General features: G+C 33.1%; 14 protein-coding genes, 1 long non-coding RNA gene, 2 other non-coding genes and 1 pseudogene across 38 annotated transcripts; 8 read left to right on the top strand and 10 right to left on the bottom strand.

The window, feature by feature from the left end:
- The first annotated feature begins 9,594 nt into the window (after positions 1-9,594).
- Positions 9,595-371,565, top strand: dnc (phosphodiesterase dunce). 15 transcript variants are annotated; one of them, XM_070109874.1, is made up of 15 exons: positions 63,542-63,580; positions 74,505-74,765; positions 75,853-76,107; positions 145,424-146,844; positions 298,771-298,947; positions 321,109-321,147; positions 346,746-346,850; positions 348,842-349,025; positions 351,363-351,456; positions 359,638-359,954; positions 360,031-360,295; positions 361,053-361,167; positions 361,569-361,731; positions 362,675-363,043; positions 363,361-371,565. In XM_070109874.1, the coding sequence occupies exons 4-15, from the start codon at positions 145,757-145,759 to the stop codon at positions 363,514-363,516; spliced, it is 3,072 nt and encodes a 1,023-aa protein (XP_069965975.1). In that variant the 5' UTR covers positions 63,542-63,580; positions 74,505-74,765; positions 75,853-76,107; positions 145,424-145,756; the 3' UTR covers positions 363,517-371,565. The 15 variants fall into 15 exon arrangements, 14 of the variants coding, with proteins under 14 accessions (XP_069965968.1, XP_069965969.1, XP_069965970.1 ...); XM_070109875.1 differs by having other exon boundaries at positions 348,848-349,025; XM_070109876.1 differs by lacking the exon at positions 321,109-321,147.
- LOC138855666 (dentin sialophosphoprotein-like) lies at positions 15,265-16,265 on the bottom strand. Its single transcript, XM_070109830.1, has 2 exons — positions 15,694-16,265; positions 15,265-15,612 (listed from the first exon to the last, which is right to left on the bottom strand). The coding sequence occupies exons 1-2, from the start codon at positions 16,208-16,210 to the stop codon at positions 15,302-15,304; spliced, it is 828 nt and encodes a 275-aa protein (XP_069965931.1). The 5' UTR covers positions 16,211-16,265; the 3' UTR covers positions 15,265-15,301.
- Positions 18,331-19,333, bottom strand: LOC106625165 (glycine, alanine and asparagine-rich protein). Its single transcript, XM_036366299.2, has 3 exons — positions 19,008-19,333; positions 18,871-18,936; positions 18,331-18,793 (listed from the first exon to the last, which is right to left on the bottom strand). The coding sequence occupies exons 1-3, from the start codon at positions 19,279-19,281 to the stop codon at positions 18,435-18,437; spliced, it is 699 nt and encodes a 232-aa protein (XP_036222192.1). The 5' UTR covers positions 19,282-19,333; the 3' UTR covers positions 18,331-18,434.
- LOC118681483 (dentin sialophosphoprotein) lies at positions 22,338-23,859 on the bottom strand. The gene has a single exon (XM_036366300.2). It carries the CDS (start codon positions 23,684-23,686, stop codon positions 22,673-22,675), a length of 1,014 nt encoding a protein of 337 aa, XP_036222193.2. The 5' UTR covers positions 23,687-23,859; the 3' UTR covers positions 22,338-22,672.
- Positions 199,036-203,843, top strand: LOC138857385 (uncharacterized). Its single transcript, XR_011396451.1, has 2 exons — positions 199,036-200,358; positions 202,556-203,843. It is a non-coding gene; the product is annotated as an uncharacterized lncRNA (long non-coding RNA).
- Positions 275,330-276,981, bottom strand: LOC106618723 (katanin p60 ATPase-containing subunit A-like 2). The gene has a single exon (XM_014236580.3). The coding sequence runs from the start codon at positions 276,828-276,830 to the stop codon at positions 275,406-275,408; it is 1,425 nt and encodes a 474-aa protein (XP_014092055.2). The 5' UTR covers positions 276,831-276,981; the 3' UTR covers positions 275,330-275,405.
- TRNAA-AGC (transfer RNA alanine (anticodon AGC)) lies at positions 305,469-305,541 on the bottom strand. Its single transcript has one exon. It is a non-coding gene; the product is annotated as a tRNA-Ala (tRNA).
- TRNAP-UGG (transfer RNA proline (anticodon UGG)) lies at positions 305,939-306,010 on the top strand. Its single transcript has one exon. It is a non-coding gene; the product is annotated as a tRNA-Pro (tRNA).
- Positions 371,566-373,645: 2,080 nt separating the features above from the next.
- On the bottom strand, positions 373,646-423,392 carry LOC106618712 (uncharacterized). Of its 5 annotated transcripts, XM_070109633.1 has the most exons (8): positions 422,794-423,134; positions 392,688-392,784; positions 388,564-388,677; positions 377,336-377,501; positions 376,806-377,256; positions 376,292-376,751; positions 375,826-376,225; positions 373,646-375,758 (listed from the first exon to the last, which is right to left on the bottom strand). In XM_070109633.1, exons 3-8 carry the CDS (start codon positions 388,628-388,630, stop codon positions 374,450-374,452), a joined length of 2,853 nt encoding a protein of 950 aa, XP_069965734.1. In that variant the 5' UTR covers positions 388,631-388,677; positions 392,688-392,784; positions 422,794-423,134; the 3' UTR covers positions 373,646-374,449. The 5 variants fall into 5 exon arrangements, with proteins under 5 accessions (XP_069965734.1, XP_014092039.1, XP_069965735.1 ...); XM_014236564.3 differs by lacking the exons at positions 392,688-392,784; positions 422,794-423,134 and adding an exon at positions 423,212-423,392; XM_070109634.1 differs by lacking the exons at positions 392,688-392,784; positions 422,794-423,134 and adding an exon at positions 392,404-392,667.
- A 1,293-nt stretch (positions 423,393-424,685) lies between these two features.
- On the top strand, positions 424,686-427,747 carry Nse4 (Non-SMC element 4). The gene is made up of 5 exons (XM_014236573.3): positions 424,686-424,906; positions 426,588-426,820; positions 426,888-427,055; positions 427,122-427,454; positions 427,519-427,747. Exons 1-5 carry the CDS (start codon positions 424,816-424,818, stop codon positions 427,582-427,584), a joined length of 891 nt encoding a protein of 296 aa, XP_014092048.1. The 5' UTR covers positions 424,686-424,815; the 3' UTR covers positions 427,585-427,747.
- Positions 427,748-428,142: 395 nt separating this feature from the next.
- Vps4 (vacuolar protein sorting 4) lies at positions 428,143-430,474 on the bottom strand. Its single transcript, XM_014236570.3, has 7 exons — positions 430,293-430,474; positions 429,709-429,857; positions 429,516-429,651; positions 428,734-429,453; positions 428,585-428,669; positions 428,377-428,520; positions 428,143-428,312 (listed from the first exon to the last, which is right to left on the bottom strand). The coding sequence occupies exons 2-7, from the start codon at positions 429,842-429,844 to the stop codon at positions 428,211-428,213; spliced, it is 1,323 nt and encodes a 440-aa protein (XP_014092045.1). The 5' UTR covers positions 429,845-429,857; positions 430,293-430,474; the 3' UTR covers positions 428,143-428,210.
- Positions 430,475-430,866: 392 nt separating this feature from the next.
- LOC106618720 (mitochondrial fission process protein 1) lies at positions 430,867-432,007 on the top strand. The gene is made up of 4 exons (XM_014236574.3): positions 430,867-431,075; positions 431,144-431,215; positions 431,358-431,583; positions 431,651-432,007. The coding sequence occupies exons 2-4, from the start codon at positions 431,167-431,169 to the stop codon at positions 431,817-431,819; spliced, it is 444 nt and encodes a 147-aa protein (XP_014092049.1). The 5' UTR covers positions 430,867-431,075; positions 431,144-431,166; the 3' UTR covers positions 431,820-432,007.
- Positions 432,008-432,616: 609 nt separating this feature from the next.
- Positions 432,617-435,496, top strand: LOC106618717 (cytosol aminopeptidase). Its single transcript, XM_014236569.3, has 8 exons — positions 432,617-432,912; positions 433,013-433,128; positions 433,229-433,364; positions 433,738-434,243; positions 434,383-434,602; positions 434,672-434,921; positions 434,986-435,059; positions 435,133-435,496. Exons 1-8 carry the CDS (start codon positions 432,799-432,801, stop codon positions 435,298-435,300), a joined length of 1,584 nt encoding a protein of 527 aa, XP_014092044.1. The 5' UTR covers positions 432,617-432,798; the 3' UTR covers positions 435,301-435,496.
- Positions 435,497-435,557: 61 nt separating this feature from the next.
- LOC106618725 (glutathione synthetase) lies at positions 435,558-444,273 on the bottom strand. 4 transcript variants are annotated; one of them, XM_014236585.3, is made up of 11 exons: positions 444,061-444,272; positions 443,743-443,885; positions 443,499-443,664; positions 442,995-443,207; positions 441,594-441,766; positions 438,340-438,382; positions 438,150-438,275; positions 437,961-438,073; positions 437,049-437,262; positions 436,814-436,984; positions 435,558-436,137 (listed from the first exon to the last, which is right to left on the bottom strand). In XM_014236585.3, the coding sequence occupies exons 3-11, from the start codon at positions 443,646-443,648 to the stop codon at positions 435,859-435,861; spliced, it is 1,482 nt and encodes a 493-aa protein (XP_014092060.2). In that variant the 5' UTR covers positions 443,649-443,664; positions 443,743-443,885; positions 444,061-444,272; the 3' UTR covers positions 435,558-435,858. The 4 variants fall into 4 exon arrangements, with proteins under 4 accessions (XP_014092060.2, XP_014092058.2, XP_014092061.2 ...); XM_014236583.3 differs by having other exon boundaries at positions 443,743-443,929; XM_014236586.3 differs by lacking the exon at positions 441,594-441,766 and adding an exon at positions 439,012-439,145 and having other exon boundaries at positions 443,743-443,929; positions 444,061-444,270.
- A 4,221-nt stretch (positions 444,274-448,494) lies between these two features.
- On the bottom strand, positions 448,495-455,187 carry Vap33 (VAMP-associated protein 33kDa). Its single transcript, XM_014236582.3, has 7 exons — positions 454,648-455,187; positions 449,724-449,876; positions 449,552-449,658; positions 449,342-449,441; positions 449,190-449,269; positions 449,021-449,125; positions 448,495-448,875 (listed from the first exon to the last, which is right to left on the bottom strand). Exons 1-7 carry the CDS (start codon positions 454,700-454,702, stop codon positions 448,723-448,725), a joined length of 753 nt encoding a protein of 250 aa, XP_014092057.1. The 5' UTR covers positions 454,703-455,187; the 3' UTR covers positions 448,495-448,722.
- A 1,117-nt stretch (positions 455,188-456,304) lies between these two features.
- Glos (Gaulos) lies at positions 456,305-460,176 on the bottom strand. The gene is made up of 4 exons (XM_014236587.3): positions 459,928-460,176; positions 457,855-459,867; positions 457,110-457,276; positions 456,305-457,044 (listed from the first exon to the last, which is right to left on the bottom strand). Exons 1-4 carry the CDS (start codon positions 460,067-460,069, stop codon positions 456,586-456,588), a joined length of 2,781 nt encoding a protein of 926 aa, XP_014092062.1. The 5' UTR covers positions 460,070-460,176; the 3' UTR covers positions 456,305-456,585.
- Positions 460,177-460,500: 324 nt separating this feature from the next.
- LOC106618714 (N-acetylneuraminate (7)9-O-acetyltransferase) lies at positions 460,501-464,164 on the top strand. Its single transcript, XM_014236565.3, has 4 exons — positions 460,501-460,839; positions 460,922-461,018; positions 461,170-461,928; positions 461,988-464,164. Exons 1-4 carry the CDS (start codon positions 460,668-460,670, stop codon positions 463,447-463,449), a joined length of 2,490 nt encoding a protein of 829 aa, XP_014092040.2. The 5' UTR covers positions 460,501-460,667; the 3' UTR covers positions 463,450-464,164.
- A 37,017-nt stretch (positions 464,165-501,181) lies between these two features.
- On the top strand, positions 501,182-502,538 carry LOC106618716 (odorant receptor 7a-like; annotated as a pseudogene).
- Positions 502,539-576,716: the final 74,178 nt, after the last annotated feature.

Genomic DNA, 576,716 nt, shown 5'->3' on the forward strand with positions numbered 1-576,716 from the left:
GCAATCGTTTTGGGAAAATATTTACATAATTCACTATATCTTATATGAAATAAGGGGCAATTTCACTATAAACGTGTCACTCTCTTTGACGACCACATTTCATAACGTATTTACATCTTTACTAATATACTTATATATTTTATACGTTTCGATACAACCTTTTTTGTGCTTAACCACTATGACAGCAATCACGAAACAAGCATTTATAGTTGATGGTGACGCCGAGAGGATTCTCTGTGTCAGCAGCCAATTGTTGATTGCGCCTCGAGTTGACAGCAGTCGCGTGGGGAGCAGCACAACAACATAAAGATAACACATTTAGACACAGTGTTGAACAGCTGAACTGTTTATAGCACTGTATATGAGCATTTGACTAACGTGTGACGGCAAATTGTCACCAGTGACAGCTGTCAAAGATGTGCATAGTTAGCAATTGAATGAACGCATGCAGCTTTGCATACATACAAACATATACGTGTATCGCCGCATATATTAGTGTGTGTACTCATATGGGATAGTATGCAACTTTTTACTATTGCGTGCTCTACTTTTAGGTGCAGCAAGTAAATTAGATTTACGTGAATATGCCATAAATTATATTATGGTAATATGCGTAATAAATCGAAATTCTGCCAAGAAGGTGCTAACGATTTCCGCAGAAAACTGCACAAAACATACCTTAAGGCGGGCAACACGTGTTTAGCCGGAAGTGCTATGAATTTGGTAAATCGGGCCTAGAAGCGTGCTAGCTGCATAAATGTAAATTGCGAAAATAATTTTCGTTTCAAAACATACAATTTTTCATCTTGATTGTTGTCGAAAAATCTTACATTTTTGAGAATAGTAATGTTATATGCTTCAGTATTCTGCCCTACTTTCCGTGTTAATTTTAGAGGCGAAAGTTTAAGGTAGTGTAAAAAAATACTTTCCCAGATTCTATGTCACTAATTTTTTTTTATCTACTAAAGTTGTTCAACATTTTTAATTTTCCAATGCACATTCTTGTTTCAATTAATATTTTCAGTGAGATAAAATTTTGGTTGATATACGGGTATATTTTGTTGTTAAATGGAAACGTATTTCCTTTGGCGTCATAAAATTATGTTTCAAGGAAGTTTTTGACATTGTAAAATCTAAGTTCAGGAGTTTTATGCTAACACTGATATTCTCAGATTTTCAGCATGTAAGAATGGCTTTCATTGATGTAGACGCTATAACTTTGCAAAGATCTTAAGTTCATTATGAAGTTTGGTAAAGAAGTCCCTCCAAAAGACGGCTTCCAAAAGAGCTTTTGCCGGAGATGATGGGAGAGAGATGAGATACTTCTTTCTCCGGTCCAATTCTTATATAACTTGTGTTTATAATACACGCACTAGGAAGATGAAGTTTTAATATTGTACTTGTATAAAACGTTGTCCGAAAATATCATTTGGGTCATCAGTGATATTTTAGATAAATTAATTACTTTATACGAAGAAGTATAGCTAGTATAGAGAGAAAAAGATAAAGGCATAGAAAGAGAGTGGTATAAATAAGTAAGACAGATAGAGAGTGATATAAATAGTGAGAGAAATGTATAGAGATAGAAGAAGAGAGATAGAGATACAGAAGACAAATTACAAGAGACTTTGAGAATTATACTTGTATTATCTTTATACTTACACATAAGTTTATCAAAGGTATATAACTGTGTGTAAACTCTATTTCGGATTACAGATTCCCACTATTCATAAATCCGGCTTACATATTCATTCGCTTTTAGCTATATCTACTAATAAAGCTCAATCAGCTTAAAACGTGTTAATCTGACGGAATGCGCGGCTGAAATTAAGCCACTAATTTATTGTCTATGTAAACAAGAAGCCCTTATTAGCTGGATTGCAATAACAACTCGATCCGGTCGACGACAGGTAAACAAGCGGAAGTACACACATATATATCTATATATATATATATACAACTGCATATACTTATATGTGCTTTTAGGCATATATAATACAAATATATATAATTGTTTTACATATACTTGTACACATGTGCGTTTGTAATGTAATTATGAACTAATTTTGTGGCAGCTTGCCTTATTTGGTCGGTTTAGCCTTGGTTGCTGGCAAATTTCATGCTACATTGAAATGTCATTAATGTATAATTCAGTAGCTGCTTATTAGCTTAATGACTGTGCATCGCAGTCAAAGGTTCTGTTGTCGTTTTCTTTTTACTGTTTGATGCTGTTGCGCCTGAAATTATGTTTGTATTTCTCGCTGTCAAATTACAAAATACACCAAATATTGCGAAATTATTGTACTCTGTATTTTGATTTGTCTAAACTCTAATGTATTGGTGGATGACTGGGCGCGAGATTTTAAATTTGGGGAATTGTAGGTTCAAATTCGTAGAAAAATTTTGAAATTTCCAATATGTTAGGTAAAGTAAAAAGTTCGTTCGGTTTTTTATTGATTTTTCAAAAGATGATAACTTTGTCTGCATTTGTCTGATTTAAGTCAAATATGTGCCGTTTTGTTCATAAACTTGTTGCCAACGAATTGCCAACTTCATTATACCCCTCTCGTAGAAGGCTGCGTCCCTATTGGCAAAAAACTCGGAGAGCCAATTTTCACAGGCCTCTCTTGAGGCTAACTTCTCATCATTTAGCGCGTTCGCCATGGACAGGAAAAGATGGTAATCACTTGGTGCCAGGTCCGGACTATAAGGTGGGTGCATTAGGACCTCCCATCCGAGCTCCCGGAGCTTCTGGCGCGTCACCAAAAACGTGTGTGACCTGGCGTTGTCCTGATGGAACACAATTCGGCCTCTGTTGATCAAAGATGGCCTCTTTTGGATGAGTGCTGCCTTCAAGCGGTCCAATTGTTGGCAGTAGAGAGGCGAATTGAGCGTTTGCTTGCCAATCCCACCAAATACACAGCAAAACCTTCCTGGCCGTCAATCCGGTCTTGGCCACCGTCTTTGACCACGACCGTTTGCGCTAAATGTTGTCGTAAGTGACCCATTTTTCATCGCCAGTCACAATCCGCTTCAGAAACGGGTCGATTTTGTTGCGATTCAGCAGCGATTCGATTCGGTACATCATGTTTTTTTTGCGTTAGTTCGTGTGGCACCCAAACATCGAGCTTCTTTTTGAATCCAAGGTTATGCAAATGGTTCCAAACGGTTTTCTGGCTTATCTTTAGTTCCTCAGCAATTAAATAAGTGCTCACGTGACGGTCTGTTTCCACTATTTCCATGATTTGATCGCAATTTTCGACGACCGTGGGGCATCTTTGACATCGAAATTACCGGAACGGAACCTAGCAAACCACTTTTGTGCTAGACGTTCGTTTACAGTATCGGGCCCATAAACTAAATTAATTTTTTCAGTCGCTTTGGCTGCTTTTTCGCCTTGGCCTTGATCAATCAATCGAAAAACTGTCAAAGACAAACTTTTAGCGCGAATAAACACGTTTTCAGTGCCGTATAGTATGACATGATGCGACTCCTAACACTAATACTATGGACAATAACGCCATCTCTTAGATAAAAATCGAACGAACTTTTTACTTTACCTAATATTTATAACGTTAAGCTATGTCTAGGTACTTAAAAACTACACATTAAAATTTTTTAAGAAAAAAAATATATTTTTTCTGACCCAACGTTGAATACTAATGTATGGAGTATCTATGTTGAGCTTTGGACACTATACCTCGAGAAGCTGCGGTCCTGAAAACTACCCTAGCTTTTCTCCATGATTATTCTCTTCATAGCTTCACGTCTAGATCTAGTAATGAGTCCTCATAGTTATTTGTCCACTCCCCGCAACTCTTGGGAATTATACCTGGCGAGGCAGGCTTTTGTTGGTCTTTTCAAAGCTGCTATTAAAGTTCTGCAAGGATTATCGCTTTGTCCTGCGCATCAACTTTTTGTATTTCTTTAGGAGACTTTATACTACTTCCAACATTCCTCGTTTTATGTTAGCCTGGCAGAGTTGAAAAATTCCTGTATTCTGCATCGGCAGGACCCGAGCTCTTTGTTCCACCAAAGAGGCTTCATTTTGTGCTTAAGTCGCCCCTTAAAAGCTCTTCATGTGAGTTAGACCTGCAAGGTCTAAGTGTCTAGCCTAATAGTATCTGCCCGTAGAGATCCCAATTTGTATTTTTGGTGATTTCTTCTAACCTCGCGTCTGAGCTTTCCTTTAGATCTAATGGAGAAGTAGGTGTACCTATGGTCAGAGAATGATGGTGTGCTTAAAATTCTCCAGTTCTCTACCATTGATATAAAGCGTTATGTAATTAATGTTTTCATCCGTCTTAAGACCTTACAACCAAAGTCCAAAAAATAAGCGAGATGCATATGTGTGTGTATCTAAGGGAAGTTAAAAAAGTAATGTTTATAAAGTGGTTGATACAAAAAAATGAATACCCCCACATGATCTTCCGATTTCGTCTTACAGAACACTGGGAATTAAACTCATGTGGTTAGGTTTTTAAGACAAGTTTGCTAAAAGCTTTAATACTAGCTTTTCATTGTCTTGATTTTCTCACAAAAAGATTGGAAAAATTTCTCCTCCAGAAAAAATTAATATTTGCTTGCATCGGTGCAGTAGTTTTGAAGTTATGGATGGTTCTCACTTTGAAAATGTGAGTTGTGGGGTTGTGTACTTTAAAACCTTACCTCCACATTAAGGTAGTATTTAGCTTAATCACTCCAATCGATCTGTTTCGTAGGAACCGAAGTGGATCTCAGTGTAATTGGCGAAGCTAAATGAAACCCTTTCTATAAGACATGATAGGTTAACTTAGGCAGCTGAAGCCAAGTATCTGTCCAATTGTTCAATCTAATTGTTCTACTGCCAATTCGCACTCACTTTTACCTAACCTTATCTAACCTACAAAAACCCAACTTGACCAAACGAAACAAATCAAATTCATCTTCACCAACACTAACCTGAATGAATCGTTCATCGTTACTCAATCGCATAATCTACATTTAATGAATTATTTAACAAGAAATTAGCAAATTTGAATGTATTATAACGCCATTTTTCAAGTAATTTTAAGCTGAAATTTAATTCACCATTGTAAGTCTCTAACTTGCAAAATGCGTACCTGCAAAAAGTAATAATATTTTCAAACATACTGTCGCACCCCGCCGAACTGAACTAAGCTGACGTTTGTACCTCAGATTTCACAGAATTTTGCTGAAAACATCAGAAAATTTCAAAGCAGAAGGGAAGAGAAAAATATTAAAATAAATTAGCTGTCTGCCATGAGCAACAATAACCAGACTTTAAGCAGAATTAATAATTTTCACAAATTATCAAGGGGAAAGGCTCTGTGCGATAATAACCGACATTTCAAGATATATATTTATTTTATAATTTTATATATGAGTCATAGTGTATATTTATTTATGCGTCGTAGTACCCAAAAGCCAAGCTGTCAGTTTCGCAGGTACGTGACGACCACTCCTCCGCTCTAACTCACTCTCTGGCTCGCTCTCCTGTGATTATTGTTGGTTATGCACACCAATGAAGTATTGTATTTTTGGCAATTACCATGCGATAAGTAAATTAGTGAGCTTTTTGGTGAAATTCACAGCTTCATGCCCTCGGCCACCATTTTCCAAAATCCAAAACATAATTTTCTTCAAAAAATATTTGTTGGTTGTTGTGCAAAATATTTTCCAGAAATCTACGTTGTACAATATTAAAGCAGGCCTGTTAATGTGCATATATTTAACTTGTTATTTTTGTTGCTGAATTGCGCTCATAATTTGTAGTAAACAATTTTGGCAAAGAGTCAAAATGAACTGCCAACTAGCCTAGGTTGAGCGCGCACCTACTACCAGTGCTACCAGCAGCATCTAATTTTGCTAATTTTCTATATTTATGAAGTTGTTGTTGCTATTAAAAATACTCGCTATTTGTTGTTGACGCTCCTGACACTCCTGAAGTCCACTGCTTGTCTGCTCAAGTTTGTCAGGTCGCTTGAGTTTCTCCTCTGCCCTTCCTCGCAACAAGTTGTTTGCTTGGGTTGCCCCAATTGCGGGTTTATTGTTTGTTTGGCTTTTTAAATGACACACTTTTGTTGGTGTTGCTATTTCGGTGGTGTCTTTTTGATTTTGTGTACACGCCGTTAATTACTGTTGAAGTCTTTTCAGCGCTTTAAGGGCGGTAGCTTTGCCCAAAAATGCGCAATGTAGGCTGTGTGGAATTTTCGGGTATATTTTCAATTCGTTTGCTCGACATTTACCGGTAACTGTCGGAGCCTAGCAATTATCGAGTTCTATAGTGTCAATGAGAGGTTTTTCTTTTCGTTTGTTTAGATATTTTCTTTTAATTGCACTTGTAAATTATTTAAATAGAAAGCAAGTATATATTTAATTAGCCGAAAATGACCGTTGAAACCCTTAATTGCTACAAGATACTTACAATAATAAGATGAAATTCATTGTCGCTAATTTAAAAAAAAAACCAGTATTTATAGGTAATTTTAGTTTTTTTTTAACCCTGAACAGGGCATAATTAGTTTGCCATTAAGTTTGTAACACCTAGAAGGAAACGTCGGCGACTCAATAAACTATATGTAGTTACAAATGATTAGCCTGACGAGCTGAGAATCTACTTTCTCAGTTTTTGAGATATTGATTTGAAAATTTTCACACGTCCTTTTCCCCCAAGAAACGTCTCATTTGTCGGAACATCCGATCGGATCACTTCAACATATAACTACCATACAAACTGACTGGTATCTTCAAGAAATATTGGCCGAACACATTGTTCAGATCGGATCTCCGTAGAGTATATTAGCCATTCGTACTAATGACTATAGATCTTTTTATACTCTTTTATGATGTTAAAAATGCACCTGCGAAGGGTATTACTGCTAACATATCGTATTTTTTTATTGCTAATATAAAATTCTCATGTCAAAATATCTTTTTTTTTAAGTTGGCTGGCGGTTTCTTCTTTGAAATCTCTATACGTACGTTACCATAATACATTGCCTTGAAATGCAAAACACAACCCTTTAGACGACTCAAAGCTGCTGTTTTATTTCGCTTATTATCTTGTAGTAGCTTACAGCTACAGGTTTTTAAAAAGCAGATATTTTGACGTTAGTATTTTCAATTGAAAATTAGGGTTCTTTAAATTAGTTCTCCTTTCATTTTTATTATATTCTCTTCCTTTTCCAATTTTTGCTTGTTTGAATTTAATGTTGAGGCATTTGCTTCTGAAAATGTCAACACATGCCTATAGCTCTTAGGGTAGCTAAATTATATACCATACAAAAAAACAGATTGCCTTCTCTTCCCTACTTTTTTGGAAACCAAACTACTTCAATCTTCAGCTCGCTTTGTTTAAATTTTTATCTCTGATCAAAAAAAAAAAAATATATGCTATACAAAGTTTTTGAATTTTAATCACCGAGTATGTAGATATCTAATTAAAGTGTTATAACCTCATTTAATTTTGATTATCTTTATTTTGTACCAGTCTTTCTATTTTGCTAGTAGTTTTATGTCAGCTTCTTGCACGATTGGTCGCCTGCCAATTTTTTCTAAGAGAATGATCTTTAGTCACATATTGGTTGATCTTTTCGCTGTCCTCGCTGAGTCATCTTAATTACTAGATTTGCTCTATGTGACCTGTTTTCTTCTTCTAATGAAAATTAAACACATTGGTCAAATGAAGTTGTAATAGGAAACTTACTGCATATCTTGATTGCTGAGCCTTAAACAACTGAATAGAAATTCTCTGTATAGTGTTGATTCTTTCACCATAATCGGTAGTCGGGATCCAGCTAATTGAAATATAAGCTGTCTTCATTTCTCCAATACTCCATAAGAAAAGATCTCTAAAATAACTTAGCAACAATAATTTTTATTTGAATGTTTTTTTTTTTAAATTTAAAATACAACAATAACTTATTTCCTATTTAATTTATTCGTTACTTCAGATCTTTGTCAATTCATCTTCAAAATAGTCCTGTGCTTGCAGCACTGTAAAAGAATCCGGATAGTCTTCTGGCTTCGCAGAATACGTCATCTCACAAAGTATAGTGAATAATATAAGTATGAAGCAACACAAGAGTTTCAAGAACATTTTTTCCGCGCTCAACTTTTGGATTATTATTTTACAACAGCTTGATGATAACTAATTTTCAAGCGCCTTTATGTCTTCAAATTAGGTTTTGTATAAAAATGTGTTCTTGAAAAGTGTATATAAGTGTATAACTATGTATATGAATACTTATATATATATATATACTTACTAATACCAATGTATAAATGTATATATATATGCATATATCTATGTACTTATATATAAGTATGTATTTACTATTTATAGAATAAATTCATTGTTTTGGAGCTTGATTAAACAGCTGAAACTTATATTTATTTAGTTCATTTAGACAAATGCTGATTCTAACTTAAATTCTCTTTTTAACAATGTGAACCTGGTATTTTTAAGCTAAGGTTAGTTTTGTTTATTTCCATGTTGACTTTTTATTTCATTCGAGAGAGATTTTTCCTACGGCAATCCACATGTCTACACCAGATATCCATTTTAGAGTTCCTTATAGGCAACTAGTTACAGAAACATTCTTTCATGCCCATACAATTACTACTAGGAAGATGAACTATATGCTTATCTTTCTAGTAAGAGATTTAAAGAAGCATACATTTTTCTCACAAAATTTGGTTGATTTCCTTTTAAAACAGGCCTTCTTCACAGCACAGAATAATAGTAGGCGGAAATCGCATATATCTCAGTTCTTTAAGTTCTGCTAGCATGCCTATGTCCTACAGTGCGCCTTTATTGCGCTTTTCCATCCTTTATGTTCTCCTGTTTTGACCGCTCCTTAAACTCGCGTTAATTAAGATTAATCAGATGGGTCAAAAACTTTCGTTCAGTATAGGAAAGGATACTTCTAAAATCTTCCAAGCAAGAATCACCGTTTATAAATATTTGGAACATTTATCGCGTGGACCAGTATTCATCTCGATATTTTTTTAAATCCTGTGTTGAGATTACGAAGAACTCAACGACGTTAAGTGATTAAGTCGGGCTGCCACTACGCGGCTAAGTTTATTAATCATTTCCCACATATTGGAAAATATTATAGTGGGTTTTTATATCCATATATGTAGCATATAAATGTTATATTTCAAAAATATATTGGTTTGGAACTTCGCTCTTTGTAAAAGAATTAGGGCTTGGCAAGTAAAAAAATGTTGACTAAATGGTTTTTAGTATACAATTATATGAACAATAAATTTTAGAAACCTTTACGTCTATTTCAAATCTATATAAATATAAAGTATAAATTTATATAGTTTCTTAAGTCAAATTTGAACTTACGTATAAAATGTGTTTTCTCTCTCTCTCTTTTTAGATGAACTAAATACTCGCTTGGAATAATACAAAAAATGCACCACACACTTAAATGAAAACATCGTTAAAAGATCTAAAATTGTATAAGGGGAAAAATAAAATTAAACTGACAAATAATAAAAGCTCACATTTATTGCACAGCAACAACAATGCAACAATATTGAAGTACTTTAAAAGCAGTTGGTTGTTGTTGAAGAGAATTGCAAAGAGCAACTGCTTATAATGCGTTTATCTAAAATAACCTATCATATAGGTTTCAAAAATGGTGCACATAAATTCGAACAACAACAACAGCAACAGCTCGAGCATACAGCAAAACTTCAAGCGACGGCTGGTGGCAAGGTTTGGTTTGACTCCGAGAGCTTTAAACTTGAGATAGATTGTTTAAAAATATGTTAAAAGATATTGAATCTTTAAGATAGTAAGGTTACAGTTTTGAAAGTAGTAGATTTGTTTTGGGGGCCAATCCATGTTAACTACTTACTTAAGTCTCCTGGTACAGTTTTGCTAAATTAGAGCTTGGAAGAAATTTTAAACAATGTTACTCTACCAGTTTTTATAAACTTAAATATAATTTCAATCGATAATATATCTGTGACGTGCATGACCGATCGCCAACTTTAATTTGTGATGTGCACCTTAAAATTATCTGCCTAAAGGCAGGACCAACAAAATTTGAGTCAATTTTGGATTACTTGTGAATTTTATTATACGGTTTTAATGGATTTAGTCAGACGAGGTGTTTAGCTCAGTCTCTTGACTACCTCAGAAGAAGTATCTAGCGAAATCCAGCAATAAGAACAGCTTTACATCAATTCGAAAGGTTTTGAAAAAAGTAATACTGTAACTTTCCGCTCCCAAAACAGTCGGAACTACATAACTAGAAAGGCTGAATAACTGTCAATCCGTAAGCATTATTCAAATACAAATGAAGCCAATAACAATGATTTTCATAATTCCCAAAACTCAAATCCTCTTCACACTTCCTCGTCTTCTGTTTTCAACTTAGTCATGGGACGCGGTGTAAGAGTCCAGTATAGTGAGAAGATTAGTTCTGAAAGATATCTACTTTTAAGGTATTGGTTTCTTTGTACGACATATAAGCGGATTCAGGGTCAATGGTGGTTGACTACTTTGAGTTACCTATTTAGTTAGGTCTGAAAGTTGACGACTTTGATCCTTTTGTGAGATGAATCATTTATTAATTTTGGTCGATTTCGTTCATGGTTGTATATTTACCCCAATATATAACTTTACCTGTTTCGAAATGCTAAGAATCCAGTTCTTTCATAGCTCCGTTATCCAATTTTTAGGACTCCAAGACGCAGGCTAAAAGTCATCATGTTCAAGATATCTCAGAAAAATCGTTCCCATTACTATTTTAAAGCCTAAAATTGAGGTTAGGTAAAGTTACATTGACGAGAACATTCGATGATCAGTGCTGATACTTTCTCTAGACTTCAACTAAAATATTTTAGTTAATAAATAATGGGTATGTAAGAACAAGCATCTAATGTCTTCTCTCCCACCTTCCGCAGCGCTTCAGCGGCAGCCATAGCAACAACAGCAATAGCAATTGTGGAAGCGCACGCGGCAGTGGCAGTGGCAGCGTCAGCGGTGTTAGCGGTGGCGTCGCCACCAACAATCGTAACAGCATTGGCAACGGCAGCTGTGTGTCGACGTCGACAACCTCAGCAGCAACAACAGCAGCGGCAGCGGGAACTGGCAAGCGACGCAAATCAAAGCCGACAAAGTGCTTTAGTAGCACAGTGTTTCGCTGTTGTATACCTTGTCGCGGGGGCGGCTCAGCAGCCCCCGCTACAAGTCCGCCCCATTCACCCGCTACGCCCGCGGATGATGTGAATAACGGCACTAGCATAACCGCAGCAACCCAGAAGAAGTACGCTAAAGCAGCATATGAAAAGAAACGTGATAGCGGCAACATTCATGCACCTTATGCCGAACTAGATGCAGATGTAGACGTTGACGTCGATGTTGAAGCAGCCGCAGTAGCAGCGAACGGCAAAAAACATTCGCTAGCCGACACAATTGCCACCTCGGCAACCACACCCATATCTTTGAAAACTATTATAAACGACAGTGATGAACTCGAACCGCCGACTTTAAGTGTAGCCGACCTTGCAGCCGCCACACTTGCGACCGGTATCGTAGCGCGTAAAGCCGAACCGGAAACACTGAGTGACGCTAGTGTCTCACCGACCGCTGCTATACAGCAGCCGCCATTTTTGAGTGCGCCTATTAACGCCATTCAGGGCTTGAATGCCATCGGCAGCGCCGCACTAAGCATCAGCGTACAACAAATTTCACCAACTAAAACGTCTAGCAACGTGACGACAGTGACGCCCTTTACCACTGTTATTGGGCAAACAAGTAACGCAGCCACACTGCAACAGCAACAGCAAACTCAACAACAACAACAGCAGGTACAACCACCACCGCCACCCGCCGCGCAATCAGCGCCACGCGTCTCGCAATCACAAACCTCGCCACTACCGCACATCAAAGAGGAGGAAGAATCCGAGCATATCGGCAACCGGCATCAGTACTCACCGCCCGTCGACGCCGAGCAACCTGTTGGCGGCGCCTTAACTACGGTTAGTGACAGCAGCGAAAGTACAAACGCACCCCAATCCACAAATACTTCACTCTCAGCGCCGACAAGCGGCCATCAAGAATTAGTCACACCAAGCGCTTCAACTCCTTCGCCACGCATAAAACTCAAGTTTCGCAAGCAGCACAAATCCGCTTGGTCTCGTTCGGTACTCACGCCCAGTAGCGCCACCAGCAGCGTTGCTGGTGTGGGCGGTAGTAGCGGAGGAGGCGTCGGCGGCAGCGGCGGCGGCGGTAGTAGCGGTGGTGGAGTTGCTGGTGGCGGCAGTGGCAGTGGCGGCGCTACCTCCAACGAAACACTCGCTTCGAACGGCAGCAACACCAACACAGCGACCAGCGTCAGCAGCGGCGGTTTACATCGCATCTCATTGTCTTCGGTGCCACACGCGTCTAGCTCTGCACAGCTTCTACCAGCTACCAAGATGCAGGCCGAACAGGGCTCTATTGGCGATTTGCAGAAATACCACAGCAGATATTTGAAGAATCGACGGCATACACTAGCGAATGTTCGGTGAGTACCATAAGCAAGCTTAATTTATACACCTATATTTAATACTTTGAAATATATTTGAAAGAATATTTGCTAAATTTTTTCAAATCTCACATTTATTCCTTTACTTATCTCTACGGTAAATATAAATGTTGTACGCCACTCGCATTTGCAAATTCTTTAATGCAACGTTTTAACATGCAACAGAGATAAACGCTTGTAAAAACGGTTTAATCGAAGCCACCGACGTTCGTTATTGCTATGTGACATTCGTGGCACGTGATCGCCATACGAATTGTTCAAATACACTCAGTTTACGATGAGTGGCGGGTGTTGTCACTTGAATTGACTACAAATTGAGTATTCCTTGTCATCCTGACGACATTAACATGACCAGTATATGTTGAACGACAAAAATAATAACAAGAAAGAAAGGGCCAAGTTCGGGTGAAACCGAACAATTGATACTCTTGCTACTTGTAAAGCTAAAAGACGGGAAAATACTTTCAACTTCATATTAAAGAATTCAGCATTCATTATTCGACGAAATCGTCAATGAATTACAATCAAATTTGTATTTTATTAAGTCATATTATAGGTCACTTAGTTTTATTATTATATTTAACTTCGCGTCAGCTAAAATTGTATTAAAATCATCTTCAAATTAGATATATCTGACATAAACTTAACCGAAGAGACTAAATATAATACAATGAGTTGAAGTGCATCAGAAGGCCGGAATTGAAGATTTTAAGGCTATGAACCATTTTCGGTGCTAGAACATTAATATAATACGGTTTGTTAGAATAACGGAAATTATTATATGTAGTACAATAAAATTTCACATATTTTGGGCATTACAGTAAAGTACCTATATCCAATACTATATGTTCAGTTAACTTTACTAAGATATCTCACGCAATGACCGATATTTTCTGTAAAAAGTCAGTAGTAGGCTCTGTAGTCCATATATCCGGCAACTGGGGGCTTGAATAGTTATGGTGCGATTTTGACAGCTTTTGGACTTGAGATGACATACCTTAAAGACAATATTTCTGCAAAGTTGTATCCCGATATATTAATTGGTTCTTGAGTTGTATATTGGTAAGTGAAAATATGAGATGGAATTTTAGGTTGTGTTTTATGGGAAGTAGGCTTGGTTGTAGTCCGATTTCGCCTATTTTCGCACTGAAACATCAAGATAAAATTACATACCAAAATTGGTCGATATCGGTCGAGTAGGTACTGAGATATGGATTTTCACAGAAATGTGGGGGTGTCACACCCATGGTCGAATTTGGACACCGGCTCCTATAAAGCTGTAGCCACATGTTGCAAGAGTATAACAAAATTACCCGAAGGTTTGATAAATTTGATAAACAGAATATATAAAAGAAAAATACATTCTTCAAACTTCGGTTGTACCGTTTTCACAGCGTAACATATGTAGGAATGTCAAAATAATCCTTGGTAAAGTCGGTGCGGAGATATTGTGATTTCACCAAAATGTCGGCGGATCCACGCGCATCTTCCAATTTTGTCCGGTTCCTATAAAGCTCTCTTGTGCCATCCTAGGTATAAAATTGAATGGCTCTACCGCATTTAGTTATGGAATTATCGCACTTTTAGTAGTTTTTAAGAAAACCGTTATAGAGGGAGGGGAGCTGGTTATCATCCGATTTCACCTATTTTTAGGCTGTTGAAAGGGGTGTCAAAATGATTTGTCCTGTGCAAAGTTTGTTAGATATATACTTTAAAAATATTAGGTGGCGGGTCCACACCCACGTTGAAAAATTTTCGAACCACAGGCGGCACTCGTTTTTGCGATCCGGGGTATCAAATATAAATTTTGTATCTTAATTTACGGTGTTATAGCAGTTTATGGGTTTTCGATTAATGGCGTTTTATGGGCGTGGCAGTATTCTGATTACGCCCATCTTCGAATTTGACCATTTTAGGCCAAGAAACACGTGTGTCTAGTTTTATTACGATATCTCAGTTTTTATTCAAGTAACAGCTTGCATGGAAAAACGAACGGAAGTAACCCGGATTTCAATTCGTTACGTCACCCTGATCATTTATACTCATATATATATAACCTTATATCTACTGCGATTATTTTTAAGTGATACAAAACAACCGTTAAGTGTACAAAACTATTATACTCTTTAGCAACATGTTGCAAGAGTATAAAAATATTGAAATAGAAGGGGCGTAAACAGTTTGAGTATTTAACCAAATAAACAGCAGAATTTTTTTTAACATAGTTGTAGACGGGGAGTTTAAAACTCTGCCGGTTAAACTTTAAAATATTTGGTAGTTCTGCTTTTTTATCGGGGATATATTTTATTATTCTCTTTTGCATTGCTCCTGGAGCTCAGTTGTCTTTGTCTAGTCAAACTAGTACCAGATCATCCTTATTGTTCTGAGGTCACGGATTTTTACTTATATTTCTCTTACTGAGTGTCTTATCCAAGCATCTCTCTTATCCGAAAACCGAGTAATTAATTTGTATAAGTTTTTAAACAGTTTTAAGTCTAAGTATTCTTGTTTTATTCTTGAAAATTTATCTTAACCTTTTGAAACAGATTTCATGATTTCTCAATTCTAAGGTCTACTCCATTTGAAAGATCCAGAGCTGAAAGTATATTATCGAAATGAACTTGATATTAATGTAATCTATCAGCTAATTGTGAACTATTTGACATCCTTATGGATCAATGTCGAAAGAAAAATAGAAGTGTTTTTAATTTTTAAGTTAAGTTTATTTAATTATTTATCACCACTTAACCTCTTCTTGCTGGTCGTTTCCTGGCTGCTGCTGGCCTTCGAGCCACCGCTGCTCTCTTGGTTGTTGCTGGTCTCCTGGCTGTAGCGGGTCTCTTGGTTGTTGTTCGCGCAGCTGGTCTTTTAGGTGCTACAGTTGTTCTAGCTGATAATCCATCTGCATGCTTTCTGGTTGTGCCATTTACATTACGTCTTCTACGTGCATTTTGAGCAGCACGTCTTCTTCTTCGAGCATTTGCGATTCTTCTTTTACGGACACTTGGGGAAACAGTAACGCGTCTGCGCCTTCTAACAACTGCTCCAGGTTTACCTTTAAATTGATGAAATTAAATATTTATTTAGCTTTTAGTACCCTTCCTAAGTTGAAGAAGATTGGTATCCCTTAACTTACCTGTGCTGGGTTCTTCCGCACTTCCGCTGTATGCACTGCTGTCATAATCAGACGAGTAGTCTAAGGCAGATTCATCCTCGGTGGTATCGCCTTCAGCTGGAGAGTCTGTCGAATCATCGTAGACGTAATCATCATCATATTCCTCGCTATAATCACCATCATCACTTTCTGCTGGACTGGGTGTGCATGTAGTGCTGCCACTACCGACCACGGCTTCGTCTTTAGCTACGGGAGCTTGTGTGGGATTATCACTTAATGCTTCAGTGGCATCTGCAGCATCATCAGTTTCGGTGGATTCATCATCATCAGCATATGTTGGATCGTCTGCACTCCCACCTGGAAGATTCGAAGAGTTTTCGTCGTCGTAATACTCATCGCTATATTCGGCCGAGTCATATTCATCATCGCCTGATGGAGCTGCTGTGGTTGCAGCCGTATCGGTCGCTAGGACGCTGGTGCTGGCCAACGCGGCAAACACAAAAGCGACTAGAAGTAAAAACTGTATCCTCAGCGCCATTTTTACAGATCTTTTACGCTCGAGCTGCAAGTTTTAACTGCTTTTTTAACAGCGGCGCAAGTTGGTTATTATATACCAAAATTTTTAAAATAACAAGCTTTGTATATTTCTGGATAAAACTACACACAATGCAAACTCAAAGAAAGTTGTTCGAAATACACTGCTTTTCATAGTTTTTAACTTCCTAAAGTAAACACTAAAAACTATTATTTTTTGTAGTCAGTTTCTAAACAAGCCAACGGGTTGGAATGATTTCTTAGTTTTGTGACGTACTTCGCCCTGCTCTTTTCATCTTCATCCTTAACCAGTAGGATGCTACGATTTATATGTATGTTAACGTTACGAACAGCCTGTTACTACCCTTAGAATTTTTGACGGTAACCTCTGTATTGTCTCAATATTTGTTGCATAGGTTATACCCTACAGTTGAATACCATACATTGAAATCGATTTAAAAATTGCATTTTAGATTAGTACTTTGTAATCGAGTTTTAGCCCAGAGTTCTTATGTAAAGGCCAATTTAAGCTAACTGCTTTTAATTACACTTGTAGTATTTTGGCATCTACTTGTCTTTTCCAGGTGCATAGCAATATTCCTTGAATTCAAATGCTATCCTAATTTCATTAGTAATTCCGTTAACTTGTTCTACAGTACCATGTTTTTCACGAAACCAAAATTGGTGTTCTGGTATCACTGTGTTACGCTGGAGAAAAGGAGATATCTTTGATAACAAAATTCCGTCGAATAACTTAGAAAACAGGGTACAGAACAATATATGCAAGCATAAAATTAACAATACTATGAGCTTGTACGATGGAAACAAGTTTTTAAAAGAGAAATAATTATTCTTCTACTTTTCTGAATAATATTTTTATCCCAAAATTGATTTTAGCGTAGCCAGTACGGAGTTTGAAATATACCTATTGAGCTATATATCTCTCTGAGCTCTAGCCTACAGTAAAGTTTAAAATGTACTTCTATACTTAACAAAATGTGATATATATTAGTATCTGTAATTCAAGGAGGTGAGAAAATCAGCTAAGTTTTATCATTGTGAGCTTCTGAGTTCAATCAGTCTGCTAGATAGTCCTGGAGCCATTTTAGTAAAGTTCTTTTATGTAGCTGACATTCGTCCAAGTATGTTTTGCATGGGGAATTTAAACATGTGAGTTTTCCAATATAGTAATTATTAGGGATAATTTGTTGTTATATTATATAATAATGATGACATCAGAAAAGCTCACTTGGCGACGATGTTTCATTCAATTAACAAAAATGAATAGATTGAAGGTACATATATTAGAAGATAGGGCAGAAAAGTTTATTAACATGAATAATTAAAGAGTAGTATTGAGTCATTCGTGAATAGTGTACTACAGATACTAATAAATTACTATACCGTTTCTTAAGGACGTGGCCGTATTGCCAAAATTAGTGTTTTTTTAGTTTTGGCATGGTTCTGAAAAAAGCATAAAAAATATTCGGAATCTGTAAATTGTTACTGATTCATAAAACATATGGCTTAAATATGTGCAGTTTGAATTTGTTTTTTCGATTTTTACAGTATTTTGAGTAAAGTTATAACTGAATTCAAGGTTCTGAACCTGAAATATATTTCCTAGAAGTCTACTACTTGAGCGCAAAGGTAGACGACCCCTTAATGACTTGAAATTATTTAACTGTTTCAGCAAATAACCGGTCATATTAATATTTTAAAAATGTAGATGACATCAACCAAGTGTTTGTGGTGCGTATTCTTACCTTATCATGACCGTAAGAGTGCCGCTTTTAAAAAATACCGAAAAAGTAGTATACAACTTAGATATGTATACATTAAAGCTTTATTATAAACTTTCTTGGTGAAAAAACGATTTGGCATGGATTCCAAAATGAAGCTAGCCTCGCAAGGTCTTTGTGTGTTTGTTTCCTTTTGGCGGAGATCAATATCTTCCATGATAACAGATTATCTATAAAATGGCGAGTACGACTGATGTTGACTGAACCTTTGCGAAAACGACACTCGTTGTAGATCCAGTGATAACCCAAGCCCGGAATTCGTCCATATTATTGAAACCTAGCTAAATCTTTTTTCTGATGGTCAATATGTAAAAATTTGCAATTATTTTCAATTAATTTTTATTTTTATACAACAAAGTTTTTTAGCGCGCATGGTTGGTTTTTAATAAAATTTTAAAAAGAGGGCTAATTTAAAACTTTCACGACTTAACCTCTCCTATTAGCAGCCCGCCTTCTATTACCTGCTGCCGCTCGTCTTCGAGCTGCTGCTGGTCTCCTGGCTATTCTGCCGGCTGCTGCTTGTCTTCTAGCTACTGCTGGTCTCCTGGCAGTTCCGCCGGCCGCTGCTCTCCTAGCTGGTGTCCTGCCTGCAGCTCGTCTGGCTCTGGCATTTCTTCTGGCTCTGGCATTTCTTCTGGCCCTGGTATTTCTTCTGGCTCTGGCATTTCTTCTGGCTGCGGCAGCTCTCCTTCTCCTTGGAGCATTAGGGTTTAATCTTCTACGTCTATTGGCGGCGGCTCTTGTGGTACGGCGCCGTCTAACAGGTGTTCCACTGGCAGCTTGTCCTTTATTTTAGGCGAATTACGGATATATTTAGTTTCGGCTCATTTAAATTGAATAAGATTTGTATCTCTTAACTAACCTGCGGACTCTTCAGAATCTGCACTGCTGTCAACATCGGATGAATAGTCCTCAGTAGATTCATTCACTGTGTTCAGAGTATCGTTATTAATGTTGGTATGAAACATACAAGCCTTTTTAACAATATCTGGATCTTACCTGGAGATTCAGGGGCATCTGCAGCATCTGCAACATCATCAGTTTCGGTGGATTCATCATCATCAGCATATGTTGGATCGTCTGCACTCCCATCTGGAAGATCCGAAGAGTTTTCGTCATCATAATACTCATCGCTATACTCGGCCGAGTCATATTCATCATCGCCTGATGGAGCTGCTGCAGTTGCAGCCGTATCGGCAGCATTGACCCTGGTGCTGGCCAAAGCGGCAAACACAAAGGCGGCTAGGAGTAAAAATTTTATATTTAGTGCCATTTGTACAGAACCTTTACGCTCGAGATACAAGTTTAAACTGTTCTTTAGCAGCGGCGCAAGTTAGTTGTTATATAATATGGTTTTCAAATGAACAAAGTTTGAAAATATTTTTCGATTACTGCAAAATATGCTTACAAAAGACGGTTCTGCAAATGTTGTTTTTAAGACTTGTCAAAATCGAAAGTAAACAGTAAAAAATATTAGTTTTTATACCCAAAGCATAACATTTACAATTGGTGTATATTTTTTCGACTCTAGGATTGCTTAGAAAACGTCGTAAGTAGATACAGTATAAGCTTCCATAAAATGCGCTCACAGCTTGAACTAGGTGCTACCCCGACGCCAATACTATCAGTTTTTATGCTGAGTTACAGATTTCTAGTTGCCGGAACCTTATTGGGGATAGAAATATTTAGAACGGAATTTACTTTTTTCTTTAACAAAAAAAACTTCCTCCATTTTCCAGCTTCAAAAATAGTTAAGGCAAGTGATAGTGACAGTTTGAGCTTGACAATAATCTGGGATTGCACGAACTTTACAGGAGATGAATAATAATTATTTAAATTTTCTTCCTCAATAAAACCTTCTTTTCGAAAACTTAAGTTGGTTTCAGCGACTAGGAAGTACATGGGCACCTTTAGTAAGTAATATAAACTTAAATATTTATCAACTCTCTAGAAATAGTTACATCATCAATGTGATCATCCAAAGACATGGGGACCTTTGTCTTCAGCATTTTGGCTTCACCGTTGTTAAATAGCTTATCTACTTCCTTTGAGAATGCTGATAGTGGCCAGGGATTATATGTATGTAATATTTGTTATGGGTTCAGAATGTACTTATTGAGCTATATGATATCTATGATCTCTATGTCATCTACAGTAGAGTTCTAAATGTACTTCTATCCTTGACAAAATGTGATGCGTTATTAGCTATAATTGAGGACAAGGTTGATAAAAGCAGATAAGTTTTATCAGTGTGTGCTTTTTAGCTCAATAATTCGGATCCTGATTTTGTTCTATGTCTCAATTTAATATTAATAAATATATGAAGTCGATAACTTTGTGCTTAAACATGCTGTGGTTTTAAAATCTTATCTTAAAGAAGCTAGCATTGCATCCCATGTTTGTCTAATTTCATTTTACAGGGTTTTTTTCTTTATTTTAGCACAACAAATAATTACACAGCTGTGGAGTTTTATTCGTTTTGGGGATTTTGGCTAATCAAATATACCTGCTTCCTATTATTTTTATACTCTCGCAACATGTTGCACAGAGTATATTAGTTTTGTTCACCTAACGGTTGTTTGTATCACCTAAAACTAATCGAGATAGATATGGAGTTATATATTCATATATAAATGATCAGAGTGACGAAACGAATTGAAATCCGAGTAACTGCCTGTCCATCCGTCCGTCTGTCCGTGCAAGCGATAACTGAGTAAGCTTGAGATATCTTAATAAAACTTGGTACATGTATTTCTTGGCACCCAAGGGGGATTGATATGCTGCAGATGGGCGTAATCGGACCACTGCCACGCCCACAAAACGCCATTTAACGGAAATCTATAAAGTATTATAACTAAGCAATAAATTAAGATACAAAATTGTAATTTGGTGCAAGGGATCGCACTGGTCAGGGGCATTTGTAGGCGTGGCCCCGCCCTCTAAATGGTTAAATGTACATATCATCCAAATCACTGAAGCTAACTCAACCAAACTTGCTGAGAAGAAGTCTTTTTAGCACTTCTTTATGCACTGTGAATATGTTAAATGTGCGATAACTCACTCAATAAGAAGAAACATTAAATTTCACAGCCAAGATGACTGGGGTTGGCTTTATGGAAGCCGGCGTTAAAAATTGGACAATGGATGTGGCACCGTCCACTCTAATTCTTCACCTTATAGTATAACAACAAAATGTTGTTAAAATCGGTATGGCTTTTCAAGGACCCCGACACCAAATATGTGGATACCAGTGCGTATGGCTGACATTTTGCCGAAAATATGGGTCAATCTGTGAGATATATTACTGAATTGAATAAAAATGGGTAAAATGAGGTCAATACTTCTTTAAGATCTAATATCTTATATACATTTTTTTAAACTTTCGGTTGACTTTATACTGCATGTATCCATCAATATGATAGAAATTTATTTTTATTTGCAATCCAAATACATATATATATATATATATTAGTTAAAAAATAACATTATTTATATATATATAGATATAGTGATAACGTCAAAATACCCGTAGTTCACTTGGCAACCACGTGTCTTCCAAGCAAATATATCGGATAAATTCGAAGCTATGTGTGAAGATGGGCCGAAAAGATTATTACCATGAGTAATTTAAGATCACTTGAGTTATTCGTCACTACTGTACTATATATACTATGATAAGTAATTGACTATATTGTTGATAAAGTAAATCTCAAGAATATATTCATGATATCAGCCAGGTATTTGAGTAGGGTACTAGGAGAAATCATTGGCAAGACTATAAGATTGACACTTTTTAAAAATCCAGTAAAAATAGTATATGACTGCGATACGGTATATTTAATATTAAAAGTATGCCGAAATCTTACAATAGATATAAATCTAAGCATTAATATACACTTTCTTGCAAAAAAAAATTCGTTGGTAAATATTCGAAGCTTAACCTTGTTTCGGCAGCGGTCTAGTGCAATCAGATGGGTTCGTATGTCTGTAGCTAAAGAGATATCTACGTTCGACTGGTTCCATGTGGTGGGGTTAAAAGTCTCACGTTATAAAAACTTGTCTATATAATGGAGAAGTATAATGGAAGTCTCTTCACTTTTTTTTTGACCGCCTTGCTTCTGCGAGGCTATGGTTAAAACACCATGGCTCTTAAGATATTGTCTGTCTGATTAATATACCTTTTGGAAAACGAGTTCAGGTAACCCTTTCTACAAGTATATAGGAAGTGCATTGAACCTTGACTCAATATTTGAAAAGTATAGCTTCTGATATAATCCTAATTATTTTTGAAGTTTTCATGTTCCTTATCAATATAAACGATTTCCTAAATATTTTTAATGAAATTGCTTTTATTTATAATATATTTTTATAATATTGTGAGTTCATTAGCCCGTCTGGCATTCTGTGATAGGCAATTTTAAAGCTATTCAGATTATTATAAAAGTAAATATTTATGTTGTTTGTATTATTACTCTTTTATTATTCTGATTAGCTTAAATTGGTTGCACGTTTGTTGAAATATTTTTCAATAACTAGTTAAGTGCTGGATACTAATATTATATTTCCAGCTTCGTTTAATTTGTGGCGTGTTCATTTTTTATCGCTGCTGTTACTTCGTCATCATTATCCTCACTATTATCTTGATGCTCGGCATCATCTGATAATTAATCGCTCGAGTCATTTTCTTTGCTTGAGTCATTATCTTCGTTTGAGTCCTTTTCATCGCTTGAGTCGTTTTCTTCGCTTGAGTTATTTTCATCGCTAGAATCATTTTCTTCGCTTGAGTCATTATCTTCGTTTGAGTCTTTTTCATCGCTTGAGTCATTATCTTTGTTTGAGTCATTTTCATCGCTTGAGTCGTTTTCTTTGCTTGAGTTATTTTTTTCACTTGAGTTATTTTCATCGCTAGAATCATTTTCTTCGCTTGAGTCATCATCTTCGTTTGAGTCATTTTCATCGCTTGAGTCGTTTTCTTTGCTTGAGTTATTTTTTTCACTTGAGTTATTTTCATCGCTAGAATCATTTTCTTCGCTTGAGTCATTATCTTCGTTTGAGTCATTTTCATCGCTTGAGTCGTTTTCTTCGCTTGAGTTATTTTCTTCACTTGAGTCATTTTCATTGCTAGAATCATTTTCTTCGCTTGAGTCATTATCTTCGTTTGAGTCATTTTCATCGCTTGAGTCGTTTTCATCGTTTGAGTCATTTTTCTCGTTCTCGCTATCATTCTCCTCATTATCGCCATTATCACCATTATCACCATTATTACCATTATCACCTACATTTGCACTATATCCTTTGTCGTTATCGACTGCATTATCTCCACTTCCTTCAAATTTATCTTTATCTAGCTCGTAAATTTCATGAATGTCGTTGCTAGCCAGATGTGAGCTGTGTTGATTGTCACGTTCATTTCTTCTATATATGTCACCTTTATAGTGGTCCAAATCACCGTTATACTCGAGACCTGCATCTTGTTCACTTGGTTTGTTTTCATTCAAAATGAGCTCCAAAATTTCCGGAAGAGTCAATTCTCCAAAAATACTGATCGTATCGACAGATTCTTTGGAAACTGGAAGTTCTTCTAAGAATTCCACATTACCACTTCCGTTATCCAAGGCAGCCGCCTGCGTGAACGAGATTGCCAAGAAGGCGTTCACAAGAAATATAAAGATTTTCATTATTTTTGTGCTTCTTGTAATATTATTAATTTGCTATTTTATAAAATGTAACGTCAGTAAATGATGAAGCTGTTTAGAAAATCGTTTCTTTTATATTTCTGGGTAAGAGATATTTCCATCGATATGGAACCTTGTAAAACAGACTGTAACTCAGCACTAATATATGTTAGCATTGACATTGAAATTAATAGTTTTTATATTCTTTAAGTTCGTTTGCTCAGCTGAAAGGAAGAGCTATTTTGTTAATTTCAATGTAACTTGAAGGTCAAGCTACTCTCAACAGAACGGCTCCAACATTTGTTATACCCACGTAACATGTTTCATCTCTTTTGCTCGTTATTATTTACCAAATTATCTCACACAAGCACTGTCTCTTTCATACAAATATATCTGTGTAATAAAAATCATGACAGTTTATTCATTTCATTATCGGTAGAAAATTAATTTTATTTTTTTTATTTTTTAAATTAGACATTAAAACTAATCTGTCATTATAACAACTGCCGACTTATGACCTAACATCAAAATCGTGTCTGATGCTTTAGTTTATCCTCTTGGGTACATTCGTGTGAAACTGAAACTCACGGAAGTCTGTAGTTTATTTCTAGTAGTTTCGATCGCCCTCATGCGATCAACCCACATCCATAGAAACTCAAGGATCATGAAATAAAGCTCGAAGAAAGCTCGCATCGGTAAGGCCCAACCTCATGAGACACTTTGTAAACTCCTCGAGCATTCCTCGGCGTACAAAAAAAAAGAGTTAGGCTCTCAATATTTTAGTAACTGCAGTCCTTAATTATATGATTTGATATTATTATTGTACTAATTAATCTTTTGGAAGAGTTAGTCTTTTTCAATCCCCACAACAGCATTTGATGTGGTTATAATAGATATTTGAAAGCGGAAGACGCCAACTTAAATATTTTTCGTTTCTTTTTCTTCAGCTTTATTTAGTGGATAAATAAATTTCAACAACACGACATTCTTTTTCCAGCACATGTGTTCAAACAATTCGATATATTATACCATGTATACAACGAACAGTGGTGTGAAGAAAACTAGCACAGCTTAATAGCTCAGTGCACATGGGTTTATTACTGTTTATGTATTCTACAAGTATTTTGTTTAACTGTAATATTCAGCTTAGGAGTCGATTGAGACTGTAAAAATAAATTCTTTGAATGGGTAACCCCTGCCGAAACATATATGGTAATAATTATTTATAAGGGTTTGTTTTTGCATTTTTGGCGAAAAATTACTATCAGAAAATAGAGATTTTATAAAACATAAAGCCCATCAAATTTAAAAACATATGTGTTGCTATTTTGACGTAAGAATATACGTTTGAAAATTAGGTTGCCTACTCTAAATTAAGTCAAAATAAGATGAAAGAATAATTATGTAAATCAAAAAAATTACACTGAGTTTGGGTCATAAAAGAGTAAGTTTATTCAACTTTAAGAAGAGAGAATTTTTTTCGTAAAATATAAAAATGGAAAATAAAAACTTGATTATTTGAATTTTTTACATAAATTTTGGGGTTAGTTGAAAAAGTTGAAGATCTTTTTTTTTACCTGTAACCATTGAACTTTTTGCTATAAGACTTGTAATCTTGCCGGAAATCGAGACGAGGTTTTAATCGAAAAACTGGAAAAAAGTAAAATTTTGTTTTAAGTTTTCTTGTAAAAAATTATGCAAAATGAAAATTACGTTCGATGAAGTGTGAGCTACTGAGTTATTGGAAAGATTCGACGTCGGTTTGAAAAAAAAGAGCAGATCGGCAGGATTTCTGTCATGATGGTAGCATAAATCAAGCTATGTTTTTAACATTTCTATAATAAAAGCTCTTTTCGGTTAAAATGTATTTAAAGTAAGGTTAATAAAGAGTGTGAATTGAACTCCTTTATTGACCTCTAGTTGCTTATTCTATACACACTTCTGTAGAGATCTGTATGTGAATACGTAAACACAGCGCACTTATATAACTCAGAGTGCATTTGAAACAATATGTCTTAACAACAAAAATATTTTCAAGAAATACGTTTCTTTGTTTTTTATTTACCTAAAAAATATTTAATTTTTATTTGAAAAAAAAAGTTAAGTAAACATCTTCTTAAGCTTCGAACACATTTGATATTTCTAATAAAGTACCGTTTTATGTTGAATTGAAGATTAGTGTTGAAAAAACTATCCTTAGCCTTGTAAACATTTCTAGTCGTATCAGTTTTCATAATGCGGCACTTGTCTCTCATAACCTTCACGTTCATTTCAATGACACTGACGCACAGTTATACACATGCCCGAACAAATAATAAAAGTGTAGAAGAAAGTGTTGCGCAGTCGAGCGAAGCAAAAAGCGCCGAATACGACGGAGGTGGTTACGAAGGCGAAGTGGGCGACAATGATGAAATTATGAGTCAACGGAAAGCCACAGAAGGGTGCTATGTAGAAGATCTTCAAGATAGAGAATACGGAGGTGAAATACTCGATCATCGAGAAGATGTCGAAGTAAATTTGTAAATACTCATAAAAAGATTGTGATACAAGTATAGTTATAGAAATATAAATAAAACGAGCAAGGAAAGGCTAAGTTCGGGTGTAAGCGAACATTTTATACTTTCGCAAGTTGCAAGAATTAAAAGCTCTGCAAATTCCTTCAAGTACTGGCAAAACTTTATATTTATTAAACAAGTAAGGAAGGGCTAAGTTCGGATGCAACCGAACATTTTATTCTCTTGCAACTTTCAAAAGTCAACGCCCGGAATATCCTTCAGGTGCTGGCAAAACTTAATCTTACAAAATGTTGCGAAAAAAATAAAAATAAATTTTTTGATAAATTGCAATAAAATTTGGTGAATATACCATTTATGTTGAAGCTTACAAATTTATACTTAGTTTTATTGGTATATTCTAGTTCAGTCCAGCTGAAACGATATTAAAAACATCTTCAAATGAAATATACATTTTGACCAACCTGAACGATTTAAATACAGGTAGAAATACGAAAATCATTTTATGGGGTATATTGGGGCCGAATACATTTTGTTTTGAAGCAATTTTATATATTAGGTGTAGCCGATTGGGTTCGGCTAAAAAACTTGTTTGACAGTTTTGTGATTGGTTGATTCAGTTTTGTTTGAGATGGACACTAGCAAAGAGAAAATAGCTATAGTTTACAGTTTTTCTTCGATAAGGGCAAAAACGCAAGCCAGGCGGCTGAGAATGTGAATAGCGTTTATGGTCCTGATACTGTAACAGCCAATCATGCGCAATTTTGGTTTCGTCGATTCCGTTCCGGTAATTTCGATGTCAAAGAAGCACCACGCACTGGAAGAATTATCGAAAAAATCGATAAAATAATAAAAATCGCCAAACCGTTTGAAACCATTATTCAAATGAATACGAAAAAAAAAATAATTAAAGCATTAAATTTCATGCAAAAATAATGGATTTTTTTTACCAACACCTAATTTAAATACAAGTAGTACTCACTGACCGACATATTCAGCATAAAACTTGTTAGAATAGAGAAAATCATAATAAGTAGTATATGGTAGTTGAGGGTAGTATTGACCCGATTTTATAAATTTTTCACTGCATACCACTGTTTCATTACGGTACCTTACATACCATCACCAATTATAGGGAGTAAAGTCATCCGGATGTTCGAAAATCTCGATATTAGTTATATGAGTTATATATTAGAATCTGCTATCCTTTGTCGAATTCCAGTAAAAATTTCATGACATTTTATTTATTGGAAGTGAAGTTTTTGCGTTTTAAGTCATCGGTGCGAAAATGAGCTTCGAACAAAGAGCCAACATTAAATTTTGTTTTAAAATTGGTAACACTTTTACCGAAACGTTTCAATTGATGAAACAAGTTTATGGCGATGATTGCCTATCCCGTAGCAGAGTGCACGAGTGGTTTAAACGTTTTCAAAGTGGTCGTGAGGACATAAATGATTATGATTCCAAGGGTATTGTCCACAAAGAATTTGTTCCACCCGGCCAAAACGTTAATGCGGTATTCTACCTTGGATTTTTGAAGCGTTTGGTGCGCCGTATTCGACGTGTTCGGCCCGAATATCGTGAAGATGGAAGTTGGCGTTTGTTGAACAATAATGCGCCGTCTCATCGATCGACGCTTGTGGCCAATTATTTGACCAAAAATCACATTTTAACAATCAACCACCCCCCGTATTCACCTGATATGGCACCGTGCGACTTCTACCTTTTCGGAAAAATGCATTTGCCAATGAAAGGAAAGCGTTATGCAGACTTGGAGGCCATTCAAAAGGCTTGCACCGGCATACTGGCGGCCATACCGGGCAACGAGCTAAAACACTCGTTCGACATGCTTTTGGACCGTGCAAAAAGCTGTATTAAAGCAGAAGGAGACTATTTCGAATAAAATTAATTTATTTTGCACCTTGTATATCCAATACTTTTACTGACTTTTCTCAACAATAGGTTCTAGGCTCTACATATTCGGAACCTAAAGATTTGACCAGAATTAAAACACAAAACTACTGCATCAATTGTTTTATGATTTAAATAGTATATTTATATATAGTTTAACAATACATGATACAATTTTAGAAGAAACAAAATTTAATATTTTTCAAGTTACATGTGGTCTCTGACTAAGATAAATGCGGCATTTTTAAAGAAAAATCTGAAGTTTACCCGAAATTTAGGTTTTTTTTTGGTCTGCCGGAATTCGATTTTCGACGAGATCAGAGGAACTTGTAGGTCAATGTATGGATAACTATATATAGAACACGCAGAGAAGATAATGTAGGGATCGCATCATTTGTCCCCGAGTTATTACACACGCGAATTTGAGATATGTAGTTCTGAGAACGATATGGTTTCTTCTTACAGTTGTAATGATGCGCATTTACTATCTCACATAATGTTCAATATTTAAATAATAAATAGCTTCAATATATAATATGTAGACATCACAAGCTGTTCGACGGATTGAGAAATCTATACTTCAAAACCTTGCCTAAAAAGTCTCTTACAGTTCATAAGGCTTGTCTGGCTTTAGCAATATGAACGAAAAACGATGTATGTATTGTATATGCACCCAAGAAAATATTTTGAAATTATAATATATAACTAAACTCATAACAATACTTGAAGTGTTCGGCTCGTGGTAGTACTCAATACAGGATAGTACACAGAAATTAATGGTACTACTGGTTTTAACTGACTACACAATCGCTACATTATTTATACATATGTAGGAGTATATCAAAAGCGGCGTATTTTAACAGTTCTGCCCACATTCTTTTCCAAATAGCAAAAGGCAATAGCGGAGTCATTTTATAAATAACTGTTTTATTAATTTTTAACCTGATATCAACCATAACCGTATTGGACGGCACCCAACAAAAGATATCTTCCTCGGCGAAACTGAACTTATATGTGGTAATTGAACTCTGCGAATTTGGTACTCTAATTAAGCGTGGAAAAGGATCTATAACAAGTCGAGAATTTCTCCCGAAACAGATTACTATAGACCATAATTTTTTTCTCGAAATATGCAGAGACGTCTTTCTATAGCAGTAATTTTTCATAGAAAAGTGGTCAGGGATGCTGTCGCTGTAAAACTCTTACCTGTATAACTTTAATGGTTAAAACTCAGATTATTTCCGATACATAGACGTTTTATTAAAATTTTTCCAGAGAAGTACATTTCTAAGAAACTAAGAAAGAAGAATAGGGCGCAATAAAAAAATAAATGCCCGATACTCTTACAACTTTCGAAGCATATATATAATTTGGAGCTTTAAAGCTTCATTAAGAATGCAAAAGCTCCGCTTAATGGTACAAATTTGCTCAACGCTTTAACCGAATTTACGTCTGGCCTTGACCTCCAAGCTGAAACGAATTTGCAACGATGGTAAACAGTGGAAAAGTAAATAATCTTTACAAAAATCGAAAAAAATAGGCACCTTATTTACAAAATTTTTTATTTCGATAAAAATGCAAATTGGAATTGCTGTAGCTGTTGTCTAAATAATTCATATCAATCGACCATTGCTTATAAAAATGCAGTCTGCAGCTCCTGGCTTTGCTAATTGCTTCACCGAAGTGCCAACGCTCGGTCTCAGAATATTATCGCCTTGTGCAAAAAAACAAAAATCCAACTCTTTCCGATGCGTGTACAACTTTTATCGATTTTAATAGTCCTTGCACTGGGCTTGGTCCAAGGCTATGAACCTTATACGACAACCGTTAGGAGCGATGTACAACAACCAAAATCCTCACCATTCTCCTTTGTAATATTGATGTTGCGTCGCATCTTCTATACGGAATATCAAAGCATAACTTATAATAATGGTTCAACCGAGAGATCTGCACAGGGTAAGCATGAAGAAATCATTTTAAATCAATGCCAAGTACACATACTTACTACTTTTGAATGATAGTGAGTGTCATGGGTGTGCTGTCAACTCCATCACCTGTAACGGTTGCAAATAGCAAGGAGAGTCGTGTGGACTCGAGCGCAGGAGAAAGTGGCGGGACTCTCGACAACCCAGGCTTACTTCCGATTAAGAAGTGGAAATCTCCGAAAAAATATGCTGGTGATTTTAAGAAAGACATGTCTGTGAAAGCTCAAGTCAACCCCAAAAGAAAGTAAATGCGGATCATATATAATTTTCCTTCCTTTGATTATACATATTTTTATAATGACAATTACCTTTTTTTGCCAATTTTTTATAATTTCCCTTTTATTCAAAAATATATACTGGGTTGAGGTTAACATTAAAAAAGAACCGTTTATCGGAATATTATAATTGTTTGCATTTGGTTTTCGATCTAGGTAACTTCCTCCTTTTGAATTGAAATAATTTCAATGACCTATTACTTTCATAAAAGCTCATTGAATACTTATAATTATGTAGTTTTTGAATAAACCTATTTTTTGGATCCTTATTGTTTAAGGTATAGGTACTTCTTGTTTTTGTAATAATATGAAAAATTCCTCAATTAGTTTTAGTGAAGGCTGTCGAGTTGATAGCGACATAAAATTCTACGTTCGGTCTGATCCCTGGAACTGTCGTGGGAATGGACATAGCAATTGGTTTTGTATATTGGTCGTCATTGTTTTAGCTGGAAAGTTTACATGTTCTTCAGAAAATAATTCGCTTTGAGTTCTATTACTTTGTCTTATTATTTTTTATGCTGCTCCAAAAATTTTCTCTGAACTCAATATAATATCTAAGAGGTAAAGCTTTTGCTCTCCTGAGTCTTCAGATTTCGATTTTCGCTAGCCCTATTTAGTACATGATTAGTTCAGTTTGTCTACATATCATTCTCCAATATTTTTGCTCTGTTTATACCTGATTAGAATTCTTGTTCCATATACTTGTATGTTTTTTGCCCACCACACCCACTTAGTCGTGAAAGGCGCAACGCTTTTTCTTATAAGCAAATAACCTCGGTGAACAACTGTAAAGTACATCGGGAATGTACAAAAACAAAGTATTGGTTTTGTCATACACAATAATTCATTGAAAAACATGACGGAAAGTACCGTAAAGCTGTTGACAGTAGGGGCTAATTAAAATTTATAGTTTTGTGGGTGGATGAAGTGCCAAAACAACAACAAAACACCACATGGCACCCGCTGATGCTATAATTACGCCAGTTTTTATTGCAAATTATAATAACATGGGCACTCGTACCCCTGCCATGACATAAATTCACATTTGGTCGCTTAATGATGGCCGCGTCTTATTAGCGAATACCTGCACTTGTTGCACGAAAACCGCAAGGGCGGGTGCTGACACTTTATTTTGGCACCAGAAATATTTTCGCTAAATTATACGATACATAAATTAGCAAATAAATTTTTATTTACGGTCGATTTATATGTGTTTGAAATGTCAAGTATATGTGCAAAATCGCCTTGTCGGGTTTTCTTATGTTCGAAATTAAGTGGTATTCAAAATTTATAATAATATTGCACTAAACATTGGGTAATAAAAATTATATTTTAGTAAATGTAAAAACCCATAAGCTCTAAAAAAGGATTGGTTACTACATTCATAATACAATATTCTTCAGTTTATATAGCCATATCATCAAGTATGACCTGGACTGTTGAAAGCAACATTTTGCATTACTTGCATTTTCAGCTTTATTAATAATGAATGCCCTTTTCACTTATTCTACCGCTTCATCTGACTCATAACGCATTGTTCGTAGTTATTAGAGTTTCTGTGAGGAGAAGACTTTGACTACTTTACTGTACTTTTTTTGTTCGTAGTCAAAAGGACATTTCACACCTAAAAAATCTAACAAAATGCATTGTATGGATCTGGAAAAGATATGGGAGCCATTTTTCTTTATTAAACATTCTTTAAAGTTATCTTTAGCCGAAATGAATACGCTATTTGGTTTCTAATCGAAAAAAAAAAGATTTTCCATTTCTATTCCTGCGGCGTCGTCCCGTTAAACCACACAGGTTACTTCATTATTTGTATTGGATAACTAGATCCCAAACGTTTGACATGTTAAGGAAATGTGGTAATAATGGTGTATCTCTTTTTGGACTAACGTTATACAGATGAACTAATGTTAAGGAATGCGAGAAAACATCTCTCGCAATATCATAAAGATGCTATAGTAGAAAGAAAATCCTGCATTGTATCCCTTTGTAAAGAGATCTCATAAAATAGCCAACGATAGAATTTTCCATAAGAAGAGAGATGATTTTAAGTAAGAAAGTAAAACCATTTTATAATGTGTAAGGGCGGTGAAATATCATGACACTTCTCCACTCGAAATTTTGGAACAGAAACTATAGCGATTATAGCAGCAGATATTTCGCTAATACCACAGTGTCGGAATCTTATTGGTCGACCTAGGAAAGATACAAAAAAGAAACAAGTAAGGGAGAACAAAGTTCGGGTGCAATTGAAGATTTTATACTCTTGGAACTTTCAAGGATCAAAGCATAAAAAGTATATACATATACAAATATAATGTATAAAAAAAGTGGAGCACTGGCTGCCAGGGCCTACGGCGCAGTTTTGCGAAATGGGTTTATTATAATATGGAGTTTGTCACGTGCACAATTTAATTATTTTGATTTATGTATATTTTTTAATAAGATTTTCTTTCTTAAGTCCAGTTTCTTGAACGATTGGTTATTATTTCGATGATTGTAAGTAAATCTCTTGTATGACGTTTATTAGTGTATGAATATTTATACAAGATTTATTTGATGTAAGATATTTCATGATGTTTAATCTGGCAACCAGGGTTTTTCTTATGCTAATACATTGTTTTCTAAATGTAAATCTTTTATCAAAAATAATTCCTAATATTTTGAGATTATTTACAATTTCGATAGGTGTTGTTTCTATAGAGTGGGACGCGCCATGTTTAAAAATATGTTATTTACAATTTTTGTATCTTTGATTTGAGTGAAAATTATAGCATCGTCTGCATAAAGCGAAAGGCTTATCATTTTATGTTTTAGTATTATATTTGATATTTGTTCAAATTCTATGATAAATAATACTACTTAAAATGGTGATCCTTGTGGAACACTATTGTATACAAGTAGGTAGTATTAATTGTAACAGAGAGACGGACTTGCCTAAATCGACTTAGCTCACCACGCTGATCATTTACTAATACGTTTTTATAAGGTCTCCGACATTTCTTTCTGGATGTTACAAACTTCTTGGCAAACCTACGTACTATACTGTTCATCGTATAAAAATTACAATAAATGCAAGAATCTGAATTAAAAAATCTCTATATTAGTCGTTCAGTAGTTAGTATTAGCCATTTAGTACTATGGAAACTGTTATTACAATGGTACTTATGTACCTCTAAAGTTTGATCTTCATAAACTCGAAAGAACATAATCAATAAAGTCTGACTTGATTATGTTGTTTTTTGATATTCTAAAGTTAAATATTAATGCCCGAAAAAATTTATTAACAAGAGGAAATGCTTACCACAATTAGTATTTACTATCTTCAAATTCGTTCAAAATTATAATTTCTCATTGGTTATATTAATAATTTGTAAATGTTGAACTCATATCGCTTATGTAGAAATATTATCATTATATGTTTCTAAGTTTCTTCACATTAGCCCTTCATGTAGTCAATTGCAGTACAGCTCATTAAAAGGTGCGTTCCAAACTAAACAGTACAAAAGTGGCGCCATCTATATGTCGACTAGTGCGTTAGAATTTCATGACATTTCATGTATTGGAAGTGAAGTTCTTGCATTTTAAGTGTCAGTATGTTCTTGTCATTGGTGCGAAAATGAGCTTCGAACAAAGAGCCAACATTAAATTTTGTTTTAAAATAAAGTCAAAAGTGAAGACAATGCTGATTTTTTTTTATGATTCCAAGGGTATTGTCCGTATTCGACGTGTTCGGCCCGAATATCGTGAAGATGGAAGTTGGCGTTTGTTGAACGATAAGTGCAAAAAGCTGTATTAAAGCAGAAGGAGACTATTTTGAATAAAATTAATTGATTTTGTCGACAAAACCATATGTTCTGTTTTTTTTTTTTTAAAGTACTGTTTACTTTGGAACGTAACTATGTCTCTATTCTGAAACTCGAGAACGCCTCAATGGCGTTAATTACATATTCCCATCTCACATATAATATGCGTGTGTAAATAAGGATATCTATACCAGCACATATTTTACTATGCTAGCGCCAGATATGTCTGCAAAACCCAATTTCAGCCAGGTAAATGGCTTATAGCTGCAGGCCGAGCTATTATGTTGTGGGCCTGACATAATTGACGTTAAATGTGGACGATTCAATGCATACCTTCGGGTATTAGAGTCTTAATCTATTTCATGGAATTTATGCTTGCTGAGATATGTAAATGTACATATTACATAACTAATTATTTGTTCATGAAATTTCGCCAGCTAACTATAGGTGTGTTTAAAATATATATGTATGTATATGTGGGAAGCTTAAATTCTATGTGTATTTGAATATAATTGGAAGTTGCTCATCGGAGTGCTATTTATGCACAGAAAGGTATTTGCTTGAAGCATTTATTTCTCTGTAGGGAATTTATTAATTTTCGCTCTTTCAGTTGCTCACACGGCTCAGGGGATCTAAGCGTGTTTACTGAAGTTTGAAAAAAAAATTCTTTCATCACTTCCGTCCCTGCGTTAAAATTGGTTTTGCTACCGATCATTAATGAGGAGGCCTCAACATCCTGCTAATCCGGCTTTTGCCGTTGTTACTTAAATTGTAAAAATTAGTTCTAGTCTGAATAGAAATTCATATTTGAGAGAGAATCAGAATAAGAATGAGAGAGTGATAAAAATAGAAGGAGTGGTAGAGAGAGCGGGAGAGAAATATAAATATCGAAGCCGAAAAAGACAGGTGTTGATGTAGATAGAGAGAGAGAGGGAGATTGGGATACTGGTCCAATGATAGAGGAAGAGAGATTATTCTTAGATGTTCGTAGATTATCCAACTCAATATCTGTATCAAAATATGAAAATAACTTTTCTATCCATATCTTTTGTTCGAGCTGTTGTCTTTTCCCTTAGGGCATCTCTTTAATGCAGCTTTCTCTTTATTTTAATGTATTTGTAATTGACGGGTATAGAACCTAGCTATTAAACTATTTGTATGAATCTTTGAGTAAAGCCCTTGTTTTGTAACCCTACAGTTAAAGTAGAAATCTGACCATTATGTTTCCTATATAAATCTGAACTTGATAACATTAAATTTGCTTAAATTTTTTTTTGTATTGGTTACTGAGATTGACATCAACTTTGCCGAAGTTGGCTGATATATATATGCTTCATTTTGTTGTTCTTGTTTTTTTGTTGTTGCTACTTCCACTTTGTTTAGTATTTGTGGCGTAATTAACTTCATCATTGTTATTGTACTTGACAGCATCCTTAATATGCTGGACATAGCTTTGATGCTGTGTATTCTGCCCTACAGTCTTCTTATAATCTCTGCACGTAATTCCCTGATTATCACTTTTCTTTCAGTATATCATCCTATATTTCCCTTTTTCCTTCTCCTTTCATTTCACACCATTTTTTTCCTACTAAAATGGGAAAACGTAATTTCCTTCGAAATTTATGTCAGTATCAAATACAGGGTTTGTACGAAGTATTGCATCTATAATTACAATCACTTGCAAGAACATACACTAGAATATTAGAAAGAGATTCTTTTGAAATTTCAATAAGATTTCTTGCATATTGACCGAAAGATTTCGGTACAAAGTCAACCGGAAGTTCGTTTATATGTACACTCGATTATTTTTGTGTCATACAAACAACCGTTAGGTGAACAAAATTAATATACTCTGTAGCAACATGTTGCGAGAGTATAAAAGAGGTTAAACAGTTTGAGGAAATAATTAAAATATTATCATATTTAGCAATATATAATACAAGTATTCGAGCAGCACATCGACGAGTTTACAAGCTTCGAAAACGCTCTATTCACCAGAAACCTTTTATAAGAACCTTGAACCAGTTCCGAACCAAACCATAATTAAATCTATAAATCATGTTTTTCTTCCACTTAGAAAACTATAAAATAAATCAAAACAGAAATGGTAAATTTATAGTGAAAATAATTCGATTGTACTATATATACTTTGAAAATATGATTTCCCTTTATCGAGGAAAGCATTTATACTTACCACTTGCAATAAGTATCCAAATACTCTCTTAGATCGAAAGCAAGACTCGCTTGTTGCTTTTCCATGTAAGTTTTTGCAAGAGATGCCCAATGATATGACGCAGAGAAATGGTGAATCGCTGAAAGAAATGACAAATTTATAACTTTATACATCATATACTAATATATTGAGAAGTCATTTCGGTTACATTGCAAATAGTCTACACTTCAAAAATCCACGTATTGAACTTTATGCACATATATTTTTATATATTATAATATGCAAAAGTTATTACGTTATACATAGCATATATATGACCCATATGCTCTTGAACATGAATTTCTCCACATAGAGTTGCCAAACATGTTGCAAAGTCAAAGTGAGCGACAGTTTCCCTCGCAATCAAAAAGAAAAGTAATAGAATTGCAGACCAAAACGTGTCATTTGCGGTACAAAAACTTTTCTCAGACAAGTAAATATGTAAGTCAATGTCCTTTGGAAGCGAGGGGTAAAGGTAGTAAAGCCAAAATTAGTTAGAAAATAGGCGACATTTGGCGCTGCAGAAGATTAAAATGGCAAGAAAAAATTCCAACAACAAAATACATATGTTTTCTTATACAATGCATGTATCTACATACATATATAATATAAGTATATATACTAGAGTATACACAAATTCGTTTATTAACTTTTCTGCAAATAAATGTGGACCCTGACTGCGATGCCTTTGGGGTTGACTACCGGAAATGTAGCAGAAGGTTGACCACACAATGGAACAATTGCACACTCTCGCCCTTACTCACATACCGTTATATGGCATATGTGCATATGTGTGTTTCCTGCATACTTGTATTTCTATAGCTGACAAAAACCAAAGCTTTTTCGTATTTCACTAACCACATGCTAGTCGCTCCCCTGGGACCTGCTGTTATGTGTGCTTAGGCATAGAAAAGCGGCTAACAAGCTAGAAGAAAATTATTATTACTTAATGTGCATTACAATGGAGCAAATAGCCACTTAACGGCAGAGTGAAGGAGGAAATTGTCGAGGCAGAAAGACATATGTATATAGATATATATGTATAGTATATCTTTATGTATTTCAGTGTCATATTTACAACAGTAAATAGCAAAAAGTAATATATAATAGTTAAAGCAGCTTATTGCCGTAGCTCGCATATTTAATAACATTTACAAATATAGGGCAATTAGTAATTCATTTAGCAAGTCCTTTGGGCTTGAAGGAGAATCAGAGTCATCATTTTCCGTCTACAATCAATTGCCTAACTACTATAGTATTTCTTTAAGCGCAAAATATCTTAGTATTAACTTATATCTTCAAAATCAGTACCTTGGTTAGAATAATAATAGTACAAATCTCTGGATAAAATATTGCAAGATGAAAGCGGTCAATTAATAAGTCATATCGCTAGTCTCTACAGAGATATATTTTACGGTAAACATTCTGGAAATTTGCCTTTTTATACAAAAATATTTCTTAAGAATCAGGAAGTCAGATATTCAAAACATTAAATTATACTTGTAATATTTATTTCCAAATCTCCTCAAATATATATAGAGATCTTATTTACAAGTGCATTGTAGACAAATGCGGTATCGGTCTTTTTAATGTTAAAAGCTCCACTCCTTACATCTATTTAACTATAATAGGCTTCTTAAATATTGAAAGCATCTTCAGCAAATTGGTAATTAATTAAATTATTTTTAAAAATGTAATAAATAAAAACGTTAACTTCGCTTGTAACAAAACTAGAATACACTTCACAAATAAATAAGTTTGTATGGCAGCTATATGCTACTACTATAGTCCCATATATAAAATTTCTTCAGATGTTGTAGCTTGGCCTTGAACAATAATTCATGTTAAATTTTGTTAAGATATATCTTCAAATAAAAAGGTTTTTCATACAAGGTCTTGATTTTGATTGCTATGACAATTATACGCTATAGTATGTTAGTCCGATAGCGGCCGTTTCTACAAATAAGTGGTTTCTTGGGGAGAAAAGGACGTGGAAAAAATTTCAGATCGATATCTTAAAAACTGGCCGATAGCTTTAGACTAGGTCGCGAATATACAGACGGACATAGCTAAATGAACTCAGCTCGTTACGCTGACTTCCAGAACATTTAGAGATTTAAAGCATACAACAAGCGCAATCCTAAATAAAATCTTGTCTCTCTTGCTTTGGTTCAAGCACATAGATATACGGTGTATACGTAAACGTAACGAGAGATCTGATGTGATATTTAAAGTAGCTATATCTCCACATGAGCACATATCTGTAGCTATGGAGATTAGGTAGAATTATTCCTCTACTCTTCTGATATCCTTATTTTTAGTGCAAAACCTGTAATTTAAGGGGGTGTTTGCAAAAAAAAGAAAATTATTTTGGGAAATAACGGATACCCTAATGTCACCTTTACGCAGGTTGAACTAGAATTCACCAGATTTAGCAACCACGGCTTCTTTGTTGATACTCAATGTTTAACGGTTTTACAAAGTAAGCCAATTCTAGAGCCATATATGTATAGGTCTTCGGAAGTACTAATGTGTAACCTTTTTTTGTTTATATTAAACAATGTGCATGTTTATAATACACTCTATAAGTGAAGAAATATCTCAAAACTCAGACTTGTGAAAAACGTTGTAGAATATTGCCAACTTTATGTATTTTATATTCTGTATTTTATTCTCAAAAAATCTAAAGTGAGACCAAATAATTTTTTTCAAACTATTCGTATATTAGACTTGGTATTGTAGATGTGAAAGAGTTCGGTCACTAAGGCTTGTGAATACTTCAAGAAATTAATAAAGTTACAACGTTCTAACCAATTGTGAGCTCTGTAACACTTGGCTTGGTACACCGTTTAGATATAGTGCTATCACATATGAAATTTTCTGTTATACGGCCTCCAATATATGTATTTATGGATATTTATTCTTTTCAATAATTACATAATAGTCTCAAAATAATATAATTTTGACAGTTTAGATTTTAATATAAGAAAATATATTTCAAGACTCTCTCCATTTCCAAAAGCTTTACTTGCTGAATCCTTTGTAATAGACACGAGTGTAAAATTGCAGACCTAACTCTTTTGCAATGACACTGTTATATTATTAAGTAACCCTTCTCAATGTGAGTGACAGACGGCTGCAGCAGAACATATGAATTTAATATGGTGCTTGGCGTTGTTGTGCGTCTTTAACTCAGCTTTATTGTGTTGTTGTAATTGGCCCAAATATGCCGATATTACATTACATATAAATTCACTTAGCAGCTAGTTTTATATTTTATAGTAAATGGATATTTAAGTAATTGAAAAATAATCTGGTCAAGTAGCCTCTTGGAATAGCGGACCAATTGGAAATAGAATAATGGAAACAAAGTGAGGTCAAGTCCTTGACGGATTTGAAAAAATTTGCGCAGTTACACTGCCTCCGGTGAACATAGGTTATATTATAATTTCAAAAAAATTTGAGATCCTTACTGCAACGCCTATATGTAACCCAAGGTGTAATAATGTACTACGACTTTGCAGAACCTGCAATTATCTACAAAAGGTATCGTGACAGCATATGTATAAATGTTATAGTTATGTCGCAATAAATGTTTTATTATTATTTAGAAAAAAATTATTAAAATGACGCCTCTTTAAAACTCTTTGTTTGTACCTTAGTTCGTAGTCCTTATCAAAATTAAATTATTAGTATTCAGTAATGATTTAATAGCTTTATATAACTTTTTGAATTATTCGTTTCGGTCATTTCAATCGGAAAATATCACGAGTGTAAAAAGGTAAGTGAGAGTTGATGTCCATGTCGCGTGGTGTCAATGTCATAAAATAAAGTGCAGCGCGGCTCACTCGCCCAGTTGGCTCCCTATGAAGCGGTCATGTGCGGAATTGAATATAAGTATGTTAATATTACATCTCATCGCTTATATGTATGAGGTCCTCTTCCCCCATGTGTAATGGTGAATGGAGTGATCTGCTAGTATTACATACTTTCACAGGTGGAGAGTTCAATTGTCTTGTCACATTTGCTTATGTAAATATTTTTTTGCAACTCATCGTTTTGGCGTCCATAGTATTTCGTACAATACTTCAAGAATCGCATTATCATCTACTTTCATCCATTGTGCAGGATGTCTCAAAATACAAGATTTAAATTTGCCGTCATTTATGTGGCAAAGTGTTGACAACGATAAGAAAAAACAAGTCGACAGTTGACAGCTTAGACTTAGTAAAAATGGGGCGAAAAAAAACATGTCTTCATTATTGAATACTATTTCAAAAATAATGAAAAAATTAAATTTAAATTTCAAAATAGTAATATGAAATATGGAATTTGCTCCTAGATCGTTTGACTTAACACCGTTAGATTTCTTTTTATGGGTTTATTTAATCAAAGGTCTATAGGAATAAGCCCACAACCACACGTGCTTTAAATGAGGAGATTCAATATTGCATCAATAAAATTCAGCCACACTTATGCAGAAGTGCGTATTTGTATGCAAAGCTGTGGAGGCCATTTGACTGATGTGCTATTCCATAAATAACCCAATACTTACGACCTTTATAATTCTATAAAAGAATTACAATCTTAAGACTGAAAATTATGCTTCCTATTTAATTTCAATATTTATTTAAATACTGGCCTATAAAGTGATACCTATACATAAAAAGAGGAATTCGCTGCTGCTGGGTATACTTACTATTGTGACACACTTCGGATTTAAAAACGATATTGTTACCGATGCTTATGATTTTTTGCATCTGAATAAAGTGAATTTAATGCTTATCAGGTTCAACGAAATTTGACTCGGACTGACAAAAAAAGTTGTCACATATTTAAATACAAATTTCTATCGTCTTCAAAATAAGCTCCTGAGTTAATACAAACAAGCTTTGGCTGGGATGACTTTCAGTGCCTTTAGCCAATTTGGTTTTTTAGTTATCGGCTCATTTTTGAAGCGTCAGTCGCTACATAGTTTGTTGAACAGTTATGACGTAATATTCTTAAACCAACGTTTCGTCGTTAGAAGTGATGTGTTTGATTGATGTAGGGTCCTCAGCTTCGTCTTCAGTCATCTCCTTTCGTGCTCTAGGCTAAGTTAGGTTAAAAGGTCGATTCTAACAGGAATATCACTTGGACAGTTATAGACGGTTCGTTGTGGTACCTGGAACTCCTATAAAATTTATCACAAAGATCCTCATAAGTAGAAGAAGCGCGTACAGCCGCTCACAATTTTGTCAAGACGGCCAAGTTCAGTTTCGGCTAAGTCTTCTGGTTTGCGGAAGGTATGACTGCCGAGATGTTGCAACCCCAATCTTGCAAAAGCTGAATAGGGGAGAATAAAGTGCATTGATGTTTCCACCTCACTTTTTTCCATACAACTTTGTCAGTTTGCGTTCGTTTGAATTTTTAGCCTTACAGCATGAATGCCTGTTGGATAATGTTCAGTAAAAGCTTCTACGATTGCGGCAAGATGACCAAGAACCCAAACATGTCTGATAATGAAATAACTTCATGCTGTATCTAGTGAGGTTAGACACTGCTTGACTTACAAGCAAGCTCAACGCTGCTCAACTGCTGTTGAAGTGAATACTAACTTCCCTGAAAGAAGCTGCGCTTCAGAACAGTAAGTCTTTTGGGACCTCTACTCGACGTCGATTTCATATTCAAAATAATAACAAAATATATATGTGTTGAGTGGATCCATAAGATATGTTGATATTTTCTGCTATCTTTATGTACTGTTACTATCTCTAAACTGTAAAGATGACTTGAATGAGGCGAGTTTTCGATGACTTTACGACCTTCTCTGAATGCTTTGTGCAACTCGAATACTTGTGTTCGTTGTAAAGTAGACTTCCCAAAACATTTCTACAAACAAACAGCTGCCAAACACACATTGAGTGACACCGGAAGATCAAACTTCACCCAAACCTAAAAAAAGGTTGTATCAACATAAGAAACTTTTTTTATCAAATCGGTTTCCGCGCGCAGTATAAATATACCAATCCGTGTCAAATTTGATCAGATGATACTTCCATTGGACAAATTACATGCCTTTATGCTTGAAAAAATTGTACTTGGACCAAAAAAAACCAAAAGTGGTTTAAGCCTCTTAGTTCGAATGAAATCCTACGGAAGTTCGGGCTTCGTCGGGTACTTCGACTTCATGTGAGCAATACTATTGCGGCTGCCGTTTTCAAGATATACATAATACATACGTCTATGATCAGCTTATAGTGTATGTATAAATAAATTTACTAACAAACAAAATATAAATTTATGGCAGTAAAACCTGTGGGCTTTCACAAAACATTTAGCGAGAAGGGATTGAGTGGTCTGAAATTGTTATTTAAATTCTCTTTGCTTCTATAAATACTTTATTTATGTCTATTTCGATTCGTTTATTATAAACGAAGTATTTTCCCACTCCTTTGCCATCTCAACGATACTGCTCGAACACTCTTCGTTATCAGCTGCTTCAGGCCGGAAATTTTGTGGGCATAGAATAAGAAGCAATATGATAAGTTGCATATGCACAAATTCATAAATTAATAAACGTGTGTGCGTGCTTGTTTGAGCTTGTGCTTAAATAGTGTTCCTTGACCACTGGCTCTGAGCTATTTTGCGCTCAAAGGACATATTTTTAGTTGCATGTGGCAAAGTTTGTTTGGTTTTACAATTACTTAACATACACATAGATGCCTTAACACATAATTATATATATATAACTACCTACTTGTTTAGGTTTTACACGCCTACAGGTACACATATTATCTATTTCAATAGATATATATAAATATGTGGGCACATGATAGCCACGTGCGACTCTGTGTAGTCTTGTTCTAGTTTTTGTGCTGCCACTCTCAAGTGTATTTTACTCAAATTGGCTGCTTGAGGCTCTTTGGCTCTGCAGTTCTGTTGCTGCGGTTGTGCCTTTAGGATCTTTTCACAGCAAATATTTTTAAAAAATGTGTGAATAACTGTTTCTGCATTGAAATATTTACATGTCTGCGCTTGTATTTGTTGTTGTAGCATATACCATATAATTTAGAGTTTATTGGAATTTTCGCTTTTTATATTTCGGTTTTTTTTTAGCAGGGTGGGCAGATGGCTGAGAGAGCGAAGTTTTGAGTGAAGCCAAGAAGTTGTTGGTGGGCCTCTGTGTATTGAGTTTAAATTTTTTACCGTGGTCTTTCATTTACTCGACCAGGCTAAAAATTTATACGCTTCTGAAAACTTTGATTTTTAACGCATTATTCTTATTATATAATTAAAAATAATGGAATCTTTTACTAGATTTATTTTAATTGAAATTTGCATAACTTAATATGATATGTTTTATTAGTTATTTTCCGGTAAAAAATACCTTTCTATACTCCCCCAGGGAGTATGATAAATTTCTTCACTTACAGGTTGTTTATAACGCCTAAACGTAATCGAGTTAGATATAGAGGTTTGCATGTATAAATGATCAGGATAATAAAACGATATGAAGTCCGAGTGACTACACTGTTCGTTTGTCTGTCGGCGCAAAACTTGAGATATATCGTTGAAACTTAGTACATATGTTGCGTGTCACCAGAGGTAGATTTGTAGAGTTGGTGAGAAGAAGTCTTTCCAGCATTTTTCAACCACTATGAAAATAGGTGAAATCAGATGATAACTACGCCCAGTTCCCATATAACGGTTGGATTGAAATTTACTAAAAGTGCGATAACTTAATACATAAATGCCTCAGAGACGTTTAATTTTTTTTTGTACAGGTGATATGGAAAGGCTCTATTGGAGCGTAACAATATTTTGACTTTCTTATCGAGCTATAACCACGCCTATTTCGCATATATCACAATTTAAAATTCCATAAGATTCTTCCACTTTATAGTATATAAATCAAGAGCCAATAACGTTATCGAAATAAAACTTTGCACATAAAGTGAATTTTTGGCATACGTTCTTAAATACAAAAAATGTCGAAATCGGAAAATAACTTTTGAAGTCCACTGATACCGAATATGATAATTAATCCTTAATGAAAATGGCTGAATTTATACCGAACAATTCGGTCAATCAGTGAGGTACTCTAATAAAAAACAGAGGGCATATATTTCTGGAAATAATATTTCGGTGCAATCCGCCCCATATCTCCCATATACCTAACAAAAAATTTTCAAACTTTCAGTTGACTTTATATGTTATATCCCGGTCAATATGTGAGATATCTTAACGAAATTAAGAGAGCGTCTCTAATAAAAATCTCTCGTGCCTAAAAGGGATAAGCTTGGAAGAATAACCCTAGCCCCCATATACCTTTTATACGAATTTAAAACTTCCGGTTAAATTTATAGCGTATAATATAATATATGCCAAAAAGTAAGATGTGTTACCAAAATAAGTGAACGTATAAAACTAGATATACGAGGCTTGCGCAAAGGAAAAGGTGAATTTCAAACTTTTTTGAAAAGTTCTTATTTATTCCCCTTCAAAGTAATCCCTTTTGGATATAATGCACTTGTGCCAACGCTTTTTCAAATACTCGAAGCACTTCTAAAATGCGCTTTTCTGTATGGCCATCAGCTTTTTCTTCGATTCTGACTGACCTCATCAATTGAGGCAAAACGCTTTCCTTTCATTGGTTTTTCAGTTTTGGAAATAGGAGAAAGTCGCAGGGAGCCAAATTTTTGAGTTTGAGCCAACCCGGATCCCTATTGACGTCATTCAACAACTCCCGAGCGATACTAATGCGACATTGCTTTTGCTCAAAATTTAGCAATTTCGGAACAAACATTCGGGAAAATTTAATGGCATGAGCCGATTGATATGCCAATATCCTCTGCAACTTCCCTAATAGTGATTCAACGATTTTCAAGAATTATTGCTTGTTTCAAGCTTGTTGACGTGCTCACACCTCCAGAATGCGTCATCAACATCTTCTCGGCCTTCTGTAAAGAGCTTGTACCACTTATTAACACTTTTTTGAGATAAAGTGGACTCACCGAAGGGCACAGTCTATTTATTCTAATTTTTGGCGCAAAATTTAATACATATTCTTTGATCCATTTCTTTCAAAAGCCAAAAATCGCTCAGCGCACAAAACCGTGACTAACCTTTTCTGTTTACAAAAATAAACTACTAATCGAAATCGGCTCCTAATGCAAGCTCATGATAAACATATAACACCAAAACAAAATATCGATAATCGAATGTACACAGCTCGCGAAAAATCAAAATTCACCTTTTCCTTTGAACACACCTCGTATTACAGTTAAATTCAGAAAATTTGTTTGCAATATTTTAAGGAAATTAAAATTTTTTAAAGTATTGTAGTTGAGTGTTAAATATGAATCGAATTGGTTAAAGCCTTGGCCTAAACTTTATATCATTAATAAAATTATTTTCGATTATTTGGTTAACTTTTTTTCATATACCCAATATATTAAATTTAGCCGCTTTGGTTGAGCTTATATCACATACATATAACTCATTTGAGTTAATTATCTTGATTTTAAAATAAATATTTTCCGCCCAATATTCCGATATATTACATTCAAACAAAAAATGTTAAATTCATATTTATTTTAGTATTAATACAAAAATATCTGATATATGACATACAAAAATTTTCAAGCGACAGCTAGCGGAAAGTTTATTAGGTGGTATGGTGAAAACTCATTTTATATTGGGGCTAAGATTCAAAAAGCTTTACAACTTTTCTCAGAATCTCCACACAGTGAAAATGGTGGCGTTTTGTGGAATTATGATATTTTATATGTAACGGAATTTGCATGTGTGAGCTTTTGTGGCTTTGTTTGATGCTATCGACCTACAGGTGGCGCAGTGAGCACAATAAAGCTTGCAATATGAACCAAAATGAGACAAAATACAATATTTACCGTAAGCAGAGAATGTTGATAAATAATTTATAATATATTATATCAAATTTTTATAGAAATAATTTACTAACATTCTCTGCTATAAGTCACTGTAAATTTTAAACATGAATGAAAAAGATGTAATTAAAATGTTTGGCTGAAGTAGTAACAAAGGGGAACCAACCTTTCCACCCTATTATTTATACTACGTATGCATGCATTATTAGCTTTCTCGAATAAAGTTCAGAAGCTCTGATAACAATTTTGCCAAAAATGTTGCGAGGAAGTGCGAGATAAATATTACAACTGCTTAATCTTCAGTACACTGGTTTGGAGGATTTAAGGATCTATTATCACATAATCGTTAAGTTTCGTATGTTGTTCTAAAGACGAAAAAAATAGGTATCTACTATATTGTGGCTCATTTCTATATCATCTATGGTCTATCTTACCATTCTCTAATATTGTTATATTATAGCAATGGGTATCGCTCTCTAATTCGCAGTTTTTGTGTTGAGATCGGACAACTATAGCATATAGCCGTCATACAAGCTGACCGAACAAATTTAAATTTTTTTTGGAAACTATAGAACTATAGAGTATATAGAATTGATTGCTTATTTTGTTTGCTTTTTTTTTGCATTTTATTTTCTATGCAATCAGCGCCCATTTTTCCATTTATATTACATTACAATAATCATTTTCAATTACTTCATATACTTACATGTATCTTCATTTTTTTCTTTATTTTGCATTAATTTTGTGTTGTTGACATTGTAACACTTCTGACACTTGTTCACTTTATTTTTGCCTTTTTGTGAAATTATTTTGACATTTGACTTTGTTAATGTAAAAAAAAGTCTACATTTTTGGCCAACTGCCAAGCATGTGTACCTTTGTGGACAGGCAAGTGTGTTACATTTGTCATATGCAAGTGTGCAGCAAAGCAGAGAGCTGGTTTGGCTATAGAAATTCTATTGTAAAGCGTATGTAAATTGTGCCTCACAAGAGCCAAATTGGTTTTTAATAGATATTTATATGCATATTTCAAAATAAGAGTGTTAGAAAGATCTCGATTTTCGAGTAATATAATAATTGCAATTATGTCAAAATTATATTGAATATATATAAACTTAAGAATTTTGTAACCATCACAAAAAACTCAAAACTTGCCTATACTATGTAGTATGTAGGGCACAAATTAATCAAATTACTTCAATAATGTAAAGTTTGTAAGGAGAATTTATTAAAACAGAAATTATAATTTAGCAATGGTAAACATTTTTTTTGAACACTTCCTGATTTGGCAAAACAATAATAAAGAGAATCACTGCTTTTGCATTTTCCTCGTAATGAAATCGAATGAAAAGTTAAATTTTTTGTAGATTTTATATTGACTATTCGTCGTCCCCTAAATAGCTGTAAAAACTCTTACATGAACAAAGCTTGGCGAAGTATTTTTACATTTTGTAACTTCGCATTTTGAGCACTTACAGGAAGCTTATAAAATGCACTCTCATTAATTTTGCGAGATGTTTGTTAACTGAACTATAGTTTTTTTCCAGAAACTTTTGCTCATTCAAAAGAAATATTTTTCTTCGTTCTGTTTACCATACTGTTACAATTTTTTACCACCTGAATTTTATTGATAATGAGGCGCTTTGTATAGTTTGGCTCAAATTAAATGAAATAATCGTTGACCACTTTTCAGTTTTTAGAGAGCCCTCTTTATGGCTTCAAACCTGCCATATTTGATAAATTCATCTGTGGTAATAATAAACGAAAGAAATATAATTTAGATTATGACTTCACGTGAGTCTACTTTTAGCGTGAGAAATCTCTTAAAAATGTTAATGCTTATTAGTGGTAATTATATAAATCTATCCAACGGTATCTCTGCTCTATGTGCTTTAATTTACTGTGATCTTTGCTTTTATTTGATTTCTATATTGACTGCCTGACTTGCCACGACAAATTCGAAGCATTTCAAGCAAATAGTACTTTTCCAACAGTTTGCAGTGCTGAATAATACAAATAAAACCATATTGGTATCAGAAGTCCATAACCATTTATAAAATTTCGAGGCATAACGCATTTTTTCGCACTCTTGGTATTCTTTTGAAAACATTTTCAATACTTGAGCCTTTTGACTCTATATATACATCTTTTAAATGTATTTACTTCGAATAAAATAATTTTAAATATTTCATATTTCTCTTTTTTCAGGTAAGTGCCAAAACTGTAAATTTTATAAATAATAATTTTGTGCCTCGACGACAAGACTTTGGATGACAAAAAGTAAGTAAGCAAATGGCAAAATCATAAACTAATCGCGAAAGTTGTTATGTCCAAAACGATTTTGCAAAAAAATTTTATTTTTTTTTTGGATAAACTTAAACTTTGTACTGAGTAGTGATATGCACCAACCCAATGCGATGAATTGCAACTTTAGCCTCTGTAAATATTTGCTATTCTTTACACAAGTCAGTGAGTGTTTATTCTGTGTCTGCGACAGAAAAAGTTCATTAATCCTTTCTACTAATTCTTAATATCAAAATTTCATTTTATTGCTTTTTGGTCAAACTTCAGAAATTTTATTGATAATTAGTTGATATGAGCGTTGTAAATATATAACACGTTTAATAAAAAAGTTATAAAAAATTATAGTTCTATCAGTTTTAATTCACACGGGCAGGGTTGATATGGCGTTTGAGTAACATTATTAAATAATAATAACCCAACGATTACCCTCCTCCCGCCCAACCGACGCGAGGGGCGCAATCCGTATACATGCGGAATTAGTTGAGTCAGAAACGGCAAGAGAGTTTTCAAAGTGTTGAGATCTAAAACTGCTCAGCTACAGAAACAAAAATTTGCAATAGCCAAGATTTATAATAACGAAATAATAAATTGTTACATTTTCATTTATTAAGAAAAAACAATAAAGTTTTTTTAATTTTAAAAAGTGAGTCAGATAAGTCAAATGTGCTGGAATGAGAATTATAATCATGACATATACGGCGGAATGGTTCGTTTAGTTCGAAATTTGATATACACTATTTTAACCGTAAAGGTCTAAACGCCTCGAAAAGCGAACCGGGATATTAAATTTAGTTTCAGACAGGATAAAAGAACTGCAAGCTGTTCCATTCAAAATTTTTCTAAGAATATTATGCCAAGCATTTCCCTACGACTAGAAAGTGTAGGCAGATTTATAAGTTTTAAACGACTAGTGTATGGAGGTAGACTTACCCTAGAATCCCATCGGAAATGCCCTAAGGCGAAAAGTAAAAATTGTTTTTGAACAGACATTAATTGAGATTCAATAGCAAATTATTTCTATCGCACATTGACATGACGTATGAGTAACTTTCAATCAAAGGTATCATGTTTTGTTTAAAAGGTTTAGGGGGCCCTTGCAAGCCAGGCAAAACGTGTTTTTGCTCATTTTTTTAAGATACTTTTTATTTAATAGATATATACCTATGTAAAACCTAAGCATATTAGTAGATTTTAATGTTCTTTTATAGTCGGCTATTCATTTGAAAAATTTTAGATATCTTTGCTCCCGTAGCCCATCTTCAGGAGAACCTCTGGAAAAATGTGTCTGGCGGTGAAAAAGATTTTCTGCTTAAAATAATCTCTAATTAAAAGAAAAAAATATTGTACCAATCAATGACAGAAAACTATTACCTGATAAATATATCAAAAAAGGTTGTGCGAATATTTCAAGACCATTGGGCCAGCCGTTGATTATTTTTCTTACCGTAAGCGTTTCGTGTTTTCAGGCTACTTTTGCTTAAAAACAGAAACGAACATATTGAAAAATTATAATAAAAAATAACTATATACTCTCTTAATATAACATAAAATTACTCTTTTTAATCATATAATTCACCTAAATTTTCTACTTACATCTTTCATTTTGCTTTAATATATTTATTTTGCTACCATTCTTATCCACAATATTTTCCTAGTCAATAACCAACTATTTCAATGTCAATTTTATACCTATACCTTATACCTGTGTGCCATATTTTTGCTCAATCAGCTGCATGCCCCGTAGCTTTGTTTATTATTTCACTTTTGTTGTTTTTCACTTATATTTTTTAATTTTCAACTTCTGTTTATATTTCCTGCTTTGTCCATCTACGTATTTGTATTTACCTTTCTGCTTCTACTACACTTAACAGCCAGCGGTTAGCCGGCAAAGCATATTATTAATATTATTACTGCGGAAAGTAGAGTACCTGCGTGTGCCAGCCAAGCAAATACTCTTCAAATTGTTGTTTCTCCGATCGCTAGCTTTAATTTCTACTTCTTCTATATTTTTCTTTCATACCTTTTTAGTTTGTTTCGCTTGCCCACAGACTCGGAGCTCGTTGTCGGTGACAGAGATTGTTTCAATTGCATTCACTATGGGAAATATTAATTTAACATACATATATATGTGCATACCAAATGTGTATATATTATATAATAATGTACTCGGTGCTGTTTTTAAAAAAAAAACGCCGCCGTAAAATGTTCTATTTGTAATTGTGTGGCGTTTTGCCACATCAAACCAAATTTTTTGCGTCATTTGCAGATTCAAAAAAAGCGTAAAACTCAACAGATTTGACTTGAGGCGTACCACCTTTTGTGTTCACTGAAAAAACTGAATTTTAGTTTGTTTGAAAGTTTCTCACCCTCCGAAGTCAATGTTGCGTATACGCCATGGGCATGTTCAACGGTAATTTTTCCACTATAAATGATAGACCAAGTGAAATATGTGTGAAATTGTTGAATTTAAGTTCTTTCACTACTTAAGTCGTTTGGAAAGAGACTAGCTTTGGCACACTTTATACCCAAAACTTTAACTAAAATATTCTGAGCACAGTTTCTTTATCTTTTGCGATGTTATTTTCATAACAGAGGTGGATGGATGACTCGCAGTTGGCAAGTTTTCCATGAATCATTTCGTCAAGAAAGTTTAAATTTATTACTTTATTTAAAAAAAGCATAATTTCTGGCATTCAGAAATAGTAGTGATTGCAATTAAGTGCTAATTTATTTAATGGCATAGTCAACGAACCTTACCTTATTATAATTCTTAAGAAAATTATTAAAAGTATATAAGAGGATTTAAATATAAACCACATAATCTTCTATCAAATGACATTAAAGACGAGTTTTTAGTGATAGTGATATCCCACATGACCTTCGGCAGATCTGAGAAATTTTCCTAACCGATGGTAATTATTTCAAATCGATGTCGATATGTGACAAGAGTTTTTGTTTTCGTTTCTTTTTACATACCTAAAGCTTAAAGTTTCTGTTGGAATATTTAGCTTAAAAGACCATGATCTCTAAGGCAATAGAAATGACGGAAAGAAAAAAAAAGACGGTGAAAAAAAAAGATACTGTTAGACAAGGCCAATTGAAATAATTACTGGAAGAATACAACATTTAAATATTTGAACGTATAATTAAGCTACCTAAGAAAAATGTTAGGTGAGGTAAGAGCAAAGGGCACAAGCCATTGCAGACTTAGGTGTATTTTGTTCCTAATGAGCATAAAGTCGAGGCTGGACTCATACCCAATAATAGCATATACCCACTCACATATCTCAGATCAGCACTACAAATAACAACACTTACAGACAACTTAATCTAGGAACTCGGCGCAATATAAAAAACATAATAAAATTTATTCAAAAATACTCCTACACTTACTTTAAGGAAAAAGTCGTAAAAATAACAAAAACAAAGTCGAAATTAGGACGCAGCAAATGTGAGCTGTTCGCGTGTGAGCTTTATCAAAAAATTACAGATTTATACACTGACTGTGATAAGTAAAAACATTGCCATAATATTTTGGACAGATAAAATTTTGGAAAAAAAGCGAAAACATACAACAACAAAGACAAAAAGCAGAAATAATATTATTTGTGACAGGTGCTCAGACACAGATTCCATCCCACAGCAAATGATATTGTTAGGACGCTTATTGAGCGCAGACGCATCACAGTAAATACAAGCGCAAACACGTGCATACGTTTGATGCGTGTGCGGATACGCTTAGGTGTAAGTATGTAGAACCATATGTAAGAATTTATCAAAGAGCATGTGTGTAGAGATTACTTGAAACACATGTATATCGGCAGCTACAAGTGCCACTGGAATTGCACACCCACATAGACATATATATACGCACACAGGCAAACATATGAATGTTTAACATACCATAGATTGCCGCCAGCAGCACGTTTGGCTTTCGTCATTATGTTAAAAGCCTGCCATATATCTGGTGCTATTTTCGTTTTTTTAATATTTTTTTCACTCTAAATTGTTGCTCTTTACACGTATCGCTCATGTAATGGCAAAATAACACATTGTTTTGAAGGAAAAAAATATATAAAATAAACTTGACAGCAAAAATGCCTGCGCATTTTCTATGAATGCTTTGAATAAATGTGCGCACTGCAAAATTTTATAAAATATTTCTTTTTTGTTTCTGATTCAGTGCGAAGGAGCTTTTCTGAGAAAAAATTTAGTTGAGGTGAGAACAAATATGGAAGGACACACTAATACGCAAGCGGAAGAAGTGAAGTGAAATTTTATTAGCTGCCATTTTGCATAGAGAAAGCTGTGAAATTAGTAAAATGAAAGAGATGTGAACGGAGCGTGATTGTGGAAATATTCTGCACATTAAATGTAGGAAAGAAGAGTTAAAGTATAAGGCGGAAGAATATCTATTTGCCTTCTTTAGAAACTCAAAGCAGATTTTTTTTATAACTGATGTTAGTTATTTTTGACACAAATATATTTTATTGGTGTCTCAGAAAAAAATATTTACCAAGTACGATGTATTTAAGATATAGATAGATTCAGACACCAAAATGCTGCTATACGTGCAACTTACGTGTCACCTATGTAGTTATGTTAAGTCTGTAGTGGTTTGCAAAATTTGATTTAGAATAAACAAAAAATAATTTAAAGGTTGTCAGAAATGTTTAGTAAAATAAGGGAACGAGAAAACACTAAAATATAAATAGCAAACTGAAGTGGTTCAAGAAACATACAAATATTTTTTATTGATAGTTACCTGCTGTATCAATATTTCAAATCAATAAACTAATCAAATTAACGTAAAACTCAAATTTTCGTGTTAAACTTAAGAGTATTCTATAGGCTTACAGTTGAAAATATATCACAGCAAAGCTGCCACCTGTTTAATATACATGATACAAAAAATAGGGGCTAAAGAAGTCTTACAATTCGCAACATTTTCGTAAATTGGTGTTTATTGTATCACGACAAGACAACAATCAAAAGAGCTTCAACAAATCTCATGTTCAAAGAGCGGTTGCCACCTGCAAAAAAAATTAATTGAATGAAATGTTATATGATATACGTATACATAGATAAATAGTAAATATATAATAAACAATAATCCTTTGATATACTATTTTTTTATAAATGGCAACCCTATTTTTTAATATTGGTTAATTTGTCAGTTATATATCGTCTAATATCACTAAACACTGATTTTTTGTAGCTACATATTTAGCTCTAATTTAAGGCAAATGGGCAACCATGATAGTCATTACTGTAGTTGTCGTTCGATTTTTGTATCCTTAACACATATTTTAAGTTTGCCACGATGGTTGTAACTCCCAAAATGAAACGTCAATGAGCCTATAAAATATATTCCTTAATGATCAGCGTGACGAGCTATCGATTTAGCCATATCCGTTTGTCTGTCCGTCAGTCCGTCGGTCTGTCTGTTTATATGCTCAAAGTTCTTGAAAGAAATCATTTCAAAGGGTTATATAATATATAGTGCATCCGCAGTTAACGTTTTGTTTCTTGTTTTAAATTTTATTTGGTGATGCAATACTATAGAAACACGAATCATATTAGATATATACTTCTCTAATTCAACTAAGCCTAAGCATACCTGCAAAATCCTATTACCGAAATTTCAGATTAAAAGATTTTGCTTTTTGCCTTTTACTTCAATTTCAATTTAAATTTCGTTCGCACATTTTTATTTTTCTGATTTGCCTAACCCACATTAACACTTCCGCCAGCATGATGATGCATAACTGGCCAAACTAAAACACACACATGCCCACAAGTGGTAACACGACAAGAGAAATGACGACTTGTCAGGCAGGTATCATAAAATGTGCGCCGTTACACCATGTTTAGCGAGTCAACGAGCGTGTTTTCAGACACTTACCAACACAAACTCGAACATACAAAGACACGTATGTATACGTACTCACTCATAAACGCAGACAAACCGTTAAGTGAGTGATTGAGAGCTGCAAAGTGATGCATCGATTTCACACTTGACCAGTCACAATGTTTCTTTCGGCCTCTCTTCTGCATACCAATTCCGATATATACAAGTATACACCATTATGTGTAAATAATATTGTATACTCGTATATGCATGTATGTAGTGTGCGCTTTCAGATTACGTGACTAAAGGTAAAGTCACTTATAGTGGCCATTAAGCTGCACTGGGAATGGCAAGAGGACGCAATTGTGTGGACTAGGCAATGTAAACTCAATTTTTGCGGAGCATGCAAAGTTTCTTTCTTCTTCTTTATCATCTACCTTGCTTAGGGGTCAACTACGTCTTGCTGATAGTACTCTGTTTCGATACGGAAAGCCAATGGCGGTGGGAATAGCAAATTAAGCTTACTTTGCTCGCTATAAAGTGTATTAAATTCGGGTTGCTATAAATCAAGAAGGCCCATTAGAATGCGTGGAATTCCTTCACAGACCCTCGGCATTGAGGTTTTAATGCTATATTGATTTTGTTTATTGGCTTTTTGCATGCGTTGCTTTTAGCTAATATTGGATATTGCGGTGCGCCGTGTGATATGTGTAACTTCATTAAAGATTAAATTAATTTGATTTAGTTACGGCTTAGATGCCATTTCGAAGTCATATTAGAACTATAATGAAAAATAATTATTCATGTTTTGCTAAGTAATTGAAAATAACAACTTTTTATGCGATTTAAAAAAAAATTAAAAAATATACTAAAAATAATATTAGTTACATCAAACTAGCAGTTCACGAAAGGCTTACGTTTTTCTGAAGCCATTTTAAATATCACAAAGAAGGAAAAAGAGTAGTTTGTCATTTTCAGAAAGTCTCATAATGAGTATATATTTTTATTAATTATAAAACATTTTTCAAATGGAGTTATATTTAAGGGCTACATAAGGATTTTTTTAAATCTAGATATTGCTTGTATTCCAGCATCTGTATGTTGAAATAAATATGTTCCTATTCAAAATATTTCCCTAATAATTTTAATATTTCTATTTCCTAAAATATATAAAACCAAAAAGTTTTTCAGCCCGAAAGCAACTTAGCATAGTAGATATGGTCGCACTTGCTAGATTAGATTTGTTAAGGGTTAAGAATTTCAATACTTTCTTCCTAAGTAGCTGCTTATTTGTCTTACGAAATTTTGCATGAATTACTGTCCAATAAAACGCTACAACATTTGTAGAAATTTTGTAGATCGGACTACTATATTATATAGCTGCGATACAAACTGAACAATCAATATCAAATTCTTGCATGCAAACTTCTTTATTTGTGAAGGGTGTTGTAGCTTCGGTACAACCGATGTTAACATGTTTTTTTGTACAGTTAAAAAAAATAAATACATCTATAAATAAGTCAGACTATCCGCCTTACTAGGTTGTTTTATTGGAAAATGCTATGATTCATCCAAAAGTCATTTTGTACGAATATTTTACGAAAATGCTTCCTATATTGTATTACACATAAAAATAGGAATACTTTCAAACTAGAAAATCACTTTGCGTAAGTAAATAAAAGCACTTTGGAGCATATTTTTTGACAGTTTTCAAAATAACTAAACCACAGAATAGCGCCATCACTTAAATGCACTAATAAACACGCTGAAACTGATACCCATCAACCTTCGCCTATATTGAATCATCAAGTAAGCAGTCGCGTACATACCTATATTTACAGATGTGCGTATGCGAGCGTATATTAGGGTATCCGTCATTTCCCAAGCAAATTTATTTTTGCAGACATCTTCTGAAATTCCAGTTGCTCATACGACATGGTTTACTGTATGAATGCTCAGCACTTTTGATGTATAACTTTGGCTACTTATGACGTTTATAGCAATGTTTTTAATGGAAACAAATTAAACTGACCTTTTTTGTTAAGCGAGAAATTTTGAAATATAATATTATTTTTACAAAGTTGTTGTTTTACTTCCTTAATGCAAAATATCAAAAAATTCAATGTGCCATGTTTCAACTGCCATGGGAAAATAAATATAATTTAGGTGCTGTTAAAATTTTTTTTAGAGCGAAAACTGAACTTTTATGGTGCGTCTATAAACTAAACATTAGCTTGAGAAATAACGGTCAGCCTAATATATATATAATATATAATATAATATGTACAAGTATATATAAATAGACCAGAGCATATGCGTTGCTTCAGTTTTACGCTTGCTCGAATGTCACTTTGCACAGATGTGCTCTGTTAAGTGAAAATATTTGTAAATAAACAACTGTTTGTATGTATTTCTGTATGTACACATGCCAATATGTCAAATTAATGCACTTGAAAAATATTTATTTTCGCGAAAAAGCCAAAAAATATTCACCTTAATTCGATTATCGCGCGCCGAGCGACTTTGATGGGCAGCAGGTGTGTGTTGTATTTGCAACAAAAAGACAAAATCTCAGCGACAGTTGGAGAAGTAGAAAAATATATTTTTAGTAAATAAATACAAAATATATAAATCTCATGTAGTCATTCCCAGCGTGCTCACCGCTCGAAAATGCAATGCCAGCGGGACAACAGCTAAGTTTCGGCGCATTTATGTAAGTGCAGCAACACTTCCGCTGCTCGCCGTCCCACCTTCACCTGCAGTAGAAATTAAATTGTGTTTATGAATTTTTCATATATGATAATTCCCACGCTCATTTCATGCGCTTGAACAGAGTACAGATGCAACTTCAGCTTCCGGTGCTTTGTATTGCAACTATTTCGCCGCTATTGTTGTTGAAGTTGTTGCATTTTTTATTTTTTCAGTTGTGCTGCTGCTCTTGGCATGCGCTGCGCATTTACGAATTTTTAAGTGCCACTAAAATTGCAACTCACTCAACAACATGCTGGAACACAACAATAAAAGCACGCACAGCCATACATAGCCGGACACACACACTCAAATGCATGCGAATTTCGTACGCCCTTACATAACTTTGAGGGCAGCAACAACAAAGTTTTTTAATGTCTGCTGCCCGAAAGCGAAGCTTTGCTGTGTGTCATGTGGCCATTTTAAGCTTAGCACACGCACACAGGCATACATATATGAGCACACACACAAAAACACTTGCAGTTTTGCTTTTACACACACTTCTTGAGGCTGAAGTGGCCGAAAGTGCTGTTGCTGCGCATAAGTTTTTATTGCAGAAACATAACGACTTTGTAGTTTGCTCCGAAAATGCCAAAGCATACACACATGTGTGCATATAAATATATATTGAGATATAAATACGCTGCTCACGTGCTTTTGTGCATGCGTCTCTGAGCTTGCTCTTGCATTTGTTTGATTTTATATAAGCACACTGGCTAAGGCATGCATGATTGCAGCCATTCCGTTTTTGCTGTTTCACTTGTAGTTGCATGAATATATTCGCAAATACAAACAAACATATACATATATATATATATATATATATAGGTATATACATACAAATGTACAAAAACGATGACCCAGCAGTTGTATGTTTATGAAGTAGCCGCCGCAGCAGCAGTGTTTAGCTGTCGAGTTCGTGTCAGTGCATGGCGTATATCCGTTTCCGGTGAACATTACTAGGAAGCTTATGTGGAAGGCATATATTTGTTTGTTTTTTTATCTTTTGAAACAAACAACAAACTGTTTTGTAATATTGATGGTGTCTATGCAAGATTACAAAGTAGTTTAGTTGAAATGTGGTTGGGAAGGCAAAATTGTTCTTTTGAGTTACGAAATATAGAAAATAGAAATTTTATCAACTAATTTTATAAAAACTAATAAAGATAAAATTGTACGTAAAAAAAAATAGTAAACTAAAAAAAAAAATGTGGAAAACGGTTGGCCTCAAGGGCCATCCCTGCAACTTCCCTCTAATTTCATACGCTAACGTTCAAATTTCGCTTTTTTCACTGCTTTTGAGCTCTTCGAAATTTTTCGTTTTCGATATCTAGCAAGTAAATCAACCGATTTCGACCCGGTTTGCGGCATACGATGTGTTTCTTCAAGGTTTAGAACTGATTAGTTTTTGGTGTCGATCGGTCAAGTCGTTTGGAAAAAATTTATTATATACGATTTATTTTTGAGATTTCTCGAAATCTACTGGTCCGATTGGGTCCAAACTTACACGAAATTCAAGTGCAATGAAACCCTTTGGAATGCCGTTTAGTTTATTCAAATCGGTTGAGCAGTTTAATAGTTATAAGAGGGTCACATACATCCACACACACACACATACATACAGACATACGGACATCATCGTAGAAATGTTCGGGGAAGCTTCCTCGACCCTCAGAACGTCGAGATCTGTTGAGAACTCGATTTTTGCAAAATGGGGTGAAACCAATATCTTCCCGATTTTTAGAAAATTTTCCATTTTCTTAGCGGGAAGTTAAAAATATTTTTTAAAGTATAGTGTTATGTTAACCATCCAATGTGATCCAAGTAGAGCTACTCTTTTCAAAAGCTTTTTTCTGACAGAAAACGCGTGAGTCGTGTCAAGCTGTCATGTTATTTTTGTTCAGTACATCTATTGTTTGGCATTTTATCATGAAAAGACTGAGTCCTGAACAACGTTTACAAATTGTTCAACTTTATTATGAAAATTCACGTTCTGTAAAGAATCAACTTATGGTCAACATAATCGGCCTACTGAGCGTACTATTCGCAACACCATAACCCATTTCGAGATCCAGCACCCGTTCCCATGACAGTCGGGTCAAAGCATCCGGAACGAACCCGGACTTTTATTTGGCCAGAACTGTCAACTTGGCACCATTCCTCGAAATTACTTCAGGAATGTTTTCTGCCGCTAAAAATACAACAACAACATACCCAGCATTAATTATTGGATAATATTCGACCGAATAGACAACGTCCAGCAAGCAGTGATGAAAATATAGCGGCCGTAGCTGGGAGTGTACACGAAGAAAATTGAAAGCGTACAAAATACAGCTTTTGCAAGAACAGAAGCCGCTCGACCTCCTCGAACGACATCGCTTCGTTCTGTGGGCTCTGGAAAGAATCAAAAAAATCCGACGTTTTCGAGCCAAATTTTGTTCAGCTATGGTGCTCATTTCCGGCTCAATGGCCATATAAACAAGCAAACCTGAAGAGATTCAAGAGCTGCCATTTCATGCAGAAAAAAAAGGTTTGGTGTAGTTTGTGGGCCGGTTGAATCATCGGTCCATATTTCTTCAAAAATGATGCTGTTGAAAACGTAACAGTTAATAGTGACCGTTATCGCGCCATGTTAACCGACTATTTGATGCCTGAAATTGAAGCTAGTGATCTCGGCGACATTTGGTTTCAACAAGACGGTGCTACTCCCCACACATCGCATCAATCAATGGATTTATTGAGAGAACACTTCGGTGAGCAGATAATTTCACGCTTAGGACCAGTTGATTTGCCACCAAAAATCATGTGGGGAATACGTAAAGCCTAAAGTCTAATCGGTCAATCCACACTTGATTCGCGCGTGCGATTCGCCAGTTACCAGTCAAAATGCTCGAACGAGTCATCGAAAATTGGACTCAATGGATTTACCATCTGAGACGTAGCCGCGGCCAACATTTGAAAGAGATAATATTCAAAAAATAAATGCCGAAGAATGTTCTTTCGATTAATAATAAACATTCCCCATTAAATTTGAACTTTCTGTGTTTTTTTCTTTAAAAAAGTCTTTACAGAACCTATAATTATCTACAAATGATATCGCGACAGCATATGTCAAACTGTTACTCCCAATAAGTATTTTTTTATTTAGAAATCATTAATTAAATAGACGCCCCTTTAAAAGCTCTTGGTGTCCTTAGTCTCTTTTAGTCCTTATCAAAATTAATTAGTTAATATTCAATAATGATTCAATAGCCTTATACAACTTTTTGAATTACTCGATTCGGTCATCTCATTCGAAAAATATCACGAGTGTAAAAAAGTAGGTGTGAGAATAAAGTCGCGTGGTGTCAATGTCATGAAATAAAGTGCAGCGGTCGTATGTGTAATTGAATACAAATAATATTAAGTTCGATGTTCACATGTCATTGTCTCCATGTGGGATGGCAATTGTAGTGATCCGATAGTCGTAATTATAATAGACGAGGGTAGAAAATTTCTGAAAGCAAATTCATATTTCATCATAATTTCAGAAATAAACATATTAGGTTGAAACTTATTAGAAACGGAAGATAAAATAACAAGAATGAAAGCAGAAATAATTTACTGAGGTCGGGAAGAGTCGTGGTTGAATTTTTGATATCGATATTAATACTATGTCGAAGATTTCCTACCGCATATGTAACTTGGAAATTAAGATTGTTTGTGGCGAAGTAGGATTAGATCAGTGCTCCAATCAGATAAAAATATATTGTATAACCGTATATATTTAATCGAACGATATCACATACTTGAAAAAAAATTTCTGTTATAAAATGTTATTTATACTATATATATCGACTTTATGAATTAATGTGATAAATTAAGCATACTTATGTTATTATAAATATTTAGAGTAATATAATGGTTCGATTTTGATTCAACCATTTCTCAGTGCATCATTAATTTACAATATTTTCACTTTCACCTAAAAAAATAATGATATTTTCTACCACAACCGAGACCAAACGCACAATTAATTATCCAACACAATAAATTTCTTATCATGCTACTACTACTTTTCAACTTATAACATTGCTTTCACCATCTACCAGCTTTTCCAGCTAGTAACCAATTCTCACCTTCAACACCCGCACCCTCGCTCTCTCAACATCTTCAATTTCGGTTACATTGTTGCCGCAGCTTGCAGTTGCGGTTCTTTTGCTGCTGGCAAAAACACCGAGAACAGCAACATCATCGGCAGCCCCAAATAAAAAGCAAATATGTAAACACGCAGACGAAAAACTGTGCAATTGAAAATGAGAATGAAAAGGAAAAGAAAAAGCAAACGAGAGCTTTTTTGGCCATGTGCTTCGGCAATTGTTGGCCCAGTTGCTGCTTCACTGCTGCTTGGTCTGTTGTTTTTGTTGAAGCTGTGGCTGTGCTCGGCACTTGATTGTTTGCTCGGTTGTTTTAGTTGTTGTTGTTGTGCTTGGATATGTTCTTCCTCTTTAAATGCGCTGTAATGTGTGGCGAGCACAATTTTGTCGCAGCCAACACGTTCGACATCGAACTGTCGACAGCTGTGCGGAAGAGCTTTTGCCGCAATCAGCTGTCTCGACGCCGTAGAAAGAGAGAGTGCTTGTATTTATATGAGAGTTGGTGTTGTGATTGACTTCATATTATTTTGGAGTTAATATGCCTGTTAATGATTATTTATGTGTATATTTTAAGTGGTGAAATAAGTAAATTTGAAATACATATATAAAAGACTTAAATAAACATGTTCTCAAAATTATTTTGAGTTCACTGCTATGGTGAAGATGTAATAGAATTATAAGGCTACTTCTTTAAGGTTAAATTTTGAGATCTTAATCGAATGTAACACACATAAGTTATATGTGTAAATGAGCATGACCAGCTGAGTCGACTAAGTCCGCCTGCCTGTGTACGATTAATTCGACAGTCTTTGAGATATCGATCTGAAATTTTGCACACGCCCTTTTCTCACCAAGAAGCTGTTCATTTATCAGAACCATGATATCGCACCATTATAAAATACAATTGCCATATGAACTGACCGATCAAACTCAAGTACTTGTATGGAAAACTTTTTTATTCGGCAAAATATTTTCACGAAATTTCGCAAAAGTTATTCAAAGCAGCGCTTTAAGCACCAAACGTATTGTGTAGATCAGGCAAATATAGCAACTGACCGATCAAAATGGACAAATGGTCAATATGACCGAGAATTACCGAGAAACTAGTTAAGTTACTTGGATTATTATTGGTTACATGTGATATTCATTCAGAATGGAGCTATAACTACTTTTGAGAGTTTGTCTGGCCTTAAGTACTTCCGGTGCTGCCACCAATGGGAAGCATAAGAAAATTCTTGTATATTTACGATGCCAAATGGAAACGGTATACCAGTAGCTACCTCTGCCTCTTTTTCTCCGTCTCTTAGTCTCTGGAAGCTTGTTCTGTATACTGGTCGGCTATTCAAAAATTAAAGCTATTATTTACAAATCTTTCGAACAATTCTTCTTCCTGCCATGGCAAAAACGGTATATTAGAGATTTTTTGAGTCAACCGGATTAGTGTGTGACAAATATGTTCCGTTTCAGTTGCAGTATTTAAAGTTATGCAAGGATTCTTATTGGTGGTACAAAAAAAAACTGTAGAGCTTGTTCTCAACATGCGGATGGCGCAAGAGCTTATATCACATTGCTCGACAAAATTGAGAGTTAAATTTTATTTACTCGAAGTGCTCGCCGTTTTCTTCTACAGCTTAAGTCCTATCATAAGAAACCTGATTCTGGGAATTTTCTCCTCTTAAGTAATAGTAAATCTATGAATATGGATGAATATTTTACATATATATTTTCTTATCGACGAATTTATCTTTTTTCGTGTTTTAATTCACGATGTATGTACATAAATATTTTATAATACTCTCATTCTTAGCATATCTCAAACATGAGAATATATTCTACCGATTAAACAGATTCGAGTTATTTTAGAAGCCTTCTCTATATATAATAACAATAAGAAATCTTTATAAACTTCGATTGCAACTTCTCTTACCCTTTTATGTAAAACTGAATGCAAATTAAAATTTCAGCGCTCCACTGTCTAACAGTATTTTACAACAGCGCTTCTCGTTTAATTTTATACTTTCAATTTCCGAGTCTGACTTACATACGGATACACATATACTAGTATTTTCACTTAGCTGATTTTCTGCCAACGCAACTCGACTAAGCGTCGGCAGCGCCAACTCGTGCGGTCGAACTTGTATGAAGCGCAAGCTCCAACAAATTACTTGGGGATTGCCGTCCGCGTGGTCTGCTGCTTGTGCTTTTCACTTTAGTTCTATACCAGCAACCGATAACGAAGGTAAACGCCGAGCGCGAGTGTGTGAGTGTTACTTCGTTGTTATGAGAAATTTTTGGCAAGAATTGCAAAAAATTAAAAGATATATTTGTTTTTCTCAAAAAAAAAAAAATAGTAAAAAAATATATAAAAGTCGTTTGAAATTATTATTTTTTCTGTATTTCAACATTTGAAGCACGTGTGTGTAGCTGTACGCTAACGAAGTGTGCAAAGTGGCAACAATTTGGAAACCGCGCAATTTTGCCCTCCGGTTTTGTTGTAGCACCCTAGCACAGCAACAACAACATATGCATCATTTCAGTGTACTTTCTGCTATGCAACAGCCGTTGAATTCTTAGCCAGCGCAGTTGCAGGCAGCACCAATAGCAGTCAAGTGAACACATACACACGCACACATGTAGACGCGTATGTTAACGGGTCAGTGGGTGGTTAAAGTGTACCTTGTGATTTTTTTTTTGGATTTGGCATACGAGTTTTAAAACAACTCTGCTGCTTTGTGAATATGTGTGTATTGGTGCATGAATTCGAATTCACCGTTAACGTAACTACACGCGAATTGCTATTTGCAATCAAATGTTAAAATGCTCTGTGAATGATTGTTGCATTTATTGCTGCATTTTTTTCATTAAAATGAGAAAAATTTAAAGAATTAAAAATAAAATAAAAAGCAAAATAAAATAAAGCAACATTACATAATGTAACATAGCATACGTTACGCTATATGAAACGTAACATAAAAATTAAATTAAATATATTAAAATAAGCAAAATTAAATAAAATAACACAACATAACGTAATATGACTTAATATAACGTAACATAACTTAACATAGCATCAAATAAAAAATTTAAAAATTTCCGATTTCCCATCTCTGTACATATGTTATGTATATGTACTCGTGTGTGTATTAATTCTGGACATACATATATATTTTTTACATATGCAAATAACTGGATGAATTCGCAGAAAAATCAAACATATATACATACACCCAACCAATATATGTGCATAATTAAAACTGCGTAAAGTACAAGAAATAATGAGAAAATGGTGAAATCAGAAAAGCAACGGGGCAACAACACTGCTGCAGCGGAAATTTTTTACCTGTATATATGCATATGTATGTGTATATGGCAACAAATTACACTGGTGTGTGTAAAACTGTGTGTGTTTTTCAGTATTCTCTCATTGCAACTTGGTAATTATTTTAATTTTGTTCGTAACTTATTTGCTAAAAAGCAGTCTATTGGCTTTGGCAAGCTGTTCAAATATCAATATTCTAAATAAAAAAAAATACACTAATTTGCTAAACGAACTGCAAATATGTATGTATGTAAAGAATAATGTCGGCATCGCAATTAGCTAAATATAAGTTTTTTTAATTAAATATATTAAGTATGTATCATATAATATTTTTTTTTTCGAATTTCATATAGGTGGCAACTCTAATAACTTTTTTTTTTTTTTAACTATAAATGGCGCAATTTCGGCTTATACTGCTTTCGAAGTACTTATTATTGCATAATTAAAAATTGAAATCTTTTTTGCAAAACTAAAACCGTTATTTCTTTATTAATGAATAGTTTTATAAAATTGTTTAATATTTTCTTTAAGAATATGTTGTTGCTTCGATTGAATTTGCCAAGTGACTTTCGTTAAAAAATTGCTGATATCCAACAATATTTTTGGACAAAAGTAATAAATAGGGTTGCCATAAAATAATTTTTAAAAATCGCATTACAAATGATTTTATATAATTTACTTCTTCCTTTTATATAAGTAACAATGAAATTTTAATTGGTTTGGTTTGTAAAAATGGCTGATAAAATCTCCTTTTGCGAAATAGTCGTTTATGATGATGATGAAAAATTATTAAATTAAAAAAGTTAAAGAGGTTGGCAACCCTATTGGAATTAAATATTTCTAATAAAGTAAAATTATGAACCCTTATTTGACAATATTACTTTAAAATATAGATAAATAATTTTTTACATAAATTTATAATTTCCTAATAGTCGGTAACACTATTTCAAAGTTTTCTTTAATAATACAATAGCAGAATACAATTTTAAAGCAAATGTAATATAATTTTCTAGACAATTTTTCTAATATTTTGCAGTTCTATTTAAAAAGCTTGAATAAAATATTGACAGAATATACTTTTTGAGGAAATTATGTTATAACATATATTTCCAAACAATATTTTTGATGATCCCGTGTACAAATTTTTTAAAGTACTGTGTCCATAAGTTAATAAAAATTAAAAAAAATACAGAAAACTATTTTTTATATTAATTTATAGATTTATTTCACACGTAAATGACAACTTTAAAAAGCCGTATTGGAAATTAAATGTTTTTGTTTATAACATATTATACATAAATTCCAATTTCTATACTTAAAAAATAGTACTTTTTGTAGTTCTGCTTTCTATTTTTTCCAATAAATGCCTCAGTACTAATATATCTAGGAGCATGTTTGTCGCCTAAAGGTGTCTTATAACAGCGAAACAACTCTACACAGCCTCACCTACATATATTTGCATGTAACTGCGATATTTTATTTGCACGTGTACATACATATATATTTATATATCTATACACATCTGTATGTGTGCGTTTGCTCCAACGTCAGCTGCCCATTTATAGCCCATTTAATGGGCATGCCTCAACACCTTACAGGAAGTAGTAGTGCACAAAAACATGCTAATAAAAATAAAATAAATTTCTTCAAATATGCAAATCTATTCGCGCTTTTAATTGCTTTTTTTGCCTTTTCAAGTCACATTTTTCGTAAAGCCGCTAAGCATATTCATCCGCATAGTATTTTTCATAAACGAGCGTTTCATTCGCTTTGTTGTTTTCTTAGCTTCGCAGCTAATTTTATTACAGTAAATGACTACGCGTTGAGCTGGTGAGGGCGGAATCTCGCTTTGAGCGCCAAAACAGTAATTGTTGCGTGGGTGTGCGATATTTTATTGTTTGCATAGCTATTTATGTTTTATTTGTTTAGTTTTTTCTTATAACCAGCTAATAAAGCATTACAGGTTGAAAATAGTATACTAGTAAGGGGAAAAAATATATTGCCAGATATGGCATATCGCGTTAATTGGTTTTTACTAAGTTAAGGTAAGTCTGCTGAAATATTTAGAAAATTTAAATGTCTTTCTTAAACTTAGGTGACCTAATAACATTTACTATATTTTACGCAAGCAGTTTCCTTTGCTTGAAAAGCTTTTCATGGGCGCAGACGGTGTCAAGGGACTAAGAACCAAAAACATGCGAAAGTATTATATAGCTATAAAAATATATTTTTATTTATAAAAATACTTAATGAATTTCTTCTTTTTGCAAAAGTAAAAGACTTGAACTTTACTTGCACAGCAGTAAAAAGGAAAATTATTTATTCTAAAAAGCAAAAAAAAATGTTTTATTATATTTTCATTTATTTTTTTTTGTAAAATTTTGCAAAGCTTTTTCATTTGCTCATCAACAAAACAAATAATATGGCATAAAGTGGTTCAAAAGTTAACGGTACTTACAAATATATTAAATTTCAAGCATTCAACACTTAAAATAACAGCAATTGCCAATAGCGACAACCGAGACAATACTTGTTGTTACATTACTAATTTACAAAATTAATTATGTACTAACAAAACGCTTGAAGTATTTACTAAGGCTAGGCACACAGTGCAGTGAAAAATAGAGTAGCAGTGAGATAGCAGAAAGAAAAAGTTTTTTTCTTTTACGTTTCTAAAATCACTACAGGAACTGGAAAAATAAAAATTTACAAATTTTGTCTTTTAAATATACATATGTATAATCACTATCAAAAAAAAAAAAAAATTAAATAAAAATTATAAAGAAATTTTTTAAAAATTTAAAAAATTCTTTTGATTTCTTTTTTCTAATTTTTTTATTATTATTATTCTTTTCTTTCTAAATCAATTTCTAATAACTTTTTTTTTTCGAATAACAAAAAATTCTAACTAGATATAATTTGTTTGGACTTTAAAAGATATGTACAATTAAAATAAAAAAAATTTGTAAATTATTATTTTGTTCACTTTTTATAAATATGTTTTTTTTTGTATCCGAATAATGAAAAAGTCTCAGCAAAATCTAATTACATATTAATTTTTTAAAAAGATATGTACATTAATTTTTTTATTTAATCAAAAATTAAAAATAAAAATATTATTTGGTTTTAATTTTATAATTAATTTTTTATATCCAAATCAAATTTTTTTTGAATTTTTATTTCTAAATCAATTTTTTATAAATATATATATTTTGTAAATCCGAATCACAAGAAAATCTGATTAAATATAAATTTTTCGGGCTTAAAAATATATGTACAATCGCTTTAAAATAAAAGAATATAAAAAATATTATGTTTTTAAGTTTTTAATTAATTTTTTGTATCTGAATCAATTTCTTTTAATTTTTTATATATTACTTTTATTTCTAAATAATTTCCTTAACCTTTTTGTTGTAACCTAATAAGGAAAAACTTTCAGCAAAATATAATTCAATTATTCGTTCTTAACTCTGCGTTATTAACGCAGCCTTATGCTGGAAATCACATTAAGATAATATTTGGTTAGCTAACAGCCTCAGTTAATTGTCAGTGCAATACTTGAATGACTTCAAAGAGAGCAGAAATATGTAGAAGTAAAAACAAACTAAATAGTTAAATAAATATAAAAACAAACAAGACATAACTTTAAAATCTGCTGCTCGTTCGCTTATCGCCATAACGCACAGAAATAAAAACAAAAGTTTCAGAAATGGCCTTGCATTATTTGAATAAGTTTTAGCAGTGCAAAAAAGTAACTAAATAGTAACAAATAAAAATGAAACTAAATTAAAAGTGACACATATATTTGGCTTAATTTCATGAATTTATAAGCCACAAATTTTATAACTCGCAAGCATGGCGACTCTCCACTTTTGGCTGATTAAAGTAAAATCATAAAGATTTCCATTCATTAATTGCGGTCTAACTAATTAAGCATATGCTTACACATTATTTAATGCAGATACATATATATGAGCGTATATATATGGTATTATAACACATAGTTATTTGCATTTTCATTAAAATACATAAGCAGTTATATTTTACCCTTGCCGACTTTGTTGGCTTTATCTTCCAGCCACCACTTTTTGATAAAGTTCCGATAGTTTTTATCGCTACACACTCTTTGCTGCTTATCTCTTTGGCTACACGACTTACTAAGTTTTATTGCAATATTTATTGTTTATTTATTTTGGCAGTAGTACTTTTATCTGCTACAAGTTATTTTGCATTTTACTCACTTAATTAAATAAAATATAATCCTAATTGTCTACGAAAATAATAATGAAAGAATTTCACTGTGCTATAACCTACCTTTCAAATACTTCATCTAAATTTCTCTACTGCTCTAGCGGCCTGAAATACTCACCAACATTGTCTAACCACTTCAACAAATTTTTTCAATAATAAGAATTAGCTAAACTTTTTGATTAGACAAACCAATAAATTGTCCGGTTTTTCAACACTACAAAACTATGGTGTGATCCAAATCGACTACAGCGCCACTTATCGTTACTGTGTGTTACTCTTAGTCTTATCTGTAAAACAAATTTCGAATATAAAGCAGAATCATAGCATGAAACAGGTTTTTAATTGCACCTTGTAGATCGGTTTTAAATTTCACAGGAATCCTACCAATTTTCATAACGCTATCTTGAAATTTAGCGCGAAAGATATTGAATACTATATGCTAGAATAATTATATGCATACTTGTATAAAGTTACTAATGCGCTGTTAGTTTCAAATATACAAGCATGAGAGATCCTTTATTTCTTGAAAGCTAATTCGAATGTCAACAAGGTCGATTTAGTACAAAAAAAAAAAAAAAATACGAAAAAATACATACATACACCTACTTGTAGTTCTATATACTATGTATGTTATATATGGCAACTTTCATGTATTTATCATGTATGCCTTTTTTCGAAGAAATTTCGGGAATTGCACCTCTTCACTAACAAATGAATGCTTAAGCATTTTTCTATAAAATAATAACTTGGATGTGATTGACTTTCACGTTCCTGGTTGCTATGCCGACTCAGATAGTTATTTCGTACTCATCACCGCAAAATTAATTTTCTACAGAACTTTTTATCTTTTGATACATTTTGCAGATAAAATATTTTATAATATCTGAGTGTTGTAAGTTGGTATATTGAAGAAAAATGTTCAGAGTTGATTCTAATATTATAAATAAGAAGTTAAAGAATTGGGAAGTTCATCCTCTTCAAAAAATCTATTCTAACATGATAACTTCTTTATTCCCCAACTAAACGGTCGGAATCAAGTTCTTGTATGAAATTTTTTTTTAATTGGTACGATATCTACACAAAATTTGCCATAGATTATTATTCAAAGCAACGGTACAATCTCCGAAGAAACTGTTCAGATCGTACCAGTATAGCATATAGCTACCATACAAACTGACTTATCTTATAGATTCATTATATCGAAATCAAGTTACTGTATGGAACATTTCGTATTTGTGAAGGGTATTATGTCTCCGGTGCAACCGAAAATAACGTTTTTCTTGTTCTATGTTTTGTTACATTTACTTGTTCGATTCGCCAATCTCAAATATTTGACGAACTGAAGAGAAACGAAGAAGGATTTGTATGCTTTATTCTAGTTGAAAAAATAAAAACTAAGCGCAAGAACGAATAATTTCATAATATTATAATTTCCTATAGTACTAAGGTGGCTTCCACAAAGCAGCTGTTAAGAATATGCAACACATTGGAGGTCATTCTCGCGGAGGTAAACAAAACAACAAAATATAATATTTTATACTATTACCTAAATGGCACGAAATTCATTTTATTTTTGATTTTTTTAATATTTCATTTATTTCTAAAATATTTAAAACTAAAAATTTTCTTGTGGTTTTTCTTGAGTGTTTGAAGCCACTTATTTTCCATATTTTAGAAATTAATTAGCAGTTCTTGTGAAAGCTTCTTTATGGCGTTCCTTTATTGAAATCTTTTGTTTATATGTAACATACGAGTATGTGTGTTTATGCTTTCGTATTTTTCTGACATTTCAATTAATTTGCCGACATTTCATCAGCTATTTTTTGAACAAATATCTTACTTGTGAGACACACATAATAATGTGTATGATTTTAATTAAATTGCTGTCGCGACTTTTGCTATGCACCGGCTTACTATGTAATGTAGCAAATAAATTCGAAATTATATGGTACTAGAAATTTAAATACCTAGAATATATTCACAGTCTGCCAGTAATTTTAATGCCACACCTACACACGAAAACGCTGCAAGAATACGTATACGAGTACCTGTGTGTGAGGATAGAAATTTTTTCGCATAAAATTCTCGCATATTTTTATTATAATGCAGAGGTTTATTTTTATTTCTAACTTAAATGTCGCAATCATGCTATAAAAATTTGCAATAATCACAGCAACAGACACATTTAAACGTACCAACATGTGGCGATTCTGGGTTTTTGCACACTCACTGGCTCATTTGCTCACTCACTCGTTCACTCACTCACTCATCCGCTTGTGCGGCCGTCTATAGTTCATTTGCTTAGTCGGTTCATTAATTTTTCATCATTTCTCAGATGCGTGTCGTCATTTTGAAAAAGCCACTCACACACACCCTTATGTATACGACTGTGGCTATATAAAAATCGTGTGGCGGCATCGTCATTGCGTTTGCCAAAATATGGATTAGTTGTACGAAGGTGTAGTAGCAATAAAAACATGTATTTTCATGTATTTTTCATTTTATTCTGTTGTCATTTTTTATATTTTATATTGTTAGCCGTATTCTAGCTTTGTTATTATAGCTGTTGCTAACTCTCACATTCTTTAGACATTTTAAGTAAGCTTTGGTCAGCATTTGGACCAAATAAATTTCTCTGTGATATTACTACCTAAGTAGCCATAAGTATATATTATATAATAAAAATATATGCACTGATAAATGTGAATCTTAGAGGAGATGGATTTCTACAGTCCATTTTTTAGCTAAAATGTCTGTCAAAAGTGGCCTGATTTGACCGTTAGCTGACGCCTGTTTCGCATATTTAATTTTTATATGTCGAAAATAATAATAATAATTTCTAAAGATTCATTAACATTAAATGGAACCCATTTAATAGATTTTGTGGACACAATTTCTCAAAGCACTTTCAATGAAATTTGACGAAAAGTTTTTACTCTCTATCACTTTGAGCGTATTTTTGAAGTGTCATGAAAGAGATAAGATAAGAAGTGGTATCTAAGGGGTATCTAAAAAGTCACAGTCTTCAGTTCTCCTTCTTCTCTTCAAGACTTTTCTTGTCACATTATAATTGTGAACAGCAAACTCAAACTTTAAACAGCTATAATAATTCTTTAAACTCCTTTCTTTAAAGAATACCAAATTCTGCGATTACACTCTATTTTTTTCCTACATTCATTCTGTTGTCTTATGTTGTATCATACTCACATCTGTGTTCACAAAGACATCTCAATTAATAAAAATGGAGCACTTTAATGCTTAATTGCCTTAAAATAGATTTAATCATCCCAATTTCAAAAATTGATTAATTGAGAGTTGATGGCCGATTTTTGGTCAGCAAATGAAATGTATAAATGAAGGAAAGTTAAAATAAATATATATTGTTATTGAAATGTGTTTCAAAATTAAATTATAACATAATTAATATTCCCATAATTATAACATAATTAAATTGTAATTAATTGTCTAAATATTCCCATAATATGGTAAGGCATCAGAGTTCATAAAGATAAAACATTTTGAAAGCTAAAGGCTAATTGCTAAAGTACGAATTCTGGCTAATTACTTAATTTACTCTTTGATTGCGTTAGTTAATTGCCTAGTTTGGCTATAGTTTATGTCCGAAGATTCGAAGTGAAGATCGCAAGGCACAAGCAAAAACATAAACGGTTAATTTAGTGCATCAGTTTTATCCTTGAGCTTTTGTGCATATATTAGGAACACATAGATCTTAAATAATGGGCGTGAATTACCAGATACAAGTTGATTAATTGATATGATAAGCTTAATTTTCCTCAATAAAAAAGATCTGGTGTAGAATCTGCGCTCTGAAGACAAGCGAAGAGTTATTCCAATTATCTAGTTATTTGTATAAATTTTGGTGAATATTTTAGCCCTCAGGTGGCCTCACAACTTCAAAAAGTAGGTGGAAAGTGATTATGTTGTACTGTTCTCCAGTCCCTGATTCGATATAGGGCACCATTATTTCGAGTTTTTACGAGCTAAGTATCAAGCCTAAGGTGATGTTGGTGATATTTTCTACAAATAATTCTGAAAATATTAACCCTCGAACGACCTCTAATATTTCGTTGTTTCAAACACATAAAGTAAAAAGAATAGGATTAAATTTTTGAGTTAAAACAAATTAAAAATATATATAATATGATTTCTTTACGAAATTTGTTACATATTATTATACAATGCAAACGGTACAATTTTCATCTGATCATACCAACCACAGTTATTGTTTTATCTTACTTTATTACCACTTATTCTTAGAGTGTTCGTCGTAATAAAGCTTTCTAGATAATGTTAAAAGTTCATAAGATGCTAGTTGGCTCTATAATCTACATAGGAATGTTTTCGGGATCGAAAACTTTGCACAAAAATACTTTAAAATAAGCAAATAATATTTGAAAAATTGATAAACAGAAAATTTAAGTATACTTTTATTTAATATAAACAGCGAAAAATCAAAAATATTTATTAAATTTAATTAAGTAATTTTTAAAAAGTTGAATATCGATCCCAAATATTTCGTTTTAAGGACTTTGCCAGAAAATGTACTTAATATAATATTATTATTATTATTAGATTTTTTTCAAGTTCAGTGTGCCAGATTATCGAAAATTATTTAACATAATTTTCTCTTAAAATGCATTATGCTATATACATATAATATTAGTTGAGATACAAAAATGCATTTTAAATTTCATTAAAAAATTTTACTGGATTCAGAATTAAAATTTCCAACAATTTCAGTAATTATGAATTGCTTCTTGTTTTGCAAAACGAAGCGACATATTTCATCTCACTTTTAATTATTTCCTGTTAGCAGGAAGATTTTACAACTTTTCAACAGCCAAATAATACAAATTCACCGGAAGAAACACACACACATACTTAAACGAAAGCGAAATGGACAATAATGTGTATGTGTATATCCGTTTTTACTGTTGTTTCACTCCAATTTTGCTCCTGAAATTTTTTCCTTCCGCGTGGCTGCTTTACATCGCACTCAAATTCAGTTACTTGCACACACACACGCACGCGAGTGTATTTGCGCACACATACATATGTGTGTCTGTGTGTATTTTATTATTCCACTATACGCTTTGTTGTTATGAACTCAAGCGGCAACAATTTTTTACGCTTGCATAGATCGAAGTCCTCACTGAGCCACACTCATACACCAACGGTCCCTGCGTTCCAGCCCTACGTATTGCCTTTGCTTAATCATTCGTCATAACTTATTTATTGGCCAAGCAAGCAAAAACAAAAACAAACAAACTCACGAGTCAGAGTGAAGAAATGTTGAAAAAATATGGTAAAATTGCGAGCAAAGAATTAATTGAAAATATTCAAAAAGCGCAGCGCAGCTGTGTTGCCTGTGTACATGTATATGTATTGTACATAGTCCATATGTAATGAGTACAATATTTGCTCACTCATTGTATTTACAGATATTTGTGTGTGGATGTGCGGCGTGTAAAAACCTGGTGACAGCTAAGTAAATAAATAATAAACAGTTATTACAATGAGTTGAGCAAATAATTTCAGAAAGTGTTTTAGGTGCGTTTGTATGTGTGTTGTTATTTACCTTAATTTATTTTAGCTCCGAAAGCTGTAACCTTGGCCGAAAAGTTGACAGTGCATATCTTGTGCTTTTCTTGAGTGAATATTAAATTAATATATGCGACAGTTAAAGAATTGGAAAGTGTTCCAAATTCACCTACAACAGCAAAAAATTGTGATTACAATAAAAATAATATGAAAGCAGTGTAAAGCGACAACAATCCTATTGAAAGCAGCAACGAAAATCAGGTTTAATGAAATACTTGTATTTACACAGAAGTGTTGATTTAAAAGCAAGTAGGTAAGTAAAATGTAAAAAAAAACGGAAAATGTGTGATAAAGTGCGAAATTTTTTTTAAAGAAATCTTGATAATAGAAAAAAATGCTGGAATGAATTTTAGAAAATATTGAATACTAAAGTGAAAAATGTGATATAAAAATATATTCTTTAATAAAAATAAAAACGGATAAATTTATAAATCACTTAAAAAAAAGAAGGTTTAAAAGCAGTAAAATGTTAAAATAAAAACTAAAATTAAGAAACATTTTTAAATTGAAATGAATAGGAAAAATGTTGAAAATATTAAAATAATAAACAAAAATAATTAAAATAAAAAGTCTACAATAATTATCAATATTGAGTTTTTAAAGACAAAGTGGTTTGGAAATAACTCAAAAGGAAAAAAATTTAAAAACCTCGAAATTTAAAAATAATATATAATAATAAACAAAATATAAATTCTTAAATGATTTCAATATTGTGCTTTTAAATAGCAAGAAAAAAACTTAATTACGCTAACCAAAATTTGGATTTTACCAAATTATTGTGTATAAAATCTTTAATAAATTTATAAAAACAATGCATAAAATATAAATACACATATAATAAGTGACGCTGTCAACAATAAATAATAAATTAGCAGAAAAAAAAAATTCAATAAAAAGTAAAAGCCGAAAAAGTGCCAATAAAAAATAAATATCAAAAACCATTATTGGTTATAAAAAGGATAAAAATGTACTGAAAATTAAAATAAAAAAACTTCAAATGTAAGGAATGCATATAAGTGAAGTTGATGATTAAAAATATCCAAAAAAAACTATTATTAAAAAATAAGTACCAAAAATTATGTAATAAAATTCAAAATAATTGTATCACAAAACCAAAAAAAAAATAAATAAATATGAACTATTTATGCGTGAAATAAGTGACTAGTTAAGTTATATATATACATATGTTGCTGTTGAAATGAAATTTCAGTATTGCTTAAAAAATTAAAACAAAAAATTATTAAAAATAGAAGAAATTTTCAAAATTATACAAAAAGAAAATTAATTTTAATAAATAGTAGTAAAAATTGCAATAATATTAATGCTTGAAATCTCTACAGTGCTCACAGTGCAATTTATTTAGTTCCTAATGCTACTTTAGAAGTGAAAATTAAAAAAACGTAAATTATATAAATTAAAAAGTGATTTTATCAAGATTTTATGTACTGCTAATATCATAAGTGTAAGAAGCAGCAGAAACAGCTACACCAAAGGCAAAAAGCGACTTTGTATACCGACAGTCGGCAAACCTGAGCCTACCTGTATTTTTGTAATGGTTACAAATGTAATTAAGATATAAACAGAGCGTTGCAAAGGTAAGTAAGAAATGTTCTAAAAAATTTTCAACTTTTTTACAAAATTTTAAAAAATTTATTACGAAAACGCTACGAGAAGTCTTTTGCCGCTGCTTGCAGAAAGGAATATTAAATATTGAAAATTACTGAACAAGAATTCAAGTAGAAGGCTTGTTTGCAATTTTTTAAGGTGTACATAAATGTTTAAACAACTGGAAAGCAAACTTAAAAAAAATTATTTAACTCAATCAAATCTGTCAACAGAAATATCATTACACATATATAAATTATATTCTTCATCTGAAGAGACCATCTAATTTCGGGGAGTTCCACTTAAAATTTTAACCAATTGGAAAGCAATTTTTGGCTTTCTGTATAATAATTTTAGTAGTAAATTTTCCATTAGCATCCTCAATTCCCATCCCTATACATTATGGCACGAAATTTACGATAGACATTTAGACAGTCCATTGCATGCGCTGACAGCACGTAGCGTGAGTGCTTTAAACAAGAGATATGCACACAATAAGCATATGTACGTACATATCGTCGCGAATTTTTGCTTGAAAATTAAACGAATTACCTAAGCAATTTGAGTCACTCATACGCCAGCGCGTACCTCACTTGGCACATTTTCAAATTCGGTGCTCGCTAGTGCTGGTGTATCACTGGGAGTGTGCATATGTGCGCATTTCACTATAATTGAACGCGGCCATTAATATTTTATGCGGAAATTTCAGAGGATGGAATTCATACATACACAGGTGCAAACATATAAAATATATTTAATGAAAAGCAATTAATGCTTTAAATAAATAATGCATATTTCTCGTCATAAATGTGAATTTTGTTCCAATAGTCTATATATTTAACAATATTTTTGCAGTTTAATGGTTATATTCAGTCGAGATTTTATCCAAATCTTCAAAAAAAAGTTATAAAGTGAAAAACTAGCATACTTTTAGGAGCTTTGTTTGATTTACGTATTACAGGTATTTTATAACACAATTTTTTCTAAGAACATCAATTACAGCACACTAATTTATATTTAATTATATAGTATTTATTTGAAAAGAGGTAATTGTGGTATTTTTTCCAAAAAGAAAGCAAGATATGGATACCTATTGTTGCAGTTAGGTACGCAAGAATGCAATTAAAAACATTTTCTATTTACACTCCAAACTACGCATTAAAAATTGGACTGATATGAGATATTTAGCTCATTTATATTTTTATATTGAATTTTTCTTTTTCAAAATTTTCGTGACAGTTGAACAGAAGGCAATAATAGATTAGTTTTGGCTTCTAGGGTTAAAAAAATAAGCCAAATGAATTTCTAACAAGTCCAACAACTAAATGTTGAGAAACGGAATGAAAGTTCAAATTATAATTACTATTTAACTTACTGTGAAACCTGCATTTAGGCGACTGAAACACTTTTTTTGCTTTGTAATTACTCCTGGGTAAAGATTGATATCATTTTATTTAGGATGAAATTGTCGTGAATTACTCGCACAACTTAAACAATTTTCCACCACAGGTTGTTTGTGGTAGCTTTTTTTACATATATTGACTCACTAATTATGTCCGTTTGTTTATACGCGAACTAGTTCCAAAATTCTTTGATATGGATCTGAAAGTTTACACCCATTTTTTCTTACATCAAGAAGCTTCGTATTTGTCCGAACCCCGATGTCGGATAACTATAACATGAAGCTGCCATACAAACTGAATAATCGGAATCAAGTGCTTGTACAAAAGAGTTTTGTATTTAACAAGATATCTTCACGAAGTTTGGCAGAGATTGTTTTCTAGAGCAACGATGCAATCTCCAAAAAAAAATGTCTGATAAGATCACTATATCATATAGCTGCTATACAAACTTGCCGATCAATACCAAGTTAAAGATATTTAATAGCCTTCTATGCTACAAGGAATGCACTTGCGAAGATTATTTTAGTTTCGGTGCAGTAGAATAAACATATTTTCTGTTTTGTTATTATATTTTTTGATTGTGTTAAATATTTTTTTTAAGATTTTTCTAAATTTTCGTTCAAGTTTAAATATCTCTACAAGAGCTTAAACGAATTCTTTTACATTTAAAAATTAATTCATATCAAATTATATTTATTTTGGACTTATAATATTATTATATTACATTATATGTATCCCACCTTTCTTAATTAAAGCCTTCTGGTTTCAAATTTTCATTTGACTTTTAAACACGCAAATTTAAAGCCAATTTAAAGTCAACTTTCTCCATGGAAAGCTTCAGCCTTTTAGCCAGCTCCGTTGCCCACACCACATTGAAGATTAGTTCGAGAGACTTGTTGGCTTGGGTAGATGAATTATTGCCACTTCAGCGAACACAATGATTCGTTTGACTAAACCGATCGATATTTCACATAATACACCTAGTAACACATACACATGAGCTATAATAGGCTGTGACTGGCAGACGGCTGATTTAAACAGCTACAGAATGTGGAACAAAATCTTTTATTGAGTAAAAAATGTTAACAGCCTGTGGCAAATGAAGAAATTTTAGTCCGAAGCTTGAAAAATGTAAATTAATGGTTATACTGGTTAATATTTATATATTTAGTTAACGAGCGTGCGTTTTAATTAGGACTTAATATAAGCAGCAAAACTTTTCTGAGCAAGATGGGTAAACTTTGTTTTAATGAAAATGTGTTGAAGAATTTTTCGAGCTTTTAAATGCGACTGGTGTCTTTTATGCTGGTGTTGCTTGTCAAATTAGTTGCCTTAATAATACCCGTGTATTTTTCACTTCAAAAATATCCAGTATATGCACTGATACATCGACAACACCCGGAGAGCAGGGGCATTTAATTTGTCGTCCCGAAAGCATCACTCGTTAACACGCGGCAAATTGATATTTAAAACTTTTATTGCTGTATGGTTGTCGTTTTTTTTGCCACTGCTGCACACGCCCACTCTACCGCTTCAGTCATGCGGAAAGTGAAGTTCACCTGCAGATGCTTTTGCGTTCGGCAAGTTGAAGCAATTAAGTGCGCAACACAAAAGCTCATTGCAAACGCTCGATGTCTGATATGTTTACTATCATTCGCGTTGTTTTTGCTTTGCTTTTGTTGCTGTTGCTAGTGCGAGTAATATGAGTTCGAACTTGCAAGCTGTCACTGACACTGACACGATGCTTCCTGTTGGTTGCCCACAAGTGCTTGTTGTTGTTGTTGCTTTTTGTTTTTGGTGTGCACATCTTGCTTTTGTCGTTATATTGTTCTTTCGGGATATGTTGTCCTGTTGTCCTCTCGTTGTTAAACTTTGCATTCAATAAGTCAGTTGACAAGCAACATTTTCAAATTGTGATGCCACGGGCTGAGCTGACCTGCTTAAACTATGTGCTTTTGTTGTTGTTGCTGTGAAAATTCAGTGTAGTCTTAACATGAAAGTCATATTGGCGTACTTAACGAAAGCAAAGCAGAAGTTGCTGTCCTGTCTTTTACTGTGTACTATTTTTCATTTAATTGGCAACCTTTTTGCAAAAATTTTTTAATTTTATTTTTCCTAACTTGTCAACTCTTAAACCATTGTCAAATGTTTTTATCAATATATGTATATGTTTAAAAAAATTTATAAAACTTAATTTATTTTAAAAATGCTATGGCAGTCCTTATCAGAGTTTATAATAAGCAAGGCTTAGACTTTTTAGACTTATTAGTTATATTAGACTTATTAATGCTATAGATACTAGCTTTTGGTATATAATCTTATTATAGTATATTAATATTTCTCATCAACTGTAGCCTTTTGTATATAACATACATATGTAAGCTCTTACGATTAAGTAGATTCCGCGGATTGCGGTAGTATTATTAGAGCTATTTTCCCGATATTCTTTGAAGCTGGAATTAAATGCGGCGGGGATATTTGCATTCTATAAATATAAATATTTGGAATTAGTAATAGGTACACCAAGTCTGTTTGTGTATCAAATATGGTCCAATTTCTTTTATAGTTTTTCAATGCTTCGCGTAAAACTTAAAAGTAGTTTAATAGAATTGTTGATATTCCTTCCCTGCTTGATCTCTCTGTCTGGTGAGATTAAAAGCTTAGTTTTATTCATTTCAGGCCCCTTCATCAGTAGTTTTTCTAAGGACGCTTGGGTGTGTCAAGACTCTCACCTAAACCGTTACTTGGAGTTTATTACAGGTGAAATGACAAACAACACAGCATTTTTAGTTAAGACTATTATATCAAAAAGTCAAAAAAAATTGAACTAACCCTTACATGTGTCAAATAATATTAACACAGAGAGATCAGACATAATTTCGAATATTTTCTTTTAACTGAAATTTGGTTACATAAACACAATTTGTTGACAAAATTAAAGAAAAATTTTCACTAACTAATTTTTATAACTTTTTAAATTATATTTTATTTATTATTTTAAATTTAAATTATAATAATTTTTTAAAATAAACTAAAAAATAAAATTTTAAAATTTTTTTTAATGTTTAAGTCTTTTTGATTTTATTTATATCAATTTAACGCGTTCCGAGAAAATAAAAATTAAAATTTTCAAATTCTTGTATACTTTTTATGAATTTTATGCATATTCAGAGTTCATTTTATTTTAAAAAAGTGTTAATTAAAATATTAACTAAAACATTCAAATTCTTAATTTTTTTTTAAATTTTAAAATTACTTCAATTCTATTGTAGTTTTAAACACTTTTTACGCTTTTTGATTTTAATTTATTAACGAAAAAAATAAACAAAAAAGATAGGTAAAAAATTATATTATAAACTTTGTATTTCGAAGTTTTTCAACTTTATTTTTTATAATTGTATTAATTTGGTAATAGTTTTTTAAATCATGTTTTAAAATTTCATAACAAAATTAAAGAAAATTTTACGTATCTAATCTAAACTCTAATATTAATGCCGAGTTTATCTTAACATTTAAAATTTTTAGCTAAAAAAATATGAGAAAGAAATAAACTTAACAATTTATATTGTTTAAAAATCTTTAATTTTTAATTGCATTTTGATATGCTCTACCAATTGGTGTTAAGAGGTTTTAATACGGTTAATATTTATTGAGACTTAACGAGTTTTTTTACAAAGTTTAATATCTTATTTTGTTAAAAAATTTGTTCTTTTTCATATTAATTTTTAAGCCGAAGAATCGAGTGTAGCGTCTATCTTTTCAATTAAGCAAGAACTTACTGAAACCTGAACTTAACTTCTCGTTAATTATTTTATGTATATTTCCTTCAAATACTTACTCGTACAAACATCTAATACATACATTGCGATTTCTTGCAAGAGACCTCATATATTTGATTAAACTGCTTGCCTTGCACATTACGGCAATTATTTGTTGTATTCATTTGAATTATCTGTAATTAGTAGTTGCATTAGAAGACTTCAGCATTATTAATTAATTCACTAGATCCATCCATTAATGAAATATTGTACCTCAACGCTTATACAGAAAGCACAAAATAACAAAAGATCACTAATAATTATAAAACAGTTAGTGGTAAATACGTACGACAGCACACTCCTCTCCAAATACACTTGTACCATACTTGTATATACGAGGCAGTGATATAGATTTTTCTATAATAGACATAATACCCATATGTGTGTGTCATTCCTTCGAATGCATCTACAAACAAAACTATTGTTATATAATATTCAATTTATATCATAATACTCTTCTTTATGATAAAATATTGATTATTAATACCAACGCAACGGCAGTACCACTACTATTGCAACTAACAGTGTATCGCCACCTAGTGACCAACTGTTTTGCAACACTCCTACTCGGCTCTTCATTGCTCTTTTGTTGGAATTCTACTCGCTGCTCGCAGCATTCTCTATGCAAATATTTGCTGCTTTGTTGTTAGCGCTTCATTTGGGGCATAACGGTATTACGCTGGTATTTCTATTGACAAGTCTGATTATGATTTACAAACGGTAGTCCCGTCAGCGCTATACATGTATGTATATATATGTGTGTGTGTGTTGGTGTGTATTCACTGTAGTGCTAGGCAGTCTCTGGCTTTCAACTTGGACTTGACATGTTGTACAGCGGATTTTGTGGTTTACTGCCGTTAGTGCTGAGCAATGTTGTGGCATTTATGTACATTATTGTATTTATATGTTTTTGTATTATGTACACACTATCTATAGTATATTTAAAACAAAGCTCTCTTCCTGAAAGTTGTGCACTTAGCTTGTCAAAGCTGGAAAGATTTACATGCGGTATTATATAAAGTTACTAACAAGTGATTTTTTTTAAGCAAAATATGCTTAAGCCTCAGTTATTAGTGCTTGTCATAACTTGTTTATTATTGATTTTCGTAATACGGTTCGTACCAATTTTTTTAATTTGATGGTAAGTTTTTGCCAAATATCCTTCCCATAATATTTTTATAAAAACTGTTTAGTAAAATTTTATTTGCTACAAGTTTTTCGCGAAACTCACAGTGTGAATGCCTCTTAAAAATTTTTGTATACCATAGAAAGTGTAGTAAAAACTAACCTTAAAGTTAAAATAACCCCGATGCAGCTCTATAAAATTATAGAAGGTTTAGTAAACTGAAATCCATTTTTTTCTTTAGCATTAAATTGAAGGTTTTATTTAACAGAGTTAGAATAACCTGATTAAGGTCAAATATGCACCGCTTTATTTGATAACTCTTTGTCATTTCAAGGTAATTTCATAATGCCACTCTCTTAGAAACCCTCGTCTATATTGGCGAAAAACTGGAACACTTGGTGCCAGGTCTGGACTATAAGGTGAATACGTAAAATCTCCCAACCAAGCTACTGTAGCTTCTGGCGAGTGACTATTGATGGGTGTGGGCCGACTTTGTTGAAATGGAAAACAATTCCTCCCATATTATACAAAACTGGCTGCTTCTGACCGATTGCTTCCTTTTTACGGTCCAATTGTTGGTAGTGCAGGTTCAAGATAAAAATTTGGCCCTAGGGGAGTAACTCATAAAGATGATTCCCTGCCAATCCTTGCTAATACGCAGTTCTGTTTTGCTTAATTTAGCCGGCTCACGGCGATTCGACTACAACCATTTTCAGTTGACGTTGTCAATAGATGACCAATTTTGCATCACCTTTGACTATCTGCCTCAAAAATGGATCGGTTTCGTTGCGAATTCGATCCATGTTTTTTTTGACGTTATCAAAAGGTTTTTTGTGCAATGTTTGACTCCTAGGTGATCGAAACAAGGCTTATATGGCGGTCGGACTTGACGATTTCATTGTTTTATCGATGTTTTTGACAGTTGGGTTTCCAGAGCGTGGTGCATCTTGAACACCAAAGTTACCGGAACGGATTCAACGAAACCAAAATTGTCCGTGAATGGCTGTCACAATATCGTAGCTATGAAAACTATTCATATTTTCAGCGAATATAAACAACTTTTAAATATTAATATAGTAGGTGTCTTCAACAACGAAATTTTGCGGTTGTATATCGTATATGTGTTTACCTCATCATTCTAAATTGCTTACCATTCTGCCTCTATTTGAGTGTGATTGTCCCTAATCATAAAATAGTGTAGTTTTATATCAAACTGTATGTAATAATTAATTTTCGGTCCCTAGTTATACTTTCATTCTCAGTTTTATTTCACTTCCGGTACTTCGATATTGAAAAAACTTAAATTTGTTTCTTTTTATTCTTAGTAATTATTATTTTTATGATATTTTTAATTTGCAACTGTTGTAGACATTGAGGCCTGAGAAGATCGGCTAAGAATATTGGTTATGTATCTTAAGTAATGATTCCATGAGAATTAAGTGTTACTTAGCCTTAAATTTCAGATCCTAAAAAAAAAGATTTTCAAAGCTGATTATCAAAGACTTGCCGCTTTTTATTGAACTTCCTAACTGCCCAAAGCAAACTGTTGTTAAGTTTTTATGCGCTGAGCAGGGCATATTTAATTTGCCATGAAGTTTGTAACACCTAGAAGGAAATGTCGGAGACCCTGAGCTGAGTTAATTTAGACATTTCAGTCCGTCTGTCTGTCTGTTTATATCTCAGTTTTTGAGATATTATTTAGAAATTTTGCGTACGTCTTTTTCTCCTCAACGGGCTGCTCATTTGTCGGAACCACTTTGTCGATATCGAACCACTATAGCATATAGTTGTTGTACAAATTGAGCAATCGGAATCATGTGCTTGTATGGTAAACTTTTCCACTTGACGAGATATCTTCGCGAAATTCGGCATGAGTTATCCTCTAAAGAAACGCTACAATATTTGAAGAAAGTATTCATATAATAAGAAATGTTTTGTATATATAAGGGGTTTTATAGACTTGGTGCAATCGAAAATTACATTTATCTTGTTGATCGAAAGTTGTACATACAAATTTTTGATTTCATAACCGTACTACTACAAAATTCCGTTAAACTTTTAAAAATTCAAGGAGTAAATTATATTTTGTACAAGTATGCATTCGAAGTCTTTGTTCTAATTATTAATCCGGCCAATAAATATACCCTCCATTATTTTTTTAGGCAAAGCAACAGTTTATATTTCATTTGAATGCTGAACTCATTCATAAATATCAAAAGGAAATTACTTTGAACTCCTAAGAGCATATTTTATGTTATTTCGCCGTTCAAAGTTTGCAGAAAGCTCGCAATCAATTTTAGTTAAAGGCATTTCTGCATCTCTGTAGCAATGGCCAGAGGCTAGAACGCTCCTCACATGCCAAAAACACACATATTTTTGTATATATGTATATATATACCTGGACTATTATTCACAAATTGTGTTATTTGAGAACTTCAACGCCGCTGGCACAAGCAATACATTTGCGAAAATACCAACGAACACACACATCCACACAGATACACAAACACTGCATAGAGAGCATTTCAGATAAGTTCGGGGCCCAGCACCATGTTATGCAATCCCAAAGGCTTTAGGCAAGGGATTGAATACAACAGCAACAAGCGAGCACATGCTTTTTAAATACGATTTGTGGGTGGTGGGGGTGTGTCTACAGGGAAAATGTAGACTACCTGCCTTACATTTAGCGGATTAAAAATTTTGCACACAAATCTGCAGCGTTGCCAAGCTGCCGTATTCGTTTAATGCCATTCTTCATAAATGTAATAAATCTTGGCGAAATTTCGGTATGCTCGAATCTCCAGTTTTGAGGACTTGTCTTGATTTGCTTTTACCCATGAGGGAGTTAAGGGTTAAGTTATATAATTATAATAGGTTATTACTTGAAACTTTTTTGTGTGAATTTGTCTTCCATGATACAAAAAATATTATTATTGGATTTTATAGTAAATGTAATTCGAACCTGATGGCTGTAGAACACCAACCATGTACTTAATGTACTCACCTTTCATCCGCTGCCACTTTGGGTAGTATATAAATGGAGTGAGAGAGAAAGCAAAAGAGAGGTAAAATTTAAATGCAACTTATTTTAAGTATTTTTTATTTCCGAACTAGTTATCAATTTTCATACCACAAATTCTAATTTCAACTAAAAGCAATTGAACGCCGAGTTTCAGTTGGGTTTCAGAAATTGAAACGCTTGTAGAACTTTGTAGTGAACTTTGAAGTAGTGAAAGCTCCATGAAAGTTCACTGACAATATTTGAGTGTTGAAAATTATTGAATGGTTATGTGCATACGTATGTATATGCTACAATATTTAGGTCATATATTCTGTTATATACCATCTACCTCGGACTGATAAAAAAAGCTACATTTTCACGTATTTTAATACAAATATTTATTATCGCTTTCTAAATTGGCTCCTCAGTCAATACAAGCATATAACGGTCAATCCATACACTTGTTATAAGCCTTGGCTGGTACAACCCTCAATACCTTCGTTGTCAAGCATCCCTTTTGTGACTTCTACTCGACGTTGAGGTTTACAAAAGATTCGGGTATTTTGATTAGAGTTTGTCATTAACACGCTTGAAACTCAAAATATTTAACAAAAAAATTTACCAAAGAGATTTTGAGATCCTCTGCTGTCTCTGTGATGGCAATAGAACGATTTTCAAGCACTGTTTGTTTAACTTTCAAGTACTGTTATAAGCCTTGGCTGGTAAAACCCTCAATACCTTCGTTGTCAAGCATCCCTTTTGTGACTTCTACTCGACGTTAGGTTTACAAAAGATTCGGGTGTTTTGATTAGAGTTTGTCATTAACACGCTTGAAACTCAAAATATTTAACAAAAAAATTTACCAAAGAGATTTTGAGATCCTCTGCTGTCTCTGTGATGGCAATAGAACGATTTTCAAGCACTGTTTGTTTAACTTTCAAGTACTGTTTATTTAACGATATTATCGTCATTAACAGAGGTGAATCCACGATTCGCTTGACGCAAGTTTTCGATGAATTCACGACCTTCATCGAATGCTTTGTTTCAGTCGTATACTTGGAAACACAAAATTTCAAGTCAACTCGGTGTGGAATTATTTTCCATGGTAAAAATCGCCAGAAAAACTTTTCGCGTTGGCGAAACACACCCTACCTAATTGACATATGGAAATCAAACTTCAAACGAACATAAATCGAGGTTCTATCAATCTTTGGAAAATATGTTAATCGATTCGGTTTGTGCGCGCAGTTTATATGGACCAGTCCGAGGAAAGTTGCGTTCTTGAGTGTATATCATAGATATATCAAATTATAAACTAAAATTGTATAGCCATAATTATTTCATTTAAATTGTTATCAATGAAATTATTATTTTTGTTATTTAAAAAAGTCATTTTACGCTGCTCACTTCACCTTCTCAATATTTATTTTTATTCTCATTTATAAACAAACACATATATTATATAGTATAGTAGCTAAATAAGGAATAATATCATATTAGCTAATTCAATTAGACTGTCATTATATTAGGTCATTACTTATTTATGCATTAAAATTTGTTTAGCACTTCAGGCGCGTGTCATGCAAAAGCATGCTCTGACGTTTCAAGCATGCCAAATGGTTATTATCATGTCAATATTATCAATATCATTAGTTGTTTTTTCTTAATGACGGGTTTTTCACCCTCATTGGTGGCAGTGAACTTTTTGATTTCGGCTAAAAGCGCTGAAACACCACTCCCAAAAAATTAAGACCATTTATATGCCTATATTAAATGCATTCAATATATTTTTATTTATTTTAGACCCATTCCAAATAACAGATGTGTGCGTGGTTGTAATTTATATCATTATTGTAGTTCTTCTTATAATTTAAAAATGTAATTTAGATTATAAGCCATTCGAACTCTCTTTGAACAGCGGAAATTTGCTTCAAGTCCATCAACAGCAGCCATATAATCTCTTATTCTCTGTTTGATGATCAAGATCGATATTATAATATTTTATGCAACGTTGTTGTTGTATCATAAAACAATCCATAATAGTTTTGGAGAACGCTAACATGGATTGCGCCGAACCTATAATATCCTTCACAAATGCAAAAGATTTCTTATAAGGACTGTGATCGGTCTGTTCGTATGAACAATTTCTTCGGAGAATGCAGTGTGATTAAAAGTCCCTGGTGATCACTATATCCAAAATAGGCAGTGCGATCAGATACGATTATTTATAGTTACTTTCTATTGAGGCCAGAATCAAAAAGTGCTTGCAACAATTTTAAAATATTCGTTCCGAGCACTAAAAGCTTGCTCTCACTTCCAAAAGTGCCTAGTTACTAAATCTTTTTGAAAAGAGTGGTTGTTTTTCTCAACTAGAATAGACAAATATTTTCTTCAGTAGAAAATGTATAAAAATATCATTAAAGTATTGTTCAATTCATCTCTTTCTCAGTATCTTCCTTTTGACGAAACCAAAAGAAACTGACCAACTAATTCACATTCAATCATAGTACATATTTGTATATGTGAATATGCACGCATGTTCTCCTTACCATGTGCTTTTTTGAGCAGCTGATAAATGAAAGGTGATATCAATTTTATGGTCAATAGCGCTGACTAATAATTGCTCAATAAAAATCACAATATGCTATGCCGTCTTAAGGTAAACGTGCAAGTGATAAAGCATTAATATATACATGGGTACATACATACATATGTACGTCTATGAAATAATAATAATAATAATAATTTAGCATTTTATTATCATGCTATAGAAACTTGATAATAAGAAGAAACACGCAAATGCCTATAAATAAAAGCGCATAGTAATATGAACGTAAGCACCTATCTCCACATATAAAATGAGCTCTAAACTGTGGTATATACTCTTGTACATGTAGGCATGCTGGAGTATAAAGAAAAAACATTTATTAGCGCTGCAAGCACTGCCAACGGCACAACAGGGCGCATACGTTACATTGAGTGGATCTAATCAATCAAGCTAAACAAAATGTGCGCGTGCTCCATGTTGGCAAGTGTAAAAACATCGGGGTGAAACGAATACACAAATAATACAAGTATTAAAATAGACAAATAACATAATAACAACAACAATATTAACGAACCAATTCATTGTTAAATGGAAGAGAAATGGGGCATTAATTGTAACTAGGGGAGCCAGCAGGTGTTCACAGGCAGAGCAATTGAGTGCGCTCCTTTGCCTTTATATGGTATAGTTTATGTACACATTCATGGCACCTACTGTAAGTTACATAATAAAATGTGTTAAGTCAAAATTTTTGATTTTTGAAGTTTTGCTAAATATTTATCAATTCAAATGTTTTTATATGCTGCTGCCGTTCTAGTACAAATAATTTACAATAAATAGGATTGAATTAACATATAAATTGTTATATGGTGCAGGAGATCGCATTAGTGAGGGGCACTTGTGAGCTCAACATTGCTTTAAGTGGGCGTGGCCCCGCCCTCTTAATGCCTAAATGTAAATATCTTCGAAATTACTGATGCTATATCAACGAAACTAGTTGAGAAGACGTTTGTTTAGCATTTCTTTATACACTATGAAAATGGAGAAAATCATATCAACCCACATAACGGTTATGTTGAAAATTACTAATAGTGCGGCAAGGTACTAAATAAAAAAGCCACAAAATTTAATTTCACAGGATTACAAATCAAACATCAATAAATTTATTAAAATAAAACTGTGTGATCTACAATAGAATTGAAATTCGGGGGGAGTATTTTTGTGATAATAATTATATCAATTTTTGGGTAGTATACTTATTATAATTTTTATATAAAAATTCCCATTTTGTCTATAAAAGTTAGATGAATATATATATATATATATGCATATTTTTGGCATATTTTTCAGTTTAACTCCAACAAGCTTTATATGTTATGCTTCTGTTCACATTAACATTTAATGTATTGTACATATATGGCAACGCTGTTTTTACTTGTAGTCTTATTATAAATTTTAAATATTTTTTTAAATTAAACTTGCAAATTTTTAATTAAAAATTTTTATTTTGTTACAAAAAGTTTGTATTACAGTTTTTGACTATTTCGACGTATCAAAAGTTTTCGCCGTGTTGATTTTATCAGCAACTTGTATCACAGCTAGTTGAAAGCCCAAAAACAACAACGTTAACTGCCAATAAATACCGGTAATACCGTTAAGCGTACAAATGACAGGTGATTAGGGCATATTGCCGGTTGCGTCTTCAGTGGCTTGATTGATTTGTTACGATTTGAAGTGGTGATGGCACTGATAGTAACACACATACACATACATATATACTTGTGCTTACAAGCAACTTGTCATGTATGAATATCAATCAATTGAATGCTTATCGCATTAGTTGAAATACATTTGGAATTATCTAATTTGTGGGATATTATTATGTGGTAGAATTGTGCAAAGGTTGTTCCACTTTTCATAATATATCATAAATTCATATATTTTCTTTCTCAAATGCTGTAAGTATACAAAAAATCCAATATTTATTTCAAATGTTTTCTAGAAAGCTTGAGTAGCACAAATATTAAGGGAAAACGTTGATTTTGCAATTGCATAATAGCAGCTAAAGATCGTGACTTCGCCTTAATTGGTGCGAGTGTATACTACTATTATTATGGGAATAGACTATTTACTTGTTTATCCATATATACCTACCTATGTAGTATATATTTACACATATATTTTTTTCGCATTTCATCTTTAATTACTTTTTTAACGTTTCGAAACTTTTCTTACATTTGAAACAATTTTATTTCTATTCTACTTTTGTCTGCGGACTCATTTTCATTTAAATATTTAGAGTATAATGTTTTTTCTATTCTTCATTCAAATGAGAATGCAGTTGTAGCTGCTGTATAAAGGCTTTTCGAACAACCGATTCTCATAAAGCACACGTATACCTAATCCCCAATTTATTACTAACTTAATATTTAATAACAAATATAGTTTCTTTACAATTTTTACCCACTTATGAAAATTCAAGAATATTATTTAAAATACAAATTTTAATTAAGGTGACAACGCCAAAATGTCACTTGACAGACCTTCGTTAAGTAGCGTTTATTTCCTGACATAATATATATTTTTTTAATTTCAGTTAACCTCCTATTAAAAATTTAATAATCGGGGCAACGCTGCACTTGCTTAATTCGAAACTAAGCTTCTAAAAAATGTAAATAAAATCATTCGCAAATGTATTTAAAAATAGGTGCCAGTACCGAAAACCAATATTTCTTGTAAAAAAGTATTCTTTCGGTTAAAGGAACTAACTTGAGTTCACTTTGATATTGCTTTGTACAAACTTTTCTAGATGCTTTGATGTCGTTTCAGAAAAGTACAAAATTCCCAGACTCATTGTATGATTAGTTAATTAAGAGATGGTTCTATGCTTGCGATTATGGCTTCATCATATCTTTTTCCTACGCTAATTTTAATTTCGGATCATCATATATAACTCGATATGATATATATATATATATTAATTCTCTATATGGTTGGATACTTCTATATATTAATTTTATATATGGTTGCATACTTCTCTATATTTTTCAACAAACGGAATTTTAAGTTTTATTTAAGGTAAATAATAACATTTTCCTGAAGAGATTTAAATGGTTAGTTTCAATCGTCTGTTTCATAAATTGTAGAAAGATAATTAATAGTTCACGCTATTTATTTTAATTATATCAGGTATTTGGGTTTATTCTATTAAGCTGATTAATTTCCTTTAATTACTCTTTTGGCGAGATTTGTTAGCAACACACATTGCCGCAGATTGGCGTCCGACTCTTTAAATACGTTAGTCATGTGATCAGCAAGTTGATTGTGGCGAACACTTTATAGTGGCAGATTTGTGAAATTGCTTGCTTAAGTCTGGAGATAATTTATGGTATCTAGTAAATTTCACTCGGCACTTTGTTGTTAGGTTGGGGGACGTAAATTGCTATACAAATAATTAAAATATTTTCTAGCGGTCAAATCTGTTTTCTAACTGCTTAAATTCAGTTGTGTGTTTACGATAAAATCGAGAAGTGTGTATTTTTCGCATTTTAGGCCTTAATGAATAAAATTAAATGAGTTTAGCCTAATTTTTTTACTGATTATTTTACAATATTTCAAACGGAAACATGGAAGTTTGAAATAACAAATAACATTCATGTGTATATATATCTTCATATATATGTCTGACTTTAAGTTAGTAAGTTTCGATAAAACTATGGTCCTAGTTTTTTCTGAACAAGGTTTACGTAAAGATCTCCCCATATTGCCCAATTCTGATCATGTTGTAGGAGTAGATAAATCAAAATGGCAGCAGAAAAACAAAATAATAAGAAATATATGTAGTAGGTAAGGGCTTATGTTCTTATATTAAATACAATATGTAAGAATGAGTCGTATCGACTCTGAAACGACTGAACTGATTTTTTCGAAAATCTAAGCTTTATGAAAAATTATCTGACGCGAGAGTCGACGAATAATAATAACTACAGAATCCGCTAGATGGCGCCAGATAATTTTTTATATTTTTATATTCGAGCACAAGCGTATAACCTACAGTAACTGCTATCCAAATAATTTTTATAGATAGAAATACAGAGAGTAGTTTTCCATATATGCAGTGGAGCGACTTACCTAGAGATCAAATATACGGTAAAATCTTTCAATACTCCAGTTCAGTTCTCTTCGTTGCCGATGGATACAATATCTGTTTATCATCTCTTTCTCTCCTTCTTCTCTTGCTTAAATACACTATGAATAGAACTTTCTTCTCGCTGACTACCGTTGCTGGCATCAAACATAAATTTGGAAGTCATAGACCGAAGTAGTGCTTCCTATACACTCTGCATATGAGTCTTTCTATACTTCTGAGTTTTGCAGTTTTCAAATCTATGTTGTTATAACGAGTATTATATAAATATTCAATTTCCTTGACATTTTTTCACAAACCAGCGGCTTTAAATATAGTAAGCAACTCTTCCGGTGACGTTATTTTGTGAGTTTCGCTTCCAAAGTTAGTTTCCGTACGAACGCTAAGAATTATTCAGCTCAACGTTGGCAAGCAATTATCCATTTCCGGTTGTTTAATTAATAAGTTACATTGAGCACCTCGCTCTGGCATGCTTTGCTGTCTTTCATAAATTGCTTTTCAGCCATTTTTCAGCATCCGCTAAGCGCGCTCCAAAACACACGCCGCTCCTGCTCTCCTTAAACTAACTACGGCCCTGCCAAGTTAATGAAAGCAAGCAATAAAGTTGTTATATCCCTAATGATGAGCAAACTATCGGCAGCTCATTGTGAGAACTGTGAGAAATTGAGAGGCGAACTCATTGAATTATTTAAACAGTTCTAGCGCGAATCGCATTGAGCATTTAAATCAGTGCTAAAATGTAAGTAATTGATTCTTGCTTTTTGGCCTAGAACTAGAAGTTACGAATTTCATGAAAAAGTTATAAAAACATATCAATTTTTCATTGCGTCAAATACTTTTTAGAAAGTATATATTAAATAGCAGCTCTTGCAGCTGTGACAGAAATATTCTACTATATTTCCTTATAATTTAATAACTGCACTTGGCGCTTTAGTTTAGATCTCCAGCTGCTTTATTCATAAAAACACTCATATGACTTTCCAACAGTTTTCAATTGCTTTAAAAATCACTTTCATGCACTTTTCCTTTCATATTTTACCTATTCGATTTCATATGCCAATATTTCACAATTTCTATGAAAAACGAATATGCTTTACTCTGTGCCACCGCTGTGCTTCCATAGCGATTGCACAAAAACGTCACAAATGACAAAAAAAATCTGGAATTTCAAAGTTTTTGTTAAAGGTGAGCGCAAAATGAAAAACGAGAGGATAACGGTTAAGCGACAAAAATAGAAAAACTGAACTTAATGAAAAGGAAAACTTTCAAAATCCTAGCTGTAAATGTTCGAAAAACTCTGCTTTTTATTCTTTTATTTTCCGTTATCGGGTTTCTGGAAATCAACTGTTGTTGGTGTGGATTTACAGATTTGTACATTGCGCTTACGATTGATTTTGCTTTAATTTTTGTCTTACGTATGTTGAGCGAACTTCTCTCGAATCTTTGTGTTTAAAAGTCAAAGAAATTTTGTGATAATACCAATATGGACGAATAGAGTCATATATACGAAGAAGGAAAGTTAGTCAAGCAGGAAAAGCATAAAAGAAGATATCCTATGCTCTACTGGCTTGAAGACAACAGCTCATATTCATACCAAAATACTAATACTTCCAAATTTTGAGTTAAGAATTTTGTGGGAAAAAATTTTATATGAAGATATTTTTTAAAAAGAATGCAGTTCTAGAATTACTAAATTAAATTTTAGTTATGCAATATTCAGTCCAATAACCCAAATCTGATCAAAAACCTATGGGTTTTCTCATTGAAGTTGGTCGAGGAATTAGCGATTGGTGATCATTTCTGAATAACAAGCCGTCACGACTTTTTGTCTTTATAATAACGGATTTTTTTATGCTTGTGGTTTTCAATCAAACAATATCTTTTTTGGAGTTTGCCTTTTTGACTGATTTATACTCAGATTGATTTGCCATTTTAAAGTGAACAGACTGAGTAGCGAAGAAGACCCGAATGAGTCCTTCCGCCATCGGCAGTCGTTCAGTGCAAGAATTGAAACTGAACGACTATCAAACACGTCCAACCTTCGGTGAATGGACCGAAAACGAGATGACCACCGATTTCGATTTTCACATGAAAATTTTGTTCAGCGATGAAGCTCCATTTTGGTTGAATGGGTACGTTAATGATAATCGACAAGCCATTGTTGAAACGCCTTAAAAAATTCTCAAAAAGTCACTGTGGTTCCAAAAAGACGAACTTACATGACATGCAGCCAACGAAGCATTCAATTTATTGAAAGAAACTTTTGTTGAGCGCATTATCTCGCGTCGTGAGTCTGTGGCGTGGCCTCTAAGATAGTGCCATTTAACACCGTTGGACTATTTTTTGAGTGGTAATATGAAGTAGCTTGTCTACGAACAAAAGAAAGATAGACATACAGGGACCACTTACAAGAGATTCTGAGAATCATACATATTTCCAGACTTACACATAACTTTACATATAGAATCATAAATATTATTTTCGTCAATAGGTTGACTCTTCCGCCACTTTGTGGATATTTTTAACAAACCTACTCCTTAAATTCTTATCAGCTTACACTTTAAATATTAGTTAAATAACACTTTTAACAAGAAAAAACGTTAAGTTAGGTTACAGCGAAGCTAAAATATAGTTAACAAATATAAAAGATTCTCTACAAGAACTTGTTTATTATCAGTCAGTTAGTATGATAGCTACAAGCTATAGTGATCCGATCTGAATGATAGGAACGTGAGGAATATTTTAGAGAGACGGACAGACAGACGGATATGGCTAAATCGACTTAGCTCGTTATGCTGTTTATTCATTTGTGTATTTTTTAGGATATCCGACGTTTGATTGTGGATGTAACAAACTTTGTGGCAAATTTAATATACTCTTTTGAAGCTATAAAAATGATAATTATTTAATTTGGCGTCGTTTAGCGGATTTGAACTTCACAGAAACATCCTAAAGTTTCTATAAAGCTGTCTTGAAAGTTCCACAAGCGAGCACAGAGATTTTTGTTTGGTGGCTGCATTCAACTGATACACTATATCGAAAAATTTAATTCCATTATATATATTAATTATGGATAATTTTCTTAGAAGTAATCATTGAAAATTTCTCTCAAAATAAAATTATGTTAAAATAAATTGCTGAATTAAAAATCAAGAAAATTCATTAAGGTGTATTTGTTTATAAAACCATTTTAATGTGTATTTTAAATTATATTAATATAATCTGCTTAAGCGCCACTTTCAACCCGCCACCACAACATGGTAACACTAAAAATGCACATAACCGTTAAGTGAATAAACCGCTAAGTGAATTTGTGGAAAAATATATTTGGTGCTGTTTTGTTTTGGTTTTTAATTATTTTTAATCGTTTGCCAAAAACACTTGAGCTAATAAAGCACCAATGATAATAGCCACATATATTATTTTGAAAGCATATGCTTATGTGTGGGTGTGGTGGTAGATTTATTTACGTTTTTTATGTACATACACTTTGCTTAGAAATTCGCAACATTCTTTAAAGTTTTCATGAATGTTTTAAATTAATTATGATGCTGGTAAGGTAAATAGAGTTAATTAAGCTTTTCGTACTTTTTTCAAAACTTGCAATATGAGTTAATAAAAAGTATAAAAAACTAGTATGTACATATGTCAACGTTAATGTACATATTAAGATAATTGAAGAATTCCGACCAAATTTTTTAATAGTAGACATTTATATCGAAAAGTAACTGTAAAAGTACTGAAGTCACAAGTTTCAAAATTTGAGATTTTAAATTAGAGACAATTTTTGTGACTTGAGATGATTTTGTAATTTAGTACGTGACAGTCACAAAAATCTCCCAATTGAAAACAAACAGATCTATTGTGGTGATACATTTCGTTATTAAGAGATGTACAAATATATGTATATAAAATCAGAATCAAAACTAAATATCGATAACCAATATTAAGTTTTAGGTATTTAATTTGCCACTGAAATAATTCCACTCAACGGCAAAAATAAATTAAAATAGGTATATATGTATAAATTGTACAAAGTCTTCCGCTGAAAATGTAGATGGCGCTGAGGTTGAAATATAACGATTTGACTTTTATTGGAAACAAATCATGTAAATAATCTTTGACCGAGTTGCAATGTAATCAGGGTATATCCTGAAATTGTTTAAATACATAGATAGTTACAATTATATGTAGATAAGATTTGTGTAGGATGTATGTATACTGTTGAAGATGTAGAAGCGAATGCTGTCAATCTCAAATACAACAGAGTGGCGTTTAAACACCGTGAAAAATTAATGCCACAATATGCATTTTTCATCGATTGGGCTTTAAAGGTAGGTAAATACTCACTAATCAACTTGTCCCACTTGTAACAGGTTCTCCTCGCCTAATCACTCAGTACATAAACTTACCACACTTGAACCCACCACTCTCCGGAAATCGAAATATAATAGGAAATTTGTGCAAACTCGTTAAAAGTTTTATTAAATCTGAAATGCCTATCGTATTCAACATTGATCAATGGAAATTATTTTGCGTAACAAATGATCCTTAGCTCAAATAAATATCATGGGTAATTTCCTTATTAAAATAAAGGCTTACTTTTCATAAAATTTAAATTAATATAATATAATATTTATGTAACATTTTTACACCTTAAACAAAACAGTATATACATACAATATAATATACAAAAAACTAATATTCGAATACTAATACAGGAAGTAAATAAAAAGAAATATTTTCAATAATTAAGAAAATATCAAAATCAGTCAATAGTGATTTATATGCAAGCTACGCATCACTTGCAGATATGTAAACTTTTCTAAAATCATTGCGAAAAAAACGGAAACTGAAAATATTAAAATAGTTTCTGGCTGCTCCACCGCCCTTTTGTACTTGCTGATAGAGGAACGTCTGGCATGCGTATGCACACATTATAAACAACAACAATAATAAATCACATTTTGCAGGCCATCATCAGTGTCTCATTGGCAAAGCGCCAACTTTTGTTACGCACAAACACACACGATCAAATTGCTGATCGCCAGCTAAATGTGACCGCACTAAAAGCAAACAACAATAATATTTACACACTTGTACTACCATGTAGCGATAACAACAACACATTACCCATTATATGTTGTTATTGTGGTTTTTACTGCTGCCTTGACTGGCTACTCGTTGGCGTTTTTAATGATGCACGTTCTAGTGAAAACTTTAATGATGACAAACGCTCAGAGCAACCCAGCCAGACAGCCTTAGCGCAACAGTGGCAGCCGAGAGTTTTGTGGCCACAGCCATGACAGCGGCGCAGAGGCTGAAAATGTGCTTGTGGCTGCCACATTGACGGTCGCAAGTGCTCGGCGCTTTGTGCTGCCCATATTGCCTCAGACGTTGGCGGTTTTACGCTCTTCTGGTTTGAAGTGCCCGAATTCTTATTTTTTTATTTTTGGGATTTTTCGCTTCTCTCGCCGAAGACAACACATTTTTCACATATTTCCTGGCAACCATTGGCTTTTACAAATTTTTTTTCTCATTTTCTCGCTCTTTGAATGTGTTTCGTCTGGTTCTGCAGTACTTTTCTTCTGTGGCAGAAGGTTAATTTTTTTTTATTTGCTTCCTCCTTAAATGGGTTTTCATTGTCATTGTCTCTTTTATAGCAATTAACATTTCTGTGAAGTGTGAGAGTGCGAATTTGGTGTTAACGAGTATTTCGAATTCCTAGTGAGTTGTTGGTCACTCTGAGGGTGTTATTTGCCAGAGAGTTACTTTTATACCAAATGATGAAATTCTACTTTAAAATGTGGTAATGACACACATTTGACCACATTTTAAAGTAGAATTTCATCATTTGGTATAAAAGTAACTCTCTGGCAAATAAAAGACAGTCAAAACTATGTACATTTTCTTCATCTTGGCTTTTCTCGAACTCAACTAGCGTTTTACAATTTTTTCCTTTTGATGCAATTTTCCAAATTACTTACTAACTTACCAAAAGTTTTAGGTTCTTCAAACCTGCGTACGTACCACTAATATGCGAAAGAAGTTAGAGAAGTGGTTAGTTGATCAAAAATCCATTTAGGTAAGAGTAATTTTTCCGGTGATACTTCGCAAACACTGAACCACAACCACAAATTTTTTTTTCAACTTTTTCCTATATTTAAAGCATTACTTCCATTCATCTGTTTCAATAAATTAGCGATCCCAGCTCGCTGCTATTAGCTGCCCTTGGTCTCATAACAAAGCTATCGTAAAAGAAACGAAGCCTAGCAAAATTATTTACCGAATTATATTAACTTGCGAATTTGAAAAAATCGATTGACATATATATAGAATGTATTTACATTTGAGAATATTCTCCAAAAATTTTAAGATTATTCGCAAATAGTTCAGAAGATATAAACGTTTCTAAAACTTTGTAAACGTTTTTCCCGGAAGGCCGTAGTCAGAGTCCATGAGGAATATTTCTCCAATGTAGCTAAACCGTTAGACTTCAAACATTCACATTACCTTCTTAGATATATTTATTTGTTAGGTAACGATCGAAGGAATAGGATTTTTTATACTAGCTTCGATTTTTAATCCACTTTGAAATGTAAGTTTTTTCACAAAAAAGAACTCGAAAACTCAAATCAAGCAATGATTCACAATTTTTACTGGCCCTTCCATCATTAACTGTATTTTTTTAGTTTTCGGATTTGAGCCACGTTTAATCAAAAAAATCTTTGTTACCGCCAGACGACTTTTTTCGGAGAACCTCCTTACCTTAAACGAATATTTTGCTTTTCATGTAATCCTCTGGTATATTTAACAATCCAACGAGTATTCAATTGCCAAACATAGATCCTAAATATATACGAGTAAATCTCATGCATCCACGAGATGGCTTAAATGTTTCGGATGACCCAGATGACCACCCATCATGCCTCCATTATCCTCCACTAGGAGTTACAATGAAGTGTGGCAAAAAAAACTTTGCCAGGAACACATGCATATCACACTTTGGCGGCCAATGGCGAAAGGCCTTTTTCATTATGTAGACACTTCATTCATTGTAATATATTAGGCTTTGGCAATTTTGTGGTGTACATTAGTGCTCAAAAGAATAGACCTACCGAGTGTAATTTTACTAGTATTAAAACACATGGACTTTTCCATTCCATAGACAGTCGGTAGGACGAAGTAGCAATTACTTCATTAAATTAGTTATTCCAATTATTCTTATTTATATAATCACAAGCTTATTCTATAGTTTATGAAACAACCGTTTTGTGTGTAATATACACGATACTCTACATTGCGAAAGGTAAAAGCTCCTTTTTTATTATTTCTTTAATTTTAAGCAAATTTTTTAGTTTTCTTTTAAAAAAATTTAATTCATTGAAGTTCAACTGGTACCGTTATTCGTCTTACCACTCCTCAATTTAAAATGATTGAAAGTCGCATTATTTAATTTTCCATGCAATTTCTACTTCCCCTTTCAAAAGCAACAATATTAGCTGAGCTATTTCCATTACGTTATTTTGGAAAAAAAAAAACCCAGCTAAGCATAGTGAAAATACAAAAATATGAGAGAACTGCGAAGACAAGTCACAGCTGACACTTAAACTGACGTTAAAAACATTTAACGCTTATAGAGTAAAGATAATAGTTAAAACAAGATAAAAGTTAATTTCGGCTGGACCGAAGCTATAATACCCTTTACAGATGCATTTATTATAGCATAAAAGGGTATAACAAGATCTTAATCTTGATTTTATTCGAATTGCAGCATTTAGCTATAGTGGTCCGATCTGAACAATTCTTTCGTAGCTTGTAGCGCAACCACGTATTATAACCTATGTCAAATTTCATGAAAAAAGTTTGTGTAACAGCTAAATCCCATAGTGGTCAATTATCTAAATTCTTGGCGCGTAAAGGACATATGCAAAATTTCAGATTGATATTTCAAAAATAGAGAAACTAGATCAAGTTTGTGCAGACATACATATTTAAATTGACACAGCTCGTAACGCTGATCATTTATGTATTGTATATGATTCATAGCAGGGGTGCTCACGCTAAAGCTCACTTGGCCTTGTTTGGCTTCCGATAGCAGCAAATGGATCCGTTTGACTTCGTAAAACATCGTTTACAACAAACACAGCATTTAAAAAAATCGCAAACTGATCACAACAAACTGGCTGACTCGCGCTGGCGCTATTTAGCTCGCAGTAGCTCACTCGAGACAAACTGTGTCGTCGTTCAAACACTGCTAGCTGAAACTGGCTCAATTCATTACCGAACATTTTTTGGAAAATTATATTGTTGTAATTTTATTGATTGTTGTTATCTTGTGGCTTCGGATTTAAATTTTTTGGTCACCCCTGATTTTTAGGGTCTGTGATTTAATATACTATCTTCAGGACATAAATATCTTAGCTATAATAATAGTAATAACAAGTAAGGAAGGGCTAAGTTCGGGTGTAACCGAACATTTTATACTGTCGCAAAGTCAAATAGTATACTCGTTTGAGATTTCTTTGTGGATTAACTGATATTTTCGGTAGAAGGTCAACTATAGCCACTGGGGTCCACATATTTAGTACATAGGGGCTTAAACAGTTTTGGTTCGATTTTTTGGTCACAAGGTGGCATACTTTAATCGCATTATTCACGGAGAGTTTTATCCCGATACAGTCATTGTTGCCTGATTTGCATAGTGGAAAGTGAAAGAATCAGATGGAATTTAAAATGATGTTATATGGGAAGTAGGTGTGGTTCTAGTACCGTTATATGGGGAGTGGGCGGAGTTGCCACCCGATTTCAACTATTTTCACACCGTCAATAGAAGTACTAAAAACATTTGCTTCTAGTGAATTTTGTTATTATAGCATTAGCGGTTTTGGAAATATGCACATTAAACCTATTAGAGGCGGGGCCACGCCCACTTTAAAAAAAAAAGTTTTAACTGCAGATGCCCCTCCCTAATGTGATCCTGTGTACCAAATAACAGTCGTATATCTTATTGCGCAGCTTAGTTATGGCAATTTATTTGTTTTTGATTAATGGCGTTTTGTGGGCGTGGCAGTGGTCCGATTACGCCCATCTGCAATACCATCTCACGGTACCAAAAAACATGTCTACCAAGTTTCATAAAGATATCTCAATTTTTATTCAAGTTAGAGCTTGCACGGACGGACGGACAGACAGTCACCCGGATTTCAACTCGTCTCTTCATCCTGATCATTTATATATATATATATAAGGTCAAATATCTCCCTTCCGCTTTTTTGCTCTTCATTCAATGCTTTATAAAAAGTGTTACAGTGATCGGATTTAGTTAAAATATGCGCCGTTTTGTTCGATGATCTGTTTCCATCTAGACGGCAACTTCATAATACCTTCCTCGTAGAAGCCCCCCTCCTTATTTGCGAAGAATTCGGACAGCCACTTTTCACAAGCCTCTTTTGAGTTCAACTTCACACCACCAAGGGTATTCGCCATGGACAGGAACAGGTGGTAATCACTTGGCGCTACGTCCGGGCTATATGGTGGATGCGATAAAATCTCCCATCCGAGCTCCCGTAGCTTCTGACGAGTCATCAACGAAGTGTGTGGTCTGGCGTTGTCCTGGTGGAACACTACACCCTTCCTGTTGGCCAATTCTGGACGCTTCTGCTCGATCGCCTGCTTCAAGCGGTCCAGTTGTTCGCAGTAGATGGTAGAATTAAGCGTCTGGCCATATGGGAGCAGCTCATAGTGGATGATTCCCTTCCAATCCCACCAAACACACAGCAAACCCTTCCTGGCCGTCAATCCCGGCTTGGTATTGTCGTATGTGATCCATTTTTCGTCGCCAGTCACCATTCGCTTCAAGAATGGGACGAGTTCGTTCCGTTTCAGCAGCATATCGCAGGCGTTGATTCGGTCCAGAAGGTTTTTTTGCGTCAAATTATGCGGCACCCAAACATCAAACTTTTTTTTGTATCTAGCCTTCTGCAGATGGTTCAAAATGGTTTGGTGACTAACTCCCATCTCCTGGGCGATGTCACGAGATGCCATATGCCGGTCTTACTCGATGTATTCCATGATTTGATCGGTATTTGTCGTCACAGGTCTTCCGCCGGCTGGCTTATCCATGGTGTCGTTTTCACCGGCTCTGAATCGTCGAAACCATTCCTCCGCGGTTCGAAGTGATAGAGTACCATCCCCCAAAACACCATTAATCTCACGGAACGTTTCTCTAGCGGATTTGCCTTTAACGAAGGAAAACTTTAAAATAGCGCGAATTTCGGCGTTAGTGAACTCCATGTTTACACGTCTATAACTGTTGAACGCAATATCCAAACTAATCATGCATAGCGTTGTTTTGTAGGTTATGTCAAGACCTTTCAAATTATGTATAGTGTTGCCAGATACGAGCTCTGTAGCGCTTTGTACATAGCCGCGAAATTCAAAAGACAAAAAAGCGGAAGGGAGATATTTGACAACCTTATATAACCCTATATCTAACTCGATTAGTTTTAGGTGACACAAACAACCGTTAGGTGAACAAAACTATTATACTCTGTAGCAACAGGTTGCGAGAGTATAAAAATTGCAGCAACAACCATAAGAAGTAATAATTTAACACTGCTAATTATCACGTGATTAATTTAACCCGCTGCACACATAAAACGCGTAGAATGCCTACTTTCCGCAACTGTTCAAATTCCCACCAATAAATAATAGCATCTCGGCAATTCCGATTTATTGCCAACCCACAAAGTGCTTAATTTATTCCGAAAACTTTGTATAAATAACCCGAGTATCATTGCGATCCTTCCGGTGCTGCCACCGCGCTCCACTTTAATTGCAGCTCATCGCTCACACAACTATATATTTCCGCCTGAAAGCTGTTTTAATGCAATAAAGTGCATTGCAGCGTCTTAACCATTTGCATATTTACCATCCTTAATGCCTGCCACCTTTTTATGGACTCGGGAGCAAATCTGCATAACTTTCGCGTAATCGCATTTATTTTTCTTCGCCAACTCGAGCACTCTGAGTCGCTCTCCAATTCCACTCTCTCTTTGTAGTTTGCAAGTATTGCGAATAGTTGTTGTTGCCAGCAGTGGTTCTGAGTTTTATCACTCACATCTAGCCTTAAGCGTAATCCGGCCAAATTCGCGGCGGTGGCGACGTCCGTAACATTGTGGTTGGTCGTTCCGTTTTATTGGCTTTTAGAAGTAAATCGCATCTGCATAATAAGCTTTTGGAGTACATTGTGAAAAATATTTGAGAAGTGCGCTACTTACAAGTTTTTTCTGTGTGGGCTTATGTAATTTGAGATAGAGCAATCGTTGCAAGGCAGGAAAGTAATTTGTTCGGTGGTTTCCTTTCCTCTAAACATCTTCAAACAGCAGAGAAGTACGAATCAAGTGTGGGCTGCAGTCAATTATATTGCTAATTTGTTACGCGCTACGATTTGAAAGTGCATCTTACTTCTAATGAATTTATATAAGAATATTTCTTAAGTCTATATTGCTCTTCAAAATGTCTGTCGGTTATAGAAGAGATTTTCTAATGAAGAAGTGGAGGGCATAACTAACAATAATTCGATTGTGAGCTCAACTGGGGCATGATCTTGAATTGTAAAAATCTTTTGCTTACGGTTTCTCGAAATACTTTTTATACATTGAGGTATACTCCTAGATAATAGGCGTAAGATAAGCAGCATTTTTTTATACCACGAAATCTTTCCTTAATCGATAGCATATGTTTGCGCTTAAGATGTGCTTGCAACACAAAAACTTATGTATTTTTTTGCTTTCCAAAACAGATATTTGCTAAATATGATGTGTTGAAATTGTTGATCAAAGGACTAGTTTAGTTGGTACCAGTACCTATTGGACAAATAATTCCAAACTCGTTTTCGCTCTTTTGTGGTTTTAAAAACCATCTTCATACCTCAATTTTAACCTTTCATAAACTCATCATATGATTCTTTTTTCGAACAATAACATGTATGTAATTTCTTCGGTATTATAAATCTTGTTTTCTTAGTCATCTGGTTTTCAAGAAGAAATAAAGCGCTTATAGTTTAATTTTATGGCCAAAAAATTAGATTTACTATAAAGAAAAGGGATTGCCTTTATGTTTTAAAAATGATTTCGAGCAAGTGACCGCTGCAGCTAGCTCGAAAAAATTCCAGCCGAGAGCCCTAATTTATGACTACCTTTTATAGCAATTGGGGCCGTATGTCAGCAATAACGAGCCGAATATTCTCTTCAAAGGCGTTAATTGTCTCGGGATTCACTTCATTATAATACAAAAAGTTTTCTTCAATAAATCATGTAGCGCCGTCTTGTTGGAACTACAGGTCGTCGCACCATCATGCTCCAATTAGGCACGAAAAAGTCATTACTCATGGCTCTGTAGCGTTCTCCATTGACTGTAACATTATGGCCAGCTTCAGTTTTGAAGGCCTATGGACCCATGATTTCCTCTGCCCATACAGTACACCAAACAGTGACTTTTTGAGGATGTAACGGCATCTCAGCAATGGCTTGTGGATTATCATCATTCCAAATGCGACAATTTTGTTTATTAATGTAGCCATTCAAACATAAGTGAGCTACATCCCTGAAGACAACTTTCTAGTGAAAATCAAGATCGATGTCCACCTGGTTTTGGGCCTATTCACGCGACGCGCTTGATAGTCGTTGCGCTTCTATTCGTGCAGGGTGTTTCGTGCGAACTGAACCATGATTTGGTAAACATTATTTTGTCCGAAGTTATAATTTTTCTCGAGATTAGTTATTTAATTCAAGGCACAAGAGCAAGCATGCTCTGCGCTAAGTAGTCAATAGCCAAATTAATCGGGCTCTATTTATTATACGTTTATTAGATTTGTCGGCGTTGTCAGAATTAAGGCTGGAAAATTTAAAATTAAGTTAATTCGTAAAAATAAAGACGCGTCATTGGAAACAAACGGTTAAGATAGCTAAAAATTTAGTAGTTATGTATTTATATATTCGAGTACAAGTGTTAAATCCATTTTGAATAAGCTGAACTTAGTATTATATACAATGTTTCTCCTTTTATTTTTTAAAAGTATGTATTTTAGTGTGGCTCAGAAGAATCGTATATTATATTTTCTTCGCTCTAAACTCCGAAAAATTATTTCTAGTATGAGCTCGCTTTTCAGTTTCAAATTTTTTTCTTATTAATGGAAAGATCAGATAAAAAATTCATGTCCCAGTATCAGAGCTGCAAATAATGAATTAAAAATAATTGAATTTTAGTATTTGAAAAAGAAGCTCGTTTTTTATATCTGTATGAAATAAATTTCTCTATTAAAATGATCTTTTACGTTAGTTATCGTTAAACCCACATTTTATTTCTCAGATGTCTACCAGACAACTTTTTAGACTATAAAGTGAAAAAAGTTAAAATTTTTTTTTTACCCGCCCTAATGTATTTATACAATATAATAAAAATGCACATGAATAAAAAGGTAATGCCTTTCAAACTCATAGAATTTATTAGAGACATTAACTATAAATAGCAGAAAATGCGTATATTTATGTACATATGTATATATATATAAAGCAATAAATCATTAATTCAAACTCCTTGCCAATTGGCAGCAGTTGTACGCGGGTTTAGTTTTTTCAAATGTCCCCAAATATACCATGGCAAACTTAACTATTTATTTCAATTATAGGAAACATATATATAAATCATTATAACACGCAATCCATTATAGCAATAAATATAGCGCAAATATGGCATATATTTCGATACCAAAAGAGGAAATGCTGCAAATAAATGTCTCTTGTACATTTTGTAAAAAAAATTCACCAAAACTTTAAGCACGCACACATGCTTTCTTGCTGTTTTATACTTTAATGCTATTTAATGCTTTATATGCTTTCCTAGACCAAACGCTGCTAACAATAACAGCAGGAATAAGGGCTGGGAACTGTAGGTACTCAACTCAGCCACTTGCGTTACTTTGAACACTCTCACCACTTCAATATTCCTCAACTCTGCTTAAATGCGTGCTTATTTCTATTGGCATATTTATGCGTTCCGTGTATGCCCATTTATTAAGATTAAATCTACTCAAGTTGACATTTTGGTCGAGCTTAAGTGGTGAAACCCGAAAACATTATTTAGGTCAGCAATAGCAAAGTGGAGCCTAAGTGTCGGAGTGCCCTAACCGCAGGCGAATACATATTATAAATTGAAGGAGAGAGCAAAATGGCAGAAAGAATTAGTTTACAGTTAACTACTCAGTATTGACGAGATTTTGACAGGCTGCTGTATATACCAGCAAATTCGGTATATATATACCCAATGACATAATATGCAAAATCGGGTTGAAAGCGATTTAAGTGTTAATATTTTTTTATTAAAGATAAAAGTTTTCCCTTTCAGTAGTTTCCAACTTTTTTCATATTTTCACTTCTTTTCATTTGGTGCTTTTCTTCAACCACTTTGCTTGCAGTCACTTTCTCCCAATATTAGTTTTAGCCAATTTTCGCCAAAAACTTTTTAACCATTGCAAATTAGCTTCTCTTCGACTGCTTTAGGCCACATTCGTTACTTCGTTTTGCTATTACGAAACACTTTCTTCCATCAGCGAAGCAGCAAACGTGCATTTTTTGGTATCTTTTTTTGGTATCAGCTGTTTCTGGTCGCGCACGTGCCTATAAATTAGCATGAAACTTTGAGCACGCTCGTCCTCATACACCACTGACGCTCTTCCAATAATATAAGAAATGATAATAAGTGTTTGTGCTGTCAAATTTATATATTTGAGGAGAAAAATTAAAATTTATGTTCCTTTAATGGCTCCGGCGCTTGGCATGTGTGTGCAACACAAAAATGTATGCATAATTTTATTTAACAATCTATATATTTGCTTAAAATTCATGCTCAAATTTTTATTTCTCTCAAAATTTTTATTTGAAGCGTTTTTGGCCATGCACTGCGTATACGTAATCTTCGTGCTGAAGTCAGCACATTCTCACAAATATATGTATATGGTATACATAAATGTTTATATATGATATACTCAGTTAATTACACACGTACTCACATTGCAATGATTGTTCACCAAATGTTGAATAAAAAAAAAATGTATAAAAAAAACCTAGCTTTTGCATAACCTCATTGGTGCTGCCATTTCCCTGCGGTTTTGTACACAATTTTTTCCTTTCATATTTCATTTTTCAGTTCGCGCTTCTTTCTTGTTTTGTTATTGTTATTATTTGTTCAGTTTTATGCGTTTCATATCATTTATTTATGCGTTAAGTCTGTTATTTGTTCGCCATTTCTGATTTCTTTCGCATTGTCATGGCATTTAAATTGTTGGCGGATCGCATTAATTTCATACATTTTGTCTGTTTTCCAGCATTTGATGTATTGCTGTCTGTGTTGCTGATAGTTCGCTCAGGTCTCCAGAGTTGCGTAATGGTTTTCATGCTTTTTGTGTCGTAAGCGCAGCCCTGATTTGTTATTCTGTATTAATATACGCTACAGTCTTTGGCATTAGGGTGTATGTGTGCATGTTTGCACATAAAATCAAAATATGTAGAATTCTTTTTATACTAACAGCAAAATGTGAAACTTTTTTTATGTCATGCTATAAACATAAGCTGCTTATGTCTCAAATTTAGAATGTTTCATTAGAGTTAAATAATGCTGCGTGTAATCCTTCTTTAATTTTAGAAAATTTGCGACAATCGACTGATTAATTATTCACATAGCCTTAACTTTTGCCTCTATTGAAGATACGAGCTGAAACAAATTGTCCATGAACTTTTGCTCTTCAATCGATTATTTATAATATTTATTAAATATTATATATTTCACCTTTAGGTGGACAGCATTATGACTTCCTTGAGGAGGCACTTGTTTTAATATATGAATAAAAATCCGTATGTACTTTTATAATCCGAAATGCATTTAGAAAAATTTTGGATTCCCTTGATTCCATAGCCGATCTACAAGAGGAGCTTCGAAAAAATATGTCTGGCGGTGAGGAAGACTTTTTGCCGAAAGCCACACAAAAAAGCCATACCATAGATGAGTAATGATTGAAGGGTTAGCCAAAATTCTTGTTTTATACAAAATGGTGGCTTCACAGCAACTGTCATACTTTATGATAAACAAAATTAAGCTACCATTACTTAACAAATAAATACGGAGAAATTTTCTTTACCGACTCTGACTCAGCGTTTCGAGAAAAACGCGTTTATCTTTTTGGAAACGGATAGCAATAATTTAAAAAATTCTTACAAATAAGCGCATATCTCCTAAACTATTTGCCAGATCCACTCAAATTTTCGGTTAATATTCTCAAATATATATATATTATAAATACATATTGTATATGCAAAATTTGTTTTTTTTTTCATTCACAAGTAGATGTAACCCCTTAAGTGTATCAAAGAACAAGCTCTTATCACTTGAGCTTTGGTGTTGTAGGCTTAAGAGCATTAAGTAAGTATATGTCCAAAAATCTCGCATTTATGCAGATTGGGTTTTTGTTCTTGTAGTGACAGAAAACATGCGCCAAATAATCTTCTGAAATACCGTCAGCATCATTCCGGGTCTTGGAAAGGGTAGGTGGTTATTGTTGTAGCGGCATGAAAATTCCCCTTAAATGGATGCCCCAATGAAGTTGGTATAATCACTTGAGTTCATACATTTGATAGGATGACCTTGGAGAGATTGCGCTCAACAAAAATTAATCGATATTAATACTCTAAGGTTATTGTATACGCGTATATTCTGACTTTTGCTCATAAACCTAAGTGCCTATTTATAGTGTCCGCCTTGAGTTAGCACCAATTGGTTAAATTATTTTTATTCGAAATATAATTAAATGTGAGGGTTATCTATCTTTATATTCCTTTGCCGCTTTTACTTTAAGAACTATCAGATTTCTAATCAAAATCCATCAATTTGCCGCTATTAATTAGTAATTACACCATTCAAAATCTCATTTGCAACAACAGATGGCTTCAAAGTGTGCTTAAAGGGCAAACATCTGCCCAATCGAAGATTAAATAGTATTATATTGAGTTCGTCAAGTACATAAGTATACTCGTAAGTTATTTTTAGCAGCACTTATATGTGCGTCCTTTTATACAAAAACAAATAAGTGCGCTTTCCCTGCTGCTGTTCTGCCACCTCCATAACAGCCGTAGTCGTTTAATTGTTCTGCTGCTAAGCTTATCTCTTAATCGATGGGGCATACTTATGACAGCGTGATTAATTGTGCAATTACCCCTGAGTATTTTACTGCTACTACTTATGTTTGTACACATGCGGATCCCTTTTCTCAGAGAATGAATGAGCAGGGATTTGCCACTGCAGCGTTGTTGACGTTCCCATGGTAGTAGTATTAGCAACGCCAGAACGGAAGTAAAGCTAAATCAAAAGTCAATATCAGATTATATGCTTAGGAGGCTTTGAGCGTCCTTAAAAATACAATTGAACAGCTGTGCTAAGAACAAAATGGTTGATATTTATATGCGAACTCAAGCCGATATATATTAAAGAATGTATTGAAAATCTCGGCGCATTTCTGGCATGAAAAAGCAAAAAGCTATTCATGAAAACCAGTAATCCTGCATTTTAGCTTACAGGTTCTTTATTTATTATTCATGCCATGAATAGAAGGAAAACGTTGAGACAGCACGTAGTAATTGTGTTAGCACCAGCTATATTCTGCATATGTCTATTTAGTATTTATTTCGTTGAACGAAATACACAACCACAATTTTACATTTTTTAAACTGAAATTCGAGGAAATTAAAAATAAAAATTCAATATTTTGTCATAGTTGTTAACAAAGATTTTCGTTAGCAAATAAACTTTATAAATTATTTGAGTGAAATATACTTGATCATATCAATGTCACAGTAATGGGTGTGCGACTTCGCTGGAATGTGGTTAATGTCTCCGATGTAATTACTGATTTGTGTGACAGATTTATCAATTTTAAGGCACTTACTTAAATAAAATAGGTGAGGTTACACAAATATATAAAGGTTGGAATAAGCCAGATTTTTTTTCATCCATATTCTACTTTTTATGCAATTTCCTGGTAAATGATTTTGAAAAATATCTACACATTTTAATTTTTTGCTGAAATATTTTATATTAAAGTTTTTTATTTATTTTATTCATTTTACATATAATAAAATTATTTTTATGGTAATAAAAATTCCATTCAAAAAGGAGTTTTTACTGTTGTCCACATTTTATGAGAATTGTATAATTTTCGAGATTTTCGAGGTTTTTATATATATATTATTTAAATAAAAAAAAACATAAACTTTAGAAATGAGAAGGTGGAACTTTTCGACTTTTCGCATTACTTACGGAAGCTTTTTTCACTAAGAAATTGTTGTTTTAAAGTTTTTAAATATCATGTGGACAATCTAATGTAATAATGCTTTTAACTTGGCAGCCTCAAATAGATGACTTATGCAGTTTATATTTTCGAAAGAGATGGCACCTCAGCTCCAAAACTTTTTCAGCCAAAATCTTCCCATTTTACCTATAAGCATTTCTTTCCTCAACTTTTATTGAACATATTTAAGTTTTTCGAAGTAGGTGGAAAATCTAATAAAAACTGGTTCACTCTAATCTTTTTCAAGTTCTTTCAATTTGGCGCGCACACAAACTTAAGTGCTTGGAGTGAAATAGTTATCTTAATATTTAATTTTAATTCTCTTTGAATAAGCTCGCAACTCTGTTTTGAACATTTTTTTTAAGTGCTCAAAAACTTATTTTCAAACACGACATTTCTTACATATATTTTTATTTTATATGTATATTGAAGTAAAATTTTACTTTGAAACAGGTGGCAACGCTTTCAAAAATTGTGAAACTTTACAAAAACACCTCACTGACTTCAGCATAGCTATCGTAAAAATCTCAATCGAATTGGTTCCAATCGGTGAAATGTGCATACACACACATATTTTTTTTTTATGTACATATGTATCCACCTATAAATGTCTGCATTATGGCACACTGAACTAATAACAGCTAAGCATACGATTTTGTAAACATACCAACACTATAGATCATTAATACCACCAAACAAGTGCCAGGAATGTTTTTCGTGATGTGCGAAAAAAAAATAGCAAAACAAAGCGCTTCTGTACATACAAATGTGCAGGTGTTTGTGCCAATATATGGCGTTGTCTGTAATTATATTTGTTACTGTACCAGCTTTCTCGAATAACTTATATGATTTCGGTGTGGGCGTGTGTGTGTGTGTGTGTGTGTCCTATCATATATTATGCTCGTTTATTGAATTGCTTTCGGTTGTGAATTTGTTGCTGTGTTGCAAATGAATTTATAGCTGCATGCATTAAAATAATTACAGTAATGTTTACGCATTATGCTCTCATTGTTTTACCAAATACATATTGTATATTAATCAAAGTGAATTGCGAAAAAGTGCTGCGGGGAAATTTATGGTAATCGGAAGGAACATTTATAAGCGAACGAAATATTTTAGGTATTCAAGTGTTAACAATTCATATTACAAATAAATAATATTATTAGTAATAGTAGTAATACGTAATATTTTATTAAATATTATTAAAATTATTTAAATACTTGTTATGACCAAAAACCAGCAGAGCTAAAACGGAGATATCTCTCGTCAAATTTATTGGTATTTTTTCCTCGGCAATATTAAGGCTCGAATACAGTATATAGTATGTACTTACATATTTTTAATATATTAAAAATTTATTTTAAAAACAATTTTTCCGCTATTAAAGTAACTTTTCGTTCACCACAGAATATTTTTAATTCCTGTTTTTTTTCCTACTAGGATACTAAAAGTTTGCCTCTAAATTTGTCTACAGTTGACTGACAACATATTGTAGCATACTTTTAATACTAATTAATGTATACTTTTTTTACAAGTTGATTTATTGATACAATGTTTTTATTTAAGAAGTTTAATTTTATTTCATATTTTTAAAGCAAAATGGTTTTTTTCCCAGATCTGCTGATAAATAAATACAACGGGACGAATTTGTAAAGGTTATTCTCGAGTTTTTTTCAGTTTTTTCATTAAAGCTTATGTTTCACAAGAACAGAAAACAACTTATATCAAAACTAGTTGCTATATAAATATTTTGCATACCCTGAACAGAGTATATTAAGTTTGTTACGAAGTTTGTATAACCCCAAAGGAAGTCGGACACCTTATAAAATAAAAAGATTTTGTATTTTCAATGATATAATTATTTGTATATAATTATAACTATTTAGGGGAAAAAAGCTAAAAAGGGACCAAAATTGCTTACGCGAATTTCATAAGATGTCGCATACGAATATTCAAAGTAGCTAAGTTTTGGCATAAGTAATCTAAGTATTAAATTTTAGCTTTTAGTATATTTCTCATTGAATAAAAATTCATTATTTTTTATCATTTTGGACTTTTTCTTATACTTTCTTTCTCGATTGCATTTGTACAAATTCTACTAATTGTATATACTTCTTTTACTTAAAAATGCAAAATTTCTTAATTCTTATTATTCTGAATGCATGAGAGCAATATCAGTAAATTCCGTCAACTTATTATCCAAATGTAAAAAAAAAATTATTTTGCTACAACAGCCTAAAACTGTTTCTTGCAATCGCAACTAAACTAACTTTTTTCGCAATTTAAACAAGTCCCATTAATGTAATGTATATTTTCTATAATATTATAGGAAATAAAAAATAACAATTTTGCCCTTACCGCCTACAACTCTGCTAATATATTTTATATTATATATATTATATATTATATATTTTTTGCTAAGCACAGTTCCCTTTTTTTATAAATTTGAACTTATTCAATAAATTTAAAAATTTTTTCTATTAAAAATATAAAAAAAAAGATTTTAAAATCATTGCCTAAAACTATGCTTTTTTATTATTTTTTATTTGTTTTGCATATATTTAACAGCGAGCTCTTTCGAACCGCCCATGGCATAGTTTTTATTGTATCAATTACTTTATAATTCAGAATTTTTTCTTTCCAGCTTTGTACTGTTACACCGATTAATAATTGCTTGTCACGTTACATTGCATGCAACTATGAGTACTGCGATGTACTTGCTTCGCGGCAGCTGTTGCTTATAAATGCAACAACTGTTTGCTCTTTTGTTTACTTTTTTATCGTGAAAACACAAACCCGTTATAAACGTTTACTGCGCTGCTCAAATTACAGGCATTGCCGCTTGCAGCAATTTGAGAAAAACTAACGTAGTGCAACAACAAAAACAAATGTATTTGTTTTGCCTGCAGCTGTTTAAGTCTTTGCTCGTTTGTTTGCAGTTTGCTTCTACTTTTAATTTGTATAGAAAAACTGTTGCCATACACCAGTATTTTTTCCAATTATTTCAACATTAAAAGGGTTGACGACAGCGCCGGATAATTTATTTATTTTATTTATGTGCATATGTATATGCCCCAAGCCTGTTGCCGTCTCATAGTTGCGGAATTAAGCTTTTTATTGAGAAACATTTTGATATACGCTTTATTCCTATAAATTAGCGTTTGATAAATCATTTCAGATTTTAAATTTTAGTTTTACTTTTTCTCGCAACAGTGGATTGACTTTTCAAAGGCTTAACCCTCCATTTATTCTCAATTATTAATGTCATGGAGAGATACCTTTGAAATTTTATCTTCGCTGTGTTAGTGTATTTAGTTTGTATACTTTTTCCATGAAATTGAAATTTATGCATTGATTTGTGATTTTTTAAATTAACTGTCCTTGTTTAACTTTAATATTAAAAAAGTGTCCTGAAAAAATTCCAAAAAGATTTTAAAGCAATTTTTCATTCTCTAGATATAAGAATTGTGCTGAAAATTAAAAAAAAGGCTCATAACAACAAGTATTAAGATATATACTCGGCTTAAGGACCAATACACTTCTAAGCTCAACAAAATGTCTTCTCCAAACATTTTATGATGAGCGTATCTTTTAGATCTCATTACGTACAATATATTTCAAAAAAGATCAGTTTCAAAGGATGCAAAATGCATATCTTAAATGAAAGAAAGCCCAGGTATCACAATTAAAACACCTAATTAAGTTATTCCTTTCCAATCATTAATGACATGCTAGGTAGGCACACCTGCGGCCACGCGGCCCGCCGTTTGGCTTTTTTCGTTCTTTCAGAAAAAAATTATTTTTTTTAAGTTTTTGGTAAGCACAAGTTAATTTACTTATTTTATTATCAAATTATAATTAAAGTCCTTAATTTTTTTTTGTTTAATGAATAAAACACAGAAAAATGTTTATTTGCTTATACAAAAATGTTCGATTTTATTGTTTTTAAATTAATACCGCGACTAACTTTGTATTTTACTTAAAAAAAATTCAAGAAAACGATCAAAGAAAAAAGTTAGTTAAAGTTAAATTTTTCATCGCGTGTCAGTCTCTTATATTTCGATCCATTTCCATTCTGAAGAAAAAAAATAAAGTTAGGGAGAGACAAATGAGAAGTCTCGTTGGCCAGTAGGTGTCATTCTTATTCAAATCGAATAACATGACCATATTTTAAACAAGATTTCCAAAACGTGACTCTACAACTCATTCGGTTAGAAATTATTAAACCCACGTAGAATATGGTACACAGCCTGTATATTTTTCTGTCGAACCTGTTTCGAACAAGATAATGGAAGAATAAAGCGAAAATTGTTTGTACTTTTTGTACAGTAAAAAAACAAACAAAAAATACCTTTAGTTACTGCGACGGCGCTAAAAAAAAGGTTGTCCACTGCTGCAGTGATTCCGGCCTTTTTCGTGGATGAATCCTAAAACAACATCTCTAAACGAAGTTGTTTGTACATTGACCAATGGTCGCAAAAAATATTAAATATTGACAAAATGACCGCGTTAGAAAAAAATTTGAATTTTACTTAATATTTTTGGTAGTAGTATTTGGCCTGCAAAATTCGATTTTGGCTCAGATTAAAAAACTGGTAGATTATATGAAGACTATGTAGAAAATATGAGGTCATGTAATCACTCAACTAAATTCGAAAAATTCTGCTTAGCAAAAGAAACAAACGCTTTCAAAGATAAAAACTGATGAAGCTGATTGAAATAAGGCTGTTACTCAAACACTATTTGAGATATCGATTTAAAATGTTAGTATGTTATTTCTAAATCTCTAAATTCCTAAATCGATTCTTTAAAAAATTTACAATAGGTGTGAACGGCAAAAACATTAATCATAAATTGATTGAAAATCGTCTTGCTTCCAAATAAATGCAAGCGCTCAGCTACCTTGGTCAACAGGTTTGACTGTAAGTCATTATTACCTGTCCCTGAAATTATTCGCTGAAGCAGCGATCTATCGAAAATTGGTTGTATTTCATAAGCAGAAAATGCAGATCAATACCTCTAGTATTGTCTTTGACTTAACGATCGAATTTGATAGTTATTGCTCATATTTATCTTTAGTACTATTAAAGTCGGTAATAAAGATAAAATGCAAATTCAAAATATTAATAGCCCAATACTTATCAACATATAAAGCATTCCCACAAGCATATTTGCTTTCCAATTACCTTTTTTGCTTCCAATAGCTGTTGACTTAGCTGCGGAGTATTGACACCTACTGACTCACATATTTATAATTCTCTTTTTAAATGCAATGAATTCTTTTTGTATTTTTATTTCCAATTTAATTTACGTTTCCATTACGCTGCCTTTGCTTATTTGAATATCGATTTTATTTTTATTTTCTTCATTAACTCAACGCCTTCGTTGACGCAATATATACATGAGCGATATAGTATATATGTATAACATAGACGTTAAACATTTAAGACTCACTTTATTTGCCGTGCAAATCCTTTCTTTATCTTCATTTCGGTGTTATTGCATTTTATGGCCGCATTTTTTTTTTTGCAATGCGAACATTGTCTTTTATATTTGAATAATTTGCGTCATTATTTGCCTCCTAAAGCTCAATTTTTTTTGCGTCACCAGATAACGGTCGCTTGTAAATGAATTTTTAAAATGTAGTTATTTATTTATTTAATTACTTTTATTGACAAAGTATATGGCCCATAAATAATTCATTTTGTCGTGCTGATTATTTGCGCCAGTTTTTACTTAGCAATTAGTGTGTTCTTTCTAGTTTTCTGAGTCACTTTTACTATACAGCAGATCTGTGTCGCATTTTAAACGCTTTAAGCGGAATCAGCTAATTGATGTCCATAAATGTCAACATTATGTGTTTTTAATGTCTTAAATTAACGGAAACACTTCTGTTATAGACTTAAGGTCACGTAGTTAACACTGTTCAAATATAGAAAGTTCCGCTGATTGATTTCTCTTTCGACATAACAATATGTCTTAATTAGTAATTAAGGTAGATTTCGCAATTTAAGTATTAATTGTCTCTTAATTTACCAAACAATTTACTATCTGCTAATTAATATTTAAATAAGAAAAAAGTGAGGTAGTATCTCTTTTATAATATGAAATGGAAAAAGGTACATGAAATAGCTGTCGGTAAAGTATAGTAAGTATTAAAATGATCCACAAAGTTACTCTGAGCAAAATTGATTTATAAATAATTAAATCAATAACATATTTGACAGAAAACAGTTAGGTCACAGAGATGTATACATATATATATATATATATATGTATATATTCCCAGCGTTAATTTGGCTGAATACTTAGATCAATATTAAAAGCTGACAAGCTTTTTGTTTTGCTGAGGTAACCATCTATAAATTAATTCTGTTGGTTAAGGTGCACAACTAGTTTGACAGATCAAAAAACAGATTTTAGAGAATTAAAAGAACAAAATCAATAAACTATTGTATTAATTGTTTTAAATTTAGCAATTTTATACATATAAGGATTCCCTGTAAAATTGTTGAAGAAAAAACTTAATAGTTTTCGAGTTGGATGCGATCTCCGAAGGGGCCAAAAATGTAAGGTCCATTGCTGCAGCGATCCTGGCCTACTTTGTGAATGAAACCTAGAAAAACTCTCCACTAAAATATATTTGGCATACAATGACCTTTAGGTAAAACGGCAATTAAATAAAAAAATTAATTTTACTTTGGCGAAATTTGATTTTTCATCAGCTCAAAGAGCTGGTACTTCATTTAAATGATCGTATCTTTTGTTTCCTAGTAATCACCCAAGCAAATTTGCGAAATGTGTTAATGTTGACTGAACTGAGCATCTACACCTTAGAAGGCTGTAACTCAAAAACTACTTGAGATACCGATTATTTTATTATGTTTTTTAAATATATAACCTATCGAAATATAAAAATCGTGTTTTTTTCAAATTTCACATTAGGTGTGTCCAGTAATAAAGTCCAATATTCACAAACTGAAATCTGTAAGTGGACCTAATTAATGCACTTGCCCTCAATACTTTCAAATACTGTATGATATGTTAACTTATCTGAACGAATATATGTAATAAGCGAGCAATGGCGGGGTCTCAAATACTTCTTCATTATCACTTCGAATTCTACAACGATATGAAAAAGCCAAATGTAATATGCTAGATAGTATAGGGCCGACAGGATGTAGTAACTAGAAGCCTGCATACTCCGAACACTGACCTCGTTTTTTATATTGAATTATTATATAAAGGGAATTTTTTATACAACAGGCGTTATTTCAATACTTATCGTTTTCTAAATTTTAAAATAATTGTTTAACCCATAAAGCAAAAGGAATTTTTAAACTTTTAATTTTCATAAAATGGCACGTGGTGTAGACTCGATTCCATTTCTTCATTTCATATGAACATATTAAAAAATTAAAAAATCTATAGAACCTTTCTCTTTAGGCGAAATATATTGTATCCATTAAATCATAGCATTATCCATTTTAATCCCTTTAAAATTGCCTTCGGTGAAATGCCCAAAAAATTAAATTTCATCCTGCTTATCAAAAAAAAAAAAAACAAATAGCACGTCAAGGCAATTTTTAAATGGAAATTATGTAAAAAAGGACGTTTACTTGAGCAAATAAAAAAACAGTAGCGAACGAATCCTTAAAGTAGGCACAACAGTATTTAAAAAATTGGAGGCAAGCAGAATACAAATAGGCAATTAAGTGATAAAGCAATTGAATATAAACATAAAAAGGAAGGCAAAAAGAAGATATTTTAAAATGCAACGTGTTTTTGTAAGGCATAAAAAGACTCATTAAACATTTGACAACATTATAAAACTGTGATTGGTGAAGTCAACGTCATCTATCAATTGCTGCTTGAGTAATTCTATTAAATTTTATTTAAAAAAGATATTAAGAAATATAGTTTGAGCTCCAAGAAGCACATACTAAATGTTCGTACTTGTATATACTTAACTTTTAAAGCTTAAAAGAAAAAAAATGTACGTAGCGCTCTAAATTATATTGCCGTTAAGCAATCGCTGTTGAAAATTCAACACTCTCAAACGACAGCATATGGCACAAAGTAAACTATTAACCGTTATTCTCTCTAAGCTGATTGAGGATTACTGTAAATTTTTATAGTTGTCATTGTTGACAAAGGCGTATAAACTTTTACATTATTGCAACATACAACGTTAAATTGTTGACCCGTCGTGCATTCGAATCCCCAAAGCTCAACTGAAAACTCTCTTTTGTTGTGACATATACAGCGTTCAAAGGAACTGCGAACACAGAAGGGGCGCATGATGTGCGTAGAAAGAGGGTTAATTTTACGGAATCTAAGGGAAGACTACATTTTCTAATGAAAAAGAAAGAATTCGTGCAGATAGTGGAAAGTTAAAAGAAAATTGGGAAACATATTCAGAAAAAATATTTCTAAACAGTTATGACAGTAGTGGAGCGACACAAATATTGTTTTCATGGCGTAACTATTGCATATTCTTGAGTATATGACTTTTAAAATTACCACCGTACTTGCATATTTCTTCGTCCATCGCCCGTTAGTACCTGTTAAATTAGCCTGAGCAGATGAGGATTGAGATTAAACGGCCTTTTGTATTTTGAACACATTGAGAATGTTTAATGAACGAATTACTTTGGAAACCAGCTAATATTTTACTAAAATATATTTTTATAAGCTATAGTACTTCTATAAATTGACTACAATTTAGTATTTCAGACAATGTTCAGGTAGGCATGAGAGAGACGATGAAACACCTCCTTTGCTTATGTCCGAAATTATCTAGAACTCGGCTTAGATATTTTGGAGCTTTGCAGTTAAAAGATCTCCACGACTTTTATTTCAGCTGGTATTAAGAAATAACCTCCATATGGCATTACAAAGAACATGTATAACCTACCCTAACTTAACTTAGAATTTATAACTCAACTATAAATAACAACCCAGGAATTTCTTAATTTTATCATTTCACCAGCCTTCGCTTTACTATTGCTGATATAATATTAGAGTGCTCTGGGAGTTTACTAAGTTCGAATTAGCAGAAAATAGGTATTGCAGAAAGCTTGACCGATTTAAACAATATACAAGGGCAAAGTCGCTAGACTGAAAATTCATTTCATTTTACTGTTATAAATATCGGATGTTAGGTTCGTTCAACCTTTTATCGGCACAAAGATAAAAAAATTGGGTTTGGGAATCTAAATGAACGGGTAAATATTATCTCTTGAGTCCTCATTAAGCTCAATAAAAAATATTATCATATATATACATTACTTGTAAATACATATAATATATTCACAAGTTTTAAGACGCATTCATCCCAAGTCGTAGTGGGTTCATATCGAAGATATAAAGACGAAAATTTTTGTTGTAATTTCGTTAAGAGTGAGATAAAAATAAGAAGGTTGAAATTTCAACAAAATGGCTGGACTGGATTTGTAACCGTTCAAGAATTATTATCACTGCAGCATGTTCACGAACTTTTTGAGTTAAGCTTTTATTTGGCAACAACAACAACAACTAGATGTTTTATGCTACCGTGATATTCATAGCTTGCACATGATTTTGTTGAAAGTTTTACATTCACAATATATATTCAATTAATTGTTTGTCTTAGCTGAAAAAGTTGATCAGTATTGACTTCAAGGGTTTAGTGTCACTTCTACATCACTCTCTTATTAAATAAAGCACATGGGAAGCGTTATAAAGCTACCTTTGAAATCAACGAAGGTCATTAATTTTACCAACATGAAAATACAAATCACAGTTAGAAATGCAATAACTTCAAAGTCACCTTTCTGCATAATGTTCTACTCTCGCATATGTGTGTGTATATATTTGTAAGCTCCTGCATTCTCTAGTTTGTTCTTGCGTGTATATAGGAAGCTTGTTTGTGTTTGCGAATAATCTATGATCCCCAGGAAGGCATTAAAAAATTTCAAAGCAAAAACACTACAAATGAAATTGATATAACAAAACACACAAATGGCAGTGTAGTTGTTCGACATGTGTGAGAGATGTGGAGAAAAGTTGTCATTTTCTTTGAGTTGATGTTGAAGTACGTGAGATGCACTGCATTTAATTCCACTTAATTTGCAGCGAGATAACTCCACCATAAAAAATATTGGATATTGGAAATGAAAATAAAAACAGTCAGTAAGATGTAAAAGAAGATCGTTTAAGGGAGTTTAAGCGTTGACGGATCAAGACATAACATCAATTTTTCATAGCACTTCTCCAAAATTCTATCCAAGTTCCAAACTGTCCATTGTGGATTGAAGTGTATATTATATTGTGTTTATAATATATTTTTAATTCTTATCCTTGAACGAGATGTGGCCTCCAACAAAATTCACCCGATAATTTATAACTAACTGTGACGATCATAAGATCATTGTTTGCATCACGATTCCTATGTGAGGTCTTATCGCTCAAAAAGCAGCTTTAAAAGACTGTTTCCCATCTCAAAAGATATAAATAGGAAAGTTACAACAAAGCTATCAAAGCAATTCGCACGAAATTCTCTCCAACATTTTTTATTTTATTTTGTTGTTGTACCGGCATAAAACACTTCCTAAATAGTATTTGCGAGTTTCAAGCTCTTTAAAGTCCAGTTAAAAGTCCAGTAAAGGTGTATGTACTCTACAAATTAGTCTAAGCCACTTTTAAGGGTTTATATTTGGGCTTAGAAATTTCAAATTTATATTCAAATATATTCAAATTGTAACTTATTAGAGATTCAACGATATTACAGTGCGTACAATTTAAATGAAACATTTAAAACTCCTGAAAGCAATACCCTGTAGGAAAGTTTAACCGCAAAGTTCGCTCATAATTAATAAATTGATACTGCTGAGAAAGGATAAATTCTTTAAAAGTAGCATTTCTATGTAACATATTTCTAATATTTAATAATAATTACCCATACTTGCTACATAAAGTTAAAATTTAATCTATTACATGAACTTAAAATATTCCTTACGGGAGTCCAACTAAATTTTACAAGGCCTGTCATTGCATGCTGTGTCTTTGTGGTGTTATTTGTGTTTATAATAATATTTCGAAATTAACGCAATCACAATATTCAATCCACGATACACACATCTAAATGTTATTGTAATATATGAAGCATTAAGGGCTGCTGTGCACACCGGGTATGCGTGTGACAACACATGAATGTTGTGACCCAGAATGTTTGCTTAACTTTTACAAACTTGAAAAATTTTCCGAGATCATAAAACAGCGTCTTATAACTTTAGGAAGAAAACAATTTTTTTCGAATGAAAGTTTGGTTTCTCCAGGGAAAAACTTTATTAATTGGCAAAATAATGTCTCGAGATTCAAAAAGCCTAACTTATCTTAACGACGAGCTGCTCATAAAAAGCTTTCAATGAGAAAACACTGCGAAAATCAAACATATAGAATATATTCGAATGAAAGTTTAGTCATGAGGCTTATCGAAGCGGAAGAGTTTGTTTCTGTTTCTTTTTATTGTTTTGTTCAACTCGTTACCAAGGCTTCTAAAAATATTCAGTTGAGACCACTTTCACCTTATAATAGCAACTGATATAAAACCTAAAAATAAAAGCAAAGAAAGGCCGTCGAGTTCTTCTCGACGATTAAACCAATCAAACCTTTTCTTGCGTAGAATCGCCTAGAAAACTTGAGCGTTTGAATTATTTGATTTCGCAAATACACTCTCGAAGTAAGGTTTTACTTGTATAACTTTAAAAATTGCTCCAGAAAAATTGAATATCTTGATTGAATTTAGGTGACGTCAGAATTCTCCAAATTAAAAACAACAAAATCCATCACCTTTTACGCACAAACATACATAAAGCAATATATGAAAGACTTTTTGTCGGCAGATCCCTTTAAGGGCTGCTATAAATCTAAATGGGTGATATTTTCTTGCACCAACACCGAAAAATGAGTCGCTTAAATTAGAAAACGCATGCGGACAGACAACATAAGCTCGTTCATTTTTCAGCAAGCCCAGTAAAAATTTGCGGTTGGGAGCCTAGTGTTAAGCAGCAAGAACCTTATATGTAAAAAATGTTTAAGCAAATTTAAGTAGTCGCAGCTTATTAGCTTTTTCTTTCATACGACAAACAAAATTAAAAATAAAATTGCGAGCATCGAATGCTATTTATTTTTTAAAAACTGTAACTCAGTCCACTAATTCAGTCTCGTTTTAAAAGAAGGCTGTGAATAGAAAGTAAGTTTTGTATTCAAAAACATAGATCGAAATTTTTTACTTACTTCTTTATTATAAATGACTTCCGAAACATTGAATTTATTTTTATTAATAACTTTTTGAACTAAATCAAGTTTCAACTTTGATTATATCGCTCTATATATAACTCTTGACTTGTACTTTTTTATCAAATGCAAAATGCATTTGTACTTTACTTGCTTCCTCCATTTTCTTGTATTTCATGTTAATCTATCTGCACGTAATTATCTTCTGAAACTTTAAAAGTTTTGTTAACTAGTAATCATCAAAGCCCTGTTAATTATCCCTAGATTTCTTTCACACAATCTGTTTGACAATAAATATAATATTATATGGATCCCCTCGATACTGGTTAAATTCGAAATCTCTAGAGAGATTTTATTGCCGGTGTAAAATTTTCAAATTGCAAAGTATGGTGTGCAATAAAGGTGTTCGTTTTTGTTGTTTTTTAATATGTAAGGTTCGCTGTTAGCATAGTTGAACTAAAAACAAAAAAGACTGCTATAAAATTTAAATTTTGAAAAAAAATCTAACTGCGTTCGTTCTCGGTTGAATGAAGATGTTTTTTAAATGATATCAGCCAAAATATACCAAAAAGAATAATCGATTCTTTGAAATAGTTTTTATGTTTCGAAGCATTTGCGATAATGTAATAATTGCTGGCATGCGATTTTTATAATATAATATCAAATTTTATTATATCTCTTCATAAGTTATTTTAAATCAGTCGTAAATTTTGCTTTCAATTCAACAAGCTGCGTTTAAGCAATTTAAACACGAACAATGAAAGTATGTCAAAATGAAATTTCATTTCACACCTTATGCTGTCATACCGAAGAAAAGTGACAGCGAACGCGTAAGTGCGCAAATGTCTGAAAAACTTTAATTTTACATTTTCCAACACTACTTTGCACTTCTCCCCCTTTTGCTGCATTTACGGCACTTTCTTTTACTTAAATATGCTAATCTTATTAAATCAAACCGCCCACGCTGACATTAATGTGCTAAAGTAACAAGCGAAGCAAAAGCAGGGAAAAATTAAAATTGAAAAAGGAATAAAAAATAAATTTAAAAAAAAGAAGTGCGAAAAAGTTTGAAAGGCAGCTGCGCGTCTTTACACAGAATAAGGAAGCAAAATGCTAGATAACGTGTGTGGAGAGATAAGTACGTAATGCGCGGAAAAACCTTAACTGAAATGCTAATAGAAAAAAGTGACGAAACAGAAGGCGCAAAGCATGAAGAAGAGATTGCTGGAATGCCAGAAAAATCGTTTGAATGAAATTTTATAGCCAAACGAGTGATAGGGAATGCTTATAGGGCAAAAAGTCAGAAATTAAAAGAAAATAGAAAGTGATAAAGGGAAATCAAAAAAACTTTGAATTTGCAAATATCAAAATACTTCCCTTTGTATCTGTCGCATGTTTACTTAAGCGCTCATCAGCTCGTCAGCACTTTGCGTGCGGACGCGCAACCAAGCCGGATGTCAACAAACTCTTTCGACGGAAGTAAACAATCAATAATGGCGGCACTTTAACTACGAAAGTAAACTTAAGCGTGCACAAAGGCAATGACTTGTGCATACACGCACACAGACATATACAGTACAATGTAGACAATACTTATATTTGTATTGTGGTGAAGTCAAAGAAATTACTTTACTTCTTTACGAAATTTCTAATGCGAAACGCACACACACAGACTGAATTGTGTATATACATTTGTGTGTGTGTGTTCGCTTGGAAAGCGCATAGTCGCCTGCTGCTTTAAGTAACTATTATATTATATTTACAAGCAAATAAAGGCAAATAAAAATTGTCGCAGCACTCGCAACTGACATGACCGAGGACAGCTAAGAGTTCTCATTTGACGGTTGACAGTCGTCGACAAGTCTAGTCAGTCGACATAAGTCGTTGACGTACACTTTCACTGCGAGTACTTTTACTATCTTTCGCTACTTTGTTGTGGTAGTATTCCCAACTGTATAGACATACACATATGCATATGTGTATTTTTGAATATGCTTTGATTTGTAAGTTCAAGATTACGAGAAGAATAGGCTATTAGTGAAGCAGAACGATACTTTTAGGTAATATATCACTCGATGACATTGCCATTAAGGCAAAATGAAATAAATCATGAATAAGAACTTACAAGGATGAAAGCAGGGAAAATACCTTCAGGTGTTGGCAAAACTTCATATCAAAATGTGTTGCGAAGGAATTTAACATTCATTGTTTGACGAAATCGTGAATGCATAACAATCAAATTTGGTATTTTGATAAGTTATATTATCGGTTATAGACTCAATTAGCATTATTGCTCTATTTTACTTCGCGTCAGCGAAAATTATATTAAAATTATCCTCAAGTGAGATGTATCTAACATAAACTTGACCGAAGAAGCTAAATTTAATATATTGAAAAAAGCAAAAATGCAAAACGCCAACCAGAAGATCGCAATTGATGATATTAGGGATAAATGATTAAGACTAAGGTCTAGACCAACTCAAATCATGCTCAGCGCTAAACCATTAATATAATAAGGTTTGTTAGGATAACAGAAAGCGTAATATAATTTCAAATATTTTCGGCATTAAACTAAAGTATATTCAATATTATACGTTCAGTTAATTTTGATAAGATTTCCTACATATTGACCGATATATAAGGTATAAGGCCAACCGAAAGTTTGAACTTTTTTGTTTTGTATATGGAAGGTAGGTGTAGTATTGACCCAAGTTCATCTATTTGTAGCATTACTACATATTTCTGATGGCAAAAATGCTCTGTGAGTCACATACCATTATTAGTAAAGTCAACCGAATGTTTGATAATCTTGATATTAGTTGTATGGGAGCTAGCGCAAGTTTTTATCTGATTTTATCTACTTTCGGCACAATGATATACCATTATTAGAGAAACACGCTCTCTCATTTTCTCATATATTAAACATGTAGGCGGTGCCACGCCCATCGTCCAATTTTGACAACTGATCCAATAGAGCTCTCTCGTGCCATCCTGAATGTAAAATTTAATGTCCGGTACAAATTAGGCGTAATTATTACGAAGTTACAGCTTGCATAGATAGACAGACGGACGGCAGACGGACAGACAAACATCCGAATTTCAACTTATCTCGTCATACTGACCATTTCTATATACATAACCCTGTATCTATGTGGATTAGTTTTAGATGATACAAACAAGTGTTGTGAACAATTTATTATACTTTGTAGCAAGATCTTACAAAATTATAAAAAGTGCATTAAAAGTATTATGATACAGATGCACTGCTTTCTACCTTGTTAATTATTTACATATATCTCAATTATTGATTTTGGTTGCGTAAGCGAGCAAAAACACATTAATAAGAATTTTATTGGGAAAAGATTAATAATGGGGTATAATGATGACCTTGTAATTAATGTAACTGAAACAGAGCCGCTTTAAAATATCAATATAAATTATATCGAATATATTAAATACACCTTGTACACTTTGTATATTATATATATATTCCACTCACGTCTCCAATTAAGGGATATTTATCTGTATAATCTACTTCGATCCGTCTCAAAACCGTTTGATCTCATATCTTATAACAATCATTTTCAATTATAGACTAAAGCCAAATATACATATGTCTTATTCTTTAAATATTCTCCCGTGTTGTGTTTATATGCATATAATGTCTTCGTTCCACAGTGAGTCCAAGTGGCCATCAACGATTGTTGCACACAGTATTTCTTTAATTCTCTTATTTTTCTCAATGCTCCCACTTTCGTTTGTGTTTTTCTGCTGAAGTCTCTTGCTGTGCGACCAATTAATTCAATTCAATACAATTCAATTCGTATGGCAAAAGTCACAAAGAAATTTGCTAACGACCGCAAATGTTAACATCGATTCGGTTGCTATATTATTATGTCACACATAAGCGGCTTTGCTATTTGTAAGGTTTATTTGCCATGTTTTTACATGCATGTTTATATGTATGTATAACTGTATGTTTAAATGTGTGGAAGCTACTATTGGTTAACAGCTACTGTTAAAAAATAGCAGCACACGTGCAAGCTGAATAGGGTGATCCATTTCGAGACTCCATACATTTTTAAAGAAAAAAAACAGAAAATTCAAATTTAATGGGGAATGTTTACTATCATTCGAAAGAATATTTTTTGCATTTATTTTTTGAAGGTTGTCTTTTTCAAATGTAGGCTGCGGCTACGTCTCAGATGGTCCAATCGTTGAGTCCAATTTTCGATGACGTGTTTGAATATTTCGACTGATAACTGGCAAATGACACGCGTGATGTTTTGCTCTAAGGCAATCGAAGCGGGATTGTTCGCGTGGACTTTATACTTTACATATCCACACAGGAAAAAGTCTAACGATGTGATATTACTCGATTTTGGTGGCAAATCGACCGGCACTTAACGTGAAATTATCTGCTCACCGAAGTGTTCTCTCAATAAATCCATTGATTGATGCGATGTGTGGGAAGTGGCGCCGTTTTGTTGAAACCAAATGTCGCCGAGTTTACGAGCTTCAATTTCAGGCTACAAATAGTCTGTTGTCCTGGCGCAATAACGGTCGCCATTGACGGTAACGTTCTCATCGGCATCATTTTTGAAGAAATACGTTCCATACGTCAGTCCGAGTAGCTGCGAACGGCGCCGAAGCGACTTTTCACGGTCTTCGTGTACACTCTCAGCTACGGCCGCTATATTTTGTTCACTGCGTGCTGGGCGTGGTCTATTCGGTCGAATATTATCCAATAATGAATGCTGGGTCTCAAGATGGGTGATAGTGTTGCGAATAGTACGCTCAGTGGGCCAATTATATTGACCATAAGTTGAACGAAGTGAGCGGAACACATTCTTTACAGAACGTGAATTTTCGTAATAAAGTTGAAGATTTGTAAACGTTGCTCAGGCGTAAGTCTTTTCATAATAAAATGCCAAAAAATACTGAACAAAAGTGATATGTCAGCATGACACGACTCATGTGTGATCTGTCAAAAAAAGGCCATTGAAAAAAGTACCTGTATCACCCTTTATTGTATTTTTGTTATTTCGTTAATTAATTTTTTTTAGTGTTTTGTTCTAAAATAATATAAACAAGTTCTATGTTTTCAATTGAATATACTATACATAACATCTGCTTTTTTGATATTTTGCATTAAAGAACACACCAGTGACAGCCTGAAAAAACGTCGACTTTTGGAAATTAAAAAAAAAACTACTGTATCGCTTATTCTGAAAGTTTGAGGGTATATTTGTTCATATTTCAAAAATACGCTGCGGCAATTTCGAAATTAAATAATAATTTAAATAATTTAAGTTATACGAGATTTGCAACGGCGTTGAAAAAAGTACCTCCACTGCTGCAGTGATTCCGGCCTTCTCAGTGGATGAAACCTTGGAATAAAAAATTGTCGTTAAACTAGAAGATATTCTTCGAACAAATCGACCAATGCAATATCCAAAATTGACAAACTGGCTGCGTTTTAAAAAAAGTTAAATTTTACTACAAATTTTGGTCGTTTTTGGCCTGCCAAAATTCGATTTTGACAAAAAAAAAGCCGATATGTGATTGTATGGTGAATTATAAACACTACTACTTTAGCAAATTCATGCGGTTTTGAATAAAACGCCTTTAAAGATAAATTGCTGGAGCTGATTGAACTGGACGGCTACCCTTTAAGTGGCTGTAACTCAAAACCTGAAATTTCCGGAAACGTCCGCAACAAAAAACAAAAGTAATTCGATAAATAACGGACAGTCTCATGTATATATGCTTACATATTTATATACTTGTAGTATGTATATACTTATATTTATATGGCATCAGATCGCTTCTATGTTCGAATTGATTGTGTGTTCCCTTTTTTATACATATATATTAGGGTGGAGCGATTTATTTTTTTTTTTTGGCTTAGCCTGGGGGTAGATTTAAAAAAAAAAATTATTTTAACAGCTAGAGGCGGCACATTTAGTTTTAAAGTAAATTTCGAGTTTTTGGAAAAAAAAAAACAAATTTTTGTAATTATTTTTGGACAAAAATAAAAAATAATTTGACGGTTTTTGACTCAAAATTTATTTTAACGATTAAGGAAAGCATGTGGTCATTTAAGACTTTATTTTAAAACTCCAATAATGACCACAAAAAAATTGTTTAAGTTGATAAATTAGAATTGGCCAGAAAGAGGACTCTCCACAGCTTCTAGAACACTTATAAAAAAAAAAATTTACCAAATAAAAATTTTAACTCGAAAATTAACTTTAAAACTTAATGGGCCGGGCCGCCTCTATATGGTAAACAAAAAATTTTTTTTTTTTTATTAAGCTACAGATCCCAGGTTAAGCAAAAAAATATTTTTTTTTTCGCTCCACCTTAATATACAAGTATATAGATATTCAGGGAGCATAAATAAATTAATATGTACATTTTTATTTCTTTAGTTGTAGGCATTTTTGATTTCCGCTTTATTAATTCAATTATTGCATTATACTCACATCAGATGCTTGTTTTCCTTCTGCTTCGAATTGCTTTAACAGCTCAATTTGACTTGCAAAAACATAATTATATAAAAACTATATCATTTGATGTGCGTTCACTGCTGGTATGGATACCTATAGATCTACTTGGATATAGATTGTTTAAAAAATATCATATGAATAGACACATAGCAAAAGTAGATGCCATATATACATATGTGTATTAAAGTAATTCATACTTTTCTTTGTGTTTTTTCTTTCAGCTACTATTGATGTTTTTGTATTTGTATAGCAAAGCGATAATTTTTGTAAAGCTATTTCAATAAGATACTCGCAAACAGAAATCTTTCCAACAAACCCACAATTTCATGATGAGCTGATGTCTATCCTTCAAATATATATTATATACTGTTTTTCGTATATTCGATAGGGGACAAAGAGATTTATATAACATAAGTATAGACTAACAATTATGTTGAAAGTATGTTTAAGATACTTTGAAAGCATTTCTCTGAAATTCTTTTATAATGGCGCTCATCACAGAAATCTGCCTAATCTGTTCTCAATTTGTATAGAATTTGATGTTAAGCCTTAAAAATGGAACCATTTTGCTGTAAAGTTGCTCTTTCTGGAGTAAACTACTTTTTAAGGGTGTATAAAATAAGACATTTCTCAAATCAACGAAACTGCTGAAACACCAAGTAAGGCAGAAACCGGGTTTTTACAGCATATCATGTAAATATAACCGCAAAATAGCCTTACTGCTAATTGTGTAAATATTTTTATATATTTTTTAAGTTAGAAACTTGCTTCTGTTATCGGTTTCTATTTAAACATTAGTGGGTTGACACAATATGCATATAATCAAATGAATAGCTTGAAGTATTGTATATGTCTACCAGGACAAGCTTATTCACATTATCAATTCTAAATTCATTTTGAGAAAGATATTTATTTTATTGAGCAGATCAATTCTTGTTAGTTAAAATAAAATTACCAATTGAATAATATCTTGGTCTTCGCCACCTGGATGGTTTAATTTGACAGTACATTGAACTGTTGTTTTAAGCGAGTATTCCAAACCACAAAACTCTTTTAATCTTTGTGGTACGAGTAGTTATACTTTTTTTTAGTATGAATATCAGAAGTTGTCGCCACACTCATTTACCGTTAATTACATAGCAGGGTCACAAGAATCGAGAAAGGTATTAGATGGGTGGAGTGGTGGTAAGTGTCATATGTGGACTCGTCGTATGCTAGAACTTTTTTTAACTGTAAACAGACATACAGTAACTAATGCTCCATTAACGTTTTAGTATTTGAGGTTATATTGGATTATTCTAGAGTATTTGTTTAAAACTTAACCTCCAACTACTGGGATTATTTCACTAATCATTCCAAGTGTTATTTGTGGTATTAGCTGCTCACACCCTGCTTGGGGGAAATAGTATCTATATTCAATTATATAAGAGTACAGAGAAAACAATTTTGAGATAATCTGGTCGTTATAAGAGGCTCTACGCAAAGGTATGTTTATTTTACAGAGCTTATTGATGAGAGTTTGATATTTGCTTTCCATTTCGGACCAACTAGAATAGGTCTTTCATGGTTTGGAATCGGTTAAACATTGTCAAAACTTTTAGTTTGATAGGAAATGCTATGGTAGAGGAAAGTTTCTAAATTGAACTATATTTTTGTATGTAATACTTGAAGGGTTTAATGCATCGACTGAGAGAGAATCTTTACTTGGTCGATCTTTTCACCGACTAAAGTTTCAGCTTACTGACAACTGCAAAATAACAAATACTTATGCATTTAAACTTGTATGATATATAGAATATATTTATTTATTTTTGTATTCATCTACATACATTTTTCTCTATTTGTTATTCGCCCACATTCACCAGGCATTACAACGCTCACCTACAATGTGAAAACTTTATGCGCTTGATGGCTTCCCACCCAATTGCCACGCCACTACTGCACAAATGTTGACACTGACAGCAAAAATGCCGCAGTAACGAACCAAATAAACTTCACTTACAAAAAAATAGGAAAAAGCAAATGAAAAAGCGCCAAAGTTGCATAATTTAATTGCGTTGAGAAGTGTAGTATGAATGTATGAATTTCCAACCGTTGTGGTGATGCTCTCAAATTATTCCACATTTTTTTATTTATTTTTGTATATATCATGAACTTGGCTGCGGATGCTAGTCATTGCTATGAAGATGTAATGTAAATAGTAATATATAATATAATGTATATGCAGAGGTGAGCTATAAATAAGGGATTATAAAAAATGAGCTATTATAGTTGGGTTCATCAAAATTCATCTAACAGAAATATGTTTAATTATATTAAACATCTTATGTCTCGGATAATGCCATTAAAGATCACGAATCCAAAGAATTTCTCTCTTTAAAGCCAGAAACCATTGTTGACCAGAGAAGAAGACAGAAAATATAAATAAATAAAAAATTCTATAAAGGGAAAATTTTTAAATTCAAATTTAAAATATATCATTTCTAGTTACTCTTTTGTATCACAAACAGTAAAAGCAATTAGTTTAAAGCTAAAGCTTGAGTTAACAATCAATACGTCAGGGTCCAGACCACTAGAAATTTCTATGACACCAACGCTGAACTTCCTACAATCTAACGTTATGTTTATAGCACGCCATTGCCACTAATTGCAGAACTGTATGCCACATCATCGCAATTCCCACCAAGCTATATTGAAGTCGGCCAATTAAACCACTCACATTGTCAAAGCATGCAACTGACCCTTGGTTTATGGAGCGAACCGCTGTCAGTCAGCTGGTTATGCAATTAAATGAAAGCTAAATAGTCTTTTGTGTGTTGTTGTTATTCAAAGCCCACCCTACGCTCTGCGTGAGCTCACGCACACCCAAGGCTTTCAAAAGCTCATCCAATCGTTTGCCTTTTCCGCAGGGCGTATGATTGATGTGCAAATGCCACGTTTGTTTTAATGGCTTTAAAGTAAATTGTGCTACAAACAAACACAACAACAACGCGTTTAAACAAAATCATTGCAGAAGCCAACGCCGCTTGTGATTAAATATTTCCGTGAGTATCGCATTGCATACATTTAGGTGGACAGCCGTCAATGGCTCTTAGGAAGACCGTGTAGGCATTGTTTAATTACAAACAGATAATTGTGTTCAGCGTAATTATTGCTAAATACATAATGTAGAAATGCCAAAGGGTGATATTAATATTTAAATAACGTAAACGCAAGCCACATTCGGAGGATTATTGGGAAAGGGAGATTATTGCTGATTTGGTGCGATATATTTATATACTTCCCGGAAATATGTTTCTATTACATAGGTCAAAAATCCCGTTCCTTCCAGGTTTGGCAACACTAATATGATCAGGTCGACACTTTAAATTATTCGTTTCGAAAACTTTGTCTTTAGAAAATTTAATAATATAATTAAGCATTTTATGCTAGTGGTGAAAACGAGATTTTTAAAAAATGAGCACACAAGACAATGAAACGAATTCGACAGCTATTGTAAAACTTTAAGATAGACGAGGACTCAGCAGTAATATTAATGATAATATATGCTGCAACTATTAAAGGAATTGTTGTTTGGATATTGCCCATATTTTAATATTTTGTCAGTAATGGACATCTGGTCCAACATAGCATAACCCAAACATTTTTTAATAAAATTCTATAAAGCTTCATTGAGATTGAGAAAAATCTTTATAAGGAGCAGAATATAGTTCATTATATATCAGTATGCAATATTTGAAATTATAAAAAAAAACACAATAAAACAAAACAGAGTTTGAAGTAAACTTCCTGTGTTGATAGCCTTGCCTGGATATAAATTCAGATCCTCTCCCAATAAAGATACCAATATTAAGCCATTAAATAACGTATATGTAGCTTGTCTTCACTTCTCTTAAGCGAAGAAAACTTTTGAAAAACGATTTTAAAGGTAAAAGTACGTCACATTTTTTAAAATCTAAAACAATAAACACAATTTTGAGATCGTCCTATCTACTAACTATTTCAGTCTTGTACATATAGCATATCTTAGTTAATATTTATTATTCCCGGCTCTTTGCTATCTGATGTTATTTTCGAAAGGTTAAATTTTAAAAAAATTAGGTTTTTAAAAATATAACAAAAATTTAGTATCATGACCAAGCTTTAATATTAGTTTAGTCTATTGTACGCTTCTTGCTGCATATTTTAAGAAAAATTAATATTTATGAGTTAGATATAAGTAAGTAAACTGGAGGCACTCAATATGAATATTATTTAGTCTTTAGTACATACACATATATATTAATCAAACAGCAAAAATATTTTGTAGGCATTTAAAGGGCTGGAAATATGAATAAATTAAATTTCAGTAGAAAAGAAATAAAATTCCATGCCAGTACAAATATGTAAAATAAAACTCTTAGCAAGCGAATACTGAAAATCCATTTTATTCCCCGCATAACTGCGCCTGAATGTAAGTAAAGTGCAAATGGTAAAAGTTTGGAGAGTTAAAGCAAATAAAATGGAAAGTAAGTGAAAATGCTGAGTAAATTTAGTCGACGAAGAGGAAATAAATAAATCATTGCGTGGCTTTTGAATGGCAGCAGTCTCTGCAGAAAAAGCTCGTAAGTCAAACATAGCGAAACGTTAGCCTAGTTTTCGGCGCTTACCGTGATTCTTAAAGTTAGCTAAGTAAAGTAAAGTTCTCGAAGAATAGCTTTTATTAACTTTGTAAATCCGTAAACGAATCAGTTACGAAAGAGGAAAGACACTTTTATTTTACTACCGACTTGTTGGCATGCGAGTACTATTAAGTTCTGGCAGTTAAATCTATAATGGATCACAGAAATAACATTAAACAAGCGTAATGTGCTCGTTACTTAATACATTGTTAGTGTCCCTTACGCCACCAAACAGGTGCCACCCTTTAAAAAAATAACTTCAAAATGCCGTCGGCAATATGCGCAGCCAACCCTTTGTACGAACATAAAAACACACACGCGCACACACATGCACAAGCAAACAAATTAAATTTGCTCGCGGTTATGCAAGAGCACAAACAGTAACAAAAACAAAAACACAACTTGTACAATGTCTAAAGGAAATCGTACAACAAGTATGAAAGAACACAAACAGCAACAAAAACAAAAACACAACTTGCACAATGTCTAAAGGAAATCGTACAACAAGTTGGCGAACCTGTTGACAAACACAAATTGCATCACTTATTTCCCAACCATAACAACAATGTGAGTAAATCCAGTACAAACGCACACGGATCAAAGCGGTGGAAATCGATAAATTGCTGCGTAAGAAAAAGCGAAGTTCACAATGAAATACAGTAGGCCGTCCAAGCTTAAAGTAAAAGTTTAAATAATAATTAAACTCTTAGCTGAATGTAGATACTTATACTATTTATAGATTAATGCTGGTAATGGACCAATTTTGCAATATATCTTATTCTTTGAAATCTTCGAATAACATTTAGACTTTTTAATAGCGAGCACTTCCCCTTATTTAAACTTTAATAGACCAGAGCTGTAGCCTTTGAAAACGGTAAAAAAAAGTGGAAAATAACACTAATTTAGTTGGATGGACACCATTGCAAAAGGAACAATACAACTTAATGGAAACATTATCATTTAAGGCGATTTAAGGTCGGGAAGTGGAAAGTAGTGGACTAGTTCAGTTTTTAGGTAAAAAAAAGTTATATAATTTTCCGGAAAAACTAGAAAGTTGATGGCAAAGTTGTAGGTAATATGAAGGTCTACAACTTTTGTGTCAACACTTTTTTCACATAACCTCAAAATGTATGTGTAAAACTCGAATATCTAATTTGGTGTTTTATTTTTAGATTAAACAAACAAAAAAAGAAGCTTACCTTAACGAAATTTGGGTAAACTACCTTTTTATGTTTTTATGTCCCAAACATACCGTAATTTTTTTTGATTTAAAATATTTAGTTTTCTCTTTATTATAAGTTAATATCGGAAAAAACCAAATTTTCAATTGAGAATTCTAATGTAAAAACAACCATTTATTTTTTTTTATTGAAGTTGGTAGGCTTTCTTTACGTTGACATCTTTACAGGAACATAATTGAGTTTTAGTATATTAAGACGTTTTGCGAGTCAACAATTCATTTTTCGTCATCAAGAGGTGGCATTTTGTTTCATTAAAAGTTTGAAAGTGTTTTTCAAAGACCACCATATCACAAAAAATTGATGTAAAGCCAAAAGTCGACTTACTTCAGGTAGTGCGAGTTTCAAGAATCACTGCCGCCTGTACAGATACTCAAGAAAACGATGATTCCGGAGATTGGTTGGTTTACTTGCCCTTTGGTTACTGAAATAAATAAATAAAATTTTTGTTTATTTTTATTTAGTTTCATCAGAAAATTAAGTATTTTTTAAGGCTTTAGTCTGGTCTAATCTCTAAAAACTGGATTTTGACTTCTTCATACTTGTACATAAAGACAATAAAAATATAATATTTCAATTAGCATCACTGCAATTCGCCTAAATTACATCAAAAATATCTGCTCCATCATATGGACCAGTAGGTTTAACACAAGTACATCACCATCACGTGGTGGTTTCAATTTTAAACCCCGTACAAAACCAAATCTAAAATGATCAAAAAAGCATTTAACGGTTGTCTTCCGAAGGCATTTTCAAACTGCTTGCAATCATCACTTATACTATCCCAATAAGGTTTCAATATAAAGACTTAAACAAAAAGAAGCGAGTTTGAGTTTATTTATTTACGTTGAGAAAAGAGAAAACAATAAAAAGGCACGCGCAATTAGTGGTGTGTGACTTAATCGGAGCACAAACGATAAGAATTCTAACGGCTTTAGAATTAACGCTTGCGACAGCGTCAACAATACTACTGTTACATAATCTCGTGCCATGCAAAGCACAAATAAAGAACAAAAGATTCAAAGGTGAAATTAATGGGGCTTTGTAATTGCGGGTGAATATTTAAATACCGTTTGGGGCACCATTGCGTTACTGAAGGTAATGCAGGGCAAGGATGTAGTAATATGCCCTTTTTCCTTACTTTCATCGCTACTCACACATATTTATATTTGACGGTTTTTTGCTTATTATCTTTATTTGATCTTTGGCCACCCCACTTGCCCCTTGATGGAAACAGCTGTACGAAAAATAATGGATTGCTCAATTTGTAAGCAAATATTCAAATAATTGCAACAACTTTTTATGTTTTTATGTAAAATATATACTATTTTCACTCCTTTACTTCTATTAAAGCAATTTTTTCTTGTTTCTTTGTTTTTGTTTTAAATCGGTTTTACAATTCATTAAGTTACGCAACTTCGTTTCTATTTTATTCAGTTTCATTGGAGGCTTCGAAATTCTTACGGAAGCCTGCCATTTATTTGCTCGTTAAATTTCAAATACAAACATTCAAAGTTGGATGGAAATTACACCTGTATGAATTATTGTTGCTGTAATTGCGCTTTTTTCAATTTTATAAATGTAGCTGTGCTGGACTGAAGGCAAACCAGCTGATTGGGTGAAATGACGATGTCCAAATATATCAAGATGAAGGATCGAGTTGATGCAGCGCGCTGTCTTATTGAATGTCCAATCGAATGTGAGGTATTGATGTGGCGCAGTGTACAATCGAATGTGTTGAATCCGCTGAGAGAACTAACCTTTGTGTTAGCTGGTGGTGTGGGGTGTCATCGCATGTTTGGTGGTATATTATGTGTATGAGTAGTCCTACGGTGTGCCAGCCTGTTGGGTTGGCTTAACTCATTTAAATTCCAAGTGCTGCAATTTTTCGTTGTAAAATTATTTTAAAATTTTTCTTTTGTGTATGAAAAATGTGTAAGTGTAGTTGATATGTTGTAGCTATACTTAAAAATAAAGTCCGCAAAATGTTTTTTTAAAAGCATTCGTAACTCTCATATCTTTTATATATAAGTATATAAAGATTAACGAACAAGAAGCCATTATAATACTAATAAGAATTTGATGCAAAAAATGTCTACACAATAATTACAAAAGTCTCTGCGTCGAGTTCACACAAATGAATATTACAGCAATCAAAGATTGTCACACAATTTCCTCACAGCCCACTACCCAAACTGGTGTCCGCTATGCAGCGAATTCGCTTCCAACCTCATTTCGTTTTCGGGAAAATAAAGTAAACAAAAGCATACGACAAAATATTATTATAAATTTCCCGATTTCTAAATAACAAACACAATTTCAAAAACTCTAAGCCACACACAGACACAGTCATATCATATCCTGCTGAAGTGCCACAATAATCTGTGTACTGAGTGGTCGGCATTAGAACGAAGTGAAAACAAACAACAAATGGAAGTAAAGATAATTCCAGAAAACAAATGAGCGTGTGTGAAAGCGTGGTAGGAAGTGCACACTAAGTTGGACTAAGCTACAAAAAATTGAGATAACAAAAGAAATGAAGTAGCTATGGTAAAGTGTATGTAAGTAGGGAATAGAGGAAATAATAATTTCTGCACAAACTTTATTCATTATTCGGAGTAAATATCTTTTATTATTAGCTGGCTAATGGCTTTCGGTTAAACACTGCTGAAAAAAATTATTGTTTCTTTTCATTAGAATTTCATGTTTTGCTAGAAAATACTCGAATGTGATAATATTTCATTATTTGGAGTGCTTTATGAAAATAATTTTGTCTTATTTGCAATATATGGTACATAGAAATAACTAATATGGATATGTAGCAAATCCAGCTAATGATTGTTTGTATGTTTCCTCAAAATCATGTTCTTGTATAAAAACTAAAATTTTACGACAGAATTTTGATATAATATTCTTAACTGGAAAGTTACTTAATTTAGTAAAAATTTTCATTGAAATGAAAATTGTGGACATATTTGAATTTCGTTGCATACAACTACAGTTTAATTGGGTTGATATGTTTCGATATTTTGTTTGCAAATTGTGCATTTAAATACTTGATATTCATTATTATAATAAAAATATTTTTAAAAAAATATGTAAATAAGCATTCTCAATTGTTTTGCCTACCACTAGGCGCACTGCGGTTTTTAGCTAGTAATGCCCTGACTTTCAAACAAAATGTTATTACTTTTATTTTTTCCAGCAATATATCTACATACTTTGAATATTAAACTTTCTGTCACTAACTAAAATTATGTAAAGAACTTTTCACAAGTTTTATTCACAAAAATTGTTTCAGAAATTTTAGAATTTCAAAGAACTTAATAGAATGTCTCGTTGGATTGAAATTTATTGATATTTTGTTTGGTAAATTGAGCAAGTGAGCACTTTATATTCATTTTAAAAATGCCTATATAAATACATATGTAAAATAAGTCACAAGCTCATTGCCTAGAACTAGGCGCACCTACTTCTACCACCTACTCAGGGCACCAAAGCGCACAAAACTTTAAAGAAAAACAAAAAATAAATAAAAAATGATATGTTCATAATTATTTCGTTAATGTTAACTTAACTAATAGACAAACAATTCAAATTAACGCACTAATGCGTAGTTTGCTACGTACTTTAATGAATGAACTTAATGACTATGATGTGCAATACCATAAAACATTATTATATTTTGCTAAAACCTTAAATCTACAAGTTAATATCAAAAATACAAAATAAAAAATATGGCAACAAATTCAAGGTAGCACTCAAGGGCAAATGCGACCGCACTTGACGAAACTCTGGCTACACGTGGGAGTTGACGAACCAACAAATTTGCTGACACTGGCCAGTTTTCGCAAACACACATTTTGAAATTTGTTTTGCTTTGTCTGCTTGAATTCCTGTAGCGTAGCAGAGTGCCCAGATTATCATTAAAAATTTAGCAGGGTCATTTACTGTAAATGGTTGTATACATTATTTAATGTGTTCTATTGCTCATATATATTGTATATTTAGACATATGTATTATACTAAATATATAAATGTCTACGAAAAAATATAACCTCGAAAAAGCACTTGAAGTTTTTAATAACTTTTTGAGTGTTTTTACTTTTTAAATAAATGTAATTATTTTTGAGTATGAATTTTTGTATAGCATACATTTGGGAGTCCATCGTTAGTTCTGTATATTGTTTGTTACTCTGTTTGCTTTTTAGTTAATTCTAGTTATTTCACGTTGTCAATTTTCATTTTTTATTTATTTATTATATTTTTACCGAATTTTATATTGGTTTACCTTTGACTAGACCTGGGATTAGTGCCAGAGGATGGTTAACAAAATTTGTATATTCTTAATTGCATAGTTGATATTAGAATGAATGAAAATTCCTTAGAAGTGTCGTAAACTGTGAAATTATCAAGTGGAAGCATGCAAGGTTATAATAAAGAATTTACTTGATTATTTGCTAAAAATATGCTAACTTTGATATACTGACGTGAATAATAGCCAAATTGTGTTTGTTCTTATTTACCCTAATTATATATAGTGAATAGAATAAATTTTAGAAAAGAAGCAATTATATGATATGTCCTACCCGAATCGGTTATATGAGAACTAGAAGTCATAGTTCTGCTACTTCATCGCTTCCAAAAGTAATACTATGTAATCCAAATGTGGCGGTTGGAAAAGAAGATAATGTCGAAAAATCGGAAGATGTCATCAGTAATTTTTCCTTTAAACGTTACCTTTTATAGTTCATCCCAAGTTAGTCTAAACGTTTTAGATCTTGATTTCTAATAAAACTTACTAATCAGTATTTTCGATATTTTCTTGATACTTCGATATTTTCTTTTCAAAATTATCTTGATGTACTACAAAAATGTCAATTAGAGTCTTCTAAGGCATAAAATTCAATTAGAGTCTTCTCAGACATAAGAGACCATTAGAAAATACCTATGCTGCTAGGTCGATTCAATATACCTACTTGATCGTTTCAATTTTATATTCCCCTACCCTGGACATAATCATTTTTAAACTACTTACTAGCACCGAAATCTCTATTTGGTTATCTAGAAATACAAAAGAGACGAAATCTACTCCGTCACAACTTTGCATTGACAATGAAATATCTCTTTTGGCTTTACCTACAATTGACGCAGTTAATAAGTAAATGCATTGTACTACTCACGTTGTTTGTCACGTCAGCAAATGTAGCGCTTTTGAATTATTTCCGCCTTTTTGTTTCTTTTAACAATTATGCAGTCTCTCTCTCCCTGGCTTTCTGGTATTCCACAATTCACTGCGTTCTAAGCTCCAGCTACGTGCCTAATACAAGTTCTCAGCTACTGAATGCACTAATGTGTTGTTGTTTTTGTTGTATTGTTGCCACACCGGTTACGTGGGAAGCTGCATTGCTGTTACGTGTCGCATGTGCAACCATGCCAATGAATTTTGGTCGGAAATAGTCCAATGACTGCGGAGAGAGTTTGTGTAGGTTTACTTTTAGTTGTGAATACATTTATAATCGGCGTAAAATCATAGGCCGAGGTGCTAACTACCAAGCCAGTTATCTCGGTCATGTGTTCAGTGGATCGTGATCAAATATATTTCAGTAAGATACCTTGTATATGGTAACCGAAAATACTAAGCTTATATTACTGCCGACCAAAAAGTTGTATGAACTTAAACAAACCAAAATGTTGAAAAACGGTCTTCAAATGGTTTAAAAAAACTTTGAGTTACCACGAGGTACTTTCTTCATTATCGTGATCTAAACAAGAGAGATCTCTGCAAATTTGCTGGATTGAAAGTGGTTCTGGTAACAATAGAACTAGCAAACTTTGACAATCATTGTATACCTATATGTAGATTATTCTGATGTACCTATTACGTTCAATTTCGGGAGAATATTGTCTGTTTTCTCGGCACCCATAGTTGTATTCTATTATCTCTCGTCATTTTCCAGTTATCTGTTGTACAGATCAAAACAAAGCTAAAATTCAAGACTGGAAGAAATGAGCGTGGTTGAGCTCCAAGAAGGGATTTCAAAAGTACAGTTACTTAATAGGTAGTCTCCATTTTCATTAGCGATTTTGTTTTGCAGTGGCAATCTGCTCAGTTGACAACTTTGGATGCCTGTATGGAACCACAAACAACCGTTATGTAAATAAAAACAACCGTCATGTAAATAAAAACTAACATAACTACAATCTGTTGCGAGAGGATAAAAAAATCATTGTATTGCATATGAAATTGAATTTTGAGTTTAGGACACGTAATCTCACAACTATTGAAATACAATTTTGTTTTACACATTGGCTTGCATATCCAATAGGTAAATTCGATGTTGTCGGGTGTTATGGCAATCTTGTGAGAACAAAACAATATCATTGAGACGTGTTTGAGCATATCAAGCAGACAACACTGTAAAAGTAAACAAGACGGATGTTTGAATCGCATTCAAAATGACATGACTCAAGTCTGCGTCGCAAAGCAGACAGTGAATGCAACACATTGACAATTACAAACTCAACTTTCTAGAAGCAAGCACGTAATGCAAATAAACTATTTTCTGCAACCTGCAACTTGCTGAATTCCAAAAAGCCACATTGTAGCTCAGAAGAGTGTCAGAAATATAATTGGAAGCTACGTACTATTTTAAGATATTTCAGAAATGACAATACTTTAATAAAAGCCATAAAAAATTACTGTCGGAAAAGGCTGAAAATAATTGTTTTCAAGCTAAACCTTGAAAATTTATTTATAATATTTCCTATAGCCTCCCACTCAATCTTAATAATATGCGAATTTTTCCGTTTTTGTGATCCAAATCACCGGCTACCAATCTTAATTCAATACAACTCTGCGCTTTGACAGCTGTCAGAGTCATTGTGTGCCACAAAACCGCACAGGCTATCGTTAACGGTGAACGACAGCCGACAACCGACAGCAGCCCTCCAGTAACCACTAAACTTAACGAAATTTGTTTAAAAGCCAATCAAGCGTATAGCAACGAGAACATGGTAAGAAGAGAGTGCGGCAAAAGCGTGAAAATGGACAACCGACATTGCGGAATGGTTGGACAGTTTTAGCCCGCCGCAGAGAGTCCATACTTAAATATACTTTAGTTGTACGTTGAAAATAACAAGCATGAAATCGATTTATTTATTTATTTATGTAATTATAGGCACTCTTACTGCTCATTGATTTCATTAGTTATTTTTAAATGAAGAGGAAAATATGTCGGAAATCATTTTTGTCATCGCATACATGGATGGCTACAATAGATTTCGCAGAGAAAAATATTTATTTTTTTACAACGATGAAGTAAATTTAACAAGCAGCGAAAGTTATTAGAAGGAAGAAAAATTTAAAAAGCTCACAAGTTATTGAAGTGAATTACTATTAAATAATATAACAACAAAAAACGTTAACAAGAACTTTGAACGGTCAGTTGGTATGGCAGCTACAATATATGCTAAAGTGATCCAATCTGAATAACTTCTTCGGCAATGGCCCCATTGGCTTAGGCAATAATCCATGCCAAATTTCTTAAAGATATCTCGTCAAATGAAAAAGCTTCTCATACAAGCACTTTATTCCGATCGGTCAGTTTGCACGACAGCTTATATTATTTATATGCTATAATGGTCCGACATGGGCCGTTCCAACAAATGATCAGCTTCTTGATGAGTAAAGACGAATGCAAAATTTCAGAGGAGGTGAAATTTCAGGAACTAGTTCGTATGTATATATACAGACAGACGGACAGGGCTAAATCGATTTAGCTCGTCACGCTGATCATTTATATATACTTTATATGGCATGTGACGTTTTCCTCTGGGCGTTACAAACATCGTGGCAAACATAAAATACCCCCTGCTCAGGGTATAAAAACACGCAAACTAAAATACAAGCACAGAATGCACAGAACATATAAACTTATTATGTTAAGTTTTGTTGTGTTGTGTTGTATTATGTTATGTCATTTTATGTTATGTAATGTTGTGTTATGTTATGTTATATTATGTTATTGTATTTCGTGTTATATTATGTTATGTTATGTTATATTATGTTATGTTATGTTATGTTATATTATGTTATGGTATGTTATGTTATGTTATGTTATGTTATATTTTGTTATGTTATGCTATTTTATGTTATGTTATATTATATTATGCTATTTTATGTTAAGTCATGTTATGTTATGTTTATGTTACGATATTAAGTTTATGTTATGATATTTTCTAGCTAAATAATTTATTCGCCTAACTATCACACGCTTGCTTACAAATATATAAATATCTTCATTATTGACAGTGAATTTTATACAAAAGTTTTACTGTGGTTCAAGGGGGTCCATGAAACATCCTTTAATTTCAAATATATTCGATGAGATTTCTGCGCCGTGGAACACCATGGACGATGAGTCAAGTTTACAATCACTACATAGTTTCTTTAATTACTGAGTAAGGCTAGGCATTAGGAACATTTTTGGTCCTCTAGAGAACAAGAAGGGCTAATAATACGTCTTCTCATAACTCACATCGATATTTTACGAAGCAACAACACAAACATAATTTTCTCCATTTTTCACCCTTTACTCTCCGAAATCTTCTACGGTATACTAACCGTTATAAACCACATTCGCACAATTTTGTCATCAATTGCAATTGGGCAACAACACCAACACCAACTACAATAACATATGCATTTCATTAGAACGCTAGAGTTGTGCGAGGTGTAAGCAAATGCAGATTGCATGCAATTATTTCTATGTGCTGCAAATGTGTATGTGTGTGTATGTCTATATGTATGTGGTGGGAGTTAATGATTTGCACTTGTATACGTCTTCTTCTCGTCAGCTGTCACATCGCATTGATAATTGCAATGAAATATCGAAAATGTTGATGCGTTGGGCAATTGCAATTCTCAACAGTCAATCAAAAGGGTGTGCTTTATGTGTGTGTGTGTGTTTGTACATTATTAACCGCCATGCCTTGGTAACCTGTAGGTGCATATGTAAGTGACTTGGCTTCTACAAAATGTCATTTCATCAGAAATATTTCTTGATTTTATACACCCCAGCAATCATAGTTACGCACATTTGCATGTGTGTGTGTAACGAAGCTATGCCATAAAATTACATACTTGTATGTATTAAAACCAATGCATTCGCCAAGATTTTGAACTAAGCTTTATACATACAAGTACTTAGGTATGTCATTATTCCAATAATGCAAAATTACATACACGAAGCAATAATAACTTACGAAATTTGCATTTTTATTGTGAAGACAATTTTTCATTATTTTTTTTAAATGTAATTAAGTGGGAATTTATATATAAAGCGAGTTTACAAACCAACAACACTGAGTTACGGAAATTCGTGTATTTGTTTTATCATCTGATCTGATCGTTCAGTTTGTATAATAACTATAAGTTAAAGTGATCCGATTTAAACAATTCAGCGCAAATTGTCTCGAATAATAACCTATGCCACGTTCCATGAAGATATCTCATCAAATAAAAGAGCTTTCCATGAAAAGACTTGAGTTTGATCGGTCAGTTTGTATGACATCTATATGCTATAGTTGACCGGTATCGGTGATTCCGACAAATGAACAACTTCTTGTTTAGAAAATGGCGTGCGCAAAATTTCAGACCAATATCTCCAAAACTGAGAGACTTGTTTGGACGAGCCTGGCTAAAACGACTCAGCTTAAAACGCTTATAATTTATATGCTTTATAGTGTCTCCGACGTATCCTTTTAGGTGTTACAAAACATCGTGGCAAACTTAGTATTCCCTGTTCAATTGTTTTTTAGTAATAAAAAAAAATTTGTCATTCTCGCAAGTTTGTGTATTCCTGAAGTCGCATTTGGTGACATACAAACATACTTCCATGTGTATATATGTAAATACAGAGCGCTATAATGCGACATTTTAACTTAACAAAAGTTTATGCATTGAATGGGATTGCATAGTGAGTGTCGACATGTGCAATGTGTCCATTTATATCGACAAATCCACTTACAAGTATGTATGTTTGTGATTAATGAGAATAATAAAAGCAGTTCTATGAAAAACTGTTAGAAACAAGCAGCGGCAAAAACTTCTCGAGCGTCCAATTTCTGAAACCATAATACAATACTAAAAATATATTAAAACTTACTTTTCAGATCCACACAAAGTGTAAAATTTATAAACAAAATATATATAGCCCCAAAATAACTGAAACACTCAATTTAAAACGCTCAACAATTGAAGCCAACAACCTAAAGTTAAACGCTTTAAATACAACTCAACAACAACACATGCATTGGCATTTGCGCCACGAGCGTGAGAACCTTAACCATCGTCTACGTCGACCACAACACCTTCATTACGGCAATTACTTCGTCCAACGACTAAAGATCGCCTGCTGTTAGGGACAACAAAGACCAAAAACCGCAAGCACACACAGTCTGAGAGACAGCAACTCACCTCTGCACTAAGCCAAGCAAGCACCAAAAATGTCACAGGACGGCAAAGTTTCACCACCGCAATACATCGTGACCACGCCGAGTGAGGTGGACGCCGAAGAAGTGCGTTCCGAGCATGATTTAGAGTGCACCGATGGAGCTGCAACTGGCGATCAATCAGCAACAACACAGCAGCGAATCTTCAGTCAAATGGCTACACAAATGGCCAGTCGCTCGTTCTCTATCGCCACCAGTTCGTCCACCATAAAGACCGGCAGCAATTCATTGGATGGCGCCAGCAGCACTGCGCTCGGTTCTTCCGTCTCCACGCAACAGCAGCAGCAAGTCAACTCACAGGTGGTACACTCACAAAAGACCATCACGACCAGTACACGCAGTCAGAGTCTGCAATCGGCCGCGGTAGTTAGCGGCGATCACTCGCTACTCAGTCAGTTGGGTGGCAGCATTGGTGGACTGGGCGCTGGCAGCACAGCCATCACACAGTTGGGAGGACAGTTGAAGGCACAATCGAGCACTTCAATTGTAAGCAGTGAACAACGCAGTTACATACAGAAGATGGCTTCGACCACGTCATCCTCATCGACAAAGACGAATTTCAAGAGTTTCCTACAACAACCCGACACCACAGGTCATCCGATTAGTTCGAGCAGTGGCAACTTCCTCACAGCCCATCAAAAGCATGTGCGTCAATTTGTACGCTCCACCTCGGCACATTCGGAGGCCACAGCACATCCGATTAGCGGCTCATTTGGCGGTCAACGTCCTGATAAATGTATACGCAGCGCTTCAACGCAAATTGAAGAGACCGGCACAGCCGACTTGACATCTGAGGGAGGCATAACACAGCTATCCACCAACAAGCTGGGCCTGCAACAATCGTCATCGATTTTAATCTCCAAGTCGGCAGAGACCATCGAAATGAAAACATCATCGCAATCGGCTGGCATACGCACCCAGCTGACATTGTCCGGTGGGCTATTGGCGCCACCGAACCGCAAAATTACCATTTTAAGTCCCATACACGCGCCAGCCGGCCTACATGAGTTGCTGAAGCGTTCGGGTCGATCGCCATTGTCGCCGCGCATCAGTTTTCCCGGCAGTGAGGCGGACCTTTTTGGGTAAGTGAATCGCGTAATAGTAACAGAAGCGTTGGGGGCGCTGCAAATATGGCGAATTTTATATTATTTTTTTTTAATAAAAGTCTACATATAAATAAATATTTTATGTTATTAATGCAAATTTGGTGTGGCGGAAAACACCGTTCGTCCACGTTGAAATTAATGCATAAGTAAATTTTATTCATTGATTACTCATACGCCACGGTGGGCATATAAATGAGAAAATACTAAATGTTGCATTGCTCGCCGCACTCAATTATTGTCGTTTATACGTAGACATTGTGGCAAAGTTTTACACTGTAATAATGCAAATGCAATCAGCTATACACTTAAACCCATCTTGCAGTGCCACATGCAACTGTGTGAATATATGCATACCTGTTTGTCGGTTTAATGCATAAAATTTAAATTTATCGTTTGTGGTTAGGCTGTTTAAGCCTACTGGTTTTTAGCTAATTGCAATTAGTTTTGGTATTTGATTTTCAGTTTTGTATTGAAATTTCAATTACCGTGATTTATGTCCACTTTTAAATGCACCCGCGCTTCTCAACCAAAAATTCGAATATTTTATTTAATCCTAATACGAAAGCATTAAATACAATAACATAAATAGTGGGCTACTGAGAGTTATTTAATACTGCTAAAACTTTTTTAAGGAGCAAAACTATCACATCCTCTTTGTCTCGATTTCTAGCCTTGTGATCGTTTCAAAGATAAATGACTAGAATTTCCCATTAAGCTATTTAAACCAAAATTGCTGGAAGAAAGTTCTTCTACTGTGTGAAAATGGGTAAACTCAGATGATAACTTGAAAACTCAGAGGATATATTGAAAACTAATAAAATTAGGTTTTACTGTAGTCCCAGACTGCAATAATACTACTTTTCCCATCCGTTTTTTTTTTCTGAGTCAATGTAAAGCTAATCTGTAGAAGGAACTTAGGTCAGCATGATTTTATAAAAGTTACTGCGAGAATTGGAAAAGGTACGGACCAATATCACTCAGCTTTGGTACCATATTTCATTATGCTTCAAGTTTAATTGTTTTTGGGTGTGATACGAAATATGTGATATGACTGATTTATATTGTACAATGCCATCTAAGGGACAGACATTTTATATGATATAAACATAACTGATTCTTACCCGGTTTCTATTGATCTCTTCACAGGGTAGTCATGCCCCTTGTTATATCCTGTCTGTACGCTAAAGTGTATAGATAAATGATCAGCGTGACGAGCTGAGTCGATTTAGCCATGCTCATCTGTCTGTCTGTATGTCCATCTGTATATACCCGAACTTGTCCCTCCGTTTTTGAGAAATCAATCAAACACACGTCTTTTTCTCTTCAAATAACTGCCCATTTCTCGGAGCTGCCGATATCGGACAACTACAGTATATAACTGCCATCCAAACTGAATGATTAAACATAAGGCCATGTATGGAATTTTTTTTATTTGACAAGGTTTCTTTACGAAATTCATCTTGGATTTTTATCAACAGCATTGCTACAATCTCCAAATATATTGTTTAGATCGGTCTACTATAGCATATAGTTGCATTGACTATAACCAACTAACCGATCAGTATCAATATTAAGAACTTTTATGCTATAAATAATGGACTTATAAGGGTATTATAGATATAAACGCTTTTTCTTGTTTTTTTTTTGGTATTGAAATTATTATTATTAGAAAACTCAATTTTCTAATTTAGATTCTAATCAAAACTGAATATTATAGGTGAAAATAAAAATTTCGAGTGTCGAATTTTTATAGCTTAAATGAAAATAATTAAAATGCTTTTCAGCGATCATACCACTGCTCATTTGAATTTTATCCTGAAGGTTGTATATAAAATTCTTCAATTTGCAACATTGGTGGTAGTAGGAGGTCGGCCCAATATAACGCATCCAAACATACCAAAATTTATGCATTTATGCTTAACTGCTAAAGGGATCTACTTCTCTAGCCAAGGGGAATACAACGAAAAGTATGCGTCGCTATATGTTCATCTGCGTTTGTTTGTGGGCAAATTTTGCATGCTTGTTTGCATTCTGCAGCACGCAGTCGCATACTCAATTTGGACCACATTGTTCGTTGCCTTTTCATTTCCGGCAAAATTCGCAAATAACTTGCGATACACCATCAGTACTCCTCTAGCCTCCTTTTTTGATGTCCTACCCTACCGCTACTAACTCGGTGCATACATAAGTAAAGTGGTAACAACTCTGTAGTATAGCTGCAAAATAAATTATTCCGTTAGTTGCAACCAGTACTGATTGCACTCGCTTCCTAGTAGGTGTACAAACGACCGCTCAACCAGCCAACCAACTAGTACACCAAAAACACCAACTGGTGTCTAACCATAAATGGCTAAACACATTAGCCGCATTCACGTTTTTGCCGTCGCATTGTTTACATGTGATCAAGCATGCACGTCACTGCGCGAACACACACACAGATACACACATACATTCATGCGTGTGAATTGGTATTTTTCGTCGCATTTGCTGCCTAATTGCTGTTGCAAATTTGATTTCCCCCATCCGCCGTAACATTGCGTCCACTTCGGTGTGAAGGCCAACACATTCGGAATTCGGAAATTACGAGCTCTTCATACGCATTCCGTTGCCACATTTCGGCGTGCTCGTAGATTTTCGCGGAAATAGAGCAAATTAGTCGCGTAATATTTACGTGCCACCGCAATGTTGCACGGCACAATTTTTTTTTTTGTGTTGTTAATAATTTAAGAGTAGTTAATATACGCCCATTACTGTCGGACGTTATTTCGTATTTGTATTAGTGAGTGCCGAAAACTACCAAAAGGTGTAATTAGAGGAAGATTGAATTTCTGAGTTTAGAATTGCAGATATAAAAGTATGTATGTTTCGACAAATATGAGCTTGTTTTAAATGAAATGGGTTAAATTAATAACTCACATAAGCCTGTAGGCAATAAGTTTTAGTAAGGTTAGGTTAGTTCTGATGGTCGATCCTTGCGGCAGATGGCACGAAGGATGCCACTTGAATAGCTAAAACTGTCGGTTCTTTGTAATGCCAGAAAACGTTCTAATTATAGATCAGCAAGACATGAAATATTTATATCTAGCGAAAACTGGACAATGTTAAGAAAATTACCTAGACGTTTCCATCTTTGAAAATTAGCATCCAAAACGGTTTTCATACTCATCGGTCTGTATGACAGTGTCCAACCGGAACTGCCACAATTGCGATGAATAAAATCTTGCTAAGAGCAGATAATTCAATAATAATAAACAAATAATTCATTCTCATAATCTCGCAAGTTTTCAACCAAACGTTTTTCCATCTCGCCTTTGATCCATAGATCCAGCGGCAGAACACAACGGAATAAGGAATACTGACTTGTTGTTAATTTGAAGGAATTTTTAGATTTCTTTAGCCTAGCGAATTGATCGGCTCTGCAATTTCTTGCAGGCAGCAGCAATGGCCAGGCACCCAAACAAGTCTAACAGCGGGCAGAAGATTATATTGCAAATGAAGTTTGGCTGGCTTTGAGTACACATGTTAAGGTTAAACTAGTCTGAAGCCTGAGGAAAACAAAAGTTATAATGTGTTACTTTTTTTTATATAAATAGAACATCTTATCTCTAGTTTACTCCTTTCAAAGTCAGATTTGCTGCCAAAATTCACGGCTGACATTACCTTTAGTTTAGAATACTCAAATAAGACCAAAATTAGATAATATATTGTGGGAGTTAGGAAAAAGGTATCGATTTTCTCTCTTTCAGGCTTCATTAAACAAATATTTGAGTGTATCAATAAATTTTGTATTGACATGGTGATACAAAGAAACAGCTACGTGGACAATTTTCACCATCTCTTCTTTCAAGAGATCTTTTAAGGGTGATGGTAATTCTGGGAAATCTACGGCTCGAATGTGTTTAGGATCCTAAAGTGAATTTTTAGCCAAAAAAAAATTTTTTGTTTTTGTATTGAAACCTAACTTCATATGAAGCACCAATCTTCCAAAAATGAATTAGTCACATTTAATAACCCAAATGTAATGAACTTACTCGCTTACTAGACGTGTTTCGAAAACCTAAAGTCCGTATAATTTTCAGCTAGTTGTGTCCTTTACACCGAAACAAAGTACCGAAATAGTGAGTATTAAAAACTGCCTAGACGTTTGATGTAAAAAAAGTGGTTGCATTGGTTGACCAACTAGGTACCAAGATTTTTCCTCTGACTCCTTTCCTTTAAGCTTTTTCAAAAGAAATTGCACATCACTAAGTGTTGAACTGGCGAGCTTAAGACAAACTTTTTTGCTGAAATTAACGTTCTACTGATACTCTAAAAAGTGATTTAAAAATCCTTTAGCTAAATTCATTGTGACCAATCTTTGATTAATCTCTTTTAGGGGTAAATGCAAGTTTAAATAAAACTATCGAAAATATAATTTATCTCAGCATATTTTACACTAGTCCTCGTGTCTTCTAAATAGACATAGGTATTAATTTTAATTTGTCCTATCTATACACATATGCTTTACATAAAAAATTAAGTCACGGCGATGCACAAAATTAAATTTCATCCGAATTTATTATTGTTATTATAAAATATACCACCACATACCATATTTTGTACTAATTAGATACATATTCCTTTATTTACAGGTAAGTTTGCGAACATAACTTTTCAACAATAATACCACTCAGCCAGCGTATTACCAAAATACTTGGGATTCTCTCGGGTGACAGTAGCAAGTACCTTCATTTATCATATTTGTTGTAGCTACTAGCTATGCACATAATCAGAGCTCAGCAAACTCAACCACAACAAGAGCGTGATGTCAGTTACCACTAGCCGAGCTGTTGGCATGCGTTGTCAACTCTTTATGCTGATGGTAGCTAAGCTAAGTGCACATATGTGATATACCTACTTATACATATGAGAGTTTGTCTCTATGCAACTATGGTTATAATTTTTAATTTACATATATTTTTTTCATTGGTGACTATTTTGCATCTGATATTTCTCAACTTCATGAGACATCCAGTTAGTTTTTAAAACGCGATAACCATTACAAAAAACACTAAATGACTTTTCCTCTTCATTTAAAACTACCTTACATACCTTAGAAATTGATACAAACTAAATGGTTGTATTCATTTCGCAAATCTTGGAAGGAACTTTCATAAACTAGTTAAACTAGCATACTCGTAGTTATACCACATTAATGAGTTATTAACATACTCTCTCGTATAATATCGTTCAATGAATAACTGTGTAATTATTTGCATATGTAATTTTTTAATATGAAAGCTCAAAGATGGTGGGTGAAGAAGTAACGGAACTTCTAGCTTTAAAAGTTAGATTTATATTAAGTAACCTACTTCTTAAATCTTCGGAACTGATTTCCGTAATTTACCTGAGAAAAAACCGTAAAAATTTTCTTCACAATCTATCAAACCTTTCCCAGAACACAAACCACACGTGTTTCAAAACATTTATGAGTTTCTGCATTTATTTCGCTTGACGTGTTAATCCTTTAGACCACGCCTGTAAGTTTGTGATGGGCATAAATAAAATACGCATGAGAATTCATACACAATTTTAAGATTTGTAAAACAGGAAAAGAAAACAAATGATTCAACAACGGCAATTTCATCCTCCACTGAAAGCTCAACTACATATACATCTAAACAAACGCACATATAAAATTATACACGTGCCTGATAAGGATTTTGGGTAACCTTTTTCGATGATTTGTGTTGCTGCCTTTTCGGTTATTTGCCATATTTCATAAAAAATCCGAGTGCGCTACTTTGGTTAGCTTAAATAACAAACCGGGTCGCATTTCCTTGTATCAGGGTGTGACATTTATAATGCTCTAAGGTTTTACTATTATTAATGTGTTAACGAGCAATATATTTCCTTCAAAATTTCATGAACATATATTTTATTGTCAACCATTATTTGATATGTTAAGCCCTTACTGAGTTGCGAGGTAGTGAGTGAAATTTTGTTTGATAAGAGCGAAAGTATTGAAACTAACAGCCACATTGCGCTTGCGACCAAGGAAGGATAGGCCAGATATTTATGATACCATCAGAATCGACATTACCGATAAAATAATAAAACAAATAGAAACGTTGTTTTTTGCTGAACCGCAGATATAATATCATTAACAAACAAAAACTTGTCCTTACAAAAACTTAATATTGCACCGATGTCTTCAATAACAATCCATCTGAAATTTGATAAGTATATCTTGTCAAATAAAAAATTGTTCCTAGCAAGCACGTGATTCTGTTCGTTTAGTTTGTATGGCAGCAAAATGCTATAGTGGTCCGATCACAACAATTTATTTTTTTCCTTTCTTCCTTCCTTTCTTCCCATTAAATTATATTCCATACACTCAGCGTGATGAGCTGTATAAATGATCAACGTGATGAAATATGTCGATTTAGCTGTGTCCGTCCGTATGTCCGTAGGCCTCTCTGTATGTGTGCGAACTAAATCCTCAGTTTTTAAGATGTCGATCCAAAATTTTGCCAAGTCCTTTTTACACCAAAACGCTGCTCATATGTCTGAACGGAAGGTATCGGACCCTAGCGATTATGAAGTTCTGCTTTAAAATATCTCAAATTCAAAAACCAAAACAAAAAATTAAATCTATAGATAAACACTGGTAGTTATCGAAGGACTAGTCAAATTTTTGACAAAACATTTTTTAAAACAGCGCTTTTTGTGAAAAAATGAAAACTGCCCCAGAGTGACTTTAAAAATCGAAACGAAGGTGTAATTTAAAGAGATCCCTTGAGTTTATTTCATAAAATAATTATAAAATTAGCCTGTGAATTTTTCTATTTTAAGATTAATTCCTCAAGTAATTTAAATATACCTAATAGCATTTGTAGTTAAACTAAATTTCAGTATTCATAATGTATTGTTATATTTAATCAGTATATTAAATAATGCGTTTTCAGTGCTCTCAAGCTTCAACTGCTCGAAAAAGGTCTTCACTTTAAATATTGCATAATATTAAATATTTATTTTTAATTACAAACACAATAAAAAACGTATGCCAATTAGAAACTAATTTCTGTGACTTTTTACCCACAATGCAACGCAACATAATTAACTGCATTTCTACAACCCTTATTAGTGAGTTTAACAACTTTGCAACGCCCAACTATAAAATACGCCACAAAATGCATTGCATTCTATTAAACCCGCATGCAGCGACACACATTCACGCTGAGTCTCGAAGGTATCTGCAATATTTAGCTGGCTGCCGCAAGGATACATACGTGCTCGCATATAGATATACCTATATACATATAGTGTTACCCTTTACACATTCAGCTATGCCTGTGTGTATGTTTTCTAGTCGCAATGTTGCCAGCGCTGCATCGTTGCTCGTACAGTACTCACAGCCTCAGATGGAGAGACACAAAGCTGGCACAAGTAATCAATAGCCAAGACCTCAGGTGTATGTAAAACTCTACCTCCAACCTTTTGCTACCTTGATTGCGTGCACATTGCCTTAATTAAGTTGCAACGCTGGTGGCAAAACAATACATCAGCCAAAGGCAAACTATAAACTCAGTAATGAACACTTATTCAGGCGTTGCAATTCACCGGCAGGAGAATATCTATTACACTCACATATACTTGTATACCTAGATTTGTAAGCGATGCTTGCCGTGCAACCAGCAACCTTAGAGCAAAATTGTTAAGATTGTCACGTAAGGCTTGCAAAATTCACTCATATTATCATAATTATCTCACATTTTACAATTACCTGACAATTAAATACTTCACTTGACTATTATTTTGTTGTCATCGTTTGTAGTGAAAGTGATAATAAAGTCTTGGAAAGAGAGTATGATATATATAGGTATATGACAAAATACTTTAGGTTAGAAGTTCGCACATTGTGTAACATAACATAAACGTAATTTTCGAAAAGTTAAATAGTACATGCACAATTTCTTATTTATATTATGCTATATAGAAGGAGAATAATATAAATATGTATATATATAAGATCCAAATGAAAGGAGGTATTTTACTTAAGTCATGACCCCTCCTATTTTCAGATGAAATTATAAATCAGCCTTGACTCTCACTTGGCTGATTTATATCAAGTTTGGTATATAAAACTCTAAAAATATAGCTCTAATATGTTTAAAAATGCAAGTAAAAGTTTGTCTCTTCTCCATATAAGGCAATTTTAAGGAAAAGAGAACCTCTTCTACCTTTCTATAAATCCGATCTAACGACTTAGCTTCGAGATTGTTTATGTAACTATAGTCCAAGATATATTAACGAAATTTATTAGTATTTTTCCACAGTCAGCAATATGTGAACTCGGTACTCTCTGATTCCTTTCTTTGTACCATATATACTATAAATATGGCGATCCTTCTCTGTGGGTATCGTAAAGAGAAAGCCATCTCTTAGTTAAAAAATTAAAAGCCAGGTAATCATTATATTTCTCAATGATAGTACTGTCATTTTCGTTGTAATAATATCTTCCGGATTGAATAAAGAAAACTGTGAAATTTTCTCTATCACCACATATATTATTCTGATATCACTATAAGTCATTAAGGATGTTCTTTTGAGCTTTTGAGTTATTACATTATTCACAATACATTAATCTGTTAACCCTCACCTAGGAAATGGTCTAACGGTATGTCGATGCGGGAGTAACACTAGTACCAAACTTGGAACTCAAGAGTTCGAATTTGACATACGACGTGCGATATGGCACCTCATATTCTATAAATATATGCTATCTATGCCTTTCTTTTGGCTCTTTGAGGTCAATTGTGGTGTGTAATGATTTTTATACACTGAATATAGTATATGAAGATTGCCATTAAGTTTGTAACACCCAGAAGGAAACGTCGGAGACCCTATAAAATATCGTCGATTTAGCCATGTACATCTATCCGTCTGTCTGTATATATGCAAACTAGTCCTTTAGTTTTGGAGATATCGATCTGAAAAATTTAGCAAACGTCGTTTTCTCTCCAAAGAGCTGCTCATTTTTTGGAACCGTCGATATCGGACCACTATAGAAACTGGACAATCAGTATCAGGTGATTGTATGGAAAACTTTTTCGTTCGATGAGATAGCTTCAAGAACTTTTGGCATGCATTTTCTATGTTCTAAGACAAGAGTGTAATTTTCAAAGCAAATTTGCAAACCAAGTCATTATAGCATATAGCTGTCTTACAAATTGAACGATCGGAATCAAGTTTTTCTAAAGAACCTTTTGTATTTGTGAAGGGTTTTATAGCTTCGATGCAACCGAAATTAACTTTTTTTCTTTTTTCAATGCTCAGATTTTGTTCTAAATAAATTAAAGAAAGAAAAGCTTGGAGGCTTGGAGATCAGTCTTTTGGTTTTGAGGTTTTCTAGTAAATAAGTAAGAAATATGTCCAAACCCTGATCTTCAATATCAGTTGTTACTTAGTTTCTGAAAAATAATAAAGGTAAAGACGTGTTGGTAGTTATCATGAAAAATTCAAGAAAGTTGCCAATGAATTTAGAAATTCATTTTATGAAAAGGAATATTTTTTTTTTGAACGCCAAGATCATCCTTTTGACGTTAAAAAACTTTCTCTTGAATATAAAAACTTTCAAATTTCACTTCTCAATTTCGCTTTTCAATTTAGCTGACAACTCATACAGGTTGAAGGATATTATATTTTATACATTATTTCTCTAGTAGAAATAATTTCAGGAAGATGCATCTTAATGTTGTGGAAGTCTCAATGAACTTTCAACATCAAATTGTAAACTTTAGTTTCCCATTGTAAAAACTTCTTCGCAATGAACTTTCCGCGGATGTTGTTGTTACGTGCTAGTTGCTCGCGAATTTAATTAGCCTGTTTAATTTGTATACGCATAATGGGTGTTTTTAGAGGCTTAGAATTTCATAGGAGCATAATCAAGCATTTGTCAAAATCATTTAAGTGTTGAACATTTACGATCGATCTACTTTGACAAGTTACTAAGAAAACGCCAAAAATGATATAATCTCCCTTAACTTTAATACACTTGTTCCAATGGTCCTATAATAATTTTATGCCATCCCTATAATAACGTTCCCTAAGCTCTGCAAAATACCCGTCTGCGGATGTAATAGCTTCATCATTAGACGAAAAACGCTTTTCACGAAGGAATTGTTTCAGGTTTCTGAAGAGGTAATAGTCGCTAGAAGCCAAATCTGGTGAATACGCTGGCTGCTCAAGCAATCAAGCAATTCGTACTTCAATTCGTTGAATTTTTTCATTGTTAAACACCTTTGAGAGCGAGCGTCTTGTCTTAAGGAAAAATAATTTCTTTTGTGCTGCAAACCAGGTATTTTCACATGAATTTTTTCATCTAGCTGGTCCAAAAGGATGGAATAATATTCAGAATTGATTTTTTTTACCTTTCTGCAGATAATCAATCTACAAAATTCCATTTGCATCCCAAAAAACTGATGTCATAACCTTTTTTGCTGATCGTTGTGACTTCACCCGCTTTGGAGCTGATCAACCAGAGTCAGTCCACTGTAAACGTTCTTGTTTCAATTTAGGGTCATGGTGGTAGATCCAAGTCTCACCCATAATTATAAAAGATGCAAGAAATCGGTTTTATTCTGCTTAAAACGCTCCAAATTATGCTGAGAAATTTGTTTTCGATCCAGTTTTTGTTGAATTGTTAACGTGTGCGGCACTAACTTTCCGAACAGCTTTTTTTATATGTAATTCTCCATTTAAATCTGAAGTACTCGTTCGTCTTAGATGCCTAACGTATTAGCAATTTCACGTTTAGTTACCTTGGACTTTCATTAACAAGATTATGAACTTGCTCAATGATTTCTGGTGTGGTTTTGGCTTTCGGTCGTACTTCGTTTGGAACGTTTTCAAGCCTAGTACGACCAGGCTTAAATTCAACTTTATTTTTTGAAGGTGAGGATCTCTTGTTCACTTTTAACAATTGTTCATAAATTTTCTTTGCTTTTAAACCTTGCAAAACAAAGAATTTAAACACTGCGCGATATATTCATTTTTTCCATATTTAAATCTGTCAACTTCAAATGGCTGGTAAACAAAGATTTAATTGACAGAACGACTTGTAAATTTGCATGTGTTCTAACAACAGATGCATCAGCTTGAGAAGTAGTGAACTAGTAGTGCAATTTCTTGGTGAGCACTACTCACTTTTCAACCAACCTGTATATTCTAATGAATTGCAACGAACGAGGCCTTCACCAAATCTTTTTGGAGTAGTTTTCCCACACGAGTATGTGCCTACTTTGTAGTATAGTACCTTTGACTAATCTGGCAACCGCATTTTGATGTATGAAATATGCACGTGTGTGTTTCAAAGTTTCTAAACAAATGCCGTTTCGTGTACGAACCACAAAAACTAATTTCAGCTGACAACTTAGTACTCAGCTAGACTAACTGAAATGCAACACTGACAGGTTTTCAATACACGTGCCCTTAGAGTGAATGAATAAAGTGAAATATATATAATATTTTTACAAGGATGCAAGTGAAGATAACTTCTTAGAGGTCTTCATTAACGCCCCTTAAATTCTAAATAACTAGGACTATGGATATAAATATATTTTTTTCTGCGAACTGAGGTAAACCGAACTATATTTTTAACTCAACAGAGTGCTTAAATAGCCCGTTTTTGCTTTAAGTTTTTGTAACATTTCGCATACATAATCATCTGTGAAAAAAAACACAAATATCACCCGATCATTTTTAATTTCTCATTCTTTATTTACCATTCTTATTGACATATTACTTTTGTGCTGATCAAAACGAATGAACAGCGTTAACACCTTTTCTTCCAGTGTCACTAATAGCTCATCAGTCTCGTTATCTCCACTCCATTTCCTTTTTCAGAAAAAAAGTTCAATAAGTTTTTTTCTTTTCATGCAATTCGAAGATATTATTGGTTCACCCGAAGAAAATATAGCTCTTTTTTTGTCAGTATGCTCTTTTGAGTGATACAACTCCCCCTGTATTTTTCTTGTAGCAAGTTTAACTATAAAGACTGATTGATCTACGAAAAATTAAAAGTAAGTACCAAAAATTTCGATATTTCTCTTATTTGGAAAATTCTACAATGATATGAAGAACTAACTTAAAAAACCGCAAAAATTGCTCACGTATATCCATGTTACGTATACGTCCTGTCACAATATGTAAATTAGAGCACCACTTTAAAATTGCCTCATTTCGTTTTTCGAAGTTGTATCTAGTGTGTGAATTCACATATAAAATAAAATAATTTTTATTTTGTAATCCCGAAAATGTTAATTAAAAATAACTTTAAAATTTCTATTTCCAGATGCTGAATTGAAATATAAAATTAAATATTCAATCCCAAATACCGAATTGTACAAAAAAGTTAACCCCAAGTTTATAATTCTTAAATAAAAAAAAATGTTTTTGAATTTACAATACAAGTATGTCGCGCTGGTGTTTTCCCGCTCTACCATTTTGAACTAGATCTTGCCATCATCTTCAATACTCTAGAGCCGTGGTCGGCAAACTCCCACATTTAGAAGATATTTCCAATCCTGGTTGTGTCCTAGTATTTCTGAATAGCATTATTTATCTGCAACAGAAAAAAAAACTATTTGTAAATTTTAGAAGTTTGAAAAAATAAATTCCATTAAAAAGCACTAATTTAGCCCACTAAACAAATGTAACGTATACGCTAAGTGGGCACAAAGCAGTACTTGCACTTAATATTACTTTATTTGAGTGCCTTCTCAGCTTTCTCAAGTACTCGTATGTGGGTGCTTATAACATAAGCTTCACTATTTGTTACCTTCTCGGAATTCACCAGCAATTTCCCATTCGTCAATCTATTAAATACATGTTCAACCATTTCGTAAGGAAATGTTCATGATTTTTGTGTAATTCTACGTAACCAGGCAACAAAAAAAAACCGTTATAAACAATTATATGAGCTTTTCGAGTCAAATTTTTTCTTTTTTTGCTGTGCTAAATCATCGCCTACCTGCAGAAGCAAATGAAAGGAGATTGGAGCAAACCAGCTAGTCGGCCTGTCGTAGCGTGTGTTTTATTTCTTTTTTTTATACTCTTTTCTTTTTTGCTTGTCTTCATTTGTTATTATTATTATTCTTTTTTTTTTTTTTGCAATTCTTTTTTTCCTTTGCCTCACCTTTCAACCGGTCTTGTTTACATACTTAAATCGTGGCGCACGTGGTTTCATTACATTCATTGTTAAGTTGACACCAGCTGATGTGCCTTTATATTATGCTATAAGCAGGGCAGCAAGCAAAACAAAACGTGGATTCAGCAGGCGGCGCAAAAATCTGTTACCGCAAACAACATATTGCAGATAAAGCAGCTGTAGCATACTTGGGCTCTGCTTCATGCCTTGTTTTCATTATTTTACGTTTTTATGCTTATGTAGAGGCATATATGTATGTATGTGATAACTATACCCACAATTTAGCACGTTTTCGTCAAAACTTGCACACCGCAGTAGCACTCACATATGGTATATAAGCTACTGCTGTCACCCTTACTACAGCTACTGCTGTGTGTAATGTGGCTTATGGCAACTTAGCCGCTCTTTATAAAGTGGCGTGTGTGCGCATTTTGTGTTGTCTGCAAATAAAAAAAAATCACTTTCATTGTGTCATTATTTAAGCAAACTAAGTGCGTCTATGTTGGCTGAGTTATTCTTGGTATTTTTTTTTTGTTTTGCTTCATGACTTTTATTTTTTTTTCTGACGCACTTTGGTGCCGTAAATTTTTACCGCCGTTTTCACTTAACCACTCAAATAATTGATTATTAACCCACATTTATTGCGCTTAATTTCGATTTTTAGTATGTGTATGGGAGTATTAATGAAGTTGATATGACAGTATGGGCATCCATGGCGTATACGCAACTTAATGTGATTGATGATTATTGAGCTGTTAGTTGTTTTATCTTTCATGTTTAACATGCTTAATTAATTACTCGTGTTATTGTATATTCGGAAGTTAACTTAATTATGTATATAAATATACAAAATATATGTATATCTGAATGTACTAATTTTGTTCAGTTTCTATATCATAATCCGGTTCGGGTCTTCACTTGCTGCAATTTATGTCTTCAATTATTTCTGTCTCTTGCTGGAGTTTGGCAGCATCGTAGTTCCAGCGCTTCAGCGTCCTGGTCCACACCATCAATTCATCTAAGTTTTGCTCTGCCTCCGCTTCTCATCTGCCCAGGAGAATTTGCTTAGGAGGATAGCTTTTGTCGGCGCGAAAAATATGACCAGCCTACCGAAACCTGTTTAATTTAATTGTTGTTATAATATTGGGGTGCTTATACAAAGTCTGTAGCTCGTGGTTATACCGCTTCCTTCATTAGCCATCATCACAAATAGCTAGAAGAAGTCTACGCAAAACCTTTCGTTCAAAGACTTTTAGCTTGTTTTCTTCAGCTTTGCATAACGTCCAGGTTTCGCCAGCATATGTTAGTATAGGAGTAATCAGTATGCGGTATATTGAAATTTTCACCGATCTATCGAGGTTGCGACGCTTTAAATATTCTTTGCTAATATTTACTCCTAAGTACTTAAACTCATCAAATATCTCAAAGGTTTGCTCGCCAACGCTGAAGTTTTGTCCAATACCGTTGTGCACTGATTTCGCTACAGTTTTGCAGGTAACTTGACTGGTTTTTCCATTTGAATTACTTCCGCTAAGAAGTTGGTCGAAATGTTCTACCCACCTGTTCAGGATTGCTTGTATTTCAGTTAGCAGATTAGACTATGTATTCTTGCGTATCTTGTTTATCGTATTGGTTTGGGTCAAAGTCCGCTCGATCGCTGTTTACGCTTTTGTAAAAGAATAGTGTTTCGACAAACATTTTGGTGCTTCTCTCTTTTTTGTCTATGAATGCGTTTCTCAAACCTTCTTAGTTTTTTGTATAGGTAGACGATATTGTTTTTTGATTTGTAGTTTCGTCAGCTGCATCTTGCCTAGTACCTTACCTAGAATGATGTTTCCCGAGTAATCTTTATTTGAATATCCCACATTTGCATCAGATTTCCGCACTCATCCAAGTCTTTCAGTTTTTTGTTTAATTGCGTCTGGAAGTTTGGATCCTTTATCTTGTAATTATTTATTCTTTCCTTCACTTCTTGTTAACTTTTCCTTAAAAGGGAAGTTCGGGCACGTACTTTCGTGCCCACGGGAAAGTGGTCAGAATCAATGTTGACTTCACGAAAGGTTCTCACGTTCATAAGTGACGGCGTCGATCGATTAGCAGACGATCTATTTGATTTTTCATATCACCGTCCGATATCCATGTCAATTTGTGTATATTTTTTCTGTCGAGCATATTCCTATTATAAGGTCCTTCGAGACGGCAAAGTTTCTTACTTAGAATCAAGCATCATCCTCTTATAGCAAAGTCATATCATCTTATCACAGGTCACACGTTTTTTATTTGAAATGATCCGAAAATTCAATGTTGCGTATACGCAGTAGTTAACCACATTTGAAAGAAATGGCAATATGATGATCGATGGATTATTTCGAAACCTAGTCAAAAAAATGTAAACTATACAAAAATTATTCGTACACATAAAATACCTAAAAAATCGGAAACTATTTTAATATTTTTTTTTGCATATCGTTAATACTCTAGAGATACTTGTGTGATTAATGGTTGCGGTAACTAAAGTGTGAAGGTAAAATTTAAAAAAAATATTTTTTGAATATATTTTTTATTTTATAACAGCTCAATTAAATTTTTGTAGGATGCATTTAAGGAAGTTATTTCAATAAATTTAGCAGTTTGTAACTTTTATCAAGAGTATATTTTTTTCAAGTACTCTTTAAATCTCTGTAGTATTGTTCAGCGACTTCTAATATATCATTTATTTTAAGAATTTAACTTTGAAAAATTTAAACATATGACATATGAGGTTAATATTCAAGTTAAAGTTAAACGTTTATCATTTTAAATTTATTGAACTACATTTTTTACCATATACCATACCCGCTTCAAAATATATTAACTGAATACAAATTTTCGAAGCACTTACAGTAAGGTACCGAATGTTTAGTATTTCGTTTGTCTTGTAATTTTATTATTGTGAATCACAAGTCCTAAGCAGATGGCAACGCTCCACAATAATTTGTTATAAATTATAAGCTCTTTAAATTGGTAGAGCTTTTTTACTCTATACTTTTTGCATAAAATTATACAACAAGGGGCAACGCTTTAAAAAAAATTATCCAAATTTTGTTTTTCGTCTTTTTTTCAATATACATTACATAAGAACTTCAAAAATTCTCAAATTATTTAAACAAAATTTTACTATACTGGTGAACAGATGGTAACCATCTGTAAAGATTTTTTTATAACTATAACTATATTCCCTAAACTGCTGGTGTTTCTTTCTCTGTATACATATATACTCTATGCAAAAATTCTGTTGTAAAATATTGCATACAAGTTTCCAACAGATGGCAACATTTTGAACAAATCTTCTACTAAAATACCGAAAATTAAACTTTTGCGCAGTCGTAAAATAAATTAAATAGTCACTATATCCACATTAGCGACAGCAGCAACGACATTGGCATTCTATTCAACCGTTAGCTGCGTATATACATACGTACAACTGGGACTGGTTGTCAACAAAATCTTGCGATACAAACGCCGATCAGATTAGTGTTTAATTACGCAAAGTACACAAGGATTCATTTCGCGCCTGCATGTCAATACAGCACAACAAACACGTCAAAAACAAGTCACCACTTACAATAGCAACATACACAGCAATCGAACGTGCGCTTAACAAACAAAGAGGAGCAGAAATTGTAACATGCAGCAAGTCCCTAAAGGTCACATGTCGACAAATAAAGGAGTATGTTGCTGTAAATTTCAATTCACGAATATACAGACATACATAAATACATATATTTGTTTATACATGCACTTTGTTGTCATTGTCTCCGTTCGCTGTTATCGTTACTCATTACAAAATCCGCTTTACTATTTGCTTTCGCCGTTGTCTTCATTGCTCTTCCTATTCATGAAGCTTGGAATCCATACTCTTGAAATAATTTTAATATAATAATTAATTCACACAAGCTGTGCGCTCACTGTCCCAACAACAAAGCTGAGCAGACAATATTGTGTAAACAAATGATTTATGTTATGTAAACAACAAAGCGCGCGAAGGAGTCACGATAGAGTGAGGTCGTGCCGGCTTACATTGTTGTTATTTGTATTTTACATACATACATATGTAATATTGGGAAAGCTATGGCAAATGAAAAACCATAGTAAATTTGTAGTTAAGCAATAATAAAATATGATTTATTTGTATTACAATTTTATTACTTTCGTAATATCGCTATTTGAATAAATTTCTTTGTTTTCCAGAAATTTAATTTTCATGATAGTTATGAGTGGCAACATGCCACCAGATGGCGCTTTAACTTACCGACATAAGATATAGTAAATATTTTTGTTTTATCAAAGATTTGCATTTCAATAGCAAACAAGAAAACTTTAACTTCGGTTTCACCGAGGATATAAAAAAGTTTTCCATGTACGAACTTAAGTTTGATCGTTTTAAAATGGCTGGTCACGTCATTTATATACATACATACACTAGACAGAAAAAGTCTGCGTACAAGGTAATAACAAAAATAAATCGTTGGAAAAAATAATGTTATTCCCTTTTTTTAAAAACCATTTTATTTTATGTTCATTAAATGTAATTTTATGAAAAAAAAGTGATTAAATTTGGGACAATAACATATAAAAAAGCGAAACATGCCGACGAAGACAAAATCCATTAAAGTCTGCGTACAGGGTACATAAGTCGAGCAAAGATATTCTTCCATGGAATCCTTCTTAAAATTTAATAGAAAGTCGGTTACCCTCAACGTTCTAAAACTTCCGAGGTTTTGGCATGAAATAGACAAGCTTAGAGGGTTGTGTCGAAGGGATGTGTGCCCATTCCTCGTTCAGCACATCCTCGAGCATATCTTTTAAGATAATTGTGCGCTGGCGGATTTTAAGTTCCAGTGAATCCCATAGCTGCGTTTTAGGATTCAAATCTGATAATTCTTGTGATGTTTGAATCTGCTTGGGAACATTGTACCAAAACGAGTAACCAAAGTTTAACTATGTCTATGCCGTATACATCGGGTCGTTATTATGTAGAATAGCAGTCACTTTCAAGACACAATTCTTCCGCTCTTTGTTCCAAATGTATTTTTAAGATATTAAAGTATGCATATTAAACCATGGTGGACTCTATACTAGCAATGCAAACCCATATCATTACTTCTTCACCACCGTGCTTTACAGTATTCATCAAGATTTTCTTATCGACTGCCTCTCTTTTTCGCCATAAAATCTTTCGACCTTTGATTCCATAGGCCCAAAACTTGTTTTCATCGGACAAAATAATCATCTATTAAAAATCCCGGTGTAAACAAGCTCTTTCGCGAAAACTTTATGCACTTGCTTATTGACTGGGGATATGAATGACTTTCTTAAAGTTTTCTTAAGATCTTGAGCGAATTTGACTACAATAAGTAGGGGGTTTTTCTTCACATGGTTAATTAATTTTAATAACAAACTGAATTAAACAAAAATTATTTCAAATTACTACTTTTACGAAAAGAAGTAAAGCTATAACTTTCCTATACTTTTACACTTGGCTTTTACATGAAGAAATCCCATTTTACTACTTCTACGCAGATTTTTTTCTGCGCTGTGAAATGACAATTTTGTGTAAATTTATCGATACATATGTGGTATCAGATTTTCATTGTTTTATATTCTATGGGATTATGCAACATATTGGATAAGATATTTTTTAAGAAAAGAAATAAGACATAAGCGTGTAGGCAGACTTTTTCTGCCGAGTGTATATACTTTATAGGGTCTCCAGCATATCTTAATGTGACAACTTAATATTCCCTATAACTTTTGACCACAAGAAGGAAAATAGTTATATCCACCATATACAAGTATATTACATACATATTGATATTACGAGACAGAAAGAGGGAGACAGCTTCCTAAAGCTAATTGTAATCATACTACATTTAATGACATATTATTGTTAATAATCCTTGCAAACAGCTAATAAAAGCCCTCCATCAAAATTTTTATTAGTATAATATTGCGTAGGAGATGTCTCTTGTTTTATTAGCTAATCAGTTTCTTGTACTATTCAGGACCCTACTATCGCTTTATAGCGATCTACAAATACTTCGCAGAGTTGAGTGCTTTTGAGCGACGAGTGGTGGACTTTGACTCTGTATAAAGCCCCAACCGAAAGTTTATATTTGTATAATTTTCAATTTTATATAAACAAGTTGACGAAAAATTAATTTTTTTTAAGCCATTGCATAGTTTCTTTGCTGACAAAATATTAGATACTGCATAAAAAATAAATAAATAATTATAATTACATAAGTTGATAATAAATGTTATGCAACAATTTTACCGCGGCAGTCCCTGCGTGCCACAAGTTCTTTTGGGTTTTTTTTGCTAAAAATGTGCAAAATGTGTCTAAAACAGTACAGTTTATACATTTGATTTACGTAACTCACTTTCGAAAACTAAAAAAAAAACTATATTATTTTCTCTTAATTATTATAATCATAAAAAATATATTCAGCATAGTTGTGAAAGGTGTTTTTAAGGGAAGATCATATTGCTATTCTGAAGATCATATTGCTATTGCGACTACCTTTTATAAAGACCATATTTTTGATATTAGTTTACAAAATTTGTGCCTCATAGCCATCCTCCTCTGTACAATAAAGCATTGAGTAGCGGATTCCAACGGGCTAATCCCAGCTAATCTATCAATACAGACCATTTATCTGACGTATCACCATACAAATTAAGTTCAAATTACTCGGATGGACAGGCAAATTTTTTAATGTGATTCGCTAATCAATATGTCGTTGGAATAAAGTTATGGCTTCTGGCAATGTGTTCCTTTTACGGGCGGTGCAACCGTTAAGCGATTAGATAATTGGTATTCATGTATGGAAACAAAAAGTGTCATTGTCCTCTAGTGGTAGTGCTAATCTAGAGACGATAATCCTTCATCAGTTTTAGAAAAAAATGTTGGACCAATAATTTCTTCAGGAAGTATTTCTGAATAAATCTGGACTGATCTGATATATGAGTTTCCAAAATAAAAATAAGAAAGCACAATTATTAAATACTCGTACGCTTATTGCCTTAACAAATTGCAGTGTAAAAATCACATTCACTGGGACTTTTAATTTAAAATATATTATATATGAAGATATGGTTAAACTAATCTATAACCAAAGAAAATAATTCCAGACATAAAAGAATTCTCACCATAAATTAAATTTAAATAGCATTTTGTCTACAGCGCCAACTGTCGATTTTTTCGTTCAAATCAATTTTACTATTAAATTTAGCAGATATCATTATAAGACAATCAATTATAGTTTATTTAGCCCCAATTATAAGTTCGTAATACAATTCTCCAGTGTTTCGTTGCAGGCATGGTACCACATTAATTTTCTAGGACGATTTTATCTTCGATGTGTCACTCATTTATTATTAGTAATCTATAGAACGCTTTCATATTTTAAAATACTAACAAGTAAATATGCAGCTACAAATTAATGAAATCTGCTGCCCAACAGACTAGCGACTCAGTGAAATAATTATTGCAACCTAATAAACATGAAAGCGTAAAACTTATGAATGTCAAGTGATTGCTGCAGAAGGAAAGCGACGCTGAATGCAATCACGACTCGTGCAAACGCCCATTTACTCGCAAATTTACAGTGAACGAAAGGAAATGAAGAAATAATGCATAAATAACCCCACAAGCAGAGCGGTGGGTGCATAAACTGAAAATGCGGAATAAGCTTCAACTGTAAATCCACTGCAGGTGCTGCCATTCAATGCGCAGGCGGGCGACGGTGATTGGCATTATGATTGGTTGTAACGGGCGAACGCTTCGATGAATAGTGGGAAGACACTCTACTGTTGTTGGCGTCACGCTACGGTTGAATAGCTGTCAAGCTCGCTTCGGAGAGTGATCATAAAAATCACCTTAACGTGAAAGTTGGAAAAGAATTTCACTTATGCCTGCATTCATTCTGATTTGCCTTGTCGTGGGTGCTGCAAGTTGCGCTTTAGAGAACGAAATTGTAGTAAACTGGCTATGCAGCACCATTTCGAAAACAGAAAGGCAGAAGTTAAAGTTTTTATAAGGGTTACAGAATGCTAAATGTTGACATGTGTTGTGTTGCTAAGGATACTTAAAAACTGATCAAAAACAAGTTGAATGCCTCCAAATACTAATTGAACTTTTTCACCCGGGCTTAATAGACTTAAAGCATCTCGAAAAACTTTGTTCACATTCCTGATTAAATATTTTTGTAAGATTGCAAAACAAAGTTTTAAAAATATTTAAAAATATAAATTGTTTTCCCTGCATAGTTGTAGAAGGTTTCTTGTGAAAAGTTCGAGAATATAGTGCAGTAAGTAATCAACAAAGACGAAACTATGTCAATGACTCCATACTTTATTTGGGGTAAATTATGTTAAGGCTTCGCTAATTAGGTCTATCTCTACAAGTTACTGTTTCGCTTAGTACGTAAAGCGTCCTCCGATAAATGTAGTTACAAAATACGTTCGAATAAAGAATCTAATGCCTTTAGTTCAGCTTGACTACATTTAACTGTTTTCCTGCTCAGGCAGCAACAGGTAGCAAGTATATATATATACCCGCTCGATGAAATAAAATTACAAATGCAGACTATTTCTCTACATATGTATGTGTATTATGTTCCTTATTGCCAACACATAAACGTGGATATAAAAGAGAAAGCAAGCGGTTTAACGAACGGATTCTCGGAAATATTTCCACATGCATTTTATTATAGTATGGTGAGTATGTTATTCTTTTCGTATAAAGCTTGCAATAAGCAGATGCATTAAATCAAAGCAAAATAGTAAAATAAGTTTAAATAGATATGGGAGATTTTTTATGCTTTACAGAGATTCATTGGTATAACAAAGTCGTTTAAAGTGATGGGAATAGATTTTTCACTAAAGTTCAATGGAAAATTAATTGAATTGAAAGCTGCTAAAATAATTATAAGTTTTAGAATACCTAATCATAATATGCTATTAATATCTGAAAACATATCCTCGGTTCTTTATTTCTTTTTCTCGTTTCTTAACTCCCATCGTAGTTATAAATATAGTTGTGCCTCTCGCCCATACTTAGGTCTTGGAACTCATTTAGTAGTTTAATTTTCTCGATTCGATACTTGAAGTTACTAGCATATATTTAGTGTGTTTAAACCACCACTTTTAGATTTAGGTTTCTATCCGAAAATTCAAGCTCAAATTTACTTAAAATGACGGCTTCTCTTGTACAGTACAGCCAAGAAATCTGTGGTTCGCTGTTTTCATAAGGATCAATGATTGTCCGTTATTTACACTCACTAAATGTTAGCTAAGTTTTATTAGTTCAGCAACTTTCTTATCTTACACCTTCGTACTCTACTTTCCTTCAAGCACAATAAAGAAAAGCTTTGGGCTGTCGAGAATGCGGTTGACATCTTTCAGTAGAGGTTAACACTAAACTAATATTGCTTTCACTTTAAAACCCCACCGATCTTCTAATATAATATAAAAACTTAAATTCTTGCATTATATTAAAGGTTTTGTTTCGCATAATTAAAATGATTCGTGTTAGATCAAATATGCACTGTTTCGTTCGACAACTTTTTGCAGTTATGAAGCCAATTTCAAATTACTACTCTCATAGAAATTCTCGTGCCTACTGGCAAAAAAATGGTACAGTAGATTTGCAAAAGCTTTGAAGCGAAGTAGTTGGCTATTACAGTGTTCGGATCTTAAACACTAATCAGCTTTTCAGCTGTCTGGCTTGCGTTATCGCCTTTTTTGCAGATAAACTGAAAATATGGCGTACTCCCATTCCTGGTATTTTGACGTGTGCTCAAACAATACTGAGCCAAGCAATTACAAAACTATTTGAAAGGTTTTATAATACCAAATCTTATTTTCTAGCGCCACATAACCACATCCGTTCCGTAGAACATCAAGTCAATAAAAAAATTGTTTGAAGAACTATGATCATAAATCCACTAGGTTTATTATTAGATGAAACAGGTTTATTAGGTACAGTTTGCAGGTCAAGCAGTTCGGAAGCTGAACCGAATTTGTAGGGTATATTAATTGGGGGTTACAAACTCTTCTTTCATTCTCTTAGTAGTATTTCATTATTGATATGATTTAAAGTTATAGAGCACCGTATCTGATAGTAAACCTGTACTGATATACAGATATATTTCATTTAAATATCGACAGTAGTGAAAACATAATCCACCTGTTACCCAGTGTGTAATGGTTACACTATTTCCGTTTCCTTTTATGTAAATAGAGCACGAGTATAAGAAATTAAATAGAAAGCTTTTAATATTTCAAGCATGTACTATAAACTACTGAAAACATTCAATATAAACTAGAAGCAAGCTCCTAAATACTGAAAGCTTTCAAAAGCTCACATCGACAATGAAAATTTAATGTAAGCCAAGAATGTCTGACTTTTGCATGTTAGTTAGTTAACAGTATGAATAGCAACAGCAATGTAAAACCATTTTCTTACAGCATTATGTAAAAAAGCTTAAAAGGTATTTAATATCACATTGAATCACTTCTGATAATTTTATTTGCTAAACTTGCAAACCAGTAATCAACAAATAAAAATATAAAAGTCAAAAATAAATAATTTTAATACACTGAAAACAATTAAAAGCTCTCAACTTGTTCATTAAAATCTTACGAAATTTGTTTTTTGTGCTTATAATGTTATGTTATTGCATATATTAATTGAATTATAATAGTCATTCTGGACAGCTATATCGCATATACCATAAAATGTTAATAAATATTCCCAAAAATAAATATTGAAATCCAAGAACTTTCACTGTCAGTTTTAGAGGCAGTGAAAAATTAACTTAGTTATTATAACACACATCATATATTCTACTGAGAAAGCAAATTATTCTTTACTTTCTTCAACTTTCTTCTCTTAAATGTATTCGCCCTGCAGAAGCTTTTTATAACACAATTTGAAATCAAAGCTTTTATAGCTTTCTGCACTCAGCCATATTTTAGTTAGCGGTTAGCAAGTAAACCAACAGCATTTCTCTCTTTCACTGTGCATATAAAATTAGAGATGTAAGTTGTTACCAATACATACTTAAATCATTGAGAAATCCAACAGATTGGCAACATCGCTGCAAAAGCATGCAAAAGTTTATTGTAATGCTTTCTATCAACTCTTTTAATAAGTTGAAAAATCGTTGGGATTGGTTGCTTGTGTGAGTATTTTTACCTCCTGATTAACGCTGAAGTCGAAATAATTGTAGAGATCTTTTCTTGGCCTGATGACCTTTACATATATGAAAACGTATTCATCATCTGATTTAACTCAAATTTGAATGTTATTTTGGTAATTTTTTTTTTTTTTTTGGAAAATATGAAAATCCAAAAATGAGTTATTCAGAACCTCTTTTTTGAAATTTAAATATGCAATCGGGTTTTAAAACATATTCTTTTGGTTTCTTTTCAGTGAAATATATAGGTTTTGTAAATAATTTTACTCCCAAAAAGTATTAAAATTTGTATTCTCTTAAGATCATCAATGATTTTCTCTTCATGCCGTTTAACTAGACGCTTCTCTTGTAATCGAGAATCACCCAAAAGAAAATTAAATCGGTCCAAGACCAACGAAAATACCGATTAGTTCTATATGCCACATGTTTTATGCGATGAATTCAACAAATTTTTGTAGAATATTGTATATTGAATATTGTATATATATACTAATCACATGATATGTAAATTAGGGTTTGTTTATTATTAAGATTTTCGGGACAACAAAAATTAAAACTTAATTCATATCTTAATTCAATTACTTTAATTATTAGGAATTTTTTTATTTTTTTTTATATTATTTTTCTGATATATTTTCCAAAATCTAACTTATTATAATTAAAAGTGGAGATAATTCTTAAATTAAAATACAAACATGCACATAACTAAAATCTCCTACCTAACCTTGTTTAGACCTATACATTCTCTCCTCAAGGAAACCTATGTCCGCCAGCGTATCCCCCCGCGACGTCTGCCAGCTGTGGGACTCTTTGTCATTCACTCAACATTTTACAGACGTCATCACTTGCTTTTCACCGCCACTTAAAGTGACTGTAGTGTGCCACAAACACGCTTTTGCCGCTTTGTAAAAAAAGATAGCAACAACACACAGAACAAAATGGATATACAAATATAAATACAAAGCAAATTCAAAGGAAAGTGGGACATGATTGAAATGTCATATATATAAAGATATATTATATATACCTAAACACATACATTCACACAAATACATATACATACAAATCACTGATAAACGAAACGAAATGATAATGGAAGAAATTATGATGATTGTTATTAAATATGAAAGCGTGGCGGGAATGTGACGAAACTGTATGTATGTATGCATGTAACGGTTTGCCACAGTTGGTACATGACGAATGGTTGCGAGGGCGTGCGATGCTACACACACAGTGGGAGAGTAAATGATTGTCGCAGATGAATCTTAACCGACAAATTCACCAATTGCCGTATGTATGTATGTATGTGTATGTGTGTATGTGCGCCGCACGTCTGCCTGCCTTTATGCGAAGATAAAACGCTCTTACGTAGTTCTATTGATGATGAACTGATGCTGATGAGTACAATGAAATGACGCATTAAATTGCAAAATTACACTTCGGCTCGCTGTGCGTTGGACTGATTTGCTATTAAATTATTTATGGTAGCTCTAAGAGCGTATTAAATTCATTTTACAAACTTGAAAATGATTTATAGATATGAGTCTGTCATATTGGTGTACAAACCTTAATTCTGAGCAAATATTTTGAAGAGTTTAAACGAAAAATTTACTATTTCTTAGTACTTAAAACCGATTTATGAGTCCATTTTCCAAGTTGATAACATAACACTGGGGCTATCTCCTCAGGCAAGAGAAACCATAAAAATACACTTGAAGTCTAGTCAGTTTATTAGAAATATCGAAGGTATTCAAAATACTCTAGCCTATAATGTTCTTATTTACGAGTTATCCATTAGTAAACTGTGCCTCTCATTGGCAAATAAGATAAAAAAGTGCGTGTATGAGCAGCACAAAGATTTATGTACATATACTGTTATCAATATTGGAAATTGATACAAAATTACATTTTTAAATTTTTTTGATTGGCAATTTTAATGGTTTGTGTAGTTTAGCTTCCCTAAGAAAAAAAAAACACGACACATGAACACAAGAATGTGGTTCAATAATTATTTAGCAAAAAATAAACGAATATTTTGGAAAAATGGCAATTTAATTCTCAACATAGTTTACGTTTAGCTCGACTTGACCCAGCCCTAGTTAGAGAATAGAAGTACTCAAAGTAGGCCTCTGTGGCGGCTATAAGCTCTTTAAATTTCTGCCTGACGAGAAATTTTTTTAAGTCTTGAAACCAAAATAAGTCGTACAGAGTAAAATCTGGATCATACAATGAGCGGGGCAAGAGTTTGTAGCCTAATTCCACTAATTAGGTGACTGCAGGGCTGTGATTCGGTACGTTATTATGATGGAAGAGCATGTTTTCGCAGTTTCTCTGCAACTCAGGAGGGTATCAGCTAAATAATGTGACATAGTAGAGCTTTGTGTCCTAGTAGTCGCAATAGATCACACTTTTTTCCATTAAACTGTGGCTTTCTCGGCTGCGAGTTAAGTCTTCGCCTTCTTCGGACCAAGTACGCCGGTAAAGCCTACTGCTTCAACTGTTTCTTGGACTCTAGTGTACATAAATGGATCTATGTTTTATTGGCGGTCACGAAACGATGCAACCACTTGTGCTTCAATAGCGTCACATACTGCTGGGAAGTGACTAAATGTCTTACTTGAGCCCGCAGCTGTCTTTTTCTACCAACTCATTCATTATCAGATTTAATGTTGACATGGCTTTCTACATCAAAATCAGCGTCAATATCGACGATTTTTTTTTTGTTCAGCAACTACTCACTTGACATCTGAAGACAGGAGAGACTCAACGAGGGCAGATCCGGAAACTAGAGAGGATGTGAAAGGCTTTCCAAACCCAATTCGAAGCAATTAATCCATAATTTCCAATGAGTTGTCTTGCTATGAATCAACGCCTCGAATTTAGCAAAGTTCTTGTGGTTGGTTGCTTTGCTTGTTGCAGAGCCCAAGTAGTATCCCTCAAGCGAGTTTTTTTAATCAGCAACATTTTTTATGAGTACGTGTATTTATTTGAATCCCCTAGATGGCGCTGAAGTCTAAATAATTATAGAGATCTTATTTCTGGTCTGCTATATACATGAAAGAGGTATTCACCATTTACTTTTATTCACCTTTAAGTTATTTCACCTGTATTCGAACAACCAGCAGTTTAATAGATGACGCTGGCATCAAAACCGACCTTGTTAAATAAAATCTACCATAAGGAAAATATCTTAAAATTATAAATAGTGAAATTTGTAAAATTTTTGCGTCTTTGTTGATAACTATATTAGATGTAAAGCAATAAATTGTACTGTAGAACCACTTTATCGTTAATTTATACATGCAAACCCATTTCTAAACTACCAAAAATAAACTTATTTTCACTTCATCTACAACATCTGATAGCTCTCATTAAATATTTAATACACATATTTAGCTTAATTATATTTAAGTATTACTAACTTTTTCTTCAATTTTCCTCTCTCTTTCCAGGTAAGTTTCTGATAACCTTCAAATGTAATAATTACCAGTTGTTAATTATGCGGAGCCGCAGGCATCTACTTTTCCTTATTGTAATTATGTGTATTTGCAGTCATGGTTCAGGTAACGAATTTTGCCGCTGCCAATTGCAGTACATTAAACTTTAGTTCAATTATAAGTGCAGATTTCTGTTTACTCCAATGTGAATATGTAAACTTGTGTATTAAATGGACAAGAGAATTTATTTCCGCTTAACTTTAATACAGCCACGCTGATGGCGCCAGTGGTAAATATAAATTTCGTGTCAATCATGAATTTAATAAAGTTTTTAAACTCAATTAAAATGTCATGTAAGTTTTATTTAAGCCTAAAAGTCTATATCGCAGCACTACTCACATGTTACGTATACGCAGTGGAGTGGCTTAAATGATACAGAAGTTAATTTGTGTATATTCAAATTTTATTTTTATACAAAACCAATTATGGGTCAATAAGTATTTATATGTAAATTTTTAACAACTTACTAATTTATATGAAAGTCGAGCTACCATTTAATTATTTTATTTTTTCATGGTGTTACAATTATATCAAATTAAATATATTTTTTTTATACCTGCATATGCGCATTTACCAGCTTGAATTGTGGTTGCTGGAGAACAAAAAAGTTATTTATTTTTATTTTTATATGTTGTTTATATTCAAAACCGGCAGCTGATGTCCTGACAGTTCGCCTTTAATTTTTAATTAACACTTTGAGGCTCATTTTTGCGGACGGCGCATTAAATTTAAATAAAATTTCCATTTAATTATTAATAATTAAATAATGTATGTGTGATAACCAAAAAAACGAATTTTATTTATTTAATGTTCATACTTATATGCTGGAGTACACTGCGCATATGTAACATTCAAATAAAAAGAGATAGATAGGTTGTAGATGTGGGTGATTTGATATTACTTTTGATAGCATGGAGGTATAATCATTGTACCAATTCATTAATACAAAACTAATGCAACAATTTTAACATTCTAAAAAAATAATTTACCCATAGTTTGTTAACTAAGTCAGTTCTCTTATAGATTATATTCAAATAGCTTTGATTTTTAGTATAGTAGTAGGCTAAATTGTATACTACGAAATAGAATTGAATTTAATTAAAACTAAATTTCATTACACAACCCATTAAGATACATGTGTACACATCGCTTTCCGTTCTACTTGTAAGCTGATCCTTAATGGGTGATTTTTAAGAGTAAGCAATATTGTATGAATAAATAAAATCTTAATATAGACATGACCTTGCAGTCATATAAAATATTTTTCACATACTATTTTCCAAATTTTTTGTTAAAAAAAAACATATAACAGTGAAGCCAGAACAACAGTAAAGTGATTTTAGAGCGTCAATCCCTTATTCAAAAGCTGCCGTGTTAAGAAATCCTTTTCTTTCCGGTAATTTTCTGCTAGTAGAAGATTATTTTTTGTCGGATACTTTAATTACAGTAAGCAAATAGTATCAGGTTTATTTCTCTATACGAAATTCGTTGCTTTTTTGTAAAAAAAAATATTATTTAAATACAAATGTAAACAGAGAAAAATAGCTACCTGCATTTTTTTTTTCATTTTCTACTACAATGGAAATCCTTCAAAAAGTTTCATAATCTGTAATCCCATGCAAAGTCAGGGAACCAAATTATATGTATGTGATTATTGTAGGTATATTATCTTGTGACTTCCAGAAAGCAACACTGGGTAGGTAAGTAAATTTATTCAACCCCTAACCGCACCCAAACTTTGAATAATGAACTTAGGGAACTTTGAACCTTAAGCAAGCACACGCTTGAAAAAATAACGGCGTTCTTCTAAACAAACCTTTATAAGGCTAGTAATGTTCACATTATATCAAGAGTTCACATAACTAATCAGTGTTGATGCCTTTGATATATAGTCGACACTACAGCAACTTATCGAACGCGTAACTACAACACTTCAAGACAACGGTGACAATCACAAAATGTTCACACATTTTGCAAGACTTTTTTGTTGTAGCTCTCCCACGCGCTTTTCTGACGATTATATGCACACATCTAACAGCAGTTGTTGTAGCGCTTGCTGTTGTAATTGTTGTCTACAAAATGACATTAATCGCCAGCTAACTCATACATCTGTCTGCCCGCTGACCTGCAAAGCTAAGCGATGACCCACGCGCCCACACACAGACGCGGCCGTCTGCCGTTTGTCACATTAGCGCTTAAGTAGTGAGAGAGTATAAGTATATGTAGTGCTGTAGTTTTTGTAGTTGTTGTAGGTAGGAAGGAGTGGCAAACCTCTTTATCGCCACAGCTCAACGCATTCCTTTGCGCCACCAGCGCATTTTTCATAATAAAACTAAATACAAATCATTGATGCTTTTCACAAAGCCACATTCATTCAGCTTACGCTCGGCGTTTCCACTTACTTTTTCCATCATTTATTTTTGCTGTTTATCTTTCTATCTCTTCTCTCTTCTTCCTCTTCTTACTCGTCTTACTCTTGTGTGTCTTTGTTGCCCTCATGCGTGCTTTTGTGAATATAAAAGCTGAGACACAGACAGCTATATACATTTTTGCGTGTCTTTAATGCCTGCCCATTTGCGTTTGCGGATAATTGTGTATAAGTGCGATTGTGTGTGGACGCCATGTGACACCAACAACAAGCATACATACGTTGGCAACGCATAGATTCAGTCAGAAAACTATAATAACTACAATTGGAATGCCTTGCGTTGGCAAATGCTTTTCGGAATGCCAGTGAATGTCCCCATTTTATGATAGCAGGCTCCACAAGGGCTATGCATGTACATATAGACATGTGAGTGTTTATGTGAATAAAGGGTGTTTCCATAAGAGCGAGTTAAGTGTGATGAAAACTAATTATTTTAGGATGAAGAATCAGTATGATCTAGCATATCGCTCTAGATCCAGCAATGGTTGAAAAAAAGCAGAGAGTTTCCTTAATTTGAGTTATGAGTAAATCTCATATCCGCGTTATATCGAATTGCTTGATTTGTTTTTTGACTAATTATCGTCATCTCTCCCAAAGTCAGCCTTAACCTCAAATAGTTCAAATGGAATACCTACCTGTGTAGCAATAATACCTGTTGAACCTAACCTCAACACCCAAGTTAGGCCAAAATGAATAAATTTTCATTATCTCTAAACACTTTCCATATGCTCATTTATAGCTCGCTCGCAGTTTTTTACATACATACCTAAGCCCCATATGTAAGGTTTTAGGCAAGACTCATATAAAATATACTTCACGTTGCCCCTAATTCTTCCTGAATAAAGGAAAAGAAATGTTACAAAGTTGTCAAAGAAATCATCTGAACGAGATATATGCTTGCATTAATAGGCTCTGAGAGTTTTCTGCTTGACAAAAAGACATTAAAACAATGTTTAGTTTGTCGTTCATATCGACTTTTGGTCACAAAATATTTATAACTACTGCAGACTATTTCAAAATAAATTCCAAATTGCAACACCCTTTATATAAGTTTTTGTATACGATGAGCTTATATTTAAAGTTCTGTGGTTATTTCACACTTCTCTTACTTTTAATGGTGCTGATAGCAGTCGGTAATAAATTATATAATTTAAACACTTCATATAAATAAATTTTTATTAAAAATTATGGAATCATGTTAATTTATACTAAATAGTAGATATAAAATATCTAAAATTTTAATGGAAATCTCAGGCAAAGATAAAGGCGTAATATAACTACGTGGGGTCGTTAAAATGTTCAAACCTCTGATACAACACCTAATATTTCGCTAATTTAGTTATAATATTTTTTTTTTAGTTTTAGTTTTAATGTCTTCAGAATTATTACTATGACTACATTTTAATGCCGCAATGCAAAACATTACCTTACTATTTATAACTAAAACAGCCAAGATAACAGTCATTGGATAACTATAAATTCAAAGTGAACGGTTACGTCGACACGATTTAAGTCGAAATCTTCATCCAAATCAATACTTAATCGCTTTTAGCTTTTATCTCAGTTTAAGGAATCCCAATTTTAGATTTCTGCTTAAGACTTAGAGGGCTCTGTCCGTTTTGTTGCTCTGAAAATTTATTTAATTGAATGTAATCTAATAAAAATCTTTTCGTATTTAAAAAGTGAGGCAAAATTTTTTATATTTCCTATGTTAGGCACAGACTTAGATTTCTTAATTTGATTACTTTTGATTAAACTAGTGAATAAGCAATAGTTACACAAAAAAAAAAACTTTTCGCGCTTAACTACTGAAACATCAACCTAATTGATTTGAAACAAAATGGCGTTTCATTGAAAAATTACCAAAATATTCGAATCCTTTTAAAATATCGAAAAAAACTGCATACTCACAGAATACATGTCTCGATTACTTAAACTCTCTTAACAAACTGCGCATTTCACATTACGTTAAAATTTAAGCCCATCCAATTTCACTGCATAATCCCCACCAGCGACCAGCTACTTTTGCAACCTGTTCACATTTGTCCAGTTCAATTTACTGTTCTCAACCCATTTATGTAAAGGAGTGCTTTCAAAGAAGTTCATAACTCCTTTCGCCCACAAACTTTTAACACTTTAATAGTCTTTTGCTGGTGAGCCTGCTCTACGGCCCGCCAATGCGCTGAAGAGCTAGAGCTGTCTGCCCACAGAAGCTGAGCACCCGCTCAACCCATCAGTGCACAATGTCGCGAACGTGGAAGGTCTCCGAAAATGCATGCGTATGTGTGAAGGAATGTTGATGAAAATGAATTCCAAGTAAAACAAAAGCGGATCAACTTAAATGAAAACAAAGACACACGCACACGTGTGCATATAGTCGTTGGAGCCTGTATAAGAAGACAAAAACCCGGACCGTAGACCGATGAACATTTCACAGCCGAAAGACAAGAATGTTGAAGTAGCCAAAAGACAAATAAAATAAAAGTAAAAAATAAATAGAAAAAATAAAGTGAAAGCAAGACAGCAGCTGAATTGACATAAAACTACTGGCGAAGGCGGAAAAGACAATGCGACCGACGCACACAGCGTGGAAAGTTACCTGTGTGTGGGTGTGTAACAAAGGTCATAAGCACGGAATGGGTGTCAATCTCTCGAGTGCAATAACAAATCCATTATTGTTTTCTGACTTGACAAAAGTTGCTATTTAAAGGGTGTAGGGTGTACAGTCGGGTGGCGTAGGTTCGTAAATTTTAATGTACCAAAAGGGCGTACTGCTGACAATGGCTGGGAGTGGCTGAATTATAAAAAAATACCCATCGCTGGTATATATAAATTCATTCATGTATTTATTTGCCCATAATATGAATTTTATTTGCAAGGCGATGAATTTTCAGGCGCAGCGTGCGATTTAAATATATATAGATGGCTTCAATTCAACAGTCCGTTTGTTGAAACTCTTTTGTCGTTTTTTGTTGTATTTGAAAATAACGGCAATTGATAGATAATAAAAGTGCTGCAGGCATTTTCCGTTTCACATTAAGAATTTACAGACAATTAATTTGAGGGTTAATTAGAATAAAATTCTTGTTTGTTGCTGTTAAAAACAGCTAACCATAACCATTCTAATATTTTTTTGGCAAATAAATTTGTTTTGCAATTTTGAATTTACTTAAAATGAAGAAATTGTTGAAGGTGTTGTTCCTCCCAAAATACTAAAAGAGAATGATATTTTCAAAAATTAAAACAACTGTATTTATAAACTTCTTTTTATTAATATTTCACCTAAAAACATTTCTTTTTTCGACTGTTGTGTTAACTCTTAAGGTTAAGGTTATGTATGTACTTTATATCTCATGAACTTATAACCATTATTTCAGCCCCATCCTAATTATCCCTGAAATTAAGGGATTATATCCACTTGTGTATTTCAAAAAACCAATTTTAGGTTTTGCGTGTATATCGGATGTACATATATATGCAAAAAGTTGATCCGGCAATAAGTTTCGGAGATATGAGCATGTGTTTAAGAATTTTTCAACTGAGTGTAGTTCACAAATCTTAAAACGTTTTCTTCTCGAGACGCTGTTTTCAGTGCAGAAACGGCTAAACCGAATGATTTGAAATTTTCACACGATCGTTTTAGATATACCTATGTCTGCATTTTTGAGGTAATGGTTGAAGCAATAAGATTTTTGATAATAATTTCGACTTTCTACACCACTCTGAAGTGTATATAAAAAGCTTTTGGAAAGCCACCGTTAAGTCAAAAAACGAAATTTTGACTACTTCTTCTATGATTTTCAAACTAGTAGTAATGACAATTTTTTCGTTTGGATTTGAATTAATTTTAAGCAGAAAAATCTTCCTGACCAACAGATATCTTTTCTTTGAGCCCCTCCTGTAGATCGGCTACGATATCTACAGAATCCAAAGATATTCAAAATGAATCATCGATTTTTCAAGTACATTAATTTCTGTCAATGTACATTTATTTTATTTATTTATTGAAAAAAAGTTACACTTCTAAAAAAAATTCCCAAAAATTTTATTTTTCTGACTTACAAGTTCCGCAGATAAATTATATTCAGCGATCAGGAAAATATAGTAAGAGATTTTATACACCAAAAAAGGGCTACCTAAAAATATATCATAAATAAATTTATGTTTTTGTTTTAACTAAAACTTACTCACTTATAATCGAGTGCTAATCACACACTCAACGCCGTGACAGGTATTCACGGATATATTATATATATATCCAGACGATATTGAAATGTATACAAAAAGCGATTATTTAGAACCGAGATGTGCTTGTAAAACAGTTTCGTTTTACACAGTTTTGGATGTAGTTTAAAGAACACAGATCTGATGTAAACCTAGAAGCCGTATAGACAATAGTCAAACAGAGTCCATAAAAAATCCAGTATCACCCAACTATCTAGTTAACAAAGATTTCAGAGAAAATAATTATCACTTAAAATGGTGGATGTTAAAGGAAGCGAATTGTGATATAAAATTGTTTTCTGGTATGAGATTACTGCCAAATTGAATATAATCTCAAATTCACTAAAGTTTGTAATATTGCTAAAATCAAATTTAGTGATTAATTATTTGCAGGAAATTGAAAATGACTATGGGCAAAAGATCACACAGGAAAGTTGGCGGTGTATATAACTTGACAAAGGAGAGAACAGTACACCGATTTATGTCAGGCACAAGATTTAAATATTTAAAAAAAATTCGTTTGATAGCAACTCTATTCCAAACCATGTTAATAGTTAAGTCTTGAGCAGTTCTATGTTCGGCACGAATTTTTAAATTTTAAATTAATTTTGTTCGACGTGGCAACGCTGTGTCCCATGTGAAAACTTTCTCAACTCTATGCTTGGCGAAAGAACTTTTTGTTTTTTTTTTTGGATTTTTTATAATTGTTTTTAAATGTTTTTCACGATATGTGGCAACTCTATTTCAAAATATGTTCAAAACATTCATGTACCTTGACCTTACTAATTCCTTGCTAATAAATTTCAAAATCAAAGAGAAATATAACAAATTAAATCCCTCACATACCCATAAACATATTCTTATTAAATAATCCAGCATAGCTCCCTTAAGTAGACTTTATATGCAATATGTATACTTTTTTTACTAATAGTAGTTGGTAAGGTCTTCAATGACCTTATTTTCCAGCAAACAATTATATTCAAACACAAATTCCCGCGACGCCTATTTTTTCACTCCACTTGAAATTTTTACTTCTTCTTTTTTCTGTCATTTATTTATCATTGACATTTTGTTAATTCGAAATAGTCTACGGTCAGCAACGCTGGACCCATCTACCTTATTGTCATTGGCCGTCGAGTGCGTACTAATTTATATAAGTACATGCAAATAATATGTATGCTTTTCAGAAGTTTTTTGCTTGTTTTGTCTTTACATTTTATCCATAAATTTTCTTGTAACGTTGCGCCCCAAAAAATAAGAACAAGCAGCGAGCGTCAAACAACGCCATTAAACTTAAATGCGGTCTAATGTTCGTCCCACCGCTGGTTTAAGCCGTCCCTTGGCGACGTTTTATGTTTGCGTAAACACAGCTTTCTCCGTAAGACAAGCGTGTGCGCCTAAATGTAGGCAACCACATGTGTAGTAAACATGTATGCAGAGACAGAAATGGGAATGTAGTTGACTATATGTATGTTTCTTTGGGTATATGTATGTGTGAGTCTACACATCTTGAAAACATACAATTTTCAAATGAAATTTCCTTTTGTCAAACACTTCAATTTCTATGCTTTGTTCACTTTTCCCACACACACACTTCCATACAATTTGCCTACAGTTTATTCACACGCTTCCTCCAGCCGTTTGCATATATACATATGTGTTGTATATCTATTTTGAACGCTCGCTGCCAAAGTTGGCTTGTTGTTGCTAACCTTTCAAGCGCAATTTCCGTACTTTGGCCTTTCCTTGCACCGACACCGTTAAGCCTTCACAACTGGCATAGCCAGCGCGCAACGCTTTACGCTCCACACGCCTCACCTTGATAAGCAGCAGCAGCGTAAGTACGCAACTCATTGCCAACATTCTCGTCATCAGTACACTCACACTACCGCGAGCTTTGTAGCGTCGTTTTATATATGCGTGTGTTTGTGTGTTTCTGCAACTCTTGCACACACACACTTGTGCGCTCGCTCTCTTTTCATTCTACTTCCTCACACCACTTTTTGTAGCTCATTTTATGTTAGCCACCTGCGTGTGTGTGCGGTCGACATCCGTCGTTGGTTCCCAGCTCGTGTCCTGTTGACAGTCAGCTGCTACTGTTGAGCGGTTACTGCACTTCCGCCTCTGTTAACTCTCACACTGGCGTTCTCTTTGAACTTTCAGCTGTACATATAGTATATATTTACTCTGCTCTATTGTGTTCGTTCACTACCTCTACTCGTTAATCATGGCGCTTCGAAGCGTATAAATGTATTAGCGTGCTGGCTGAGCATTGAGCAGATTAATAAAATTGCACGTACGCACTTGCACACACATATGTACTCGCATATCTGTATTTATTTTATTAAGATTGGTCTAGGTCATTATGCTGACATTTAAGATTATTAAATATACACATGTATAATTGTACACGTACATTTACGCAATGAAAACAAATAATTGTAATTAAAAAATAACTCTACTTTACTTAAGTTTAATTGGTCATATGTATATGTAAGTGGCAACACTGTTTCAAAATAAATTTAAGTTACCTCATCCTTGTTTCGTGTGACAACAATAATGGCCTTTTAAAACAAAGTAAAAAATTTATTTTTAGATATATGGCAACTCTATCGCAATACTTTCATGGTCTGATTATTTTGTATAGACATATGTTTAGCAGTTATCTTAAAGATTTGTTTTATTTGGCTTACTAATAACATATTTCGTACTAAAATTAAAAAAAGTTGACAACCCTATTTTTTAACTAAAAATTAAATCTCTAAAGAAATTGTTTAGATCAGACCACTTTAATATATAGCTGCCATACAAAGTGACAGTTCAAAATCAAGTTCTTTTATGGAATCTTTTGTATTTGAGAAGCGTAATTTAGCCTCTGTGTAACGGAACTTGACGTTTTGTACTGTTTTATTATTGATAAAATTATTAAGTTTATATCTACACTATATACAGTTATAATGGTTAGATTCTTGGTAAAGATTCTCCTTCAATTTGTTATCTGTGTCTTGATATTTTTTGCAAATATACCAAACATTAATTTTAGGCATTTATTTGGTAATCTTTACTAATGGTAGCTAATCACTATTTACATTTTATATTATAAATAAGGTGGTAACGACGTATAACTTTACTGATAATGGTAATTATCTGTTAATAATATTCCATATCCTTAATCAAGTGGCAACAACAAAATCTTTATAGTAGACAAAAATCTCTTTACATAATAGTATTTGTATAAATCTTGTTTCAATAGGCTTCCATGAACTACTAAATTTTTGCTGAATTTTAGTTACTAATTACAGTACCAGTGGCAACCGCATTTTATAATAATTTATAATATATATAAACAAAAGTTTTACTTGGATCAAAAATAGTGACTATGTACTTTCCATTTTTATCGAACACTTATATATTATATATCAGTCCAGACTATCCCAAGCAGAGTATGTCCCATATATACCCTACGTTTTTAAATCCCTTAAATACTTCTCGTAAGAATATTTTGGTTTAGGCTTGAGGAAAGATACCAACAATGCACTTATTGTCTCCTCAGTAGTAAAATTTCTACAATTTCATCGGTTGGAAAACAGTAAAAGTGCTAAATCAAGTAAAGACGGTATATTTTTCGCAATTCTAGATGTTGTTTTACGCTGATTAGACGAAAGTTTAAACTAATACTGATAAAATATTTTGTTTATCACGAAACCAAACTATTGTACTTTTTGCGGCCATGACTTCTCAAAGCCCTCTCGTATGTATGATTGTGCTTTGCTTTCATCCTTATACCCATAATTCGTTGGCAGTTATGATCCTTTTGAGAAAATCGCTAAAATTATTAATGTCTCTGTAAAGCGATGCTAGTGAGATAATTGCTCTGACTAATATTAAGTATTTTGCGAAGAAACTTCGTACTCAACGACTAACCAGCATCATTTCCATCATTAGTTGCTAACCGACTGTTGTAGCACAAATTTTCAAATGTTCGTAAAATATTTAAATTTTTATTTATCAAATGAGATTTTGCTTAATTAGTTTTAATCAAGTTTTCAATTCTAACAACATAACTCTATATTCAGTCAAACCGTATTCGGGCTGTTTACCAATTTGATTAATATTCCATTGTACTAATATTTGGAATATGCGTTGGAAAGCTATTATTCTTGTGCGCCTTGTAATTCTGAATGACGAATATCTATGACGCGAAGGGTTTGGTATTTGTTGGTAACAGAGGGTGTGTGCTATATTATAAGCTGCCAGATGAAACCATTAATGCTGAACGCTACCGTCAAGAATACATCAATTTAAAGCGAGTGATTGCTGAAAAACGCTCGGAATTTGCGACTAGACACATGGAAATGATTGTCCATCATGACTATGCTCGGTGCCATGTTGCAAGATTTGAAATTAGCGGCTGAGAAGACTTGCTTCGTCCGGCTTATAGCCCCCACCTTGCCCCTTCTGACTATCATTTATTCAAGTCGGTGAAGAATGCTCTCACTGGAATTCGGTTCACCTCAGAACATGGTAGCAAAAATTGGCTTGATCCATTCTTGACCGGCAAAGCCGTCATTCTTTTGGTGCACAAATTTACAGAAATATGGTAAAATTTTATGGTTTCCGATCAGAAAAATCTTAATAATACAATTGCACATGCTTTTTGTAAATAAACGTTAAAATTTTGAATATATATACTATAACCACACTTATTTCAAATAGACGCAATGGAACAATAACCGTTCCTACTTTCTATATAACACAATTTTAAATTTCAATATACTTTTTCGCTTTACAATAGAACCAATAAAGATATCAGAATAAGAAATTTTACCTTTGAGATATGACAACTCTTATCAGAAAATTGTCAGGATCGGACCTTAACTTTTCAAGCTTCCAAATGTTAAATACGAAGACCTGAGTACCTATGGTTGACATGATAACGAGAATGTCGACAAATCTTTGAGGCATTTTAATAAAATTCAGAGGGCATATTTTTTGATCATAATAGTTCTAGAAATAAAATTTCCGGTTGGCTTTTGTATATACATATATATATGTATACCGCATATATCGCTCAATATCTTAAAACTTAATGATTAATGAATAATTCTGGTTATGCGTTAGCATGTCTTGTACCGTAAAAGGCCTTATTACCCCAGCCACCCTCCAAATAGAACGCGCTCCACTTTCCCAACCATATACTTATAAACACAATTTCGCTACGAGTATAATAAAATCACAGTTCAATCCATTCAAGTGAACTGTGTGTCCGAGTAATTGAATTCCTGCCACAAGCAATTTCGCAAATAATTCATAAAACCTAACCCACCTGCACGTTTACAAATGACAAATGATTACCTGCCACACAATACGGCAACTAAAGTGTTTAGTCGAACACGGCCAACAACGAGTACGTTTCAATTTCAATGCAACGCCAAACGCAAGGAAGATAATTTACGGTTACTTTAAAAATAGTTTTACGCCCAGTGTGGCATGCAACAAGCCGTCAGGGCCCACCAGCCTAGCCTTTTGGCTTTAACTGCACATCGCATTACACTTACTTCGGTGTGTGTGGCTGAAGTACCGGCAGGCGGTGCCCATATAAGTGGCACAATAAAATAAAAATAGTACAACAATGCAACATTGCAACCATGGCTGACGTGTCGCACCAAATGCACGGCAGTGATTTGCCCATGGTAACGGTAATATGCTGTGCGGCTATTATTTGTATGCACACGCGTCACTAGTGGTCACAACAACAACACCAACGTGCAATCAATATGGCTGCATCTGTTATTTGTATGTGTGTGTGTGTGTAAAATAGTGCCGTTGCCATTAGAAGTGACGAAGATTGCAAGCTGCCACACAACAACAACTCACCGACCATATAGCACCACCACCCTGCCTACCCACAAATACAGGCGCATAGTTCTAACTGCTTCTGTTTTACTGCTAAATTAAATTATTATTCCGCTGACACTTTGTTGCCTTGTCGTTATCACTTAATGTGCGCCAGCTGCAGCACATATCCGCAATGCATGTGTATATAGTTTAATGGCTGTGGTTGTATGTGTGCTAGTGCATTTGATATTCTAGTAAATACATAGTAAATTCGTCGTTCACAGCTCGTTTGTAATCGTCACATTGGTGGCAGTTCTCCGACTATTGAGAATGTTATTGCTTGCCGCCTGTGGTTGTTTTTGTTATTATCCCATTTTACAGGCTCATTGCATGTTGTCGCTCTAAGTGCTGCTCGAACACACACATGCATTTATGCATGGATTTATTGTAGTACATCCTGTAGGAAAAACTTCTAAGAGAGTTCTAGCGAATTTGGAACTAGACGCGTAACTAATTTCCGTATTTTGGTGAATAATCAACAGGAAATATTTTTGGTTTAGTTTTAGTGAATTTGATACTAGTAGCTTAACTAGTTCCTCTTTTCTTTGTGAATAAACAACAAAACGCAAATCATTACAAAAAAAAAAAATAAAAGTTCAGCGTCACCCTCCATCTTCATTATTTAATGGCCTGGATTCGCAGTGCAGCGAGCATTCTCATATCCAAAAATAATATATAGTTCCCTAAATAGCAATGTTCATCCTCCATCATCTACTTAATAGTGTGATACAAACTTCGAGGTACCAAATTCAATTTTTACTCCTAAAATATAACCAAAACTATAAGCAAAACAAGAAAAAAAACTTAACTTTGGCTGCACCGAAGCTGTAATACCTTTTATAATTGTATATGTACAAGTAAATCTGAAAACGTTACCGGTCAAGAGATATTTTATGGAGATTTTTATCTTGATGTTGACCGTTCCGTTTAAACGGCAAGTATACATATATGCTGTAGGGAATCATTTTTTCGGAGATTGTAGCGTTGCCCTTGAAAATAATCTATGCTGAATTACGGGAAAATCATATATCAAATATTTTTTTCCATATAAGTACTTGATTTTGATCTTTCAGTTTGTATGGAAACTGCTTCTTACAGTGGCCGATATCTGAAATTCCGAAAAATGAGAAATTTCAGATCGATATCTCAAAAATTGAGGTTATTGTTCACGCATACACAGGCGGACAGACAGATGGGCCTCAGCTCGTCACGCTGACCATTTAAGTAAATATACTTGTATATACTTTATAGGGTCTCCTTCTTGGTGTTAGAAGCTCTTCTTGGTGTTAGAAAACTATACATTCAGCGTATAATTACAAGATAGCCGGGAAGTTGGAAGAAGCCCTTAACGCCCTAGACCATAACTTCGGTTGATTTTTGACGTTAATAATCATCCATTTTTTCTACTTTTACTAAACAACTTAGACACTACATTTCTGCTTAAAAAAACTATATTTCCTACAGGGTATATGTATTCAAGTGCGCAATAAAATATGTGTCTATGACAACATGTGTGATATTATCTACACATACACATATTTAGATGTATGTATTTTTATAGAAATTTGTCGAAGCATGCAATTTTCTAACTGTTAGTCGCACCTGCTGCACTTTAAACTGTTTGCTGCAATTCACACTACCTATATATGAAATAATGGGATTAGATAGACTGTTTGTTTGTGTTTGATAACTTTTTAATGGTCTAAGACTCAGCATAAATTTAAGCAATTGGAAAATTAAATAATTTATAATCACTTCAAATGTATTAAAGAAGGCGATTAAAGAGTTAACAGGCACATTGAAGGGAAATAGAAATGCCACTATCTACTCACTATTTTTTCATGTCGAGTTGGTTAGCTTTTTAAGAATGGTTTTCCTTCGTTTAGACTATCGACTAAAGAAGAATCACAGAATATTTGCGCTAAACAGACGTATTACTTAATATAACCAAATTTTCTGTGAAAATTCTATTTTTAAACTTATTACTCAACAAAATTGCCAACGCTTAAAGTGTTCCTCCAACTTTTCGATACAATTTTGGTGGTATAACTCCTCAAAGTTGGCTTCAATACCTTCCATTGCCTCTTTATGTTGTTTAATTTCTTTTAGGCAGGTATTCTCTTGAGGTCTGAGAACAATAAAGGGTCACTTGGGTCAGATCCATTTGAAGCCCTATTAGTTTAATTTCTGATTTATAACTCCATCATGGCATTGCATTAAAAAACTCCGTATTTCAATATGCTAAGCTACGTATACCTATATATATATGTATATTCTCCCAGAGTTCAAAGGTGCAACACAGGGCTTACTATACCCGTATACCTATAATAGTAAAACACTCGCAAAGTTCGCTGGAAAGCTCGTTAGCTTTTCCTCTCCATGGCTCTCCTAATGTTATGAGAATCGTAGAGACCTCTTTCTCTTTCTTACTATTTCTCTCGAAGTAATTTGGTTTCTAAATGTCTAACTCAACTCAATATTCCTTAATAATTATTTATCTTAAATTAATCTTTAGGTTGACACAGGAGTTGTAGTATGAGTTATTGCAAATGCAAAGTCAAAGTTCCGAATAAAAGAAGGATTCATTGTATGTTACAAGAAATACTACATCTTGTTCTCGTTCAGTCAAGTTTCAAACCAAGTTCTCGTTCTGATGAGTAAAAGTTAGGCTAGATTAGGTTGGATTAGTGTTTATAAAGTTGTTTCATTAAGCGGTTATATCCACTTGTAAATTTCAAAATATCGATATACATCGAATATATATGTATTTGATAATATTCTCCGAAAAAAGTTGCAAAAAAAATTCCGAGATTTAAAAGTATTTGTAAAAATATTTTAACTTAGTGTTATCGGCTCCCAAAACTTCGAACGTGTTTTTCTCGTAACGCCGTTTTCAGAGTCGATGAGAAAAATATTTCCGAAATAGCTGGACCGATCGACCTGAAATTTTTACATAACCTTCTTAGATATAATATATCTGTCCGGTAATAATCTGAAGAATACTTTTTTTCATAAAAGTCTACTTTGTTTAAAAGCCGCCATTTAGTCAAAAATCAAAATCTAATCCTACCTATACCTATCTTATCTAGAATAATAATTGTTTATGTGTTGGAGGCGAATTAGTTCATAGTAAATAGTATTAAATGAACATGTACTTAAAAATACATATACCAATATATGTACTTCTTGCACCCCTGCAAACTATTCTTGTACTTTGTTTCTTATTATCAATCATACATTGTTGTCACATTCAAATAAAGTCAGGCGTTATTACATCCTCGGAACTTTAGTTTTTCTTACCGCCAGACCCCTTGTTTTAGATCTACCTCTGAAGAAAGAAGTAAAATTCATATATAGAAAAAATAAAATAGGCAGTGGGACCAGAAACCCACCTTGAAGATCTAAGTTTTCTCGAAGAGTATTGTCTGACTATTCATATGACGACAGACTAATATAAAAAATGGTTAGAAAACGTTCTCGAACCATATGTTCACAATATTTTCCCTAGAAAAGATTCAATTTTTTAATAATTTCTTTGTATGTACATCTTTTACATGAGCGATATCTGGAGATATTGCCCTCCAATGAAAATACTCTGCAGAAGCCACATATTATTATGTTATGAGCGATGCATCCATCTATCAGAGCTAAAGTCAACTTCAGTTTTGATACTGTAGCAGGCTAAAGTCCTATCTATCCAGAATAAACCCTGACTTATGACAATAACCACCACCGTTTCATCTAACCCACTCACCTTATATCGCTATATTAAACTCGATACCCTACCGAATAAACCGTTAAGTGATCTTGGTAACAACAACTAAGGCTTTAAATGCTCTATCCTTTTGATACAACAGGCTAAGAACGACACATTTCTTGTGTCTACCACTGAATAGTATCGACGACAGCGATCTAAGTTGAAACTACTAAAACAACTGCAACAAAAAAACCTGTAAAATCAGTGCGAGCCACATTGCGGCATGACCTTGCTTCCAAGAGAGTTCTTAACTAAAATCAAGGAAACGGAGGGTTGACCACATTTTACCACCCGACTTTCAATTTCAACTTCACACACACACACGCATTTAAAAGCGAATACCAAAACTATTTATGTACTTTTCTACACAGAAAGTCGAAATTTGTTTGTCTATATGTGTGAGGAGCTGGGTCCCAAGGCGTGCAAAGTGTCTAAAAATAAATGTTGTATGTTTAAAACTTTTACATTAACAAAAACAACAAACAATTGATTGCGTGAGCGAGTGCAAAATTCCAAAGGTTAAAATTGCAGACGTAAAAATAACTGGAGAACAACTAAAAAGCAACAACAGCAAAAACAATAGCAGTGCGAATGGCGCAATGCTAAATGAAGTTATGACGTCTGTTTCTTGGTGGCCACATAAAAGTGAAAGTGCGCCACATGCAACAAAGTGTTGCTAAGCATAAAACAACAGTCTCTGTGCGTGGCATTGTGGGCCGCTGCTTATTGTTATTGTTGTTGCTTAGTTGCATGCAACTATGAACCGCATTTCGCTGTGCTAATGACGACAAACGTTTGCAATTTCCCTTCGCTTTTTTATACTCTTACAACATGTTGCTACAGAGTATTATAATTGTTTTTACCTAACGGTTGTGTGCATCAGCTTAAAATAAGCAAGATAGATATGGATTTATACAATATATACATAAATGATCAGGTTGACGAGACGAGTTGAAATCCGAGTCAGTCTGTCCGTCCGTTTGTGCAAGTCATAACTTGAATAATAATGAAGATATCTTAACGAAACGTGGTACACTTGTTCCTTTCGCACGCGATGGGCGTAATCGAACTACTGCCACGCCTACAAAACTCCTTAAATCGAAAACATATAAAGAGCCATAACTAAGCAATAAATTAAGATATTAACCTGTAATTCAGTACAGGGAATTTCAGTAGCACGGAACAACGAACGATATATACATATATCCAAAATGCGCTAAGTCTATGGTAATCAAATTCGCTAACGACAAGTCCTATAAGAACTCCTACCGACAATGAGAAAACTTATGAATTCGAAATATAACCCCGTTCTCTCCCCATATAACGGTTTTCCTAAAAACTACTAAAAGCGCGATAAATCAATAACTAAATGCGCCAGAGGCATTAAATTTTGCACCTAAGATGATGTAGAGGAGCCAATGTCAAATTAAGACAATGGGCGTAACACCGCCCACATTCAGATCAAAACCCATATCTCGTGTCCTACTAGACTGATTTCAACCAAATTCAGCAGGTCATATTATCCTGACTTTTCTGCATTACACTGCATGGGCTAAAGCGAACAAAAACCACGCCTACTTTCCATATAACACAATTTTAAATTCCATCTGATTCTTTCACTTGCACAAATAGTGACTGTAAGTGTCCACGTTATGACCCGAAATCGTCGAAATCGGGCTACAACTGTTCAAGCCCCCAACTACCGAATATGTGGACCCCAGTTCCTATGCGAACGTTTTATCGAAAATGTATAGTTTATATGTATATAAAATACATTTCAATTCGGAAAAAGTCTTTTCCGGGTAATATTATGCTTGTATGTCAAAAATAGCATATCTATTTTACCGGATCAATATTTCCTTTAGTCCCCATATACATAACATAAAGATTTTCGAACTTCCGGCTAACTTTGATCCGCAAATATCGCCCAATATATGAGTTATCTTAATGAAATTGAGTGAGCGTGTCTTTCTAATAATGATGCATCTATGTACCTAAAACGGATAAAATTGAAAACTTGCCCAAACTCCTATGTAACTGGCATTCAGCATTGGGAAACATCCGGCTGACTTTACTACTTATATATTGGCGATGGTAAGTGAGGAACCTTAATGAAACGCAGAGAGCATCTCTTTCTCTTAATAATATGTCATAAAGCTAAAAGTAGATAAAATCAAGTCAATACTACCCCTATCTCCAAAATACGTAATACGTGACGCAAGTGGCAATAGTATCAAATTTTCGGTTACACCCGAATTTAGCGCTTCCTTATTTCTTTTTTTTCGGTTTCGATTCCATTGTTGTTTTTATTACTTGCTGCTTGTTTTTTTGTTTCGGTTTCGATATTGTTGTTGTGTTTGTTGTTTCGCTGCCATTTTCTGCTTTTGTTGCTTGTTTTGCGCGATAAAGTTTCATTAGTTTGAATTTTAAATACACCGTCAAGTGTATGTTTTGCTTAAATACCCGTTCGCTATGCATACTCCTCCCTTCGCCTGCTCGCCCGTACGCATTGCATTGTTGCGCTCGCGGCGTTGGCGCAATGCTGTATTAATTTTAATTGGCGTAACAGAATTTATGAAGGCAAAACATGCTATATTTTACGTCCACAATATACATATGTTTGCTGTAAAAATTTTTTTTAACTAAACCGGCTTTTTAATGCTGTTGTGGGCAGACTGAGTTGTCTTCGCTGAAAATAAAAAAATTCTTCAACAGGCATAGGAATGCATTCCAATGCGAATGTATTCTCTTCAAATTATAAAACTTGTTTTAATATCATATTATACCTTTCCTATAAATTATCCATTTTCATCCATGGCGCCCAAACATATACTAAAAATAACGTTTCTGAGGCAAATATATTTAGCGCCCAAAGGTATACTATAAAAAACATTTCTGAGGCAAATACCATATATGTGCACGTAAATATTGGACAATCCAGCTTAAAAAATAAAAGTGAAGTATTTTTAGGTACTGTGTACCTGTATAATTGAAAGTAGGTTTCTTAAAAATAGTCTAAAATTACATCACTTCCACGTTTTTCAATATTGTAGGACACAAGTTCAGGTGTTCCTTTTCAAAATTCAAGTGTAAAATGTTCAGTTTGACATATTTTGTCTCTAAAAATTGAAGTATGGTAGAGGTACCTACACATTTTTAGATGAAAACAATTATCTCACATATATTTCAACTATTCTTAATCAGTTTTGGTACTTGATGTTCATTTTCGCAGTTTTTTAAATTAGGCAAACTTGAAATACAACTACGTCCACATTAAATATAATGCCATTCGAATACCATCAACTTATTTGACCTTTAAATAGATATATTAAGTGGGAATATTGTTCTAAAACTATGCCTATACTTTCTCGATGATAATCGATTTCGTCACTCCGGAAACTTTTAACTCATATAAAGTGTCTGTGCTCGAAATAAAAAAATTCTGTTTTTGGTACGACATATATTTTTTTATTCAATATAATCTCCCTTAACTACAATAAACTTATTCCAATGATCCTCTAATCATTTTATGCTATCCCTATAATGATTTTCCGCAAGCTCTGCAAAATATCCGTCTGCGGCTGTAATAACTTCTTCATTAGACGAAAAACGCTTTTCACGAAGGAATTGTTTCAGGTTTCTGAAGAGGTAATAGTCACTAGAAGCCAAATCTGGTGACTACGGTGGATGGTCAAGCAATTCGTAATTTAATTCCGTGAATTTTGTCATTGTTAAAAGACCTTTGTGAGCAGGTGCATTCTCTTGATGAAAAATTATTAATTGTGCTACAAACCAGGTCTTTTCTTACGAATTTTTTCATCCAGCTGATCCAAAAGGCTGCAATAATATTCAGAGTTGATTGTCTTACCTTTCTGCAGATAATCAATCAACAAAATTCCATTTGCATCCCAAAAAAATGATGTCATAACCTTTTTTGCTAGTTCGTTGTGACTTCACCTGCTTTGGAGCTGAGCAACCAGCTTCAGTCCGCTGCAAACGTTCTTGTTTCAATATAGAATCATGGAAAACGACGCAAGAAATTTATTCTGCTTAAAACGCTTCAAATTATGTTGAGAAATTTGGTTTCGATTCAGTTTTTGTTGAATTGAAAGGAGGACTTCTTATAAACTTCTAACACTTGTTCCTAAATTTCCTTTGCTTTTAAACCTTTTAAAATAAAGAACTGCGTGAAATTCAATTTTTTCCTTATTAAAAAAAAAATTGCACACTTTAACTTCAAATGGCTTGTAAACCAAGAATTAATTGACAGAATGACTTGTAACTTTGCATGTGCTGCTACGCCAGATGTACCAACTTGAGAAAAACAATTTGGAGCTTGTAGTGCTTTTTCTTTGTTTTTAATAATATATAATTTATAATATATTACACAGGTCAACCAAAAAAAATTTTTTTTGCGCATGAGTTTTCTAATATATTCTGGTTATATAAGCAAATGTATATAGGAAAAGCCGATTACAGATCGCAAAACTTGGCTTTTTCAGCAATTAGAGTGATTAAACCATTGGTTGATTTTTGCACCCATACAAGGCTCTTAATCATAAATCCGAAACTTCAAAATATTGGAAGATTTTGTTTCCAAAGCTTTCAGAGGGAAAAATAGAAGCTGGAATCTTTGTAGAAATGTCGCAAAAAAAATTAGAGATAAATTGTGATACTTGCCCGAAGTTGCTTAGCTATGTGGAAAGAAAGCCTGTAACACTTCTAGGGCAGTAGCGCAATAGGGCTAACAATTATGAGGAGCTAATCACTGACATTATTACGAATTTCTCCATTATAGGACGTGGAATGTCTCTAAAGATGCACAAGTTACATTCTCATTTAGATCAATTTTAAGACATGAGAGATTATTCGGAAGAACATGAAGAACGCTTTCATCAAGATATAATTGAATTTGAAAGACGTTCCCAAGCTCGGTATATTAAAATCACGATTGGGGACTTTATTTGGGTAAATTAAAAGAAACTTCTACGAAACATAACAGGAAAAATAAAATCGTTTAATTTTAAACATTTGGAGTCTATTTTAAAATGAAAACTAAATCGTTGATGATAAATAATCTATATGTAAATTGTTTGTGTATTTTTATTGAGTTGAATTGTTCCTTTTTTTATACGTAAAAGCAAGCTGTAGACCGATGTTATTTATTATTTTTAATGACTCCCACTAAAATCGATATCGAATCTCTACAACTTTTACATAAAATTCAAAAATTCGGACAAATGAACGAAAAGTTAACTCACATATTTTTACTTCTTTCTTTAAGGGGTAAATCAGTAGATAAGACCATTTGCAAATCGCTTTTCTTCTGACAGAGTCTTACCGACTAATCATGTATCTTTTCTTAATGACCATAATATTGAAGCAAATGTATCTAGCCCAGTTATAATATAATTAAGCAAAATCAGTTTGGCTTTAAATCTTTTTGTAAAAAGTTGCAGCTACGAACTATGCTCTCTGGAGAATACACCTGAGAGCATGCTTTCCAAGTGCCTAAACAGACCTTTTTTAGATGTTTAAAAGTGATCATCGGACTTCCTTTTATTCAAGGGGTATTAGGATAAATTACGGATATATCTGAGATACTACCTATGTAAAAGAAATTGTTTAGATTTTATTTCCTCTAATTTCTCGATGACCTAAAGCAATAATAGTGTTCATCACCATAGGATTATTTTCGATTTCTATAGGGTAAGTATTACGGATATAAAAACTCCTAATTTTATGAAATGTATGGTAAAATACTGAGTTAATAAATCTTTGTATTTTTCATTCAGTTTTTTATGGTTTTAAATATCAGTGATAATTTTTTTGATAATTTTTAATACCCAAAGCCTAAAGAGATTAACCTTTGATTTGTGGAAAACTGGACTATAAATTCTAAAAGATTGTTATTACGGATAAGTTTCACTTTTTATTGAAATTTATTTCCTGGTAAGGTCTTTAGAAATAATATATTATTATAATATAAATTGAAGAAAACATACCCAGAAGCAACTTGAGCATTAATACAATATTCGTAATATACCGTTATTTTCTTCCTTCAAACAGAACTTATAGATTTTCGAATGAGAGCAAAAACAAACGATAATAGTTGTACAATACAAGCCGAAATAATAAAAAATCATAATTAATTCAAATAACTTCAGAAAAATCTTCTATTAGAAAAATCCATGAAAAATTTAAAAATCTATAAAATTTTGTATTTGAAGTTTAAGTAAACTATATCCTTATGTTTTTAATCTCAAATTTTTCCAAAATTCTTTTTGTTTTTAATAATTTCGTATTTCTCCACACTTTATTTCCCCATGCATATCATATCTATAAAAAGCATTGTCGGAGTTCTCCCCCTAAACTTCCCCATCATGTTTTACTTACTTCTCTTCACACCCAAACAGCTTTCCTGGGCACAATATATCGCTAGAAAATTCAATATTTCACTGTAAATAAGCCAAGCGTAGCGGATGCAACTGTGCAAGCAAACTCTCAAAACAATGCACGAGCGTGTATTATTTAACCCGTAAACGCTTCGCCGTACACGTAAAAAATAAATTGAATAAACACTCGTGAACAATTGCATTTGGTAGAAGGGGAGATATAATCATACGAGTATAAATAATTCGATAAGAAATGCATATGGAAGCGTTCAACAGTTGATAAAAAATGGAGTAGAATATATTAGAGAGAAAAGAAAAGAGAAATTAGCTTAAATGATTCATAAACTATTTTGGAATAAAGATGTGTGTATGAGTGTTGCCAGCTTTTTATTTATTTTCAAAAATTATATAATAAGGAGTGCACAAAATTAAAAATAAATTAAAATGTTTATTTACCACTCTTTAAATAACGGTTATGTTAAAAACTACCACAAGGTATAAAACTGAATAAATAAAAGCTTCTGAGACTTTAAATTTTTGACCGGAGATGGTACAGAAGGGCTTCGTAAGAGCTGGAATCTGAATTGGATTGGATCACCTTTAGGTGAAACCTATATCTCGGAAACTACTGAACTAATTTTAACCAAATTTGTTACATGCTATTATTTTAGCATTCATATGTCGGAGTGAACGAAATCGGACAATAATCACGCCTGCATCCGCTTTACCGCTACATATTTTAACAGCTGATATAGCAACGCTTGTTTGTAAAAAATTTTTCTGAATTTTTTGGAATCAATTTTGTTTGGTGCTCTTTCGAAGATGGAATTGTTGGTCGATGAAAAACGTCGAATAACAACTCGAGAGAGCGTCTATCTTTATTACATTATCTTCTTATGCCTAAAATGGATGAAATCGGGCCAGTACTACCCCTAGCCCCAATATACTTAATATACGACTTTCAAACTATCGGTTAATTTGTAGCTTACATATCGGTCAATAGTGTTTTTCAGGCGTTGAAGCTTGCTTATTGCTTTCTCAAAATAAAAATATTCAAACAATGTTTCACAAATTTTTCCTCATGTGGCAGCATAACAAATTGTTAAGAGTGTAAATAAAAGAGTATCAAAATTATTAAAGATAATCTGTTGCAAAACGACTAAAAGCTTACAGGCGAGAGAGAGAGAAAAAATGAGAGCACACATGAGAACAAAACAAGCAATAGAAATTTTTCTTAACTGGCGCTAATATTAGGTGGAAAACTGTCTAGAGTAGGGAGCAGAGCGACTATCTTGTGTGGGTGGACACCACCAAGCAGATGTAGAGCTAAACAGTTAATGTTCCAGTAACAGCAAGAGCAACACAAGCCCCACTAACGAGTTGCATTGACTCCAACACGCTCCGTTAATGTTAACTCACTCGCAATGTTATGTTACGAACGGGTGGGTGTCTGTTAAAATGCAGCTGCTGCTGCTACACTTTATAATTTCAGCTATTATTCTTTTTATTACTTTGTTATTGTATTTATTAGTGTGCTGTGCATATGATGAAGCTGCTGCTGCTCCGACTACTGCTGTTCATTGTTCGCCAGATGTTTATCAGCTGCGAAATGAGCGAACTCCAGCAGCAGCAGCAGCAGCGCTAGCTGTGACAAAAATAAACGCATTCAAAAATATATTTATATAGCAGTCTGTATACAAACAGACAATCGGTTGTATTCGCTTTTTTAACACACGATTGTCATGTGTCAGTGCACGACGACGCCGAGTGAGTGCGTGTTTGTCATTTCGTGCTGTAAATATAGGGTGCTTTTGAATGAGGGTTGTTAGCACCGGCAGTTTGTTGTTTGGGTGCGCTGCAGAGTGAGAGGTGTGGCGGCTGGTTGTTTGGTAGTTAGCAGGCCAGCATACACTCTTTCGTCAAAATTTGCGCCACTTAAAGCTTTTGTTTTGCTGCTGCTCCCACTTTGGCTGCTGTTCAAATAGGCATTGGGGCCTCCAACGACCGACCGACCAACTCCACTATGCTCTGCTACTCAGCACAGTCGCAGCTGTTTTTGTTTTTCTGTTTCTATTACTGCTTCTGCCTCTTCTCCTTCGTAGTCCCCAATGCGCTCCACAACTCGCTGTAGTGGCTGCTGTCGCTGTCGGCGTCGCCACCGCTGCTGCTGCTGCTGCATACTGCCTACTTATTTAGTCGCTACTACTATTTTTGCTCGCAGCATAGTACACACAGCGTACTTTCGCCATTTGGCCAATTCTGCCGATTCAGTACGATTTCATTCAGACGCTGGCACAGTCGTCGGTCAGACAGTCGAATCAGTGGTGTGTGTATATGTAGCAGACTGTGCTGCTAGTGTTTTATTATCTCCACACTTAGCTGGTGTGTAGTACGGCGGTTAAGCAGCAGTTAATTTATAGGCGCTACTAAGATGCGTTTGTTAAATAGCTGGCTCGTAGCTAGCTGTAAAAGCTAAACTCGAAACCGGGCGAGCGTGTCTAAGTTGTCGCTGAGCGCGTCAGCTGTGTGTGTGTGTTTTGTTTAAATTTTATATATTTACTCAAACACAACTAACTGCTCGCTTGCGACGACATCCCATTTGTTGTTGACTAATTTTTTTGTTGTGCGCTGCTTGGAAGTCTTTTTTTTTTTTGTTGGCGAGCGTAGCGCAGCGTCCGCAAAGAAGCTGTGCACGCCAAAATCGGCCGGAGCAGTTGTAGCAGACGCTGTGTGAGCGTTCGTACGCGCGCGCTTGTGTAGAGCCGAATAATAAATAAAAGATAAAATCAGCAGCCGTGTTATTAAAACGAAGTGAAAATTTTTCAAGTTGTAGAGAATTGTGAAAATTCTGCGTGTAAAGTAAGTGAAAATCTCCAAAGAGAGTGCGTGGCGGAAAATGTGAAATCAATATAGTAAATATCTTAAAAAAAGTGTTTATAGTTTGCTGCAATAAATTTGAAGAAATCGTAAACTATATCGTCGTAGTTTGCTTCCCTATGCTCGCCGTCTGGACTTGGTCCCCCGTGTGTGTTGTGACAACGCTCAGTCAGACTGTGTGTGCTTTCATAGATTTCCTCCACGCACATGTATACATAGAGATCCATAAACGTTAGTGCGTGTATTTATATCTTTATATTTACATATGTAAATATACATATAGAATTTATACATAAATAATGTGTGCATTTAATTTTGTGATGCGCTGCCAAAAGTTAATTTTATAGCGGTGCTGTGAATATATACCTATATAAAATACTGAAATAGATATATAAATTAGTGGGTGTGTTTCAAAAATAAAGTTCATCAACAAAGTTCCATAAGTACAAATACACACTTTTATAACGGTGTTTCTTTCCTAATATGTTGCCCAACAATATGGCAATTTCGTATTTTTTCAGCTGCTCATTTATGGAAGTTAATAAATTTTAAAATACATATTTTTCTAAACTTTAATTCCAATTACAAAATAATGCGTGAGTCTACAAATACATATACTTAAATACAAATGCATAATTTATATAACTTTTTTTAATAAAGCGATGTATTATAAAAATAATAAGAAAAAACACCAGATAAAAATGCGACGAATACACAATCTGTTTAATCCCGATTGGATCTAACCTATGTGATAACCACTAAACTCGTTGTTACAATAAAACACTAAACGTCGATTGGAAATTAAATAATATTCATTGGTCCGCTTTCAAGAAAGTAGTTCTTATAAAATTTAAACACTCATAATGCTTAGTAAAACCAAAAACTGAAAAAAAATATTCCAGAGTTTGTTAACTCCATAATTTATTAATGTAAACCATTGGCTTCTACTTCCAAAAGAGCGTTTCTGTGCCAGAAATATCATAAATTACGCTTTATTGATGGTGATATTTTTAAGATATTTGTTAAAGAATACACTGGTGGTGCTCAATTTGGTGTAAGCTACACTTGAGCGGTAATTATTTCTACATCATATGAGTTTGGTTTATATTCAATCTCAAATGCTCCAAAAAATCATTTGACTCAGGGTTTAAATTTGCCTCTAAATTTACGTTATGAAAAATGAACTTTTTCTCCCCAAGAGGTGCTTGTTCAAGTAAATATAAGTCAAGTGAGCCAAAACTTCTCTGCCGCTATTTTTCAAATAGTTTTTACCGGTCGTTGCAGCATGAGGCCGAGTCTTGGGTCTAGGCGCAAATTTTGAGCGTTTTTGGCAATTGCTTGCTTCAATTTGATGAATTGTTGTCGGTAGCGTACCCCATTAATGGTTTCTCCCGGTTTTGGTAGCTCATAATATAACTCGCCCCTCGAACCCCAACAAATTTAGAACTTGTCTTGTGTTTGACAACAATCTTCATCGAGTAATGCTTCCAGTTCCTCATCTTTTTTGGCCTCTCAGGACGTTCTTCGTCTTCCAAGCCAATATCACCGCTTTGGCACGTTCGCTCAGCTACAGCATGTTCACCACAAACTTCCACCAAAAATTATGACTTTATATTAAAGTAATGAAAACCACCGCAAAAACATTTTTTCAAAAAGGTCGAATTATTTGAGTGAAAAAATTATGATTGTTTGCGCTTCAAATAAATAACATATACCTAAAAATCTTCTGAAAAATACGCACAAAGACAGTAGCTTTCAAACTCTTGTTTGGAATATTGGAACAGTCGAATAATAATTAAGTTACGCCATATCTTGGCAAACCGCACGAATATAATTATGGCCTTTCGCCCTAAAAACAGCAAATGCTTCTAAAATCGATTTTTGTTTATTATTTTATCTTATTGCTGATAATGCTTAGATTGATTTTAATTATTAAGAATCAAATAAAAATTATTTTTTGATAATTTAATTAATTTGCTTAAAAAAATTAGTTCATTTTTAAATTTAAGTAAAAAATTAAATAATTTTCAATTGAAAGCTATTATAAACTAAATTATTTAGTTTTGTAAATCAGATATTGGAACTTACTGTACATGTTTCTTCCCAATATTCCAATATAGTTCTATAGTGTTCGATTTCTTAAAGTATTTCCATCTTAAATAGTTTTATTTAATATTAGGCGTATTTCCATTCAATGTCAAAGAGTAGATAAATTCTCTGTCGACATTTGTATCACCGCACCCTTACAGCTTAAAGCATTCTTCGCAAAACAAAAAGTAGAAAAAATACATATATAAATAAAGAAATAAACTAAAACAAAAACAAATTGCAACAAAACAGCCGCTGGCGACAGTTTCTCATCACGTAGACACGAGCATGGAAATTATGTAAAGCAGCATGCCGAATTGTATACAAATAAGTCAGAGCGTGTGCACTCGTGAATAGTGATAGAGCATACAGAAAGAAGCAGCTGGTAGTGTTGAAAAAAAAACTTTAAATAAAAATAAAGGAATAAGTTAAAAATAAGAAGAATTTTTTTTTAATAAGAAGCGATAAGCGGCTGAAATTAGAACTCACGAGGAAATATGTAGCAAATAATCAACAAAATTACAACAATGCAAATTTAGTGTGATAAAAAATCGAGAAAACAATGAAGTCGCTAATCAAAAAAATATTGACCAAAAGTAAAGAAAAAAATTTTATATTTATTTATATTTTTTTTAACAAAATACAACTGTTATATTTTTAGTGCTGCGATACACTGGAGAACATGTGCAATATAAGTATTTGAAATAAAATTAATGTGAAAAAAGTGTAGAGGAATAAACAATTAGAAAGTATGTGAGTGCAAAATCTTCACAAAGTGTTCACGGTGAAGGCAGGGAAATGCTGAAAAAAAGCAATACAAAATCTAAAGCAATCAACAAAAAGCAAGCAAAATATCTCTGAAAAGTGCAGAAAATAAAAAAAATAAATGTCAAAGAAGTAAAAATTTGAGAAAGCAGCAAGTTCGCAACCGGAAAACTGCATACAAAGCAAAAGTGTGCAAATGTGCTGTGAAATAAAAGAGGAAGTAGAAAAGGTGAAAATTCCATGCTTGTAACAAATATTGAAAATTTTTTAAAAATTAAACTAAAACGAGCAAAGTTAAATATTTAATTATGGAAAATTAAATCAAAATAATTTATGGAAAAGAATGGTTGTTGTTGTAGTATACAAAAGGCATCTTAATTGATGGCAAACTAAGCATTAAACTCTTGGATCTGACTCACTAAAGTTTACTATCGAGAATTCAAAAATGTTCACGGCAATTATTTCTAAAGAAGTTATGACGATAAGAAAAAATAAGCAACAGCAATTAAATCTTAGCAACTGAAGTAATAATTGAGGTTTATTATGAGTGCTGGGCGGCGGTTATAAAAGCGCACTAAAAATATGGGTTTGAAAAAAATAAAAAAAAAATAGAAGAGTTACCAAAAAGAAATTGGTAACTAAACGGAACGTTACGGAATTCAAGAAAAATTTAAAAGTATCAAATTTAATTCAAGTGCTGCAGTGAAGGAAAAAAAACGACGCAAAATATATATTTTTAAGATGCAACAAAAAATAAAAAAGCATAATACAAAATCTTAAAAACAAAAGCATAAAATATGATACAGCTCAACTAATATTTAACAATAATAACGATAATAGCCGTCAAAGTCAGACAGAAGCAGAACTAATTAAATTTAAGCATGCCGCGGGCAGCAACTACAACAACAACATATTAACAACAATAACACAAATTATCATCCGCATTGCAAAGAAAAAATCTGCGATAACTACAACAACAACAATAACCTGACCACATCGTTAATCAGAACATTTGCAACAACAACAACTAGAAATCATTAACACATAGACAGCAGCAACTTCGAAAATTCCCAACAACAACGATACGTTCGCCAGCAGCACCATCACCACTATAGCAACAAAAAAATCAACAATAACAACACACATTCCCACCAACACAACAACAACAAGCACACCAATTTCAACAGACATTGCAATTGCTGCAGCCAGCCCACCACACACGCCAACCACAACCGCAACAACAACAACAGCACATCAAACACAACCGCTGCTGAAGGCGACCAGTAAAGTGAAACAGAAAGTGCGCAAAAAGAAGCAAATCACCTTTAATTCAGAACCAGTGACAGCAACAGCAGCGCCGCGCCACGGCCACGCCCACGCTGTACTAGCTACGACGGAGGCTGCCCCACAACAAAAGACTGAACGATTTACAAAATCACAAACAGCGTGCATCGGCGCACCGGCAGTCACGACGGTCGCACCGACACGTGCGCTGGCGGGACGTGCGGAGCGCAAAGGTGCGACCGCGACGCAGGTGAGGTCGGCAAGAGCGCAGCCGCCGGCGGCTGCCATTGCCAGTCACACAGTTACAACAACCACCACCACCACAACAACAACAACAAGCAAGACTGCTACAAACACACAGTTACAGGCGCAACGGTATCCGCCGCCAGCGCTATCCGCGCACACAGCACAACAACAAGCCCAACAACAACAGCAGCAGCAACAAACCTACCACATACCAACCATCCCGAGCTTTAAGCCAGCGGTGAAACGTTTAAGTAGCGGTAGCATTGGCAGCATTGGCGCCACCATCAGCGCCGCCAGCGGTATCAAGGCGACACGCGCGCGCTTAGCACATTTTCTGAAAATCCAATCGCCCAGTGCACGTAAAGCACGCGCACGACGAAAATCGTCTACGCCCTCGGCGAGTTCGCTGATTGTAGTTGACATTGCTGGTGCTGCGGCTGGTGGTCGCGTTGGTTTGATCGAGAGTGGTGACGGCAAAGCGGCGGCTGGTGTGCCCATTACAACAGCGCCGACCAGTGGATTTGGTGCTGTGCCGGCAACTTTAGATGTAGGTGCTGGTGGTGAGGCTGGAGACGCGGGTGCTACAGTAGGTGTTGACGCAGCAGCAGGTGCGGACGGGGCAACAGCGCCGACAACGTGGTGTGGTGGTGTTAATTTTTTGGTGTATATGGTGTGCTCATTTTGTTGTTGTTGCTATAATTTTCGCAATTCACCAACAAGGTAGGTTAATATATTAATACTTGATGTATTTATCTGCTATAAGTTCTATTGGTATAGTGCTCAAAAAGAATTATAGAGCCTTTTACAATTTAATAGAACTCATTTTTACGTCAGGCATGAGATCTTGAGTTTTCTTGACCACAGTTTATTAATTTTTATTGTTCGCCCCTAAAGAGTTGAAACCAATCTAAAGCCTCCAAGAAGGCCTCATTTTGACTATCTAAATTTTTTCCCTCAGACTATTCTAAATGTATATGTATTTGAGTGTATAAAAAATTATATTATCTTCGGAATAACGTTTAGCAATTGTACTAGCGGAAACCAAATAGCAGACAAGATCTTAATCCATATAAGGCATGCCATTAAAGTACGTACACTTTATGCTTTACGTATATTTTTCGAAAAAGTTTTAAACTTTTATCTCAAAATTAGAAGTAAAATCGTACTAAATTTACTAGACAATACTGCGGTGAATATATGTATAGCTAAAATGTCTCGTGGATACGTGCGATAGTATTCAAATACCTTCGACACTCTATCTGAAAACTGCAGTTTCGTGATAAAGGCATTAAAAGATGGACGTTCTCAAGCTGACTGATCCCAGTGCTTTGACATTAAAGCTTATTCGACAAAATTTTACTCATATTCGACAAAATTTTACTCACTAGTGACGTCACTTTCACTTATTATGTCTATGTATGTAAATGTATCGAATAATGACTACCCTGCGATGATCAGTTGCTTCCTATCTTCCATTCCACTTCATATACAAATACTTTATTGACCTTGATTCTGTATAAAATAGAAATGAAATATCGAAATTCAAATTTTATATTTGATCATTTTCTTTTATAATACAATTTATCCATTAGATCTAACAGAAACATATTTTCTCGACGATGTCTCGCTTCTACTTAAAATCGACCCATGGGTCGATTACTTTAAAGAATGGACTTGATTGTTTTAGAAAATAATTTTGATATACTATTATTTGTTTTGCATATCGAATGTGCTTGATCCAAAAAACTGTTTCGAATATATGAACATATTTGTAAAAATGTTGATAGAAGAACTTAGTGTATTCGGCTGCCAAAAGCTTTAAACGCTTTTCTCTCGAGACGCTGTTTTCATAGAAAATTTTTACGGATTGACATGAAACTTTCTTACAATCTTCTCTGATATATGTATATATGTCAGATAATGATCAAAGAACTAAGATTTATTACAATAATTTCGACCTTTTACACCACTCTGAATTGTAAATTTTTTCATTAAACTAAATTTTTGGGGAGTCACCATTTTGTCAAAAATCTACATTTTCGTCTATATTAATATTAATATATTTGCTTTTTGGATTTGAGATAATTCTAAGCAGAAACATCCTCCTCAAGGTCAGACACTTTTTATAAAGGCCCTCATGGCTACTATATTTATTTACTAAATAAATTCGAAAAAAAATGTTTTTTGTTACTTGCAAGTGAATATAACCCCTTAGACCCTAAGAGAGAAACTAAAATGGTCATCTGTCGAAATCTACAGCTGAAATATTGAAACTTAATAATAAGCCTTTGTTTTAAGCTTTTGGACATTTACATCTCTCTTAATGGTCTTGCAACAAAAAGTATTAATTTAGAATATAACTTGACTCGTAGTACTTTATACGAACCTTTTATATAAAACTACTACCCTCCCATCTTTTAAATTTTCATTGAAACCCACCGGAAATATCCTTTCACCACAACCTTCCTCTAGCCTCTCTAAAATATACACCTTTATAGATTTCTTAAATAAAGCAACTTCATTTGTTTACAAGCAATTATTGCCTGTATTTAAAATGTGTGGTTACTATTTTAGCTACTCAATGGCTTTAAGACTGCATAAATACTTTTTGATGTTACTACGTTTTAATGCAAATGAAATTACTACTTTTCTCGAGTCTATTTAGCTTTCATATGCACATACATACATACATACCATACAAATATAGCTTTGGGCCTTAGATTCCATACGCACGCACTGCCTCTCTCTCTTTTGCTCACCAGAACCCCCGTTTTCACTGTCCTTTTGTTCTAATGCAAATGATTGGCACTCTCTCTGTAAATCTCGCTCTCACACAGTTTCAGGCGCAGATCTTTTCACAAATTCGCCGGCGGAACATTGACGGGGGTCGGTGTGTCATAGGCGAAACGTGACGAGTGCATTGTACTTGTTCACCTTTTTGCCATGTACTTCATTACTTTTCTCTGCATCAACTGTTAAATGTGTTTTGCTCTATTAACTAAGAAAAATGCATAAAAAATGCAAAAAGTATTACTTTTATGGGCACAAAACACAAAAAACCATTGCCTTTCAAAGTGACTAAATTGTATAATAAGCACGGGGTGAATGTACGGTTTTAACGAGGGCTGTAAAAAGCGCGAAATTAAGTGAAAACTTTTTTTTGCCTGAGTTTGGGAAACTAAATTAAAACTTCATTATTTTCATAGTTACCACTCCGTTTACTATGAGTTGACAATCTACAATATGCTTCTGTATATTGGAGTCTGGATCTGAAAGTTATATTCAAAAGGGTTCCAAATATGGATTGCGCGTTATAAATTGGGTTAGGCTAAACTGTTTTGAGATCGCCATCGCACACTCACCAAAATATAGTTAGAACTAATGGTCATCTCACAAAGAATGCTTCCCTAAAGAAACCACTTTTCTTTGCTAGTCTATAACGCCATATACCTAAAAGTGGAACTCATACAAATTCATTATATTAAAAATGTAAGGCTCAAAAGTGCTCTCGGTCTTCAGGCATGTCTTTTTCGTTTGCTGGGAAGAATGAAAATATATAATATTTATGAAACACTGATTTAGTCTAGTATCTTTCGAAATGAAATGCCATCTACTTCCCGAATCCGGTTACATATCAGATTATAATCTTGGTGTTTATTCAACAGTCGTTAAAATAACGGCTTCCGATTTTAACCATCTAGTCACATTTGAAAATCGCAATCGAAGCATTATTTTATTAAGGAGGTCTTCATAGGGCTGCAGTTTGAGAGAATTTTGCTTAATAGTAAAAATGTCATATTTGCATACATTTTCATCAGTTATACTATAAGTGATGGGTCTATGACTATATACTGGCAATATGTGGATTCCATCTCAAAATAAAGGCCGCGAAAAATCAATCAAGCCATATGGTGATACCCTGTTCTGATTTGAACCGCTGTTTTCATGATGAAAATTAATTTCTATCTTCAATTCGATGAGTTGTTGTCGGTAGCGTTTCCTATTAATTGTTTCACGCGGGTTTAGAAGCTCATAATACAACACACCCTTCTAATCCCGCCAAATACGGGGCATTACCTGGGTGTCATGGATATTCGGCTTGCCTTTGATTTAACTGTTTGACCAGATTTCACATATTACTTTTTGCATTTAGGATTCTTGTAATGGATTCATTTTTAATCACCAGTTACAATCCGATACAAACATGATTTCTGATGTAGCGTTCAAGCATCATTTCTGACATGAAAAATCGGCTTTCAACATATCTTGACTTCGGTTCATATGTCACTAAATTTCCTTGCTTTTAATGTACCCGGTTGCTTTTATATATTTTGAAATTGCTGCTTGAGTGATTTCCAAAGATTATGCCAGCTCTTCTTGCACTCTTCCAAGCCAAAATTACCACTTTTAAATCATGTAAACCATTTCTTAGACTTTCTCTCTGCTAGAGCATGTTCACCGTAAACTTCCACTAAAATATGATATTTTATAAACAAACAACACTTTTGCAGGATCAGTTTAAAACACTTGAGGGGAAAAAATGTTGTTGCTTCACTTCAAATAAATAACATACACTGAAAAAGACACAGTGGCTTACAATCGCTTGTTCGGAATAGATTATATATTATATATTCGAAACACTTATAACAATGACCAAACAAGAAAAAACGTTAACTACCCCTCACAAATAAACAAGTTTTCCATACAAAAAATGGATTTTGATCGTTTAGTTTTCATGACCGCTATATGCTATAGTTGTCCGACATCGGCGGTTCCGACAAGCAGCTCTTTAGAGAGAAAAGGACGTGCACGAAATCTTAAATTGACATCTCGAAAACTGAGGCACTAGTACGCGTATATACAGACAGACGGACATGGCTAAATCGACCCAGCTCGTCATGCTGATAATTTATATAAATATGAACTATATGTTTCCTTCTGGGTGTTACAAACTTAGCAAACTAATATACCCTGTTCAGGTTAAATAAAAACCTGTCTGTCATACATAAAACTATCTATATATTATTTATTTAAAAACCCAAATCTGTAAATCAAAACTAATCATTTAGTATATCTCATCTAGTCCAGTATAAAACCTAGTAGGCAATAAGTATACGTACTTGTATTGAAGCAATTTCCCAATAAAAGCCATCAAATGCTTAATGAATGTGTAAATCAATTAAATTTCACTGTTTGCATAATAAATAATAAGATTAATGATTTATTATGCGCATTTATTTAAGTAAATATCGATAATTGCAAAAATTACATAAAATCACAGTCAATAAAAGTTAATGCAAAGAAATTTTAGATAAATAAAAATGAAGGTTAGCCTAGTTGGGAGTTATTATTTTTTTTAATAAAGTTAATATTATGCTGGAGAATTTTGTTGAATATATTGAAAGTATAAATTAAACAAAAAGGAATATTATGTAAGCTCTTGGAGTGCGATAGAGTAAATAAAATTATATAAAATAATATCACGTACCAGATATGTTAATTGTATTTATGGCAAGTATGCTTTGTTTATCTTGCCGCACCACATATTTAGTGGCTACTAAGCACCTAAAGTCCTCAAAAATCCGCCTGTACACTAACTAATAGCCTAGCAGCTTACCAAACGTAAACTATTTAAAATTAATACCCGCAAACTTCGAGTAAATATCATAAAAACTGCTTGTACATGTAGATATATACATGGTGTATACGTTTACTTATGGCACGCAGTGTTGGTGTGTTACTTAATACCTCGCGTAATGCGCTAACAAATTTATAATTGTAAGCTATTAATCATTGATAGACTAGGCGCAACAGTGGTACGCCTTCTAATCACACACTTGTACACACACGCACACAACATGCACACCACTAGAACACTTAGTAATGCTCTCCACCTGGACTATTACTTACCAAACTTGTTCTAACTATGGCGTCGAAATGCACCCAAAGCAACCAAATCGGCGGCAACACGAACCATTATTTAGCTGGTGCCAGCTACCGAAACGTGTTGGCAGGCATTGTTGTTGATATGCATATAAGTATATATGTTATATAGCAGAAGACCGCGTGAAAAAGTAGCAATAAATAAAAAATAAAAGTAAAAAAGAGCATAAAAGAAGCCGCCAAAAATAAAGTGAAAGCCCACGGGTCTTCAGTAAATTAAAGACAAAAGGGTTAAAAACAACGTGGAAAGAAATCCAATATGAACCACCGAGATAAGCGATAAGCACACGCTGCACACACGCGCATATACCAGTGTTCGTTCTGTGCGCTCAAACTCATACGCGCTATCATTGCGTGCTAGTTCTCTTTTCTATGCGCTCAAACAAATATATAGCATTTCTCCTCCAAAGTACGCTACTGGTATATGTAACCACAAAATCTCACCAAAACAATTGTCAAATGATTTGTCTTTTGGCCCTCGTGGTTAGTTGTTGGCGTGCGCTCTCGCGCCCGTTCATATGCTCGCACAAACCTTTTTGTTAGAGCGCGCTAAGTATGTGCTTCTCAGTCATGCAGAGTTTGTGATGCTCAAATTTTACAGAGCACTCACCACAAGTATTTTACAGATTTTGAGTCGCCACCCATTTACCCACCACCCTCAGTGATGTTTTTTATTAATTTGAAGAAATTAGTTTTGATTTAAAATTGTAAACACCTTTAATAAAGTGGCATCGCCGAGAATAATGAGAATAATGAATATACATATGTATATTAATAAGTACTCATAGTTATATAAAGCTAGTATTAAAATGTTATTTTACTAAAAATTACACGTGTTTTGACATTTACGCAACTTAAAGTGACATCTGAGCCGACTGTCAAATTTCCAGAAAAGTAAACAAACAAAAAGTACGCGCTCCAATATCTCATTTGACAATTCACTTTTGCAGAGCAATATTCACAACTGCATAGCCTTTAGGTTGGCGCACCTGACACGACACTCTCAACAACCCTAACCAATATGCGGCTCTTCCGGCGTCTGCACAACATTATAGCGTCTTGATCGACGTTACATGCACATAATCCGACATTATAAACATAATAATTTGACAGTTACCGAGATTTGTCTTCTTTGTTTATCTGTCAAAGCTTTAGCAAAGCATATGTGCGCTCTGACATGCGCTACGCACACGCGCTCATTTGACAAATTGCGGCTCTCACGAAAATAATTTGACTTTTCAATCTGCTCCAAATTCAGTTGGCGCCGGTTGTTTGCGCTCCGCTCGAAAACACGAACTGTGATTTATGCGCCCAACTACTGCGAACTAGCACTTGCTTGTGCCTCAACAATGTCTAATGAGTGCTTTATTTGTTTGCTGATTAGTATTATTTTGTTTTTGGCGGGTAGTGCGTAGCACTAGCTTGCTCTCTCTCTGGCGCGCGCTCAATTTTTTGGTTTATTGCTGTGGGGTGCTCGCTATCGTCACCTTGCGGTGGGTGCTCGTCACTTTGCTATGTCTGAGCGCCATACACATTTTATTGGCGTGCTCGTTAAATGCTCTCTACACACCTCTGCCTTGTACGCACCCTCTAGAGTCCAGACGCAGCAGCCACCCAGCCAACCTGCCACCGGCCTTGCCATCGTCGCGTAAGCAGCAAACGTCGTCAGCAAAACTGCCGCTCGGCAATTTTTGTGTTTCTTGTTATTTTTGTTGACATTGTTGATGTTCTAAAATCGTCAGGCCACTTCATTCGGCTGCTCTTTGCTGCTTTTGTTTTATTTCATCTCGTTGACGGTGTGACTACAGCGCAGTGGCGCATTAATGCTCCAAAACAGCCTGTACTAATACTCTCGCACTCTCTTCAAGCACATGCTCAACGCAGATTTGCTAGCTCGCGCTCTGCTCACAGCATATTCATTTTCATGATTTCTTGTTTAACCTTCCACATATTTTCTTTCGCCTCCTACCGCTGCAGCGTCGATACTCTCACCTCTCTGCCGCTGCTGCTGCTGTACACGGGTGTTTTTGTGTGTATTTGCGTGGCTTTGTGTACAATTTTGTGCAGTTTTTCTCACCAGCAACGACATCGTCTTCATCGGTTTTCATAACTTCGTGCGGTTCGTGATTTTCAACGTCTCGAGTTCTCGATGTCGCCGCGACTACAGCAATGAGACATATACATTTTTTTCAGCCATTTAACATTTTAAGCAAAGTATTTAGTGTTTTTTAAATAATAAGTACACACGTTACTTGCAAATCAAAAAATATATACGCGTACATAATTCAAGTAGACGGTGGTGAAAAGTGTCGTTGATACGCGTGCGTGTGCCTTTGGACGGACCAATCGAGAAAATAGCAAAACGCTGTGCAGCTGAAAGGTGGAAAAAAATATTTATTGAAAAAAATTAAAATGCTCGAATGCGAAATCTGTCATTTCCATTGAGTGAGGCGGTCAGTGCGGTGCAGTGACGGGTCGTATGTATTACACATTGGTGCACAGTGAGTAGGTCACAGTAACGCACAGCTAATCAGGCAGGCAAAAAAAAACAAAAAATTGTGTCACTGCTTGAAGAAAAGTGTGACAGCGTGCAAAAAAGAAACGAATATAGCTTAAAAAGAAATTACATAGTTTAAACGTCACTAGCTCAGCAGCTGTGGCGTGATGCTACTCGCTCACTAAATGGCAGTGGCGGTAAATTATCAATAGCTATAAAAAAGAATTCTTAAAATAATAAAAAAGACACCTCAATCGCGTCGAAAACAATAGCAGTGACCGCGCGCCGTGCAAGCAGCAGACGCTGGTGCGGGGAGGACAGCAAAAAGTGAAGAAAAAACGCAAATCAAAAGGCGCATAAGGTAAAGCAACAGTGCAGTCAGTATCAGTGCAACTGTGCTCGCACATATTTACATTACTCGTGTGTGTGTTCGCGTGTGTTTAACTGTGCACGAGCACATCACAACAGTTGCAGCTTTATTTAAGTGAATTAAAAGTGAGAAAGAAAAATAACAATAATCAGAACATATATAGCAACAACAAAAAGAAACACAGAGGCAATTAATGCTCTATCGCTGAGACATTTTGGACTATCAGTGAGACAGGCTGGCGCTATTGCAGTGCGCCGGCCAAGCAGTTAACTGCAACAACGCTTGGAAATCGAGTTGTGAAAATAATTACAAGAAAAGTTATTAAAAAGTGAAAAGTGTTGTGTGACGGCACTGCAGTTTGGACAGTGACGTATTTCATTCATGCACATTTGTACATACATGTGTATGCACGCCCATGTGCTTTCGTGCGCATTTGCGACTTATGCGGAGGTATGCTATTAATTATTATGCAAATATTGCAAGCAGCTAATAAAAAACGATTAAAAACAATTTTGGTAAACATATGCTTGTGTACATATATGTATGTACACAAGCCTATGTACATAGTATACACAAGTGTTCGCTTTTATAAAAGTTTATACGCTGCTTTATTTCACTTTTTTTTTTTGGTAGTATATAGTGTTGTAGAGCATTTTGCAAGCCACGCGAATTTAATAAACGCGTATCGAGATGAAAGTCAAGGTCAACCGAGCTACTAACTAAATTACAGCCAACTTACCTACATGCATATATACATGTACGTACATTTGTTAGTCAATTGCAGCCCACTTTTCAATAAAACAAGGCAGACAGGTGTAGCGTAGGGTGCTAAATAATATAATAATAATAATAATCAGAAGAAATTAATTATAAGCAGTAATGTATATAAAAAAAACTTTTTTTAATAATAGTTCAGCTGTTATAATTAAAAACAAAATTATAATTGTTATTTTGAAAAAACAAAACACAAATGAATAAATAAAAATAATTATATTCGGAAGAAATTAATTAAAAGCACACATTTTTTTTTTAAACAATATATACATAATTAAAAAAATGTATATATTAAAACCATTTAATAAATAAAAATACAGATTTATTAAAAAAATAATAATTATTATTATTATTAAAAAAATATATTTACATTCAATGTAAATGAAAAACACGATATTGCTAATTTATGCAATTAAGATTAAATTGAATAACTAAATAAAAATTTCAATTATATTAATATTTTACAATTTTTTATTTAACTTTTATTTGCAAAAAAAAAAAAATAGAATTAATACTTTAAATATTTCTATAAAATAAATAAATAAATTTTTAAACTACAAAATAAAAAAAAAATAATATATTTATATTATCTTATTACATTTTTCCCTGTTACCCAGAAATCATGCGCCAATGTACCTTTTGATTTGCCAAAAATTTTAATTATTTTTCTGCTGTCCACCATGTTAGCCACACCCACATATTATTATTAATTAAAACAATCGTACACATATGCATTAACTCGTATATACATATGTACATATAATAAATTATGCCACCTGCACGAGGCACACAAAAAGAGAGTCTAAGAAAAACATTTTGAACAACAATAAAAAATTACATAAAACGAATGTTGTCTTGTACCGTACTGTGATTTCTTGTTATTATACTTATCCGTACCTTTTCTAGCATAAATTAATTGCTTTGTGAAACATGGTATTTTAACCGTCTGCAGAATTTCAATTAATTACACCCGGTCACAAAATACAGATGTTGAATTAGAGCTGTAGTCGTAGCAATTGAGTGCTACAAAAAGTTTATTTTATTTGAAATTCACGTAAAATCATATACCATTTTTTTAAGCGCTTAAACAATTATATTGAAATAAATAATTTTTTTGTTATATTTTTTACAAAAGTTTAAATAAAATTTAATGTGCGGAAAAATCTGAAATTAGATTAAAAAAAATTATTATTAAATTATATAAAATTACATTCTGTTATTTATATTCCTTTGCCTCCGTAAACTAAAAATGTCTGTAAATTCTATTTAAAATTAATTTTTACCTTTGTATTCCTAAACCTCTAAATTACTAAACAAATTTTGATCACACCTTACTATTACGAATATAACCTTAAATATTGCTGTTATCATTCAAAAAAGACGGTATTCGTTACAAATCGTTTGACTCTTCTATTGTATAATAATTTTTCTTATTTTTGTGCAAAAATGTTTCCACAAATTGATTTTATTCTATACAATTTTAATACTTAAAGTACCGACGCCACTTTGGCGAGTGAGATTTCATTGATGCATATATTACCATCCCAAATTGAAATATTCCGAATATATGTAAAGTTTGCTACGGTATTTTGTTAAATAGTGTACGAAGTGTAATATTTTGCAGCCATCAATTGCTTTCTCGACACACATACACACCACATACCTCGTTGTAATTTATGTATGTATTTATTTATTCTAAGAATGGCATAGTTGAAATAATTCTCTGTCTGCAAAAACACTCAGCCACTATTTTCGCACAAAACACCCACCATACGCCAGCAATTCTGCAATTACACAAGTCTATACTTTCGGTTTGCAAATGCGGCCCGTTAGAAAATTTGGTATGTGCAGCGTGTTTGTAGTATTCACTTCAATAACCAAGCAAATTACTTCTGATTTATACGCAACTTTCGAAATTTGATGTTCGCATCTGGAATTTTATATTTCAAGAGAATTGTTGAAATACCAAAATTTGCCGAAATTGTGTACCTCACTGGCAGCCAATAAAACAGGGTATTTTACGATTGTAAATGGTGAACAGCATGAGTTTTCTGAGTATTGAATTTCCTGCTTCGGTTTATTGCATTCGATTTGTAAATTCCTGCACCAATTCAAACATTGAAAACTTACGAAACGAATTTATACAGAGTTGCCACGTATGGAAAGTAATTTACTTGCAGTTTCCTTATTTCATCAAGAGCAATATATTTTGATAATACACTAGTATTTATAAATAAAATATTTCAGTTATGAAATTAATTATGAAAGTGAAGAGTTGCCACGTATGCAAAAAATTAAACAGAAGTTTCGTTCTCTAAAAAAAATAGTATTTTTTAATAAAATATAACCTTGTCTTTTAAAAAAATATAAAAGCATTAAAAAAATAGTATAAAAGTTTTTAAAGAGATTTGCCATACGTGGAATATATAAACACTAGATCCGTTAATTTTTCAAAAGCAGTATTTTCAAATAAAGTATAACAGTACTTAGACTAAAATATACCAGTATTTTTGAAAAAGGATGAAAAAAATTATAAAAAGAATGTAAATAGAGTTGCCATCTACAGAAAAATTAACAACAGTTTCCTTTTTTTATAAAAAACAAATATTTTCAATAAAATATACCAGCATTTTTAAAAAAATTTCACAGAAAAAAATACAATTACGAAAATAATTTAAAAAACATTGCCGCTCTTTTAAAGTTAACACCAGTTTCCTCTTTTGATTAAAAACAATAATTTTATAAAAAGAACAACAGTATTTTTGAATAAAATTAACGATTACGATTAACAAAATTTTTCATTATTATTATTATTTTTTTTAAATTAACAGTTTTTTCGAGTTCAACCCTTCAAACATAATACACGTTTACCTCAGTCTTTCAATTAATTTTTAATTCGGCTCTTTTCCTAAAACTTCCTTGCTTTTAAATCACTCCACACCGCTAAGAGGTTTTCTCCAAAAAATGTAATATCAATTAATTAGCAGAATTGAGGTTTTCCATTACAAATCAAAGGGAATATCTGAACGAATTCCGAAATTCAAATAAATGTTTGCTTTGAAGTGTACGCTGAGTCTGTGAGTGAGCACGCTGCCTACACGTCACAATGCCAACAACAATGGCAGTGCTGACAAGAAATAACATTAAATTAGACGAGCAATAGCAGTAGCTACAACAACAATGCTATCTGTCATCAACAAAGCAATCTTCAATCAAAATAGCAATAACAAAAGCAACAAAATTAAATGTCAACCACAATTGAAAGCAAAACGAAAAAAAAGTAATAACAAACAACAACAAGATTTTGACGACAACGCGCCACAAGAGCGATAGAGAAAAACATTAGTCAACTGGCAATAAGTAAGCGCGCACGCACAAAGTGTCATACACATGCACAGGCGGACGAAACATTTTGGTTTGCAAATAAGACTGCTGCTAGTAAAGCAAGTATCACAAATATAGAAATTTACAAATCCAAATAAATCTATGCTGCTCCATACAAATTACCTAGTTCAACTATCGGCCAAACGAAAATTGTCGTCTGCCTTTGCGATAAGCGCCGAACGCACTTGATTGCAAATATTGCTCTCCCATCCATACTGTTGCTAGGTTGTTACGAGTGAACTTACTTGAATGGAAAATAATTGACTGATTTTAGTTGCAAACAAGTTGGCGTGTTTGGCAATCTGAATTTTCAGCAAAAACAAATAACAAAAAAATGGAAAACAGTGAATTTAAAAGTGGTTGCATTATTGTTAAAGCTTTGAATTTGTTGGACTGAAAAGTATTGTGGCGCTCAAATCAAAACCAATACTCATTTTCTGGCTAGTTGAGGTTTGCTAAGGAAATCTAATTATACAAATTTTTTTAACACATTAGGGTTGTTCTAAGCAGTTATTAAAGGTCGTAAAGAAATTTAATTTTCTCTCAATAAATTCATTAATGCAAAAGCGAATCGTGTTTTTTCCGCATTAGGGATATCCAAAATTATTTAAGTTTCTTAAAGAAAATGTGTTTTTGAAATTTGCCAAATTGTTTTGAATAATCTGTAGGAGTTTTGAAATTTTAGTATTAGTGACTAACAAAATTGTTTAATAATTTTTTTTTTAATTTTTTATATTAATTTTAAATATTAATTAAATATCAGCGATTTACGCCAATCTACATTTGTACGATTTATCTTTTGTGAATTTTTTTAATTTTCTGATATCAGCTGAAACTCAGGAATAATTTATAGTAAAACTGATAATATTTGGTAAAATTATTAATAAAGATCAAAGAAATACTTTAACTTCGACTGTATCGAAGCTAGAATATCCGTAACATATAAAAAAATTAACAAAAGAGAACTTGAATCTGGACTGCCATTTTGTACAACAGCCAAATTTCTTGTAGATATCTCGTCAACTAAAAAAGTTTTCCATACACGAACTTGATTTTTATTGTTTAGTCTGTATGGCAGCTATATGAAATAGTGATCCGATATCGGCGTTTTCGACAAATGAACAGATTCTTGTATAAAATTTCAGATCGATATCTCGAACACTGATAAACTACTTGAAGTTCGGGTATACACAGACCGACGCACAGACGGACATGGCTAAATCGTTTTAGTTCTTCATACACACTTCGAAACAAACTATATTAAGTTGGTTCAGAATATAAATATAGAAAATTTTACCACATTCGTATTATCTTTTTAAGATATTCAAACTCATCTTGACTTAAAAACTGACGTAATTTTTTTCTATGTATTACTTTGCCTTTAAAATCAAAAATAGGATCAAACATTTTTTCAATTTAACTTTGACCACTGATGCATTTCCTAGTAGGGCTAAATTCATTACCACTACTCGTTGAGACGAAGAGTTCAACAACGACGGCTGACGCAGTTATCAACACAAACACACATATATATAGACAAGTAGCAAATATGATGGCGGGTGTGGAGTGGGTGGTAATGTGTACGCGACAAGTTGGGCACAAAATACAGCCAAGTTAAAGGCTTTGGCAAGCGATAAAGCATCAAACCAGCACACACACAAACTCACACAACCAGGCGACACAATCTGTACACTCATATATTCGCTATTTGCTTATTTAGCTGATTTGTTACGACGAGTGCGCTTTGTCGTTGAATGAACACAAAAATGATTTTCAAATATTTTTAACCATAATTTGCTGTGACAACAACTCTCAGAAGGGTACTCAGCTGTACGCTTATATTGACGTTGTCTAGCATGTTGAGCTTGTCGCCAAGCAACGCGTAAAAATTAAGAAAATTTCCCAAATTTCATTGTGCTCACAAATCCAATAAAAGTTTGCTAAATAATTTTTCTTGCTGATGAATGCTCTCAAGGTGTGGTATGGCTCATACTAACACATTAAGTGGGCAAATAAGACAATTTTTAAATACTACACAGAAAATTTGCCGAGACCGCGACGAGTGCGCGCATAAGCTTGGCTGCTATTGCGAGCAAGTAAAGCAAAATAAGAAAGAAATCGGTATTGAAATAAAACAGAAATAATTTTTTATATTTTTTTTTGGTATTTTTTTAATTTTTTGTATATATTTATTTTTTTCAATCACCGAAGAGTCTCCTAGTGCGCCCTGCTAAGCTGATTAATTGCGTTTTGAGGTTACGCTCAAACTTCAAAGTTTTCACGTGTGTGTGTTTAGGCGTGGACCCACACGCTGCATGCTCACATGCCGCTTTTGCACCTCAATCTCATCAACTGTCTGCAGCAGCTCCATTTTGCTATTTTTCTATGCGACGAGCTTAGCAATCTTAATATGTGTGTGCACCTGTCTGTGTATGGGGTTTATGCGCTTTCTTCCCACACACACACCTTTAATTCTTACAATTTTAACTTTTTCTACTATTTTCGTTAAAGTTAGTTTTGGTCAAATTTTTTCTTTTCTATTTTGCCTTTTTTATTTCTGTTTTCTTTTTGCAAATGCAAAAAGTTTTGCTTAATAGGAAACTCTTTTCTTTTACTCTAGTTGTCGCTACGCCTTTGATTTGGCATTACTCTGCCTTGGATGGGGACAGTGGGTCCAACAAACATTTCAGGGCCACTCATTCGGTACACATTATAACCTTTTTGTATGCTTTTTTCTCTTTGCTTTCAACCGCTTTCGTTTGACCTCGTCTCCCGCTGCCGAAATGTCGTAAATCGTTTTGTTTATCTTTATCTTCAGCTTGCTCTCGTTTTCTCGGTAATGTAATACCTATTTTACTCATTTCATGTGCCCTGTAAATGAAAATGATTTAGTTTTTCAATTTCTATGAAGCAGTTGTTAGGGAGAAAGCGCCTCGACTGCATCAGGTAAGGGATAATGTTAGTAGAGGATGTGCGATGTATGTAGGAAATTAATTAGATTTATATATTCTTGTAATCTGAAAATTAATTTTGACGGTTATGTATGTATGTATATTCAATTTTCTAAAGTAAATTTCAGTAATTCATCAAAATTGCCCTTTTTGTAATACTTTTGCAGGAAAAGTACCATACTCTAAGCTAAACAGATTTCTTATATCGACCTTTTGGAGCAAACAACCGAACAGGAGCACTTACACATTTAATGTACTCGTGTAGTTACGACGCTTACAGCTGTATTCAGTTAGGACTACTTCGTTTTTTTTATGGACTCGTCGACATTTTCATTTTTCAAAAGGACACTGTTTGAAATTTGTTTAGAAAATTTACTGGCTTGTGCGCCTAAAAGATGCACACTTTTAAATACCATCGTATTATATAAAGAATAGAAGCTTAACAACTACTCATTAATACTTGCATACTTTTGGCCACAATTTACAAATGCAAAGTCGAGATAATATTATTTTTATTTACGGCTTTTTTTTAAGAAACCATTATTATAAAAAAATTTTGAAAGTAAAATTAAAATTTAAAATTTAAATTAAAATCTTTCTTCTATAATAAAATAAAAATAGTGAAATAGACTATATTGATTTTAATATTGCTTCTGGTTTACTTTTGAAAAAACAAAATAAATTAGTTTTCGAAAATTTTTAACTATTTTTTACTTTCCAAATTTCTTTTTCTGTTTCAACTTAAGTAGACGACTATTTAAATAGTATATTTTATTATTACCAAACGAATTGACGTCGCTCCTTCGCCATAGCTTAACCAACCTCTGGGAGCGGTAAGAACTTGCAAGGCCATTATTAATAAAATATCCTTACTTTTTAATCTCAAAACTTTCATTAGCCTACAGTTTAATCTACTTTTTTGAAAATATACGGTGCTTGAAATATATTCTCCATGTAAATGCATACCTTTTATCAAACTAGCTCAGTTGAAAGCCTTTTGTCATTTTATTTTACACAGATTTCAAATAGCCTCTCTCGAAATCGTTGAATCCCAGCTAATATTATTCACAGATATAATAAATTACTACACAACCACACTCACAAATCTGCTGCATTTTAATATTACCTCTCTATAAAAAAAAAGTATTGAAATGCTTAACTAATATGCCAATGTCCTTTAAATTCCCATCACTATAACTTTAGAGCTTCCATCCTACCATCACTCTTTTATTGACGTTGAATGCGTGCCGCTTAAGCTGCTTAAAAGCTTAAGTCCAACATTTTGTTATGCTCTCATAATTTCTGCTCAAATATGATACGAGTTTATCATGAAAATAAAAATTCAACACTTTTCAAAGGGAAACGTTCATAAATACTGGCAGGTGTACGAATGTGGTTTGAGAGCGACTTTCCATTAAATTTGTAATTTAATGCTTCTGCCATTTATTGGGCTCATTAGGGATTATAATGTTTTATGTGAAGAAAATTGAGAAGTGGAAGCAAAAGTAGTGAGAAAAGATTTTCGTTTTTATGAATCGATTCTTCGAATATAGTATTACTTTTTTTGTTCCTTTGTTGACGGTTTTTCATTTTTTTCCTCCAATTTTATAGTTAGTTAGTTCACTTGTTTTTGAGAATGGATTTTACAAACTTACAAGTTACATTTGAGATTGCTTTAATATCTCAATTCAACTGAAAATTTGATATAATATGACCTACACGCTGGCGTGAGTTATAATTGAAAGCTATCACTTTAAGCTTAATGTCTGTAGCAACTTTCATTCTAGGGAAAGAAAGATGGTTTGAAAGATTTCACAAGCCGGAAAAATTGCTTTCAATATACTCGTATACATTTACACAGAGAAACTCGATAAAGATCAGCAGATAGTTTTTTCGCTTTAACGTTTACCGATTCATTTAAGGATGTTGCAGCAGTTCAGAAGATTGAGCTTTTATAGAGCGAAAAAGAATATATTGCAGATGAGATGAATTGCAAATATATTCACAAATATATATTACTATAGTCTCCTATAATATATTCAGCAAGAGGAGAGTAGAAAAGAACTTTTTTTTTTCGAGATTAGCGAATATCCAATTTAATTATATACAAGGGAAACAATACAAAACCCGTATCCAAAGCGAAGTATCGTTGATTTTAAATGGAATTGGTGTTTCACTGAGGTATTTCAATACCTCTTACTCTCTGTTTCTCCTTAATATTACACTTTTAGTCATTGTCTTGATGTTAGATAAGCTTTTCAAACAGTTTTCAGAACAAATTAGAGGGTTAGCGTTTCAAATACGACACTTTAAAGTTTCTAGTGTGTGGAGTTTCTTTAGGACGCATCAATCACTGTGAATGCCTGGGAGCCTAAAGTGTTGAAATTATTTTAAAAAACTTTAGTACTGAGCGAAACTTGGAATTCAGGCTAAAGGTGTGCACATGTTTCTGACATTTGAAGCCGTTTTGTTACATACTATCTCGGAGCTCTAGTATGCGGCTCTCTCCTAACAGTTAGCTAAATAATTTACTATCAGAAACTTATCGCTTTACAATTTATTAAATATTTTGACAATTTACAGCTGGTTTCACAGTTAACTGTCATGTGTCATGTTTTTCACTTCCAACAACAATAACTATCCAACTTCTACTTTGAGTACACAAATGATAAGCAATTTCCCAGAAATTTATCGCCATTATTTTAAATATAAATTTGAGATCAAATTAATATTTTTTTCAACTCATATGAATTTGTGTGCGTGCAAGTGACAAGTGTTTTAAATACATATTTATATATATGTATATATATTTTTACATACATTAATAATAAAATAAATTAAATACTCGGCATGTTTATAATCTGAAATTACTTATGTGTAAATGCAATTTATTTACAAATGGCAATTATTTTATGAAATTTGTGATTATTGTTTGGAGCGTCAATAAAGCAATTTCGCAGCAGACTTGTCATTGCAGTGCGCCGACACTAGCCGAGTACTAAAGAACCAATCAAACGCCGACAGTCCTTGATATTATGTAAAAACTGAAGCACTCATATTTAAGCTACCATAATTACATATCAAAATTTGTTAAATATTTACATGGCATGTATTTGTATCCATACAAGTAGGATCATAAATTTGTATATATTTTTCAAGCATACATATACTCTCAGTATAGGCTTCAGCTTGAAATTGAATTTAAATATTATTTAAAAAGGGTTATGTAATATACGAGTATACACATGTATGCTCACATAATATATATATGCATATGTATACATTGACGTATATAATTTGTTATCAAACGTCAGTTTGTGACGTTTCTAAAGTTATTTTAAGATTGTTTTTATCAACATTACTTTTCTATCGTTAGATAAATTATACTTGTATATTTCTAACCGATATCACCGATATTTCATGTACAATAAAAACAAGGGAAAACGTTAACTTCGGCTGTATCTATGCTATAATATCCATCAATTGCACCGTTTCCCTTGGACAATAACCCATGCCAAATTTCGTGTAGATGTCTCCTCAAATGAAAAAGTTTTTCCTACAAGCACTTGACTCCGCTCGATTACTTTGTATGGCAGCTATGTGCTATAGCGATCCGATATCGGTGGTTCCGACAAATAAGCAGCTTTTTGGGGAGAAAATGGCATGAGCAAAATTTCAGATCAATATCTCAGTAACTGTGAGACTAATTCGCGTATATACAGAGAGATTTACAGACGGACTTGACTAAATCAACTCAGCTCGTCATGCTAATAATTTATATATGTACATATATGCATAAATGAAAAACGTAATGGCAACTGTCAAACAGACAGCATTTGTAATCGATGGCGAGGTAAATGTGAGGGAGTTCCGCTAAGTGAGAATTCTTCAGACTGTTGACGCGATAAATTAAAATCTGCACAAATTTCTGTCAAACTTTAAGGGTTGCCAACTTCCTACAAAATTTAATAAAATTACTTAACTGATTTTTAGTGCCAATTATAATTTTTTTTTACTTTTGACAACCCACACATTGATTCAATTATTTTTTATTCCGTCAATTACACACCCTTCACCATTAGACTCTATATTTGATACTAAACATTTTTATAATCTCGCAACCTGTTGCTACAGAGTATAATAGTTTTGTTCACCTAACGGTTGTTTGTATCACCTAAACCTAATCGAGTGAGATATAGGGTTATGTATACATAAATGATCAGGACGAAGAGACGAGTTGAAATCCGGGTGACTGTCTGTCCGTCCGTCCGTCCGTGCAAGCTCTAACTTGAGTAAAACTGGAGATATCTTTATGAAACTTGGTAGACATGTTTCTTGGTACCGTGAGACGGTTGGTATTGCAGATGTTCGTAATCAGACCACTGCCACGCCCACAAAACGCCATTGATCAAAAACAAATAAATTGCCATAACTAAGCTCCGCAATAAGATACAAGACTGTTATTTGGTACACAGGATCAGATTAGGGAAGGGCATCTGCAGTTGAAATTTTCTTTTTCGTGGTCCCGCCCCTAATAGATTTAATGTGCATATCTCCTAAACCGCTAATGCTATAATAACAAAATTCACTGGAAGCAAATGTTTTTAGAATCTCTACCTACAGTGTGAAAATAGTTGAAACCGGGTGGCAACTCCGCCCACTCCCCATATAACGGTACTGTTAAAAACTACTAAAAGCGCGATAAATCAAGCGCTAAATACGCCAGATACATTAAATTTTATCTCTGGGATGGTATTAGATGACTTTATAGGAACCGCGTTCAAAATTAGGCAGTGGGCGTGGCACAGCCCACTTTTAGGTGAAAACCCATATCTTGAGATCTGCTTAGCCGATTTCAACCAAATTCGGTGCATAACGTTCTTCTCATGTTTCTATGTCATAGTACGAAAATGGGCGAAATCGGACTACAACCACGCTTACTTCGCATGGAACACCATTTTAAATTCCATCTGATTCTTTCAGTTTCCACTATGCAACTCAGTCAACAATGACTGTATCGGGAAAAAACTTTGCGTGAATAATGCGATTAAAGTATGCCACCTTGTGACCGAAAATTGTCTAAATCGAACCAAAACTGTTTAAGCCCCTAAGTACTAAATATGTGGACCCCAGTGCCTATAGTTGACCTTCTACCGAAAATATCAGTCAATCCACGAAGAAATCTCAAACGAGTATACCATTTGACTTTGCGAGAGTATAAAATGTTCGATTACATCCGAACTTAGCCCTTCCTTACTTGTTTGATGTTGCTTTAGTTTTTGCAATATAAAATATTTCCGAAAAAAAACTTTCCTTAAAAACTTTTTCAGTTTGATACTCATCCATGCTATACGAAAAAAAAATCTTAAGCAACTGGCATCTCTTCCCAAAAATATTTTTAATTTTAAACCTTTTTCGATCATTTAGTTTGAGTCGTGTATTATAAAAATTCGTTCGCTTAAACGTTTTAAGTTTATAGTGTTTTTTGCTCGTTTTAACAGTTAGTTTATTTTCCTTAATTTATTTAAAATAGAAATTAAATGTTTAATTGTCGAATAAGTGACAACTCTCTGTATTTTTATTTTTTTTTTTTACATCCGTTCATTTATGACTTAGCAGTTCAGACAAATATTGAAAATAGTTCAGTTTTAAATTTTGAACCAGGTGGTATTCCTCCAATTTGATATTTACTTTACATCATCATTTACATTTTACATCGGTGTCGAACCATCCAAACAATTATTAAAAATAGTTCAGTGTTCGCTATGGTGGCACTCTGCATATTTACCTATATATGTGTGTGTAACCGAAATATAAATATATTCACACAGTTTACTTATATTTTCCTCCATTTATCCCACTTCACTATCAACATGTTTGCAACAACTACAATAACAACGGTAATTAAAATGCAGTGCAAGCATTGGACCAGCGCCACATGTCACGCTATTGAACACTAACACATACATATCTATATACATACGTACACATGTAACACTGATGACAGTGGCTTTGGTTTTGTTGTTGTTGTTATTGTCAATAGCGCTCATTTGTGTTTATTAACGGCACTGTTGCATGTTCCATTTTGTTGTTGTTGTTTTGTGTTTATTCCTTCCTTCCCTCGCTTTCTCCGCGCTACTAGCTGCAGCGCAGTGATTACGCTTGTACTGGACACAGGCGCGCAACAACAACAACCATAACACTAACAACAACAACAACGGTTGGTAACGACGACGACAATTGTCGTGCGCTGTAAACATTTGCCAAAGACATTTAATTGCATATTGTGAGCGCAATAAGCGTGGCACGAGTCTTCTTCCACCACTTTTACTGTTGCACGCTGGTCTTTTATTGCTTGCTGCGGCTGCGGCTGTGGCAGCGACGGCGAGGGTTGCAGCGCCATTACGTGCTGATAACGCAGCGCTCATTGTTGCGTTGATAATTGCATAAATATGCTGAGCATTTTTATTGGAACGTTCATCAAAGTGTAATAATGCAATAAATGCGAAATGAAGTTGCAACTGTTGCATGTAGAAATTAAGTTGTAAATATTACATTAGCTAGAGCAGAATCGCATATGTACATACATATGTGAAATGTCTGTACATGATTTCGTACATACATATGTAAGTGTATAAATGGAGATTATTATTTGAATGGTTATATCCACTTGCAAGTCAGACAACCTTTTTTTTTGTGAGCTTTTTCCTGAGAAAACATTTTATTTAATAAATAAATAACAAGAAAAAACGTTAACTTCGGTTGCCCCGAAGCTATAATACCCTTCGCAAATACAAAGGCTCCTTACAAGAACTTGATTCCGATCGTCCAATTTGTATGGCAGCTATATGCTATAGTGATCCGATATCGGCCGTTCCGAAAAATGAGCAGCTTCTTTGTATATATACAGACAGACGAACAGACAGACAGACGGACTTGGCCAAATCGACACAGCTCGTCATGCTGATCATTTATGTATATATTATGGGGTCCCCGACGTTTGTTTCTGGGTGTTACAATCTTCGTGGCAAATTTAATATACCCTGTTCATATAAATATAATATTATTACTGTAGATGAGTATAAATAACAATCCGAGGGACTAGTCAAAAAAAAGTTATTTTTGTGAAAAAATTTGCCCTTCAGATTGGCTTAAAAAATCGAAATTATTATCAAAAATCGTATTCCTTAATCACCTGCTAATTATATCTAAGAAAGTCATAAAAAGATTTCATAAAGACACGAAAACACACTTTTAAAGTTACGCAATTATAGCAGTCTCAATACAAAATATTAGTCACCTGAAAATGTTCGAAAAGTGAGTTTAGTTGTTTTACCAATTTAAGGTCAAGCTTCAATTAAAGGCTACTTTTCCTTAAGTCTACAAACAAATCGAATTACTTATTAATTTACATTCATTTGACCGTCCTTAATTTTCCAGTCTCATGCACTAATCCTAATTTAAGGTTTTTAACTCAGTGCCTTGCCGAAACTTCCTATCTTCTCAATATCTTTCAAGTTTGTACGCAAAGCAAACACACACAGAGCGCACAACACCTGCCATTCACACGCCTCCGAGTGTCTGCCGTTAATTGTTGTTGCAATTTGAAAGGATTTCAAGCAACTACCGCAGCCACAACACGCCCATCAATGCTTACAATTGCAACGCCTTCGGCCATCGTTACCGCTATGTTTATACAACGAAACAAACAGCGAGTAAAATGTGGCCGGCCATGCGCTGCCCAACCGCCGTGATTGAAGTGGGCCGAGATGAGGGGCGTTGCCAACGGAGGTGCTTACCCGCATACACAAATTGTTGCACGATGCGCGTCTGTTGCTTACTGCTTGATGGCGATACTGATGGTGGCGCTGGTGTTGGTGGTGGTTGTGCGCACGATTGGCAGTTAATATACGGATGTGTCTAGGACATGTTGCGTACGAATACACGATGGCTCAGTTAAACTCGTGGCAACAGCGGGACTGACGTATGCTGCCATGTCTCACGCGTCGTCGGGCCGGTGAAGGCGAGTTTACCATGTAAATGTGTGTGTGTGTGTGTAGTTGTATGTAGGTGAAGGCGAGCAGTCAGGTGCCGGGCACACAATCTAAAGAGTTTCATGTATAAATGAAAATAAATTAAGATTTCGGTCAGCCAGCCTCGTAGCGTGACGATCGCTGGTCATGTGTGTGTGTGATTTTGAGTGTATGTCTACGGCAATAGCAAAAGCTGGCAGCATGGCATTTAGTGTGGCCCTTACTGTTTTGGATATTGTCATGACAGCTACTGGATAATGAAAGTTCACGTTACTATCTCGCTGCTAGTTTACTGCGCTTGATCGCATGTGGAGCTGCGTATATTGCACACCACTTATCATTGTTGACCTTTCGCTGCCAGCGAGTTGAAGTTAATGGCTGCGCTGTGGTGACGGAGCAAGGTGAATCCGAAGGCTAGTGAAAAGTCGCAATGATTTCTTGCTTTTTTTCGTTTCAAGGTTATGAATAGGCTATTCAAAATGTAAGCACTTTCTTCTTGAATAATTTGCCTGTTGTTTATTTCAAAAGATATTTCACTTAGGGCCACACTCAAACTAAATTAACATATAAATATCAAAAACTATACTATCGCAGAATTGGCAGGCGTGACCACCATGCATTATAGGCTTAAAGCACGAAATATTTGTCCAATGCTTGATTGTCCAGCCTCCGACATATTTTAAAAAAAAACCTTAGAAACTTAATGAAGAATCATTCTTCTAAACTAACCGCACTGTGTGTCTGCTAAGTTAAAAGCAATAAAGTTCACAATAAAGAAAATTGGGCCTGTTACAAGAATTTATAATTTAGGTGAGCTTTCTCGTCTATAGACCTGCATTTCGGGTATATTTTAGCGCTCGATAATAAGTAATGACTTTTTATTTATTAATTTTTCAAGATTTTGCAAAAAAATTTCGAAGAAAAAATTTAATTTCACAAAACTACTACATTGTTGAAGAACTAAAGGAAAAGGGGTTTTCCATCTTTTCACAATTTCCACCTTCTGATCATCTGGAAACAAATTCGAGAAAAAACGTTAACCTTGGTTGCACCGAAGCTGTAATACCTTTCACAAATAGAAAAGATTCTTTAAACAACTTGATTTTGATCGGTTAGTTTAAAGTCAGCTAGCTGCTACAGTGTTCAGATCTGAACAATGCTTCGTTTCCACCACTGCTTCAGAAAATAACCCATGCCAATTTTCCAGAAGATATCTCGTGAAATTAAAAAGTTTTCCTTACATGGACTTGCTTCCGATCGTTTACTTTGTACTTTACGCTATCGCATGATATTTGTCGGAATTGTTGCGTAGAACTGCTTGAAGAAATTTAAATATATCTGGAGATGCTCTACTCCATATTAGTTAACTTGAGTTTCGCTCTCAAAATTGCAATATGGTTCATATATTGCTTCAATGAATAGCTTTTCGATAGTCAACCGAGTTTGCTGAAGTTTTTTTTATGGCAAAACGATCGTATGTGGCATGATTTGTGTAGCATAATGCAGCCCTAGTTTGAAACGAACTGTTAATCTGGGTGTAGTCTTCATCTAATGCGAAAATAAACCGCATACACGCATTTTTTAGGCTTTCTCTTAAACAAAATTGGCTTCAACTTCTGCATCTTGTAGTGATCTAAGGCATTTTTCGTGCAAAAACTTCAACATATAACACACTAAACTGCAAAATTCTTTTTTTTATTGTTATAATTCTTTAACGATTAGCAATTTTATTTTCCAATGCTAACCTACTAACTCTAAATTAATTGTTTTCAAAAATGTTTACCCAAAAATTTTGTCATAAGCTTTCCACGCCTATCTGCATTAAGCAGTCAAAAGCATAATTAATTATTAATAGATTTGAACTTAAGCTAAACATTTCACATTTAAAAATAAATTGCTGCAGCGCCAGCGATGGCTTAATAAAATATCATTATAATTATTTGTTTATACTACCATGTACATATATGTTACATATGTGTCTGCATTGTTATGTTATTATATACACCCTGTAGTAAATTTAACTGGCAACAAACTGCTTTACAACTATTGTAGTATGCAGCGTAAGCAGAACTAGTCAGCGAATTCATTTTTCTTCTTGAACGAAATATGCACTTTTGTCACAATGTCAGATTTCTCCCAAAAATAAACCAGTTTGGTACTAGTTCAAAATAGATTCCAAAGCGACTAGTTCAATGTATGTTCTCAGGTGCAATTATTGTTCGGATATGATATATATGATGACATATGACTATACACGTAGATGTATGTATGTATATATGTACATATCTTTGATTCGCGGCATCCCAAACGCCGCTGCACGAAGCGTAAATTTACTGATAATTGATTTACTTTGACTCCCACAACAACAACACCAACAAAATTTTATTGTTTGTTTACTTTTTTGGTATAACGCAACAATTTCATTAGCAAACTAAAATTCATTGAAATGTAAACGCTCAAAGTAAACGATTAGCAAATGCGACGAGTAGCAGCACTCATACGCCACCGTGCACCGCCGATATCAATGAATGAAATAATGGAGGAAGGGAGGGAGATGAGTGCCAGCAAGTTAATTAGGCATTGCAACACATATTTACGCATAAACATTTATTTCAAGTGCACATACAAGTGGGTGTAAATTTAGAAAAACTACCGATAAATGTATTTATATACTATATACCTATGTGCATACACAAGTATAGTTTTCACATATTTGTGTATAAGCGCGAAAAATAATTACTTCTTATCAATTTTTCAATACCGCACATTAATTAGCAGCTACTGTAGCACTTCAAAAGAGCAACAAAAACAACATGAAAATGTTGCTTGCTGCAGACTCACTATAAAAACGTGAGAAACACGTTGCTCAACGAAATATTTGTGCACACGTGACAAACACGGCTACTCTGCTTTTATTCTTTCTTTGCTTAGCTTGGAAAGTTTTCGTGAATAACCCAACAAAAGTGCCTGACGCCATGCAATGCGATAAAAGTGCTGCCTTTATTTGGTCGTTTTGTTGTTGTCAAAGCCATTTTTATTACCTCGTCAAGTAAATATTATTATGCTTATGTCACAAATCGAAAAGATAGCATTAATAAATTTGGCATAATAATAATAACAGACATGTAAAGTGTGGAAATACTGCGCAGCTAAAATAAATTTATCATTGTAATATTAATTTGCCTTTATCAGTTGCCACTCGATTATTTGTGCAACTGTTTTATCAAAATTTTATCAGCACACGAAACATGCAAATAATGTAATGAATATCACTTCGAAGGCTTACACACGCATATATGTATGTATATACATACATACTCGCACATATATTTATATATGGTTATTGACTGACAGTTGCGGAATGATTGGGATATAAATATTTTTAGGGCACACTTGAGTACTTGAGTTCAGGTGGTTGGGGTTTTATCAGTATCATTGATTACATAAATTTCATTTCAGCATAACACGGGACGACTGTCAGGTAGCTGGATAAGAACTAACGGTAATTTTTTTCAAGGTCGAGCTGATTATAAAATAAATTTGTGGCACAGAAATTATTGAACAATTTTAGGTAAAGTAACAAATGTACACATTATGGAAAGAAACTGCTAATGCAATGGCAATTATTTAATTTATGTTAGCTCTCTTTTTTTTACGCTTGGAAATTAGCGAATCGAACAGACAACTGGTATGAATTGCTACCTGTAAGCAAATAGAGATGGAATAATAAATGGTGATGCCACTTCTTCAGCACTGAATTTAACTGTATAGCATTGTTATTGCTTCAATGTATATATATTTGACAGCAGAGCTGAACTCTCAAAGTTAGCGAGCCAAATATTAACAAATGAAGACGACTATTTCTTTGCTAGTGCTCTGGAATACAGAAAAACATTCTATTATTAAAATTATCATGGTGAAAATTTTTTTCTTCGTGTCAAGTTTAAAATTCAGGGCTTTTTTTTTAGCAATTGTTTGCTTCAATTTGATAAGTTGTTGTCTCCATTAATTGTTTTACCCGTTTGAGCTGCGCTTTTCTGATCGCGCCCAATACAGAGCATTACCTTGGAGTCATAGATATTCGCCGCTGATTTAGTTGGTTTCACTGGCTTTCACATATGATTTCTTGTATTTAAGGTTGTATCAGTCATAATCTGCTGCAAAAACGGCTTCTATTTCTAACGCTCGAACATCATTTCTGACATACAAAATCCTTTTTCAATGTCTCTTGGTTTCAATTTACCATACTTGTATATGTATGCCACCTAATTTCCTTGCTTTTGAATGTACTTGGCTGTGTTTTGACATTTTGAGCTGGCTGCTTCAAAGATTATTCGCGCTCTTCTTGTGTTGTTTATGTCAAGTCTGGTTTTCTGTTTCATTTATTGTCAAAATATCCTTAATCCTTTCATTTCTAATTTTAAAAAGGTCAAAGGTACGGATAGATCGATCAATTCAAAACAACTGAGTCCTTAAAAAAAAACATTTTAAAGGAAATTATCCGTCTAGGCCATATATTGAACTTTTCGAAGGTTTCGAAGATGGAAATGCGTGTATTTTTCAACCTTCCAGAAATTATGCAATACTCTATGGACATACTTACTTTTGAGAAATGCTTTATAGTTAAAACAAGGCTCGGGGCAAATTTTGTGAGCCAGTTCGTGTATCGGAGTATTTGAATTTTCAGTACCCTGAAGTGGCTGGACCATTAGGGGGGCGTCCAGTCCACTTCTTCATTCGCTTATTGAAGTCTTCCAAAGTAAACTTAATAATATTCCAATTTCCTAATACTGAATTATTTCCTCAGTTAATTTTGACTATGGAATAATGGTGAACTAATTTTAAGTGCTGGAATTTAGTGAGCAAGAAAGAAGTATGCATAGGTACAGAAGATATAAAAGTATACATTGATGCATACATAGAAGATATCAACAACCGTTTCTTACACTAATTATAAGCCAAAAGATGTGAAGTAAATCTCGTGCACTCACTCAAAATTTCTTTCACTATATGTTGTCAGTCTTAAAATTCGATGTTATATTTAACATTTGTTATGACAAATGAAGAATTCTGCAAAAGAAAATTACCAAAGTTGCCACCTGGTATATCTTAATAACACACCAGGTCGTTTTTTTTTACAATGTATTGTATAATAGGTACATTTATTACCAGCACTATCTAAACCAAGTCAGCTTAGTACATAGTATAAGTAGACTACAACAGCGATTAATAAGAGGCTAATAAAAATTAAACACAAATTATTCACTCATTAGGCATGAATAAGCCCCTGAGCCGGGTGAGAGCAAGCGCTCGCTGCATTCAAGCGCAGCAATAAAAATGTGTCTTGGAAGCTATAAAAAGCGGGTAATAAATAAAACTTTGCTTGTGATATCGTCAAGCTCAGCTACTATGTATTTAATTCTTACGTGCAAGTGTACGCTGCGAGTGCTATTTTTATTATCTGCATATATACGTACATGCAAGTAGTTGCATGAATATTTGCAAGTTGACGCAGCAATTGCTCAACTTCCGCGATTTCCTTTTGATTACAGTAGTTAGCGTTCGCTATTATTACCATTATTGCCATTGCTTTTGTTACTGCTATTGTTTTTGTTATTCGTGGAGGCACTCGTGAGCGCGTGCTATTGTTGCTGACGTTAATTTCACTGTTGCCGCTTGTATCCAGTCCGCTATTTTAACGCCAGTGTTTGTATATGTGTGCCATTAATCGAGTGTACATATGCAGTTGTCATAACAGTTTCTTCTTTATTGTATACTTTTCTTGCTGCTACCGCTATGACGTCATTATTGGCGTGCAAAAAATACTTATAAACTCGATTATAATGGCTGTGCGGTATTGCTGAGCAGTTTTTAATCGTCACGGAATGTTGTCACACATATACACACACACGTAATTACGCAAACAACCACATGATTTTCATTTTAGTAAAAACGCATAATGTGAGTTGAAGTGGCAAAAGGCAAATAATTATGAATGTAAGAAGATATAGTCACAAACCAATGTAATACTTAAACAGTTACTTACAGTTACTAACAGTTACGTTTGTAGTTACCATTATTAAATCAGTTTATCGGTCACCAAATACATATTTTTAATTTTTTCTCATTTTACTTCTTGGTGGTAAAATGTGACACACAATTCTGCTTTCTTACGAATAAGCTCTTCGCCTAGATCCACAATGATCGCATATTCTCTCTACAAAAATAATTTCAATTATCTCTATAAATGTCTAGTTTTTGTTCGGCCTTATTACAACTCATTTAAAGTCCACAATTTTTATATATATTTTTTTTCTTCTATAATAAGTCGGCTTATCTATCGTCCCTCGTTTTCTCCCAAATGAGCTCTTCTCCTAGTTTTACAATGGATTTGGTACTTTTCGAAGATCTTATATTTTTCCTACAAATATAAAGGTATCTAATTTCGTTTTCTTGTCTGAGCCCATTGCAGTTCATTTAAACTCCATCATTGTTTTCTTTCTTAGTAGTATACCATCTAAAGGCGATTTTATCTATCGACTCAAATCTCTTGCACTCAATTACTACTTCGTGTTCGAATTATAAATATTCCAAAGGGAATACATCACGTTCTATTTCTTCACTGCAGCTGTATTTTGTCACTGCATTTTCGTACATATTCGTAATAGGGGTGGTGATAATTTGCAATTCGATACCCCAAATTAACCTCAAAAGTTATTTAAAGTTCAGAATGACAGACGCTGGACGCACTTTTGACCTTTTAGTTGTCGATACTTCGATCTTCGAACTTTCCGATATCGATCATGAGCGATGTCTTCAATCCCTTCCTTAATATTTTTAGTCAACTACTTCGATCAACCTCATTTTAGGCTAATCCAAAGTAATTTTGTGAATTTTTATTTCCTGGACCTCCATTTTGCTCAAAAAACTAACACAAAATGTATCTATTCAAATCTAGTGACTTCCTCTCTTAGGAACGATCAAGCTAGAATACCCTTCACATATACAAGAAATTCCTTATGGCAGCTATATGCTAAAGTAGTCCGATCTAAACAAATGTTTGGATATTGTACTATTACCTTGAACCAAAATCCATGCCAAATTTCATGAACATATTTCCAGTAATAAAAAAGTTCTCCATAAAAGCACTAAATAAAACGAAAATATTTTAATCCTGATCAATATTTAAAATGTGCTCCTTCTGAAGCGATACATATATGCCACCACGGCCGAAATTGTGGGCCAACAATTTTCGGAAACTTTCTGGTTTTAATGTATATTATAGGGGCTCTTACGTTTCCTTTTATGTGTAATCTGGAGTTTAAAAGTCTATAGCAGCCAAATTTAACTCAGGTAATTAATATTTCACCTATAAAAGAAAGAAGAATGTGGACTAAAAAGGGTCATATTCGAGCAAATAAAAGAATTAGCTGAGAAACATTTCATTCATGTACAGCAAGGTATTTGAGAATAGTTTCTTCATACTAAAATGCTTTAAATTATTATTGAAAAAGCCATCAAAGTATGCAAAAATTTTAAATTAAAAAAGTTCTATGAAAAATCAAGAGAAAATGTCTGCTCTTTAAATAAACTCTATCGCTTGTAATTAGAAAATAGAATACATTACTTTAATCCACTTAATATACAAACATACATACATGCATTTAAGTAGACATTCACGTTGTAAATTCAAATTTTAAGTACAAGTTGTAATAAATAGGAGAAGGCATAACCACCCATGGCGTTCTGAAGTGTTGCTGTGTGTGTGCAGATGCTTAAGGCAATTTATATTTATAAGCAGTGACACGGTGGGTGGTTAAATGAATGACGACAATTGTGGCATTCATGGCATAAACTCACATATTTAATAATAGCAGCATATAATACACACACACATACATATATATACAGATAGTCTAAGTTGATAACGAAGACAAGAAATTATTTTCTAAAAAAAGTACTAATTCCACATACATATGTATATGTACGTACATATGTAGGTATGTTGATACACATGTGCGTCTATTGAAAAAGTGTTCGTGTCATTGATTTCGCTTGGCCCACTCTTCGTTTGTTTCCGTTTAGGAGCGCAAGTTCAATTTATCACATACTTAATGCTATTTTCGTGCGCCTCAGAATATGCTCATAATACAATTTATTTCCACTTTGACGTCTATACGGTACTTCGTGTGTGCATACATACAATACCTTTTCAGGTGAATAGCAATACTACATTAAAATCTGTCTCATTAAATATTCGGGTAGCACAAATAGCATTTTTAATAACGGTAATGTTCTTCTTATACACCTACACATCTATTTGTGTAAATACACACATACATACGTACAAATATACATATCTATACGAGTATGTTGCTATCGTCGATGAGTCGTCAGGCAATTTTAAATGAAATTAAAATTTAAAATGTTTTTAACAACTTGCTTCCGCTCATCACAACCACCAACACACACAAATACATATACTCCTACACCATGACACTTTTGAATTTCGAAAAATTTCACAGCCCTGTCGCTATTTGAACGTTTCAGCACAGTTTGATAACACAATTTTCAGCGTGACAAAAATCGTGTTCTACCATATTGAACTGGCAACTAATTAAAAATATAATTCTAGGTCAGCAAATTTTTGTTAGAACGTATATAATTTTTATTTTGATGTAAAATATTTTTTATATCAGATATAATTTCTAATTCAATTTCAAGCCATTTATGAAAAAATACTTTAAAATTTTTTCAAACGTTAAAACAAACTTATATATATTATTTTGGAATTTTAACGAAATTGTGCGAAATGTTACCGACGTTATAAATAATTTCTTGTTAGTGGCAACACCGCTTAAACATATTATCTTGTGTAGGAAATTTACTACTCGTAAAACTTGTTTATTATACAAAGCAAGTTCGTTAATGAATTAAAAATATAAAAAAGGTGGCAGCTCTATCATAAACATTTCTTTATTTCTGCTCTAACTATTATTTTCAGACATTACTTTTCGTAAAAGCTTATTCATTACACGTAATAAGTTCTTTATGACTTTAAAATTTTGAAAGGTGGCAACTCTATCAAACATTTTTTTAATTATGCTCTAATTGTTATAATCAGCCAATACTGTTCGTACAAATTTTTTCATTGTAAATATTAAGTTCTTTATTCACTTTAAAATATTAAATGGTGGCAACTCTATCACAAAAAATTGTTAATTTCTGCTCTAATTAGCATTTCAAGCTAATTTGATTGATTAACTTTTCGATATTTGAATTTCTCAATATGTGACAACCCTATTAATATGCTAGTTTATAAGTAAATAGTAATTTCTCTTTCTTTTATTTGAAATAGTTTTTAATAATTTACTGCAAATTTTTTATATGAAGTTTCACCTCAATATTTACTATTCCGAGCTATTTCTTTAATGTAGCTCAAATATTTACAATGCGAAGGCAAACAGTTAAAAAGCATAGTAAATTTATCTACTACTTACACACTTATACTAGTTGATTTACATAACTATGTATCTAAGGTATATATTTCAGTGTATAAAAAAGTATAAATTTATGAAGAGCACTGAGCAATTAATAATAAGACCCTCTATTCGCCTATATTGTGCTGTTTAAATATACTCAAATGACACACTTTTATGACCATAAATTATGACAAAAGCTAAAGTTAAACAATAACAACAACAACAACACTGTACTTTGCTGCTCTAATAGCCTATCACTTGACAAGTACTCCGCCTGCAGTGGCCCAAGTAGCTGCGCCACTGACGAGAGCTAATAAATAATCGGGAGGCAAAGTGCGGTGTGAAAACAGTAAAGTGTAGAAAGTAAACAATTTTTATCAGCTGTAGTGGCCGAATAGCACAACAAAAACGCCAAACAAGCGAGAATATGTGGAGCAATGAGAAAAAATTATGATTGTAACAAGAAAGCGGGGGCAATGTGTTTGTCTGTGGTTGTGTAATGTGTGATCGAGCAGTCGACTCGCCGCCACGCCATAAATAAGGCATCACACAAAGACACACACAGTTCAGGCAATCATTGAATCCATGCGCACAAAGGGGGAGTGGAATAAAAAATTAATTGAAGCACGCAACACAAAGCCATAATAATAATAATAATACTTTTTCATTTACACAATCACACACTGACACAGAAATACGTTTAAATGGGGATTACACGGGTGCAATGACAGAGAAAAATTTATTTAAAAATGCCAAACGGTTAAGCAGAAAAACAGTTGCGTTTTTTTTTAAAGCTTGGCTTACTTACATATCTTTTGTACAATATGATTATATGTATGTATGTATGTATGCATGTATCTATTGTACATATATATTTGTTTTTTCGTTTTAATGATATTGCGCGCAACGAAATGGTGCAAAGCATAATCATAGAGACATCCAATTAACGTTGTAAAATAGATGAAAGCAGATTTTCGTGATGACAAGCGCTCCTACATATATACCATATACACATGTACGTATACGTACATGAAATAACCTGTCTTTAAAAATTTCACAAAGTAACTTAAGTCGACGTAATCATTTTATTTTCTGAAGCTGTAAATAGAACTATTCTTGTACTATTTTAAACCAATTAATCAAATTCTGTCACCAAAGAAAGCTTATTTTGTCAATTTTTATATTCTCGCAACATATTGCTACAGAGTACAATAGTTTTGTTAATTCTGATTTTGTGATTAAAAATTAAAATCCAACTTTTAATTCTGTTTCCTCAAGTTTTAAATTTTTAATCCAATATTTTTAAATTAGAATATTCGCAACTCTGTTGCAAATAATGATAATATACAAATAAAAACAATTGAATTGAATTGAATTGCAAATAAAATTTAATTTTTTTATAATATTTTTGTTTTTGTTTAAGATATTTTGAATAAATTTTAGCTTAGTTAGTTAAATGGTTTTAAGCCCTCACCCTCAAATATAATATTAAATTTTTTTTTCACATTTCAATATCTTTTAATCTCTAATTAGACGAGTTGTTCATCTAAAACTATTATTTTGCAAACTACTTGCGTAATGTTAATGTTCGATAACTCTGAATTACGTGAATATATTTCGATAATAAATCCTAAAAACTCTGGAACTCTGACCCATTATGGTGCGCACCGAAGAAAATCCGAATGTGTCCGTCATCCATTGCGCGCAACAATTGGAGCTGTGCCCTCTTACTTTATGGAAGATTTTGTGGAAGCATCTTGATTTGCGGACTTACAAAATCCAGGTCGTGCAAGAATTGAAGCCGAACGACCATTAATCGCGTTGCACGATCGGTAAATGGGGCCAAAATGAGATGACAGAACCCGATTTTCATAAGAAAATTTTATTATGCGATTAAGCTTACTTTTGGATGAACGGGTACGTTATTAAACAAAATTGTCTCATTTGAAGTGATGATAATCCACAAGCCATTGCTGAGACGCCGTTACATCCTCAAAAAGTCGCTGTTTGGTGTGGTCTTTAGGCTTCTTCAGAAATGAATGTAAAAATCAGTGCTGAACACTGTAGAGCCACTAGTAATGTTTATTTCTTGCTTGAGGCTTGATTTGGAGGACCATTGGTTCCAACAAGCTGGCGCTATCTGCCATACAACCAACCAAACCATCAATTTACCGTAAAACTTATTTAAATATCTCTCGCTTAAGTACCAACCCCGCTTAAATAACCAATATTTTTGGGCTTAGTACTCTCTTGAAAGACGTAAACGAGCTCTTTAAGTACCCAACCCACCTAAGTACCTCAAAGAGCTGTATGAAGGAAACTCTTGGCAAGCGCATTATTCGCGTGAGCCTGTGGCGTGGTTTCCAGATCGACCTCTCTGCTGGAATTTATTCGAGCCAGCGTTTACTTACCCGAAATCATTTTTAAAACATAATGGCAAACCCGTGTCTTTATAATGAAGCTAAATTCTTGGTCATAACATTAAATTATATGCTAGTTCGGAGTTGACAATACCCATTTCTTTGAGGATTGTTTGTCGGAGGTTCGAAGCTAATAACATTTTGCTGCATACCATTCCCAGTTAGCACGAAACGACATGGTAAGGGTCACACTCACATGTATTTCTAATGAGCAGTGAGTTTTCTAAACGTCAGTGTTTAAAAAATTTCTTAGCGATCTAGTTGATTTTCTAGCTAACTAAACTTCCGTAAAAAATGTACAAACAAATACAAACATATAAGTATGTACACCTTTATAATTGATATCTGAAATAATTTTTCTACCAACAGACATATTTATTTCTAAGCTGATTTTAAATAAATTCTACCCAATTTTGCGACCAATTATTTTTCTTCAAATTTATTTGTATGCCAGAAAGTATATTAGACCAAAACATCAATAATTTTTACAATATTTCTATTTTCCATTGTAATGCAGAAAACCCAAATATATAAATATTATGCTATCCAATTAAAATCCTTTCAAAGTGAAGCACAAATATTTTTGGCCACCTTTGTTTGTAACTTTTCGAAATTTATTACACTCAAGTTAGCAACAGCCTTCAATGGTGAGCTTAAAAATAAACTCAGTTCACGTCATAAACAGTGACAAAGGTAGCACTGGTCAGCCATAACCTACTTGTATTGATGTTGGTTGGCCAAATAGTCAAACAGCCAACTCGTGCACACACACATATGCACATACAAACATAGCTCTTAAAGCTCAAATGGCGACGGCGCCCAACCCTTTCATATCCTGGCTCGCTACTTGCTTTTGCACCAATTCGAAACTTTCCCTTGGTTGAAAACTTTGCTCGCCTTTAAATTCTTGCCGCGCTAACAAATATTTATGCAAATTACTGACATTTTCACGATGCACGTTGCGAACATAAAAACTCACGAACACATACCATTACACGGCATATAGCGAGCGAGTGACACTCGAAAGCGTAGCAATAAAGTTGCGACCAAATTAGGTGGGTTCGTCCCCGCGGAAAATGGCTGAATGGTCAAAGGCAACGCATGAAGGAGGGGGAAGGCAGAGGGAAATTGCTTTCGCTTTGTATGAAAATGTAAAGAATTCAATGACGTCATTGAAGCCAGTGACGGCGCGAACGTCAATAGCAGGCGAATAGCGCTGCTTACGCACACACAGAACGCCGTATACGCGCATTTACATATATAATGGAGTATTTACATAAGTAAGTGTATGAAAATCAAATTAATTTTCTAATTTTACAAAAGTCAATGATGGCGTAGACAAAATTAAAGCAAAATAACAAGCAATACATACATACTATGTATTCAATGTATGTGTGTGCACGCTCTCCTTCACCTATACACGAACACTTAGCGTATTTGTGGCATGGCAAAATAGAATTGATGTGAAAATAAAGAAGCTAAAATAAAATTAAGCGCATTAACGCATATTTATAAAGGCGGCAAGCAGAAATGTACACGAACTGAATGCAAACACACTTGCACACACACACACACATATATATATATATATACTCACTTACAAGTATTGCCTTATTTAAACAAAGGCGACAAACAAACTCATGAATAATCGTGTGTATATAAGTTCACAGAGGTAGAGCACACAAAGGGCAGACAGTCATGAGTTCAAGTGGTGAAGGAAATTAGAAAGCAGGGCACACACACACACACACACCAAAATACACTCAAGGCGTTATCTGTGTGTCTTTCCCGCTGCTGACGTGCTAAAGTAGAAATTACTTTTATTTATAACAAGCACTGCACGCTCATACATACATACATACCTAATTGTTGGACTATGTTTAAGCGCCCAAAAGGCTACAACGCTCTTCAACTGCTTAACGTACATTCATTTGCAACAAATGAAGTTTTACCAAACACACATTCAACGTCTGGGCGTCATGTTGCGCCGTAACAGTTCGTGCGAAATGTGAAAAAGCAAAATTAAGTGTAAAGGGTTGCACTCGAGTGTTGCGCAAAGAGCGTAAAGGCAGTTAGCTTTTAACAGATAGCACTGCAGCAGCGTTTATTGCATTGTTGTGCATTGACTCAAGGATGCTATTTTTACCTAGTGCGCTCCGCTGAGACAGTTGCCGCTGCAGCGCCACATATTACGTTTATTTAACACATTGTGCACTGTTATGCAACATTGCATTTACATATTTATGTATGTGAGCTGTGTGTGTGTACAAGTTGTTTTACTCGTAAAGTCTTTTTTTTTTAATTTTCTCAAAGTTAAAGCAGATTAAAATACTGAAGCAAAATAATATTTAATTATAAGAAAAGCATTGGAATATGCGAAGAAAACTTAATACTGACGTTGTGGTATCCAATTAGCGTTGCTTTAAATTTTTATACTTATTTCTGAACCTTTGAAAGTACTCTTATTTTCACAAATATTGTAAAATTATGACTTTTTAAATAAAAAAATGAATTTAATTTAAATCAGATGACAACACTACTGTGAATACCGTTCAATTTGATAGTATCAAAAACAATTTTTTTTTAGATTGTAAGCAAGTGCCAACACTATGAAATACTATAGTTGTAGATTTAGTTCCTTAATGAATTGTAAATTTTGAAAAAATATTTTTCATAGTTTAAATCAAGTGGCAACACTATGAAAAAGCAATTCTGTAGTAATACTTACTTAAAGGGTAGCCATGTGTTTATTTTTTGATTTTTAGACTATACTAAACTGGATAAAAAATAATTAATTATATGGCATACAAATTTTTAGTTCTCTATTCATATTCGGTGGCATTTTCCAACTTTATTTTTCGAAATATGTTCTTAATTGGAATCATATGGCAACACCTATATTTGATATTGCTAGTACAACCTTTGATATCGGATTTCTTTCCAATTATAATTGAAAATTTTCAACAAAAAAATGCATTGACACCACTTGGCAATTCTATCAAATAAAAATATAACACTTTCTTAAACAGCCACAATGTATGTTTTTTTTTTTACTTCTAAATTAATAACAATAAATACACTTCTTTATTTTACATAAATAACTTTTTTGAAAAGTATGAAGGGCGGCAGTATCATTTGTATAAATTTAAGGTTCAAGCAATAAAAAAATTTAGTATTATGATTATATTCATATTTGGAGGACTTTTCCATTTAGTTTATAAATTCTATATTTAGTTGCTTAAGTGACAACTCCAAAAAACAATTTCGTATGATCGTAGTAAACAGGATTATTTTCCTTACCTTCTTCTACTAATTCCGAAAAGTTATTTTTCTTCTTCTCTTTCTTTGAATGAGTGCAGAGTAATCAATGTAAGGAAGCAATGTTAATTGCAACAATGTTCTATGGCGTTTAAAAAACATTTGACTTGACTACCTGTAGGTTCAGAGTTCATCTTTGTCAGACTTATTTTTATGCTCATTTATATATATGGTCAAGTAAAGTGTTCCTTCGGTTTTTTATTGATTTTTCAAAAGATGATAACTTTGTGTACATTTGTCCGATTTAAGTCAAACATGCGCCGTTTTGTTCGTAAACTTGTTGCTAACGAGATGCCAACTTCACCCTCTCATAGAAGGTTGCGTCCCTACTGGAGAGCCAATTTTCACAGGCCTCTCTTAAGGCCAACTTCTCACCATTAAGCGCGTCCGCCATGGAGAGGAAAAGATGGTAATCACTTGGAGCCAGGCCCGGACTATAAGGTGGATGCATTAGGACCTCCCATCCAAGCTCCCGGAGCTTCTGGCGCGTCACCAAAGACGTGTGTGGCCTGGCGTTGTCTTGATGGAACACAATTCATTTCAGTATGACATGATACGACACGTAATACTAGGACTATGTACTATTTTACTTGACCTTATATTTCAGTTGAACTTCACTGTGGGCTCTGTGAACAAACGCGTCAGTTGTGCAGACTACAAAAATATCATAATAATATAACTGTGGATTATTCTCAATACCAGTATTCTAGCAAACAAATATAAACCCTACAACTAGGAGTCTCTTAAAAATATTCCCTTTCAAAATATATGTGAATGTATCACGAACTAACAACGAATGTTGACAGCTAGTGTGATCCATAACAAAAAACACCCAAAAAAAAAATTTGTCTTCGTGTTGCTTGCAACTGCACTATTTCAATTCTGACGCGCATAAACAGTTGCAAATCCTTGTCCCACAAACATTTCCGCTCAAGCACTGCCAACTTTCTTTACTAACTGTATCTTCGTGTACGTATATAAACATACAATTACATATGTCTGCTAGGGTCCAATGTAGTACACATATGGATGTAAGCAGCCAACAAATGCTTTTAAGCCGTTTCTTTTGGTATTTTTCGTCTTCTTATACATACAGCCACATATATCTACACACATACCTATTAATTTGGACGCCTGAAAGCAAAATCTCGCTGTTTCCACTTGAGTCGCCTAAAGGTATGCTATGTATTTCTTTCTCGCTTTTAGCTTCGTTACTTACACTTCATTACAGTCACACTGCAGTACATAGATATTTTTGTGTCTGCGTGTGTGTGTGGTTGTTTATACGTAGTTTCACTTTCCGCTCGCATTCGCCTTGCAATTCGTCAACAATTCCATTAAGTATACGACATGGCGTACAGGCATTTACCCATTTGCATAACAATTCTTGCAATTCTTTTGGAGCACAACGATGTCTCACTTAACCACGGGGGGTGCTTTCCACATTCTTTCCACCAATAATGTTATGTATGTATTATTTAAATATATGTGCGCTTGTAAGTGTGTGTAATGGGCGCTTAAGTAAAGCATGGTCACTTGGCTTTACTTGGTAGACCATGTTTTTTGCGCCACTTAAATAAAATTATACGTATGTATATGTGTTTCTTTCTTTAATGTTCTACATTTATTTATATGTTCATTCGCTCTTTTTGTTTTTGGTTCTTAACTTAGCAAGTGTCATTATAACGCTTTTGGAGGTCCTTGCGAATGTTCGACCGTGAATGATGATGACGTATTGCGTCGTTGAGCGTCGGTTAAATGTCGCGTTGATGACAAAACATGCTTAACTCACTTATACATACATACACACATACATATGGCAGTGGTTGTAAAAATGGAAAAGAGTATTACATGTGTGTGTCTGTGTGTGTTTCATATTCATGAGTATTCTTGTGTAAGCCACCACCATTTATGTAAATATTTAACACTCCCTCTAAAGCCCTAAAGTACTAGAACACCAAAGCAACTTACTTGCTTATTGTCCGCGTTTTGCGCCTAATGTTTGCTGGCTTTAGGCTGCCTTAAAGCGTTTTACGAGAGTGCGGGGGAAGCATATACCTTGGCAATTCTACACTTTCTCTGCTGAAAATAGAAATCAGGTAAATTTGTGCAGTACTCAGTCGAATCCATGTTGCCCAACTTTTCTTCTTATCTGTTTTTTGAAGTAAAAATTTTTAAGTTTTTTTTTAATTAAAATTTTTGATGTGATTTGTTATATTGTATCTTGAAATATTTTTTACTTTTTTTCCAATCTTTTCCCCTGTCAGTGTCAGTGCAAAAAATATTACTAAATATCTAAAATATAGAGTCAAACACCTTCAAAAATTTTGCTAAAATCAAGCTTCCGAATGTTGTTAAACTTTGACTAGAAAATAAATCTTATTTTATGTTTTAAATTGTGCCGCCTTTAAAACCAAAAATTAATATTTTACTGAATGTTCCTAATCCCAGTTATAACTAGACATAAGGTTTTTATGAATATTAGAAAATCTGTCCAAAAATGTGCATTTGACCATATTTTAATGCTTAAAAATCTGCAAAAAATCAAAGAAAAAACCAAAAAAGCATGTGTCTTAAAATCGCGTAATGTTTTGAGAATAACCAAAAAATTTACATTTTTCGAATATATTTTATAATTTTGTTAGAGTCAAACCAAAATTTAAAAATACCACATTTTTAGAAAAACGCAATAAAAGCTGACTGAGCGACGTGAACCTGTAAAGGTTTTTATGTATTTAGTTTTATATATGTTTTTCAAACTGATGAAAATAAGATGAATGTTTCTGAAATAAAAAAGTATAACAGCTTTTAAATTATAGATATAATGAAAATAAGATGAATGTTTCTGAAATAAAAAAGTATAACAGCTTTTAAATTATAGATATTATATTATATAATATGTAAGATTTTTTTTTAACGAAATGTACACATATGAATTTCATAAATATGTGTATAATTTTATAAAAAGTGGTAACCCTACTTTTAAAATGTTTTTTATGAAAGCTCTAATAATATGATTTTAAAATATATGCCACCACAAATTCTTATTAAATATTTCTATTACTGTCAGAATTAAGCACAATACTGTTAAATATACAAAACTGCTCTATGTGAATATACCTTGAAATAATTTTCATAATTTTTTAAAGTAGAGTACTTGTGTCATATAATAATGTGAGAACAACTCAATTGGTAATTGACTACATTCAATTATCATACATATTTATGTCTATACACTAATATGTGCACAATACGCATACATACCTACATACTTATATTCATCAACGTGTGGTAATCAGCAAAGTACATCGCATACATGTGCAATGCTAAGCTTTATTAATGATAATTCGCTAATTAACGCCTATGCTAATCCACTTGAGTGTCAGGGCAATCAGCCGATACACACACGCACAAACATAAGCCATAAACACATAAAAACGTACGTGAATGTGTTAATCAGATGAAGAGAGGCATATAAATGCCTGAAGGCAGCTGTGTTAAAGGTGAAAAGCGGCAGATCAAGCCTTGCGCCTAATAAAGCGCCATTACGGCGAACGCAGCTGTCCCGGCAATGCATGAAGTGCGTTTAACATGATATTCAAAGGTTTTAGCCGCCACAACAATGGCTTGCGTACAAAAGCAGGTTGCCAACAATGAGCATACAAACATAGATATGAAGCTTTGCGTATGCAAAAGACCAGCTAGCGCTTCATCATCAAGACGCTTATTAAAACGTTGAATACATAAATAATTTAATTTCACTTACTCACAACACACATACGCACAGGCACACTTTGAGACATACTAAACAGTATTAACGGCTTGACAGCGCTCACCTATTGCCACCTGATTTATTAGTGCTTGCGTTTATGTAGTGTTTGCGCGCCTAATAGTATGCCTCACCACTGGCATTCGCATCATTATCATTAATAGCATTACGACCGTTATGTTGCATTATCATCAACGCTGCTGTTGGGCTTTTCTGCTAACCGCTAACAGTCAATGGTCGATTGCTTGTTAAACTTTGAATTAATTATTCAGTTGCAGGACGTATAACGGTGGATTAGTGCGGCTTCGCGCTCTCACGTCCGCATTGTAAATGACTGTCACTGAGCGACAGTCTACAATAACAATAGCAATGCAGCTTGGCCACAACACATTGTAGAGGGCGGCTAACCCCGTAAATAATCGCCAATGAAGTCTTGAGCTGAAAATCATGTGGAAATGTGTGTGTAAATGTTTTGGAGTGTAAATGCTTTCATTTCTTGTACTCTCCTTCCTCTGTTCCATCTCAAAACGCGAAATGTATTTATGCTTTGTACTAATTTTACAAATTCGACGAAATATAAAAATAGTTAGCGTGTAAAAATTTGGCTAGACAACAAAACCCATGCTTTCTAATTATTTGTGCTTCTTTTCTCAATCGAGTTCTGCTTTTAGTAGCAATAAAAGTCGAAAATTTTGAATTTGTTTTAATGGCAACCCTGTTAAAAAATTTTTGCAACTATAAAAAAATATTCCAATTCCGAAAATAATGAAAGTAGTTTATGAACATAACTTTTATTATTATGATATTGAAAGGTGGCAGGTAACAAAGAGAACAAAATATTTGGATACCACTTTTTTTACTCATGCCGAAATGTAGGCAACGTTTGCTTTGTCATTTTTTTTGGTAAATTTGTAGTAGTTAATAACTTAAAACGAGTTATTCCAGTAGATTGTAGAGATGAGGCTTCTTTATAGACAACATTTGTTAAAAGTTTTCCGAGTCATCCATAATATGCACTTACAGATATTTCTAGGCTTTGCTGAGCTTACCTATATAAAAGATATATACATACATTAAGCTATTCCATAAATTAAATTTATTTTTACAATCTCGAAAATGTAAGCATCGTCGTGAGTATGACTTCCAGCCGTAGAGTGAGTTTCGTTGAATATTCATATTCGCACTCTTATTTTTTGCTCCACGCCGCAAACTATGCTACGCGCTAGCATGCCATTTCACTTCCACACCAACTAAATTATTCAAAAAAATACTTGGCAAATAGCTTTCCATTTAAAGACGAATGCCAGCCAGCCTGAGCTGCAACGTACAGTTTTGATACGCTGTAAATTTCAATTTCCGACTTTCGTAGCATACTTTTAGGCAAACTAATTCAATATTCCGCACAGACGCCCAACCCAGAGAACAGAGCGAATAATAAAGAAACCAAATAAGACGCGTAGTCGTGTGCGCAGATCGAAACTCAATAACGCAGGAATTCATAGTGTAATTGCGAGGCACAATCACTTGCAGAAGAATGAGAAAAATATAAATTGAAAAGTCAGGAATTTTTGCGAGAAATTTGTGAATTTCTACCACACCCGCTATTTTCGGGTTGTGGGATGCCCAGTTTGTGCAAAATTTACAAGCAACTCACTTTTATTTTTTATTTTTTCATTTTTAGTCTGTGTAATTTCTTGTCTGTCTGTCTGCGTGTTGAAGCGTTCTTCTTTCATATTTTCCATTTTTTTCTGTGTTCGGCTTAAATTACAAAGTTCAATTTAATGAAGCCATCAGCTGAAAGTGTGTAGGGTGGCAACGTTGTGCCCGAATAGAATTGCCAATGTCGATGAAAAGATGAAAGTTATAAAATTCTTGCAATAATTTGATTTATTTTTCCATACTTTGCTTTTATACGTCACGCCGCTCGGCCTTATGCAAACTAGCGCGGTAAGAGCAAATAAAATTTGTATAAAGAAAATTGATATTTTATGTACATACGTCTACGAAATTTACAAACAAATTGATTTTGCGCACGAGTTTCATGTTGCACAGTAGTGCGGAAAAATATTCGTACAATTTTTCTTTCCTTTTTTGAATGTTGGGTCTACGATTAAAATAAATTGAAGCATGGAAATACATGCTTACACATGTACCTTCATATTTAGACATGATAATTACGACAATTCGACGCAAATCAGTTCAAATATTTTTCCATATTTATGACTTTGCAGACGACATGCTATACTCGTTTTGTACGATGTGCGTGTACAAATTGTTGTATGCTTCGTATTCTGCATCGAGTATTATTGACAATGAAATTACTCAGACAAATATTATTTAATTGAGTGACTGCTTACTCAGGCAAAATGCTTTTGTTCACCATGCCAGGTGTAAGATTTACTTATTTAGCTCAAACGCTCAAAGCGTTGTTTATGGCAACTGCAAATTTAATTTTGTTACATCAATTATTTTACTGACTTTAACAATTGTATGCCAATTACATTTAAATAAGTTGGTATAATTTTTAATCAAGTTTAATTATGTTTTCAATAGCTAAATGAGAAGCAAACTTTGTTTACTTGTGCCTAACAATTATAATTTATTATAAATATTAGGTTTGTGTAATTCAAAATTACAATACATTTTATTTTTAACTTAAACAAAATTTAATTTAATTAGCGTCCCTTACCTCAAAACTTAATTTATATGTTTATAGCTGGCAACAACAATTTTTATATCAAAATGACACATATAAATATATTTTTTTAATAATTTAAAGTATTTAAACCCAATTTCATAATGCAAGTTTTTATATATATAAAAGATTTAGTTATAGCTGAACATAAAACCAGAAAAACCGCTAACTTCGGCTGGACCGAACCTATAAGACGCTTCACAATGCAGATCTTTTGCATACAAGTCTATAGATAGATTTTATCGTGAATTTGATAGGTTAGTTTGAGTTGCAGCTATATTTTTATAGTGGTTCGATTTGAACAATTTATATGGAGATTATAGCGTTGTCTTGGATAATAATATATGCGGAATTTCGTGAAGATATATTTTCAAATAAAAAAGTTTTCCTTACAAGAACTTGATTTTGACCTTGATTTCTTGGCACAATTTATCCTGTTTAGGATAGAAAATTGTCGATATTAACTAACGTGCTAGCCTGTATTGCAAACTACTAAAATATGTTTGCAAATATACTAATTTAAAAAAAAAAAAAATTTTAAATGTTGGCAGTTTTTTCATTTTCAAATTCTTTGAAATTGTTTTAAGCAGTTTTTGAAGTAAAGGACGGATTGTGATCAGCACTATCGCTCTACTGTATTTTCTACCTTCCCTCTCTTTCTTTCTTTGTCCACACCTCCTCTATCTCTATCTCTTCCTCTCCCTCCCTTCTTCCTCGCCCTTCTTTCTCTTCCACCCCCACTAATTTGATCTAAGTACCTCTCTCTTTCTGTCTCTTGCGAAATTTATCAAATTTGTTTTGGCATTAATGTAACCAAATTTTGTATTTTAAGTGGTAGCATAAGCCCACCATCATTGTATAGGATCTGCTCCAATTAAAATTCCCCATTTGAGTGAGTCTTCAGTTATAGAGTTTCGTAGTTGTTTTTATCAATTCTAGTAATTCAAAGTACAGTTCTATCAAGAAATCTACCCATATAACAAAAGGTGCCAAAAATATGTCTGGCTGTCTCAAGTTATGTCTTCAAATTTTAAGTTAACAAAATGAGACTTTCTCTGAACGATCCATAAATTTCCAAGACTATGTGATCGGCGTGGTGATACAATGTACAGCAAGAAAAAAATTCGAGCTGAGTTCCAAAAAACTACTTGGAAAAATGTTTTAAGACTAAAAAACAATATACGTACCGGACATGAGGTAGAAAGTGCACAATATATGTACAACTTTAAGCTCCGCTGCCTACATTTACTCTTGTTAGCCTTAGATGTATGAAAGCTGTGGAGAGTTCTGAAATTCGCTTAGGTTCTCTGGAACACAGAATTGCTTCAGCACTCACACCAAGCCATTTATGCCACATTACAATATATTATTGTCGGCAAAGTGCAATTACTGCAAGTATGCTCAAAAGTGAATTTGTGTCAAAGTAATGCAACTTTGTGCAATTTTCAATGAGAACTTTACACATCGAAGAAGAAAACGTGCTAAAAAAGTCGTAAAAAGTCAGTAAACAGCAAATTGTATTTGATTGGGAAGTGAAAATGTTGCACCAGAGTAGCATACACTCCAGAACTGTGTGTGTTTGCACTCACTTTATTCCTTTTTCTTCCATCTACAACTATTGAGCAGTGTAAAAATATTGCAATGCTTGCAAACATGCCATTCTACACATACGTTTTTACATGCGCTCACACTGTGAGCCAATACTATGGCGTGTGTTTATTGAACGCCTAGTTGTATGCTACACTTTTGTATTTTTTCTTATTCCTCTATGCATGTGGGCGTCTGTGTGTGTTCTTGAGTGTGAGGAAATTGAAAATGCTGCTGCAGGTTAAAAGTAATGGAACATAAATAACAATAAACAACAACAACAACAATCACAGGCACTTGTATAGACATATATGGAAGTAAATACACAAATAGTCAAAGAATAAAAGCAATCACGAGCAGATTGTAATAAAAGTGCATGCAGTGAAGAAGAAGAAGAAGAAGGGAAAATGTGTGAACTGAAAGGAAGTCAAAGAAAGCGAAAGTGATTTTAAATTGGTACGCACTACCTGTGCGCTATTGTTGTTGCTCTGTATATGTTTGTTACATATTTTGCCTTTTAAAAGTGAAAATTGCTTGGTTGCTTTAATATTGAAGTTGTGCACAAACAGCCTTAATAGAGAGCGCAAAGTGGAAAATTAAGTTCAGGAGAAAAACAATAAAATTGTAAATTTGCGTTTTCGGTATACTGAATATAATAAGCTTTACTAGAGTGTGCGGTTATTTCAAGATTTACAAGTATTTTGATTCGTGCAAATAGAGCTAGCTTAGAATATCAGCATTTCTGTGTAGGCAGAGTTTCTGAGGCGAAAATGGAAGCAAAAAATTAACTGTATCTTTTGAAATACCCGTTTTATACCTCGGTTTAGTAGTGTAAGCTGTGTTTCGGGCCTATAGCCTGTTTGGTAAAATAAATTAATTTCGGTAGCTTACGACATATTGACCCGATTATGAACACCGCGAGCTTTGATTTCAGTTTCGCTACTCTCCACTCTGATATTCTCCAAAAGCTTGATAAAAGCTCATTAATGTAATTTAAAGTCACCATATATCTTTCAGTTTCTCCCAAATGGCCCATATGAGCTTGGCAAGGTAAGGTATTTCGTATGATTATGGCGGTCTCAAACGTTTTCCAAATGAGTAAGCCTACAGCTGTCGACTGTCGCCACCTTTTGTTATTTTGATGTAAAACACTGTCTTCCTGTATGAGTAATAGAGCTGTCGATAAGAGTTAGTTTCAGATATTTCCGTTATTAACCTAAAAATAGGATATTTTTGATTTGCTCTGAGAATGTCAATATCAACCAAAACATGCAAACAGCAGTCGACTGCATGGGTGTTTAAAGATGAACTGAATCCAACACAAATTGTTCGCGCACGAAGCAATTTTAAGCAAACGATTACCTGTATTTTTGAAAAAAAATGGACTGTCGCAACCATACCACTAGAACAATGCAGAATAGTATAGTAAATTTGGAGTGGTACACAACAATTTGTTTCCCTGTTGTCTTTCAAGAAATCAGGAAAACCTAACTCTTCATCACGACAATGTGATCCATCAAACATCGATTGAAACAGCTATAATTTTGAGCATATAAGTTATTCGCCGTATAGTCCTGACTTGGGACCGAACGATTTCTTTTGTCTTCCGTATGTAAAAAATTAACTAACAGGTCAACGTTTTTCAAAACTTGAAGAAACGGTTGAAACGTTCAGAACGCATGTTTTGGAGATACCTCAATCAGAATGCATGCCAAAGTGTATAGATCTTTATGGAGAATATTTTGAGAAGCAATAAAGGGATTTTCGATTACCAACATTTGGAGTTGTTCTTTAATCCCGAAATATAAAAGGCAACCCACGTATGCATGGTTTTGAAGTATTTACTTGAATAAGCGTTGAGAAAACAAAATCGAATCTCTTTCTTTCTGGATTTTTTTTACATATATCTGAAAATTAAAAAAAAAAATTTTGATATATTGAAAAAAATAGTGGCTTATTTTTCGATATTTTACCAATAAAAGTTTTTTCCAAATTAATAATCCGTCAAAACAACCTCCTATCTGCACTTTACAAGGGGCTGGAAAGAGCTCCGTTGCATCGAACGGGCATATATATATTCATATATATCAAACTTTAGCGAAGAACCGTGAAACGCTGACAGACCCCAAACACTCGAATCGAGTCAAATAATTCCCTTTTTTCTTTTAACTACTAAACTGCAAGTCAGTGACCCACTTGTCAACCAAGCCACACTTAGCAGCCACTTTTCTAGCAAATACACACACACTAACACAAGCGCTTCAACTATACTATAGACTCACTCAAAAGCTTGTAGTGTGCTCTCACAAAAAAAGAATTAGAAATAAGAAACACCGTTACTACGAGTATTTGCTGCATCAGCAGATTTTTGCTGATTTATATGTGTCACTGTGTGTGGGTGTGTGTGTGTACATAAACAAGTCAACTACAATGTACAAGCTCATTAGTGCTCTTGCAGCCGTCAATCAATTTCGCTAACTGTTGTAATTCACTATTTTCGTCGAGCAAAGTGCTTAGCCCACTTTTTGGCATAAATAAGCTTACATATGTGTGCGTGTGTACAGCGTGGTCTTTTGCTGGCACTTATGCTTTCAAACTGCCTTGTCAACTGACATATCAATACGACAATAACAATGTATCCTTGTGCTGATGGCGACGAAAACGTAGACGATGGAAAAAGAGAGAGGACGGCGCGGCGACGAAGGAAAATGATGAAGACAAGTCAGCAGCGGCATCATACATCATTGCTAATATACGCTTGTATGAGGAGCTCTTTGCTGGCGTTGGTGGCCAATATTGTGGCGCATACACATACACATACAAGCATATATGTGATTATGTATGTATATATTGTATATATGCACTTCGACGTCACACCCTTTTGTTCGACTTGTGCTTTGTCATCATCATCACATAATCATCGTTGTCACTTGCGCTTGTCAATATTGTTGACATTAATTTCAACTTATTAAGTAGTTGCACACTACTGAGATATACGTACGTACATATCCATACATACATGAACACATATGTATGTGAATCTTGTGCACTAACTTGTGAATGTTTGCATTTTTATGAATTTTTGTTTGAGGATTTAAAGTGGCTTAGATTATGGCAATAAAAAGTTGACAAAATGGGTTCCTTTGAAATTTTTGACAACTAGTTTTATTATAAACATTTTCAAATGTTTTTGCGTTGTCTTAAAAAATAATATGTGCTAAATTTAGTGAAGACAAGTCGGTTGATATATATTGCCAAATAAAAAAGTTTTTTCATACAAGAACTTAATTTTGGTCGTTCAGTTTTGTATGACAGCTATACGCTATAGTGATCCGATGTCGATAAGGGTTGCTATATTTGCTTGACTCAAACAAAAAGCTTTACAAACAAGTTTAAAGACACCACCCAGTATCTAAACATGTCTTCAGCCAATTGACCCATCCTACAAAGTCCCGAACTACATGTGCAAAGGATAAGAGCTTTTTAGAAAAATTTAACAATTATGAAATCTCGCCTGGAAATGTTTTGTGAACATTGTCCAAAATTTTCTAGGAATCCATAAATCGGAAAATTACTAAGACTTCTTAATAGAACTGCTAATTTTATATTAAGTTTTGGGGTGTACTATTTTCTAAAAAATAAATATACTGAACTCTCACATTTCCTTAATTATCATAATAACCTCTGAAAAAGAGGGAAAGGCCTTTGGCGACTATTGTAGAAGCTGTCAGGGGATGGAAGAAGAGGAGACTGTAAAACATCTTCTATGCGAATGCAAGGCTCTACACAGAAAAAGAATCGCAACTATCGGTCGAGGGTTCCTTGACGACGATCAGAAGCTGCTCATATAGAAATATTTATACTGATGAACTTCATCAGAAGCACAGGTTGGTTCAGTGAGGAGACAATAGAGTGGGGGAACATTAGTCCCGGTGGTATCACAATGGGCCTCCTATAGGCCTAGTTGTGTCTTCAGACAGCCACTCTACCTACCTACCTACCTACCTAATCTCATATCCCTAATGTTATCAATTCCGAACCCCTTTTTGACGTTTTGCACATCCACTCAATATATTAAATTCAGCCTCTTCGATTAAGTTTTTGTCAGATATATCTCACTGATTTTATTAAAATTTTTGCTGACGCAAAGTAAAATATAGCAATAAAGCTAATTGAGTATGTGAGCTATAATATAGCTTAATAAATAAACAAGCAATATTCATTCACGCTGTCATCGAATAATGCATGTTGAATTCTTTCTCAACATTTTTTAATATGAAGTTTTGCCAGCACCTAAGTTATTTCCTTGGCTTTGATCCCTGCAAGTTCCAAGAGTATAAAATGTTCGGTTACACCTGAACTTAGCTCTTCCCTACTTGTGTATCTATCTTTTTTATGTCAGTGCTTGTGCCGGTCTATCGCTCTCAGTTCTAGTATTTTTTGGTTCGCGTATTTGTTTTACTTTCGATGCTAAAAGCACTCCGAAGTCAAGATCAATAAAAAATTGCGGACACCATAAAAAGGCAGTGAGTTTAAAAGGGAGTGAAATATGCAAAATAAGCGAAGGGCTTCGATTGCAAACTTGCCGTTTGCTAGTGGATTTCAAAATTGTTTTAGAGGAATACCAGGCCAAGGATATCGGGCATGTACGCGCGAATGTGCTTATGTTCTTGTTGTTTTTGCGATTTTTTTCTCAATACTCCGGAACGCTATTAAGTCATACAAGGCTGCAGGCGGCACTGAACTCAAAATCGCACTATTTCTGCAAATTTAACATAAACAGTGCTGTTGATGTTAGCGCGCTCTAAAAGGTTTCGCAGTCCATGCAAAACTTATGTGGGCTCTATGAGAGTTTTTGTTGCTGGCACACACTGTGGGCGGACGGCAGAACTTATATAAATAAACATGAATTTATTTAAATCTTAAATAAGCATAACGAAAATCAAAAGCAAACAAATAAACAAAGGCCATGACGTATAAACAAATAAATGATTGTGCGTGTGTGTGTGCAGTAAGAACCGAAATCACCAATACTGCAGCAACATTAATGTGGGGGCAATATACAAACAGTAAGCGTTAGGACAAACGTAAGGACATTAATTCGGTAGTCAGTATCCTGTATATATATATATATATATATATATATATATATATATATGTACGAGTATATATGTATGTGTGTGGTAAACACAACTAAAAGCAATGTAAAGTAGACTGTAAGCAATGACGACATACGTCTTAGTGCCTCAAGGTATGCTGCACAAACGCATTAAGTGCTGTTAGCATAGCATACAAGTGAATGGTATATAAACATATTTATCCATGTATATGCATATTGAATAAACATTGTCTGTGTATAAGTGCCTGCTTTTTCCAATTGTGTAACGAACGCTTTACGTCAATTTATTGTGTATTTGTCTCACACTGGTGCCAAAATTTACGCCTTAAGGCGTCTTAAAATATGCAAATGCTATGCCAAAACGCACTCGTGTAAACATATTTGCCCACATATGCATAGACAAGCATAAAGATAGGCGTACGAAAGCAAACATTTTATGCAGCATGGATTTTACACACACACGTGTACACATATTGCCATCATTTTGGTTGACCTATAAATGGAACACACATGTACTTTGCTTGGTGTGTGTTGGCTGCTGTCAAAATCGCAAACAAAAATTCTTTACCGACCGTGTTTATTCCACTGATATACATATCCGTTTCCTTTATACGCCGCTTCGGTTGCCAGCAATTACAAACACGCATATTATCATACAGCACATACACATATAGTACTTTTACAGATAAATTTACATTATCTATTGCATATGCAAAATAACAACAAAAGATCTACGGTTTCAATCTGGTTTAATGCCACGAATTCTAGCTTGCGTTGTCGTCGCAGCGCCTGCGTTAAATTCACGCACGCACACACATATACACACCCATAAATCAACTGCGTACTTTCCATGCCATGCCAAAGCCATTTAACTAATACATACATACGTAGTTGTATAATTGGTATATTCATAAACCGGAAATCAAATATATAACGCTGCGCTTTGCTTTGACGTCATGGCCAGTTTTCTTTCAGCTTGTTTACATGACAACTTACATGCATACATACACACACACACGCACACACGCAAACCATTTTACATAGATTTATTACACAAGTTCCAGTTTCGCCCCACCCTCTTGGCCAACAAAGCGTCTGCGAGGCAATCGAAACTGTCAGCAAAACGTCATTTCACATTCGTCATTTGTCGCCGTCACCGTTATTGTCGCTGTCCCTATTTCTGTCGTCATCGTTTTCGTTGTTTTCCTGCGTATTTGTTTGGCGTTCACGTCCAACCGTTAGACGCTTTGCATAATGTTGTATTTCAGGCTAGTGTTTGTGTATGTGTCCTAATTTTACTTCGCAAGGAAACCGGAAGTTGCCGTATGTGGCACGACTACTAATGGCAGTGGTAATTTTAGGTAAAGTCTTACATAAGGCAAAAGCTAGTGCAAGAGCGTGTTGTGTGTAGTGTGAGACGATTCAACATTGCATACAGAGTTATGTTAGAAATAGCTTTTTTGAACTATAACAGGGAACACTATACCGCTTTATATAGTAGATCAAGTCAAGAAAAGACAAGTCGTCAGTTTTTCGACAATTTTAAAACTATCGCAGGTGGTAATGCAAACTGAACTACTTGCACTGGTAACTAAAGAAAGCATCACATGTATAGAGTACTCGTATTAGCCGCACTTAACAGGTTTAACACCTAAGTTGTATGACGCGTAAAAATTATATACACACTCTTGTACAATCTCTACGATTCCGGAGGACTTCAGGGTTTTCCCAGTTTTAAACAAGACCACGCTGTAAAATTTGCTGTTAATGAGTATTTTAAAAAAATTAAGTTATTTTTTTTCTTCGCCTCAACCAAAGTCAATTCAACATAAATATGACTGTTATTAAATCCAAAATAAATATATAGAGATATGTAGTTTTGTGAAACCACAATAAAAGTGAAGTTTTTTTACAGATTGGAGGCATTAAATAGAAAATTGCTCCGATCGTAGTAGCGTACCATTTTTCTTTTCAAGCTTAAACGCTTCTCTCAAATATTCAAGATGTGGAGCAGATATAGTTTTCTCAAAATCTGTATTTAAATCACCCGATAAAATATCAAGCATTCACGTGTATTTTTATAGAGAACGAACGAATGTATGTACAGAAGTCGTAGCTAGTAGAGCTAGAAGAAAGCCCAAAAGATCACTAATAACACCTATTTTTAATTTACTTTTCGTAAATTGGCACAATTACATGTTTTCTATTATCATCAAGTTAATAAATAGCTAACATACATACAAAGAAACTTACATATATGTATACGTATAATCCTCCTTCTGAAAAAATGACATGGTTGCAACACAAATTATATGAATAATAAAAAAGTTTGAAAAATATTTCCTTTAATAAAGGCAAGCGCATCACAAAAAATGTACTTCCATTTGTATGTATGGTTTATAAATATAGAGAACTGTAATGCGACATGCGTCATGCGATATAAACGAGAAAACTTGAGATGATAGATAAAAATAATAAAACGTCTTTTATAGATGCATATTGAGTTAGTTTTACTTCCAGTGTTGTCACTTCTCCACACATCCTTTCACTTTCCTGTGTCGTGTAATAAAGTAATTAAAGTGAAATTATTAGATAGACTCAAAAAAAGGAATTATTAAAATACTGCTTATACTATTTCTATCCCAAAATGTATTCAAGTTTTGTCGATCTTCTTTTATTCTCAGAAACCAAGCAGTTTTAATGATTGTCGTGAAATGATCTCTTTTAAAACGACAATAGTAAGCAAAAGAGGAAACAATTTCTAAAATATGACTATTAAATCAGAAGTATGTGCAAAACATCAGTGATTAAAAGTTAATAAATTTTTTTTAATAATACAAAGTATGCAACAAGCTTTAATGCAACAACTTTCGCTGGAACTTGTATGTATTTAAGTTCATAATCCATACCATAACATCACACATACCATAAACATTTATATGTACAAGTATATGTTATAATGTGCAGATGTGTGTGTGCATGCTGCGCGTGTTGCGCTGACTATTTTTAAGCTCTGCCTTTTCCAGCTACAGACAACGGCAATTTAATTATAAGTCTTACGACCAGCAATTTCATAGCAGATCTGAGTTTGCGGTCACTTGCATACACATACACACTCACTTGCGCATAACATTTTCCAGGTAATATTGATGCGTACATTGATTTTTACGCCTCCTTTTGTGAGACCTTTCACCTTTTTCCCGTTATTCACGATGTGTACACATTGTGTTTCGTTTTTCATTACTTCATTATGCCACTGTACCGCATTCGCTGGTAATTTGCTGCTACCGCTCTTGCTTTTATTGTTGTGGCTGCTGTTGTTGTTGTGCATGTCGTGATCTCCTTTAGTCTGTGTAGTTTTATAGCTGAATAGGTCGTTTATTAGGTCCTGTTTCACTATGCTTCCGTTATTTGTAACCATTGTTGACTTGGTTGTTGTTGTTATTGTCGGTCAGCCACTCGTCGTTACAAAGTGGCGAATAACTAAGTAATAAAAGTACTTACCTACTATAAATACACATGTTTAGTGCCAATGTATGTGTGCGTGTAAAGTAGAAAGCTGCTTTAACTAGCGCATGGTATAACAACGAAGTGATTTCAGGCAGCTTAAAGCGAACCGAAGGCCATAAAAACCCTCTTTATTAGTATATATAAATAAATCCGAGGTTTTATGTAGCGTATCACTGTACTTAACACTTATACTACTACACTATTTTGTAACCTGTGAAGACGCGGAGGACCGTATTTTGCTTTGATGTGCTCAAGTGTAAAATTTTGAAAACCCCTGTAGGAAAATTTACAAATTACAGTCTTAAAATCGGTTATATTGAAAATTTTATCACAGGTTTTGATATTTTAATCTATATTTGATTTGAGAAAATGGCTCAAATTTATTTTTATTTAGGTAGCGTTGCCATATGTTTTTAAAGTTATTTACTTTTGTATAAAATAAGCCACTCAAAGAAGTTTAATCAATATGTGTTTCTAGACAATGGTTAAAATCCTGTTGTTTATATATGGTTGCCAAATTTCTTTTTTTAATCTTTTTTAAATTTGGGTAAAAAATAAATCTATATTTTGACACGTAACAATCTATATTTTGTGAATCTTTATTATCAAATACTGATTGAAAAAAGACTTAGCAGATAAAGTATAGTAGAAATCACAATGATAAATACAATCTGTCTTGGACAAATATAAATAAAAGTACATGTGAAAAGTACTATAAATCCTTGGAGTTGCTATCTAGCTAGGTTGCCACATACTTCAATTATTAGTGAATTTAATTTGTTGTAAATTAGGTTCCCAGTATTACTTTCACCATTTAAACGCATGTTTATTTGCACTGAAATTTTTCAACATGGAATTTTTAATTTCGAGGAAATACTATTTTAGTAGAGTTTAGAGAAGATAAGATAGTTTAGATCTCTGTTATGTTAAAAATCCAAGCAATAATAAATAAAAAATATTTCTAAACATAGCATGTATCAATAATAAAAAAAAAAATTTAAAATAATAAGAATAATTATAATTTTGAGTAAAATATCAAATACTGAGAAAACAATTATACCTCTGCATTCACTTGGGGCACTGACTAAAATAATGCAAGATTTAAGTGACAACGATATACCTTTTGGTGGTGCCGGAAGAAAGAGCGTTTGGTCAGCAAAAATAGCACCGGAAAAAATTTTTGAAGCACCTATTTTTGCGGGAGATTTATTGGAGAAATGGTTTTGTTGCAGCAGACCAGTCTTCAGCAGGCTACAGTGTCCCATTGCCTTAACTATCGCCATATCTATAATCAAGTTGAAATTGAAACAAAAATATCAATTTTCGATTTAATTTTTGAAAACGCATTCTTTGTTCCATTTACAAATATTTGTATAAATTATCAAAAGTAAACCTCAAATAAAATTCCTTCGTCTTTAGTTTAATAGTTTATTATAACAGTATTAAATATATACCATAGTCACAGCAACACGTGGTCGGAAATATTAGTATTTTATTTGTTTCTGAAAACTATGGTAACGGTTCTTTCAATTTCAATATTTTTAACTTTGCGCCAAAAGTTAGGCAATATTTTAGTATTAATCTTATTTTATGTATTAAGTGTAAAATTAAAAGACTGTATTTAAGTAGTAAAAACTAAAAGGAACTCGTTGTAAGTTGAGAAGCAGTGCTATCGAAAAAATTACGTAAAACTAGGTGTTAGGAAAAATTGTTTTTTTTTTCGAATTTGTTGACTAATATTATCAAAAAATACAATATTCTGTTTTAAACCTCTATTTATTTTGCAGTATTTATATTTGTTAATAAAATTTTATTATTTGTTTTTTTATTATTCACATTTATTACTTTATAATCTTTCAAATTAATCAATTTATTAATTTCTTCACTACTGTGAGTACAAATGTCTGCGTAGCATCAAATTTCAATGCTCGAAACCACTTGTTACTGATATTGTGCAAGATATCTCAACTGCAAAATCACAGTGTTTAAACACAATATAAAAACAAAAATACAAGTTGCAAAGTTGAGCGCAAACAAAGCAGAAAAAAATACTAAATTCAATTTATTTTTCATGATGATATCTGAAAACGAATATATGAGCATACGTCACATAGCTTTATCGGAAATTAAAATCTCTTTGAATGTGAACGGCAAGCGAAGATATAAGTGCACAATGAAGTGGCCTTAATGTTGCATTGAGCACTATAATATATGCGCACAATGGTTAAAAAAAGCTCTTAATGTATACTGCAGCAAAACGTTGCCTACCTTTAGGTGCTAAGTGAAAATTTAATAATCTGATTTTAAAATATCATTATTTTCGTAAGGTTAGCTTTTATCTCGTTTATTTGTTGCAATAAAAGCTGTAGAGTGTTATCTGATATATTTAATTTTATAATATTTATTTTATATTACTTAATAATGATGTGAATATACATTTTTCTACATATGCTTATTTGTAATTTCCGAACTGTCTGCCTGCTTGTCTTATACTCGTGGATTGTTATAATACTACATTCAGTTGTCTGCCCGCGGCTCACTTAAGTGTTGCAACAACAATGTTGTTGCGATAAAAATGTTTGCAACTCAAGTTAATGCAAAAACTATAAAAAATCACTTAATTCTAGAGCAACAGCGGTGCAATAAATAAGTTAGAGGCATTGTCAAATAATGCTTGACTACAAAAATATGTGTGTGCTATAAGGAAATACAGTAGTTCCAGCTGACAGTAAAAAGTAAGCTGTTTTTTTTATGAATAACCACAGCACAAAGGTGGAGTTATATCATTAAACAGAGTGAAGTAGTTAAATTTTGTTGCAAATGTACGCTTTCTAGTTACATTTTCTATTTACTACACGCCTGTCACGGCAGTCGGAAAGTAAGTTTCAGGAAATGTTGCCTATATACAGGCGTTTTTGCGCATACGCTTGATTGTTAGTGCGGCTATGCTTTGTTGCGCCATCAAATTGCTTTTATTTTCTAATGCCGACAGCAACAGCTCAATTTGCGCAACAATTTTATGCTGTGTGGGGGGTAATGGTGTTGAGTTTTTGCGTGGCTGCTGTTTCTTGCAGCAGCCTTGAGGCAATAACAACACAGCTGCACAACACCGAACTTTTCGCTCTTTACTTACTTAGTGTAAACTTAGGTATTTACTTACTTACTTGCTTCGACTGGCTGCACTTGCTCTCCGTTACATTACACCCGCAGTTGCCACACACACATTTGCTACATTCTAGATAACTTATTGCCAACTGTAGCAATACAAGTAGTTCTTCTCCGACTTTTTATTGCACACGCAAAATGTTGCGGAACTTTTCGTTACTCGTTTGTCACTTTTCCCCTCTCTCTATCGATTTCATTTATGGTGTACCGAGCTCCCACCTGTGCACTGGCAGCAACTTTCCCACATTCCTGATGCTACACTCACATACATGCTGATATATATTATATATTTATATATGAAGAGCGTGTAGCGTGGTTTACGCCTGCAAGCTTGTAACTATCAGTTCGCCATCTGAGAAAGCAATGAAAAGCGCCCAACAAAAAGAAGCAGCAGCAAACATTGTATATATATATATACCTACATATGTCTGTTTCTTCTCGTGCCTTCGTGGTAAAGTATGTGCAATTTTGATGATAAATTGTTGTTGCCTTTTGCGTTTGGCAAAATATTGCAACCGCAAGTTGGCATTTTATCAAATCCACTGCTGCAGCTGCAACGCCAGTGCGAGGCGGAAGTGCAATCTTCAAAAGCAATAAAAAGTATGCGAAATCACCATGGCAACGCTGCAGTCTAGATACTTACAGACCAAGTCCACACATACATATATAGATATATATTTTTAAGCAGCAGCTGCCAGTCATCAATTGCTTCCTTGTCGTTTTGGCTTTTCTATTTGTTCCTAATTTAAAATTTTTTTTTCATATACATTTTGTTTGTATTTGTAAAGTTTTGCTGTTGCCTTTCGAGTTTGTGAAGCTTCTGTCTGTTGGCTGTCACGCCAATTGCATGTCGAATATACTCGCAGTTATATATGTTATATATGGTATAGCAGATGTAATGTAAATTCCATTACGATTAACGTCCACTCAGTTCTATTTTTAGTTGTAAAGCTGCCACCCGTTAGTTTTTGTAGCTTAAGCCGGTTATAGTTTTGCTCTCTAAACATTTTAGTAACTTTTCTGTTAAATCTAATAATGAACTTTTACAAGGGAAGCAAAGAAAACAGGTTTAAGTAATGCTTCACTAGAAAATACTTGCTCTATAACTCACTAATATATAAAATATATATATATATATCCAAGTATCTCACTCCCTTAAAACAAAAATGTCAGAAATCGAAAAATAAGAAACACACTTACATATTTGGACTCAAGAAAACTCCCTTAGTATGAAAAGTTAATGAAATTATCTAGAAATGCGAGTTTGCTACAAATTAAAGGATACATAAGGTATATTTTTACGGACTTAATAATCTTATTTCAATAATTTATAATTTCCAATGTTGTTAATTTCAAGAAAAATCCAGAATTTCTTTTTTTTATATTGGTTTTAATCTGAAAAGTTTGCTTTTTTACCCTTTCTTTTGACTTGAGAATTACGCCAATTAATAATATAATAAACAGATTACGTTCCAGATTTTCTTACTGCGTGAAAAATTAAAACGTTTTTATTATTAAAAAGTTTGTATATTGAAATTGATTACGAAAATTTTTAATTAAAAAGAAAATGTGTTCAGGCAAAAATAGAAGTATATATATCGAAATTTCTAAAGAAATGTTACAAGGATGCCGATATATTAAGAATTAAAGTTCTTGATAGGCAGAAATTTTTTTCCAATAACATTTTAAAAGTCTTAGGAAGTTAAGTGCTATTTGTAAACATAAATGAAATAAAATCCTGAACATTTTTTAAAACCAGAATTTGACAATTTGTATAAAAATTTAGAAATCTTATCAAATACGTCATCTCTTTAATTTATTGTCATACGTTTTCTTCTACAAATATCGATAAAAATTTTTGGAGCCTATCTTTATTTATATCATCGTAATTTCAATATGATTTTTTCCCGTTTTTGCTATATATCTCTTGTTCATAATATTTTGTGCTTAAAACGATAATTAAACTTCTTAGTTTTATGTTTTCAAAAGTGAGATCCTCTCAATAAAATGCTACAAGTATATTCAAATCGAAGCTGATCCAGCGTTTGCTAATAATTCCAGACTGTTTCTAATGCGCTACACAAATGTTCAGCTATGTTATCTTAATAATAGAGTTGGTTTTGAAATGGATTGTCAGTTTCTTATAAATTATTTTTTATTTGTTTTTTTTTTTGAAAAAGGACTTTGAAAATAGTAAAACGTGAAAGAAATTCAAATTAGGTTGAAACTCATTCGGAATGAAAGATCAAATAACATAATGAAAACAAAAATACTTCATGATCTAAGATTGGGAAGAAGACAGTGAGGGGCGTAGTTGAATTTTTAAAGGTTTAACACGGCTTATCTCGATTTTCGGCAAACCTACGAGTCCTCTAGAAAAAAGTTATGTAGCAAAGTTATAGGTAATGAAAAGGTCTATAACTTTTGTATCAACGTCTTTTTCACATGTTCTCAAAATTCATGTAAAAAACTCAAATATCCAAATTTTTTATTTTTTTGTATTTATCTTTAAAAAAAAAACCTTTCCTTGATGAAAATTGACATAAACTTATCTTTTTATGTCCCAAGCACAATGTATTGTTTTTTATATTTAAATCGTTCAATGAAAAATTATCACGTTAAAATATCAGGTTTAATGAAATGTTATGGTAAGTTTTCTCAGAATATTCAACCATTACCATTATTTCGTAGTAGTAGATGTAAAAAAAGCAGGTTTGAACCATTTAGTAAGGTCTTTTTTTTGCATTTCTGTCAATCAATAAAGGTTTGCTACGAATTAATAGTTATGACTGAGAAAAAATATCAAATTGAAAAGTTTTTGACTTTGCTTTTCACTTTTTTATGTCAAAAGAGCTTACTGGATTCAAACTGCTTCCGAAACAATAACTCCTTCTGCATAGTCTAGAATTAAAAGAAAAAAAAAAACAAATGATGTATATCCAAAATAACAAAAAAAAAGAAATTTATAATATAGATTAATTCTAAAATAAGTCTCAGCACTTTGTGCTGAAAACTTTTGATAGCCGAAAGCACACAAACTGGCGCTGGATTAAAGCGAAAGTTAAAATTTTCATACAAATTAAATTACAGATGTAAACAGAGAAATTGTCCGACAACGGCAGTGAGACATATATACTGCTGGGCGCAAGAGGAAAGCACTCGCAACCCTACTCAACACTTAATTAATGAATTTAAAACGGTTAGCGTAATAGTTAAACACACGCACACATACAAAGTTTTGATTACAGTAATACTTACATATTTGTATGTATATACGTATTTATGTGTAAAAATGTGTGCATGCATGTAGAGTTTATTAAACTAATTATTTGTTGTACATTTTGCATTAAAATTAATTGCTATGGAAGCTCAGCTGAATAGCTGCTGTTGAATATTTTTGTTGTTTTAGCAAAGCATTAACCAGATTTTGTTATTTATCTATTTACTTTAGTTATTTTCACATTATACGCAATAATAGCGCATAATTAAGTAATAAACATTAGAAAAGAGCAGCAAGTTAATCAATTTGAATAGGAAATTATAGCTTCAGTCAAAAAAGTGAAGAGTGCAGGATTCACACAAAAGAGATTACATAGAGTCAGCTTTTTTACAAAAGCAAAATAGTAAATATCTCACAAGCTAAAAAATTCATATATATATATAGATATACATATATAATATATATATTTATATGAGAACATCCATGAGCTACAGTTGTGTTTAGTAAATAGAAAATCATCAAGGTACTAATGTGAAAAAAAAATGTTTTCTTCTTCTATTTCCTTCGTTGACTTAATGTGGTAGTGATCAAAAACACTTGTGCGCACAAATATATATGTACGTATTAGGGTGGGTCAAAAAAATGAATGTTTTTTATTCGCTTGGTACTCTGAAAAATTGGTTGGTAGACACCTCTAAGAAACGCTCTCCAAGTATCAGCCCTACTGTTATTTTTTTCTTATGATCGTTTATATTTCGTTTTATGGATTAAAATGGTATGAAATTTACTGTTCTACATAATGTTCCCTTACGGTTTTTTCATAAACCGAACTGAAAGCGAAATCCGACTCTTTCTAACCGATCCTTAAAATAAAAAATTAAAATAATAAATTTACGCCCCCTAGTATACATGTAAAAAAACACACAAAACTATCACCCACAATCACTGGCGACTATATTTTAATTAATTAGCGGCATATACATAAAACATATTTACAACTTAAGGCATGAAAATATTTACTTTCGTTTTAACAGTCACACACACTCTTCCGTAGAAGCTTATGCGTACACAGCATATGTCTTCCAATATATACAAGGTACAATTCAAAAGTTCCAGGACTTTTTAAACAACGCGGCTTCTAGTGGCGCCATAAAATTTATATAACAACTGACTTGTATAACAGCTGAGATATCGCGCTGCGTGTGACATTACATTTGTAGTGTCGGTCGGAAAATGAGCATCGAACAAAGAGCCAACATTAAGTTTTGTTTTAAACTTGGTAAAACTTTTACCAAAACTCATCAAATGATGAAACAAGTTTATGGCGATGATTGTCTATCCCGTAGCCGTATTCACGAGTGGTTTAAACGTTTTCAAGAGGGACGGGAGGACTTGGAAGACGACGAACGTTCGGGCCGGCCAAAAGATGTTGTGCACGAAAAAAACACGTAAATTGTGCGTGAATTCATTAAAAAAGAGCCGAAATCATCGCTTAAATATATGGAATCGGAATTATCAATATCCGCAGCGTCGATTTATCGTATTTTGACAGAAAATTTGGCCCTCAGAAAGGTTTGTGCTCTATATGTCCCGCACACTTTAAAACAACACGAAAAAAACCTCAAATCAGACAGATTTTTTGACCAAAAATCGCATTCATATCATCAACCATTCACCCTATTCGAATGATATGGCACCCTGCCATTTTTATTTGTTCGGAAAACTACATTTGGCCATGAAAGGAAACCGCTATGCTGACGTTGACGCCATTCAAAAGGCGACGACCGCCATCCTCAACGCTATACCGACAAATGACCTAAAATAGTCATTCGATAACCTTCTTGAACGTGCAAAACGTTGTATTCAGGCGAAAGGAGGCTATTTTGAAGGCGACCAATAAATTTTTCAAAAAAAAAAAAAAACAAATAATATTCGTTTTTTAATAAAAGTCCTGAAACTTTTGAATTGCACCTTGTATGTATATATTTATATGCATTTGGTTTCTTGTGTTATTTGTCCATTTTGCTTACTCATATATACACATGCATACATATATATGTATTTATGTATATTCCTCTATCACTTTTTTGTTTATCTATTTTCTGACTTGTAAATTAGTTGGTATTTTAATTAGCAAATAAACTAGTTAAGCGCATTAGCTTGAAATTAGCCTTTACATGTAGAAAGGTCATTCAAATCCCCATATGCGTGTACATATGGTATATAAATATGTATTTGTATAATCTCGTGGGAAATACAGACACGCATACGCCCTGTCCAACGTGAAGGTGGCAAGTGGCGATGGGGAATTTTTTTCTTTCACGAGAGAGGGTAATTAAATAAATACGACTATGTGTAACATATATACACATATATATCTATATATATATAGATGTATATTTTTATTTGTAAATATTTATGATTTTTGGAAACAAAACCTGTTTTTTAATAATAACTGCTACACAAATATTAATTTTTTATATTTTTTAGTAGTTTTTAAAAGAATGTTTGGAGTAGTATAAAAAGGCATAAAGCAGGTGTAGGGTTTGTTAATAATTTTTGTGAATAATATACTCGGGGAAATTTGTTAAAATTTTTGTCTTCAATTATAAATTTACCATAAATATAAATTTAAAAAATATCGGAATTATACTATATTGCCACAAATTTGTTGCTTATTTCTCTTGGAATCGGTTTCTAAACTGTGTATATGGCATAGTAATGCTCTAATAACATACAAGTACATGTAATCAACTCTAATTAGGCTTTTAATTTTTGTTTGAAAATACCAAATTTGTGCAGTATTCTTTAATTTTCCATTGAAAAAAGTATTCATTATTTTAATTTGTCACCATTTTGGTAATTAGAATACTTTTTTTAAATCTGTGACTCATTTAGCTCAATTATTAGTACTTTATTACTGGTAATTTTTTCTATTAAATCATTTTCTTATAACTGCTCAATTACTATTCAATTTGACCCTAATTATTTTATGTTGGTAGTTGCACAACATTTTTTCTAAACCTACCATTTTCACTTGACCAGGACCGAATTAATATCCAAATGGATCAAATGAATAAAATCAAGGTTACTTACTTGCGTGTAAAAATTAGTTATAAACATTTTTGTATTCACACACAAACAGTTATGCTTACACAATTAACACTTGTCAGCTGTCGAAAAAGTTGCTTAGCTTAGTTCGTAAAAAACAAACTTTTCTAAAACTGTTAAAAACATATTTCTGAAAATTATTAACTTAATTAAAATGGTTTGACAATATTGTGCTGATTGATGATTAATTAAATATGCTCTTGGGTATATAAATTGAGTGTTAGTTAAGAGTTACATTTCCGCAATTTTATTAACAATCAAGTGAGATGTCAGTAAATATGATTATATTGATATATGTAATAGGTCTAGTAAAAAGATGGCGTTGTATTGAGGGAAAGCATTTTTTCTCCTTTTGGCTATAGGCTATACACTTATAGGTTGCTTACTCCAAACTACCCAATGCTTGAGAGTACAGATCTGGATTAAGAGCATGGCCGTAGGGGTGCAGCTCATAGTAGTTAATTCCGGTCAATCATACCAAACACATAGTAAACTCTTTCAGACAGTAAATATTGGCTTGCCGTTTTCAAACTCTTGTCTTATCTTTCTAATATAACCCAATCGTAGTTATACAACGTGAGATACAGATTACTAAAACCATCTATTGGAAAGTAATGTTTTTCTTTTCAATTGATCTAATAGGCCACGGCTGTCAATAGATTTCCAAACTTATTATCGATTTTTTTAACACTTTTTAGACAACCTATTTATAACAGTCTATGGTTAAAAAAGAAATTAACTACGCGTGGCTTGCTCTTCTTTATAAAATGCTTCAAATGCAATATTAAGAACTCATATATATACAAAAATATATAAATATTATACATTTCATTAATCAGTGAACTGAATAAAGAATTATAGTTCTACGTGATAAACTTGATTTAAAACTTTTATCCCAATAAAAAAAACTGCTTATAAATCAGTCCTCATAGTAAAACTTACGAAAAAACGAAGAAATCTAAACGAATAAAATACTCCCGGTAGTGATTAGTGATAACAAAATGCTTCAGCGGCTATGATTGCCACACTATTCATCTTTTTTGCATTTATACGTGCGTTCCCCTGGCGGAGACGACGACCACGTCCACTACAACTCCCACCAGCCACACCGAACCAGACGTTGCCCCCTCCGTCAGCAACCACCACCACAACAGAATCCCACCCAACAACAATTACAATAGTGCCAACAGCAACAGGCGAATACCGTGAAAAACCACCGCTCACAACGCCACTCACAAACGGCAGCGCTGTGCCGAACATACAACACGCGGACGTCATCACCAGCAGCAACGGCACCTATGATGCAGTCAAAACGATAGCATCCGCTGATGAGCTGGAGGAGACACCGCGACGCTCTTCCGTATTACAGACGCGCCGCAAATCTTCGAAATCACTGAAATACCACGAAGTAACTTTCAGCGGCAGCGTCGGTGGCGGCGAAAGTGATGACAATGAGCACGAAACACCACAGACACGACGCAGTTCCCACCACAAACCGCACTATCACCACCATCAACATCACCAGCAGCAACAGCGACATCTGTTGCAGCATCAGCAAACACTGAGCGCCAACTCGCGTCCCACCTCACCGGATAGCCATAGCTCGGCGTCACACTATCGCTCGCTCAGCAGCGGTCGTACGCGCACATCCACCGATTATGAAACTGCCAGCAGTGAGTTGTATAACAGCGTTAGATCGCAGTTGGACCCAACGGCCGACTCAAACGCTGATGGTGGTAGCATTGATGCCAGTCATGCGTATACTGTCAGCGGCACAAACGGTCAATTACACGCAGCCAGCAGTATCACACGCAGTTTAGTAGGCAGCCGTCGTTTTCCACCGCGGCGCGCTGCCACACTTGCCACCGATACGCTGGGTACGGATGACGAGGGCGCTGTTACCGACGCACACGATGACGACGGTGAAGAGGCGGGCGACGATGATGATCACGATCCAGATTCTTATGATCGCGAAACGGAAGAGTTCTACAGCAATATACAAGATGCTGTATGCCCGTCGGGTACGCGTAGTAAACGTTCATCGCTCTTCTCACGCTCCGATTCTTCAGCTACCACAACTTCGTCTAGTGGTGGTGGTACTTTCACGGGCGGCAAGCGGCGTTCCACCGCCTCGATATTATCATCGTCGATGTGCTCCGATGTCATACCGATCGATAGACGTAGCTCGACTGCTACCGAATATAGTGCAAGATCAGCTTCGGGTCAACGGCGTTCAAGCGGACGTATACGCCGTTATATATCACGCATGACGATCGCCGGCGCGCGCCGACGCACCACTGGCAGGTAGTACTCATTTTATTCTTATTAATGTTCTAATCTATTTTGTAGACCCTAATTAATATAAAAGTAATCGGAGAGACGTACGATCTCATTTACCAGATAAAGATTTAGATAAAGAACCAAATTTGGTGCTACGTCAACGAATATGTAACTTAGATCATTTGTTAGATGAGAAAGAAACGTCGGAGATCCCATCAAAAATATACGTTCGTTCGGTCATGTCCACTTTTCTGTCTGTATAGTCCCTTATTTTTAGAGATAGCGATCTGAAATACTATAGGGTATAGTTACCATAGAAACTGATCGATCGAAACCGAGTACTTGTATGGAAATTTTTTTATTTGATAAAATATCTTCACGAACAATCACTCAAAGCGGTAATCACGATTACGACAAATACCGTTATTCCCTGTAATCAACACGAAAGTAATTGTCTCTTTGAGCATAATTTATTTTCTTTGAAACTTCTCACTTTCACGCATTCAAGCGAATTTACAGTACGATACTGCGTTGCATGACGCACAAATCAAATTTGAAAAGTTCAAAAAGACATTACCTTAAGTATTCGCAGCATTTACAAAGTCATTCATGTGCGGCACAAATGGGCATCTAACGATGTTTGTGGCACATTGATTGCAATTTGGCAACACACATACACATTTTATGAACGCCTTAATGATACAACAACACAAACATGCAGTGAGTAGGTAAGCACTGTGTCTCTTCTCGCATGTGAAAATATATGTATGGGTGTGTGTGGATGAGATGTGGATGCTCGCGATGTGCTCATGTGAATTGAATTGAAAACAATTTAGGCGCAACATTTTCGCTAACTGAAATTTACATACATTTAAAAAAGTTCGCACTCTCCCATATGCGTGAAATTCACACAGATGTGAGCATGCATAACAGTGTTTTTATGGGTGTCCGATTGTTACTCTATAAAATACAATTTATGCATAAAAGTTATGAAATATTCCAACTTTCATTCAGGCGTCTCACACTGGAGATTGAGGAAGAGAGGAGAGGAATGGAAGCTTGGCGAAAACTTTAAATTAGCAGCATTTATTGACTTTGCTTTTGCTTCTGATTCGTGTAACTTTATATGCATTTACATATTTACAGAAATATGGAAGTATATATATATATATTTATAAAAATTTCCGTCTGACCTGCTGGCTCCGGCTTCGCGCTACTCTGAAGTCCTGAACTTTATACATTTTTTTTCAGTAGCAGATTTACTCTGCGGGAGAACTGGTAGTGAGAGTGCAGAGCGAATTCTCAATGCATATTTGTTTATATGTATATAATTTTATTTCAGTTAGGAATAATGCAGAATTTTTTTTTTGTTCTAACGCTTAATGATAGCCTAACACTTATTAAATAATATACAATTTTGAAGGATTCCGAAAAATATTATGCTAAATATTTTTAAAATTAATTATATTTATTTATTTTATTTATTAATTATTTTCAAATTAAATTTTTGTGTTTTCTGCAAAAAGAATTTAAAAATAACACTATTTTGTACTGTTTTTGTATAAACTTTTTGTTGCTGAATACTTTTCATTTAATTTATATCTATTTTACAAAAAAATTGTTGTATAGAGATAGCCATATGTTCGTTATTATAAAAAAAAATGTGGAAAACGGTTGGCCTCAAGGGCCATCCCTGCAACTTCCCGCTAATTTCATACGCTAACGTTCAAATTTCGCTTTTTTCACTGCTTTTGAGCTCTTCGAAATTTTTCGTTTTCGATATCTAGCAAGTAAATCAACCGATTTTAACCCGGTTTGCGCCAAACGATGTGTTTTTTCAAGGTTTAGAACTGATTAGTTTTTGGTGTCAATCGGTCAAGTCGTTTTAGTTTATTCAAATCGGTTGAGCCGTTTAAAAGTTATAAGAGGGTCACATACATCCACACATACATACAGACATACGGACATCATCGTAGAAATGTTCGGGGAAGCTTCCTCGACCCTCAAAACGTCGAGATCTGTTGAGAACTCGATTTTTTCAAAATGGGGTGAAACCAATATCTTCCCGATTTTTAGAAAATTTTCAATTTTCTTAGCGGGAAGTTAAAAATGTAATGACAATTAGATCAAATTTAAATAAAATCAATCATATCAATATTCTAGGTGTAACATTTAAAGCAGAAATTTAAAAAAGGCGTCTTTATCTGTCTATGTTTCAAAGGTTGTTTCGATAGCCCATAAACAACCATTTTTCAAAAGGGTTTAAACTTGTAATGTCAAAATCTGCAGTTTTGGTTTACTTTTAGGACACAAAAATAAACTTTTGAAACACTCCAGCCAATAAAAACTGAATACAAATAGATTGCAAAGGAAGGACCTAAAATCATTAAAATGCATGAGAAAAACATAAAAAAGTTTATTTGACATGAATGGTTAAAAATATTTTCGTAAGAAAAAGCACACTCGTTAGTAACACAACCTTATATGTATAATTGAATCATGTCCTGAGTTTTGAAAGATATGTACATCTGTTAAGTTATTCGAAAGAGAGCTTTGATGGCGTTTCTTAACCCAAAAAACTATCAGAAGAAAGCACAAGTTGAGAACGTAAGGACTAGAGAGAACTGCTAGTCTCTACTAGTGAAATTTTGATTGCAGGAAATTGCTACTACCCATGATTCAATTGTATAAGGTTGTATCGATAGCCCAAGAACAACACTACGTCAAAAGTAATGGGATCCATAATGTCAAAATCAGCCGTTTTGCTTTGCATTGTTTTGATTTTATGTTTCATAAATAAATTTTTCAAAAATTTCAACCAATGAAATAGCACATTTGCCATTAAAAGACAATTTGAGAGGTCCTTATACATTTCCTTAATTTGTATTAAAGGATTTGGTGCAATAAACAATTTCAACATTTCAATTTAAAATACAAAAATATAAAAAATTACATGTTTTTATTGCAGTTATTATCGAAAATAATTAATGTAAACAAAACTTTTACACCTGCATCTGTTTACGAGCCATGCCCCTCTTGCCACTGCAGATGACGTTTCATTAACTTCAGGCTCAATGGTTTGATTTGCTCAAAAGCTTGCTGCAGTGACACCGCCTCCTCTGCCTTCTCATCGGACCTACAGGCTCGCGTTGCACGTCTAACCATCTGCATGGCTATTTCTTTGCAGGCCAAACGTATTTCATCGCCTGTGAAATGCTCTGAGATGCGCACCAGCAATTCTATTTGCTCTTTCGTCACAGCCAGCATTATAGGCAGCTGCTTACCGATGAGTAATGCACGTTCTATAGCATTCGGTAGTTGCACCAAAAGTTTCTTTTCGAAACGACGCAAAAAAGCATCATCGATATCCCAGGGCAGATTACTGCTCGCTAAAACGAAAACACCACCCATTTGCTGTTCCATGCCATCTAAAAGCTGCAACAGTTCATTTTTGAAACGTTTCGATGACTCATGATCGCTCGGACGGTCACGACGCGACGTTAGACCCTCGATTTCATCGAAGAAAATAATGGAAGGCGCATGTTTTTGTGCCATATGAAAGAGTATACGCATGATTTTCTCGGACTCACCGCGCCACTTGGACACAACCACACTGCTGGTCACATTGAAGAAAGTCACTTGATTGCGTGTTTCGGCGTAGAGTATTTTCGCAAGCAATGTCTTTCCGCTACCGGGTGGACCATGCAATAGCACCGACTTCCACGGACGCAAACCATTCGCAAAGAGCTGCGGATACTTGAGTGGTGTAAGTACAGCCTCTTTAACAATTTCCACAGCGCTCGCATTCCCACACATATCCGCCCAGCTGAGTTTTAATTCATCACGCATTATTGTTGTCTTCACGAGCTCCGCCAAATTCTGCCAATCTTGCTGATTTAACAGTCCGTCAGCTGCAGCACCTGCCGCAGCCGGGTGTTCGATCTCTTGCAGACGTATAAGCGCTGTAGCGCGATTCTCTTCGCCACCAATATTGCCACTGCTACTGCTGCCCACTAAAGTGCTAGCGCTCCCAATTGAACTCAAACTCTCCACTTTTTTCACGGTCAATTCCAAATCACCTGGATTCAGTAGTGGCTCAGCTGGCGGCAGCTCAGCCTGCGTTGCACTAGTCGTGTGCGTCAGCGAGTTTTTCGTCTTCAATTTAGTTTTCGTATTCACCTCCAATTTCACGGTGGGTTTTAACTTGCGCACAATCTTCGGATACTTTCCGAATTTTAGATGATAATAGCTAGCATATTCCAAGTAAATGCTATCCAAATCAATGTTGTCGCAAAGCTCATATTCCTCGGCTGGCAGTCGAGCCTCGTTCTTCAACGCCTCAGCCGCCTGGTAGAAGCCATTGTCGGCAAGAAATCGTTGTGTGAGAAACAGCAAGTTTCGACGTCGCGCTGCGGCATTTCGTATATCATCTTCCCGTAACATACTTTTTTACACAAATTACAAAATATACAATTATTTTAAAAATATTTACGAAAATTTTTTAACTTTTTTTATTAAATTCAAACGTCAAATTTCTCAGTTTTTGTTTCAAATTTAGTTTCGTTTTCGAACTGGCAGCGTGCATAACTCTGTATTCCGTCTGTGTTGTTTGTTTGTTGCCGGTGTACTGTTATGCCGACTTGTTATAAAACCGTTAGATTTGCATGGCAACAAATTAACAACCAGTTATATTAGAAACAGTGAGGAGCATAACGAAGGTAACGGAAATAAACAAATTGATCCAACCGAAAGTTATAGAACTATATTCCTAAGAGAGTTATTAAAGCTCTAGAGCGCGAGTGTTTGAGTTTGAACGTTTTTTGAATTCTAGCATAATTTAACCGGCGTTTCTGTATGTTACTTTGAGACTTAATTGCTGTTATCTGTTTCAAATCTTTTTTTCTGGTGATGTTCAATAGTCTCAGTTCTGATGCTTGCTAGAGTCGAACACTCCATTTTATAACTTCGGCAATGACTATAGCCTGGTTTTAGTAGTAAGTTTTACTTGTGATTAGAATTTTCGAAATACAAATAAACTAGTTCGAAATAGACGAGTTTTTTGTAACTTATCAAAAATTTACAAAAATATGTATTTATTTATTAGAAAATCTGAGGCTACCTCAAAAATTTCAACAAATTGAATTTTAAATTAGTCTATCGAAGTGCACAATGAAACAGCAAACTTAACTGAAATTTTGGAAAATCTATGTGAGAGACTAAAATTTTAAACTGAATGAACTAGTTTGAAATGGACCAAAGTAGTGTCTTTTATCAACTTCTCCAAACATGCTTATTTTTGGAAAGCGGTTACTAGGTATAAAATTAAATAATCTAAATTTTACTGAAAACAAAACTAGTCTGAAAATGTGGGGTTGCCTGACCAACATTTTTTATCAAATTGAATTTTTCTGAAAGTAAATTAGTTCCAAAAATTCCAGAGCGTCCATTATAAATAAAGAAAAAAGATATTTGGGTTATTATTTTTATTGTAAGTCTGATAATTTGGAATTCCGGTATTTTCGAACGAAAACATTTTTTACTACACTTAGTTGGGTAGGTAGATAGAGTGGCTGTCTAAAGGCGCAGGCCTATAGGAGGCCCATTGTGATACCACCGGGTCTAATGTTCCTTCACTCTATTGTCTCCTCTCTGAACCAACCCGTGCTTCTGATGAAGTTCATCAGTATAAATAGTGCAACTTCCGAAACGTCGTCAACCCTTGATCGATAGTTGCGGTTCTTTTTCTGTGTAGAGCCTTACATTCGCATAGAAGATGTTTTACAGTATCCTCTTCTTTCATCTCCTGACAGCTTCTGCAATAGTCGTTTAAGGTACACCTATCCTACTGGCATGTCTACCAATTAGACAGTGACACGTTAGTACTCCTATCAGAGTTCTTATGTCATTCCTTTTGAATTTTATTAGTCGGTTTGTGCGTCTCATGCTCCATTCCTGCCACGTTTGCCTGCTAGTTTAGCAAGTCAGCGATTGTCTACACCGAGACTTAGCTAGATTTATAACATGTTCACTGATTAAGTGTTTACAAGTTGCCAGAGGCAAAAAATACCTTAATTTTCAGAGTTTATTTGTAGAGTGGTACCTGTTCTGGCTGGTTCATCTGCTGACTTCACTTAAATATAATTTATTATTATTTCTTCATTTATTTATTATTTATTACTTTTATGTTTCCAAACTTAAGGTTGTCTTCATAATAAAGCTGTGCTAATCTAAACTAGTGTTTTTCAGACCGAAATCTGACAACAGGTAAGACCTTGTCATAACAAAAAGTGCTTGCATTCGAAAAATCTAGCTACCTGACTAGTTGCCCTCTAGTTTGATACCACTTCGAAAACAGTTTGCCACTAATCCATTTCATCACATGTTAGACTTAGGCGCATCTATTTGTGGTAGCAAATATTATACTATATATTATTCCAATACCACTATGTATATGTAAATCAGTTTGTGACATGAAACCGCATTATTGACTCGCTATTGATGTTTTATGGCACGTGAAGGATGCGTTTAATATTTTCCACAATGTTTGCACTTGCCAATAAATAATTACAACTACAAAAAACACATAGAAGCATTTTGAAATTATGAAAAACCGCCAATGTATAAGGAGAAATAGTTTGCTAACATATGAGCTTTTTGTGGCTTTTATTAGTTTCGCTGCGTTTTAATTAAATAAAAGCATTAGGTTGTTAGGTTGCAAATTGAAAATTGGAAAAAATATTAAATACATGAAAATATTAATAATAATGAATGTGAAAAAAATGCTTGTACATGAAAACTAATTACATAAATAGCTCAATCAACAGCCTCAATAACATTTGACGTACGCGCTTTGCCCAGCTGCTGCTCATCAATTTTAATTCTATGCATATATCATTCGCATTTATTTTGTTCAAAGTTTTCATTATTTTTTCTCTTAGTTTCTTTACATTGCTGTGCTTGTTTTGCACTTCTTTTTATTTTGTGTTTTTTGTTAAATATATTGTTTTGGTTGCTGTTGGATGTAACATATTTGCATTCATTAATTTTAATTGCCCATAAATAGGAAGGTCACAAAGAGTGTTTATTAAAATAAATGGAAAAAAATAGAAATGTATATAATATGTATATGTGTAGCAAGTGTTATGCGCGCATGTAAAATCTTATTAAAAAACTATTATGCAATTTTCCATTTAATTGAGATGTGAAGTTATTAAAATTGAAAAGCCTTCAACATTATTAACTTTTTAGGTTTGCTATTTGTTATTTTATAAAGAAATTATTAGCATTTTAAGTGAAAATTGCTAAATCAGTAATTTCGATAAAAAACTAAAAAATAACAATAAATTCCACAAAAGTTATATAGATTATTATTATTATATATTATATAATAACTCATTGTTTCAACTACTATTTTCAAGTTTTATATATGTAAGTAAAGTCTTTACAAACCCATAAGTCTAAATCAAAATATGACAAAAACGAGTATTTTATCTTAAAATTACGAGTTATCTTCAATCTTATCATACTATAATATGTTCTTAATTCACTTTTGCCATACATGCACATAAAAAAAATATTTTTTTGTTAAAAAGAATATGCGCAACGACTTTCAATAATATTTAAATTTATATATTTTTGACTGAAATTATAAAAATACTTCCTAAAGTTCTACAAAAATAATAACAAACAGCTGTTATGTTAAAATATTTTTTGTTCCGTAGAGTACTTTATTCAAAATAATGCCCTTATTTAAAAGCTGATCACATATTCATATATCAATTTTTATGTTATATTAGTAGAAAGAGATTTTGAAAGGCAACAAAAGTAGTTAAATTTCATTTTTCAACCATTTCCAGGTATTATGTTTCCCTTTAAAATTTCCTTTTGAGAATAATTGTTTCACTTTTTCAAACACTTTGACAAAGACTATAATTATTGTTATTAATAGCCTAGCTTTCTAAAAGAAAATTCCGTAATAGATTTCTTATACATATCACTAAATCTCACAATCTCTATAACAATCTCTCTCTCTTACTGTATCCCTCACTCTCTGCCATCCGATCTGACTTCCTCTCACTCTTTTTCTGTAACTCTGTTCTCTCTCTGCAATCACTCTCATTGCTGCTAGCTATTTTTCAACGAAACCAACATCGCTTCAAAGCTGTTTGTTACACCCAAAAACCATTACCATCCATCTGTCCGTCTGTCTATATATATACGAAAAAGCCGCTCAGATTTTTAGATATCGATTTAAAATTTTCCACACGTCCTTTTCTCCACAAAGAGCTGCTCATTTATCGAAACCGCTGATATCGGATAACTAGAGCATATAGCTGTCATACAAACTGAACGATCAAATCCAGTCCTTGTATGGAAATATTTTTTATTACAAATACAAACTGACCGATCTAGTTCTTGTAAGAAAACTGGAACCTGTGAAGTGTATTTTGGCTTCAGTATAACAAAAGTTAAAGTTTTTTTTTTTTGTTATTATTACACCCTTTAAGTAAACGTGTAAATAATATATTAGTGGCCCATTAATTCAAACGCGTGTATTAACTCACTTTATTAATAAAAATCTTTCCTTACTGCTTAGCTAAACGAAGGTATAAAAATGTCTAAAATATGAGAGCATAAATTTAAATCGATAAATTTGAAAACTGAACATTTTTTAATTGACAAGAATATTATTACTTAGTTTCGACTTAAAAATAAATAGATTCCATAAAACTCTATGAACATCAATTCTTTCGTCAAATCTCAAAGTGTCTGCAAAAAATTTACTAAAACGCCCCTCGCGTCGGTTGGGCAGGAGGAGGGTAATCGTTGGGTTATTATTAAAAACACCTTAAGGAATGAGGGCTGTTCATGACGTTCAAGAGAGGATGAAGTACATTAAATAACAAAATCTTAATCTTGCTATAAAAATACGTATGTTTGGTTAAGATTAATTTTCGAAGTTATTATAAGTTCAATAGTCAAGAAATTCTAATTGTAAACTTGTACAAAACTTGTTTGCTGTTTCACTACAGGGAGCTGAGTTAAACATCTGTACACGCAAAATACAAAATCGCATTACAACGGCATAAATAAAATAGTAAACACTATTTGCGAAAATTACATAAACAATCACACCAGCCATCAACAATAAAAACAAATATGTTGTAGATGCTAAAGCTAACGGAAATTAGCAGCCAACACAAATCATCAATCATGAATTTTTCATAAACACAACCTCCCCTCAACCATCCATCGATCATTAATATAGCATTTATTCTCTAACAAGAATACTAACTAAACCCACAATAATAATTAACAACAACAATTATTTATAATTGCTTTCCTGTGACCATACGTTGCGCGCTTGTCCGCATAATAGTGGTAAGCACTGTGGCTTTTGCAGATAAACAGATCTGCCAGCGGTTGCTACAGCGCGTCGTAGCTTTTTCGTGTACAGGATGAAACATATATATGTAGATATAAAATATTATGGTGTTGTTGTGATATTAAGTATTCGATAGGCCAAAAGTTGGAACACATGGTGAGCCCCACAAACCACATTTTGTTTAAATTATTTAATTATTGGAATAACACTCCCAGAGATAAACTCAATAAGATACTTAAGAACACGCGACCTTTTTGTATTGTTACCTAAAATCACTGACCAATATAAATTAAAAGAAATTAATAGATATACCTGCAGCTAATTTTAAGAAGTTAGTTGCTCAACTGAATTTAACTATAAGTTAAGCCCAGCGTATAAATCTATACGGTGAAATACCACCTTTGCGAGATATGTACAAAATATTGAATATCCTGCGGACTACTTATAGTCTGATAAAATTTTTAAATCTGACTAAATATTTTTAGCCTCATTTCAATAAAACTACTTTATAGGCATGTCTAACTGTGAGTCATATACAAGTATGAGTCAATTTACGTCCTCAATTAAGTTGAAAATGCTTTGAAGGATCTATGACTCTCAATATCGTTACATAAAAATATTTTTGAACTATTTCAGTAAACTTTCGTATTCCTTTATGATAAAATGGTTATCTACTCATGTAGTTCTATAAAAACTAATAACAGATTTAACTCAGTTCAGCATGATTTAATAAAAATCAGTATAAATTATTTTATGTCACTTAAAAAACCGTTTTTTGTCGTTACAAGAATAACTAATCAACATCGGAGCCATTTTTCATTTTTCTATGTTTTGTTCTCGTTTTTATATTTGCCAAGTATTTTCCTAGCCTAAGCCATCAGCTGCTTCACTTTCCAACAAGTAATAAAAACTTAACTATAGTACAATGAAGTTTGCGATGCCTAAGTATTTTAAAAGCGTCATATAAAGAGTTCGCAAGAATACCGCAACCAACTTCAATTAAAAAATGTATTGACAATAAAGCTTTGACAGCAGCTTTCCAACAATGTTCCTCCCTAATACGTGTTTTAACTGCCAAGAGGTACTAGTTGTCAGGCAGATTGAAAATAAATGAAGAAGCTTAGTCATTCGGTTTCGATGACCTAAAACACTTGACCCAATTTGATCTGCCTTTCGTCGAACTAACCTGGTTTGAGTCTGCAAGTAACCGAACCTATCTAAGTTCCTTCAAAATGTCTAACTTTCAAAGCATTTCATACCTTGCTACTTTACTACTGGGGTTGAATATAATTTTTACAAACATAAATTAAATAAGGCTTATATAGAAGCTAATACGTGCGCCGAAACTTTTTTTATTTACTCAAATGTTGAGCTGATTTCATATCAACTTTACATAAACTGCTTTTCCTTAAGCACTCCAGAACTAATGCACAATATCCACTCAAAATCCTACCAATGAGTAAGAATTTTATTGCACCACACTCTGCATGTAAACATACGGACAGGTTGCAGCGAAATATTTTACATTTGACTAATCAATAATTCCTAATAAATGAAGTGTTTCATTGGCCTACGCCCAGATATGCCTCTGCTACTAAGGCTCTAGCTCAGCGTCACGCCCCAATATCAGGCAAAACGCCAACAAATTGAACCCTTTAACGGTGTTTAGCATTGAGCCGAAATGCGCAAATTGCCGGCTAATTAGACATAACTTGGCACTCTGAGGACTATGAGGCTAATGAATTGGGCGTTGGCTCAGGCTGTACGATAATAAACCGGCGGTTATAACATTTATGAACCACTCGGCATGCATAGCCATGCATTATTGAAATTAAATTTCAACACGGTCAAAATATAGACAACTCATAAAGCGATTGAAAAAAACAAATATTATGTTAGAATTCAAAATTAAATTTAAAAATTCAAAATTAGTCCTAAAAATACGAAAAATATATTTTTAAAAATGCTACATTTAATAAATAAATAAAAAAAAATAATAATTTATATAATTTTTACTTAATTTTTTTAAAATTCATATTATTTTTAATTATTTTAATTTTAATTATGTTAATTTTTTCTAACAAAATTTTTTAAATGTTTATACTTGCACTGCCTACACATATATATGTATATGTATTCGTATATCGCTCAGAGATTAAACAAAGTTTTCGCAAATCAAAGCTAATCTACATGCACAACAACACTATACATTTTATTATATGTTAGAGGGGTATGAAACTATGAAAAATTACAATAAAGAAAAAGTAAAAAAACATTTGCAAAAAATGCTGCACAACAAATCCAGTTATGATTTAAAAGTGACAACAAATATTCTGACATATTTTTGGCCCAAGCAAAATCAAATTCCAAAACTGCTGATGAGTTCAGCCGACTCGCTGGCGACCAGTGTCGGTTGAAAACAATACGTTAACCAAACAAAAAATTTAAAAAAAAAAAACTAATAACTACAACAAACAAACAATTGGCTGGCAACGGCCCATCACCGAGCACTCGCCGTGTCCTTGTGACAGTTAGAGTGCAATAACAATGAGCACAAAAAAGAACAACCAAGGAAACGGCCAACCGACCGCATAGGCCAACAACCCAGGCGCAACAACAAAAACTAAAGAAAACAGAAAAACAACTGACTAAACAAACCAACGCGCCAATAAAAAAAGCGTCCATTGAAAGTCTGATCGCGCAACGCATATATGTGTGTGTATAAGCATATGAGGCAAAGCAAAAAATATGTTGACGAAAAAAGCAAAAATGCAAAAAAATATTTGTAAACATTACTCATACGCCCGGGTGGCACTCAACTGCCCCAATCAGCATGCACCGTCATACATACTTAGATCTGGTAGAGTGCATGTGTGCGCTTTACGCGCGTGTAAATACAAATATATTTTCTTATATATATATATATATATTTATGCATGAATGCAAAATATCCATTTATGAAATGCCAAAAGTGTCTGAAAAGTGCTGTGTCAAAACGGCTGCGTTATTTTTATTCGAACTTTTTTTGATTTCTTCTCATTTCACTCCTCACCTCATTGCAATGGGTTATGGCTTTGATCCGCGTTTTTCTTGTTTGCGTATAGCGTGAAAATTTATAATATTGCCTTTTGGCACGCGTTAGCCATTTTTCTAGCCGTTGCAAGTTCATTTCACTTGCGAGAGGTCCATCTACATATTTACATACAAGTATATTTGTATTTCTGTTTGTGTTTGCACTTTATACAAGTGTGAAGATATGTTTGAAGTTGAAAGAAGAATGAATTCGTGTTTTGGTGAACCATTGCCGAATTGCCAAAAATTAATTTAATCAAGTTTATTGAACCGAATTTTGACAGAAGTGTTGCATGCACTTCAAAGTGTAAAATTTTTGATAATATTTATTTAATTCTGCTAAAAGTGGGCAATTTCTGTAGTCTGCTGAATTTAACGGATTTAAATTTTGTTGTTGTTGTGGAGTTTTTTTTTTTTTGATAAGTACTAGGTGTATTAAATACCTAAACAGCAAAACTGAAGCTGCCGTCAATGACCTATCCATAGACTAAAACAATCCCATCAAATTGAATTTTCCTTAGAAGCGCACTTGTCAGGCCAGGGGCTTATAGATCAAATATTTAGTGCCCCTACCGAGTAGCACATTAGAGATACCCTTTAATATATTTTGGTAAATATTGCCGATATTGGCTTCTTGATTCTGACCAGAAGGGTTAATTTCTGAATAGAAAAATGCAGATAAAGAATAAACGAATAGTCAAAATTCAAAATTTCGATTTTTCACAAAACTAATTCTTCCGGCAAAATTTTTCTTTTAGTATTTTCAGCGAAATTATGCACACGTCTCTGAAATAAATCGAGTAAAAGGATTTGAAATTTTACTTGCCTTAATGTCGTGGTTACAATTGTGCCTATATTTCCAAAAATATTAGCCGATTCTACGACATATTTATATTTTTAGCGAATATACCATACTTTCGGAATATGCAGAAAATTTTTTAAATTCTTACTAAATATAGTCAATACCTGAATAAGTATCAGAAAATGATTTCATCTAAATATGAAAACATGATTTTTTTATATTAATTTTTTCACATACATAACAATATTTCTTACTAATTATATATATTTTTCTCTATTTCTTTACAGGTAAGTCACATAATGCGAGGTTATATAGTCACCGAGACGTGCTCGAAAATATTTGGCACTTGAATCAGCAAGTACAATTTATACTTTTTTATTTATGTAAAAAATAATCTAGAGGATTATTCGTATAGTGGTCAAACAAGCTTTTAGTCAAATAGACATAAAGGGTCAGATTAGAAACCCTATGGGAAAAGTAATATTTCTAAAGTTTTTGTGCAGAAAACACATATGGGTTTAAATTACATTTGACAATTGATAAATGCGGTAGAGATAAAATCGTTAACCAAGGTTAGTCCTTAAATTATAGAATGGGGTCTAAACCAAGATTTACATCGATTTTATTTTCTATTAATTTATTATTATTTTATAAATAAAATTGTGGTTAAGAAAAAACGTCCACTTAACTTTATTAAAAGATTGCGCTTTTCAATATAAACGACAATCGCTATAGTGAGTATTCTGGTGCTAGGGCAAAGTCTAAGTTGATTGTATTTCCCGTTGTCATTACCCTAAAGTATGCTTAGGAATATTTTTCAACGCAGTATTATTAAGATAACTCACAAATTAACGGGTACATTAGCACATAGTCCACTAGAACAACAAAAATCACTATATATAGTAAATGATACGTTCACCAACATATCTAACAAATTAACCGGTATACTGGTATACAATATAAAGTCAACCAGTAGTTTGAAATTTATATATTAGGTATATGGCAGTTAAGGGAAGTATTGAGCCGGTTTATTCCATTTTTGGTATCAGAGCACCTTATTACCAGAAAAAGAAGTACTCTGGATTTCATTAAGATTTCTCACAGGTTGTCCGATATTTTTGGTAAAAAGTCATCCGTAGGCCATATGCAGTACCTTGGAGTTTGAAACGATATTGTACGGTATCGTCCATTTGTAGACAATAGGTGTCACACTTTAAAACACTATACGTGAAAAATTTTTTTACAATATTACCTTCATTGTTGTTTGATGAAGTTTGTAATACCCAGAAGGAAACCCCATAAAGTTTATATATAAATGATTAGCGTTGCGAGCAAAGTCGATTTAGCCGTATCTATCTGTCTGTCTGTATATACGAACTAGTCTCCTACTTTTTGATATACCCATCTGAAGTTTTGCACACGTCCGTCTCTCTTTAGGAAGCTGCATATTTGTCAGAACTGCCGATACCAGCGAATTATCACATATCGCTGTCATAAAAACTAAAAAAAACGATATGTTGACCTTGTATGGAAAACTTTTTATATTTGACGCTGGTAATTAAGCTGACCTACCAAATCAAGATAAAGATATTTTATACCCTCTTATGTTCTTAAAAATGTTCCTGGGAAGGTTATAAGAGCATCGGTGCAGCCAAAGTGTTTTTATCTAATAATTTTATCATAGTTCCACTTTTTTATAAAGTTTATAAAATTGCAAAAGTTTAGCTGCTATATTTAAAGTCACATATATATTTATAGATAAATTTAATGATCTGTTTGAAGTAAGTGAATATTGTATGACCCTAAATTCATTCAAACAGTTCAAAGGTTTTCTCCACAGGGCTTTCTTTTTACAATCGACACTTAACTGATAATTGCAATTGCAATTATAACCCAGACCACCCGTAAAGATATATATATGTCTATGTGTATATCAATATGTCTATTTTATAGACATTGGCGCCCATTTAGGTATTATTGTTAGTTGGCGACATTTGTAGCGCCATTTAACGCGGACTTTTCCACTCGCTTTCGTTGCACGCATGTGTAATAAATATATATATAACATATATTTATATATTTTTCAAATCAATTTTCACTTCGACACACGTAACTGTATATTAGGGTGGAGCGAAAAATTTTTTTTTATGTTTGCTTAGCTTAAGGGTAAAACTTATAGATTTTAAAAAAAGAAAATTAAAAAAAAAAAAAAAATTTTAACATCTATCGGCGGCCCACTTACTTTTAAATTAAATTTCGAGTTCAAATTTTTTTGTTTTAGAAGCTTTGGTCCTCTTTCTGGCCAATTAAAAGTTATCAACTTAAAAAAAAATTTTGTGGTCATTATTGAAGTTTTAAAAAAAGTCTTACACGACAAAATGCTTTCCTTAATCTTTAAAATAAATTTTGAGTCAAATTCGGTCAGTTTTATATAAATGTGAAGAGTTTCAACCAAAAAAAACATTTTTCAAAGTGAGTGGGCCACCGCTAGATGTTTAAAAAAACAATTTTTTTTTCCAAAAATTTCCTCTTTTTATAATCTACAAACTTTACCCATAGGCTCAGCAAAAAAAAAATTTTTTTCGCACCACCGTACTGTATATAGACGCATATATGTATATGTAAATGCGAATGTGTAAATGTTATTAACTAAGTGGGCGCCTGCAGACCATTTTTCTACTCAGACATTCGTTCGCCACAACAAGAGTTGAGAGTTCAATGTTCGTAATAAATTAATAATATTCAAACGGTTAATAACATGTGTTTAGTTAAAGAGTGGCACTTAGTCAATATTGCCATATAATTAAATTTCAACTAAACACATGTACTTACATGTGATACCCAAGTACAAGACAGTTAATTACTCATTTATTGAGTTTGCAACACTTGCAGCAGACAAAAGTTTGTAGCATATGTACTGGAAATACATAGATTAACTTTCAAACTTACTTTTTGTGCATTTGCTACTTCTAAAAATGTCAGGCTATGTAAAAATGTGTGCCTGTCCGAACGGTCTTAAGGTCAGAATTGGGCCTCGTGACTGTGTGAGATAGCTGTGGTTGGAGCGCACAAATATGATACCTATCATAGCAATATTCTTATAACTTGTCCAAAATAGAAAGATAACCGCAACATTTTTTTACGTGTTCAGAGATCTCTATTACTGATGCTTTTGCATGATTTGCTGTTTTCTTAATACTGCTATCTCTTAATTTTGATATAATTATTCGACAAATGAACGAAAAATATATAATTTTAGTTCAAAAAAGCTCTCACCTAAATGTAGCTTGAACTTTTTGTCAAAAATCGTATTCCTTCGTTCATTACCTAAGGAGTTTAACTTAGAAAAATTTAAATCGATCCGTCCAGACTTTACGGAGAAATTTTGCACAACGACTCTGAAATCAATCGAGAATAATGCGTTTAAAGTTTTTTGGCTTTGAACATTCGCCGAATCAACTTTAAATTTTCAGAGAATATACTTAAATATTTGTACATGCTATAATGCAAAAAAAAATATATTTATCTTTTAAAATTTCTAACTAGGCATAATCCCATAAAAAAAATAAACTTTGTAAGTCCATAAATTAGCAAAATAACAAGTTTTAGGACTTATTGGTATAAGAATAGTAAAAAATATGGAACCATATCCCCTGATCGTATTTTAGAAGATTTTCACCATCTGATTTAATTGCACACGTAACTAAATGAAAACAAGAAAAAGCGTTAACTTCGGTTGCACCGAAACTATACTACCCTTCACAGATACAAAGGTTCCTTACAATAACTTGATTCCGATCTAATTTCGTGAAGCTGCCTCGTCAACTGAAAGAGTTTCCCATACAAAGACTTGCTTCCGATTGTTCAGTTTGCATGGCAACTATATGCTATAGTGGTGCGATATCAGCTGTTCCAACAAATGAGCAGCTTCTTAGTGAGAAAGGGGCAGGTGCAACATTTCAGATTGATAGCTTAAAAACTGAGAGACTAGTTTGCATATATACAGACGGACGGTCAGATGGACGGACAGACAGACGGACATGGCTAAATCAACTCAGCTGATCATGCTGATCAATTATGTATATATTTTATAGAGTCTCCGACGTTACAAACTTCGTGGCAAACTTAATATACCCTGTTCAGGGTATAAAGAGTGATGCCAAAGCACTTCTATGTAACCTAAACCAATTTTTTTTTTGACAAGGAATGGAAGTTTAATTGCACTTTCTCTACCTTGATCTTCGTTCTGTAAACCTTCCACGAGCATTGTGTTAGTAGCTTGTCGAGAATCCGATTAGAGCGGCAAGCACAAATTTCAATGTTTGTCGTCTGTTTACTCCTGCAGAAATCTAGGTTCCCCTCTAGGTACATAAGACTGAAAGGTCAAGTGCTACGAGCTTGCAACAGTGTTAAGATGACTAGAACTGTATAGGCTCTCTGTCTGCTGGAGTCTGTGAAAGTTTTCAAGAAACAATGAGTAATTCTGTGAGCATCCTTCTATCCATTTCTAATATTATGCTACAAATTAAATCTACATTCACGTCGAAAAGTTTCAATACTTGTAACTGTTTTATGGGTTTTCTTGATACACTTGACTGATGAATTTTTCTCTCATTCGTATTATGGCTCTCGATGATCTCAGCTGAATACCAGAGAGTCGTGTAAGGAAGGAAAAATCGGAAACCTTATAAAGTATATACGGTAAATGATGAACATGACGAGCTGAATCGAATATACGTGAACCAGTCCCTCAGTTTTTGAGATATCGCTCTGAATTGCAATTTGCACATGTCTTTTTCTTTCCAAAAACGTGCACATAAGTCGGAGCCGCCGATATCGAAACACTATAGCATACAGCTGCCATACAAATTGTTCGATGGAAATCAAAATCTTGTATGAAAAACGTTTGACAAGATGTTATTTTTCATGACAACGCTACAATCTCCGAAATTATTGTTCGGATCGGACCACAATAATATAAAGCTGCGATTTAAACTGATCGATTAGGAACTATACTAGCAAAATTCCGTTGAATGCAAACCGTTGCCAATTACGTTTTTAGATTTAGTTATACATATAGTTGCTATATGAAATGCATCTGTAAAGAGTATTATAGCTACGAGGCTGCCGAATTCTATATTTTTTTCCTCGTCCAAATAAGTGGGGTGACCTGAGTACACTGGTCCAATAGTTGTGGAACTAAATTTGGAAGTCTGTATCATCTCAAGGTCATATTCCAAGGCACAGCAACGAAACCTTCAACGAATTTATGACTTTAGAAGGCCTTATCCTGACTGGCTTTGCTCTATTTAATTTGAGCAACGCCTTCAATTTTTATACCAGCACACTTGGTACTTAGGGGCTTAAAAGAAATTGCGTATCGCCAGCTGCAAAAAGATTCTCATTTCCTTGCCTTTTGCACACGGAGGATGAGTGTAAAAAGCAGTGGAAATCGTTAAACACATGTCCGGAAAAGTTGCGCACCTGTATGTATCTGTATGTATATATATACAATATGCATTATAAGTACTGGCTTATGTGCGTGTGTATGTATTTCAGCTAAATGTCCGTCTCTGCACCTGTATCACAAGCAAAGAAGCCACTATAAAAAAATTGGCCAGCATTATCCCTGAACTTTGACTCAAGCATTCCATTTTTACTATTTTCTGTCATCAACAGTTGCTCACGCACACATACCCCATATACATATAACTACATGTGCTGTGAACGTTTTCACAATTTCCTTATTTACACTCTTCTGCCACGTTCCAATTACCAGTTGAATGGGCGCATAACTTCTGCTCAGCAATGAAAATGAAGCAATTATCAAGAATGAATGCATGAAATGCACAATTTTGCTGCACCTACAACAACAGCAACAACCATAACAACACTGGCAATAATAGCGCAAATGCCAAGTGCAAAGTGGCAGCAACAATGCTGCGATTACCTTCAACTGTAGTTGTTGTTGCACTACTTCAACAGCTGCTATCGAATGATCGCTGAGCAGATATTGAAAGCAGAAAATTTTACTAATAAATATGCCGGCGAAATGTACATACCGTCATATATACATGCGTAGCACGATTATCCGAGTAACTCTATCCGTAACTGTTGAGGTTAACTCCCAATTTTGGCGTAATGTAAATGGATTTGCCCAAATCAGCTGCAGGCAAATTCTTGTGTTCATTACAGGCTCTTTAACTTGCTGATCTGATTAGAGGTAATACAAATTTTACATGCATAAAGCGAGGGCATATTACGAAGTGATGCTCGTTGTACCAACAATCAAAATCAGGCAGTTACTTACTAAGTTTATTATTATTAGCCTATTATCAATATTGATAAGTCCCAGTACTAAAATTAGTAGATTTTTTCGCTTTCGAAGTTGAGTGAATTTCTAAATAAATCCCTAAAATTAAATATGATTTGCAGATTTAATAATTTCTCTATACTTATAATGATATAAAAGAAATCCTTAGCAGTACCATACTTGCGAGGCAGTATATTTAAAAGGTATGAAAGAAAACAACTGAGGTCATAAACGTGAGATACGGGTTGTTAAGAAAAGCTTCCAAAGTTCCAAAAAAAATCTTCGTAAAAAATTCAGTTAATCTCGCCAAATGAAACCGAGACAAATTCCTGTAATAAAAACTTAAAAACTGGCATCTGAGTATCCATAACTTAAAAAAGGATTACATTATTATGCTGATTGATGCTTTAAATAGATATTGTCAAAATATACATATGTATATATTATATAACAACAGCTTATTTCATCTACTCTTATTTTCCTCTTTAGAAAACTCTCACTGATTTCAGTTCCTTTATATCAGTAGGTTCTATTTGTTTTTTCAGTCCTCGTTTTTTGTCATATTCATACAGTAATAGCAATATGGCACCGGTATCTGCTTTACCAACGATTTATACCAAGGTATACCATATACTTATATGCAATACTTTATTCTATAGTTCTCAGCATCAACTTAAAAATATCTGTCTGTTGATGTGGAAACATCCAGGCACTTTCTCTTCATTTCTTCAGCTTTTGCAAGACTGTGGTTGAAACATCAACATTCATCAGCAGTCATATCTTTGCGAACCTAGCGAAATAACCGGAACTAATATCAACCGTCTCAACAAATGTGTGGCAAGCTCAAATAGTATTTTCGATCAATACTTAGGTATATTTAGAATATTTCACAATAGAATATTGTTATCAGCTGTTTAAGTCATATTCGTTTTGATATCAACCTTTTATTATAACATGTGTAGCTAGGTATGACCGTATGAGGGTATCGTGACTAATATCTAGAAGTTTTGTGGAAATATCTAGGAGCGTGTGGGATCTTTCGATATTTATTGTGCGCGGATCGGACCTACGACCTAACTTAACCTATCCCATGTCCAGTTGCAATTCTATAAGTACATCTCGCAGCGTTCCATGTTCTTTTTCTTTATAAAATATATGTAATAAATTACATTATCTTACCACCGCCTTGCACACAATACCGTATGTCTCATATACATATCATCACATCATCGTAGTTTAATAAAACGTATGAGACCTCAAATTTAAAGGGTCTACCAACAAGAACGATGTGGTGTTCGAATGAACTAAAACACTAAAATTTGGTAAAATCTCCACCCGTTTACCCAAATTTTCGATGACGCGTTGCAGCATTTCAGCAGCAATTTCGGCTATAGTACGCTGAATGTTGTATTCGGGCTCCGCGAACGTTGCTGGTTGATTGACAAAAACCTTTGGTTGAGCATACTCCTATCTACAATATCTTGGGCCATTTCTCGAAATTAACGAGTCGCCAATCTTTGCACCCAATGTGCCCATGTTTAGACATAAAACATGAGGCGACGCAACGTCTTGTTAGAAATAGATATCACCCGCGTCAATTTCATCAAATTCCGGGGAAAAAACTGGGTCAACGTCACGTTCGTTGTTGATGGTAACGGCATTTCCTACTTCATTTCGAAAGAAATAAGGCCCGCTGATGCCGCTATACCACGATCCGCACCAATCGGTCAATTTGTGAGGATGCAAATACGTTTCCTGAACCACGCGTGGATTTGACTCAGCGACAAATTAGTTTTTTGATGAAGTTATTGATCTAGAAATGTGCCTCATCTGAAAAGACCATATTTTGCGCAAAGAGCTCTTGCAGTAGCAACCGGAGCACATGAATTTTGGTAATAATCTTAAACAATTTCTGTGGTTCCAAAGCGAAACATGATAAAATGGTAAACCTTACTAAACGTACTAACAAAATTTGACACAAATCCGTAAACAAACATGGCTGCCAGGAGCTGTCAAAATCACGTCATCGCTTTTGGTATATATACGGTGCATATAGCAGTATAGTATAGTTTAACAGAAAAAAATAAATATTAGTAGCATAGCTTAACATAACAACAAAGGATATACAAAGCATAACATAGCACAACGCAATATAACACAACATAGCAGAATTTAACAAAAATTACTTAAATTAAAAAATTTATTGCTGAAACCATAAAATTATCATTAACTATTCATTGTTAATCTCCTAATTCAGTAAATCGAAATTTGCTAAAAACACATTTGCTGTTTGAAATTTAAATGCTGGAATTTGATTAGTGAGCTGGCAATGATGAGATATAATATTAAATAACCTGCTTTTAGCGATATTTCCGTTATTTTGGCATTTATTTTTATTTTCCCTTCCCCTGGAAATTCGATATACACTGCCAACCTATCAAATTCACTGCTTTATGTTTCGCAACGCATAAATAACTAGCCACCCACATATACACGTGTCTAACGCAAAAGCACTCGAAGCGAGCTAATTAATACTAAAAAATAATAATAGTTTAATGCCAGCAGCAATTGTGAGAAATTTGGGCCAGGCTTTGCGCCTGATTTCTAGAATGTAACCGAATACGCATGTCGCTTTTGAAGAACTTCTTGTTTTAATGGGAATTAACCCGAATTGCTATTTGAGTGCAAATTTAATGCTTAATTATCGAAGAGTTAACGAGAATCCAATTTGCTCACAGCAAAGCGCCCACACACCCACACATTCCATATTAACAAAGGTAACAAATAACACACACACGTGTGCATTTAGGCGTAAATGATAAAAAAAATAGTGTTCAGTGAAAATAATCTAGTCTGAAAAATAAACCTTAATTTAAGCATATTTCATGCAAATTTTTTATAAACTTGAAATAAATTAATTGAAGTTGGTGTTTTGGTTTAAGCGCCTAAAAGGCTACCAGCCGACTTGCTGCGCCTAATTATATGTGCAAATATTTTTCTTTTAGCTTGCGTATGAAACCAAAGCAACCAACTTTGGTGGATGGTAGTTAGCGTGTAGGCGGTGGGCGGAAGTGTTGGAATACCGCAAATATGGTGCAAAGCAAAGCTTCGCTCTCAAACGGTGACCAAGCAACTTGAGTGCTGCTGAAATGGCCAACTTTAGAGCATCACAGTCAGCAAGCGACACAGTTGGCTCATCAGGGCTTCACAGCCAAAACTGAAATTAATTAATTTATTATGTATGCTCTGTGCGCACACACAATCAAGGCAGCTTTGGAAGGAAGGAGGACAAGTCGGTTGCTATTTTTATTTTAATTTTGGTGAAAGATGCTTTTTTACACCTTTCACAATTATCAAACAAATCTAACTTTCCGCCTAAGTTGATAAATTTCATATAAATTATGTAAAACTCATTCTACAGGTGTCCTAAGAAAATATCGTTTATACTCCTGGCGACAATTGTAGTTTTTTAATCTCTCAATGCAAAGATTCAACTTTAGTTAGGAATCTATGCATAGCTGAAATGTTTAGTGTCATAGCCGCTGAGTTTAATAATTTCCTGGTCCAAGTAGTCGCTCAGTCAACATTACTTTTGCCTTTCAGTTGTAGTTCAAAAAGAATCCTAATCGACTTCACTGCTGCGTTAGTCGCATAATTTTTGATACAAAAAAAGTTACATTAGCTTGGACCCGAAGACGTTTTAGCACCCGCAAAAAATTCGACTTTTTAAATAAAGGTTATGGAGAAACCGGTAAAAGAGATGAAATGTGGAAGACCATAAGAAGGAACATAGACGAATGGATAAGTAATTGTCTCATTATCGGGATTAAATAAAGTCCATAAATTAACTAGATTTTCCTTATTAAATCGAGCTAAAACTGGAAAAGCTCATAGTTCATCTGCAGAAAAATTTAAGTGAAACAACGAGTAATATGAAAAGCAAGCATAATAATAATAATCTGGCCGAACTGTCCAAGAACCATCATATCCAATCTTATTGTGTGTCAAAACAAAGTTTTTGGAAATGGCTTTAGAGATTATACACAAATTATTGAAACACTCGTCCCTATTGGCAACAACTTAGAACAGCCGGTATTCACAAGCGTCGCTTGAAGTGAATATTTCACAAAACAAATCATTCGCCCCAGACAGAAACAAGTAGTAATCACTTGGTGCCAGATCTGAACAACAAGGTGGAAGCTTAATAATTTCCCAACCAAGCTCCGGAGAATTCTGCCGAGTCACTATCACACCCCTCGTCCTGGCGTGCTCCTTATATTCCTTCCTATTGGCCAAAACAGGCCGCTTCTGGGCGATCGCCTCCTTTAGACATTTGAAAACATGAGTCCGAATTAACAGTTTTGCCCTAGAGAAATAGCTCATAGTAAATGACTGTCTATCAATCCCACCAAACACATAACCCTCTTGACCGTTAAATCTGGCGAAGCCACCGCTTGCGCCACCAGACTTCGACCACGACCTTTTTTGCTTGACCATCTACTTACTCGAAAAATGAATCGTGGAATTCAGTCTATGAGGTACATGATGGTCAAACTCGACGACTTTCAATATTTTATCAATATTTTTAATAAAATATTTAATGCATCTTTGATAACAAAACAGCCACAACGAAATCAATGAAATCCAAATTCTTAAAGAAATCAACTTAAGCAATCACAAAACTGTCTGAGAAATTTGTTTAACTACGATCTCTTATCCTTCTAATTTCATTCGCGCTATAGATTGCTAAAACCATCTTTTGGAAAAATAATAGATTTATTTTTTCTAAAATAAATATCTGGTGCGCCCACCGGTTTCAAATGACCGAACTCAGCTACTCTCGAATTTTTTCAAGATTCAAAGTCAACAAGCAAGAATTGATCCCATGTTTTCTATCTAAATTTGGAGTAGAAAGAAGAGTGCCAATTTTAAATAATCTCCAGCATACAATTGAAACTCTAATCACTTCAACGTTTCTGCATATCATAGGTATATAGATATAATTTATGTAGTTTATTTTGCAATATATGTATGTATGTATATTTATATGTTAAAAATTGTAAAGAAGCAGTGAGAGTGAACCGGCATAATACCTAACCACTATACTGAGCTTATTTATATAAATATAAAAAAAAATTTAAATAATCTGCCCAAAAAACGTTTTCTCAGTTGATGATAGCTGACAAATAAAATAACAGTTCACTCACACATATGTATGTCTGTATACATTCAAACAAGAACCCACGGCATTCAGTGGAAAAATATATAATTAAAAATTTAAGTTAAAAAAAAACGTATGCAAACTAACAAAATGCTTCTAGCTAAAAGCAAAGTTTGTTTGTAAGCAAAAAGCCGAAACGCCAACAGTGATGCATTCGCTCGTTGGTTGGCAATTTATAATGAGCCGCTAAAGCATGTGCCGAGGCGTATGAGCAACATATGTACAGAAGGCCAAATTTAACCTGCCGCGGCAAGTTGAAAGTTAATAAAGTAAAATTTACCCCCGTTTACATGGTAAACAAATACAACAGATACATAAACGTAATAACAAAAAATTGAAATTAATTTGAGCGTTTTCTAATATAATATAACTCTGCAAGCGATTATTTTTTTTTTTCTTTAAAAATTTTAATGCAACTTCTTTCACAAATAGATATTTGCCTTTTCTTATATTTTATTATATTATACAAATTTTTTCATAAGTTTAATAGACTCTAAACCATGGTTATAAATAATATATTAATATTACAGTTGAATTAACCTTGAAATTCATTGTGATTCCGATATTCTTATTTAAAAATAATTTTAATCCGAAATCCGAAAATTTGAAACCTTAATACCGGAATAAAAACTACAAACACTTTGATTACAACTTTATAACTGTAACACGAAGTTTGTAACACCCAAGAAATCACGGTGGAGACCCTATAAGATATATGTATATATAAATGATCAGAGTCCCTCAGTTTTTAAGCTATCGATCTAAAATTTTGCTTTTCTTCCAAAAGAAGCAGCGTATTTGGCAGAACTACCGCTATCTACTGTAGCATATAGCTGCCATAAAAACTGAACGATCGGAATCAAGTGCTTGTATGGAAAACTATTTCATTTGACGAGATATCTTCACAGAATTCGGTCCGAGTTATTATCTAAGGCAATAATTTAATCTCCGTAGAAATTGTTCTGATCGAGACACTATAGCATATACCTACTATAAAAACTGACCGATCAAAATCAAGTTCTTGTAAGGAATCATTTGTAATTGTGAAGGGTATTATAGTTCCGTTCAACTGAAGTTAACAATTTCTCTGATTTCTAATAAAATTTCAACATAATTTAACACCCTTTGTCTTATTTCCATCTAATTACTTTTAATTATTATATTTCAGTTTGAAATTGTTGAATACTGTAAATTAAATTTTGTAATCTGGTCATTATAATATAATATTTATAATATGTATGGCAACTCTACCACTTATTAAATTATAATATATATGTGTGGCAACTCTACCACTTAATAAAGACGCCATTGTTCTCAACAGAAATATATAAATCTCCTTTTTTATTCTTTTGCAGTTCAAAATAAAATTTTCAATTTTAATTCCAATTTCGCATTTAAACGTTAATACTTTTCCAACACATATTTTTCGATTTTCCAATTAAAATTTGCGAAATCGTTATTAAATATTGGAAATTTAATTCATAATCCAAAATTTTTAATTCATAAATTCGCTAACCTGCTCTAATATTAAATACGAAAAAAATTCCGTATTTTTTTATCTCTCTCATCATTGATTTTTCTTCTCCACAGCTTCGATGTAGAAAATGGCCAAGGCGCTAGATCACCGCTTGAAGGCGGCTCACCAAGCGCCGGTTTGGTACTGCAAAATCTTCCACAACGTCGCGAATCGTTCTTGTATCGCTCGGATTCCGACTTTGAGATGTCACCAAAGTCGATGTCACGCAACTCAAGCATTGCAAGTGAAAGGTATGTCCAGATTTGAAACTTACATATGTATATACAATAGTCCACTATTTACTGGAAAGTAATTGATTTTACAATTAACTGCAAAAAAACAACCATCGCAAACATTTTATTTTCAACACGTTCACATTTTTAAACCCACGCAAGCTTTTAGAAGTAAATGAAAACCACAAAAGCACTATGTGCCCATCATTTTCATTTAAATTTAGTTTCATAATTACTTGCATTAATTGTAATGCGCACATAATTACTTTTCAATTACAAGCGTACTTACATGTTTATAATTCCATATTTATTAAATACCCACTTAGTTTGAATTGAAATATTTACCGTATTATTATTATTATTACTATTAATATTAATATTACTTTTTTTTCTACCCACTATCGAGAGTCTAACCACAATCAACATTGCAAACATGCCGTTTGTATGCGTTTGAAAACAAACTACAAATACCATAATATATATTTTGTATTGAAATTTTCCACCACACAGTTCCATTTAAATTTCCATTATCCTTAAGCCGCTTATGAAATACAATTACGCATACTTTTGGTGGCAACAGTCATCTCGTTTTCTCATTTCATTATTATTTTTTTGTTCTTTTATTTTATTCTGCTGCCAATGGAGTTACATATTTTATGTAAATGCGGCAAATTTTTCTTCTCTGCATCTCACTTACCATTTTCTTCAACTATTCGCTGTGATTTTTCCATTTTCCTTTCTCGCCTTCGCTTGCAACAATTTTTGCGCTATTCAATTCTCAGTCTTTTCTCTTCGGTCATCTAATTTGCTTGGCATTTTTCTATTGTAATCATTACTAATTCATTTGAGAATTCTTCAGCTTTGAAATACCATCTCTATCGTCTTACGTTACATTATTTGATGAGATTGCTTGATTTGATTAAAGTTTCTTAAATGTACGAGTATTTTCTATAATTTTTAAAAAGACTAAACTCATTATATTTAGTTTAATTAAGCGTAATTTTTGATTTTATATCAGAGACCGTAATCATTACATGTTTTACTTAAAAATTACGTAATAGATATTATACAATATATTGAATTTTACGATTTTTTTCATCGATATTAATTAATTAAATATAAATAAAAAAAAGTATTATTATTTTTAAGCAAAAATTATAAAAACAATAAACATGGATTTTTTTTAATTGTTTTTTTCTCTTGCTCAAAATAAAACTCACTTTAGAAACAAAGATTGTTTATGAACTATTTTGCTAACCTCGTTGCATGTCCATTTAGAAAAAATCGAAAGGCTCAAATTTATGTTATGGCTTTGCCAAGCCGCCTTTCCAAAATCCAAGCGTAATTTTTACCCATTAAGATACCTAACATCAAAGATTATAAGTATCTAATTTTGTCCAAAAAATTTATCCAGGCTTCAATATCGCATGAGGCACTATTTGTATGTATATAAGTCATTACATCGAAAATTTACATTCAAACAATTTTTTCGTGTAAAAAAATTTTTTTTGTGTTCATTGAGGCAAAATATTGCACACCTTTTTTTATTTCGACTCAATATGAAAAATTTTGGAGTTATGAATTTTCAAAATTTCAACTTTTGAATTTTAAATACTTTTAAATTTCAATTTGGAACTATTTTGGTTCAGTTTTTTTAATGGCTCTTCAATCACGACTATGAACCGCTAAAAACACCGTCCTCAATAAAATTTTATCGATGCGAAGCATGTTTGATCCCGCATGCCTCTACTTCTCGTGTGGAAAAAATCTCACTGCTCTAATAGCAAACGCGAGAGACATAGTTTCAAAAATTTGTCAAAATTACAATTTTGTACAATCCACTCCGAAATTTATTAATAACTAAAGAGCTTAATGTACATTTTTCGTTTTGTCTCAAAGAACAAAAAAAAATGTTTTGTACAAAAACCAATTTTTTAAGTAAATCTTCGATGGAATGACCCATATATTTATATTTTATTTTTCGATTTTAATCTAAATCTTTGTTTCATATAGTATCGCAAAAAAATTTAAAAAAACTATTATTATTGAGCTGCCTTGAAACTCAGTTAATTACAACCTTTTATAATTTTCACTTGCTTATGATTTGAGTTAAGAACCTGCTCTTTTGTCGAAACCGCCGATATCGGACCACTAAAGCAAATAGCTCCCATACAAACTGAACGATCGGAATAACGTGCTTGTATGCTCTTTTTCATTTGATAAGATATTTTCACGGAATTCGGTATGGGTTATTTTTTGACACAATAATCCAATCTCCGAAGAAATTATTCAGATCGAGTCGCTATAGTATATAAATGCCATACAAACTGGGCGATCAAAAGCAAGTTTTTGTACGAAATGTTTTCGTTATGTGAAAGGTTAAAGCATCGTTGCAACCGTAGTTAAAAATTTTTCTTGTTTTTTTCCGAATAAATTCAAAATCAGATAAGTCCGCCAAGAACTCTACTGTGTCAATTAAACTCTTCTCAGATGTAACCGTCCAGTGCAAACTCGCTATAAGTAACAATCAATAATTAAACACGTATACAAACATACACGTACATAAATTGTCGTCTTTACATTTGGCAATGCGGTTTTTTGCACAACGGACTCCTTTGCTTTGAGTTAATTTGTGTATGTGTCTGCACTTGTACTAATTGGGTAATATTTGCAAGCTTATATTTAATGCAAATATGTTGTTGCAAGCTAAAGTTTGGCAAGTATACAAGCGTTCTGGGAAACCACATTGTAATCCACTTGCAAATTGAACTGTATTAAAGTGAACACGGCAACACTGAACGGCACTAACAAATATGTTTATCAGTTGTAGGTCATACGCATACATGCTCAAGCATTGCGGTATACTGAGATAAGCATTAAGCAGAGATATGTATCATATAAACACACCTGCATATCCCAGTAGTAGATTTGTATTTATATTTTTAGCTTCAATATCCGACGGAAATAAATGTGGAAACGGTTTGTTGGTATACAATCATGCTTGACCACAATTTACAACAACACAAACATGTAGTAACTCTATACTTAAGTAGTAGTTGTTACAAGATATACTATAAAAGAGTTTCAAGTGGAGAGCGCATACAGTTGTGTGATTTTCAACCTTCCTTAGTTGGGTCAATTAGTCAATAAACAAGGAAAAACGTTAAATAAATTGCTATGACATAGCAATCCGATCTAAACAATTTTTTCGGAGTGTATATTCTTGCCAAATTTCTTCAAGATACCTCGACAAATGAAGGAGTTTCCCATACAAGGACTTGCTTCCGATTGTTCAGTTTGTATGGCAGCTATATGCTATAGTGGTCCGATATCGGCCGTTCCGATAAATGAGCAGCTTGTTAGTGAGAAAAGGGCAGGTACAAAATTTCAGATCGATAGCTTAAAAAATGAGGGACTAGTTTGCATATATACAGACGGACTGACGGACGGACAGACGGACATGGCTAAATCAACTCAGCTCATATGCTGATCATTAATATATATTTTATAGGGTCTCCGACGTTTCCTTCTGGGTGTTACAAACTTCGTGGCAAACTTAATATACCCTGTTCAGGTTATAAAAGTTTAAATATGCAGTTTTGTGTAAATGATTTTCTAAATGACTCAAGTAGGCGGCTGTATAAAACGAATATGGCGTTAATATTGTCTGTTTCATATTCTGTCCAAGTATAAAACATATGATTTTGAATTTTCTAACAATGCACAAACCTCTTAATGGTGTTCTTTAAGTTTCAAACATACATTTTAGTTTTAAATCCTTATATTTCCAAAAATGCTTATTTAATTTCATCATATCAAGTCAACCCTGAAAAACATTTCTGTTGCATTTATGAGGTTATGTTTGAGGAATAGGTTTTAAATCTAAAAACAAATAATAAAAGGCATTTGAGATTCTGTACTAATTCAGAAACTCTTTTGAAGCTATTACTTTAGACAGTAAGAAATTCAGAAACTTTCCTAAAGATTTTAAAGAATTTTTCTTCTTCGAAATTTCTCCCAGAATATCGTATTGTTTCTTTTAAAGCTCCAAAGTCTTCTAAGAGTACAGACTAGTCAAGTTATGAAATTTTTAAAAGACATGTATTCCTCATTCGACATATTTAATTTTTTAATAGGGACAACAACATAATATTATATAATATTAGAGCGTCTTCAAATTAGTTGTTTTTATAACATATTTCATTGTTGTTTTTAAGAAAAATACGGGTAGTAATTTAGACACTCACCTTTTAAAGGTGTAAGAGTTTTTGATCTCATTATCTCTGTTTCTACGCAGATGCTGTAAATGGTGGCTTTGCATTTTAGTGTAGAGTTGCAAACTGCCTTGCGGGAATTAAAAAACCTGAATATTTTACAATTTCATAGGCAGTTTTCTCGTGCATACTATTTAGAAATATATTCAAGTAAAGAAGTAAAAACAAGAAAACAATATCAGTTTTAATATTTTCTGTTAAATTTTTTTTTATCTATCCATATTCAAAGCATGAATGTTTCCAAAGCGACACACAACAAGTGTTGGAAAATGTGGAGAATATGTGAGTATAAAACAAATAAAAATTTTAAATATTTTGAAAGCGCCACATGTGGTAACTATTCTATAACATCGTGACAGAGAGTGTAAGGTATAAGCACACCACATGCAATAAACTAAATAAATTGCAGCTTACGTCTGTGCTATTTCAATTGTTTACACTTGATTCCACTAGAGACATTATTTGAATTTGTTTCTTTACGGTAGCAGCCGATCTTATAATTGATTTTATGGCAAAAAAGCAAAAGTGGTTTCGAAACCTACCCGAACATCTGGCAAATAGCAAAGGCTAATGCAGACAGTTGACGATCACAAGCAAAAAATTAAAGAAGAAAGATACGATCGTAAAACTAGCAGATGCTATATGCAAGTTCATTAGATTGAAAATTCACTTAAAATCGAAAATGCATTTAAAAGTACTCACACAAAGCAACATTTATTTTTGTTTTGCACAGTAATAAAATGTTTATTTTACTTTTTTTTAAGTACCTCCCACAAGTACAGCTGCCACATTGCAAAATGTCGATGCTCTGCGCTGTTGACGCTCAACTGTCTGCTCTATAAATTGTCATGCATTTATAATGACTCTTAAAAGTTTAAAACGTTCGTTTACTCGGATGACATGACACATACTTTGTTATATACATTATGTACACACATAAATGCATTTGCTTACATATTCTGCTTTCTTCACCATTTTAATGTTTCTCTTGACACTGAAAATGGTCCGAACATAATTTATGGCATGCAATTTGGCTGTCAGTAAACTTTAAAAGCCAATGTTTATGGAAGTATTTTTCTAAAATGCAACATAATATCTTCGAATGTATAGATTAGTGAAACACATGTTATGTGGAAACTATCTGAGAGTAGGAAAATATGCCGATTGGAAAGATAATATACATATTTTAATTCTTTCTCAGAAGCACTGCATATTTTTAATGGTATATATGTAAAAAGAACCGACTGTGTTGCTGGAACTCTGTATCCATAAATTGAGGTATACTAATTTTGTTCACCCCACTGTTGGGGTGATACTAGTTTAAATTAAATAGATTTTCGCCCGTTAAAATCCAAAAGTCTCTCAGCTATAGTTAATTTTTATAAATTACCAATGTTTTCTTGATATTTTGGCTTTCATTAAAGTCCAAACATTCACTATTTAATTGGCGGCTGGTGACTGTGATGGCCAATATAAAGTAACAATATGGTTTTCTTTTTTTCATTGAACACGGAGTCTGCTCCTATGTTTCGGATCTCTTTTTGTAGTATCCAACCATGGTTATTTTGCCCTAAAGCATTACAGCTATCTTCAGTATACAATATTATCATTGTAACGGCGTTCAAGTTTTCTGTGAAGTACCTCAAAACCCCAAATGAGCAGAGAAGCATCCATAAACATGCACCTTTTGGGGATGCCTTAATAAATGTTTAAAACCTTTCTTCAATGTGTTGTTTTAATAGTAGTTTGATCTCAATATTGTATCGTTTGATACCAGGTCTCTGAAGTTTGTCCCGTATTTTATTTAGAAATGCATCTATTTTTTTTAACTAATTTGTGTTTGTTTCTCATATACTGAGCAGTGGTTTCTTCTCAAAAAGGAGAACAATAGCTTTGTCCTTACATTTAGATATCACGTGATTCTCTTGAATTCTCGTCAATAAAGTTGTGACGTTCCATAATGAAGTCCATTAAAATAATCTAAGTTATTATAGTAATTACTCGATTCTATAATGATTATTTGCATTCGAACAAACCAGAGCTGGAGGAAGTTAGATGGAAGTTTATACCAACTTGTAAACTGGTATAAATCGTATATGTATATGGACAGTTAAACACTCTGAAACTATAAAGGAGCTACAGATTCAATATTAAGAAGAGTTTAACAAACACAGCTCTCTGCAAATTCTACTGTTACTTCAGGCATTCTTCTAACTAACTACTTCAGATATCGAGAAACCAAAAATTCCTCAAAATAAATTGTCTTGGAGATGCGGGGCATCGATCCCCGTACCTCTCACATGCTAAGCGAGCGCTCTACCATCTGAGCTACATCCCCAACTTGAAAGTGTCTACATATTTAAAGTTTAAAAAGGTTGCAAAGTTAAACAAAGCTCAAAGCAAAGCAATGAAAAAACAAACTATCAAAAAGACACGGAAAACGAAGAAATGAAATACCCAAAGCAAATGAGGGCAAATACCGTAAGCTATAAAACCATTAAGCTACAATGAATTGCTTATGGCTTACAAAAACTATGTCAGCGAGTTAAATGCATACCGTATTGAACTGGTTTTTTAAACAATCTCATTTGGTATGCAAGTTGTTGTCGCGCTGGTTAATAATGCTTGCTAATGATTTCTTGTAGTTCAAAAGCGTTGTTGTGGATATTGGTTTTTAGGTCTGACCAATAAATTTTTCGCTGTGAAGTGTCACCAACGCTGACATAACGGTATACGGCTCAATGGTCTAGGGGTATGATTCTCGCTTTGGGTGCGAGAGGTCCCGGGTTCAAATCCCGGTTGAGCCCACTAATTTTTTTTTTTAATTTTAGAGGGAAAAGGGTAATATCGTCATTAAAATATATTGATTCAAATTCTATTTTCAAAATTCATTCAAACTTTTTTGCTTTCTGATATTTACATACGTATGGTATTCTCACTTTTACTTTTACTTTAAAGTTTGCTGAGTAACCTAAGATAAAAAAAATGCTTCATATATGTATACCACAAAACTCGATCCACATAAATTATATGTCTCCTTATTATATAACACAAAGTTTGTTACACCCAGAAGGAAACGTTGGAGACCTTGTACATGTAAATATAAATGATCAGCGTGACGAGCTGAGTCGATTTAGCCATGTCCGTCTGTCTTTATATACGTGTACTAGTTTCTTAGTTTTCAGATATCGATCTGAAAGTTTGCACACATTCTGCAAGCGCCTGATTTGTCGGAACCGACGATATCGGACCACTAGAGCATAGAACTGCCATACAAAATAAACGATCGGAATCAAGTTCTTGTACGGAAAACTTTTTTATTTGACAACGTGTCCTCACATAATTTGACAAGCCTTATTTTCCAAAACAACAAAAAACTCTTCGAAGAAATAGTTTAGGTCGGATCACTATGGCATATAGATGCCATACTAATTAATCAAACAATTCAAGCCCTGTATGGAAAACCCTTTTATTTGACGAGATATCTTCACCAAGCACGGATGATTTTTCAAGACAACTGAATAATTTTTAAAAAGTCGTTCAGATCGAATTACTATAGCATATAGCTGTCATACAAACCGTCCGATCAAATGTAAGGAATCTTTTGTATTTGTGAAGGGTATTTAATATAGCTTCGGTGCAACCGCCGTAAACGTTTTTTCTTGTTGTTAGGGAATACCACACACTCTTTCATTCGTAAATTCTGTGTATTTTTTCCTTTTTCGTAACGAAAATCGCTTACTCATGCATACTCGCTAAGTCAACGAAGAAATTCTTTTCCACCGCTTTACCCCTAATTGCATAACGCCCTTTTCGGAATAAAAGGAAATGTATAAGAATGGTGCTAAATGACTATACTCTTACACATATAAATATATATAAATATAAGTATTCAGTGAAAGAATTCATTCTGTCATTATATATGGTAGGTACCCACTGCCAACAAATAATATGGTATATACTTAAATTATAAGGCAATTCGCACACACTAGGCCGCGGTTGCAAGGGGTCTGTAGCCTAATGTGCATAATCCCATTGTCGGATTTTGGCGCGCAATCTCTTTGGGTTAAATAAAATAAAAAATATAAGGGTATGTCTAAATATACATACGACTGTATGCCTTGTACGAAAATACCCTGCAGGACAGGAATACATTCAATTCGATTTAGAGGTCTATTTTTAAGTAGCAGATGCTATTGAACGGCCCTTAAGATAAAAATTACCTAAAGATACTTAACAATGTAACAAATCTCAGTTGTCAATGCCAACATGTAGCACCGCTTAATCTAGTTTTTCATACACTTGTTATAAGCCTCGGCTAGGATATGGCCTTTAGTGCCTTTAGTAATTTTTTTTCGATTTCGACTCATTTTTGGAGCGCCATTCGTTTGATTGTTGGACAATTCCAGCGTCATACTCATAATCCTACCTACGTTGTCAAGCATCTCTTTTGCAACCTCTACTCGATGTAGTTTTTGCAAAAGATTTAGCTATTGTTACGAGTTTAGCATTAACACGTTTCATACCCAAAATATTTGCCAAAATATGTTGATTCGATCCGTATGAAATGTTGAGATTCTCTGCTACATATCTCTCGGATGCCAACATGACGATTTCCAAGCACTTTAACCGTTTAAAACTAAATGCTTTGTGCCACTCAAATACTTGTGTTCGAGATAAAGTAGTCTCCCAAAACAATTTTGAAACGTTTTCAATGATTCCATAGCCGTGACTCCATTAGAAATATAAAATTTCAAGCAAAGTCGTTGTTTAGTTTCAATTATTCTCAGATGGCCGAGGAGAATTGTAGCTAGAGATATGAAATCTTTTCGCAAGTTCACCACTTCAATCAGAGTTAAAAAAACAAAAACACAGCATTTATCTTGTATTATATGGTGCTATGTTTTAAGAAAATTCCTAAGTATTTTTCAAGAATTAGTGAAATAATTTTCACTTTGTTGATTTTCATCGCTATTGTTTTGTACCCATTCGATATTTAATCAATTGTTATTTTGCCGTTGACTTACAAAGAAGGAAGGATATTGCACATAAGATGTAATCAGTATTTGCCAAACTATTTCGTAGATTTAAAGGTGATTGTCTTTAACACACCCTTTATATTGGCGCTCCATATATTGATCATGTTGTCGTTAAAGTTACCTCTATACGATCTGGGTCGGAGACCCAATCAAAATAAATATGAATGATGACCGTGACGATCATGTATATGTGGGAACTGGTCCCTCAGTTTTTGAGATATCGATTTGAAATTTTGCACACCTCACTAACTCTTCAAAAATCTGCTCATTTTATGTATAAGATATATAAGATGACAGCTATCATACACACCTAACTATCGGAATCAGGTGCTTGTATAGAAAACTTTATCATCAAAAGCTATATGGCCCCGTAAACTCTTTATTTTTTATTTCTCAAACAGCTAAGCGTAATTTCTTCCACCTATAGCAGAGCCACAGAGTGAATTCAATACCCAACTACAGAACTTAACCTAATTTAGATATGAGGCCCTAGCTATCAAAAGAAGAATTCAGATCGACTTTACTCTCTTTTAATATGAAAATACATTTACTTCACTGCAAAAGTAATTACCATCATTGTACCTGAAGGGTAGATATCAACACACTTATGTCTACATTTCTGTGTTACCTTTAAGCATGTGTGCACAATAAATGCATACACACGCAAATTTTAGCGCATTACTTTCGCACTTTTTTCTCTTCTTCCTCTCGCTTACTGAGTCTGCTTAACAAAGGCGCACAATGCGATTATTTTCTGTTGCTTTTTGCGTGCCTGCCATACTTTGTTGTTATTACCAACACAATCTGCTGTGTCATAATGTTTAGATATTTGTCTCTCTGTGTGTGTGTTTGTGTTCACAATTTTTGGCATGAGTCGACGGCAACTGCAAATGTTAACGACAAAGCCACAAGCCAAATGACCTCAGTGTGAACGTCAACGTCAGCGCCCACAGGTTCGAGACTGGCACTGCCACAAACAGAATGCCAACAGAAAACAAGCGTCATCGGGTAGACGCTACGGTGTCTGTGGCTTCATTGCTGTCCTCGTCAACGATGCCAACAATGTGAGCAAAGCGTTGCAACACAGTGATATCCACAGCAATCCATCTCTCCAGGGGCCAACACCTGCTATATACTTCTAGTACTATAAAGATTTTTAGGTGCGTTCTGTTGCCTTTTTTGCTACACCTACATAGCTATCTATGTATGTGTCTATATATGTAGTTCTCTTTCATATGTAGCATGCTTGCAGGCTCCTTCAAACACTCTCGACTTGACAATTGATGCAGCGACATTTGACATCGTTTTTAACCTCATTTCGGTGTTGTTGATGGTATTTGCCACAGCAATGAGTGCCAAGTGACATAAACAAGCACACTTACACACGTAATCGCCACAATTTGCATATGTAGACCTTTTTGATATATATGTATTTGTTTCTATATGCCGACATGGATTTAAAATAGTATGCGTCAGCTCGAGCTTCTAAGCAGATTTGCCTCAAGTATTCTGCTGGTGTCAGTAAAAATATTTACCCTTTTTCAATGCGCTTTCACACACTCACAGTCCCTTATACACACACACAGAAATGAGAATACTCTTCATTTCTCGTAAATATTTTGTACTGCCTAAGGGCTATGCGTTATCTACATAGACATACATGACGCCCTTTTATCTTATACTTTGCCACCCATTCGTTCCACTGCGTACTCGACCGTCTTTATTTCTTTGATTTCTTTAAATCATCTTTTCTAAATATGTAAATTTTCTTCCTCAAAAAATTTCTGTATTCAAAGTTCTTAATGAATTTTTTGAAGGAACTACTCTCTACCATATGCCTAAAGTGACCAGATTCAGTTTTAGAGGTTGATATAGCAAACCTACGAACTTATAACAACATTTATTTCTTAGCAGATAGTACCAAGAAATCAGTAAAGAAAACAAAAAAATGTAGTCGTTATTTCTGAAACCAATAATTGAAATAAAATTCAATGCACTCAAAGTCCTCAAATCGTTATACATGTGGCGAAAATTACCCTCTTTAATCACCAGTAGAACTGAAATTGAGGCATCTAGTCATCTATTTAAATTTGACCAAACTTTGTACAACTTCAAATTTTAGAGATATGTACCGCAGTTAGAGAAGATCCCAATTTATTAACTAATTTCTAGGTCCTACATTCAAAAATTTTAGTTTGAACATTTTAGATCGTATGCCATTAAACGTAAAACATTTTTCTTAATTAGAAAGTACTCACTACATATAAAAGTTCTGAAAACATAAATTTTGGTTATGAATATAATATGAAATGGAATGGGAATTTTAAAATATAGTCAGTTCTTTTATTATCCTATACGACAAAAGCTACTTTTTTTCTTGCCACCAAGCCAATATTCTTCGAGAGATTGCATCGTAAGTAAGGAAATAATTTTTCCATTTTTCGAAGTTAGCCTCCGAAATCGAAAAATTTGTATACGAATAAGGATTACTGAAAATCACACTTTCAATTTTTATAGGAAGTAGTTAATAAAAAACTCAAAATATGGATAGAATCTATTTTTTCCTTTCGTACAAATTTTTTGGCCAAAGTTATATCAGAGTTACTATATCGGATCAATTTCGAATTATTAAAACAATTTTTTTTTTCTATTTGAAAGTCTAACTTTGAAACCTTGTAGGTCATTTTCATATATAAATTCCATATTGAAAATAGATCTAAAATTGAATTTCATTCTTTGGAAACTGCTGTCCTTAAGACGGATGTTATATTAGAATGAAAGACAAAGCGAACAGAAAAGAAAATTGAGGCGTTCAGTTGTTGAATTACATAACAGGAAATAGAATACTGTTGTTTATCCACTTATTTTGCCGCAATAATTGCTTGTCTGATGTTCCACTATGCTGTTTTTAGATTAAAGCTTAATGTGATTAAATATGATTATGATGAAATTAATTCAATTAAATTTTCCAAAACAATAAATTATGACTTTAGTATTTTTATAGACAATTTTATGTAAGTAAGTCCCAAAGTACCTAAAAGTACCTAAATAATAGAAAAAACTAACCTCTGTTATAATTTTTGTTTTATTGAAAAAGTTTCTAAACAAATTATTAATTTAAATTAAATTCCAAAGTATACCTAATACTACAATAAATTTAATTTATTCAAACTAAGGCATATTCTTCTCCTTCTTCTTTTAATCAACATTAAGTGACTATCATACTACTTTATTTTATTATGCTTATTAAACTCTGTTCAGCTCAATACTGTGCGAAAGCAAAGCAAAGTCAAGCAAAAGAAATAGACTTAATTAAAAACTATTGTGTGTGCGTTTCTTTTTTTCTCACTAATTTTGCCATACGGTACTCGTGCAAATTCCAACTGACCTACCCCAATGAAAGAGTGCAAAACTACGGGACTGTGCAGATGAAACCACAGTTTTCAGCGCGAAACGGAAAATAATTTTCCTCCATTAATCTATACACACACACTCACCAGTATGTCCACTTATACACACACATTCTTAGCGCTAAGACAACACAATCATTCGCGCACAATTTTACAAGCAGACAAGAAATCAGTCCCTGTAGGAAATAATGGAAGAAATGATGAGTTATAAATTTTCTAAAGGAAACAGATTTGGTGAAAACAGTGATCCTGGAGTCTATTATGATAGCGTAAACTAAAGTTCGAACACTAGTCGACTGTGCTTTGATTAGAAAATTATTTTTTTGATTGAGAAAATAATAAGTGTCTGGAAATTTTTTAAAAATGTAATCTACAGTATTATTATATTACTTAAGTATTATTAAATTAATTATATATATAGAAGGAATATCAGTCATTCGTTATAGTTTGTAGACAGTAACCATGTAGTTCTCACTATATATTTGAAAAAAATACTCAATGTACTGCCATAGAAAATTTTTGTCTCTGCCGCTCTCTGAGAAAGACACTTGAACGAAGTTAACATATCGGTTTAACTGAACACCATGTAATACTTCATACTGGTTTACGTCTAGTTTCCACTTAAGAATTTGATATAAATTAGTATTGATGAAAGCTCTCCAGAGAGAAAAAAGATAAATTTAATTTTTGGGCGTAAAAGAGAAAGATGGTGTGAAACGAATATACCTTATAAAATGTTTGTATGTATATTTTATTATTGTATTTGTTTGGTCCAGTTTTCTACCAAGTTTTGGTGCATTTCTTGTTATAATACGACAAATGGAGGGTTCGAAAGATTTTTTGCTGCTTTCAACGGGCCGCAGGATTATATCTGAAGGCTTTTCACGGCACAAACCTCTGGGGTAAAGCTATCGTGAACAAATGAATAAAGTGAATAAATTTGTGAATGAAGTCCTTTTTATATACAACTTAGCTGCACATTCTAGTACTTCTTAGCCATAAGTAAAGAGTGAACTATCTCGTGACTCGCTAGAGTAGCATCGCCCACCAAGCAGTAAGCACTTCATCCTTCATGGTTGATTTGGCGCACGCCCTAATACCTGCACATATATTTATACGTAAGTACATATGTCTATATCTGTTCAAACGTATAGAGACCCGCTCGACTCGTTCTGCAAATAGAAATGGCTGTGAGATGTTGAATGAGCGAAAAATTTAATATTGCAATTTATAATTGCATTCGCAGAAATGCAAACATTTTCCAGATTCACTCAATCGAGAAGCTGTCAAGGTAGATTGCTAAAGCAAATTCTCCACTTTTTTGGTTTTGTTAATTTTCGAAATTATATATACTCTTGTGAGCTGCTCCAGCAACTGTAGTGTACACAAATTTTATTGTGGCTATTTTCCGCTGAAAACTTTGTTTTGTTGATATTACAGTGAAATCTGAATATCGTGTCTTGGTGTTAATTATATGGTACGTACGGAGGGTATAAGGGAAACAGCTGAGATTGTGAATATTTTCGATTTCGTAAATAAAACACCATCTGTTCATATATAAAAATATATTCGATTTTATCGATTTCAAGAATGTTTTATCATGTTTTTTTTTATTTTTATTTTGACGAAGATTCAATTAAAAAGTACTAACAAGTCTATAGGTATAAAAAAAAGGTTACACAGCTTAGAGGCTTTCACGAAAAATATGCATTAGGCTGAAAAAGCTTTGAAAGTAAATATTTACAGTACATTTCTAAAATGATCCGAATGGTCGAAGAACTTTATTGGAAGAGATTTAATCATGTGATAAGATATATATAGTAAATGTCTTTTGAGATGTCCAACCTCTAATTATGCGTAATCCAATTGAGACATAGATATTTCTCAAAACACTCCGACCAACAAACCTGGTTAGGTTAGATTACGTTCAATGACTGATTCTCAAGATGGGGTCGAACTTGAACTGCTATATGTAGTTCTTTTTGATGTCTTAAAACAGAACTTCTGTTCTTATAAGTCGACAAAGCGCCTTGAGATTAATTAGACGTTTAAGCTTTGTGGGATATCTGAAAGTGTGAGCTCCCAAGTAATTAAGCATTGATCTCGCAAAAGCGGACCGATCAAGAAGGAAGTGTTGAGATCTTTCTACCTCGACTTCTTTTAAATAACTTCTACAGCATTTACGCCGATAGGACAATGACCCCACACCTATGGGACACTAGCCTTACTAAGGTCAAAGAGCTCACTAGACGTCTCTTGATCGACCTTGAGCCAAAAGGATCTTGCAACCGCGCAGCCAAGCCAGCAAGCTCCCGCGAATCCCAGCTATTCAGTAGGTTCCCATTTTACGCTCGCCAGCTTTGCAGTTACCTACCAACCATACTTTTGTTTACACAAACCAACAACTTCGGCATGAAAAACTTCCCAAAGCGTCGATTCATCATTTAAAAAAGCTCATTGCTCCTCATTTAGCTATTTCTACGCACCCGTATCACCATCGTAGGTATGTGGAAAGAGAAAATACCGCCAGAGTTTGTTTTGGTAACTACATAATCCAAAAGATTCAGTATAAACCCTGATATAAATATGTAAGTGTATCCAAACAAATTTAGATTCATTCAAAAGCATGTCTTTTTCGTCTTTTCTCTTTCATCTTTCTGCTTGACACAGGTTAATGGCATTCATGTTCTAGTTTTGCTTTATGATTTTTATTGAAAGCCTTTTGGCCTTACAGAAAATGTTTCGAAAAGACGAAATGAGCCAAATTTAACGCTTTTATGCTATTTTATTTCAAATGCTCGAAATTTTTGCTCTATACCTTACATTTGGTTCAAATGTACTATGCTTTAGGTTCATAGCTGCTTTGTAATGGAAATGTAAATGCAAATGAGACGCAAAAAGGCAAGAACTGATTTTAAAACAAAAAAAAGTAAATACTAGCTGGGTTAGATGTTTCGAGTAATTCTTCATCATAATCATTATTAAATTATTATTTTAAATTTTGTTGGATATATCGTATAAATATCGTATACTGGTACTTTCGTGCTCATTATTCAACTCTCAATTTTCGGTCCTCTTTTAGCCGATAGATTGCAAAAAAAGCTACGTATGATATTTGCAACAGTTTTTTTACTAACTTTTAAATTTAAAAATAGAAAAACAATATTTTTTTTTCAAAACTCTACCATTGACGCGTCCTTGAATGCACCCCTACGGTGCTACGTAGTCGACTTCTTGGCAATAGATTTTAGCTTTAGAACCTTATACCCCAAAAAAGGTATTACTTAATGTTTATAACCCCAGTTATGATCAAGCATAAGCTTTTTTGAATATTTGACAAAATGGCAGGGATTTAAAAAAAAGGCATTTTTGACCACTTTTTTTAAGCTAAAAATGGTTTTTTAAGTAAAAATGAAAAAAAGAAGAACACAAAAAAAGTTTGTGATTAAACATAGCAAAAGGTTTTGTGAATTGGTAACAAATGATGTAAAAATTTCCATCACAAAATTGTAACTCCTTCTACAAGCTTGAAGGTTTCCAGAAGCCAACTTAGCTCACAGTTACTTTCAAACGCATTTTTCTACCGAAATTGCATTAAGTCAGCGCAGGATACAATAAATTGTCACAATGACAAGCTACAAAACTGTAAATAATCGGCAGATGATAGCTGTAAAAAATATTAAAAATGCAATAACAGTCACCCCACCACTTTTCTCGTCGAAAAACACATGCATCTCCGCTACACACAGACTTACTCACGCCGCATGCATTTACCTTCGTAATAACGGAATACAACCGTAAAATACTCAATACCATTGTAAAACAATGGATTAATTAATATTTAATGAATACAGCTGTAACAACCACAGCGCAACAATAAAACAATGCGGAGAACGCAACCGCATACAAACACTTAGTAGCAAGCACACACACACACACACACACACACACACATGCATATAAGGTGTGAATCAACATTGTGAACCATAAACCATAATAAAAATGGAATAAAACTGTGTGACAAAATGCAACCGAATCGAATGGAATCGAAAGTGCAACGGTATGTGACAGAGCAAAACGCAGCGCATCGAACAATGGCAAAAATATGAAATGAATTATACGAGATCAGCAGCATTTGTGGCTGGCCATCAGGTGTGTAAGGACAGGACAAATGCGCGCTGACAACATGAATAACAAATGCGAGGTCAATTAAAAAAATAATATTAATGCATTCCACTAGCGCTAGTATGTAAATGGAGCGGTGTGAAAGTCTCCGTAGAAATAGTCGTACACTTAAAAATGGCTGGCGACAACTGTCAATCGCACATATATACGTATACATATATACTACCTGCAAGTGTGTGCATGTATGCGCGAAATTTATAAATTTAAATTTTATTGTGATAAATTAAGTGAGTCATTCTTCGCTTGGAATCATGTGTACTTAACATCCTACAAATATGTAATTAATTGTAATGGAAATGTTTCATTAACAAAAGAAAATATTATCTTTACAAATTGATGTGTCAATATGTGATTTTTTTTTCATTTTTCAAGATTAATAAGCAGCAAGGCTTTCGTACTCAAACTGAATGGTTGACGAGGACATATATTAATTTAAAAAAAATTCGATAAGCAGGATTTTTTTGAATCCAATCGATAATTTTCAAGCTACAACCTACTAACTACCTAACCAGCTGCTCCAGAGATGATCAAACTTCCTCTAGTTAGTTTAGGCTATTGAGTAGGCTAAGACCATTAAAGAGATTAGAAAGGAATCGAATTTCTCTCTTTCAGACTTTAGGAAATATATGTTTGAGAGTTTTAACAAAATTACAATGACATATTGGTACAAAATAGATGTTAATGGGCTATCCTTAGATATCACCTTATTCAAGACGGCTCTTCGGGCGACAATAATTCTGGGAACTCTTGTCATCTCAAAAAAAAGGCTCTTAATTTAAATAAAACTTGATATTAAAATACATACATATGTACGTTTATAGCTTTGCATAAATTTTTCGAAAAATTAAGGACTTGCGAAAAAAGCTTTAACTTCTTATCAAAAAAAAAATTAGCAGAAATTTAAAAAAAAAAAATTCAATGATAACAAAAAATCAAACCTAGTTATATATTATAACCTAAACAATATTGCCAAAGTTAAAATTCCACTTTAATATGTACGATAGCCTCCAAGTACCAACGTTGCCTGCTTCGAAAAATACAGTTTCAAGTTATACATATGAACATGCTGAAGCTAACTCACCCAACTCCTTCGACACTGTAGAAACTTAAATAGAAATAAATATTAGTTTCACTGTTATTTCACTTAAATGTACTTAAGCCAAAAAAATTTTAAGATTTTTTAGAAATTTTAAACTAACTCCATAAGCCAATGAAATCAATTTTCAAACGTTAAAATTTTATTGTTCTTGAACTAATAACAAATGATGTAACCACTTGTTGATACGATATAAATAGCAGATTGGCAACCGAAATAAGAAAGCATACAGAATCGGCAATGTTCTTATATGGCTCGTAGAGATCATGGTATTAAGTGTTGGCAACGAGATCCATAACTCTTATGGAGCTAGTTAATATCAATCATCAAACTATAATTTTACCTAACTGATGAGTTATGCTCTGGCGAAAATTGTTGTGCGATGCATTTGTGGACTGTTGTTGTTGTTTTGATTCAGCCTGGTTCCACTTAGAGACACAATTATCTACAAGGAAGAAGAGGCCTTTGCTGCTGTGGCGTAAAGTATCAAAGAAAATCCGAATGAGTTCGTCCGCCATTCCGCGCAACAGTTGTGGAACTGTGCCCATTTACTTTATGGTAGAGTTTGCGGAAGGATCTTGATATACGGACTACCAAAATCCAGTTAGTGCAAGAATTGAAACCGAACGACCATCAAGTGCTCCGCACGATCGGTGAATGGGCCTAAATCGAGATGGTCACCAATCCCGATTTTCGCAAAAAATTTTGTTCAGCGAAGAAGATCACTCTTGGTTGAGTGGGTACGTCAACAAACAAAATTTTCGCATTTGAAGTGATGATAATCCACAATCCATTACCTCCTCAAAAATTCTCTGCTTGGTATGCTCTATGGACAGAGGAAATCATTTGTTCATATCTCGGCGAATTCGAACCCGAATTCATTTTCAAACATAATGGCAGACCCCTGTATTTATAGTAAAGCTAAATTCATGGACATAATACTAAGTTATACAAGGTGCGTTGCAAAGTAAACAGTACAAAAGTAACAAAGTAAACTCTAGTGGCGCCATCTATATGTCGACTAGTGCGTTGGAATCTACTATCCTTTTTCGACTTACAGTAAAAATTTCATCTATTGGAAGTGAAGTTATTCCGTTTTAAGTGTCAGTATGTTTTTGTCATCGGTGCGAAAATGAGCTTCAAACAAAGAGCTAACATTAAATTTGGTTTTAAAATTGGTAAAACCTTTACCGAAACGTTTCAATTGATGAAGCAAGTTTATGGCGATGATTGCCTACCCCGTAGCAGAGTGCACGAGTGGTTTCAACGTTTTAAAAGTGGTCGTGAGGACATAAATGATTATGATTCCAAGGGCATTGTGCACAAAGAATTTGTTCCACCCGGCCAAAACGTTAATACGGTATTCTACCTTGGATTTTTGAAGCGTTTGGTGCGCCGTATTCGACGTGTTCGGCCCGAATATCGTGAAGATGGAAGTTGGCGTTTGTTGAACGATAATGCGCCGTCTCATCGATCGACGCTTGTGGCCGATTATTTGACCAAAAATCACATTTTAACAATCAACCACTCCCCGTATTCACCTGATATGGCACCGTGTGACTTCTACCTTTTCGGAAAAATACATTTGCCAATGAAAGGAAAACGTTATGCAGACGTGGAAGCCATTCAAATGGCTTGCACCGGCATACTGGCGGCTATACCGGGCAACGAGCTAAAACACTCGTTCGACATGCTTTTGGACCGTGAAAAAAGCTGTATTAAAGCAGAAGAAGACTATTTTAAATAAAATTAATTGATTTTGTCGATAAAGCCATTTGTTCTGTCTTGTTTTTAAAAGTCCTGTTTACTTTGGAACGCACCTTGTATATGTTTTATTTCTTTTTTAAAACCACATAGCTGCCATGTCCGCAGATTTCACTTTTAATCTTCTTCAAACAGCCAAGTGGAAAAATTAAAAGAAATGAAGAGAAGAAAACTTATGAGTTTTACTTATTTATTTTAATAAATGTAGTATGCTAAAAAAAAATTTAAAAATTCTAACCTATTATTTGTATAATATTACTGTACCTTTATATTATACAGGGTGGCTCACGAATCGTGCTACAAAAACAAACCGAAATAACTTTTTTTTAATTAATGCATTACAAAATTTTTTTATTTACAAGTATTTTATAGCAAATTTTATTTTATTTTATATAATTAATTATTTAAAAAAAAATATGGACCGTAAATAACCTCCATGCCATCCACGGATATGCGATACTTAAGTAGAAAATTATTCTTTGCGGCCTGAAGGGTTGAAGTCGAGATTGCCTCAATTATCGATTTAATGAACTGCTTCAATTCAGTCGGATTTATGGGTCCATAAAAAGTCTGGTGCAGTCAGGTCAGGTGACATTGGGAACCAGCGGAAAGGGATTTCTTGATATTAATTTGTTTTCAAATTTTCGTTGGAGCTCCGCAATAACCGGTCTGGCTATGTGTGCAGTTGTGCTTGATCGATCTCGAAAAGGATACGTCTTCGACGCAATTCTGGCTAAAAAAGCTCATTCAACATCTTTATATAACGGTGCCCATTGACAGTTACTAATACATCGTTTTCTTCAAAGAAGTATGGCCCGACAATACTCCTTTGATGAAACTGCGCACCACACTGTCACTTGTGGATTATTTCTGAATTTGATTCACTCCATATATGGCAATTTTGCTTGTTTACATTTCCGCTTAGATCAAAATGGGCCTCAACAGACATAAACATCCAATTTATCCAGTTATTGTCTTCTTCGGCTATTTCAATCATTTATTGGCAAAATTCCAGGCGAATAGGCAAATCTAGAGGGTTTAACTGGCTTGTTATTAAAACTTTGTACTAAAATAGATTTAAGCCATCATAAGTTATTCGTTGTAATGACCGTCTGCTAACTCCAAGCTGCGCCGATAAATTGCGAGTCGAAACTGTTAGATTTGCCTAAATTGGCGATGCAACAGCCGCGATTGTTTCTGGAACACGAACATACTGATCTCGGTTCGGTCTTCTTGCGATACTTCCAGATTCGGAAAACATGTTTACCAACCTCATAATGGTCCATCTACTCGGGAGAGTGCCGCCAAAATCCCGTCTGAATTCCCTTCGGACGGAAATGACAGGACTGCAAAACATGGTACCGCTGCACTAGACAAACCTCCTTTCGGTATCCTAAGCGCTCATTTTTAAAAAATTTAAATAATAGCCTGCCAAAAAAAAAAAAGTAAGTCGATTACTTACACAGAAAAAAATGTATTATGGTTTGTTTTTGTAGCACCCTGTACCTTAATAATTATTTTTAATAATCTTTACAATAATTGTATGCTTTAAGTCAAATTCTTTATTGTTTTTCAGCAAATTTTAATGCAATTTTTGATGCATAAAATTTATAGAAGTACACAAAAAAGCCATCTTTCGAAAATTCAAATGAAAACAAAAATAATTGTGCTTTATGTTTGTAATAGTTATCACTATTTCTTTGAAATTGCAATATCCTGCATTTCTTGTGTCTTTCACCTTTTGTTTTACATTAAAAAAAAAATTTTATTATTCAATATTTTGTCAAACTTTTATTCGTTTAATAATTTTATCTGTATTTCATTGTTTTCATAAGTGACATTTTTTTATGCCCTGCACAAGTTTTCAATTTGCATTAACGCTTATAAAGAATATACAGCATAAATTACCATATTTCTCATCAAATTCGAAAAACTTCAAATTTCATATTTATTTCAAACATTTGCCATGAAACGGAATTTACGCACGAAAGCACAAAATGAACGGCACAATTATTAATATTAATTTTATTGTTATTATTTGTTGGAAAACAAATATTTTTCAAGAGCACAAAAACAAATAGCGCGCAAAACGCACTACCCTCACCACCACAACCACTACATATTACTATGTAATATATACATACATATATAAAACATAACTGTATGTAGTTATGCTATATTCACCAGCAACGCCACAGCCATCGCTTTCATCAAGAACAACCAAAAAGCAATAAAGCAACAGCAACACCATTTATTCACCAAATAAATGCGCAATTTAAATATATATTCTCAATATGCTTTGTTTAATTTTTAAAAATAAAAAGCAATATTTTTAAAAACCCAAATATCATCAACGTGCAAATATATTTTAAAACAAAATGTTTATTGTTGTTGTTTGTAACCTTTTACAGGTTTAAAGAGCAGGAGGCCTCTATCCTGATTGACCGATCGTACGTATACAAAATGAAAGCATACAAATACTTGAAATAATGAAATAAATAATAAATAACAAAAACAAAAATAGCAATATTGTAGTTGATTAGAAAATACGCTTTGTATGGCAACACTATTTATTTTAACGCTAGTGTGCATTCCATACATATTTTGTAAACGCAAATATGAATGCAAATGCTTGAAAATCATTTTTGAAAAATTTTTATTTTTAATATTTTTTTTCGAAATAATAAATATGCATTGACAACTCTAGCGCTGTAATAAAAATCCATAAACGCTTCCCCTATATTGCTTAGCAAACAAATTTTTTAACTTGTTTTTTTTTTTTTTGGTTTTGAGCACGTTGAGCTTTACAGCTGTACAAAGTAAATAAACATATAATATTTTGCTATATTTTTTTCAAAAAATTGTAAATTAAAGCTGCAACCACATTTAAGCAAAACAATTTTTTCGTATTTTTTTAATCTATATTTCTAATAATCTGCTTTTAGATTTAAATGTACATAAGCGTATAAATTTATTGGTTTTTGGTGTATACATTAGGTGTACGGTCGAAGAAACGCACATACTTACATATTTACATATAATGTATACTCTCTTTACAACACAACACAATTTCTTAGTTTACCTGGTTTCATTTTCCCTTTTTGTTCAAAATCACTTTTATAAGTTCAACCATAATTTCAACTGTACCAATCATATTGAGTATACCATAAACTTTGAGTTTTGACTGATATTGTTTGGAGCGCCATACCGCAGGCGGCAGCACTTCAGCAACTCTGTAGATTTGTTAAAATATCTGATATTTTTCCGCCCCAGCTGCCCAATATTTTTATAGTTGGAACATTGGGAGCCGTGGCAGCTATCCCCTTTCAAAAGGCTAAAGGCGTAGTATTCGCAAATATAATGTTAAAGTCATTTAGTTTGAAGCTAACTTCTGACATTATTATATGTGTATACGATGATGATGTGTCAAAGGAGTCGATAGTGTGCCTAAATATTTCAATTTTCTATACTTTTTCTTTGTTCCAAATGCTACTATTCGATAGTTTAGGTTTTTACCTTAGTAAAATCTGGATGCAACTTATAAAAATTATTTTCATAGAGCGCTTCTGAGTGTGCTTTTAAAATTAAAGAAAATTAAAACGAAAATTATTTAGTGTTCGAAGTCCTTTCTGAGTTTCCAATGGTTTTCTTTTTAAACTCCCTTGAACATCTTGCAATCATAGTTTAAAAATAGATTTATTAATTTAAAAGTAATGTTAATAAAAATACCGATAAATGTGCAAATAATGCTTGAAGGATGGTAGTTAAAAAAATAGAGAGAGAGAAAGAGATAGAGAGAGACAGATGACCGGTTTCTCTGAGAGCAAGAGAGAGAGAGAGAGATATTATATGTTTTCGCAATTTCCGCAGAAAAGAAACTTTAATTTAATACTCATTAAAAAAGAGTAGGACTTGCCTTGTCTGGTAGTTTGCTAGTTAATCAACGTTCCCACTTAGTGATGGTGGACAGCTGTAGCTTTCTAACTACGAAAGTAGCTGTATTCAGGACCGGCTTTAGTGCCTCTTCTTTAGTGCCACTATAATTTTTTAGACTTTTATAATAAAAAAATAAATTATAAACGTTTTTTGACCTTTCCTTGCCGATAAAATACATTTTTAGATATGATTATACTAATTCTATATTTCATATTTTTAACCTTAATCCTCCTAATACCACAGCAGTTTTCGTTTTCTTTTGTTTTTTATTTCGTTGTTTACCTTGCAAGCACGTCAACAACATTGCTTCAGTATTTTGAAAATGCGTCTAAATTTCATATTTTGCCTTCAAAGTATTTTTAAATTTTCTATTTCTGCAAATACAAAAATATATATTTTATTTTAAATTTATTTTGAGTTATTTATTCTGCGCTGCTTGCCAGAGACACACCTCTAAATATGTTTGAATTTATATAGGTATTACTTTATTATATGATATTTAAATTTGGTATTTTATTATATATTTTTATTTGTTGCTTTGCTTGAAAACAAGAATTTGCTGAAAAAAAAACAAATAGAAATTATAATAAACACATTTTTGTGGGCCATAAAAACAGTTACACTAGTTTAGATATATAGTTTATTTATGAAGTTTAGCCCACTTTAGCCGCCTATACTCCAAGGTGCCTAATCAAAGTGCAATTCCTCGTTTGTGCATTCATAAATTACAATTGTTTGGAGTAATTCTGCTTTACTTATTTGCATTATACTTTTATTTATTTACTTTTTTTGTTTTCAAAATTGTTTAGCTTACAAATAGTTAAGTTTTTTGTAAGCAAAAACTATGGCCCCAAAGCGTTGAAATGCAACTGTATATTTATTTTTCACAACATTAGTAGTATTTTTATACCCTGAACAGGATATATTAAGTTTGCCACGAAGTTTGTAAAACCCAGACGGTAACATCGGAGACCCTATATGACTATAAATGATCAGAGTCAATTTAGCCATAGCCGTCTGTCTTTCCGTCTGTTTGTATATATGCAAACTAGTCCCTCAATTTTTTGAGATATCGTTTTGTAAAACCCAGACGGTGTCCCTTAATTTTTTAAGATATCGTTTTGCAATATTGCACACGTCCTTTTCTCCATAAAGCTGCTCATTTGTCGGAATCGCTGATATCGGTTCACTGTAGCATATAGTTGCAATAAGAACTGAATGATCGGAATCCTGTTCTTGTATAGAAAACTTTTTCAGTTGACGAGATATCTTCAGGAAATTTTGTGCGGCTTATTGCCCAAAGCATCAATGCAATCTTCGCAAAAATTGCTATGATCGGACGACTATAGCATACAGTCACTATAGTCATACAAACTGAACGATAGGAATCCAGTTCTTTTATGGGAAACTTCACGAAATTTGGCATAGATTATAGGCCAAAGCAACGGTACAGTGCAGCTGACGTTAACGTTTGTTCTTGTTTATTGTGTTTGTTATTGCTATACTCTCGCAACCTGTAGTTACAGAGGATAATAGTTTTGTTCACCTAACGGTTGTTTGTATCACCTAAAACTAATGGAGTTAGATACAGGGTTATATATATTTTAAGTTCAAAATTAGACAGTGGGGTAGCAGCGCCCACTTTTAGGTGAAAACCCATATCTTGGGATCTGCTTAACCGATTGAAACCAAATTCGCTACATAAAATTCTTCTTATATTTCTATATTATAATGCGAAATCGAATTACAACCACACCTATTTCGTATATAACACCATTTTAAATTCCATCTGATTCTTTCACTTAGAACTTCCTTACTTTTTTTGTTGTCTCAATGTATAATTTTACTGTTGTTTTTTATGGTTTTTAAATTTTTTTGAATGATTTTGGTGGTGTTTTCTTTCTTAACTTTTTATATTAATTGTATTTTAAAGCTATCTCTTTTTTTCTTATTTCAACGCCTAAATTTTATTTTTCTACATTTTCGATATTTAAAAAAATAATTTTTTTTTAAATGTTTTTATAATTTTCATTTATTTTGCTTTCGAAACTTTTTTTATGAATATATTTTCATCTTTTTTAACTTTTTCACCACTTGAAACTTAAAAAACTGAGTTTAAATTGAATTATATATTATATATATTTTAACAAGATTTTTTTATATTTTTACTTAGAAACTATAAATGGAATTTCGAAGGAGAAGTATTATTTTCTTTGTAGTTACATATGTTCTTTATTTTCTTTTATTTTTTATGATTGTTTTACCTCAAGTTTTAAAATAATATTTCCTATCTAATTAAAATAATTTAAAATATTTTTTTCATAATTTTGTTTGTAGTAGTTTACGTATTACCATTTCAATATCTATGATTTTTGTTTTTCGTTGCTTATTTTCTAAAAAGCCCTTTCTACTACCAAAAGCTTTAATTAGCTAAGAATGGAAAGTAAATCAAGAATATTTATACCCTACGCAATTCGTGTGCCACGCCCCCTAACATGCCAATATTTGAATGACGTACTGTATTTACTTAATGCCAACCAACCAGCTGAATCAATTATTAGTTTCTATTTTGTTTATAAACATTTTGCGTTGCAGCTACGCGTACTAACGATTGTTTATGTTATTGAAATCGCTCACTATTTGACTCAATCACAGACGCACTCACTCACACATGCGCTCGTCCAACAACGCACTCGCTTGTTCCCTTTTGTTTTCAACAAAAGTTTAAATACAAATTTATTTTTTTTTCTTTTTCCAAATGTGCGCCAACTTATGCAACTCGGTTTTGAAATTGAATTTTCAATTTTCTATATATATTTTTTTTGGATTTTTGTTTTTGGTTTCTCGCCAAATGAATGCTGCAGCTTAATTGCGCTATATGCTTACCTTCTTAGTTGTTTTTGTTGTTGTTGTCCTTACAAAAGAAATCGTAGTATTCGCCATAATTCCATCAAATACTTGCATGTTTACGCTCTTCTTCTTGTTTTGACGATTTACATTTGATTGTTGTTGTTGTTGCGTTTTTTTCGTTCATGATTCCTTAGCTTGTTTGTTTTGCATACGTTTTGCACTCTACGTGCATTCACTTTACGTAAGTAGATTTCGTAATGTTTTTGTACAAATTTTCAAATGAATAGCAAGGCTCATGCATAAATGAAGCTGTAGCGAATATTTTTGTAAATTTCTACTTTTACTTACCATAAATTGTGAAAATGCTCAAGATATTAAAAATTATTTATGAATTTCTAAATTATCCATATATATAAATATGAATACACATATGTATCTACTATATATGAAATGCTATTAGTTATATTTAAACAAAGCCATATTTTCTTTAAATAACTACACATATTTTGTCAGAGACTTTACACGTTTACATATGTGTGTATATATATCTATAAGTATGTATGTGTATATTAGTTTATTTAAGGCCCACAGTTTGATTATGTAATCATTTAAAGCGCTACACTATCGTGCTACGTAACTTTTCTCTATTTTACTTTACGAATTCAACCTCCACATGTTATAAATTCTACTATATGAAGCCTGAATATTCATACAAATACATGTTTGTTTGTGTCTCTGAATAATAGTATTTATCTATCTACATATCTAAATACTACATGTATTTATGTCAATGACCAAAGTGCGACGCCGTTATTATTTTTCTCATTATTCCCAGACATGTCGAGTTTGCATACATACTCATACCATATATTTATATTAGAACCCTATAGTATATACAACTTGTTACGAACTACTTTACAACTATTATGAATCGAATGTCGAACTAGTCTGTTAACTATATTTTTTCCATAGAAGCAACTGGTATTTTGAATGTGTTGATATGTTAAATAACAAAAATTTTGAAATAATATAGTTGCATACTAGTTCAAAACCGAGACACCACTATTTAGTTTAATTCATATGCCCTGGAAAAATTATAGTTAGGAATTTATATATCAGCTCCATATATTTATTGAAATACACCACAACTAAACTCCCTTCCTGCATCAACTTACCAAAGCATTCGTATAAATCTAATGATTTCCGGACTAGTTCAATTTTTATTCAATAAATTCAAGTTGGAAACTAGTGTTCTTCCTGACTTGTTTTCCTGCAAGGTATGTCTGTACATGCATACAAATAGACAGCGTAATGCCAAGAGTTTGTTATTGCCGTCTGTGAAAGTGATAATGTTGTTGATGACAAACACATAGATGAGCGGCACAACCAAAAAATCTACTCTAATCCGAGCTTTTTGATTGAATTAATTAGTATTTTGTCCGTAATGCAGTGATAGTAAATATCTATGTTAAAAAATACTTAATAAAGCTGTGTTGAAATTTTCTAAAATAAAAACTTTACCGAAAATGGTATACACCATTAAAATAAAAGGGAAACTTAGATGTGGTCCATGTTAGCAGTCCTTCTTAAGAACTTACATGCTTTAATTAATAATACTGCTGTCAAACCCCAAAAGAAAAATCGATTTTTACGTACAGTGTTGTTAAAATTATAAAAATAAATACCTAATCGAACAAATACACGTTCTTAAATAATACAATAATAATTCATAGTCTTATAACTTAAATTGATAGTTTAATTCTTAACTCAGACCTCCAACAAAAAGTTTAGGTAATTTCAACTAAAAGTTAATATTTTTCAATAAAAAAAGTTAAATACTTGTAATTTTAAATTACATATGTATTTCTATTAACCAGACAAAAATATTAACTAACTAGCAAACAAAAATTTAAAAAGAGTCAGAAAGCCTTAAAAAAATAATATTACTAAAAACTAAATATGATGCGATATAAATTATCAAAAAATAAATCAATACTTTAAATGTTAAAAACCAATTTCAACAAAAAATCTAAGACATTGCAAAATTAATAAACAAAATTTTTTTAATTTTAAATTATAATTTAATATTTAATATTTTTGACAGCAGCAAAAAATATTAAAACAAAATTTAAAATTAATAATAATGTACAATTAAAAACTTAATAAAAAATATTTTTGAGGGAATCAATTAAAAAATTTTAAAAGTTTTACAAAATTCACTGAACAAAAATTTAAAGCAAAATTAATTTTATAAAATTTGGTATACTCGTATGTATGCATATTTATGCACGCAAGAATACACAACCCTTGGCGGGAAATATTTCAAAATTCAGAATCTTTTTTTTTTAAAAGAAAATATTAATAATAATATTTTAAGTTCAAACTAGTTTTATTCTAAAAATATTTGCATAGCGGAAAAAATTCTAAAAAAAAAACAATGAAATATACAAAAGATTTCCTATTTTCTGTCGAATCTTTGATGAAAGCGAATCCTGACAGTAAAAGAAAATTAGCAATGCAAATCGCGTGTATATCTGCGGAAATGTAATAGATCAGACAAAAATAAATTTTAATAATATAACAAGCCCAAAAAAGCCCCAGAAAAACATGGATTTCCTCAACACAATTTGAGTTGTGCGCAAAAAAGGGCAAATAAATTGAGATTTCGGGCAAAAAATGTATGTATTTATAATATATTTGGATCATATATAATATATATGTAGTATGTATGTATTCATGTAGATTTATATGAGAGTTTTTATACCGATATTGGCAGTAATCGATAACGAATTTTATACTCTGCTTCTGACATTTGCTAAGCAAACTACTTCGCTCCGTTAAGAGCGCTATAAATTTGATGCCGTAATTGTTGTTGGCAGCGTGCTAACAACGCTGTTATCTGGCAGCAGTATATATCAACAATTTACGCGCAAAACAACAACAACACGGCGTCATATAAAATCTTGTTTGATAAATTTGTAAATATATGCATTAGGGGCGCCAAAAACTAACCAATCAGATTTGTAGTTTAAAATGAACCGAAATACAGAGTAAAACATTTCCAGAATTTTTAACATAATTTTGCAGGGTTTTAGTGAGCATTCAAAAGATCCATATAAATTATATATGCCATGCATAATTAAATATGCCATAAATTTTGAACCGTTTATAATAAAATTTTTATATAAGGGTTTCATGTAGAACATATTATTTTCTGAAATAAAACCTATATCAACATTTTCTTTTTTCAATACATAAATTTATACATTTAAATGTTTTGAAACGCAAAAAAAAACAAGTATTCACTTTTAGCGCTTTTTGATAAAAAATGTTCGGGTTTAACAAAAAGACTTGTATTCATATATAATAAAATGGTTAAAAAAATTGTTTTTTCTTCCATAAATTTTTTTTTCTATCATCTTGTTGTCATCTCGTATCGTGTCAATAACCATTTTTTCACTTTGCAATGCTTTTAAAAAATACGAAATTTTGTAGTGAAAATTAATCCCTTAAAGTTAATTTTTCAGGAAGTTTTATGCTCTACCAATTGTGTTAATTTTAATGAAGACAGATTTTTACGTATTGTTTATAAGGAGAAACTTTGAAAGCTCACGGACACCTTTTAAAATTAAAATGAAATGTTTTCCTTGCCTTTTTTCTCAGTATATAGGTTCATTTTAACCCATCAATTCCAGATAATTTAGTTTTTGGCTCACCTTAATGGACATGCACACACACACATAGCCATCTGCAAAAGCGCAGGCATGTGTGTGTGGCTAAAAATATAAATTCAAATTACTCATACCACATGTCACACCACCATGTGATATGTTGTGTGTGTTTTTCGGTTTGTCACAAAGAATTTCTAAATTTTATTATAATCACAAAAGCAATATGTAACAAGTTCACATAGCAAAATATTACAACAACAAAATGGCTTTGTTACATGTCAACAAAAAAAAAATGTTGGTAATTTAAATTAGATACTCAAAAGTCATGCGCTTGGCTTAACCAACGTGACAAGCGTCGACAGAGCGGAAACAGCCGCCAGCAGAACAGTGGCAATGTGTTCGCAGCGTGGAATGAGGAAGATGGTGCATTGATGAATATTTAAAGCGTGCGTTAGCTATTTTTGATATATAGCTGTCAGCTGTATGCACATAAAACTCATCCAACAAAGCTATTAATTTGGCTATTTATGCACTCTTGAATGGTTAGTCATAAAAATGTTCGTAAAAGTGACGAAAACAAATTTCGAATATTTTACAAATGACTAAGTGTCAGTTAAGATGGCTTAAAGTGCCAGTTCATGGAATAGTTCAAATGTCAGCAGTCAGCGAAGAGTTGAAAATTTAGATTTATTTGTGCGACCAACACTTCTAAGGCATTCCGGTCTGTAAAAAAGATTTAAATTTCCTATGTAAACAAAAGCAAACATAAATTATGCGGTGCCAGTGAACAGCAAAGCGCATTAGAGGAAAGGAAAAGAAATTCCCAAAGAATTCCAATAAAATCCATGAAACAAAAGTCGAAATCCGCTAACAATAAATATGGCATTACATACAGTATCTGACACAAAAAATACTTGAAAACAAAAACAAAATTAAAAGCAATATAGTATTGCAGTGTTGTGACGGCATGGCGCCTGGCCCACAAAGAGGTCATTGCTGCTTAAGCCACAATAATTTCTTGGCAGCAATTCGTAGAAGCAACCTTCTCTTTTTATATCTCTTTACTTTTTTTCTCGCCCCACTTATACGCACTCACTGCTTGTTTGCACAGCTCTGTGCGCTACTGTGTGTACTTCACACTACATGTGTTCACTCGGACAGCTTTGGCGATTTTTCTCTGTCAAACATACGCCCTGGTGTAAAATTTTTATTTTTTGCTTTTCTTTTTTGAAACTTCGCAGCTTCGAATAATTTTCGGAAAATGTTAGATGTGCATATTTTATTGCTGTGCCAATGATATATAGCTGGCATTTTCGTATAGGTATGCGTGCAAAGCTCTATATCATATTAGGACACATATACAGTCACGTGCAAAATTGTAACACATTAAAAAAAACTTATCTTTTATTGCTATTGGTTATCTCTCCATAAAATCACAAAAAAGTCAAAATAAGAAATGTAGAAAAAAAATTTAACTTAAAAACTTTTCATTGATTTAAGTCAAATTTAAGATTACTATAGTTTTTCTTTCTTTTAAATAAAGTTTCAATTCGGGAGTATATGAAAAACGTTTGCTTACTGAAAACAATTGTAAGATAAAATAGAGTAGAGTAGAGATTATCAGAGAATTACGGTAAAAGACTTAATAATTTTTTTAAATTTATTTTTGTTTATTAACTTTGGAGTGATTACTGAGAAAATCGTCAAGTGTTCTTTTTTCATAGTTGTGCTAGCTTCAACCTCAATAAACTGCCAACGTTTGTCAATCGGATACATTGATTTGGCTCAGTAAATATGCTTACTTTAAGCCCTTTATGCTTTTACATGCTTCGTAATTGAATTTTTTTAAATTTCCTGCCGTTAACATTTCAATGTATTATTGAGCTGCGACTTTCGACACATTCATGACCACAGATACCAAAATTTGCCTATTCACCTTTTTTCACATTTCGGTTAATGACTTGAGTAAAAAAATCGTGTTGTAGTAATGAATCTAGAAATAAAAAATACGGGATTTATGAACAGTAAGCTTTATTAAAGGCGAATAAAATATTCCGTGCCACAATTACGCTCAACAGTGTATGTTTTGATTGATGCATTTCTGTGTTTAGATATAAAGGGTGTTTGTTTAGAGGTAAACTTTAAATTACAATAAAAAAAACGATGGATTATTCGATTGACATGAATTTTATTTATCCGAAAGATAATCTTGTGGCATTGCGTTTTAAATGTGATTTCTGGCATATGATCGCCACGGCTGGCTCGGATGTAGTTTAATCTGGGCGTCCAATTTTCGATGACTTTTTCCAACATTTGTGGCCGTATATCGGCAATAACACGGCGAATGTTGTTTTCCAAATGGTTAAGAGTTTGTGGCTTATGCGCGTAGACCAATGACTTTACATAACCCCACAGAAAGTAGTCTAGCGGTGTTAAATCACAAGATTTTGGAGACCAATTTACAGGTCCAAAACGTGGCGGTCACCAAACGTGTCTTTCAATAAATCGATTGTGGCACGAGCTGTGTGACATGTTGCACCGTCTTGTTGGAACCGCAGCTCCTGGACATCATGGTTGTTCAATTCAGGAATGAAAAAGTTAGTAATCATGGCTGTATACCGATCACCACTGACTGTAACGTTCTGGCCATCATTGTTTTTGAAGAAGTGCGGACCAATGATTCCACCAGCCCATAAAGCGCACCAAACAGTCAGTTTTTCTGGATATAACGGTGTTTCGACATACACTTGAGGATTAGCTTCACTCCAAATGCGGCAGTTTTGTTTGTTGACGTAGCCATTCATCCAGAAGTGCGCTTCATCGCATCATACGATAAAATGAACGTTTTACGCGATACGTATTCCGCCCAGAACCATCTTTAACAGTAATGGCAACTTAAAATTCTATACCTCGAAAAAAACACCCGACACATACATTATAAAGCTATGAAACCTTTTTTAATGTTTCGAAATTTCAAAAACAAAATTCGGAAATACATTTCTTAACTTCTTCTTCTTTTTCTCACCTTAGTATACTGCATACTTACTACTACATCTATGTCGGTTTACACGGGACTTTCGCAACAATTTGCTCTCGCTTTCATTGGCTGCATCGCAAAAACCAAAAAAAAATAATGTAAAAGCCACTCTGGGAGTGAAAATAATAATCTCAGCCACATTATTATTGTTGATCATCGCCATATACATTATTACTACAATGATTGCTAGCGTCATTATCATTTACTTTTGCCTCAGTAAGAGGCTAATATACGCACACATACACACTTTTATCATCGTGTGGAATGACTGTCACTCAAGCTGCTTTTCACAGAAAACTGAAAGTTTATTTCTATGAAAAAATGTGATTAAAAGTAATTCAAACAAATTTCGTTGACGTTTTTCCCGTTACTCTGCCGCGTACTAATAAGCGACTAGACACACTCATCAACTGCATATGTATAAATGCGTGTGTGTAAGCTCATGCATTGTGGGTACTTATCTGCTCGCACGAAGTGTGGCTGAAATCGAAAGTAATAAATTTCGCCAAAATTCAAGAATGTTTGTTTACTTTCGGTTAATTGCATATTTTAATATTTGCTTATTATTTTGCCTGCACCCGATCGCATCACACGAATCGCCACACAATTAATAAGAAGTGTTGTCGTGAATTATGTGCACATGACTGTAAATTTCTGTGTACTTTTGGGTGATTTTTCAGTTCTACATTCTACGTCATGCAGTGAAACATAAGAGAAGGCACTTTTTTGCCTCTGACTGTGTAATATTTCTCAGAAAGTGGTGCTTTAAACATATTTGTATTAATTTTAAGAGCTTTTTTAAAATATAAAAACAGATATCATAAATGCAGAGGATAGGAATTCCCTTTTTATCGTTTAAACAGCATATTTCCTTCAGATGTTACAACACTTTGACTCACAAGATATTCATATAGAAAGTTGGCTTGAGAGGTGGCGAAATATGCAGCAATATTCAAGAAATTTCATATTTTTATTTTATCCCGACATTCTGAGGTAGTGAATTTCCAGAGGGAGAATAAAATGTATACATACAAGTATAAAAAAAACGTTATTCATTCCCTCTATAACCTCCAATGATATAGTTGTTGCGTGCGTTATAATTAAATAGCTGATAGTGTAGAGCTTAAATTAGTTAAATGTAATATAAAGTTTAATGAAAGCCTCTTTCGTACGCTGCTCGTGCGCATTAAGCAGCAATACATGCTGACAGGGCCATGCGCCACTCTGCGTATGAGTAACATTTGCGCACAAGCACTCATACCAACTGAACTCTGTACTATTGACTGAAAGGGCTTTAAAAATACAGATTTTCAAAATTATAAATATTTTTTATAAAAACATTTTCTATGTAAGTAATCATTTTTCATTGATGTAATAATTTCTAACAATATTTTCTTTTTATATAACAATGTAGATAAACTTTTTTGAAATAAAATTCTTACACAGCTTTACAAGTAATTTTTTATTTACATACTCTTCGTTTTTTAATTACTTAAAATATTCATTCAAATAAGTGCACTCCTAATGCTACATATGTGTAATCGCACAATGGTTTAAAATATATTAAACAGCTGCATGTACATGCAATTAAAACAAATCATTTCTCATCAGTGGCGTCGTTGCTACTGCTATTGCACGCCAATGACAAACTGATATGCTCTACTTACAAATATAATTACGAATACATAAAAAATATACACATACATACCGCACACGTGTGTGTGCTGTATATGCGAATCAAAATTGCCCCATAATAGAGATGCATGCACGCAAATTTGTATATAAACACACATACATATATGTAGAGGTCTGCGAACGTGACGATAACAAGTGACAAAATTTAATTAATTAAACAGCAACGAGTGCAAGGATACATTAAAGTGGAATAATCGTACATTTGGTTGAATGACTATAAGCGCTCGTATGAATGCGACATTGTAACGATTTGAATACAATACTTTTGAATATATCATCTAATCAAAAGTAACCAGGACTGGCAAAATAATATTTTTTTGGTACTTTAGCACAAAACTTTAACATCGCCTTCTAAATAAACTCCTTTAGAGCCAATACAAGCATACCTGCACTTAATAAAATTTTCATACACTTGGGTTAAGCCTCAGTTGGGATCGCCTTTAATGCCTTTAACAAATTTTGTTTTTTCAATTTCGGTTAATTTTTGAGCGCCGTTCGCTAGAGTGTTGGACAGTTTCCGCATCATACTCATAAACCTACGTCTCGTCACCAGTAATGATGCTTGTGATGAATGTTGGGTCCTCAGCTAGGTTGTCAAGTATCTCTTTTTCGACCTCTACTAAATGTCGTTTTTGTAAAATATTCAGGTATTTTGGAAAGAGTCTTGCTTTATATCTAAAATATTAACCAAAATGTTTTGGGTCAATCCACAAGAGATGTTGAGATCATCTGCTGTCTTTTTAATTCTAACACGACAATTTTCAAGCAGTGTTTCTTTATCTTTTTCGATAATTGTCCGTGATTCCACGGGAAATTCAAAATTTCAAGTAAACTTCTTGTCAATCTTTTCTATCGTAAATATCGCCAGACAAGCTTTTCGCGCCACACAAACTAATTGACATATTGAAGTCAAATTTTATGCGAGCTTAAAAAAAGTTGTACCAATTTAGAAAAATGTTATTTATTCATTTGAGGTAGTTGATACATTGGATTACAATAAATATACCTAGACATAGGTTCTTGATATATACCATATTCTCTAACATGTATACTTTGCCATGTATGCATTTGACAATCTTTTTTTAAAGACCAGCAGTAATCTGTCATTATGGGACGATCCAATCGACCTTAATATCTTTCTTCCATCACTCTTAGATTCTGGTGGAATGACTTTTCTTTTTCCTTACTATAATTTCATAGATTATCCGAAAATTTGCCCAGTTGACTGCGAAGATAGCCTAGCTAGCTGGATAGTCTGGTACCCGTATTTGTTTCGAAAGTCTGAAAATTTGTCAGCATATTTGCCACAACTTCTTTATAATTTGGTACTTAAAGGTTAGCTAGGAAATTTTCAACTATCAATACAAAACTTTTACATGATAATTAATGTAATTAAAACAATATCCCTCCACGTCCAAAAATTGTTTTATCGTTCTTAGCTTTATTACGTATTAAATGACTGAGTTTATTTTGTTGAAACAACTCTGGTGTAGATGTGGTTTCACCCTCTTATTCACATCCATTGGTAGACTGCACCGATATCTAAGTATTTGGCAACATCATTGTTGTTAAGTAGTCCATGCGAAATACTTTTGATGCGAAAGCGAGTTTTTTATTAAGGACATTTTGTAGACTATAATTTTAGATATATCCACATTTAATTTTTTGTAAAACCTTAAAATAACAAGCCGATAACTAATTAAAACATAAGATAGACATTTATCATAAAAACAAGAGCATCTTCAATACTTTCATTAAGAAATTCGTGTCATTTAATATTTACTGACATATCCAGGGCAACAAAATTTTTTTGGTTTTTATAGCTATGTTATGTATATAGATGTTTTCAACACCTCACTAAGGCTTCCATGAAAGCGAGGAATAACATCATGCTCAACCCGGAATAAACTAACAATTGTCAAACAAATACTACACTGAAAAGAGTTCAGCGGCACTTGTGGGACTTAATCAAAAATTGTGAAAAGTCAATTATTTCTACTGAATCAGGGAGCAAAAATGATAGAATACCAGTTGTAACATTTTTACCCTGAACAGGGTATATTAAGTTTGCCACAATATTTGTAACACCTAGAAACAAACCTCGGACACCCTATAAAATATGTATCTAAATGATCAGGGGGACGAGCTGGGTCGATTTAGCCATGTCTGTACATACGGGAACTTGTATTTCAGTTTTTGATATATCATCTGAAATTTTGGACATGTTCTTTTCTCTTCAAGAAGCTGCTCATTTGTCGGAACCACTATAGCATATAGCTGTCATACAAACTGAACAATCAGTGTCAAGTTCTTGTTTGGCATCTTTTGTATTTGTGCAGGGTATTATAGATTCGATGGTACCGAAGTTAACGTTTTTCCTTGTTTTCGGTTTTTTTCTTTTGTATATTGCAAAATATTGGTTACACCTGTTTAAAATTGGAAGAAGATATTTAAATATACTTCAATAGCCTATTCACAAAACTGCGGTTTTTAACATACTTTTGAAATGATATTGCCGAGCTTTGGAAAAAAATCAAGAATTATATTGTCGCAAGCTTATAAGCGATCCGGAAAGCACTTAATTTCGCCAGAGCACTGCCCCAAAAAGCACACAATAAAAAAGAAAAAATTTAGACAAAACATTTCGTTTCAAAAATTATTCTTCATGATTAACTTCGCAGCTAATAATATCACGCAACACGTTCTCATTTAAAAAATTCTATGAATTAAGAACATTTCAGCCATAAAATTTACGTGAAATTAGTCACGAAGACCAGCAGACTTATCATAAAATTAAAACAAAAAAAAGTAAAATGAAATTTTAAACTCAAGGTAAAACACAAATAATATATAATATTAAATTAAATTAATTATAAATATCACACAATTCTGTGACTAAAAATTGGTTTTAACTAGCATAATAAACGCACAAAAACAAAAACATAAAACAAACATTTGTTAGCTGGATTTAATATTATGGTAGGTAAGTGTAAGTGTCTCCACAAAACTAATGTGCGCACGCAACAAAACAATAAAGATAACTCGCGCCAACAACAACAAAATACAACTAGCAGCAATAGCAACAACAATTTACCCACGCCGCACACACTCTTCCATACTTATAAACAAAAGTGTGCCTGGTCTGTGAGAGATAAATCAATTTCCAGCCGGCAAATAATAGAATATGTACTATTTATGGTAGAGCACAATAAAGACAAAAAGAATTACAAAAAATAAATTGAGCAACTTTGACGACGCTACGAAATGAATTAGGCAGCGCAGTAGCTTGAATATCCAAATACAAATTTATTTCAAACGTTTTTTTTTTGTGCTAAAATCGTGGAGGATTGTTAGTAGTGCCCTATTTGTTGTTGCTGCTCTTCGCGACCAACACAACATAATTCTCGTCTCGTTAGGCTAAGAAGATTATGAGCTGCGGTGAAAGCGACTAATGAGGAGGAGAAACCTCTTTGAAAACAGACGATCACGATGATGATAATAATGATGAAATTGCTCATAATGATGCCGAGTCCGATAAAGAAGTCGCCCCAGTCGAACGAGGCGCAGAGGAGCAATTGTTGTTATAGAAGTCCGCCGCCGTCAACGAGCGCCAATAAGAGCAACGCCGCCATCAACACCACCGCTGACCGCCGGCAAACCACCCATCCAGCACGCCACACACATCTTTGTAGTGGTGGGTAAGCTTAATGTGTATGTATGCGTTTGGGCATACTTGCGCCTTCGCTTATTTGTAGATCGCCGCGGAAGAACATTCCGAACGCGCAGGAAACATTTTGTGTTCAGTTTCAGTTTTGTAAGAAATACGTTCCGACGCTGTGCGATTTTGTTAGCGCGCGGACAATACACAACTGATACAGTGAGGCCGCATGGCCGCGGGAAATTTCAAAACACATAACTAAACAATCACACAATACAATTGTGCATCGGAAAAATCTAAAAAATAACTAAAAAACTTATGAAAAAATAATGATATTTTTACAAAACGCTGCTGTGCGCAAAAACGGTCATTGGAGCGTGCGTGTAAGCTCCAGCTGTGCGCAATATTAAGAAAATAGTGAAAAAAATATATATATTATGAAAATTTTTGCGCCACAGGAAATATGCGTTTAGTTGAAAATGAGAAATACAAATACAATTTATTGCATGGTGTGGAAATGAATACAATTTGACTACATATAATGTAGAGTTGAGGCCAGTTCTACGCACAAGATAAATCGCTGAAAAGAGGATGGTAGCGAACATCAAAAAGTTACTAAATATAGTGTGAAGAAATTTCAAGAATTTATTGAAATTGAAAAACAAGTATATTACTTAATACGAGTGAAGAAAACGGACCACAAATAAAAATAATGAATAAATTTTACAAAAAAATTAAAATTCAAAAATAAGCGCATATTACTCAAAACAAACAAAAAACTCCGCAAAATATAAGAGGTTTAAAAAAAACTGGTGACGAACTCTAAATATGAAAAATTAAAATAAAAATTATATACAACTAGTAAGAAAGGCTAATAAAAATAACAGTTATATAGTATAAACCGAATTACAAACCAAAATACTAGTTTTCGACAAAAAAGTTACTACCACACTGTGATTAGACTGACTATAAATAATAATACGTATAGCCATTAAAAAAAATTAAAACTAAAATATAACAATAAAAATATTAGAAACACGTATGTTTTTAAAATTAAGATAAAAAACATTATTCATAGAAAACAAAAAGATTTAAAGCAGAAACCACCTAAGAATTAAAATTACCATATACAAAAATAATAATAAAAATAATATAAAAAATATAATTTATAAAATTTAAAAATTTTTTTATATAAAAATTTGTATATTTATTAAAAAAAGTTGAAGCAAAAATCACCAAAAAACAAAATAAAATATAAACTAAAATAATTAAGCATAAGCGAATATATAAAACTATAGTAAATAATAATTTGTAAAATTTAAGAACTTTTTTATATAAAAATTATATATTTACAAATTTACAAAATTATAATGCTTTTTAAAAAATATACGAACATATTAAAAAACAAATACAGTCTTTAATTCAATAATTTAAAAAATTTATAAAATATCAGCATTGAAAAAGTGATATAATTTAAAGAATTAAAATTTACAATTTAAAATAATACTGTTTTAAAATAAAATAAGTTAATTTCTACAAATAAATTCGCGTTAAAATCTTAAATCTACGAAAAAACAAATTAGTTTAATATTATTGAATTAAAATTTGCATAAAAAATAACAATATATTTTTTTACCAAAATAAATACAATTACTAAGTCAATTAAAAATATATAAATTAAACATAATTTTTTAAAAACAAAAAGTGATAAAATAAAATAATAGTAAAAGCCGCAGCAAAAACATTTTTATTTAAAACCAAAAAAAAAACAGAAACGAATAAATATAATTTACTTTTTTATAACTTATTAAAATATATCACTTAAAACTCGTAAAAAAAAATTAAATCAAAATGTTAAACAAAAATTCGGCGAGTTCGCAGTCGCTGCCGCGTGTGCACTCCTTCTTCAATATGATACCAACTGTGCTGCAAGATGACTTGGCGCTGGCCATAGTCAACGATCCCAACAATATGTTTTCGATAAAGTCACGCAGGTAGCAACAACTATAATTAAAACTATTAGTAAATAAATAACGAATTCGAAACGAAGGTTGAAAAATATATGAGAATAATGAAAAGTTAACGATTTGTCGGAAATATGTATTTTGAACTTGTGATACAAAATGCCAAAATGCTGCGATGCCAAACTAAAGATTGCTTAAAATTGTACTGAATTTGTAAATAATAATTTAATTAGTTGTTAGACATTTGTAACAGTGTATATTTTAAGTGCACTTGCTGCAGTCAAATTGCTTTTGTAAATTAGTTTAACTACATATATATTTTATATATATTTGTATGTATATATATACATATATAATATATTCAAGTAGTTTGAAATTTAAAATTTTTCTCTTTAATAATAAGAATAAATAGAAAACTGTAAGACGAAGGATCTTACCGTTAATATTAAGAGCTCATACTTGGAGTTATTTCCTTAGAGGTGTCTAAGAACCTCTTTTTCTGAGTCCCGAGCGAAAAATAAAAATTTTTACCCACCCTAAAATATAGGTATGTATATATATATATTTAATTTTTTTTTTTTATGATAAATTTTGGTAAATTATTTAGTTAGAAAAAACAAGTAAGTTAAAAAACAAAGTATACATATTTTCATTATGGAAATTCCAACTCCAAAATGCGCAAAATAATTTAGACAACCGATATTGAGCAGTTTTCTGATTTTGATATTTCTACCTGTTATAATAGGGATCCAAGAATATATAAAAGTTAGGTATCAACTAGAGAACGATTAGCTAAATAAATTTTTTTCAGTAATCCCTTCTGGTAGCGAACGATTTGATAAACGATTTAGTGTTCTCCAACGAAATGGAACATAAATCTCCAATGGGTTTACAATTTAGCTATCTTATGAGATTTCAATGTAAAATTGTAAATCTAAGATTGTGTTAGAAATTTTAAGATGTATTTTTGAATACTAGATTCACCCAAATAGTATTAGTTTTTATCTAAACAGTTTCTATTTGATTTCCACTTATTATATTCATATCGTTGAACTAGAGGATAGTTTGAAAATTGTACTAAATATTAAAGCAATAAAAGGAAATTCTGTAATATTTGAGACCACGTTTGCTGGATTTTCCTTTTGATACCCATATTGAATAACTCTTTTGTTATTTTACTTAAAATATACAAGTTTTTTCTTAACAACCATATTTAAACTCATACTTTGGGAACTTTTTAAGCTTCAACAATTTAATTTAGTCACAGATAGTTCGCACTTAATACGTGATCATCTTTACTTCATTACCCTGACCACCAGTGACGTGACAACTGCGTCCTTTAAATACGTTTTATTACTTTTTCATATTTTAGAAGCTTTGACGGAGTTTGAGCAATTTTTTTGATTCATTCATGTAAATTGGAAAAATTAGTTGTATATGAACTTGCCCTCAACTAGTAAAATTTTTAAGGTACCCATCAATAAGAACCAATAATATCGAAAATGTTATACCTCCAAATATATCTCGAAAATAATTGCTCAAAAAAATCTAGATTTTCACCAATTGAACACTTAATCTATAATTTTGGAACTATAATTGGGCAAATGTAATTTCATCAGCGCCCATCTCGCACACATCATGCAAATGAGTTGGCCAACAACAACCATTTCAAATATGCAATCAATAATCCTCGCTGATTTACTCAGCATACAACTCGTGATTATGACGTCAAACTCAAACGAAAATAAATAAAAAATTTACTACCAAGCTGACAATAAGGGGAAATATATATCTACATACATAGATTTTTATATATACATGTACATTGAAATTTGAAGAGTCTCGCGTTGGTCACACCTCTAAATAAGCCCATGTGACGGCATATAAAGAGTGGCAGGAAATAAAAGATACACGAGGAAAATAGGATTTAAATGTAAAAGTCTCTTAGCATGAAACATTTTTTGATAAGACAAATCAAAATGCTGCTGAATATTTTATACACCTGCATATATACATATATATGTGTGTGTTGTTAGTGTTTTATTGTTATTGTCAGCTACCTAATTTTGCTCTACTGTTAGCTGGCTGGCTCCTGCTGCCTGAAGACATTTTTGCTAAAACTAATTTCAACAATAAATTTTGAAATTTTAAAAGAAAATGTGACTCGTTGCTTATATGCGAGTGTGTGTATGTGTCGCAAAATTGGGCTTAGATTTAATGAGTGAGCATGTGCCAACTGAAGTGGCAGTGGCTGGCAACGTTGAATTGTGCGCGTATTGCGCTTGGCATTTGCCAATGACGTCATTCGATAAAAAAATTCGGATTTGAATTATGTGCGTTTTTTATTCAATAAATTAGATAAAATTTGATTAAGGCGCCCACGCGCACAAATACACGCTTGAAGTGAAATGAGGAGGATAAGACTTTTTTGTATTCAAGAAAAGTCAAGAAAAAATTTCTTTAATGTATCGGTGTGTCATATTTTTATGTCAAGAACAGTAATATTTATTAATATTCTTTTACAATTTTAGATTATTTGTATATATGATGTACATAAGAGAGAATATATACTTTGATATAGGTATCTATTTTTATATTATATATACCACTAAGCTTTTAATTAATTATCATACTATTTGTCACACTTAACTCTTCGTCACTGCAACAATGAATGCCGCCAATGCGCTTAAAAGTCAGTGCCCTCCTTATTATTGAACCATGTGCGTCTAGAGCGTCTAGGCAATTGACCGCAGCAATAAGCGCAGTGTCAGCTGTTGTAATTAAAATGAGTTTATGGCATAGACATAGCCATATTTACACGTGTGTATACATAGATATATATTAGGGTGGGTTAAAAAAACTAATATTTTTTTCGCTTGGTACTCCAAAAAATAGGTTCCTAGACACCTCTACGCTTTCGCATACAAGCAAGTATGAGTTATTATATGTAACGGGAATGCTATCCACCTCACAATTTTCTACTTTTTTTATTATCAGATAAAAAATTGTTGAAAAATTATAAAAGACCATTTTCCTTAAAAATGTATAAAACGAAATATTCTTCCAAGTATTTGGAAGCGAGATTTTAATTTTTCTATCTGAAAAAAAAAAATAAATAGAAAACTGCAAGGTGGAGGACATTCCCGGAGCTCATACTTGGAGAAATTTTTTGCCTAAGGACCTATTTTGTTTAAAGTACCAAGAGTAAACAAATACTCCTTTTTTTTGACCCACCCTAATATATAAGCATACATATCTATTATATGTATATAGAAAATAAATGCAACAATTTGCCGACACATGTAGCGTTTATAATTAATTTAACTGTAAATTCATGAACTCATAAGAAGTCTTTCTTATAAGTATTTCTTGAAACAAATTCCAGCTTTAAAATATGGCCCAAATTAATAAACACTTCTCATAAAAAAAAAAAATATTTTCATTAAAAATCGTAAAATTGCTGTCAAGATGGCTATTGGAATTTTTCCGCATTCCCACGCACATGTCGTTCACACAAAGCCTGCCTAGAAAAGCAAGAGAAGAAGAAGCAGCTGGTAGAATAAGTAGCTACGGTGAAAGTGGTCACGTCACTCAAGCAACAATACAAATCACATAACGCTAAGACCCGTTACTCACGCGTGGTGTCAGGAAAGCAATAACATTTGCAATTTTTTATTTATTTATTTGTTTTTTATTTCTCTTAACCAGCTTTATCCATCTATAAAAAAAATCAATCAACGCCGGTAATTATTTCCTTGCACGATCTTTTTTCATGAACAAAAAACAACCAAAAAACTAATTAAAAAAGACCGCAAATCGCTCCTGCTGCGCTGTTAATGACCCTATATAATTAAAAATCCATCGAATTCGGCACATCAAATTAAGGCGTAAAATAGCGTAAATCAGTTTTATTTATACCTCAGCGTCTCTTAAACATTTGTAAGCGTTAGTATTGCATTTACGAACTCATCGCAAAAATAGCCTGGAAGCAGCAGGCAAACAATACTAGAAAAACAACACAAAAACAATAATAAAACAATAACTCAAAATGTGTAGAACAACAAACGTATCAATAGGCAAAATGGTGGCATTATTTGAGAAAGCGAAAACGCTGCGGGAAATTCTTTAAAGGCTCTGGCGGCAATTGGAAAAATAAGCACACACATACATACGTTTGCAATTAAACCCGCATATTGCCAAAGGCCAACAAAGCTTGTGTATTTTTATTTGTGGTGTCGGTGTTGTCATGATTGTGGGCACGTAGTAAAAATGCTAAAATAATATACATACATCAAATAAATGCCAGAAACCAAATGCCGAAAATAAAAATACTATCAAAATTCCAATGATGTGTGCCAACATTAGGGTGGGTTAGTTAACGGCGGTAGGTTTTAGTAAACAGTGGAATTATATGAAATAATATTTAGAATACAAGTTATTTGATTATTTAAATTTTATATTCATGCCAATAGGACACTCTTTATGTGGGAAGTTCCAATTTATTGTACGAAGTTCATACAAAAAGTGTTGGTGTAAAATACATAAAAATTTAAGGTGTTGCACGGATAATACACTCCTAAGTGTTATTTTTAAATAATAATAATAATCAAGTAAATTTTTTCCTAAACTGTTACTACTTTTCTTACTACTATTATTATTACTTTTTTAACCTCACAGGCATTAAAGAATTATTATTAATAATTAAATATATCTTTTAGTTATTTTAATGTATGTGACAACTGTCCCAAGCAACTTTATATCGTAAGACATTTTTTTAGTCTCTAAACTAAGCAAAACGCGAAAAGAATAAATAATAACCGAGTAAAAATGTAAAAAATGCAGTTTATTGTGGGCATAAGGGACTAATTCCATATTAAAAGTTCTAAATTTAATATGATAAAATTTAGGAAGCGAAAATGAGTTAATTTTGAGATAATAATTTTTTTTTTTTTTAGGATAGTAAAGCTTGATTTCTCCTGAAAAAATAATTTAAATATTTTCATAAATATCTCAACCCTTAGCTTAGTGTGTTGCTGTTGCTATTGTCAAGTGGTTGACTAGTTCCCAGCGATGCAAAACAATCCTTTACCAGAGATAAATAATAATAATACTACATAAGCAAGAATCGACAACAATTCGTCTAGTCTTTCACAAAAAATATTTTATTTGCACAAATAAAATTTATATTTTAAATAAAGCTGTCTGCTTGTAACTATAATCTAAGTAGTAATGGCATTTCATGGAAATGGCTTCTGTTCACAAACATAAAATAATAAAAAATACTTGTGTGTAAACGAGCCATAAATAAGAGCTTTGGGCTATTTAAGAAACAACAAATAGGAAAGTACTTTCTTCGTAGCACAGAATATCTACATTTTGAAAAATTATGTTTATTTAAATGTTCATTTGCCAAGAATGAAACATTTTTACCAGAAAAACATCAAAAAAAACAGACGAACGGACGGACAATCACCCGGATTTCAACTTGTCTCTTCATCCTGGTCTACAGTGGTTTTGCTGCTCTAGACAGTTGAACCGAGCTCCCTGTACCTCACTATAGTTTCCAAAATTATTCGGAGATAGTCTAACTTAATATTCAAATTTGCTTCTAAACTCTGACAGTTTTTCATCACATCTTGCGCAATTTCTTCATAATTTGGTACCTAGTGGTTGCCTAAGAAATTTTCGGTTATCAACACAAACCTTTTCCAAGCTTCAAAATTTATTACTAAGTTAATTTTGAGAAAAAACTTTGGTATAGATGTTTCACCCTCTAATTCACATCCATTGGTAGACTGCACCGATATCTAAGTATTTGGCGACATCATTGTTTTTAAGTAATCCATCCGAATTTCTTTTGATAAGAAAGCGAGATTTTGGTTGAGTAAAACAGAACGTTTGATTTTCAGTAAAACCTTAAAACCTTCCTCATAATTTGTCTCAAATTTTTAGTAAGAAGTTGAGAGTAAGAATCACGTGACGTTTGCATGCGCGATAAAGATGCACTGAACCCTAATCCTGACTGGAAAACTAAATTTCTACTACATACAGGCCGATATTTATCAAAATATTAGATATGCAATTACTTTAAAAACAAGAGCACATTCAATATTTTCATGAAGACCGTCGTAATCTGGACACTTGAAAGCGTCAAATGTTGCTTAAATATCCAGGTCAACAAACATTTTTTATATTTTTAAAGCTGTGTTATGTGTTATTAATACGACCTGGTATACTGTATAAAATTTAAAATAAAGTGCTTGTTTACGCTATAATTATTTTTAGGGCAAAAACTGAAACTTCAGAGAGCATAAACAAACACAAAATCAACTTCGGAAATAATAGACACCCTAATACATGCATATGTATGATATGAAAAAATACATAAATATGTGACGTGAAGAAAATTAGTTAATTAAAAAAATATATCTTGTATGAATTTTATTTTTAAAGTACCACAAATTTGTTAATGTATGTGTTAATATATATATATAACTTATATTATGATAATTGTAGATATACATATGTACATATTATATGCTCACATTATTTGCGATTCAAAATGTAAGATTGGTAATTTAGCTCTTCAAATATCTTTAATATAGTCTTATTTGTAGCACTTGGCTATCTTATATTTTGTACAATATTTTAAGCAAATTATTCCTACTACATAAATATAAATTTTTATATATACCTATATACAATCAAATAAAAATAGTGGCATAAACATATTACAATGTTTTTAAATTTTTAATAGCTTAGATTTGTATAATATATTTTTCAATGAAAATTTTATTTTTTATGTTTCTGCTTATACATATGATCAAATATAGATATGTTTGTATACTAAATAAGTTCATTTGCTATTTGCATACATTATATATTATAAGGGGAAAAATATCTAACTTTATATGTAACCCCTAGCCCACCAAAAACGCTACTTAGAAAAACTTAGAAAAATAATAATAATAATTTCTTTTAATTGTATATATTGGCTCTATTGCCTTATGTAGTTTAATTAGCAATTATGCTTTTAAAAATAATTAAAGCGCTTTCATTTCTGCATTGTATAAATATATATATAATATAAAGTAAAAATGTGTGTTTGTAGTCAAACTCTTATGTATCAAATGGTGTTCATCGATATTGCGATTAGCTATTATAATATTATTTTTTATGCTACATTTTCTTCCCCTTCATCGATTTTAACATTCGGTGTTTTTCTTCATATTTACAGCCATGGTGAGGATCTTATTGTGACACCATTTGCCCAAATTTTGGCCAGCTTACGTTCGGTGCGCAACAATCTCTTAAGTCTGACAAATGTACAAGCATCCAACAAGTAAGTATGCGTGCGCCTAAAAGCATACAACACACACACACACAATTTTGCCCATTTGTTATTATTCTACTATTTAAGTGCATAAATGTTTTTAAGAGAATTTTTCTAAAATTTATTGATAGTGTTTTCTACTAACCCCTCGTGTTTGTTCATCCAAATAATGCTAATAACAGATTTGAATATTTTCACAATGCATATATTAAAATATTTTTACCTAACAAAAAATGTTTAATGTAGCAACGTACCTTCAATTGAATTGTGTTGAAATGTGAAATTTATACAGAAAACAGTTAAATTAAAACAATTATCTGGCAAATAGTGAATTTAAAGATAAATTTAAGTGTTTGTGCCAGTGGAGCAATAAATTGGGTAGAAGTGCTCTAAATATATATTTTTTTTTACTGAGTGATTAGCTAGCCGTTGACGTGCTTTTTTCAAAATATACAAGCTTTCAGTTTAAGTTCTTGTGACTTGTGATAAATATTAGAAAATTTAAAATCTTTTTTTTTGTTAAAAAAAAACATGAGGTATTGAAGATACATAGCACTCATTACAAATATGTATAATCGAATATTTAAATAAAGCAACATTTTGAATGATGGGAAATAATTTTTTTCATAAGAAAATATATTGTATTCATATAAAAATTAAGTTAAAAGGTTTTGTAATTTTCAAAAAATTAAATTACAAAAAATATTTTTTTAGATCTTCCACAATTTTCCTCATTAAATTAATTTAAAAATTCCAATAATAAATTCAAAATATTAAAAACTCCTTTTTTCGCTCCACTGTCACATAAACATCATATAGCTTCTGGTGCTTTAATTCAACACTTGTCCCCAGATAAATATTATGTGTAACTCCCACTTTAATATTTTATTTTTAGTTTTTAATATTCTCAATAAATTACTTTTAAATGTTATCCACTTTAAATCGATGGCCGTAACTTCAAACACAACCCCTACAATACCATTATCTTAATTGTATATTCCAATTATGCAAACACGTTAAATATTTGTCACTAATATAATCATCCCTTTTTATAAAATTATTTAAACAAATATATATTTATAAAGTAAATTTTAAACCAATATTGTTGTTGTTCACCAAAGTAAAAAAAAACAACAACAACAAGTGCTTACTCTGTTTTTTTGATATACGTATTTTTTCTCTCTGTCTTTTTCTCTTTCTCTTCCTGTTTGGTCCTTCCCGCATTTTGATGTCAATCAAAAATATGTATTTTCGCTCTACACATACAAACATAAACATGTACACAATTTTGAAATCATATATTTGAATATGTGTATTATTATTTCGTTGAACCATTTGTAACTGTCGAATTGCGAAATATTTTCATTTAATGCCAAAAACAACAACTCAAAATTGAAATTGTGAAAAATTAATTTGCCTATAAAAAAACTGTTTAAAACTAAAACCATCGATAAATAACAAATATTACCAACTGCAACAACAACAATAAACCTAAAATTGAAAAAAATCAAACTTAAAAAAAAATATATAAAATAAAAAACAACTCTCCAACTATTTGTTTTTTGCGCTAATCTATTAACGCACTTTACTCCAATTAACTTATTCTAAATGCGGCCACTAACACTTTGGCAAAAACAAAAACAACAAAATTATTTCTTCACACCTTTTGCATTTTCGTCCTGCGAACCGTTTCAATTGTTGTCCATTTACTGCTCGTTTCAACTCATCTGTTTTTATTGTTATATTATCGTTGTTGTTGTTGCTGCTGCGTTTGCAATGTTATTGTTGTATTTATTATTTTTTCCTGTTTTGCTTGCTTTGTCGGTTCGTTTGTGATATCGCTTTGTTTTCATTTTTTTTTCTGATCTTTTTGTCATAACTTTTTCATGCGAAAAATTTGTATGCGCTCTCGTGTGCTTTCGTTTGTGTCTGCTTGTGTGTTTGTATGTGTATTTGTGTGTGTGTCTCTTGTCTTTGGAACAAATAATTAATGCGAAAAGATCCAGGCGCCCAACACAATCGTCCAGCATGGGACGTGCATCTACAGCCGGCGTTCAATTGGTCCAAGGCGATGAATCCTATACACGTTTGGCCACAGACACCATCGAGGAGTTAGACTGGTGTTTGGACCAACTGGAGACCATACAGACACATCGCAGTGTATCAGACATGGCATCGCTCAAAGTAAGTTAACAAAATTTTTGGAAAACAATTACTAAAATCAATTATGTTACTTTACTTATGTTAATTGTAAACCCTTCTTAGAAGACGTTCAGTTGCTTTGTTGGAGCAAATGTCAGCTGTCATCTCAAGATGACTTTTTTAGTATTATAAAAGTTATTTTTCATGAGATATAAATTGTGTGAGGATGAAAATTATTACGCACACGTAAACACATAAAAGGATAAAGCAGTTAAATCCAGTCCAGTATTCAAAAGAAAAATAGGGTGTGTTTCTTCAAACCTTTTATTCCTGTGAAACAATGCCATATTCAGAAACCTAAAGAAGTACTTATTCAAAAATTCCTACTCGTAACAAAATAAGTTCCTTTTCAAAAATCCGTTTTTACCATTTGAGATTATATAGCTGTCTCTGATTCCTCAGATCATGAAGAATGATTAATAGAACAAACAATTGGAATAATTAAAGACGATCCAGCGTTTGGAACCGATTACACAAATTTCAAAACTTCACAACTTTAAAAATTAAAAATATATTCTAAAAAAAATTGATTTTCGGAAATTCTTAAGTGTTTATAATGCTCGTTATCTCTCAATTGTTTTAACTCGTCTCTGCGCAGTCAATTCACATCTGGCAGTTAATCAAACTCAATATCTACTGGAGATTGTTCAGATCCTTGAAGTAAATAATAACATAAATATATACGTGTTTGAGAATAAAAAACAAATCTCATATTTTAATCTAGTTCCGATTTTTCTTTGTAAAAGTTTAGTGCTCATCGAACCTCTTTCCTTATACTTGCCCACCCTTTCTTCAAGGGATCAAACATATGCGTTCTTTATTCTTCATTAGAACTAACGAAATAACTATTAAGGATTCTCAGATCTAAGAGATCATACTTAAGTGAAACTCCAGTGTTCCAGCATTAGCTACAAATATTTTGGCGAGATACTCATTATGGTTCATAATAAATTGGAAAGCGGAATTATTAACCACATACTCCTTAAATAAAGTAATTTATCAGCAAATATTTTAAATTTCAAGTAATATTGCTTGTAGGATATATAACCCTCTGTGATACAATAATTGCGTTGGCCTTCCTGTTTTTGTTCATACAGAAATAAATTACATATTTGATAATAATAAAAAAAAATAATTTTTTCCATGCTTGTTAAATGTGAAACCAATATACACAAGAAAAAACGGTAACTTCGGTTACACCGAAACTATAATACCCTTCACAGATACAAAGGTTCCTTACAATAACTTGATTCAGATCTAATTTCGTGAATCGGCAATAAAAAATTAAATTTTTTTCCATGGAGGCACTTTACTCCAACCGTTCAGTTTATGTGATAGCTGTATGACATAGCAATCCGATCTAAACAATTTTTTCAGAGATTATATTCTTGCCAAATTTCGTCAAGATACCTCGTCAATGGAAAAATTTTCCATACAAGCGCTTGGTTCCGATCGTTCAGTCTGTATAGCAGCTATATGCTATAGTCATCCGAACTATACAATTTCTTCGGAGATTCCATTGTTGCCTTAAATAATAATCCATGCCAAATTTCGGAAAGATACCTATGAAAGAGTTTTCCATACAAGCACTCGGTTCCGATCGTTCAGTTTGTATGGCAGCTATATGCTATAGTGGTCCGATATCGGCCGTTCCGACAAATGAGCAGCTTCTTATTGAGAAAAGACGAGTGCAAAATTTCAGAGGAGGTGAAATTTCAGGGACTAGTTCGTATGTATATATACAGACGGGCGGACAGACGGACAGGGCTAAATAGATTTAGCTCGTCACGCTGATCATTTATATATATATTTTATAGGATCTCCGACGTTTCCTTCTGGGTGTTACAAACTTCGTGGCAAACTTAATAAACCCGTTCAGGGTATAAAAATAGCTACCCCTTTGAGTTGAGCGATCGGGTTCATGTTAAGTGAAAATTTTTACATCAAATAGAGATATTTAAGAGGATAATTAAAAAAAAATGTTAAGCACCCTAATCTATATGTTTTGTGAATATAGCTTTATATTTCCGAAAAAGTTCAATTTCGAAGAATAATATCTTAAATGAATGTCGAAAAAAACTAATTTTTACAGCAGCAGTTAGGCGCAATGAGTCAATAATTTATTGATTGATTAATTTGTTATTAATTATGCTTATAAAATAAATATATGGATATATATAAGAAATATATTTTATCATCTTAAATTTACATATTTGAATATACCATGAATCATCTTCTACTATACTCGTATATCAGCGCAACTAATCAATAATTTTATATCTCACGCTCTCTTCCTCACTCTGTATTTTCTACGTGCAGTTCAAGCGTATGCTCAATAAAGAATTATCACACTTCAGCGAGTCGAGCAGATCTGGCAATCAAATATCGGAGTATATTTGTTCCACATTTTTGGGTGAGTAATAACTTTACAAACATTCCTTAAAAATATTTTACTTTCGTATATACATACAAACATGCTTATATATACCATAAATATAATAATAAAGTTTAGTTTTTGTAAAATAACATAAACTTACGCACATAAACAGGAAATGAGAACCTTTGAGCAGTAAAACAGAAGCTTGTTCCTCAAATAACACTCTGCGCGCTGCCAACAGGAAATAACCGTAAAAACTTAAAGTTTGATTGCTGCATGTCGAAATTAATGCCAAAAGGCTTAAGTTTATAGGTACACGTATATATTCGTATGTACCTGAATGAAGTGGTTCTTCCAGCTTTTGAACACTAACAAGTACACAGAATTTTAAACAAACATTAATTTGAACCTTACATGGGATTTATATAAATATTTACATATCCATATACATATAGGTGGGTATGTACCCAAAGTTTATGAAGGAATTAGCTCTGAATTATAGAAGTGAAAAGATGGTTTATTTGAAATACGCTTTAATTATTTCAATCAAATATAACTATTTAGAATAGGTTCAATAACCCACGGTCCTTATATGCAATAGTCAATTGATTTTAGGCATATTTACTCAGATTAAATTATTATGTGTGTCAATTAAAGCTCAATATCGGAGTATATTTGTTCCACATTTTTGGGTGAGTAATAACTTTACAAACATTCCTTAAAAATATTTTACTTTCGTATATACATACAAACATGCTTATATATACCATAAATATAATAATAAAGTTTAGTTTTTGTAAAATAACATAAACTTACGCACATAAACAGGAAATGAGAACCTTTGAGCAGTAAAACAGAAGCTTGTTCCTCAAATAACACTCTGCGCGCTGCCAACAGGAAATAACCGTAAAAACTTAAAGTTTGATTGCTGCATGTCGAAATTAATGCCAAAAGGCTTAAGTTTATAGGTACACGTATATATTCGTATGTACCTGAATGAAGTGGTGCTTCCAGCTTTTGAACACTAACAAGTACACAGAATTTTAAACAAACATTAATTTGAACCTTACATGGGATTTATATAAATATTTACATATCCATATACATATAGGTGGGTATGTACCCAAAGTTTATGAAGGAATTAGCTCTGAATTATAGAAGTGAAAAGATGGTTTATTTGAAATACGCTTTAATTATTTCAATCAAATATAACTATTTAGAATAGGTTCAATAACCCACGGTCCTTATATGCAATAGTCAATTGATTTTAGGCATATTTACTCAGATTAAATTATTATGTGTGTCAATTAAAGCTCCATGTCTATTAAACTCGCTCTCGAAAGGGAGCCATTAAAACATTAAGTAAAATGAATGCGTATGCTTTGTGCTTCCAAAATATTGTACATTTGGGGGGGAAGAAAGTCGACGAGGCTATGACTCATTTCGAAGCAGAATACCAATATCTGAATACTGTGAATAGTAATATATATAAATTGATTTTGAAATTCATATACAAAACTATTTATGCTATTCAGCTGTCGGTAGAACCGAAATACTCTCACGAGTTGTGATCTTGCAATATCTAGACCGTCCGGTTAAATTGTGGTACATACCAGAATTATGTAAAAAGTATGTATAGTACATATATATTGTTTAATTATCCAACTTCTCTCTTAGTACTCCCCTATCAGGAATATTGCTTTTAAGCCACTGCTGGGTGGTTGTTGCTTTGTGTGCGTACTCTTCTTTAACAAATCTTTCAAATGGCGCTTACTTGCCTACAACCTGAAATCATATATAAGTTGCAGTCGTGTAAAGTGGTCTAAATATATAAAATTGTAAATTACGCGTACAAATCAGTTGTCATGCGCACAATTGCCAAAAGCGCGATCACTGTAGCAGCGTTTGCCATTTTGCGGCGCAATTCATAATTTTTTTCATTCTCAAAGCAAGAATTTTAATCACATATATGCGAGCATTCAAAACGAAAGCTATAACAAACGAACTGCCTGCCACTCACGAATTGACGTCGCCAGCTTAGTTACTCAATCAACGCAGACAAACCGTGAGCCAAAATAGAAATCGCAATAAAAGTGTAATAAAATCTCACTTGATGCTTTCGAGAGATCCAATTTTATGCATTTTCCCTGTTTCTACTTTTCGCATTTCATAACGAGTTAGATTTTCTGCTCACCATGAGTTATTTTTAATTTAAAATTTAAATTAAGTACCAGTCGGCAGACGTGCAATTATTGCAAAATACACACATAAGGAGAGCAAAAATCGCCACTTGGCGTGTAAAACAATCTGCACACAAAGTCGGCGAGCGTTCAAGCGCACACTTGACGATTTGACTTACTAAACTAAATACACAGCTTAGGTTAGCCACTAGGTACGCGGGCACTTGAGAGCATTGCTAGACATACTAAACACACACAGAAACATATATTATATATATATATATATATATAATATGTATATATATATGCTTACAAAAAACGGTATATACGAATATCACAGTCACTAACTGTGGCATTTGGGCGAATTTGTACGCCAGTCGGTCATTGTCGGTATTTGCTACGTGCAACAACAATGTATGTGCAACGTTTTAAATGTAACTCTTACTCTACCGTTGCATACACTCAGGCGCGCAAACCAATTTCGCGCAGAATTTCAAATTTTCCCTTTGCAAATGCGTAGTAAAGTAAGAAAATAACATGGTTATAAAATATTTTACTATAGCAGCCGTCTTATAACAAACAAAGTCTGCGGAATTGTAGCAGCAACGAGAATTTAATAAGCCCAGATATATGCAGAGAGTAAACACAAAGTAGCTGTGGAGGAAGAAAGTTGAAAGCGCAAATACTTTAAATTAGATTATGGAGGAGATACGTTGCGAGGAAGTAAAAATATGAATTTTTGTTTTGGTTTAGAAAAGTTCGCTTCTTTTTATTTATGAACTATATAATGACCTCGGCTTTGCTTACGCTGAATTAAAAGAAAAATCGCTAACAATATTTGTTTGAAAATCATTTACACTTGGTTGCAATAATTTTTAAATAAATATTAATTTTTTTATATCGCAACTTTTTTCGAAAAAATAAAATCAATAATTCAATTAATCTAATAAATATAGTTGAATGCTTCCTTTTCCTCAAGATAATGGATATACTTGAAGTTAATTTTTTTTAATACATTTTTGAAAATACAAATTCGCAATCGCTACAAATTGCGAGAGTATGTGATGCTCAGTTTCTGCCGAATTCAATTTTTCCTCTTTTTCCTACTTATTGTTACTGACATATGTATATCCGCTAAACTTATCGACAATTATAAATTCGGAAATTTGAAAATTTGTCTCTTAGGTATATGGGGACTAAGGAAATTCTTGATTTGATTCAATTCATTTTCGACATTCAGACAAACTATTATCAGGAAAAGATTATCTCCGAATTTACATATTTCACACATTGACCGAAATTTATAACAGAGTATACAAATAAATCTTACCGCCTAGATGCTGAATATTAGATTTGTTTTAATCTCCTCAAAAACTATTTAGTAATTTCGCTGATTTTTTAATATGAGTAACATTGACTATAGGCACTATCAAAGAATGTTTAGCTTCTAACCTTATAACGAGTTCCCCTTACATTTTACTACTTAAAAAGAGTCTTTTGGCATTCAATACAAAAACAAAATTCATATCAAAACAATGCCTACCTTTCGGCTCAAAAATAAAAAAAATCGAAGTCGAAAAAGACATGTAAAATATCCTTTAAAAACATATACTTAAACAATATGAATGAGTAACAATCTAGGTGCTTTTTATTTTCTATAAAGTAAAGGTATGAATTTGTAAGATCCTTTATATGTATGTTCACTTACTTATAGAAATCACTTAAAACTTAAACGGAGCTATTATACCAATACAAGTAAAGAAACAAATTTAGATAGAGATGCCTGACTGAATATCTTGAAAATTGTCGATACATGATACATCTAATATAATGATAAAGATTGATCAACCTCTTAATAATGTTTTCTAATTATAAATTGAACATCGGACCTATATTAATTTTGGCACGAAGTTTGTTACAACCATAGGGAAACGTCGGAGACTCTATAAAGTCAAATGGTCAGCGCAACGAGCAGTCTGTTTGTCTTAATGCACTAGTCCCTCATTTTGTACAATATCACTCTGAAATTTTGCACACGTTTCTTTCTCCCAAAGGATCTGAATATAAATGAAATTGGTCTGAGTCTGAACCTCATATCCTTAATACAATTTTGTATTGTTCGTATAAAGAAACAGCAAATACATTGTTAAAGAGATGTCCAACGTTGTTCAGTGTAAGCGCTCTTTAGTATGCCCACTCTTTTCAAAATGTCGAAAACCACATAAGCAAAGAGAGTTATTCCTTATTTATTATTATTTTGTTGTACGATAGCTTCACAAATCTCTAGAAATAGGTAATATGAAAACCATGTTCACATTATGAGCCATTTTAAGCAATTTAGCTAAATACAATTCTAAAATTGACAAGCAAAAGATGTGTTTGGGACTCATTTCAATTCCTCTTCTCCCAATGACTTTTTTTCGCTCTCACAGGAGACACACAGTAACACATAGGCGTACACGTATGCATACTTATCCCATCAGCAACATCTTAAATTCTTGCTTTGCCAAATTGTCAAGCAACCAATTTTCTGCGCCAGAGGTCAAATGAGTCCCATAACTTTCTACTGCCTAGTAGATTTCACTCAACACTCAGCATACCAATATTTCCCTCACAACATGCGCTTAGTTTGCTTTTTAGCAAATCCGACAATTCCCTTCGAGACAAATGTTTATATGCACACAACTTTTTTTTTATACACATACATATAAAAAGTATAATACACATATTTGAACGCATTCATATAATATATACTAATATATGTAAATGAATATATTTATGTGCATATGTGTTTGTCTTGCTTGTGTTTTGAGGTAAATTTCATTTACATACATAAGTGCCTCTAATATGTTGGCATATTTCACTTAACTTAACAAATATGCATATAGTCACATCAAAGCATATTTGCAGAATCGCTTGTTTACACACACATACATACAAAAGTCTCATTTTGTATACACATACATACAGACATATCTGCATTTGTGAACACCATATGTGGCAGTTAAATCAACCCATTATTGGATCTTTCGCATCGACACCAGCGCAATGATTGGGAATTTGCGTCTCTTTTGTATCCACCTCTTAATGTATGTTTGTATACAAATGTATATTGTTAATATCTGTTGCAGTTGCGGTAATTATTCAAACTGGTAAATGTGTATGTGTTAGAAAAATGACTTTATTCATTCATAAAATTCAATTAATCAGTCTTTGTTATAGTTTCTATAGCAAATTGTTCAAGATTTTCGGATTGAATTAAGTGAAGTAGTCGGCACTAATGAGTTTAAAATATATGTATACATTTTTAAAGGATCAAAGAACTCATGAGGCTCCACAACTACTTATGTTATATTTATATAGTGATTCCCCAATAATTTATGCAATGTCTCTTTTCTAGTAAAGTTTAGAAATCCGCGATCAAAGACCGCCCGTCATAAAAATTTTTTTTTGCTGATTAGATTATCGCGATCAGTCAAATTTTGTTGCGGATTTCGTTACTTTAATGTTTATTGCAAAATACTAAAAAAAATTGTTTTAATATTTTGAGGGAGAAGTCATTAAAATTTTCATTTCTTAACTTAAAAGTTAATTAACAATTTGAAAAAAAAAATTTTTTAATTCATACATATTTTCTCAAAGTACAAGTTTTGAGCTATAACTCCTGAAAATTTCATTAAAAAATCACCATTAGTTTTCTAATTATTAATTTTTTAACTAAAAGTAGTAAAAATTTTCAATTAAAAAAAAATTGTTGTTAAAATTTAATTTAAAAAAAAACTGAGCATCATGATTACTTGCTCATGATGACTACTTTATGAAAAAATACCCACATTCAAATTCGGTGATCAAGTGGAAAATTAGGGGTCCGCTTGACGTGTTTGTACTCAATACCATAGATCTCAAAAAACTTTCGAAATAGAGAAAGAATATTCTTTTCAAAGAAGTCCTGAAAAATGATCTTGGCATTTTTAACAATGATTTTTTGTAAAAGCAACTAGAAAAATAAAACTAACTTTTGCTGGACCGAAACTATAACACCCTTTAAAGGTGTATTTCTAATAACATAAAAAGATGTAAGTAGATCTTTATCTTGATTTTGATCGATCAGTTTGTATTGCAGCTATATGCAATAGTGGTTATATTTAAAAAAAAAGGTTTTAGCTTTGTCGTGGGCAATAATCGATGCCGAATTTTGTGAGAATATTTTGTCAAATAAAAAAGCCTTCCATACAAGAACTTGACTTTGGTCGGTCAGTTTGTATGGCAGCTACTATATATGCTTGTGTTTCGATATCGATGATTTCAACAAATAAGTAACTCCTTGTGGAGAAGAAGAACATGTGCAAACTTTCAGACCGATATCTAAAAAACTGAGAGACAAGTTCGTGTGTATACAGGCGAACAAACAGATGGGCAAGTCTAAGTCGACTCAGCTCGACGAATCTCCGATGTTTCATTTTGGGTGTTACAGACCTAATATATCCTGGTCAGGATATAAAAAAGAGAATTTTTTCTAGGGGGCTGGTACAGATCTATAATTGGCTTAATTAAGGAAATTTTCTTATTCCAAAACATATTGCTCATTTTAACTGTGTGTCTTCTGTAATTTAAGCCATGGTTTTTCTTATGAATTCCGAAGAAATGACAAATTCAAATCAAGATACCAGCTCTTCCTCTTCTTTTTTTTGCCTTTGCAATTTGGAAAACAATTCAGAATTTATTTTTTGTGTTGTTACAACAACAACGGTAACATCTCTTGCCGACAGAAGATGGAAGTATACTATGAAAAATCTAAAGGTATTGACAGTGAATTAAAAATAACAAGAAGACCATAATATATTTCTGGGATTTTTAAGCGTGACTACTGCATCATTTTACTGAACTATGATATAGAACCATCCCAATCAGTAGTTTTTAACGGGCTAAAGAATTTCAAAGAATTTTCCAAAAGCGTATAGAAATACTGATGCCTGGAATCGAAGAATAGCTGGGTTAAGATAAAGAAATAAAAAATAAACTATTTTTCATTGCAATGAAATGGCAGTAGTGAATACACTATCAAAGATATCAGAGAGTAGAAAATCTAAGGTGGGACTTCGTAACATTGAGTACAGGAAAGTACCAAAAATTTACTAGATAATTTTACCGGAGCAATCATATCATGGGGACTTATTATGTTGCTGTGTTAAACTCGACTTTAAATTTTCCATTTACTACCCAAAGAAATAAGAAAAACAATTACGAATTATAACGGGAGCCAGTATTGATTTCTCTTATGAAAACCGCCGTTGGTGAAAAGCGAAATTCATATTACATCCTCTGCTTTATTGCTTATCAACATCCCCGCTAAGCATTCCACTTACTTACATTACCTTACATACATACCATATATATATGTATACGTAAGTGGCTAAAGCCTTGAGGAAATATTATTTGCATTTTAAAATATGTTAAATAATCTCAAGCATTTTTACCCAAATTCAAACATCAATAAATAATCTTTCAACCGTCAAAACTAAGTATTCCAAAGAAAATATATATTGTAAAAATGTTTACTGTGAATATCTGTGTAACGAGAAAAAAAATCCCAACCAATACAAAACACACACATACACAACTAAAAATTTACAAATGGGTATGGATTTACATAACAATGAAGATATGTACATTTTTTATGAAGTGAAATTTTCCGAGAATTGAAAGAATTATGCGCAGAGAAAGCGAAATGTACGAAAAGCATAGATTTATAAATGAAAATATGTATATTTATACTTACGTAAGTATATCGAAGCAGAAAATGAATAAATCGGTTCGACATAACCGAAACGAACCCGGTTTTTATATATAGATTGTTAACTTGATAGCGTTTTAAAATGTTTTTACACAATGTTTTATGTAGCTAAAATTTAAATAATTTTAATGTAACCGAAAAAAAAATTAATTTTGCTTCTTTATAACTATTTAACAGAAAATATAATAAAAACTTATTTAAACACTCGACTCTATAAAATTTTCATAAATTTTTTCCTTACAGACAAGCAACAAGAATTGGACCTGCCATCAATGCGCGGCGAAGATAACCCCGACCAACACAATATGCTTACCCAGCATCAGCGTTGCCGTTCGCCACGTGGTCCGCCCATGTCACAGATATCGGGCGTGAAACGACCACTCTCCCATACGAACTCTTTCACCGGCGAACGTCTGCCCACATTCGGTGTGGAAACGGTGCACGAGAATGCGCTCGGCACACTGCTCGGCGACGTCGATATGTGGGGCATTGACATATTCAAGATTGGCGATTTGAGCGCCAATCGTCCGCTCACCTGTGTGGCATATACCATATTTCAGGTAATACTCGCTTTTTATTAAACAAAAAAATTAAGAATTAATATTTATATTGTTTGTTTTCCTATGCCCCCTGCAGAGTAGAGAACTATTGACCAGTCTTATGATACCACCGAAAACTTTTATTAATTTTATGACTACTCTGGAGGATCATTATGTTAAAGACAATCCGTTTCACAATTCACTACATGCGGCCGATGTGACACAAAGTACAAATGTACTGCTCAATACACCAGCGCTGGAGGGTGTATTCACATCGTTGGAAGTGGGCGGAGCATTGTTTGCTGCTTGTATACACGATGTTGATCATCCTGGTTTAACGAATCAATTTTTAGTTAATTCAAGTAAGTTTAGCCCAGTAGAAGTATTATCAAATATTACATAAGATTGAATATGAGATGTATGAGGGGAATAACCAAGACCACGGTTATGACAGTCAGTGACCGGGCTATGGTGCCCTGGAATAAGTTGAAGTATGGGAGGGTAATATTATTTTGGGATGCCATATAGTTCTTACACTGGATGTCAACTTTTACCCTAGTTTTCCAAAGCCGTAGCGACTTTTTTGGTTCCAAATTGCAAATTACTTCTTCGGCACTCCCTTTAAGGTCTGAATCATTTATGCTTTATTCATCTAACATGGTTTATTCAGTCTAAAATCGGCACATTAACGTGCAACCACAAGATAGTCAACTGCGATTACCTAGATCGGCAGCGTGAACACGATTGTTACTTGAGCTGTTATACTGCTGAAGCCGAAGGTCGTATTAAATTTTTGGCAATTAATTTGTCTTATTCATTTATATCGATTTCAATATCTAGTAAAGGATTTGCTAAATGGTGTATAAATATAAAAATTTTTTAGCACAATCTTTGTTCACTACGAACCACTCCAAGAGCCAAACCAAGAAACGTTAACGTAACAGAGAACATCATTATTCAATTATCTCGTTATTTGGACCTTATAGACTACACCATTTTTGAGTCTCAAACACAGTTAACAATAAAACGAATGATAGATAATATTCTATGAACTGCCCTTTTTGAAAATACACTCAATTTTATTTTATTGATATTCGTATATTATTTTTATTCTTCTAGGTTCCGAATTAGCCTTAATGTATAATGACGAATCTGTTTTGGAAAATCATCATTTAGCAGTTGCCTTTAAATTATTACAAAATCAAGGATGTGATATATTCTGTAATATGCAAAAGTAAGTATAATTTAATATATACAAAAACGATATTATACCTAATTAATTATCAATTGAACCGTTAGGTCTACCATATAAGTTATGCCCTCATAGTATAATTATACTCGATGCAGATCTTCATGCTCCAGTTTCATACTATTTTTACAGTACGACAGAGTTTTCTTAAACAAAATTGTAAATGTTAGAGTTGCCATCTACATACTTGTTTTTTAGGCTTTAGTATTGTTGATATTTGCGAAACAAACAGTTATTAAAAATTATTTTAAAGAAATTCATTGCGTAGGCTTGCCGTTGAGTTATTTTATTTATTTTTTACTGCCTTTATCTCAGTATTCTTCCTTGCTGAATGTTATAAAATACATACTACATATGAAACTAATATTTCGGTTGATTTATTCTAGGAAACAACGCCAAACATTAAGGAAGATGGTTATCGATATTGTGCTCTCAACGGACATGTCAAAACACATGAGCTTGCTGGCCGATTTAAAGACTATGGTCGAGACGAAAAAGGTCGCCGGCTCCGGTGTGCTATTGCTGGACAACTACACCGATCGCATACAGGTAAGACAAGTATTATGATATAAATAAAATGAGTAATTAAATATGATAGCTTAACTATTTTAACTTTGCATATTTATTTGCTAAAATAACTTATTTATAGTAAAGTGATGACCCTAAAAGGTTCTAATGTTATTAATTTCATATTTTTTCTTCATTAATATACACAAAAAGTTGTCCTATGACCTCTTAAAGGAGAAAGCAGTGGTTTAATTTGAATATATAAGAAATATGACTGATTTAACAAATACCAATTAAATTTGCTTCGTGATGCACTCATTTCGCCCCTTTTCACTGGACATATCCGATTAAAATCAAGCCGCTTTCCTTGTAAAACCATCTGATGCTATCAGATTTTACTATAGATGACTCTATCATTAAGTGGCGGTACATATTTTTTTAACTCCAATATACCGACCTTTTAATTACTTTCTTGGATTATCTTTGTCTTATAGTCCTACACATCTAAGCTATCTAAAACCTTAAGTCTTATGTATTCAACCTACAAGTATTTATAACGCACGCTTCCTGTGTCTCATGTTCGATCAGTCAATAAATAGTTGAGCTGTTATAATAACAGAATGATAAATGTATATTACTTAATGTGTATTTTCCTTCAACCATGAGAGCATTTAATATTCTGATACACTCATAGCTCTTACTTACCACTCTTAGACTCACTTTTTATTTAAAAAATAATACACGATTTTTAACACGGTAATATTTTTCAACTATAATACTTAACATTATGTTATATTTCCCATTTTATTTTTACAATCGGTCATTTATAATAATGAAATTGATATAAATTTTAAAAATTTAATCGATATAAAAAATTAAAAAAAATTATGAAGAATAGATATATGTATGTATACTTTTGCTAGTATATAAGATATATTTAGACATACATTTACTAATGTCCCTTTCTCGTCGCTCCCCTTTGCAGGTGCTCGAAAATCTGGTACATTGTGCCGATTTAAGTAATCCAACTAAACCGTTGCAATTGTACAAACGCTGGGTCAGCTTACTTATGGAGGAGTTCTTTTTGCAGGGCGATAAAGAACGTGAATCGGGCATGGACATTAGTCCCATGTGTGATCGTCATAATGCCACAATCGAAAAATCGCAGGTCGGATTTATCGATTATATTGTGCATCCATTGTGGGAGACATGGGCCGATCTGGTGCATCCCGATGCACAGGATATACTTGATACGCTTGAAGAGAATAGAGACTATTATCAGAGCATGATACCACCATCACCACCACCATCGGCGGCCGACGATCAACCCTCCGACGATAAGATACGATTTCAAGTGAGTTGCTGAGAAAATAACTAGAAAAATAGTAGAAAAATAACATACAAGTAGTCACACTAACACCAATGGCCGCAGATAGAACAGTAGTGCGTTACTCATCAAACAAAATGCGATTGGCAGCTGGGGAGAGGTGTAGCATTTTATATGCAAACATTTCAATGAACATTTAACCAAAATATTAAAAAATATGAAAATATTGCAAATTTTCTCATTACTTCATGCAAAGTGCATATAAAATCGCTACGCCTCTTCGTGGCTGCAAATCGACTCCAAAACTTTAAACCTGTATTAACTTACGCAACTCTCTGCTGCAGGTAACACTTGAAGAGTCCGATCAAGAAAATCTAGCCGAACTGGAAGAGTGTGATGAGAGTGAACATAACAAGCCGGAAGCAGCAACTGTGACGACGGCAGCGGCTGAGCATAAACCGTCGGGGAGTGAGAATCAAAGCCATCACGGTGGAATGTGACGGAGAGTAGCGGGGTTATGTAAGAAAATCACCGAAAAGGCGCAAAATTTTTTGCTAATACGTTAGTAACAAACCAACTACAAGCAGCTAGTGAAATAAATAACTAAAATAAAAATGCCAAAAAATACAAAAAAAAAATTAAATAAAGTTTAAAATTTACAAAAAAATGCAATTTTTTGCTAACAAAAAAAGAACATAAAAAACACTGAAGCAAAAACAAAACAAACGAGCTGAGATGAAGGACAAAATGTTAAAAAAGGAAGACACAAAGGAGGAAGCAAATGAAAGCATACATACATACAATATAAATTTAGAAATTTCATAGTAGCATAGCCAAGACAAAAGAGAAGAAAATAAATACAAAAATATAAAAAGCAACATATATGTACATGCATATAGCGGTAAATATTATATGTACATGAAGCAAATGGATAATTTTACTTTAAAACTACAAAAAAATTGCCAAAAAGCAATAAGAAACAATGAAACACGGAGTGTAAAGCATGCAAAAACACTCAAACACACACACATACACAACACACTCAGCACAAATGTATGACAACAAAATGAAACTACTACAGACTTTCAAATCCGCTGCAGCAAATAAATTTCATTCATTTGCAATTAGAACAATTTTGAAAAACTACAGTTAAGACAAAATGGTAGCTACTTTTACAACACAAAAAGCTCATTCTTGCCATTCAAACATAATTTAACAAAAGCATTGCTGGACACATATGCAAATATTACATAACTAGTAAAGCATAAAAATAAACACAAGACGAAACGCAAGGTTGTAATTTAAAGCAAAAATAAAACGTTTTTAAAAGTTTTTCAAGCTGAAAATGGAAAATGTTAACTTAATAGCGGCTGAACACACCTATAGCGTTATAACTGACCCCGCATACCTTTAGCGATTTTAATTTCGAACTCATAACATACACGCACACAGACGTATTAACGTTTATAATATTTCAAAAATTCAAATTTACACACAAAATGGCTGAAGTTTCGATAAACCACTTGACTACGAAGCCTACTGACTATTTTAAAAGCACTTGACGCAAGCCTATATAATATTACATACTTATCGGTAAATGCAAAAATTGAAAAAAAGCTAAAATGAAGCAAAAAATATGTGTCGTAAGAAAATTGTTCGAAAAATTTCAAAATTTTACTTGAGCGTTGAGTTATTAAAGAAGTATGTTATGCACAGGATTGCAACGAGAGCTGGAATTAAAAAAATATATATATATAATGCATTTTATACACAATATGTGGCTTGAAATGTGCATTATTATATATTTTTTAATCTGTTGTTCATTTAATTTATGAACTCTCTAAATTTTACAATAATGTTATTTTTAATTTTAATTGATTTTTATTTATTTTTGTATAACTATTTGTTATTTATAAAGTTGAAATGCAAAATGTATATTAAAAGTTGAAAATTATACCGAATTGAATTTGAAGAATTACAGAAAAACAAAATACTAAAACGTTACTAAAGAAAAAATAATAAGTTCATTGCTTTTCGCGTGCAAACAATTGGCGTAATAAAAAAGATATTATTATTTAATTTACCTTATAGTTTTAATTCAAATATTTTCTTTATTTTTTGTTATTCCTTATGTTTTTTTTTATATTTGAAAATTTTTAGCTGCATTTTTTGAAATATTATTGAATTCTTGACTTAAGAAAGACTCAACTCACTTTCTTAATATTTAAATAAATTTTGTTTCGATTTTTTTAATTTTATAAAATTCTAATCTTTAAATTATTAAATACATATAATATATTTCAATAAATATTTTTTTTTAATTTTACAATTTTAAAAAACTTTTATTTTGCGTAAAACTAAAATATTTATTAAAATCATTTTTTTCTTTCAAAAATTTTTATGTTTTTATAATGAGCTTTCTATTTTAATTTACAAAGTACTAAACAATTATGTGAGTAACGAAAAATTTTAAACACTAGAATATGGTATTTAATCTTTTTCAAACTTTTTTAAATATTTCTAAAGTAATGACTTTTAAGCATCGCTATTTTTAAATAATGCTGTTATTACTAGCTTAGAGCTTCCGAAATATGTAATATAAAAACCGTAATTAATTTATTTTTCTAATTTGCGTCTAAAATCAATTCATTGTTTATTTAAAAAGCTGTATTGAGTATTATGTGCGACATTTTTATAAACTGCAGAAGGTTTTTTTTTTTAATTTTTAACAAAAGTTAGTATTTTTTTAAAGTTTTAAAGCATTTTTAAATCATACATTTAGCCATATATCGCAATTATTGGTGTTTTTAACAACTATTTATTCAATTTTTTTTTTCTATAAATCAGCTGAACTAAATTTTGTAAATCATTTTTTTTAGTAAAGAATTTTTTTTCATGTTATACCAACTTAAAAATATATAAACGACAAGAAAATATTAGAACTCTGTAGCTTAAAAAAAAGTAATGATTATCATGCAGCCGATTTATGTTATATACAATATAATTTTTTCTATAATAGTGCAAATTTTAATTCAAATCAAAACTTAAGATATATGAAAATAAGTGCTACAATGTGTCATACATTGAGCCGGGGTTCGCAAATAATTGCATTACAGTCATTCTGAACAACACACATACACACGCAGATACAAACACTGAAACACTCTAGCTGTAAAGTAATTAGAAGTCACATGTGTATGTGACAGCAAAAGGTAATTTATGTATAAAATAATATTTAAAAAAATATGAAATTTTCCCTCTAAAAGGAAAAGCAAGACTAAAAGCTAAAGTGTTGAACTCGAATTTACTAGGGAATGGCAGAGAAATAAATTTTTTTTTTAGAAAATAAAAACTTAAAAATACTAGTAAACTGTGCAAAATATAATAAAATGGAAGCTATGCAAAAGCAAGTGTGGCTTATGTGTAACTTTCTAGCTAAATGAAAACTGAAAAGTAATAATTCAACATTTTTTAATTATTTAAACATAAGAAGCAAAAAATATATATAAATTAGAAACAACTTAAGCAAGGCTAATGTAAAAGTGAAAATACTGTAATATAAAATATTCGAACCGAAACAAAATGTGAATAGATTAATATACTGTTTATGAGACAAAAGTAAAATAATAAGAATAATAATTAAATTAAATATTGTATTGAAATTGAAAATGAAAATGAGAAACCACCCACCTGCTGGGCGGTGTGTTGAATTTGTAGCTTCCACACTTCCTTTCCACCACAAATAAGTCTTCGCATACTTTTAAGTTGAATGACGTTTTAAGAATAATTACATATGTATGTGTAGAAGTTAAAAAGAAAGAAAACAAACAAATTCAAAGAAAAAACACTAAAAACTAAAACAAAGTAATTTATGTGTATAAAAATAATAATTTTATTATATGAAAAATTTAAATACAGAACTGCATGTACGTTTGAGACGAACAGCTGTCAGTTTAGCCACTTTTACAACAACAAAGCTGTATGCTTACTTATTTGCTTTGAAGAAAAAACAGAATTTTTATATTTCTTTAAATTTTTGTTTAACATTTTTATACTGTTTTAATGAATGACAATAGTAAATGCACAAAATGCGCCAAAGCATATGTTTTTAACAGCAAAAAAATGCATAATATAAATATATCAGACGTTATACACACACATATAACTAAATAACTATGTAAGATGGTGCAAATATGGTAAACGCGTGCAAAAAAAGAGTTGACCGAAAAATGGTTACAACACAAAATAAAGCAGTCAAAGAGAGCACACACAGTTAGCACCAACTATTGTTAAAACAAACTATAATATTTTTATAATGCTTGCTAAGTGCAGGTCACTTTCGGCGTGTTAACACTGAAATACAACACTATGCCAACAGCCAAGCGCGCACTGTTGTATTTTGCCTGCTGATGTGCTGAGCAGCGCCACGCCGCAACTCGATTTTAGTTAAAAAACACTGTTTTTTGATTTATTTTTCCTTAAGTGTTTTATGCGTTGATTAGCATAAGTGAGAGCATACACATGCATACATACATATTTATTAAATACTATTATAATTGATTGTAATGTGGTTATTGTTATATTAACACGTAATTCTTAATTTTAATTTTCGTTGACAGGGCAGGATCCCGCTCTTTTACATACAAATATATGTGCATACATATTATATACGCTTAGAATAGAAATAAATTTGTTTGTTTTTGTATTGCCAAAAAGTTCATGGCATACAAAATTTATGTTATTCATATAAAATAATTATATTGTGTAATTGTATGCAATTAATAATAGCAACAACAAATCTAATGAAAGCAACAAACGCAAAGCAAACAAGCACCTTGATGGTCTAAAAATATCATTTAAATAATAAACAAATTTTCAATAATATTGTAAAAACATTTTTTTAAATTTTATTTCTAAAATTGTAATAAAATTAATTATGTGTACTACAAACACATGCTAAGTATGAAAACAAAAAACACAAACAGATTGAATTCTCTAGCAAATAAGACTAATTAAATTAAATTAATTTGAATTGAATAAACAAAATGTAATAAAAAGAATTGGATGATCATTTTTGATAATACAACAAATCGCACACCGAACTACATAAGCAGTTACTTTCCCATATTTTCATTATCTAAAGCCCGGACCAAATAATTTTTCGCAACATTTTTCTGGAAGCTCCTTATTATGCAATATTTCTGCATCATAAGTTTTCGTCTAGCGCTGTTTACCAACTCAGCAAAATTCAGTTTGTATGGCAAGTAGCAGCTCACATATCAGGCGCCCAGAATTTGCAGTAAGCAACAGCGGAAATAATTTTTCGCAACATTTTCCCGGAAGTCCCTAAAACTATGCAAAATTTCTTCATCACAAATGATTGCATCCGTCAGACCAGCAGAATTTAGTTTGCGTAACTAATACCGGCTCAACTGCTAGCGAAATTATGTATTTGCAATATATTTTGAGAGGCCAAAGTTAGGAAAAATTAAATATTAAGTAATTTTTCAATTCATTAAATTACAACACATTTTAGGAAATTGTTTTAAAGGTATTTTTATTTACTATGTTTTATGTTATTTTATATAGTTGAATAAAAATTAAATTATTTTGCATTTCTTTGTACTTGTGACATTTATTCCTATGAAGGTAGATTTCAAATTGCATGATATAATTTAAAATGCCGCTAAAGCCTAAAGCGACATTAGAGAAAACAGCGTTCCTTTATTTTCGGCGTAATTTGTTGTATTGTTAACTTCAAGGAAGAGTTTTTGATACAAGAATTGAGTATTTCTTATCACGAATAATAAATGATGTAAATTATGAGAGTGCCCAAAGGCTAGAAAATGTATTCACACTTCTATCTGCACAATCGTAAAAAATAGCTCACAAATATTTTATGGGGAAAAATTATTCATATTTATAACTGTTTGTCATAGCATCTTCTTAGCTTTCCTAAATTCACTGAAACAATAGAGTATGCCACCGGTGCTCTGAGAAGCCTGAGGATTCTGCTTTTTCATTGAGATTCTATACGTTATTGTGTTGTTGCTTTGACGATCTGTTCTACATAGATAGACTTTGACGGACGAACAGTGTTAGGGATACTATGAAATCAACTTTATAATTTTGATTAGATGTCACAAAGAGGTGTTTCACAAACTGTCAATTGCTTGACCATCACCTGATAGCACATGGTTTGGTAATATTTTATAAAAAGTACCGGAGAACCACAAACAGACCAAATCAAGCTTTGCAGTGCAGTATTGCTATTGCTGAGGGCTGACACAAGTAGTCCAATGATTTTAATTTAGAAAATCATAATTTTTACTTTCTGCAATCAGCATTTAGAAAATTACTGTTCTCATATCTGGAACTACCTATTACCCGAGTTCAAAAACCGAAATTTTTTTCAAGATACTATAGTTATTCCATGACAATATCTAGACATCCACGAAATTCAATCTGTATGTGAGTTAATTTTTGCATGTGAGCATTGTAAACTGCATCACGTGCGCACATAAAATGTACTACTTATGTAAATACACACAACATACATGCACGCATACAGTATATACATGTGTAGATAAAATAATATGCTTACATATGTACATAAATGCTTAAATATTCAACAATAACTAAATTTAGTTGAACTAAGGAATTCAAGAATTCTTACCAGTTAGTGAGTATAATGCATACAAAAAATAATGATAAACAAAGCAGTTAAGATCATGAAGTAAAAATAAATAATATGTACATATATTCATACATATAGCATGTAGCCATCAACTACATAAACATAAGTAAATATGTGCATGTTAGTTTGAAAAAATAAATTATGTTAAAATAGTACATACATCAATATACATATACACATACATACACAATAGGGTGTCCGTTATTTTCCAAGTTGCGTCTTTTTTTTTTTTTGCAAGCATCCATTGAAGTTTCAGTTTCTGCCCTAAAAAAGGATCCAACTTAAACAAGATTTTTATTTTTAATTAACGTTGTTTTACTTTTCCTATATATTTCATGAGATTTTGTAATCTTTTCCAATACAGTTTTCATCTCCAAAACACTTAGAACTACAACTTGGAAAAAGTGTTATTCTAATACAAAATCTTCCGCACTACAAAAAAGAACTTAATGTTAAGTTATACGCAGTTAAAGTTATGCATCAAATGTACTGCATTTATACAGCACACCATGTCGTATGAGCAACACAGAATGTCTCACTTGACTTAACTGCGTATAACTTCAATAGGCAATTTTTTATGCGAAATCCCTAAGATATTTTTGTAGAGTGAAACATTTTGCATTACAATTTCACTTCTTTTTAGATTTACTTGCTTATCCAAAAATCCCATGATATATTTATACGAGTACATACTTGTTAAGAATAAAAAATGTGTAATTAGACACTACTTAAATTGAAAATAAAGAGCTGGTTACGTTGATAACTTTTTTTTTTGGACAAAAACTGGAACTTCAGAGGGTTTTTGCAAAAAAACAATCAACTTGGGAAATAACGGACACTCTAACACAGATGCACACGCAGAAGTTGCGAGTGTATGTGTGTGAGAGTTAAATAAAAATTTGGCAGCATAAAATTTACCAGCTAGTGAGAGCGTGTGTAGGCTACATACTTGTAATACATAACTATGTATGTATTGTATAATGTCACTAAACATTTAAAAATATGAAAATAATAATTATAAAATAATTGAAAATTATTAAGAATTTGTAGCAGTAATAAAATAATGGTGTAATTGACATGAAATTAAATAATGAAAAAAGCCTGCGAAACAAGAAAAACAATTGGCGGATGAAAAAACCATACATTGATGAAAGAAAATAATTACAAGAAAAAACCAAAAAAATTTAGTCGTGAAAAATCGTGAAATGAGCAAAAATGAAAATAAAAAATTAAAATAAACAAATGACTGTGACGCTGGCGTTACTTATTGAAGAAATTTAGATCTTTTGTCAAACAAATTTTACATAAATATGTGTTGCTTAATTTACATACATACATAACAGCATAAATGAGGCATGTAAGCAAATTAAATACGATTAGATGTATTAATGAAACTATGAGACGCATTGCAAGTGAAGTTGAGTGCATGAAATAATGGCATACTATGCTATAGTCTAGTGAGAGAGCATTTTTTGAAGTCTTGAAAGTTATTTAATAAAGGAGAAACAATTATCAATGTGAGATTTGTTACAATTTCTGCACAAGCAAAACCAATCTTCACTTCAGTTGTAAGTTAATTCGTCAAAATACTTTTGTTTTGTAAGAAAAATTAAAATTACATGTATGCGCATATGTATATACTTACATACATATGTATAATATATATATGTATATATATATATATATATAAGTACTAATTCGAAATTTATTAAGTGTATACAAAAATAATAATTGTAAACGTACTAACTAGAAAAGTGAAAGAAAACAGATAAACGTAACAAAACCAAACCAAAGTGAAAATTTGGTATAGATCTTAATAAAAAGAGGAAATGATTAAAAAATATACAAACAAGTTGTGTTTTCATTTACGCAAATGGTTAGGAATATTTTGTGGCAGAAATAGTTAATAACGCATACAGTGTAAGCACTTATGGCACTTCATCTCGTGTTACAGCTCAATAGCGATTTTTGGAAATTTAGGAAAAAAACAACTGTTTCAATGGTTTTAAAATAACGCTAACAAATATTCTCCATTGTTGCAGTGCTCCCGGCCTGAAACCTGAAAAAATTCTCACTAGAAGATATTGTCCGTACAACGACGTAAGATCGAAAAAACAATAATAAAAAATGTAGTATATTTCGGCGCTAATAAAAAACTGAATTTTACCCAAAATTTGTATCGCTTTTGGCTTGTTTAAATTCGATTTGTGATCAGATCAAAGAATTGCTAGGTCATTGTATGGTGAACAGTGAGTGATCAGATCATTTGTCTAAGTAATCAAGATTTAAGCAAATTCAAAAAATTATGTTTCAAGAAAAACGTGTTTAAGGATAAATTAATTGAGATATCGATTTAAGATTTTAGTATATCATTTTGAAAGGAATAAACTATCGACATATGAAAAACATCGATTTTTTTTATTAAATTTCACACTTTCCCTTATATAATAATTACAAGGGACTAAATGTATTTATGACAAAATTAAGCATTAAATAACTACGCTTTTACAAGGAAAAATACGCAAAATTTAAAAATATAAAAGATAAATATATTTCGCCAAAAATTATTAGTATAATGTTATAAACTTTACTCGTACTAACCTGATACTAGTATTTTAGGCGACTACTGTATAGATCACGGTACACTAGCTATGATTACTATATCAATATTTTGTTATTCGATGACTACTAATTTAAAAAAAAAACTATTTAACAAATTTAACATTACATATAGTTCATAATTAAAAAAAAATACTGAATTTCTTTAAAGATAACTAACGTTTACATACTTCAAAACTCGTAAAATACTGTAAATATTATTATTGGGCAATTGTCTTAATTTGACAGTTTGGTATACTATAAGGTGATACAATTCTATTACTTGTATTAAAAGTAATATATATTTATATTATAATATTATAAATGCGATCTATTGTATATTCCAGTGCTGCCATTTAAAAATTATTAAATTATTACATATGTACTCGAATATTGTCCTCCAACGCTAAGGCTGCACGCAGTTTAAATTTATCGGAAAATAATTGTTGTTGTAGTGGCAGAAAATAATAATAAAATTAATCCAGAGTTTTTGGTAGTATATAAATCCAGGTTCCTTCGTCCTGATCTACTTCACTTCCCTCGAATTGATTGAAGTAGCAATGCTCTTTTAAGCACTTTTCCAACAGTGACCGAAAAGTCCTCTCATTTTGTTTCATTACGAAATTTCCAACGTCCGCAATTTCTCAATGGTTATATCCATTTGTAAATTTTCAAACATTGATTTTTTTTTTGGATACATATAGAATATATATATATTTGAAAATATTCTCTTCTATATAGTTTCTGAAATATGGGCGTACTTGTAAGAATTGGTTTATACGACCTTCTTAGACATATTTTCCGGGTAATGATAGAAGGACTACGATTTCTGATAATAATTTCGATCTTTTAAGCCTCTCTGAAATGTAAAGTTTTTCATAACTCTTTTCTTTGGGAAGCCGCCATTTTGGCAAAAATTCAAAATTTTAAGCACAAAAATCTTCCTCACCGGCAGACACCCTATTTCGGAGGTCGAAATTCAAATTTAAATATTTTAAATGTAAATTACTTTTATTTAATGATTAAATAAAATACCTCTTCAAAAAAAATCCACAAAAAAACGGCTTGTAAGCTGATATAACCCCTTAAATCGTCTGCTTGATAGTCAGTTAACCGAAACAGAAACTCGTTAAAACCACAGCAACGTTAATAACTGTGGAATTTTTTTTTTATTTTTGCTGCTTCAAAAACACCCAAAACCGCACATAAAGTCGAGAGAAAGTAATCTCACACAATTTTTTATGAAAATTTAGCAAAACTTATTTCTTAAAATTTTAAGTGTAATGATTATAATAGAAATCAAAAAGTGTACGCATAAAAACACCATATAATAGTTATTTTCACCTCAAGTTCTTTAATATTCCCTTCGTATTATTCCTTGGTTTATTTTCTGTCTTATCTTTTGACAAAATGTGTTAAATTGATAGAACTATTAGTTCGTCTTTAAAATTATGATTTAATGTTTCTTTTGTAAAATTAAATAATTTATTCGTATAAAAGATATTTATATATTTACTTAACTTAAATTTTAACCTATGCTCTAACAAATTTCAAACAGCATTACCTTGGCTCCAAATGATCACTCGAATGATACTCTCAAGAGCCAAGAATTATATTTTCCTTAACTAAGCAAATTTTTTTACTTATATTACAAATTACATACATAAGTAATTAGAGTAAGTGGAAAACAGTGATAGGGTTAGAAGTATTTACAGAAAATTTCATAGTTCAATTTAAATATTCTCTAATGCGATGCGTTTAGAAAATATTAAATATAAAAAAATTTATAAAGTTGGACGTATATGTATTGAAATTCTAAAACCAGGCGATTAGAGTCGACTCACAGGGTTGCACGTAAATGGCGATCACAATAATATTTATTTTTATTATCTATACAATTTATTTAATTATGTTCTTTTTGGTTCGACCGAGGGCTAATTGCATTTTCAGTAAAGCAACATAGCTTTATGACGAAGAGTTTGAGAAATTCGTATCTTCTATTTTTTTTTATTTTTGGTCAAAAGAAAGTTATAGTGCTGAGATGGGCGTCTACAGCATTTGACTTATCACGCGGTTTTGCACAATTCGAATAGTGTTTAACCCACACTGTTTCCGGTAACCAATACAGTTATGTAGTTTCAGAGCTTTCGTTCAACCAACTTTTGATTCGCAGCTGGTCTATAGGTGGGTAATTCTATGAATACTGGCTCATAACTGGGATCTTCCGGCCGTAATGCCCGCGATTCGGAGAGCATCATATTGGTGTAATAGCTAAGCGCACGCTTTTGACCCGAGCGTTCAACACTACTAGTAGCTTTCACCACGTTATCCGGTCTTAAAAGCTTGAAAATATTACGTTGCGTTCGCGACTCAGCCACGGTTAGATCTGTTGCCGGTTTGCGGACAGGGCGATTTTTCTCCACACGTTTCTCACGCAAAAAGGACGCCTCCTCAAAACGTGGTATGTAGCGTGGTTTACGGGGTTCATCCTTAGGGGTAGTTGGCTGTTCAGTACTGCTCGCTGGTGAGCCGCCTACATTGAAGCCAAAAAACTTCGGCGCTTGCACAGAGATCAACGGTAAGAGAGTCTCACGTGCGTAACGCTCGGCACGTTGTAGTAAATCGCCGAGACGGAAGGGCAGCAATTGCACAGTAATGACTTCCTCCTGTGAGTTCTGCTTCGGTAGCTCGGGTCCATTACGTATCGTAGTGATTGGTGTAATTTTAATAATTTCTGGTTTCTTTGTGTCCAGCGGCGAGTCTGTGAAGACAATCTCCTTTGCTTTCTTAACACGTGGTGTAGTCGCCTTTAAAACAGGCTCAACTATCTCTTCCGTGGTTACACCATATTCCTGCAGGTTACGTGCATTCGTAAGACCCAGGCGGCGGTCGTTTAAAACGGGTTCGAAAATTTCAGTTGGTTCGACGGATAAACTGCGACTTGATTCACCAACTTCTTTGTCCAGCGAATTAGTACCTTCGAATATGGGTTGCCAGGGCATATCGTTTTCAGGATATGTATTATTTTTGTCTAGTCGGAAACTAGTACCGAGATTGAAATAGTCCTTGCTTTGCTTGGCGGCATCTATACTATCGGTTTCCAAATTGTCTATGCTCTCTTGTCCATTAGAGTCCGGCACCGAAGTGGTCGGCACATTATAAGTACCATATTCTTCTTGGTTCTCCAATTCACAATTACCGGTGAGCAGCTTTAGACGCACAGGTGTACCCGATGAGAGTTTGGTCGATGGTTTGCAGAGGGAATGACTGCGACCAAAGCTGTCGGTTAAAACAACCTTATCGATATCCCAATGCGGTAGTCCCTTGGATAGCCAACCGCTATATGATTTATAATGTAAACTAAGTGTGGTAGGAAAGCCCAAGGCGGGATGTGGAACAATTATTTTTGAAACAATATCTCCAGCGAAGAATTCAGAGTCGTCTTTTCTGTAGGGGATAAGTTTTATTGTTATTACTACTATGTAGTACAGCAAAAGTTAAAAAAACCACTCACTCCGATATTTTGAAGGTTTCGTTCAGTCCACCCTCCCCTTCGAGTGTAGCCTCCAAGCGTCCGATAGTACGTAAAGGCAGATCATTAAAGGAATTGAATATTTCCAGCTTGAATTGATGAGCGCAAAATGGCTCCTCTTCTCTTGTTAGTAGATACAGTTGTCCACGGCCAGTGGATCTATCAGCATAATAGCCCATGTTGCCGCATCTTGGTACACCTTCAGCAACGTCATCGTCATTTTGAGCGCACGGGAAGCAATCGCCTTTAATAAAGTCGTCATAGCTATTACACGGATAAGCTGGAAACATACATCGCGGAGCGACTGAGTCAATGAAGAACTTGTAAGCTCGTCGATGATTGCAGAGTGAACGACCCTCCTCCTCATCGGCAGTTTGTGCAGCTATAAGTAGGGGGTAATAAATTTGATTATCCAAAATGGCTAAGCTAATAATATCAAGCTACTAACACCAAATGAAATCCGTTACGGCGCCCACAAACAAATTTGAGCAGCCAGTTTGCACACGTCCCCCATTTGGGTAGAAATCCACATGTCCCATGGGCTGCCACGAGCCCAGTCCACCAAGTATTAAGTTCTCACCATTCGAGTGTATAACGTCCACAAAGTCCGCATCCGAATTATCCAAACGCACTTTGGGATGTTGTGCCTCGAACAGTGGACCGGCTGGATCTAAACCCGTAATGCGAGCCAAACCCGGCAGTTCAGCGCCAGCGAAACCAGAAACATGTGCACCCAAACTGAAACCGATTATATGCGTGCGCGTTAAGTTGAGGCCTTTGTATTCTTTCAGATTCCGCAAAAGCATAGCCAGTTGTTTGCCCACCAATCGTGTATTGGCAGCAGCACGCACGTAATTCGGGAAAGTAGCGCCGCTCTCCCAGTCCACGCAAATAACAATGCAATCTTCCTACAATAATAAAGTATGTAATTTTAAATTTTTAATTCCATTTAAAGAACCTACCACCGCCATCAATGCCGTTTTCATTTCGTAGATCCACACATGCGGACAAGCCGAACCGAAACCATGTACGATCACACGAACCGACAGTTCATCGAAACCATGCAGTTCATCGAGGGTCAGTGGAGTGCTTTTGAAGACGCTACGCTGTGTCGTAGTGGTGGTTGTCGTCGTTGTTGTTGTGGTGGAGCTGTCTGCGTCTGTATCACTTACAGAACCGGCTCTGCGTCGTATAGAATGCGAAGATCGTGCGACTTTGGCAAAAGTATCAGTCATATTCAGAAACGGCAACTCCATGAGGGGACGTTCGGAACGATTTTTTGTAGAGTAAAAGTAGAATTTAGTGTTGATATCTGCAGGTGGCGATGGCAGCATTTCCAAATAAGCAAAGGGACCGGAGTCCTCAAAACAGCCGAGTTCGCCATAACAAACGCGTTTAATTGCTCGCTTCGATCTGATAGCAAGTTGAAGGATAGGCATAATGGTCAAATTATTTCTATTATATGAAAGAAGGTTAAAGGTAATGTTCCCACCTGCGATGTTTATTACGTTGCTGCAGGAGTTCATGTTGCCTTATAGATGCCCGTACGGCACGCACCAAATCAGTGCTATTCGCTATTCCATTGGAGAAAGTGTCTGCTAACGCATCATCGAGATCATCTTGGGCAGATGAATGGTCTTCATGTACTACTGAACAAGCTGAAACAGCAAGAGAGAGAGAGGGTACAGAGTGACTGGTAGGAAGATTTTATTTTAGTCTAAAATAGAGATTTTAAAGCCCATTATATATTTTCACTAGCGTTGTCTTATTCTGCCGTTGGTGTTCGGAATATTTCGCTTTAGATGTAGAAAGATGCTAGATGGTAGAGACGCTCAACATATTTTATGATCGGTGTAGGAAAAAAATAGTTGCTAACGAAACACTAACGAAACTCAGCGATCATCACCACAATCGCCTCATTTGGATTCCTGAAACTGAAACTCAAACATTTGCGGAGAAAAGTGGCACTAAGCAATCAATGTCACAAAATACGCTGAAGTAACTAAAGCATTGGTTTGGAAAATGGAATTAATTATGGAGTAATGGCGGCTACTCTTTTATACCTTTACTATGGCAGCTTATTGAATGGTAATTCGAGGAAATCACTGTGTTAGTTTGTACTCGATCGACATAATCTATTCGATACGGGCAGTTTAGATTGCTTGTCCTGGAGGTCAACCTCTAAAAAAACTTCATTAGTAGTTCTGAGTTATTTTACACAGTTATAAAGGCCGCTTTGTCGACGTTGCTTTCTCCTATGTCAAGTTGGCTTATTTTCCCCAGTTTTTTTTTTTTTTTTGATAACTTCAAATTATGTTCTTTAATTTTTGTAAATACCTTTAAAATATTTTTTGTTTTAACCAAACTACATTTTTAATAATGCAAAGTGGGCGACTATTTCATTAACTGGATGCCCTTCCAGCTGCCACCAAAAATTTAATTCACAACAAATAGAAGGTACAGATCGCCTAGCAATCCTAAGAATAGACAACAGCCTCTCGGATAAAATAAATTTAACTCAATTTATAAGAGACCTTCACAACATAAAATATTTCTTATTACAAATAAAAATTATATGAAACTACGTCGATTCTAGTAATTGCTTTCCAGTTAAGTCTAAGTATAGAATAATTAACAATATGTGGCAAATTGGCAGGTAATCATTATTAAACAAGGAAGAATATCTAATTGCAATTCGAATCGACGTGAGCCATAAACTTTCCTTTTCTATTCTTTCATGCTTGCCAATAATAGACTTGATAGATAATTAACCCAAAAGTGTTCATGATATATTCTAATAAAAATAATTATCGCTGTGTATGATGAGCATTGCACTTCGTATATTTTACGAAGTGAAATGCAAAATGGGAAGTTTTAATTATCAAAAGCAATTAAATGCTTTGTTTTAAGGAAACGTCAAGCATTATTGTATACATCTTTTCAAGTATATATTATTTTATAGCAAAAAATAATACTTTTTTATGCTGGCACCCCAAAGTACAAAACATCCAATCATAATAAAAATATTTTTAATTGCTTAGATACTTTGAAGTGATTCTTGAACTTCAGAAGTGAAGTAAAATAATAAACTTTTTTAAAATATTGTTCAACAGAAAAACTTTAAGACGAATTTAGTTTAATTTTAAAAAAAAGTTCACAAATCATTTCATAATCTTAGCTATTACCGAAGTCATTTTGAGAGGTCTAAAAGATGCGAAATACCAGGTGCACCATATTTTATGTGTCGGTATGTAAACATTTAATAACTGGAAAACTCAATTCACTATTGTTCAATTGGTGCTTTATTGAGCACGAGACAGTGAGAGATCGTCAACATGCAGTTCATAAATTACTTCCAATTTTAGAAACGATATAAAGTTGCGCGGTGTCAAATCTAGAAAATACGGAGGATGTTTAGCAGTTCATAGCCTAATTCGCTCTATTTGGCCGTGGTGTTGATTGAGGTGTGTGTAATTTTTTCTGCAATTCTACGTCGAATCGACTCAATAATTTGACTTAGTAGAGAATTGTATCCGCTTAGACCTTCAACGCTTTTTTCAATCCTCGAAGCACTTCTTAAATGCGCTTTTCGGTATTATCATCAGCTCTTTCTTCAATTGTTACTTGATCTCATCAATTGTGCCAAAACGCTTTCCTTTCATTGGTTTCTTCAATTTTAGGAATAAGAAACAGTCACATCACAAATAAGCATTGATGTGTAAGCTGGAGTATTAACGCAATTTTGGAGCAAACTTCGCTGCCACACGTTTCATGCCCAAAACATTCGAGAAAATTGTAAAACATGAGCCATTGAAATGCCAACACCCTCTGTAACTTCCCTAATAGTGATTCGAGGATTTTCAAGAACAATTTTGTTCACTGCACTTCCAGGATGCTTATCGTCATCAACACCTTCTCGATCCATAGCGATTGTACCACTTATAAACCCTTTTTTGAGGCAAAGTGGACTCATTGAATGCCACAGTCAACATTTCAAGTGCCTTGAAGTAGTTTAGTCCATTTTTGATAAACATACGTGTCCGATTATAACAAAAACAAAAAATCGATATGGGTGTAGTAAAACTAAATCCATTATTTTTGCATGAGATTTAATACTTTAATTATTACTTTTTGTATCCAGCCTTAATCAAATGGTTCCAAACGGTTTTTTGTGCAATGTTTAGGTCCTGGACAATCGTAATCGATGTTTGGACTCGGCGATTTCCATTATTTGATCGATTTTTTCGATAATTGGCCTCCTAAAGCTTTGCCATCGAAATTACAGGAACGGAATCGACGAAACCAAAATAGCGTATGATTGGCTTTTACTGTATCAAGCCCATAAACGGTATTCACATTGTCAGCCGCCTGGCTCGCGTTTTCGCCCTTATCGAAGAAAATCTGTAAAATATAGCTATTTTGTCTTTGCTAGTGTCTATCTTTGATGTGCGATTAAATAAAACTGAATCAACCAATCACTCTGACAGTTTAGTTTAAGTACGAAATTTCATCTTTCTAGCGCCATCTAACCGAATCCGTTCGAACTTATATAACGCGAGATACAGATATATAACGCTATCTATTGTAAAAATAATGGATTTCTTTTTACTACATCTAATATAAAATCGCCCGCGAAAAATCAAAATTCACCTTTTCCATTGAACACACCTCGTATATACAAGTATAAGATGCACAAAGACCAACAACAAGTCTTAAGTCGATTGTTTAATGAAAAATGCAATATTCTGAAGAGATACCTATTCTGAATTGATACTAATAACAAACATAGCTTTAAGCTAGCCAAGTCTGATTGTTAATAGCAGTATACAAGACTCAGATTACATCCCTGAGATTCCTTTATTGTAATAAATGGCAGGATTGCTCCATTGCGCAAAAGAACTCATATAAGCAAAATGTAAAGAAATGGCGAAAATTACAGTAGAGAGAGATTCTTAGGAAAGTTCGTTATATTATATATATATATTAAAGAGTGTCACAAATCGAACAAAATAAATAACAAGGTGTAAGCGAGATTCTGCAAAGTTATATCCAGAAAAAATCCAACTCATCTTGGTAAACTTTGAAAGGAATCTTTTCTGGTGATTCTCCTATGATAATCCAATAATACCTATGAGTTTAAAAACGGAATCATTAGCTAACGGTAGTACACAAGTACAAGTATAAATAAATTGGACTAACTATTACTCATTTTTACAAGCCTTTTCGGCTTTAATTTTACACAAAGTTTGGACTATATTAAGAAAACCTATGCAACGTTTAGTGAATTGAGACAAACTTATGAACAAATTGCTATAGTTAGCGCAAGAGTATGCAAATGCTCTAGATGTAAACGGAAAAGAAGATTGAACTATAATAATTGCGCAGAATTATTGTAGTTCGGAAGCTATTAGAAAAGTATGGGGGGAATTGGTTGCTGAATTCTGGACAGTTGAGAAAAAATGTATTCCCAATATCACCTTCCAAAGGATAGAACAGAATTTACTAGTAATGTATCTTAATTAAGTAGTGAAAAAATTGTGGCAGATACAAAAAAGTGACTTGAAAAATATTACCCGAGTTTTTCGACAAGCGAAGCAACTATTCATAAGTGGTTTGTTACTTTTCGCACAGGCTATATGAGCTCCGAAACAATGAACGTCTAAATGGGCTACCGAATGAAAACAAAAGATTTATTTTGATGATTGTAAAGTATGTAAAATGAAGTTGATCGATATAGTGAAAGAGTATCAAAGGACATATCCGATATGTTTGGGTAAGTGCTCTGTGCAAAGTGGAGACCACCGGAACTCACAATCGAGACAATTTACCGCATTCCAAATTAAATATTTCCCCACCGACAGTCTTCTCATCTGGCCCTTTGCAACTTTTACTGTGCTCAGACTTCCGGAAATTGTTCGTTGGAAAAAAATTGTGCAAAAATGAAATTGTAATCGCCAGTGCTAAGACCTATTTTGCAACAAAATTGTGCTAAAGAAATGGTTTCGAAAATCTGTAACATCGCTTTAATCAACTTTAATGAATATTCAATACACACGAAATTTTGCTTTTTCAACTCTTAATGATTAAATGTGCAAATAATCTTAATTGAGTCAAATAATTTGCACAAATTAATTATGTGATGAATGTGTTAGAATTTGACGATTTCAGTCTGAACAATTATTTTTTTTTGTTTATGAGACTATCACTTTGAAAACCTGTAGATATTTAAATCATAAAAATTTGAGTTTAATTAGCGAAAGGCGTCACATTAGTGCCACATTTTAAACAATAAGAAAGACAATTAATGTTAATTAGTTGCGACTCATAATTAAAGACATGTTTATTAGACGATACAACAAGGTGATTTTCTTTTCAAATGACGGCAAGTCGTTTGCAGACATACCACATTTATATGTATAACACACTGGGGTTGTGAAAGAAAGTATACTTTCGTTGAATTCATATGGGAAACAAGATACATATGTTATAATAAAATGTCACATTTTATATGTTAAGATCCCGTGCAAAGAGAGCGTTGGAAAGAGGAAGTTTAGCAATTTCAAAATAATAATATAAAAGAGACTCTAAATATAATATACGAGTATTCACCCAGTCAACCAGGCCAGTCAACCTTTTGACGTTCTTCTGCTAAATATATAATGTACACTTTTATAGTACAGGTACACTGATATCAAAATATAGTAGTTAGAATGAGTCAATAGTACTACGTGAGCTGAAAATGCTTGGGCCAACCGATGAAAGAACATGTTTTGAATGAAACTATGATTTTAATCTTAGCTAGATTACACTGGTCTACAATGGTTTTGTTGCACTAGATATAACACCGATTTTTGATATATTTGTGTCCTCAGTTCATGAAACTATCAATGATTTTGTAAGATTCGCCCTTGTTTATTTTTAAATCTTTATTGTCATTTTACTTAAAAAAAATCAGAAAACAAATAACAGATAACGGTAATTTTAAATGTTTGAAAAAAATATTTACTAATTTGTCTACATTAATGTTGTCTCCTTCAAAATATACTTGTATGTAGTCTCCATTCGATATTATGCACTTATGTCCCCGCTTCTTCCAATCGTCGAAACACTTCTCAAACTCAATTTTAATGTCATCTATGCTTGTAAAACAACGGTCCTTTAAGGTTCTCTTTATTTTTTGATTAGGTAGTACTCCTCATTTACCATTTGACCTTGAGGCAAGAATTAATGATGCACTATGCCATTAAAGTCGAAGAGCACAGTAAGCATAACCTTCACGCTTGAACGCACAGGTTGAGGCTTTTTCGGTTTTAGCGAACCAGGTTGCTTCCGTTTCAATCAGTGATTCCTGAGCGAGTTCCATTCGCCGTTGTTTTTGTTCAAAATTCAGCAATAATTAAAACATTTGAAAAAATGTCATGGCATGATCCTATCGATATGCCAAATCAGCAGCGAATTATCTGATTGTGATTTCGCGATCATTCATAACCATTGCTTTCGCTTATCCCACGTTTTCATCGATTATTGAAGTGCTGGAACGTCCGGGCGTTCGTCATTTTCATCGCCTTCGTTAACTCTTATTTTACTCATACCAGACTCACCATCGGCCTTTGTTCACATTTTACACACTTTGTTACACTTAATTTCATTTTTGGCAGAAAATTTTATACATACCATAATATTACAATTTGCTAACATATCTTATCTTGGGCAACAAATATTATTACCTATCTAAAATAATGCATTTATTTATACCGGTTCGATAGAGTGACGCTTTGAAACCTTCAAAATAACTAATTATTTCCACCTGAAACTCCCAATTTAAGTGACACATAATTCCAGCGAACCACTTTTGAGTATGGGTAAGAAGAAAAAGTCGTTGCGGGCCAAATCAGACCAATATGGGCGGTAGGAGTTTGGTTCATAGCGTAAATGCTTGAATTCTTTAGTTGAGTCACAAGCTGAATGTGCCGAAATATTGTCTTGGCGGAGGAGCAATTTTTGTAGACAAATGAGACCGCTTTGTTTTCATCGTTTCGGGAAATTTTCGTTTTTTTTATAAGTGTTCTCTTTAAAGTTAACCAAGGCACTTGATTTCATTAGACCGTCACCAACAAAATGTTCATATTTTGTGTTCTTACTGCCTCTTGTAGCGTTTCTAAATTTGTTCTAGTACTATAAAGACAAAATTCAGTAAATCAGAACTTGAACTTGACTGTTGAATATGTTGCGGCAAATTTGCCCCATCAAGAAACAATGTCTTATCAAAACATTAAATTAATTTTTTTTTCATTGTAAACAAAAATAGCGAAAGTAACGCTACTTTGATGCGGAGGTAATTCTAATTAAGGTTTGGCGGCACTGCAAATATAGAGTGCGGCGCGATCATAACAAATTCGACCGACTTTTATGCCATGAATATGGTATTACTTTTTTGTTGTATGTATTTTAAATTCGCCAAATAATAAAAAAAAAAATCTGCGTTTTTGTCACCATTGAACAACACACCGTCTGATCTCATAGGTTTTTGAACTATGTTCAAATTTGAGGGTATAAATTTAATTCGTGTGGGGTTAAACGTCGGCTGAAATGTTTCAGATGTATTCCCTAATTTCTATTATGAACATAATCTCTTTAGCAACTGTATAATTATATATATTCTTATTAAAGGATTACATGTCTTTCGTCGAGCAAAATTATTCCTATTTTCAATATATATCTTTTTCCACATAAAAAATTAAATATTTTATTCAAACTTTTTATTATTCCAAAGATACATATTTTATAAAAGGTGCTTCTGCGTTGACAGCAGAATTTCTGACAGGATCATCAAAAGTAAAAAGAAAAAAATACGTGTTTGAACTAAGACCATTAACTAGGTATTGGACCGAGAAAAAACAGAAAAAGTGAAAATTGTATTTTTGGCATACGTTCTTACAAAAACATGCCAATTTTAATGAAAAAATCTCAACGTTTTTTGCTTATGAATAATTGTAATTGAACAAAAAAAATCCTCCGCGGCAAGACCTTGTAAATTATATCTTAAAGACCTGTGTAAAATTTAATTATGATCGATTGATTAGTTCGTGGGAAATCTTGAGAACCGACTTTGAAAGTACAGTTTCGAGAAAAACGCTTTTAAAATTTAAAGTGACTATATAGCTGACCTCGAGCGCGCAACTTTTCAATGCTGTATCTCCAAAACTTTTACTGATATCAACTTGAGAACCTAAACCAATATTGTAGAGATGTTATAGAATTAAATGTGACAATAAAATTTATTTTTTTTTTGAAGCCGTAAAACCCATGTAACCGCTTAACAATAAGTATAAAATGAACGACAGGATTAAGTTCGAAAAAAGTTCCTTACAACTTGTTTAATTGCTCTCCTACTTTCAGATTATGGTTTTTGTCGTAGTTTCATAGAAACAATTACTATCGGCTAAGCGAAATATTCAATAAAACCCACAAAGTTACATAATGCGAAGGACTTTATACAACAATGCTATTTTTCCGCTACCAGAAACTAAAATATATTTTTTTCTTCTTTGTAACTGCCATGACATCATATATCTTTAGTGCAGTTACCGAGCCTTAGAGCTAATAAGGACTTTAGCTAGTAAACGGACTATTTAAAATTACAACTCACAGTACTTTAACAATCTAACGTGGTAATTAAAATGAAATAATGAGTACCCATGACACTTTGGCGGAAGGGGAAAACAATATATTATGCGTACTTCGGGTTGTAGCTTCTTCAATACACTCATGCAGCGTCTTCACCACTTTTACTTTTTAAAATCGTGAATGTAGTACTGACAACAAGTACTTAAACTGTGCATATTTGTTATAAACCTCCTGCTAAATTTACAAGCACTGATGTTACGACAAAAATGCTTATTACTCGTGTGGTTTTGTTTTTCTTTAGACTAGTATTGTTTAGTGTTTAAGTGATCGAATTGCCGAACTCAACATTTCGAATACACCAATCGACACCTCTTGCCAATTGGCACCTTTAACGAAATTTCATTCGCTTATACAAATATATAATTTAGAGTATTTACACCTTCGTGTAGTCACGATTATGTGACTTTGTTCGTGCTTTTTTATTGTTTTTACTTGTTTTCTTGCTGCTTTATAATATTCGTCACGCGAATCGACATTACCATCGAATAACTATAATAATTAAGAAGAGTTAGCTGTACATACAGTATAACGGTAGTATGTTGTAGGTGACAATTGCACAAGACATTATGTAACACATACGTGCTAAATTAATATATATGTGAATGTGTGTGATATTTTTGAGGTCTTCGGTTTTGGTTTTAATTACTCAGAGGTAGTCGTTACAACAACTTACGTGGTCGTTGAATGTTATGATATTATATCAAAACATTAGTGTCATAACATAAACGTTGTTGAACGTTGAAAACGTTGTAAACAGATAGTGGACATAATTTATAGCAGATTTCTTTTAAGGATAAAGTGTGTATTAGTGGGGCTTACAAGCTTGTGTTGAAGTGCGTTATTATTAAATATATTAAAGGTTAAGCCAGTATAGGATTTTCAAAAACATTATTCAATACTGAAGAAGACCGTGCGGGTCAGTCAGCTTCACAACTTTTTCAAATAGGGCGACGATGGCAATCGGAATGTCAAATATTAACCTTTCGGTAAAAAATTAAATTTTTTTTAAAAGTCCGCTATTATGCGAAAAATTGATGTATAACATATATTTTTTAGCACGCCATACGTAGATAAATATTACATTATGGGTCTTTTCATGTGTGTGATAATTTTATACCGAGATTATATATCTGATTATATAACATATGTATATACGAGTATAAATTATCAGGGTAACGAGACGAGTTGTAATCCAGTTGACTGTCCGTCCGTGCAAGAGTAAAAATTGAGATATGTTGATGAAACTTGGTGCATATGTTTCTTGACACCCAAGGAGGGATGCAGATGAGCGTAATCGGACCATTGCTACGCCCTCAAAACTCCATTTATCGAAAAACTATAAAGTACTATAACTAAGCTTCATATAGAGATACAAAACTGTAATGTGGTGTAGGAGATTGCAATCGTGTGGGGCAACTGGGATTTGAAAATCTTTAAAAAGTGGGCGGTGGTTGTCCTCTAACCTGAAAAAAATGCACCATTTTCACGATGTAAGCGTGAGAGTTGGCCAGGCGTAGTATATTTTTCATTTCTATACTCTCGCAACATGTTGCTACAGAGTATAATAGTTTTGTTCACCTAAAGATTCTTTGTATTACCTAAAACTAATCGAGTTAGATATAGGGTTATACCTATATATATAAATGATCAGGGTGAAGAGACGAGTTGAAATCCGGGTGACTGTCTGTCCGTCCGTCCGTCTGTGCAAGGTGTAACTTGAATAAAAATTGAGATATCGTTATGAAATATTACACACATGTTTCTTGGTACCGTAAGACGGTTGGTATTGCAGATGGGCCCACAAAACGCCATTAATCAAAAACAAATAAATTGACATAACTAAGATCCATAAAAAGATACAATACTGTTATTTGGTATACAGGATCACATTAGTAAGGGGCATCTGCAGTTGAAACAATTTTTTTTTAAGTGGGCGTGGTCCCTCCCCCTAATAGGTTTAATGCGCATATCTCCTAAAACGCTAAAGCTATAATAACACAGAACAAATATTTTTAGCACTTCTATCGACAGTATGAAAATGGTAATGTTAAAAACCTTTTTATAGGAACCGCGTTCAAAATTAGACAGTGAGCGTGGCACCGCCCACTTTTAGGTGAAACTCCATATCTTGGGATCTGCTTAACCGATTTCAACCAAATTGGCTACATAACATTCTTCTAATATATTTATATTATCGTGCGAAATCAGATTACTGGCGTGGTAGTTTCCCATATAACACCATTTTAAGTTCAATCTGACACTTTCACTTTTCACTAGGCAAATCAAGCAACAATGATTGTATCGGGGTAAAGCTTTGCGTGAATAATGCATTTAAAGTCGAAAATCGAACCAAATCTGTTCAAGCCCCTAGGTACTGAATATGTGGACCCCAGTGCCTATAGTTGACTTTTTACCGAAAATATCGGTCAATGTGTAAGATATATAATTGAAATTCATATAATAAAATAAATAAATGAAACCCCTTGATAATAGTGTGTTTTTGTGTCAAAATTGAGAGAGCGTGTTTTACGCATAACAAGAAATCTTTGTGCCTAAAATGGATCAAATCGGGTGAAAATTTTACCTAGCCCCCACTACTAACTAATATCAGGATTTTCGAACATTCGTCTGACTTTACTGCATATGATTGGTGATGGTATGTGAGGTACCTTAAATCAGGCGTTTTTCAGGAAGTTACGATAATAGGATTAAACTTACTTTTGAGTGAAAATGAAATTATGTTAATTCAATTAAATTTCGCTAACTACATTATTCTATATTTCATCAGTTAAAATGGAATAATTTTTTATTTTAACCCATATAAGGGTTATATATTTGCTAAACGGTATTTTAATGCATTATAGTCCATTAAATTTTTATATTTTTTCCTCATAATTCACACTATTCCCACGAGTTTCCATAAATGCAGAAAATATCATTTTTATTTCCCTTTTTTATTGTAATAATAATGTAGGTATGAGTTACGAATAAATTTGCATTGTTTTTAAGTGCTTACGAGTATCATACACTCACCTGTCAGTTGCCATGACAGCGTTGTCAGCAATGCGCACAGCTTCAGCAGCAAATTCCTCCGCTTCATATTACACTGCTCCACTGACACTTGTGAATTATTGCACTAAATATTTTCTGTTAACAAAGTAAAAGTTTATTAAACAGGGAAACAGCACAAAGTATTGTAATAGAGGTTATGTGACTGAGAAACAATATACTACAATGAAGGCATTTGTGGCGCATCACTTAGAAAAAGATATGATATAGTCGTAAGTAACGCGGCAATTTTTGCATATTTCCACTTAAAATATCGCACATGCTTTTCTTTTGCTTGATTTACCGCAACGCATAAAGGCTGAGCAAAACACAGACTACACACATTTTCACGGTTTACAAGCGCGCTTTTGCACTTGCGCATTGTGTTGGTTTTGTTTTCCTCGTTTTTTCTTTTCTTTTTGTATGTTTTTGCTGTCATTTATTTTGGTTGATTTCGCTTTGCAAACAATTTCGTAGATTTGTGTTTTGGTTATTTTTTGTTTGTTTTTGGAATACGCTTTTAAATTCACTTTCACTTGCTAAAGCGGCGGCGTGAAGGCGCGGAGTGTTGCCACCAGCGTGAGCATTTATGATTAGCACAATTATTACCCGTGTATTTAGCGTAGCCAGGCAAAGAAAAGGGGCACAACAAAACCAGGAAGGTAAATAGGTTTTAGCTATGTATACTCGTATATGCATACTATAGATTACAGTTTGTTTACTTTAATGAGAGCGTGTTTAATATTCGACTATTTAAGCACTATGTATGCACACACATTTATTGGTGTATGTAAGTTACCATTAAATGCTATTACTTAATCGATTACGTTGACTTCATCGGAACTGAGTCAGTTGTTGGTAGATAGTTTGGGTGCTTTCCGCCCTGCTCTTTTCAAAGTTAGCGTTCAATTTCGATTTCATTTTTGCAGGTAAATATGTATTTAGTACAATGGATCAGTAAAAAAGTATGGAACTGATTTACTTGTATATTAATAATGTGCTTGTTATGCATGTATTTTATCTTTTGATGATGGAAATTGTTGTAATTTGGCATTTTTTTACATCGTGTAAATATTGTGTATAACAGAAAGATATAATGTTTGATAAATTTCAAAAACAAATAATTTTTTTGACTTAATTGTATGAATGATCATCATATGTAATTGCTCGGTGATTTGAAATGGTGTTTACTCAATGTAGTATATATGAATTATTTTTACTTGTACTATATACAATTAGATTAAAAAAGCTCAATTAAATGATAAACCCATTTTCAAACAAGTAAGGAAGGGCTAAGTTCAGATGTAACCGAAAATTTATACTCTTGCGCCTTGCAAAGATCAAAACCAGCTAAATACCTTCAGGTGTTGCTAGAACTTTACATTACAAAATGTAGCGTAAAGATTCAACTTCATTGTTCGACGAAATCGTCAATAGATTACAATCAAATTTGGTATCATATTAACTTATTTTGAAGTCAGACACTTACTTAGTTTTATAACTATATTTTACTTCACGTCAGCGAAAACTATATTAAAATCATCCACAAATGAGATATATGCAATATAAACTCAACCCAAGAGGTAAAATTTAATATATGTGTAAGGAGTAAAGTCAACCGGATGTTTGAAAATTTTGATATTAGTTATGTGGAGGCTAAGGCAAGTTTTTGCCCCATTTCATCCATTTAAGGTACAAAGATATACAAATACGCTCTTTTAATTTCGTTAAAACAACTCTTATATTAATATAAGATACATGTGGTATAAAGGCAACTGGAAGTTTGAAAATCTTTAGATTTGGTATATGGGGGCTAAGGGAAGTATTGCTCCGATTCAACCCATTTTTAAATCAAGGGTGTATTATTATCAATGAAGATAAAATAGAACAACAGATTGACCCATATTTTCGGCAAAATGGAAAAATGGAGGCTTGAACAGCTATCGTCTGATTTTGACAATTTTTACATCCGAGATGGCATTACTCAAAGACACAATTTATGCAAATTTTAATCCGAATGTATTCATTGGTGCTTGATTTGTGTACTGGAAAGTGAAAGCATCATATGGTATTTAAAATTGTTCTATATGGGAAGTAAGCGTGGTTGCAGTCCGAATACTCCCATTTTCACAGTGTAGCATACAGTGTATTGTCAGGATAATGTTATGAACCGAGTTTGGTTGAGATTGGTCGAGTAGATCCGGAAATATGTGATTTCACCTAAATGAGGGCGGTGTCACGCCCATCGTTCAATTTCGACTCCAGCTCCTATTAAGCATTCTCGTATCATCCTGGCTGTAAAATTGAATGCTTCTGCAGCATTTAGTTATTGATTTATCGAGTTTTTAGCAGTTTTTAATAAAACCGATAAACGGGAAGAGGGCGGGGTTATAATCCGATTTCATCCATTTTAACACTGTCGGTAGGGTTCTTATAGGTTTTGTCCTAAGCGAATTTGGTTATTGCAGCTTTAGTAATTTTGAAGATATGTAAATTAAACTTAAAAGAGGGCTGGGCCACGCCTATTTTTTCAAAATGTTTAACCCACAGGTACCCTTTGTGCTAAATAACAGTTTTGTATCTTTATTAAGTGCGTAGTTATGACACTTTATAGATTTTGGTTTAATGGTGTTTGGTGGGCGTGGTAGTGGTACGCCCATCTACGAACTTGGTCTCACTTTTCTGCCAAGGAACACGTGTACCAAGTTTTACTAAGATATCTTAATTTTTACTCAAGGTATCGCTTGCACAGGTGGACAGACAGAGAGTCATTCGGATTTCAACTCGTCGCATCAAATAATTTTTTTTGTAACTTTTGCAGCAGCTCTCCAAACAAAGTATTCCTGATTTCAGAAGAGAAAAAATTTCGGTCACAAAAGGTTGTGTCTGGAAACTTTGACGAAGTTTTAAAAGATATTCCTTTTATCAAATTTATCTGACTAATTTTACCTACATTACATTATACTGTAATATTCAATAATGAAAGAATGCATTAAAATAAAGCTACTTTTAACCTTGACTTTCATTATATTATATGATATTTGACTTAATTTTCTGCTAGTTTCCTGGGGTGTTTATAAGAAATTGTGAAATAAAATAAAAAACCCCAGATTATATAATATTTAATCGAGTGGCTTTAATAGTTTCTGTTCATTTTTGTTTTGTTTGTGTATTTATTTTCACTTCACTTTCAGCGTTTTATGTTGTAAACTTGATTTTATATTTATGCTTGAGTACCAAAATTTTATCACAATACTTCTAATAACAAAAATTTTAACTCTTCTCTTACCCGTTCGAAAATATATGACAAAAAACTGCAATAATTTTTTAACTTTTTTACATTTTCAAAAATATATACACTTCACTTATTAAAATGTGCACATTATTTCATTTCGCCGATTTGTATAACAATAGCACATTAAAAATTTCGACCGATTTTCAATAATTTACGTTGACACTTTGCAAACAAAACATCGAATGAGCTGGGATTGCAACAAATTCGGCTTACGGAGTTACTTTTAGCCAAGCAAAGCGCTGTGTTGGTTAAGCAAAAGTGGTGAGATCCGACTTTCACAAAGCTCAGGCGATCTGTATGCGCCGCCGACGCTGAAATAAGTGGTGTCTAGTTACTCAAATGCTCATCGGAGTGCTCACTTATGCAGGCACACACACAAACGCACTCGTATTGTGTTGCTGATGGCGCTCTTGGCGCGCTGCTTATCAACACCGCGAGCTGTATATTGACAAAAGTTTATAAAGTTATATTTTACACATTATGCCTACACAACTGTTCGCATTGCTTTCACTGGCAGCAACAGCACCCACCTGCTTGCATGCGCGCGCACACATTTCATTCATAAATTTGGTGCACACGCCGCTGGTGGCATGACTTTGGCAGCCACGACGGCGGCGTCCATATCAAAACGCGCTTAAGGCCACCAACAAATCGCGAACCGACTAATAACAAGTTTATTAATTTCTTCCAATCTTATTTAGTAACTAGTACAAGATTTTGATGTTAAGCTGTTTCAAGAGTTATCCACTTTTTCCAACCACAAATGTCAACAGAGTCACCACAGCGATGGTGGCAGTTTCATGCTGAAATATACCGTTATGTGTGTTTATGGGAAAACAGGAAAAATTTTAATACAAATTGTAGCTGATCTGCTTTTGTTGAAAATGTTGTTGCATGGGCAAACATTTGGGCTGAAAGAAAGGAAGAGAAAAGAAATTATGCATATAGGAAAATAATTTAATTTTAATTTTTAATGCTCATAAAACTTGTGATGACAAAAATTATATACGCTCATCAATTTACATACGTTCATAATATTATTAATTTTTTACTATTAATGCAGTTTGGGAAAATATATATACCACAGTGCCACCTATTAGTGAAATTTGTGTTCAAAATATTTCGCGTAAAACTAAAGCAGTAAATAAAAATGGTATGTTGTTCAGAAAACATAAAAGCTTACCACATCTGTACAGCCCAACTTCTCTATTATGAACTTTTGTACAACGAAGTTTTTTTTATACTACTGCAATTTCTTTTAGTTTTTCATTTGAATTTCCTTACAGCGAATTTATACTTTATGATTGATTTAAAATGGGATTTGAAGTTGGAGCAAAAATTCAACATAATAATTTTACCTGTTACAATTTAGTGCAAGAGCACTCTGAATTCGCCGATATTTAGAAAAGAGCGTAATAATTTTTATCTGTTAACTGTTTTAAATATATTTTCTCTATTTCCCTCGAACAAACCAAAACTTGAGTAATATTTTATTGAATTTGTTATGAATTGTTATGTCGCGAGATGACTCATCTTAACAAAGGTAAAAAATTAAGTTTACCAGAAAGTATGTAATACCCAGAAGGAAACGTTGAAAACCGTACAAAGTATATATGTATATAAACGCGAACTAGTCCCTCAGTTTTTGAGATATCGATCTGAAATTTTGTACTTTTGTATTTTTCCCCCCAGAAGGTGCTCATTTGTCGGAACTGCGAATATCGACTTGGTGGGATGTCTGTGCGTATAAACTGTTTTGTTTGACGAGGTACTTTTTCGGTAAAGTATTTTGTGTGTCTGTTTGAATCTTATTTTGTTATAGGGTTGCCACGTACTTGGATAACTAAAACTTAAAACAAAAGTAGGGCGATTATGAAAGCTTTCCAGAAAGTATAAAGGGGGATTAAATGAAGCTTAGAAGAAGAAGAAGAAGATAATGATAAATTGAAGCATAGAGTTGCCACCTATATGAAAAAGTAAAACTCAGAGAACCATTAGAGAAAGGTTAGCAAATGTAGGGCTTCAAAGAAAACTTCCCGTGGGATTAAATATATTGTAAATATATAAAAAGTAAAGCTGAGTAAATCTTTAGAAAAGTTTAAAGAAGTGAAATTGAGCAAAATATTCGAAAATGTATGTTAAACATAAGACGTTTGTTAATGCCTACCGAAAAATGTAAAAGGAGCCTTCATTATAGAAATATTTTAGAATAGAAAATTTTTTAATTACTTGATAATATATTTAATACCTTTAATTGACCAGTTTTTCGTTAATTAAAATATTCCCTATGTTTATATATATGTTTTAGATAATATATTTTTAAGCAAATATATAAGATTTTTGCAATACTAATTTTAACAAAATTATTTCGGGACTTAATTTTGGATCTTAATAAGCTAATTTTAATTAAAAGTTAATAGTTGAATAATGAAATTTATGAAAAATCTAATATAACATACGATTATTGTCTATATGTATGTGTAAAATTTTAATGGTGTGACTGAATTTACCTTTTCACTCTCTAAAGTTACCTCTTTATAACACTTTGTACCAATGACAACGAATTCAACGATTTAATACGTTGACCACAATAATTGACTCAAAAACCCACTTAATATATTCCACATAAACTTAACCATATATATTGGTATATATATATATATTTATATATATTTATATGTAAGTACGATCAACTGCTATTGAGGAAAATATGAAAAGCCGAATAAGAAAAATATATATGAAATTATATAAACATATCTGTGTGTGTGTGTATGTACGCATGCACAATTATTTGTGAAAATTCAAGTTTGAGTCTCTAGGTTACATAGCCGCATACCTGTATGTATGCATGTATGTGTGAGCGCACATGTAATATGCATGCTTGCATTTCTTGCCCTCTCAGGCAAGCGTGTATGTAATCGCACAAGTTCATTCGCTTCTTCGGCTGCCACTACTGTCATGTTTTTATTACAACTCACTAACGTCATTTGTTTTTTTTTTTTTACTGAGATCTAACTAACGTGTAGTTTCGATTACGAATTCGGTTTCATTCGCCGGCCGGAAGTATTCGATTATGCTTCATTTGTGACCAGAGCGTGTGGCATTGTTGTGCTGGCTTGGCCAGACGCACACCAGACTAATATATAATATTTTACAGCAAATACTCGCTTTTATGCACTCACACGTATGTAAGTATGTGATTGAGTACACACTGACCTGCTTAGAATGCCACATATCGTGATGTATTTGTATACTTCGTTTGAATGCTTTGGTGAAATGTGTGTCAATTGGTGTTTACCATTATGTTTTTATATAAATATATCTACACTTGTACTAGAGATGTACATACGTAAAGAAATTTTTTTGATCCCAAGTCATGCGGTGAACATCGGGATCACAAAATCTTGTATATGAAATAAATGTAGGCGAAGCTTATAAGTTGGAAATTGCATTCTAGACTAGTGACCGTTAAAAAACGTTTCATAAATGCTGGTAGTTTCAAATATAGGTTTATTTAATTTATTAGCTGTATGAAAATATTTCGAGTATTCTAACAAAAATTTCAAATGAATACCAAAAATATTTATTTCTACCTACGCTGCTTTTGTTTTCTCACTGAACGCATTGTCCTAAGATGGTTTCATAATATAACGCAATTGTCATATATTTTGTTTACTAGAAGAACAACATAAGTCCAAAAAAATAAAAGCGGAGAAAAACGCGCTCAAAATTTTAATATGTATGTCATTAATATTTATCTTCTAAATGAGAAAGATGAAAGAAATTTGACCGAACTTCTCCGCCCATTTGTGGTGAAAGGAATTTAACCCTGCATAACGATAACGACATCTCAAAGTTTCATGCTACAGCCGCTTAACTCGTTATATTCCCGGTGCTTTTGAGTTATGTACTAAAATCTTCAATAGAAAAATTGAATATTTGTCAACGAAAAAATGCCTACATACTTAGTAACACTTTTAGTAAATTAATAGTTAGTATATTAAAAAACAAAAACAAAAGACAATTTCATTTGACGAAGGTTAATTTTATTGTGCAACGAAATTGCATATTACTGTGAGCCAATTTCAACAGATGCGATTTTAATTTTGAACCTGGATTCAGCTACAATAACTTCTGCCGATGGTATTTCATCGTGAAAAAAGTAACAGAGTCAAGTCATACTGTCGATTTTGATAGATCTCCAATGGCTCCAAATTCACTCCAAAGGGTAACTCTCTCTATTTTGAATTACCACTAGTGAAAGGTTAAAGATCAGGAAAATTTTTTAGCCAAAAAAGGAATTGTTGTGAAAATAAATGAATAACAAGAATTTTAGAGCTTCTATGGTTGTATTTGAAAGTAACAAAATCAAATTTTTAGGTTTGGGGCTACCGCTTCTTAAAAGCTAAAACATGTGGTAAATTACGCCAGCAAAACTTCTCAGCCTCTTTGTTTATTGGTATGACGATTTAATGAGGAGTATTTTTCATAATTTTAAAGACCATTAACGTTTAAAGGATAAGAAAGGTTAGACATTTTCAATTAATGTAAAGGGAATTAATAGAAACATATTTGTTATACAAGTATATATCTTTCAATCCACTTTGGCGCGCTTGTGATCTATCTCAGCGTTTTCTAAATCTTCATTCAAAATACTACAAGTAGGTCACGGGATTTTCATAGCTATATCCCATACTATTTTATTTAAACACTTGTGTGACTAGCACTTAGCTCGTAGTCGTGAATAGTTCTTATTATCACTAATTAAATTATACTTGTGCGTGTAAACATCGGATCATATGTGCATGTAAATATGACACATTTTTTTAGAGTCAATGTCAAAAACTTTATTGTAGATGATCCTGACCTTCTTTAACATTGCGAAAGTATTTTAAGTGAATGCAACTGAATTAAAATTTATGATATGAAGAACGTATTTTCGTGAAGTTTGTTTGTTGTTTGACATTTGATACTTAGTTCTGTAAAAGGCGAATTTTGTCATTGAAATTTGCTGTGGTCACAATGAAAAACATTGATAAGTTATTGTAATAATTATTTGTGTTCTAAATTTAAATATTTATTTATAGCAGTATAAAAAAATATTTATTTGACGCAATTAAGATGTATATCCCGCGATGACATTTGAAAATCATAGTGAATTTCCCAATTTTACTTGAACATTACTAAGTTTTTTTTTTATAATTTTAATATCAAAAGGGTGATCTTAACATTAACCGTTTTGCTTGAAATTTTAAATGAAATTGAAAAATCCATCTTAGTAGCTGAATTTTCCGTGAAGACTTTTTTCTTCGGTTTCTTATGTTTATGACTCAGTGATTGAAAATCTCTTTTTTTGCTTTCAGATAACGAGAAGAGTGGAAACCACGACAAAACTTATTTTTCGCTATCTATTTCAACAACTTTGAGCATTTTTTTCTTTAAAAATTTCGATGTAAGCTTTTGAAATATTAATAAATGACTGATAAGAAATATAATAAATTATCTCATTTTAAAACTTTGTTATATCTTAAAAAGCAACAAAATAAAGATTTGGCATTTAATAGAAGTGGTAATTCGAATCCAGTTCCTTTTGTTTATTACTTTTTCGTTCTGGAGGATTATTTTTGTGCTTTCACTGAAAATCTTAAACTTATCTAAGTACAAAAAAAGCAACAAAGAAGCTAACCTCATAATAGTTCGATATAAATTCTTCAAAGCAACATACGTCTACAGTTTCTAAATAAATAGAAAGACTATATGGACGAGTGAATAAACATTTGTAAATTCCGAATTATGAGTTTCCTTATAAATACCTTTAAGATATGAAATTCAAATATTAAATTATTTGGAGCAATAAAACGAAACTAATTGTCTAGATCATCCATATAACATTTGTGTAGTAAATACAATGCATGCTTTTATAGAATGCCTCTTTATTTTGTTAATGAAATTTGAGAGGGACTTTACATTCGTAATAATTTTGCACTAAACTAAGACAACCAAAACAACCGAATCATTTATAGTGCACATGCAAATCTGCTATAAATAGATAAGAAGTACTCTAATATTAGTCGTTTTCGTCCATAAAAACGGTGGAAATCTTATGGTCGGAATGATTTGAAGTTATATTTCTTGACCCATGGATGGAAACAACTTTGACACTATGATGTAGTTGGTATGACTCAGTAGGAAATTAAGCAGTGCATTTTTGGCGCGGATTATTTTGGAGGAAAGGGCATATGAGTTTTTAATATTTCGATAAGGCGGATAAGATACCTTGTTTTGGAAATGTTGTATGTCACTAGCCATGGGGTGCATTAGAAACAGCGCAGATATCTGAAAGATCATTAACTTTCTAAATAACAAGGCCAATAGCATAAAATCAGTAATAAACGCATCTAACAAAAGGGGGTCCAAACAGTGGCTCACTCGTTAAATACCTACTTCAAAACATGAGTCATGTATTTAAAGGCGTATTCTAGTCCAGAGGCATGAATATCAGGTAATTTTTGAAGTGTCATTAAAAAAGGCTATTCATATTTTTTTATTAGTAATTTATTAACATTACAAAAATTAGCAGCTGATGAAGTGGTGGTCTAAAAAAATTGCCACGTGACCATACCTTCGATTTCAACCCAAAAAAATAATATTTATGTAATATAATGTCGCAATGTCGGTTTCTACGGAGAATTTTGAAAAATTGTTTTTAGCGAATGGACCATTTTTGTACCACCTTTTTTGACTGTTTCAAATTTTTAAAAAATAGTAAAAATTAAAAATTTGATATATGAATAGTTCCATACATAGAGAAGTCTATAAAGAAGACTCTCTAAAAATTTCGGTCTAGTAGGACCAGTGAAATCGTGAGTATCATTTTGAAAAGACAGTTTCGAGAAATACATCTTTTGTTCGATTAGCTCCGGCCGAACCAGTTCGGATGCCGGGTCAACAAAATACGTATATCTTCGAAAATAATTTGAATTTTGAAAAATGCTCTTTTGGACATATTCTTGAACTGTTAAACTTTGAAAATGTAAAAAAATCGATTTTTTTTTTATTTCTAGATTAGAATCATGAAATATCATCTTACCCACAAAACAAAATATGTATTATACCTATATCACCACTCATCATCATAAAGTTGGTCCATACCTTCCGCTACCGTTAATACAAAGATTTTAATATTTTTTATTAGACAAGAAGTCTTTATAGTCGAGTTATATTAATGTTAAAAACTGAGCGAACACCTCATAGTTCGTTATTAAACGGTTCACGGTTTCGCCTGATAACAACGTTTTAATCATATTCAAATAAAAGGATTTTACTGACATCTCGAAATATTTCACATTCTTTTATTTATTTATTGCGAAAGTATCTACAGTCTGCCCGAAATTAGTCCTGATAAAATATGAGTAAAAATATTAAATATTGCTCTTTGAGTAATTTATTAAACAAAAACAAAAATAGTTTTGTTAATTTAAACTGTTGTTAATCACGAAAATTTATTTTGCGAAAATTTACTGTGGATTATAATTAATTTTAGGTGTGTGTGTATCAATAGCAATCATAACCCATTATCAAAGAAAAAATTAACAGTGCTAACAAGTAAAAATAGCGCCTTAAAAATAAAGTGAGACATTAAAAAACAATTTCATAAGATTTGTTTTAACTTATAACCAAAGTCGTGTGTGGTATCTGCGCAATTATTTATCAGTCCGCCATTGATTTGTACAACTGTGTTTATAGGTAATAGGCGTGAAAACAATGCCAGAAAAAAATAAATCGGAAATAAAAAGAGGAAAGAAAAACGAAAACATAATTATAAATTAACAAAAATAGTAGCAACAACAAAGCTTTAATCGTTTAATTGGTGCTGACAGCAGTTCGTGTCTTAAATCTTTTGATTGTGTGTCTAAATATTCATCGAATATTATTATATTTATAATTTTTTTAATTTTGTTTTTGATTTGATAATTTTATTTTGGTTGCTTTTGTAATTGTTTCATTTGATGGTACGTTGATAAAGCTACGGCAACCTCACATTTTAACCTCAAAGCATTGAGGTCAACACTCGTGCACTCGTACGCTCATATATACTTATGCACTCAGCATAAGTAGTCTCAAAAACAACAACAAATAGTATAAAAACAATCACGTTTGGCACATTTAGCGCACAAATGCCTTGACAGTTGCTATTGTTTTTGTGTTGGTTTTGGTTTACTACGCGAAGGTACCGTCGTCGTTAAAAAATGCCCATCCAGCACTTAGCCCTACTACATACAAACTTACATATTACTACTATACTGTACAGTACTTTTATACATTGGAACATAAGTATAGTGAAAATGACTACACCGCAGGCGTAGCGACCCTTTTCCAGCGATTTCAATTGGCAACAGACAGCTGTCTCAGTTGTCTGCAATTTCACGCGATTTCTACACCGACTGCTTACATATACATATATATCATACCTTGATGCATATATATGCATGAAATTTTAGTTTACATTGTTCTTGTTACTTTACATCCGCTTATTTTGTTTCTCTTTTTTTATATTTCTGTATTTCCTTATAGCCAAGCGCATAACTTTTGGCACACCTAGTCATAGCAGTTCCTTCTTACTTTAGTAGAGTAGGTCAGTGAGCGTTAATTGTGATTTGACCAGCTGAGCATAGGGAAGTAAAGCAATCAAGCATGAAATGCCATTAAATTGGTTGCACAAGCTAAATCAGATTTCTAGCTGTCAGCTGTCAGATTGTTCTGATTGCACAGCTATAATTTAGTTTCTTTCAAAGCGAAAAGCAATCACACAGCAGTATATATATTTTCTTTTATTTAGATATATATATATATATAAGTATATATATCAAATAATTTATTTTATTTTTAAGCAGAAAAAACAGCTGTTATTAAATTAGCTTCAGGGGAACTTTCTTAAAAATATTTCTCAATCGTATCTAGTCTGCTGTTGCCCAACCAAATATGGTGTCATATTGACTCTTTCAATAGTATTACTTAATTGGTAAACGATCCATCACACGCTGACAAATATGCGCATGTGTGCGTAAGTAAGTGAGCGCAATGCGATTAAGTGATAGCAATGAATGGCTTTCCTTTTATGACAACAAATATTTATGAAACGCCAGAAGAAAATGTGACAGCAATGCAGCTGCAAAAGTATTTCTGAGCAAGCACACTAATGGCCGCATATTATTGGAGAGAATACATCTGAAACATGCTGCATGGTTAAATAGTAAAAGCAGCAAAAAATATTTGTAGTATTTCGAAAGAAACATGTAAAAAATTAAAGTATCTCATTAACATCACATAAATCAATCACTAACGCGTGATCATCGGAATTGACGCTGTCACTTACGAAATTTGGTAAATGTTGAATTAACATACTAAAAGCTTTTTACAAATCAGTTTTGATTTAGCATTTCAACATCTAATCGTTTATACGTATTTCCCATTTTAATTCTTCAGGTGCTTATAACCATAGTAGATATGTATTACAGCCAACTGAAAAATTAAAATTGAAAATTTCAACAAAATAAAAGTAATTTTTAATGAGTATTGCACTTAAACACACAGAAAAAATAATTAATAAGTAAGAGTTTAGCGAAATTTTGTTTTATGCCCCAGATTTTTATACAACAGGCTAACTCAACTGAGATATAAATCCAAACAAAAAGGCGAAATTTAATATTAGGTAAATTAAAAAGTTCGTTCGGTTTTTTATTGATTTTTCAAAAGATGATAACTTTGTGTACATTTTTCCGATTTAAGTTAAATATGCGCCGTTTTGTTCGTAAACTTGTTGCCAACGAGATGCCAACTTCATTATACCCCTCTCGTAGAAGACAGCTTCAGTATTGCCAAAAAACTCGGAGAGCCAATTTTCACAGGCCTCTCTTGAGGCCAACTTCTCACCATTAAGCGCATTCGCCATGGACAGGAAAAGATGGTAATCACTTGGTGCCAGGTCCGGACTATAAGGTGGGAGCATTAGAACCTCCCATCCAAGCTCCAGGAGCTTCTGGCGAGTCACCAAAGACGTGTGTGGCCTGGCGTTGTCCTGATGGAACACAATTCGGCCTCTGTTGATCAAAGATGGTCTCTTCTGGATGTGTGCTGCCTTCAAGCGGTCCAGTTGTTGGCAGTAGAGGGCCGAATTGAGCGTTTGGCCATAGGGGAGCAGCTCGCAGTAGATGATTCCTTCGGATGATTCGGTCCATCATGTTTTTTGCGTTAGTTCGTGTGACACCCAAACATCGAGCTCCTTTTTGAATCCAAGGTTATGCAAATGGTTCCAAACGGTTTTCTGGCTTATCTTTAGTTCCTCAGCAATTAAATAATAGCTCACGTGACGATCTGTTTCCACTATTTACATGATTTTATCGCAATTTTCGACGACAGGCCTCCCGACGCGTGGTGCATCTTTGACATCGAAATTACCGGAACGGAACCTAGCAAATCACTTTTGTGCGTTCGTTTACAGTATCGGGCCCATAAACTAAATTAATGTTTTCAGCCGCTTTGGCTGCTTTTTCGCTTTGATCGAAGAAAAATTGTAAAATATAGCGAATTTTATCCTTGTTGGTGTCCATCTTTGACGAGCGCTCACAACGAACTGAGTAAATCAATCGAAAAACTGTCAAAGACAAACTTTTAGCGCGAATAAACACGTTTTCAGCGCCGTATAGTATGACATGATGCGACACGTAACACTAGTACTATGGACAATAATGCCATCTCTTAGATAAAAACCGAACGAACCTTTTACTTGACCTAATATATTGGGTACATGAAGAGAAAATCAAGTCAAAATCGAAAAACATTATATAATATTAGCGATATGGGGTTTAAATCACTTAATTTCAATAATTTATCACACATATTGGCCAATAAAAACTGTTCAAAGTCAGATGGAAAGTCGGAAATCACTAAATCGGGTATATTGGTGAAAGTCTGGTTTGATTGCGTTTACTTTTGGCATTCAAGTATAATCGAGAATACGTTTTCACGCAATTTTTTGAAGACACACACACTGACCGAGATATGCGGTGTAAGGACTGATAGAATAACGAAAGTTATTATATGTATGTAGCATATGGATGCTGGGATAATTCGAGAACCTATTTCATACATTTTCGACATTGGATTGCAGTATATTCGATATTATATGTCGGTCATATTGACCGTAATATATAGCAAAAACTTAGCCGGGAGTTTGAATTTTTTTATATTAGGTATATGGGGGCTAAGTGATATATTAACCCGATTTTACCGATTTTGGACAAAAAGGCACATTAATATCGGTAAACGATTCCCTCCGAATTTCAGTGATATATTTCACAGACTGAACGATATTTTCGTCAAAGTCAGCCATAGGCACTGTAGTCCATATATTCGATAACTGGATGCTTGTAAAGTTATGCTGCCATTGCGACAATTTTTTGACATGACGATAACATACATCCAAGGCACCATCTGTGCAAAGCTTTATTCCGAGGACGTCACTGGCTCCCGAATTATATATTGTAAAGTGAAAGAGTCATACGGAATGTAAATTCGTGATGCATAGAAGGCCGTGGTTGAAGACCAATTTCGCCCGTAATTACACTGTATCATAAGAATGTCAGAATAATGTTATCCACCAAATTTGGTTGAAATTGGTTTTTAAAGTTACACCGATTTTTATGAAGCTCTTTCTTACCATGTTCATCTAAAAAGTTAATGTTTGTAATGTATTTCTTTAGTGCGTATTGCCACTTTTAGCAGTTTTCAACTTTACATGGTTATCATCCTTTAACATTCGTTTTTATACTGCATGAAGAGGACTTGTCCTTAGCGAATTTAATTTATATAGCTTTTATGGCTTGTCTATATTATAAATATTAGAGGGCGAGACCACGTCAAAGTTTTAAACTCCAGATGCTAGTCCATACGTCGATACCCTGTATCGTCACTAACGAGATATCTCAATGTTTACTCAAGTTATCGCTTACATGGGCAGCCAGACGGACAAACAGTAATTCAGAATTTAACTAATCTCATCATTATGAGCATATATTATATATGCCCTGCATCTATCTTGATTATTGTTAAGTGTTACGATCAACCGCTAGGTGCTTGAAATATTTTCAACAAAGAAATTGGGTGACAGCGGGTAGTCTTGCCCTCGCTTAGTACCAAACACTGGCTATACTAGCTATTATTCATATATGTGAATATTCCAATAGTAAGTACTTACACAAAAGAAATTTCTATCACAAAAAACTAAGAAACAATAACATACCATAGTTGGGAATACTTTCATGAAAGCAGAGCAGTAACAACTTTTACCAACTTCGCCTAGATTCGGATATTATGCAAATCAAATATAATTCTATTTTATTCAATAAGTAATGCGAAAAGTTTAACGATTAATTTTGAAAGCATAGCAAAAATACAGTGCAAATAAAAAGCATTGCTATAAAGCCGACTTTCTCTACTTGCTGTGATCTAATTGTTTTTAATTATGGCAAATAAATATCATAAAATGTGCTCAATCAACACTCTTTTATCTATTGATATTCGACTTGCCCCGAGAAAGTGCCTTAAAGGCCTCCGAAAGCAATGATTAAAAAACGCTTTGATTTTGTTAATTAAAAGTGCAGAAAGTGGAACGAAGTACATCTCAAAGTTTTTAATAGATTTAATCATATTTTGGTTTTAATTAAGGCACATGACACTAAGGTGCTGAACTAATTCACACTGGAAATTAAAAAAGAAGTTTATTTAGTTTTATGGCAAAAATTTCTCTATGGTAAAATAAAAATACTAAACTTTATATGAGTGCTGATATACAGATAGTAATTAAATGTGATTCGAAGTAAATTTCTATTAAATAAAGTTGTTGTTGATATTCGGCTTCAAATTTAGTGGAATTAAGGCTCCAAGGTTCAATTTGCTTTCATATATTGCGTATATAACTATGGTATATGGTATATATGTGGTTTGGTGAGAGTTGTTGAAGTTGAATTATTATCCCATTATACTAATATTCACAACATTCATTGGAAAGATACTATTCTTATTTATTTTTTTTAGTATATGTTAACTGTTTGAAGCGTAAAAATCAATAACTCAAATATGCTTTGTGGGTAAAAAGTGTTTTTGTATGGGGTTTTTCTTTATTACTTTTATATGAAGAAAATCTCACGAAAGACACCTTAATTTATGGTGAACACGTTCTAGTTGAGCAAAAGGGCTTTGCACGAAGTGGTGATTTTAGCTTGGAGGACGAAGAATATCCTGGATGGCCAAACAAGTTTGAAGAAGAGAAACATGATGAAGATTATTACCAAACACAAGAAGAGCTCACAGAATCTTTTGGAATCACCCAAGCAGCCATTTGGAAACGTTTTACAGTAAATGGATGAATTACGACCACCCTTAATACAAAAAAACCTGGCCTTGAGAACTGGCCAAACAGCCGGATCAACGGCGTCAAGGTAATACTTTGTATTTGATAGGATCAAAAGGGCTTGCAGTATTATGAGCTTCTAAAGCCAGGTAAAACCATTAATATTTAACCCTACCGATAACCACTCATCAAAATGAAGCGAACGAATTCCGAAAAAGATCTAGCATACAAATCAAGCACCAATTCATATATCGGGATAAAAATGTTCCCGAATATTGACTTTAAGGTATCTTACCATCTCTGGTCTAAAATTTATCCAAATCGGACCAAAATTATTCAAGCCGATCGATGTTTGAGAAATACATATAATTAAAATTCGGACAGAATCATTTCCTGATAATAGTAAATATAATAATAGTATAGTCCGTGTGTCAAAAATTGATTGAATCAGATCAATAATTCCTTTAGCACCCATATACCTAATAGAAGGATTTTCTCCTTACAAGTTGGTGCTGGCATGTGAGGTACCATAATAAAACAAAGAGAGCATCTTTTTCATTTAATAGTAATACTACCTGTTTCTCATATACTAACTATATATAAAATATAACGATTTCAAATTTCCAGTGAAAGTATAATGTTAGATGTACTACCATTAAGTTCGGAGCTGAAAATGTACGTGATCGATCCACGAATTATTAATTAAGATTGGTCCAGAATGAAATTGGTATTTTTCATCATTTAGTTGATGTTGTCCTTATATACCAAATATATTTAATTTAGCTTTGATTGAGCTTATATTACATATATCTTCTCTGAGTTAATTAATATTAATATTTTGGAAAGGTAAAATGTATTGTAATGTAATGAATCTAATAAGTCTACGACTTATGATAACTAACCTTAACTATAAATAATAAGACACCAAATTTGTTTGGAACACATTCGGTTACTTAGAATAATGCATGCTGAATTCTTTCACAACATTTTTAAAAATAAAGTTTTGCAACACTTGAAAGTATTTCCCCGCCTTTGATATATTCAAATTGCGAGAGTATGAAATATTTGACTACACCCGAACTTGCCCTGCCTTATTTGTTTTATAAATATATATTTGACAAAAATTTAACATCATCAATTTAATGCTGATCAATTTTACTAACAAACACCAATTCATCGAATTTACGGTTCAATAACTCACCTTTTTGAGTTAATGTTCATATTATTTTTGAGAACAGTATGCAAAATACACCACTACAAAAATCAAAATTTATTTGTTCGCCTATGCAAAAATCACGTGGTCTCCACTTTCAGACTCTAGAATTGCAGTCTACAAAATGTCCTGTTTCACTCAATGAAAATCTCGCTTTCGCATCAAAAGTATTTCTCATGGACTACTCCGAAACAGTGATGTCGCCCAATACCTAGATATCGGTACAGTCTACCAATACCATGTGAATAAGAGGGTGAAACATCTACACCAGAGTTTTTTTTATCAAAATGAATTCATTGATTTAATACGTGATCAAGTTAGGAATGATAAAGCCATTTACCAAAGCGTTGGCCGTGGAAGGATATTGTTTTAGTGACATTTGTAGAATAATTTCCAAACTAAGTATGGAAAAGTTGAAAGATTCAATATTTGATGTTCCTCAAATATGGAAAATAATACAATATACAAATTATATAAAAGTTATAACTGTTCCGGAAATAGAAGCTAGGAAAAATTTTGTGTTGATAGTCAAAAATTTCCTAAGCAACCATAAATTAGCAAATTATGAAAAAATTGTACAAACTATGCTGGCAAACTGTCAGACTCTAGGTGCAAATTTGATTATAAAATTAAACTATCTCCGTAATCATCTGAATAATTTTTCTGATAACTTTGTAAATAAAGCGATGAACAGAGAGAGCGATTCAACCAAGATCTAAACATCATGGAGAAATGGTCTCAAGGTTGTTGAGATCATCATATGGTGGCGGACTACTGCTGGTCCTTAAAAAGATATTGCCAGTTGGAAAATTATAAAATAAAAGCTCATAAAAGGATTTTATTGAAATATAAGATATTATTAAGAGATTAATTGCTCTGTTTATTTCGATGTATCCTTAAACAACATTATAAATATATCTAAAATAAACGAGAGCAAATCTTACAAAGCCATCGGAAGTTTCATGAACTGTTGGCACAAATATATTCAAAATCGGTCGTATATCTAGGGCAACAAAACCACTGTAGACCAGTGTAATCTACAAATATTTGTTGATTACAAGTTTCATATAAAACCTTTTCTCAATTTCTGATTAACAATTTTTCCTAATAAAATATAATAAGTAAATATTATAATACATTCAATAAATATATTTCAATATTATAGTATTTGCAAACAATTTTAAAAATTTATTGAAATTTTATCATTAAAAAACTGCAAATTTAAGATTTTTTTTTGACAAACCACCAAATAGTTTATAATGTTTTTCGAAACAAATTAATAAATTAGTAATTGCTGTTAACACCTGTCTGCCTGTCTTCACTTCGCTCTAATAACTTTATGGTTTTCAACACCTTAAGCAGATTTTACTTTCTAGCAAACCTAACACTCTCATGGTCATTAACGACAGCTTAAAAACAAAATGTTTTATGGAGCTATACTTTTCAACGGAAACGTGGAAATTACCTTTTCAAACCTGGTCGCTGAAACAACAATCTGCTTACTATTAATAATTCTAAAGCCATAGAAATAGATGACAAAGCGCGATTGTCATTAGTGATGGGTTCTTTTAGCTGCACGTCCAAGTAAAGAAAGCCACACACATGCACAAAAGCAGGGAAAGTATTAGCGCAAGAGGCGAAGCAAATTGCTTGGAAAGTGTGTGGAGCATTGCCAAAAAAAAAACGAAAGAAACAAAGAACGGAAACAAACGTAGCAAAAACACGAAAAAACGTAAAGACAAAGTCTGAGTTAAAGTTTAATGTTAAAGTGCGTGAACCCATGGCGTTGCGACGCTTCGGTGTTTGAAGTTGATGTTATACTTTTTACCGCTCTTATAGTTGCGTCTGTTTGCGAGTATGCAGCACATTTTTCTTTTATTTTATTTTTTACTCTTTTTTTTTTGTTTTAGTATATCTGAAGAGCGGGGTATACTTTACATGCTGGTCAAGCTGTGACGGTCATCTCTGCCGCAAATTAACCCAAATACTAGGTAATGCTTCACATTTCAGCGCTTCAATGAGGAAAATATAGTTATTATATAAATGTATGTGTGTGTGTTGTTAATAAGCGTGCGTCCGCTTGAAGATTACTTTGATGGTAATCTGTTGTGGAAGCCGGTAATGTGCTACTTCTTATAATGATTTCACCAATAGAACGCACACATACACAGATGCGGTATATAAAATTAATCGCAAATGAGTGACTATAAATCAGCACAATAAAAAACGGTTTCATTCAACTTCAGTGCTTAGCACAAATATTTACTGACGCACAGACGGCAAATTCCTAAGGCTTGCCAAACTATTTGGGGGCCAGTAAGATTTTTCTCAATGCATGTATTGTAATAACACTTAAGGCAAGATAAAACAAACAAGCATTGCTTATAAGCAACTACAAACATATTCGTATATGTATGCTTGCAAAACAAAGCAAATAATACTTGCTTGCCGCCAGCAACCGACCACTGTAATAGAGCAAACTTTAAAAATGAATTTCATAATTAGGATGCCGCGTAAAATGAACGAAGCAGCTTCACACGCTGGTCAGCTGTCGGCACAGTGCCTCGATTTGCACTGCGAAATCAAGAAAACGAAAAAACTAAAAGAAACGTTAACTTTGGTTGCACCGAAGCTATAATACCCTTCACAAATAAACAAGTTTCCGATACAAGAACTTGCTTTTCATTAGTGAGTTTGTATGGCAGCTATATGCTATAGTGGTCCAATATCGGCTGTTCCCACAAATGAGCAGCTTCTTGAGAAGAAGATTATGTGTACGAAATTTCCGATTGATACTTCAAAAACTGAAGGACTAGCTCGCGTATATAGAGGCAGATGGACATGGCTAAATCGACTGATATCGTCACGCTGATCATTTATGTATCTATTATATAGGACCTCTGACGTTTTCTATACCTAGAAGAATGAACCAGAAGTCAAACTTCGTGGCAAACTTTAAATACCCTCTTTAGGGTATAAAAAAATTAACAAAAGCTCAACGCTCTACTGCATGCATGGTATTGATTTGACCAATCGTTTTGTCATAAATTTTCGCAACGCCGGACAATAACAATAGCGGTCTCGAGCTAAATACATCCAAAGCACTGGCGAACGCGCTTACATACTAAAGACTTTAAGCAACAAACTTAATGTTTTTGTTACGCTCGCCGCGTAAAATGTGTAGAAGCATACATGGTTTGCTGTCTGCAGTTTTTTATTATATTGAATTTATTAATTTTTTTCTTGCTGCAGTATTTGGGTATTGCCTAAAGCTGAGTTTAAGCTCACTTTCCATGTCTAGAATATTTAATTGGCACAGCAAATGATTTTTTACAAATGCTTATTAAACATGTCTACAGAAACTCAGGCGTTTGTTCAGCAATAAATATATAAATAAAGATTTTCAAATATATGGCAAGCAAGGGTCGTCAGTCTTTGGTGGCCGGAAAATCAATAAATTATTGTGCTCGTTAAGTCGACAAAATATTTAAAAATTAACCTTTTTAGTGGCATATTATTAGTTAACACGCTTGCATATCAGAAAACAGTTATCTTTGGTAATAAATTGTGCGGTCTAAACACTTCAAACAGACCTATCTACAGCTAATCACCTAGTCAAGTAGTCTTCCGTACAGGTTCTTTTGAAAAAGATGATTCCAAAATGTCAATATAATTTTCTTCATACTTCATAGTCTTTAATATAAAATATACACACATTTACTGAAAATATAGAAAAAATTTCAGAATAAATTACGAATTTCTCCATAAGTATGTAAAAAGGAATGCCTATTTTGTTATAAACAATTTCTACTGTACAATAACTGTGGGAATGTCAACTGCAGGAATACTTCTACCGATACCAACATGAAACATAATAAAAGAAATTTTCTGAATATTAGTAAACCTCAATATAATAATAAACAAATCTTACCTGCCCTTAAGGGGATATTCTAGATTAGACATTTTTCTTTCCTTTTTCACTTTGTGAATTTTTTTTTTATTATTATTTTATGTACTCTTGAAAAGTTATCGATTCCTGAAATTCGGCATCAAGGCTAAAGTACCCTTTTAAATTTTTCGTATACAAAAAAAGTAATAGATTTAAATACGGTAATCAGTTTTGACCTACGTACGCAGACAAAAATCCCTTGTCATTGGGGCTGCTCAAAATTTGTCGCGCGATTAATTTTTCGAATCCAATAAAAGGGGAAACTAGATGATATATCTAATAAAGGGTTTAAGATAACTCAATATCCGGAAATCAAACCATATATTTGCATTCTACTGCAACAGGCTATATTAAGTTTTCCACGAAGTGACACAAAGAAGGTAACGTCGGATCAGCGGGGCGAGCTAAATCGATTTAGCCATGTCCGACCTTTTATCTGTATGCACGCGAACTATTATAACATATAGCTGCCATACAAACTGAACGATCAAAATCATGTTTTTAACTTTTTTATTCATGAACGGCCGGCTCACACCTTCGCTGTCGCCAGTGTCAAATTAGTTGAATTAGGTTACGAACTGATGAGACATGTGCGAAATAAATAGCAATTTTCCCAAAAGTATTTTTCAAACCGCCTACACAAATAAGTTTGCAAACATTATCAAAGCATTTTTCGCCCTCATTTACACAATTTATTATTTCTAAATTATGTAGTCTAGCAACATTCTTTCGTCATAGAAGCCGCCAACTCATTAGTTAGCGTGCAAGCGCTCGAATTTGCCACAGCCAAACTACATTCACTTCCCGCTTACAAACTCTATTACTAACAATGTAACGGTTTGAATAGCTGACAAAAAATGACGCAAAAAATGTTAAGCAAAAAGATAAGAAATGTTTTCAAGCGTTGCCAATTGGCGTGCTGACGCTTCGAAATCTCTGTAATTCCCATTATATGCAGATACTTACATACATACATAGAAGGTAATACACACAACTCACTTCTTTTGCTGTTCGTGCTGCCTTTATTTTACCGTTACACTTCACTGCTTTAGCTGTAAATTGTTTCCTCCACAACGGAAAGCGCAGACAAGAAGTTGTGTGTGTTTTACATTTTGTTTTGCGGAAATTTTGCACACCTCCCGCTCTATAAGCAATCAAGCGTCTGCAGACCTTGCGTGGGTAAAACTGGCGTCTTCGGCATTTTACGGGCCAACTTTGTTATATTATTCACACGAAACCACACAAACACAATTACGTGCATAAATGGGGAAAAGGCCTGTAGGGAAATGTGCTAAATTGTTGTGCTTCTTTTTCACCGCGATTTTTATACTGAAGATTTACATTTTACGAATATAAATATCACCATATCAAGATTATCGGAAAAAATTAGTTAATGTGTCGACTGCTCTTTCTATGTTTGAACGCAAGCAAGTTACTAAGTTTTAGAGCATATATGTAGTTGCCATTTAACCGAAATCACAGCTTTTATTGATCTCCAAAATTAATGAGATTGTGCATTATAATACCTCTGACATATTGTATATTAAATTATCTCTGATCGGCTAATGGACCATTAGAAAAAAATTGTCAAAAGTTTGTAGCCTTCGGCACTAGAAAGCGGAAATGTAGAGACTTAGCAATAGACATTCGATCCGACATAAATGTATTTACTATTTGTTTAAGACGAATATCATATATTACTTGGCAGTAAAGCATAATTAAATCATATCTATAGGGAAAAATTTAATGGTACAGATATTAAAATGCTATCATCATGTTTAGAGGCTTCAAAACTTCAGTTTGTCAATGAAATGCTTGAAAGATCCCCAGCTTTATCAGCATTTCTCTCCAAACAGTTCCACTTTCGCCTAATGTCCAGTAAACAGAAAAATATTGGAATAGCAGTGATCTGCAATTGAAACATCAAAACCTCGTACATACAACCAATATTACCACGGGTACCATTAACGGGGTTATAAGTAACCATTTTTGTAGACAAAAAGTGTAGTAAATTTCATACAAAACTATGAGTTTTACAATTTTGTCTTAAAATAATTAAACAGCAACCGTGAATATCTTCTAAATGGTTAGGTTTACGAAAGGCGTATGAAACCATTTTATAGAACATTTAATTCAAAATCTATGAAACGAGATATAATATCAAGTAGTTGGAAGCGAGATTTGAATTTTTCTATGAGATATGCGAAGAGATGTCTAAGAAACTATTTTTAGAGTACCAAGCGAAAAAAAAAATGTTCCGTTTTTTGTCCCATCATAATATATATAGGTATAATATAACCATTTATATATAAGTATATAAATTAAAAATTTCAAGCTTCGACCTGTTTTCTGCGTGACGTTTATTATTTCATCAAATAACTTATTGGACACCGACACATATAGCTACTTTACTAACAACAATTGCAGGAGCAACCAGGTTAGTGCGTTAAGTACGTGACTACTTGATAGTTTATGAGTTTGAATTTCAACCAGAAGGAAATTGAAATTGAAAAAACTTTAACTTGGGCTACACCGAAACTGTAACACCTATGAAGGGTATGCATTCCTTATAGCCTAATAGAGTATAAGAAGATCTTTAACTTGATTTTGTTTGGTCAGTTTGTATGACCGCTATATGCTATAGTGATCCGATCTGAATAGCTTGTAATGCTACTTTAGATAATAAAGCCAAATCTCGTGAATATGTGCTATGATGATCCGATATCATTTCCGACAAGTGAGCAGCTTTTATTTGTATTCAATTAATTTTGTTTTCGATTCAGTTTGTGTTGAATTGTTAACGTGTGCGGCACTAACTTTCAAACACTTCAAACAATTGTTCATAAACTTGAGAAAAAAATTGAAGCTATTAGTGCTATTTCTTGGTGAGAACAACCATATATATATATATACCTACTTCATAGGGTATCGGACGTTTCCTTCTGGGTAATACAACCTCTGTGGCAAACTTAATATATCCTGTTAAGGGTATAAAAAATGGTTACTTTTAGCAAAGGGCCCTCGTAACATTTAGGAAAAGTGGAGAGTAGCACACATTAATACTTATAAAGAAGTTCGTGAAGAGAAGTTTGGGCAAACTTTTGCTTTGGTTCAAATGCTACATGATTCTTATATTACTAAATATTTACTATGTTGTCATATATTTTTTTAACATTTTTTTTTTACACAAAGATAAATAAGGGTAATTTTTGATGGGATGCAAGCAATATTAATACAGATAAGCTTAAACTTATCCTTTGTGATTAATGGTACTTTTGAATGTTAAGTTAAATAATAAAAAATGGAGAAGCTATGTATATAATTATACAGATTAGGTTATAATTTATGTCAATGGAGATTTGTTTTTGCAGTGAATGTCAGTCTCCTTTTAACATCAAACGTCTACGAAATTTTTGTTGCAGACACTGTATAGTCATTCTTGTTAAAACCCGTATTGCTGGGGACGTCTGCCGCGTTCATCGATTTTTCCTATTGTAAAAAACATAAGTATAGCCCATTGATAGTTTCGAAGCAGACGCCGGCACAACCCATAACTTTTCGTTCATGAAATGCCATTTCGTGAACTTCACGTTCAGTTACGCTGCTGATTATTGCAGTACTATTCATTAGGAGTTTGCCATGCGGACTGATCAGTTTTATAGAGCTTCAGAAACAGTATTATAGTATCATCACATTAAAATCCAACAGTATTATAGTATCATCACATATAGCTTAAAAAATTACAACATTTACATAACCTTCTGTAGCAAGTTGAAAATATATAATATATTGTATGTAGCTTTATACAAATTTAAGCGACTATAATATACTAGTAAAACGTATACATTTGCACACACATCTGGAATCATTTAGTAAATACATATATCGAAAAATTACTGCTAGCAAATATTTTTTAATGTAAAGACTGACAGATAACCTATTTTCTCCACTCACTGTCCGGTAACTAAATAATCAAAGCAAGATTACAATAAACCCTTCAAGTTTATAAATTTGCGCGTTCTTTCCAACTCTTCAGTTGTAGTGCATAGGTTTTATTATTCGGCATTTATCACATCTGCATTTGTGCGAAGTAGGAATCAAGTTGACGGCGCACATTTGCTGCATAAATAATTTGTAGGTTACAGTTAAGCTGTCATAAAATGTCGCAATTGAAAGCCTTTCTGTTTGATATTGCAAATATTTTTTTTTAATAATGTATTGTATATTATCATATACGCTTAAGCACCTCTATTCTACTATAAAATTTAATATCATGGCAAATACAGTTGTTATGCAAAATATAAAAAAATATAAACGCTTTTGTAAAGTACTTTCTTGCATAGTGTGGTCTCCACTGCAAGCAATTGCGAAAATTTTCCTGCAACTGCCAGTTCTGACGGTTTCATTATTTAGAAGTTTCATTAAAATTCATTGCAAACTTCTGTTGTACTTATCATTATGCTGACATTGTAACTACACGCTTCATATACTCATGCACCTAGCATACTTGTAGAATGTCTTCAGTCGTGCTAAATGTCATTCGAATACAATTTTATCAATTCTGCACACGTTTTGTGTGTCAGTGAACTTTAAGTGAAACATGAGGCTTTCCTATAACCAGGTAAGATCTTGATAATCATTTAGAGAATGCATTCATTGGTTCTTATACATTAGTGTAGTAAAGCATTTACTTATATAGGTAAAGATTGTTGAAAAACGGTGTTGCCTGTTATCTTTAGTTTAGGTTAGAAATATTTTAATTAATACAACAGTTAAATGGTTGTAGCTTGAGCTTATGCTGGAAATGATAAGTATGGTTAGTTGGTTAGTTGAAAATGGAGGCGTTTAAAAATTTAGCTTTTTCATAGTTGGCCTTGACTAAACTCCCTAGATGAAAATTCAAATCGGCGCGCTTGAATCTAAATAAGTTATATTAATAAAACATATACAGTAGATTTCGAAGAATTGAAGACAAACTTCAGAAAATATTATACACGGATAAAAATATCATACCTTATCTGGGATTACCTGAAATCGTCATCGTATTGGCATATGGAGAGCAACTTGTTACGAGAAGAGCCGTGCATGAGAGCCATATGAATCTATTGAGCTTAGGTTTTATTTACATTAAAAATATCGAAAACTTTATATAAAAATAATATTAATAGTTTTCATATATATGTACACTAAGTGGATCAAAAAACTAATGGTTTTTTCGCTCCGTACTCTGAAAATTTGGTTGATAGACACCTCTAAGAAAGGCTCTCCGAGTATGAGCTCTTAATTTTAACGGAAAGGTTCTTCGCATAACGGTTTTCTATTTTTTTCTTATTATCATATAAAAACGAACGAATATAAACGAGACTTTATCCATAACTCGACAAGGACATGACATATGGCCATACTTTTTTTTGCTTAGGTTGGCAGGACTGTTATATGTTTACATGTCAAATTTGAGCGCAATCTGTCACATAGTTTTTTTTTTACGGCACTATAAACAAGTCAACCTCTAGTGTGTTTTTCGAATTTTATTATGGAAATTAACGTTGAGCAAAAAGTGTTTGTTTGAAATTTTGTTATTCCAATGGAATAAGTGCGACGGACGTAATGAAAATGTTGCAGAAGGCATATGGGGAGTCTTGCCTATCACGTGCACGTATTTTTGATTGGTATAAGTCGTTCAAGGACGGCCGTACATCGCTGGAGAACTTGCCCCATTATCGTCGTCCAGCAACGTCAATAAACGAAGAAAACGTCGAAAAAGTAAAGAAAATTGTGTTGGAAAATCGTCGTGTGACTGAAAGAGAGATAGCTAGTGAGCTCAACATATCAAATGGATCCGCTCATAGCATTATTCACGATGTTTTGGGCATGAGACGTGTATCTGCTCGACTTGTTCCAAAATCCAACTCATACGTCTCGTCTTGTACGCGATTATTTGACCAAAAACAACGTAAATATTGTTCCGCAAGCACCGTATTCACCCGACATGGCACCGTGTGACTTTTTTCTTTTCTCTAAACTGAAATTACCGCTTCGTGGAAAGCATTTTCAGTCGATTGAAGTCATAAAAGAGAATTCGAAGAAGGAACTGAAAGCCATACCTAAAGCGGCCTACCAGAAGTGTTATGAAGATTGGAAAAAAAGGTGGCATATGTGTATCGCCTCTAATGGTGACTATTTTGAAGGGGATAAAATAAATATTGAAGAATAATTAACCGTTTTTGTTTTATTGAGCCAGTCTCGTTTATATTTGAGCAGAAGGTATGACCGCTTCCAACTACTTGAAAACATATCGTTTTGTGGATTTGGTGAAAAGTTGAATGCTCTTCAAAAAAAGGTCTATTACGATTTTTTCTTTTGAATTTTATAACTCAATGAAAAAATAATAAATTTAAGTTGCAAAGTTCATAGCCTTGGAGGAAATTTTCCGCTCTCAATAATTGATCTGTATAATTTTTCGAGCAGTCGTTTTTTTTTTTTTGAACCACCCTTATATACATATATATTATATATTTTCTGACAGATCAACTTCAAGTGACGTATTATTTATGGATTGCAGCTTTTTTTTTTGACGAATAGAGATCAAATGCATCGTCTAAAAACTCTTAGAGAATGAGTGTTCATTCTCAATTAACCCTAAAGACTTGTAGAGTGAAAACGCATGCCTGCCTTCAATTAGATATACCCTCTATATAATATGCTCGTATGCTTATCGACTTCACGTAGCCATCTAAAAAAGAACGCAGACAGAAGAGTAAAAGACGAAGACGAACGCATTAGAAAATATGAATATAGTGGGCTTCGGAATAAGAAAATAAGCTTTTAACTTTGCACTAAATATTATAGGATTAGATAGTGGAGAAAATCTGTTAAGCTTGCTAAAACTATTGTTATTTTGCTTATCCATTCAGTACTCTCATTCACTTGATTAAGACATTAAGTGGAGCTTCTTATCAAAGTAATATTGCAATAGAAAATTTTGGAAAATTTTTGTGCATAACCTGCAAATATTCTCATGAAAATTCAAACTATAATAAAACTGAAAATTACAATTTTTCCCTACCAATCAGGTGCAATAAATATCAGAATTTGGAACACCTAGACATCAACACGATTTAATCAAATTAATTAAACGACATTACAACCAGTTATACAAATTTGAAAGTGTTTCAAGGTGGTACAGAAGGCACAAGACAAAGTTCGTAAATATAAAATATAGCAATAACAAAAACAAACATAAATTAAAAATATAAATGAATGCATCTGCATGTCGCTGCATTATCCACATGCTCCAACTACCGAAGGCGACAGCAAAAAGCTGTTCAGTAGCGCTACTAAGTTAACAGGTACACAAACCACTACGTAAACATTTACCCACATGGGTGTGTTTGTAGGTTTCAGAAATTCTTTCGAACTACGGGCACACATTTGTGTTCGGCACAAGCGAATTAAAGGCAATAAACAAGCATTCAAACTCAAGTGCACAAAAAAAAATTAAAATGATTTAAGTCGGACGAAAAAAATGAAAAGTAAAAATGAACAGCCGTGAGTTGTAAAGCAGCAACTGGTGCAAGCTAAGTGATGCTTCATGGTCAAGTGTGTTGCATGGACGCACGAACGGAACGGATGCTGATGGTCAGCATGTTTTTTCCAGCTCATTATTATCTCTGTGAATGGCTTTATATGTGCATATATATTCAGCATTGCTAATGTAAATATATGCATAAGGTATTGAATTAAAATTTACATATAAACATTAAGTATATGTAGTTGTGGACTTCACAAATGTTCCACTTTCGATAAAAAAATTTCTGATTCACAATGTTATTAAACAAAATATAAACTAGTAAGTTTATTTTTTAGCTAGAAAATTTTTTTTTTATTTAATACATTTGATGATCAATAAAATAGTAAGTTAAATTTAAAATTTTTATTTGTATTTTGTAACAATTTTAATTTTTATAAATTAAATATATATTTTTTATGATAAAAAAAAATATGTATGTCCTTAGACAGAAAAAAGGACTATAAAAGGAAATTTGAACTCCCCTAAATATTATTAGGTGGCAGCACAAAAACAAAATCCGGTAAAATTTAATTGATTAATTTTGGAACTTTTCTTGAGTTTTAGTAATGCATTACTTAGCAATTGTTGCCTACATTTCGGCGCTTTGATAAAAAAAAATGTCTCAAATATATATAGAAGCACAAAAAGTAACTCAATATAGAATAATATCTACCGAAAATCATGTGCGTTCAGGATGGGTTGCAATGCGGTCCGAGAAACTTTAATAATAAAATTTATAACACACAAGAGACACAACAAGTTCAACAAATTGAGGTTTGCATTCATTTGTACTCGGGCTTACTTAACGGGAACGTACCCAGATTTTACTCCAGCCAAAGACTCTCAACTCGGGAACATTTTTCGAAATTTATTTATATACCAATACAACAATAGCAACATTGAAGCCTGCAGGGTTATTCAAATGACTAACGTAAGAGATACAAGTATACACATTTTTTAAACGTGTTCAGTTTGAGGTTATGTTACAGTTCTCCTCAGACTTCTTAATCGCATTTTAGTTGTATTAAATTCTCAAATTTCCGGTATTCTGTGTTATTATACTTAGAATCTATCACTTGCAATCTAACGATTTTACTAAGATCTTCATAATCGACTATTATAGTTACACTAATTTTAGTTACTAACCAAATATACATAACTTATACTCATATACTTTGCTTCCCCTTCCCTTTTTTTTATATGTCCCAAGTATGTATATGTTTATTCTCAATTGGACGCTTGTTATATTTCCGGCAAAATCAATTTAAAAGAAGTGCGCCTCCACAAATATATTATATAATATATTTTTATACATATGAGTAACACGCACATTCAACCATGCATTGCACATGCCATATAAACTCCTAGCAAGTTTATACATAAAATAAACCATATTTATGGCACATACTTACACATACGCATATTAACACATTTATTTATATTTACTCAGTTTTATAGTCGAATTATTTAACACCTTTCCGTAATTGGCAAGTCCCTGGCATTGGCTTGTCGTTTTTCTTTGATTAGTAATAATACATATGTATATACTAAACTATATGACTAAATTTTAAATTGTATACTCAGCGCAGTAAACTATTATGCAAAAAGCAAAAACATATTAAGATTTTTTTAATTTAATATTAATGTTTATGTTTATTCATATATGAATATGTATGTGTGCATTTTAATTGAAATTATGCTATACAGTCATATGTTCATTTTAAAGATATTTAAAGTCTTTCTGTCGTGGTTTAATGACTAAGCGCGATAAGTGCAATATTTAAATTACTCTTAATACTCTGAACAGGGTATACTAAGTTTGCCACAAAGTTTTTAACACCCAGTAGGAAACGTCGGAGACACTATAAAAAAAAAATATATATATATATATGTATAAATAATGAGCATGGTGAGCCATCTGTTTGTACATAAACGAACATGTCCCTCATATGTATTATATATAATAAAATGGTTAAAGAAACCACGGTTTAAAAAAACGTTTTCATTGCGAGTAATGTTGAAAAAAATGAATGTCCTTAACTCAGAACAAAGTCTCATATACGACGAAAGCATATACCGAACCTACAAGTGCGTCGTAAAAATAACCGAGCCTTTTGGATATTGAATAAAATGTACATTGTATTTTCTTTGAAAGCGTTTATGTATTCAAAATACAAGTAGTTTCCATTAGTTTCAATACAACATTTGGAACAATCCAGCAGCGCATGCATAGATTTTATGTCATTCAAAGGAATGTTCTTCAGCAGCTCAGTGACGGCTGACAAAACACGCACAGGTCTTTCTTTTACCCAAATATTCAATTAAAATTCTCAAAATAGTGTTTTTACAAGTTTTTAATGCCTCAGCAAACCTTCTCGTAGAAACGTTCTATCAATTCACACACTTTTTACACCAATTCAGCACAATTGCTAGCATACCACATATATGCTTGAGTACAAATCATATAATTCGTTTTTATCGAAGATGTACATTGTAAAATTAACATAACAGTCGTAGACAAATGCTAGTAAGGACCTAAGCAGATCAAAGACAAGTTCATTTATTCATTTTACAATAACCCGCATATCATAGTAATGGTATTCTGAAGCCGAATAATACATGATTTTTCTACTTTTAAATAATGAAACTTCCTTTCGAGGAGGCAATCAAAATACAATAATATTCTACTGATTCCACTCATCAAAAATACTACTGCACACTTACATTTATATTTATTTTTGGCTTATATTTGCAGGTTATAAGTAAATGTTGTACAATCAAGCACATCTCTGGCCAATACTAAATAATTCGAATTAAAAAAAAAAATATTTGGTCAATTTTTCAATGCAATCTTCAAATAGTTCGCATCGCACATTTTTTCAGGATCATTTGACATTTTTAACTAACTACTACTAATCCTTATTAGGTTATGTCTAAACAAACTAATTTTTGAACTGTACATCTCTCAGCTGAGGTATCTTTCGCTCGATTTATTTTAAATTCACCTTTACGAGCAGTTGAAGTAAAGCTTTTCCAAAAGGTTGATTAAAAAAGTGAATCAAGTTCATCCGAAAGTAAACAAAGGCATATTCTCATAGTCAAAAAGAAATTGAATTCAATTAAATTTGGCAACTTTTAACGAATCGTGATTTAAATAATGAAAAAGTGTTTGAAAGTGTGGTTAAGGGTGTATTTATACATATTTGAAAAATGCAAAGTAAATTTTTTGTAGAAAAAAACTGAATATTTTTCGAGTTACAAACGATCTCCGACGACGCTGAAAAGGGGCTCTCCTCTGCTGTTGTCATTCCGGCTTTCCAAAAAATAATTCTCTGCTAGAAGACATTGTCCGTACAATGATTTATGGTCGAAAAGAATCCAAATTGACAAAATAGCGCCGTTAAAAATGTATTTTATTTGAATTTTATCCAAAATTGTTGGTCGTTTTTGTCCTGCCTAAATTCTATTCTTGACCAGATCAAAAAACTGGTAGTTCATTGTATTATATTATATCGAACCATTTGTCTCCAAGTAATCACTCAGGCAAATTTGAAAAATGTAGTTTTGAGAAAAATGTGTTTAAGAAGAAACTGATAGATCTGACAATAGAAGCCTGGAACTCAAAAACTATTTGAAAAAAAAAATTTGAATTTAAAATTTTAGTATGCTTTTATAATAATTTTAATGGTATAACTTATCGAAGTATAGAAACGTTTCGATTTTTGTTTAATTTCACATTAAGTGTGCCCTTTAATAAAATTGGTTAGGCTTATTGTAATCGAATTGTAAATATTGTAATATAAAGTTTTGAATGTGGTTTTGGGTTTCCAAGGGCTATATATGAAAAAAGAAGTCCCTATACTACATTCTTCTGTTTTTACGTACGTTTAGAAAAAAATTCAAAAATAAATATAACGACATAAAATAAATAACTGCTCAAATACACGTATAAACCAAACTTGTAATTGGTAACAGAAATATTTGTGCAAAAATTAAAAAAAAAAAGTATGTAAATAAAACCAAAAGCATGACAGTAAGTCGAAGTAATACACAGCGAGCCATATTTGATGACTTAGCAAAATGGAAGGATATAAGTGTGTAAATAAATGAATTGCAGGGCATAAGCACATAAGCTGGTCCAATCTATTACACACATACTTGTATGTATGTACAATAGTAAGACGGCTTGAAGGTTTTCTCCGTATATGTATGTATGTAATTAGTAAGTGCAGCTTTTTACAAAATTAAGACTTTTTACTTCAATCAATGCTTTTTTGTTAACTAAATTTCATTGTTTACATTTCATATTATAGGTAAAGTGTGAAAAAACTGTAAAATCAACAAAAATTACACAACGCGCAGAAGGACAACACCGCTGAGATACTTGGGCGACACACTCTTCTCAATAGATTTGCAGTAAAACGTTTTAACTGGGTCAGTAGAGAAGCAAAAGTGGTTGAAAAATAAAATATTCAGTAAAATTTTGCAGAAACAATTTTAAAAATAGTTAAGCTAATTATTGTACAAAAAATCTTGTCAGCTACTATTTGGGTTTTGCTTTTTTAAATTTTTTAACCAATTAAGTATAATTTAGATTATGTTTTCTATAATCTCTAAGCAATAAAGAATTTTTAGATATATCTATTGCAACTTTTGCTGCACCTGTTAAAGGTAAATAATTTTAACATACTGATACGTTGTTTTGTGCAGTTTTACTTAATTTTTCATTTTGTCATACACATTTAATAGCGTTTTACTATGTCCAATTTGTACTCACCTTACAGACAGCAAGCGCCCAACTGCCGAGTACGTGCACACTACCTTGACCGATGTACATACAAACATATGCGCATAAATCAACAATTTATTCATATATATACATATTTATATGTACGTATGTATGTTTGCTGCAAAACGAACGTGAAAGTCGTCTGCAAATTTTCGGACACCAAAATTCTTGTTCACGTCAAAAGAAATCTCATTAAAATTTAAATTCACTTTTTATTCGCAATAAATTTTAAAACATAATGAATTTAAATAGATTTTGCTTAAGTTTAGCAATGATAGTAGATAGATATTTCTTCATCAACTTTTTCTCATCACTTTGAAATTCAGTGAACGCAACAAATGAAAACCATATAAAATAACCAAACTTAAAAATTTTGCAACAAAATTTTGTCATTACTCTTTATCACCTTTTCATTCGTTTCGAAGCTTTTCGTTGTTTCCCCGTTTGTTACTCACTGCGACACACCGGTTGAACACTCGCGATTTTAATGCAACGTAAACGAGACCGCGTTATACAAAGTGAACCGCGCAAACTGCTAAAGTAGACGAACCAAACGCTTTGGCTTTTGTTTGGCAACTATTTGTTTGAGCTACAGAAAACTTATGGAAAACTACATAATTAATTTAAAAGTGTATAATGCTTTTTGCCAAAGCTTATTCTATGCTCTTTTAAAACTTCTCCATATATTAAACCGCGGATTTTCTCTTTATTTTCTCTCTTTGTTGCTTTTCCCACCATAAGGTTTTTAAATTCCGGCTTAATATGGTTTAAGTTCGTCGCCTAAGTCTTTTATACACTCGAGTTGTTTGTATGCAATACACACGCACACACTCCCACATTGTTATGAGCAATAAGATTTTCATCTTCGCAATTTGGATTAATACTTATAACAGTAATCCTCCTTCGACTTTTTTAGAAGCATTGCTGAGCTTTTGAACAGCTGTAGAAATTCCATAATCATATAATAAGTTTTTGTATACCGCGTTAAATATCTGATTATACTTTAAACTTCTACTCTGCTGTAGTTGGCTTGAAAATCACAAAATCTGCAAATTTATACATTTTTTACGCTAAATGTATCATTTGGACCGCTTTAATAATGCTTCCTATTTCTAATTAAGCATTTAGTAACAGCAGTTAATATTAATTATTTATTATTATTGTCATTCCTTCAGAACCTTCACAAAATTTACTGCGGGATTTTACGCCTTCGACATAGTACTGTACACATGTATTTTTCGTTTCGTGCATATTTTGTTTTTTTATATATATAATAAAATAAATGTTTAATGTTTAATAAAAAATTCACTTTTACATATAAAATCAAATTAGCACTTGTATTTAAACTGCAGCGATAAGCTGCAGAAAGCATGCTGCCACATTACAAGTAACGTGCATTAAATAACGCCAAACGTTACTCTCCAGAGAAGCGAACAAACTATACCCAAATGCTCAAACAAATGGGTAGCACTTGTGGTGTGGCGCTAACATGTCCAGATAATGTATATATTACATTACAGAATGTTACTATTACATTACAGAATGTAATATATACATTCTCTGGTTCTGGTCCACTTTAATGAGGTATCCGCATACTCTCTTGTTTCAATTCAACTCGATAACTTTGCTTTTGACCAAAGAGCAGAGAAATTACCAATTTGTTATTTATTTAATATCTTTTCTTTTGCAATATTTCTTTTTAATGCAAATTGTACACATTAAATTTCCTATTATTGTTTTTTGGAATTTAGAAAATCCGTAAATCTTTTTAAGCAGTTAATGTTTGTACAATGTATTAAATAATGTTTTAAGATCTGCATAGCACTTTGACTAATTTCGATAATTAGACAGCTTCTACAGAGTTGTCAGCACTGTCGCCAATAATTTGCCAAATCGTTTGTTTGGTTTGTATTTTTGGGCACTAACACTTTTTTGTTTACATTTCTTATTTGTGTTAATTTATATGTCTAATTTTTTATTAAAATAATAAGTTTCAAATATAAGTGAGCTATGAACAACACGGCAGATGAATTAAATGTTACTCAGGCGCTGGATCGAAAACAGCGCCTGAAGGATTTGATAGACACCAACAGAAATATCCGTAAGTCACTACCAGTCAAAACAAAAACACATGTAAATTAAAATAAAACAAGACCGTTCATAATATATAAATGTTTATTTATATATGTGGGACACAACACAGCTTGGAACTATGTATCTTTAATTACCATTGTTTCCTCAACAACTCTGAGTAGCCTAATGCAAATTTGGGGAAAAGCGGTGCCAAAAATATAGCTACCAACAAAACTTATGTGCGAAGTTTGTAACACTCAGAAGGAAACGTCGGAGACTTTATAAAATCTATATATAAATGATCATTATGACAATCTGAGTCGATTTAGCCATGTCCGCTCGTTTGTATAAACGCGAACTACTCGCTCAATTTTTGAGATATCGATCTGAAATTTTGCACACGTCCTTTTCTCTCCAAGAAGCTGCATATTTGACGGAACAGCTGATATCGGATAACTATAGCATATAGTTGTAAACTAAAAGATCAAAATCAAAGATACCTATTGTATTGGTAAGGGTATTATAGCTTTGGTGCTTAAACTTAAATGGCATTCCAATAATATTCAAAGCCGCTTGAACACTATTTAGATAGGATACTTTTATCACGGGTCCAAACAATGTTAAATATAAACGGTGAAAGCACAACAAAAAATAGACCGAATTGCCTCGGTGGACTAAGTCCTGCAATTCTTATCGTATTAAACAAGTAAATCAGTGCATCTTGAGAGGCGTACACCAGACGATCCTAACCTTCTCGTGCATTTTCCAAATGACGTGGTTATGTTTAATACCATAAGTTGTATAGCTAGCAAACTTATATTATCAGATTTATTTTTGCTTAACTGTTCCTGTTGTATTTTTTTATACCCTGTAGAGGTTTTGTTAAGTATGGCACGAAGTTTGTAACACTCAAAAGGAAACGTTGGAGATCCTATAAAGTACATATGGTATATTAGTGATCAGCGTGACGAGTTAAGTTGATTTGAACATGTGTGTCTATCCGTTTGTCTGACTATATATACGCGAAATAGTTTCAATACCTCAATTTTTGAGATATCTATCTAAAGTTTTGCAAACGTCATTTTCTTCACAAGAAGCTGGTCATTTGTCGGAAGCCCCGATATCGAACCACTATATCATATAGCTGCCATAAAAACTGAATGATCAAAACTACTCCTCTGTATTTCTTGTTTTAAATTATATTTAGAAATTTTGTAACTTAAACTAGCCTTATTTATAATCCTCAAATTTTTAATTGAGCCTTTTTCGCCCACTATCTATTCAAGTAATAGCCACATTGTATTGAAAATATAGTTTCATAATCACGCGTGTCCAGCTCTGCAAACAAACATTTAACTAGGGTATGAGGAATGAGAGTTATTAAAGTTTACATTTTTAATACGTATTCAAGAAGAGTTTGACTAACTTTCTACATAGTATAATATTGAATATACTAAGTCGACAAAATGTACACTTCACTTGGCCTCAGTGACTAAATTTTCATAAATTTCCAAATATAATATATGCTTGTAAGCATCGTCCCTACTTAAAACATAAAACAATAACCATAATAATATACTACAATATTATTCACTGTCTCCAAATATATAGGAAATCGAAATGGAGAAGAGGAGCTTATATATTTTTCCGCTTTAAATATTATATGAACGCCTATATTGTGCAATAATGGTGTGTTACCTTCTCCACAGAAACTCGCTTGACAGAACAGAGTATCGAAGAGACACTCAACCAACTATCGAAGGTCGTAAAAAGTTCAGATCTCATTCATGGCGAGGGCAAGGTCACTGATCGCGCTGAGCACACCAGCGAAGTCATGCGTGACGCTCAATTGCTGAAAATGAACCACGAATTGATGTCCAAGGTTTTTCAACAGAGTTCGTTAATGGGAGCTTTCAGCGAGAAAATCTATCAAAATGCAATCGTAAGAAAACAATATAAATCCAAAAAACTAACACTTTTTAATAATCTAATATAAATTTATATTGCAGCGGCAAACTGTGGCCACACAAGGTGACGATAATTGGAAACCCTTCGCAGAGATCGCTTGCGCTATAGCGCGAATGGCACGCGCGAAATCCACAATGCTCGGCGCTTATAGAGTTGAAGTTAAAGAGCGTGTGACAAAAGAGCGGCAACCACGAAAACGGAACGAACAGGTGGGTTACCAGGGAATAGTGAAAAAAAATTAAAAATGACACTCGCAATTATATTGATTGATGTAGGCGGAGGAAAAACGTCCTGAAAACATTGATAAACTACAGCGCAAGGACAAGGGTGCCAATAAGTTAAATATTGTGGGCAACCAACTGCGTCAAATGTTAAACAGTAACGGTGGACGCGCCATTCCCTACTACAAACTCATTATAGATCCGAAAAATTTTATGAACACAGTAGAGAATGCCTTTCAAATAGCTTTTCTAGCGCGTGATAATCTAATCGCAATTGAAACGGGCGAAGACAACTTTCCACATGTGCGGCTAGCGCATAGCGACGAAGTGAAGGCCGTCAAAGAGACCACACAAGCCATCTGCACCTTAAACCTGGAAAAATGTCGCGTAAGCATACACATTTAATTCAAAAATAAACACTTTTTTATTATTTCATGTGATTTTTAATTAGGAAATGATACTTTTCTATGACATAAAAAATCCAATGCTTAGAATTGAAAGTAATGGGGACGATTGATTCAATTTTTAAGGCGCACACTTTTCGTCTTTCCAAACGACACCACCCATGTACAATAAGAAGTACAATTAATAATTATTTATTATTTGTTTTGAGTAAGAATATCTTTTTATGTAATATTTTTTTAAATAAATCGAGAGAATTTAACATTTTTACAAACATATTTCTGCTTCAATTTAATATAAAATATAATTTTCATCAGCCAATAGGCAAACCCACTTGCTTCCTAAAAAAATACCTGACTTGCTTACTGTTTATTGGCGCTATCCTTTCTTATAAAATAAAATCAGCATTTTGCTAGGCTCGTATCGCAACGGATCTTTTCTGCATTTGAGTATGTCAAAATATATATAAAATGTAATGCCAAAATATATATAAAATGCAATGTGTACATAAAAAACAAATGAAAATTAATGTTTGCCATGAAAATTTGTGTTATTTGTTTTTCATGGTTAAACATATCGAGTTGATCTAAGGTTTTTAAATTAAGTTTTGCCACTTAGTTATTTTGGGCTTAGAATGGTTTTACTCCCTTTTTATCAAATAGGCAACAATTAATCAATTTGCGTACAGTATTCACTTATATTTATAACAAAATCAATTTGTTTTAGAAATTTGTTTTTAGTTTATCCTTCTTGTCCAAAGTCTTCGGTGAACTTACGCAGCTTAACTAGATCATCGTCATTGACAGTGGGTTTTGTACGAGACAAAGATTTCAACATGTCGCGCTGAAAATAGAAAGAAAATTTTTAAAATTTATTTGACACCAAATAATTTTCACATCGACTTTACCATAGTAACTGGTGGCTCAAATAACTTATCACTAGGCACATCCATCCAGGACATTTCAGTTGCCCCGTCATCGCCAGGCGAACAGGCCACCAACAAGTCATCAACTATAATTTCTTTATTTGTTGGTGACGGACCAGTTACCCTCTATAATAATCGAGAAAAAAATTCAGTTACACTAGTTAATACAAATTGCATTAAAAGCGGAAACCTTGAAGTGTGTGGCGGTTTGCACTTTACGCACTGGTTCCATAAGAGCGTCACGCACAACAATGGAAATATCAGCGCCTGAGTAACTGTAAAAGTGTATATGCAATAAAAAGGTAATGGTTTACGGTTAATTATGTTTCATTTCTTTACCCATCTGTTTTTGATGCCAGCTCTTTGAGATCAACCTCGGTTAAAACATGTGCGGTATTACCCAAATGTATCTTAAACATCACCAGACGAGCATGAGCCTCCGGTAATGGAATGTAGATACGCTTTTCGAAACGTCGACGTATAGCAGAATCCAATACCCATGGTATATTCGTGGCACCAAGTACCAGAATACCATCTGTGTCATTGCCAACCCCCTGCATTTGCACCAAGAACTCGGTTTTGATGCGTCGCACACTGTCGTTTTCATTATCCGAACGTGCCGAACACATGGAATCAATTTCATCGATAAAAATAATTGATGGTTTATGTTGACGTGCTAATTCGAAGAGATTTTTTACCAACTTTTCGGATTCACCTAACCATTTTGACATCAAATCCGAACTGGAAACTGAGAAGAAAGTTGAATTGTTTGCCTCTGTGGCAACAGCTTTGGCCAGATAGGATTTGCCGGTACCGGGAGGGCCAAAAAGCAGAATACCTTTCCAAGGAATACGTTTGCCCGTAAATAGATGAGGGAATTTGATTGGCAGGATAACTGCCTCTTTAAGAGCCTCTTTTGCAGCATCTAAACCAGCCACATCGGACCACTTCACGTGTGGCTTCTCAATTACTATTGCGCCTTCCAGTTTACTTTGAAGTTTCTTTTTTTCAGGATCTTCGCCATCTGAATCACTATCATCTTTTTTATCTTTATCATCTCTGAAAAAGTTGGTGTATTTTTTGAAATAATTAACATATTAAAACAAATTTTGGTTGCTTACTTCGAGCTTGATTCACCTTCCTTTACTGGTTTTTTCTTGCCTTTTTTGAGGTATTCTTTAAGCTTTTCAGCTCGATCCAAATACTGTAGGCACTTGGCACGAATCGAGTCCTTGGCTTTCTCACCTTGTGCCTCATCTATAAAACAAAATCAGAAATTAAGTTAAACGTATTCAAATTTTTTCACTTTCGTACATTTAATTGCATGTAGAAAATACTCTACGCCATGTTCATAGAGACGTAAAGCCTCAGCATAGTTTTTGTTGCGGTCTTCTTCTGTCGCTTTGGTCACTAAATCAATAGCTTTTTGCAAAGTCGTGCCTGAGGCCATTGTTGACACGTCACTGCAAAATACATGAAGTAAAATATATATTATAGTATTTATTACTTTTTAGTAGATAGCACGTAATGTAAGTCCTGCCCAGCTGACTTCATAATAATGACATCACAGATCAAACCGCAGTCACCACGGTAATAAGATAGAAAACATTGTAGATTCAAATCGATAACCAAACTTAAATTATCTTTGCAAGATATCAATTGAAAAAGGATTTTTAAGAGCTCCAATAGGCCTTTTTTTTGTATTTCAAAAAAAATTCGATATACATATATAGGAGTAGTTAAATATTTTATAAAAAAACAAACATAAGCAATGACTAATCGACGCGCATAATTCCCAAAATATTTTCGCATTTCAATGTACTAGGTCAATTTCGTAGCATTTATAGTTTGTGAATCACTGTTTTCTTTTGTATATTTCACTTTTAAAACTTTCAAACCTTTTAAACTTTTATTCGAATTAAACACTTAAGGCGCTATATTTTAAATCCACGCTGTAGTTTTTATAAGAACGTAGATTTTTCAAAAGAATTTATACAAAAGATAATTCTCCAGTCAAACTTTCGTTGTTTCGCACTTTTTTCTTATAATCACTCATTCGTTGCGCATTTGACATTTATTGCATTGCAACATGTCGCGACTGGTTTGCCTTCGGCACTTGATTCAAACTGCAGGGTTGTATGAACACACAAACATACAATTTTGTAAACGATTTTTATATAATTTAATTTAATCGAATAATTTTTTTGATAATTAAGATTTCTATATAATTTTTTTATTTTCTGGTGAAATTCGAACAGTGTGAAAATAACGAGTAATATAATATTTTTTTTATATTGTATTAATTTTAATTGTAACAATTTTTTTTTAATTTACGAAACTCATTTACCAAACTTTGTTTACACTAAAATATATTTAAGTTGCAACAATAAAATTATTAGATAATTAGATTATTAAATTTTTTTAAAGATTTGTGATTAAATAATCTGGTCAATTTTAATTTTATAGGTTTTGTTTTGCTTACAATTTTCGATTATGTTTTGCTCGACAAAAGAAAAAGAAAGAAAAAGGGACATATTTTGCAAACGCAAAACATCATTATGGTTTATGATAAATAAAAAGCAAAAGTGAAGTGAAGATGTGCCAGAGTAAATAATATGAGATAGGCAAGATATGATAAAATTGATGCTTCGGTGACAATTGGTTCTAATTAGCTTACACATGTAAGAATATATTTGCAGTTAAATCTTATATAACATATTAACTATGCCATTTCTCGCTTAAACTAAAGCCACCTCTTGTTATTTGGTAAAAATGAGCAAAGAATACGACGTGTATAGGGATAGCAAACTCCGATATTTAGGTAAGAACCCAACCTCTAGTATTAATTTTAATCTAACGGTATATAGATATACTTACAATTTCATAAAAAAAAACAATAAAAGTTCGTACTAATTGCCCAAATCTTACGTAATAACTGAATAAATGCAATATATCACATAAAGGATACTCCAACGAGGTAGGTGAAGCCTTCCGCCCACTTATACATCGCAATTTGGTCCGTACATCCTATTTACTGGCCACGGCTTATGTATGTGCTGATGCTGTTGATAAATCAATCAAGGAACATCAACGCAGAAGCAGCACTAAACAAATAGCAGTTGTCACTGGTGATGTATTCACATGGCAAATGGTCGCCTCTGTCATCATTCCTGGCATCACAATTAATAGGTAAAGATAAAAAATATTTCAAGTTATAGATTTATGTATATTATTTTCTTTAATACAAAATTTCTAGAATAACTTGGCTGACTGGCTATTTGCTCCGAAAAGCGGAAGTAAAAAAAGCTTTCGGAAAGATATTACCCACCGCAGTTGGTTTGTGTTCAATTCCATTAATAATTGGTCCCATAGATAAATTTACCGATCATCTCATGGATGATACTTACCGAAAATGGTTAAGCTAAAAAGTACTGCTTTAGTATTTAAGCGCTAAATGTTGTTTACTATTTGGATAGGTGCAATATATTTTCATCCTTTTTAGGGTTTAGTAGCGAAAGTTCTATAAGTTACAAGGTTTTACTTTATAATGTTATTAAACAAATGTTGCAAAAATTGTAGTAATTAGTATCAATAAATATCTATACACAAGCTACACTCTTCAAAGTTATTTATCGAGAAGTGCAGATGTAATTCAATTAAGCTATAAAATTTGATGTTTTTATAGTGCCATATATATTAATTCTGTTAAGATGTTATTGTGATAATTTAAACTTCGAATATTAGAAAATGTTGTCTTTATCATAAGCTGCAAAACATTGGCATTTCTAGGTGTCAACGGCTTACGAAAATTTTCTCAGGATAGTTGGGTTTACGTAATAGGAACGGATAAACATATGGCAAATAAGTTTTTAATATAACTGCTCTTTTATATATACATATACACTTACAAATGTTTCTCACGATTTTCGTGTTTTACCGACATACTTCTTAAACACATAATCCTAATCCCCAAAATGTCATAAAAATATTTTAGAAAATATATGATTTATTAATCATTTGTATCTTGAATTAATCCTCATGGCAAAGATTGTGAAAAAATGCGATATCATATGCTTATATTATGATAGTGCAAGAAAAAATACAATTAAAATAAAACAAGAGCACTTTGTAATTACATATGAAAAATAAATTACAAAAAATGCACCTTCGAAAGCAATCAATTATGATCCAAACGGTTTAATAGTTGGCTCTCAAGTAAGAACCATTTGCACTTTGTTTCTAGACACTCAAACGAACTGTAACAAGCTGTGAAAAATATTCAGTCAGATCTAAATTTCAATTTTATTTTTTATTGAAAATTTTTAAGCTGAAAACCGTTTTATATATAAAAATTTGCATAAAAGGAAATAATTAAAATTAAATTGATAAAACTACTTGCAAACTATGTCCTCGCTGCGCATAACAAATTGGCTAACAAAATCTCTGCTGAGATTTCGGAATGTGAAAAATTTCCAACAAGTCTATCTGAGGTGTTACGCCGATGATTCGCGTGTGACGGTAAGCGCCAACAAATTTAAACCGTTTCAAATACATACAATGATCCAATGCTCGAAACACTTGTTGTGATGATAAATCTCTCTATTACACCACCATACAGAAAGGACTTGTGATCGGCCTATATCAGAAGGAGGGCGAGAAGGAGGCAAAGCTAACATCGAGTGGAGAGAAATTCGATGACCGTGTGCAGGGCAAAGTATCTGAGTTAATCAAAGAGTGAGTATAAAATATTAACATGTATTAGATCGAATTGTACGACGCACAAGTGACCAATATCAATGCATGCCGTGACCATTGTGTTTTCGTGTGAATGTAGAACGAATCTATCTGGAAGATTGGGCAGAGGAAAGGTTTTCAATAATATTGATCAAGAATTTCGATCTATAGCAGTGGTTGGTGTTGGGCGTGAAGGCGCTGGTTTCAATGAGTTGGAAATGTTGGATGAAGGCATGGTAAGAAGATAAATAATATGGATTGTTCCCAATTACTGACAGTTAGTTAGAAATCATTTTGACAATAGATAAATTTTCTGCGTTGAAAACATTTTGGAAAATGTGACATTTAAAATTTTTGATTTAAACTTTCATTGAAAAAAAAATTGACAAGAAAATCTTGTTTCATAAAAAAAATTACTTACAATGATCGTTTATGTAACGAGTTTCAAAGTAAACAATACTACATGGGAAGGGCATAGACGTTTCAAAACAATGATTAGTTTTGATACAAAAAATAAATTTAAAGAATACATAACCTTAAAATAATACCAGCTACTATTGGGACATACTATAAGTACTTTTTCTATAAAATAACGAAATTTTTACATAGGAAAATGTTCGCGTAGCAGCTGGTGTCGGTGCACGTAGCCTGCAGATGCAAGGCTGTTCAGAGGTTTTTGTCGATTCAATGGAATATCCCGAACAGGCGGCCGAGGGTAGTGCTTTGGCGATTTGGCGTTATCAAGATAATAAAATGAAAAAAGACCGAACAGTAATTCCTAAATTAGAATTGTATGACTCACCCGACATAGACGCTTGGACACGTGGTCTATTTAAAGCCGAAGCACAAAATCTTGCACGTCGTCTTAGCGACGCACCAGCCAACCAAATGACTCCTACCACATTTGCACAAGCTACCGTCGATGCGTTATGCCCATGTGGTGTAACTGTGGAGATTCGTACAATGGAGTGGATAGAGCAACAACATCTCAACTCTTTTCTAATGATCGCGAAAGGTTCGTGTGAGCCGCCTGTCTTGTTGGAGATAAGCTATTGTGGCACAGCTCCCGAAGATAAACCGATATTGTTGTTAGGCAAGGGTATGACATTCAATAGGTGAGCATATAACGGCTATAATTGAAGTGTGTACGCAGCAAATATGGTATAAAGTAAAAAAAATTGAAAGAAACCAAAAATTTAAGGAAATACTTATTAATAATTTTTTAACTAAAATATTTTTATTCTTCTATTTCAGTGGCGGCCTCTGCTTGCGTCCATGCAAAGGTATGGATGAATACCGTGGAGCCATGGCCGGTGCTGCTGTTGTTGTCGCTTCCATTCGTGCCGCCGCGGCTTTATCGTTGCCCATTAATATTTCCGCTGTTATACCACTTTGCGAGAATATGCCTTCGGGCATGGCTTGCAAGCCAGGTGACGTGGTCACATTACTCAACGGCAAATCATTGGCGATACGCGTAAGAAAGCACACAAAGCAAAAAAGCTAAAAATAAATTGTGATTTTGTATGCTGCTTTTCTTAACTAGGACACGGATAAGGCTGGCGTTGTGGTGATGGCTGATCCATTGATCTATGCACAGACTACATACAAACCACGTCTGGTGGTTGATGTGGCTACGCTTGGTAAGGGTGTCAAAAAAGCGTTGGGTGGTGGAGCTACGGGCATATTTTCAAATTCCCATTACATTTGGAAGCAATTCCAAAAGGCTGGTTCACTAACAGGCGATCGCATGTGGCGCTTACCATTGTGGAACTACTATAAATATTTGGTTACGAGTGAGTATCACCACTTGAAATTCAATAACGCTTTACATTTTTTATTTTATTTTATTTTTGCTAGACCATGTTAGTTTTGATGTCAGCAACAATGGTTCTGGACCGGCTTCATCATGTCTGGCAGCGGCAATATTGCACGTAAGTTTTGAACTTTCCTGAATTTTTTTATTAACTTTTATTTTTATAATTTAATTACTTTAACTTTATGCAGCAATTTGTGCCCTGTGTCGATTGGGCTCATTTGGATATACGAGGAGTCGGTATGTTGACAAAATACGGTACTCTGCCATATTTGTTGAAAGATCGCATGACGGGCCGCCCAACTCGCACTATGATACAATTCCTATATCAAATGGCCTGTCCAGACCAACAGAAGTAGTAGTGGTAGTAAGCGTATAAACGCCAAATTTTCTACTCACCAAACCCTGCCACGACGCGCCTGAGAGAGGCCCTCAAAGAAGAAGAAGAAGAAATGTATTTGTATATGAAGATGTGTAGTAATGTCCTGAGGTCAAAATTTTATCTGTGTTTTAATTGTTTCTTTCTTAATCATTCTAAATGGCGATGTTTATATATTTTTGATTATTGCTGTGACATGTTCTACTCAATACAAATACATATATTTTTAAAATATGATTTGTATTAAAAAATTGTGTTCTACTTTTTTATTTAATAGCATATTATGTACATACATGATAAGTAGTCGTGATATTTTTTTATTAAAAAAAAAAAAACATTCCAAAATTTTATCAAAATAGGCAAAAGCCAAAAACTCTGCAAAATAGTAGCTTCAGATTTACGTTATGTTTAAAATTGGCAAATATCAAAAAGACTAACTTTTTACCGCTCGTAAAATAAAAAAATTTAGAATACTTAAAAATTAGATATGAAGAAAAGTGTGAATTTTTTTAAAAACCAAAACATGATAATTGAAACCCTAATCCAGTAAATAAGGACTATCCAAGGCGCCAAGTCCCGCTGCAACACCGCCCTCGTTCGCAGTCGAGAGTTTCGTGCGCAGCATATGACCCGCTTGGTAATTGCAAATCACATTATCCACATCACCTAGTATTACACCAAAAATGCCCAGCTCTGAAACGAGATCAACCACTTCTGGTGGCGATTTGCCACCCGGACGTATCATGTAACCCTTGGATATTGGTGGCTGAATTAGATCCATAAGAATCCAGGCGGCGCGTTCAACGCGACTCATTTTCTGCAAATCACAAAGCAATCAATGAAATATATACATACGTAAATAAAAAATATAGTATGTTTGGAAAATGTCATGATTGTTATAATTTTTTTTTTTGTTTTTACAGAATCGAAAATTAATTATTTTAAAATAATAAAAAAAATAGGAAACGTTAACTTCGGCTGCCCTCAAGCTCTAATACCCTTCACAGGGTCATAAAATTTTAATTATTTCGATCAGTTTGTATGACAGCTATATATTCGGAGATTGTGGCATTGTCTTAGACAATAAGCTATGCCAAATTTCGTGCATTTCTTGTCAAATAAAAAAAGTTTTCTATGCAAGAGCTAGATTTTGATCGTTCAGTTTGTATGGCTCTGACAAATGAGCAAGTGTGAAAAATTTCAAATCGATAGCTCAAAAATTAAGAGACTAATTCACGTATATACTGACTGACGGTCAGATGGATATGGGTAAATTGACTCAGCTCGTCCCGCAGATCATTATATATTTACTTTATAAGGTGTCCGACGTTCCTTTTTGTGGTTATAAAACTTCGTGGCAAACTTAATACTACCTGTTCAGGGTGTAAATTTAATACTTTCTTGAGAATAAATACTTGCTCAATTTAGAACACACAATTTGCCTTTGAGGCATTTACTACATATAGAATATTGTTCAAGAAAGTAGCACTTACCCGCAGTGCATCTGGAATGTCAACACCATATACATTATTACCGCCGCCTTCGCGTTGTGGCTTCAGCACAAAACGTTCCGGTTCTTTCAATGCCATTTCGTATGAGGCATTGCCTGCTTCAGAGTCATCCAACGAGTAGAGCCCAGTGAAGATTTGTCCCACAGCTTTTATCTGAATAGAAAGATGTTTTGTTTTCTCACAATCTTAAATAAGGTATTAATTTTATTCTTCCAACCTTTTCTGGGTCGCTTATAAACCGTTCTAGCATCGCGGGTTGAGCAAGCGCTTGCTGTACCTTCTTAGTGCCGGCTAAATGGTAGTGTATGGAAGGACATTTTATCGCACGCGAACACTCCATCATATAACGCGCATCCCATTCATCTTGCGAGTGATAATGCCGAGGTTCATAGCCGGCGCGGAAATAAATGACAGCCACTTCATATTCACAGCTGTAAAATTATGTTTGTCAGTTAAGATATTATTTTATTTGGCAAGATAAAATTAAGCCAAGAAAGGTAGGACTAAGTTAGAACTAAACATTATATTATTTAGTTGTAAACCAAAACACTAAATAGTATTCTGTAAGGGGATATATGCAATTGTGAATATCGAAAATTTGTTTTGCATCGAAATTTTGAAGTTCAACCGGTAAATAGTTTTGGAGATATGAGCGCATTAGTAGGATTTTTAAAACTTAGTGTAATCGGCTCCCAAAACTTTAAACGCGTTCTTCTCGAAACTCTATTATGAAAGTCCGTGAGGAAATTTTCTCTCAAACGGAAACGGAGACCTTCTTAGATATATTTGTCAGGTAATGATCGGAGGAATAAGACTAGTAATCGATCATTAACTATATTCATTTTGATTTGAGATAATTTTTAGCAGAAAATCTTTCTTTGGAGGTCCTCCTGGAGATGGGCTACGTACTCAAGGGAATACAAAATGAGTAAAGTACATTAGATTCCGTAAATGAACCTTTTTATTTATTTATTTTATTTTTTTTTTGAGCAAAATGTTTCTACAAAAAAAAAAAAGCATAATAAATGCGTTTTTTCTGACTTGAATATATGCCTATATTAAAGGTCTCTATGCAATTTTTCATTACTTATAAATATGCATATTAACTATTCAAATTACAATAACTTACAGTAATAGCTCTTTATTTGGTCCCAATTTACCCTCTTTATGCACCTCCGTTAGAGTACGACGTAATACTTTTATATTTGGGCGCTGTTCGCGTATATAAAACTCATGGAAACGCTGTAATATTAATATATATGTATATTTAAATTAATAAAATTGTAAATATAAAGAATATTTTCAAATATTTACACACCTGATCGCAAATATTGTAGGAAACATCTTCGATGACAAAAAGAATAACCGCTTTGGGCTCAGCATATACCTCCCACGCTTTGATCATGCCACCACAAAGGCTGGACAAAGCAGTGTTTTCGGGCATCTAGAAGAAAAAAAATGGTTGTAAGTATTTGATTTTCAAAATTAGCAAAAAATCGTATACTCACATTTTTAATTTTATCCGCATGTCCCAACTCGCTCATTACAAAGCTATGGAAGCATGAGAAAATATATATGCATTCGATTAAAAATATTTTACATAATTAAAATTTAAATTAAAAGTTAAGCACACAAATAAGTTTAAAAGCTAACGGTAAACCTTTAAATTATATTATGTCTACAATTGCGCCATAAACTCGACAACTACACACTATGTATATATTATGTAAGCAAATTAATGAGTAAAAGGCGTTTTAAACTAAACACATTTGCAAGGCCAACTAAAATATTCTAACCTATCTTGAAACTATAAATATATATATATATAAATATAACATCTAACATAACTATGGATTTCTAGATAAATAAATAAACAAGAAAAATAAGTTACGTGCAATAAGTTGGAAAATAAAACGTATTAAATGACATAAGTTGGTATTTACAAATATTAAGCAGGGCTACAAATATTTAACAAGCGGCGTAATTGTACACTAGGCTTTGAAAAATTAATATACATAGTTTAATTAGTTGATTTGCTGAAAAAATTGGATATATTTTGCTTGTGCTTACACAGAAAAAAAAATTAAATACATACATACACATATAGAGCATAAAACAAAAAATAGGAAAATAAAAAAGAGAAAAAATATAATTTGATGTTGTGGAAAAAATTAAAATACCTCTGAAGAGGCATCATTTGTGTGGAGATGCCACCGAAACTAGAGGCAATCGTGTTGATTTCAACTTGTTTAACTGAATTGTCTTCGAACATGTGAGCCAAATAGTCGGAACGTAATAAACCGAGCGAATAAGCCTGAAAATTGATACACATACAAAGATTTACTTCATAAGAAAAATACGTTAAATGTTTTAATGGAAAATTATTTGTTGGTAAATTTAAGAGCATAAGTGACATATTGAGAAAATTATGCACTCAATTCTTAAACCACCACGAACACTACCGACTATTTAAGTTATAGCTGAACTTGGTGCTTGCTAATTATTGCTTTGATGTTTAGTGACTTTGCTTTCGATTTGGTTTTTGGTGGAATTGGTGGTGGAATGCGTTTTCGATGCGATGTGAGCAATTCTTTAAGTTGATTGAGTGATTTGATTTGATTTGGAAAAATGAACGAGCTAGCTCATACTGCAAATGTTTCATAAAAAATGCGTATTTACAATGCTAAGGTTTTAGGAATGATTAAAATAAAATTTGAAAGCAAAATTTAGTTAATTTTACTAAATTCACTTGCTATTGTACGTTCAGAATTGATATGACTTGTGAAAAGAAGAAATCACAACGTAGTTCTCAAATGCTTAGAGGTGTTGCATTTGATTGCACTTTGCCCACTTTTTAAACGCTTTGATTGCTTTTAGTTGATTATATTTTAAAAAACAATTTCCGAAAATTCCCCGGCCAAACTGTGTGCCAAACAAATGCAAAAATGTTAATAGTAAAGTCTATAAAAAAAAGTTTAAAAATTATTATATGAGAGGAGAAAAAACGAGTGGGGTTGCAAAATAAAATGAAAACACAAATTTAGTGGCAAGATAATAATAATATTAAGAAATAAGTTTCATATGCAAAAATAAAGCACTCATGCGTTGCAGCACAAGCAATAAGTTTTTAAATACAATAAAATTATATTAAAATGGACTTTCATTATTAAATTCTGTTTTTCTAAAGTTACTGTTTTTAATATAATACAAAAAATACGTTAGGTTATAATTAAATATTTAATCGAAAAAATTGTGCTTTGTGCTACTTAATATCCTTTTTACTATTGAAATGAATTTATATAACAATTAACAACTATAAATCACAAAATAAATCACTGAACTTGTCCTCTAAAATTAGCTCGACCTGATGTTCACTTAATATGCGTGTTTGCGTAACTCGAACGGACCAGGATTTACATCCGGCTAGGGACAGAGAACTCAGCTGCATTGCCAAATGCATTTTGGGGCATGTTTAATATTGTGACAACAAAAACAACAACAACCAAAAAAATGGGTAGTTTTCAAAAACAGCAGGCGTTATATTATTGAAATTATTGAGATTTATTTGCAGTTTAACATCGAAATAGTTTTCATAAACTAATAACAATTTCATGACACTACAATAATAACAAAAAAAAAGTCAAAGGCCAAGAAAAAACAATAGCTTCGACTATTCCGAAGTTATAATATCTTTCACAGGTGTATTTCTTATAGCTTAAAAGGATATAAAAAGATCATTATCTTGATTGTGATCGGTCAGTTTGTATGGTAGCTATATGCTGCATTGGTTCGATATCGGCGGTTCGGACAAATGAGCAGCTTCTTGGGGAGAAGGGTACTAATTCGCGTATATACAAACAGACGAACATGGCTAAATCGACTCAGCTCATCATGTTGTTCATTTATATGTAAATATTTTATAGACTCTCCGACGTTTCGTTCGGGGTGTTACAAACTTCGTGCCAAACTTAATATACCTTATTTAGGGTATACAAATGTCATATAGTTAGAAAATATTTAAAAAATTTTATAAAATATATTCTTCAAAACATGCGAGAAATTTTTTTTCACTACAGCAATAATAACCATGAAAACTTGAAGAGGGACGAATCGAACAAAAACTGTGATAAACGAAAAAGGTGTCAATCAGTAGAACTCTAGCAATGAAGCAAGTAGTAGAAGGCCGTTAATATTCTCTAAAGATAATTGAACAAGCTATTAACCACGCCTACTATATTATAATCGTTAATTTTTTTTTTCTAAGTTACTACAAAGTAACTGTTTTGAAAACCTTTATTATTACTATTAAAAAAAATTTTATTGGCTCACTTCATTCTTAGATTAGAAAAAAATTAAATAAATATTGAAAGCATGCAAGCATTTATGCAAAACCAACATATTATACTACAATAAATGCAAATCATGAAAAAAGAACAAAAAAATACAAACTAAAAAAAGAGAGCTTAAAGGAATTATACTAAATTAAAACCAATATAAACCTAGCATGTATAGAGCAGATGCTTGTTGCAAAATAGTTCTAAATGAAAAATTACGCCATAAGAACTGTATGTATGTATCTATATAATAAAGAATAAAAAAGACGCTTTGCGAAAAATAAGCTTTTCTTCAATCAAATTCATAGTTTTTGTAGCTAGCTATTAAATTAAGTAAATGCATCAAATCAACAATTTGTTTGGCTACACGCTATTGTTACAGTTAAAATATGGAAAGAATAAAATGAAATTAATAATGAATTTTGCACCTTTGTATATCTTTGCTTACTGGTCCTAAATGGCCAAAACCAGAAGCTATAGTGTTAATTTCAACTTGTTTCCAGCAACAGTAGGCACACGGGGTTTGTTTCTCTTTTTCTAGCAATTCTGCACAATTCGTCTCCAACATCAAATCACTGCGCAATAGGCCCAACGAAATTGACTACATATAATATTATATTTGTGTAATTATTTCAGTGTGGTGCATTTTTAAATTTAATTAATTTTGATTGATTAGTTTTGATTTTTTTATTGATTTTTTTTTTGTAGTCGAATTTTTAAGATTTTTTTTTTAATTTTTTGTGGTAATTTTTTGATTTTTTTATTAATATTTTTTTGTGTTAAAATTTTTGAGTTTTTCACGTTTATATTATGTACGATTCATACGATTGCCAGTGAGCGTACGTGTTCATATGACCATAAACAAATAATGAAATAATCAAAAAATTAGAAACCATCAGACAAGAAAGTGATATTAACAAATTACTATATATTTATTCAACCAATGTACATGTGTAACTAATTAACTACTAATGTGGGCAAGTAACAGAATGTGAATGTGCGATAACAAGTAATTTATTAAAATTAAATGAGGATATGACGCGAATGACTTAATTTATTGCCTTTCATATAATTAAGCAGCATATTAATTTCGATGTTTTTTTGGGGACTAATCAATGGTTTAGCTACCACTACAAGCTAATTGAATATGTTGTATATTATTAACTTTCACTTTATTTCTTTATTTCTTGCCTGGAGAAAAAAATCATAGAATATAATCCTAATAAAAGCTTTTAAGATGAGCTTTTGCTTAGATTACGATCAACAGAAGATTTAATGAAGAAATGTGTGAATCTAGCAACTTCCGAGCATTATTATTATATTTATTGAATATTTTGCCTCAATCAAGCCACATCGAGTTCCAGTGACAATACATTTTTTATTTGTTTTGATCAAAATTAGTCATTTAACATTTCTTAAAGAAATATGCAAAATTTTAGATCATATAAGCCGGCTTAAAACATGAAGGATGATCCATTTATCGAAAACCCTATACACAGACACAACAAATAGTCTTCACTGACAGTAAGAACAATTCGGACGGTATACATGTCAAAGTTTTTAAATAATAAAGAAATATTCAAGCATAAAGCACCATGTCATGATGGCGAAATTCAATCAGAAATCCTGATATTCGTAAGTTTTAAATTTATTTTTGAATCTAGATTTTAGATATGAGTCTATCATCAATGGGTATTGTACGGTACAGAGGTGTAAAATGTTCTTCATGAAAATTTTTATTAACAATAATAATTGAAATTGCAGTATAATTCGAACAATTTATGAAAGATTATTGATATCGTATAAGTGATGCATAACTATTATCTTACCTGTCCAAAACCATTAGCGAGTACTTTTTTGTACACATTAAATAAATTTGCAGTGAACTCATCCACTTTTACAGTTTCGGCTAGAGTTGTTGTTAGAAATTCCTCATCATGCGCCACATTATGCATCAATTGATTGATTATGGTTTGCAAATTCTTAGCCTTTTCAAATTCTTTGCGTGGGAAGGACGACGGCATCAATATAAACGGTGCAAACTATGTATGTAATATAAAACATGTAAGATAATTAAATAAGCAAACTTAAACAACAAAAAGTCAAAATATATCCATATGCAAACATGTTGTGCGCTGTCTGTTTAGTTAATATTAAGCGGTAATAAAATACAGTATTATGGTTATGAGAATTTGCATATCATTCACACACACAGCGGAGGGAAAGGGTTGGCATTCGAATTTCACAACTACTATAGTATTTACTATACATATTATATATACTATATATTATATATATCGTATGTATGTATAATGAAATGTCTGGCAAATTACATTTAGTGAATCCGGGCTAAAGTTGGCTTTGGAGCGCATAGCAGCACCATGCATAATAGCCCAATCTTTCGCCTTTTCCGTCACATCAATCAATGTACGTTCTTCAATTGACAATGGTATGCAAGGTTCGAGTACCGGTGTTTCTGACATTTTTCAGATTAGTGATCTACACCATTATTGAAATTAATAAAAAAAAAGTCAATATAGTGTAAATGTTTATCCATATGCAATTTGAGCAAATTACCAGGTAGAAGATTCAAACACTGGAGTTTCGATACACAGTTTATCAACTTCTATAACGCAATACCGTTTTTGTTACTATCTTATTTTATCTTGCGTCTTCAAACCGTTTCGTCACTAATAATTGCCACTACTCAATGTCGATGGCTGCAAGAAAAAAACAAAAACAACCTGTAGGTACTACACCGCACCTACGTCATCATAATGTGTAAATTAGTAAGTTTAAAGGTATATTTGCACAGCTAAAAGCTAGTAAAACCTATGTAATTAGTAGACAAACGCTACTTTGCTTATATATTAAACAAAGCAATTCCACACCAACCTGCTCGGTCCTAACTTGATTCTAAGGCACGTGACTCACGTAACTGGAGAAGTAGAATTTCAGTTTTAATTTTGTAACTGGCTTTGTATTTTAATGTTTTAACTTTGTTGTTGTTTCAAAACATTTCGCTGCGAGCTAACCAAACCACGGATAATTTAGAAACCGAAATGATAAAGTTGATACTAGTTTACTATATGAATTGGCAGCCGAAAATCTTATCAACAAAAACAGCTGAGAGTGGTGCCCACTTGCTGGTATTTCTTTATATTTAATACCGATAAACATTAGGTGTGTTCACTATACAAAAGAAAAAATGCATAGTACTGGGCATAGAATAATAGAGATGAGATTAGGCCAAGCTCTTATCGTTAATTTTTATACTATTGCAACATGTCGCCACAGAAAATGATAGTTTGGTTCACCTAACGGTTGTTTGTATATATATATAAATAAACCTTCATCTATCTCGATTAGTTTTAGGTGATACAATATATACATATAAAAGATCAAGATGATGGACGAGTTGAAATCTGGAAGTCTGTCTATCCGTCCGCGAATCTGTGCAAGCTGTAACTTGAGTAAATATTAATATATTGATGGTGAAACTTGATACAAGTGTTCCTTGCCAAAGAAGTGAGGACGAGTTCGTAGATGGGCGTAATCGGACCACCCACAAAACGAAATTAACCATAAGTAAGCCGCAAATTAAGATACCCAACCTTTATTTACTACAACGAATCGCAATAAAGGGGGACCTGCGGGTTAAAAAATTTTAAAAAGTGGGCGTGACCCCGCTCCTTAGTATATTTATTGTATATATCTCCCAAACCGTTCAAGCTATATTATCCAAATTTGCATAGGACAAATTCTCTCAATACCTCTTGCAACAGTGTGAAAATAGGAGAAATCGGTTGATAAGTACCCTCACTCCCCTTATAACACTTTTGTTAAAAACTGCTATAAAGGCAATAAATTAATAACTGAATGTATCAGAGACACGCCGCCCACATTTAGGTGAAATCACACATGTATCTCTGGACCTACTTGACCAATTTCAATCAGTTTGGTGAAAATGATTATTTTGACATTCCCATGTAACAGTGCGAATTTGACGAAATCGGATTGCAACCACTCATACTTACTATATAACACAACTTTAAATTCAATTTTATTCTTTCACTTTCGGTCAATATTTACCTTAACCCCGTATAACTAATACCAATATTTTCGAACATTCGGCTGACTTTACTCTTTATATTATATATTGTTGATGGCACGTGAGGGACCTTAAAGAAACTCAGAGGGACTAGAAACTCAGAAGGACAGACTAGCTAAAATCGGGTCAATACTACACCTATTACTATATCGGCCAATATGTAAGATATCTTAGCAAAATTAACTGAACGCATAATATTGAATAGACTTTAGCTTAGTGCCGAAAATATGTGAAATTGTATTATACAACATATAATAATTTCCGTTATTCTAACAAATCTTATAATTGAGTGGTTTAGCGCTGAACATCATTGGAGTTGATTTAGACCTTGGTCTTAATCTCACATCCCCAATATCATCAATTGCGATTCTGGTTGACGTTTTGCACATCAACTCAATATATTTAACTTTCAAACGTTCTTAAAAGAATTTTTGTTAGTAGGAGGATGCGTAGCAAACCTAAGTGCGGAACTTTATTCCGCTAAATCTAACATACTCTGCGTATTAAGTATACTTCGTGCTATTATAGAGTTAGTTATAGTAGTCAATACATAGTTATGTAAAAGTTAAAATAAAAGTATACGCAAATTGTAATTTTCCATTTATTATAATATATTTAAGGTAATTTTTGCATTTTTCGTTTCTGCGCGGGTTTTCGTTAATTTTATCTATTGGTTTATTTCATCTGTTTATACTTGTTGTATGTATTTTTGTTTGGTTTTGTTTCAGTTTGGTAATATACTTTTATTTTATTAAATAATAGTTTCAAAAAGTTTAATGGAAACACTTTTTATGCAAGTTTTTATAGCGTATTTATGTAATTACTGCGTATCTACAGTTTTACGCGCAGCCATTGTTGCATTTCTTTTTTAATTTTATGTTGTTTGTTGTAATAGCTGGTTATAAAACAAAGCGATTTTTGTTTCTAGTTTTTTTTCGTTCTTTGTTTTGTTAATTGGATGTTTAGTTTTCTAATATTTTTCTTCAATGATATTTCCTTACATTTTAATTAACAATTTAAAGAAAACCATTTGCTTTATATATTTCTTTTAAATTACATTTATATACGTCTTTCATTATTTAAATTATTTGTTCAATTATTATATTTATGTATAAGTATGTATATAAATATGTATTTAAATAATGCAATCAAGAGTTTCCATTCTTGTTAAGGTATGTTCGTGTTGTCTTTCCACGGCAAAACAGAAAAAGAATCGTAAACTACAAATTTTCACTTCTTATTTTGCTATCAATGCATTGTAAAACAATGAATGTTTAGTTTAGCTCTTTTGCTTATTGTTACAACATTGCGGAACATTTGCGGCAGGACTCGCAAAATCAAAGTCCTCTATATAGTCGTCCCGAAATTTGGTAATTAAAGTTGCTCAACAAAAGAACAATCAGAATAATAAAAAAATCACCGATTTATATATATTCTAAGATTTTAAAAATAACGATAGAAACGAGTTTAAGGAAAAAATGGTAAAAGCGAAGAAAAATTTGCTCTAAAAAATTAAATACAATTAATTGAACAAAATTGTAAACTCGTACATACTGTATGTACGTATAGGGTATGGTTACAAATACCAGCACATGTAAAATGATACATGAATTTATGTTCGATATAGATAATGCTCTATATACTATCTGGGAGCAAATATATAACATAATACATTTAAATTATGTTTTATAAAAGAACGATAAAAGAATTTGTAGACCATTTATTTTTATTTTATTTATTAAAAAAATAATAATAATTATAATTGTGAAATAAATAAAGATTTTTGATTTTAATTGAAATGATGTATTTATTTACTTAAGCGTGAGAAATTACCACAAGAAAGAATACATACATACATACATTTCGGCAAAAGCATATAGTATATTAAAATTAAATGAGAATTAAATACAAAACAACGCTAATGATAATTCGAAGTAACCGAAGCATTTTTATAGTTCCAACAAGATTACACAAAACTTGAATAAAATTATTTTAATTAGTATTAAGAACAAAAACTGTTGCACGAAACTAACAGATGTCGAACCGTTGTATACGTGTTTACTATGGCATATTTAGTTGTGGGAGAGCAAGTAAACGCAATCTAAGTGCAAGTGCTTAACTAGTGTTCGAATGCAGGTTTTGGTTTAAGTATGCCTATTTATTACTTTTCATGTTCTGTAGAACGTTACACATACGTGAAAATAATAAAATTTAAATTTATTGAACGCACGGCGTGAGGGGGAGAATAACTAAAACTTATAAAAAAAAGTAAGCATATATTGCATAGTGCGACCTACAAATTTTGTAGTTAGGAAACAATACAAACTTACAATTTATATGTATGTATATGCTCACATTTATTAGACTTGCTTATTTAAGTTCAATATTGGGAAAATTTGAATAAATTGTTTATTTATATTTATATTTGAATGCATGCATATTAACTTAGGAAATGTTTAAAAAGAAAAATAATAATAATAAAAGACAACAAAAACTGCTCAATGCCACAAATTAAGTGATTCATTTTTAGAGCTACGTATACTAATAATATATTCATATGCGAAAAAGTTTTCGTATCTGCAAAGGCAAATTAATTAGTACTTCTTTATTCTATTCAGTTAACGGTCTCAATGGTAAAGACCCTGCTACAACGTTTTGTTGCTACTATATTTATACAAGCATGATCCAAAAACATACAATAAAATATTAAACCTAACGCTTTATATAGTGCATATTTTAAATATTTAATTATTCATTTCTTTTTTTCACTTGTTGCTATATAATATAAAGTTATGAATAAATGCCGTGCCAACGTTCAATCGGTGCCCTTTGGCTATGCAAAAAGTGTATTCTGCAAGCGTTTACACAAAAACACACACAATTTATAGATTTTGAATTGCCGTCCTTACTCCATATGTTCAGTCAACGTTCGTTTGTCTACCTTACACCGAGCTTTATACATGTTTGCTTGCTATTTCATTATAAATGTGATACTTTGACTGTTGTTGTTATTTAGCGCGTTTGTTTTGTTTCTTTAATTGCAAATCATAGTGTTTCTTAGTTTAACTGATGTTTTTCTCAAGTTTTTTTTTCGTACATTTGTTTGCTTATGCCCATTTATGTGTATGGTTACATGCATTTCAAAACAAACTTTCAACAATTTTCATTAATTTTTTAGCTGGATTTTTTTCTTGTTTTTGTTTTTTTCATTATGTTTATTTTTCGTTATGTTTATCTTTAATCATTTGATCATTTCCTCCTTTCTAAGTTTTGTTGTTTTTTATTTTTGCTTCTTTACTGTTGCTTGGTTTTATATATAAGTTTCTTTTTAGTTTCGTTTTCTTCGTTTATCTGTTTGTGTATGACGCCGTTTTTCATTTTATGTTGTTGTTATTTTTATTGATCAACATGTCAGCACTTCAGAGTTTTGTATGCGTGGTATGCATTCAAAAATATTTGCCAAACAGAAAGCCAAATATGGCCGCAACAATCGACAACGCTATATAGAACACCGGAATTTGTTTCTCGCCCAGAATAGGTGTATAGGCCTGATCGTACATCGGTTTCGAATATGAATCCCGTACTTTGACGATTTCATCCTAAAAAAAAAATTTAATATTTATTAAAGCTTCGAAGTTATATGACATTGGAAAAATTCAACTTTTGTGGCAGCTATTTTCGCATAAACTGTATAAGTTATGCGGTTAACTGTGTGAAAAAGTAGAAATATTATACAAAAATTACCGTAAGATGACGCTTCTCTCTTTGCAATTTCTCATTGTCTTCACGCAGCCGCCTAATGTCGGACAATAGCTCTTCACGTTGATCCGATGGTTGCACATTTGATACCTTTAAGCATTAAAATCAAATTAAAAACATTTGTAACCGTCATATTTAGCTAGTTACAACTTACTTTCTCTTCGCGAAATGGAATTGCTTTATTTTCTGACTCAATCATTTTTACTGATTCTTCCTTTACAATTTCATTGGCGCCTAATTAAAAGTAATAAAGCGAACATTGATTGAATAAAATGCGTGAGAGTAAATGAGTTAATTGCATGCTACCTGAAGCACCACTGCTGTCTGCGGCTGACGTTACAGTTGGCATCTCGAAGACACATCTCAATTTCACATCCATCAACTGATGTGGTTCTGACTCTTTCCACTAAAGCAAAATATAAAAAATAATAATGAGCGTGTAAAAATTGTCGCAAACATGTCTAAATGACTAAGTTGCATGCTGTTTGTTAAATTAATTTCGCTTCATTTACTCACCAACTTGTTCCAGTCTTCAACAGGGTGATCGAGCACAACCAGGCTCTGTACCATGAACTTATGCTTATTTTTGTCGTTGGGATCATACACAAAAGGTTGTAAACAAACTGAAAATTTTAGGAAAATATGAGATTTAAAAATAATTGTATATTTCTGTATTTCGGTAACTAACTTTCAATCCTGGCATGCGTATGTGGTTCGAGTGAACCGAAATTTGGACGCACACAATATCGTTTTGGAGCGGTCGTTTTTATCTTGAACAGTATAATATTATCTGTTGGATTGGTTATTTTCATAACAGTGATAACGGGACGAGTGAAGGGACCTGTAAATACAAAAATTATTATAAAGTATTTTGAAAAATACGTATCTTGTTGCAGTCACATAAGTATAATTGCTAAAGAAAGAATTAAATATTATTAATTTAAAAAAAAAGTAACAACTTAAATTATATATATCTATAACAAAGAAAATCATTTGTAAAATTTACCCTCCAACAGAAAACTCTTGTGTATTTATTTACTCCTGCTGACATTTTGGTTGCTTCATCAATTTTTTTTGCTTGACAAATTTCTGATCAACGTGATGATCAACTCTCATTTTCTCTTCAGGTTTCCACAATTTTGACAGATTTTTATGCGCGGAACAGAGTTTGTTGTAATAATTATCAAATACACTAATATATCTAACTTTAAAAGAACAAAACTATACATAGCTCGCAATTGTTAATATTAGTAAAATTTACTAATTCATTACTGCATACACTTGCAATGAATTTAAACACCTACCAAGTGGCAATAAAACGCACGGGGACTATTATTAACCTGCAATTTAGATTTTTGATAGATTATGGAAAAAATACCAGAGCCAAAAACGAAAAATAAAATGGTAGTAATTACCAGCTGTGGCAATTTGTATGGCAACGATTGCACAGTATATATGTATGTATTCGGGTGCATAAATATGTAGTGTGCCAAGGTTTCGACACACACACTTTCACATAGTAGTTACACGAATGTTAAAAGTAATTATTTTAAACTTATCAAATGGTCTTCACAACATACGTGTATATGTATGTAAATATGTGGCTTTTAGGGTTAAATTAATATACGTGTACATTCGAAAGAGTATACTATTTATTCGTTGCAGTGGGTGTGAAAACAAAATCTTCTTTTTAAAATCAGTAATCTCGGTTTATAATTTATAGTTTAAAGCAATAGTTTATTAAATAATAAACTTGCAACACAAGTTGCACACATTGTTTACATTCTGACTGGGAAATCATTTTACCTCAAGATTGCAATTAATAAACGTCAGTTGCAGGGCTATTCAGCTCACTGGCAAATTGCAAAGCATTAACTGCTTGGTCAAGTATTACCCCAATATTGAATATATGACGACAAAAACATGTTTGCAGATGTTTAGGAAGTGCACACAAAACATAAGGTAGAGGAGAAAGTGTAGTTCTAAGTTTTACGATGAACGTTTGAAGAAGAGTGCACGTAATATATAGTTGGACTTGGCAAACCTTAATTTTAACATTTTCAACATCACAAAATAATTGTTGGGATATTCTGTAGAAATATTTCGTCGAAATTTTTGTTAGTTATCAAAATATGAATTTGAAATACATATGTTTGTCACTGCATGATGCTCACGTACAAATTACTAAAACAAATATGAAACGGTAACCCCGTTAGGGGGTTAAAAGCGCATTTTTAGAAAGCTACAATTTCACTTATAGTTTTATCGGCAGGGCATAAGAAAGGATGTTGTAGTGTAATGAAACCTGGATTTGAATAGAAATAAGACAATATAGAATAAGTAAGTCAATTCACATATCTGCTGAACCACTTAAGCTCAAAGCGGCTACCATAAAACAAGTTCCAACAAAAGACATGAGATGGCGTACACAATGAAATGAAATAGAAAAATAAACATTGGCTTTCTTTGGTTATTGTTCTTTGCGCATTTTTTTACCTATAGGTTTATATTTCGTTCAAGGTGTACAAGTAGCGATATGTTTCGATTGGCTTTGCACTCGTCCTCACGCGGTTGTCCTCTGTTCGAGTAGCAACTAGCAACAATAAGCAAAATACAATTGTGTAGTGGGCGACAGTGGTTAGATTATAACTAAGGGTGAGTTACTTTGCGGTAGATACATACATATATATAATATGTATGAAAGGTACGCAAAGGAAAACTTAGTTCGTCTTTGGCGTTTTGTAAGAATGAAAGTAGCAATATGCATATTTCTATATATGTATTAATACAAGACCTGCTTCGTACAAACGTTAGTGTCGACTTTACACGAATTCGTTACTTTTGTCGCCTTTTAAATTTCTAGCCGGTAATTTGAAACCTGCCATAGTAAAAGCCCATAGTCTTAGTAAAATATGCTTTTATGCTAAATATTGTAGGAAAAGGGGAAAGTAAATAGCACATGTATGGTTTTAGTAGGGTGATGATGTATATGTATATCTTAAATCACATAGTACATTTAAATATGATTTATTTTTTCTCTATTTCAATAGAAAAATATATATGTACTAATGCGGTCGGTCCTTAGCCCCAAACATTCGGTAAATCCGCACTGTCCTTGTATTTACGTATGTATGCATGCATGAAAATGTACAATTGTGTGCAGTTTATTGCCAACAGCTGAACATTTGAGGAACACGCTCACACCGCTTCCATTGCGTCATTTTGTCAGAATGCGTTTGAGACGTTTGACTAATGTTTTTTATAACGCCATGCGGTGTCGTTGTGCTTTATTATTTAACAAATTTCCATGCTTCGTCGCCATTCTTGCTACATACGGCAATACTCATCCACCAACTAGTTTAGTGATGTGTGGCGCTTAGTTCGTTGTTTAGGCAGTCAAAGTTTACAGAATTGCTTTTTGTTCGCCTGACACCCTCACCCTAGTTTATTGTTTTCAACAAACAAATTAAAAATCGATTTTTCCCAAATTGTGGTCGTCTAAATTAAATAGACATATGTACATAATTGTAGTATAGACGAGCATGATTGATTTAATAAGAATTATGAAGAAATTTTGCAAATGTTTGAAATGTTATTTTTTTCTAATTGCTTTTGTGGTGCATTTTTGTATGTATGTATATTTATGTAACTGTACATCAGTATGTCTCATTTTTACTGCCAAAAATTACAAAATATAAACAGCTTTTGGTTAAAAGATAATACTAAGATGCCAAAACCAAATTTTATTAACAAATAAAAAAAATTTAAATCAGTATCAACTAATACATAGCAACAAATACGAAATATTTTAGCATTATTTTTTCTTTGCACTGTATTAAGTGATGCATGATTGCGCTATTTTATTCCAAAAGCAGAAATATTCTTTATTTAACAAATACCGTTAAAATTAGTCTTTATTTTAAAGTGCAATTTCCGGCATTGTATACAAAAAATTATTACGCGTACGCAAATTATTCAGTACGAATTTATATATAATTTCGTTTTTTATTATAGACATTATACATATGTACATAGATTACTTTCCCGGACCATCATATTGCTTATATGGTACATATCTTATCTTGAAAAAAAAAACTTTTTTTTTAAGCATATAGACTTTTCGGAACCATTGAACTGTATTTGGTACATATATTGCATATGTATACATATACATATATAATAGGTACATAAAATATATACAAATCTTAATTTTTTGGCTACATTTCAAAAAATACATATAAACAATTCCGACAATACAAACCAACAACAAATGCTTCATATAAATAAATCTGTAGTTAGAGACATTTTCTGTTGTTTCGAAATATTAATATGAACCTACGTATACATATATATATGCAAGTTAGAATAAAAAATAAATACAATTCAGCTAAATTATGTTTTTGGGACGTGTTTCATACAATAAATGCCAAAATGCTTTAATGGTTTTTATTTACTTACATCTGCATTACAACCACATACACATACATGTTAATTGTTGACTGATACCGGCGGTTAATATTAAAATTATTATCAAAACCGGCAAATCGCCCGCAGTACGAAAGCAATAAACACATATTCACTTTTATAGAGTGAGATGACAATTTTAAATATGTAACAATAGGTATATCAATATATTCTTGGAAATACCTCTAAAAACAAATCATGTAGTTCAGTGAATTTAGGTGTCGCTTAAAATATCATTCATTTAGGGCTCATTACAAGATGTCCAATTTTAAAAGCTTCTGGATGCAAAATAGAACTCAGAAAGCGCAAAGCTAAACTATAAAGTTTGTATAACTACTAAGAAATGGCTCCATGTTTGTTTTCAAATTTTTGCTTACATACAGAAAAATTTATGCAAGACCTTAAATATTATCACACATTTACCAAGCAAACTATGTATATTTTTAAACTCATGCGTGGATCATGCGATTTAGCAAAGTAACGATAAGGTATTCAAGGAGTCCGAGCAATTTATGAGAACGATAATAGATTTTGTAATTTTAAGCGTTTTAACATTTGTTTTGGAAAATAGATGACTATCGAATATTTTTTAGTTGCAGAGTACAAAATCCATATGTTAATCCATCCAAGTTCAGTCCAAATGTCGTAGAGAAAATATAAAACAGAATTCTTGATAAATTAATTAGCTAAAGGTAAGTGCAAAAACATCTAACACAGCGAGGTTCGGCCCGTACCTCATTTCAAATGAAATAATTACTGGCAATTTTCACAAACTAATTGAATATAGGCACACAATGTAAACTAAGAATGTTGACTTTGATTCAATAGAAATTAGTAACCTTTAAGTTAGACTTTGATTTGAAAGTGCGCAATATACAGTTAAGTTAGAATTATAGTCTATAAAATTGTTTATGCTTTTATATATAAATACAACAATTAGAAGTGTGCCTACCATGAAAAATAAACATTTATTTTTCATTTATTAAGTGCTCTATGACTTGTGGTCAGCGTCGCCGCTGACGTTGCTTTTCGTATTGCTATCTGACAGACGTCTCTAAATGTTACGACGAAAGTGTCGGCTCCCATTCCCCATACTTTTGCCTTATGTCTTAATTGTAATTTTTTTCCTAATGGGTTCACACACTTACCTACAAAGCGCAGTTCGCCTTTTGGCTCAATGATCAATTCCTTCGGCTTCTCCATTGTCGAAGCTGGTGGCGTAGTAGTTGTTGTAGTCGCTGCCGTTTTGGTGCTTTTATATTAACTATGTCTCAAATAATCCAATAAAGTATGTGGGTATACTTTTATTTATTTCAAATTTTATTTTCTTTCCTCACTATACACATCCAAGTTTGATTACTAATGTTTCGCCGTTTTTTTCTTTACAGGCAACTAATGCGATTCGATCCCTGCCAATAACGCTGCTACTGCGCTTTTCTTTTGCTACTTTCTGGTCGTTCTTCTTCCACTTGTGTGTTTTACAGTTCTTAGTTGTTCACGTAGGTTATCTTTTAATAATATTGCCGACAGAAACAAATTTACCTTTTACTCCACGAGAAAAATATTTTAAATTTAAAATAAATTGACCAACATTTAGACACTTATTTCCACAATTCTGTTAGTTCGCTTTTTACTCGTTTGCTGCACCTCTGATTCGCTCATCAATTTTTTGGCAAGTAAAAATTTTGCAACGCATGCGTCATTTTGAATTATTCGCCGTATTCTGACAAGAATTCGCCGGAAATGTTTTTCGTCTTGAGCGTGTCCACTTAACAACGTTACAGGGTTGCATGGGCTAAATAAAATAATACAGATTATCGTATAGAAATATATATTCATAATCACGAAGAATTTCCTCTTCAACGTTTGTTTTTCTAAAAATATATCCATTTACTCTAGAAACAGTGAAAACTAGCATATTTTTATGTTAAAAGTTTCGCTTAACTCATTATTTATCCTAAATATTCAAGGAAATAGGATACACCGGGTTTTTAATTAATTTATCTCTAAATTTGTAAGAGGCATCTTAGAAAATATACATAAATTAATAACTTGATATGTTATTATTTATTAGCCAAAATAACTGGTGGTGTAAGTTTTTTAACTTTTAGTAAAAAAATCGAATTTTTTACCACTACGAAATAATTAATTTCCGGCGGTTATTGGTTCAAATATAACTCTCAAAGTACCAATCATACGCATGGTGGGCATGGTTTTTATAAAAAAATACCACAAGAACTGTAAACAATTTATATTTTGAAAATAAAATTATAATCTGAATATCGACGAGGTATCCCAACTAGTCATAATGACAGTAAAATGAAATGCCGATACCAAATGCCGACACCAAAGCCGAAACCATATGAGCTTTGTCCCAGGCGAAACGAAGTTTTCTACATTCCTTTCAAACCATATGAGCACAGCGGTAAGCAGAGGAGTTCGAAAGAGGCAGACCTTTTAAATATTCTCTGGGTCCATCGTCCTTCATGCTGACGATTGACCAAAAACAACAACGAATCGATGATTCTGAGCAGTGTTTGTTGCTGTTCTGTTGTTGTAAACCCGCATTATTGCATTAATATATGACTAGATGTAATATGCCCTCATCATTTTATTCCGGGACCATATATACAGTCATCCCATCGAGACAATGCACCGTCCCAATTAATGTAAACGATAGAAATTTAAATGAGTTTAAATAAAATATGTTTTAGACTATTTTAACTATATTTTATCTAATATTTATATTTGAAATTACTTACATAAGGTAATCTTAAATAAAATAAATGTTTCATATTAAATAAATTTTTGTTCATAAGCTGCTTTATTAGCTTAATTAATTTTTCATGTATGTACATATATGTATATAATAATATATAATTTTATATTTTCTTCAAAGTTGTACAGCTTAAAATTCTATTCTTTCAGTAAGTTGCATACGAAACTAAATATTTTAAATAAACAAATTTTAATAACAAAATTTTTAATTTGTTTCAGGAATAAATTAAAATTTAATTCATAGGATGCCCAAATTTAATAATTAAAGTAATTCATTTTACTTTTTTCAAATAGTAAAGGTAGTCGAATTAGGTTAATAGTTCAGTTACTAACGCTTGAAATTTTTCCAAGAACATTTCTTTCCCTTGACAGTCTTTCATGTTATCGATGAATTTGCGCACAGATTTCACTATGTTGTCCTCATCCTTCAATGGTTGCGCACAATATCGCATGATATCAAGAAGTAAAGCAGTAAAACTTATAAAGACTTCTTCATATAACTGTGCTGGTGCTGAATCGATAATTTTCAACACCTTGAGCATTAATTTTTCAATTTTTTTCGTATCATTTTTTAATGGTGACAATACAAATTTTATTACAATATTTGCGTAATTGGTTAGGCAGTGACGATAATTATTAATTGCATTCGGATTATCTGTTTCTACAACAACGCCACTTAAAATGATCATCACATCGGAGATGTGAGGCAAGAGACGTTCACTACGGGCCAGCCATTCCGTCTCTTTCATGGTGCAACGTACGTAATTCTGGGACAAGCAAAAAAAAATATAATTAGTTTCAAAAATTAACCACGCAAGTAATATATGATTACAATAATAAGGAACATTTCAGCCTCTGATTTGTCTTCAATTTCCAAACGTATGAGAAAACGATCGAAGTCCACCGCCGGTTGTTCTGGTGTCTGTGAGAATTTTTGGAAGTAATATTGAGTTATAGGTCGATATGAATCTTTAATGACTTTGGTAATCCATTTTCGGTCTATAATGACAAAAATATAGAATTCATAGTTAAAAGAAAGATGTATAGGCTTAAGTAGGGTTATACCTTTCTTTCCAATTAAACAAGAATTTTCCGAGTATTTTTATACCTGCCTTACATTATATTTCAAAACTCTAAAGCGTTTTTCAAAGTCGGTGCATTTCATGACAGTAGTTTTAATACTGCACTGTTGACATTTTTAACGCTATTTTTGTACATAATTTACGAAGTAACACTTAAGTTTTTCAAATTTTTTGATATCTCAATTCACAATAACAAATTAGTTGATTTTTTTTTTGCAAAAAATAGCGTTTTTTCCTTTTAACCAAAAGGTAAATTAACTCCAAAAAGTTAAAGATAGAAATTTCGAAAAACTCACCTCAGCGTTACCTATATAAAACGAATATATCCTCCATGAAAATTTAACAGAATATTCTTCAAATGTCACACTATAATGTATCATTGGGTTTCAAAGCAGATTTTATGTTTTATAAAAAATAATCATAAAAATGGGGCTTATATTACACGAATCAACCCTACTGCCCCCCTAATATTTATATTGGTTTTGCAGTACTAACCTTTTTCGGTAGCCACGGGCAGAAACCTTTTGGACGTGTACTGTATAAACTGTATGCATTCACGCACCAATTCATCCCGTTCATCCGTATAAGTGATAAGATCCCAACGAGCCTTATCCATAATTTGTGCGGCCATCAGTAACACTGGTGCAGTAACTTCACCAAATGCTAGCGGTTTATTCGACTGTGTTTCTCCGTGCGCTGCAATTAAATTCAACGCATTCACAACTGGCAGCAAATGTCCAAATCGTTGAGCATCTAACAAAGCATTAACGTTTTTATTCATAAATTGTTTCAAAAATTCTGTTTTTCGCGAAGGATGGTACAAAACGAAATATATTTCACACAATAGCTCAGGAAACTTTTTTTGTTTTAGCTTGTCAGAATCATGCATCGCATTTTCGAGCAATTCGTCAAAATATATATTACAAAATGGTCGAGATTGTTGTACTGTTTTGCAAAAGTTGCGCACATGTTCCGAATTGTGGCAAGCACACTCAAAGAATTTGTCCCACATCTGAGACGGGTTCTCGAAACAGAGCACCAGAAATTGCTGGAAATCAAATGAGCTGACGTATTTGTTGAGAAACTCAGTTACGCGTCGTTGGTAGTCATCCTGACAACAAATATTAGTGTTTTTGCCGAATGTTTTCGTTTGATAGGCCAACAATTGTAATATATCTTCAGATTTAAAATTCTTTATACCCAAAAGTATTAACGATGTCAAAGATTCAAAATCATTAGGATCTATTTGCATCTTCTCGCTCTTTTCGCCTTCCCCGCCACCTTCTTCACCTTCATTGTCGCTAGCTTGTAATTGTGAAAGCTGTGCTGATTGCTTGATAAAATCCAAGGCCAATTGACAATTATTTGGCGTCAGCAACTTTATATATTCTTTAATGGCTTCCAGGCATTCTTCATTGCCGAGAGCAATGGACCGGCTAAAAATTTCATCGAACCATGCTTTTTTAACATGTTGCGGCGAGTTTTCATCTAAGTTACGTAAAATTTCTCCTAACGTTGCGCTTTCAATTGTCTCACTGAGTGTTCTCGGTTTAATAGCCAGTAGTTTTAGTTGCCCCTCGACATCGTGTCCAAATTTAGGATTTGCGCGCATACGTTCACCAACTTCATAAATCATTTCACCAATTGATAATTGTAATGTTGTTGTAGGAGTAATATCTACTTCAACCCAATACATGAATACATCTATTTTAACCAACATAACATTATATTGTAATGAGTTGAGGAGAGCTTTTATTATCTTTAATTGCTGCTCTTTAAGCGCATCCGAGGACTTTGCTGCTTCTTCATCTGGCACAGGCGGACATATTTCTCGACCAATTTCATAAATATCTACATTTATATTTGGCTTTGCTTTCTCTGGCAATTCAAATAAATCAAATGCAAACAATGTCATTTGAAGGAGGTGTTTTAAGGCAAAACCAGAGTATCGGAAAAATTCCAATTTACTGAATTGCTTAAATTTTTCAGAATCAGGTGTATAGAATTGTCGGAGTAAATTCATGCTGTAATCATACAATTTGTTGTAAATTATTTTTTTATCTACCATATCAATCTTGCGATATTCGGAACGTGATATGCAAATGAGTAAGGAACGCATTAGCTGCTCTACTTTTTCCAAAACGTCATATGGATCTTCAATAAATTTCATTGTATCTGCAGCGGTCTCAAAATACTGGAAAGCAAACCAACAAGGAGTATATGAGAGTGCCTCGTAGAAAAACTGATCTAGTTCCAACTCCCACACGAGTGTTACTAACAGGAATTTAGGTAGCAAAGGACACTGCTCCAATACATGTGCAAATGTGGGGTCACTGTGTAAATTATATTTGTAAGTAGCGTCGGTATTAGCAAATAAGAATATCAAAATTTTGCGAAGTTTTTGATGGGCCTTCGCCAATGGTTTTTTATTCTCCGAATCAATTAATTGCCGATCAAGTAATGTTTGCTGAAGACGACGGACTAATTCGTTGATAATTAATTCATTGCCTATCAATAGTGTTTTGGTTCTTTTAAAATATTTCAAATTATTAGTTAGTTATAACTTACCGCCACGGAAATATACTTTAGAGAATGGTTTCACATGTTTGTTGCAGTAAAGTAATACCGATTTCGTTTCGTCGAATTCCTCGCAATAATCCATCGCTGATTCTTTGTCAAACAATGCCAAGGCTTTGTGCAAATCACGCATTTGTATATTATTTAATTTAAAATATCATATAAGATATTTTTCCTATACGTGCAAAATCTGTTTACTTCAAAATTACAGAAACCCAAAAGCAGAGAATGTAAAATATACAAAATTTGATAGATTGAATAGTGTTACCAAATTTTACCACTCACAAATGCTGCCTTTTTCGATGCTACAACCAGAGAATGTAAATATATAATCTACATTCTCTGCTACAACTAAAATTTAATATCATATAACCAAATTCAAATTTGGTAAACAATAAATGTGAAATAAATTAATAGATATGTATATGTATAGAAAGATATTTATAAAAAAATTGTAATTCCAATTAGTGTTTAGTTAGAATTTTTTGAACACTTCACTTATAGAATTTGTCGTCACTGGTTATCAGCTGTTTATTCCCCGGAAGGTGTGTAAACAAATAATGCAAAAAGAATTTTCCTTCCGCATTCATTTATATTTCATTGCATTTGCATAGTTAGGATAGAAAATTTATATGGGAAAAATTGAGAATCATTTTCCACAAGCAAAAAATGTACATTTTTGGTTTGAAATTTAATTTAAGTGAAAAGTAAAGTGTTGAAAAATTGGAGAAATGAGTGAAGTTTTAGAATTGAATCCATTAAACTGTGATGCCTCCGTATTGCCGCGGCCTACTAAAGCAGAACATCTCATTCAACAATTGAATGCGAATAATGCTAAAAAAGTGGCACTCTTATTGGTTCTTGGGTTCGTAGCATACCATGGTATTTTAAATTGGCAATATGGTAAGCGTTTGAGTCTTTTTTTAGCTTATGACACATTAAATGTTTATATGTTTATTTATATCTCCAACCTTATAAATATTAGGGAGCGATTCGTGTCAATGGCTGTTATCTAAAGGCCGTTTCAAGGGTGATAATGAATGGCAACCTTATGGTTGTATGATGCATAAATATACTGAAACGTAAGTACACTGTGTATATATACATATACATATATACCCCCACTTTAGAGCCATTCATCATTAATAACAAAAATTACGCGACAAAAGACAGTACCCTTTAACTTAATTACTTAAAATCGAAAGTTTTCTTTTTATTTCTTCATATATAAAGAGATACGCGCCGATGTCTCCGTTATTTAGCCTTTTGGGGTTATCGCAACAATTTCGTATTCATTGGTGATGAGAGTGTGCGAGAGCTTTATCAAAGCTTTATAAACCATTTACACCCTAGTGACGATGACAATATCTCTACAACTATTTTGGCTGTGCCAAAAGATGACAGTTTTGAAGAACGACAGCTTAATATGCGCGCACGTTATATATATGCTAGCCAAGTGAACTTGGCGTTGCTAGACACCTTAACCAAACTAGAAGATGTCAAAGAATTGCCAGTGATCCTCATATTGGGTTTTACATATCGCAACTTTCTTGCTAGCAATGTAACAGATGAACTTATAAAACAGTTTACGGACAACATAACGCGGCTGGTTGTGCCATTCGACCAGTTAGTAGCGCAAAAGACAAAAGTATTATGGAAACTACAAGACCGCATTAACGAGGAGAAGGTGGCGCAAACGTCTTGGAAGTCAGTACTGAACGACGATATTGATCGGTTAAACCAAGCTGCCTTATCTGTTTTCCGTTATTCGGACGCAGTGGTGTGGAAGGCAGCATGGCAAATAGCAAACGGGCTGGTCGACAGTGCTGTTAATGGTTTCAGAGTGAGTGATTTAGGGTTGCGCCACGAGGTGCAAATTTTGATCAATATGTACTGCAACGACTATATGAATTACAATGATGGTACATGTTGCGCTAGCGCAGAACCCTTTACCACTCTGCAAATTGTTTCCTACGCTATCTTTGGTGTGTGGTAGGTAAAAAATGAATTTCTAATTTATACTTGATATACAATTCTATAAATACTTTTAGTATTACTTTGGTTCTCGTAATGTTACTGCGTCGTTGGTTGCTACATTTGCGTGGCCATACGTTTTATACTCCGCTAACACAAATACCAACCTATCAGGACCTACACTCTAGCAGCGCCTCTGTGACGGGTTCGTTGTCAAACGGTTCAACGTCATTTGCACTGTCCATAACGGATTTTTTTACACCACTAGCAATGCTCGGTATTATTATGGCCTACTTCTATCTATGCGATCGCACCAATTTTTTCATGAAGGAAAATAAATACTATTCGGAGTTTAGTTTCTGGATACCTGTAGGTTATGTATTTGCTTTGGGCATATTTTTTACCGAGGAATCACGGTTTACAAAAGTGCTGAATCGCGATCAAACTGATGAATTGAAAGGTTGGATTATGCTTGTTGTACTCATCTATTATATGACTGGCGCACATCGTGTCCTACCCATACACATGCATATTAAACTACTTATCAGCAGCTATCTATTCATCACGGGCTATTCACATTTTAGCTATATGTGGCAAACCGGTGGCAATTCAGCTTTTGTGCGTTTCTTTCAAGTCATGTTTCGCCTGAATTTCGTCACAGTTGTTCTGTGTTTCTGCATGAATCGTCCCTATCAATTTTACTATTTTGTGCCGTTACTTACATTTTGGATGTTTGTCATATACTTCGTATTATCACTGCCGCCACGCATTAGCGCGCAATCAGTGGATTCATATCCGTTGCATTATTTGTACCTGGTTGCCAAATTCATAGGCTGTTTCAGCGTCATTACGATACTCTTCATGTCGGAAGTTTTCTTCGAACGCATTTTCCTTACACGGCCATGGAAAGCATTATTTGTGAGTACCGACGATGATATACACGAATGGTGGTATCAGTGGAAATTGGATCGTTACACTGTAACTTTTGGCATGATTACGGCCGCTTGCTTTCACATCGCACAAAAATATAGCATTTTCGATGACAACAATCACGGCAATCTCTTTGCACGACGCACATCCATCACCATTACGTTGCTTGCTCTGCTTGGTGTCGGTTTGTACACGACATTTTCTTTTCTTTGCCGCAATGAACAGGATTGCGAAGAGATACACTCGTACATTGTCTTCATACCGATCGTGGGGTACATTGTGCTACGCAATATATCGGGCATATTACGTACGCGCTACTCCACTTTTTTCGCGTGGTTCGGTCGCATATCGCTGGAGTTGTTCATTTGTCAGTACCACATTTGGCTAGCTGCTGATAGACATGGCGTGCTAGTGCTACTACCTGGCTTTCCCACTCTCAACATGATCGTTACGTCGTTCATATTCGTGTGCGCATCGCACGAAGTGCATCGCATTACGCAAACGCTGCTGCCTTATGCAGTGCCCAATGACTGGAAGTTGGTCATGCGCAATTTCGTGATATTTTTGATTATATTAATACCGGTGGGACGCGCGGATGGCATGTTTTAAACCTGCCTGTCATAATAGCACCAATGCGTTATTAGCTTGTAAGAAAAAGGTTAAAATAACAAAAAATTTAAAAAAACATGATAATTAAAATTCTTGTCTAACAATTAGCATATCTAAAAAATTATCGCTTGGAGATTGAAGCAGTAAGCACATGGGCATATACATGCCTTCCATAAAGTCTGTATACACATGTGCTTATATACACATACATATGTATGTATACATAACACATTGTTCATTGTATGACATTTTGACCTCAAGGGTCGTTAACTTAAATTCATAGTATTGGCTTTTTTTTTAGTAATTTAAGCACAAAAGGCGTAGATTTGTTGATAATTGTATACAAGGTGTATGTGAGTCACACATATAGACATATATATATATGTACATATACATTCTCTAATACTTACGCACGCACCAAGCTTAATTGCAAATGTGAGAAATATATTTTGTACGCTAATTTATTGTTGTTTGTAAGTTTAGTTTAAGCGAGACTTAATTTTTTCGGATATAAAGCTGTTTGCGCATTTTTAGTAAATTAGTATATACGCTGATGTTAGTATGACCTGACGCCATAGCAAAAAAAATATGCAAAGATAAAATGTTCATTATTGTAAATGAGTATGTACTTATAAAAATAAGCAATCAAAGCGCTAAGTAATGATAACTGGATTATTAGAAATAAATAAATGCTTACATGCAATATACATATGTATTTATGTTACAACTATTTTTGTTTTTGTGGTAAGAATATTAAATTCTGATGTCGCGCTATATATTTTTTTCGTTAATTTGCAAATATTTTACAACTTTTTTTTTAATTTTGTAATTAAAGTCTTAAAAACTTTATAATCCTAATATGAAATTCTAATGTGCATTTGCACAGAGGCCAGCCGTGACGGGAAAATTTTCTATTAAAAATTGCGGTTATTTTCCGATAAAGTGAAAAAATTAATATTTTAAATCAAAAAAATTACAATGTGTTTGGGCAAAAAAAGGTTAGTTCATCCCATAAAGAAAATAAAATTGTTTCAAAAGAAATTTATAACAAGCCCGAAAATTAGGTTATTTAAATTTTTCACATACATTTTGAGGTTATGTGAAAAAGACGTAAATACAAGAGTTGTTGATCTTTTTACTACCTACAACTTTGGCATTTAACTTTTTTCCACAGAAGATAAACCGTTTTTAACCCGTAAAAATTCAACTACCCCCTCGCCTTTCTTTTCCCGACATCAGATCGCCCGTAAATAATTTTTCATTTTCGTTTTTTTATCTTCCATTTCCAATCGGTTTCACCCTACTATGTTTTTTGTTTTCAAAAGTTATCGACGCTGGTCTATATAGATCTACTATAAACATTTTTCGGTTATTATTTCATGTTTTTGGGATTTTGTTTTTAAATTCTTGTAATGAAAAAACAAATAATACTTTAAGTTTATTATTTTGCTGAGGTTTATAATTAATATTAGTTTAATAGCGAGCAAGAAATTCCTAATTTGACTCAGGTTGGAAAATTTTCTAGTTAAATCATTTTTAATTCCAATTCGAAATTAAAATTTGGAAACTTATTTTTTAATTCTAAAATCAGAATTAAAAATTGATAAAATTATTTTTTATTTAAAAAATTGGAGTAATAAATAAAAAACCAAATATTTTTTAAATCAAAAGCTAGAATGAAAGGGGACAAAAAGGAAATATCTTATAGTAATTAAATGTAAATAAGACAAATAGTGTTAAAATATGTTAACATTTTATTTCAAATAAATTTTTATTTTCAAAAAATAACCAAAATGGTAAAGCAGGAAGTTTGTAAACGCGAAATAATTTAATAGTCGAAGCACAATTTTTTTAATTTTTAATCCTTCCACCGGGTATATTAAGTTTGCCACGAAGTGAACGTCGGATACCCTATAAAATATACACCTACATACATAAATGGTCAGCAATCAACTTTTATTTGACAATATATATTTACAAAATTTGGCATATATTGTTCTCCGAGGTATATTATTCAGATCGGACAACTATTGCATATAGCCGCCATATAATCTGACCGCTCAAGTTCAAGGTAAGATCTTTTATTTTATGCACCTGTGAAGGGTATTACAGTTTCGGCCGAAATTAATATTTTTTCTTGCTTTTAATAAGATTTTTTCAGATAAAAAATTTTATTTTACAATCCGGTAATTAAAATTAAAATTATGGTGGTCCGATATCGGCAATTCCGACAAATGAGAAATGAGTTTTTTGGAGAGAAAAGGGCGTGCGCAAAATTTCAGATCGATATCTAAAAAATTGAAGGACGGACAGACAAACGGACATGGCTATATGTACTCAGCTGATCATGCTGATCATTTATATATACATATATTTTATAGCGTCTCCGACGTTTCCTTCGGGGGGTTACAAACTTTGTGGCAAACTATATAAAATAATCATCTGATATAATATAAAGAGAATAATAAAAAATAAGAACTAATAAGGAAGAATGTAATGAAAAAGAAAACGATTGAAAATATTCAAACCGATATACTTAAGTATATATTCGTATATACAAGTATGTACATAGTACATTTTAATATATACATACATATACCTATATATGTATACGTGCCGCATTCAGGTTATATCCGGTAGAAGCTCGCAATTTCCGAGCGAGTACCATCTCAGTTTTCCTTACCTCGTTTATTTAATGTGGTTTAAATCCAGTTTTAATTTTCCTGTGTGAGTTTTCTCATTGCGATCAAATATACTTTTTATATAAAAATACTATTTTAATGACATCCAATTTATTTATTCCAATAAGAATAAACAGCGATAAATATTTGTAGAAGGTTTGTGCATATAGGTACATAGCATATATAATATATACAAATTTAGCCACAAGTATACAGAATAACAAAATTATTATTTATTAATTGAAGTATCCTCTAGAATACCTCTCGCTATTTGAATTTTTTATACAACTTGATAATAAACTAGCTATTTGACTTGAAAATATAGTGTTTAAAGACTATCATAGTATTTTCTAAAAGTAAATTTTCAAATACTCTGTGCTTAGAATATATGCGGATACCATCCAGCGCTTTGTGGATACATCGATGTGAGGACTTAAGTTCTTCTTCTTGGCATCACTGCGTATTCGTAGATGAGAAAGTTTTATATTCTCGAAAAGTCTGCTTTGGGTTTCAGTCCCCCTGCTACAGTTGTTTCAGTTGTTTTTGAAGTCAGTTGTTTTTGAAATTTACCATTGATTTTTCTGATATGTTTATTCTGAGTGGAGGCATTTCAGTTCGTTTTGCTACCTAGAGTAATGAAATTTTCTTGTTACAATTCTTATCCTTGGTAATGTCGTCCGTCTGAGGCTCATTTTCTTTCTGACATCTAGTCGCTGAAGAGTCTCATACTCCAAACGCTTATCAGCTTTACTTTACCATACTACTACCATACTTTTGTTAATACTTCCTGTAGCCCCTCCATCCAGGACGAGCTTAATGAATTTCGTAGCCGCAAAGGTCAATTATGGGCTTTCTTTCTACTTTCTATCGAAATAAATAAATTTTGTGTTCCGATAGGGTAAGTTTCGATGAGACTTTCCATTATGGAATTGTTCTATTTGTCAGGTCATTATTGAGAACTTCTTCTCTTACTCTCGTTCTCTAAGGGTATAATAATCTACGTATAGATTACGCTTAAATATAAACGGAGATGCCACTTAAGCTCATAAATGCTGTTTACCTTTAATGATGTCAAAGCCTGGATTTTACCCGATTTTCGTTAAATAATGCAGTTGTGTGTGAGTATATGGTATACATATATGGCTTTCCATGGTTTCCAATAAAATCAAACCCAAATACGACTTAGACATTTTGAATTTTATTTACAATATATTTGAGAGTTTACTGTTTGTAATATATGTAATAGAAGTTCTGTGTGTTGTGTCGCTGACAAAAGAGATGGATTAAGAGTGTCTAACATTTTACGAATGTTACTGTGGCAACAAGTGGCGTTGGGAACAATACTCAACTCCTGTAAGAGAGAAAAAAATGAAATATGAGAGAGTTGCGTAAATCCAATATAATCCCATTCCGCCTTATCAACGACATGAATGTCTCCTCAAAGCTGCAGACTTTGTAGCTCTTCGGTTACAATTTTTTAAATTAAAAAATGGAGCAGACTCACAGAGCTGTAAGCCGATGTTGGATATATTGTGCAATAAATAAAATTGTTTAAACTTCAAATTCAAAATTCGGGAACGGAGAACCCAAACCACGATTTTGTTTTAATGGACTAGATCATTTTCCCCTCTTCCTCTATTTGAAAATATTCTCCGCAAATACCAATCCAAAAATTTTCAAAATGAATCGCTCATTATTAAATTCTATAAATGTTCATTATATTTATATATTTTATAAACAAAATGCCTCTAAAAAAATTTATTTTTTACTTGCATGTGCATATAACGCCATAATTAAATCAATCAGGGTTGTTCACTTTAATTCAATTTAAAAGATGCGATAGTATACTTGTTTATTTCAATTATGTTAAAAATAAATCAATTCATAAATAAAAATGAATATTTATAAACATAAACGTGGGTTCAAAATTCAAAAATAAGAAATATAATTTTGAGTATATATTCATTCAAATTTATATCAGATTGAAACCTATTGAAAATGAAAGATAAATTAACAAACATGAAAGGAAAAATAATTTACGAGCGATTTGAGGTCGGGAAGAGGAAGCGGAGGGGTTGAATTTTTAGGGTTAAAAACGGTTTTACTCGGTTTCCGGCAAAACTACGAGTCCTATAGCAATAGAAAAATCAGAAAATGATTTTACGATGCTGCTATTACGAAATAATAAGTAGATGAGATAAAAAAAAGCATTTGAATCATTTTGGATTTTTAAATCGGCAATAACTTTTTCACCTTTATTCGCAAATAATATTTTCACTGTATTGTACAGTTTTTTTTAAAGTATTAAATACGATTTCATAGCCCCAGCAACGTATGACCGGCTCTACTAGTACTTATAAAACATCATACTGATTTTTAAAGTACTTCGAAAAATACTTAATAAGCGATACCGTTACTTTATTCAGAACACTTACAAGCCTATAAATACTCATACAGTTATGCTTACATGCATACACGAGTACATAGTGGTTATAGAAACCACCGAATAGCTTTTATTTTTATCTTATATGTTTCAGCAAACAAAATTAGGAAAACAACTTGTTCGTGGGGCGCACGTGGCATACATTATTTGCACATATTAAGCATAACTAGGGAGACAACTATTTCCCGCATGTTAGACAACAACAATAATTGAATAGAGAGTTTGTAACTGAAAGCTGTGAGCAATACTATAAATAAGTGAATCAACACATTTATGGCATGCGCGCCTATGTAAATAAGTGTGTACGCATTTACGAGAGAAGGATACAAAAAAGAAACTACACAGATTTAAACCAAGATTTTTCGTTATACACTCAAGATCAAACTCGAGTAGAAATCGATAACAAACATTTTTCTAGGTTGGTACAACGTTTTATTAGGTTCGTTTGAATATTGATCCATATGTCAATTAGGATGTGTTTTGCAGCTATTTGTTTACTACGCGAAAATGTTGTCTTGTGATTTGTATATTTTTATTGCATCAATAAACTCATGGCCCGTAAAGAATTTAAATTCCCTAAAGTAAGAAAATCTTAGTTTTATAATTATTGATATAGGGTTAGAGGATACTTGAGTGTACACTGTGGTGTGAGGTGGCTGATCACCAAAGGTGGCGGGTGAACGTACTTAGAGTGCTATGTGCAGTCCTTTGTGTAGACAGATAAAAAAAGTATGCTTTAAACGCCTTGAACATATCACAAATTTTTTTAGGTGCTTTATTTATATTTCCGCTATTTCACCTGAAAGTCTAAAGGTATGAGATCCGAGGTATTTTTGCCTTGATCTGGCAAAAGCGAGTCATTCTTACGATTTACCTTGAGTCTAATGGTGGCAATATGTCGTAACTACCAGCCCAGGATTCAAACAGAACTTTTCCAGCTAGAGATCGATTGTGTATTTAGAGAGTATTGCTATGAATAAGGTTTATGCTTGGTTATTACTTTCAAACTACTTTAGCCAGGACTTTTACATAGTCAAAGTCACTAACATGAGCATAATCTAATTGAATATTTTACTAGATAGATCTCTGACTTCAAGCATTAAATGGCGATGACGTAAGAGTCTTCTGTTGTTTGATTACATAACTCACCGGATGCGCAGAGACTTTGTGAGATTTGTTACCAGCGGTTGGGAGGTCGAGGTTTTCGATTGAGTATTTATTGGTCATTATTTAATGGTTCTAGTATACTCAAGTGCAATATTTTGATGGAAGGTATTGCTAGGAATATTGTTTTCAAAGCTTTTAAATTCGCTAAGATAATACTCATGTAATAATATTTATTTCTTAGGGGCCTATTTTGTATCTTTACCGAGGTGTAACTTAATTTTTGCTCTATAGAGACTTATTATTTTGTCTGTGTTTCTATCTATAAGTATCATTACTTATATAAAAAAAAATCTATATAAATACACTATACTTTTATGAGGACTTTTCATATACGTAGTGATAAATGAATTGTACTTGCTAATGGATTAAAAACCATTATCAAATAAATATTTATGAGTGTACGTATTAAAATCTATCATCACGCACTCAACGTTTCGTACTGAATATCAAAAGCGATTAAAACATAAAAAATAAAAATATTTTTCTTATTTTCTTAGCACAACTTTTAGCTAAAATATACCCAAGATAATTGATAAATGCTTTATTTAATGTACACTGCATAAGTTCCACTACTAAAAGTGATGTGATTATTTGAAAATAACGCGGCGCCTGAATCCTGGGAGACTACTCAGCAAAGTATAGAAACAATCAACGAAACAGTCATGGCCATCAAGTCTCTTGACGTATTCCAAACGCGCTCATAACGACCGCTAATGCAGAAAATGGCTGCTACTTGGCATATTGATGTCACTCATTCGCCATGAACACCGCTCATAAAATAGCGTCCCTTTAATTTTCTGTAATTTGTATATGCTTTAAGTTTGCATTTCATATTTTATACAAATTTAATCATTCAACCATTACACAGTCGCTTATAAAATATTCATACAGCGTTTTAATAGCTCATAATTGTATATAATACACATGGATGTACATTTCAAGGAAAATAATTAAACAATTATTCGCAGTTTTTCATTTGCATTATGCTTCGATTAAATTCAATTGCATGCCAAGTTGTGAAAATACGTTATGTAGCTATTGGTTTTGTTGCATTTCATTTCAGCTGCACACACGCACTTTATTTACAGTACTCGCTAACTTATATATAGATTTAATATATGTATATGTATATATGTTTATATTCATTTAGCTGCTGGTCGACTGCCAAGTTTGTCCATTTTGTTTATTTTCACTCATAAATATGTATTGCTGTATGAGTTTGCAATTGTATTGTTTGTTATTTGTCATCACATGTCCCTTTTGGAACCGTTGCCTCTCAACAATATGCGTTGCCATCACTTCTTGTTTGTCTAGGCACTGTGGTTGGTATTTATTTCGATTTGTTTGTCCTCACATCTACATTCTTACATATATATATATGGGTATTACGGTATTTACGTATACATATATCTTGTGCTCGCTGTGTTTATTTATTTTGATTTATGCGCATTTTTGACTTTTGAACGAGTCAAATATATTTATTTGCAATTATTAAAAGCGCAATGGAGACAGTGTTGTGGAACGTACATAATTTCATTTACTCAGAACGAGTAAATTTATTAGGGTTTCCGATATTTTCCAAGTTAATTTCTTTTTGCAGACGCCTCTTGAAGTTTTAGGTTTTGCCCTAAAACAAATTATCAACGTAAACAAGCAAATCATGTTTCTTTTTTCATGTATATGCATAACGTGGGATTTTTTAATATTTTGACAATTTTTAATATTTTAAACAAGTAAACATACAATTTTGGAAAAAAAAAAAATAAAATTTACAATAAAAAATTTACATTTTACAAAAGCAAAATCGGAATGATTTTTCCATAAAACCATTACTTTAAAAGTTATACGCAGTTAAAGTTACACATCAAGAGTACTGCATTCATCAGTACACCATGTCGTATGAGCAACAAAGAATGTATAAATGCTCAAAGTTTTTAGACCAGACAACATTTACAAACATTGCGGCAAACTTAATATACCCTGTTCAGGGTATAAAAAAGGAAAAACGTACAGCGAAAAAAAACTCTGCGATAAAACCGTTGCCAACTTGCATCACCTCGCTTACTAAAAGCATTCAATCATAAATACTTTGCACATTTAAAACATCCAATCGAATTGTTGCAATTTTGCTAAATTTGTTCAAACCACAAACAAATTGTGTGTTCGTTTGCAAAATAATTGCATTATATACCGTTTCATTACGTTTTTGTCCAAATCAGCAGTCATTTTATTGTAATTAAAGGCTATTAAAAAACAATAATTTACACAAAGCAACCAAAATGGTTCAAATTCGGTTCGTATTGATTAGAGTGGTGTGAGGATAAGTAGCAGGATAAATAACCTTTTCAAGTTGGCGAAGGATAATTTACCATGATTGATCGGCTGAATAAATACATTCCAAGTGGAAAAGAGGATTTTAGGGAAATATTTTTGGTTCACTTATAGAACAGCATTAATTATTAACACGTAAATAAGAAGATTTTGCACATTTACGAGTATAAATGTGTGGCTTTAGTGAAAAACTGAATAAACTGTGAGTGAGGTTTAGTAGGCTTGAAGTATTTTTAGTTAATTTTAAAAATTAAATGTTAACATCATTTATGAACAACAATTTTAGTCATATTCCTGACGTCGCAGGAATGGCTTGCCTTACACTGCTGTAGAGGGGCTCTTGGAAAGATTTCAGGATTCTCATAAAAAATTATATTGTGGCACTATGAAACTGAATTCAAGCTTCCTTTTGAGAGGTGCGTATTCACTCCGACGGCGCTGAGCTCGCAGACATTATACCCAAGTTTATTCAAGGGGGTCTAACCTTGTTATCAATAGCGTCAAACCGTTTTGTGATCCGATTTGTTGGGTGCCTGCCCACAGCGGACTAGTCGAAAATTGCGAAGCCGGTGAGCTTGTTCAAGAAGTTCTCTGAACTCATTGCTCTTGAATCGGCTGGATTAGCTTATGATAGGCTCTAAGCGCTCCGTCAATTTGTGGTCCTTTTTTGATCCATATTTCGTAGTTTTGTGCATCACAATCGGATGACTTTTACTGTTGTTCAAGTATGATCCTTCGCTAACTCTTAACTTAATAAAGACTGGCTAGGTTCCTCTGCCTCTATCTCGAGAATGTCTTCTTCATTCCAAATATCTTCATACATGGTAGGTGTTAGAGAGGCGGAATCTAAAACTGTATTTTAGGTATTGAAAAAAGTGTATTAAAAAAGTCCTCATGAAACTCATTTAGTTGTTTGATGAAGACTTAAAACCTTAAGGACCCATAAGCCAAATAACTTCCATATGTGTCGATGCCATAAACAGTCCTGTTATTCAGCAAAGCAGAAACCTAGTAATGATGGTTATTTATCTTTATTATTATTAACATTAGAAATATAAAAAACCTCGTTCAAAAAACTTGAAGTGTTAAATTCCTTCTAATGTCCTATCAGAAATTTCCATTTAATAACCTAACACAAATTGTTTAATTTCCTTGAAGTTATGTAAATAAAGTAACATTTAAATACTTATCATTTTATTATGTGAGTAAATCATTAAGCTGACAACGAAGTAAACTTCAAACTTCCAGCTAAGTGAAGTGAAGAAAATCCACTCTGTCACTTTCAAATTTCAAAGTGAAAATCATTATTGATTGATGAGATGGGTTGAGGTGGTCGGTAGCTTTTATTATTTCAGGAACGAAAATTCACTCAGTCTTAATAATACGGAGGCATTATGGAGCTATGAAATACAAAATGACCTAAAGCGTTCAGCATTTCACTCAAACGACGAAAACTTTTCACTAATTTGTGAGTTGTTAATTTATTCAACTGGAAACCTTTGCGTACCATATTGTGGCTTCTGTAGTTTCAAAACGGTGAATGTAGACTTTGCGAATCTTTACAACTTTCATTTCAATTGCTTTAGTACATCAAGAAGGTTTTGGACATTTTTGCGTTTTAACAATTTAACGTTTTTAAGTGATCTAAGAAATAGTCACACTGAGTCTTTGCAGTTGTTGTTGGTTCAAAAAACGCTTCTTTAGTTTTCAAGCAATGAAAACAATCTAAACAAAGTTAATATACATAAATTTTGATTTATTACTTTATGAATATGCCATTATCTATTTCTATTTAATATCTGTTTCGTAAAAGAAAAATTAGTTAATTTCGGTTGCACCGTTTACTTTCACAGATGCATTTTTATATGTATAACTAAATCTGAAAACCTAACGGTTTTCATTCAATGAACAAACGTTTTGCTAGTAATTTCTAGCTACCTTGTTTGGTACTAATAACTTTAAGGTCGAATCAAGGTTACTTAATAAGAAAAAAAAAACATATTTTTATGAAAATTCTGTTCTGGATTTTGATCGGCCATATTAATTGACAGCTACATACTATCGTAGTCCGATGATATCTTGTCAAATAAAAGTTTTTCTCTATAATAACTTAATTTTGACCGCTTAAGTTGTCTGCGATATCTTAAAATTGAAGGGTATTTACATACAGACGGACATGGCTAAAACGACATTTACTGGTATGAAGTGAGTATTAAGATTCAAATGGTTGAATGTTGGTAGGTAACATTTGTTGTGAACGAGCCTTAATTTTTTTTCTATTTGGTTGGCATGACATCTGTCACACATATTCAATAACCGTACAGTCATTGAACAAACAACATCATATTTTTTCATTGTGTTGAAGATGTCATATTTTGCACCGAAAAGTGATGATTTGCGGAAAGCATTAATTTTTTGTTTTCATTTGGAGAAAAGTGCTGCAAAGTCGCATCGAATGCTTGTCGAGGCAAATGGTGATCATGCTCTATCAGAAGCACCATGTAAAAGTTGGTTTTAATGGCTCAGAGAGAATAATTTTGATGTGAGAAATGAAATGAAGAACGTGGAAGATCACCAAAAAAGTTTGAAGACACCGAACTGCAAGCAATATTGGGTGAAGATGATACTTTGAGTCAGAAGCAAATGGCAGCCATGTTAAATATACACATATATTATATACAACAAACAATTTCAGACCGTTTGAAAGATATAGGAAGGATCTAAAAGTGTGGAAAATGGGTGCCACATTAATTGAATGAAAGACAAATAGAAAACCGAAAAAACACTTGAGAAATTCTGCTTCAAAGATAATTTGGTTACACGACAATGCACCTGCACTCAAAGCAAAATCGGTTCAGGATACAATCAAAGTACTTGGTTGGAAGCTGCTACCCCACTTGCCGTATTCATCAGACTTGGATCCTTCCGATTATCATTTATTTTCTTCAGTAGGACACGCATTGGCTGAGCAGCACTTCGATTCATTCACAGAAATCGAAAATTGGGTGTTCGATTGCTTTGCTTCAAAATACGAACATTTCTATTGGCATGGTATCCACAAAGGTGGTCAAAATATGTAAAAAGCAATGGTCAATAGTTTGAATACATTTTTTTTACTTTCCCATTAAAAAGTAGTATTTCATTTTCACAACAAAAAAAAAACTCTCATTTCATACCGGATAGCAAGTGTATATCAACATTTATATATATATTTACTTTATAGGATCTCCTAGGTCTTTTCTGGCTGTTAAAAACTTCGTAGCACAAATAAGACACCCTGTTCGGGGTATAATTAACCTAACTATGCTGCTCAATTTTTCTTTCTCATTGACCACTAGACCAATAATGCCTCTTGCTCAAAAAACTGAGCAAAAAGTATCTTCTTTATTCAGATGTGTGCTTTGTGTTAAAGTTACTTACACTAAGTTTTCAGAAATAGTGCTTCAGGCTACATACTGATAATGAGTATAAGTGGAAAAGCCGTGACACAGCTAAGTGGCAGTTTCGCTTCAAATTCTTTATATTATATTATACCTTTGCAGTCGCAAACACTTTATTGTCCAGTCAAAGCTGTAATATATATCCATATGTATTTACTCGCATAAAAGTCGGTCAACCATTACACAAGCCAATTATAAATTACTCTCTACTCATCCATATGCCATTAGCGCAGCTTTGCGCAGCATCTCAATTAACCGTGTAGTCAACTGCTTCAAAAGCATACAGTAAGGCTTTTACCAGTTCATCATTTAATTCAACCAAACCACTGACGGTCACATCATCATCAACATCAACATGCGCTTTGCCTTTGAATTAATTATATTCATTAGTATTTCAATTAAAAGTCTTGCAACAATGCCAACATGGCGCAAGGCCTTAAGCTGTCAGACAGTTTACTTATCTACCGCACTCCTGTCGCTGTACTTAATAGTTTTCTATTATCCTTCGCGCGTGCAACAAAACATGTATTTGCTCTCACAAAATATGCAACGCACATATGGAGGCATACATATGGAGCCGCTCAGTGACTTTTAATCGTAGAAACGTAGTTGCTAAAGCGACTTTTTAAAGAAATTGCTCATGGAAATTTATTTAGATGTGCTAATAGCTCAAAATTTGTGTGATTCTCTAGTGTATTACTAATATGGACAACACATATGTATGTATGTATTTTTAAATATACACATATTTTTTTTTTTTTTTTAATTTTTCACGCTTTTTGCTGAACAAACAATATTTTTTCTGACAGTCAGTACTTATTTGATCAATGAACCATTATATATATATACACAAAAAATAACCTCTGTGCCTCAAGATTAAATATTTCTAATTATTATTATTATTGCTTTTCTTTTATTTGTTTACTATTAATATTTTTTAACTTTTTAGAATTACGTATTTATTTTCCACAGGAACATACTTTAACAACGCGAGGTCGTATGAGCACAGCAAAGGTTCTGAGACTCAAATTTGTATCCTAAATTTATTACATACACATAAAATATAATAATGTTAAATCTTGCAAAATTATTTATGGCTTATCATTTCACAAGTTTTTAAGTCGACTCCTTGGTATTGACATCCAGATCCACCTTCTACCTTTACTGTTACACTTATCCGGAGAAACTCTGCATTGTGTGTATGTAGGGCAGAACTTCGTCCGAATTGTGGTTTGATTTGGCAAAATTCTTCTTTTAAATATTTATAAACTCTTGAAATTGGTTTTATGGGAAATAAGAAGATTATGGGATGGAAGATATTTCAGATATAGTTGAAGAGTTATGAAATTTTTATTTCTCACGGTGTAGGCAAATATCAGGTCAAACGTATAACTAAGAATTAAAAAAAAGTTTTTTTTTTTTAAACTAACATTTTTCGCGTTTGCGTACTTTATTCAAACCACATAACAAAATTTAAAATTTTTAATTTTTAATCTCAACATCGGGATTAAAAAATGAAAACCAACCGGAAGCTTGAAATTGTTATATAACTATTATCAATTTTTTTATATAAAGTATTTGAGGGCTAGGGAATATTTTGACTTAATTTTATCCAGTTTTGGTATTACGACATATCATTACCAGAAATAGAGGATCTCTTAATTTCTTATCACATATTGACTAATATCTAAGGCATGTAGTTAAGCGGAAGTTTGAAAATCCCTATATTAGGTATATGGGAGAGGTTTTGTCCTGATTTCATGCATTTTAAGCAAGAGGATGCACTGTTAAATATATTTCTTACATATGTATTACCCGATAGTTGCGATATAAAGTCAACTGGAAGTTCGAAAATATTTATACTTGTATTAGATATATAGCGGCTAAGTAAAATATTGGCCCGATTTACTCCTTTTTTGGCACAAAGGCATGCACAATTTCCATACTAGACTTCATGTATGTTTGGTAAAAATCATGCACTGGGACTCATTCATATTTGGTGACTGGGTCCTTAAAAAGTTATAGTCCGATTTCGATAACTTTTAGGTGTAAAACTAAATACCTTGCGCACTATTTGTATAAAGTTTTGTTTCGATGATGTTTGATTTGTATACTGTAAAAGAATCAGATTTAATAAAATGTTTGTTATTGTTATATGGGAAGTAGGTGTGTATGTCATCCCGGATGCCCATTTTCACAGAGTATGATTGGTATGTTTGGGTAATCTTACACACCAAATTTGGTGGAAATTGATCAAGTATTTCTTGAGATATAGGATTTGTCATAACGTTGGGCGGTGCCACGACCCTTGTAAAATTTTTCCAACCGCTCCTATAAAACTCTTTGATACCATCTTGATTGTAAAATTCAATGCTTCCAACATAACCGTTATATGGGGAGTGGGCATGGCTATTATCTGATTTGACCCATTTTTACAGTATATGATGGAATGTTAAATATAATTCTTTTCAGCATGTTTACTTGATTTAACTTCAGCGATTTGGAAGATATGTACATCAAACCATTAGGGGCGGGACCACGCCCATATTTAAAAAAATTGTACCCCAAAAGTGTTCCTTGCTACTGCGTCCCTCTACCAAAGCACAGTTTTGTATCTTAACTTAGTGCTTAGTTATGAGACTTTATAAGGTTTCGGTCAATGGTGTTTTGTGGGCGTGGCAGTTGTCTTTTTACGCCCATCTGCAGTATCAGTAGTCATTTGTTGTATATGCATATGTAAGATAACTTTATATCTATCCCGTTTAGTTTTAAATGATACAAACAACCGGTAGGAGAACAAAACTATTATACTATGTAGCGACATACATATACATATACGTATATAGGTATTTCGAGATTGTCTGATGGGTGGCTTCATCTGAAATTATGGCTCTCTCACTTTTTCAATTTAAAATTTTTAAATTTTTCCATGCTTCATTATATGAAATATCTACTATATATATACATATAATATATATGTTACCATCCAAATATAGGCAGGTGCAATAAATGCTGCTATGTTTACTATATACGAGGGCTGCTATATAGTTGGGTGGCTTAGGCAACACTAAGTGTTGCCAGGTGCAATATGACATCTCCATTGGAAAGTTTGACATTTTTTAGCATAACATCACTCAGAACGTTTTGTCATTTAATCGTGAATTATTTTATTTACAGGGAATTAAAAAATTCATCTCGGCCAAAAAATGGAATTAACTCGTGAACATTTTCGTGCGATCATTTTTCACAATTTTCGACGTGGATTATCACGACAAGAGTGTATCGATGAAATAAAATCTTTGTATGGCTATGAAGCACAAACACGCACAAAAACAGCCGTTGTGCCAGAAAACATCGATGCCGTACGTGAACTGATAATGCAAGACCGTCATGTAACATACCTTCAGATAGGGCATGCCTATGCATTTCTCCCACCAGCATACATTCGATATTGCATGAACATCTGGCCGTAAAAAAGGTTTGTTCTCGTTGGATCCCGATCGCTCAAAAAAAGGCTCGTGTGGATTGGTGTAAAGAAATGCTGAAAAAATACGATCGCGGTGCTTCAAAAGATGTTTAAAAGATCGTCACAGGTGACGAATCATGGATCTATGCGTATGAGCCCGAAACAAAACAGCAATCGACCGAAAAAAAACCATTTTCGTTGATAAATATTCGTATTTTCATTATTAGGCCAGAAATAAATATAGCATATATATATATCCTCGTATAAGTATACAAATGTATGTTCAGTGCATCTGTATGTGAATATATTTCCCAATCGGGAGTATTATAATTGAATTTACACCCAAAGTGTGAATTGCCCTAATAAAATTTGAATTTTTTTCAATTGAGAAAGAATCTGTATGCATATTTTCAAGAGAGAAAAATTAAAGAAAATTCATCTCAATGGAAGGTAGCAAATTATTCAAATGCAAAACTATGATTTCCTAACTTTGAGCATTAAAAGTATTGCTGAATAGTTTTTGTGTTCACTGAAGTACCTTTATTATCCAAATATGCAAGGTAATTGAACTTTTACTCAAAATTTTAACTTTCATTTTGGAGTTTTTCCATATTTTATTTAGGCACATAAAAATGTATGATTGAAAAGTTTTCAGCTATGTAAAGGAAATCCAAACAGCATACTATAAATAAAGAAAATAAGTAAGCACAAATAGACAGCAACTAATACACAGCTTTTGCCGGCACATGTTAACACGCCTGTGCATATGCTACACAACATTCAACGTTTTCAGTAAAAGCACAACCGCTTGCTTGTGTGCAAGATATTATATGTGCAGTCGCTAACACATGTTGTTGTTATTACAAACTTTGCATGTCTGTGTTTGGTTGTGCAGCATTGCACGTTCGGATTTTATGACTATATATGTATATATATATAAGGACAAGGCGATCCTTCCTCATGCTCTCTACCGAAGTTTGTTAATATTTTTTTGCTTCGTTTTTTGTTTTGCTTTTGCTTTTCTTGTTTGTTTTGATTGTGCAGTTGTGCAGCAAAAGGCGTAAATGAGCTTATTCCACATGAAATGTGGCATGCAACACGAGTAATGTACAGACATAAAGCTAATATGCATTGCAAGCGTCAACATTCGCACACACATTCGCTTGAGCATTTATGGATATTTAAATGTGTAAAGACAAATCAAAGTAGTTTCCAAACTAAAACAGCGAATGTCAGAATTTGTTTTTGCATTTGAAGAAACTCTGTCATTGTAATAAATTAACAAATATGAAGTTATACTAATCAGTATAATAATAATGCAAAGTAAAGTCATTTGATTAAACTAGGCGTTCTTGAGTCTTCTTTCTGCTCCCAAAGTGTGTAGAGTATACATATATATATGTTCCAAAACTCCCGTAAACACGGTACATTTCAATTCTAGACTCAATGAACTCGAGTTATCTCGTGAAACCTTACAACTCATACTTACGTACAACCTTAACTACCTAATATATACTCTCTCAGAGCCTAACCATCTAATAATCATTAACCAATTCTTATGATCCTCTTCATTGAAATAGGTAGTTTCGGGGACTTGGCATTGAATAATATTTGGCGCAAATATCTAATTCTTGACACTAAATGGGATAATTGTTGTGGTGACGTAAACATACACAAAATAGTTTTGTGAAATACTACCGCAATAGTTGCGTTGAACTATTTGGTTTTGTTGCTACCGATTTGGCAAAATTTAGAGAGTAGCAACAGACAACTGGAATAAATCACATAGTGATAGTAACAGACAGGAAATCAAGGATATGTAGGAATAACTATGGAACCGAACATTTCATACTCTGGCAGCTTGCCAGGATTAAAGCTGGGGAAATACCTTTACGTCATAGACTAAGTTAGTTTTATAACTCTATAGGGTATATTGGTGGCAGAAAAGGTCTGTACTGATTATACGAACTTTTAACATCACTCATGTATACTCGAGATCATATTTTCAAACAATTTTATAAATATACTAGCAGACCCGGCGAACTTCGTACCGCCATAGCGTAGCTTTGATGCACTACTTTATTTTGTATAGCTGACAGTTGTCTTATCTTAGGTAGGAGTACCTATTCAATTTAAACTGAAATCTATAATATCCTCCATATAAAAATTAATCCCTATTTCCCTGGTCTCGCCACAACTGAGAAGCACTTTACTAATTTCATAATTCATTAATATTGTGTAGTCATCAAATGTTACCAAAAATCGATATTAAGCTGTGAACTTACCGTGATTAACAAACACTTATTAGCAAACAACAAACTTCTTAGTCTTTAAAACAAAACAAACTTTATCAAAAACTTAATAAAATTATTGTTAGCGCTATGTTAGGTTATGTGTGTCAGATAACCACATATTACTAAATAGGTTATGCGAAGTTTGTATACTGCTTTCTGAAATCTAACTCATGGTATACATATTTTATTATTATTAAATACTTACATTATAATGAAATCATCACTGGTATTATTAATATTACCGTTAAAGTCGGTACAGTAGTAAAGTAACCACATTTCCGAACAAACGATGCTCTTTCAATATAGTCTATGGCTGTGAATGACGATGACATTCGTTACGCGCATTTTTTAAAATATGCAAAATGAAATGTATTTTTTCAATCTTTCTGAGACATTTACTTAACATTTTTTTCCGTAAGAACCTTTTACAGAGTATTAGAAAACTACAAAACAAAAACAGCCAAATCGGTCTAGCCGTTCTCAAGTTATGGCGTGACAGCGAGAAACGGAAACGAAAATCCTTATATGTAGTATATGGGAGTTTGAGTAATTCGAGGACCAACTTCACATGTTTTAAACTATAGTATATCCAATATTATACGTTCAGTTAATTTTGTTAATATATCTTACATATTGACCAATATATATGGTATACAGCCAACCGGAAGTTTGAAAACTTTATATTAGGTATGTGGGAGGTAGGGGTAGTATTGACTCGATTTAATCTTTTATCAGAAAAAGATGCTGTCTGAGTTTCATTAAGGTACCTCACATACCATATCATAACCAATAAATATGGAGTAAAGTCAATTAGATGTTTAAAAATCCTGATATTAGTTATTCACCCTATTTTATTAATTTTAGGAAGAAAGTTTCACCATTATTAGAAAAACACGCTCTCTCAATTTTATTAAGATAACTCACACGTGTATTGACCGATATTTGCGGTATAAAGTAAGCCGGAAGTTCGAAAATTTTTCTATTGGGTATATAGGGGCTAAGGGAATTATTGTTCCGATTCAATCAATTTTGGATATACTGGCATACTATTATCAGAAAAGGATTCTCTCTGAATGTCAATAATACTAGTTTATATGAAAAGTAAGCGTGGATTTTGTCTGATTTTGCCTATTTTCGCTCTGTAACATAGGAATCTCACGATTATATTACCTAACGAATTTGGTTGAAATCGGTCGAGTAGGTGCCGAGATATGGGTTTTCGCTTAAATGTGGGTGAAGGTACGTCCGTCGTCCAAATTTGTTATGGGCTGGTGTAAAGCCCTCTCGTACCATTTCGGGTACAAAATTATATAGATCTGCCGCTTTTATTTATAGATTTATTGCACTTTTAGTAGTTTTTAACAAAATAGTAGTTTTAACAAACAGGGGGTGTGGGTAGGGTTATAATCCGAATTCACACGTTTTCACAGGCTGAGTAAGGATGCCAAAAAAACTTCGCGCGTGCTAATTTGTTTATTATAGCCTGAATGGTTTAGGAGATATGTACATTAAACTTATTAGAGGACGAGGCCACTTCCACTTTTAAAAAAATTTTCAACTATATATGCCTCTTTATAACGCAGTTCGTTGTACCAAATAGTAGCCTTGGGTTTTGTTTTTGTGTTTTGTGTTCGATTAGTAGCGTTTTGGGGGCGTGGAAATGGTTTGACTCCCCCCCTGTAATACCAACCTTTTTTGGGTGACATGAAATACCAAGTTTCATTATGATATCTCAATTTTTACTCCACTTATAGCTTATATGTACGGTCAGAGAAACAGTCACTCGAAATTTAGCTCGTCTCGCCATCCTGATCGTTTATATACTTGTATATATAGCTCCATACCTATCTTGATTAGTCACAACAGTTAGGTGAACAAAATTATTATACTCTGTACGAGCATGTTGCAAGAGTATAAAAATAATACAAAGTGCTCAGTCAAAATATTTTTTATTGATCTTTTTCATATCAATAATTAGCAACGTCCGAATTTTTTGGGAACATATATTAACCGATCGTCATAAAAATCATGGGGAAATAAGCACTGAATTAATAACTATACCATATGTAAGAATATAAATCATTAATTTTTTCAGTAGCCATCTACGAAATTGTACAATATGACAGTAAAATTCTCTTGCGATAGTGGCGTAAGGCTAAGTATTTATCAGAACAACTTCTTGTATAAAATAGAAATAAGCGAGTACTCATCAATGTTTCATAAAATTAAGTGACCACCCAATATTCAGGTCACACTAAGAAAAGAACATCTTCCTGTGAACAAACTGCCGTAATAGTTTTAAAAGTATACGGTATTGTATAGATTTCATTTTGGAATGGATACCATAAATTCACTGTAGAATTTAAACAATTTTAAAAACTTAGAAGCAAGTTGATAGTCATTTCCTTTGAACATAGAAACCATCTTTCAATATATATTCTTCTCACGATACAACTTGAAAACTGATTACGTACGATACATTTTCGCCATGTGATTCTTAGAACTAATTGCTACTTTGTATCTTGTTGCGTGCAAAACATTTCTGCAACTCTCAATCACTCAACAGAATTTCATTAAATTTTATTGCACTCGAGAATCTCGCCTCTAGAATACACACCCATATTCAAAAGGTTATTTTAGAAGTTAGTTAAGGACGGTGGCTTGGTTTGTACATGTGTACGTGTATACATATATACATTTATAATTATGTATATGTTGAACTGTGTTAGCATGCACCCAGTCACTTACATTGACACGCTCATTTTATTGCTTTTGCTGTGCACCACTTTTTGACGCAGCAAATCGGTTTGGTCGAGGGGGATGTCAAGCGAAAAAAGTTTAAGTGGAAAAATTACTTATTTTCCTGAAATATTGATTGATTTTGTGGCATTGGCATTGGCAAGGCGGTAAAAATAAATCAGTCTGCTTACAGAATTTCAACAGCATATCTGGCTGCTGGTAGTGAAGGTCAAGGCTTGGCTTTGATTTATTTCGATTAAGGTTTCTAAAGGCCGAAAGAATAAAACGTTAAATTCCGACACTATTATACCTTTCACAGGTGTATTTGGTATAGCATAAAAGTGTATAAATGTTATCTCGATTTTGATCGGTTAGTTTGAATGGCAGCTATATGCTATAGTGGTCCGATCTAAACAATATATTTGGTATTAACGATATCTCGTCAAATGAAAACGCTTTCTATGCATGGGCTTGATTTTGGTCGGTCAGTTTGTAAGACAGCTATATCCTATAGAAGGTTCCGTAAATTAGTAGCTTCTTAGTCGAAATTGCATATTGATATCTCAAAAAGTCTAGTCCCTCAGTTTTCGTGTATGTACAATCAAACAGACGGAAATGGCTAAATTGACACATCTCTTTAGGCTAATCATTTAGTATATACTTAATAGCGGCTCCGAATCATAGCAAATTTTACAAACACCCCGTTCGGGATATTGCAAGTAAATATACACAAAAAGACTTTATGTGAGCTTAAGTATTAAGGCTGATCTCCATTCGGGAGATTATTAGTGAGAACAAATAACGTCGATTTTCGTGCCAAAAGCATCTGATGTTGAATTAAACCATTATGATTGTAGACCCAGCGTAAAATAAATATTTGTCAGTATTCTACAAAAACTTTTAAAAGTTTACTAATCCCCCTGACAATCTGCGCATATGTGAGGTTAGGTGTTGAAGTAGCTGGCGGTCGTGGGAATGGCACTTGAGTTATTATAGACGACTTCTTGTGATAACAGAAAATTTCAAAAGATTGATCAAAATCCTCGGATATCGAGAAAATGCTTTGACCCTAATTTTGTTGAGGTGACTAATTTTGATTCAAACTTAGTCTTGCGACTGGGCAGGAAAGAAGATAGTCCAGAGGTAATTCTGTCTTCAAGAAGTTCAGCAAGGATATTCACTGTGAAATGTCTGGTTTCAATCTCCTTACTTGGGCTATACAATTTCATCTCAAAAGAACGTTCGTTTTAGATATTTGGGTTCTATAGCACATACAGATTTATTACCTTATGAATACCTGTGATTGTAAACCATGGATGCAATACTTCCTACTTAAAAATATATACGAAAACCCAGTATATCACTTTACCTTGCGAGAGTATAAAATGTTCGGTTACACCCGAACTTGGCCTTTTCTTACTTGTTGAGCATAATTAAAAATTTTAAACCACTCTGAAGTGTACATTTTTTTTTTTACGAAAAAATACTTAATTGAAAAGCCGCTATATTGTCAAAAATCAAAATTATGACCAGTCCTTCGACCATTACCGGTATTTATCTATAGCAATTTAATTTTTTTTTCAATTTTGAATTTGAGATAATTTTAAGCAGCAAAATTCTTCTCAACGCCAGTCATCTTTCTTCGGATGTCCTCCTGGAGATCGGCTATAAGATCTAGGGTATTGAAAATTTTTCAAAATAAGTCACCGATTATTAAAGTGCATTAAACTCTGTAAATATACTTGTATGTACGAGTACATATATTTTATTTATTCATTTCGTAAAATACTTCTTCAAAATAAATTCATCAACAAACCAGTTTTCTGGCTTGCAAGTGCATATAACCCATTAAGTTGCATTTACTACTTTACACGCTTAATTCTAATACTTAGTTATACCTTTGCTCAGTGACCTTGTTCAATCTCTACACTTTGAAATAATTTTGATTTAAATTCGTTAGACTGAAAAATAAAAACGACATAGTCTAATAATATCATTTACATGATTTCTGATTAATCTCTGGAATACTCAAGCTTACAGCTACATACACACAAATATCGGTCATTTACATATTATGTATAACAAATGAGATCAAACAGTAGCAAATTACTCGGATTTGAATATGCACAAGCGGCAATACAAAGAATAAATGAACGAAAATCTTTTACATGAGAGACTCATAAAAACGTAGTGATCGTTACATAGTTGTATGCACAAACATTCTACACATTTTGCTCTTTATTGTGGGCATTTGTTTTCCTTAAACGGCCTTGAGCGCTCTTTGCAATGCGGTTGGCATTTAGATAGTGCTTTTAACAAACGACAGCAACGGAATTGTTTGGATAGTGTTGTGGTTGTGTACACTAATTAAATTTTGGTTGCGTATACGCCACGGTATCTGCATTACTCAATTATGTAGTGAGTTAGGTTTGGCGAGAGTGCATTCAGTATGCAGCCGTGTTGTGCGCGTGGCGTTTATTGGGCACAAGTTAATGCAACCGAAATTGTTTGAAATTGCCAATAATAATTAGATTAAATTGTGGCAAGCAAATTTTAATGTGGTTGGTTGAAGGGTATTTCATTAAAAATAGAAAAAGGAACGTTGGGGAAGCGCAAATTGCAGTTGGTTGCGTATTAGAGTGCATAGATGGGGTTTTAATATGCTTAGATCACTAGAAGTCTAGAGTTTAAATTACATGTTACACTCTGTAGACTATAAGCAACTCTTTAGGGTGTACATATGTATATAAAAATGTGTAGGATTTATTAAGTTCCAAGTAAAGATACATATTGCTTGATGGAAATACTTTCAGTTATGAAATTTTCTGTTTCTAAGTTAACAGACTTTAAATTAAGGTTGCTCTTGCAGATAAGAAATATCTCAAGACACCGTTTTGAGCTTCGGTTTCGAGTTCTGGGGCAATTTAGCTTGCAACCTTTCTTTAGGTTAGGGTTTGGTGTTTCTTTTTATACCCGGAGAGTATCTAAAGTTTGTCACGAAGTGTGTAACACCTAGAAGGAAACGTCGGAGACCCCATAATGTATATAAGTATGTCTGTCCGTTTGTATATATGTACGTGAAGTAGTCCCTCAGTGTTTAATATATCGATATGAAATTTTGCACACGTCCTTTTCTCTTTTCTCTCACTACAGGTTACTTCTGCCATACAAACTGATCAATCAAACTCAAGTCCTTGGATGGAAAACCTTTTTATTTGAAAATGTACCTTCACGAAATTTGGCGTAAATTTTATGCAATAAAAATCCATCTGTGAAGGGTATTATAGCTTCGGTGCAGCTGAAGCTAACATTTTTATACTCTTGCAACATGTTGCTGCAGAGTATAATAGTTTTGTTCAACTAACGGTAGTATGTATCACCCAAAACTAATCGAATATATAAAGGGATGGGCTATATTTCTTTCTCTGTCCCCAATATAGCCTGTATAATAATTTTCCACTTTCCCCCTGACGAAATGTGTAATACTTAAATAAATAAAATTAAATGAACAAGTTTTTTGTTAATTGTGTGGGAATATGACTGAAATTGATAGATTTCATGCTAAAACAAACCTCACAGTTGTTTAATAATTGCTTGACGCGTTAAATATGGACACCAGCAAAGAGAAAATACTCCATCATTTTCAGGTTTTCTTCGATAAAAGCAAAAACGCAAATCAAAGGGCTAAAAATGTGAATACTGTTTATGGTCCTGACACTGTAGGAGTCAATTATGCGAAATTTTGATTTCGTCTATTCTGTTCCATTAATTTAATGTCAAAGAACCACCACGCTCTAAAAGGCTAATTGTAACCAATATCGATAAAATAATGAAAAATCAATTCAGACTATCATGTAAGCACTTCTTCTATTCACCAGAAGCTAAACATTTCCTAAAAAGCTGCTTGGTACCATTTCAATAAGGTTGAATATAAAAAGAAAATCCATGTAAATCGATACATCGATCTGAAGCGGATGGTTACTGGGGATGAAAAGTTGATCAGTCATGACAACGGTCGAATTGAGGAGAGTCGGCGCAAACGGTGATCAAACTAGAAGTGACTGTGAGGAAGAGTTTGTAGTATGTTTGGTTGCCAGGGATGGCCTATGAGCTCCTCCACCCAAACTTTTAATTCGGACATGCACTATCAACAATTAGCAATCACCCAGAAGTGGCAATCTTTGCCCCATTTAAGAGGAATTATGTTTCATGAAAACTCCAGGCCTTACACATCGGTAGTGAACTGGAAAGAAGTTCTGGCAGCTTGTTTGGGATGTTTTTAAGCATCCACCGTATAGTGCAGATGTAACACCACGTGATTAAAACCTGTTTCTGCCTATGGCGATTACTTTGTTGTATCGAACAAAACGATGCGTTTTTCACCTAAATCGGATAACTCTAACTACTTTAAATAAAACCTTCAACTTAATGCAAACAATAATTCAAATATGAAAATACTCAGGGCCTTTTGAACTTAATTTCCTAATGTAAATAAAAATTGTTTTTATACCCTGAACCCGAAGGAAAAGTCGGAGGCATTTCTAAGCACTTCTTTAGCAATTGTAAATTTGACAATTATCCTCCAAACTCCAATAAAATATAGTAGGAAAAAATATGTTTCACACACTCCATTGAAGGGTAACTTAAAGTTTCCATATGCTATTTCCTGACAAACCAAACAAAGTTGTCCCATCATAATATATTTGCTTACAATTAATTTTGTTTTGTAGGATATCTGTTCTTGCAACCACTTAGGCAGTGATTATGAGAGAATTTTTCACACTCGCTTAACAAAATCTGCTTATGGGCACAAAGGCAACAGCAACACCTGCCAATCTGTTGATGCACTTCGTCGTTTTAATTTCACACCACAGGCGCTCGCAAACAAACAAATGCAATCACAAACTTCGCCAAGGTGGGTTGGCACATACGTAATAAATATGGGAACACACTTTGACAAGATGCCAGCGGCACTTTATGAGTGTATTATAAAGTGAACAATGCCATCAAACAATACAGCGCTTTTCCAACTGCGCATTTTCACTGGGGCCATATCTCTCGGAAGTACACTTTTAGCGATTTTCTTTGAAAATGTGTGTTCTTAGTCTGTTGTAGGTGTTATATTTTATTTCAGTTATGATGTAAATTCCTATTTTATTTACCATAGTTCAATTTAAATAGAAACATACTTATTTGATTTATAAGAGCGAATAAAGTGATACTGAGTTTTCCGCTTAAAATGTAGCTTTAATCAAACCGTATGCAAAGTTTAGAGTAGCTCCACTACTTTCAATGTAAAAAATATTAGCTTTAGTTCCACCGAAGCTACAATACTCTTCACAAATAAAAAAAAATTCCATACAATAACTTGATTTTTACAATAATCCATACCAAATTGCGTGAAGATATCTTGTCAAATATTAAGGTTTTCCATTGAGGGATTTGATTTTGCTAGGTCAGTTTAAATATCAGTTATATGCTATAGTGGTTGAACAATATATTCGAAGATTGTAGCATTGTTTGGGATAATATTTTAGACAAATGTCGTGACGATATCTTGTCAAATAAAAAGGTTTTCCATACAATAACTTCATTGTAAACGGTCAGTTTGTATGTTCCGGTACCGAAAAAAGGGCGGACTATCGGAAAGAAATGAACGTGTGCAAAATTTTAGACCGTTATCTCAAAACTCATCGACTCAGCTGGTCACGCTCATATATGCGAGTATACTTCTTAAGGTCTCCAACGTTTCCTTCTAGGCTTTATAAACTATTACTACAGACTGTTCACTGTAAACTCTCTTTGAAAATGTGCTTAATTGTAGGCAATGTTTTTAAATAAACTTGCTTACAATATTGCTTAGATTTCGGATGCCTAACATGCCTGTGAACATAATTTCGTAGAAATACTTCATTCACGGTGTTACGGAGCACACCTAGTGTGAAATTTTGAAAAAATCGATCTTTTTTCATATTTCGATTGTTTATAAAATAACATACTAAAATTTAAAATCGATATCTCAAATCGTTTTTGGGGTTGCAGCCATTTAAAGGGTTGCCACTCAGTTCAATCCGGTGCACCAGTTTATTTTTAAACGCGCTTTTCTCCAAACAACATTTTTCGAATTTCCTGCAGTGATTACTCGAAGACAAACGATCCGATCATAATGAAATTTTCTGCCTGTATATAATTTTACATACTTCCAATGACAATCGGTTTTTTGATCTGATCAAAAAACAAATTTTGGCAAGCCGAATACGACCAAAAATGTGAGGTAAAATTGAACTATTTAAAAAAAAAGCGTCGTTTTGTAATTTTTTTTTATCATATGTCATTGTACGGAAAATATCTTGTAGTTTGACGATAATTTTTTATTTTTAGGTTTCATCCACGGAGAAGGTGGAATTACTGCAGCAGAAGAGGACATGTATGTACCCAGAAAATTTCAAAATAAACGATGCAGTAGTTTTTTTTCTAATTCCCAAAAATGACGGCTGATGGAGGGACTTGTCGCTCCAGCTTCGGAAATACATATATTCTTCACACACTCTGTAAACAGCATTTCGAGAAACACGCGCTTAAAGTTTTGGAAGCCAATTACATTGTCTCCGATACTATTTACCGGATCAACTGAAAATTTTCGAAGAATATTCTTAAATATATGTACATGCATAAAATAGGTTTTTTGAATAAATAACTGGATAACTCTTAACTTAATTAGGTAAAAAGCATTAAGGATTTCACAATAAGCTTCTATTTTAATGTCAGTATTGTTGACAAAGTACAGAGGAGGCAAGAAAATGGAATTTTATTGACAGCTTGTAAATACTATTTATATTGCGTATAGGAATGCGAAGGTAAAAACAATAAATAAGAATGGTGTAAAGTTGGTCAACAATGCGATAAGATTACGAGTAAAACTCCAAAACAAACGTCTATACAAATTTCCATCCATTTTCAGTTATTAGAAACGATAAACTTATCTAAATCCAAAAGAAAAATCTTTTTTATTTAGCAAAACAACCATTTTTCTTTTGTTCGAAGATATATTATATTTATGCAGACAAAAGTATGTTATGTAACGTTCACTTGAAAAAAACTAGCTGTCTAGTACCTACAGTTAACAGCAAAAACCAAACAAATAAAAATTAATAAATTAATAACAAGTAAGGAAGTTCTAAGTTCGGGTGTAACCGAACATTTTATACTCTCGCAGCTTGCAAGGATCTAAGCCCGGGAAATTACTTCAGGTGTTGGCAAAATTTAAATTAAAGGAAGTATTGATCCGATTCATCCCATTTTAGACATAAAAACATACTATTATCGAGAGTTTCATTTATGTATTTTATTATATAAATTTCAATTATATATCTTACACATTGACCGATATTTTCGGTAAAAAGTCAACTATAGGCAAGGGGGTCCTCATATTCAGTACCTAGGGGCTTGAAAAGTTTTGGTTCGATTTAGACAATTTTTGGTCACAAGCTGCGTTTAAAGTATACGCATTATTCACGCAAAGTTTTACCACGATACAATCATTGTTGCTTGATATGCATAGTGGAAAGTGAAAGAATCAGATGGAATTGAGAATGGTGTTATATAGGAAATAGGCGTGGTTGTAATCCGATTTCGCTCATTTCCGCACTATAACAAAGAAATATGAGAGGACTGTTATGTATATTTGGTTGAAATCGCTTAAGCAGATCCCAAGATATGGGTTTTCACCTAAAAGTGGGCGGTGCCACGTCCACTGTCTAATTTTGAACGCGCTTCCTATAAAGTCATCTCATACCATCCCAGAGATAAAATTTAATGTCTCTGTCGTTAGTGCTTGATTTACGCGCTTTTGGTAGTTATTAACACTACCGTTATATGGGGAGTGGGCGGAGTCTCCACCCGATTTCACCCATTTTTACACTGTCGATACAGGGGCTAAAAGCATTTGTTCTCAACAGCTTTAGCGGTTTAGAAGATATGTATATTAAACCTATTAGGGGGCGGGACCACGCCCACTTTAAAAAATTAATTAAACTGCAGATGCCCCTCCCTAATGTGATCCTGCCAATTATGCCAATTTATTTGTTTTTGATTATCATCTGCAATACTAACCGTCTTACGGTACCAAGAAACATGTGTACCAAGTTTCATAAAGATATCTCAAATGTTACTCAAGTTACGACGGACGGACGGACAGACAGACACCCGAATTTCAACTCGTCTCTTCATCCTGATCATTTATATAAATATAACGCGATTACTTTTAGGTGATACAAACAACCGTTAGGTGAACAAAACTATTCTGTAGTAATATGTTGCGAGAGTATAAGATTAGCAGAAATAAATCAGGACCATAACGAAAGAGTCCCAAAAAGTCAGTTTCGGTAGTACTCTAAACCCAAGGTGTCTGTTGTGAAAAGATAAACTAATTTAGAACATAGCTACATATCTCGTTTCGTTAAAAACACCAATAAGTTAACAAAAGTCGCTTATGAGTTAATAGCTGCCAACGAGCTGTCTCGTTGGTTACAGCAAAACATGTTAATATTGTGCACACTTTACTATTTATCTCTATACAAGTATATGGTACATAAATACTTCTATCTATATATTCGTAGATATATCATTAGTTACGGTTTGTCGCGACACGCTGACAATTGACAGTGAAATATGTTCGAAGGTCTGTCGATATCTACGACATTGAGACTTTTACTGCGTGAAAAAGAGTCAGTGAGCATTGTTGGTTTAGTAGAAATGCCACAACTATTACAAAAATAAATAAGAGAACGTGGTCGAACACCTAATAGTAGGCAACATTGCGTTGGCGCGTGACAGACGCTGTAACTCATGATGTGAGAGAGCATTGCAACAAGTGCTTATGCTTAAGCATACTCACTCCTGCCAGTTTGCAGTGTGAGTAACTGAGTAGACGAACTTTTATGAGAGAGAATGTCAGGTCTCTCTCACGTATTAACCGTTTAACAATTTACTAACAGCGCTGTTGATACACATAGTTTGTTAAATTTGAGAAGTAATTGTGTTTAAGAATTTTTAGTCAGCTGTTTGCAATTGCAGGTTCAGGTACCATACAGCTTTTGGTTTTCCTCATAACTCTAGGACTGTGATATTTGGAGGCGATATTCTTTATAAATGTTTAAAACGCGAAATATCTTTTAAAATTTTTGCAAATGCATTACTGTAGTAATCCTAAGTTGTTGGGGAAATTTTATAATTTACAAACTACTATACAAACGGTAACCTCTTTGAGCCATAAAGTACGCTTGACACAATCGCAGCTTGCTGGATGGGTGTAATTCGGTTTAGAAACTTATCACATTTAATATCGAGGAGATGTCTTCCAATAATATACGAAATCGGCATATAGCTTCTTCATGACTTATTTTGTGTTTGCAAACACTTGCCTTTTTCAATTGACTATTTGCAATATATACCCATAACTGAGTAAAATATATTGGATATTTTTTGTTAGAATAATGTCATTTGGTATTATATCTATATAAATTAGGTATTTGGAATTCCAAGTACCCAATAGATTTCGGCCATTTTGTTAATTTTATCCCCTCATATTGGTCAGTATATGTTATAGGAGGGTGTCTCACAAATATTTTGCATAAAAATTAAAACTTTTGGAAAAATTACCATTTATTTCTCAACATAGTCCACTTTTAGCTCGATTTACTTGACCCCACAGATTTTTGTACATCTTTAACCTGTCTGTCTGTGTCAAGCAAGAGTCAAAAGTCCGTAGGACTCTGAAATCATATTTGAAATCATAGCGGAATCGCTGGCAACTGCAAAGCCGAGGAGCTAGCCAGAGAGAGTACCCATGCTGCGCTTACATTGGAATGGGAAAGATTTGGATCTCCATTGGCATTTTACGTTCTAGCACTGGATCGATGGACCTCGCAGACGCTTAGCAGGCGCAGGTCGACGACCCGCTCCTGTACGACTGCAAAAATAAAATATCTTATAAACTACTTGCCCTTAGCAAAGTTCATCTTGCCGCAATCGTAGGGATTCGTACTGGACATTATCCTATAGGCATTCATTTGATAAGGCTAAAAATCTTGAAAGACGCAAGTTGTCAAAGTTGTACGAAAGAGGGTGATGGGGAACATCGAGGCCATTTCTCTTCCATTGTCCAACTGAGGTTGAAACATCTCGACAGTCTTACTTCTGGCGAACCAGGACACATACCAAAAATTGACGTTAGTCGTATTAACAAATTTGTGATAGGCTCAAAACACAAAAGTTGATTCGTTAGGGTCTTATGATATCTTATATAGGAGTTGTAGGTAACACATCGGACTGGCGTTCTAAGCTCTTCAAGTGAGATCTTTGTTAAGGTCAACCTAACAGCCTAACCTAAACTGTCCGAAAAATTTGTATACTGGGTTTTTCAAAGTGTCAAAGTTTCAAAGTCCTCATTCTACTCACATTTCATCCGAATAAATTTTTCGAGTTCGGAAAAAAAAAATTCGCACGGAGCTATATATGTAGACACTCCTTGTTAATCTTCAAAAGTGGTCTAATCTAATATGTCCATGTTTCAACAATAGTCAATCCTTGACTTTAAAGTTAATTATCAGATTAGTTCAGAAACTTAAATTGTCATATAATCCTAGTGTTTGTATTGTTATTTAATTTTTCATACCTTTAATGTATCGATCCTATTTTACTCTTTATCTATTTTACTCTATCGAAAGACTCTTCACGCCAGTCGGTTTGGAGGTAGCGCTGGGTACTTTACCAGAGGAAAGTATTACTTTCGTCTAGGAAACAATATGGGTCCTTAGACAATTGAACATTGTGACATTCATTAAGGATTGAACGCAATTAATTTCAATTAGTTTTAGTATGTGGTATGTATATTAACCCTATATCGAAATTATTCACCTGTAGTGCTTGATTAAATATACACTAATTTGTCTGCGACATAAGTAGTCTTTGTAGTACCTGGTTCTGCATTTTAATTATCAATCTTGCTTGAATGTAATGTGCCGAATTGGCTGCTTTTCCATTGAATCGGTCAGCAATTTTATATTATATAATTTATTACGTCTGTTCATTTGCTTGTATTCGTTGAATAATTGCGGCACAGATTTACTGTCACCACATGAATAGAACACTAATTGCTTTTCACTTAAACCACATTAATATCTAAATACTTCGATAACTAATGCAACACTGTGAACTTGTATATATGTGGATAACTTTATATGGGAATGTTCATTGTTGTTTAAAAAGTTCAACTAAAGTACAAATTCATTTAGGATTTAATTTTTAATTTTTCTATAAATATAATAAATAATAAGTAAGAATATTTTACTCTAAATTTTATTTTTATACCTTGAACCGGGTATATTAAGCTTGTATGGAACACCCTTTTTTTGGCAAGGTATCTTCAAAAATTTGGCATATATTATAAGGCCGAGATATCGCAACAATTTCCGAACATATTGCTCAAATTGAATCACTATTTATTGCTTATAGCTGCCATTCAAATTTACCGAACAAAATCAGAATAAAAAAGCACCTCTGAATGGTATTATAACATAACCTCGCTGCAGCTACAGTTAACGTTTTTTCTTTAGTATTAGGAGCAAGGCCTTTGATCAATAAGCACGGCGGTTTCGGGTATTGAGTTTGTGGCCAACTGGAAAAACTTTGACATATACGAATATTTTTATATATATTAAGGTGAGTAAAACTAAGCTACCGAATACATGAATTAAAATGAAAAAGAAAAAAACACATTCCTGCAAGAAAAACTTGTAGCTTAATTTTAAATGGTGTCAGTGAGCATTCAACATAACCGTTATATTGTTTCAATTGTTGTAATATTGAAAGTTATCTTTCTAAAAGTATCGGCAATGTTATATCTTGTAAATTTAAAAAAACTTTTTGTTGCAGTAAATTGTTTGCCATTGCTTGGAGAGGGGCCATTTTGACTTTAACATTTTGTTGCTAGTCGGAATTGACCCACGGTACTATCTTTTAGGTCTCTCGCCTATATATTTATAATAAACATAGTCACAAGTAGCTTCTTGAAGAATAATTTTTACTATAATCCTATCAAGAGTTTTTATGATCCATGATGCTAGAAGGAGCCCAAAATAGTTTGATGATTCTTTTAATGTTTTTCCTTGAATTGCTTGAAAAATATTTCCGGTGTATGAGGGCAGCTTTGTATTTTATGTAGATTGTACAATGTTTTGTATTAATTCCAGCTCAAAAATTTATCTGCCCTTTTGTCACTCTCTAGTCTGTTAAAATTCTTTAAAAGCGACCTATCTTGGACTAGTTTTTTCCGAGAGAAAGGAAAAATAAATCGAATTCCTCTTATTCAAAATAATTAGAATTTTATTTAAGTGTATAAAAAAATTTGTCTCTTTGTCCTGGTATCCTCGGAGCTTTACACGCGGTGGAAATTCTAGAAACTCGAACTATCGGAAACAAAATAAAATCTTGATTTTAATCCACATAAGATATTATAGTAAAGATCGAACGTTTTAAATTTGACTTGTAAAAAAGATAGTTTACTAGATCAGCTTCATAGTAGCTATGGTTATAAATTCAAGGAGATACGTGCGCACGCATCGAAAAATGGAGCTTATAAAAAATGCATTTAAAGTTTTATGTGCTCAAGCCGATTGATCAGAACACTTCGACACCACTCTGGATTGGAGAATAAAAAAATTGTTTTTCACTATCGATTCAAAAAACCCCAAAAATAATGTAAATAAAATTGTGCTTGCGACCGTATGGATATACAGTCTATCCTTTCATGAAAAAATCCTCGAAAACCGATTTTGTATTATCTCTTTGATACTGAAAAGGCTTCATTTACATAGTTTTATTTTTCAATCATATCGACACGAAGGACAAAAGTGACGAATAATTTACAGTTAACTTAGATTTAGACGTTTGCGGAGAATCTCCTTTGTCCTTTCCATGTTTTTTTCTAATGTCTTTGCGTACACAATACAAACTTTATTTCAACTTTCTTTCAGTGTCATACTTAAAACTTCCAGCAAACAAAGTTATATATGCCGTGTACTCGGCTCATCATTGTGCACTCGTACTAAGCTTAAAACAAATTTTTATTTTTAATCAGTTGTGCAACGAGTTTTTTTATAACTTTTCAGTTGCATGTGCCCATGTGGCTACACTGAACTTTGTAACATGCAACAGTCAATAAAAACTGTCTATCCGAAAACAAAGAGACCACAATAATTCCACTGAACGAAATTGAAATTGTTGAAGCACGAGTAGTGGGCAGTAAAAGTGCAATAAAAGTGTGGAAACTGAATACTCGCCTATATCTGTAACTCTGGCAAAACAGTTGAGTCACTGTGGAAAAACTTTTCTTTGGTTTCATATAGGACTCTCACTATAAAACTATTGCAAATACAAGTAAGACAGGTAATTTCAGCTGGGGTTCAAAGTAGTCAGTATATCTTTTTACGTGCATAATGAACTTTTACTATGAAAGAGCATTCTTAAAAAGTTTATAACGTCTATGAATGGGTACTCTGTTTTATGATAAGTGTGTTTTTTATGAGAAATGTGCGCGAAGGTTTTATATTGTCTGTCCACTGCTACAGTACATTTCACTTTAGTTAAGAATCGAGCTCACGAAGCAAGAAGTGGTACACCAACACGCAATACACCTGGCTACTGTAGTTGTTATTGAACAAAAGCCAATTTCGTTTCCTTGGATTCAGATCAAATAGTCAATTGAAATCAACGCCAAAGAAACATTTTCCGATGTTAACGCTTTTTGTTTTTAACGTCCTATTTTGAAATTTTATACCGTTTTTGAACGTAAAAAAATCAGTACACTTTGGTTGTGATTGTAGCTGCGTCAAATATTCTTCAGATAGTTTTGAAGAATTCAATTGTAGCGATAGTCATTAGTGAGATAAAAGTCAGACTAAATTCCCTTGATGTTTTGGAGAACCTTTTTTTTTGTGCATTATGGAAGATTAGTTGACTAAACAGTATCTAAATCGCTTATCTGAAATTTTATTCTATAAAATCTTTGTCGTAGTGAGAGTTTTTAAATATTTTTGGCAAAAACGTTTCATTCATCTTAACCAACTAAACAATCTAGTAGCCTTAAACTAGATATAACTACATTCAGTGTGATCGTGTATTACTTGATACTTAAAAACTAATATTTTATTAAATTATTTTCGTACGATATTCAATCCTTTGAAAAAAACTCTTAATTTGAAAATGTTTTTGAACAATGCTTAGTGTACTAGGTGAAAAAACCAAGTCCAGGAATCAATATTCTGAAGTTCGTTTTAGTAGGCGTATAAAACTTGAAAAGTCCCACCAGCAGGTGTTTTGAAATATTTGCAAATCATCATTATTATGAATATATGTATGCATGCTCCCTCAAAGTGCCAGAATGAAATGTTTGTCATAAGTAAATTAATTCACAGAACTAACAGAATTTCAGGCTCCCAATAAACTGCCTATATTATTCAGTTCGATCCTTCAAGATATTATAAAGATTTACAAAAATAGCTGTCTTCGATTCACCATTTCTTAGCTTTTGGCACAGCTCTCTTGTCAAAAAATAATTTGTAAAAGCAAGAACAAATTAAGCGGTTTGAGTTGATAAAAGGCAGTATGCGGAAACCTCATTATTGTGGTATACTCGCTATTAACTTCGTTTTACAAATTTTAGACGAGTTTTTTTATTGTACTCATATAAAAAATAATTACAACAAATAATAAATATAAAGATTTTTTTTTATTTTAAAAACTTAAAATTTGAAATAAATCATAACTCTTTATAGAAAATATAAGGCATGAACGCTTTGACAACCAGTTTTTACTGCATGAGAAATCATTCAAAATACGTAGGTTGCCTTTTATATTTCGGGACTTGGCAGCCGTGGAGTTGCAATTTGGCAACTTATAACTTTATCGTAAATTTTGACATATTTGTTATACTCACTCAGAACGTTTTGACATATGGGCGCTATTTGTGTTGTTATCAGTATCTTCAAATATTTAATCTCGCCCAAAAAATGAAATTAAATCGCGAACATTTTCAAGCGATTATTTTCTGCAACTTTCAAGGTGGATTAACGCAGCAACAGTGCACCGAAAAAATTTTTGGCAATGAAGCTATAACAAGGACCAGTGTTTATCGATGGTATGGTGAATTCAATCAGGGTTGCAGATCACTCAAAGACGAGTTTCGTGAAAGACGTTCAAAATCAGTTGTTGATCGTGATGTGACCTATCATGAGCTAAAGACAACTATAGGCTTTAGTGCGACCAGCAAATATTCAATATTGCATGAACATTTGACTGAACGTTTTTTTTTTGACTCACGTTGCATCCCACACAATTTATCGATTGCTCAAATAAAGGCTTTTGTTGATTGATCGAGAAAAATGTTAAAAAATACGATATCAGTGCTTCGAAACATGTCTATGACACTGTGACAAGTAGATCGTGAATTTACGCGTATAAGCCCGAAAGTCAACGGCAGTCGACTGTGAGGGTTTTTCCAGATTAGAGGAATCCAACAAAAGTTGTTCGCGCATGAAGCTTTTCCATGCAAAACATTGCCTATTTTTTTTTGGAAAAACTGGATATGTCGCGAACATACCACTAGAATAACGCAGAAAAGTAAATTCTGAGTGGTATACAACCATTTGTTCGCCAATTGTCTTTTAAGAAATCAGGAAAACTAATCGGCGAAGACTACACGACAATTCGAGCTCGCACATCGACTGTATTTTTGCGCACTCAAAACATCAGTTTGATGAGTCATCCACTGTATAGTCTTGACTTGGCACCGAATGACTTCTCTTCATTCCCGTACGGATATAGGATATAGCTGCCATACAAACCGATCGATAAAAATTAAGTCTCTGTATGGGAAACTTATTTGTTTCACAAGGTACCTTCACCAAATTATACATAGATTATTATACAAGACAGCGCTATAACCTTCGAAAACTTTTTCAGATCGGACAACTATAGCATAAAGCTGTCATACAAACTGACCCATCAACTCAAGTCCTTGTATGGAAAACTTTTTTATATGTTAAGGTATCTTCACGAAACGAAGTTAAGGTTTTTTCTTGTTTTTAAACAAGTTATCGCTGGACGAACGAACGGATATTATTGTAAAATAATGTGTTTTTTTTTGTTTTACATTATTCATACCTTTATAATAGAAATCGATCATATTTGCTATCTCGCATATTTTTATGTTTGAAAATGCAAATTTTCAAATGCGTAGTTTCATGAAAGGGCATCAATCATCATAAAATCAGCAATGCAAACTGCGCAGTGATGCCAGTATTTACTGCATTTCCAAAAAAGCCCTATATTTATTATTTTATCTTTCTTTACATTTTTCATCGATAGTGTGAAAGAGTAAAAACGCTATCAAGAAATTTGCAGGAATATACTTGTATAAGAGGCTTTGTCGGCCTGCCCATTTAATCTTTGTTCAAGTTCTTTAAGTTAGCAAAATCTTATAAAAATCATAAAGAAACTCCTACTAGCTCTTTGTGGTTTAAAACTTAAATAAATAGCCTTTGAGTAATACCGTCTGATATATATAACAGCTTAGAAAAGAACGTTTCTGAGATGAGGGGTAAAATTCCTTTTAATTAGCAGTGTTAATGCACTTGGATTTTATTGGTTTTAGAAAGCACACTTTTTATCATTATTACATACTTGTCTGAGATGCCTTTAATCAATGACAGTTCTATATAGTAAGACGATGGAAGTAGTAACATCAATGGAAGTACTAAGAAAGTATGTTATTAGGTCAAGTAAAAAGTTCGTTCGGTTTTTATCTAAGAGATGGCGTTATTGTCCATAGTACATAGTACGTGTCGCATCATGTCATACTATACGTATATATTATAACCGTAAAATATTAAAATATAATTGAATTAAGAAAGTCAAATTAAGTTCAACACATTAAAAACTAAAAATAATACCATCCTTTTCTAACTTGTGTGCACCTATACATTTATATAAGTATAGAATTATACATATAAATAAAAAATATTGATTTATAAAACTTCAAAATTCTTCTTGAATTCATAAAATTTTTAAAAGTTCAGTTTTACTCAAGTTCCCAGGTGTTTATATAAACCACAATGACGAATCAAATGCCAATAATTGATTCAGAACTCGCTGAAAACTATGTTCGATTTGATAAAGGGACGCGGTCGTACAGTATTCGCTTCACGTGATGCAGTCATTTATCTGTTTAACAGTTTCAGATACCTGGGCTTTAATCCACCGGCCAAATATCGTTTGCTATATTTCATGTATTCGGCCATCATCACATTTTTCGTTGTACTCTTCTCGCCGGTTATTTTCAATGTCGGCTGGTTGCGCGATCGCAACAAACTCTCTGTTATGGAAATTTTAACCTGCGTGCAAGCCTCCTTGAATGTCATGGCTGTGCCGCTTAAGTGCGTCACACTGGCTATGGCGCAGAATCGTTTGCGTGGCATCGAGCCAATGGTAACCGAGTTAGATGAGCGTTTCACAACGCCAGAGGATAAGGCGAAGATCAAACAGTGCGCCGTAACGGGTAATCGATTGGTATTCGGTTTCGCTGTTTCATATTTTATGTACGAAACTTTGACGGTGGTCTCCGCCTTGGTAGGTGGTCATGCGCCGCTCTCGCTTTGGATACCCAATGTCGATTGGCATAAATCCACTTGGGAGTACTGGCTGCAAGTTAGCTTCGATACAGCTGTGCTTTTCTTTTTGCTATACCATCAAGTTTTGAACGATTCATATCCTGCTGTTTATATTTACATAATACGCACACAAATACAACTCCTGACAAGTCGTGTGGAAAAGTTGGGTTATGATGAGCAAAAGAGTGCGGATGATAATTATCAAGAGCTCTTAGAGTGCATAGTAATACATCAGAAAATATTGAAGTAAGTGTTTGCAGCAAAGAATTGTGAGATTTGTAATATTTTATGCTTCTAATAGAATTGTCAAAATTGTCGAAAGCGTCGTATCAATAACGGTATTCACACAGTTTCTGGTCGCAGCGGCTATACTTGGCGTCACCATGATTAACATTTTCATATTCGCTGATCTTACGACTAAAATCGCTTCGGTCACTTATTTCTTTTGCGTACTGCTCCAGACGTCGCCGACATGCTATCACGCCTCTTATTTGCTGGACGATTGTGATCAGTTGCGCATTGCTATTTTCCATTGCAATTGGATTGCGCAAAATAAACGCTTCAATAATTTGTTGATATATTTTTTGCATCGCTCGCAGGATTCCATACCATTTTTCGCGCTCAAATTGGTGCCTATTAACTTAGCAACCAATTTATCGGTAAGTTGGCTGTATTAGGAAGAGAGTTCGTTTATAAAGGCTAAATTTCTTATTCTGCAGATCGCTAAATTTTCGTTTACACTCTTTACTTTTATACAAGAGATGGGTCTCGGTGAGAATTTAAAGGGTTAGATTTATTCCACATGAAGTGAAATTTTAAAATTTTTGTCAAAATACACTTGTAGTGTTTAAATAAAAATAAATTTGCACTTTATATTGAATGTAGTAATTCTATTGTTTTCGAAATTGTTTGGTTATTAACTTTGTGTCTATTTCTCAAAAGAATTTAGTACATTTCAGTACTTCCATAGATACTGTTTCACCAGTTGGACTGATTTTGAATTGTTTAAAAAAGGTGGATTTGGTCTTGTGTGCTCTATGCCACTTCGTCACTCTTTCGTCAATCCTAGGTTCTTTTACCACAGTCCAGTCCGGTCTGTAATCTTTTATACAAATTTCAATTGGTTCTATGGTTTAATTTTATTTGTAACACTTAGAAGGAAACGTCGAAGACCCTCTAAAGGATATATAATTTATAAATGATCAGCGTGACGAGCTCAGTCGATTCGTCTGCCTGTATATGTGCGATAAGAAATGCACTTGCGAAGGCTCTCATAGCTACGGTACTTACGAAGTTAACGTTTTTTCTAATTTTTTTAACCCAAAAAATCCAACCTTGTTGACCGTGCTATTACTAAGCATAGAAATGTATACGCAATAATTTTGTTTATTCAAGAGGTTTTAACATTAAAGTAAATCCAAAATTTCAATGGATATTTATGGTAAATTATTATGAATCAATTAAAAGGAAGTTGACAACTCAGTATCTATGGTATTTATAATAAATGATAATACTAAAATAATTCAAAGCCAAATCTAAAATTTCATGGATGACATTTTGTCATGTTGGACAATATATGCCTATTTCACTAGTAAACATTGTTTTTGTCACACGAGATTTGTGATAATTTTTCTTTATGTTGGTGTACCCTCATTAACAATATATGTATAATAAGTTTGTTTCAATCACGACCAGTTTTTTGGACAGCTAGATATTATTAAATTTTGACCTTATATACCATAATGTCCTTTTTTAAATAACCTCATTAATACGACTGTATAACCAATGCATTCGACTAACTTACATCATATATACATTTGTAAACATGCCACGAAATTATTCTAACAACTTTGACAATTTTTGTTATGTGTGTGGAGAATTAATTTTTAAATCTCAGCGTCGTAACTTTACGCCATTAATTAAACTGTGCTATTTAGACTATTTTGGATTTTCTGTGAGGAATCAAGATAAATCCTGGGTTCCACATAAATGTTACAGATATACGCCATTTGCTATTTTTTTTGTTTGACGCAAACAAAAGGCATTACAACCAAGTCCAAACACACTAACCAGTATCCAACTTGGCTTCGGCCAATAGACCCCTCCTACATATTGCGGAACTGCCTGTGCCTAGAGATGGAAAAAATTAATGAGGGAATATTTGTAGGTCCATATATACGGCAACTGATAAAAGAAAAGAGCTTTGAAGAAAAACTGATGGATCAGTAAATACTCACCTGGAAATGTTTTGTGAACGTTGTCCAAAAGCTTCTAGGAAATCATAAATCGAAAAATTACTAAGACTTAATAAATGAGCTTAAAATATCATATTAAGCTTTGGGATGTAATATTTTCTTAAAAATACATACGCTGGACTCTCATCTGGATTTCTTTCCGGCAAATCTGTGTATGACGAATAAGGCGAGAGGTTTCATCAGGACACGAAAATCATAAGTATTTTTTCTATATTAAACAATAATTTCTCTAAATGTAGCCGATTTTTGTACTATTAAAGAAAATAAATGTTTTGATATCACAAGAAAACCTGATATGTCAATTTTTTTAATTAACTAATTACTGTTTAGAGACCCTAGTACATTCCAAATTTAACATGAGTTTTCATGAGACAAAATAAGTTAAATTTTTGTTAACTAGTTTTCTCAAAATTGATATGTCATAGACTCTTCGAGTGCATGTCACCTCTTGTGTATACCAAAAAGTTTACTTTCATTTTAAGAGTTAATTGGAAATTGTATCGATTTCAAACTGACTGGCATGAAACCTCCTTTTAACTAATAAGATCCTTTATCTAATCGAAGTTTAAAGAGAAAACAAATCAGTTTACTCGATGGTAAGTTAAATAACAAATAGGAAACGCACTTTCACTACAATTAGTTTGCGGCTTCCACTGCACATGCACTTCCTATTTACTATATTCAAGTATTTATAATACTTTTGAAACTTAAACACTTCAGAAAATATTTTCGAATTAGAAGAAATAAAATTAACTGAATCTATTTCGTCAAAGAAAGAAAGTAAAAATTGTTAATCAAACAGACTTGCCAAACTCTTGCTCCCGCACTATGCGATACGATACTACTTTGCATCACTTCTTGGGAAAACTTCAAACGGTAGTAAACTAGAAATACTTGCTGCAGTCCAAAATTTTGATTTTCGCTGCGCACTTGTAAATTCTCAACGAATTTGTTTAAACTAAAAGTTTCGCTATCAAGTAATGCATGCGGCAAATAAATCTACCGCTACGTTTTCTTCAGCTGCTGCGTCTTCTGCTGACGCTTTTCCTTACTCTGTTGCTCCATCCCCATGCTTTTCCTCAACTTTGTTGCCGAAGTGGATCACAAAAAGCATTGCGGGCTTTATGAGAGTATTACAATTCAATTTGTATGCAGAGAGCTTGAGCAACAGCGGATGGCCGGGATTGGGGAAGAGCGCACGCCTTAAAAGTGGCAGTAAAGTTTAGCTGCTCTATTGAACTTTGAATACGGAAGTAGCATATATTGATCGTTAGTTCAATAGTGACAGGTCAGAGACAAAAAAGTGAAATGGGTGTGAATGGGTAATTGGATGGGAACTATGCCAGGACGAATGTGCACATGAGAGTGTATGCACTCATACATATATATAAAAAGATGAAAAGCATAGACACATCGGTTGTCAACTAAATCTTTCTAAGTGGCTGCACAAATACATAGGAGGATAACAGTGCATACTGAAAGACCCACATAATGCTGTGCAGATGTTAGAACATTGGTACATATGTATAGTTTCTTGCCAAATTATAGAATAGTCATTCAATTATTTTAATTGGAAGTCAAAGTTTATATTTCTTCGTTACGAAGTGATGGACATAGAGTAGAGCCGAACTGATTTAATAGAAAATAGCCTGACCCAAAATGACACAAAATGCAGTTTCTCTTAGAAACGCTAAGATTAAACAACCAAAATAGAACATTAAAGTTAGTTTTTTATTTAGCTTTAAATAATGTTTAGTAGCCTCCTCTATAATTATTATAATTGATTGTAAGCCTCCAGTTTTTAAAATCAAAAAAAATAAAAAAAATCGTATTTTCATTTGTCATTTGTCATTACAATAGTAAAACTGTGCTAAAATATGCAAAACTTGGTAACATTTAAAATAGCGGCTATACCAATCTAATGAGGTATCCGCATACTATTTTGTACGAACTCGATAAATTTGTTGTTCCTTTTTCATATAATTTTTTGACGAAAAAGCAGCGTGCAAAGTTAGTCAGCAGTGAATTGGCAAATCGATGAGAACTATAAATTTGTCTGCAAATACTTGTAGAACCAATTATTGGTATTAAAGGGCACACCTACTTTGGTAGTCTAAAAGAAGGGAAATTTTTGGATGTGAAAAAAACTGCGGCATCAATTGTTTTAAAACTTTAAAGGTATAATATATATACCTATATTAGGAATACACAGTTAAATTGTCAAAGCAAAAAATTAAATATTTTTGTGATACTCACGATCTCCGACGGCGCTAAAAAATGGGTCCTCCACTGCTGCAGTGATTCTGGCCTTAAACGTGGCTGAAGCCTAAAAAATATTGACTAGAGAATATTGTCCGTAAAATAGCATACGATCGAAAAAAAAGCATCAAAAATTTACAAAATGGCGGCGATTTTAAACAAAAAGTTTAATTTTACCGAACATTTTGGTCGTTTTTGGCTAACCAAAACCGTTAGGTCATTGTGTGGAGAACTTTATACAGATATGCAAATCGGATTTGAAGTATCGATTTCGGTATGTTAGTTTTAAAGGTACAACCTATCAAAATATGAAAAAAGTATTTTTCTTTTAAATTTCACACCATTTTATCGAAATAATATGTATCAGAAATGTAAGTTTACCCGATAGTTGAAATTAATAAATCAAGTAAAATTTCTGATATTAAAAAAAAAAAAAAGTACTGGTTACCTCCCCCCATCTTTGGTGTTCAATTTCATATCTCACAATTACATAACAATTCACCATCACCATTTGCTTTTCTAATCTGATCCATTCCACGATTTAAAAAATTTTTTTTGTTTTCCTTTTGGTCTCCATTCGTTTTTTTGCCTCAACAAAGGCAAAATTAATATTCTATAGGACTTAATGCAATTAATTAACATAGTACACAAATATTTACATAATAACACTGCTCGTGCAACAAAGTCAATGGTATAGTTTCGGAGACCACCGCAGAAATTAATAATCAAACCATAAGAAGGCAAAGGCAATGGTCTAGAAAGCAGCGTAAAACAAAAGAAAAGAGATGGAAAAAAGTTGTGTTGCATTAAATGCTGCCAACAGCTGCTGTCCGTTTGCATTAGCATCAACAGTGTTGTTTTAGTGTCAAAGTTCATTGCTGTTAAGGCCAATGAAGTGAATTCCTAGTAGTAAATTCGTATGTAGGCTACGCGAAAGTGTAGGCATTTTTTGTTTTTATTTAGTGCTAAAGTTTAGTTGGCAACTCTGCTGCAACTGTTTGTTGTCATTTATTTCGTTCTTCCCGTTTGAAAAAGAAAAACGTTAGCTTAACCTTAATTAAAAGATAATACAATGTAGTTGGAATTATGGGTGACATTCATATTTGTATTATGGTAAAAATATTCCAGAATTTATATTAGGCATTTCTCAAAAAATTGTTCGCTTTTTCTTAGTCCGCAACTACTGCCGTCGTTAAGTAACTACATTGTCTGAGATTATAGTCTTTTGTGAACTTTAATGTTACAATCTTTTACTATCACAGAGGCTGTTTCATTAGTCACTGACTTTTAAAATTATCCCTCTTTCTAATTAAAAAGAGAGTATGCTCTTATGGTAATGAGACAGGGGGTAAGCTACGTAATATTTTTTATAAATAAATGGAAGAGACTGTCAGATTTTATATCAAAGGAAATAACTGTCTATTATTTTATTACGTTTGAGATAAACTATAAATCATTCAGTACATTTGATATTTAATTGAATGAAGTTGCACGGAGTACGTTTTTCTCTCCTCACTTCTCCTTAGCGTGAAGAGCTGAGGTAAACATATGTAATAACCATATCGCTAGAAAAGATTGTGAATGACGGCAAAGAAAAGTATAAAGAAGATAAGGCGATTATGGGGTAATAAAGGGTATTTTTTCAATATGTGGGTTTTAAGAAAAAATAAAATGCATATAATTTAATGTAAATCTTTATTATATAGATGGGGGTTTGTCATTATGAGTAGACAAGCAAGTTCACATAACCCCGCGAAAAATAATCGTATGATCTTAGAGACCATGGCACAGGTCTACAATGCGAGAAGTTATGCTAAATTGATTGCTTCGTTGGGTGTATGACATATTGCGCCATCTTGTTGGAATCAAAGGTCGTCGACATGAACATTATCCAATTCAGTTATTATATAGTCATTAATCATGACTCTATAGCATTAACCATTGACTTAACATTATGGCCGGTTTAATTTTTGAAGAAATTTGGAACTCCGAAAAAGTTTTGTCTAAATGGAAAACACATTTTAGTTAGAACTGTCAAATTTTCATAGTAGTTGTAAACCAAGTCTTTTACTCCCTTTGTTCATGACGTGAGTAACCAATGTATTTTCTGACAGATGCATTAAAAAAGCAATTAAAGTTGGTTCAAAAGTGTTGCATGTGATGGTGACAAGTAAATTCTTATATTCAAATCTTTAACTACTATATTTATACCTTTGCAACATGTTGGTACATAGTATAATAGTTTTGTTTACCTAACGGTTGTTTGTACCACCTAAAAATAATTGAGTTAGATAAAGGGTTATATATACAGAAATGATCAGGATGACGAGAGGAGTTGAAATCCGAATGACTGTCTGTCTGTACGTTTGTGAAAAAATTGAATATCGCGCAGTGATTAGATTGTTTGTTTTGAAAGATTTAAAAGCAAAGAAAATGTATGAAGAATTGTTAGAGGTGTAAAAGGAGTCCTCATCTCCGTGGAAAGCGTTTTTCATCGAATAAGGAAGCTACTGCAGCCGTAGACGGGTATTTTGCAGAGTTTCCGGAAAGTCATTATAGGGATGGCATAAAATTATTGAAGGATTATTGCAATAAGTGTATTGAAGTTAAGGGAGGTTATTTTGAATAGAAAAATATATTTCGTACCAAAAACAGTATTTTTTCATTTCGAGGAAAGAACCTTTCAACCAACCTGTACAGTAGTATAATTTTAGCAGACGTGATCTTAAATATAGAAATAAAAATAAGTCTAAATTAATTAATGATGTTCAATATAAGTCAAAAGGATAAAAAATTTAATTTTAATTTCTTCTTCTGCAAAACTTGGTAGCATTTAAAATAGCGGCTATACCAATCTAATGAGGTATCCGCATACTATTTTGTACGAACTCGATAAATTTGTTGTTCCTTTTTCATATAATTTTTTGACGAAAAAGCAGCGTGCAAAGATAGTCAGCAGTGAATTGGCAAATCGATGAGAACTATAAATTTGTCTGCAAATACTTGTAGAACCAATTATTGGTATTAAAGGGCACACCTACTTTGGTAGTCTAAAAGAAGGGAAACTTTTGGATGTGAAAAAAACTGCTGCATCAATTGTTTTAAAACTTTAAAGGTATAATATATATACCTATATTAGGAATACACAGTTAAATTGTCAAAGCAAAAAATTAAATATTTTTGTGATACTCACGATCTCCGACGGCGCTAAAAAATAGGTCCTCCACTGCTGCAGTGATTCTGGCCTTAAACGTGGCTGAAGCCTAAAAAATATTGACTAGAGAATATTGTCCGTAAAATAGCATACGATCGAAAAAAAAGCATCAAAAATTTACAAAATGGCGGCGATTTTAAACAAAAAGTTTAATTACTGCGACTTCTGTAAATAATGAATGCTTAATTCTTTCGCAATATTTTTAATATCAAGCTTTACCAGCAGCTGAAGGCATGTGATTCTTGCAAGTTGAAAGAGTATAAAATGTTCGGTTACATTCGAACTTAACCGCTCTTGTTTCATATCTATTTATATCCTGCACTTCAAGGTTACGAACAAGCAAGACGATGAAAGACGGAAAAACACCGTACCATGTGACGTTCTTGATGTGGTAACTGCTAAAGCCTTGTCTTTGATTTGTTGTTGTCTCCTTAATTTTCCGCCCAATCGCACAAAGTATAAATTTGTAATTTTCCGCTATATTAAGAAATAGCTGTCGGCGGTTATTTTCGTTTAACGCGAACATATTTATGAATAACAGTGTCGCTGTCAGTTGTTTTTGTTTTTACGGTTGTTCGTTGCTTGAAGTTAATTAGCATAATGCCGTAATGAACATGATTTACCTTATGATTACGTGTGAAAGCTGAGTAGTTCAGTGGCATTTATATTAATTATTATTGGTTTTTACAAATACATCAATAACACTTAATATATGTTGTCTTCGATTCGTCATTTACCTGGAGATGAATGAATCGAACAATCAGTTTAGTTTCTTTTAAAAATGTATATATTTTTATAATATTTTTCTGATCAACGTATTTCTCAGTGGAAAAGCATAGAAGAAATCGTAAAGAATCTGTCGGCTAGTTATTTTGATAATGAAATACTTTTCTTCGCATACGCAAATGTTTAAAGGTACTTTTTTCAAAAGTTGAAATTTTTAAAATTCATAACTCCAAAATTTTCCATATTGCTTCAAAGAACACAAAAAAAAAATGTTTTCTACGAAAAGAATTTTGAATGAAAATTTTGGATGGAATGACCCATATATATTTATTTGCTTAGCTCTTTTATATAAATTTACTTATATATAGTATTGATATTATAGTAAGAAATAATACACGTATGTTAATTTCCAAAAACAATTTCATGGATTATAATAGAAAAGGCGTGTACGTGCTTGTAGTAAATTCGCATATTTAAGCTGGTCAGTGAGTACCATAAAACACGTATATTTAGCGGTTAATGCATTTCTATTCAATGCTGTTGGCTAATTTGCAATTCTACTCGCGTAGTGACAAGAGAATTCAATAAATGGCACCGGAGTGTGGCTAAAGTTGTGCGAGGGATTTCTAAACAATACTGTTTCCTCATTGCACTCGAAAATAGAAAAATGCAATAATAATGCTGCAGTCAATTGAATAGGAAACAAAGCAGTATAAAAACTATACTCGTTAATAGAATAGGAAACAAAGCAGTATAAAAACTATACTGGTACAATATACCATTAACCAAGTTGAATAGGCTGTGAGTTCGACTGGGTCCTGATACGAATGCGACAAAATTTCAAAATATACAATTGACACTTGTCGCATAATGTCGAAGCCTGAGTGAATTTTTGATGGATTCCAAAACATCAACGCCAAGGATATGTTTAAAACAGATATGTTTGAGATAACCTATCAATTGGCGCACCTCAAATCGGGCGTGAAACTCGGCAAAATCGGTATATGTCTTAAAGATCTCCTCTCCTTGCTCCTTCGCTTTTCTCTTAAATATTGAGTTTGTCGTATGAACTTTTTATAAGATCGTTCAGAAGTCATCGAAAACCTTCTTCATGCGAGTCGTCACCACCTCTGTTAACGACGATAATATCATAAATAATAAAATCAAAGAAGCAGTGCTTGAAAATCGTCATACTTATATTAATATTTTGGGTATAAAGCGTGTCAATACTAAACTCGTACTAAAAGCCCTGAATCTTTTACAAAAACGACGCTCAACGTCGAGAGGTGTTTCAAAAGAGATGCTTGACAATATAGCTGAGGACTCTACATTCATCAAACGCATCATTACTGATAACGTGACGCAGGTTTATGAATATGACGTTGAAGCTTTGAACTTTGTATTGACTAAGGAACATACTTTGAAGGTGATGTGAATTTATGTATTAAACACAACGTGTGACAACGCAGTTTTTGTTTTATTAGTTATTGGCCCAATAATTTTATGTTTGGAGGGAATACCATATCTTGACACAGTTAAACAGAGGAATTTATTCTTCATTGTGAGGTATTTGCTCTCGTAACTTCTGAAAAGTGATTGGCTATATTCTTTAATATTATATCATACCATCGAACCTCGTCAGCTAAATGAAGCCGTTTAAATGATGGCTATTGGATTGTGAGGTGATCGATTTAGTAGACGATTTTCTTAGTTTCTTTGACCCTTTCGTACATAATATATATTCGTTGTAACTTATCGTTTCGAAAAATAATTCGTTTACAAAAACTTAACTTTTTTCATATCATACTTTTTGAATTTAACAAGATCTTAAATTATTCATTGTCTTATTTTATTTCAGAGAGTTCTTCATGGCAGGTCTAAAGCTTAGTTCGCAATTATGTAGTAAAAACCTGTGAAAATTAAATGAGAAATGAAAACATTCCCATAGTAAGTCGTTTACTTCGAGACTGGTGACGCTTGCTTGGTGAAAAGAACAAGCGCAAGCGGGATAACGCAGATACGTTATGGATAACAGTCATGGATAGCGTTGTGGGTAAGTATTATAGTAAATAGTTGTAATTATAGCAAATTGTTTTACCCATTTCATTCATTAAAATAAAAACAATTATCTGAAAGCCGTAATGCACTAACAGCACTGCTAGTGACATCCACTTTGCAAACTTATGTAATTGGGTGTAATGTCATTTATGGCTATTAATGGAATTATTTTAAAACTATTCAAATAATTTTTGCATAATTTGTTCCAATTTGCCATTGTAAATATTTAACAAAATCCAACAGTGGCAAATTGATGTAGTTGGCCCGTATATGAACTAGTTTGAAACTAGTAGGATTCGTCCCAGTTTATGGTATAGTTTAACGCAAAGAGCTTTCTTAACAAAAGGAACGCCTAGATAATGATCTAAAACCCGTATTTTAATATATTAGTAGCTCTTCTATGATTTGCTCTTGACATTAGACAAGAAAACGAAGCGAACAGATAAGTTGCTTCCAACCGTAGTCTTAGAGCGATTGGTAATAAATAATTGCTGTGATGGCGATATTGCAAACAAAGAATTAGCTTTTAAGGGAGCTCATATTAAATGTTATATAAAGAAAATCTTCTGGAAGGAATAAAAACCGGTTTTGGACTATAATGGATAGTCTGAACTTGGGAAATTATTATTTTTTTCCAAAATCAAAAGGGGCAAAGTCTGGGGTATAGAGGGGGTGAGGCAAAACTTCTCAGTTGCCGTTTTTATACCCTGAACACGGTATATTAAGTTCGCTACGAAGTTTGTAACACCCAGAAGAAAACGTCAGAGACCCTATAAAATATATACATAAATGATCAGCATGATGAGCTAAGTTCATTTAGCCATGTCCGTCTGTCTGTATATACGCAAACTAGTCCCTCAATTTTTAAGCTATGGATCTGAAATTTTGCACCTGTTCTTTTCTCACTAAGAATCTACTCATTTATCGGAACAGCCGATATCGGACCACTATAGCATATATCTGCCATACAAACTGAGCAATCGGAATCAAGTGCTTGTATGGGAAACTTTTTAATTTGACGTAATATCTTGACGAAATTTGGCATGAGCTATTTCCTAAAGCAAAAATGTAATCTCTGAAGAAATTCGGATCACTATAGCTGCCACATAAACTGCACGATCAGAGTAAAGTGTTTGCATGGAAAACTGTTTTTTTTGATGAGGTATCTTCATGAAATTAGGTCGGAATCAAGTTATTGCAAGGAACCTTTGTATCTGTGAAGGGTATTATAGCTTCGGTGCAACCGAAGTTAACGTTTTCTCTTGTGATTCTCTCGCAATATGTTGCTACAGATCATAAAAGCTTTGGTCACCGAACGGTAGTGTGTACTACCTAAAACTAATCGAGTAAGATATAGGGATATATATACATAAATAATCAGGATGAAGGGGCGAGTTGAAATCCGTCCGTCCGTCCGTGCAAGATGTAACTAAGACGCTAAAGCTATAATAACAAAATTCACTGACAGCAAATGTTTTTCGCACCTCTGTCGGCAGTATGAAAATGGGTGAAATCGGGTGACAACCCCGCCTACTCCCCATATAACGGTACTGTTAAAAACTACTTAAATAAGCACTAAACACGCCAGAGACATTAAATTTTATCTCTGGGATGGTATGAGATGACTTAATAGGAAGCGCGTTCAAAATAAGACAGTGAACGTGGCACCGCCCACTTTTAGGGGAAAACCGATATCTTGAGATCTGCTTAGCCGATTTTAACTAAATTCGGTACATAACATTCTTTTTATATATTTATGTTATTGTGCGAAAATGGGTAAAATTCGGATTACAAACACGCCTACTTCCCATACAACATAATTCTATCTGATTATTTTACTTTCCACTATGAAAATCAAGCAAAAATGACTGTATCGGAGTAAAACTTTTCGTCAATATTGCGTTTAAAGCATGCTACCTTGTGACCAAAAATTGTCTAAATCGCCAGTGCTTATAGTTGACTTTTTACCAAAAATATCGGTCAACATGTAAGATATATAATTGAAATTCTATAATAAATGGTGTTGTCGCGAGAATAAAAAATGTTCGGTTACATTCGAACTTAGATCTTCCTTACTTGCTCAAACACATTTTAACTGGTCTTGCAACATGAGGCCGAGCGTTGTCATAATGGAAAATTATTGTCTAGTCGCAAATTCTGGGCGTTTGGTATTGTCGTATTGAATCTACGGATCACAATACGATGCAAAAACACTTCTTCGTGGCTTTCAAGCATTATTTTGACATGCAAAATCGTCATTCAACGTCTCTTGGTTTCAAATCATACGGGATCCAATTTCCTTGCCTTTGAGTGTATCCGGCTGCTTTTCAACGTTTTGAAATGGATGCTTGAGTGAGCTGCGAGCTCTTTTTGTTGTTGGCAACAATCTTCGTTAAGTTCCTTATCTCCAAAAATCACCACTTTTAAATTTCGGAAACCCCTTTTGGTCAGCTAAAGTATGTTCCCTATTAACTTCCACCAAAATACGATTTGGGAGAAAAAAATATTGTTGTTTATGCTTCAAACAGTGGAAAGCTACGCATGTGCGGAATATTGAAACAATGCAATAATAATCAGGTTACCTTAGCAAAACACATGAATATAGTTATAGACTTAGTATTTAAATACAATTTGAGTCCATGTGAAATACCGGAAAAAGTAGCATTACATAATTAAGGTAATTAAAAAGTTGTGTCTGAATTGACTCTTACTTTTGTCAAAGGCGTTGGTCGTTTTTTTAGAAGAGTAGTATCAACATCGTCCAGAAACTGTGCGACGAACTACAGGGTGTACATTCTATAAGTAAATGTGTTGCCTTAAAGAAAGTTCAAGTCTTTCTCTCTTAACCGAAATAGTTTATGGGGTTGTATGTAAATGTGAATACAGGCACGCATATAAGAGGCTCAAGTTCTGTGCAAGTTACAAGTTTTAATTAAAACCACTACAACCTGTAGCTGAGCTTTACAAGTATATGTAGGTAAAGTAGTAGTAGTAGTAGGTGCAACCGAAGTAAGTAATAAGGTTCACGACAGCATAGCGCTGGCTAAGACCTGGCAATTTGTACGCGTTGGATGCCTGCAAAGGAAGGCTATGGTAATTATGTAAATTGGATGCAATTCATGCAACACTCGGGGCAAGGTAATTCACACCTCGTTGCATTGTACTTATACACACGTCTTAATACATATGCACTTACGTATTTAGGTATTAACAAATGTATATAAATATATATGTTTCTTCTTGTAAGCATGTAATATTCTTACCTTCTTAATTCTTTTCGCTGTGGTACGTTGGTGCATGTGAAATGTGCAGCGTTTGTAAACGCACAAAATGCAACCAACTGTGGCAAAATGAAGTGGTGATTTTGCAAAAGCGACTTAGCTGAGAAAGTAAAGTAACTAAGAAGCGCAAGAAAGTTGTTGTAGCAGCATTTGGCTTGTTCTGCTGCGCTTGCAACAATTTTAGTATTTAAAACAAAAAAAAAAATTATTTGCCACAAGAGCATTGCTTAAAGGAGGAAGCGACTTCAAGGAAAGACATTTGCGCTTTTAGATCGCGTGCAAGATTATGGAAGAGACAGGAAATTGAATGTTGGAACGGAAAGTTGGTCACTTGTATTTTTGTGGAGTTATTTAGAGAAGGGTGATGAACTTCAATTCTTCTTATTTCAGTTGTAAATAATAATAATTAATAATATCACTATACTGTTTTTTTTTTAGATTTTTAGGTTTTAATTAAAACAAGAAGCCCAATATTAAATGCCAGTATTAAGAAAACATGTTTTTTGTGATTTTTTTAATGAGACATTTAATTTAATTTCATGTACATTCATAGATTATTATTCATTTTGAATGTTTAAATTCCCCTGATGCCGTATCCAATCTCCAGCAGGATCTAAACAAAGTTCAATCGTTAAACGGGAAGGAAGATTTTTCGGCTTAAGGTTATCTCAAATCCAAAATAAACAAATTTTATTATTATTACTGATGAATACAGGAAATAATCAAATGACTACTCAAAATTTTGGTTTTTTGACAAAATTGCGTCTTCCCAAAAACTTCGATATTTGTGTATACAAGTTGGCTTAAAATCGAAATTATAATCAAAAACCTCTATCACTACCAGACAAATATATGAATCTAAGAAGGTCATGTGAAAATTTTAAGTAAATCGATTCATCTGTTTCGGAGAAATTTTGTGTTCATAATCTGAAAACAGCTTTTCGATTTACACGAAGTTAAAAAAATTCTTACAAATACGCTAATACCTTCAAAACTATTTGCCGATTCTAGTTTAAAGTTTCCAAGAATTTTCTCAAATATATAGTCAGTTGATACTTGATTTATACTCAATTTTGTTTTTTTATACTCAAGTTTCGCCGCGCGTTTACTCTAGTGGGTATCCTCAGAGACCCTGTACAGTGCGTACCGAAGACGCTATTGCATCTGTGGATCAGAGTATCGCTAAAAACCCCAAGGAGTCCATCCACTATCGCGCGCAACTTTCGAGCTGTGCTCATCAATTTGATTGAAGATTTTGGGGAAGGATTTTGATTTGGGGGGTTAAAAAATCCAACTTGTGCAAGAATTGAAGTCGAACGACTATCAAGCGCGGCGCACGTTCAATGAATGAGCCCAAAGCGAGATTTGGATTTTCACAAAAAAGTGTGTTTAGCGATGAAGTTCACTTTTGTTTGAGCAGGTACGTTAATAAACAAAATTGTCGCATGATAATCCACAAACCATTAGGAGAGGGAAGCATTGGTCACCTCAATAGGGAACGCTATAGAGTAATGATTAATGACGGCGAGACATGGCATACAGCCAACGTCGCCGTGGGCCTGTGTCGTGGGCTCCAAGATCATGCGATGTAACCCCGCAGGAATATTTTTTGTGCGTTTATGTGTAGTGGCTTGCCTACGCAGACAAGCCTGAGACGATTAACGCCATGGAAGAGAATATTCGGTGCGTTATTGCTGACATACGCCCCAATTGCTCAAAACACAATAAATAAAAAATGGGCCTCTCGGCTGGAATTTATTCGAGCCAACCGCGGCGGTAACTTTCGGTCACTTGCCCGAAATCATCTTGAAAACATAATGGCAATCCCTTATCTTTATAATAAAGCTAAATTCTTGGCCATAACATTAAATTATATACGTTTTATTTGTTCTTGAAAACCACATGACTAAAAAAAACACCTGTGGTCCGATCTGAACAATTTCTTTGGAGATTGCACCGTTGTCTTGCACAATTACCGAGCGAACCGAGCAAACTGCTCCTCGTGTTCAAACAGATTAGAAGCACTTGCGATGTGCCAACATATTCTTTGACACATGTTGTGGTTTGTTGCGCTTCTTTCCTCGGTAGATTCCCTCAGCGCCAAATAACTTTTAGTTTTTAACATCAACAAAAAAAGTTTTAAATTTTAATTTTCGGCAATAATTTGTTATTAAGCATTCATAATAGGTAAAGTGATTAAAAATCTATAAAATAAAACTTGGTAATATTGAAAAAAGTATTATACCATTTTAGTGAAGCATTCCTCATGTTATCTTGCATCGAATTCACCTCGCAAACTTTGTTGCTGCATTGAAAAGTGAAACGAAAAGCTTAGTTCTCAATATTTGTATATATTTATGACAGCTGTAGAAATTTAGAAATCTGTACTCATAATAACCCCTACTGCAAAAAAGGCTTGTGAATAAACTATATTTATTTTGGCTTCCTGATTCTTTGGGTCTCTTTTGTATTTTCAGACACATTGCGGTCAAGCAAGTTGCATTTTCATTTACTTCATCACATTCTAATCATAATTAAAATCCTCCATAAGCATTAAAGCAAACTAAAAGCCTGCAACCGAAACTGATTTATTTCAGGCGCTTAATCCAATCACATATCCAATTAAATTCCAATTTTAAATGAAACCATGCCAATCACATCAACGGCATGTCAATCAAAATGGCTGCTAACTTGCACTGCCATAACTCTTTCAGCAAATACGAGCACGCGCATGCTTGCCCAGTTACTAGTATGTTCGTGTGTGGATAATATAAATTTGAAACCAATTGCCAAGAGAGATTTATGACTTCGTCGATCGGGTTCAACGTCCGGCGCAACAATGAAACGTGACAACTTGCAAGCATTTGTTTACACATGCGAGCGTCGTTGGGCAAAATGGTTGTTGTGGTTATATACCAGGCATACATAGAACTGCTTGTATACAAAACGGGAAAAAGTATTTTAATTAAGTAAATTTTAGCAATGCGTACAAGTATATATGTGTAAACTTTATGTATTAATAATATTATTATTAATGTGCATATATAATATAAATCCTGTTAGTCATTTCTGTTACGACAGCAAACATAAATAAATCAAAACAATGACGGCTAAGCAATGAATTGCTGATTTACAATATCATTTCTTTCAAAGAATTATTTAAGTGAAAATCATTAAAAATCTCCAACAATTACATATTACATACGTCAAAAAAAATGCGTCTTTTACACTATGTTATGCGGTTTTGTGCGTATTTATACCCTGAACAGGGTATATTAACTTTGCAGCGAAGTTTGTAACACCCAGAAGGAAACAACGGAGACCTTATAAAATATATTTATATGTATATATACGAAAACTAGTCTCTGAGTTTTTGAGATATCGATCTGAAATTTTGTAAACTTCCTTTTCTTCCCAAAAAGTTGCTCATCTGTGGGAACCACCGTTATCGGACTACTATAGCATATAGATGCCACACAAACTGAACGTTAGGAATCAAGTGCTTGTATGGAAAACTCTTTCATTTGAGGAGGTATCTTTCCGAAATTTGGCATGGATTATTATTTAAGGCAACAATAGAATCTCCAAAGAAATTGTATAGATCGGATGGCTATAGCATATAGCTGCTTTACAGACTGAACGATCGGAATCAAGTGCTTGTATGAAAAACTTTTTCATTTGACGAGGTATCTTGACGAAATTTGGCAAGAATATAATCTCCGAAAAAATTGTTTAGATCGGATTGCTATATCATACAGCTATCATATAAACTGAACGATCGAAGTAAAGTGCCTGCATGGAAAAAAATTATATTTTTTATTGCCGATTCACGAAATTAGATCTGAATCAAGTATATGTAAGGAACCTTTGTATCTGTGGAGGGTATTATAGCTTCGGTGCAACCGAAGTTAACGTTTTTTCTTGTTTTAATTAGTTTTTGAATAAAATGTCTCCCCAACAAAAATTCGTAAAAAATCGCGCTTTTTCTTAATATTATATATCAAAAATTGCTATTCATGTGGTATCTGAAAAAAACCAATTATATATATATATACAATATGTAAATGTCTCTAAATCTGTACCTCTCGTTAATTTAATATTGTAAGTATATTTCATACAAAAATTAGTGAAATCGTCTAGCATATTTCCTAGACTCCAATATATTTTTTAAAAATAAATTTAATAGATTTTTATATAATAATTTTGGAATTGGCTGTATTATCGGACAGGAAAAAAAGCAATTTGGGATCCAAACTTAAATATTCTCGTGTTAAAACTGTTCGTTTAAAAGCTTAAGTGTAATATTATGTGCAAGCAAGTGTTAAACCTAGTATAATATACCATAAGTATACTCACGTGTCGAAACAGCAATTTCTCGTTTCCAGAGAGTTGGTGTGTAAAAATACGAGAAATGTGAGCATAAAAGTGTAGCCAGAAGTGAAAAAGAATAAGCGACATCACGTATGAAACCGCATAAAAAAGTTCTGCGACACCAACACATGGAAAAGTGTGTATGTAGGTATATGTGTACTTGTAGTTGCTTCAAAGGCAATAAATATGCTCTTACATATAACCGTACTACATACATATATGTACACGTATAAAACAGAGTAAATAACTCCAAATTGTGGACGACATTTTTAATGAAGTTTGTTTATTAAACATTCCTGTAGAATAAACACGAAATTATTTGCGCGGGCTACAAGCAAAGAAGTGGCGATAAACGGTCGATGAATCCTTGAACGTGTGACAGGTGAATACTAGCATAGCTGCTCATAAATATCCACGCTCTGTGTAAAAAAAAAAACATAAGGAAAGCTCGAAAAAATAACAATAAAATATGCAAAGCAGCCGAAACCACAGCAGCGGTAAATCAAATAATCTTTGCCTCAACGCTTTTGCTTATTTGTTTTCATATTTTTCAAAAAGTACATATTGATGCTCACGCTCTACAATACTATTATTTTAATGTTGTTTTAAAGTTGCCACCTGACTTTTTTGACTTTTGTCATTAAATAATGAGTTATTGCATTGTATATTTTATTGCTTTCAAGCAAGGGGATTCAGGCTCGATTATGCTATAAGGTGAGCTCTGGTGGGGTAATCATTTTTAGAAATAAAGTAGATGATGGTAAGATGGTTTTAAAAAAACTGTTGACAGTTGGTTTATGACGTGACGAAACATGGATTTACGGAGTTCGGTAAAGAAGGCACAGAATCTGTGTCGACCAGAATATTTGCGCTCTAAATCCGCTAATGTTGTTGTCGACAATAAGATCTTTTGGGTAATACTGAAAGTACTCACGACCTAGAAGAACAGATATATAAATGTCTCATACTCGATGTAACGACTTAAAGAGGTGCTCATTTAGATATTGCACCAATTGAAACAAGTAAAACAAATTAAACGCATTGGCAACCTTGTGTTGCTAAGATCAAACACCTCTTCTACCAATAATAAATAACCACTCAAACAAACATTTGCGTTGACTTGAGTCTAGCTGGTAAATAGTTGAGTTGGCAGGATTTAATGCCAGTGATTTTGCGGCAGCAGATGCTTTGCTTAAACAGGCAGATTACTGCCGATTATCAGCTGCCGTTTGACTGCCTACCACAGCCGGATGTATGCGATATGGCAGGCGCATTCCACAGCATTCGACTGATTGTGGCCGCAATATTTTGCTGAGGTGTAATGAAAATCACGTGTGGATAAACATTGTTTGTATGTGTATGTGTGTGTGCGTACAATTGTGTTTACTTGCCAATATGAGTTCATGTTTGATTTAGTTGGCAAACTCAACCGTTGAAATTATGTACGATAAATATTGACATTTGACACCGATAAATAGACGTGAGTTGATTTATGCTTGCAGGTACTTATGCATGTGTCTATGGGCTTTTGAAATAAATGTAAGGTTAAAACTGCCACGAGAGTAATCATTTTGCAGCTTAGTGTTGAACACAATATAGCACTAGATAATTGATAGATATAAAACTAAACCTAAATTCTAAACCCCATATTGTTATTAATAATCTAGTGACTCTTATTACGGTAGGTATACTATATGATAAAATTTGACCCAGACTGCCCTTTTATCGTTTTAAAAATAGGCTTCTAATACAAATCAACATTTTATTAAATTTTTCATACACTTGTTGTAAGCCCCATCTGGGATGGAAATCAGCGCCTTTCAGTTTTATCGGCTTCGGCCATTCCCTAAATTGTTTGACAGTTTCGACTTCATATTCATAAACCCATGTCTTCTCGCCAGTAATGAAGCATTTAATAAATGTATGGTTTTCAGCCACGTTGTCAAGCATCTCTTTTGCGACTTCTCTACTCGCCATCGTTTTTGCAAAAGATTCAGGTCTTTTGGTTCTGACTCTTGTCTTGACACTCTTCATACTCAAAACACTACCCAAAATTTATTGAGTGAATCTACTGTACAATATTAGAGATATCGAGATACTCTATTATCTCTCTGAGGTTTCTGCACTGTTTCTTTAACTTTTTTGGTATTGTCATCACTGACAGAAGTGGATGGACATTTGCAATGATTCCGTAGCCGTGATTCTACAAAATTTCAAGCAAACTCGTTTTTTAATTTGTTTTCCCAGGATAAAAATCTCCATACAAACCTTTCGTGTCATAATCAAACAACTGCCAAACACACACTAATTGATATGTGGAGCTCAAAGTTCACATGAAAATAAAAAAATGTTATACCAATCAAGGAAAAAAATGTGTATTGATTTCATTTGCACACGCATTTAGTTGCGCTTGAAAGTTGTATCGTTGAATCGCTTTTCGATAATCTGCAACAATTTTTTTCAGAAATTAAATTTACATAGGTTCGCCTTTCGATTCTTGCAAGCCTCTCCTTTCATTATCCGGTTAAACAGTTCTGTGGATCATTACTGTGATGTTAAAATGGTAATAAGTCGTACGACGAAAGAGAAATAACCAATATTTGAATGAAAGTGATTTTCTTCTGGAGCAAGATTACGTATACGCCATATAGTGCATACTTATTTCGAATTTTATATACAAATGCTTTCTAAAACTCAAAAATATTAATACATTTACGCGCAAGGTAAACTATTCTTTCATTTTAAACAAGTTCTTTCGAAGAAAAACTCAATTCTACCACTTATTTACACCTTAAAGCATAAATATAATACAATTTAAATTCTCGAGCAGCAACTTTTCGATCAACTGTTGCATTTATAAATATGTACCCATATGAAGATGCCAATGAATTTGACATTGACTACATAACTTTTGCTTATAAAAATATGTTAATGACGAAAACGAGCCGAACAATTTTCACTTACCAAAACCAACGACACATATGATCATAAATTATGTTTGGCAAAAGCAAATGAGCAACACTTATGCGGCCTTGCAGACATACAAACGTACGAATATACATATTAGCGGATGCCATAAATCTTCTATATACCATGTGTATATAAGTACATACAAACATATTTGCATATTCCAGCTTGTGCCTGTGCAAATACTTACGCCCACAAGCGCATACACTTTGGCTTTTATGAAAGCGATTTTTTATGATTATTATACCGCGGGGCATAATACGCACGAAGAATAAATAAAACAAAAACATTATTTGTTGCAGACACAACATCTGCGTAAATATGTATATAAAGACGCCTGTTTAAGCATTGTTGGACGCTCAGATTGTGTTCCTTGGAGTCTTGAATGCTTGTTCAGAAGTAACATGCGATATTGTGTCACATACTTTTGTTGTTATTATTGGCGCACCAAAGTTTAGTAGCAGTTGTTTTGGTAATTCTTTTGTGGGTTAATGAAAATTCATTTGCAAATCCGCACTTGTCTACTGGCAACATTTTATGTCTGTTCATAACTCGACTGACATTATTTATTAACTTAAAACTCAATTTGGAATTTGTCGATTATGGATTTTGAGGTTATGTGAGTTACTTTTATTTCAAAGCTTTTATTAAGTTATTGGTAAAGAAATATTTTCAACGGTATTGTTTCAATTATTTAAATAAATTGTTTAGACCATATGTGAATATTTCGGCATTCTAGTGTGATTACACATACGCTGCGTTGTACCTAAAGATAATTTATTTCGAACGAGCCAACGTGTATTCTAAGATCAGTGATTAATCATTAAGTGAATTGCTTGAAAATTGTTGTCCTGAAAAAATTTAAATTCTTATAAAAGTTTTTCGCCTATCCTATATCTTATCCATCCATGCCATCTTCATTTTACCGCGTAAAAATAGGCTAAGTCGGACTACACCCATGTATATATCACATATATCAAAATTTGAAATTCCATTTACATTTAATGTATGCCATCCCTTGTCTAAAAGTTGTCGTAATCAAACTATAACTTTGCAAGCCCCCAATTACCGAACATCTGAATCACAGTGCCTATGGCAAACTTTTTACCGATAATATCAGTCAATCTGTGAGATGTGCTATTGGAAAGGGAAAATATTTTTCCAATAATAATGTGCCACTGTCTCCAAACCACACAAAATAGGGTGAATACTACGCGTAGCACCCATATACTCAATATAACGATTTTCCAACATCCTATTGACTTTCCGCATATAATTGGTCAATAAGATAATTATCTTAGTGAAATTTAAATATGTCTCTTGCTACATGTTGCTTCAGGGTATAATAGTAATTTTTAACCAACGGTTGTTTGTATCATCTAAAACTATATTATATATATATTTAGATATAGGGTTATATATATGGTATATAAATGATCAGGATAACAAGACGACTTGTACTCCGAGTGACTGTCTGTCCGTCCGATTGTCTGTGCCAGCTGTAACTTGAGTAAAAATTGAGATATCGATAATAAAACTTGGTACACGGCTTCGGAGATGGGCGTAATCGAACTACTACAACGCCCAAAAAAAGGCCCTTATCGAAAACCTATGAATTGTCGCAAATTAAGATATAAAAATAATAAAATAATAAAAGTAATAACAAGGGACACCTGTGATTTTAAAATTTTTTATAAGCGGTCCCGCCCCTTATAGGCTTAATGTATATATCTCTCAAACCATTCAAGCTATATCACCCATATTTGCAAATAATTTCGAATATCTTTAGCGCCAGCATGAAAATATGTAAAAACTGATGGAAACCACGGTTACTTCACATATAATGGTTTTGTTAAAAACTACTTAAAGTACAATAAATTAATAACTAAATGCCTCATATACATTGAATTTTTCATCCAGTATGGCACTAAAGGGCTTTATGGGAGCAGGTGTGAAAATTGAACTATGGGCGTGACACCGCCCACATTTAAGTGAAATTACATACCTCCGTACCTGCTCCACCAAATTCAGCCAAATTTGGTAGCTATGTTAAGACTACTTTGATATTCCCATGTTACAATGTGAAAATGAGCGTAATTGGACGACAACCACGTCTATCTCACATATAACACAACTTGAAATTCTATCTGATATATGCACCAATAACGCACCAATTACTATATCGGGATGAAATTTTGCACGAATATCGCCTTAATGGTATGCCATCTCAGGTCTAAAATGTGTCAAAGTCGGAACATAACTATTCAAGTCCCTAGATACAGGAAATGTGGACCCCAGAGCCTATGGCTGACTTTCTACCGAAAATATCGGTTGAAATTTGGAGAGAATTCTTTCCTCATAATAGTATGTTAGTATACCAAAATTTAGTTGAATCGAGTCAATATTACCCACCCCCATATACCTAATAGACTTTACGCCCTAAATGGTAAATACGTGAGTTATTTTAATTAAATTAAGTGTGCATGTTTTTTAAATAACGATGAACTTTTGTGCCTGAAATAGAAAAAAAGTGGGTGAAAACTTGCACTAGTCTCATTAAATTAATATCAGGATTTTTAAACGTCCATTACTCCTAATATATTGTTGGCGGTATGAGAGGTACGTTAACGAAACTCAGAGGTCATCTGTTTCTATTAATAATAGGTAGTAATACCAAAAATAGATAAAATCGTTCCAATCTCCTATATACCTAAAAAAAGATTTTCACATGGTTAATATGTAAGATATCTTGACAAAATTAGCTAAATAAAATATTGGATATACATTAGTTTAATGCCGAAAATATACTACATATAATAATTTCCGTTATTATAGCAAACCGCTGAATATGATTGGAGTTGATCTCGACCATGATCTTAATCTCATATTCACAATATCATCAATTGTGATCTTCTGGTTGAATGGTTTGCACATCAACTTAATATATTAATATTAGCCTCTTCGGTGAAGTTTTTGTCAGATATATCTCACTTGAGGATGACTTTAATATTATATTCGCTGACTGGAAGTAAAATATAGTTATTAAACTAATTGAGTCTATGACTTCCAATATAATTTAAAAAAATATAAAATTTGATCGGAATTCTTTTTTCGAATAATGAATGCTGAATTTTTTCGCAATATTTTTTAATATGAAGTTTTGCTAACACCTGAAGGTATTTTACCAGATTTCATCTTAGCAAGTTGCAAGAGTATGAAATGTTCGGTTACACCAGATCTTAGCCCTTCCTTCGGGTCAATAATCCCCCCTACTGCCACGTATCTAATATAAAAACTTTTCGATTGCTTTATACCGTAGATATTGATCAAAATTAAGTTTATATAATATATTGACGTACGTAATATTAGATATACCACAGTTTAGTGCCAAAAATGTGTGAAATGAGTATAGGAATTACTCCAGCTCCCGTATGGTACATATAATGATTTTCGTTATTCTGGCAGATTTGAGGCTGAACATGTCGGCCAGTATGCGAGCTATATTAATAAAATTGTATTTAAATATGTAAACAGTCCGGATCTTCTTTTAACCTCAATATAACTCTATATTAGTGATTTCTAAGCCAATTGGCTTTCTGAATATATACCAAAAATATATTTCTTGTTTCGAGTACACTCTTTGGAAGACTCTGCAGTGGTCTGGCAGAAGGAAAGCAATTCTGGTATCTAATTTTGAAAAGACACTATCCACCTTACCCCTTTCTCACTTTCTCTGGCAGGAAGGGCAATATTGTGGACCAAGTTTAAGTTTAATTCTATAGGATTCCGAAATCCGTGGTATTGGGTAAAAACAGGAAGTTACTAAGTATCTTAGCATGCCCCTTATTACAGATGACTAATAGGGAAGATTCCCATAAGAGCTGACTCCCTGCTAGTTGCTTACAGCACAAGTCTGTGAGCAATAAATGTAAAATAACGTTTAGTGCATCACTTGGCGTTGTTTTTAAAGGGCCACTGGGCCACTGTTTCATATAACAGCTGCCTTTGTATGATTTCCATCGCCATTGTCGCGTATTTCTTTTACGTTATTGGCCACCATACCAATATACCGTATGTCATATACAAGTACTGCTACGTAGGGCTAATAGTTACCCAAGGCCTTAGGCACCATTTTGGCCCCACCCCTGTTTTACAGGAACCAAGTGTTGTAGGTGCTTTTTTTATCCTACTATCTAAGTATGGTTAAGTATGGTCTTTTTTAAAATTAGTTCTAATTAGCTTACTTTCTCTCCCGTTGTTAGCATTTAAATTTAGTCCGCGAGACGGTCCATTGATTTATATATGTCGTTTAATCATGTTTGCATAAGGTTAGTGAAGGTATCTGAGAATTTACCTCTACCAAAACCATTAAATTTAGATTTTTTGGCTCATTTGTTAACTAGAATATATTACTAATGAAACTAACTAAACCAAAAACAACTTAGTCCATATATTTAATAGTTAAATATAGTGAAAAAAAATATTCATTCAATATTCAAAACATTCTACAATTCTCGAAACGTTTTCCGCATTCAATTTTAAACTTGGCATATTCCTTTGGACTTAACTACTCAAAGGCTGGTAACAAACAAAATGAAAAACTCAAATAGCATATAAATAGTTCGTTCATGACTACTTACCAGCATTTATTTATCCACCGACACAAACGACTTGTCAACTCACCGCAAAACGTGCAACTTTGTCAGAAATATCAACTTATATTTGTTGGTGTGCAGGTAGTTTAACATACATATAAACACAAGTGCTTACTGCAGCAACAAGAAAAGTCAGCTGAAACATGACTTTGTCTTTTGTATTGTGCAACGTTTTTAAGTCAAGTTGCATAGCCTTCTTGTGCACCAAAACACTCTCATATACACATACTTGTACGGTATACGTATGTTTGAAGTGGAGAAATCTTTGCTGTGGCATTCTGCTGACAAGTGATTTTGATAAAATTGCCACTTGACCCACTGGGCATGACAGATGTTGCAGCGGTTGTCATAAAGCTTGAAAACTCCACAAAATTCTGTTGGTATGTGCGTTGTGTTTTTATGTGAGGCTGTGTGTTTACCCAATGCTTTATTGCAATGGTACAACATTGTTTCGGCATTGCAGGTGTCTCGTAGTTTGCAGACATTTTGTGGCACAACCGATTGTATGTGGTTATATTGTACTTAAGTATTTATGTATATGTTATATAGTTGGTTTTTTGTTTAGTTGCGTGGTTTTGAGACAGAAATTAATAAGAGGATTGATTGAAACTAGCTGACGTTAAGGTAGTGAGTGGATATTTTGAGGTTTAAATGTTATTTCAGTATTTGAGCTTGATATCCAGTAGTCGCAGATCATATAACATCTAGATATAAATTATCAACGTGATAATCAGAGTCGGTTTGGCAATGTCTGTCTTTCTATCCATCTATCTGTATATGCGAACTAGTTCCTCAGTTACATTGATCTGATATTTCGCACAAGTCACCGCCATATTGCTGTCATACAAATTGACCGATCATAATCAAGTTTTTGTATGGAAAGATTATATAAATTTCACCTATGAGGAAAGCGGTCGAAATTAATGTTTTCTGTTGTTTTTAAATCTATTTATACCAAGTTTTAAATCGATATCTTTTTTTGAATTTTACATTAAAATCTATGTTTGTGCCAGTAGGGAAGTAGAGTTCTGAATTGGATATTTTATTGAAATATACCTTAATAGTGTAATAATGCCACTGTTCATCATTATGTGTTCAATTTCACTGTTTTATTGCTTAGGTGTAATTATTCGGAAAATTTTATTTCGTTTTTACATATCTATCATTTGATTATAATTCCATTATAAGACCCAGCTGTTGCCTTAATTAATCATTGACTCTTTAATAAAAAATCGGTTCTGCAGCTTACGACCTCTGGCTGAGAGACCTCATTCTGCCTTTGGTACCGTCAAGAAGAACTCTACTCATTCACAAACCTGAAATTGAACTAGCTACGCTATTGATCTATAATGTTTACTAGAAAAGCATTTTTTTCCTAATTTATCCATTTTGGCCTATTATCAGTAACGAATAATGCCAGAATCAAAATAGTTTCAAGCCTGGAAGATTATAGTCTTAAAATAAATATACCTACACTTACATTATCGATCGACTTCAATAATCACGTATGACATTTTGGAGCTTAAACCTTGTAGATCTCTTTTTGCTTTGAATTGGTATAAAATATCGTCAGATATGTAGAGAGACGTTTTCAAGAAAAATTTACAACAAGAAAAATTTATTTAAATAAACTCATCCTTAAAGAAGTAAAAAGACGATATTTTATAACAGTCGCATATAACAATGCTTGAAATGCTTTTGACCATGTATACAAAGAGTTTTGGAGACTTGAACCGATTCAGAGAACAACATAAGACTATATTTTCAAATTATTAATAGTTGAAGTGAATATATATAATATCATTAATTATATAAAAATAATTTAAATATATTAGCTTGTAGCCAAAGACTGTGTTTCTCATACTGTCAGTTAATTAATGTTCGTTTTAGTTTAAGCAAATTCGTGCTTACATATATTTATTAATAATATTAAAAACATAACATAAAATTTACAGAATCCCCTGCAGGAAACCTATTTCCTCAAAATAACAACAATTACAGGACAACTACTTCCTAAAATTTAACTTTCGGTGAAGTTTTTAATGATTTAGTAACATTTATACACTCTTAAGGCAAGCCGTGGCGTATGAGCAACAGTTTCAGTATCGTACACATGCACTGAAATATAATTTCTGTATAGTGGTGCATTTTAAAGTTTTAAACGCGCTCACAAGGCTATTTCAATTAGTGTTCGTTTCACGATAATCATTCTCCATGACAACTAGATGATTTTATTCTCTGATATATACCTGGCTTATACGAACGTGCCATTAATTCGCCGGCACGGAAGGGAAAAACATTTAACTGAATTTGAAATGGATGTATACTTATTGTTTGCATGCGAACCTGCAAATTAAAGGCCGACGAATTACAGATTGCAGTAGGAAATTACGCCGCCAACACGAACAGTTGTCATTAGGGAAATTCACTAAAACCAAAGCGATATCATTTAAAGAGTAATGCTTGTATATTAGGGTGGGTAAAAAAAAAAAACGAATGCTTGTTTCGCTTCGTACTCTGAAAAATTGGCTGATAGACACCCCTAAGAAAGGCTCTCCAAGTATGAGCTCTTTATCGTTTTTTTTTTAGTTTTTTCTTACCATCAGATAGATCCAACTAAGTGAAAACATATTTCGTTTTATGGATTTTGTTGAAAATTGAATGCTTTAGAAATGCTTACTTACGGTTTTTTCGTAAACTTAACCGTTTAACAGATATTAACGATTGAAATTAGACTATTTTAAGCAAATTTGTTTTCTTCTTTTGAATTTTATAACTTAATGTAAAAATATCATTTTAGCAAGTAGTTGGAATAGAGATATGAATTGTTCTATATGATAACATGAAAGCAATAGAAAACCGTTAGGCGGAGGACCTTTCCGTTACAATCAGGAGACCATACTTGGAGAGTCTCTCTTAGAAGTGTCTATCAACCAATTTTTCAGAGTAGGAAGCGAAAGAACACCTCCGTTTTTTTGACCTACCTTATTGTATATGCTAAAGAGATAACTTTAATCTTTTATATTGTTGTGTGCGGGGAATTTCAAATTGATTGTTATGGCACAGTTGCAGTAATGCTATAATATTAGCATAGTTAAGTGTTACCTTGAAATGATACAGTAATATAAATGATACTATAGTAAATATTACAGCCGGTAAATTGATTAGCTTTTTGTGTGCTACTGAGAAACAAAGTGTTTGTAAAATGTTTTGAAAAAGGTTGATTAACTACTTGATATTTATATATGTGATATATATATATATGTATATATGTGTAGGTTTAGTTACTTTGGAGATAAAAAACTTATCGCAAAAGATCCAAAAATCTCATGTAAAATGTATGGGAAGAGCAAAATGATTTAGGCACAGTTTAAATTGCAAATAAAGAGCTTACTTACGTTGCATACTTTTTAGGCAAAAACAGAAACACCAGGGGCCGTTTGCAAACAAACAATCCCCTTGAAAAATAGTGGATACTATAAAATTTTATATAAGAATTACTTTGAAGAACATTAAAGTTATTATTGATCCTACATTGCAGCTCATAATCAGACCCAGCATTTTGCATAAATCTTAGAAGCCGCAATTTTATTTGAAATAAAACGAGGTTGGAACTTAGTTTTATGACGCTAATCCTCAACATGAGTATAATTGCTCAAAAAAAAATATAGAAAATTGGATCGACAAATTGTAATTTTTCAACTTGTTTAGCAAAAAAAATATATATTTTAAATAATGATAATATTCCGATTTTCATATAGAGGTCCATATAGAGCTCAATACTATGAAGAAGTTATCTTATATAATAAATTAAAAAAAGATTAGTTGAAAATATTTCAGTCTACGGCAAATTATAGAATATATAAACTTATATTTTACGTACATTTTGAATTAGTAGAACTATTTTACTTATATATATATATATATAAGAGAATGAAATATTTTCAACTAATATATTTTTACATTATTATATAAGATAACTTCTTCATAGTATTGAGCTTTATATGGACCTCTATATGAAAATCGGGATATTATCATTATTTAAAATATATATTTTTTATGCTAAAAAATTTGAAAAATTACAATTTGTCGATCCAATTTTCTATATTTTTTTTTGAGCAATTAGACTCATGTTGAGGATTGGCGTCATAAAACTAAATTCCAACCTCGTTTTACTTCAAATAAAATTGCGGCTTCTAGGATTTATGCAAAATGCTGGGTCTGATTATGAGCTGCAATGTAGGATCAATAATAACTTCAATGTTCTTCAAAGTAATTCCTATATAAAATTGTATAGTATTCACTATTTTTCAAGGGGAAGTATTCACTATTTTGCAATTTAAACTGTGCCTAAATCATTTTGGTCTTCCCATATATTTTACATGAGATTTTTGGATCATTTGCGATAAATTTTTTTATCTCCAAAGTAAATAAACCTACAACTATAAAGAAGTATGTGCTATTACAAAATTTTCAGCTTTACAAAAAAAGTCTGAATAAATTTTTCATAAAAATATTTCTTTAAAAGTTATACGCAGTTTAAATTGAGCAATAATATAACTAGGTAATTAAATCATGTTCCATAGATAAGTTTCCATTTACTTTAATACCCAGAATGACTTCCCTTTCTGTTGGATATTTTCGATAAACGACCATCCATTGGTCTACACAAGTTTTATTGTCTTGTTGTAGCAAAAATTAATTTTCTATTTTCCTACTGGTATTGCTACTTCTTTTAAATTTTTTAAGTAAATTTCGGTGGTGACTTTACCTTGTAGAGTGATTAGTTTCCCTACTCCATTTGCGCATTAACAACCCCGTACCATACATTAAACCTTTTTCTGATCCCTTAAACGTATTCTTAGTGCACTGATACGATAAAGGTTTTCTTTTTTTTCTCCATACGTAAACTTTCTCATGAGAGTGACTCAAGCGAAACATGGACTCATCTGTCCAAAGTACTGTTTTAAAAAAATTGGTTCGTTGTTATAGCATGGCTTTCATAAAATTCCATTCTTTTTTTCATATTTCTTTTGCTAACGTATGGAATTTCTCCCGCAACCGTGCTTGCCATACTTATGCAATCTTCTTCGAATAGTTTGTGCTGAGTGTACTTCATAACCGAATAACTTTTCCGATAGCAGTGTTGAATTTTTCGCTCTGGAAACTTACCTCTGTAACACGAAAAAGTCGACTGATTACAGTTAAAGCGAAATTAAAAAAAAAACACTTTCTTCTTGCTAACTGTGGCCAATATATTTAAAAATGAAATGCGTGGCAACCTAAGCATTCAAGCACTTGAATTATCATAGCTGTTTATTAACACGGGATGCAATGGAAACTAGCTTATGTGACACTGTACATACATTAATCCAACCGGTGCACCAATGCGTTATATCCAATTTCAAGGCTAATTACTCGCGACTAACATTAAAGAAGATGTTTGAAAAAATAGACGGATATGAGAAGCAATCAATAAAAGAATTTTGAAAAACCACAATGTCGTAAATTCTGTAGAGAACATAAACCTATCTTGGAACGAAATAACGAAGCCATTGGACACTCTGTCGGTATGGATGAAATAGTCAAATCAGTAAAACAAACGATTTAGCTGAGGTTAACATGAAAGACGTCGAAGAAATAGTTTAAGAAGCAGCAGCTTGTTCTTCTAATGATGAGCTCAAGGAATTAGCTGAGCAAGAAAAAAACAAAAATATTGACATTGATAAAATAGTGATTTCGAAGACAAGCAAAGTTAACATTCGATGGCGTTTATAACAGAAAGAGTTTGACCACCATAACTGAAATTATGGACAAATCTATTAAAAATGATCCAAATTTTGACAGGAGTTCAAGAGCAAGACAGAGTGTTAAAGATGCTTTAACCACTTGTGAAAGGGGCAGAAAATTGGAATGACAAAATAGACTGAATGATCTGACTGACTTAGATTTTAATAGGTATATTCGTTCATATTGTTTTTATTTTGTAATAAATAATAATATATATATTTTATAATAATTAATAAATAAATTAAGCCAAACAATTTTTTTTAAACATAATAACATATTAAATTTAATGCCTAACCAAATATCTCTCCATTTTCCCCTAACCCAGTATTTACATGTTAAAATAGCATCGTTTAGCGCTGTTTCGCATTACGCTCTACTTTGATGGAACGTACCCGTAGGGTGGAGCGAAACAAAACATTTTTTTTCTTTGCAAAAGGGTAAAATTTGTACAATAGATTAAAAAAACAGAAAATTTGTGGAAACAAACATTTTTTTTAACATATAGAGGCGTCCTACTGACTTAAAGTAACGTTTCGAGCTAAAATTTTTATTTCGTAAAAATTTTTTGATATGTGTTCTAGAAGCTGTGGAGAGTCTTCTTTCTGGCCAATTAAAAGTTATCAATTTAAAAAAAATTTCTGTGATCATTATTGGAGTTTTGAAAAAAAGTCTTAAACGACAACATAATTTCCTTAAGCGTTTAAATAAATTTTGAGTCAAAAACCGTCCAATTCGGTAACTTTTTTATAAATGTGAAGAGTTTAAACCAAAAAAAATTACTTACATTTATTTTAAAAGTGGCCCACTCACTCTAATGTAATCTACAAATTTTACCCTCAGGCTAAGCAAAAAAAAAAATTTTTTTCGCTCCACCCTACTAACCGTTAAGCAGAGTCTTACTGTATATGTAAAAAAATGTTGATTATACGTATTTGTGGAATAGCTTAATTAAATAGTTTCAACGCTACCTAATCCTAAAAACAATGATTATTTTTACAAATTCGTAGTTATGTCTCAACTTTAGTTTCTGGATACATTCATTTTAATTGATAAACTTTAAAATTTGAAGCATCGTTGCTTTAACGAGTAATTTATTATCGCTATACGCTATACCTTTTTTGTTGTCAAAAACAAACAACTTATCGAAATTATCTCTTAATGGAAGCACATGAGAAACATATGTGTCCGATTATAACAAACACAAAATGTCGATAATCGAATGTACGCATCCCGCGAAAAACCAAAATTCACCTTTTCCTTTGAATATACCTCGTATATATAAAAACTAAAAAAAAAGGGATTTTGTGAAACAATTCCCAAAAGTTTCTGTGCGCCAGACCTTTTTCAAATGTTCAAAATATTTTTTTCGCAATTCATTCAAACCTTTTAGGGTTGTATGATTTAAATGGCTTGCCAACATACGCTAACTTACGAATTCTGCTCACATATGTTGCCTAAAATAGGTGAAATTAAAATAAAATGAGAAATGTGTTTGACATGGCAACCCATCAACAGTGTCAAAACGAACATTTTTAACATGTTGCTTGCAGTCACTCGTCTACATAGATAAATACGCACACTTAACTACATATTATTTAAGCATATACATATACCCTTTTCCATGAACATATGTATGTGTAACACATGTAAACATACTTCTTATGAATAATAAATGCCTAAAATGAAATGTCTTCTTGAACATATTTACCTATACTTATACGTATATGGTACATATGTATGTGTAATATATGATATACATACATCTATATAACTAGAAAGTGAACCGTAAGACAAAACATGCGAGCAGTCTTAGTCTTGGTCGGGTAGACAATAAAAGTTGGTATAAAGTGAAATTTGAGGTGAAAAGCCAGTGAAAATAAGTAAAGTGGGTCGATTAAAATTGTTTGTTAAATTGGAAGAGTTCAGCGTAAAAAAATTTTAGTTTCGGAAATTTTCATAAAAAGTTTTAGTTGCCATATATACTTTTATGCATAAATATATAAAAAAATAATTATATAAAATCTTTTGTTGATTTTCTTGTAGGGGGATTGATTGAAAACTCATCATCATCAAAAATAGGTGAACAAATATTTATAACAGAAACAAGAAAAACATTAAGTTCGGGACTGGATTTTGATCGATCAGTTTGTATGGACGCTATATGACATATTTGTTAAATCTGAACAATTTTTTACAGATTGTACCGTTGTTCTGGACAATAAGTCGTGCTTAATTTCGTAAAGATATCTAGTTAAATAAGTTTTCCTAGTTTTCTTGATTCCGATTGTTAAAATAAAGTAGTTTCGTGAGGAAAAAAGAACATGTGCAAAATTTGAGATCGATACTGGAAAAACTAAGGGACTAGAGTAGGTACCTAGAGTGGCTGTCTGACGATACCATTCCTTCACTCTATTATCAACTCTCTGTACCACCGCGTGCTTCTGATGAAGTGCATCAGTTCAAATAGTTTTATTTGTGCAACCTCTGATATATCGACCGGCACCCTCTAGCGATAGTTGCGATTCTTGTCTTCTTCTACTTCCTGATAGATTCTACAATAATCATTGTATGATGTACCTAGCTTGCTGGCATGTCTGCCAATTAGACAGCGACCTGTTAGCACTCCTATTAAAGTTCTTATGTCCCTCCTTATGAATTTAAATAGTCAGCATGTGCAACCCATGTTCCAATCATGCCACGTTTTCCTACTTGTTGAGCAAGTTAGAGATTGAGTCCACCGAGACTCAGCTAAATTTATAATATGTTCGTCGATTAAATATTTACATGTAGTCAGAGGCATAAAAATTCCCTGTTTTTAGGAGTCTAATTGTAGGGTGGTACCTGCTCTGGCTACTTCATCTGCTTCACAGTTACCAAGGATATCACTATGCCCTGGAACCCATTGTACATTTACCGTAAAATAGAAGTTAGATCCACTAAGAAATCAAGGCATTCTTTCACTATCTTTAACGAAACCCTAGGCGACTTCAGTGATTTCAAAGCTGCCTGGCTATCCATATATATATACTCTTTGTGGTAAGCACACTTCTTGTCAGCACAATAAGGCGTTGTTTGATTGCGGTTATTTTCGCCTGGAAGACACTGCAGTGGTCTGGTAAACGGAAGACGATTTTGAAATCTAATTTTGCTGAAAAGACACCACCTCCCACTTGATTATCTAGTTTTGATCCATTCGTACAGATGCTTATTCCTGCGTCCATGTGCACCTCCCCTTAGTTTCAATTCTATAGGATTTCGAAAATCTGTGGTAGTGGGTAGAAACGAGAACTTACTAAGTATTAGAATGCATCTTTTTACAGGCGCATTTTTTTCCATTATGACCACCATACCAATATACCATATGTCATAATAGCTCTAACAACTATGTGTAATGTGTCTTCACCCAAGCGTCTAAGTTTGATTTCGATTAAAACTTCTTGTCTAAAACTAGCCCTAAGTATGCAGCTTGCCTTGTCTTCTATTGTTAACTGGCTAGATGAGTTACGCCTCCCCCCTGCACACACGCCACTGCGCGCCAACACACCACATCAACACGATCCACAACAAGACATCACACCACTCAGACCACCCACACATACACATCACATCACACCACAACTCTACACAACCCAACACTCAAAAGGGACTAACAGAGGACCAGATGGCCTCTTTTTCGTTAGCGAATCGAATCGACCAGACGTACGCAAGTTTCCGCCCGTGTTTTTTCAACAAGCCGTATCCGTTTTTTAATTTTTTAATTAAATTGGTGCAAATAAGTGCAAAAGGTACGTGCGCAAACGAAGCAATTATTTAGCCTGGTACACATTTAACACACACATCGTCGGCGTAGCCCATACTATATACCTTCTTTTCTAGATCTAACAGCAGTTTATTCTATGTTAAGATTCAAAGAAGTGTGGATAACACGCCGTCTTGAAGTGTACCTCTTTGGACAGATCTCTAAGCTTATCTGAGCTTAGTGCTGTTTCTGAATAAAGTAAATTGTTATGGAAAATCATCAAATCGCTATTAGAGAAATTGTTGAAGATATCGGCATATCAGTTGGCTCATGCCATGCAATTTTTAGGACATTTTTGACATGAAACGAGTGGCAGCGAAGTTCGTTCCAAAATTGCTGACTTTCGACCAAAAAAACCGTCAGGGGAGCATCGCTCATGAATTGTTGAATCACGTCAACGGCGATCCAGATTTGCTTAAAAGAACAGTTATTAAAAAATGATAAAAAGTGCTAATATCAGTTCGCACTAGCCGAAAAGTTTAATATCGATAGTCCAGACGGGTTTAGTAACTTTTGACATGATTTGAATGGAAATAAGGAACCAAGGTTAGGCAGAAATTTTGGTGGTGGAAGTGTCATGATTTTGGCATCCTTTTCTTTGCATTTTTTATGAAAGATCCAAAATAGGTTATATTCTAACAAAAAAGAACAGCGAGATTTACACATGTTGGAATCACAGTCATTGACTGATACCCAAAGCGAACGGTTGTGTTTTGTGCAATTGGTGATTTTTGTTATTCCTTCACACCTTCTTTTTCGTGAGAGCGTTTTAACTTCAAGGAGTTTTATTTAAAGCACGTGTTAAAGTGTTTGTATTATAGTACAGTGAACTTTACGAGATATGCCTCCAAAGGGACACACTCTTGGTGATAACAGGTTCGCCCTGTTATCAACAAGCCCCAAATCGAAAAGAAAAAAAACCCAAGGAATCCCCATCAACGATTTTCCAAGCCTTACTCCAACAATAAAAGATAATCCAAAATATTTAGTGCTAAATACAACGAATTCTCAAAAACCTATAGACAAATATTCGTGTTTTGCTGTGCACAAAGCTTTAAAAAACATTAGCAGTGAGATAATTAGTATATCCAAACTTATAGACGGAAAACTGTTATTACTCGTAAAAAACAACAAAATAGTCCAAAAATTCATAATAACAAAAACATTACATGGCATATGCGATGTAGCAATAAAACTCCACCATATCCTTAACTGCACAAAAGGAACAATTTACGCACCATGTCTTAATGAAATACCAGACGATGAAATCATTGAACATTTAAAAGGACAGTTTGTAGTATCAATTTTCAAATTCCCTAAATATATAAATCAAAAGCCAGTTCCTAGGGGTTCTTTTTACCTTTGATAAATATCACCTACCTGAAAAAATGTCTTTGTACCAACACAGTTTACTCCTTCTCTCAGTGAAAACTCCGTTACATTCGCTAGTATAACAAAAAATACTACCAACTATCTAAAAGAAAACAACAATTTCATGCAAATCTCTTCTACAGAAAACATTCCTTCCTTTATAAGCAACAAATCTATCAAAAATTATAACGAAACACAAAAAAAAGAAGTAAACGAAAACAATTACACCACAGCAAATCAGACAAATACAACAACAACAGCATCAGTCGATGACTCTCAAACCCACGCAAAAACTTATACGCCAAACAAGGAATTGCAATTTTCATTAAGAAATCCGTAAATCATAAGCAAATTCCAATCGTAAGCAACAACTTCTGCCTAGCTATCGAAATAGAAATTGGGTTCAAATTCACAATTAATAATTGCTACGTCCCACCTTATCAAAATTTTGCTTTTAGAGAACTTGACAATATTCTAAATCATTTCACTACACCTATCATTATAATGGGAAACTTTAATGCATTGAGTTCAGTGCGGGGATCACCGACAGTGAATAAAAGAGGCGAAATCATCGAAGATATAATTTTTTTAAATGATCTTATTGTACTAAACGATGGTAAACCAACCCACTTCTCTACACATAGTACCTTTACACATCCCGACATTATCCTTGCCTCATCCACAATAGCACCCAAACTCTCATCTCATACAATCGATCACCTTCACAGAAGCGATCACTTCCCTATAATCACATCCCTCTCCATCCCTAAATTGTACAACGTTAAGCCAAGGTCCAAATTTCTAACCGAAAAGGCAGACTGGGAAAAATTGAGTATTAGTAGGCGCTCTAGAGAAAATGTAAATGTTTAAGCAGCTGCTATTAAGACTATTATTCGTTCTGCTGCTTATTTAACCATTCCCCAAAATAACAACAAAAGATTTTCAGCAAAACTACCGTATTGGTCTAATCTACTAAATATCCTCAGAAACAGGAAAAAATCTTTGTGGTCCACATTTAAACACAAGAGAACTGACGTTAATTTAATAAAAAGGCCAATGTTAACTTTAGAAAGGAGTTAAGGTTGGCTAAAAGACAATCATTGGAAAAGCTAATAGCCAATATAAAGCCAACCACTAACAAACATGGTCCGATATAAAGATGTTAACAGGGTCCATACATAAGTTTAGTATATCCCATATTAATACGCTATCAGGACCCATTTACACTCTTCAAGAAATTTCGGAAAATTTGCAGAGACCTGGTCATCATAATCCTCTGATACAAACTTTCCTAATATATTTAACGCAATCAAAAAACGAATAGAAAATGAAGCCTATTGTAACTCATCGCCTTCTCCAAATGCACTTCACATTGAAGCCGATATTGCACTTAACGATTTCGAAACCACACTTTTGACCCTAAAAGGAAAAAAGCCGGGTGCAGACAACATATCGTACCCCATATTTAAAAACATCTCATACTCTCTTAAAGAAAGACTTCTCAGCCTCTATAATAAGATACTTAATACTGGTATATATCCTCAGCCATGGATAGTTTGCCTTATCATTCCTGTTCTTAAACTTAATAAACCTTCTTCCTATATTGAGAATTACAGACTCATTTCCTACTTAGCCTGTATGTCCATAAGCCTGCACCGATTCGGCTTTCAAAAAGGGTTAGGAGTAATATATCCCCTGCTACAATTTGAACATTTTGGTTTCACTTACTTGGCATCCCGTAATCACATTTCAGTACTAAGCTTGGATCTAGAAAAGGCCTTTGATAGGGTTGGAGCTCACATGGTACTGAGTGAACTTCAGCGCTGGAAATGTTTAACATTGTAAAATCTTTCTTGTATAATCGAAAATTCATCGTGTGTGCCAATAACTGCCAATCTCAGGTTTTCAAATTAAACAATGGTATACCTCAGGGTTTACCACTCTCCACAACTCTCTTCATCATAGCCTTTAACAAAGTCAGCTCCATATTTATCTCCAACCCACAAATTCAACATTTTCAATTAAAAGCTTAAGACAAGTTCATCATATATTTTTGAAAATTCTAAATGATGTCAACAAATGGTCCGAAATTTCCGGTATAAATATTTCATTAAACAAAAGCTCCACTATGTATATTTGTAGAAAACACAATTGCTCCTTCCCCACCCATTCCTTTTTGAATACCCAAATTCCCCATATTCATAGTTTAAAAATACTAGGTATAATATTTGACAAAACTCATTCTTATAAAAAACATTGTAAATATATTCAATTGAATTTATTTCTAAGACTAAATATTTTAAAGTACTTATCATCAAAAAATTATTTGTGTCACTTAAACATTCTCATTAATGTGCCTTATTGTTATCAAAAATTGACTATGGACTTTCAATATGCGGACACTGTGCCAAAACCCATATCAAACTTTTAAACGCGCCATACCATGCAGCAGCTGGAGTATTCGTGCATTCCCAACATCACCAATTAAAGCAATTTTATTAGAGTCCGGATTACCAGATATTTTGCAAAGGACCACACATAACACACTGTTTCTCATCCCAAAATTGATCCCATGTAGAAACGAGTTAGCACTTATTAACGTGAATAGTACCCCCCAATGTTCCCGCAGACACAACAAACCTTCAACCATAATGCGTTGTCTCACTATTTTCAAGCAACTAGGAATAATTATGAGCCCTACATTGGTTGAACCCTCACTCCGCCTCAAGCAACACTGAATATGTCCAGATATACAAAGAAACTATACAAACATATACAGCTGGTTGGGAGTTTATCTTTACAAACGGATCTAAAAGTGATACCTCCACCACATTTGCTCTAACAAACAAGATCAGTGGCACCATAGCTGCCTTTGTTTTGCCTTTATACTGCTCGGTATTTACAGCTGCCAAATTGGAAGCGGTAGTTTTTGCCTCTAGTCATGGAAAGAAAACTATTATTTGTAGCGACAGCAAATCCCCCATAGATGCCATTTTTAACAAATCAAACTATTCCCCCCTGATCACGAAAAAAAAATCTTATTTGTAAATACAACAAAATAATCAAAATTATGTGGATACCAAGGTATGCAGGAATTCAAGGCAGCGAAATGGCCGACAAACGAGTGAAAGAAGCAAACAAAGGACCTCTACATACGTCTCCATACTTTACCACAAAAGATATTAAGAACTATGTTAAACAACACATCACCGACTGTTGTCTTAAAGATTGCAGACACAGCAATCATCACGATAAACTCTCAAACCCATCTGGACAAAAACCCTGAGTATTCTAATACCATCACCTATAAACAAAACCTCCTATTTCTCTTTTAAATAAATAAAAAATAAAAAAAAATGTTGGAATCAAAATTAATCCCATTTCGAACCAATTAACCAACAGATTAACGATGATATCCACAATTTAGCAATGTTTTGGAACCTTAAATAGAGCCAGAAAAAATGCATGAAGATATCTTAAAAAAACGAATTGAAAGTATGCCAAATCGCATTTTCGATTTAATAACATATAATGGGAGCAAAACAAAATATTTATTATGTACATTTATTAAAGCTTTGGATATTTTTTTGTCAGCCGGCTAAACGAAATTCGCCCTTATACATCATCATATCAATATTATATAATTACTTAATAAAACACAATGAAATTTAAAATTTTTATTTATTTTTTGGTAATAAAAACATACTGAATTGATTTTGATATTTTTTTTTTTTCTTGAACCCTTAGGGTCAAAAACTTAAAAATAATCTAATTCGGCTAAACGAACTGTACTGTACATTTTATAAGGTATCAGTCTTCTTCCGGGTTGTTTAAGTCTTCGTGGCAAGCTAACTATATTTAGGCCTTAATAATCCCGAGGAAAACTAAATTAATTAATGGATACATATCCCCTGTTGTGAAATTACTCTTCGAGAAACAAAATGTTTTATAAATGTTTCTTATTTAAGAGTCAAACACTGTTTGTTTAAGCATACTTTTCTTTCATCTTATTTCTGTTGCTCAAACTTTTCTGTTATTTTCGCAAAGTCAAAAACATATCATCGCTCAAATAAAAACAAATAAGAATTTTTGTTAAGATAACTTGGCAAGAAAAACAACTTCTTAGCTTTTTAAGCCCAAATTTGATTGCAATCACTGCTAAATGAGACCTTGAGATTCTGCGCTCTTACAATTTTCTCAAGTTCATGTGAATGTGTATTGGCTGCTTCATAAGTCTAGAGCTTCAATTTTATTTACCCTTGTCAATTTGCAAGATGACGAGAGCCCAGCTGTAGGCAGTTACACCTAACTTGATTGACGTGTATGTAAGCAAGACTTAAATCGTAAATAATTGGGCGATTCAAAGGAAAGCATTTATACTACATCTATGCAATTTTATTTTTTCTATATTAGTATAAAAGGAGAGTGGTACATTAATTAAGAAATATTACTTACATATATCAAAAGTATAAATATAGTATACATATATACTTTTGTAACCAATGCTTATATGATGACTTTATATTTGAATGTACCAAATGATGATCGCTTTCATTCAGTTTTCATAATGTTATTTCGTATTGTCGAAAAACTGCACGCAAATTATTAAGATATTCAACCTTTAAATTCTCTTAGATTACTCCCCTACTCATTAAAAGAAAGTATTGCTTACGCGTTGGTGAACAACATTCCCCATGTTATCCTTGACCTTGTTGACTTTTCGCGAAAAGCATTACCTACTATCTAACGACTCTCAAACCTCTTTTAGTATAAATTGATACATTACATAGCTCCTTTTCAATTAAGAGCATGATTTTAGGTTACTTTCTACTTTCATTTTGCATTTTTTTCTGCTGAATAGATATATATATTTTTTTTATGGGCTTTTCCCTTGCATCCCTTGTATGCTTTAATAATTTGCCTGCTTCAGCTATTAATTCTTAATATCTTAGTACCTATATTTCATATATCTAATAAGAGCACGAAGCTATTAATTAACTACATTCATCATGTACATTTCATTTGATATTTTTCCACCTGCAATTTCAATGTATCTAACGTAAAGCAGAACCTATAAAGCCTTCGCGGTAATGGAGAGAAAATTTCCGCATTACCCCAAATATTTTCATAAGAAAGTTCATTTGCTAATTGGATTGCTTTAGTTGTAAGTTTTCTGTATTATATTTCTAAACTTATCCAGATGTTAATTTTATATTTTTAAGTAAATAATTATATTAAATAAGTTTAGTAAATCTAATGTAATCAGTCACATAGCAGCTTGTAACAACGAAAAAAACAGAAAAAACGTTTACTTTGGTTGTACCGAAGCTATAATACCCTTCACAAATACAAAATATTACTTACAAAAACTTGATTCCGATCGTTCAGTTTGTATGACATCTATATGCTATAGTGTTGTGATCTGAACAATTTCTTCGGAGATTGCATTATTAGGTTATAGCTACAAGTATATGCTATAGTGGTCCGGCGGTTTCGACAATTGAGCAGCTTCTTGGGAAGAAAAGAACGTATGCAAATCGATATTTCAAAAATTGAGGGACTAGTTCGGGTATATACACACAAACGGATATATTAAAAATATATATAAAATGTTGGCTTTCAAGGTCTTAGGTAGATAATGTTTAGAAGGGTTAGGATAGCCTTAATAAAACATGGAAAATTAAGAGCCAAAATTAATTGTCAATAAGAATGTCGAAAGGCGATATCCTATAAATCAATTTTTTTTCAACGTGATTAAATTAATAAAAGTCCAATTAATGTGGGAAAATCAATGAGAAAATGTTTAGTTGATTTCGCAGTACAGTCCATTTCAACAAATTACTTGTTTAAGTCAATTCTTTAATAGGGGGCCAATTTTCATCATCCAAATTCTAGCGCAATTATTGACAACTGTAGTAAATTTAAAGTCTTCTTAAGTACAAATAATTAACTTTCAGAGTGCACATATGATATAATGGTACTTCGCAATATATCCACTGCTGTTAACTAAGCAATTATGTCTTCTCATTGGTTCGGTAGAGTGGTAAAACATTATTTAAATTGAGTATGCCTCCGTCACCAATCATTAGGTCTACTTACAGAAATATTGTTTTCGAGCATTACTTATTTTACGTTCTTTATGATATTTTTTAATAAAAAATTTAAATTGAGAATATTTGCAATTAAATTAAAAATGCTAACCTTCTTTTATGGCACCTCTTATACTTCATACTTTTAAATTTCTAGCTATGTGTATGCATGCACCGTATTTTTTCGTTATGCCTGCCACTTTGATTCCTTTATCGCATTCGCACTCGACAGTCAACCATTTGTCGTAATGCCTTTACACCTTTTTAATCTTGTTTTCTGCCTATCTTCTCCCTTTTTGTGACACTTTATGACATTATGACTGGTTGGCGGCTACCGCATACCGTGTATACAACTTACTTACACAATCATAATAAATACGCACATGCATTCCTGTTTACTTACACACACACACATATATTTATATCAGAAAGCTTGTTATTCACACGTTGTGATTCATAACGGTTTTTTGTTTGCTTGGAATGTGTACGAGTTGATACTCGCAGACCCATTTTTTCACGCCATAAATGAAGTACGCAGTTGACGGCAGTCCATGACGACGTCTGGTTGCAAGTCTATATATGGAATAAATGGTATACTACAGGCATAGGTACTACAGTTATTTTTTGCAAATCCTGCTGGGAAATTTTCACGCATTTCAATTTCAGGTTATAAGTGATACTCGAATCAGTTCGTTGACAGAAGCACACTAGTATTTCCAACATCTTGTAATGGACAACGCCATTTTACTTTAGCATAAAAGCTCATACCTTAAAAGCTAAAAAGGACTGCTAAAATTCTAAAAATTCCGCACATAGGTTAAAAGATAAGTCTAGGCATTGTAGTCCGAATTGGTAAATCATGCAATCAGGCAGAGCATCTAGAATATCCTTCACAAATAATTATGTTTCGATGCAAGTACTTGATTTTGATCGTTTCGTTTGTATGGCACCTATATACCACAGATGTCCGATCTGAACAATTTCTTCGGAGATTGTACAGTTGCTTTAAGCAATAATCCATGCCAAATTTCGTGAAGATATCTCGTCGAATTAAAAAGCTTTCCATACCAGCACTTTATTGCGATCGTTCAGTTTGTATTTCAGCTATATGTTATAGTGGATCAATATCGTTCCAACAAATGAGCAGCTTCTTAAGAATAAAAAAACGTGTGCAAAATTTCAGATCGATACCTCAAAAACTGAGAGACTAGTTTCAATGACACATAGCTAAATTGACTCACCTCGTGACGCTGATCACTTATATTTATATATATCTCCGATGTTTCCTTCTTGGTGTTACAAACTTCGTAGTGAACTTAATATACCCATGTTTAGGGTATAATAGTATGCTAAAACTCCTCATTGTTCCGATATGCGCAAAAGGTGAAGGTGAAATTTCAAAAGAAATTGTTTTAATCATGTTTTGATTCACTTACATTAACCTTCTTGTAAATTTATGTAACTTCATTCTTATTTTCTGTCTTATTTGACCCATAGGCTATAGGGAAACTGTTTTTGAAATATTCCATTATGTTACTCATATGCCACGACCAACCAAGCACAACGCACCTGTGCTAACCCGAGTAAGCGATGTTAAGTTGTCTTAATAGTATAACAAGATTTGAATAGAAATATCCTGGTACACAAAATATAAAAGGATTTTTACAATTTCTTTAAGAATAAAAAATAAATTATTGCGCGTAAAGGAAACCATTGGTGACCATTTTTATTTGAAACTGAATTATGTAGCTGCTAAACTTTTAAAATGTTTGAATAAATAAATTCTTTACCAAATAAAATATTGGTTGGATGAGGTTTTGTTCAAAAACTCTTTATCTCATGTTTATGTTCTAAGATTGTAAATGAATTATTCCGAAATCTAATTTAAATATTATACTCAAATATATATGTAAATAAATATAGATTATATTTGAAAATATATACACAAACTACTTTCTTTCTATCCACTTAGCATCATCTGGTATGTGGTATTGTGGTTACCTTGTTAGAAAGCGGACCATGATTTTAAAAATCGAATTAATTTGTAAGCAATAAATGTACTGTTATACAAAATCTCCGAAAATAGAAGGGAGTGAAAGCAGAATCAATTAAAAGAAGTGAATGCATTTCAGAAAGTTGAGAGATAGATACAATCCTAGCCCATTTTAATGTAATATATTGTTCCTCTTTTCTCTGAATACTCATTCAAAAAATTAAAATCAACCGTTTTATTGGCCTATATACACTAGAACATAACTAGTTAGATACTAAATATTTTCCAGCTGCCTTGCTAATATTTAGACAACCACTTTCTCATGGGTAGGTCTAAACTAATCTGCTTATCTGTATAGGTAAAAGAGTATGCATTCGACTCGTATATACACGTAACTGTAGTTTTGAGTAAGCCAATTTAAAGCAATTGGTTTAGCAGCACAATGCAGACACTCCATTTTCTTTGCTGACTTTTATTGTACTTGTACATACTATACATGCATTGAGCTGAGCAAATGGCTTCACTTTCATATGGTCACAAGTGGCTGTGATTTTTTTTGTACGTTATAAATAAATTCCTTTCTTTAGCGACTTTCTGCATGTTGCGAATAATTAGACGTGATTTAAAAAGTAATAATATTAAAGTCCTAATTTAGAAACCGTTTATTTAAGATTTTACTATAAAAATCACATTTGTTTAATAAATTTTAGAAAGAAATTATTTTGTTTTGTAGCACAATGAAAATAAATTACTGTCATTACAAGTACCCCGTATGTGTTGTACTTATAAGTAACATCTGTGTGGGCTTTCAAAAGCAAAGGTTAAAGTTGAATGTCCGGAGAATGTCAACAGCTGACGGAAAACCTACCAGCTCAACATAAAAGCAGCAAACATGTAATTCTAGGGAAATTAAGCAAAGCACATATTACATCTAACTTTGTAGCAACATGAAGCTGCGTGAGTGCCTTTAAGCTTCTGGTTTACTTTTATGTATGAATGTACCCGGGATGATGGTTGTTCGTTGCGTCGCCTAGTATTTATACGACGTTTAGTATTTAGTGAACGAAAGGGATGACTTGGAGCAAGCGTTCTGTAATGGAATGTGCTTAAAATGTGGTATATTGAGTTTTATTAATTTAAGTGAATTTGGTTGGGGCTAATAGTGAGTGCACATTGCATTTTTCTACTCGTGATCCTTTTTTCTTGCTGAAGGCAGTCATTAATTTATCGAAATTATTGGTATCTTTGTTTATACGTTTCTGTAAATTTATTAATTTCGGTAATTTAATTTAAAATGTGATTATTTGCTTAACAAATTTATCGGGAAGCACATACCTTTCCCACTCTATTCAAATTTTAAAAATAAAAGTTTCCGTTGAACTTAGTATTTTTACCATTTCGGTTAAACCACAAGTTTATTTAAAATTATAACAACAATGTTTATGCAAAGTAACAATATGATGTAGACGAGCGGAGCGTTGAGAATCCAATTCCGCGAAACGACTTTCGGATGATGGCGATCAAAATCAGGAGGTATCGGTGTCCAACAGTTGTCAACGAACAGTTGCGCGTAAGATCGCTACCTTGTCGAATCAGGTGTATATGCGAATGTTGATGTGGCGCTCAGGCCCGTAGACGAAAACGAATGATATATAGCGAATGAGTGTAGAAGCGATGATCCAATCCTTTTTGTTGGTTGGTGGTGTGAGGCGTCCTCGTGTGTGGTGATATTCAGCGTGTAGTGACATCCTGTATGTGGTTCTCAGGAGTGGTGTGTATTATTAGGGTGTGCCAATAATGTACCTGTTTGGTTGGTGTATACATATATGCGAGGGGGAGGCTTAGCTCATTTAACCAAGATGAGTAGAGGATTAGCATGCTTGTTTAAGTATAAATATTGCAAATTTCGTAAGCAGTTATATAGTATTTCTGAATATTATTACACTTTTTTATCATTGATGTGTTATAACAAATTTTGCTACACTTTTGGATGAAAAATATATCACAGATCATAAATATCAGCAACACTTAACCATTTTCAATCTAATTCAGACTATAAACACGCGCACTTCCCAAATAACACAATTTTAAGTTCCAGCGGATTATTCCACTTTAAAGTACATATGGTAAATCAAGAACCGATGAAGATAATGGAATAAAACTTTGCATAAATAGTTTTATCGAGGTATGCTATTTTTTTATTATTTCAAGCCCACAGATATCGAATATGTGGACCTCAGTGCATAATTCAAACATAACCGAAAATATTGATTAATCTGTGCGATATATTAAGGAAATTCAGAAGTCATATTTTCCTGATGATAGCACGCTCTGGTATCAAAAATGGTTAAAATTGACTTAATACTTCCATTATCCGCTATATACGAGTTTTACACTATACACATTTTCAAACATCCGTTTGGCTTTACACTCAATATATCGGTCAATGAGTCTATATATATTTGCAAAATTAAGTGAAAGTTTAATATTGCATAAAATAAAGTTTAATATCACAAATGTGTGACATTAATCCTAAAATTACCGTAACTCCCCTATACTATAAAATGATTTTGGTTATTCTAATTAACTTTATGCTGAATACATCGGTCATTGTGTAGGTAGGTAGGTAGGTAAAGTGGCTGTCTTTCGACCCACCTAGGTCTTTAGGTGGCCCATTGTGATACCACCGGTCTGTGGTCCCCTCACTCTATTGGCTTCTCTCTGAACCACCCCGTACTTCTGATGAACTTCATCAGTGAGACAAGTTTTATCCGTGCAACCTCCGAGACGTCGTCAAGAAACCCACGACCGATGGTTGCGATTCTTTTCCTATATAGTGCTGCGCAATCGCATAGAAGATGTTTAATAATCTCCTTCTCTTCTACTTCCTGACAGCTGCTACAATAGTCGTTATATGGCGTACCAAGTCTACTTGCATGTCTGCCTATTAGACAGTGGCCTGTTAGTACTCCTACTAGAGTTTTTATATCATGCCGCTTGATTTTTAACAGTCGGCATGTGTGGCTCATATTCTATTCATTCCACGTTTGCCTGCTAGTTGAGCACGTCAGGGACTGATTCCACTGACGCTCGGCTATGTTAATGACATGTTTGTCGATTAAGTATAGGTATACAAGTAGCCAGAGGCATATATATGTCCTCCTTACCAGGATCTAGTTGTAGGGTGGTGTCTATTCTGGCTAGTTCATCTGCTACACAGTTCGCGGGGATGTCACTGTGTCCTGGGACCCATTGCAGGTTTACCGTGAAATAGGACGTCAGATCCGCTAGAAGATCATGGCATTCTTCCACGAAATGGTATGAGACATCAGAGATTTCAAAGCCGCCTGGCTGTCTGTATATATAAATACACTTCTTGTTGTGATTACGCTTTTTGTTAGTACAAGAAGGCTTTCTTTAATTGCAGTGACTTCTGCTTGGAAGACACTGCAGTGGTCTGGTAACCGGAAAGCGATTTTGGTATCTAGTTTAGCTAGCTCTGTAGGATTGCGAAAATCCGTGGTTATGGGAAGAAACGGGAACTTCCTGAGTATCATAGAGTGCCCCTTGTTACTAGCGACTAGTAGGGAGGATTCCCTCAGTCTCAGAGCTAACTTCGCTGCCATTTCCTTGCAAAACAGATCTAATGGCAGTAAGTGTAAAATTACGTTTAGTGCCTGGCTTGGCGTAGTTCTGAGAGCTCCACAGATGCTAATACTGGCTGCTCTTACAATTGCTGTGTAGCGCCAGTAGGCTACCTGAGGCGTCAGTCTCCATCTGGGCCCACCATTGTTTTACATGTGTAAAGCGTTGTAGCTGCTTTCTTTACCCTCGCTTCCAAGTTTTGTTTCCAAGAAAGCTTTCTGTCCAAAATTAGTCCCAAGTAGCTTGCTTTATCTCTTATCGTTAGCCTGGTGCCATTTAAAGATGGCATAGTAGTATTGTGTTTCTTAGTGAACAATACTAGTTCTGTCTTGCTAGCATTTAAATTCAGTCCGCATGATACGGCCCATCGATTAATACCGTTTAATATTGTCTGCATAAGGCTAGCAAGGGTATTCGGGAACTTGCCTCTAACCGAAACTGCCACATCATGAGCGTAGGCCACAACATGTATCCCCCTATTTTCTAGATCCACAAGCAATTTATTCCTTGTCAGGATCCAGAGAAGTGGAGATAACACGCCTCCTTCGGGTATACCTTCGGACAGATCTACACATCGTTGAAGCGTTGAAATAATTGACCTGCCCGAGAGCATCTGTTCAATTAATTTCTGGAGAGGCTCAGAGATGTCCAGATCTTTAAGCGCGCTCAATATGGCCTTCGGCTGGATGTTATTGAAAGCACCTTCTATATCTAGGAAGGCTACGAGGGTGTCTTCTTTTATCTCTCCAGAGACCTTTCAATCTCTGCTGAGCTTAATGCCGATTCTGTGGATTTACCCTTAGAATACGCATGATGCGAAACTGCCATTTTTCCTGGGTTTAGTCTACCCCTTACATGTATTTTCTATTGTTTAAGTTATATATGTATATATTATTATAAAATTCAATACAAATATTTTTTTAAGTATAATTAAGTTGAATGCTATCTGGAAATCTGGCCAGACTATTTTAGTTCAATATGTGCTATATTTTAATGACCACAAAATGGCCGGTTTATACGGCCATATGTATTTAAAGCGTTTTGTGTTACAGTTTTGAACTATTAAGATAAGCATACGTAACTCGAGTTAATTTATTCGAATTTATTACTAGAAAAGTACAGATTCGATTTATGTAAAATTCATTTAAAAAAAAAGAAACGTAAAAGTAAACTGAAGATATTCATAAATACAAAAAATTCCTTACCAGAATTTGCTTTTGCCATTTGTATGTCAGCTATACGCTGTAATTATCCGATTCAAACAATTTCTTCGGAAAATGCACCATTGGCTTAGACAATAATCCATTCCAAATTCCTTGAAGATATCTCGTCAAATGAAAAATTTACTTTATTCAGACAAATGAGCACATTCTTGAAGAGCAAAGGACTTGTGCAAAATTTTAAATCGATATCTCAAAAACTGCGGAACCCGTTCGCGTATATACAGACAGACGGACGCTAAATCAACTCAGCTCGTCTTGCTAATCATTAATATATCACCAGTTACCACATTCCGGTTTTAAACAGTTTTAGTTAACTTCTATCTAATTAATAGAAGCTGCAATTCTAAAATTATTAGAAATTATTAACTCATCAATTTTCTACTAACTGAAACTGCAATTAATATTCTACTTAATTTTTAATTTTTTTTTAATAATTCTTTTCCGCAATCAACATAAATATGAACAATTAGGTCATCAGTTTAGTACATATCCTTTCTTTGAGTTATCTAAACATTTTAAAGCAAGAACATATTATTTGCCTATGCATTTAAATAGGCGAGAGAAACAGTATTGATCTACTAATAATAAATTCATGAAAATACTGCTCCCTTACAAGTAACAATAATATTTCTAATTATTAATGCAAGTGCGCTTAATCTCTGTCCATAGCTGTATGTAGTAGTTAACGTAAACATTTGTAGATTATTTTCACGGTGAGTCGGCCCCCCTTGTTACGGATGATCTCAAAGATCCGATCGGATAGCGTTTCTTACAATTTTCCAATATAGTTTAGGGAAATTGATAACCAAGAGTTTTTAACTTTGCGATCCAACCATCCCCACACTTTTTCTATTACATTCATGTCCCGTGACTAAGGCGACCACTGCATTTAATTGAAGATTTGTGCTTCAATCCAAGACTTAAACACTCGGGCCGTGTGAATCGGTACATCATCGTGTCTTGCGAATTTCTTAACAAATTTTTGAAATAGAGAAAATAAAATTCCAATAGTTTTTTTTTGCGCGTTTGCATTCATTCAAAAGTTGCAGTTCGCACATATGATATTAGAAGATGGCTCGCCACACCGTTACACCGTTCACATGACTACAAGTATGTAGTCGATCCAACTAATGTTTCGCCTTCCGAAGATAATGGAAATAATAATTGCACCCTTCAGAATCTTCCAAATTAAATTTATTTTCATCTCAAAACAATAAGATTTTCAGGCCTTGTGTTCCGGTAGAAAATATCATCGTGTTTCTTTTCCAGCATAGTTAAGTGGTGGATCTCCTTTACTTTTAATATTTTTAAATATAGATCAAAATTCTCGGGTAAAAGGAATAGAAAATAGCAAAAACCATATAAGTTATTCTATACATAGCACAGTGGTTTCGCTTGTATGGGCGCCGCGGCCATAAATACTTTTAAATGATATATGATATGATAAAACAAGTAAGCCACGCCCACTGTCTAATTTTGAACGCGGTTTCTATAAAGTCATCTCTTACCATCCTATAGATAAAATTTTATGTCTCTGGCGTATTTTGTGCTTGATTTATCGCCCTTTTAGTAGTTTTTAACAGAACCGTTATATGGGGAGTGGGCGGAGTTGTCACCCGATTTTACCTTGTCGATAGAGGTGCTAAAAGCATTTGCTCTCTGTGAATTTTGTTAATATGGCTTTAGTGGCTTAGGCGACCACGCCCCTTTTAAAAAAATTTGTATAACTGCAGATGACCCACCCTAATGTAATCCTGTATACCAATTAACAGCCTTGTTTCCTATTGTGGAGTTTAGTTATGGCAATTTATTTGGTTTTGATTAATGGCGTTTTGTGGGCGTCCGATTACGCCCATCTGCAATACCAACCGTCTTACGGTACCAAGAAACATGTGTACCAAGTTACATAAAGATATCTAAATTTTTACTTAAGTTACAGCTTGCACAGACAGACAGACGGAACTCGTCTCTTCATCCTGATCATTTATATATACATAACCTTATATCTAACTCGATTAGTTTTAGGTGATACAAACAACCGTTAGGTGAACAAAACTATTATATTCTGTAGCAACATGTTGCGAGAGTATAAAAATTGGGCACATCGGACGGCGAAATCCCATAGCTCCCATAGTAGCATTCTGTAAAGGAATGATACATTTTTTTAAATTTATTTTAATTTTATTTTAAGGACGTGATTTTACTAATAATAATACAACACAAAAGGAAATTCACACTTTCAAGAATAATCGCATTGATTGGTGGTACTAATAAAACTTTATGTAAACATACAAGTATCGATTTAAAACTAACTACAACTCAAGTTAGTTTCTGTTCATTTTGTAACATACAATAAACACCTTTAACTTCCAACTCCATTAAAAAGAATTTAAATTCGTAAACGTATTAACTCGCCTGACCACTTTGAACTTCACTTTTGTTGAGAAATATTCACTCTCCGTTCAATTGTGCTTAAAAAATAATAAATGATCACAACTTTAAAGCTATTTCTAGAAAGTCAGTTTTGTCATTAAGAAGTTTGGACTTTTTAGAAACAATTTGATTATTTTTTCGTTCCTTTTTTGGCCTATGGGCGAAACCGCTGTGTATAGATGAAAAAATCATAAAACAATAATGTAATTATAATAGCAATAGTAATAGGCTGACGAAGGTATGCTAACCTGATGACGCGCAGTGTATTTTACAGAGTCTTCGACGCTTCTTTCTGGCATCATCACGGCAAACTTAGAATATTTTGTTTAGGGTATAAAAAACGCTTAGGTCCATACATGCAATAAATACCAAACGAATATTTATAGAATTTACAAAGTTAATGGAGCTGGTGGTGTCTTAGACTGTTATCCTTTCGCATTGAGGCTAAGTAGTTCATCTATTCCAATTATGTAGCGCTTCCCATTGCTTATTTAAATATCAGCATTTTTCTCTCAATATCGTTTACGCCTGTTTAGTTTTCAGTATTCCTTTGGAGCAAAAACTAGGGGATTTCTTTGCCTATCTACACTTTTTACTAAGTAAAAATATTGATTGATTACTGAGTTGCAGGCCATTGTGACATGCATGTAAAAGTCTCATACATCAGACAGTATACCAATTTACTTATTTTTTAAGAGAATATATATATGGTTTTGGAACTATCTGTGTCGACGAATAGAAAATACGCCTGATTCTACGATTTTTTGAGCCCCTCATGTGTAAGAAATTATGACAGCTAACACAATAAATATTTCAGAGCGGCTTACAATTAATTATGTCAATGTTAAGTTGCAAACAAAGTAAACGATTTATATCATGGTAATTCGAGCAAACATCTTAACGTCCCTGTATAGGCATAATACACTTAGGTATACATACCTATATACCAATGTGTATGAATGTACATGAAAATTGCATTGCCGCTGAGCTACAAAGTAGGCATAAGAATGAGTAGGTGGTAGCGCAAATATCTTGTTTACTTGCAAGAGATTTAGGGCAGCCGTCAATTGAAAGCAGTTTTAGAGCAGTATTAAATTCTAAATTAATTATGAAATTGTTTCAGTTTATTAAAATGATTTATGCCGAAGAACAAAAGCGGATTGCTAAGCAATTCACCGCATAACAAGTGACACAAAGTGGCAAGTGATTAATGAACGCTGTGCACAAAGCATCACTTCCAGGAAGATTAAAGCAAAGATTGCATTCCAAAGTTGAAATAATGGATTAATTCAAATGTTCAATACTTTTACTTATACATTATTCTAGTAAGCAACCCATGGAACAATTTTGAAAATATTATATGGTCGAACACTCTCTAAAGATAATCTCAACTGTGTGTGTAGTTTTAGTATTATTAAATCCATTTCAAAGTAATGTCCACTTTGTACTTTAAATGTATTCAAAACATATTCACAACATGCCTTAGCAATACCCCTTCAAATATGTTACTCATACGCAGTGGTGAGTCATTTCCAGCAATGAGCTCCAGCCGCGTGTGCAATTAAAAGATAATTTGAAGGATTGTTCTCTTAAGTCCATACAAATTTGGTTTAACGATGCGGTAAGCTGATTAGTAGACGCTTCACGCTGTTGGCAAAAAAAATTAATATATTTGTAATATGCATTAACGCATTCAATCGAGTACTAATACGCACACGTGTGTGCTTTCGCAATACAAATTTGATTATTGTTACAATAAAAAAAGGTTTTTGCTTCACCAATAATAAATTTGATTATCTCTCGCTAATAGAATAATAAACAACAGCTTCTGTAATGAATTACATAACTCCAGCTGTTATCAGCAAGGAAAGATATTGGAAGTGTTAATTATGTATTCGAAGCGTATCTACTGAAGTAGATTCATTCATGCGTAAGCATGCATATAGTCGTAAATGGATGTGTAAGTTTATTTGATTATGATCACGAGCACGAATCGTGTTCTGTAAATAATCTGATGTATAAAATAACCCAACCTTATCCTTACTTGGCCTTTATAAGCTTTTACTTTACTTTTCTCAACAAGAAAACCTATTTCTCTGTACTGCCGATATTGAAACCACTACATGATATAGCTGATCGATTAAATTCATGTCCCTATATGAAAAAATTTTTCATTTGTCAATTGTCCAAAGCAACGTTGCAATCTCCGAACAAATTGCTTAGAGAGGATCACTGTAGCATAAAGCTATCATTCAAACTGATGTATCAAAATCAATTTAAATATCTTTTTATGCCCTTTTATGCTACAAAAAGTGCCCCTGTGAAGGACATTATAGATTTGGTGCAGTCGAAGTAACTTTTTTTTCTAGTTTTAAAATGAATTTTATATTTTAGTAAAATAAATATTTTTGTCGAGTAGGTCTTGTAGGAAAAACTAATGATCTATTATCACCAAAAACTTATACTTCTTACAACTTAAATTCTATGAAAATACTTATAAACACTTTAAATCAATTAAACAATTAGTTCAGAAAAGCCAAGACAACCTGCACAACATCATTTCCGTAGATCATAAGGTCATAGGAGCTGCTTAGATCAGTTGTCAACTCTTTCACAATTAATAATTATTGTAGCTTTGCAATTAAATATGAAAGACTGATGAACATCATTGCAAACTTCAAAGTTATTTTTTTCTGAAAATAAATTTTTGACACTGTTCGAAATAGGAAAATAGGCTTATTTCAAATTTTGGCTTCGAAATATATATTTTATATGAGAATTTTATTAAGATCTTTAAGCGATTTAATTGTTTCGTTTGTAATTTAATTAATTTGGTAGGTGGTAAGTCAAGAAATCTTCAGCTGATGAAAAAATTAAAAAATTGTGAATGAAAGTCGCCGAATGTCTCTTAAATTTCCTTAGAGATTTGGTTAATGGTTCCGAAGTTTGGCGTGTTGGCCGCCATTGGTTTTATCAACATTTTAGTACAAAAATGGTTTATACACTCAAACACATATGTATGTATTTACTCCCATAATAAATTTGTCAAAGTTAGTTTTGAGGGCTTTTCACCCGCCTAACCCATTAAGAAATCACAACTGTTTGGCTGAGAATAAAAAATCGAAAACCTATGTATTTAAACTCTATACTGTCAATAAGTTAAGATTGACAGAAAAAAACTACATTTCCACATGTTTACAATAAATCGTATTTTACTCCAAAACAAGCATGCCAAAAATTAATCCAATCTTCCATTCTCTTGCTATGTTATAAGCCTCGACTGGGATGGCCTTCAGTGTCTTCAGCGAGTTTTCGTTTTAGTAGCGTATACACGATTCATATCGAAAACATCAAAACAAAGGCAAGTTTTCGATGTCCTCATGGCCATCACTGAATGCTTTTTTATCCAAATACTTATTTTCGGGATAAAGTTTACTCCCCAAAATATTTCATTTTACTTTTCAACATTTTCCACGATTGCGTAACCGTAATTTCATTGGAAACACAAAAGTTTAAGCAAACTCGTTCTTCAGTTTCATTTCATGGTAAAAATCGTCAGACAAATATTTCGCAGAACCTTTGTTCCAATATAAGAAAACATTTTTATCGATCCGGTTTGCGTGCGCAGTTTTGAATGGACCAGTCCAGGTCAAATAGATCATTTGATCACAAAATATTACAAAACTTAACAATTACTATCCAACATAAACTTACCACGTTTAAAGACATCGTAATAATATCTACCAAATTTCATTTACCATTTACGAACTCACCACACATAGTTTTTATTTCTTTAAATATGAAGACTCCGAACCTACACTCAAATGCTTTCATAAACAATTACTTTTTTTTTTTTGAAGGGGAAGCTTCAAGAATGTCCATTCGAAAATGACCGTATTTAAACCGTCATTAAATATCATATTAAAACTAAGGTATTACGCCAAAAACAGAAATAAATGTCAACCACTAATTGTCATTGATATGTGTCGTGGCACAGTTGTCTGTTTTTTAATCCGCTTTTAGTTTTACGTTGGCGCACATTAAAAACGATTGAATATTAAATAAATTAATAAGTATAACTTTTATGATTTTTATCACTGTGTGTGTGGGCAAAGTACTGTTTCATTAATAAATGAAATTCGATTAGTGCAAACAAATAATATTTACCTGACTGGTATTAAATTGCGTAATATCGAATCTAACCAAAACAAAGATTAACTTATAATGACACGATTAATTTCAGCTAAAATATCTTTTTTCATTTTATTGATATACTTGTTTTTTAGTCATTAAAATGGAGTTTTAATGCTCTAAGTAAACATATTTTTATCAATAAATGCAATGTATGAAGAATAAAAAACTCAACGTGAAATTAGTGTCAATAATTAACCCACACTTTTGCATCTTCTTTATTTCTTATATTGAAAGCTCGGTCTGTATACAAAGCATGTACAAAACATTGATAATTTCATTTATGATTGGTAGGTTATTCAGGACAAAGAAAAAGTACAGCAGGAGACCCCAAGTTGAATTAATAAGTCCGCATGCAGCAAATATAGCTGTCGCCAGTAAGTGGGACATAAAGAGGAAGTTCAATTAAGGGTCGGTCCTAATGTGAAATTAGGATTGCAAAAAATCGATTAATATTTGATATGTTGTACTTTTAAAAATAACACACAATAAAATTTTAAATTGATATCTCAAATATTTAACGCGAATTTTTCGAAATTCTCGATACATTTTTTAAATTTAAACTTGGAAACAAATAATTCGATTACTATCAAATATTGTCTGCGTGCTATGTATATAGTTCTCCATACAATGACCTACAAGTTTCAGCAGGCCAACAAACGACCAAAATTTTCGGTAAAATTATACTTAAAAAAAAAAACAAGAACGGCAAAATTTTGTAAATTTTTGGATTTTTTTTTCGCTGTAAGGTATAGAGACAATACCTTCTACACACGTAATCAGAGAAAAATTGGCCTATTAGAACCAATGTCTTTAAATTATGAAGTGCAAATTATGCTTTACATGCATGCATAAAAAATATGGCTAAAGCCTTGATTGTGGCAAAAATTAAGGAATTTTTTTCTTTTAACTAGGGCAAGTCGACAATGTTTTATTATTTTACAATCTATTTGAAAAACCAAGAGAAGTTAATTTCCTCTTCAGTTTTCTTTGAAAAAGAGAGAATGCCACCCTATTCCCTAAAGGACGCTACAACACCTAATTGTGTCGTCATATTCTGACGTTTTTGTGACTCCTTTCTTTTTCGAAACTAAAACCTCGGCTTCGGGGAACGTATCATGAGTCCATTGAACCAATATATAAAAATTGGCAGAGAAATTTTTCGCGTTGTAAACAAAGAGCTGTCAAACACACACTTATTGACATATGGAGATCAAACTCCACACGAACATAAAAAAGGTTCTATCAGATTAGGAACAATGTGTCCATCGAATTTTGTTATCGAATCAAATTTGATCTTGAGCATTACAATAAATGTATGTATGCGATATCAACTTTATGCGCACCGTTTTCATTTCCTCAAAAATATAATATATCGCGAAAAAAAACTGTTTTCCGAGCTCTACAGCAGTTTACCCTAATCTAAAAGAAATCCCATTTGCTCTGCCATTTTCATATTTTTTCGCATAATGTTGTACTTTTCATTGTTTTAGCTATAGCAATATAAAATATTTATTTAAGAGGAGTCTCCAGGTTAGGTTAATCAGGTAGGCTAATGAGTCACGCATAGACCAGTTTTGCTCCTTAGCATTCTTTAGAATATCAGCGCTTGACGCGGATTTCAACAGGTTCTCACTTACGATACCTCTTCCAGTGTCTCATTCCGTGGGCCCCTAAATGCTTGAATCTTGCCAATGCGGGACAAGTGCACCAAAGATGCTCCATTGTTTACTCTCATTGAGTGCAGCAATTTTTATCCCTGGTTATACCTAGCTTATTTGATGTTGAGCTAAGGAATTGCCGGGAATATAGAGTTACATTCAAGTACTCATATTCAAAGCAATTTTCAACATATGCATGGATAATATATGGAATGTTCTGAGTGTACTGTGCTTTTGATTAAGTTAAAAAAATTCCTAGAAAATTACATTAAACGGGTTACTAGTTAGAATCTCTGTCTCAAATCAGGATATGCTCCTTAATATTTGCTCCTTTTAACGCTATTGGGTTTTACCATTCCTGCATAAGCTCAACCACATTTTAGAAAAATATTAAAAGTAATAATTATAATACTAAAAGTGCAGCGGCAACAATAACACTAGTAAATATTTGTTGTCTTATGGTTTCCGATGACGTTTAGGTGAAGTAGAAGGAAGACACAATCAAGACAACTATTTCGAATTGTGTGATACAAGTACTATTTCCTCAAATTAGTTCAAGAAAAATAAGTTTCACTTAAAATACTTTCTTTCTTTTCTTTACAAATTATACAACTACTACACCAACAACAATACTAGTAATAAACATAATATGACCATAGTTTTGTTACTTCTCTAGGGGAATTAAAATACTCGTTTGAGTAAGCCAATAAATATGTTTAAGCGTTCACTGTGAAATGGCACTTAGAAACAAATTCGTTTCACTATTTTTCGTTTGTGGTGGCAACAAAAAGTTTTGTTGTATTACCGATAATAAAATGTTAAGGGCTCTAGAGAGAATTTCCTCACCAAATCAACAAAGAAAAAATATACACAATGAAATAGGAGCATAATGTAAAGAGCGGTAACGAAGAAGAAAATGCGGAATGAAATGAAAACAATTTACACTCAATAACTGTAAATGTTAATTGTACAAAAGAGTTATTTGAATAATGTAGCACTAAAGGTACATAATAAGGGGTTTTTGCTGTTGGTGTGTGTTTATCAAAAAAGAGCTAAAGGGGCCAACATTTGAATTCCTGGAGAAGGAATTAAATTCATATTTGCTTTAGTTTAATTAAATTATTTTATGTCATCTCAATAAGTGCCGGTTTGATTTCCTTTGGGGCTCTTGTTACATATTCTTATTCCTTACTCGAGTGTCAATGAATTCAATTTCTTCAGAATTGTAATTTACTATATACTTGCACTTTGTCAATTCGTAAAATAAACTGCACATCAGTTTATATCTATTTATATAATACTTCATACTTACTATTCTAATTATATCTTTCGAACATATTTTGTTTTAAAATCTCCGATATACATATGGAGTACTCAGTATTTGCATAAATACTCACTCATGCTCGTTTAAATTTGTATTTTCTGTTAAACTTTTTCAGCAAATATAAGTGTTTATGAGGGTCAGGCTAGTCCAGAGCCCTCAAAGAAGGTCAAACTTTGACAATTTTTCCCAGGAGTAAAGAAATAATAACTAAATTTTCGCTTTCAGTTTTTATGAAGCATGTTTTTAAAGGTTTGCGTGTTTAAACTGGTTGACCCAAACCCTACCTATTCCTACAGTGGAGATGACGGGGCATTTTTTCACTTATTTACCAATTAAATATCTTTTTTAAGACTCTGAAGTTACTTTAAGTCAAAAAATCGATTTTTTGAAAAATTGAGAAATTATGCAAAAATTAGCATACATAAATATATACTTTTCTATACTTTTAAAAATTATATAATACTCAACAGTGGAAGACCTCTTTTTCGCGCTGTCAGACATCGCGTTTAACACTATATTGATTTGTGTGATTCAGTGTACTCTCTTAGAGAGAAAACACTCTTACATATTTGGTTGCTTAAAATCAGAGCTTATACAATACTTTAAATTCGCGACTTAACCGCCGTTATATAACATATTGTCATGAAGAAAAGCATTCCGCCCAGCTCTAGAATAAAAAAATCGTTTACTTAGAAGCAAGTATAACACTTCTTATCTACTGAAAGTGCTGCCATTTGGTGGTCATAATAGTAATTGCATTGCGTTACAAAACAAACTTTTTTTTAAATAGGTTGTAAATTCTTGAAACCTGTTAACTTTTTTACACATGTTTCTCTTTTACCTCCATTTGTTTAAGAATATATTGACATAAACTTAAATAAGCTACTGAATTCTTCCCCAAGTGTAGAAAATTCAGATGACATTTAGCAAACTGTATAATTTAAATGTCGCATTACTCATACGCAACGTAGCACACACTCGATAAATATTTTTCTCAACGTTTAATTGTATGCAATCGTAATACAGGCACTTCATGGAAAGGCGTATATCAAAAATATGTAAATAGCATTTTCGTTTACTTAAAAATCACAAAGAAAATCGTTTGGCTTAACAAAGTCGTTGAACTTATCGCGAAAAAAATTATGTTGAATAAAAAACAGCAACTTATTCAAGTGTTCTGTGCACAAAGTTCCCTCAACATTGGCTACATCAGTTATCTGTCTACCTTAGGGCTGCCGTTGCTGGTGTTACTCTAAATAAAAGCTAATTTATTATGCTTGCTACGCATATACACACGTACATATGTATAAGTTTTGTTTGCGAATTTGTTAATAAGCTGATGGCTATTGAAAAATACGAATATACTAAGTAAATAAAAGTGAACACTTGCATTGAAAGCCGCCATTCGAGAGTGGAAAATTATATTCGTCTACCAGTGAATTTAACAAAGCAAAAGGGAGAGATAACCTGGTATTCAGGTTGTTGACATCGGCATTGTACGCGGGCGATTAAGTGTTGAATGCGTTATTATAGTTATTATAGCAGATTTTCGTTGCAGAAGCAACAACAGTTCGGTTTATGCGCCTAGATTGACAGGTGTAATATGTTCTCAGCTCGATTTTTTGTTATTATTATGGCTACATTGAAAGTGAAAATATAAAAGAAATAACTAAAAAATGAATTTATACACGTGCGCATTGCTTTACTAGAGTATATTGTTAATTTAAATGAAGATTTGTTAAAAATTAAAGGCCAAAGAGTTCTTTATCGGTGAAAGAATATTATTGTATTCTAAGCTTAATTTTTGTTAACCTTACACATTTCTTTCAACCCAGAGCAAATGATTGCCCAAAACAGTTAATTTTTTTGCAAACAGTTAAACTTATTTGACTTATTTTATAAATATGTAATTGATTTGATTGATAGATTGATTTCTTCAATAATTTTATGACAAATATATGAGCTGAAAATTTTCTCAAATATATGTATGTACATTCTAAAAATAGCAAATAGCTGTATGTTCTACTGGTGCAATATCGGCGGCTCCAAAAAATGAGCAGTTTCTTGGGGGGACAAGGACGTCTGCAAAATTTCAGATCGATATCACAAAAACTGAGAGACTAGTTCGCGTATATACAGATAGACAGATAGTCGGACATGGCTAAATCGACTCACTTCGCCATGTTGATAATTTATATATTTCTTTTTTATGAGGTCTTCGACGTTTCCTTCTGGATGTTATATATTCTTGGCTAACTTAATATACCCTGTTCAGGGTATAATTTCTATCCTCAGTGTCGAATTTTGTACTTAATCTCTAACACGATCGCCTTACTTTTCAAATATCTCATTCAGTTTAGAATGAAATACTTCAGTAATCGTTTTACTCATTTCAAGATATCGTATATATATGGCGACAAAAATAAAAAAAAATTTTAGCAATAATTCTGAAATATGTTTAAAAAATTATAATGTGAAGTAACTTGTATGGATTATTTCTTCTTTTATGTACAAATAAAACCTACCAAAAAAAATGCATTGGGTATACAAAGTTCTTTTCGAGCGTAGACACTACTTTGCACTTTACTTACTGCCATCGAATTGCTGCAAGCTGAATTGCCACTATAAAATGGAACGTGTGAGAACATGCAACGGCGCAGGCAGCGCTCATCACCAACACCACCTCGAACGCCTGACGCATCAACAGCGTCATCACCTTTGTCTGTCACTCGATATATGCATGATTCATGCCTTTGTTTTTCTGATTCCTTAGCATTATTTGCTCATGCATACTTGCATATCCACGCAGACACAAACACAGACAAAGAAAAGCATCGATGTGTCTGTTTGTCGTATCAAATTACATTAATGCCACATTCATGGTGCGATTCAATGTCTGGCTGAAAAAACAATTCCAAGAAATATGGCTCACTCCACCGCTCTTGCACCCTCTTACATTTCCCGGCCATTCACAATGTTTCTCGCTTTGTTTTGTCTTTGCATTACTCACTTATCCCTATGGCGTCTTTAACTGACATCGAACTTTGCTTGCTGCTCTTTTGTTGTTATTGTTATTGTGTTGGATTTTTGCCATGTTGTTGTTTTTGCTTTAAACGTGTTTTGCTTTGCCTTTCACTTGCAGTCGACCCACACGCAATCAATTTGATTGACATGCATCAACGTTTGCTCTTTGTGCGACACAAATGTCTGATTCCAACTGGATTTCCGGGTTGAGAGTTCAACGACAGCGGCAATAGAAGCCGACGGAATGTCGCCCAAATGTCGTTGGAAGTAGATATGTGCTTGGGTTTTTCGTGTTGCCTTGAAGCAAAGAACATATGTATCTCGGCAAAATTTCTTCAATATATTAGGTTTTTATGGAATTAAAAAGAAAATTGAAATTTTCTATTAAATTACGGATTTGCAATCATTCTTTAACACAATTATTTACACTTCAACTTCATTCATACGTATAACCTAGCCTATTCTCTTACTGTTTACTAGTACGGGGGCAATTTGTGTTGTTTACAGTAACTTAAAATATTCATCTCCGCCAAATAACGCCCGATTATTTTTTACAACTTTCGACGTGGATTGACTCAGCAACAGTGCCTCGATGAACTTAATTCAAATAAAGATATATACCACAAGCATGATATTTCACAATCAGGATGGTAGGGTAGGGCTTTATAGGATCTGGTGTAAATATTGGTCAATAGGCGTGGCACCGGCCATCTTTAGGTGATATCCTATATCTAGAAAACTACTAGACCGATTTAAAATCATGTGGTGAAAGGTTACCCTAACATTCCTATTAGACACTGGAAAAATGGGCGAAATCGAATGACAACCACGCCTATTTCCAGTATAACAAACGTTTAAGTTTCATCTGAATCCGTTCCGCCTTAGCGCTCTCAGGGCATTTCATCCTACGTCCAAAAATTGTCGAAATCGAACTACAATTTTCTTTCTTTCTAATAACAGTGTATGCGCTTTCTTTAAATGAATAAAATCACGGCGATACTTTTCTTAGTTCGATGTAAGGGTTTGCCACAACCTGAAGGTGTTCATTGCAAGTTGCAAGTGTATGAAATGTTCGGTTACACCCGAACTTAGCCTTCCTCACTTGCTTCTTATTATATTTAAAAAATATCTCGTTTCATAGATTTTTTAGGAAATCGCAGGCGCTACATAAAAGTCTCTTACGATTTGTTCGTAAACCTCAAATATATTAGCGGTTAAAGTTTGATTATTTTATGACAATTTGTTTCCTATGAATTATATAACTCATAGTTTTGTAGAACATTTACTGCTCTACAGTAATGGTCTCTTATCAAGTAGTTGGAACCGATATTTAGATTTTTCCATCTGATAATAAGAAAAAAATAGAAAACTGTAAGGGGGAGGACCTTCCCGTTACAGTAAAGAGCTCATACTTTAAGATACTTTCCTAGAGGTGTTTACGAACCTAGTTTTCGGAGTACCCACCAAAACCTGCATTTACTGTATTTATCTATTTGATAAGATCACTCTTACCCTACAATAATTTAATGAGGACGTAAGCTAAAATTAAAAATACTTTTCTTAGTTTCTCATAACTTTTAAGCAGATTTTATATTTTCAACGCTCCAAAAGCCGCCATGCCAATGCTACTCCGATGTATACATATTTAAAAGTATATAGAGAGTTCGTCAAATGGGAATTTACTCGTAAATTCATTATTATGTCTGGAACAATATGAATCCGAAAAAAATTATTGAAATGCTTGTGCGCAGCAAGGTTGGTCTTCAAGTCGATTGGTATCCATGCGGCAAGACTAAAATGTTTACTACTCTAGTCATTTGGACGCTGATAAAACCGTCTCAACGTCTGTCCTTGTTTATTCTGATTTTACCGTGAAGACCCTTGGCTTACAGTCCTTTAATGACCTCAATTCGCTGTTTCCATATAGGGTTACTACATTTTTAACTAATTTTTTTTGTACGTAATGGACGTAAATGTGAAATACTCCAGATCTTCTTAACATGAAAGCAAAAAAGTTACCTGGTTGAATGCAATGCAAGAGAGCAGATAGATACCTCATGAAAGATATTATAATGTATTTGTTCCCGTTGTTTGTTCGATTTGCCGTTTTCATATTTTTGGTGAACAGTTAAACATATAATACAAAGAGTTCTCAGACACCGGAAAATTCGAAAATTGAACTTTTAAGTTATGAATCACAATAACGACGCAAGAGCTTTCACGAGAGATATTATTATTATTAAGAATTTTCTAAAATTGGTCTAGTGAATACTTGGTCAATTAAAGATTTTCTTGATCTTATAATATATATTTTAACAGTTCATTAAGTGTAAGTAATTTTAAAAATTTTACTTACCCAGCACTGTTATGCATAGGATATCAAATAAGAAAGACATTTCTACATAAGAGTTAACTTACGCTCTCTGTTAGTATTTGAGTGTCTCAGCACTCGGTGTTCTTTCAGTTATTACAGATATTCAGTCCGCCCTTAAAACCTCCTATTTTATAAATAATCATATTATTGGCAATCATCACAGCATTTTAATATCTCTAAGTAGAACACTTAGAGTTAGTTCCATATTTGATAGGTTATATCTTTTAAAACATTTTCTTTTATGTGCGGACCATATCGTCTAATAGAGATTTTTTAGTTAGTTTTATCTATGAAGAAGGCTGTAATCTGGATCTGTTTTCAGCCTAGTCGAAGATTGCGTGTAACTCGAAAAAAATTTAATTTACGATTTATGTACCATATAAATAAACCATTATAATTTAAAACAAATGACTTAAATACAGATCTCGGACACATGTATAGTTTTACTCATCGCAGTTTACAATATAAGATCTACAAAAAAAACTCTTTATTCCCTTTATAACAGAGAAACGAAAATCAACTCGTTTCAAAATAACTTAAGCATCCAAAATTCACAATTCTTGCTGTAGCATATTAAGAGTTCATTTATTTAACATTCTTCGAAAATGAGACACATCTACTTGATATCAGCTTTACTGCTAAACGTAAAACTCGTAAATCAAAGAGGAGGACTTGTATACACTCACTAACTTAACTTTACTCTTCGATAAACGTCCTGGTTTTTGCTTGCAGCTATTGAAAAAAATATTAACAAGAAAGAGAAAGCGATATTAATGAGCAAAAAGTGTTTCTAAAGAAGTCTACCAGTAGTAATGGTGAGCCGTAAAATGTTGAAAACGCAATAAAATTTATTGCGCGTGAATTTCAAAAAACCTCTGGAGAAGCGTCGCGTTGGCCAACAGATTTCTCCGCTTGTAGGTATTTACATTTATATATATTTACTAGTATGTATATAAATATATATATTTATGTGAAATATTAAATTTTATTATTTTCCAAAGATGCTAGAACTTATACTGTTTAAAGAATTGAACCAGTTCTTAAAGAATTTATATATAATATATTTTAGTCCTGTTGAAAATGGCTTAAGCAAAATTCACTGCGAGTTTTAACTGGCTTTTGTGTGCTATTTCTGTTTTATTTCAAATATTAGTGAGTTGCTTATTTAAAATTCAAATGCCTTTGAATCGAGCAGATCATCAGTGCGGCAGTAAAAACATAAAATTTGGTTTTATGAAGCGTACAATAGATTTCTGTAGAGGTTAATAAGCTGTGAGTTAAAGAATATATTAAGCAGCTAAAAAAAGAAATGAGCAGGGGCTGATTTATTATTGTTCTGCACTTAAAAGTTAAATTGCTTGGTAGTGCTAATAAAGTAGTTTTCCTTCAGCTGGCGTTATAAGTAGCGTATTTCAATTTTAGTTGGGTAATATAAATTTAAACAAATTTTTAAGTGTGGAGGATATATGTATAAAATATGCAAATATCACATCTCAAGTTTAGGGGTTCAAGGGAACCAACATTAATATAGGTGCTCATTAAAAAACAATATCCCTTGCGCTGTTACTGATTATGAATCAAAAACTATGGAATAGTATATTGTGAAGGTGAATCTAAAAAAAAATTATGCACATTCGAATCACTTTAAAGCATATGAACCTACTTGGGATAATAAAATAATAATAATAAAATCTTCCACAAATGAGCTGAAGCTCATCATGACGATATTCTTTAAACAAGAAACCCGTTAACTTCGGCTGCAGTTGGCTAAATTTTATTTCAAACGAGTAAGGAAAGGCTAAGTATATTATAGGTCATAACAATTAGTTTCATATGTTAACTATATTTTACTTCCCGTCGGCGAAAAGTATAATAAAATCACCCTCAAATGTGACATAAACTTAACCGTAGAGGTTATATTTAATATATTGAGTTAATGTGCAAAATGTCAACCAGAAGATCGGAATTGATGATATTGGGGATATGAGATTAAGACCAATTACTGGTTAAACCAGTAATATCACAAAATTTGTTAGAATAACGAAAATTATTGCATGTAGTATATAGTTAATTTTGCTAAGGTATCTTACATATTGACTGACATATACGGTATAAGGTCTACCGGAAGTTGAAAAATCTTTATATAAGCCCACGTACCAAATTTGGTTAAAATTGGCTCAGTAGGTCCGGAGATATGTGATTTAACCTAAATGAGGGCGGTGCCACACCCATCGTCCAATTTTAGCACTTACTCCAATATCGCTCTCTTATGCCATCCTGTATGTAAAATTTAATTTCTCGGACGCATTTATATATAAATTTATCACAGTTTTAGTAGATTTTAACAAAACCGTTATATGGGAGTGAGCGTGGTTATGTTTCGATCATCTATTTTCACGCTGCCGCAAGAGGTGTCGAAATTATTTGTCCTGTTCAAATTTGGGTAATATGGCTTAAATGGTTTGGGAGTTATGGACATTAAACATATTAGGGGGTGGAGGCACGCCCACTTTTTTAAGATTTTCAAACCAAAGGTGCCTCTCCTCAATATGATTCGTTATGCTAAATTTGAGTTCTGTATCTTAGTTTACGGCTTAGTTACGGCACTTTATATGTTTTCGACGTTTTGTGGGAGTGGCAGTGGTCCGATTACGCCTATCTACGAATCCGTCTTACCTTTTTTTCAAAAAAAACATGTGTACCAAGTTTCATCAAGATATCTTAATTTTTTACTAAAATTATCGCTTGCACAAGCGGACGGACGAATAGATAGACAGTCACTCGGAATTACTCTATATCTTACTCGATTATTTTTAAGTGATACAAACAACCGTTAGGTAAACAAAACTACTATACTCATTGCAACATGTTGAAAGCGTATAAAAATGTTGCGAAAGAATTCAGTATTCATTGTTTAACGAAACTGAATGATTTTTAATCAAATTTGTATCTTATTAGCTTATATAATATTATAGATCACAGTTTACCTCTCCTCAGCGAACATTATATTAAAATCTTCCTCAATTGAGATATATCTGACATAAGCTTAACCGAAGATGCTAAATTTAATTTATTGAGTTGAATTGATATGAGGTTTGGACCAAAATCGAAACCAATTCCATTCATAATCTGCGATAATCCACATAATTTTGTCAGAAAAAGCTTGTCTAATATATTAAAATATCACACATTTTGAGCAAACTAAACGGTTTAAGGGCAAGTGAATAGTCGGAAATCTCTGAGTTTAATTAAGGCACACCACATACCATCACCAATATATGCGGGATAAAGTCAAGCGGATGATTTAAAATCCTGATATTAGTTATATTTCGACTAGGGCAAGTTTTTACTCGATCTTATCTATTGTTATTAGAAAAACCCGCACTTTCAATTTCATTATGATAACAACATATTGACCGATATTTGCGGTATAAAATCAACCGAAAGTTCGAAAAACTTTCTGTTAGGTATATGGAGACTAAAGGAATTATTGATACGACTCATTTTTGGCACTTGGGCATATTAATATCAGATAAGGATTATCTCTGAGTTTCTATAACATATCTCACAGACTGACCGATATTTTCGATAAAAAGTTCCCAATAGGAGCTGGGGTGCATATATTCGGTACATAGGGGTTAGAAGACTATTTTTTTTTGTTGCGATTTTGACAATTTTTGGTCATAAGGTAGCCTACTTTTGGCGTACTATTCGTGCAAAGTTGTAAACTCCAAAAAATCGGATTTTATATTATTATTTTTGAAAGTATTTCGATTACAGCCCCATCTTATAGGTATAGGTTTTTCCGTATACCTACTTGTATAATAATATGCAAAATGAATGTGTGATCCTAAAAGTACGAAATCACATGAAAAATAGATTTTTAGAAATATGTCGACCCTGGTTCTAATATGGGATCCATTATGTTCTTATTAATCTGTTTTTAGAAATATTTTAACTTTAGTGCCTATAATTGGGTATATTTCTGTTCTGGATTTTAGTTTACGAAATGAACGTGTGTTCCCAAAGAGGCAGAATCAGATCGAAAATATGATTTTTGAAAATATTTCGATTCTAATCATTCTTAATAAGAGATTCAAATATGAACTAAATCGTCCTTAATATAAAGTAATATTATATATGAATATCTTAGAAATATTTCAACTATAGCGCCACCTATTGGATTGCATTTTTGACTCGGATATGTTATTTCACGTTAAATGCGAGTTATTACGATAGCAATAAGAGCTAAATCAAATAGTAAATATAATCTTTATAAATATTTTGACACTAGTGTCACTTAACGGACAGATGCTTTGTTCTAACTATTTATTTAATGTCAAAAATATGTGATTTAAATACCATATAAATGGTTAATTATATTCACAAATATAAATAAGCAATCATTATACTCGTATGCTAATTACTCTAATTAATAAAGTGTCAACACTATTAATTAAAAAAAAGGTATACACGCTCACACTTATAGTTAGCAATTTAAGAGTTAAAGCCAATTAGGAATTGCAAAAAGCGTTGTACATAAATAACTGGATTAATTAAAACATAAAGTGTTCCAATTAACGCCAATTAAGTTGGTTAAAAAGAGGCAAACCAATGTGGCCTGGAGTTAACTAAAAATTCACATGAAGCTATTTTTTCACATCAACTGTGTGAACTTAATAAATTCCAGATAAATGTAGCAACTAGTGCGCACTGCGCCGCAGAGTATATCTACTTTTTTATTATTTTTATTTTCTTAGTTTACTTTTAAATTTTCTTTGTTTACCAACGCATGTAATCCGCTATAATTTACGCCAGAGACTTTTTAACAAATTTATGCAACTCGGTTGCAATCAGCGCACTGCACACGATTGGTGGCGCGGAGATATATATATATATATATACTTGTACTATAGTTACTTATGAATTCGCACATGTTAGGGTGTGCAATATTTAAGAATATGCGCGAGATGAAAACTATTTCCAAAGTTCCACGATTCGTAAGAATTTCTGCTTCTATTACATATATGTTTTATGAAATCATCAAGTTTTATTATGTTACCATAGTTAGGCTAATCTAGAGCCATACAAAACTTCCTAACATTGACCTTATTATGTATAAGAGTAAAGAAAAATTAATCGAATTATTTTTTTTCAAGCTTTATTAGATATAGATTTGAGTGTACAATACGACGGCTACTGTGCCGATCTTAGCAGTCATCTTTATCAAAAAGGTCTCGACAGGCGATAATGTCTCTATGAACTCGTGCTATCTGATACAAAATAAAAAAAATGTATCCTTTTCTACAAAGAACTGGCTAATAAAGTACGCGTGCTTCTTCGGTAAATAGCAGTTTTGGAAAGAGATATTATATTTTTGACTGTTAATGGTTTTTTAAAAATTTTTTTCACTAGATAATGTAAATTTTCAACTATAGACGTGCGATAGTCTCCAAGTACCTTCTACGTTTCCAGGAAAATTTAAATTTTTTCGTCATGAAGCAGACCGACTAAAAAGCTTCGACACCACAACAGATTGGCCAAGAAATTTTTTTTCAGTATTCTAAACATTGAATGATGATTTTTGGACCCAAAAAGTACTCTTATCCACTTGCAAGTTAGAAATATAGCGTTTCTTCTTGCATTCTTTTAAGTGCTCTCAAAAATTTGTATAGAAATAAATGGCTTGAAAAACTAAAAAAATTATTATCTGACATTTGATTACTTCGAACATTAGGGGACGAACATATTTATGTAAGTGTGAAAATTTCGATCCGTTTCGGTGAAAATTTCGTCACCGACGCTGGAAACAGCGTTTCGAAAAAAATGCTTACACATACGCTCATATCGCCAAAACTATTTGCCGAATAAAATTTTTGGAGAATTTTCTCAAATATGTATACATTCGATATATAAGCAAAAATATCGAATCCTTGAATATCCTATACGTTCCTTAAGTTCGGAAGTAACATTTCACGAGGAGTCTGCATGCGAAAATAGTGTTATAAAAGGTTTCGTCTTAGTAGTGTCGATTTGCTCGATTTGGTCTAGCACAATATATAAGGGTTGGTATAGCACTTTGTCTTCTTTAAGTTTTTTGGAAAGTTGTTGAACTTTTTCGAAAAAAAAACTAGTAACAACCTAATGTACCCACTTTTACATTACAAAAAGATTTCATATCTGCTCACATGCAAACCAGTGGAAGAAATATTGCATAAGCAAAAAGCAAACATTTAGCAGCTGCGTAAACCAAATATCCACAACGCACGTATCCACAAATTAACCAGAGAGCTGCTGCCAAACTCCCTTATAAAACAGGAGTCTGTTGATTGTGTCGTCTTCATTGATGCATATCCCTGGAGCGGTGTATTCATTAACAACAATACTTGGCGCACAAATAAATGACTGCACAGAAGTGATGCTTTAAGGATATGCATACACATTCATATAAATATGTATATAAAATGAGCGTAAATAGAAATCGACTACTGTGTGTAATAAGAACAAAAGCAGCTGCCACATTTGTAACCATATCGCTTTCAGCAGTCATTGCCACCATGCAACAATAGCTGCTTACACATATTTACATATATCATATCTATGTTTATATATCTAATAACCACAAACCACACACTACCAACCGCAAAAGAAGCCATATATATGTGTGTGTGTTGCTACTTTATAAAATCCTACACAACTCAGCTAGTTTTCCATCTACTCAGCTACAGTTGCAGCTCACTGACGGCGTTCAGCTCAACCGAAAACCACAAAATGAAACGTGTGCAGCACAACGGTGATAAGATATGCACATGTGCTTGCTAAGGAAGCATACATTTCGGCACATATGAGAAAATTAATTCGGCAATATGTATTTGGAAGACAGTGTAGTGATGCAAAATGGCATATATAATTCTAATCGCATCTATATATATATATCTATAGCGAAAGGTATAAATAAGCTAAAATAACGTAGTCGCAATGTGGAAGATAGTAAAATAACTGAAGCCTGCTGAGTCTGCCATAGCTAAGTATAAATAGTCTTGGGGTTTAAGTGCAAGACTTAGTCTTACTTCAGATAGTAAATAATTAATACTTCTACTTTGAGAACGAAGCGTACTAAAATGATTTATTTTTAAATTGTTCGTACTAATACTGTTATTGGTTTTATATATATTTTAACAAGCATGTGTTAGTTAGTCTTTCCAAATGGATTTTATCGAATTTAACTTAACAAACAATTCGACATTGTCTGTTGTATTTAACAAAGTTTCAAATGCTGCATTTGTAAAATCTTATTTTTTATTTATATACATTTTCTGTTAATAGACAAATACCCATAAACATATATTCTCTTTCCATAATTTCTTTTTAGTATTCCTCAAATTGTTGATATTTGTTAACATGTTACAAAATACACATTTTGAAAATAGGTGAAATCAGATAATAACCACGCTTACACCACATACAATGGTTATGTTGAAAACTACTAAAACTTGCTAAGGAGAAATTTTAGGCATTAAATTTTACAAAATCAATAAAAAACCTTAATTGTGGCATCATCGAATCCCGGTGAAGTTTTTATTGCAGTTTTTATTGCAATATATATTGGGGCGATCACTAAGAGATTTCGTTTTTTTAGTGCAATTTAAACACGATTGTTTTTATTGCGTACGGTGAACGGTCGCGTTAGACAAATTTAATCTTTTAATCTTTCAGCAATCTCTCGAATAGTTATTCGATAATTTTTATTGACCAACGGTTTTATTTTATTCACATTAGCTACAAGAGGTCTTCTAGCACGTGGTGGATTTTTACCCTTTTGATAGTAAAACAGTAAAATAAACTGAAAATGATGTATCTTGTATTTTCGATAGGGCACCAAAAAAAAAAAACTATTCCAAAAAATTTAATATGTTTTTACACACAAGCCTTACTATTATAGCCCTTCAAATATATAATGATAAAGCAGTTAAGTGTGAAGTTGGTTACGAAAAAATTTCAATAAGGTCAGCTGTAGTCATCCCCCAACAAAAAGATCTTTATTTTGATTTGTATAGGTCGTGAATGGCAGCTATAAGCTATCGTGGTCCAATCTGAACAATTTATTCAGAGATTATAGCGTTGTCTTGAATAATAATATAAGCCAAAGTTTATGACGATACCTTGACAAATAATAGAGTTTTCCATAAAAGGACTTCAGTGTGATCGGTCAGTTGTTCGGTAACTATATGCTATAGTAGTCCGATATCGGTGGTTCCGTCAACTTCTTGATAAGAAAAAGACCAGTGCAAAATTTCACATGCAAATGAGGGGTAAACTTCAATTTCTCAGTTACTTTTCGATAAATTTCCACCAAGTGTGTGTTATAATTTGAAAATCAAAATCGGGCTACAACCTCGGCTACTTTCTATATATCACAACCGAATCAGATTCACTCACTTTACAACAGCTTAACCGAACACCACTCCAAATATTGAAATAAAACCTTGCTCAAATAGGGCCTTCGACCACTTCTCATGGTGAAACCCCCCATTTCCCGGACATTAGAACCCAATCTATGAGATATACAGAATTGTACAGAGCATCTTTTCCTGAGAATATTGTGTCCTTGTGTCTAAAATTTCCATACACCTTACATAAAGATTTCGAAACTTTATATCATATATATCGGACATATACGTATTAGAATATAATATGTTAATACTAATATGTTTTGCCGCTGAATATAAATGAAATTAGCCTAGGTCTAACCCCCATACGCATAATGTAATGATTTTCTTACTTGCAGTTTTTCTTCATGCCAATATATAGAGGTTGGTTGAAACGTTTCTGCGCTCGAAATGAAAAAATACTGTTTTTGGTACGAATGATATTTTTTTATTCAATATAATCTCCCTTAACTTAAATACACTTATTCCAATGATCCTCCATTAATTTTATGCCATTCCCATAATGACTTTCCGGAAGCTCTGCAAGACATTTAGAGTTGATTTACTTTTCGGCAGCTAATTAATGAACAAAATTCCTTTTGCATTCCAAAAAAACGGATGCCATAACCTTCTGTGCTGATCGTTGTGACTTCACCTGCTTTGGAGCTGAACAGCCAGCTTCTGTCCACTGCAAAAGTTCTTGTTTCAATTTAAGATCATGTCTCATCCATAGTTATATAACGATGCACGAAATCGGTTTTATTATGCTTAAAAATCTCCAAATAATGCTAACAAATTTGTTTTTGATCCATTTTTTGTTGAATTGTTAACGTTTGCGACACTAACTTTTCAAACAGCTTTTTCATATGCAATTCTCCATGTAAAGTACTCGTTTTTCTGCGATGGCTAGTCAAACTTGGATCTTTACTAACAATATTATGAACTTGCACAATGATTTCTGGTGTGGTTGTGGTTTTTGGTCGTCCTGCACGGGGATCGTCTTCAAGCCTAGTACGACCACGTTTAAATTCCCCAGCCCAAAATTCAACGGTGCGTTTTGAATGTAAGGACTCCTTATACACTTCATAAATTTCCTTTGCTTTTAAACCTTTCAAAACAAAGCATCTAATCACTGCACGATAAACAAAGAATTAATTGACAGAATGACTTATAACTTTGCATCTGTTCTCACAACAAATGTACTAACTTCAAAAAAATAATTGGAGCTAGTAATGTTACGACCAATAAAAAAAATTAAGTTTCACGTGTACACTGAAAAATCATATAAAAAGAAAATTGATTTAGTACAAGTAGTAAATAATTACATGCGCAATTTGGTTATTTGGGTGTTTTAAATTTTATCTTGAAAAAGTTGTTACTTAAATCTTTGTTATTCCTCCTTTTTGTAATATTGTATGATTTAGACGGAATGACGTTGCGTGAAGCAAGGATTTAATGTAAGTAAGTCAACCGTCATAGCCGCACTCATTTCAGTAAAAGTTAAGGACATTGGATTCGTTCCTTCAAAACGAAATCCTGCTTAAATCATAACAGATTCTCCAGGTACGTAAACGCAACATTTCTATATTCAACTATATATCCCAATATTGATTATTTTGAGCGACAGCCTATCGTGCATTTACACATCGTAGTAAAGCTCTACCTTAGAAGTGTATACTACGCCTATATTTTCATGGATAATTTGCATAATATGGGTCCTGACATATTTAAGATCCATATGACGTTCACCACCATCCTTGCGTCCACTACTGAGCGCGTAATGTATCGTATGAATCGAGCGCCGATAGTTAGTTTCCTATCGCTACGCTTAATGAATTCATGATCCGA

Source organism: Bactrocera oleae, chromosome 5 (genome assembly GCF_042242935.1).
Source record: "Bactrocera oleae isolate idBacOlea1 chromosome 5, idBacOlea1, whole genome shotgun sequence".
NCBI classification, from domain to species: domain Eukaryota; kingdom Metazoa; phylum Arthropoda; class Insecta; order Diptera; family Tephritidae; genus Bactrocera; species Bactrocera oleae.

Excerpts from the sequence above, each read along its gene's own strand:
- LOC106618725 (XM_014236585.3), bottom strand. The coding sequence starts at position 443,648 with ATGTCAGAAACACCGGTACTCGAACCTTGCATACCATTGTCAATTGAA. Across the intron at positions 438,276-438,339 it reads ATGCGGATAAAATTAAAAAT|ATGCCCGAAAACACTGCTTT; the intron begins GTGAGTATACGA and ends TTTTTCTTCTAG. Across the intron at positions 437,263-437,960 it reads CCAAATAAAGAGCTATTACT|CTGTGAATATGAAGTGGCTG; the intron begins GTAAGTTATTGT and ends ATAATTTTACAG.
- LOC106618720 (XM_014236574.3), top strand. The coding sequence starts at position 431,167 with ATGAGCAAAGAATACGACGTGTATAGGGATAGCAAACTCCGATATTTA. Across the intron at positions 431,216-431,357 it reads TAGCAAACTCCGATATTTAG|GATACTCCAACGAGGTAGGT; the intron begins GTAAGAACCCAA and ends TATCACATAAAG. Across the intron at positions 431,584-431,650 it reads CCTGGCATCACAATTAATAG|AATAACTTGGCTGACTGGCT; the intron begins GTAAAGATAAAA and ends CAAAATTTCTAG.
- LOC118681483 (XM_036366300.2), bottom strand. The coding sequence starts at position 23,686 with ATGAAAATCTTTATATTTCTTGTGAACGCCTTCTTGGCAATCTCGTTC.
- LOC106618714 (XM_014236565.3), top strand. The coding sequence starts at position 460,668 with ATGAGTGAAGTTTTAGAATTGAATCCATTAAACTGTGATGCCTCCGTA. Across the intron at positions 460,840-460,921 it reads TATTTTAAATTGGCAATATG|GGAGCGATTCGTGTCAATGG; the intron begins GTAAGCGTTTGA and ends TATAAATATTAG. Across the intron at positions 461,019-461,169 it reads ATGCATAAATATACTGAAAC|AGATACGCGCCGATGTCTCC; the intron begins GTAAGTACACTG and ends TCATATATAAAG.
- Nse4 (XM_014236573.3), top strand. The coding sequence starts at position 424,816 with ATGAACAACACGGCAGATGAATTAAATGTTACTCAGGCGCTGGATCGA. Across the intron at positions 426,821-426,887 it reads AAATCTATCAAAATGCAATC|CGGCAAACTGTGGCCACACA; the intron begins GTAAGAAAACAA and ends TTTATATTGCAG. Across the intron at positions 427,455-427,518 it reads TAAACCTGGAAAAATGTCGC|GAAATGATACTTTTCTATGA; the intron begins GTAAGCATACAC and ends ATTTTTAATTAG.
- LOC106625165 (XM_036366299.2), bottom strand. The coding sequence starts at position 19,281 with ATGGCACTAAATATAAAATTTTTACTCCTAGCCGCCTTTGTGTTTGCC. Across the intron at positions 18,937-19,007 it reads AGATGCCCCTGAATCTCCAG|TGAATGAATCTACTGAGGAC; the intron begins GTAAGATCCAGA and ends CTCTGAACACAG. Across the intron at positions 18,794-18,870 it reads AGATTCTGAAGAGTCCGCAG|GACAAGCTGCCAGTGGAACA; the intron begins GTTAGTTAAGAG and ends CCTAAAATAAAG.
- Glos (XM_014236587.3), bottom strand. The coding sequence starts at position 460,069 with ATGCGTGATTTGCACAAAGCCTTGGCATTGTTTGACAAAGAATCAGCG. Across the intron at positions 459,868-459,927 it reads TAAAGTATATTTCCGTGGCG|GCAATGAATTAATTATCAAC; the intron begins GTAAGTTATAAC and ends CACTATTGATAG. Across the intron at positions 457,277-457,854 it reads GCCCGTGGCTACCGAAAAAG|ACCGAAAATGGATTACCAAA; the intron begins GTTAGTACTGCA and ends TTGTCATTATAG.
- LOC106618717 (XM_014236569.3), top strand. The coding sequence starts at position 432,799 with ATGTCCTCGCTGCGCATAACAAATTGGCTAACAAAATCTCTGCTGAGA. Across the intron at positions 433,129-433,228 it reads GTATCTGAGTTAATCAAAGA|AACGAATCTATCTGGAAGAT; the intron begins GTGAGTATAAAA and ends GTGTGAATGTAG. Across the intron at positions 434,603-434,671 it reads GCAAATCATTGGCGATACGC|GACACGGATAAGGCTGGCGT; the intron begins GTAAGAAAGCAC and ends TTTCTTAACTAG.
- dnc (XM_070109867.1), top strand. The coding sequence starts at position 9,617 with ATGCGTTTATCTAAAATAACCTATCATATAGGTTTCAAAAATGGTGCA. Across the intron at positions 361,168-361,568 it reads ATATTCTGTAATATGCAAAA|GAAACAACGCCAAACATTAA; the intron begins GTAAGTATAATT and ends GATTTATTCTAG. Across the intron at positions 363,044-363,360 it reads ACGATAAGATACGATTTCAA|GTAACACTTGAAGAGTCCGA; the intron begins GTGAGTTGCTGA and ends TCTCTGCTGCAG.
- LOC138855666 (XM_070109830.1), bottom strand. The coding sequence starts at position 16,210 with ATGGCGCTGAGGATACAGTTTTTACTTCTAGTCGCTTTTGTGTTTGCC. Across the intron at positions 15,613-15,693 it reads TGCGGAAGAACCCAGCACAG|GTAAACCTGGAGCAGTTGTT; the intron begins GTAAGTTAAGGG and ends ATCAATTTAAAG.
- Vps4 (XM_014236570.3), bottom strand. The coding sequence starts at position 429,844 with ATGGCCTCAGGCACGACTTTGCAAAAAGCTATTGATTTAGTGACCAAA. Across the intron at positions 429,652-429,708 it reads TTTTCTACATGCAATTAAAT|ATGAGGCACAAGGTGAGAAA; the intron begins GTACGAAAGTGA and ends TTTGTTTTATAG. Across the intron at positions 428,313-428,376 it reads TTGAGCCACCAGTTACTATG|CGCGACATGTTGAAATCTTT; the intron begins GTAAAGTCGATG and ends TTCTATTTTCAG.
- LOC106618723 (XM_014236580.3), bottom strand. The coding sequence starts at position 276,830 with ATGTTACGGGAAGATGATATACGAAATGCCGCAGCGCGACGTCGAAAC.
- LOC106618712 (XM_014236564.3), bottom strand. The coding sequence starts at position 388,630 with ATGAAGCGGAGGAATTTGCTGCTGAAGCTGTGCGCATTGCTGACAACG. Across the intron at positions 377,502-388,563 it reads GCTGTCATGGCAACTGACAG|CTTGTTCAGTAGTACATGAA; the intron begins GTGAGTGTATGA and ends TTGCTGTTTCAG. Across the intron at positions 376,752-376,805 it reads AAACGGCATTGATGGCGGTG|GAAGATTGCATTGTTATTTG; the intron begins GTAGGTTCTTTA and ends TTATTATTGTAG.
- Vap33 (XM_014236582.3), bottom strand. The coding sequence starts at position 454,702 with ATGGAGAAGCCGAAGGAATTGATCATTGAGCCAAAAGGCGAACTGCGC. Across the intron at positions 449,659-449,723 it reads TACGCATGCCAGGATTGAAA|TTTGTTTACAACCTTTTGTG; the intron begins GTTAGTTACCGA and ends TAAAATTTTCAG. Across the intron at positions 449,126-449,189 it reads TTCCATTTCGCGAAGAGAAA|GTATCAAATGTGCAACCATC; the intron begins GTAAGTTGTAAC and ends TAATGCTTAAAG.